At 46.8% G+C, this 576,716-nt stretch overlaps 2 protein-coding genes and 1 long non-coding RNA gene across 6 annotated transcripts; 1 reads left to right on the top strand and 2 right to left on the bottom strand.

Annotated features, from left to right (window-relative positions):
- Nucleotides 1-67,265: 67,265 nt before the first annotated feature.
- On the bottom strand, nucleotides 67,266-176,608 carry LOC146833537 (E3 ubiquitin-protein ligase TRIM39-like). Its single transcript, XM_085601402.1, has 6 exons — nucleotides 176,186-176,608; nucleotides 162,090-162,185; nucleotides 137,194-137,424; nucleotides 115,258-115,280; nucleotides 83,462-83,502; nucleotides 67,266-68,101 (listed from the first exon to the last, which is right to left on the bottom strand). Exons 1-6 carry the CDS (start codon nucleotides 176,606-176,608, stop codon nucleotides 67,590-67,592), a joined length of 1,326 nt encoding a protein of 441 aa, XP_085457528.1. The 3' UTR covers nucleotides 67,266-67,589.
- Nucleotides 176,609-234,988: 58,380 nt separating this feature from the next.
- On the top strand, nucleotides 234,989-570,336 carry TOM1 (target of myb1 membrane trafficking protein). Of its 4 annotated transcripts, XM_085601393.1 has the most exons (17): nucleotides 235,149-235,167; nucleotides 284,532-284,616; nucleotides 349,879-350,011; nucleotides 391,731-391,809; nucleotides 402,429-402,578; nucleotides 404,074-404,208; nucleotides 419,922-420,071; nucleotides 454,011-454,127; nucleotides 454,280-454,413; nucleotides 455,421-455,469; nucleotides 468,300-468,399; nucleotides 471,088-471,208; nucleotides 479,326-479,401; nucleotides 487,919-487,981; nucleotides 495,712-495,771; nucleotides 567,803-567,842; nucleotides 568,281-570,336. In XM_085601393.1, the coding sequence occupies exons 3-17, from the start codon at nucleotides 349,974-349,976 to the stop codon at nucleotides 568,424-568,426; spliced, it is 1,458 nt and encodes a 485-aa protein (XP_085457519.1). In that variant the 5' UTR covers nucleotides 235,149-235,167; nucleotides 284,532-284,616; nucleotides 349,879-349,973; the 3' UTR covers nucleotides 568,427-570,336. The 4 variants fall into 4 exon arrangements, with proteins under 4 accessions (XP_085457518.1, XP_085457517.1, XP_085457520.1 ...); XM_085601391.1 differs by lacking the exon at nucleotides 349,879-350,011 and having other exon boundaries at nucleotides 235,010-235,167; XM_085601394.1 differs by lacking the exon at nucleotides 487,919-487,981 and having other exon boundaries at nucleotides 235,023-235,167.
- On the bottom strand, nucleotides 289,853-474,170 carry LOC146833536 (uncharacterized). Its single transcript, XR_014960596.1, has 3 exons — nucleotides 473,700-474,170; nucleotides 466,535-466,612; nucleotides 289,853-290,984 (listed from the first exon to the last, which is right to left on the bottom strand). It is a non-coding gene; the product is annotated as an uncharacterized LOC146833536 (long non-coding RNA).
- Nucleotides 570,337-576,716: the final 6,380 nt, after the last annotated feature.

Genomic DNA, 576,716 nt, shown 5'->3' with positions numbered 1-576,716 from the left:
CTTTATGTAGCTTCCATTGAAGTGCTGGAGCCCTCACACAAGTGAACGCCCTGAACAGACCCCACAGAAATGTCTTAATTATTATTGTTGACATAACAAGGCTCAGGGAAAAGCAGGACTGGTGTCAAAGAACAGGAACAGGACTGGACTAGAAGTAAACACACAAAACCATGATCACTGGTGTTAGACCTGTCCGCCCTTTGGGTGGTCCCTCCTCATCATTATTTATTTTGTCCCACTTTTGCCTCAAACCCTGTTTGAATTTTTTCCTTTTTGGGAACCACCAGACTTTTTAGTGTTGCTGCAGATTCAGGGAGCCATTTTAATCTACCCCTGAAACTTCTGTCTGAGGGCCTGGAGCACAAAATGGTGGCCACCTGTGACATCACCAGCATCCACTGGAACCTACCAGCACTTTCCAGAACATTCCAGAACCCTGTGACAGTTGGAGGCGGTTTAGAATGTTGGGAAGCTAAGTTGGAGTTGGCAGTTGGAGCTGGCAGTTGGCACCTGACTGGTGAAGAGAGAGCAGCACAACAGTGAAGGAGGAAGGAGTGAAGCAACAGGGGTGGAAACTTGTGCCTGGAGTGGGGTCCATAAACCCACCCTTGATACTAGTCCCTGGTGACTGAGCCCAGCCTGGAGCCCTGTGTGGGAAAAAGCAGGAAAATCCATACTAAGGACCTGGACAGCAGGAACAGGCCTTAGAAGCAAGGAAAAGAAAGATCCTGACCTGGATACTGGTTTCCCTGGAGTCTGGCGTCGAGTAGCCTGAGACCTGGAGCCCGAGGTGGAGAAGCGGCGCTGACTGCCGAAGCAGACGTCGTACCCGGAGCCGCCTGAGGTCGATAGAGGGCGCCGACGGAGGTCGTGAGGAGTACCAGAGGTCGAGGAGGAAGTTAGCCGAGGTCGAGTGAGCGGCGTCGACGGGGGAGTGAAGTCCGCCCTCCGGAGTCGCCGGAGACCGAGGTGAAGGGTGCCGGAGGTCGGGAGTGGAGGTCGCACTCCGGAGTCGCCGGAACCTGAGGAGAGGTGTGTCGGAGGTCGGGAGTGGAGGTCGCACTCCGGAGTCGCCGGAACCCGAGAAGGGGAGCACCGGAGGTCGGGAGTGGAGATCGCACTCCGGAGCCGACGGAAGTCGACATCGAGCCAAGGCCGCCCGACGTCATCGAACCGGAGCCGCCCGAGGTCGACATCGAGCCAAGACAGCCGCCGACATCGAGCCGAGGCCGACGTCGTCGAATCGGAGATCGAGATCGAACCGAGGCACCCGACATCGATCCGGAACCGCCTACCGGCGTCGTCAAAGAACTGACATTGTGCCGAGGCCGCCGACATCGATCCGGAACCGCCTGACGACGTCGACTCGACTCCAGCGGCATCGAAGCTCCACAGAAAAAGGGCAGTAAGTGGAGTAGAGGGCGCCTAAGGCCCTGTGGAAACCTAAGAGACTACTCTAGGGGTTAGAGAGGTGCTGAAGCCAGCTGGACTGTGCCAGGGGTGAGCTGAGACTCATTTAGAGGGGTTGTGTAGGGTGAGTGAGCCAGGACTCTGGTATTTTTCCCCCCTTGATCTACCTCAGTTTTAGCCTCAGCCTTATCCAGGTTAGGTGAGACACCCTCAAACCTTCCACAGCCCCACAAGCTGTACCTGGGCCAAATCAGCCCATAGAAATCTAAATGTGATCTGATTTTATGAGTGTCACTGTCAGATTTTAATTATTTATTGGGGGCACTGTATTTATTGTATTTAACCTATTTATTGCTTCACTATATTTATTGGTGTGTAATATTTATTTGGTTACAGTATTTATTGCCTCAAAATATTTAATTGTCTGTATGGATTGCACTTGTATTTATGCCCTGTTATTTATGATCACCCCTATTTATTTCATCAATCAGCCAGTATTTATTTGACCTGCTCTATTTAACCGAAGTTTGTATATTGTGATTGTGTAATTATTTTTCTGATCAGCAACTAAGAGAAAAAGATAAAGAAAGATTATTTTTCATAATTTTTACGGTGTAGAGTCGTTTTTGGAACGGATGCACGCATGGTTATTGTATGGGTATACCGTAGGCTTAGCACGGTGCCGGATTCCTGACCACTCGAGCCAAGCTACCACAGTCCGTGTGTTGGGAGTCCACCATCGCCCCTTCAGTGTGGGAGTGGGAATTTCCAACATAAATTGGTGTTCAGTGGTGGGATCAGAGCTGTGCCTACGTGTACTCAACAATAACTGTGGGTAGTCCATAGGCCTACACCGGGAGTTTTCTCAAAGCGGCCTTCCTAATTGTGGGTTTTTGTTTTTTCCAAATTTACTCTGGTGGTGGGTGGAGGTGTTATATAAGGTACCCCCCTGCATTGTTATTACAGCCAAGAACTGTCCTCTGACCTGAGTGGGCAAGATGGAGTTTGTGCTAGAAGACCTAGAAACATACACTGTGGCCCAACTCAGGGAGTTTTGTCAGCGAGAGGGGGTGTATTGTCCCCCAGGAGCGAAGAAGGGTGCGCTCCAAACCAGCTTAAGGGCTTGGGGGGAGGCACGAAGGGAAAGCAAGGCTGAGGAGGAGGACAGGGACAGAGAGCCAGACAGTGAGGGAGCTGGTTTGTACCAACCTGAGGTGGGGAACCTGTCAGCAGGGCCCAGGACACTTTCTAGGGAGGGCAGCCGTGCCTCTAGCGGTGGCTTGTCTGAGGTGGAGCTAACAGACCGGAGGGAGAAAAGGCAGCTCACATGGGACTTAGCAAGGCTGGAGAAGGAGAAAGAGGAACAGAGGATGGCTCATGAGACGGAGAAACAGAGGATGGCTCATGAGATAAGACTGAAGGAGATAGAGCTTCAGATCCTAAGAATTGGGGCACCAACTGTTCCTAACGGTGGCAGCAAAGACCAAGAGATCACCAGGGAACCCAAACCTTACCTGCCAAAGGACATAGTCGCTAGCTATGGGGCGGGGGACGATATCGCCAAGTGGCTAGCAGCCTATGAGGTCTCATTAAGGGCCCATGGGGTTCCAGAGAAGTACTGGGGAGGGGGATTGTATAAGTACATGCCTCCAGCTGGTAGGGATGCTTTGTTGGCCCTCGAGGAGGATGAGCAGACCCACTACCCCACCATGAAACTGGCGCTCATCAGAAAGTTTGGACTAACACCGGAAAAATATAGACAGAAGTTCAGGGGTAGTCACAAACTGGGCACTCAGAATTGGGTGGACTTCCTGGACTATGCGAAGAAGGCACTGGAAGGTTGGATTCAGGGCAGTGAAGTAAGGAACTACGAGGGGTTGTTTGACTTGGTTCTGAAGGAACACCTGCTCGAGAAATGTTTCCCTGAACTGCGGCAACACCTGGTGGATAGCAAGCTGACCAGTCCCCGGAAGCTTGCTGAGGAGGCGGACATTTGGGCTAGTACCCGGGTGTCCACAAGGGGGACTGGAGGGGATACTCAAAAGGCCGGACAGGGCGCCCCCCAGAAGAAAGAGGGAGGGGAAAAGAAAAAGGAGTTCTCCAAAGGCCCCCAAAATAATTTCCAAGGGAAGGGGACAGGATTCCCCCCTAGGGCCAACCCACCCAGAAACCCTAATCCTGGCCAGAGTCAGCAGCCAAGGGTTGTCCATTGCTACGAGTGCGGTGGCGTTGGACACTATAAAGGAGACCCGAAGTGCCAGAAACGACCACCCCCTCCCACTGGAGGAAAGGCCCCCGGAGTAGCTAGTGTAGTGCTCGGGGAGGAGATGCCCTTAACTAAGGGAAGGGAGTGGGCGGGTGTCACTTTAGTGTCCCTGGGAGAACGGGAGATGGTGCCTAAGATCCAGGTGCCCGCAAATACTGCAAAGTATGGGCAGTGGGTCACCATCAATGGCCAAAGAGGGGAGGCTCTGAGAGACACAGGAGCCAGTATGACTATGGTGCGTAGCCAACTGGTGTCTCCAGAGCAGGTGATTCCCGATGTACTCCACCCAGCCGCGATGGCTGACGGCAGAACCGGCCACTATCCCGTGGCTGAGGTTCCCTTTGAATGGGGGGGGGTTGCAGGTTCACTTCGAGTTGCCGTAAGCCCTGCCGTGCCAGTCGATTGTCTACTGGGAAATGACATGGAGCACAATGCTTGGAAGGAGGTGGAATACCGGACTCATACCGAGATGCTGGGTACACCTGATTGGGCCTGTGTGAGCACAAGGTCCACGACTACCCGGAGAGGGAGTTCGTTTCGGCTGGAGCCTGGAACAACGGCCCAGCCGGCTGCCAATCAAGGGAAGAACCGAGGACAGGAGGAGCCTGCCTCGGCGTCCCCACCCCGTAGGACGGATAGGCCACCGGAGGTGGTGGGCCAGGAGTCTGCGGAGGGGGATGTTACCAAACTGGAGGACCTACCCATCCCGGCCGAGTGGCACGTGGAGGGAGGCCCGTCCAGGGAGGAATTCTGCCAGGGCCAGAGGGAGTGCCCTACCCTTGAGGGGCTGAGGCGACAGGCCGAAGCCCAGGCAGCAGGAAACGTTGAAGGGAACTACAGTGTTTACTGGGAGGATGGCCTCCTCTACAGTGAACCCAAGGCACCCCTACATGGATCGTCACGAGCCTTGGTAGTCCCTCAACGTTACCGAGCCTTCCTACTGGAGTTGGCTCACGAGATTCCATTGGCAGGACACCTGGGGCAAGACAAGACTTTCGCCCGTCTTGTCCCACACTTTTATTGGCCTCAGATGAAAGTGTCGTCCGATACCTACTGCCGGACATGTGTGTCTTGTCAAGCCAGTGGGAAAACAGGGGTGAAGCTGAAAGCTCCCCTGGAACCACTTCCTGTCGTTAGCACCCCCTTTGAAAGGGTGGGCATCGACATTGTGGGTCCGTTAGATCCGCCGACATCAGCTGGTCACAGGTTTATCCTGGTTCTGGTGGATCATGCCACACGGTACCCAGAGGCAATACCTCTGAGGACCATAACAGCACCTGTTGTGGCTAGGGCCTTGATGGGAATCTTTACCCGAGTGGGTTTTCCCAAGGAAGTTGTGTCCGACAGGGGGACCAACTTCATGTCAGCGTATATGCGGGCCATGTGGAAGGAGTGTGGGGTGACCTACCGGTTCACAACTCCTTACCACCCCCAGACCAATGGTCTGGTGGAGAGGTTTAACAAAACCTTGAAAGGCATGATCAGAAGTCTAGCTGAAAGCCTGCGGAGGAAATGGGACGTCCTCCTACCCTGTCTACTCTTTTCTTACAGGGAAGTGCCACAGAAGGGAGTGGGCTTTAGCCCCTTCGAGCTTCTGTATGGGCACCCTGTACGCGGACCTCTCAACCTGGTGAGAGACGGATGGGAAAGAACTCCCAGAAAGCTTCCCCAGGATGTGGTGAGCTACATGCTGGCCTTCCGGAGCCAAATGGCTAAGTTGTGGAAGCAAGCTTCTGACAACTTGGAAGCCAGCCAAGCAGTGATGAAGGCGTGGTATGACCACAACGCTCACCCGGTGGAGTTGGAGCCTGGCCAGAAGGTGTGGGTGATCGAACCAGGAGAGCTTAGCGCCCTCCAGGATCGCTGGTCAGGACCCTTCGAGGTGTTGGAGAAGAAGGGTAAGGCTACCTACTTGGTGGACCTTAAGACCCCTCGTCAGCCCCTGCGGGTGCTGCACGCCAACCGCCTCAAACCCCACCACGAGAGGCCCGAAGTCATCTTGATGATGGTGACTGACGGAGGGGAGGACGTGGAAAGCGAACCTCTCCCCGATTTGTTCGCGTCTCAAGAAAAGGATGGGTCGGTGGAGGGAGTGATTCTCTCCCCATCTCTAACTCCTGAACAGCAGGAGGACTGTCGCCAGGCCCTGGGACAGTACTCCTCGTTGTTTTCCCTTGTCCCGGGTAGGACTCACCTGTGCGTCCATGACGTGGACACAGGAGACAGCCCACCTGTGAAGTCCAAGATCTACCGGATGTCAGACAAGGTGAAGGCCAGCATTCATAGTGAAGTCACTAAGATGCTGGAGCTAGGAGTGGTAGAACCTTCTAGCAGCCCCTGGTCCAGTCCGGTGGTGCTAGTACCAAAAGCTGCACCACCGGGCGCCCAACCGGAACTGAGGTTCTGTGTGGACTACCGGGGACTGAATTCAGTGACAAAGACTGATGCTCATCCGATCCCTAGGGCGGATGAATTAATTGACCGGCTGGGAGCTGCCCAATACCTAAGTACCTTTGACCTTACTTCAGGGTACTGGCAGATCTCTTTGACTGATGGAGCAAGGGAAAGGTCAGCCTTCTCCACGCCCAATGGCCACTACCAGTTCTGTGTGATGCCCTTTGGGCTCAAGAACGCACCTGCCACGTTTCAGCGTCTGGTGAACCAGATCCTCACCGGGATGGAGAGTTTCTCTGCTGCTTATCTGGATGACTGTTGTGGCTCACAGGGTGCGCCAGAGAGCACTGCCAGTCCGAGCGGGAACCACCCGCGGTTGGCGGACATGACGGGAACTACCATTCCCATGAGGCAATGCGTGCTGACGTACGTGACGTCAGCACGCTGAAAGCACCAGCGAAGAAAAGGAAACATCCGGCTGCAGTCAGGTGCCGGTTATTTTGTATCCAGGTCGGAGTGTTAGCAGAGAACGGCGTTTCGGGTAGGGGTGCTCAGCACCAAAACTGTGATACTTTGCTGACTTCCATCGTCCAGCCATTCTATGTTTATTGTTGCTGAAGCAAGGCGAGGTTCGTCTTGTCTTTCAGGGTCCGAGTACAGTGGCCCCGTTGGATGCCGTATTGAGGCGTGCGGGGTCGCCATTCACTGTGTTGGATTAGTCCAGCCCTCCCCGCGAAGGGGAGCTTGCCATTGTTTGTCCCTGTTGTACAGTTCCGTGGCCCCGTTGGAAGCCGAACTGCGGCGTGCGGGGTCGCACTCTCCTCGGTCCGGTGTTAACACCGGTCAGTGCTCGCAATTGACATCCACGTTGTGTTGAGGGAGTAACATTGTAGTCGCCTCAGGCACAGCATCTTATTGTTCAAGTATTTGGTGACACTGCCTGTTGGTAGAATAACAGTGTAACGGTGGTTCGTCTTGAGAACCCGTGGGGGCGACCAGGAGAAGTATCCTGTTCCTTGCCCTGCTGCATTTTATGTGTGTTCGTTTGTACTCCATACAGGGGTGGAAAGGTGACTTCTGGCATACGTCCTTCCCCCCTGTACCGAGAAGAATCCTGAGTTCATGGTAGGTCCTGTAGCGGAGGGGAGTTACGAGGGCACTTGTATACTACGACTTCTGCTGATTGGTATCTTGTCTGTAGGGTTCCAGTTGCCTAGCGAGCAGGTCTTTCCAGTCTCCAGTTCCCCGAGAGCATTCTTTCTTTTACAGGTAAAAAGGGGAGCTAGGGAAGAACGGGGTGATAGCGAGAGAGATAGGGGCTGATGTAACCAGTGCATGTTGTTCTTTCTCTTCCAGATCTCCCTCCCAGCTGTCCCCTTCCTTTCCTTCCCTCGCCTGATCACCCTTCTGTGTCTGTTATATATCTATCAGACCAAGGGGTTGTCGGGAGGTGGACCCCTTACAGCATCGTGCGACTCTGAGGACATTTGGACGGCGACTGAATAACCGGCCCACGAATAACTGTCCTCCCAGTCGCACGGTGGGATGGCCACCTTTGAGGATGTTATAGCTGCGTTGGCCTTGTTGCAGGCTGAGGTAGCTGCCTCTAGAACAGAAACAGCAACACTACAGGCGCAGGTAGACCGCTTGGAACGCAATCCCTTTGATGCAGGCCTACCCCGCGCCACCCCTACGGCTCCCGTTGTTGTGGAGATTCCCACGCCAGTGCAATTAGCTACCCCCGAAAGGTTCAGCGGGGAAGGCGGGAAGTTGCAAGTCTTTCTCACGCAAGTGATGTTACATTTTACATGTAGGGCTAGGGCGTTCAATACAAACCATTCAAAGGTAGCCTTTCTTCTCTCGTATTTATCTGGGGACGCAGCCCAATGGGCAGTCCCATTGGTGAGAAGAGACGATCAGCTCCTATATGATTGGGACGCATTTCTGGAAGAATTCGAGAAAACATTCAACCGTCGAGCCGCCACGCTCTCAGCCGACAGAGATCTGCTAGAATTGCGACAGGGCAATAGGGATGTTATCTCCTATATTAACGATTTTAGGAGACTGATCACTGAAACCGATTGGCCAGAAGAGAAGCAAGCGGCTCTTTTCCATCAAGGGCTAAGCGAAGACTTGAAGGATGTGGTGGCGCAGATCGACCCGCAACTGGTTACCTGTGAGGCACTCATCAGTTTAGTGTTAAGGTTGGATCATCGCCTAAGCATGAGAAAAGGGGACCACAGACGGCGGGAGAGACCGGTGCCTACTGTGGAACCTACTAAGGCAGCCAACCACCCTGGTTCCTCAAAGACCGAGCCTATGGAAATTGGAGCCGTCCGTTCCCCGCTCACCTCCGAAGAACGAGAGTATAGGCGGAAGAAAGGCCTATGCTTGTATTGCGGACGGAAAGGGCATTTCATTCGCGAATGCAGTCTGCGGCCCAAAACTCCACGATCGGATCAGAAAGCTGCGGTTACAAGAACCACCCTCGCGGAGGCGGGAAACGCTCCAGCTTAAAGGAGGATGAAGGGAATCCTTTGAGCGCACTGTACATCCCTTCGTTGGAAGACTTGAAGAACAAGGAAAGAAGCCATTTTTATGTGGACATGCACATCTTGGTGCAAGACAGGTGGTTGCCAGTCCGGGCGTTATTGGATTCTGGAGCCACGGGGTGTTTTATGGACCAAGATCAGGTGGTACGGCTCGGAATAACGTTACAGGAGAAAAGCCTGCCGGAAATGGTGTTTGCGGTTGATGGAAAGATGTTGGAGTCAGGACCGGTGAGATACCATACAGGACCTTTATCGGTAAAACAGGGGACGGAGCACCAGGAGTTGATTTCCTTTAACGTTATTCCTGCACCCCATTACGGAGTGATACTAGGGTTGCCTTGGTTGTGCCTCCACAACCCGCTCATAAATTGGCTCGAAAAAACCCTGCAGTTTACCTCCGACTACTGTCTAGCGAACTGCAACGTTTCGGCAAGAAACCCTGCCATGTCCTTGGCAACTTGTTACCAGGTGGCGACCGCAGTGGAACAAGCAGTGACATTACCCGAGGTCTATAAAGAATACAACGATGTTTTCAACGAGGACAAAGCCGAAGTCCTGCCTCCCCACAGGGCTTACGATTGTCAAATAGACCTGATACCAGGGGCGGTCGTTCCCGCGGGACGGGTGTACGCCCTAACGGAACCTGAACATAAGTACCTCAGGGAGTATTTGGATAAATATTTGGGCCTAGGGTTTATAAGAGTGTCCAAATCTCCAGCAGCGTCGCCTCTCTTCTTCATTCCTAAAGCCAATGGCGAGCTTCGCGCGTGTGTAGACTATAGGGCGTTAAATGCCATTACCGTGAAGAACCGGTACCCACTACCACTAATCCACGTTCTTTTGGAACAGGTAAAAGAAGCAACGATCTACACACGATTATATCTGAAGGGGGCATACCATTTAGTCAGAATGAGGAGAGGGGACGAATGGAAGACTGCGTTTAAAACCAGATTCGGACTCTATGAATACTTGGTTATGCCCTTCGGGCTATGCAATGCCCCCGCGGCCTTTCAATTCTTCCTAAACGATGTGCTCCGTGAATATCTGGACCACTTTGTCATAGTATACATCGATGACATTTTAATCTACTCCCAGGACACCAGGGAACATACGCAACATGTAAAAACCATCCTTCAAACTCTAAGAAAACACCACTTATTTTGCAAAATAAGTAAGTGCGAGTTTGGGGTGACGTCTGTGGAGTTTCTAGGGGTGAACCTCACACCCTGGGGGCAGGAAATGTCAGAAAGGAAGGTATTGGCAGTTAAACAATGGCCTACTCCCCACAACCTCCGAGATGTACAGTGTTTTTTGGGGTTTGCCAACTTCTATCGTCGCTTTATCCACCACTTCTCAGACTTGGCAACCCCTCTCACTCAGCTATTGCGCAAGAAGGCAGTGTTCCAGTGGACCGCTGGGGCCCAAAAGGGTTTCGATGAGCTAAAGGAGGCGTTTTCTACGGCCCCGGTGTTGGCTCATGCACACCCGGAATGTCCATTTATCGTGGAGGCCGATGCCTCAGACACAGCATTGGGAGCGGTGCTATCACAGAGGCATGTCGAAACAGGGCAACTGCATCCAGTGGCATACATGTCGAGAAAATTGAATTCCGCGGAGTGCAATTACAACATCGCTGAAAAAGAGCTACTCGCCATCAAAGATGCCTTCAGTGAATGGAGGCATCATCTCATGGGTGCCAGACACGTGGTTACGGTATATACCGACCACAGGAACTTACAGTTTATGACGGCAGCGAGACACCTAACCCCCCGTCAACTACGGTGGACTCTCTTTTTTGCAGGATATAACTTCATTGTTACTTATAGGCCTGGAAAGGAAAACAAAAAAGCAGATGCTTTATCCCGGCAAGCTTCCCTGGCCGCTCTCCCTAAGTCACCTAAAGGAGCCATCATCAGCCCTGAACACGTGATAGGGGCGACGTGTACAGATCCGTTCTTGTATCCCGGAACATCCAGACAAACCGATGGAAAACCTGGCTGAGAAACAATCCCAGCTGGAGCTTGGTTCAGGACATACCGATACGGGGAAAGCAGATACTTCTGCCCATTCGGGCCTTGCGTCTTCAAGCATTCAAATGGTGTCATGTTCTACCCTGCGCAGGTCACAACGGCCGAGAGAAAACCCTTGATAGGGTCCTAAGGCAATTCTGGTGGCCTTCGGTAAGGGAGGATGTGGGCACTTGGGTGAAGGAGTGCAGAGTATGCAGTCAAATGAAGGCCTCACATTCCAAACCAGCAGGTTTGCTACAACCGCTCCCCACACCTAATCTCCCGTGGGAAAACATTTCAGTAGATTTCATCGTGGGAATGCCTAGCAACAAGGGATGTACCGTTATCACGGTCATAGTGGACTATTTAACAAAGATGGCACACTTCGTAGCCTGTGAGAAAATACCCACGTCAGGACAGTTGGCACATATACTACTAGTGAACGTGGTCCGCCTACACGGCTTGCCCCGGAGGATTGTCTCAGACCGCGGAAGCCAATTCACAGCAAACTTTTGGAAGACCTGGTGTTCATCTTTAGGAATAGAATCCAACATTTCCACTAGTTTTCACCCACAAACAGATGGACAGACCGAAAGGGTCAATCAAACCCTTAAGCAATACTTAAGGTGTTACTCCAGCGCTTCAAAAAACGATTGGGTGGACTTACTATGGTTAGCTGAGGTGGCGTATAACAGCGCGTCACATGCATCCACCAAACTCACACCATATTACTGCACGTATGGTTTTCATCCTTGGTTTTCACCCTTCCTTAATCCAATACAACCAACTAAGGTTCCAGAAGCGCAGAGTAGAATAGAGCGCATTCACACCACCTTACAGAAGGCCAGAAGCAATCTGCGAGAGGCCAAGCACAGATACAAAGCTTCCGCCGACAAACACAGACGGCAGGGACCTGTATATAAAGTGGGAGATTATGTGTGGTTATCCACAAAAAACATCCGGTTCAAACGCTATAGTGTCTTCAACCCCAAGTACATAGGTCCCTATCGGGTGGTAAGATTGGTGACTCCGGTAGTGGTTAAACTTTCTTTGCCCTCCTCCTTGCGCATACATCCGGCTTTTCATGTGTCCCTAGTGAAGCCAGCGCTGGTGAAACCCAATAAGGCCCCTGATCCAGTCATTGTAAATAGCGAAGCAGAGTACGAGGTGAGAGGGGTTTTGGATTCCAAGATACATCGCTCCAGGTTGTGGTACTTACTGGCATGGAAGGGATATGGGGAGGAGGAAAACTCCTGGGAACCTGCTTCCAGTGTCCACGCTCCGGCACTGGTGGCTCAATTCCACAAGAAATATCCGAAGAAGGCTTGTTTATGTCAGTGCTCTTCGGGGGAGGGATGTACTGTTGTGGCTCACAGGGTGCGCCAGAGAGCACTGCCAGTCCGAGCGGGAACCACCCGCGGTTGGCGGACATGACGGGAACTACCATTCCCATGAGGCAATGCGTGCTGACGTACGTGACGTCAGCACGCTGAAAGCACCAGCGAAGAAAAGGAAACATCCGGCTGCAGTCAGGTGCCGGTTATTTTGTATCCAGGTCGGAGTGTTAGCAGAGAACGGCGTTTCGGGTAGGGGTGCTCAGCACCAAAACTGTGATACTTTGCTGACTTCCATCGTCCAGCCATTCTATGTTTATTGTTGCTGAAGCAAGGCGAGGTTCGTCTTGTCTTTCAGGGTCCGAGTACAGTGGCCCCGTTGGATGCCGTATTGAGGCGTGCGGGGTCGCCATTCACTGTGTTGGATTAGTCCAGCCCTCCCCGCGAAGGGGAGCTTGCCATTGTTTGTCCCTGTTGTACAGTTCCGTGGCCCCGTTGGAAGCCGAACTGCGGCGTGCGGGGTCGCACTCTCCTCGGTCCGGTGTTAACACCGGTCAGTGCTCGCAATTGACATCCACGTTGTGTTGAGGGAGTAACATTGTAGTCGCCTCAGGCACAGCATCTTATTGTTCAAGTATTTGGTGACACTGCCTGTTGGTAGAATAACAGTGTAACGGTGGTTCGTCTTGAGAACCCGTGGGGGCGACCAGGAGAAGTATCCTGTTCCTTGCCCTGCTGCATTTTATGTGTGTTCGTTTGTACTCCATACAGGGGTGGAAAGGTGACTTCTGGCATACGTCCTTCCCCCCTGTACCGAGAAGAATCCTGAGTTCATGGTAGGTCCTGTAGCGGAGGGGAGTTACGAGGGCACTTGTATACTACGACTTCTGCTGATTGGTATCTTGTCTGTAGGGTTCCAGTTGCCTAGCGAGCAGGTCTTTCCAGTCTCCAGTTCCCCGAGAGCATTCTTTCTTTTACAGGTAAAAAGGGGAGCTAGGGAAGAACGGGGTGATAGCGAGAGAGATAGGGGCTGATGTAACCAGTGCATGTGTTCTTTCTCTTCCAGATCTCCCTCCCAGCTGTCCCCTTCCTTTCCTTCCCTCGCCTGATCACCCTTCTGTGTCTGTTATATATCTATCAGACCAAGGGGTTGTCGGGAGGTGGACCCCTTACAGCATCGTGCGACTCTGAGGACATTTGGACGGCGACAATGACATAGCCGTCTTCAGTAACAGCTGGGAGGATCACTTGCGTCACCTGCAAGCTGTTCTTCAGGCCCTGAGACAAGCTGGATTAACGATCAAGGCCAGCAAGTGCCAGATCGGGCAGGGGTCGGTAGTGTACCTTGGACACTTGGTGGGTAGGGGAACGGTGCAGCCCCTCCAGGCGAAGATCGAGGCCATCATGGCCTGGGAACCCCCCAAGACTCAGACTGAGGTCCGAGCATTTTTGGGCCTCACGGGATACTACCGTCGCTTCGTGAAGGGGTACGGTACCATCGTGGCCCCCCTCACGGAGCTCACGTCCAGGAAACAACCTCGACGGGTAGTCTGGACGGAGGCTTGTCAGCAAGCCTTCGTGAAGCTGAAGCAAGCAATGTGCGAGGCCCCGGTCTTAAGGGCCCCAGACTTTTCAAAGAAGTTCATTGTCCAGACAGATGCATCAGAACATGGCATTGGGGCAGTGTTATCGCAACTCAACGAAGAGGGTCTGGATCAACCCGTGGTCTTCCTATCCCGGAGACTACTTCCCAGGGAACAGAAGTGGAGTGCAATTGAGCGTGAAGCCTTTGCAGTGGTATGGGCTCTGAAGAAGTTGCGGCCATACCTGTTTGGCTCGCACTTCCTGGTTCAGACCGACCACCGACCCCTTCGTTGGCTGATGCAAATGAAGGGGGAGAATCCCAAGTTGTTGAGGTGGTCTATTTCCCTACAGGGGATGGACTTTCAGGTGGAACATCGGCCTGGAGTGGACCACGCCAATGCAGACGGTCTCTCAAGGTATTTCCGCCTTAGTGATGAGAACTCCCAAGGGGTTGGGTAGCTCTCCCCACTTTCAGCTGGGGGGGACGCGTGTTAGACCTGTCCGCCCTTTGGGTGGTCCCTCCTCATCATTATTTATTTTGTCCCACTTTTGCCTCAAACCCTGTTTGAATTTTTTCCTTTTTGGGAACCACCAGACTTTTTAGTGTTGCTGCAGATTCAGGGAGCCATTTTAATCTACCCCTGAAACTTCTGTCTGAGGGCCTGGAGCACAAAATGGTGGCCACCTGTGACATCACCAGCATCCACTGGAACCTACCAGCACTTTCCAGAACATTCCAGAACCCTGTGACAGTTGGAGGCGGTTTAGAATGTTGGGAAGCTAAGTTGGAGTTGGCAGTTGGAGCTGGCAGTTGGCACCTGACTGGTGAAGAGAGAGCAGCACAACAGTGAAGGAGGAAGGAGTGAAGCAACAGGGGTGGAAACTTGTGCCTGGAGTGGGGTCCATAAACCCACCCTTGATACTAGTCCCTGGTGACTGAGCCCAGCCTGGAGCCCTGTGTGGGAAAAAGCAGGAAAATCCATACTAAGGACCTGGACAGCAGGAACAGGCCTTAGAAGCAAGGAAAAGAAAGATCCTGACCTGGATACTGGTTTCCCTGGAGTCTGGCGTCGAGTAGCCTGAGACCTGGAGCCCGAGGTGGAGAAGCGGCGCTGACTGCCGAAGCAGACGTCGTACCCGGAGCCGCCTGAGGTCGATAGAGGGCGCCGACGGAGGTCGTGAGGAGTACCAGAGGTCGAGGAGGAAGTTAGCCGAGGTCGAGTGAGCGGCGTCGACGGGGGAGTGAAGTCCGCCCTCCGGAGTCGCCGGAGACCGAGGTGAAGGGTGCCGGAGGTCGGGAGTGGAGGTCGCACTCCGGAGTCGCCGGAACCTGAGGAGAGGTGTGTCGGAGGTCGGGAGTGGAGGTCGCACTCCGGAGTCGCCGGAACCCGAGAAGGGGAGCACCGGAGGTCGGGAGTGGAGATCGCACTCCGGAGCCGACGGAAGTCGACATCGAGCCAAGGCCGCCCGACGTCATCGAACCGGAGCCGCCCGAGGTCGACATCGAGCCAAGACAGCCGCCGACATCGAGCCGAGGCCGACGTCGTCGAATCGGAGATCGAGATCGAACCGAGGCACCCGACATCGATCCGGAACCGCCTACCGGCGTCGTCAAAGAACTGACATTGTGCCGAGGCCGCCGACATCGATCCGGAACCGCCTGACGGCGTCGACTCGACTCCAGCGGCATCGAAGCTCCACAGAAAAAGGGCAGTAAGTGGAGTAGAGGGCGCCTAAGGCCCTGTGGAAACCTAAGAGACTACTCTAGGGGTTAGAGAGGTGCTGAAGCCAGCTGGACTGTGCCAGGGGTGAGCTGAGACTCATTTAGAGGGGTTGTGTAGGGTGAGTGAGCCAGGACTCTGGTATTTTTCCCCCCTTGATCTACCTCAGTTTTAGCCTCAGCCTTATCCAGGTTAGGTGAGACACCCTCAAACCTTCCACAGCCCCACAAGCTGTACCTGGGCCAAATCAGCCCATAGAAATCTAAATGTGATCTGATTTTATGAGTGTCACTGTCAGATTTTAATTATTTATTGGGGGCACTGTATTTATTGTATTTAACCTATTTATTGCTTCACTATATTTATTGGTGTGTAATATTTATTTGGTTACAGTATTTATTGCCTCAAAATATTTAATTGTCTGTATGGATTGCACTTGTATTTATGCCCTGTTATTTATGATCACCCCTATTTATTTCATCAATCAGCCAGTATTTATTTGACCTGCTCTATTTAACCGAAGTTTGTATATTGTGATTGTGTAATTATTTTTCTGATCAGCAACTAAGAGAAAAAGATAAAGAAAGATTATTTTTCATAATTTTTACGGTGTAGAGTCGTTTTTGGAACGGATGCACGCATGGTTATTGTATGGGTATACCGTAGGCTTAGCACGGTGCCGGATTCCTGACCACTCGAGCCAAGCTACCACAGTCCGTGTGTTGGGAGTCCACCATCGCCCCTTCAGTGTGGGAGTGGGAATTTCCAACAACTGGGAAATCTGCACACTAACAAGGGCAGGACGGAAATATGCAGATAGAACAAGGAACACAAGGCAAGGAGTCTGCACACCACAAGTAAAGGTCAGGAAGTGTGCAGGTAGACCCAGAAACAGCATCAACCACAGGGGCAGAGAGGCAGATATAAAAAGGAAAAAAAATAAGAATAGTTGCAACAAAAGTGAAATGCATTAGAATAAGTCCCTTCTGGGGTGAAAGACGTTAGAGTAAATCCCTGTCTGGGAACATAGCTTCACATAAGATGATTTCCCTTCATAAATGGCAAAGAGAGGCTCCTTCTGAACAGAGGGATCTGAAACAAAAGGTGATGCAGGAGTTTTTCTATGATGGGAACATTGCTCTCTTCTAGAACAGAAGAAACTCAAAGGGGCCGATTCCGATCCGGGTCAGAAAGCACTCCGACCGAGCCGGATCCGGAGTGTTTTCCGACCGAGCCGGAGTCCTGCAGTCCGACCGAGCGAGTACGATGCGGCCGTATGCTGTCAAACTCGGTTTGGTTGGACTCCCATAGAAGTCAATGGGAGCCGGTCGTACAAAGCGTACATGGGCTCCCATTGACTGAATGGGTACGTCGCGGACAAGTGCGCCCCCTACAGTGGGTGCGTGTCGGTGCCATCCGCACCGTACATGCCTGTGTTGGGGAGACCCATGGGTCTCCCCCTCTGTCCGAGTCGTAGGGCTGCGGATGACAGGGGGTCCGAAGCGGACCCCCAAAGGCAACCACTCGGACGATTTGCTCGGTCGTGAATCGCATCCATTGCACGCCATGGTTAGCTTACGACCGAGACGTACGGAGCGGTTCGGACCCGGAAACGAGTCGGTCGGTAAATTTAATGTAGCTCGCATCGTACTTGCTCGCTCGTACAGCTGTACGAATCGGGCGGAAAACACACGTACGGCACGTAGTTTTTCCGGCCGGATCGCGTTCAGTGCCCTTCCGACCCGGATCGGAATCGGCCCCAAAGTCTCTTGTACACCTGCCACTGGGATGTAAACAATGACGGTTTTAGAATCTATATGATCAGAACTATCACATGCTGGTACTTGCAATTCTTTCACGGCAAGATATACTTCGGTGTCTTATTAGAAACTTCCAGTGAACTTGTCCTTGTTGATTAAAATGATTAAAATATATTTGGTTGTTACATCAGGATCATCTTTGCATTGACCTAGTTTCCAGCAGCAGGACGCCAGGTACAGTATTTACTAGGAGGTCTAGGAGCTTAATTTTAGGTTGTAAGTCATGATAGAATGAATAAATATCGGACTCTGAATATCTGAGGTCATGAAGGGTCATAGTACTTTTCTCTGGAGCTCAAATACTGTCCAAAATGAGCTCACTGTTATCAGAATGCTGAGCTGGCACTGGCATGGTGGTTGAGCGCATGTCAATCTGAAACGCTGTGGGTGGTTCACACATGGGCTTGAGCACAGTTGTTTTCATTTAGATCCAGTTTCGGCAATAAATCAGACTGGAGGATTCTGAAATGTTGTGGTTTCTAGGCTCGAAAGCATCTATGGCTTTGGAACACAATACCAATTTGACATCAGCATAGTTGGAGCTTGCTTTAAAGGAGGCTTCTTAGTTTCCAGAACAGGGAAGGAAGCGTGTTTCACTATGTAAATGGTTGGCATACTCTTTCTCTACCTCAGTTCTTTGTTGTAAGGATTTGTTTCTCCACGTAAGCAATTCAGTTGACATTTTAGTATCGCTGATTTTCAGTAGGAGAATGACTAGTTCATTGAAACATGGAACACATATCCCTTGAAAACTTTCTGGCAGTGTCGAAAGATAGTCATAATATAATCGATGATCTGTCTCCAAGATAGAGAGATCCTATTGAACTGACTTTAGATTTGTGTCAATCTCTGGAGATATATGCAACCTATTTAAGATTGAATGATCTTTGGGCTGCTTATCAGAGAAGACTGAAGTTGTCTTTTTAGATACATGATGGGTCGGTCTAATTTAATTGGAGGTTTAGGATTCCTAAACCTGGTGACTTAAAAACCCAACCATTTTGGATGAGCAACAAGGAAAGACATCACTGTCAGGGTCTCTGAGATCACCAATTTTCCACTAGGGCATAGTAACAGCTGCTCTAATAGCTGGCGTTGAATTACTGATTCCAAAATATGTTGTACAAGCATAGATTATCTTGGTTTTATCTTTGGAGAAAACATTGTCTTGGCACTGGTTCCTGAAGTTAGTCTTGAGAAAAATGCCCTTTTTAGCACCACTGCATGGGTGGCATTCCCGCCTTTCTACTATTAACAACGCTTGCAAAAGGGGGGGCGTGGCTAGCAGCCGATGATGGCGGACGTCTGTTAGACGAGCTCCGGGCCGGGGGCTCCAGTATCCTGCACGCTGCCGCATTTCTCTGGGCTGTGTCAGTGTCCAACTCCCGGGCGCTGTTTCTGGAGGCCTGTGAGCTGATTTGGTGTTCCCGCAGCTGCTACGCGGGTCGCTGCCGCCGGCTGTGGCGCTGTCACCGGCTTCGCGCCAATCCAGGCCTAGCAGAGTGGATGTGAGCTGCAGCCACGGTGCTGTGGAGCGGCGGGGGCCCGTCGACGTGCGGAGGCATGCGGCAGCGGAGCGCACTTGAGCTCCCGGCTGCGGCCTGGTGGAGGACGGCTGGCGATCGGTCCCGGGTGACCCGGGCCACCCTGCGGGGCGACTCTGCTGTGCCCTCCTGCTGATTATCTGCGGATTCCTGGGGGTGCTTCCCCGGGTTCCGGCTGGTGTGCCCGGTGTGCCTGCGCCCGCCCTGGGCCTCATCCTGCCGTGACGCGACGTTCGGCCTGACCGGCCCGCCCGGACCGATGTGCCCACGAGCGCGCTGAGTACCTGGACAAGCGTGCTGGGCGGAGGCGGCACTGGAGGAGTGCTGGCCCTGGAGCCTCTTCGCGCCACGGTTCGGTGGCGGAGGGCCGGAGGCCCTGGGTGAGCCTGTGGTGACTGGGGGTTAGATCTGGAGGACTGCTGTGGCTGAGTGGCCCGCGGGGAGGGCTCCCCGGGCTCCGCTGCTCGCCCGCAGGCGGATGTGACTGCTGGTTTCCCCCTGGTGATACTGGAGGTGCCCGGGGCTAGCCACCTGCCGGGTGGCTACTGGCAGCAGTGGAGGCTACCGTGGCGGCCCTGAAATCCGTGGGTAGACACCCACTTGGCCGACAATGCTGTGCTGAGTGTCGGAGCGGTGCTGCAGTAGGGGGTGACGCGTAGTGATGGCGCCAGCGACAGCAGGCCTCGAATCCACGGCTTTCTTCGCGCCACATACCGGTGGCGGGCCGACGGACCAATATTGGCGAGCTGCTTGCTGGGACATTCGTCTGTGGTTGGCGCCTGCGACCCTGCCTGGGGGAGAGCAGTATTGGTGGTGCCATAGAGAAGCCCTAATATCAGTGAAACTTTGGGGACCCTGGATGGACTAGCATTCTGCTGAGCGGCCCTTCCCCTACCTTTCCCTACGTACTAGAGCACCGTGTCTGCTTGTTGGCCTGCTCGCCTTGCGGTGACTTGTGCCTGATCTGGGGGCGGCTGCGGAGGTGCGCATCAAGGTGCAGTGCTCTTCCCTCTGCCTATCGGGGGGCATAGCTCCTGGGGCGGGACTTCTCGCGAATACGCCCGGCCTTCCCAGATTGTTGCCCCCTTCCCACCTTGGCGACGAAATGGGTAGGGTCAGACCCAAGATACCTGTGCGGCCGCCTGGTGAGAGCACTGTGTCACCTCTCCCGGACTGCGCAGGTGACCGCCCGGACCCGTCAACAACCATGGGGCCGCCTACTCCATCCCCGGATGTGATCCTCAAAGAGATCAGAGACACTCGTTCGGCGTTGGAAGGCCAACTGGGAGTGATCTCTGTAGACCTGAACCTCCTGAAAGACGACCACAAGCAGCTGGCAGACAAGGTGCGGCACACAAACCAGACGGTGGAGCCATTGATATCCCAGGTAGCGACTCATACCGAACAGCTTACCCTCATGCACCAGCAGATCGATGCCCTACAGGCGCGGGCTGATGATGCGGAAGGGCGCGCGCGCCGCAACAATCTCCGGATAGTGGGATACCCGGAGGGCGTGGAAGGCCCGAACCCCACGACTCACATTGAAAACTGGCTAAGAAGGGTGGTGGCCCCTACTGGTCTCTCCCCCCACTTTACTGTGGAAAGAGCGCATCGCGTCCCTGCGAGACAACTTCCGCCGGGAACCAACCCCCGCCCTATTCTAGCACGTATCCTCAATTATAGGGATCGCGATCACCTACTACAAGCTGCCCGAGACAGGGGCCCACTCAGTGTAGACAACGCCACCGTCCTCATCTTCCCAGACTATACACAGGCAGTCCAGCGAAAGCGCTTCTCCTTCATGGAGGTGAAGGCGCGGGTCCGAGCTGCGGGCCTCCCCTTTGCACTCCTTTTCCGGGTCAAATTGAAGGTGATCCATCAACAGAGGACTATCTTTTTCGACACACCGGACAGTGCATGGGACTGGATGGACAGAAACTTCCCGGAGGTTCTCCCGGCTCGGAGGCTGGACTCTTCAGTGCCGCAATCGCAGCGACTCCCACGAAGGTGAAAAAAGACTATGCTGACGCAGAGCACGTCCTCCGGCGCTCCACCGCAGCACCAAATCCGTGAGGGCCAGCGCGAGGCACTGTGCTCGGCCTCCTCCTTTCGCTCCACTCGGCCTCCGATCAACACTAGCCCCTCCTTGGGTACTTCCCTAGACTCTGACACAGATGGAAGCGTGGCACTATTCCCGTCGGATTCCACTCACCTGAGCAAAGACGCCCTAGAGAGCCTCCCGGACTGACATTCAGACTTCTTCTCTTTATTGTAATGAAGTGGCTCAGTTTTTCACCAATAAAATAAACAAGATACATGATGCTATTACAAGATCAAATCTGTCTACCATAGGAGATGCATCCCCTCCCCTGGAAGAAAGAATTGAATTAGGAGTGGCGACCTTAGACTCTTTTCCCCCCATTTCTTTGTTAGAAACTGAATGCTATCTAAGTCAGATTAAGAGTGGGAGCCCCTTGGATATCATACCGGCAAGAATTGTACCAACAGTAGGCAAGATTATTGGCTCACAGATCCAATGTCTTGTTAATCTTTCATTGAAGGAAGGCCAAGTTCCCAAGGAATGGAAGAAAGCAATAGTAAGACCGATCAGGAAAAATTCTTCCATTCCCTGGACCGATATGTCCAATCTCAGGCCCATTTCCTTACTCCCTTTCTTGGGGAAACTGACAGAAAAACACGTCAACAAACATGTATCAAATTACATTGAACAGACTGGTAGGTTAGATTGTTCTCAGTTCGGCTTCAGACCCAAACATAGCACCGAATCTGCCCTGCTTTCAGTGACTGACGATCTTCATATGTACCAGGACAGAGGATATTCTGTTATCCTGGTCCTATTGGATCTATCGGCAGCGTTCGATACTATATCACATAAAATCTTAATCGAACGTCTGGTTATGATGGGTATTGAGAACACCGCATTGGCCTGGTTAAAAAGCTTTTTGTCTAATCGTACCCAAACTGTCAGCATGGGCATATTTCAGTCAACAGAGACTTGTATCACGAAGGGGGTGCCACAGGGCTCTTGTCTTAGCCCTACTCTTTTTAACATCTATGTGGCACCCCTGGCTAACATTCTGAGAAATTTTGGGTTCATCCCCGTCTCATACGCAGACGATACACAGCTCTTATTCCCTTTCAAAAAACTCACACAGGAAGTGAGGATGGCCTTCTCAGAAGGCATGAAGGCTGTGGCAAATTGGATGACATCAAATTATCTCCAATGTAATGTAAACAAGACAGAAGTTGTGCTCTTCGGGGAAGTAAGAACGCTGTGGACTCCTGATTGGTGGCCATGCGAGCTTGGCCAAGTGCCAGAACCCAAACAGGTAGTAAAAAACCTAGGGGTTCGGCTCGATCGAGAACTTACTTTCAAGCAACACGGCAACTGGGTGGTTGGCCAATGTTTCCATGTTATTGGACTCTTACGTAAAGTTTTTCCAATGTTACCAGATTCTGTTAGAAAAACTCTAGTACAGGCGCTAGTTCTGAGTCGCCTGGATTATTGCAATGGACTCTTGCTGTCAGCTAATGAAAGTGTTCTAGCAAGACTCCAGGTGATGCAGAATACTGCTGCGAGGCTTGTGCTGAATGCCCCTTTGAGAACACCGTCTCAGCCTCTCCTGAATAAATTACACTGGCTCCCAGTTCGTAAAAGAATTCATTTTAAAATGTACTGTCTGATCCATAAGAGCCTTCATGGATGTGGACCCCCCTATTGGATGGATAAATTTATTCCTTACAACCCTACCCGCTCACTTAGGTCAAGCAGCCAACTCCTACTGAAAATACCGATTATTAAGAAGGCCAGACAAGGTGGTAAAGCATTTTCGGTTATCGGATCTACTCTATGGAATACTCTTCCTTTTGAACTTAGGCAATGCCCAGAACATCTAAATTTCAGGAAAAAACTTAAAACTTTCCTATTTTAACAAACTTGAAGGACCCACTTTCGGCTACTGTTGATGTCTCTATTTACAGCCTTTTTCTCTTCTTCTTCCTATTTTCTGTCTGTGCGCAGAGATACTCTTAATAGAGTCGATTCTAGCGCGTTATAAACCATAAAAAATAAAATAAATAAAATAAATTGTGGGGCTTGTTCTCCGGAGGGGTGCTCGGGAGTGTACACCCCCTCACCGTTTGGCGGTGGGATCTCCTATGTATTTTGTTCACCTTAGTGGGCCATTGGACCATAGTGTGTAATCCTTTCATGTATGGGTAGTCCCCCGGCCTGCCCTGTCTTGGGCGCTTCCATGATTTGTACACGCTACTGATAACTCAGTGAGACGATAACCTTCTCCCCCACTAGGCGATAGCACTGGTTCACGTTCTGTAGTTATGATTCGTTTACAGTTTGGTCGGACGCAGTTGGGGCGTTGGACCCAGTATTGGGTAGCAAAGCTTTTGTTTATAGGTTTGCCAAACGGTCTGAGAAGTAGGGGGTTGGGGGAGGGGCAGGGGGATGGGGGTGGAGTGAGGGGGTGGGGGGCTGGTGCGGAGGGGTGACTTTCTCCTGACACGATGACAGTCCCAAGGTCATATGTCTTCATATCCTGGAATGTGAGGGGCATGGGCTCCATTCAGAAACGCCACCGGGTAGTGGCCCAGTTGCACCGCCGTAAGGCTCAAATAGTATATTTTCAAGAAACTCACCTGATCCATGCCGAATCCCTGAAATTGCAAAAACGTTGGAGGGGTCAATTCTATGCCACCTCATACTCTGCCTTTTCTAGAGGGGCTGCAATATGGCTCCGGGCGGGAGTCCCCTTTTCCTTATTGGAAAGCCGGATTGATGATATGGGTAGGTATGTTCTGTTGCGGGTCCTATTAGACGGCTCGCCGGTAGTGCTGGGCTCTTTGTACGCCCCTAATGTGGATCACGCACAATTCCTCTCCCGGGTTTCCGTGGCCTTGTCTGACTGGAGTGATTGTCCATGGTTGCTTGGTGGAGATTTGAATGCTGTTTTCGATGTTGAGCTAGATCGATCTCACCCTCCCTTGGCTGGTACTGCTACGCGGACCCGAGCCGCGGCCTTGGGTCAGTGGGCACGGGGTTGGGGTTTGCTAGATCTTTGGAGATCGCAGCACCCGACTAATAGGGAATATTCCTTTTATTCTTATCCCCATCATTGCACACATGCCTGGATTACTTCTTAGGCTCGCCGTCTTTGTCCTATGCGGTCTCCCACTGCACTTACTTGGGCAAAACCCTATCCGTTCACAACCCTATCGAATTATGCCTTCAGTGGGGCCGATCCCCAGCACCGATACCGACTTGGAGGATGCAACCCCTTCAATTGGAGGACCAGGTCTTCCGTGACACCTTGCAAAAGGCGATCAATACATACTTTACTGACAACGAAGGCACTGCCTCGACACGTTCCATAGAATGGGAAGCCTTTAAGGTGTCTATGCGGGGGGTGTCCCTGAGCTCCGTGGTGGGGGCCCGTAGGGAAATGATCCGGGACCTAACAGAACTGGAGGCTACGCTGCAGGAACATGAAGTGGAGGCCCAACTGGACGAGCAGGCTGAGGACTCCTTACAGACAGCCAGAGTAAAGTATGCGGAGGCTCTAATGCGGCTCCGCTTATTGGATTACAGGGCGTACACTCAGCGCACGCACTCGGAGGCGGGTAGGGCGGGCCCATTACTGGCGCGGCTAATTGCCCCCCCAACCTGCCCTACTCCCATCCTGGCTATTAATACCGCACAACACGGACAAGTCCAGACCCAATTGGGAATAAACTTGGCGTTTCGGACCCATTACGAGACGCTCTACGGGGCGCCTCCATCGCCAGACGTGGATGCTGTGGCTGAGTTTCTGGCACAGGCGAACTTGCCGGTGCTCTCTGCAGCAGAAATCCACGACTTAAAAGCGCCGATTACTTCGGCCGAGATCAGAGTAGCTATTAAGTCCTTAGCTCGCGGGAAGACCCCTGGCTCTGATGGACTGCCCATCGAATTTTACTCCACTTTCTCTCCTCTATTGATCCCCAAACTACTTCAACTCTATATGACATCACTCGCTGAGGGGAGGCTGCCCCCTACCACTTGGGAGGCGATTGTCATATCCCTCTTAAAGCCAGATAAAGATCCTTTTGATGTATCATCCTACCGGCCTCTATCGATCCTTAATACGGAATATATAATTCTTAGTAAACTTCTTGCTAACCGCCTTCTCCCGCTCCTTTCGCGGTTGATCCATACGGACCAATGCGGCTTTGTCCCACGGCGGAGTACATCGCTGAATCTTCGGCGCTTTCACGCCGTCTTGCACGCCTCCGGGCCCCGGCCGGCGGGAGCAGGGTGTCTATCCTTGGATATATCGCAGGCCTTCGATACTCTAAGTTGGTCTTATATGCTGGAAGTGTTGGCTAAAATGGGCGTTCCCCCAGAACTATGTGCCTGGATTCAGCTGCTCTACACCGCCCCCACGGCCAGGGCGAAGACAGGCTCGATAATCTCTTCAGCCTACCCCATCCTTCGAGGTACGTGCCAGGGTTGCCCATTATCGCCTATATTGTTTGTTTTGGCGCTTGAGCCGTTGGCCCAAAACCTTAGGCGGGCCATGGTCCCTCATGGCATTCCGATGGAGGGTGCCCTGCATTCAGTCTCGCTTTACGCAGACGACATGCTGCTGTACTTTTGTGATCTCCGGGCCGACATGATGGAAGTGGCAGCTCTCTTTCTTCACTTCGGGGAGATATCCGGATTGCACCTCAATGCTTCCAAATCCGTGGCCTATTCCTTCGGTGGCGCGCTTACGGCTCAGGAGCTCCGTTTTGGGCCCTTGTCCTTCAGGGTGGCACCGGTTACTTTTAGGTACTTGGGAATTAATATCTTTCGATCCGTGCCGGATGTCATAGCAGGCAATCTAGTGCGCACAATCTCTTCTATACGTTCCCAAATTTAGTTTTGGAATACCTTGCCTATTACCGTCGCGGGACGGGTAGCGATATCTAAAATGGTGATGCTGCCTCGCTTGCTTTACCATTTCGTCAACATCCCGGTGCTATACCCCGCTTGGATCTTTTGAGAGTTGGATGCACTGCTGGTCTCGCTGGTCTGGGGTCCGGGGAGGCATAGGGTGGCATTAGCTAAGCTGAGGCTGCCGAGTGATGCTGGTGGTATGGGAGCGCCAGACTTTAGAGCATACTGCTTTGCTGGCCAGCTGCAGTGGTTGGCCTTCTGGCTGGCCGGGAAAAATCTGTTTGAAATCGGCTACACCCCGACCCAACTAGCACATTGTACCTTGCAGTCGTTGTCGTGCCCCGGTGCCCCTAAGCCATGGGACCCTCCGGCCCTACTAAAGGTAGCGCTTCATTATTGGACAAGGGCATGTAAGTATGCTAAAATCCAAAATCCGTATGCTCCCAACATACCGCTGTGTGGTCTCCCTACGAGGCAGGGAATTCTGAGTGCCGGACAAGTACGGCCTTGGACACAACAGGGGGTGGAAACAATAGGAGCCTTTTTTCAGGAAGGCAGTTTGATGCCCCACGGGGACTTTGCGAGGGTAAACGTGGTACCCGACACTCAGTTTCTACTCCATGCGGCGATCTCCCGGTATATCCGGGCACATTGTCAGGAGACACCTGTAGAACCCTCAACATTCCACCTCCTGCGCTCCCTTCACATAATGGGCCATGGGCGGTTCCTGGTTCGTTGGCTTTACCAGGGCCTCCGGGAACATACGCAGATCTCCTTGGCTCTTCTCAGGTTGCGGTGGGAAACAGATTTGTCCCGGGCATTTAGTGATAGAGAGTGGACCTATATACTGGAATACCCTAAGAAAGTGTCCCGCAATTGTAGGGTGAAAGCTATTCAATTGTTTGTCCTCCACAGGGCTTACCTTACACCCCGTACACTAAGTAAGATGTACAACACAGCGGTATCGGCCTGTCCTCGTTGTCCGGCATCGGATGCCGACCTGACGCATATGCTGTGGCTCTGTCCGGCGCTGCGGGGATACTGGGGTAGGATAACGCACGTCTTAAATACAATTACCGAACGACCCTCCTGGGAAACAGCAGAGGCGTGTTTGTTGGGTCTTTTACCTCTCCCCCTTAAAGTGACCTTGCTGCGTCGTTTTGCCAATCTGGCATTAATGCTAGCAAAGCGCCTGATAACACAACGTTGGAAGTCCCGTGCCCCGCCGCGGGTAGAGGCCTGGGGAGAGGAGGTGTTGAGATGGTCGGTGGCAGAGCGAGAGGCGCTGCATCGGGAAGAGAGTCGGGGGCTGCGCAAGCGTCCTATATCCCTAGAATGGGCACACCTGACTGAGCTGTTTAAGAGTGAAATGGAGGAGAGGGAGGGGGCTACAGGGACCACTTCCCAAAGTACCCCTGAACGAGCCGGGGCACATGTCAGCGGATGTGCTGGATGAATGCTAGACCCTGTCCCCTGACATTGAGTGATGTAATGTCCCGATTGATTGAAGCCACTTCCGGCTGGGTGGGGGGGGGGGGGGGGTTACGCCTTCTCCCCTTATTCCACTTGTCCTCATTTATCCAGATCCCCCCTCTTGTTGTACTGCTCGACCTCCCCCCTTCCCCTACCGCGCGCTTATGGTGTGGTTTCCTCCCCCCCCCACCTCTCCCCATAGGTATAGTATCTTGATGGATGGGAATGTAGCACATAACAATGTACATGGCGGGTGTCCTTCCAAGTCGTCATGTGACATTTTCTCAGTGTATCAACGACTATACTACATGATTTGCTGGTCCGCACAGGATGCCTGCTTTGTCTCCTCTGCCCTATATATACTTAAAGTGATTGATGCAGTGTATTTCTCATTGCTCCTCCTCATGCCAAATCTTAATAAAGTTTGTTTAAAAAAAAAAAAACAACGCTTGCAAAAAATAATTTACTTGTCCTTCTTCATTCTCTGAAGTGACTCCTCCACTGCCATACTGAAGAGGCAATCCCCGCGAAGGGAATGTTCACAACTGCTGCATGCAGCTCCTGTTTGAACTCAGACACTCTTAGACAGGCATGCCTCCTGAGCGTGTTTCCGGTGCACAGTTGTTTGCGGCGGGCTCTGATTGTCAGAAACTCCATCTCCGCCCACTGCTGGTGTGCATACCAGTTCAGGAGGACGTTGGAATTGGAGATTCTTCACTCAACCTCGGCCAAATGCTCGATCCTCCTCCCCACTATGTTCGCTCACTGCTTTCCAGCTGCTGCTGGTGAACTGGCTCGTTTGTGGGGAGATGATGGTGGAGTAGGCAGCCAGTGGTCCTTTGATGTAGACGAGGTCCTGTGTAGAGTGCCTTTATCTTTTCTCCACACTTAGAGTGACAGCCTTTCACGTGGGTGGTTCTTTGAAGGCTTCTCTTTCCTGGTCCGGCACACGTGGTTGCATTAGGAGAAACTCGCTCCTTCACTGTGATGGCAGTAAGGCTTCCAGTAAGAAACGCAATTTCCTTTGTTCCTCCACTAGCATGATGCCGTAGGTATCTGCCGCCCATTTCACCCTTGTGTTGTACACAGAGATGTCCTCCGGAGGCGAGGGCCTGAAGGAGTATGTGTCCACACCCTCCTCTGGTAAGTCGGTATGGACACCTTGCCAGTTGTCTGAAGTGGCGGCTTTGAATTCCCCCCCCTAATAGGCGCTGTTAAACTCATCTTCAAATTCGATGACTTTCTCTTGTTCTAACACTAGTTCTCCTGCTTTGACCTCAACCAGTTTTTCCATCAAGGCCCGGAGTTGGATCTAGTTTCCCTTTAAAAAGTCCTAAAACACCTTCTTCCTTTTAATTTAGGCCTCCATTTCAGCTCCGAGGCGCCTTATCTTCTTTCTTAAGTCAAACGGTTTCTTCTCTGCTTCAACGCCAACTGCTGGTGCCTTCTTTTTTCGCCCCCGAAGTGTCCCCCGGTGGGCCGACTTCTCCTTCCCACGCTCTCAATTGCCTTTTGGGGTCGAGGAATGTTCCAAGGCTTTGTCTCCTGCAGTTTCTTCGTGTTAAATTCTGAAGTGATCTTTAGGCTTCTGTTTAACCTCTGCCATCCCCGAAGTCGATTTCTTGAGTCTGACCCTTTCAGCTCCGTCCCTCATCTCCGCTGCAGTACCTCATATTTTCATCATTAAACATATTTCAACAACGGTTCTACAGCGCATTTCCATTCTTGTTGTCGATATTCACCAATCAGAATCTTGCTCCCATTTCTGTGTCGTCATCACTGCAGGACTCCTTTGCTCTGGGGTCTGTTTCTTCCCCTGTGCCATGGCGTAGTGCACCCACCTCTGTTTCTCCCTTACCAAAAAGAAAAAAAGAATCTAAGTCTGAGTCTGATGTCATCGAGAAGGAACATACCACCAAATGATCGCCGACAACTCCTACTCTAAATTAAAAATTAAAAATAGAGAAAATTCTGGTCCCAACCACTAGATGATGGAACTATGCACAGCATGTGACTCCAGAAAGATTCACCCTGCAAACCATACCTACCATATCCACTTGACTATAAACTGGAAGTCAGGATTCTGCCATCAATATTTTCGCAGGACAATCTTTCTGTCCTCAACTCTGTGGTTACTACCACGTCAAGTGGGTCATTAGCAGTCTTTTCCTGTAACATGAAAGGCACTTCATGAACAGTCAAGGCATGATTAGGTTTTGGAGAATCACTAACCGGTCCTTCCTCTCCTTCCCTCAATTCATAGTTTCTGCCGATGTGTAGCTTTGTGCTTCGATTGAACCACAATGGGCAGATGCAAAATGAAACATAAACGTCTACCAGTCAAGAAATTCAACTACAGGAGGAGGAACAAGAAACCTAAAACTGCTGACAGCAGAGCTTCCTCTCAAGCCTATCACTATGCTCTCCTACAGCCAGACGAAGATAAAACAGGATACAGCCCAAATAATGCCATAACCTCCATCATAGTAAGTAATAAATAGGTAAGGAACACGATTTGATGACATGCCCTGTAGACAAGTCTCGATGATAAAGTAGCAAAAGTAACAGAGTGATGGTGGAAGGCAGGCTGAAAAGGTGAAGGCTGGTGCTGCGCCTAACTCAAAGACATCCGACATCCTGTCTAAGGTCCAGAAGTCACAAATCAACAACCTTGTTCAAATCAAAAAACTACTTGCAACCAATCAACAAAGGTTTCACCGGCGCCCAGAAAAAACCTAAGTCAAGACAGACTATCTGCGACAGGTTCTCTGTAAGGAATTCACAAGTTATGCAACATCACCACTTCTGTCTTTAATCAAGCTCACAGAGTGCTACGGGTCCCCCAAAACCAGGGACTTCTCTTTCTCTGAGATCAGCACAATGGAGGAAACATTATGTGGAGAGTATAGATAATCCAGATGAGCAGACTACAGAAAGATGGTGTGTATCAATCCACAACACAATTATTTTATCCTTCAATGAACTAAATGGTCCAATAAAAAGACAGAACCTTTACAAATATTGGGACTGAACTGAGAAAGCAGCGTATCAAATATACCATCATGCTTATTACTACATTGAAGGGACAGGTGAGATGAAGGCGTGGCCAAGGAGGCCAAGATGGTGGACGTGGATTAATCGAGATCTGTGCCGCAATCCCGTTTTCTGGATATATATGGTAATCTGGGGGGCCATCGGCTTCCCCACTGTTCGCTGCGGCTGTAGTCGGCGATGGGGAGGCATCTGGACCTTTTTAGGTCTCGGCTAGCGAAGGCTGCGCTTGCGCAGTCTCGCTCGCGAGATTTAATGACTTGGAGAAGAGGGGCTTGCACCCGCCCCTCTTCTCCCCTGTTCTCCATTGGCTGGCCTCTTGAATGCTGGCCAGCCATTGGAGAAGAGGTCCGTCACTCCGAACAGGCCCCGTCCTTTTCGGATTTGGAGGCGTGTTTTTTCCAACTTTTCTAATTATCTCCTCCAGCCAATGGCAAGAGGAGAGAAAAGGAAAACACGCCCCTGAATTCGAAACCGCCACTGCGTTTCTCCGAGGCATTTCTGCTCTGCCTCGGAGAAAGGCAGTGGTGTGCTTGCCTTTTGCTCTGCCTTGTTTGGGTTGTCACATTATCTCAGTACGGTCTTGAGGGTACGCCAGCACTGCCGCTTTAAGAACGGTCCTGTTTTACCTCTGCAGAAGTTTGGAAACCATGGGTGAAAATCGAGTTGCGTCTGCTGCTTTAAAGTATGCCCTCAAATATCGTCCACGCTGAGCACTGTAAAACCACAGAGCGTACATGGGCACTGAACATAGTACAGGCTTTGGGCATCCTGGATTAATGGCGCCTAGAACCCCAATACACTAACCGTCATCCCCTTCCTGCTACCAGGCCCTCCTGGCAAACAGCGAAGGGAAGGGGGGAGCGGTTATAGAGGAACCTGGGACTTGTAGTCCTCCTCGCACTTGAAGACTTTCTGTGGCATCACGCCGTCGCTACCCATGGGACTACAGCTCCCAGCGTGCGCTCGGGCCAGTGCTACGCAGGCGCTCTGGTGTTCGAAGGAGCGCGTCTGTTATGCTGCTTCGGCGAGGATAAAAAAAAAGAACAGAAACTGGAGGGAGCGCGAGGCAAACGGCGCGGAAGCGGCCGGGGGTGCAAGTAATCTATGTGGGCCCGATTCACAGAACTAACTTAAGACAAAATCCTAAACTTACTACCATTTTCGTATTCACAGAAGGCACTTACTCATTTTGGTATTCACAGAAGACACTTACTCACATCGGTATTCACAGAAGTTAGGAGTCCTAACTTTAGGACTCCTAAATGCCTTCTGTGAATACTGAAAGTCTTAAAATTAGGATTTTTCTCAGTTTCGGAGTCCTAAAGTTAGGACTCCTAACTTTACTACTACTAAACTGAGAAAAATCCTAATTTTAAGGCTTTCGGTATTCACAGAAGGCATTTAGGAGTCCTAAAGTTAGGACTCCTAACTTTACTACTACTAAATTGAGAAAAATCCTAATTTTAAGGCTTTCATTATTCACAGAAGGCATTTAGGAGTCCTAAAGTTAGGAGTCCTAACTTTACTACTACTAAATTGAGAAAAATCCTAATTTTAAGACTTTCGGTATTCACAGACGGCATTTAGGAGTCCTAAAGTTAGGACTCCTAACTTCTGTGAATACCGAAATGAGTAAGTGCCTTCTGTGAATACCAAAATGAGTAAGTGCCTTCTGTGAATACCAAAATGGTAGTAAGTTTAGGATTTTGTCTTAAGTTAGTTCTGTGAATCGGGCCCTGTGTGTCCGCGCAGCCTTTGTGCACCGCAACAATGTAACAAAGCGCCGCCCGGGCGCACTTCGGAGCGGACGACAAGCCTGGCTAATACATGGCTTCTCCGCTCCCCCGAAGCGGGCATCCTTGGGCGTCGCTGCGCCGTCTCCACCGCTCCCGGGGATGCGCAGGCCGTGGCGGTAGGGGCGGGGACGGGGGGAGGCTCTCCGTGCATGGCTCCCAGAACTGCAGGAAGAAGAGCGTTGCTCATGGGAGGGAATTTTTTTTCTTCCCTGCCCGCCATCTTTTGAAGGTGAAAATGAGAGGAGGGAAGGAGGGGTAGTAGGAGGGCTCTAGCTGGGGAAGCTTTGTGAATGTATGAGCTGGGCACGGAAGGGGTGGCCATGGGATGCGGTTGCCAGGCGGCCGAGGGGGTACCCTTGAACGTGTGACGGGAAAGGGGGTGTGGGGCGTGATGGTTCCAGAGTGGAAGGGACATATATCTCCTAGTGGGTGTTACCAAGAGACCAGGTCTTCGCTGTGATGCTCGGCTGTGGGGGGAGCTTCAACTACCTGGCACCCTTTTTAGGTTTCTCGTGCCTTAAACACTGTTAAATGATGATTTATTGCTAATCTCGTCACAGGTGCTGGAAGGTTTGTGGAAGCCACTGTGTGTGTATGTGTGGCTCTGTGAGTGTGGCTCTATTTGTGTGTGGGTTGCTCTGTGTGTGTGGGTGGCTCTGTGTTTGGGTGGCTGTGTGTGTGTGGCTCTGTGTGTGAGTGCAAATGCAATAGGTCTCGCATTGGAGAGTGATTAAGCTATTAACATTGTAAATAACAATGCCGTTTCTTTAAATGTTTTAAAAACAAGAATAATGTCATGAGCAATGCCAACAGCTCTAACTTTAACAATGCCGAGACCATTGCATTGTAAATGCTTGTTATGGACTGATTTGGGCCCCGTGGGGAGATCTTTGGACAGTGGCCGGGTCCAGGAACAAGCTGCTCCCTACCTGCGCACGGGAGCGTGCTGCTGACAGACTGTACCGCCGGACGCGACCTGCTGCTCCTGTGAGCCTTTCCTCACATGTATGCTCGGCTTCCCGAGTCCCGAGGAGGTCTGCCAGGAACGACAGAGGGCACTGCAGGTGGCAGCAGAATTTCTGGACCCCGCTCCGCATTCCAATGCAGAAGTCGGCGAATCTATATCATTGGGGGACGAGGACTCTACCACATCGCTGAACCCCGCGTTACTGGGGTTGCCTGATATTGTAACATGGAATGTTCGCGGTATTCAGACCCCCTGCCGGCAATATGCAGAGTATTTATACCTATGCCGTAGGCAGACGCACATAGCATACTTACGGGAATCTCATATTACAGAGCTGGAGGCGTCCAAATTCCAGAAGAGATGGAGGGGCAATTGTTTTCCAGCAATTACTCCACCTATGCGGGGGGTACTGATATTGATCAAAGCAAGGGTCCCTTTCGTTGCCACACACAAGATCATACACCCCAGTGTTTTGGTGGTGGGGGGGTCGGCTAGATGGTCACCAGGTGCTTCTTGGAGCGATCTACGTGCCCAACACAGAGCGGACTCCGTTCCTTAATGCATTTTCTAAAACACTAGCACATTGGAGTGGAATACCCTGGTAACTACTGGGCGGGGATTTTAACAGTTTTCCTAATGTGGAGTTAGACCACTTCTTCCCACCCCTGCCTCGTACCACAGCCACCTCTTATCCACACAACCTGAACACATTGATGCGGCACTGGGAGCTGTTGGACAAAGGGTGTCAATGTAACACCAGTACGTGGATATACTCATTTTACTCTCATGCACACGGACCCCATGTTCCTATAGACATATTTGTCTGGACCCCTAGCATTATCCAATACGCCACCCATGTGGACTACCTTAGTAGAACACACTCAGATCATAGCCTACTCGAATTGCAACTACACTGGGAACGCCCCCCCCCTCTGATACCCACATGGCAACTGCAGGCATCAACAGTAGAGGACCTCCCTTTCCGAGTTTCTATTAGCACCAGTATAAGGTAATACTCCGATATCAAAACAGACTCCACCACCTCCCTACTAATGGAGTGGGAAGGGGACACTGTCTGCTCAGACTTGAGGGACTGGCCAGGTCCTCAGACGTTGGCCAGGCATGTTTGCAAAAGGCCAGAAGCGACCACATAGCATTACTGGAAAGACTGTGCTGTCTTAATTATACCACTCATGCTAAAAAAACACACGCCGTGGCCATGGGGCTGGGATCATTACTGGCATGGCTGATACAGTAATAATTGGCACAACGTCCTATACTATCTATAAGAACAGGCGAGGAGTTGATACTACATACGCAAAGAGAAAATCACACCACCTTTACGCACCACTGTGCACAGTTGTACACGTCCACGGCTGCAGTGACACAGCAGGAGATAAACGACCTGGCTGACGTTGCCCTACTCCAGGCACCATTCGAGCATAAAGAGGATCTTAATTGGGATAGCACTACCTTTGAGATTGAGGAGGGAATGGGCATACTGACCAAGGGCGAAACACACAACCCTGACAGGCTATTGTCTGAATTTAAAATGCTTATGCTCCATTACTGGCACCCCATTTAAAACAAGCATTTGCAATGCAAATAGGTCTCGCATTTGTGAGTTAGAGCTATTGACGTTGTAAATGGCAATTTCATTTTTACCTACACGTTTTATTTTTGGAGTGAATGTATGTAGTGTGCAAAATCCCTTGGAAAGGTCCTGCACTTCGTAATAAATATATTGAAAAAGACACAGTGTGGATTGTGTCAACAATTGCTTGGCACGTACCTCATGGGTGAAGTGTCACCACACATGCACACCGTGGTGCTTTAATAATGCGAAACTCATTAATAAAAGTAGTGCTTACAGACTAAACAACGCAATCGGAATCGGAGCATGTGAATCTGAATCCCCGCTCTTCTTTTTCATTTTCTGGACTATTTGACTCACTCTCCTGCATCTTGGTTATCGCCAAAACACTGGGAGGCAATGAAGTTTGCCAACGGGGCGGGGCAGGGGGGCTTCGGGGGTACATGAAAATGTATTCATTGCCTAGTTGTCAAAGGTCACCCGGTGCTATTAGTTAAAAGAGTGCAGATTTCATTAAGATATTAAGAGTACTTTACTCGCATCTATGAGGAAATCGACATTAACTAAACAAAATGCCAGAATGCGTGTCAGTTTTCACAGTGTTTTAGACAGTACTGGTTGCTTAGTTTAATTACATTCATTTTAGTATGTTCTCTTTTACACAGCATCCAAAGTAGGTTACCTAACCCCAAAGCGCCGAGTTGTTAAATGACCCATAGAAGGGAGTCTTTTACAGTTGAGCAAATGTGTCCAAATGTAGTTTTGGTAGTGCCATAGAATGATCAGCCAATGAGGTACTCGATGAGCAGTTATTTAACTACACGTTAAAAACATACGGTATTGTGGCTGTTGTTTGTTTGTACCCAACCACCTCTTTGAATGTGTTTATTAGCACAGAGGTTCATCTACCAGACAGTGCTCACAGAGGGGCGACTAAAGCGCAGAACAAAATGTATTAATTTATCCTGAGTGTGAAGGCACCCGGAAGGCTTAGGTGCCCGCCTGGAGAGGATAGGGATCCTAGCGCTTCTACAGACTCCGCCATGCTCCTCTGCACCAGCAGGGCACAGCTCAGAATCTGACGCTTCTGCTAAGAATAGGTGAGGGGGATGAGGTCGGGGCATGCGGGAGTTGCCGGCAGATTTCCAGGTTATTGAAAGTGATGATTCTGACGTGAGGCAATGGAGACTGACTTGGTCTGTTTGTCTGCACCAGTCTATTTTTCTACCATCTACCGGGCTCACTGTCATGTATCCATTCATCTCTCTTTGTTAGAGGTGCGCAAGCCAATATATTAATTAGAAGGTAGAGCCAGCCGGAGCATAGCCAAGCGTATACGAGCCAGTGGGCGAGACGTGAAAATGATCGGCATGTTAATCATACAGTAAACATGATGTAAATGTGCGATAATGTCTCTTCAGAATTAAAAAAAAGTGTATTTCTTAAGCACGTTACCTCAGTACACAAGATTATAGCACTGAATTGAGAGGAAGTTATTAAAAGTGCTTGTTTTAAACATGAGTTAAAACACTGCCGCTCCTCCTGCCCGACAACAATGCCATTTGTGAACTAAGAGGCGTCAGTTGCCATGCATACCCCGAATGTTGCCTAGAGTCTTATTATATTTAGAGTAACATTAAAATCTAGTTCATTAAACAAGAGAAGTTTTTGTACAGCACGCATCTTGAACGCAGATATTTCAAGGTGGCAATAATAAATATGAAAACGGAAGTGCCGGCAGGCAAGAAAACAGGAACGAGAGTGGGGGGAGGTGGGGCAGGGGAGGTATGAAAAGTCATAGACTGAGGGAGGGGGCGATGGGGTGGGGAGACAGGGAAGAAAATAGTGTTAGGAGTAAAGTGGCCAATAGCCATGGAAGGATACAAATGAAGAATGAGGAGGGACTAACAAGCCTCAAACCAATTGGAAGGCAGCATTTAAGACAAAAGCCAATGGGCAGAGAGTGGGAGGAGCTTCCACGAAGCTTCCACACCACAGAATATACTGCATGCTTTGCAAAGCAATGGCAGCGCATGCGCGCTGCAATGCCAGACGAGGCCTAAAAGAAAATAGTGCTAGGAGTAAAGGGGCCAATAGCCGTTGAAGGATACAAATGATGAATGAGGAGGGACTAACAAGCCTCAAACCAATCGGAAGGCAGCATTTAACAAAAAAGCCAATGGGCAGAGAGTGGGTGGAGCTTCCACGAAGCTTCCACACTACAGTATATACTGCATGCCTCGCAAAGCGATGACAGCACATTCGCGCTGCAACGCTAGGCGAGGCCTAAACATTATATGATGCGGCTCTTGTGATGGTTGCACTGCCGCCTACGTTGAGCAATGCCTTACACATTTTGTTGCCCAAACTTGGTAGAGACAAGTTTAGATAGAATCCTACAGGCCTCCCTCTCTGTTAAATACTGACTAGCAAATTTGGGCGAGGATTCTGGCCGACTGGCTGGCTCCTTTGGTTCCACAGCTGGTACACCCTGACCAGAATGGTTTTGTGCCAGCCAGACACACCTCTCTGACTCGATGCCAATTCTTCCGGGTACTGGAGCATGCCCCGCATATGCACCCAGTGTTGGGTTGCTTGGTACAGGATCTACACAAGGCGGTTAATTCCCTCGAATGGCCCTACTTATTCGAGGTCCTCACATTATATAGTCTGGGACCCTGCTTCCTCCGATTGGTCAGATTATTATACACCAGCCCTACAGACAAGGTTAAAATAGGATGCCACATATCAGACCCTATTAAGATACAGAGAGGCACCTGACAGGGCTGCCTGCTGTCCCCTCGCCTCTTTTTTATGGCACTTGAGCCCCTAGCTCACCTTCTGCATGCCCATGGCCAATAATAGGCTATACCTCTTGGAGACAGCTTGCATGGTGTCTGCCTTTATGCAGTTTATATGTTACTCTACCTTAATAACATCCATTCCATACCATACCACCCATCCACCCACCCACCACTGAATGACTGCTAGACAAATTTGCCGCTGTATCGGGCATTAGAGTCCATTTGAATAAGTCTTGTCTTTTCAAGTTTACACACCCAACCCGATGTTTTATGTGAATGGCGTCTGTCTAACCTGGCAAACATCCACATTCCGCTATCTGAGTATACGGATTTATCATGTACCTAATCTGGATGGCAACCTAGTTCGTGTTGTCACTGCCTTAAGGGTGCAGATATCTTTCTGGCAAACAGCCGATATCGGCTGCAGGGAAAGTGGCTCTAATTAAAATGGTTGTACTACAGAGACTACTGTACTACTTTGTTAATCTTCTCTTATATATATCTAAGCCCTTCTTTCGCTCCTTAGCACGCTTGATGGGCGATCTTATAAGGCAAAATATGCCTAGCAGAGTAGCACTTACCAAGCTCCATCTCCTGGTGGGCTGCGGTGGGCTCAGTTTACCTAACTTCGGACAGTATTACCTGGCCTCACAGCTGCAGTGGGTGGCATGCTGGATGCAAATTAGAGGACACAGTGACACTCCTTTCACCCCCTGACCAGAGCGCTACTGCCAAGCGCACTTCTCATTCGGGTTGCTTGTAGATGCTTTCGCAGGACTTTATTTAATTTACGCCTTATGCCCCTGCACTTCCACAACATGGTATGCCACGGGGACACAAGTCAGCCTCCCTCCGGGAACTCAGATCATGGCACGAGGTGGGCCTGTACAGTGCAGGTGACTTATATTGGGATGGGGCCCTGCTTCCCATAGAGGAACTACTAGCTAACTTTGAACTTCCACCAGGGCAATTCCTCTTGTATCCTTCCTTTGTTCATGTGTTGGATCAGTACTGAGGAGACACAGCAGGAGCCCCGCAGCATCTCATCATGCAATACTTGCACCAGTACTGAGGAGACACAGCAGGAGCCCCGCAGCATCTCACCATGCAATACTTGCACCAGTACTGAGGAGACACAGCAGGAGCCCCGCAGCATCTCACCATGCAATACTTGCACCAGTACTGAGGAGACACAGCAGGAGCCCCGGAGCATCTCACCATGCAATACTTGCACCAGTACTGAGGAGACACAGCAGGAGCCCCGGAGCATCTCACCATGCAATACTTGCATCAGTACTGAGGAGACACAGCAGGAGCCCCGCAGCATCTCACCATGCAATACTTGCACCAGTACTGAGGAGACACAGCAGGAGCCCCGCAGCATCTCACCATGCAATACTTGCACCAGTACCGAGGAGACACAGCAGGAGCCCCGGAGCATCTCACCATGCAATACTTGCACCAGTACCGAGGAGACACAGCAGGAGCCCCGCGGCATCTCACCATGCAATACTTGCATCAGTACTGAGGAGACACAGCAGTAGCCCCGCAGCATCTCACCATGCAATACTTGCACCAGTACTGAGGAGACACAGCAGGAGCCCCGCAGCATCTCACCATGCAATACTTGCACCAGTACTGAGGAGACACAGCAGGAGCCCCGGAGCATCTCACCAAGCAATACTTGCACCAGTGCTGAGGAGACACAGCAGGAGCCCCGGAGCATCTCACCATGCAATACTTGCACCAGTACTGAGGAGACACAGCAGGAGCCCCGGAGCATCTCACCATGCAATACTTGCACCAGTACGGAGTAGACACAGCAGGAGCCCTGCAGCATCTCACCATGCAATACTTGCACCAGTACTGAGGAGACACAGCAGGAGCCCCGCAGCATCTCACCATGCAATACTTGCACCAGTACTGAGGAGACACAGCAGGAGCCCCGGAGCATCTCACCATGCAATACTTGCACCAGTACTGAGGAGACACAGCAGGAGCCCCGGAGCATCTCACCATGCAATACTTGCACCAGTACTGAGGAGACACAGCAGGAGCCCCGGAGCATCTCACCATGCAATACTTGCACCAGTACTGAGTAGACACAGCAGGAGCCCCGCAGCATCTCACCATGCAATACTTGCACCAGTACTGAGGAGACACAGCAGGAGCCCCGCAGCATCTCACCATGCAATACTTGCACCAGTACTGAGGAGACACAGCAGGAGCCCCGGAGCATCTCACCATGCCATACTTGCACCAGTACTGAGGAGACACAGCAGGAGCCCCGGAGCATCTCACCATGCAATACTTGCACCAGTACTGAGGAGACACAGCAGGAGCCCCGCGGCATCTCACCATGCAATACTTGCATCAGTACTGAGGAGACACAGCAGGAGCCCCGCAGCATCTCACCATGCAATACTTGCACCAGTACTGAGGAGACACAGCAGGAGCCCCGCAGCATCTCACCATGCAATACTTGCACCAGTACTGAGGAGACACAGCAGGAGCCCCGCAGCATCTCACCATGCAATACTTGCACCAGTACTGAGGAGACACAGCAGGAGCCCCGGAGCATCTCACCATGCAATACTTGCACCAGTACTGAGGAGACACAGCAGGAGCCCCGGAGCATCTCACCAAGCAATACTTGCACCAGTGCTGAGGAGACACAGCAGGAGCCCCGGAGCATCTCACCATGCAATACTTGCACCAGTACTGAGGAGACACAGCAGGAGCCCCGGAGCATCTCACCATGCAATACTTGCACCAGTACTGAGGAGACACAGCAGGAGCCCCGCGGCATCTCACCATGCAATACTTGCATCAGTACTGAGGAGACACAGCAGGAGCCCCGCAGCATCTCACCATGCAATACTTGCACCAGTACTGAGGAGACACAGCAGGAGCCCCGCAGCATCTCACCATGTAATACTTGCACCAGTACTGAGGAGACACAGCAGGAGCCCCGCAGCATCTCACCATGCAATACTTGCACCAGTACTGAGGAGACACAGCAGGAGCCCCGCAGCATCTCACTAAGGAATACTTGCACGTAATGGGAGCGGGAAGCCACCTGACCCAATGGCTGGCTAGTTCTATAGGCGCGCACGCAGCTACTCCCCTCACTGCGCTGGGACATAGACCTAGAGCACAATTGCACAAACACAGAATGGCAGGCGATTTCAGCTTATCCTATTCTAGTGTCCGGCAATGGCAGTTTTAAGTTAATACTTGTTTTTATATTGCATAGAGCCTATTTATCTCCCCGTACAAATTAACCACTACTTCAACCTCTGCAATGTGTCCTGTTCTCGCTGCCTTGCCCCTGTCGCGGAGCTCCTGCATATGCTTTAGTACTGCCGGTTGCTCTCAGAATATTGGATGGGAGTCACTACACACTTGACACGATGCACGGGTACCACTGTAGAAAACACCAGAGAGGTGTGTCTGCTCGGTCTCAGTCATCGCGCTAAGATGAACAGGGCGGTGACATGATTTACGGACCTGCCCCTTATCTTGGCGAAGCGGGCGATCACCCGTAAATGTAAGGTGGCATACGATACCCCCCACCACTACATGGATGTTATCCATGGTGGCCTGGGCGCAGGCATGAAGAGAGCAACGCGGCATAGCGAGGAGGTGAAATTTACGATACCTGGGATGCACTCCTGGATGTTAGCTCCGGAATGGGGTGCAGGGCACAGACCAACCTCCTTAAGGTTTCCTGTGACCCCCCCCGTTCCCCATAGTATATCACATTCACCTACCGGGGGTCAAGACCCTACCAGTGTGTGTGGTCTAATTATAGGACCTTGGCAACGCCCCTCTTGGTTAGAGCTCTCACGTCACTACCTCTGCCACACTGAGCAAGTGCAGGATCACTTCTCTTTTTTATTCGTAACTACAGTTGTAAGCAGTCTTGATATACGGCACTTCTTATTTGCAATGGATTTGTAATGGTTCGCAGGATCTTCTGCAGGAGCGTCAGGAATCAGAAGAGTAAGTCTCCGTCCTCCCCTACGGCCTTCCGTCTCTATCAAACCCTAGAGAACCGGATGGCACGCCAGGGGAAAACAGGGTAACAAAACAAGGGAAGGAGGGTGTGACTTCAGAGGTGTGGCTGGGTTGGTACCAATGACGTAGTTCTTCTCTGTGCGCGCTGCAATAGAAAATTCTACTTACTACTACATATCACCTCATGCATTTCACAACCATAAACATGTCCCTAACCCACCTACCACTGGGGTCTTGTTTTAGCAGAAGAAGGTGTCACCTCCACTGGATCTGTAAGGGACTAAGGACGGGGGCAGGCGTGGAGAAAACCAACTTCTAATTATTATACCCTATAAGATAAACAATTCGGTGAATGGTCCTCCAGTAACATTAAATTTGGTACACAATTCTTATCGGCCTCTTACTCACTAGGATGATATACAAATGCGTCCCTCTATTTCCACATGGAAGGTAATGACAAAAGGCTTTTGAGTATAGGATAACTCCTAGGGAGAAAGACAAAACAATAGCAATTATATTCGCCCACCCAGTGCTGAATTCCTAAGGGCAAGTAAAAAGAGTAGCGCACTGCGCTGTTACCGTGCTTCAGAAGAACTCTGGTCACTATGGCGTGGTCCACGCTAGCGTCCCCTATGGATAAGTCGATCTTCAGTCTCAGGGGAAGACCAGCACCACTGAAGAGAGGTAGATGAAGGGCTGAACCGGTGTGAAGAGGGGTAGGAAGTGTGTGGACTCAGCTGAGGATACGATACAACTTGGGCGTAATGATCAGAAGAGGAGGACGCTACTGAACAGTGTAATAAACAAAGGACATGTACTGGTGAGAGGAGTTCGGGAACCCTTAACCTCAGAGAGGGGATCAGAGGGCAAGGTGAGTGGGATATACACGTGTTAACACCCAACCACCACCCAGGAGTGAGCACCCCCACGACGCAGCAGCTCTGGGGGAAAGAAGATGACTGACACTCACTCTGTACTCCGCCGCAATTGGCGGAAATCAAAAAATGCTTCTACAGCAGAAGCGAGCCTCCAGATGGCAGAGGGGCTCGCGAATCACGGCTGTATGCTTCTAAAGCAGAAGCGAGCCTCCAGATGGTAGAGGGGCTTGCGAATCACGGCTGTAAAGTGTCTTTAGAAAGACACAGAACACACGGGCAGAACCCGGGAAGGCTCGGCGCTCACTAGCGCGACTACGGAAACAGGAAGTTCTATCCGGAAGTCAGGCAGGCTAAGCGAAGACGGAAACCAGGCATCAAGCTAGAACGCTAAGCGCGTTCGAACGCGTCTTAGGTCCTTATATACTGGACCGTCTGTCGATCCGGATCACGGGGCATGACAGGATTGTCATTGCCTATACCCAAACATATTCCCTGATGTATCCACAACTGTTGTCAGTGAGATTCTGATCATTGGGCTTCTGTATAAGCCAGGCCTTTACAGTTCAAGTTATAGCAGACTACCGCGTTATGCAAACATGTTGTCATGGATAAGCAAAATGTCTTGCAACTTGCATGATGTCCATGACAGTTTTTGAAAATGCCTATAGAAAGCATTAAAAAAAAATCCAGCATTTGCAATGCAATAGGTCTCGCATTTACGCGAGTTTGAGCTATTGACATTGCAAATGACAATGCCTTTTATTTTTGTTTTTGTTTTTAAAACATAAATAAAAGGCATTGTCATTTACAATACCAATAGCTTAAACTCGCGTAAATGTGAGACCTGCTGCAAATGCTTGTTTCGACTGCAGCAGACCCTAAAAAAAAAAGTGAAAATGGGAGCGAGTGGCAGGGACATAAAAAGAAATTGGCTTGTGGCCACATTTAACTAAGAGATACAGACCCATCAAACAGCAAGAATTGTGCTTTATTTTGACGTTAAAAGAGCAGAAATCAGCATCACGTTCCCAAATGTGCACAGAGCTCACCAGCCACTTACTCTTCATGTCTAAACACTCCGTGGGGCCCATCCTTGGCGGACCACTCACAAGGCGGGTACAAACACTGCTAACAATGCGTCCCTTACAGCAAGTCCCACCTTGGAATGCGGCTGTTCTTCTGGACAGATGTGTTGAGAGAAGAAACTCAAACTATAATAAGCTTCCCAGATCTTCAGAGGGAGAGAAAATCATGGTTAATGTTACTCTCATCCTTCGATTGTGCAGCTCTCACTAAGACCCAACTCACACAACTTGCCTGGAAAAGGCCAGAAATGTGCATTGTCTAGTAAAATACTGACTTTTGTAAGGAATGTACAAAGATTTGCTGGCGTATTTTCTTTCACAACAGCCACATTGTAAACACACTCTCTGACAACCAATCCCAATAAACAGAGTAGACTCTTACTCATCCATTCTAAAGCGCTTTGAGGTATCGCCATTGGTATGAGGCACTATACAAAGGCTGCTAGAAAACAACACAATATCCTGAGAATCTGCAGCAGATGTAGGGTGAGAGGTACTCAGACGTTACTATTTCCACACACGGAAATGTATAAGATATGCATTTCTGCATGTTGAAATGTGGCTCAAAAATTAATTTGAGAGAGGAGCCAAGATGGCGACCGGGACGGCAGCGTAGATTCCCGGCTCCGTGAACCTCCGCATCCCGCACGGATATCCTGCATGAGATCCTTATTCTGCGCTACGAGATCGTGTTTGTGAACGAAAGTGGCACCCGATCGTGTAACTCCGAGGATTCTGACTGCCGTACCGCCGGAGGAATCAGCGGTTGAACTTTGCGGCCCGTGCGGTCCCGAAGCCGGGACCTCGAGTGGACGCCTTGGCCGAGTGGCAGTTTAACAACAGCGGCCTGTGGTGACTGGGTGGAGTCGGTCCGCCGGAGTAGTGCTCCCCTCGGCCGGCATTTTGCTGTGGTCGCTCCCTCCTGCTGGGCGTTGCGGACCGAGGACATGCCCGGGTGTGCAATTCCCGGATTCTGTGGTGTCTGCCCCTGCCTTTGACGGTGAGCTGCCCGGACGCCGTCCCTGGCTCGCCCTGATCCTTGCGGGCTGCTCCCGGCTTTTCGCGGGAGCTGGTCCGTGGCGGAGACGACTGTTGCCCGTGACCGCGCAACGGCTGAATCTGTGCCTACCCCGGGATCCCTGTCTTCGACGACGTGGACCTTGAGGCGTTGGTCCCGGGGTCCTGGCCCCAATACGAGTCGGGCCTTCCCAGCGGCCATTTTGTCACTATGCAGCCTACCATCCTGTCCGCTGGGACGCAGCGGGACTGGGGGTGTGTGACTTTCGGGAGTGTGGCAGAGCGATCGGAGAGAGCTGCTCTGGGGTACGGCGACCTCCTGGAGGCCCTTGGTGCCCTTCATTACTCCTTGGCTCATGGCGCCGGGGTCCTGGGGAGGAAGCTAGATGGCGTGGTATCAGCGTTGGGACAGTGGCGGCATGCTGGTCCACAGGTACACAGTGGCTTTCCACACTGCACACAGGAGGAAGATGTTGCGGCCCCCCCCGTGATTGGTGTACAGCCGGACACTCCGGACAGTATGCTACCGTGTGGTCGGTTAACTGTGGGCTTGATCTGCTCTGGAGGTATTGGACCTGAGCGGAAGATGGTGGCCTTATCCCGTGCGCGGTCTCCGGCGGCCCAGGGACGATTCCAGCAACGTGTGTCTCATTTGACTGATTCAGCCTGTTTGGACCTTGTGTGCAGTGCAGATCCTGGAGCAGCACTGGAAAAGACGCCCCTCCATGAAGCGGTCCGTGCTGCTGCTCAGAGACTTCCACCCCACCTGTGTGCGTCGCTTCCCGACTGTTTTTGGACACTCCTGTACCTTGGGACGTCGGACACGGTGCTGGGTCGAGGGGCAGGCATGGGCAGCATCGCAAAGAGCGGTCAAGGTTGAGGTTGATCCTTCGGGGGTGGTCACCTAGTAGACAGGCGGACTCATGGTTGCGTGCTCTCATGGTTGTTCGCATAGTTGGTGCATAATGCTCCCCACTCCCCCCCCCTTTTTTGATATGATCGCCTTGGTGCTGCTAATTGTTTGCTGTGGGGAGACTTCACCGTGCGGGAGGGAGAAGCCGGGGGTATGTTTTGAAGGCCCTCCTCCAGTTTATTATATTCTCTCTGCCCCCCCGTCTGGGGGGGCTCTTTCTCATTCCTTTCTTCCCTGTCTCTTCTATATTTCGGGTCTAGTTCCAGGGCGACAGGCACACTGCTGGGGGGTGGGGCCATACTCATTCGCAGAGGTGCAGGGTGGGGGGATGGGGGAGGGGACTCTTTAGTCTTTATCTCTTTTTCCATGGCCTCCTTTTTCTTCCCTGTTTCTTTTTGCTTGTTTTTCTGGGATCAGCGCGGTACACCTCTCTTATTGTGCATCGTTTGCTCTTAATGTGTGCCAAAGTTTCCGGGGGGTTCGCTGGGCTTTAGGTACGGGGACCTGTAGGCGCGACTATATTTGATATTTCTCTTCATCCGTACTTTCCCGTGTCTGCGCCATTGATTCAATGTATTGCTGCTTATTGTTTACGTCTCTTATCCTTGCCCCTTATCGCTGTTGGGAAATTGTTTGGCACCTGATCCTACTGTTTTGTCTTATCATAAAATGAAAAACCCTTGCTCTCCTGGTGTCCTACCGGTGCGGCTCATTGGCCGGACTATATTGGATTGAAGACTTTGCTCTCCGAGGTGCCGCCTGTGTTTACAGTTGCTTTTATTATCCTGATTACTCAGCGGCCGGCCCCGGGTGTTGTAGGCCCATACGTGTAAATGATTGAAACGTCAATAAAGGTTTTTCAGAAAAAAAAAAAAAAAAAAAAATAATTAATTTGAACTTATACAGTTTTTGTTTCTCTGTGTAAATAACATTCCACAAGTTCATAACACTCTCCTAGATAGTCAAGAATATTGGAGTTGTTGCCTCCTCATAATCACCTGGAAAACACATTTACTCCTGTGTTTGACAGGAGTAAGTTTGTGTGGCGTAGTCCTATAAAACGTGTGAGTTTATGAGTTATCACCAGCTTTTGCATGTCGACACACCCAAAAAAAGCCCCCCTATGTACTCCTACAGTTAGCACTGCTCACATGGAAATCCCACCATATCTGCAGAATTTATATGACAGCAAATTCAAGTTCCAAGAGTAAATTCCCACCATTAGTGATTTTATAGATCAAGAATCAAATGTTGCCCTTACAAATTACTTTATTTGCGCTTCTAAAAGAAACTAACGTGCTTAAATAGCATTGTGAATCAGGGCCAGCGTAATTAGAAGCGCGTACTATTGCCAACGACGTTTTGTGAAACATGACCGATGTTACTACTTTAAAAAGTTTGTCAACTTCATGGTCATCTCTTATAGGTGAAACTTCATGCAAAACAGTTTGCACATAAGATATATTCCCTGAAAGTAGTTTTTGCCATTTTCCCCAAAAATAAAGTTTTGTCATGTTTTTCTCGCACACAACCTAGCTTTGCGTAGGACTTCCCAAGTTGCAAAATCGTGAAAAAAAACTTGAGAAGTTCGCTAAAGTCAACTTTGCAAATTTCGCACACTCTTAGGCATAACCCCTACCAAAATTCTTGAGTGGATGGCCAGTCAACAGCGCTCAAGTGCCTTTCAGGAGGTAAGGACACCTAAGGGGGCGCCACGGAGAGAGCTGCAGGTTAAGAACAGGGAACAAGGCTGGAGCCTCGGCGTCGGCTCAACGTCCTGTGATTCTGGGCACATCACAATCTCCCCGTGACGTCAAAAAACATGAATGTGTCCTTGTGCAATGTAACTGGAGCTCATGTAAAGCACCCTTATACCTTCGGGTCGAGTTGCGCTCCATAAAACTGAGAAAAAATGTGGTCTTATGGGACACTCGTGACTGGTTGGTTCCAAGACTAGAAACGCTTAGCACAACGCCTAGAAATGGATAGAACTATACAGCGCTGTGTGTTACCCATCCCTCCATCAGCACGTCAGTTTGCCAGCACCATCACCCCTCTCACCTCACTCCTGCCCTCCTAGCCAATGCTTTGAATGTGCTGCCCCCTGACATCCCGACTAAGTCCTAAACCTGGACTCTGATTGGCTGTCCCGCTCACCACACTGAGACGGAAGTGTTAATTCACGCGCTTACAGCGTGTCCTTTGTTGCAGGATTCTGCACACATGAAAACTTCACACTGTGAAGAATAGGCCTGTGATGTCAGGCGGGCAGCTGGATGGGAAGCCGCTGGCCGGCATCACCTGTTCCTCACCGGCCAGAGATGCCGCTGCCAGGGGATTTGAGAGCTGTAATTTTAGCAGCGGTTCTGAGGCAGGCAGCAAGACTAGCAACAGCAGAGGCACTCTTTTGATGGCCTCGGGAGGATGAAAGATTGAGTCAGTTGTTTTAATCCAGAAAGCTGCATGACGGGTTACAACATGTAACAGGCATTTCACACACACACACACACGTGTGCATCCAACATGGCCCGGATGCATCGACTCGCTCAGCCGTCTTACTCCTGCCACTCAGGCACGTGATCTGAAGCACCACACGTATGCACTTAAAACACAGGGAGAGCTTTGCAGTAGGCGCATTAACTCCTTGAGCTACCTCGCTCGGATTTGACCCTAATCTCTGTAAACCAGACACACAGATATGTCCCTGTCCTGCCGGTGTGTGGAACCTACCTCGCAGATTATGCACAGGTCTCTGCAGCAGGTGCATTAACCCCCTAAGCCCCATTTCAGCAGCGGCCGGAGGACTCCGCTGCACAGACGAGTGCTGCAGACATCCTTCACTGTGAGTGTCACTGATGTCTACTCCTTGCTTCTTCCGTCTGGGGTGGGAGGGGTGAAGGAGTGAGTTTCAGGGACCCTGGAGGGGGTGGGAGAGTTCTCTGCTGTCTGAGGGCATCTGAGGACAAAAGGTAGGGGAGGCAGCAAAAGGTTGTGCAGATGCAGTAACGGCAGAGGGGAGATGGGAAAGAAAGAGAGTTGGGAGGGGGCAGAGGAGAGGGCCGTGGTGTCAGAGACGAGAGAGGCTGCAAGAAGGACAGAAGAGCGTAGAAGAACAACAGAGGGTATAGAACGAGTCAGAGGCGAAAAGAGTGTCAGAGGGCTTGATGAGTGAGAGAGGGGAAGACAGACAGACCAGGAGAGGTTCTGGAACCCACATGGGTGACAAAGACAGCAACAACAGGGAAGAGAGAGCTGGGACCGACAGCTAAGCGAGACAGAGGGACAAAGAGAGGACATGGTGTATGTGCGAGCAGAGATGAGAGAGGCGTCCTAGTAAAGGGGGGATGTTATAAACAGAACGAGATAGAAAGGGTGTGGGCAGAGAAGAATACCTGAAGAGAGAGCGAGAGGAGGGAATGTGACAGACACCGAACAGTGACCGACATGAGTGAGGCAGCTAGATTGACGCAAACAGCTTGCGCGGTCCGAAAGTGAAAGAGGACCGCGCTGCAGCCGATTTCTTGTCTTTATGGAGCCATGTGAAACACATGGCCCCATAAAGATAAGAAACCTTTCGCGACGCACGGAAGGCAGATGAGTCCATCCAAATGGGGCGGCTCAAAAAGCCAAACGAAAACCTCACGAACAGCTCTTTTCCAATGGCTGGCCACCGTTTAGCATAAACGGTGACACCGGCCAATGGAAAAGAGGGGCGGGGCTTAAAGCCCTTTACAGAAAATACCTCAAAATATTAAATCTCGCCAGCGAGACTGCGCAGGTGCGCAGCCCACGCAGTCTGAGACCTAAAAAAAAAAAAAAAAGCACACGCACGAGCATGTATTCCTAGTTTAAAGCCCTTACTAAAGCCTCGCTGTGCAGCGCATGCGCGCTTGCTCAGGCGAGTCCTAAGAATGAGCGCGGAACTCTTCTATTCCAAAAGACACTTTGGTGAATTATTATTTCTAACCCCAGCATTTAATCTCCATTGCCTCCTTTGAATGTGTTGTTTTGGTGCTCACTGGTTTTATTGTATCGCTGTTACTCGCTACTACCTTCCATGCAATTGTAAAGCACGCTAATGGCCTAGCACCACGTTCACGCTATAGAAAACTGCAAACATAAAATAAAATGAAAACTAGACTACTCATTTGTTTTAGACAGAAGTGTAACAGGAAAGACCAAAGCATTACCATTACCTTTGAAAAGCATCGACATGCTTCAGTTGGAGATAAACTGCAAAGAGAACAACAAAGGATAAAACCTAATTTCATAAATGCGTAGTCCTCCACGGGTAAAAGATTAATGCCATTGTGCTAAAAAGAGTAACGGGACTCGCAATCTCTGCACAGAATTGATTTGTTTGCAATTTTTCCACTGTGGGTAACATTTAAAATCGATGCTAAAGAGTGTCACGGGTTCTAAGATAGAAGTAAGAAAGTTCTTATAAAGGAGTCGGTAAGACCTTTACTTGATGCCCTCACACACCCCGAAGGATGTCATGCTTCATCATGGGGCGGTGCTCCTCTTGGACCAGCGCTTCAATGCCCTACGGGTCCCCCGAAGGATCACTTTGTCAGAAATCTCTTTAGTGATCTAGCCCTTAGGTGTGTGCGGGTCTGAGTGCAAAGGTGTATGAAGTGTGAATGTTAAAAGGTGACTAGAGGGAAGCTAAGGTAGATTAAGTTAATGAAAGGGATCTCTCTGTCATCCTTAAAAGACCAAAAGTTTGTGTGCTGCTCGAGGGTAATTATGACCCCCAGTAGCTAGACGAGTGCAGTTTGTTTAAAACAAGGAAAGGCTCGACATGTTTCGCGCTGTGGTGTGGTCTCAGGAAGAAATCCTTTGCGCTTCTTCAGGACCAAAGGGTAGAGAACTAAGTGGTGGGGGGGTTATGCAGTGGCCTATCTGAGTATAGTAGTGCCACTCAATGGACACGTGTAGTGGTCAATACAATAGGCCTGAGTTTATTATGGCGACAAGTCAGTGATAAAGTTCTATAGGCCTGATTGATTCATTGGGAAGCGTTATCAGATGGCACAGGTTTGATCTGTTTATGATGAAAAGGTATGCCAAAAGCAGTAGGCCTGACCTATTCTTGGTGAACAGCATACATTAAATGTAATATGCCTTTAAGAGCGGGTTGTGATTATACGGTGTTAAACCCTGTAGATAAGTTTTTTATTACTTGGAATCTCACAAATTACTGTATAAAGCAGGTTTTTTAATGATGTATACTATTCCAGTGATAATCATCGCTACACCCTCTTAGGAGGGAGTGTATATTGTTTTTACAACTGTAACTGTGTATATGATTCACTGAAAAAACAAAGGTTAAAGTAACAGTCAGTGACAACATTAAAGTTTTGAACTATAAACAAATAGAGAAATTCACCAGTTATAGTTAGCAGAGCTAACTATAACTGGTGCCCCTGCTGTGCACTGCTTATGACCTCACATATTACATCCCTCATGACATGTTCTATGACATCACTGATGACATTCAAATGACATCATTGATGAAATCACGGATGACATCATCTAAGGTTATTTTTTACACATGACTCTGTAAACTAGTATAAAGAACAATTGATGGACAGAATGCCGAACAATGTCAAACATTCACCCCAGTACAGAGATCTGGGCCTAAATCCATAATTCCTTTGCTCTGCATGACCTTCCAGTTTAAAACCAGCCATATGCAAATCAGTTTTGACCATGCTCCCAATGGGGAGTGCACAAAGTATGCCCAGACGTGGGCCCTGGGCTCACTGTGCCACTGGACTCAAGTTCGCCTCGCTGATGAAGGGCGATACCCTAAAACCGGTCCCAGGATGCTTGTTTCTGGTCCAGGGAGGTCCTGGCTTGGCAGTTCGTGCTGTACTGTTCCCGTGAGGAGCAGCGTCAAAACTGATTTGCATATCAGTGGGTCTAAACTGGGGTGACATTGTGAGAAAAAGAATGATAGACTTTCCCCAGATCTCTTGATTGGGGGTGAATGTTTGATTTGTTCCCATTCCGTGCATCATTTGTGTCTTTCTAGCCCTAAGTGCGCCCGGTGTGCCCAGACGTGGGTCCTGGGCTCACTGTGCCTCTGAATTCAATCTAACCTGGCTGGTGAAGATCTAACCTGGCTGATGAAGAGTGATACCCCGAAACTGGTCCCAAGATACTTGTTTCTGGTCCAGTGAGGACCTAGCTTGGCAATTCGGGCTGGACTGTTCCCATGAGGAGCAGGGTCAAGACTGATTTGCATATGGCTGGGTCTTAACTGGGGTGGCATGGTGAGCTAAAGAACAATGGATTTAACCAGATCTCTTGACTAGAGGTGTATGTTTGATTTGTTCCGCATTCCGTCCATCATTTGTTTATCTTTTGCTCTATAAACTAGTATGGCATTAGAGCGTGAACGTAAGTACAAAATAGCTCCGAATATTATGAAGCATTATTAATGCCATCACAGATACAACTCCTTTAGGTCTAGCAAGCATGTGGAATGTGCAACATTGACCCTATACCATATATTTCACAGGAAGCCTTGTTCACATTAACAATCAACCACAAATATGCGTTAAATCCTCATTACACAAGGTGTTCAATATTTATACAACTGTTCAGAATAAGCCAAGTTCCTCAAGATACTCAACATCTGTTCCAACATTAATGTCCTACTACGGACAGCTTTTACCTGTATCAAGGCCCTTACAGTCACCAAACCTACATAGAGATTAAAATGCTACTTACCCAGTATGCATCTGTTCTTGGCATATAGAGCTGTAGAGTCATATGCTATGCATAGATCGCTATATAGTGTTGGGTCCGGATGTTTGCACTTTGTTTTTCTTCAAAGAAGTCTTTTCAGTCACGAGGTAGGTGACTCCTCCTTTCTGTGATAGTGCGAATGGGCATCGGCTCCATTGTTAGATTGTTTTTCCCGCAGAGGGGGATAATGGAGATAGTAGGAGTAGTAAAAGGAGATGTCCATGAATGCATGTATCTAAGTAAGATGTTACTGCAACAGGTACAGGTACCCGGGAAGTATGGTGGGCGCATACGACTCTACAACTCTATATGCCAAGAACAGATGCATACTGGGTAAGTAGCATTTTCTGTTCGAGGCATATGAGCTGTAGATCATATGCTATGCATAGCCTATATAGCAGTTATCTCCCGAAGCGGTGGCTAACCTGTATCTGTTGCAGTGGTCTGAAATAGTACCGGTTGCCTTGCTAATACATCTTCACAATAGTGTTTTGTGAATGTGTGAGGTGTAGACCATGTTGCAGCTTTGCATATATCATCTAGGGATATATTTCCTAAGAATGCCATAGAAGCCCCCAGTTTGTGTGTAGAGTGTGCTCTAGGGGGAACTGTTAGCGTCCGTTTTGCTTTTGCATAACATATTTGAATGCACTTGACTATCCACCTTGCAATTCCTGAATTTGATATGGGATTGCCTTTGTGTGGTGAAGCAAAAGTGATAAAAAGTTGACTTGTGTTACAGAAAGGTTTTGTCCTTTCTATGTAATACAGCAGTGCTCTCTTTACATCTAATGTGTGTAGGGCACGTTCTGCCACTGAATCTGGTTAAGGGAAGAACACGGGTAACTCAACAGATTGAATGATGTGAAAAGCAAAAATGACTTTAGGAAGGAATTTAAGATTAGTCCGAAGAACCACTTTATTTTGGTGCATTTGTAGAAAAGGTTCTTCTATAGTTAATGCCGGACGCTCACCATCTCTTCTGAGTGATGTGATAGCCACAAGGAAAGCAGTTTTCCATGTGAGAAATTGCAGTTCATATTTGTGCAATGGCTCAAAGGGTGGACCCATTAGTCTGGTGAGAGCAATGTTGAGATTCCATACTGGAGCAGGTGGACGTCTCGGGGGAATGGCTCTTTTGAGTCCCCCAATAAAGGCTTTGATAACAGGCACTCTAAAAAGCGATAGATGTTGCCTATTCTGGAGGTATGCAGCTATTGCAGCCAGGTGTAAGCGTATGAAAGTGTACGCTAAATGGGACCGTTGTAGATGTAACAAATAACATATAATGTTTCGTACAGAAGCATCAAGCGGGTTGATGTGGTTGTTATTACAGTATATTACAAACCACTTCCATTTTGCTGCATAGCAGGCTCTTGTAGTAGGACGTCTAGCCTCTTTGATAATATTTATGCAGTCTGGTGGGAGATTAGGATAGCCAAACTCTAAGACTTCAGGAGCCAGATCGCCAGATTGAGTTGACTGAGGTACGGATGTCTTATGTCTCAATGGCTCAGTGTGAGAAGATTGGGTGTAAGATGTAATTTTTGGTGAGTAACTAGTGAGAGTTCCAATAGGGTTGTGAACCACGGTTGCCATGCTCATGTGGGAGTAACTAGGATTAGTGTCAGGGACGCTTGTTTGAATTTCTGAACGACTAATGGAATGAGTGGGAGAGGTGGAAAAGTGTAAGCAAATATCCCTGACCAATTCATCCATAGTGCATTGCCTTTGGACAATGGGTGTGGATACCTGGACGCGAAGTTTTGGCATTTTGTATTTTGGTGTGTGGCGAACAGGTCTATTTGAGGGACTCCTCACCATTGAAAGTATGGAAGGAGGACCTGGGGGTGGAGTTCCCATTTGTGTATTTGCTGTCTCTGCCTGCTGAGGAGATCTGCAATCTGGTTATTGACTCCTGGGAGATGTTCCGCTAGGAGATTACATTTTGTGGTGAATGGCCCACCTCCAGATATCTTGGGACAAGTGGGACAGAGTGTGTGTCCCCCCCCCCCCCCGTTTTTGTATGTAATACATGGCTGTCATGTTATCTGTACGAATTGGGACAGCTTTGCTTTCTAGGTGAGTTTGAAACAACTTGAGTGCTAGGAATATTGCAAGCAGCTCTAGGTCATTGATGTGGAGCAACTTCTGTTGTTGGCTCCACAAGCCTTGCACTGTGTGCTGTTGTAGATGAGCTCCCCAGGCAGTGAGGGACACGTCTGCTGCCAGTACTACCTGTGGAAGCGGGTCTAGGAACGGCCGTCCTTTTGATAATTTTGTGTGTTCCACCACTGCAGAGAGAGCCGAGTACGGCCGCTTACTAACACTAGATCAGTTATTGAACCTTGAGACAGGTTCCACTGACTGGTTAAGCATTCTTGAAGTGGACGCATGTGCAGTCTGGCATGTGGAACGATCATGATGCAGGATGACATCATTCCCAGCAGTTGCATGTAAGTTTGAGCTGGAATCCAATGGTTGGATTGGAAACGGAGAACTAAAGCCTGAATATTTCGAATTCTGGCAGAGCTGGAAAAAGCTAGAGTTGTTTGAGTACTTATTGTGGCTCCTAGGTAGTCCTTTGTATTGGTTGGTTGGAGATGTGACTTTGGCACATTGATTGTGAAACCTAGTTGATGCAGTAGCCAAATTGTCTTGAAAGGGTGCTGCAGACATTGTTGGTACGTGGTGGCTTTGATGAGCCAATCCTCTAAGTATGGGAAGACGTGGATGCTTTGTCTTCTTAGGTGAGCAGCTACTACCACCGGACACTTCGTGAAAACTTTGGGGGCGGTGGTGACACCAAATGGGAGTACCCTGAACTGGTAGTGTTGAACCGCTACCACATACCTGAGGAATTTGCGATGTGCAGGGTGAACTGGTATATGAAAATAGGCGTCTTTTAGATCTAGAGTAGATAGAAAGTTGCCTTTCTGTAGTAGAGGAAGTACCTGTTGAAGTATCACCATGTGGAAATGGTCGGACTAACCGGTTCAGTTCTCTGAGATCTAAAATTGGTCTGGGAGAACCGTCTTTTTTGGAAATGAGAAAATAAAAGGAGTATACGCCCGACCCGTGATGATGGGGTGGCACAGGCTCTATAGCCCCTTTTAGAAGTAGAGACTGAACCTCCTGTTTGAGTAGGTCTAGATGGTCTGGTGATAGTTTGTGAGGCTTTGGTGGAATATTTGGAGGCGTGTTAATAAATTCCAGGCAGTAACCAGAACGGATAATTTGGAGTACCCAATTGTCTGTCGTTATTGATTGCCAGAATGGTAAAAATTCTGACAGTCTTCCCCCGACAGGTGTAAAGTGGTCTGGGGGAAGTGAAGGTAAGTGATTGCTTTGTCTTGGCGGGGGAGTTGCGTGTGTTTGAACCCCGTCCCCTGCCCGTGCCATTATTGTTAATTTTATTTATTAAAGCTTTATTGCATACATATGGTAAAAACCAACAAGAAACATTTAACAAAACATCCCAGTAGTTCTTCATTGGCAACACATCCAGACCAAGCATTTTGTAGGTTTACAGTTTACAGCATACTCCGCACTAATTACACAATTACACAGTATCTGGGATCATCATATCTAGATGAGACTGTAGATATTCTGTCAGCGGCGACCAAAAATCTTTAGGTCAGATATTTTATCGGTAGCTCTTTCTCATATGTTTTTAAGATGTCCCTCCAGTAAACCAGATCAATCAGCCATTGCTTTTTACTAAGAGACTTCTTGCTATCCCAGTGGATGGATATACGTCTTTTTGGCCATCAACAAAGCTATGGCGCATAGCTTTCGTTGAGTGGATCTTAATTTCTCCACTATTCCCAATAAGCATGTTTTCACTGAACATTCCACCTGCATTACCAAAATTTTACTTAAAGTCATCGTTATATCTTCCCAGTATTTACTAATTTTTGTGCATCGCCATGCTAGGTGCATGAAATCTGCATCATCCATTTCGCAGCAGCGCCATCTAGCATCTGTTCTCAATCCACATTTGTATAGCTTGTGTGGAGTGTGATATGTTTGATGTATATATTTGTAATGAATGATGCGCAGGTTACCATTTGGTGCAAGTAAAGACGTTAGTGTGCAGCAATCTTGCCACTCAACCTCTTGCAGTGGTTTCTCTAATTGGGCATCCCATCGGTCTTTAACTCTACTGGAGTCACCTGCTATATCATCCTGCAGTAGTTTATACAGTTTAGATACCAAATGTGCATTGGTTGTAGTGGTAAGTATTATTTGTAATGCTGCCAGTGTCGGTGGTTCCGCAGGGAATGTGGGATATAGTTCCTTGATGGCCCCCTCAGTCTGGAATATGTAAATTTAAATAGGAGCGTTTAGTTGCGAATATAACTGAGGTCAGATTCATCAATAAACCTTCCTTTGCTGTATAGATCCCCGATGGTGGTGATGCCAACTTGTTGCAGCAGTGACATACCGCCACCAGCGTGTGTCACTGTTAACGTGGGGTGATGGTGCAACGGGCCAGTGCATATAGCGGCAATTTCTGTGACAATTTCCCCATGCGCTGCCATGCGGAGTTCATAGCTTTTATCATATTGATTTCATTTCTAGGTACCTGGGAACGTGGATGTGGTAGAGTATATTGTAGTGGGATGGGGTGGGCATCATCATCTTCCACTGCTGTATGTGGTAGATATCATATTGGATAAAACCAATAGTGGGCATATTGTGCTTGCGCACATAGGTAATACAGTAATAAATCTGGCACTGCAAAACCACCTCTAGCGTTGGTAAGGTTAATGTACGTAGGTCTATACGGGCTACTTCCCCAGCCCAAATTAGCCTGGTTATGCTTGTGGTAAGTCTCTGGAAGACCGATGCAGGAGGTGGTATCGGTATGTTGTTAAATAAATAGAATATCTTGGGGAGTAACACCATTTTCACAACGGCCATTCTATCCGCCAGTGACAGTGGTAGGAGAATCCATCGGTCTATTTTTTCTTCAAGTTTAGTGATGGTAGTGCCAGAGTTTGCACGGATCACTACTTCGGGATCTCTGTGATACCAAATACCAAGGTATTTGACTGGATCTGTCTGCCACTCCAGGGGAAATTCAACTGGATGTGGTACGGTTATGTCTGTAAGAAGCATAATGGAGGATTTGCTCCAGTTGATTTGTAAGCCCGATCGCCTACCAAATGTTATTTATTCATGTAATAGAGGGGATAAATGGATGCAAGGTTCTCTTACATATAGCACCATGTCGTCTGCGTACATGGATATGCCTATTTGACGTAGGGGAAACTGAAGTGCTGTGGCTGCATGCTTTTGACGTATCTTGCACGCTAATGGTTCCAGCGCTATTGCAAATAAAAGGGGCACCCCAGTCTGGTGCCACGCTGTATTTGTATTAGGTCCAAAACGTGTAGGCTGACTTTTATTCGGGCTACTGGTTTACTGTAAAGGAGTTTAATCCACTTCATTAAAATAAAAGGTAGGCCCATTTTCTGCATTACTGTGAAGAGGTATTCCCATTCCCCTGAGTCGAATGCCTTGGCAGCGTCCAATAACACTGCTGCCGCCGCCTCCAACTCCGGATTGATTTGGTGAGACAATACAAACAGCGTACAAATGTTTTGGGCTGTGGATTGGTAGGGGATTGAATCCTGATTGAGCCGGTAATATTATATTTTGCATCAGTGGTTGTAATCTTGTAGCTATGATTTTTGCTAAACTTTTGGCGTCCGTATTGATTAATGATAGCGGACGATACCAGTCGCAGTTACTTGAGTCCTTGTCTGGTTTTAATAATGCTATAATTAATGCTTCTCGTAATGTAGGTGGCAGAATCTGTTTTTCATGTGCATCTCCTTACATCTCCACCAGATAGAGGCATAACAAATCTGCAATTGTTTTATAAACTCCCCGGTGAGCCCATCAGGTCCAGGGGTCTTGCCATTGGGTAGTGTTTTTATGGCTTCTTTGACTTCTTCAATAGAGACTGGTTGGGCTAAATACTCTCTCTGGTTGTCGGAGAGCCAAGCAATGGCTATATCCTCCAGATATTAGAGGATTTCCTATTGTTTGGCTGTGTTACGTGTTGCGTAGAGCCCCTGATATTTTGTCATGAAGGCTTGTAGGATGTTTGCCATGGCATACCGCTGCGCACCTTGAGCATCTCTAACGTTGGTAACAACATGGTTATTGCGTGGGTTACAGATTTTCTGTGCCAGGGTGCGTCCCGATCTACCACCCTGCCCGTATGTATGGGTTGCCTGGCGGTGGGATAGATATTTAATCTCACTCTTCGCCAGTTCCTGATATTCCGCCAACAATGCTTTGATATCCCCCAGCATGACTGCATTTTGAGTGCGTTCAAATTTGGCTCCGCGCTGCTTTCTTGCACTTTCACATTTGAACAATTGGGTGCGTATATCTCTTAAGATGCCGGCGTTAGTACTGATACAGACACCACGTATTGTAGCTTTAAAGGCCTCCCACAGCGTACTTGCATCTGCCACCGTGTTTTTGTTAATAGCAAAGTACTCCTCTATTGATGTATGTATCGTGGAGCTATGAAGGGGGTCTAGTAATGCCTTAGCATTGAAACGCCACATGAAAGGAGGTGGTGTGTAATGCGGGAGGTCTAGCACTATCATTATTGGTTTATGGTCTAACAAGGTTTTGGGGAGGTGTTGTATGTCGGCTATCTATGTGCTGGCAGTTTCCGTAGCTAGCCAATATTCAATGCATGCCCAGCTGTTACGGTACATAGAGACATGTGTACCTTCTAGTTTGTGTGGGTTATAGAGCCTCCGGAAAGCCAACATTCTAAATTCGGACATCCCATCTTTCACTGTTTTAACTGCTTGTTTATGCGGTTCTTTGGTTGTGCCGGATCTATCATGTGCTTCATTCAATGATAGGTTTAAATCCCACCCCAGAGTACTTCCATTGGCGGCGACTGTCTAAGCTTACTCCAAATGGTTCTGAAAAATTCAGGGTCATCTAAGTTTGGGCCATATGTGTTGATCAGGCCTACTCGTGTGCCTCGCAGGTGTCCTATAACTATGAGATCCTGTCCCTGATCATCTGATATGGTTTGGTCTATAATAAAGTGTGTACCTTTCTTGATAAGTATGAGAACGCCTCTAGCATAGGATGAGTAAGAGGACGTCAGTACAGCTTCAGCCCATTTGCTCAGTGAACACTGACAGTCATTCGCTAAATGGGTTTCTTGCAATAGCGCAATTGCAATTTGATGCCTATCTAAGTAGGTAAGTACTTGTCTTATCTTTCGGGGTTTATTTAGTCTCCACACATACCATGTTAAAACGCGCAGCACTGACGTGCTTTTGTTATGCGCCATTCTGGGATGTAAAGCTGACTAAGACGGAGTTTTTCATGTACATTCTAATACTTCTATCCAGTGATGCGTGCTGAGGTCTGGTATTATGCAAAAAGAACTATTGATGGACAGAATGCAGAACAATGTCATACATTAACCCCAGTACAGAGATCTGGGCCTAAATCCATCGTTTTTGTGCTCACCATGCCATTCCAGTTTGGACCCAGCCATATGCAAATCAGTCTTGACCATGTGCCCCATGGGAACAGTCCAGCCCGAACTGCCAGGCCAGGTCCTCCCTGGACTGGAAACAAGCATCCTAGGACCTGTTTCGGGGTTTCTCCCCTCTTCAGCCAGGATAGCTTGATTCCAGTGGCATGGAGAGCATGGGACTCACGTCTGAGCATACCCTTCCCACTCGGGGTGACAAATGCAAAAAGAACTATTGATGGACAGAATGCAGAATAATGTCATACATTCACCCCAGTACAGAGATCTGGGCCTAAATCCATCATTTTTTTGCTCACCATGCCATTCCAGTTTGGACCCAGCCTTATGCAAATCAGTCTTGACCCTGTGCTCCATGGGAACAGTCCAGCCCGAACTGCCAGGCCAGGTCCTTCCTGGACTGGAAACAAGCACCCTAGGTCCGGTTTCGGGGTTTCACCCCTCTTCAGCCAGGATAGCTTGATTCCAGTGGCATGGAGAGCACGGGACTCACGTCTGAGCATACCCGTCCCACTCGGGGTGACAAATGCAAAAAGAACTATTGATGGACAGAATATAGAACAATGTCCTACATTCACCCCAGTACAGAGATCTGGGCCTAAATCCATCGCTTCTTTTGCTCACCATGCCATTCCAGTTTGGACCCAGCCATATGCAAATCAGTCTTGACCCTATGCCCCATGGGAACAGTCCAGCCCGAACTGCCAGGCCAGGTCCTCCCTGGACTGGAAACAAGCATCCTAGAACTGGTTTCAGGGTTTCACCCGTCTTCAGCCAGGATAGCTTGATTCCAGTGGCATGGAGAGCACGGGACTCACGTCTGAGCATACCCGTCCCACTCGGGGTGACAAATGCAAAAAGAACTGGCTGATGAGGGTTATGAAACCGAAACCGGTCCCAGGATGCTTGTTTCCGGTCCAGGGAAGACATGGCTTGGTAGTTCGGGCTGGAGTGTTCCCATGAGGCACAGGGTCAGACTGATTTGCATATGGCCATGTCTGAACTGGGGCGGTGGAGTGAGCTAAAGAATGATGATGGATTAAACCCAGATCAGTCAACTGGGGGTGAGTGTTTGATTTGCTCAAACGCTCCGTCCATCATCTCCTTTGGTATCGCGAGGTCTGGTATTATAGCATGTGATGTCTTTAGTTCTAACATGAGTATTTAGATGGTGTGTGCCTGCAACTGGGAAAACAAACAAACCCCCTTTTCCCCCACCCACTTTAGCATCCCTAATATGCCAAAGACATGTCCCTGCAATCATAAAAAGAAACAGCATAACTTTGTCGGGGAACACACACTTGGGGGGCCGCTAAGCACACGCATTAACATCCGCAATGCGGATGCGTCCGAAACATGTTTAGAGCAGAAGGCCACCTTAATAGAACTAACAACAGTATAAAGACTTAGCCATTCATCTCAGTATGGCAAATACACTATAGACATATAGCATATCTATGTGTATGCTTCCTATATGTGTATAGACTTCGTTCAGTGTGAGCAGGGGTGTAGAAGTTTCTAGATTTCCACATACTTTTGGCCTTTCCACAACAGTAATCGCTACAACATTGTTCTGCATGGATATTCTCAATATGCAACCTTCTACACAGTTAGTACCGTTAGATGCAATAGTGTCCCAATATTCCTGTTCATTATCAGGATTGTCCGTGCTTCACCCATTACAAGTAACTTAACAGGAGGAGACCCACAGGGTCAAGTTCGGTAGGTAATATTCGCTATGCTAACATAGCATAGTCCAGCCATTGGGTGCCCATCATTCTTTCGATTATACGCTATCATTTTCCAATTGTGATAGTTCAGGCAGGCAAATTTGCATCGTACAGTTCACAGGCAGGAAACTTTGATAGTATAATGTTTCCACTTGCCACAGTACTCTTATTAGTGTGCAAGTTAATACCATCATTACCATCTGGTGATGCCAGCGACAGATGACAACTTGTCACAGAGGCCAGACATGTAAGCGTGAACAGTATTTCAATTTCCGTGTACGTTGTTATTTAGTCCGTACATTTAGCCATATTGGCATCTCTTCTGGATGCATCCTATACTGTATAGCGCTGGTTAGTGAGCCATGTTATGTCCAAGTTATTCGACTCTTACCTTCCAATATAAGTTCTGCATCTCACTAGCCGCTGTCTCCAACTGATTGCGAAGAAGAGGGATGATGTTCTCTAGTCTTTCGTTTGGTGGAGATATGTTTTAGAAAGTCTTGGACGGCCTTTGGCGTAGATAGGACTGTTGTTCGACTCTCATGTGTGACACGTAGTCTTGCGGGGTAGAGCGTGGCGTACGGTACACCAAGGTCTTTGAGCTTTTTTTTCACTGTTGTGTACTCTCTGCGTGCGACTTGTATTGATTATGTGAAGTCTGTGTAAAAGGAAACATCATAGTTCTGATATATGACCTGCAGCTTTTCGCGCGCAAGGCGCAATATGGTGTCTCTGTCTCTGTAATTGAATACACGAGCTATAATTGGTCGAGGTGGGGCTCCCTGGTGGTGGCGTTGGTGCTAAAGATCGGTGTGCACGTTCGATAATGAACAATGAGGAGAAGTTTTCCGCACCAAAGCAATCTTTCAACAGGTCCTCTATATATGTCTCCATTCTCCCAGTGTTGGCACTTTCTGGTATACCCATCACGCGTATGTTGTTGCGGCGCGACCTCGCCTCTAAATCTTCGTTTTTATTTTTAATAACTTCCAATAATTTCTCAACTGTGGCGCATTTTGTGGCTGTTGTGTTGGATACATCTTCAACTGATGAAATGCGCGCTTCCGCTGTATTGTTCGCCTTGTTGATCCAATTTTGCCATATGGTCCACTGTCAATATAAGGGTGTCGATTTTCCCATCAATCGCTTGTAAACTTTGTTGGATGGCAGCTAGTGTAGCTTCCATGTTGGATTCTCTGGTGTGTTCTGAATCCAGTTCGGTATCTGAGTGAGCTTGCGTAGATTTGGGAGTGCGGCGTGTGTCAAACGATATTTTAGGCTTGTGTTTGTCTGGTTTGCCCATGGTTGCAGGAATGACGGTATATGGCACTATGTAGCCGTTATGCAGGGCAGTGCGTCAATGAGGTATTAGTGATGTGAGAATCTCAGTAAGTACCTTCGTGGGTCTTCAATCATGCTCTGCTATCAGGCGTGTGGATTAAGAATTGGAGCCAATATGGCCGATGAACACAGCCCGCAGACCCAGTAAGGATTTTGATCTTGGCGTGGGTTGATGAACGAGGAGTGAGGCTCCGCGTACTGATGCACACCGCGAATCCCCCAAACAGAGAGGCGCGCCAGTGGTGAGCAAGGCGCTACTGTGTGTTATATAATCCAGCTGGTCTGTCTACACGTGGCGAGTGCCTGCGGCCTATCGTGAAGTGCGCCTCAGGTCCTCGACATCTACAGTGTTGATATTATGCAGTAGAAGAACATAAGTGCTCCATCGGCCAGCCGGGCGAAAATACTGATCTGCGCTATGCCCTGGTCAACAATTGCTGTATGCCACAGTTTCTCACCTTCTGTTGCCGGCTGTGCAATATTAGCTTTTGGCTGTATACATTTACATCAAGTGCTGATGGGTCACAGCTGTGTGGTCTGATGACTTGCATTTCCATAATGGTGCGCAGAATGGCAATACAGTTCTCGTGCATTCTGAGCCGCCATTTGCTTTTTCCCTGAGAGTGCGGGGCCGCGTTGCAATTGGTGAGCCTTTATGTGTTGATGATGTGCTACTATTTTGTACGGTGAGCATAAAGTGGTTCCGCTGCACGCCGCATTGTTCACACGCACTCACCCCTGATGATTGCTTCGATTAGGGCAAATCGTGTACACTGCATCCATCGAGGAGAATGGTGGCCACCATCTTCATTTGCGCTCCGATCTCCGAACGCGTTGGCATCTAAGTCTGATTATGGCCGTAACGGGTCTGCAAGTCAGCTCACCACAGCATATTCGGAATGTGCCAATATTCCGACGTTCAAATCTGTGTATTTGGCTTACATCCCGGGGCCTTCTGCATACATTTAGCGCGGATTGTTGTTCCGGGCCAGCGGAGCTGCACTAGCGCTCAGCCATTTTGCTGCGCGCCCCCTAGCGCCCCCCGCCCTTGCCATTGTTACCCCTGTAACCTCCCACGAAATAACCCATTTATGGAGAGGGTTGGTTACTGCCCTTATAGGTAGAGGTGGCTTCTGATGAGGTATTTTTGGTGCCTCCTCGGTAAAAAGAGCGTGGAAAGGAAGCACAACCCTGTGTGGACTGAAGGGCTCACATAGATTTGGCTACCTCAGTGTCTTTCTTCATTTTCTCAAGTGAAGAGTCTACGCCAGGCCAAATAGATGTTCCTTATCGAATGGGGTATTTAAGATGGAGGTTTGAACCTCAGGTTTAAAACCAGATACAAGGAGCCATGCCTGCCTTCTTAAGAGGACACTAGTGTTTATTGCTCTAGCAGCAGGGTCTGCAGCATCTAGAGAGCATCTTATTTGATTGTTAGCAATAAGTTGCCCTTCATGAACCAGATCTTGTGCTTTTGATTTGTGTTCCGGAGGTAAATATTGGATCAGTTGTTCCATCTCATCCCAGTGCGCACGGTCGTATCGTGCTAACAGTGCCTAAGTATTGGAGACATGCCAGAAATTGGCTGCTTGAGAAGCTACTCTTTTACCTTAAGTGTCAATAAGTTTTGATTCCTTATCAGGTGATGGAACCTCTCCTCTTGTCTTGTCTGTGAGTTGGCTCTTTTCCTTGCATACGACACAACCATAGAGTCTAGCGGCAATTGTCCCTTCATATATACTGGGTCTGATGGTGCTGTTTTGTACTTCTTGTCCACACTAGGGGTAAAAATGCGAGCCCTGACTGGTCATTAAAAATGGCACCTACATGCCTGACCATCCCTTTAAGCATGGGAGTGTATGTGATAACGTTTGTGTGGTACTGAGGGTTTCAAAGAGGAAATCCTCTTCTAATGACTCTTTGTGTAGCTGCACCCCATGATAGTTGGGAGCTCTACCCAGTAACTCAATTTAGCCTACACTATCATCTGGTGGAGAGGGTTTGGTAGGGTACGGGTCAGGATTATTGCCTGTGGGTGAATTGGTGTTATAATTGTCCCATGGGTCTTGTAAAGGCTGATCATCATCTCTATCCCGATCATCATCCCCATCATCCTGGTTGTCAGGTGCATGTGGTGGTGAATGTTTGGATGAACTTGTTTGAAGCTGAGGGGAAGGTGGTGATGAAGGAAGAATAGGTGGTGGAAGAGGAGGAGGAGGGGAAGGGTTAGTTCCAACAGATCTCTTCTTTAAAGGGATGTGATATTCTTCTTCTACATCAGCCCTTCTTTTCAGAGTCACTTTAGTGGAGATATGGCCAGTCTGGGATGGATATACAAAAGCTTTTGTTTCTGATCTGGTTTTTCAATTGGGGCATTGAAACTGGGCTTTGTAGTTGTTTTCTGCACTTCTGTCTGTTTCGGCACCAAAATTTTCGGTGCCAGAGTTAAAACCATTGATGTTTTCGGATCCAATGATTTATTCTGGCCTGAATGGTGGGGGTCGTGGCCGGACTTGTGTTTCGACCCCGAAGGTTTAGGCTACGAATCTGGTTTGGAGGGAGTCTTTTCGGAGCGGAAGGCTTTTTGGTATGCTTCGGTGCCGAGCCAGAAGGTGGGGCGTCAGAAGCTCGGTCTCGATGCCAACCGGGGCCAGAGTTCGACCGGAGCCTTCTTTTTAATTGTAAGTGTCTCTTGGGATGAGGGGGGAGCTTTACTCACGGTATGTTGACCATGTGGGATGTCCTCCTCTTGGTCGGATTCGAAATCTTCGATGCCGACCGGCTCTTAGTCCTCCTCTGTTCCCATGACTTCGCCAGCTTCTTCGTCCGACTGTTGACTGAAGATGTCCGGAATGAAGCTTGTGTGCTGGCTCTGCATGTCGCGACCTCGAGCCCGAAGGTCATGAAGTGTTTTCTTGGAGCGGAAAGCCTGGAACGCGTTGCAGTCTTGTTCTCTGTGTTCGGGCGACAAACACAGGTTACAGAGTCGGTGTGCGGGTATTTCGCGTGACACCGAGGGCAGAATTTAAAGGGAGTTCGTTCCATTGACTGCAGGTCGACCCAATGCGGGTAGGCCCGAAGGCCTTTCACAAACTTTACGTTCAAAAGATTACTTTAAGTAATTCCGATAGGTGATAGAAAGGGAGACGCGATCGAAAACAATACTGTCGAGGGTGAGTATCTTGCATGCCGAGGGAAAACCGAAGGAACGGTGTCTAACCGGAGCGCAACAATATACATCCGAAACAGATGGCGGAATGGAGTCGATGCCTATGCACACTATCACCGTAAGGAGAAGTCACCTACCTCGTGAGTGCAAAGACTTCTTCGAAGAAAAACAAAGTGCAAACATCCGGACCCAACACTACATGGGGATCTATGCATAGCATATAATGTACAGCTCATATGCCTCGAACATGAAGTTACGACGATGAGTAGAATAGTGGGTACTGTAAACAGTGTTTACTCTATAGAGAGAGTTTACTTTGTACCACAATGTTTACAGACTGAGAAATACACCACAAAGTAATAAAAAAGTATCTATTTAGAATACTGTACACTCTATGCAACACTATACTCGGTGCACACAGTCTTCCTAGTTAAGTAGAAATTGTCAGACAGATGGTTCTATCTAATAACTCTAGGCTGCTACAGTGCTTAGTATCTACTACGTAAAATCTTTGCCCTGTTGGAGACATTTTCTGCAGAACCAAAAAACTTGTGTGGTACATACCGGACACAAGTTGTCAACTGTCATCTGCACAGAGTTACTCTTCAATACATAAATTTATAATGCGTTCATTACCTCTACACACCTATGCTGCATTAGCAGCACATGTGTTTTGTAAATACTTACACCCATTAGCTGGACACAGGCTGTACAAAATTAGGTAGATAAGTAATATGGAATTTACCCACCACTATGTAAACTATAAAACAAACAAACACACTCATGGGATGATAATATCAGTGATATTAATTATGCCATTTGAATGTCATCGATGATGTCATAAATGATGTCATAGAACATGTTATGAGTGATGTAATATGTGAAGTCACAGGCAATGTATGTAGGGGCAAGTTATAGTTCGCTCTGCCAACTATAACTGGTCAATTACTATAAAGTTACTTTCATCTTTGTTTTTTTAGTGTTGCAAGTAACCTGCATCTCCCCAGAAAATCCCACTGAGCAGCTCGCTTGATGGTCATTTTACCTTTACTGAGCAGTATCGTTCACGGTCACTGCTTCTAAACCAGACAGCAATCTTCAAGTGGAGTTGTCCAAAATGTATCATTGTTTTGATGTTCTGTAATGGCCTTCACCTTATGAAGCAATATGTTAGCCACCTTAGATCAGTACTAAATGATACACTGTGCACAACACCATTCCGAGATGGCCGTTTGCTTGTATGTTTAACTTGGACGTATTTTCTTTGGCAAGCATAAGCCCATCACATTTAGGTGGCAATATTTATGCTTTTTTCTACTTTTATTCTTCTAAAACAACTTGCATATGCGTATTAAGTGCATGTAAGTGTTTTATTGATTATGGTTGAGTGGGTGACAGCAAGAATGAGTCAGTGGGTTGATGAAAGGATGCATGGTGCTGGGTTGAGTGACAGAGGGCATGTATAATGAGTAACTGGATGTTTAAATCGCCAGTCCCGAGACACACTTTCAGGATAAACCAGGCATTGTTAGTGCTTGTTAAACATATATTTATTGACATTTTTTATTCAGTTACATAACATTCAATGTTTTTCCAACTCCATAAAAACATTATAAACAGTACTCAGTCACTTTGGTCTAGTTCCCACGTTTCACTTCTAAGCCCGTAACACAGCTGTTTGAACCATTTCTATAGCCTATAGTCGTGACTTGAATGAAGGGGGCTGTGGGAGATGTCCTGATAGAAACGGATCAGCAGCTGTGCTTTTTGGATCTGTAAACCATTATTCTGAAGGTGATCAGACTTGTAAATCACAAGGCGGGGGCAATGATTTACATGAAAGGAGCCCCGCTTCTACACCATCCACAGCTCTGCTCCTGGCCAAAGATCGAAGACTGGGAAGAGCCTTTGTGTGAAGGAGGTGTGGGGGAACGCGTAGAGAAGCTCCATGGAGTCAGCATTGTACACAGCCAGCCACCCTCCCTCATAGTCCAGATACACCCCTAGCTTCTTGGGCTTCTGCTTTGGGGACAGAGAGGTCGGAGGCGAGGTGAGGACTGAGTACTGACCATTGCACCCGGTTACAGCCCAGACTCCCGTCTGAAGTGACCATGTGAATTGACTCTTCCTGTCCACAGAGTCGGCTAAAATGCCCATATACCATCTTACCCCCTCCTGCACAAGTTGCACTTCCCAGTAATGCTTTCCTGAGGTGAACCCCTTACTCCCCAACACACAAAATCTGCTGGTAAACCTCTTTGGAGTTTGTGCCAGGGTCTGTATTTTGTCTGCGACTCTCACATGTCTCTGATTCTCAGACAGGATGAGCAGAGGATGTGCTGTGTCTGGATCCAGGGTCACTGTCACTGTAAAGAAGAGAGAAAGAAAAAGGGTACTAATGGTAATTTAATGCACACAAATAAAGGGATATAGTAGCAATTGTTTTACTGTATTTGATATATTGCATTTCTGTCTAGAAGGAGCAGCCTGCTGATTTAATGGAATATTTTTCTAGTAGTAGGAAAATCACAAACACAATCTCCTTGACACGTATCAGTGGGGTGTATGGTTTCCAGTTGAAATAGGAACTAGAGAGCACCCTACAATAGACTTCACATTGTAGTAGATGGCGTGCTGTACAAAATGGTACACTGCACTAGGGGGAAATTGAACTAGGGTAAATGGCACACTGCATTAGAGAGCACACAGCACTAGATAGTAAAGCGTAACGGACAGTGCACTGCACAAAACTGATCACTACACTTGATGGCACAGTGCACTACAGAGCACACTGTACTACACCTCACATTGGATAAGAGAGCACTCTGCACTACAGGGCACACTGTACTAATCTGTACACTGCACTAGGCGGTACCCTGTACCTGACAACACATTTTATTAGACAGTACACTGTTCTTGACTGAACACCGGCTAGACCGAACATTGTACTCAGCTAAACAATATATTAGAAAGCAACCTTGTGGCAAGCTACTATTCTATATACGGTACTAGACAGTACACTACACTAGACAGCACAGAACACTAAAAACATGTATTGAATGATACCCTGCACCTGATAGCAAACGGCACTGATAGCAGATCATACTCTCTACTAAACCGGACTCCGTAGTAGATATTACTCTGTGGTAGAAGGCACGTTGTGCTAAATGATATACTGTACTAGGCGGCACACCACCCTAGACCGCAGACCGTACTAAACAGCTGTCATACCTTTACTAGGCTCCATGCAGTGATACCATTAAAAAATATATGTAAAAGCCAGACAAGTTTTAAGATGCGTGTGCTCAATCTTGGATTTCCAGGATCTAAGAAAACTGCATATCCTAAATGACAGTTCTTTGAGATATTTAAATTCTTTAGAAGACTCCCTAAATTGATAAGTAATAACCATTTAAAATTGGGATATTGGTCCCACAGAGTGTCTTCAGGGACCTTGATTCGCTGTTAATATCCCTGATATAGGCAGGCGTTAAGTTGGACACTTTAAAACTACAGTAAGGAAGAGGAGAGTTTGAACTTCCTGTCCTGCGACTTAGTTGCACCAAGCAGTGCACTGGCTAAATGAGGGGGGAGAACTGGGAGAGAATCCCGCCGATAGGGGGACACAGCAACATTCCACTACAGAATCCACAGAAACGAGAAAGAATCCTTCTACTGCATTCTTCAAACAAGCATTTACAATGCAATAGGTCTCGCAACTGCGAGTTTTAGAGCTATTGGTATTGTAAATGGCAATGCCTTTTGAAAAATGAACAGGTATTGTAATTTATAATAGTAATTTTCCACCAGTACCCTAAATAGCACTATTATTATTACTATCAGCACAGAGTAGTAATAGTAATAATTGTAGTGGTGGTTATGGTACTTGTGGTGGTTGTAGTGGTGGTGGGTTTGGTACTGGTGGTGGTGGTACTGGTGGTGTTAGTGGTGGCGGTACTGGTGGTCTACGTGGATTTTATTTCATTACTTATGCTACTGCTGTAATATTTTTTAACAAAAAAAATACAAAAACTACCAAATATTATCATTTACAATGCCAATAGCTCAAACTTTTACTAATGCTAGCCCTATTGCATTGCAAATGCTTGTTTTATGTTGCAGGCATGAGGTGCATCATCTACTTCCCAAAATACAATCTTAGAATGTAGACACTCGTAACAGTCCTATGGTAGGAGTCAGTTGTTCAACCAGTATAAGGCTAATAGCTCACACAACTTTGCATTTTGATACCTGAAGTTTTAAATTACATTAAATGTAGTAGACCTCAGGCAGGAGACTTGAGTTATCAGTAATTGTGAAAAGAGCAATAACTTTAGGAACTGGTGCTTTATTTCACCTTTTCCGTGGTGTGAAGGTTGCGTAACTGTTTTATTGCATTCTAATGGGCACAATAGGGCTTATTTACAAGTCCCTTGCACTGCCGGTGCTTCTCTTTTGTGTGGGAAAAAGTGACGCAGCGGCGGCGCAAGGGGCTTGTAAATAAGCCCCAATGTCCTGTTTCTCTGGTTCTAAAGCAGCTTAGCTGACCTGGTTCTCTGGCTCTAAAGCAGCTCTGCTGACCTGGTTCTCTGGCTCTAAAGCAGCTCTGCTGACCTGGTTTCTCTGGCTCTACAGCAGCTCTGCTGACCTGGTTCTCTGGCTCTACAGCAGCTCTGCTGACCTGGTTCTCTGGCTCTAAAACAGCTCTGCTGACCTGGTTCTGTCCCTCTAAAGCAGCTCTGCTGACCTGGTTTCTCTGGCTCTACAGCAGCTCTGCTTACCTGGTTCTCTGGCTCTAGAGCAGCTCTGCTGACCTGGTTCTATGGCTCTAAAGCAGCTCTGCTGACCTGGTTCTCTGGCTTTGAAGCAGCTTTGCAGACCTGGTTCTCTGGCTCTAAAGCAGCTCTGCTGACCTGGTTCTATGGTTCTAAAGCAGCTCTGCTGACCTGGTTCTATGGCTCTAAAGCAGCTCTGCTGACCTGGTTCTCTGGCATTGAAGCAGCTCTGCTGACCTGGTTCTCTGGCTCTAGAGCAGCTCTGCTGACCTGGTTCTCTCCCTCTAAAGCAGCTCTGCTGATCTGATTATCTGGCTCTAAAGCAGCTCTGCTGACCTGGTTCTCTGGCTCTAAAGCAGCTCTGCTGACCTGGTTATCTGGCTCTAAAGCAGCTCTGCTGACCTGGTTCTCTCCCTCTAAAGCAGCTCTGCTGCCCTGGTTTCTCTGGCTCTAGAGCAGCTCTGCTGACCTGGTTCTCTGGCTCTAGAGCAGCTCTGCTGACCTGGTTCTTAGGCTCTAGAGCAGCTCTGCTGACCTGGTTCTTAGGCTCTAGAGCAGCTCTGGTGGCCTGGTTCTCTGGCTCTAAAGCAGTTCTGCTGACCTGGTTCTCTGGCTCTACAGAAGCTCTGCTAACCTGGTTCTCTGGATCTAAAGAGGCTCTGCTAACCTGGTTCTCTGGCTCTAAAGCTGCTCTGCCGACCTGGTTCTCTGGCTCTAAAGCGGCTCTACTGGCCTGGTTCTCTGGCTCTAAAGCGGCTCTGCTGACCTGGTTCTCTGGCTCTAAAGCGGCTCTGCTGACCTGGTTCTCTGGCTCTAGAGCAGCTCTGCTGACCTGGTTCTTAGGCTCTAGAGCAGCTCTGCTGACCTGGTTCTCTGGCCCTACAACGACTCTGCTGACCCGGTTCTCTGGCTCTAAAGCAGCTCTGCTGACCTGGTTCTATGGCTCTAAAGCAGCCCTGCTGACCTGGTTCTCCGGTTCTACAACGACTCTGCGGACATGGTTCTCTGGCTCTAAAGCAGCTCTGCTGACCTGGTTCTAAGGCTCTAAAGCAGCTCTGCTGACCTGGTTCTCTGGCTCTAGAGCAGCTCTGCTGACCTGGTTCTCTGGCTCTAGAGCAGCTCTGCGGACCTGATACTTAGGCTCTACAACGGCTCTGCTGACCTGGTTCTCTGGCTCTACAACGGCTCTGCTGACCTGGTTCTCTGGCTCTAAAGAGGCTCTGCTAACCTGGTTCTCTGGCTCTAAAGAGGCTCTGCTAACCTGGTTCTCTGGCTCTAAAGCTGCTCTGCTGACCTGGTTCTCTAGCTCTAAAGCGGCTCTGCTGACCTGGTTCTCTGGCTCTAAAGCGGCTCTGCTGACCTGGTTCTCTGGCTCTAAAGCAGCCCTGCTGACCTAGTTCTCCGGCTCTACAACGACTCTGCGGACATGGTTCTCTGGCTCTAAAGCAGCTCTGCTGACCTGGTTCTAAGGCACTAAAGCAGCTCTGTTGACCTGGTTCTCTGACTCTAGAGCAGCTCTGCTGTTCTGGTTCTCTACCTCTAGAGCAGCTCTGCTGACCTGGCTCTAAAGCGGCTCTGCTGACCTGGTTCTCTGGCTCTAAAGCGGCTCTACTGACCTGGTTCTCTGGCTCTAGAGCAGCTCTGCTGACCTGGTTCTTAGGCTCTAGAGCAGCTCTGCTGACCTGGTTTTCTGGCCCTACAACGACTCTGCTGATCTGGTTCTCTGGCTCTAGAGCAGCTCTGCTGACCTGGTTCTTGAGCTCTAGAGCAGCTCTGCTGACCTGGTTCTTGGGCTCTAGAGCAGCTCTGCTGACCTGGTTCTCTGGCCCTACAACGACTCTGCTGACCTGGTTCTCTGGCTCTAAAGCAGCTCTGCTGACCTGGTTCTATGGCTCTAAAGCAGCCCTGCTGACCTAGTTCTCCGGCTCTACAACGACTCTGCGGACATGGTTCTCTGGCTCTAAAGCAGCTCTGCTGACCTGGTTCTAAGGCACTAAAGCAGCTCTGTTGACCTGGTTCTCTGACTCTAGAGCAGCTCTGCTGTTCTGGTTCTCTACCTCTAGAGCAGCTCTGCTGACCTGGTTCGCACAGCGAGTTAAAAACCTGAGGATAAGTGGCAGGATAGAGAGCAGGCGCGAACATGTTTTGTCTCCCTTCGCGCACCAAACCGACAACAATAGTCTCGCCAAGGCAAAGCAGAGCATGCGCTGCGTTCGCTAGGCGAGACTCAAAAAGAAGTGAAAGCTATTCTTATGGCTAAATTTACTTGAAATATATATATATATATATATATATATATATATATATATATATATATATATATATATATATATATATATATATATATATATATATATATATATATATATATATATATAAACTGTAATATATCTGCTAGTTTGTATTAGTTAATATTTTGTATTAGTATCACCTACATTTTTTCTATGCTTGTTTTGTTCACTTACATTGGCCCTGTAAGGGTCGTGTTCGCGCTATACAAAACCTTCAAATAAATAAATAGTCGAAATTTGTCATGCATACATGATAAACATCTGGGGTGGAACAAACAGGGCAAATGCTTGGCAAACTGGGAATGATTATACAAAGGGCCCAATCATAAGTGGACACTGGCAACGCAGAGGACACAAATTCAAAGTTGGGCTGTGTTGGGTTGGAGAGGTTGTGATGTTCAGCAACAGATTGCTTATTTCTGCTTTTCCTGTTTCTCAAATAATGGAAAAGTACTGCTATACAATGTTAATCTTAAAAAAAGATATCTATTAAACAAGCATTGGCAAAGCCAGTAGGTCTTGCCTATGTGAGAGCTATTGACTTTGCCAATGTGTTTTAGCCATATTGCACACCAGCTTGGCTGCTGTTCAGCATGGCTAAAAGTTAGTTTCAAGGAGTGGAGTGGCTTAGAGTGTTGTAGCGTGTCGTGGCATAGAGTGTTGTGGCGTAGAGTGTAGTGACAGAGTGGAACGGAGTGGCATAGAGCATAGTGGCGTGGAGCGAAGTGGTGTGGAGGGGCGTAGAGTGGAGCATGCATTGTGTGGTAGAACACTGACATTATAGACAGAACATAGTCATTGAAATGGGCATTACATTTGCAAAGATACCGTTTTACTGATAAAACTATACAGGGTCCAAACAATAATGTGTGGAAATCGGATTAACCTGGGGTATTCATTTGGTTTGATCGTATTACAATATTTGTTTCCACAACACTTTAGATTTACAAAAAAAGTGCTTCATTTGTGCTTTCCTAATTCTGAAAAATTAGCAGAATTACTGCCATTTAAATTTTGCTGGGTGCTTGAAAAAAAAAAAGAACATCCTAAAGCCTTTCCTTTCACATCCGCAGTACCTAGCAAGATTGTCATATAAATACTCTCACTTTACAGTCATAAAAAGAAAAGTAAATATTAAGCTCCCTGGAAAAAAGAGCCTAACATTTGACCTCTGACTATTCACAGCAAATGTGACAAGACAAAAACAAAATTTAACCCCTTCAGCGCTGGGCGAATTCCGCCGCGGTGCTGAAGGGTTCGAGCGTGGGCGGGGCCATGACGGAACGGTTCCGTCATGAGCACAGCTCAACCGATGCTCATGACGGAACCGTTCCGTCATGAGCATGGAAGGGGTTAAAGGCCTGTTTATTTATCATTCACTTCTGAACTCCAACATGTTTTTTTCGGGGGGTGATATTGAGGAAGCAAATTGTTTAAGTTATGCTATTAGTTAAGAGCACTGACAAAAATACAAGCCTGTAGACATTGTTCATCATGGCCATGCAAGGTTGATGTACTGGCAGAGATAATCTGATAGAGACTTCTAGCTGCAAATTACTTCCCTTAGAATATTCCCCGGAAAGTTTTGGTGAGCAGTGCCCCAGCGCAGGTGGCTTCGTTTGGTTCCGCTTGGCGTTGTCGGCGTTATACGTGCCAGAAGTGACGTGTGCAGTGCCTATATAGGTGCCACCCCAGCGCACTGATGTCAGTTCTTTTCTTTCCACGCCAGTCAGCGCGAGACTGAGAAGAGTGACACCCAGTCATTTTTGACTGACCTTTTTTCAACATTTTGTCAATGCTTTTTTTAGAACTTTGTCTCCTGGTGTGAAGGATGCCCACCAGAAAGGCACGTTTTAAGCCATGCGGCGCGGTCATTGACAAATGTCAGTAATCGTCCTGCATTTGGTTTGTTTCTGTTGTCCTGAGTGTGACCACAATGGCAAGACACACGAGGACTAATAATAATAATAAAAATACAGAAGCTTGTAGAGCGCGACAGCTGCCCCAAACAGGGGCGTCCCGGCGCTGTAGCAGCCGGCAACCATTAGCAGCTTAAAGGGTAGGGGGCCACCTTGTATAATTAATCTCCCCTGAACAGCCAAGTCTTCAGGGCCTAACGGAACCCAAGTTCCGTATTAGCCTGACGAAGATGGCCTGGCAGGGAGTTCCACAGTGTGGCTGCTCTGACCGTGAAGGTTCTGCCACCCAGGCGTGATTTCCTGAAGCGGGAGGAATGTAGCAGGTTATGGGTGTTTGAGCGTAGCGCACGTATCTGCTTGTGGGGGCGCAATCTATCTTTCAGATAGCTCTGGCATTTTCCATTTAAAGCCCTGTATGCCAAGGTCATGGCCTTAAATGCGATTCTCTTCTCCACTGGAAGCCAGTGGAGCTTCAGAAGGTGCGGAGAGACATGGTATCGAAAAGGCAGACGGCAAACCAGTCTCGCAGCCGTGTTCTGAATCATCTGAAGGCGATGAATAGCATATTTGGGAAGGCCAAGGTACAAGCCATTTGCGTAGTCCAGCCTCGAGGTGACTGTTGCATGAACTACTATTTTACGGCAGTCTTCTGGTAAACAATGCAGAATTTTCCGTAGGTTTTTTAATTTACTAAAGCAGGTTGCTGAGACTTGCTGTATTTGAGCTAAGAAGGAGAGATCCGTCTCCCATCTCACCCCTAAATTTCGGATGCATTTAGCGGGGGAGAGTGGTGGATCCATTTCTGCCGGCCACCACAACTCTGCATCAGGGATACCTCCCTGCCCAAAGAACAAAAAGGACTGCTGCGTCATGCCTTCTAAGGTGTTGAGGGAGTGCTCTCTCAAGCTCCTTGCCGTCCAACATAGACTGTGTCCACGACTTCTCCAGTTCTCAGTCACAAGATGGGTCTCAAGATCATTCGTGGAGCTGTACCTGGCGGTTGTCGTTCCACTCCATATCATAAGGGAAGTCGGGTAAGTCCCTCAAAAAACAAAAGTCGTCGAAGAAGTCTCTGACTTCACCACGCAGGTCTTCAGATGAGTCAATGGGCCATCAGAACACGAGGATAGTTCTGTGGTGAAGCCTGGGCTGTCCCCTCACCTCCTTGAATTTCCTAGAGCCAGAGCAACCTCTACCCAACTTAAGGAATTTTATGAGGCCATGCACCTCATGTTTAGGTGGCCTGACCCTCGCTGGCAGAGCAATTTGTCAGGTCCTACAGGTGCCACACATGGTTGAGAACCACTGGCTTTTCAGGGAATGTCCAGACCTTGCTCATGGACATGCCCTTTGATGGCTACTGTTTGTTCGGAGAGAACACAGACTCAGCACTGGAGCGCTCAAAGGACAGCAGGGCTAAGGCTAGGACTTTGACCCCTTCACAAAACCGGACCCACATATCTGAACAACAGCCTCTCCTTCCACGCACCCCAAAGACACCTCCGATCAGCAGATCTCTCTCTGGCCACCGTCCCACGTATCTACGAGACCAGAACAAGAGGAAAGTCCTTCTCCTACCTTGCAGCCAAAGCCTGGAACGAACTCCACCTCTGCAAAGCACCCACATTGCCCCAGTTCAGGAAGGACCTCAAGACCTGGCTCTTCGGATGACCCCAGCACTCAACTGAGTCACCCCCAGCACCTAGAGACCCTGACGGGCGAGTAGTTGCGCTTTACCAACACTGATTGATTGATGGTTTGGACCCATCCATGGTCCCTCATCAACCCCAGTCCGCCTTCAGCCCCTTTCATGGAATCTTTTTTCATCTTTACACGCCCAGCCACCATGGCCTGCCCAATAAGTTGCACAATCTTTTTGTGGCCGAGGACGCGGTTCCTACAGATCACGTGGGACAGGTAACCAGAATTCGAGCCAGTCCACTGCCCGCCACTCCCCGGCAGCTACAGCCTCCAAATCCCTTTAGTTTGCCCTCCGACCATCATGGGGACCCAGTGGGAGGCAGGATATACCTTCACATGCACCACTGGAGGTCAATAACATCAGACCTTTGGGTTGTCCCTCTCCTTTGTGACAACCCCCCCTCACCCATGCTGCCTACTCAGGACAAGCTGACGGAGGACCACCTCTCCTTCCTCTGTCAGGAAGTATTACCTTTCTTAGCCAAGGGACCTATAGAGAAGGTGGCAGCATCAGAAATAGGTTGTGGTTGCTATTCTCGCTACTTTCTGGTCCCAAGAAGGACAGAGGCCTTCGTCCGATTCTAGACGTGCCCCTTCTCAATCTCTTCCTGAAAAAGGAAAAATTCAAGATGCTGACACTGGCACAAACTCTGTCTGCCTTGGACCCAGGAGACTGAATAGTATAATTGGCCTTGCAAGATACATATTTTCACATCCCCCTCCTGCATGTCATAGGCGTTACCAGCGGTTTACGGTCAACCAAGAGCACCTTCAGTTTTCCGTGCTCCCCAGCGGCCTTACCAACGCACCTCGACTGTTCAAGAAAGTGATCATGGTGGTCCAGCTCATCTATGGAGGTCAGGGGTTCCAGTCCTTCCCCTACCTCACGATTGGCTGTTGAATGCAAGCTTGCCACAGGCAGTCGTCTCCCACCTCCAGGCTACCACAAACCTTTTGCATTCGTTGGGGTTCACTATCGTAGTGCTGAACTCATACCTGACTAACTTCTTAGATGCTCCTTTTCCTCCGAGCTGCTCTGGACACGGTGCAGTTTCTGGCTTATCCCTCTGAGCAGGAAGTCCAGGATATTCAGGCTATGATACCGACGTTTCAGCCTCTATCCTGGATTTCGGTGAGACAGACTCTGAGGCTGCTGGGCCTCATGGCCTCCTGCATCCTGACAGTAACACATGCCCCCTGGCATATGAGGGCTCTGCAGTGGGACCTGAAGTTCCAGTGGGTGCAGCATATGGGGAACATGGTCCAGATTTCAGAGGGCGCTGCAAAAGACCTGCATTGGTGGCTAATGAACTGAAATTGGGTCAGTGGCAGACCCCTCTCTCTTCCCCATTCAGAGCTGACTGTAGTGACAGATGCGTCACTCCTGGCCAGGGGCAACCATCTGGGAGAGGACTCTGGTCTCCAGTAAAATCTGGACTCCACATCAATCTGCTGGAGCTTCGGGCAATCCGATTGCCACTGAAAGCCTATCTTCCTTCAATCAGAGGAAGGCTGGTACAGGTTTTCACAGACACCACTGCCATGCGGTATTGCAACAAATAGGGCGAGGTGGTGTTGTGGACCTTTTGTCAAGAGGCCTTGCGCCTCTGGACTTGGCTGAAACACCATGGCATATCCTAAGTGGTTCAACACCTGGCAGGCTCTCTGAACTTCAGAGTAGACTTAACTTAGCCATTGACAGCTAGCGAATGGTTTCTCCATCTTGAAGTGGCACATGCAGTGGCGTAGCAAGGGGGGGAGGGCAGTCCGTACCGGGTGGCACGAGTTTTGAGGGCGGCAGCCTCCCCCGCTCTTAGCTGCAGTCTCAGGGTGGGCATCTGAACAACCCCCCTCCTCCTTCAATTGGCCGTCACGGGGCGCTAAACAAAACAGAAAATTTGCCTGAAAATCCACCCACCCCCGCTCTTCATTTCGGCCGCCATGAGGCTGCACACTCAGGGACTGCCAGGGGCGGCCAAAGGGCTAGCTACGCCACTGGGCACATGGTCTCTCCCAACAGTGGGGAGAGTCTTGGTTAGATCTGTTCGCCTCTGTTGAGAAGGTGCAATGTCAGCAGTTTTGTGTGCATGAGTTTCCAAGCAGTTTTGTGTGCATGAGTTTCCAAGGCGGCTCTTTTTGGGAGACTCTCCTCGTCTCGAATGGAGCTCCAGCCTCCTTTAAATCTTTCTGCGCATACCACTCCAGCCCCAAGTTCTCAATGAGAAAAGGAACGACTTAGCCGAAGTCATTCTGTCATTCTTGTGGCTTCTGACTGGGCATAGGAAGACTGGTATCCAGAGCTGTTGAGCATGAGCACAAGTAGGCTGCCTCTTTGGGAGGATCTTCTGTTGCAGCAGCAGGGCAGGGTTCTGTACCCGATCCTCAAAACGCTCAATCTTGATGCGTGGAGATTGAACAGCGACAGATTTCTACCTTGCACCCTTAGTCTGCAATGTTACCTTGGCAGCTAGGCTTTCCTTCACCAAGACGGTATGCTCCTGTCATTGGAGCAAGTGCGTGCCATAGTACACAGATAAAAAAGTTGACCCTCTATCTGCACCAAATTCCCAGGTTCTTTTGTTTATTCCTACCAGAGCCTAGCAGGGCTCTGCTTTGGGCACATTAACAGGTTATCTTTCTGCCAGCTTGGCATTTCTGCGGTTGCCAGATCAGCCATCATTTTCAAATCCCATATTGTACATAGGTTTCCAAAAGGTCTTCAAAACAGCACATTTCATTATTCCATAGTGGGACCTCAACCCAGTTCTCACATTTTTTACGTGTGCTCCCTTCAAGCCACTACATAATTGCCCACTCAGGTTTCTTACCATAAAAACGGCATTCCTAGTGGTGATAATATCTGCCTGGGGGGGTCAATGAGTTGCAGTCACTGTGAGCACATCCTTCATACATCAACATCTACCCTGACAAACTAGTCCTTCAGACTAGAGCATCTTTTCTACCAAAGGTGGATATTCCCTTTCACATAGGCCAATACATCACTCTGTCTACCTTTTATGCTCCGCCTCACCCGTCTAAAAAAAAAAAGGAGGGATTCTATTGTCTGGACCCAAAAAGAGCATTGAACCTTGACTGCACAAAATAGTTCAGGTGGATGATCAACTCTCTGAGGGGTATGTCGGAGCAAAGAAAGGAAATGTGGAGCACGATGAATAGTGCATCAAGATCTGCTACTCATTGGCCATAAAGCAACCTCCTTAAGGCTTGCGAGCTCTTTCCACCAGAGCCACGGCTGCGACCACTACATTAGCTCATGGAGTTTCTGTTCTGGATATCTGTCAGGCAGCAATGTTGCCTTCCCTGCACACATTTACGATGCACAGCAGCGTGGACAGTCAGATCAGGCAAGACGGGCATTTTGCCTGTTTGGTCCTACAGGACTTTATAGTCTAATCCGTATTGAGGCCCGTCCTCAAGGGAGACGCTTCTTGGGTATCTATTCTAAGGTAAGGAATCTGCGGCTAGAAGTCTCAGACAAACAAGTTACTTACCTTCGGTAACGCCTTACCTGGTAGAGACTCTAGCCGCAGTTTCCTTTTTGACCCACCCATCCTCCATGCCATGTGAACCAATTTTGGAGTTAGGGCTATTTCCCTTTTAAGGGCCCCATAGCATAACATGCTAGTGGTCGGTGTTCTATGTGGCTCCGCGTCTCTGCTGTGGAACGTAGCAAAAAGAAAATTACATCCCCATGCTGTGTAGTGCTCATATAGGCACTGCACACATTACTTCTGGCCCAGACAACCTATGCCGATCCGAACGACGCCACCTACCGACGCACAGTGGTACTGCTCACCAAAAATATCAGGATACAGTCTGATGCCTGGGTAATATTCTACGGTACGGAATCTGCATCTAGATAGTCTCCACCAGATAAGGTGTTACCGAAGGTAAATAACTTGTTCATTAGAATAAGAAATGCAGAAAGATAGGGGCAGGAAACCTTTTCAAAGAAATACAACACATTTCCTGTTGTGAACTAGCATACAGGAGACAAATGAAAACACATGGGCTCTCAGTTTCAGTAATTAAAATGTGCTCTCCTGAAGTGCCTCACGAAAAAGGAAAAAAGAGTTCCCTGAAAGCAAGAGTAACCAGTCACAGAGGTGGTAGACAGGCTGTGCTCCAAGGGAGGAACAAAGAGAAGCTGGGCAGCGTAAAACAAATAAAGCCAGAAAATAGAAAGCAAGCAAATGTGAGTTACAAAACACCGAGCCAATGGTAAGCAATGAGTGGAATGCATTTTGACTGAAGCTTTTGGCATTCCCGCAAATATGTCTTTGCTACCAGGATTCAACCTAAAAATGGGGTGTGCAAGGTGAATGTTTACTTTAATGTTCCCTCCAAATACATAGGACATTAAAAGAATGGACCTTGATTTTTAAACTACAGGAAATATTTCCTCTGACTACAGATTTGCCTCTACATATATATATAAATTAGATTACAGGAAATGAACAGATATCTGAACATTAAACGTTGTCGAAGGCAAATTTGTTAGTCACAGTTACTCGACATTAAATCTGCAAATAGAAAAATTGTTTTTTCTTATACTTACTACAACTGTATATGTGTTACACATTCATCGCGAAGACATCAGAGGCGAGTAACAAAACGTTTGTGTGCCAGTGGAGAATGTTCCTCATTGCCTATGTTGTGTTCCTTCCAGAGTCATTTAGCCATGCATGAGTTGTATTCTCAGTTGATGGATTGGTGAGAGGAGACGGTCTGAGAGACTGAACAACAATTCCCATGATTCCTGCTGAACAGGAAGTATTAAAGCAGCTTCCAGGTTCAGCACGCTGCAGATTATTCTTGCCGGTTCTCTGAAGTAGAGCAGCTGTGCGTTTGTATCGGAGTCTTCTTGTGGGTCAGAGTGCAGTGCACCAATCAAAGTTTGGATTGTTGAATTGGTGGCCGAGACAAGGTTACTCTCTAATCACTGCTAGGCTTTGTCCATTTAAACAAAGCAGACATTTCTTTCTGTGTTGGGAAGGTGTTCCCCAAAAACATTTTTTGTAGTGAAGTTTTTACCCGTGTTATACCCAAGAGAATTCACGGTTCGGTGAGTATGCTTCACCTTGCCCGGATAACTTGTTCGTATCTGAACTCTTTGGTATTTGGGGGAGAGAAACAGCTGTGAATTGTACCAAAGAAAACACCAAACAACAGTGTGAAAGTATCAGGCTTCACTGCAATATTTTGATAGACCATCAGTGTATCGATTTTGTTACTGAGATAAAAAAAGTCCTAAAGAACTTATAAATTATACAAAAGGAAGTAGGAACATTTATTAGTTCTTTTGTATTCTCTTTTCAATATCCTAACAGGGCATCATTTGAGTCCTAGTTGGTTTATTCCCTGTGAGGCTTGTCTTCTTGTTCTATTTGGTAGGTATTCATGATTATGGGAATGGGGAGGGAAATCTACCAGTACAAGTTTAGGTAGATAAATTGTATTTTTATATTACAGTATTACTCGAAGGAAAGAGGATTGTGGAGTACTTGGACTCTTGTCCTTGGGCACAAGGTTATCCAGCGTTATTTTCTTTTGCAGGTAAAAAATTACATATACTAATATAGAAGAATTTTGATGATCATTAATCATTCAACATATATATATACACAACAAGCTCATATATTATGTTTTACAGATCTCCTTCCCTGCCATTCCCTTCCTTTCCTTCCGTCACTTGATCACCTTAATAATCTGTGCAATTATAGTAATCGGATTTAAGGCTATCAAGAGGTGGGCCATTTTGAGCAGCGAGCCGAACCCAAGGGACTTGAGTGTTTAGACTCAACATTATGAAACCTGCTTATACAATTCTTTCCCTTGTAACCTGTTGCAGTTGCAAAATACTGCATCAGTTCCTTCTCACAACCTGTTGAAGGAGCAGATTACTTGGGAAACGTGTTTAACTGCTTACAAGTTTCATGCAAAATCAGCTAATGTTACTCCACATCACAAGACTTCTTTTTATTTAACCTGCATCACAGCTCAGAGATGTCAGCCACTCACTTAAGATATGTACACTACTACAAAGAAGCATGATCAAGCCAAATCAGAAACCACACCAGCACATTACAGAAACCCAAGTTACAAACCCTGTCATTCTAAGCACTACGATTATTCATAAATGGCACAATTCAATTGGTATCACCCTATCCTAATCACTACATCCATTCATAATTTACCCAACTCATTAGGTATCACTCCACTCTAAACACTATCTGGTGCCACACCACCCTTCACACTGCAGTTTGTTTAGGACTAAACCTCCTCACTTAGTATCACAGCATCTCAAGCATTACATTGTATATTTATCCAGGACTAACCCTACTCACTTGGTACCAAATGATCATAAGTACTTCATTTTATTCAGAACTTACCCCTCATTCAGTACCACCGTGTCCTAAAGACTATATTTATTGAAGCCTGACCTAACTCAGTGGGTATTACACTACACTGTCCTAGACACTGTCTGTTATTCAGGGCTGTCCCAACTCACTGAGTACCAGGTTCAAAATCTGGTACCCCTCCAGGAGAAGCAGAGACCATATCTGATCCATGAAATAGTGGAGGCATGGCCTCAGAGTTGAATAGCGGCTTATAGTGCTCTGCCCAGGAACCTAGTCTGAAATAAAAGTGTTTCCAGAAACAAAGCATTGTGCATTATTTTGAAAATAAGAAAATATTATGAGATTGAAGCAATATCGAAATTGGGATAAGTGGCTATGTAGGAAACATAAAATCTAAAACGATTATTCATTACTACTGAAAAACATACATTTTAAAGACCCAAATCAAACATTTTACTTTGACGTGAGAAGTAATGCGCATTGCCATTTAAAATAAATGTAGATTTTTTTAGTTAATTTTTTGTCTTGGTTTGTTTTTAGAATTTGATGTTTTGTTGCAGTGGCATGAGTGTGCTAAATGAAAAAATATAACCAACGCATACTATTTTATTTTTAAGAATACCAAAACATAAACATAGTCAACACATTTGTATTTACCTTTATAACTCTTCACCGCCTGATGCGTCACAGCATTACACCTGAAACAGAACACAAACTGTCTTTCTATTACCTAAAAAATAACAGTTTACAGGATCAGAAATAACGTAAAATGCATCCTGGTATCAGAAAGTAATTACTTTAATTAAATGAAATCTCCTGCAACACCGTAAACAAGTGTTACTAGTCACAATAAATGCTCTAGAGATATTTGAACATGCCACAATTATATGTAATAAAGTCGACTTTTAGAATGTCAACTACTTTAAAGTCGAGTTAAAATTGTCCAAGCAATGAGTCCTGCCCTTAATTATTACCTATGGACAATTCCGAAAATGTTCAATTTTAAAAGTCGTTTTTTAGGTCTCGCCTAGGCAGCGCTTGCTCGGTCTCTTTGAGACATGCTGTATACAGGAATAGACTTCAAGCTCCGCCCATTCCCCTCCATTCTTTTCAATTGGCTCCAGTTACTGTCCTTTGTAAATAGTGTTTTTTGATTTATCAATAGGCTTAGTAGTCCCTCCTTATCTCCTGTTCTAACCTCCCGCGAGGACACCCCCTGTTACATGTGTCGTTACTCAAATGCTTTAACTACAGCCTGAAGAGTACTATTTTCCTAAATCACTTTCTCCTGCCTGCTGTGCAGACAGGACATGCTGTCCCTCAACAACGCTTTACCAGTTCACTTAATCTCTGTGCCCCTCCCAGAACAACACCTGAAGGGAGTGTGTCCCCCCCTGTTTTTGTATGTAATACATAGCTGCCATGTTGTCGGTACGAACCAGGCCTGCTTTGCGAGCCAGATGGGTTTGAAAGGCTTTGAGAGCTAGAAATATGGCCATGAGCTCTAAATGGTTGATGTGGAGCAACTTTTGTTGGTGACTCCACAGGTCTTGTATTGTGTGTTGCTGTAGATGAGCACCCCAGCCAGTTAGAGACACGTCCGCTGTTAGTACTGTCTGTGGAACCAGGTCTACGAAGGGCCGTCCTTTGGACAGATTTTAGGTGTTCCACCACTGCAGAGAGCGATGAGCACGGCCGCTTACCAACACTAGATCGGTTAATAGACCGTGGGACTGGTTCCACTGACTGGCTAAGCATTCCTGAAGTGGCACATGTGGACCCTGGCATATGGGACGATCATCATGCAAGATGCCATTTTCTCCAGCAGTTGCATGTAAGCCCAAGCTGGAAGAGATTGATTGGGTTGAAACTGGAGAACCAAAGCCTGAATGTTGCGAATTCTGGCTGCGTTGGGAAACGACAGAGCCTTCTGAGTATCTAAAGTGGCTCCTAGGTAGTTCTGAATATTGGCTGCATGAAGATGTGACTTTGGCACATTGACTGTGAACCCTAGTCGATGCAGTAACTTGATGGTTATGGGAGTGTATTTGAGACACTGTTTGTACGTGCTGGCTTTGATGAGCCAGTCGTCTAAGTATGGGAAGACTTAGGGATCACTACAATGGTAGCTAGGTCCGTCTCCAGGCAGAAAGAGCCACACTCCACTGCTTCACGGTACATCGCCATTAGAGGGGAGACCAAGGTGTCTCAGTAAGACGCATACAATTCTTGGAGGAGCCCGTCCGGTCCCGGCGTCTTACCGGCCGCCATGCGTGATATGGCATCTGACACTTCCTCTGGAGTGATCGGGAGGTCCAGTCCGCCTCAGATTCACTAAGGTGTGGAAGGGGGAACCGGTCCTGCCGGAGGAGCTCGGGGAGCGAAAGAATAGGCGCCCGTGCCGAATAGAGGGTAGCATAGTAAGTGGCAAAGCATTGGGCCACCGCTATCGGAGCGCGATGAATCGCGCCGCTCGTATCTACTACCTCCGGTATTACACAGTTGGCCATAGGGTAAGTGGCAAGGCGGTGGAGGAGCTTCCCATTTTTATCTCCCCAACCATACACGGGGGCCACGGAAGATCGCCAAAGCAATTTGGCAGCTTCTAGGGAGGTCTGTCTGATTTCATCCCTTAGGAATGTAAGCCTACTGTCTTGGGCATCAGTTCTGCCTTCAGGGGGCAGTGTCTCGAGCTGGGCGGCCTGTGCTTCCAGAAGCGTGAGCTGGGAGTCACTCGCCGCACAGGTGAGTTTGAGTTTGCCCTTGGCGAAGCCCCGAATGGTAGCCTTTCCGGCCTCCCAGAGGGTACGAGAGGAGAACACTGAACCTTGATTAGTGGTGAAATAAAGGCGAAGCTCGGCACCTATTTAGTCCTTAAACTCCTCGTCCTGGAGAAACCGGGCGTGAGGACGGGTGGAGGGAGCCTATGTGTAGCATCACCGGGGAATGGTCCGACAAGCCCATAGGGAGGATAGAGATCGTTTGAATCACCCGGCAATCTTGGGCCGGCAGGAAAACATAATCTATGCGCACATGCGTGTGGTGAGAGGCCGAGGTATGAGTGTATTGTCGCGCTGTCGGGTACCAAAGTCTCCAGGCATCCCCGAGACCCAGGCTGGCAGCCCATGTCGAGAGGAGGCCGGATTGAGCAGTCCTGGAGGCGGAGGGGGGCGATTTGGTGTCAAGGCCGGGATCCATAACTGCGTTGAAATCACCCCCAACAACGGTCATCCCTAGGGGCAGGGCAGCGACCTCTGAGGTAAGTCTCTGGAGTGTGGAGGCCAACAGGGTGAGAGGGGAATAAACAGCCAGTAGATTAAGAGGGCGATCTCGAGGGTCCCTTCTAGAAGAATAAAACAGCCCTGGGGGCCGTGCGTCACTTTACGTGCCACCAGAGGAAGGGACAATGATTGCCCAAAAAATGGGTCTCTTGAAGCAGGAGTACGTCTGCGGCTTGACATTGGGCATATCGCAGGACAGCTGCGCGCTTGATCTTGTCTAACAGGCCATTAACATTCCAGGATATTATATGGAGCGATGACGCCCCGCTAGAATCGCCGGACAGGGGGAAGCCTTGTAAGGGGCCGAGCAGCCGGAAATCATAGCAGAGGTCATGGAAGTGGGACTACGCATAGAGCTAGTGGATGTGGTGTCTTAGCAGTGAGTGACATGTGTTCATCTAAATGTAAGGGTACGAGACTGGTGCAAAAAACAAAGGAAAAAAAACCAGAACAAAGAGGGGCCGCAACCCCAAACCCCCCGACCCCCCCTGCCCCCCACTCTACACTTCAGGAACTGAAGCATCTGTCGCCCGAACAATAAACAGTGAAGCGAAAGAGCCAAACTAAAACGCTTGGAAACAGGGAAAGTCGTGGAGGACCCCTCCTCGTAGCAGGATGTGCATATCTATAGCCATCGGTGACAAGTTAGTCGTTAGGCAGAGTGCTAGCACTGTTTGAAGCAAGCCAACATTTTAAGAGACGAAAGAAAAGTTAACAGTTCAGCAAAAAGCTCAAACCAGCCCTGGGAGCAGCGTCGGACTGCGGGAGAGATCAGTGTCCGGGAGGTCCTGCAAAGATGGGCGAGGTGAAGCAGTTCGGGGTCGGAGCGGCCTGAGGAGCCGGAGCGTCACCTAGCAGGGAAGGACTCTCCAGGTGGCTTGGGCATGAGGCTCCGTGAAGGGCCCATCGGAGAGTCCGAGCATGCGTGTCTTTGGCCCCTGCGCCTACCAGAGAGCCTGCATCTTAGTTGGAGGACCGGCATGTCCCGCCAGGCACCCCCACTGCCGCTGGATGGGGCTGGGTTCTGGGCATTCAGTCTCAGCAGACATTCCTCTGCTGCCCATGTCCAGGCCTCCTCAGGTGTGTCAAAGAAAAGGGATTGGTCTTGGAAAACTACTCGCAAATGAGCCGGGAAGAGGAGTTTATACTGGCTGTTAACCGAGCGTAGTTTTTGCTTGACCTCTCCGAAGGAACGTCGCTGGATTTGGACCTCTCTGGTGTAGTCAGGAAAGACCATAATCGTCAGGTTCTCATATTTAAGAGGCTGCTTTTTGCGAGATTCGGTCAGGATAGCATTCCGATCCTTGAATTTGAGGATTCGCAGGATGATTGGCCTAGGAGGGGTGCCTGGCTGAGGACGAGGAGCAAGCGAATGATGTGCCCTCTCGACCGTGAACCAGGTGGAGAGAGAGCCCTCGGGCATCCAGGAGCGTAGCCAGCGCTCCATGAAGTCCGCCGCCCGACCCTGCTCCACGCCTTCGGAAAAACCAATCAGGCGAAGGTTGTTGCCACGGGACCGGTTTTCAGCATCTTTGGCCTGCCGATGTAGCTCCTGCGTGTGGGACTGAAGTTGAGTCACCTGGAGCTTGAGCTGATGGACGCCGTCCTCCACTGTAGATATGCAGGACTCTGCTTCTTTAATCCGGGCAGTAGTTTTGAAGAGGTCCTGCCGGATCAGGGTCATGTCTACTCGGACTTCCGCAATCTTACCCTCGACCGAGGATTGAGACGTATGAATCGCTTGGAGAATGGTAGAGAGGTCCGTCGCGGCAGGAGTTTCTTTGTCTGTGGGGCCACTGGTGGTGAACCGATCCATCTTGGTTTGGGTGGCGGGAGTCTTGTGTACCCTGTCTCTGCCCATGGCTACTGCCGAGCAAGGAGAAAATGCAGCGTGGGCTCCCGGCGGTCAGGCAGGCCAGGAGAAGGGATGGTGGCTATGGAGGAGAGAAGGGGGCAAGGCACGTCCAGGCCACACCGCTCCACGACCACCGCCGATGTCTTCAGCAGGAGACCCATGCGGGCCAGCAGTGAGAGCTCCAGGTGCACTGATCCTCAGGGGGCCAAGGTTGGTGTCAGGCCAGGACCCCCGGGCCCGCCAGAGCGGAAGGGCCAAAGTCACGCACCAGGTGGCAAGACGAGGGATCAAGCCAGAGTTTCGTGAGGGACTGGGGCAAAGCAAGGGCCACGGAGACACCGCCACTCGATGTTATGGCCGAGATCTACCTGGTGAGGCCACAGCCGATCGCCACCGCCCAACACCAGGCCGTCCAGGAGGGACACCCCACATAGATAGGGCCACCACTGCCCGAACCAGCAGTCGAAACTCCCCTCACACCCCACCTGAGCACCAGGGGAGGAGGGTGGGCCCCACCGCAGCAGGCCGGCCTCCGCACTCAGGCACCGCAGTTCAAAGGCTGGCAGGGCGTGGGGAACCGTCTCGAGCCAGGGCCCCAGGCCACCCCGCAGCAGAAGAAAGGAGGGGAAGGCCACACCAGTGCAGAGGCCGCCCACCACCGCCCGATCAGCGGCCGAGTTGCAGCCCCTCAGGCCCGCACTCCAATGAGCCGGTCGGCAATCGTGAGCACCACCGCACTGCAGCCTCTCAACAGAGTCACCCCAGGCCCCAAGACTCAGACCTCATGCAGAGCCTCAACCAGGCGAAGGATCATGGTAGGGGGCCAGCAAGCGTCCAATGCAGATCTATCAAAGAGGGGGGGGGGGGCGGCACCGCAACTGAAGCGCCAGTGCCCGAAATGGCAGTTGAGATGCCTCTCCTGCACTTCAGCACCAGGGGGAGTCCACCGCCTCGGTCGGGCCACGTCTCCGCGCCCCGCAGTGCAAGGCCAGGTGACGCGCGGAACACCTCCGGGAGAGGATCACAGGCTCAGTCAGTAGGGGGGAGAACCGCCCCTCCCACTGGCCGATCGACGGCTGACTCACCCTCAGGCAGGCACCCCCGCAGGCAATCACCACCAGCAAGCCCCCCTCACCTCATTGCAGACGTCTCAGGGCCTCAGGACTCCAAGGTCGATTCCAGAGGGGGGCTGCCGCACATGGGACTCGGCGCCAGTCCAGCGGCCGGGAAGGCCGACAGGCGCCGGGTACCCACAGCCGCCACACTGCGGCGGAGCGAGGCCTCTGCGGAATCCCAGGACACCCACAGCCTCCAACGACGTAGCACCGCAGGGCTCTCGGCGGGAGACGTTCACATCAGCTCCCCTTCGCCCGATTGGCGGTCGAGCAGGCCCCGTGAGTCTCCGGCTGAAGGCGGGCCGCACCGGAGCAGGGCAGGCGGCCCCCGAGGACCACCTGGGCACCGGAGTTGAACGGGCAGCCAGCAGCGGGGTGACTGGGTCACGGGGTCCCCCGGGCAGCACCAGAAGATCGCCAGCACCGGCTCCTCTTGGGCAGAGTATTCAGGGCCTGAGGCTGGGCGAGAATCCGACAAATTCAGCAACGGCCACCATTTTGAAAAGGCTGCACGGCCGGCCCGGGAGTTCGGGCCGCCCATCTCGTCCAGGATCGCCAAGCAGTACTTCAAAGGAACGCTCCGGACTCCCAGGTGAGCAGGCAAATGATTAGCAGGTTATCGGGGTCCCGATGGCGAGCGATTGAAGAGCGGATGAAGGAGGGATCCGGAGCACTCCTAAGGTGCGACCTCCATCTTGACGCTCTTGGCCACGCCCCCTTGTGCGATTTTTAAAGAATATTTTTAGGTTTCAAAACTCCACACTTAAAAACTTTTTGGAAGAAAATTGTCAATGTTATCCTATGGAGGAAAAGTAGGTTTTCGGTTCACAGGTAAGTTATCGACTGTGGGAGTTAAGGTTCTGAGGTTAGACTCAGGGGTCCTCCACGGTCAGTGATGCACTCTAGCTATACCCTCACCGGCACTAGAGCGGCAGGGTGCAGAGTGTTGAGGCCCAATGTTATCCTATGGAGGATAGGGGGTCTCCGGTTGGTGGCTGCTAGCAAGCAGGCCACACGGCTGTGGGAGCAAAGCTCCTAGGGTTTAGCACAGGGCAAATAAGGTTGCAGGTTAGGACAAAAGGTGCACCCTTAACGGCACTGGGGCGGCCGGGTGCAGAATGCTAGTTTGGCGTTGGGCGACCTGTTGTTTGCTATGGAGAGACTCTGGTCGAAAGAAACACTGCAGGCTCGGGGACCAAAATCTTCTGGGTGCGACCACCACTTCGAGGGGTAAGTTGGGATGTCTTGGGTTGGTTAGGCACCGCTGGTTTGGGCACACAAGGCCGTGGAGTGTCGAGTGCAGGGGTGCCTTTGGACGTCGGAAAAGTCTTACCCGCTCTTGGTCGCTGTAGAGGGGACCCTCTGGATTGAAGCTGCAGGTGTCAACTGGGGTCTTGAGGCTGGTCTGGGATCTTCGGATCTTGGGTCACAATCGCGGGGGCCTGTCCCTGGTTGGTTGGGTCCCCCATCCTCAAGATGGCGGGGACTCAGAGGTTTGCTTCACCTCGCTTCCCCCACCTGAGGGGTGGAGTTGGCAGAGGTGGGCACGCCTCTCTCCCTCACTTGTTTTTCCCGCCAGTCCTCCCGCCCAAAGTGGGGGGTAGAATCATAGGGAACCAGTTGCTGAAAGCAGCAAATGGTCTGGGGAGGCTCACAAAGGCAGCATGCCTTTGAAGCTTCCCCTTCGTGAACCCTGCCCATCCTGGGGGAGGAGGCTTGGAACCTCATCCCAGGATTTGCATTGTTTCAGGCCCCCGAGAGCAGCAGGCTCTCGACCCAGGAGTCCAGAAACATGTCTCTTGGTGGCAGCCTAAGCAGCCACTCAGTCCGGACACTAGAAGTTGGTCGAGTTTCAGGGGGCATCTCTAAGATGCCCTCTGTCGTGCATTTTACATTAAATATCACACTGGTATCAGTGTGGGTGTAATGTGCTGAGAGGTTTGATACCAAACTTCCCAGTTTTCAGTGGAGCCATTATGGTGCTGTGGAGTTCGTAATGACAAACTCACAGCACCATATACACTTAATGGCAGCACTGCACTTGCAATGCCCAAGAATGGAATTTACAACTTGAAAACAACCATGATAATGGCCGATAGTAATTCCATCATTCTTATTCACCAACAAACATTACTACTGTAGACCTGCTTGAATCTAGAGTAATCTCTTGGTCCAGATTCTGTGTTTCAGTGGGTACCCTCTTAGGGAGGTGTTTGTATGCATTTTATGTAATTAAATGTATGAGAATACTTAAAATACTTTATCAAAACCTTTTTTCCTAGAGATGTTTTGTATGAATGTACACTAGATAAAATAAGAAAAAATAACAGTTAATCTCTAGTTGAACTACAAGCCATTCGTGATGCTAGCTACATCTGTTCAGCATAATTTTTTATATTATTCCTAATCCCAAAAGGAAGCATTTATAATTTCCTCCCAACTACAGCTTGCTTTATATTTTATACCATTCTTCTAAATTAAATTGAAAGGTGTTGGACGAAGAATTATTTTGATGGGTTGAGATTCTGCACTAAGGCACGTCTTGCCATCTGGTATCAGAAAAGAAATAACTATGAGGTACAACACAGTCATTTATTCTGAAGTTAAGGCGTTGTTTGAAGAAGAGGGCAGGCTTCATGGGTTTAACGGCTGAATTGGGGTGACAAAAGTTCATTGATGGCTCCAAAATGTAAAATGCCAAAACAGAAGGGCAGCTGTCACTCACTCACCACACATTACTTTGTATATGACTTTGTTTATGTGGGTTCTGGAGTGGGAGCTAGCGAAGGTGCAGCTGTGTCCACCAAAGATTGGTTCTAAATATCTGACATTCTGCTTCTTTGCTGATGATATCACCATCTACAAACAGAAACCTCAAGGGCTTTAGCGTGCCATGGATGTTTTGGCCTAGTGTTGTTCAGCAACCATTTAGCTATAAATAGGATTAAGACCCAAACCATAACATTGAATGCTACCGCCTTCGAGGAGACCTAGAATACCAATCATAACCAGCTTAGTCACACTAAAAGGGTCATTTAGATTTGGGCGGAAATGGGCATCTGCAATTGGTAGATATCTTGTTTGTTCATCCTTTACTTCCCCCAATGTATTTAGAGGTTGGAGGCTGCTTAGTTTCTGAAGGCACTGCCTTAACTAGCTTCAAAATGATGCGTTAAATCTTACAAGCACATGGCCATTGTTTTTAGTAGGAAGCTGCTGTGGGTAGAAGTGAGGGCTATTCAAGTATCAGGCAAAGCACTCTTGAAATTCAAGTCATATGGCATGAACTAAGTTTCTGTTGTGATTGGTGCATACAATATTGAATATGCTGCTTACCAGTATGCATCTGTTCTTGGCATGAAGGGCTGTTGACATTCATATCTGTGCATAGATCGCCGCCTAGTGTTGGGTCCGGATGTTTGCACGTTGTTGTCCTGGAAGAGTCTTCGAAGTATCACAAGATAGGTGACTCCTCCCCTGGACCACAGTGCGCATGGGCATCCTCTCCATCCTTAGATTGTTTTTCGCCATTGTGGCAGTGATGGAGTAGATACAGTAAGTGATGACCATGCTATACAGTAATTCTGAGAGCTGCAGCCGCGACAGGCGCCGGGGAGGAGGGTGGGCGATATGAATGTCAGCTGCCCTACATGCCAAGAACAGATGCATACTGGTAAGCAGCATATTCAGTTCGAGGCATGTGGGCTGCTGAATTCATATCTGTGCATAGAATACATAGCAGTTCCCCCATTAGCGGCGGCTACCCGTGCCGGCTGCAGCAGTCTGAAAAAGAGTTTTGAGAACAGCCTGTCCTACAGCTGCCTGCTGTTTTGAGTGTACATCTACACAGTAGTGTTTGGTAAATGTATGTATAGTGGACCATGTGGCTGCTCTACATATTTCCGGTAAAGGAATGTTTCCTAGGAAAGCCATGGACGCCCCTAACTTTCGTGTTGAGTGGGCTCGTGGGGGAATCGTTAATGAGCGTTTAGCTTTTTGATAGCAAATTTGAATACATTTAACGATCCATCTGGCTATCCCTGCTTTGGAAATGGCGTTGCCCTTGTGTTGTGGAGAAAAGGCAACGAAAAGTTGTTTTGTTTTCCTAAAGTCCTTAGTTCTGTCTATATAGTACATGAGGGCCCTCTTCACATCTAGTGTATGGAGCATTCTCTCTGCGATATTTTGTTGATTTTGAAAGAAAACAGGCAGTTCAATAGTCTGATTCATGTGGAACTGCAATATGACTTTGGGCATGAATTTGGGGTTGGTGCGTAGTACCACCCTGTCTGCGTGAACCTGTATGAATGGCTCTTGAATGGTTAGTGCCTGGAGTTCACTAACTCTTCTTAATGAAGTGATTGCCACCAAGAAAGCTACTTTCCAGGTGAGGAATTGAATCTCACATGAATGGAGAGGTTCAAAGGGTGGACCCATTAATCTGGTGAGGACCAGATTGAGGTTCCACACCGGTGCGTGTCTTGGGGGAATTACTCGTTTGAGTCCCTTCCAAGAAGGCTTTGATGGCAGGCACTCTGAATAAAGAGAGGTGCTGCCTGTTTTGGAGATAGGCTGCTATCGCGGTTAAATGGATACGTATTGAGTTGTATGCCAGATTGCATCGGTATAGATGTAGGAGGTAACAGACGATGTTCTGAATGGATGCGTCCAGCGGGTCAATGTCATTGTTGTTGCAGTAAATGACAAACCTTTTCCATTTAGCCGCATAGCAAGCTCTGGTAGTGGGTCTCCTGGCCTCCCTGATGATATCCATACAGTCAGGTGGCAGGTTTAGATAGCCAAACTCGAAGACCTCAGGAGCCAGATTGCCAGGTTCAGCTGTTGCGGATCTGGGTGCTGAATCTCGCCATGGTTCTGCGTTAAGAGTGCGGGTTTGATCCGCAGCCGTTGATGCGGCACCACGGAAAGTTCGAGAAAGGTGGTGTACCATGGTTGGCGCGCCCATGTGGGAGCAACTAGGATGAGTGTCAGTGAGTGTTGTCGCAGTTTGCGCGCCACTAGAGGTATTAGTGGTGCTGGGGGAAAAGCGTACGCAAATCTGCCGGACCAGTTCATCCATATCGCATTGCCCTGTGACTGTGGATGTGGGTACCTGGTGGCAAAGCTTTGGCATTTTGCGTTTTCGTTTGTGGCGAATAGGTCTATCTCTGGATGACCCCACTTTTGGAAGTACGGTTGGAGAACTGACGGATGTAGCTCCCACTCGTGCATCTGGTGGCTGTGTCTGCTGAGCAGATCCGCCATCTGGTTGTCCTTGCCTGGGAGGTGTTCCGCCATGAGGAAGATGTTCCTCTGAATGGCCCACTTCCACATGCTCTGAGCCAGATGAGACAACTGTGGAGAGTGTGTTCCTCCCTGCTTTTGTATGTAGTACATGGCAGTCATGTTGTCCGTCCGTGCACAAGTGTACTTTGAATGCCTTCATGGCTAGGAAGATTGCCATCAGTTCCAGAACGTTGATGTGCATCTTCTTTTGTTGCGTTGTCCATAGTCCCTGCACTGTGTAAGTGAGTACATGCGCTCCCCAACCCTGGAGAGAGGCGTCCGCTGTCAGTGTTATTTGTGGAACAGGCTCTTGGAACGGTCGGCCCTTGCAAAGGTTTTGTGGATTCCACCAATGCAGAGAGTTGTATGCCCGACCGCTCACCAACACTAGGTCTTTTAATTGGCTGTGAGCCTGATTCCATTGACGTGCCAAGCACTCCTGAAGCGGGCGCATATGTAGTCTCGCGTGCGGGACTATGAAAATGCAGGAGGCCATCATGCCTATCAACTGCATGAACACTCGCGCAGGAAGGGAGTGTTGAGGTTTGAACTTTGAGATCAGCAGTTGTATGCTGTTGATCCTCACCAAATTTGGCTAAGCTGTGGCTGCCAGAGTGTCTATGGTCGCGCCCAGGTACTGTCGTACGTGTGCGGGTTGGAGATGTGACTTTGGGTAATTTAGTGAGAATCCCAGACTGTGAAGGAGGTGAATGGTGAGGGACATGTGGCTGGCACATTGCTGGGCTGACTTTGCCTGAACAAGCCAGTCGTCCAGGTAAGGGTAGACGTGAATGTGTTGTCTCCGTAGATGCGCAGCCACTGTAGCTAGGCACTTGGTGAAAACCCTGGGTGCTGTTGTCACTCCGAAGGGGAGAACTTTGAATTGATAGTGATGTTCCTGAATAGTGAACCTGAGATATTTCCTGTGTGATGGGTGTATGGGTATGTGGAAATACGCATCTTTGAGGTCTTGTGTGGCTAGGAAGTCTCCCTGGCTGAGCAGCGGGAGAACCTGCTGTAGGGTGAGCATATGGAAATGCTCTGAGAGAATGTAGTGGTTGAGGGGTCTCAGGTCTAGTATAGGTCTGAGTGACCCGTCCTTTTTTGGGATTAAGAAGTACAGAGAGTACACCCCTGTCCCCTGCTGGTTGACGGGCATGACCTCTATTGCACCTTTTTGCAGCATACTTAGCACTTCCTGCTGCAATAATGCTAAGTGCTCTACGGACATAGGACGGTGCTTTGGCGGTATGTTGGGTGGAGTGGAGATTAATTCGAGACAGTAACCGTGCTGGATAATGTCCCTGACCCACCTGTCTGTGGTGATGGTTTTCCACGTGGACAGGAACCGCTGGAGTCTCCCCCCGACAGGTGTTATGTGGTCGGGGGGAAGGGAGAGGGCGTCACTGTTTGTTTTTGGGGGAGGATCTGGTGTTGCCGTAACCACGTCCCCTGCCCTTGGTGCTGGAGCCACGATATCCACCTCTGTTGGTTTTATCGTAGGTACTCTGTGTGCCCCCTTTAGTGTATTGCTGCTGTGACCCCTGGCCTCTAGCTGCTCCTCTATTCCCGGGGCGACGAAAGGAGCCACTACGAAATTGCTGCGTCTGCAGAGCCCCCATTGATTTTGCAGTGTCAGTGTCTTTTTTAATTTTTTCTAGGGTAGTGTCAACTTCCGGGCCGAATAAGTAGTCGGGATTGACTGGCTGATTTAGGATGTTGTTTTGAATCTCTGGCTTGAATCCTGAGATTCTCAACCATGCGTGTCGTCTTAACATGACGCTGGTGTTGATTGCCCTTGCCGCTGTATCGGCAGCATCCAGGGCGCACTTGATGGATGCATTGGTAAGCAGTTGTCCCTCTCTGATGAGGAGCTCCGCTGCCTCTTTGTATTCGTCTGGCAAATGCTGGAGTAGTGATTCTAGCGTGTCGTAGTGTGAACGATCATAACGGGCCAGGAGTGCCTGTGTGTTGGCAATGTGCCAGATGTTTGCTGCTTGCGCTGCAATTCTTTTGCCCGATGTCTCCAGCACTTTGGACTCCTTGTCTGGGGGAGGAACATCACCTGTTGTCTGTGAATGGGCTCGTTTGCGAGCATTAGCAACCACCATGGAGTCCAGAGGTAACTGACCTCTAATGTACATAGGGTCTCCGGGCGAAGGCTTGTATTTTTTTTCAATCCTGGGGTTTAGCACCCGTGCCCTGGTTGTTTCTTTAAAAATGTCCTTTGCAGGTTTGAGAACTCCTTTTAACATGGGCAGAGTTTTGACAGTTCTTTCGGAGGAGGCGAAAGTGTCCACTAAGAAGTCTTCTTCAACAGTGTCGGAATGGAGTTCTACTCCATGATTGGCAGCAGCTCGTTCTATGAGGGTATTGAAGGCAGCAGTGTCCTCTGTGGGAGATGTCTTGGCGCTGTAAAGCTGCGTGTCCTGGGTATCTGGCATGGTACCCTGGTCTGTAGGGTCATCCCATGCCTGATCTGGGTCCTGTAGATGCTCATCAGGATCGACATCCCCAGGGTAGGTGGTATCATCTCCCATGTAGTCCTCTACTGCGTCCGTCTCTGAAGGCGTAGGAGAAAAGGACTGGGGATCCTGATAGGAGGTCTGTAATCGTTCATACAGAACTGGTTCCGACCCTGCTGGCAATTTGTGCTTGAGAGGTATTCTGTAGGAGTCCAATCCCCTCTCTGGTGTGATTTTCCGCTTGCGGAGCATCAGTTTACCAGTGTCGGCGTCGATGAATTGTGTCTGTGAAGGCTCAGAATCTGTGTGTCCAGTAGACGGGGACTGTGTCTGGCGGACACGTGTTCGGATCTCGAACATCTTCGGCGCCGTGGACGGCTGCAAGCCAAAAGTGATGTTGGTTGGCGCGGAGGGTGCTTTCGGAGCCTTGTGCGTGTTGGGGCCCGACGTGGATCGGAGGGCTGCCCGTTCCCTGATGCGTTGCAAAGACGCCGCGACTTGTTGCACTGAGAACGCAGAAGGCTCTTTGGAGCCGGTCGGCACCGTGGAGGTAGGCGTCGACTGCTTTGGAGCCATGGGGTCATCGATCCGAGGACAGGTATCGACGGTCGTTGGAGTCGACGACTTGGCGTGTGTCGCTGTCTTCGACGTGGACGCAGATGGAGCGGCCATTTTGACTTTGGTGGTCGGGGCCGACGGCTTCGGTGCCAGAGGCCGAGGCGCTTTGGGGGGACCGAGGGCCTTTTTCTTCGGGTCGGTACCGATATCTGCTGCAGTGAGTTCGGGGCCAAAATCCCTTTTACTGCGTTCGGGGCCGACGGCCTTTGCTGGCGTCGAAGGAGTGGAGGGCTTCGAGGCCTTCGAGCCGATTACAGCCAGTTTCACTTTTGGTTTCGGTGGAACTGGTGCGACGATTGGTTTCGGTTTTGTTGAAGGGAATCCAGTCGTCTTCGTTAATAATGGCTCGTGCGGTATGTTCGAGGCCGGGTCCGAAGGCGGGGCCGAAGAACTTTGAGATTGATCTCGGGTAAGGCCCGGAGGCGATCCCTCGACCTGAGCCTTAGAATGACGCACTTTGACGGCCTCCGTATCGACGGGCGGGCCTGTCTCCTCGCTAGAGCTATCTTCTTCGGCCCCAAAGGCCTCATCATAGTCTCCTACCTCGTCGATGACTTCTTCCCTTTGAAAAAGCACTTCATCGTCATCTTCCGATCGGGAATCGTGTTCGGAAGCGGGGCTGGAGTTTATTTCTTCCACGCTCTCTGCGTCCTCGTCCTCGGTGCTGAAGATGTTGGCTGGGGCAGGCGCCGATTGCTGCGCTTCTAATCTCGCCGCCCGTCGATTCCGGAGAGTCTTTTCGATCGGAATCGGGCACAGGCCATACATTTTGACTCATCGTGATCCGGTGAGAGACATTTGTTGCATACCGGGTGGACGTCAATGTGTGGGTATTTGGCGTGGCATAAAGGACACCGTTTGAATGGAGTCCTCGATTCCATCTTCGATGTAAGTTCGATGTTCAGACCAACGGATCCGAAAGGCTGGAAGAAGGTTCTAAATTAGTAAAGAAAGTAGTCGATACCGAGCGGGAACAGTACCGACGAAAACTAAAGGCCTTTTGGCCTTAAACTGAATTTTCCTAACTTGAGCTAAGATAAGCACATCCGAACCCAATGGCGGAAAAAAACTATCTAAGGATGGAGAGGATGCCCATGCGCACTGTGGTCCAGGGGAGGAGTCACCTATCTCGTGATCCTTCGAAGACTCTTCCAGGACAACAACGTGCAAACATCCGGACCCAACACTAGGCGGCGATCTATGCACAGATATGAATTCAGCAGCCCACATGCCTCGAACCATGATAACTCTTGGGCTATCCCCTTTGATGGTTTTGAAATCTTCATTTGAGGAACTTCATAGGGGTCTGAAAAAATTAACCCTTCTGAACTGTTTCACCTTGAACTGATTGTCAAAAGTGGTTGTCTTGAGCTGCTCATGATTCCTTTTGATTAACTGAACACTGTTTTTTGAGAAAAGGGTACACATTCTGTTGGTGTGATAATTATGATTGCCTGTGTAAGCTCGATCTTGAGGTATTATTATATAAGGGTCTCTTTGAGGATCATTGCGAGAAGGAAAGCGGTCATAAGTGGTATTTCTAGGGCTACTGATTTTTTTTTTGATTTATACTGTTAATGATAAACCTATACATTAGCAAAAATGCTTTGATTATAAAAAAAAAAGGCCCTATGGGATTTTTAGGTCGAGCCTAGCGCAGCGCGCAAGCGTTGCTCTAGGAGATGACCTTTTGGAATCGGTCCACACTCGTCAAGCACTCGTGCTTGTGGCGGCATCCACCTAGCGGGAGCGAGCTCCCTGCTCGGGGTCGCTTTCACTTTGCCTGCTCGCGATCACTTTAATTCTAATTAGCTTTCACTTTCGTGCTTTTTCGAGCATGGCCGCTCTTGCCTACATTTACCTGTCTCGTGCTCGTGACCAGCTCTTCGTGCACGTTCATGCGCTTCCCGTCATCAGCTCAGCACCCTATTTCATCAACTTTAACCATGGTGGCCACTTCAGGAGGCCCCGGGCCTGCAGGTACATTTTATTTATAATCAGTGCGGCGGCCGCCCCAGCCTCATCTAAGTATTGCAGCCACATGCATTTCTTTTGTCCATTCCTGCATGTTTTTTCGAGTTCGCGCCGAGGTCCGTTTCCACAATGTATTATTGTTTTATTTTCTTGTACAGGCGTATGCTATCCCACAGTGTGAGTAATGCTCTAAGCCGTGTTGTCGACATTGCACATTTACTTCACAACATAGTTGAACTAATATTGTACTAATTATTTTTTATTAAATATTTTGGTGGTAAGACACTGCTGCTTCTGTAATAACCGTTGTATATTTTATTAAATGTATACGTTTCTTGTGAAAGAATGTTGCTGCTAACCGTGAATGTATTTCTTCTATGTCTATCCTTAAGTTACCTAGTACTTCAGGGGCATATCTTTCGGGGTTCTGTCATGGTGACGTCCGATTTTGGGGCCGGCGTGCCAGGTTTGGTAATTTGCCACAGCGGGTGTAAATGGGGCTGTGAGCAGGGCGGAAGGGAGCCATGTCTGTGTGCGCTCAGTGTCAGGCCACCCAGCGCATGACAAGGCAGTGACCGCAGCTACGAAGGCAGACAAGCCAGCCAGCAGATATGTGCTACGGACCAGTGCACTGCCACAGCTGCTGCAGTTCTGACGCCTAATGTGCAATCGAATGTTGAGCTGACTCCCTGGTGTGGCACCACATGCCCTACGGCCAGCTGCAGCAGTGTGAATGAGCCTCTTTAGTGTACAGAGATATGTTTCATTCTTTTCTGTTTTTATGCGTGTTGCTTGTTTTATTTCCTTTAGGTATAAATTGCGTTCAGATACAGGTTCGAGTGAGGTTCGCATATTCCGCCGGGCCACAGAAACAAAACTGTCTCGCAGTTGGTTCTAGGGGTGCATAGAGGCAGTCGCCCCACTCTCGCTTCTCACCCACGTGTTTATGCAGACCTGCCATTTATTAGCGTTAATTGCCTTCAAGTTAAAATGGCCTGATTGCAGAAAGGGAAGCAATTTGGCTGAGCGTTATCTGAGCATCAGCTGGATTGTTCTCTCCTCACCTCTGCAGAAAGGAGAGTGGTTAGGCCGCCGAGCCTTGCACACAAATTGACCCAGCCTACCTGGCATAATTCGGGGACTATAAAAGGGCATTATTCCGACCGCTTTGAATAATTTAATGCGGCAGTTGAAAGCCACTCTCCCTAAAATTATTTAATTTTTTAAAGGATTAAGAGTTGTCCGCAAACCATTCATTTGTAGAGGTTGTAACCCTGGTAAGTCTGCTGCAGCTGCCATTTCTTCCTGATTGCAACACACTCCCAGCAGCTTCAAAAGCCCCTTTTCCCAAATGCCACTGAAGGGTGTGTTCTGCTCCTGGTGAACGCACCTTTGGCAACAAAGCCTTCCACCTTGAACTTCCTTAGTGCCTGTGTTTCCTTGAGGGTCAAACCCCCCCCCCTCCCCCAGTAGGGCATGACAAAAGTGATGGACAATGCGGGCAAAACCTATCTGACACAAGATGGAGCAAGGTATAGCCCAGATACGAGAGGCCCAAAATAAGCTGGAGTGGGGCCATGGAAATGAGCGCTAGCCAAGTCGAGAGGGACCAGGCTGTGTTTACCTCGGCCATTCAAACACAAGCAGACAACGCCACGAAGCTGGCGGAAGGACAAACCCAGCTTTTACAGGTCTTGGTACAAGGAAGAGCACCTGCCCTACCCGGAGCTGTTATTCCTTTACAGAAATACATTCCTGGTGATGACTCTATTTCATTTTTCCTGAATTTTGAACGCACTGCAAGGGCTAGCGCCTGGCCAGGGGATCGTTGACCTTTTTACCTAGCACCCCTCCTCACTGGAGAAGCCCAGGCGGCTTATCAAATAGCAAATCGGGATGGTACCGCCGCCTATGGACATGTCAAACAATTCATACTCGACCGCCTTGGGGTCGATGATGAAGCACACCGCCTTCGCTTTAGGCAAGAGAGAGGTGTGACTGGGGATACCCCAAAGGCTCTCTTCTACAAAATCAAGGATGCCGCACACCGGTGGCTTAAAACCTCTAGACTCTACTCGAGAGGAAATAATGGAGAAAATGTATCTCAAGCAATATCTGGAGGCACTCCCATATGGGACACAAAGGTGGCTACGCCAGCATGCAGGCCTGCCACTGGATCATGCGGTTGAAATGGCCACCTCCTACGTTAGGGCCCAGAGCAGAGGGACTACCAAAGAACCCGAGAAGATCCCAAGGTTCATCGAAGAGGGAAAAACTGAAAAGAAACCCGCTAAAACCTTTTATGAGCCGCAAAAACCACGCCCGGACGTGTTGATGCTGTTCCCTCTGCTGGCCCTCAATGTTTTGAGTGTGGGGACTGGGGCCACATCGCTAAGTTTTGTATGAGGTGTAAGAAAGTGGGTTTCTGTTGCAGTAACCCCCCCCCTTTTTTGCCTAATAGCTGATGCACTTTTCCTTGTTGTGCCCTGGGCTCCTGCCAATCAGGTGCCCAGGGCCTGTGTTCCTTCCCTAAAAACTGCCTAACAGCCAAAACCCAAATTGGCAAACCCTGGCCACATGTCATCCCCTGGTAAATGGTACCCTAGGTAGCCAGGGCCTTGTGACCAGGGAAGGCCTCTAAGGGCTGCAGCACTCATTGTGCCACCCTTAGAGGCCCTGTACCCTAACACACACACACTGCTCTTGCAGGCTGAGTGTCTGGATACAAGACAAAACAGAGAGTCGACATGGCACACATCCCTGTGTGCCATGCCCACAACCTACACTGCCCTGGCATACATCAGCCACCCCTCTAGCTGGGTGCCCTATGCCAGTGGTGTGGGCACAGAGGCAGGAGCCCTCTGCCCCTACAGTACCCAGGTCCATTCCTGGGTCCTGTAAGTGCAGTGCTGCCAGCTAAGAGTATATGGTGCTGGGAGCTTGTCAAACACAAACTCCACAGCACCATAATGGCAGCATTGAAGACTGAGAAGTTTGGTATCAAACTGCTCAGCACATTAAATCCACACTGATGCCAGTGTGTGATTTAATGTACAAAGCACCACAGAGGGCATCTTAGAGAGGCCCCCTGAAACCTAAACCTACAATCCACGTCTGTTCTGAGGCTGCCTAGGCTGCCACACAGCAGACATGTTGCTGGACCCCTGGGTAGGAGAGCCCCTGCTCTCCTGGGTCTGCAACAATGCACATCCTGGGCGAGGTGCTAAATCTCCTCCCCCAGGATGGGCAGGGGGAAGCTTCAAAGACATGCCGCCTCTGTGAGCTTCCCCAGGCCACTGCAACCCCCCACTCTGGCGGGAAGCTTGGCCGGAAACCCCAAATAAGGACAAGGGATGTGCCAGCCTGCCAACCCCACCCCTCAGGTGGGGGAGGCGAGGTGAAGCACGTCTCCGGGCTCTTGCCATCTTGAAGATGGGAAGCCCTGCCCAATCAGGACTAGGCTCCTGCCCCCCTCCCACAGGAGAGAGGCAGGATAGGGGGTGTACCCACCCCAGGACAGGGACCCATTGGCCCCTGCCCTTCACCTACCTGTAACGCCCCTAAATCTAGTATTTAGGGGCACCCTGAACCTTCCTTCCCCAGATTCCAAACTACAAAGAAGAGCTAGACGAAAGAAGACTTGCCCTGCAGCTGCTAAAAAGAGGAAGACACCAACTGCTTTGGCCCCAGCTCTACCGGCCTGTCGACCCTCGAACCTGCTCCTGCTCCAACCCGGCATCTCTTGTGGCCAGCAACCTCACAAACCCCGGAGGACCTGGCTACCTTTTGGCTCTAAGCCCCTGGGACTCCCATGAGTAGAGGCTCTACTCAAAACCTACCTCTAATCCCTGGCAGCAGCCCGGAACCGCGAACCCAGCACACTCTGCACCAGCCAAGCCTGGCCAGTGCCGGAGTGAACAAAGACCCCGAGGACGACCCCACGGCGACTGTGACCCCGAGTCCGGCACCCAAGGACCTCCCTCGACACTCCTGAAGAAGCCTGCAGCCTCAGAACAAGGTGCCCCCCCTACCGCGATCAACAGAGGGTAAGATTTCTCGACACCAAAAGGCACCCCTGCACGCGGCGCCCCGTGGCCCCCTGTGCCCAATCCCGGGGCACCTACCTATCCTCCAACTACCCAACTTACCTCTCGAAGTGGTGGTGGCACCTGAAGAGTCCTCGTCCCCGAGCTTGCAGTCTTTTTCTAAACCGGAGATTTCCCATTGAAATCAATTGAGCGCCCGAAGGATCAAAAGCACTCTGCACCCAGCCGCCCGAGTGGCCCTGGCAGTGAAAACTCTACACCTACCTACTTTCCCACTTGCCCTGAGTAAGTGACCAGGAGCCCAGCTCCCACAGCCGCGTGGCTTGCCAGTCAGCAGCCACCAACCAAGGCCCCCCTATCCCTCATAGGATAACATTGGGCCTAACTCTCTCTGCACCCGGCCGCCCTAGAGCCGCTGAGGGTGAACCAACTGTACCTACCTGACCCTGAGGGACCCCTGAGTCTATGCCCAGAACCTCAACTCAGCCAGTCGAGTACTTACCCTTAAACCGCTAACTCTATTTTCCTCATAGGGTAACATTGACTGGCTTTTTCCTGAAATGTGGACTTTTCAAATCTTAAAATATTCACCAAAAATCAGCCGAGTAACGAAAACGAAATTACTCACCTGCTCTTAGGTGAGCTCCCAGTGCTGGATCTTGGTGCCCAGCACTGACTCTGAAAAATACTTACAACTGTACTTACCCTTAACCCAATTTTCTTCCATAGGAAACCATTGACTGCTTTTCTAAGTGTCGATTTCTGCAATCTTTAAATATTCTTCAAAAATCGTATAATATCTGAAAACGTAATTACTTACCTGTTTTGGATAAAGGTCCCAGTACTGAGTCTAGGCACCCAGTACTGAATTACAAAAGTAACGAGAACATACTGTACCTGCAACTTGAATTTTCTTCCATAGGGAATCATTGACTGTTAGCTTTGAAATATTTTTTAAGTGTCAACTTTTAAAATAGCTAAATATTGTTTAAAAATCATTACAGAAATTAAGTCGACTTTCATCACTTGATTCTGAGTACTGACCCAGGACTGAATCTAGGATCCAGTCCTGGAATTCCAAAAGTAATCCTGAAAGTAATCTGTGACAAATAACATGAAACTTCCATTGAACTCAATGCATTATTGTGTTTAAAATAGTGTTGCCTATTGCAACCACTTGTAACTGTTTACAAAAGTCAATTACATCTTGCAAAAGTATTGATATAAAGCATCTCATTCTGAGAAAGTATATTTTAATTCCAATTGTTGGTTCTAAAATAAAACAAGCATATATTTTTTTTATATATAAACCATTGGCCTAGAGTTTGGTTATTGAGTGTGTGAGACCATTTGCTGACTGAGTGTGCACAATAAATGCTTTACACTGACCTCTGATACTGCCTTACTGCTCGACCAAGCTACCACTTCAGAGAGTAAGGTTATATCTAACTTTAGCCTCTGTCAACCCCTTGGGGACTGTGGACTCTGTACACCCTGTACCTATTTGGGAACAGTATATACAGAGCCACTTTCTCACATTGGTGGATCAGCGGTGGGATACAAACTTGCATTTATTGGACTACTTGGTTACCATCTGATCACACGACAGAACTCTTAAAAATTGCCTTTAGAATTCTGATTGGTCTTTTCCAAAATTACTAAAAGTCTTGCTAGGGCCTTGCTTAAGTCCCATTAGAATTTTAGAAAAATAAAAGTCACTATAGTCAGGGTAGAGGATTAGAACTGTCAGGTTAGAATGACTCAAACAAACCCAGCTATTAGTGAAAATAATAACATGGACCTGGTGGAGGAGCTCGACCTCACACCTTACTTACACTTGTCTTTCAAGGAATTGAGGTCCCTATGCAAACTCAAAAATATACCAATGGGCCTGCATCCAACCAAACTAGGGCTCCAGGAGCTCTTGGCTGAGTATGCTAAGGACCACCCACCTGAACATGGTGATGGCCAGTCAGATGAGGAAGGGGAAGAAGAGGAGGTGGATAATAACCCCCCCCCACACACACTATTCCCCAGGGAGGAGAGGGCACCCATACCCTTCAATCCAAGAATTAGCATCTGGGGACCTAGAGATCACACAGGTGACTCTGGTACCAGAGAGATCACTGGGGGAACCACCAGTGAAGAGGACAGCCTTTTAGCAAGGCTGGCCAAAAGAGTAGAGCTAGAGTCCAGGTTCCTGGCTCTAGAAAAAGAAAGGAGAGAGATGGGTTTAGCACCCATCAATGGTGGCAGCAATAATAAAAACAAGGATAGGGAGGAAACTTCTGAACCTAAAATCCCCAAAGGGATTGTCCCCAAGTTTGAGGAAGGTGATGACATCACCAAATGGTTCACAGCCTTTGAGAGGGCTTGTGAAATAAGAAGAGTAAAGAAACCTCTCTGGGGGGCACTCCTGTGGGAACTGTTCTCTGGTAACTGCAGAGACAGGCTTCTGACCCTCTCTGAGCCAGAGGCAGGATCCTATGACCTCATGAGGAAGGCTCTGATTGAGGGATTTGGATTCACTACTGAGGAGTATAGAATTCGATTCAGGGGGGCTCACAAAACCCAGACCCAGTCCTGGATTGACTTTGTAGACTTCTCAGTAAAGACACTGGATGGTTGGTTAGCTGGACATGGTGTGCAGGATTTTACTGGATTGTAAAATTTATTCATGAAGGAACATATATTAAGTAACTGCACATATGAAAAGTTGCATCAGCATTTGGTAGACCTAGGTCTAATTTCTCCCCAAGAATTGGGAAGAAAGGCAGACCACTGGGTCAAGACTAGGGTAACTAGGACGTCCACTGGGAGTGACCAAAACAAAGGGGTCCCAAAGCCTCCCCAGAAGAAAGAGAGTGAACCCCTTGTGGGTAAAAGTAAGGAGTCCCAGGTAGCCCCCCAAAAACCTGACCAGGAGGGTGGGCCCAAAGACACCTCACAAACTAAACCAGGGTACCAAGGTAAGAGTTGGGATCCCAACAGAATATGGTGCTTCAACTGTCAGAAGTCTGGACACCACACCCAGGACTCTAGCTGTCCTAAAAACAAGATCCCTAGTACAGCTCCAGGGGTGACTAGTGTAGCCCCAAGGGTTGCCAGTGTAGCTTGGGAGGGAGGGTCCTCAGATGAGGAAGTCCTCCTAGCTTTCAACTGGGGAATGGGCCCAAGAAGCAAGCTGGAGATCCCAGAGGGGAGTAGACACTTCCACCACCTACTGGTGAATGGAATCCCAGCCACTGCCCTGAGAGACACCTGTGCCAGTCACACTGTGGTACATGACAGGTTGGTATTCCCACACCAGTATGTCCCAGGGGAAACAAGAAGGGTAAGGACTGTCCCAGGGGGAGTCACTGTTAGGCCTGTGGCTATAGTGCCCCTAGCCACAGCTGGGTCCCTTAGATGGACAAAAGTGATAGTCAGTAAAAACCTCCCCTTTGATTGTCTCTTGGGAAATGACCACTTAGATGTGGAACTTAGCCAAAGAGAGGTGCTGGCCCAATGCCAGGCCTCGCCCAAAGAACCTGTGGGGGCTCAACCTGCAGTCAGTGCAGCTGAGTCCCAAAAGAGTGAGAAGAAACAGGGTAGGAAAGGTGGGCAACTGTTAGCCACAGTTCCAGAGAGCCAGGGAGATTCTATCCCAGTGAGGGAAAACTCCAACAATGGCACTGGTACAGCCCCCCCTAACCAACAACAAGACCTGACTAGTCAGGCAACTGTCCAGCATGAGTTAGTGGCTCCTCAGATGGCAGAACAAACGGTGGAGAAGGGGTGTTCCCTACAAAGAGTAGTAACCCCACATCATCCAACAGACCAACAGCCAGGACCCAAGGAGACCTATAAGATAGCTTCCTCACTTTCCAGTCAGGAGCTAAAGGTGTGGTTCTGGACACTGACAGCTGTCAGCAGCCTCTGCTGGGTGTTAGCCTTCATGGCAGCCCTATCCTTGGCATGGTGGCCTAACCCCCTGCCAAATAGCAAGTCAGGCCCCCGGACCTTATTGGTCATGGTGGGGTTGCTCAAGCTGTGGGTAACTTCTGTGGGTACGCTGGGCCTGGCACCTGAAGAGTCCTCGTCCCCGAGCTTGCAGTCTTTTTCTAAACCGGAGATTTCCCATTGAAATCAATTGAGCGCCCGAAGGATCAAAAGCACTCTGCACCCAGCCGCCCGAGTGGCCCTGGCAGTGAAAACTCTACACCTACCTACTTCCCCACTTGCCCTGAGTAAGTGACCAGGAGCCCAGCTCCCACAGCCGCGTGGCTTGCCAGTCAGCAGCCACCAACCAAGGCCCCCCTATTTCTCATAGGATAACATTGGGCCTAACTCTCTCTGCACACGGCCGCCCTAGAGCCGCTGAGGGTGAACCAACTGTACCTACCTGACCCTGGGGGACCTCTGAGTCTATGCCCAGAACCTCAACTCAGCCAGTCGAGTACTTACCCTTAAACCGCTAACTCTATTTTCCTCATAGGGTAACATTGACTGGCTTTTTCCTGAAATGTGGACTTTTCTAATCTTAAAATATTCACCAAAAATCAGCCAAGTAACGAAAACGAAATTACTCACCTGCTCTTAGGTGAGCTCCCAGTGCTGGATCTTGGTGCCCAGCACTGACTCTGAAAAATACTTACAACTGTACTTACCCTTAACCCAATTTTCTTCCATAGGAAACCCTTGACTGTTTTTCTGTGAAATTTTTTCTAAGTGTCGATTTCTGCAATCTTGAAATATTCTTCAAAAATCGTATAATATCTGAAAACGTAATTACTTACCTGTTTTGGATAAAGGTCCCAGTACTGAGTCTAGGCACCCAGTACTGGATTACAAAAGTAACGAGAACATACTGTACCTGCAACTTGAATTTTCTTCCATAGGGAATCATTGACTGTTAGCTTTGAAATATTTTTTAAGTGTCAACTTTTAAAATAGCTAAATATTGTTTAAAAATCATTACAGTAATTAAGTCGACTTTCATCACTTGATTCTGAGTACTGACCCAGGACTGAATCTAGGATCCAGTCATGGAATTCCAAAAGTAATCCTAAAAGTAATCTGTGACAAATAACATGAAACTTCCATTGAACTCAATGCATTATTGTGTTTAAAATAGTGTTGCCTATTGCAGCCACTTGTAACTGTTTACAAAAGTCAATTACATCTTGCAAAAGTATTGATATAAAGCATCTCATTCTGAGAAAGTATATTTTAATTCCAATTGTTGGTTCTAAAATAAAACAAGCATATATTTTTTTTATATATAAACCATTGGCCTAGAGTTCAGTTATTGAGTGTGTGTTAGACCATATGCTGACTGAGTGTGCACAACAAATGCTTTACACTGTCCTCTGATACTGCCTTACTGCTCGACCAAGCTACCACTTTAGAGAGTAAGGTTATATCTAACTTTAGCCTCTGTCAACCCCTTGGGGACTGTGGACTCTGTACACCCTGTACCTATTTGGGAACAGTATATACAGAGCCACTTTCTCACAGGAGGCGAAAAGAAAAAGTGGATGAAGAACCTATGAATGTAAGCTACCTACCCCAGTTCATTCTCTACTCACAGGAAACCGGTCCAGTTTACTATGCGAGTGTGATTTTGACACAAGCTTGTGCCCCCCTCCTCTTTCTTGCCAGGGAAATACGTTTGCATTAGATGTGTACATGGAAATGTGAAGGACAACCCCCTAGCCTGCATTAGACTCCAGAGCCAACAGGGCCTGGATGTCACTGCTGATGTAGGGGTCTTGCCCCAGCTCCCTGAACCACTAATCATAGGTATAGACAACCCCTGGTTTCCTGATTTGATGTATGAAACACAGACGCATTTCAGGCTTTTCCCCTCCCCAGACCAGTCTCCTGACCTCCGAACCCCGGGCTATAGACACCCATTTTAGGACAGCCCAGCTTAATGACAGTAGTCTCAGCAACGCCTGGCAAAGCGCCAAGGATCCCCTACTGCTCCCAAATAAGGTGTACCCATGTTTTATTGAAAAAAAGGGGCTTCTATATCGGGTGGGCAAGGAAGGTGACGAACCACAACTGCTGGTCCCCACAGCTTTCAGGGACCAGGTTCTGTTTTTTGCTCATGCACACCTTCTTGCAGGGCATTGCGGAGTTGAAAAAACATCACAGTCCATACTCCGTAGTTTCTTCTGGCCAAGTGTCCACGCACAAGTAAAAAGATATTGTCTGGAATGCACAATGTCAGAAGAAGAACCCGTACATCCCACCAAAAGCCCCCTTGAACCCTCTTCCCTATAATTGCCAAACCGTTTGACAGAGTGGGTATGGACCTTATAGGACCCCTCCCCAAGTCCAGCAGGAGTTATCAATACGTACTCGTGATAATTGATTATTCAAACAGTTATCCCAAAGCCTTGCCATTACACTCTGCTAACACTACTACCATAGCTCAGAGGCTTATAGAAGTGTTCTCCAGGATGGGGTTTCCAAGGGACATAATCACAGGGAACCCCCTTCGTTTCGAGACTTATGAAACAGGTCTGCCAACAATTGCATATCAGACACATAAAGACATCTGTGTACCATCCCCAGATCGATGGTCTGGTGGAGAGGTATAATGGCAACCTCAAACTAACCCTTAAAAAGCTCCTTACAGGAGATGGGAAGAACTGGGATCAGCTTCTTCCCCTGGCCCTGTTTGTCCTCAGTAGCCAGGTCCAAAGCAGCCTAGGGGTCTCCCCTTTTGAGTTGCTGTTTGGAAGGAGGCCTCAAACTCTCCTTGAAATTACTAAAGAGAGTTGGGCAAAAGATAGCGCTCAAGAAGCCCATACTTTGCTCGAATATGCCAACCAGGTCAAAGCCCGCCTCCACAAATTAAGAACCCTCGCCCATAGCTCTCTGGAGAAAGCCCAGGAGAAACAAAAACAGGCGTATGATAAGGGCAAAAGGCTAAGAGAACTGAAGATGGGGACTGGGCCTTAATACTACTTCCTTCGTCCACCCACAAATTAAAGAAAGAGTGGCAAGGCCCTTTTCCAGTGATACGTAAAATAGGTAAACCTGCGTACTTATTACAACTCAATACAACCTAAACCCAGATGTATCATATAAACCTTCTTAAAAAGTGCCTAAGGCCCCCACCACAAAAAGCGCACATGGTCTCCATTGTGAATACCGACTCTTCCACCGTAGAGTCCACAATCAACGACGAACTGACCCAAGATCACACTAATGGTATTCGGGCCTTGCTCAACTCTTTTCAGGGTTTGTTTTCTGACCAACCCGGAAGAACCCATCTTGCAATGCACTCTATCCCTACTCAAGAGGGTGTCACCATAAAACAGCGACCATACCGTGTCCCCAAGGCACGACGTCAGGCCCTTCAGAAGGAGGTGAAACAGATGCTGAAATCCGGAATAATAGTCCCCTCTCATAGTAACTGGTGCTCACCGATCGTGCTCGTACCGAAACCGGATGGTAGCATCCGTTTCTGTATAGACTTCAGAGCGGTGAACCGTATCTCCAAACAGGATGGCTATCCCCTTCCCAGGGTGGACGAACTGATAGAAAGTCTTGGTGAGGCTCGATACATTTCTACCATCTACCTCACCAAGGGCTATTGGCAGATCCCCCTGGATCCCAAGGACCAGGAGAAAACAGCTTTTTCCACTCCCGATGGCCTCTTTCACTTCACGGTCCTGCCCGTTGTTTTACATGGGGCACCAGCCAGTTTCCAGAGACTGATGGACACTCTCCTTGCACAGCATTTGGACTACTCATCGGCTTACTTAGATGACATTGTGGTATATAGCAAGACCTGGGAAGAATACCTGGGACACCTAGAGGCCATTTTCTCAGAGATTCTATCTGCGCACTTGCAAATCAATGCAAAGAAGTCACGTTTTGCCTTCCAGAAAGTCAAATACCTTGGCTATTTGCTTGGGAAGGGCTTAATTGAGTCACAAACCGAGAAGGTGAAAGCCATTCAGGAAACGGTATTCCCTGCGACCAAACGAGACTTCAGGGTCTTTTTGGGGTTGGTAGGCTATTACAGGCATTTCATTCCCCAGTCTGCAGACAAAGCGGCTCCTCTAACTGACCTGTTGAAGAAATCTACCACCTCCTCACAGTTACGCTCCCCTACAACCCGTGAGCAGGAGACCTTCCACAATCTCAAAACAGCCCTGACCACGTCACCATTATTACAGACTCCAGATTTCCGTAAACCAATCATCCTTCAAACTGATGCTTCTGGGATGGGTGTAGGCGCTGTTTTGTCGCAACCTGATAGCGAGGGCCTGGAAAGGCCTGTCCTGTACATCAGCCGGAAGCTCTTTCCCAGAGAACGGGCCTATCCCACCATGAAAAAAAAAAGAGTGTCTGGCGGTGAAGTGGGGGATAGAGAAACTGAGATATTACCTTGAGGGCAGGCCCTTTATTTTATACACCGACCATGCCCTGCTAACGTGGCTACAAAGGAATAAAGGATGTAATGACCGGGTGCTCCGGTGGTTTCTGTCCCTGCAACCCTTTCAATTTGAGGTCCGACACCGCAAGGGCGCCGAACAAGGCAATGCAGACTTCCTGTCCCGATTTCCTATTTCCCCCGATCGGGAAAATCCTAGGGGAGCAGGAATTGGAACCCCTTGTTTATGCCGATGTCCTGAAAACGCAGGTACGGGACAAAGCCGGTCCCTTTAACATGCCAGGAAGCCGGCAGGAGGAGGAGTCAGGATGCGTGTCGCCAGCCCGATGGACCCTATCCAGCTACACTGGCGTATTGAAGAGGGAAGAGTCTTGAAAAACCTGGGGAGCTGCGGAAGAGCCGAGGGACGTGGCGGGAAGGGAGAAAACGCCGGAACAGCAGCCTGCTGTGGATCGACTGTCCAGATGTGCACCGGAGGACGCCGCAACACCCCATTCACCAGGAGAAAGCGTTGGCAAAGTACGACACCGCGCCACGACCCGCCACTCTCCAGGAGGAGGGTGGCTGGAACAGGTACGTGAGCGTGTCCTGGGATTCGTTAAAACACCGCGAGGGAACGGGTAGCGAGGTGGGAGGTCACCGCTGCTTTCCTCACTGCTTTGGTTTCCACCCTTGTAGCAGGAACGGTGCTCCCCTCACGTTCTGTCTCTCTCCCCCCCCCCCCCTCCTCAGATTTGGTTCTCCACGGACCGTTCACTGACCCTTGATTTTCTTTTGTTTTGGGGATTTCCTCGTCTTCCGGAGCCAGCCTGGAACCCAGTCCGGAGCTTCAAAGTTGGAACCGCCCTCCTTACTGTTCTGGGACCGGTGAATTCAAGAGAAAACTCTTCAACCGAACCATACCCTTACGTTATATTTAGCTTTATTTGGTGAACGGACCTTCGGCAATAAAGCCTTCCACCTTGAACTTCCTTAGTGCCTGTGTTTCCTTGAGGGTCAAACACCCCCACCCCCCCCCCCCCCCCAGTAGGGCGTGACATTGAGTTTGCACCTTGCACGAGTTTGTGTACACATGTATTTTGTGTTAACATAAAGATCGCGTCAAAGATTAGGTGTGAATGAATTGTGCTGCCTCTGGTCCGCTAACACCCACAACAGCAACAAGGGAATACGTATGGATGGAAGTCGATGGGGTGCAGTTCAGGTAAGATGGAGTACACACAGAGACTGGAATAATGTGGGGAAGGATTCTTTAATGAGAGAGGTCCGCACTATCGATACTCAACACTTACCACACCTTAAATCCTATAGCTCCTGCCCTCACTAACAAAAGCATAGCAACCAACAATCCAATCTCCCGTAAGTTTGCACGTAAAACTACTCATCACAAAAGACCTTCGACTTAAACTCTGATGTCCAGAAAACTGCCCTAACATATTATCCCATTATTATAAATCTGCTCCCCAGATGACTAGAATTTGTGAGTGATTGGCTACTGTAAATCACGCTACCAGCGCAGCAACACCTCAGCACTAGCGCAGCAACACCTCCGCACTAACACAGTGCAGTACCACCTAACTAACAACGCAGCACTACCTCAGCATCAGTGCAGCACCACCAACTCAGCGCCATGACAGCGTCACCACAGCGTCACTCAGCGACACCACAGCATCACTCAGCGCCACCACAGCGCCACCTCGGCATCACCTAAGAATCACCTAAGCATCATCACAGCATCACTCAGCACCACCTAAGCACCAGAACAGCATCACCGGAGCACCACTAAAGCACCACTCAGCACCACCTCAGCATCACTAAATAACACACCAGTATCACTCAGCACCACCTGAGCACCACCTCCGCACAAACACACCACCACCTTAGCACTACGTCAGTTTAACTCTGCATGACCTGAGCATCAGTGCAGCACCAGCACAGCACCACTTCAGCACCAGCAGAGCACCACCTCGGTACCAGCACAGCACCACCTCGCTACCAGTCCAGCCCTACCTCAGCATCAGTGTAGCACCACCACTTCAGCATCAGCGCAGCATCACCACCTCAGCATCATTCAGCGCCACTACACCATCACTCAACAACACCTCAGCACCAGCGCCGAATCTCCTCAGCATCACTCAACACCACCACAGCACCACCTCCCCATAAGCCCAGCATCACCTTCGCATCAGTGCACCAGCGCCTGCGAAGCACCAACTCACCGCCTGCGAAGCACCAACTCACCACCAGCGCAGCACCACTTCAGCATTAGAGCAGCACCATTGCAGCATCACCTTAGCACCAGCACAGCACCACCAAAGCATCACTGAGCACCAGCTCCGACAAGCACACTACCACCTTTGCACCATGTCAGTATAACTTAGCAACACCTGAGAATCAGCACAGCATCACCTCAGCACAAGGGCAGACAAACTAGAAGACATTCTATATGTTCGTTTCTAGGGTAAATCAGTTGTACATAATGTCTACTTGCTTATATATAAGGTGACATAAATGCTTATAACACTTAATTATAACTTTTATTCAACATGCTGCGCAGAAGCCATACTGCTCCACAACATAGCTTAAAGACATTCGTAAAGCCAATAGCTCTGGCATAACACTTATAAGGTCCCAAAGGCGAGACCTATTGGCTATGCCAATGCTTGTTGGGTTTGCAGAGGAATCAGAAGTTGGGAAACACTTTATAAATTTCAGCTGTGATCATGCTAACACTCCGTGGGTGACAGATGCGTCCAATGCAATTCCTGAATTGCAGTAGATATTAAGAGTTTGTTATCTGGTAAAAAGGTTTTGGTCCTTAATTTACAGTGTTGCATGCACAGTTTAAAATCTTAGAGAGATGAGTATTTCTCCACCTGGGGGCTAATTGAATGTGAGCTTATTAAAGGGTGAGGCGGGTTACTGTGGACTGGGTAAGGTTTTGAAAATTACAATGATATTTCTAAGCACTAGAGAGGCATTTGAGTATTGGCAAGTTTGAAGGAGTTTTTCAAATATTCTGAATTTGAGGAAAGAAAAGGTGACTGGGTTTTACATGGATGTAACTGAGTTTTATGTGGGCTTGTGGAGCTTTCCTAGGACTCGATGCAATAAAGAAAGTTTTCTGAGGGCTTAAAGTAATTTTCTGAGGACTTGGGAGTATTATGCATACATGAATGACTAATGTTCTCTTCCACTACATCAAGGGTTTCAAATACTAGAAAAAAAGCCTACATACTGATTTGGGATTTTCAAGCGAAAGGAGTAGTTCTAACAACCTGAGATGGGCTGCTTAAATATGTATGAGGTGCTCTCACTATATTTCATAAGAAAGAGAGGATTTGTGTGACCTCAGCAGTGGCCTTTCCACACCCAACCTGCATTACACAGAACGAACACAATAAACCAGCCTTACCTGCTTAGAATGCTTCTGACATCCTGAAAAACAGAGGGAAACACAAGGGAATCAGTTTCAAGGGAAGATATTAAATTATGACAACAGTCCTGGGTCTAAAAGAAGTTGAGAAATCCAAGCTTTGTTAAATACTTGTAACAATTTTTACTGAGGGAACATTGGCCACTGCTCCCAAGCCTCGTCACACATAGTCTGTGATAGTCTAATAGGGTCGCGCTGCACAGCATAGTCTCTGATATTCTGAAGGGGGTCACATGACACACCACAGTCTGATATTCTGAATTGGGTCACAAGACATAGCACAGTTTGATATTCTAAGTGGCAAAGCACAAGCTGATATCCTGAAGGAGGTTACACGATACCTGCTTGAGATCTATCAGATTTTCTACCAAATTCCTAACGTTTGATATACACACACTGTTATAAAGTGTGGTGTTAGCCAAGACCTTTTGATATCACCTAAATTATATGTATAGGGTACTAATTTAGTAGGGATTATTACAGCCAGCCCTCGTCATCTATTGGTTTGTAGTTGTGTAATTTACATTTTTCTTTTACCCGCTACAAGATCCAGCAGTTCACCCATTGGCTAACTTTACAGTGACTGATGGTATTCTTCCGTTTCACAAGGGGCACATCCACCTAATTTCCCTTCAGTGCCAGAGCTTTTGAGACCATAAAAAGAAAGTTTGTTTCTAACATCTAAATTTCTTTAAATTGACGAGGGGCCAGCAGCTTCGCCAACAATAATGTTTTGCAAGAATAAATTAAAGCAAGCACTGACAAAGCCAAAAGGCTGGCAGCCATCACCAGACATACTGGCTTTGCTAATGCTTGTTTTTTTTATGTATTTCATGCTCTGCCACTGAACCACTTCAAGTTCTCACCTCTCCTTCCTTACCTCATAACATTCTCCACGATCTATTTCTACCAAATGATGTCCCCTTATGCCCCTCTTATATAAACAATATTAAGCCAATCTTTTTCTTGACACCCCGCTTTAGCACTTCTTTTCCCTACCTTAACCTTCTTTTACAAGCTTCTTTGCACTGCCTTCCATAATCTCTCCCCATGTCCTCCTATGTCCCCTCGCCCCCTTTTCTGCAGAATTCAACTAAATTTTTAGGTCTTGGCCTGACGTAAGCAGTGCATACGTTGCTCTCGTCATACGAGGGCTTCTTGGAATCGATACGGTAAGCCGTGTCCCAACTCCGCCTTCAGTTTTCATTTGTGCGCGTCGTTTGGTGTCATGAATTATGCCAAAGGCAGTGCAATGCTTGCACCAAAGGCATGTCAATCGCTGCTTGTTGCCACCCTGCCTCCTTTTAGCCACGCCCCCTGGGATTTGATCTTTTACTGGTGGCGCGACACTCTCTCCTTCATTAGTCATTGTAGGCACTTTTTTTTCCCCATTAAGGAGAAAGTTTTTCCGCAATGGCAACAGCTTGTTTCGCTGGTGTTTGAAGTTGCGGAGGACAGACAAGGAGAGGTGATCCTGGGGCGGGCAGGGAGAGCTAATGACAAACACATGGGCTGCCCGGAGGTGCACGCCTCATCTCATTCAAGGGGGTGGCTTTTGCAGTGAAATGGGGCGCAGTCTGCTCATTTTTAGGCAAAGTTGTGGGCCACATATGGGACATGTGAGGCCACTGCACCTGACTCCCTGTCTGTAGAAACCCCCATCTCATCACAGTTATACAAGGGCTTCTTTGACGTGGTTTCCTCGGCTGTTGATAGAGACGTCTCCGTTTGCTTCTTTTTAAAGTGCACTTTCTTCAGATAGCGAATCGTGTTTTTGCCTCAGCGACTGCATTAACAGCTTTATTTTGCGAACGCGGGCATTTGTTTTTGAGCGAATGCCTTTTGCAACAGCAGGGAGGCGGCGTTTGGTATAGGATTATTTTTTGGGGAGGTCTGCAGACAGGGAACATCTCACATGGTGCGTTATCCGCCCCCATCCCCTTGGCGTAGTGCACATTATAGTTTTGGGGGGAGGTGGGGAGTGGTACTTATCCAAAATCCGGGCTGCTGAAGGCGCCGGAGAACCCTTGTGTTATGTTGTGTGGGCCACCCCATGCTAGTGTTACACGAAGGGGGGTCCCACACTGTAGCCCTGTGTGTGCAGACTTGTTGGTATGCTCCTCGCCGGAAGGACACAAGAGAATAAATGGGGTCGTGACCGGAAGATCTGGGTCAGACCGAAAATCTAACACATCTGTGTGCGTGTTACTTCTATGCCTAGCTGCCCTCATTCACTGTATACTATCCATGCGGTCAGTGAGCCCCCACAAAGCTCCATAACAGAACACCTTTAATGAGCAGGACGCGCGGAAGGAGCAGGTTGGTCCGGGTTTTGGTCTGGGGGTGGGTTGACGCTGTGTTGTCTGTTGGTGATGCTGTGGGGTGAGGGCAGTGGAGGAACACAAAGAACGCCGACGAAGAAGCTGTGTGGGTATCTGCTTAGGGAAGGCGGCCGAGAGGTGGGGGGTAGGCGGGGGTAAGGGGAAAGAGGCGAAGTGCCACGCCAGGCACAGGGTGAGGGGCAGTGTGGAGGCGCTACCCCCTGTGAAATGGCTGATAGAAAAGGCAGATAAACATGCAGTGTATGAACATCCGGGAAATTGGTGGGTTATGCCGGGCAAGGGCTTGGCGGCTAGGAGATGGGTATGAGGGTACACCAGTTCACGTGCAAGCAGCTGGGTGGCAGTGGGTAGCAGTTACGTGGTTCTGGTTAGGTAGCTGTTATAGTCACGGGGAGGAGGGTACATGGATTCGTAAATGGGCTCTTCTGAAGGCGAGTGACCTCTAGGCAGTAGCCGATGAGGGGTGGATAGGGTGCTTGCTGCAACAATACACTGATAATGTGGCATGACTAGGGGGTGCACAGCTTGTGACGAATAGTCAGGTGCAGGGGTGCACACATTACAAATAATGGACATGAATTGCATGAGTTTTCAGGTGATCGGGGAGGGCAGGGGTCGTGCGCATGCATCTAAGGTAAAGATGGGGATAGCGATGGACTAGGGCTGCAGGGGTGCTCATCTTCAGATGGATGGACACGTGCATTGGTGCACACATCACATGCATTTGAAAGGAATTGCATGGGTTTAAAGGTGATGAGGAACAGACAGAGGTCGTGCACGCCTGCATAGGTGAGATATAGGGCTGGGTAGTAGCTTCATGGGTGCACAACGTTTTGTAACTGGGCAGGTGCATGGTTGCACTGATAACAAGCAGTGGGCAGCCTGCTTGCTACCATGTGAGCAGGAGACTGACTGGGTATGCAACTCCTGCACAATGAACCGAGATGCATCTGTCTCACTTTCATTGTAGTGAATGGGTCCACATTGTTGCACATGGCTTGGGAAATTGAAAGTGGGCTGCATGTGTTATTTATTTATTTGAAAGGTTTTCTATAGCGCTAGCTAGACCCAGGGGTATCAGAGCGCTTTACAGGAATGTGATGAGGTACAGTATTAAAAAAATGCAATATGTCTCGCCTTTCATTAAGTTAAAGCCATTTGCTTTGCTATACAATACCATTAGCAAAGCAAATGGCTTTAACTTAACCAGAGGCGAGACCTATTGCATTTTCAATGCTTGTTTTTTTGGGCCACTCGTGTTCTGTAATTCAACAACCCAAGTGGCAATGTAATCGACATATAACTTTTTATCCCCGAGCTAAGTATAAATCCTTTTTAACACCGGATGTTGGATTTGATATGTTTTCCTGTTCTTTGTACTGCATAGACTACTGATCTTGTCCGGTATTATAGGGTTATGTTAACTGTTTTATATGTTCTCCGTGCCGACTCCTTTCGCCATCTGGTTAAGTAGCGATCTATAAAAATGTAAAATAAATAATAACGCAGCACGGTTTGTGATATTTTAAACAGAGTCAAATGACAAAGCGCACTAAGAATTCCTCACAATTTTATGTTTTTGAAAGGTTTCCATCCATAAAAAAAACATTCTACAAAGTTTTTAAGTGTCATCACCCACTGAGAGCACAGTTCGTGTGGGTGCAGACACGAGTGTCAGACTCCAAGTAACATACTTAACGCCATGTACGGTGCAATGCCAGAAAATCATGGGAAAAATAAGGTCACAAACATATCGACTACAAAAATATTGTCAAGGTCATTATATATAGGAAAGTATACACTTGCTATATTTAACTCTTTGTATTTATATCTTGACAACATATGTGTGCGCAGCTGTGCAGTTAAGAATAGTGAATCTATATTTATAAACTTACAAGCAAATGCTTACCATGACAACATTTTGAATGGTAATCAGTATTTTCGCAGCAGCATTTTGGAGCACGATATTTATGTCTGTGATATTCTGAAAAACAACCCTATTCTCCTCTCTATACCGCCCATGTACCCTTCTCTATGCATTTCAGGTACCCCTTTCTTCACTCCCATGTGTTAGCATGCACAGGATACTATAACATGAACTTGCCTGTAGATTATGAACACATAGGTGTCGATTCCGATCCGTTAAAAATAATTTGCGTACGACTCGTATCCGTATTTTTTTACGTACGAGTCGTAGAAGCACCGTACAAACGGCCAAGTACGATTCGTTCGTGAAAAATATCTACGAATAGCGTCGGGAAAAGTCTACGAGAGTGCGTCGGAAAGTTTTCACGTCCGAATATCGTCGGGAAAAGTGTACGAAAGTGAGCCGGACAGTCTCACGTACAAATCGTAAAACACAATTCCGAGCGCGCAAGTACGATCCCGACCGTCCGTCCGAATACACAATCGCACGTAAAAAGGCCCGTACGGAGCCAACGCAGGAGCACACATGTACACGGGTAAACTCATGCCTGTGTACGAGCCGTACAGCCCCCCCACCCCCAAATATGTCAGCACCGTACACCACCCTCTCCGCACTGTACCCCAGCCCCGCATGTACGCACTGTACCCCCAGCCCCCCCACCGCATTTACGCACCGCACACCAACACCGCATGTACGCACTGTGCCCCCAGCCCCCCCATCGCATGTACGCGCCGCACACCAACACCGTACCCCATCACCCTCACCCAGCATCGCGTATGTACGGATCGTACCTACACGAAAAAGACACATACAGAACCAGGACAGTGTAAAACAGCACAAGGAGGGTCAAAGCGACTCGCACAAAAACACAAAACACGTCTACACGACAAAATATAACTCAATGACTGACCTGCCACATCCAAACTGGCCAACAGAGGCCCCAAACACAACCACCTCTTATAACACACCCACCAAAATTCAAACACAGTCACACCCAAAAATTGACCAATAAAAAGGGCCCACACACACAAACCATGAGCCTTTGCAACAGACCTACTGCGGACAGAGCCCACACACAAACCACCCCACATAACTCATACCTTCGCTACACCTCCACTCACACACCTTCACACAACCTCCCCCACAAACATCCCCCTCTTCACATTCACACACACACACATTCACACCTACACACCCACAACCACCCACACCCCACACCATGCCCACAGACAAGAATCCAAAGTTCACTACGGCGGAGCTGGAGCTCCTTGTCAACGAAGTCATCAGAGTCGAGCGACAGCTGTTTGGAACAATGGTCAGACAGACCAGCATATCTGAAAAATCTGCCATGTGACAGAGGATCGTCGACAAGGTGAATGCTGTTGCGCCCGTTTGAAGGACCAGGCATGAATGCCAAGCCAGGTGGTACGATCTGCGCAGGGCGGTCAAGAGGAAGATGAATGAAGAACATGCCCAGACCAACATCACTGGAGGTGGGCCGCCCCGCAGACCCCGTACACTACCATCCCTGGGAGGAGAAGGTGATGGCCATGCTACCGCCAGTGGGACTACACGGAGTGGAAGGAGTCGCAGAGCCTGGTGAGTACACAAACAACTCACGTAACATGGGGGGAATGGCATCCACACCCCAACAACAACAAATGCACGCACCTACCCCCAAGCACTCACCGCACACAACCACACTCAATAACCACGCCCATGCCACGAACGTCACCATTCACCCTTCACAAATCAAGGCAAGGCCATGTCCAAGGCTACAACAACCACAAACACAAGACTGGATGTCCGGGAGGGTGGGCCCCACACAACACATTGTGAAAATGAGACGCAGACAACAATGTCCTCAGCCCATATGGCATAGGGACATACCCATGCACAATGCACAGGGACTGGCAAACTACTAACAAGGTCGCTGACACTGGGCCCTGCTGTATGCAGCACAAGGCCCTCCTGGGACCACTGTACACTCAAACACCAACTCCACAAGCACAGGTATCTAACACAGGAACTCACACACACTGTCATGCCAGCATACACCATGAGGGGACACACACATCACCTGGGAGACCCAATTACAACTCACACTACACACAACAGCACGCCCGGTCACCCCCCCCCCCCCCCCCAACACAAGCACACACCCCCGGGGCAGGCAACGGATACACCCACTCCCACAATGGACATGTGACACAACAAGACCAATCCGGAGCCAAGTAAGCATCAGGGCCAGGCGGGCAACTAGAGCCAATTTCCGGGGGGGGGCAGAAAAAGATTTCGTGGGGGGGGTGTTAAATCTTCCAGCCATAGGCAGAGTGGCTGTAAGAAGGGGTGAAAACACAACAAAAGCTTCATTAACGAGTAAATGGTCTTCCAAAGACCTGTGAAGTACTCGGGTCCGGCTGCAATTAGACGGACGCCAGCCCGCGAGGCTGTCTCAGCCGGGCTGACACACATGACGGGGGGGGGTGGGGGCTGAAGCCCTGTGAGCCCAATGGGTGTTGCGCGCCTGATCAGAGCCAACTATCTACAGGTCACACACTCAGGAGAACATCCCAATCTGTCCCCCGCAACATACCCATCCCCAAGTGGACACTGAGAGGAATGCTAGGGACATCCAACTACCTGGGGGAACTGTGTCAACTTGAATATGTATGAAACATGGATGTGGTATGAAACAGCATTAACATTGTCTCTCTCTCTCACACACAGGGCAACGTCAACGATCTCCCCCCAACACTGGGGGGGAAGAATCACAGTCCCAGGCACCGCGTGAAGAGGATCCCACCGGCAGCGACGACTCTCACCACTCCGTGGATGACCCCGACCAACCTGGCCCCTCTGGTGTACAAGCACCTGCAGCACCTGCGTCAGGTACATCTGTGCCAACCACCACCCCCATTCCCGCCACATCCCAGGACACACCCAGGATCCCTGCTCGCACTGAACAACACAGCCAGTCTGACCAGGAGGGACAAGGTTCTGCGGGCACCCAGGAGGAGGCAGACAACCCTGCCAATGCCATCCCTCTGGGGTCCCGTAGACCCGATGTGCCCACAACGGCAGGCCAGACTCGTGTGGGCAGGGGTGGTGGGAGTGGAGGCAGGCGGAGGCGCGAACCTGACCAGCCAGCTCAGGACCCCGGTATGTCACACATACGCAACATCCTGGACTCATACCGGCGTGACACCAGAGGCATGGACCAGGTCGTGTCCAGACTTTCCGGAATGCAGGGGACCCTCGATGAGATAAAGAACCTGCAGGTCGAGCATCATGCCAGTCATCAACAACACCAAGGACGGATGGAGGCAAGACTGGCTGAGCTCCTGGCGGTGCAAAGGGACGTGAGCCAATCACTCCGTCAGATCGCCCAAAGTCTGCCAAACCCTCCCTGTGCCACCAGGCGTAGACCAGCACCAGACACAGGGAGGGAGGAGGAGGAGGATTCATCTGACGGAGCGTCCCTAGCATTGTCAAGGCCTGCATCTGAGGGTCCCCGGAGGAAAGTGGGTCGTCCACGTAAAAGACCGTGAGAGTCAGCGGACCATCCCCATCTCCCAGGTCACCTGGCCTGGCACCTGGCCCTCTGGCGCAACAGCAGCACCTCACCCAATGACATTCTCTGCCACATGGACTTGCTGGTCACAGTCTGACCAATGATGACCAACACTGTGGTCTGGACTCTGATGGCTTCCAATGCCAAGGATGCCATCTCCCCCAGTGAACTTTGGATTCTATTCCCCCGGTAGAGCCCCTTAGCACATCTACCAAAAGACTCACCCCACCAAAAATAAATTCACATTGTTCGGCACATGAGATGTTGCTGTCATTTTGCATTATTCTACGACATATGTGTGTGGAAATGTCCAACTATGCCTGAGTGTTGAACCAACTCCAGCCATCCATCCCCTGGGGACAGAGTTTGGTACAGGACACACATGGGTCACAAGTATCATTCAATGTAGGCATGGAGCACAACACTCACCTGTGATGGCCTCTGGCTGCTGAGGGGGTGCTTGCTAAACTGTGCGGACAGACCTATTTGGGAGATCATCATCAAGGCGTAGAGGCCATGGCCCATGTGGAGGTACCCGGGGAGGGAGTCCCAGGTATTTGTGGCCAGGTGGGAGAACTATGTCCTGTATGCTGGAGTACGGTGGATGTGAAGAACGGTGGCCAGGGCAAGGTTGGATGCACGGAGATGGACCAACGGGATCTAGGATGACAGACGTACAAGGTTGGTGTGGGGTCGGGTTTGTGGAGTGTCTACTGAGTGTGGGTGGGGTGTGTGGAGGACATCCTGCAGCAGACAGCGATCCATTGCAGCTATCTATGGTGGACGGTGAGGTGGCTGGGGCGCAGGGTGTAGAAGCTGAGGTGTGCAGATGCCCCCTGGAAGTGGACCAGTGTCCTTGGAGTTTGGATGTACTTGCTCCGTAGAGAGCAGGGCAGTATATGAGATGGATGTTGTCATGGACCTGGGGGATGGTCTGTCGTAACTTGGAGTGGATCTATCTGTGGATCATGTGCATGATGCAGAGGGCGTTGCAGCATGAGGTACAGATGCAGTGGACTAGCATGGCATATGTGAGCGAGCCAAACATGATGCACACCATCTTGTGTGTGTGGCCACTGGGTGCTTGTGCAGGGCCTGCAGTAGCAGGCGCCAGATCCCTGCCAAATGGCCCATTTTGCACACAAAGACTAGGATGTCAGAAGGACAACTGCAACAGGCGCGTGTGTAAAGTGAGGAGTGTCCAGTGTCACATGGCACACCCACAGACAATGCATGCACAATCACCAAAGAACCATTACACCGGATCAGGAAACTGAAGGTCGACCTGCGCACTGGAGACACACCCTCAGCAACTGGTGATGGCCCATTGTGTGGTTGACCTCGCCAAAAAACATACACGACCATGTACTACATGCCCAATAGGGAGCCTAATCCATGATCAACTGCATGCATGTCGCCAAAAACTACACATGGACTCCTATGCATTATCTACAGCAAGTATGCCAGAGATGCCGCATGCCAAGTGGCAAGAGACCTGCATTGACAGAGACGAGGCACCTTGGAGTATGACGAACACCTTTATTACTCATCCTCACACTAATGGAATTGCATCCATTGGAACAGAATCACAGGTCATTCGGCTGAACATGTGTGACCTACACTGGACACCCCCTGCAACACACAGATGTGGTAAATCCTACTGAGCTGGCACACAAGTGAAGGGGTTGAGCCTCACACCCCTTGCTGCACACGGAGAGTCTACAATTCCACATTGAGCCTCATATGGGGATGTCCACCATGACCATCCCGTATGTTCCTGAAGGACGTTATACACACATTGATGCCTTCATCAGAATCCACAATCCATGACAGATGACTGTCAGGAAGGGTGACTATCAATTCATGGGAGCCATGCAAGACGTCACGTGGCCCATGGTGAGTCGACATGTATGCATGGTAACACAACATGCACAGGAGCAGTCCCCACATATCACAAACACGCACCACCCACAAAACGCCTTGCTGCACTCCTTACCCAAAATGACTTTTCACCATCTCTGTGCATGTAACTCTGATCCAGCACACGTTGCAATACTCATGAGGAATAGCAGGAGTGCAATGATGACATGAGCAGACGACAGCCGCAGGAACCTGGGGAGGACAGACACACAACAAGTCAGCGAGGAGCTAGTAATCCGCAGACATGTACATGCACTCTACAGGATTGATGTTGTCACCATGGTAATAATGAATTTTGTGTTCCTGCACAAATATGGGGAATGACATTATCACTTGTATGACACATCAGAACACACCTCCAAGTCACTTGGCACACAGTCAGCTCAACACACACATTGCAACACATGCCACACAAGGCTCTAAGCGTGCACACTCAGACACAGGGACTCACCATCATGAGAAGAAGTTGCGGATAAGCTGACTTCGGATGTCCTCATCCTCATCCTCATCGTCACTTGCCCCGTGCCCAAGCCCTTCATCCTCCACGGGTGGAGGATCTTGCTCATCAGGATCCAGGATGAGTGGCACGGCCTTCTCCACTGCCATGTTGTGCAGCATGCAGCACACAGGGAAGGTTTTGCAGACCTTCACCAGGGCATATGGGAGGGCGCCGCCGGTCGTGTGGAGGCACCGGAATCTGCTCTTCAGGAGGCCAAACGTCCTCTCAATCACGCACCTCGTCTGCCAATGGGTGTCGTTGTACCGGTGTTCTGCGGCTGTTCTGGGGTTGAGGAGATGCGTCATCAGCCATGGCATGTTGGGATAGCCAGCGTCCCCTACATGGAAACATCATGGACAGAAGTGGGTCAGGAGAAGCAGTAAGATATGAAGAAACCGCTAAATACAGGACTAACAGAGTATACCCACCAACAAGACATGCACATTCGTTGCGCAGCTGCAGCATCATTTCAGGCACCCTACTACGCCTCATGATGTAGGCATCGTGCGCTGATCCTGGAAATCGGGCAGAGACATGGGATATCATCATGTTAGCAAGACATACCACAAGGGCATTGATGGAGTGGTAATGCTTGCGGTTACGGAAGGCTACCTCCTGTGCGTGTGGTGGCACCAAAGCCACATGTGTCCCATCAATGACCCCAATGACATGGGGCATCCCTCCCAGGGCATAGAACTCACCCTTGACACCTGTCAACTGCTCACGAGTTGGAAAAGTTATGAATTCATCCAGGTGTAACAACATGGCCTCTAACACATCATGCAGGAAACGGCTGAACATGGTCTGGGACATGCCACCTACATCAGCTATGGTCAATTGAAACGTACCCGTGGCAAAGAAATGTAGGGCTGCCATCACCTTCATCTTGGGGGTCAGTGCAGTAGGATACCTGTGTAGCGGTTGGAGGTGTGGCTCGAGCCTTGTGTTCAAGTTGTCAATCAACGGTTGGGAGAAGCGGTAGCGGCGTATACAGTCACGTTCCCTCATGGCAGCCAAGTATGGCATTGGTCGGGGGAGAGGCGGTGCCCTGCAGAAATTTGGAAGGAATAACGAAGATTGAGTACAGCACTACACCACTGTCAATGGACTGAGCACATGTTCAACAGCTACTACACATATGCTACATACAGAGTCTGTACTGTGCAATGCATCCAGGACACGTATGCCAGCCAGGTAACACCCCTAACAACAGTCAGCTACACACGTGGGTGCGCAAGGTCAACATGACATGCCATGGAACTAGCTGTGGGCCAGTGTAAGTGAAGAGGCTGACGCATTACAGGAGTGACAGACATCCACATATGTGCATAAGAAGGATGTATTATCACACAGACCGGTTGCGGGACACTAGAGGCATAGGTCACATGTCCTTGAAATAGGACAGTCCACACACCTTGCCATGAAGGGGTACATGTCAGGAATGATGACACATATATTGAGACTATGCAGATATGTCCTTGTCTCGCAAGTCCATGTGCGATGCATACATACACCCGTTACGTCTGATTCCACATGTGGCCTGGTGTGCGTAATAGTGTGCCATGCCCATCGACACGCACACACATGTTGGATGCAGCAACTGCAGATGCATGTCACGGAACAACTACAGCAAGCTCATGGGATTACATGACACACACATGACATAGTCACATCGTGCAACGCCGGTAGTTACATGTCAGGTGTCATTATCCGTGTCCCTGGCATCGGGGGACAGTTGCGGGTGTAGGTGACTGTGCCATGCCAGTGATGCAGTGCTCGACTGTCCCCAGAGAGTAGTTCCTCTGTATCGATTTAGATCAAGTAATTTGCTGTTGTGTCATGCTCCCCATTGTTTTCCAGTGGCATGGTGGGTAAACCAACTGTGTGGTGCAGGGCCTACATATGTTTGTAGTATTGTAGATGTCACTCATGTTGTTGTTCATGCTATGCGCTGTGTCCTATGTAGTTTCGACTCATGTGTCATATGTATACAGGTGTCTGATCATTTTCTGTCTCTTCACCTTGACCACAGCATCGTCGGGGGAAACCGAGGGAGACACTGGCACGGGCGTGGGGGAGGTATCCAGCACCGGGGCCACCAGTGCTGGGGAGTCTGGCGCAACAAGTGGCACGGAGGCCGAGGGGAGTCAGGCGGAGGACCTGTCCAGTCCCAACACCAACTATGACGCTGACGGGTCTGAGGCTGAGCTCCCAGAGGGGGCGGAGGCTGCTCCCAGAGCTGAAAGCAGCACTCCATCTCTCGCCGCACCCTCCATTCTCATCACCGCCCTCCCAGTTGCTCGGGTCCCTGGTGTCCGTGCTAGGCGACAACAGGTGCGTGAGAGACGGCAAGGAGGTGTATTTAAGAGGTGAAGGGTGCACTTCCACTCCGGATCATTCTGTGGTGTGTAGGCACATTCAATTGCATGGTGCTTGTCACATGCACGCTCATGATGTAGCTTGTATTCTGAAAGGGATTCGTGTGCCGTACATGACCCCGTCTTGTACGCTGCTTGCTAACGGTAATTATGTGCTTTTCAATGATGAAGCTTGCTGTGGGATGCTTCCGGGAATTCCTGACATCGTGACTGTATCACTGTAGGAAGGTGGATATCTGACTATGGTTACCCCCAATTTTTTGCCTAGTGTCTAGCTGGTTTTTCGACATAGTTGGCCTGAGATCCTGCCATTCAGGATCTCAGCCTATCTGCTCTCTCTTTAAAATGGACTCCATGTACCCTAGGTGCATAACCAATTGGAATTGGATCACCCTGTGAGCCCCTGTACCAGTGTACACTAGGTACCCAGGGCATTGGTGTATCTAAGGCCTACCAGGGGCTGAAGCATGTATTATGCCACCCCTGGCCTGGCCTAGCAATTTGACACAACTGGCTGATCACTCAGCTGGGGTAAGTTGGTGAAACCACCTCTTACTTAGGTGTAGTATACCTATACCTAACCTTAAAAGGGACACATGGTAACCTATAAGTCATTCCTATGGCAGGCCTTAACAATCCTGAAGGCAGAGTGCTTGGTTCCATGTGAGATGGTGCTCTGGCATGAGCTGAGCCTGTCTGCAGTGGTCGGAACAACTTCCTTCTACCGTTTCCAGATATCGTCATACCATATACTCTTAAGTGCATTATGAACCTCGCGGTTAAATGCTATCTTTGGTTTGGCTTTATCAAAACATGTCGAGTAAGGTGTCATACGAATTGGAATACTAACCCCTCGCCAATTCTGGCGACGGGGTTAGCATTCCACCCTTCTAGAGGGACACGACATGTACAGTACCTGAAACCCGGGTAAAATCAGACATAGCCTCAGCTCCACAAAATGGACGCTGCCACCACAGACACAAGTCTGCCCTCCTGCTGCTGGGAGTCCTTCCAGCTTGGGAGACGTGGACAAAGGGTTTCCTGCCAGGGGAGGTGCGTACACCACCCCAGACAGGATTTTGTGTATTGGTCAGGTAGGGCTTGAATGAAATCAGACATGCCTGAGGCTCACAAGGAGCCTCGGTGCATATGCCAGTTCAAACCGGTCCTGGGGCACACCAGCCCCAGACCTGGGGCGAGCTGAACAAAGGATTGGAGGTGTAACCACCCCCTTCCTGGTCCCACCCTTAGGGAGGGACCTAGCAGGTAGTCCGGCCCCTAGAATCCGCTTAAAGGTAGGAGCTGTGTCCTAAGACTTCAGACATCCTGGAATCAACTTACTACAAAGAAGAAGACGGGAACTTCGACGCTCTGCTGCACAGAGGACAGAAGGAAATCTCCCCTATGGTCAGGGAGTGACCATCTTGCTAACGCAAGCACCAACCAGCTACTCGACGTCTGCTTTGCCGCCGCCTCCTGCCGGAGCCCGAGCCCAGAGGCCGACAAGACCTGGACCTCCAGACCTCTCACAGCCCGATCCACAGTCCCTGCAAAGAAGGAACCCATGGAGGCACCGAGACACGTGGAGCCAGCCATCTTGAAAGACCCACGACAAGCTGCAAGCGCGACAACAGAGGCTCCCTCCAAGTTGTGCTTTGGGTCCTGAGAAGCCCAACACCCGAGCAGCATCTGCACCAAAGGTGAGCCCTCCAGCATCTCCACGATCTGCGTGGGGCCCCTCTGCACTTTGCATCTCGACGCGCCTGCCCGGTCCCTGGCCCGTTGGCTAGTGGCCATTTTGGCGACGAACCTTGAAAACTACGACACTGGTCTGGTTGCTCCAGACTGGCCCCTGCTTCCCTCCAAAGGAGCAGCCCCTCTGACCTTGCTGGTCAGAGTAATCAGCTTTCTTCATTCTTCACGACTCCTGCCTTTGCCAAGGCTTGTTTGCTTCCTTCGAGTCGCCAACACCGCCGACAGCGAGAGCCTGCGTGGGACAGCTCGTGAACCGACTCCTGGACGTCGTCGACCTTCAGGGACCACGTGGCTGCGGAGACAAGCTACATCTCATCACCTGTTTGCACCCGACATCGCCTGGTACCTATCTGGTGCCACGCCGGTCACTGGCTAGTGACTGTGAACACTGTCCCCTCTGCTTTCAGGTCTTCTACAACTCCGATCCACCCTTGGATCCACCGCATCTCTTCTGGACCGGCCGCCTGCAGCATCTTTGTCATCAGGCTCCATTGAATCGATAGACGAAACCCGACGCACTTCGAGACCTATGCACCCGCTTCCTGTGGGTGAGGTAAAGCTGGCACTCCGGTGCCCAAGTGTAGAGAAACATCTCTAGTGTCTGTGTTTTAAGTCTTAAGTTCGTAGTCCATCCAGAAGAACCTTCTAGCAGTAACTTTTGAACTTTTACGCACCCATTGAAAACCTATGGGAGCCCGCGTGTAACTTTCCTCACTGCACACGCGACCCGTGGACCTCCTGGTCACTAACTGAAGTTAGCTCCTTGTAGGCCCAGCGATTCTAGAGGCCCTAGGCCTTTTCCCTTTCCTGTTCGTGGTACTTATACCACTATTTTAGTATATGGTTTGATCGGCCACTAGGGCCTATCCATATAAAGTGCAACTTCTGTATATTGTAATACTTTCTTGTTTAACGATTTGTGCTCCTGTGCTCATAAAGAGTCTAGGGGATACTTTGAGTAATAAATACATATATATTTTGAATATATATCTGTGTGGTGTCCTTTCATTGGTATAAAAGGGGGTTACATATGGTAAAACAGCTTGCTTAACACGCTTTAACGAGTTTAGCCTCAAAGACTGCTTAGCCTACGCTACCACTAGGGCAGCTAGTCCGAAAAGGTTGACTTACAACCACACCATAAGAGTTGCTTGGCATGGTACAAGGTGGTCACTTTAACTAGTGAACAGCATATACCAGGCCAACTTCTCACAATCACTACGAGTGGTTTTCTGTCATTACGTCCTTTTCCCACCCCCGCATGGCCGGCTGGATGTATCCATCTGGCCTTCCATTCCAACCTTGAAAGCAGAGTTCAACAAGATGAGCAGAATAAGGGCTCCATTGTCTCAAAAACAAGTCGTGTTGACTTCATCCCGAGAAACATTTGTCCTTCACGTAGCTCACACGCGCACAGAGGTGCAAGCGCTTTTTAACACTGATCTCCCACTACATATTTTGGACTCTGATTCAGACTATCTTTCAAGCCTCGTCAACAGGTGGCCTGGCTGTTTTTTTCTACATTGTGGGTTCCGGCCTCGTGACCTCCTTCCAAACTCTGTTTGGTGTGATCCCCGCATTTCATCATTCGATTTTGTCTAGCGTCTTCGGAGGTGTCCCTTTGCTTCTCGCCCTCGTAGCTGGGGTGCCATAATTGATCTGCGTACTACGCTGTGGCTTCACAAATTGCGTTACAAGACAGCATGCACCGGCTGCTCCATCTTTGGAACAAGATGCTTGAATTCTACGGCACTCTGCCGCTGGCGACCTTAAGCAGTGCCTATGGATTGTCCTTCCGGTTTCCCTTCTTTACCTGCGTGCAACCTGTCTTTCATTGCCTAGATTGTCCATTCGAATGGGCTCTGGATTTGTGCCTGTGTAACTCGGTGTCTCCTGACCCAGATTTTGATCGACTGATGAGCCCCCTAGTGGCTCATGAGTTGGACTGTTCTGGCGTCAGGATCATGGCCTGTGCTGCTGCACATGGGAGTCCTAGGCAATTGGGACATCGGAATGGCTGCAAATGAATTCTTATCCAGAAGTTATCTTGATGTCCCCACCTGTTGTCCACAAATTGTGCTGGATGCCCGATTGTTGAGGAACACGTGTGTTCTTTCCCCCTGCTGAACTGGATGGCAGACAATTTTGCGGAACGTTCAGATGATTTCCTCTTGGAAGCTGTTGCAACTTATTGTGCTTATACCTTGATGGATTGACTTTAGCCCTGCTCATTTCATGGTGCATCCGTCGATGTGATATTTTTTCCCCTTTTACATGGTTAATTGCCCTTCAACATCGTTCATAATTGACATTTCTTTTCTGACTTTTTCGCTTCCCTTCTATGGACTTCCAGTTCATGCCCTTGGTTCCGTTCTATCAAACCTGAACTCTGCGTTCTCGAATTTGCGCCCCTAGTGGTTAGTGGTACGAACAAGGGGGGGTGTAGTGACGATTGCTATCTCCCTATGTACAATGCTAAGTTGGCACCACCGCGTTAGTTGTTAGTAAGCCATCTTGCCAATTTTGCTGCTTTTGCATGCGACACTGAAGTTGCGTGTTATTACTTTTGAAATGCCTACTCGAGTTTACTTCACATGAGGACTGTCTGTTGATTGACATCCTTCACAGTGAGCAGCGAGCTTGTACTGTACATTGTGTACACACACAGTCTGGGTGACTAGACGGTACATGTTGTTGTGTGCAGGTTGATCGTCCCACTATTTAGCCATAACATGCACGCAGCTGCAGATACCTGATAGACGAGTGCTTGCCATATTGCAGTGCAGCACGTTTTAGTTTCATTGTGATGGAGGACTTTAGCAGGAGATGGGACTAGATGATCCTGTGATGTGATTCCACTGAGCTGATCTGTACGGTAGGGGGTCCCCCGTTCAAGCTTAGAGACCTTCTATTAGTCGAATGATACTATTAGTTTACTGGCGACAGGAAGGTTGCTGTTTCCACTGTCAGTTTCTTATGATTGCTCCTTTCATTGTCTAAGGATATTGCAACAATGCTGATGCTTCTGACCTTAACCATTTGTCTGCTTATGTTAGCCACAGTCCTGCATCTTAGGACGCGAGGTTCATTGAATGAACTCTTTCAACTTTACCTTGTCTGTGTCTATTCTGTTGTGGACTGATCTGAGAAGAATGACGAACAGGTATGTCTGATTCCCACCATTCCTGAGAATGTTGTAAGTCGCTTGTTCTGGGTTGTCTATACATTGGGACCGCCGAGCTCAACCTCGGCTAACGAATGGGACACTTAGCTAGTCGGATGAGGGGTTCTGGGTTCTGAGGGGAGTTTGTGGTACGCCAAACATGTCTCCTTCGTGCCAGGCACCGCACCCCCTGCCCCTGTCTCCCCTGTTGCCGTCAATGCAGAGTCTGTGGACATTCAGCGCCAGTTGCAGGGTGCTCGGACATCGCTGCTGCGTGTCCTCCATGGCCCCACCAGACTGCTGACACGGATGGTGTCGTACATGGAGGGCATGTCATCAGCGATGTCTGACCACCGGATGTTGCTGAGGTCCATGGACTCGTCACTGACGGCAGCGGTGGGTCTCCTGCAGCGCTCCGTCCCCCCCATACCCCGGCACCATCCGCACTTCCCACTCCCATGCCTGTCCCATGCACACCCAGACGTCCCCATGCACGCACCCCACCGGACACAGGCAGCACACAACCAGGGAAGGCCCAGCGCACACCTCCTGTCACGCACACACAGGGGGGAGAAGGCACAGGCACTGGGTCGGGGGGCAAACAGCAGCCACGCTGTCACAGTAGGAGTCCGCATTCCTCACGACCCACTACCTCCAATACCACTCCCCTTGGCTCTCTTGCCCAACAGTCGGACAGAGTGTCCTTCATGGCCAGTCCGTCCCTCAGCCCCAGTGTGACACCACCCCGCAAGCGTTTGAGGGATTCCCTGGGCAGGGTAGTTGATTCCCCCCCCCCTGTCCACACCCTCCCCCAGTTGCACTGCGACCCATCCCTCCGACCCCCCCCCTCCTTGGGGCTTGTGGTGCCTTCGGGTGCAGGGGAGACACTGGAAGAGCTTGCGGCCGTGTGCAGCGCCATACTGCCCTCCTCCTTTGGCGCTGCCCCACCCCCTGTGGTGGAGTCGTCCGTCCCTGCACCCACGACACCTACCCGTGCCCCTCCTGTCCCTGCGGTGCCTGGTTCTTCCCCCCCACATGATGCCCACCCTTCTGTGGATGATATGGTACAGTGAACTGTGCAGGCGAGCTTGGGGAGACGCGTCCCAACGTGTCCCCCCCGGGACTTGGCATCTGGCGTGGCCTATGGGCTTGTTGAATGGTACCTACTTTTCTTCGAGATGCTGAATGTGGTTGTTATTTTTTGCGTTTGCACACTATTTCTTTTCTGGTATTGCTGCTGGTGCTGCTGCTTGCTGAGTAGGGGTGGTGATGATGTGTTGGGTGTCTGGTAAATGTTGTTGTGTCCTGCTCATGGGGTGGACCCTGGTATCTGCATGCCGTCACAAGGTGTCTGCATATATTCGTAGGTCATATTAGCTCTTACTGCATGGTGACATTGTCCCAAGGTGTGTTCCTTCTTCTGTGGCACCTGTCATCTTCCCTGCAGGGTGTTTCCCAATTGTTGTGCTGAGCTGTGTCAACATTTCCTCGGTGTGTGACACATCCCTTCGACTTTGGCCATGCATGCTCTGCAATGTCTCCACCTGCATCGTTTGTGGCATCCTTGGTGGACACTGTACTTGTGTATGGAGTATATTGACATGACTTCATGTGGACATTTTCCCTTTTCCGCACTTTGCATGTGTGTACTCCCTGCCTCACACACGTGTTACATGTTCTGCAGGGTATTTGGGCACCTGCCTGACAATTGTGGGCATTGTATCTGTGTGTACTCCACCCTTTTACTTCCATGGGAGGCAACGACTTGTTGGCTGCCCCGGCACCTGTACATTCCTATCATTCCTGGAATGTGGGTGACAGTGTGTTTTCCCTTTGGCTCTCTTAGTTTAGTGGTGTTTGACATGAGGATGCAGTCTTGTGGCATGATCTCAGTGTGTGTATTGTGCTGCCTCCGCCAGGGGTGGGTATGCATGTGTAATTTGTCATCACACCCACATGTGGTGTGTCATGCAGTGGGGGAAGGATGTCCATCCTCATGGGAGTGGGACATTGCTGTCAGTGATGTGTTGTCATGGCACTCTCAACATTGTCGCACATTGTGGATGCCTTCATGCACCCATGGAGTTTTGCTCATCGGAGGGTGATGTACACACCCCCATGTCTCTGTCCACTGCTGGGGGTCCTCTGCACCCACCCCCATGCGTCTGTCCACTGCTGGGGGTTCTCTACACCCACCCCTCATTTGTCTGGGCACTGCTGGGAGTGATGGGCACCCACCCCTCATATGTCTGGCCACTGCTGGGAGTGATGGGCACCCACCCCTCATATGTCTGGGCACTGCTGGGAGTGATGGGCACCCACCCCTCATATGTCTGGCCACTGCTGGGAGTGATAGGCACACACCCCTATGTATCTGTCCACTGTCGTGGTACGAGCCGTACCCACGTGCTGATGGCCTGGGTGGGGCCCGTACCCCTACGGCACCCCAACTTTGGGGGTGCGGCCCGTACCCATGCCTTTGGGACGTGGGTACAAGCTGTACCGGCGTAGTTGGTGTGACGTAGGGGTGGGCATGGTATGTGCCGTACACACGCGCTGTTGGCCTGGGTAGAACCCGTACTCCTAGGGCACCCCAACTTTGGGGGTGCGGCCCGTACCCATGCCTTTGGGACGTGGGTACAGGCCGTACCGCCATTGTTGGTGTGACGTAGGGGTGGGCGTGGTATGTGCCGTACCACCATTGTGGTGGTGACGGGTACGCGTCCACGTCCACTTCCGTTGTGGCGGGACATGGGATTGGTGGACACGCCCCCCGAAGTGACCAGTCCATGGTGGTAATTACTGTGCATGATGTTTTAGTAATTTGTGGGGTGTGGGTTATGTTTCCTGACCCTTGCACACACACACACCCCCCCCTTTGCCCCTGGGGGTTGTTCTGCCCTTCTGCGGCGTCTGCGTCGGTTTCTGTATACGAGGTGGTAGGCTATGAGGGCCGGGATGACAAGTAGGTTGAGGTCCATCGCTGTCCGTGGCGTGCCGGGGCTCCTTGTTCGCGTCGTCCTCAATTTCCCGGCAGTTTTTGGCTCCCGTAAAAACTGCTGCGTGCGGAGTGACGTCGGCACGAATCGTACTTGCTGGTCCGTGAAACGCTGCCTGACTCCGTCCGTCGTCGTGTGTGCGCCGTCCAGAAAGAGATTTGTATGTAATTTTTTGCCGGTCGGTGTTTTTTACGACTCGGGCGGTAATGGTATTTCTGTGTGAATCGTACTTGCGAGTTTGTAAGGTGTTTTTCCCGGGTGCAAGTCGGACGGAAAAAACGACCATTCGTACCCGGGTTTTACAGGATCGGAATCGACACCATGATTATCATGCAGGAGCACTGTAGATAGGATTAAAGAGTATGGGGCCCCGATTCACAGAACTAATTTAAGACAAAATCCTAAACTTACTACCATTTTGATAGTCACAGAAGGCACTTACTCATTTTGTTATTCACAGAAGGCACTTACTCATTTCGGTATGCACAGAAGTTAGGAGTCCCAACTTTAGGACTCCTAAATGCCTTCTGTGAATACTGAAAGTCTTAAAATTAGGATTTTTCTCAGTTTAGGAGCAGTAAAGTTAGGGCTCCTAACTTTACTACTTCTAAAATGCGAAAACTCCTAACTTTACGACTTTAGGTGTTCACAGAAGGCATTTAGGAGTCCTAAAGTTAGGAGTCCTAACTTTACTACTCCTAAACTGAGAAAAATCCTAATTTTAAGACTTTCGGTATTCACAGAAGGCATATAGGACTCCTAAAGTTAGGAGTCCTAACTTTAATGCTACTAAACTGAGAAAAATCCTAATTTTAAGACTTTCGATATTCACAGAAGGCATTTAGGAGTCCTAAAGTTAGGACTCCTAACTTCTGTGAATACCGAAATGAGTAAGTGCCATCTGTGAATACCAAAATGAGTAAGTGCCTTCTGTGAATACAAAAATGGTAGTAAGTTTAGGATTTTGTCTTAAGTTAGTTCTGTGAATCGGGCCCTATGTTGTGATGAATTACTGCTCTGCAGGCAAAGCAGTAGGCACAAATAACCTACATTTTGGGCTGAGTTTACGGCATTCATGCGACTCTGTAGGGAGGCTATGCCTCATACTGCGATGTATTATTTGCATGCAAGGTGTAACTGTAATCACAACTTCATTGTGCAATGTTATTGTATTTGGCTCTTAGAATACAGAGAGTTGCTCTAAACTGGGCCTTGTGTTGGTTCTATCAGCATAGAAGAGGCCACTACGAATGCACCCTGTCTGGAGATTGAGTGATCACCTCATACATGTTATGCTGCACATGCCACAGGACTCTGTTACGTCTTTATTGTATAGTATTTACTAAACAGTGTCTCACCTTCAGAAGTTCCCATGCAGGCTCCTTAAACTTCTTCTGTATCTCAGTTATCAGGACATTGAGAGAGGTGATTTGATTGGACAGTTTGGCTATATTTGCATTTTCTACTCTGGTAATTTTCTTCTCTCTCTCTTCAAGTCTCTTGTTCAGTGTCTTTTCGTTTTTGTTGAGGAGCTGGCGCAGTTGTTCAATGTCATATGTAATTTTCTCCTTTTCGTCTTTCAACTTGATCTGTAAACAGCAAATACATACTAATTAGGCTTTGTGAGCATTGTCATCCTTAGGGTGAAGGTCCAGCAAAGGGGGAGATGAAGGTCAGGAGGGTCAGCCAAAGGCCAAACTATACGGAAGAAGTCCTTTTCTTCTGGTCTGTAGGTTCTGTTGGAATGAAGATAGATCCTTGTAGGTTATATGATATGGATTAATTCAGCTTAGTTACAAGTTACAGGTAACGCCCCAACAGGAGCAACATCCTTGCTGCTCAGCACACTCTGTTCAACTGACATTCACACCAACAAGGCACTCGTCAACATTCTGTGACCTCACACACACTGGCTGAGCAGCAGGGAACTATGAAGATAATGCACAGCAACCAGTACAAGACAAAACACAGCTCCCTCCCTTAAAGAAACAATTGAAAATGTAAATAAACAATCTACTAGTCCCATGAATACCCGTTCTCATTAAACATCAATCAAAAGGACAAAAGATGGAAGGAAAGATAAATCAATCCTATGAATACTAAACTCACAAAACATCAGCAGGTAAATCCAATTCACCACTACTACACACACACACACATCCATAACACCTTAGGAAGGATACACAACATTAGGGTGCAACACACATGCCCTTTACTCCTTAGGAATGGCACACCACATCACACTTACAAATGCATGGCAGGACCAGGGACTTATCATATTCTCTACAGCATGCATGGCAAGACCAGGGACCGCTAATACCCTCTCATACCCCAACTGTTCTTATTTGCTAGGTTGGCCCTCTAGTCTTCCTCCCAGAACGCCTACTTAACAGCTCGGCTATTCCATGACCTCCCTTGAGGAATAAATAGCGGAGCTACTCAGCAAACCAGACAACAACTCAGAACAAGAAAGTGGCTTAACAGCACACATGTGCACCAGCCGGCAGCATGATAAGCTTGAAAACTGCTTTCACTGTGGCATTCAGGGCACACGTACAAAATGATGACCATCGTGTGCCTGGCTATCTCATGGGGTGCATGCAGAAAATCATGCGCTTTTCCGTTGTGACTTCTGATGACTGCAGGCGGTCTGGAGAGAAAGACACTGGTTGGGCTTTTAGGGGGTTTTTCTTCTCTTCTTAAGAATTCAAATTCTGCTTTGTTTTGGCAGTAGACTTTTTTTCTTTAACTCCTTTCCAACGTAGATTTTTAGGTCTCGCTGGCTATCGCGTAAGCGATCACTCAGCGAGACTCTAGTAAAGGGGCTCCCAAAAGCGGATTGCATGGCGAGCACGCGCACAATCACGTGCATCGTGCCGCCATGCAATCCGTTTGGCATCCTACTTCAAAGGGTCCGCTCCCCCGCCTGAATGCGCTCCCCCGCCCCCGCCAAGCGCGCGCGCCACGCTCCGCCGGGCTTGTCTTGTTTTTGTAAGCGAACACCATTTTCCTGCTTGATCAAGCAATGTACGAGGTAGGCAACTTAAGGAAATTGATGTCCTGGTGGCTCAGATGGCTGCTGAGAGAAATGCTGCTGTAAAAGCTTTGTGAAAAACATAAGATCTAATCGAAGCAGTATTTTACGTTTCTGACAGCCTTTCATCTATAATATGCAGCTCTTTGAATGCAGAAAAACAGAGCGTGCGTGTCCTTTATTCAAGTTCCAGGCTGACAGAGATGAGATTTACTGCTACGAAAAACGGTGCAACAAAGGAAGAATATAACCACTTTGGCCTGCTCGCTTTTTTTGCAAAAGTTCTCTCCATGTCTTATGACTCTTGCACATTTATTGCTGGTAACAACGCTTTAGTTTGTACCCTTTCCTACTTTTCACCACTTATTTCTTGTATTCCGTTTTCCTTACTATTATGGATTTCTAATAATTTTACAAATTAGTGTACTATCTGATATTTTTGATGAACCAGTTTGGTGGATCATGATTTAAAAAAACAATTAAGGGTATAAATGTATACTATTGTGCTCGCTTTTGCTGTGCTCCATAGTCCCAGTGTACAAATCCAGAGGCTTTTACCTGGGGTACCGCACATGTTTTGATTGGGCATGTTTTGATTGTGTCCATCCACAAAAAAAAAGTGCTCGTCCCCACGCAGCTGTGAAAATGTTGTTTATTTATCCAGCTGACTGAGCTTGAACTTTCAGCGGCAGACACACATGCGAGATTGGAATGCAATTAAAATGTCAGATAACTAGATCATTTATGGCATTTTTCTCTGGCAGCAGCTCAGATAGGAGGCGGTAGCCATTAACGTATATGGATTTCTAGGTCTGGCTTGGCCGTGCATTCGTAAGTCTCACCTATGGGCATTGTCAGTGCTTGTGATAGAAATGGTCTTACCTCGACTTAACTCTACTTCTAGACAAAAAACTTCCTCTTACATTTTTTCCTACCCTGGTAAAACAAACTTTATGCAAACTCTGACTGAGAAGCATGCTATAATAATTTGCAGTAGTGTTGCGGGCATTGTTTAAGCTCCTTTAATCTCATGTTGGTTGCTCCTCTGATTTGGATTCTAATGTCAGAATGATGGAGTCCCATTCATCACCAGACCAGCCACCTTTATTCACAGTCTGACCTCTCTTGTACCCCAGTTCTGCTGAGGGCTACATGCTGAGGCGCTGCCCAGCAGCGCTTGCTTTCCTCATATACTGCGGTGGTCCCACTAAATTGTATATAAGCAGATGCAGAGTTTTTAAAAACTTAACTCCATTTTTCGTTTTGTAGCTTTTTAGCGTGTTTTATTTGATAAAAATATTCTGTATAAATAACCTTATCTGGATATTCTGTGCATTAATTGAAACTGTGCTTATGGATTTCCACACCCACATCCCTCTGGTGCAGCTAGTATTGAAGAGCTGTGTCTCTCCTTCCATGGTTCTAAAAAGTAGCTTTACCTGCATCCTCCTGGATTCCATGCCTTTCCTGTCAGTTCATGGTCTTCCAGTAGGGTGAATCTTCCTCCCCTTGCTCTGAGATCTCATCTTCAGCCTCTGTCGGATGGCTTCACAGTGTGAGCTGCAAGCCCTTCACTGCATGCCATGTTGCATGCTGGTCGGAGACCACTTGGCAGTGAAGGTGAAGAGGTTCAAATTGAAGGACACCTATCTGTAAAAAGTCCAACCTTGAGAAGTCTTCAGGAGCGGGTCTAGGGATGAAAAGGAATGCAAACGAGGGACCTCGTTGAGTCCAGGGTGGCAGGCACCATCTGCACACTTAAGATAGGGCGACCATGTGTTCCAGATTTTCCGGGACAGTCTTTTTTTTTTTTTACCATCCGCCTCAGCAAATTTCGAAAATGTAGCACGTCCACATTTTTAGAGAGGGTCAGCTGAACACAGGGAGGTAAATGTTCATGTGTTCCAGAGACTAATTAATCAGCAGCTCCTAGAAGAACTAAAAAAAAGTTGCATTTACTTACCTCTTGTGCCTTATCTGTGTTTTCTGTGTTGGTGAGTAGTGTCATGTATGCTATTCTGTGCAGAGTATTTGTCCTATCTCTATGTTCGTGGAATGTTCCAGTTTTTAGGTCTCGCCTGATGCAGCGCATGCGCTGGTCTGGCTGAGACATTTAGTGTACGGGTTTTGAAAGTGCTGCCACACGGCCTAGCGCTTGCGTTCACGCGAGCGTTCACGCGCGCAGCCGGCAGCTTTCAGCACCCGAGGCGCCATCTGGAGCTTTCACTTTTTCCGCCCGCATCGCGCGGCCAATGCTTGTTTTCCAAGCTTTGGCCACGCGCGCACACAACTCCCGCTTCTCCCCCTCCCCCACCACATATGGCGTCTCGCGCGCGCGGCCAATGCTTGTTTCCCTTTCACCAAAGATTTATTACACTAAAGACAACCCATCCCACGACCTATCACTGTAGCTATGGAAACAGAAGAACCAATCAGACACTAGTTGGCAGTTGAGTATGATAGTGACCTTTCGTTTCAATCCAATGGCAAGCGGGCCCCAAACCCCCAACTCCCACTCGACTTCCTGTGGCGGCGTTTGGCCTGCAAGAGTGTGGGAGCCAAAATTAGCAAACTTAGCAGCTGCAGCTGCAGCTTTCACAATGGAGAGAGAAAAGAGCAACCCGAGGCAAAAAAGGAAAACGGGCACTATGTAGAAGCAAGGCACACTGTCAAACAGGCCCACTCTCGGGTCTCGTGTGGATAAGGTAGCGGGTGACAAGCCTTGGACTGAGAACACCGACGACGACGTAACCCATTGCTATATCCGAGCTCTCAAGTTTCAAGCGCATGCACCTCTTTCTTTTCCCGGTTTTTACCTTTGAATTCTGGAACTCGTAGTCCTACCTTTAGAATGAGTTTAATAGAACTAGAAATCCATGCATGTAACTTCAAAAAAACTGAACTGGGTGAAATAGTCATGAAAGGGAAATTTGATAGCTTTGCATTCCAATATTTGGATCCAAATGCACCTCGTTTGGGACTTGCAGCATCTTCTGAAATGTTAGTCCTGGCGTTTACAGAGTTCGGGTCAGATATTCACAGACCTCACCTGCCACTGCCCTTTTTACAAGCACTTTGAATAGACAGCTCGCACAAAGCCCCTCATTCTTCACCTGCAGCCACGGCTTTTAGTGGGATAGAAAAACTGGGGGGTCTCTCAAAGGGACGTGGCCAATGTAATTGTGTGGCTTAAAAACACATAAGCTAAAAATCTGTGCTTAGCATAGTGTGCCGCCCGACTTATATTTCGTTGTTTCTGTCATTGCATCTAGACATATGATACAACAACTAACATCATACCTACAAGTCAGGACTATCGGCTTTGTCAATGGTTGTTAGTTGCATAAGATAAATAAGCAGCAACTATGGCTTGTATATAATATTGAAACAAGCAATGGCATAGCCAATAGGTCTCGCCTTTGGGACCTTTTAAGTGTTTAGCCATGCAACAGTTGTTGTTGCACCAAGAATATTGTGCTGGATAACTAAATACTTAGAAGATCCCAAAAGCGAGACCTATTGGCTATGCCAATGCTTGTTTCTCCAGTCACCAGTGCTACTCAGCAAACCAGATAACAACTTAGAACAAGAAAGGGTACGGTAAGGATCCCTCAGTTTTAATTTCCCTTCACAGTGCCACGTGCTGCTCAGATCACGTCCTGGCATAAAAGCGCACGCGCCCTGTTCCGTTGTGAACAAGCGCTCTTCAGGCTTCACATCACACGTTGTCCACCTCCTCTTCAACTCGCCCACGACTTCTGATGACTGCAGGCTGTCTGGTAAGAAAGACACTGCTGGGGCTTTGTCAGGGCGCATCGAAGCCGAGTACACTGACAGCTGATCACGAAGCTGCAGTACGAGGAAAGACTCCGTTTCCCAGCATTCCGAGGTTTCCGACGCAGCAAACACAGCAGCACGTGTCGTCAGGAAGAGCCGGATATAATGGAAGAATGCCTTTGTAAAGACGCTGAATATTTTGTGTAAGTTGGCGTTACAGCAGAATGGAGAACGCGGGCTAGTAAGGTTGCTTCTCGCACTGATTCTGATTCTCTTAAGAAGCTGCTGGTCCTGGGGATTTGTTAGGAGCGTCTTCATTGTTAAATCTCCCGTTGGCGAGACGCGTCTTCCGTGCGGTCTCAAGCAGGAGTATTGCTTGGTGATTAATGCCAATCACCACTGTAATATGTTGTAACCCTGCTGTCAAGGGTTCCAAGCTCGCGAGATCTCCTCCGTTGGCGAGTCTTCCTTGTTTATGAGGAGGAGGTATTTGGAATTGTTTTCTTTCACCCAAGTACTTGGTTGTGTACAAATTCAATACCAAGAAGGTATTGTTCATCCCACCTTAGAGTAAAGTGTGGGTATCTTCATTCTTAGCTTTAAGGTCAAGAAAGTCAGGATGGCCCAGTAGAGCTATTTATTCTTTGTATTGCATTGTGGCCACATTTTGTGTTCTTTCAGGAAAGAGTGGTACTCGGACTCTTAACAATTGCTTTGGCTCTTTCTCTGCCTCACGGACATACCTGGTTACGTTGTACTTTGAGCCACTGGTCATGCCGTCAAAAAGTGGATTATCATCTCTGGAAGATCAGTATATGTTTTATGTGGCAGAAGCACTGACCAGCAGTATTCTTCAAACAAATAATAGTGGCCTTTTCTATTTCCTGTGTTTTCTTACAGGGGAGGTATGTAGGGGGTGTCCAGGAAAGAACAGTACAAACTATCACATTTACATACGCACGTTTATGGGTTGGTGGTATTGATTAGAGGTGGTCTCCTCTTCTGAAGTTATGACAATTATCAAAAGAGGCTTTTAGAAGTTATTGATGTAGATTGTTCTTTCTATAGGATAAGTAACCGTGTGGTATCCTGAATTCACCCTCTCAAATCTCCTAGTGTAGGGCATCTTCTTTTTCTTTACAGGTATTTCATAAACACATTTCTTAATGTATACATTACTACATCAAGATTTTGGAGGGATACAATATTAAACTCTGTTCTTTATCATTCTCCGGTCTCCTTCCCTGCTGCTCCTGCCCTTTCTTTCCCCCGCTTGATCATCCCAACAGTTTGGGTTGATATATATAAATATCCAGACTTGGGGCTATCGAGAGGTGGACCCCTCTGAGCATCGGCACAACCCTGAGGATATCCTAGTGATTCACAATAGGCTTTCAGGGCGTTTTGTCTTCTTTTCTTAAAACGTCAAAACCTTCTTTGTTTCAGCAGTAGACTTTCTCTTTAAATCTTTTTCCGCGTAGATTATTTCTCCAGTCATCGCCAGTGGTGTAATGAAGATATGTAGGTTTATTCAGCTTAGTTACAAGTTACAGGCTACAGGTAATACCCCACTTGCTGCTCAGCCCTCTCTCTCCAACTGACATTCACACCAACCACGAACTCATCAACATTCCGCAGCCTCACACACACTGGCTGAGCAGCAGGAAATTTGAAGAGAATGCAAAACAACCATGACAAGTCACAAAACGTTTTTGATACTTCGTCTTCTATCACCTTCCTTCCTTCTCACACTCCCATTTGCACCCTCTTGGTTTGCAAACAGGTGTTTAGCCAATAAGAATCGGTGCTCTCTGCTAGCTTGGGTATCTACATGAGGTCTGTGAAAGGGAGACTCTAAAGAAGTCGATGTCAGTCTCCGCTTGTCAAAGCAGAGGCTGCTTGTGGTAGGTAGGAAGGACGTCTGATATGTGAAAGAATGCCTGTGCCTCTGAAATGCTGCAGACCTCCCACAATGGATTCGGAGTTCATAATTAGGAGACCTACAGCCCCAGAGACTGTACGTAGAAAGTCCAGTGAGAGAGTCAAAGTTCCGGAGACCAGGCTTAGTGTAGTGATTGGCTGAACCCACCAGTGAATGACAGACTGGTGAGAACGTGGATAAGATAAGAGACCAGAAAGTCTCAAAACTTTTGGTTAGAGAGCAGGAGATACAGGGAATGATATGTGCTGCCAAGAAAGTGAGATAACATTTATCTTGTATACTTAATGCCCACCCCATGCACCCCCCTCCCCAGAGAGGAAGGCACTGTATGACTACATTTTTGTGTTAGCGCTTGGGGTCCTAGGCCTTACAATAGCACAGAAAAGAATGGTTTGAGCTATTAGGTGACATAAGTCTCACGCGTGCCTCAAATACATATTTGGCTTATCAATCAATCAATCAATCCAGATTTATAAAGCCCAGATAATGACCCGTGAGGGTATCCAGGAGCTGAAATCCAAGCTGCTTGGGTGGCCTCAGTTGAATAACCAGGTCTTTAGTCACCTTCTAAACTCCTGAAGAGAGGGTGAAGTCCAGAGATGGTGGGGGAGCTTGTTCCAGGACTTCGCTGCGAGGTAGAAGGTGCATCCTACACTGTTGCTTCGACAAATGCAGGGGGTGTGAGCTAGGGAGAGAGAGGTGGGGTGCAGGAGTCTGGAGGGATGGTGGATGCTCAGGCCATGGTTGATGTATGCTGGTCCTTGGTTGCGCAGGACTTTGTAGGCGCAAGTCAGAATCTTGAATTGGCATCTCTTGTGGACGGGGAGCCAGTAAAGTTTCTTTCGCTGAGGGGTGATGTGGGTCAGTCTGGGGAGGTAAAGGAGGAGTCTGGCCGCTGAGTTCTGAATGGTCTGCTGTCTCTACAGAAGGGGTGTGGTAATTCCTGTGTAGAGTGGGTTGCCATAGTCCAGGCGGCTGGTGATGTGGGCTTGAGTGATGGTGCATCTGGTGGAGACTGGGCGCCATTTGAAGATCTTTCGGAGCATGCGCAGTGTGAGGAAGTAGGCCGAGGACACTGCGTCTGCGTCTAGCTGGTTCTTCATGGTGAGTTTGCTGTCCAAGGTGATGCAGAGGTTGCGGGAGTGGTCGTGGCGATGGTAAAGGGTCCCAGTTCAGGCCACTAGGAGTTGTTCTACAGGGAGGCTTGCAGAAAAAGGATGAATGCGTAATAAATCCAAAAGCAACTCGATGTACGTTTTTCCAGTTGTGAGTTTTATTCACAATAAGAATTTCCTCAATCCATCATTGTTGGAGTATTCAACATAGTAACAAGTACCAGAGCAGCCCATGCAGCCAACACGTGTTTCACCCCCTTTTGGCCCATTCACCTGGGGATTTTTCAAGGCTCGTAAGTACAAGTGAAAATGCAGTTGTATGGATTCCTTATATATATTTTCCATGATAATCAGTTGTGATGGTAGACGTGGTGAATTCCATCTTGTCCCGGGCTAAATCCCATAAAACTCATTGTGAATAAAGCTCACAACTTCAACAACCTACAGAAAGTTGCTTTTGGATTTACTACATTGGGGAATACTCCAAAACTAATGCATTAACAAATACGGTATATGAGAGGGAGGACGTACTTATCCTTTTCTACAAATTTCCACATAGAGGCAAAAGAAGGTCCAAACCTCGAGTAGTGACCCACCCGCAACAAAAAGGGTCCTGCACAAACAGGGAGGGAGAGGTGGACCTTGCACCACTTCAGTTCCATTGGGAGGTGAAGATCAGTATTTCAGTCTTGCCGGTGTTGAGCTTGAGGCAGTTGTTTTGCATCCAGTGGGCAAAACTGCTCATGCACAGGTGGAAGGTGGCCCTCGTGGTGGAAGGGTCTTCGCATAGAGAGAGGATGAGATGGGTGTCGTCTGCTTAGGAGATAATGTTCAGTCCGTGGTTTCTGATGATGTTGGCCAGGGGTCATGTAGGCGTTGAACAGAGTAGGACAGAGGCATGAACCTGGAGGGATGCCGCAGATGATGTTCTTGGGTTCAGAGGTGAAAGGAGGGAGGCAGATTCTCTGTGTTCTTCTGGTGAGGAAGGATGCAAGCCATTTGAGGGCATCCTCTTGGAGTCTGATCTTATGAAGCCTCTTTATCAGGGTGTGGTGGTACATAGTGTTGAAAGCCACTGAGAGGTCGAGGAGGATCAGGGAAGCTGCTTCTCCCCGGTCTAGGAGTGTGCTCATGTTGTCAGTTGCTGCAATCAGGGCAGTTTCTGTGCTGTGGTTCATGCAGGATTTGGATTGGGAAGCATCCGGGAGATCACTGATCGAGGTATTCCGTGAGTTTGGGGTTGATGGCCTTTGAGGACTTTGGCTAGAATGGGGGGGGCAGGGAGATGGGCCAGTAGTTTTTCAGCTCGTTGGGGTCGGCGGATAGTTTTTTGAGGAGGGGTTTGGCTTCAGCGTGTTTCCATTCATCTGGGAAGGTGGCTGAGGAGATGTATGCTTTGAACATGGCTGTGAGCCCGTGGTTGATGGTCTCGTAGCAGAGCTTGGACATGTGGTGGGGACAGGGGTCCTTGGGTGCCCCTGAATGGAAGGAGTGCATAATGGTAGTGGTGCTCTGCGTGGTGAGCTGGTCCCAAGCAGTGATCCGGTGGTCGGAGGTTGCAACTGTGGTAGTGAGGGGGCTGAGGATGTCAGCAGCTGCGGGCAGGGGATAGGGTGTTGATAGTGGAGATCTTGTCATTGAAGAAGTCCACCAGAATGTTGCAGTGTTCTTGGGATGGGGTAAAGATGTTTTTATTAGCTGAGAGGTTGGAAAACTGTTTGATGATGCTGAAGAATTCTTTACTGTGGTTGGAGCTGGTTGTTATGTGGTCGACTAAGGTGTTCCTTCTCGTCTCTTTCAGGAGTCGGAGGTACTGATTGAGCAATGTCTTGAAGGTGGTTCGGTTGGTGGGCTCCTTGCTGGTGCGCCATTTCCTTTCCAGTAGCTTGCATTTGCATTTCATGGTTCTCGGAGCGTACCAGCTGGCATATTTGATGGATCTCTTGAATTTGGTGGGGGGGCGACTGTCGGCGCAGATCCGGGTGGTGAAATTCTTGACCACCTGTTCAAGTTTGGAGGTGGTGTCTGGGCGGGAGGTGTTGAGGGCACTGGTCCATTGGCTTTGGGATACTTTGTTCCAGCTATGATGTGAGGTGCTGGGTGGTCTGTTGGTGACGCTGGGGGCTGCTGTGAAGGTGAAGTGGACAATAGCGTGGTCCGTCCAGGTGAGCTCGGTGGCATGGCTGTACTTGACTTTGTTTCTGGCTCTGAAGATAGGGTCCAGAATGTGCCCTGTGATGTGAGTGGGGTCAGTGACTAGCTGGGCGAGGCCAATGTTGTTTATGCTTTCGAGAAGGTTGGCTGTGTTGGCGTCGTTGTGTTGGAATGAAAATGTTTTCGTTATTTTGTCTGCATATTATTCTATGTAAGTTAGCATTCGCGGCACCATTTTATATTTGGCTGCCATTTTGGACCACAATCGAAACTAATCCTTATTTTCTTCATGAGAAACAGCCTGTGGTAATTTTCTTTTCTCCAAGTTTGGGCCTTGCTTTGCTAATGAATACACTGTTCTTATTAGTGCATACCTTTCCCACAAGATAGAAGCCTTCTCCCACTGGTCTAGTGGCGGGCACGGACAGAGTGACCTTGGGTCAGAGATAGTGTGTGCCCAGCCTCAGAATCTAAACCTATCCTTCTGTACTTCTTTGTTTAACTGCATCTGCCTGGAAAATTCCATTATGGGCGTGCCTTCATTGGTTCTGAATTGTACATAATGTATCTCCATGTTTGCTGATGTCAGTCCCCCTGCAGCAATCTTAAGAGACTGGGCTCCACTTGAGTGTTTCTGAATAAACATATTTGGTTTGTATTCTCTACTTTCTGACCAACTATTCATTTGTATGGAAGGCTGAGAGGTGGTCGCAAGTGACCCGGGTGACCCTAATTGGGTTTCTTCCTTCAGTTGGGGTCATTAAGGTGAAAGTTGAGGTTACCAAGGAAGATGTAGTGTTCGGTGTCGATGGCCTAGGGAGCGATGAATTCAGGGATGGATTCGCAGAAGTGCGACGTGGTCCTGGAGGTCTGTAGGCGAGGGTACTTCTGATGGTGGTTTTGCCATCTATTCTGCATTTGAAGTTGAGGTGTTCCATGATCGGGCGGTGTCGTACGTGGCGGTTGTGCAGTGGGTGGATTCTTTGTGGATGATGGTGATGTCACCTCCGTGTCTGTTGATGCTGTCTCAGTGCGCTATCTTGTTGCCTTTGGACCTGGTGATGTCGGGTACGGATGCAGGGTTGAGCCAGGTCTCGGTGAAGCGTTTCATCCTGGTATATCGCCTTATGAAAATACACAAAATGTGAACATCTTTCCAAAAATGTGAAATAGCGTGCAATAGTGTGCACAGAAATGTTAATTTCCAGAGATTATTCCCTATTCCAGTGTGCAACTCTCTAGTAACCCCTTACATGTGCGAGAATGGTGTACAGTAACTGTAATGTTTGCGCTTGCAGGGTGGCATCTGGTATATCTCTGTAGGCTTCTGCCCTAGCATCAAACTGTGGTTGGTAGTTTATGTTTTGGCTTACCCGTGCTGGTAAAGAGTTGTGCTTGTGTTGTGTCACACCGTTCCTGGGAAAGGCTTCTGCTCCTATGTACCCAGTCCTAGATGAAGGTTGCGCTTCTGTGTTACGTCACAGGTCTTGGTAGACGGGTGTACTTTTGTTTTATGTCCCAAGTACTTGAGTTGTTTGTGCTCCATGTTGTGACACAAAAGGTGGTGCCCCTGAATTGTCACAGGTTTTCTAAACAGATTGTGTGTTGTGTCAACTGTCATGGTACAGCGTTACGTTCCTGCAATATCATGAGTCCTGGCACAGGGTTGTGCTCCGGAGACTACATCAGCCTTGGGAGGGGGTTGTGTCCCAGCATTGTCTCACCAGACCTAGCAGAGGGCTGTACTCCTGTGTTTTGTCATCATTCATAGTAGATGGCTGTGGTCCTGTGCTGTGTCACCCGTTTTTGCAGAAGGTTGTGCTCCTATGTTGTGTGATGGGAAAGAGTGGTGTTCCTGTGTTATGTGCTTAGTAGTGCTGTCGGATGTGCTCTGTTTTGCGTGCCCAGCACCAGCAGAGGGTTGTGAGTCCATCTTGTGTCACTAGTCATGGTGGAGTGTTGTAATGAGTCATGGCAGAGGGTTGTTCTCCTGTTCCAGGGGTATGGAATTTAATAAAATATTTACTTATCCATGGGGCAGGTTGCTTCATAAATCTATAAGCCCTGTAACAAAATCCACTTGTCCCTTTCGTGCCATGTAGAGCAGTGACAAATTATGGCAGGAACCTCATTATATAAGAGCTCTGATATCGCCTCTTTGATTATCCCAGGACTCATACCAGAATGGGTTTGAATACCAGCAATTTCCTTATTTTGCCACCTTTCCGCAGATCTACATACTGGGGCTGAAGGTAGTGGTAAGTAACAGTTCCAGGATTGGAATGCCCTTTTGAGTCTCTGCAAGCCTAGTAACTTAAATAGTTTAAGGCTTTTCACCAGCTCTTCTCTAATCTTTTCCCATACTGTGAAAGGTTGGAAATGTACTCCTCACAAAAGGCATACGTAAAACTTTTTCCAGGGTTGAGAAAAAAGTGGCTGGAAAGAAAGTGAACTTGGAAACGCTCAACAGATTTTCGCATGAGCAAATCTACACATGCATGTTTGTTCATGATAAAAAGCTGTTCACAGATATTTTCTAGGACTGCGATTTCTTGACCAACTTCTGTAAATTCTTGTGAATTCATGAAAGCTGTAAATCTGCACTAATGCAGGGACATGTATCATGGGTGCACTTTTGAGATTTCTTTAATAATTAGGCCCCTAATTAGGTCTGGAGTTAACCAAGATCTTTTGTGTGTATTACATTTCTATATCTCTCTCAGTCCATCTATCGGCTGGCTTCACTATGAGTGACAGCATTCTGCTCTTTCACAAGGAGCATATTGGCACACAAAGTAGTTTTATTCAGTGCCAGGCACTAATGTGGCAATGTGTGCTTTTGAGACCAACATTTATTTCCCTTTTGCAATGCTTGTTATAATGGTGAGGGGCCGGGAGCTCCCATGCCAGTAATGTATTACAAAAACCATGTCAGAACAAGACACACATTGACAAAACCAAAAGGCTGACCAACTTCAGACCTACTGACTTTGCCAATGCTTGTTTATTTTTAGGTTTTCCATAATCTTGCTGAAACTGGTTACACCGATTTTCCATTAGGAATATTTTTTTTAAATACTAGCATGCATCAACACATTTTATAAATGATGCTGCAAATAAATGGTACCTAAAATTTTACATTAGTTTAGCAAAATGTTATTTTTCCTAGATGAATTTTTTTGTAAACATTTTATTTTGAAAGCAAAGAATCGTCCATCTTGCTTTCAAGCTTCTGCAAACATTTACATCTTATCAGAGAGCATTCTGGGAGCATTATATATAGCCTTATACTGGTAAACTTTGAAAACGTGTGTACACATGTTTACACTGAAACCGCTGTCGGTAGTCAGTCCAACCGTGCAACATTTCCTTAGAACACTCACCCTAATTATAAAGGCTTTGCATTAGTGAACTATGAATACAAGTTTGAACAGCATTAACATATGAATACAAATATTACCTTAACTGCAGCCAATACCCTTTGTTAATCCATAATGTTGTACTGTAAACTTGCAGCCAAAGGGTTTGTGCTGCAGGGTGTGGGGTATATTTGTCCCAAGGACAAAATACATATGAAACCTTGTGGTCCCTGACCCCAAACATTATGTCCTGGGTTTCGGGCTATAGAAATTCCACACCCTTGCTGTTCTGGGCTCATCAGTTTAGGTTGAGGGTTGAACTTTGGCGTTGTATCACCAGACGTGTTGTGTCACTAGTTTTGGTAAAGGATAGTCCTCCTGTGGTTTGTTACCAGTAATGGTAGATGGCTGTTCTGTTGTGTTATGCCTGCAGGTGTGATAGTGGGTGTGGCCCCATGTTGCATCACCAGCCCTAGTAGTGGGAGGTGCTCCTGTGGACCTCTCTAGTCTTTAGACAAATGGCAAATTCAAGACAGGGAAGGTTTAGCCAAAGACTCTAGAGAAGAGCCATGTCTTCCACTGTTTCCTAAACAAGGAGCAGTGGAATATGTATTTAGTGATCTGAAGTGAATTAAAGTAGACGTTTATAGAAATCTTAAAGAAATACATTTCATTGAGGTGTTGGATTTGGGAAAACCTATGACCGCTGCATGCACTGCTGATCTTATTCTGCCAAGATAAATGTGTTTAGAAGTAGAAAGAATGCCCAGGTTTATGTTTTGAGAGTCTTGCGGGAGAGGACTAGAGCGGAGTCTAATTTAAAGTGTTGTTGTGCAGGGCTTTATGGAAAAGTCTTGAATCTCACTGGAATCAATGGAAAATCCTCAGGATGTGGCTGAAGTGCCTTGCCTTATAAGTTATTCTGGCTGTTGATCTGCAGTGCCTGGGGATTTCTTGAAAGACTGTAGTTCACACTCTCTGATCGGAAGTTGTGTTAATCTAATTTGTCAGAGAGACTTTTGGTTACAGCCCTAAGCTCTGGGTGTTTCTGGTTGGAAAGGCTTTTCAGCTTGAAACATGCTTTCTTACAGAGAAAACTTTGATTCAAGATACTACAGCTAGTACGCAAACAGCTACACTTTAAATAGTCTCTAAGGGAGCTGAAAGCAATGGAGCTCTTAAGTTTCCCAGTTCCATATGTAAGTCGATCGTCAAGTCCGTTTTTTTTTTCAATCTGGTATTTGCAGTCCTGTTCATCCAATTATAAATTAAAGACTATAAGACCCAGAAAACAAATCATAAACATGGCTTGGTGAGCTCCTTGTTCGCAGCCCTAAGAAACTTAAAAGATATGAAGTTAGGAAGTCTGGGCCTGAGTTAGAGTTTAGCAGATAGGTACTCTATCACAAACGTGATGGAGATCCAGTCCACTGTATCACAAGTGCATGATATCCTATGGCACCTGTCTCTAAGACAAAGGGCCTGATTTATAGTTTGGTGGACAGGTTCTCCATCTTATGGGATAAGATATAATGCACTAGCTGTAAGGCAGACGGGATACCGGTCACATTTGTGATGGAGTACCCATCCGCCAAACTCTAAATCAGGGCCTCTGCCTTGGAAATAGTTAGGCAGAGGTGATATTTATCTTAACCCAGTTTTGAGCAGACGAGAGGGGACGAAAAAGGGTACACGATCAATCCAGAAAGGACAATATAAAGGTGTGCGTTGTTTTTATAAAAACAAATACGAATACTGATGATTCATAGGTCTCACAAAAATTGCAAGTAGCTAATGAAAGGAGCTGGTAAGAGAGTTGAGCCTTGGGGTACACCTTAAAGAGTAAGGGTCTTTATGGAGTGAGTGTTTGAGTAGGATTTTGGATCCCATGGGTTAGATACTGTAGAAAAAGCAAGAAGGAAAAGAGGAAAAGGAAAGCAAAGTCACTCCAATCCATAATTCAAAGGACTACCTCCACCACTGCTACCATAGAGATTTCCACAACACAGGAGGGTTGAAAGGAGTTGGCAATGGAATTGTTATCAAAGATCTTCTGAAGTACAGAAGTTGAGAAAACACGAAGTCTTCCATATGTTCAGCTAGCAAAAGATCAACAGGCCCACACAATGATAAACATATGTTCGAGGCATATGAGCTGCAGATCACACACTAGCATAGATCGCCATCTGGTGTTGGGCTCAGATGCTTGCACGTTGTTGTTGTCTTGGAAGAAGTCTTTGTAGTCACGAGATAGGTGACTCCTCCCTTGGACGATAGTGCGCATGGGCATTAACTCCATCGTTAGATTGTTTTTTTTCCGCCATTGGGTTCCGCTTTGGTTGGAAGTCTCAATTCCAAGCTTCTCGAAGTGCAAAATTTACAAAAAAACATCGAATCACCTTCATCTTCGACAACGATTTCATTGACTCGATTCCGGGCGTCGACGTGGGCAGCTGGGCCGATCCACGCCGTAAGGCCTACGGCTCATGGAAAGGACGCCTTTCAAAAAATGCCCCCAATGTGGGGCAAAATTTCCGCACAGTGACCACCACAAGGTCTGCAACCTGTGCCTATCACCTGCCCACGACGAGTCCAGCTGTCCAGCCTGTGCATCCTTTCGATCCAAAAAGACCATCCGAGATCGAAGGGCTAGAAGACAGATCATGGCACAGAGACAAGCCCCAGAACCAGAGGACATCTTTGATGAAGGCACCGATGTCCCAGAAGAAGATTCCGAGGATCTCGAAATCATCTCCCAGGCAGAAGACTCAGACGACCTCATCACTCCTGGGCAACGTGTGATTACTACTGCCCCTGCCCCAACCCCTCCAAAACCAAAGACAGTGGTCAAGACTTCGCCTGTTGGCCCCAGTCGAGACCGAAAACATCCTTCAGAGGCCCCGCCTCCGGGCTCGGCTCCGAAGAAAAAAGACAAGCCTTCCGGTAGTTCGGGACAGAGCAAACCGCATGTCATTGTCCCACCGGCACCTTCGGCACCGAAGCCAAAAGAACACTCGGTGCCGAAATCGGCTCCGCCGCCTTCCACCTCCAAATCGGCCCCGAAAACGCCACGGCCCATAGAAAAGCCGGCTTTGAAGGTTCCCAAGCCTAAAGATCCAGCTTCGGCTCCGAAACTAACATCCTCTGCACCGAAACAAACGGCTAAGGACCTCGAAAACTGTTACCGAGGAACAAGAACTTTTTCACCCAGATCCCATTGATCCAAGGCAGAAAAAGATTTATATCAACCCAAAAACTGGACAGGTCACGGCTGTTCCATGTAAAAAAAGAAAACTGAACACACCATCTGCTCCAGTTCCTGTACACAAGAAGGACTCTGCAACATCGCCTATGCCCCCTTCTTCTCCTACACTGCCTTCTAACCCACCTCCTTTGCCTACACCACCCTTACCTGTAACTTTGCCAACACATACACCACCTCTGTATGATGACCTAGGGGGTGGGGGTGATCCTAATGATACGTTCACAGATCCAGATACCTCACCACTTGATGATTGGGCATTCCCTATCCCAACAGACCTACCAGACGCACAGCCATATCCCTCCAAAACCATCTCTCCCAGATGATCACCTGGGGTTTGGCCAATTATTAAATAGAGCTGCACTTTATCACGGAGTTACAATGCACTCCGACGCACCAGAGAAAGATTTCCTCTTAGATACTTTTGAACAATCTCAAAAGTCGGTGCAAATATTACCTATGATCAAAGGAGTCATTAAGCATGCCCCCGAAGTATTTAAAGACCCCGTCCGTGCCAGGGTTCTTAACCCTAGAATAGAAAAGAAATATAGGCCTGCCCCTGAAGATCCTACTTACATCAAAGGACGGTAGCCTTTGGATTCTCTGGTTGTTTCCAATGCTAGGAAACGCGCCAACTCCCAGACCACCGGAGATGCACCACCCCCGGATAAAGAATCCAAACTGTTAGAAGCTTCTGGCAAAAGAGTAGCAGCACAAGCAGGTAATCACTGGCGTATTGCCAACACCCAAGCACTACTGGCACGATATGACAGAGCACACTATGACCATTCAGAAAACCTCTTACAACATCTGCCTGACCAGTATAAAACCCAGGCAAATGACCTTATCCAAGCTAATTTCCAATGCGTCAATTAAATGTGCACTTGACGCAGCAGACACTGCCTCTAGATCAATTAACACCAGTGTGCTCCTGAGACGCCATGCCTGGCTACGCATTTCAGGCTTTAAACCAGAGGTACAAACTACCATACTCAGTCAGCCATTCAACCAAGAACAGCTATTTGGGCCAGCTGTAGACACTGCCCTTGAAAAAATGAAAAAGGACACCAAGACTGCTAAGTCCATGGGAGCATTACAGTCTCCCTAAACGCGTGGGTCCTTTCGGCGCTCCTTCTACAGAGGAGCCTCCAAAAATATGGGCGCAGACACCGCGTCTACATTTAAAGCCACTACACAAACATGTCCCGGTAGAGGTTATTTCAGAGGCGGATACAGAGGGAACAACAACAAGGGTCGAGGTAATAACAACACTCGCACCTCCCCTGCCACAAAACAGTGACTTTCCTCCGCTCCCCCCAGACCATTCCACTCCAGTCGGGGGCAGACTAACACAGTTCCTACCTGTCTGGAACTCCTTCACAACAGACAAGTGGGTAAGACAAATTATCCAGTATGGTTACTGCCTGGAACTTACAGCTACCACACATACCACCCAAACAGCGTCTGATGTCTGCAGACCATCTTACGCCTCTCAAACAAGAGGTCCTCTCACTGCTTCAAAAGCACGCAATTGAGCAAGTTCCCTTAGAGTATCAAGGAACAGGAGTATACGCACTGTACTTCCTAATCCCCAAAAAGGACGGGACTCTGAGACCAATACTCGACCTCAGACCCCTAAATCTGTATATACACTCAGATCATTTCCATATGATCACTCTTCAACAAGTGCTCCCACTGCTGCAACAAGGCGACTTCCTTGCCACACTAGATCTCAAGGACGCATACTTCCACATTCCCATACATCCTGCTCACAGGAAGTACCTAAGGTTTGTGGTGGACGGACAACACTACCAGTTCACAGTCCTTCCATTCGTGGTAACCCCCGGTGCCCAGAGTATTCACAAAATGTCTTTCAGTAGTAGCAGCACATCTCAGAAGACAATAAATTCATATCTTCCCATATCTAGATGACTGGCTAATAAAAGCCAAGTCATTAGACCAATGTGTTCTACACACTCACCAAACCCTCCAACTATTACACAACTTGGGGTTCACTATCAACTATCCCAAGTCTCATCTCCAACCCTCTCATATACACCAATACCTAGGAGCTACCATAAACACCTCCACAGCCCTAGCATATCCCAATCCAGCCAGGATAGCCAGTGTACAAGCTCTTATCACAAAATTTCAAAACCAACACTCTCTTCCAGCCAAAGTGTTCATGCAGCTCATAGGCATGATGGCATCTTGCATCTTCATTGTGCCGTATGCAAGACTTCAAATGCATTCCTTACATGAATGTCTAGCACGTCAGTGGAACCAGGCTCACGGACAACTCACAGATCTGGTGTTGGTGGACAGCCGCACACATCGCTCTCTACAGTGGTGGAACATAACCAACTTGTCCAAAGGGCGGCCGTTCCTAGAGCCTCTTCCACAGATAGAGCTGACAACAGACGCATCACTCACAGGATGGAGAGCCCATCTCCTCGGATACACCACTCAGGGCAAATGGATCACTCAACAAAAAGTGCTCCATATCAATTACCTAGAACTACTAGCAGTATTCCTAGCACTAAAATCCTTCCAACTACATGTACAGAATAAGGCTGTCCTCATCCGGACGGACAACATGACAGCCATGTATTACATACAAAAACAAGGAGGCAAACATTCTCTGCAGTTGTCCCACCTCGCACAGAACATTTGGAGATGGGCCATTCCTCAAAACATATACCTACTTGCAGAACACCTTCCAGGGGTTCACAATCAGATAGCCGATCTGTTAAGTCGACAGGCACAACAGATCCACGAATGGGAACTACATCCCCAAGTTCTACTACCCTTCTTCCAAAAATGGGGCCAACCAGACATAGATCTGCTCGCCACACACGAAAACACAAAATGCCCAACCTTCGCCGCCAGGTTTCCCCACCCGCAGTCAAAGGGCAATGCGATATGGATGAACTGGTCAGGCAGATTTGCGTACGCTTTTCCGCCTCTCCCCCTCATTCCACTAGTAGTACGCAAGCTCAGGCAGCAGTCTCTCAAACTGATCCTAGTAGCTCCCACATGGGCACGACAGCCGTGGTTCACAACACTACTGGAACTCTCTCTAGTTCCACACCAAAAACTGCATCTCTCACCGTCCTTAATAACCCAGAACTATGGAGCGATCAGACATCCAGGTCAACTGAATCTGGCGATCTGGCTCCTTAAGTCCTACAGGTCGGTTACCTTAACTTGCGACCAAACTGCATGAACATTATAAAAGAAGCCAGAAGACCTACTACTAGAGCTTGCTACGCTGGCAAATGGAAAAGATCTGCCATTTACTGCACAAACAATAATATAGACCCAGTGGATGCATCCATCCAGAACATCATTTGCTACTTACTACACTTGCAAAGATGTAATTTAGCATACTCATCCATACGTCTCCACCTAGCAGCATTAGCAGCCTACTTACAAAATCGACAACACTTGTCACTCTTTAGAATCCCTGAGATCAAAGCCTTAATGGAAGGACTTAAAAGAATTATTCCTCCCAGATTACCAACCTCTCCAGTATGGAATCTGAACATTGTTCTTACTAGGCTCATGGGACCCCCATTTGAACCTCTACATAAATGCAAACTACAGTTCCTCACGCGGAAAGTAGCTTTCCTTATCGCAATCACATCCCTCAGAAGGGCAAGTGAAATCCAGGCTTTAAACATACAAGAACCATTCTTACAATTACATCGTAACAAAGGGGTTCTTAGGACAAATCCAAAATTCCTTCCAAAGGTCATATCTCCTTTTCATCTTAACCAATCAGTAGAGTTACCAGTGTTCTTTCCAAACCCAGACTCTGTAGCGGAAAGAGCTCTCCACACTTTAGACGTTAAAAGAGCCCTTCTTTACTACATTGACAGAACTAAATCTTTCCGCAAAAAAAAACAATTGTTTGTAGCTTTCTCTCCACCACATAAAGGCAACCCCATGTCCAAAGCTGGGATTGCTAGGTGGATAGTTAAATGTATCCAAATATGCTACCAGAAAGCTAAACGCACACTAACAGTGCCCCCTAGAGCCCATTCCACACGCAAACTCGGAGCTTCCATGGCATTCTTAGGGAACATTCCCTTAGAAGATATTTGTAAGGCAGCCACATGGTCTACAACACACACCTTCACTAAACACTATTGTGTTAACGTACAAGCAAAGCAACAAGCTTCTCTGGGCCAAGCGGTCCTTAAAACATTATTTCAAACTGCTGCAACCGATACAGGTGACCACCGCAAGGGGAGATACTGCTATATAGTCTATGCTAGTGTTTGATCTGCAGCTCATATGCCTTGAATGAAATATGCTACTTACCAGTATGCATCTGTTCTTGGCATGTAGAGCTGCAGATCCACACACGCCCACCCACCTCCCCGGGACCTGTATCTGTTCCAGCTTTATTAGGTCTCGGCTAGCGAAGGCTGCGCTTGCGCAGTCTCGCTCGCGAGATTTAATGTTTTTCAGAAGAGGGGCTTGAACCCGCCCCTCTTCTCCCCTCTTCTCCATTGGCTGGCCTCTTAAATGCTGGTCAGCCATTGGAGAAGAGCTTTGTCTCTCCAAACAAGCCCTGTCTTTTTCGGATTCGGGGGTGTGTTTTTTACTTTCTTTCTATCCTCTGGAATGTAAACATTCCAACCAATGGCAAGAGGAGAGAAAGAAAAACACGCCCCCGAATCTGAAAATGCCACTGCGTTTCTCCGAGGCATTTCTGCTTGACCTCGGAGAAAGTCGGCAGTGTTCATGGCTCTCGCCAGGTAAGGCAACAGACAACGAGTTGGGACACTGCAGTCTGAAGAGCTTTAGAAAGGCAAGACCGAATCCCAGGTGCCACATCCTGGCTAGGCTGATGATTTTGGGCACTAATTTGTGGACGTGTTTCTGCTAAGCACAGATGTCGGCGAACATTAATCACTTTTAATCGCCCTCCGCCTGCCGTCTCTCGCGCTCTCTCTCCATTTTGTCCTACTCCCTGCTGCCTTTACTGCTGATGTGACTTTCCGTAGACATCAATCCCCCGCCCTCTCCCCCTCACACCCCACAGAATATTGCTAGAGCGCATTTCAGCGGCATGGGGGATGGGCAAGAACCCTTCTTATGCACGTGGCGTCCGTGTCCAAAATACGTGGTGCATACTGACGGTTAACCTGGTCGCACATCGCGTGCTGAGTTCTTGGAAGGCCTCCTTATGGAATTCGGGGCATGCGGCGACCACAGAACGTAGCGGCCTCCCCCCCTTTAGATCTAACTTTGGAGCGCCTACAACATCGGTACTTGCGGGGTAGCGAGATTTTGAGGTCTGTATGCGTGCGTTTTCTCAGAGGGTACATTTCCGGCCATATTTGCAGTAAGCAAAGCTTCTTCCCAAACAGTAAACGCGAGGCGTGGCTGTGTCTTGGCGGCGGCCATCCTTAAGTCAGGCCAGAACCAGAATTGCACAGAGCTGTGACTTTCTGCCTAACGGTAAAATGGCCGTAACTCGACGTGTTTCTGTTGATCGTTATGATTGAGCCACGGCTGTCGCCTTCATTGCTTTTCACTCTCTGCACACCATGCTCGCCTCTCTCCGGCTTAGTTGTTTGTTTTCCTCACAGCACTGACCTTTCAGTTTAGCGGAGGATTAAATCACATTATTGTTGTTGCGTTTTGTCCCAATGAAACAGTCATTTAGTGCTGTCTGTAGTGTGTCCTCTCCGTTTGTCATCACTGCACAAAAACAGACATCAGCCCTTCCCGAGTTGTACCATTTTTCAACTGCAATGTGTCTTTGTTTTCCCGGGGCTTGCAACTAGTGCACCAATCCTGGAGGTACTGCAAGGTGTGGATTGGAAAACAAATTGTGTACTGCGGCTCTGCGTCCAACTGCTAACGTTTTGTAAGGATATCAGCAATGGACATTGAAATGGGACCATTCAAGGCACCTTTCAGGCAGAAGCACTCACTGATTTCTGAATAGTGAGTGTAAAAGCGTTAAGGTAACATGTTGTTCCTGCTTGCATTTCACATGGTTCACGGGCGACAGAGAAGTAACAGGACTCTGTCTTTTCCTTCTTACTTAGAGAAGAAAAATACAGTGTCCGCTTCTGCTCTGCCGCTTCAGTTGCCCCCCCCCTCTTTCATTCCTCCCTTTCTTTCTGTCTAGCAGTTCTTCTCTTACTGAAGTTCACCTCCAGTCTTGCTAGCAGGCCTATGAAACAGCACAGCCAAGAACAGTGACTCTATCACTTAGGTCACAGGACCCTTGAGAAGGGCCAGCTCTAGGGCAGTGCAACCGGTGAGACCGGGCGCTGACTTTGAGTGGAGACATTGTGTTTGCAAGTAAATTAAGGTTTTAAAAGCGCTTGCTGCCTCCTTCCTGGCCTCCAGCAATTTTCGGCAACAACAAAAATGTCATGATGACTCTGGTGTTTAATGTTCTTCCTAGAGAGAGATCGGAGTTTTGTCTAGTGGAAGTTTTGACTCCTGGAAAGGTAGCACATAGGGTTAATGTGTCTGCAGCAAAGAACATGTACCATGCAGATCACAAATTGCACATAATGTCGATAGGTCAGTGGGCTACTGCATGTGTGTGTGTAGGTGGCTCTATTTGTGTGTGGGTTGCTCTATGTGAGTGGCTCTGTGGGTGGCTCTGTGTGTGTGGGTGGCTTTGTGTGTATGGGTGCAAATGCAATAGGTCTTGCATTTGAGGTGATTAAGCTATTGACATTGTAAATAACTATGCCGTTTTTTTAAATGTTTTAAAAACAAAAACAAACAAAAATAATGTCATGAGCAATGCCAATAGCTCTAACTTTAACAATGCAGAGACCGTTGCATTGTAAATGCTTGTCTTACTTAGATCACACATGGACATCTTTTTCTCTTCTACTAACTCCATCATTTCCCATCATGGCGAAAAACAATCTAACGATGGAGTTGATGCCCATGCACTCTATCGTCAAAGCGAGGAGTCACCTATCTCGTGACTACAAAGACTTCTTCCAAGACAACAACGTGCAAGCATCCGAGCCCAACACCAGATGGCAATCTATGCTAGTGTGTGGATCTGCAGCTCTACATGCCAAGAACAGATGCATACTGGTAAGTAGCATATTCCTTTCTCATACTTATACTAAAAAATTGACAGTTCTATTTGTACTTAGCAATTCATACAGTAGTGATGTTCAGTTATCCCTTTTAATCAAATGCATGATTGCCATCATGCTAGTGGTGGACTGAACTCTGTAAAAGTGTAAAAGTATCCACGCTGTAATCTTCCATCAGAAATGGGGAAGGGATTTTCAAAGTTATTTAGAGCGCTACCACCCACCTCTTCCCTCACTTTGACACCTGCTTCCAGGCAGGACTAGTGGAAAAAGGCATACAGAAGGTTATTAAAGAGGCAAAACTATTTTAAGCGTGATATTTACTTTCTTTTCTAGGGGAACAATAAATGCTCCTCTTTGCCAGGACATCCTGCCCTCCCTGTGATCAATGTATCTCCCCTACCCTCCCAGTTTGAAGACCTCTGCTATAGGGTGACCCATAAAGCTTCTGGGTGTTTAGAACCTTGACAGTACAACACACTCATACACACACACACTCCTCAAAGCTCCGACTCACCATCAGGGTTTTATATTGTTTCTCTTTCCTGCATTTAGACCCCAGAGCATATTTCATATCTTTCTGCAGAGGACACAGCCAGTCCTGGAGCTTTACCTGTAGACAGCAAAGTGCATAAGAGATGAATACAGATCTGCTGGGTAAGTTTTACGAGAAATTATATTCACTACAAACCCAGAAACTCATGTTTCTTCCAGTAATACACTTCACATTTTATCACCTTATGCCACCATATTCAGGTGGTAAATACAGACCACCCATATGTCAAACATATTCATATTTTAAGAACCAGCCTCACATTGGAAGTAGCAGTCAAACACATCCAGACAATAAGTGACAGACAAAACAAACCCTGATTGGAATTACCAACAACACGTATGCAGAGTGCTAGGTACCAGCAACACTTACCCAAATTGTCTCTACCAACCACAAATAGCCAGTCTGGTCAATGCTCATTCAGTGTTTTGTGAACCAATCCACTAGTAAATAGTTAAGTTCCCAAAATATCACTGGATTTGCAAAAAGTCGACGCAGTATTGGCAACCGTTTTTGCAAATCTAAACGCATATCCATATTAACATACTTTAACAGTTAGAGACAGACATTATAAATCACAATTTTTTTTCTATTTTTTAACCAACAGCGATCGTTCTTACAAAAACCTTTTTTAAACAGATAGTAACTTAGTTTCTGGAATTTTTCTATTTTGGGGGGGATTAACTAAAAATAACAAGACAAGGCATTAAAGCTGGGGTACAAAAAAATAGTTTCGATGCTCGATGGGTACCCATCTGGTTGTTATGAGCCGTGGCACTCTGCTCACCCACAGATAATACTTTGGAATACTGAATACAATAAAACCCTATAGTTGAATATAAAGAGTTGAAGTTGCGTTGTAAGCCGACAAGGATTGTGCTGCTACAGAATCACCAGGTTGCAGACTCTACACTACACTAGATGTAGACATCCACTTGTTTTCTTATGGTCTCTGCTTTGCAGCATTCAGCTGCCGCGCATGCCCAGCAATTAAATGCTTGAGCATAACAGAAGTACGAAATGGGTGTTTATTTCCAGTAGTTCTCCTGAATCTGGCACAATTTGTGGGTGACCAGTTTTGCAGATTTCTTATTTTCTCCATGTGTAATGGAAAAGAACTTCCATACAACTGATCCGGGAAAGCTCTCTGGCTGCTCTTCCTGTTCCTGAGGGTCCTCAGGGTACTCTCTAGTCTCCTCCTGATGCCATTCTGGAAGTTATTTTTGGTCTACTCCCCAAAAAAAGAGATAGGTCCTCAAAAAATTATAGAGTGTACAAAGTGTGAGCCTCATCCCTAATACTGGAAATCGGCCTGGAACTATTTTAAATTGCAAGATCAGTCACACAAACCAATCAGATGTGATTGTACTGAGAGTCAGGGGTACCACTGTACCTTTTTTAGGTGCTGAGGCAGATATTTTAATAAAAACTGCAAGAATTCTTAGCTATTTATACCGGTCAGCGAACCCCTAGTCTCAAACTTGAAATGATGACCCCTTTACAGTAAACTAAACTTTTTTTTTTTTTTTTTACTTTGGGGTCCTACAGGACCTGGAAAAGAAAGGAAAGGCCTTGCACAGTGACGCAGCACTCTATAGGCCCACAAATGCTAAAAATGAAAGCAGTCATCTGATTTGCCACTGAAGGTACAATATTAAAAAACTAAGCCAATAAGCTGCACACAAAAAGCCTAAAGCAATGTTCTGAATACCATTAGCAGATTTGTGTTATGCAGATGAAGTCTCTTGTGAAAACTATCCAGGTCCATCATGGCATCAAGAAAAGCTTCACACCAGCAGCCACCTACGACATCATCTGCTGGTCCTTCTACATCTGGGACATCACAGGATGACAAACATCATTGTGCTGCCATCAACATCTGTAACAGCACACCAACTAGGCCTAAATCAGTGGTGTGGCAGATCTTTTCATACTCACCTGGGCAGCAAAATGGATTCCCAAGAAGTTCCATACACCTTGTGCTCCACAGGGGCCAAACTTGGCCAGTGCTCCATGGGTACAGGTGGGATGTGGAAGCACCAGCAGGCTACGCATCTCAACCACATAGCTCATATGGAGCTGCAAAGAACACAGTAGGGAGCAGAAGGAGATGAAACTACACCAGGAAAACAGAGTCAGCAGGAAAAACAACAAAATACAGTATTTGCTATATACTGCATACTCTGGCTCAAGGTTGTATTTTTTGGTGAAACAAATATATCCATTTTTTAGACAACCAAGCAGGACCATCTCAGTAAAGAACACAAAGACATGTAAAAATAATCATAAAAAATGAATGTGTATATGTAGATATATATATATATATATATATATATATATATATAAATATATTACCTACTGGCGGTCGCCAGTAGGTAGTTATAGTTAGGACCACGTTTCCATAGGAAAACCTCAACATTCTATTTTGAATAACTTTGGCGCCGGTCGACGAATCCTCGCGAATTTCTCAAAATAGGTGGGGCGCTACGCTCCGCTCCTACCCTGAAAGTCTCGGGGGGATCCGTCAAGCGGGGGCTGAGATAAAAGGGGGGTCCCAAAACGCGTTTTTCCCATGCATTTTTCCATAGGACCTTTAGAACGAGCTACAGCCCGAACGGCTGAACAGAATTACTCAAAATTTGGCAGAGAGGTAGTCTCTAGGTCAAGGAAGTGCCTTTTGTAGGTTTGGTGTAAATCTGTTCAGTAGATTCTGAGAAAATAGCCTTTAAATCAATATATATATCTGAGCCCGCTTACCGTACGCTTACCGTACGCTTACGGTAAGCGTACGGTGGCGTGCGCGAGCGCGATTCTGATTGGCTCTTAGATCTTAGTAAACATTCGAATCGGCCGAAATCAGGAAGCGGCGGCCGCCATTTTGTGTATTTCACTCTGAACAAAAAGAGTGAAAACAAGGAAAGGGGGCAATGTGGAGAGTTACAGACCCCCTAACATTTGTAAGGGGGTCAAAGAAGGACCGAAAAGTACAAAAAAAACAATTATTGATTTTTAAAAAAATCACGGGGTACGCGTACGGTAAGCTTACGGCAAGCGTACGGTAAAAAAATAAAAATCAAAAAAACACTATCCACACTCACCACACCCCCTGTGCTTTTGGTGGCCGAAGGCCACCAAATGTACAGCGCTTAGTAACAGCAAAAAAAAACGAAATTTTGGCAACATGAAATTATAAAATAGAAATAAAAAAAACACTATCCACATTGACCCCACCCCCTGTGCTTTTGGTGGCCGAAGGCCACCAAATGTACAGGGCTTATTAAAGTGCATAAAAACCGTGCACGGAACGAACTGCGTTAAGTGGGCGCGCACGCCTCGAATGGCGTAAAGTAACTTAGCATTTAAAAAACCGTACAAATTCACTGAAAAAACCATAGGTTTCACACACGTTATAGTTAGGAATTAGCATTTAAAAAACCTTGCAAATTCACTGAAAAAACCATAGGTTTCACACATGTTATAGTTAGCGGAAATTTTACTGATAAAAAACCAGTGAAATTCCCCCGTTATAGTTAGTGCTGGCAACTATAACTCACGCGACCGCAATCTTCTGCTGATGACATATGTGTCTTTATGAAAAAAAAATATTTGTAATATATGTATAGCTAAAAATGTATGGAAGAAGACATGGGCAAATAAGTGTCTAAATATAGTATTAGCATCAGCAGAGGATTGCGGTCGCGTGAGTTATAGTTGCCAGCACTAACTATAACGGGGGAATTTCACTGGTTTTTTATCAGTAAAATTTCCGCTAACTATAACATGTGTGAAACCTATGGTTTTTTCAGTGAATTTATATATACATACACACACATATGCATACACACACACATATGTATTTTAAAGTAATTAAACATTTTTAAAATGAAGTTACCCACCTGAAGAAGGTTTTGTACATGCTATATTTAGACTATCCTAAAAAGTAGGAATTCGCACAAAAAACAAAGATTCAAGTGCTGTTGCAGTTAAGTATGGTAATATGATCTTAACCTACCTTAAAAAGAAATTCACTGAGCGAAACAAAGGTGAAAGTAACTTTATACTTCGCTGACGAAAAAAAACGGACATTTGTCAGTTATAGTAGTGTGGCCAATTAACTAGAATTTGGACCCCCGTAAGGCTTAGGACCTCACATATTACATCATTCATGACATGTTAAATGACATGATTGCTGACATTATTGATGGCATCAATGATGAAATCACGCAATTATTGTGACAGCATGCTATAGGTTTTGTTGGCTGCAGATAATTTAACAAAGCTACACCTGTACGAAATTTTCTATTACCAATCAAGTGATCATGGGCATAACCTTTTGCAGTATGCAGGACACATAGCTTATCCCGGAACTCACCCACAATCGGTGGGTGACATCCTGTTTCAGTGGTATTTCCCCACCTAACCAGCAAAACACCTCCATACACTTAATTGGGGTCACCCACTTTATTAAACTTTAATACCCTATAAAATAGGGTTTGCTCTCTATTCACCTTAAATGGATCACATGCTTAAAGATTTCACATGACCCCCAATTTGGAGTCAAGCAGTTGTCAGGGCCTGAGGACAACCATCCATAGTTTGGTGAAATACTCTACACACATTCCTGAGATGACCAGTTGGGCACACAACCACACTGTGAGTTCACCTTTATCTACGTGGGTCACCATTATATTCTATATAAGTGTTTCCTAAACTGTGGGTTGTGATGCAAGCTGATTTTGTGTGGGTTGTGAAAGTCAGTGCAATAAGCAAATATGCCTTTGTATTGTGTTTAACTTGTCACATTTGCTGTTCAAAGGAGTCAAATGTCAGGCTGCATTATTCTTTTAGCGTGGGATAGGTGTTCACTTTTCTTTCTCTGACTGCAAAGTGAGAGGCGTTTTAAAGTGAATTATGAGACAATGTAGTATGTTGTTTTTTGCAATACACAAAATAATGTAAATACATGCAAATGAACTGTATACATCCAGCAGTTAGTAAAGCAAAAAGTAAGCACTTTTTCTGATGTGTGCTTGAAACAGATTTTAATAGGAAAAAACAAATCAAGAAACATAGCTGGTGATGCAGAAAGTATCAATATTCCCATAAACCCGATTTCCACACATTATTATTTGTGTGCTATATAGGTTTATCAGTAAAACTGTATATCTGTGCACATTTAGTGCCCATTTCAATGGAACATGTGCTGTCAGGAAATGACATTGTTCTATGACACTATACTATAATTACATTAAAAAATGTCCCCTCCATTAAAAATAGGTGGGTCGCAAATGTTTGTGTTTCTAAAAAGTGGGTCGTGGTTCTAAAAAGTTTGGAAACCACTGTTCTATATCACGCAGCAATGTGCAATGTCTCCAAATCCTCATGGAAGTGCTGAAAATAAACATCCACACCTTATAAATAACCACTTTGCACAGAGTTTCTCTGTATCACCGTATAACAACTCCTTAACATGGGAAGGGGCCCACTTGTGGATAATCTACTGTGAACCTAAATTCTCTGTCTACTCTCTTGCCGGCCTTTCTAAGACTAGCAGTGGAACGCCCCGTTCCTGGGGCAGCCATGCGCTTTAGAAATATCCCAACATAACAAGATCTTTGTTTTTCTTGGTGATATTTTGACAATAGGCTTAGGTCTTCAGGCGCAACCTACTCAGAAACATGCCTATACAACCCTCGCAGGGTGTGATCATCCTTTACCTTGTTTAACAGGGAATACCGATTGCACCTGAAACCTTGCTGATAGGTAAACCGCACACCATATATCCTAAACTACAGACCCTCATCAATTTTCATTCTATGCGACCACGTGTACGCACAGAAATTCTATGCTAAATGCCACTTTATTTCCTTTACTACCACCTTTCTTGTTTAAAATCATATAAGAGTTTATGGAGTAAAGTCAATAGCAATATCATGAATGATGCACTAAGCCTTACATATATACACTATAGGTAGTTAGTGCCCCTCATGTTGGCATACAATCAGGCATGGCATGTATGTATAAACTGGAAAGTCTTGTCAAACACAAAAACTCTTTGTTCTAGTCTTAGACGATTCCACCCACACAGGGTGGATCTGAACATGTGCACATATGCAATAGTACCTTGGGGCATATCAATCACTCCAATGTGGAGATATTTGAGGTGGAGACTGGGCTATCATATCCCGGTCACATGCAGAGCAACTGATAGAGGCGTAAGTTGGAAAATAAGCCTGTCCTTCTCTGGATATTCTACTTCAGCGGCCCGCTTCCACCATCCTTTGCTGAGGCTTCTCAGCCCTTCCAGGGAGGCATGGCTTGTTTTGAGTGTAAGGCAACCTCAGAACCTTCCTTGTCCATTTCAACCCTTTGGACCAAGAGTGATCATGTGCAGTTCTTTTCAGTGCTAACCCAAGATCAACCGGGCTCCAGCAAATCCAAAAATCAGCTGTTTAGGATGCAGGCACAGGTTTGAGATCCAGAAAACGGCTATTTGTGATGCAGACATAGGGTTGAGCTCAGGAAAACAGGCTTTCAGGATTGAGACACAGAAGTGAACTTCAGAAAACAACTTTGAGATCCAGCAACCACACATTCAGACTGTGGGCAAAGGATGCTCAAGATCCCAGTTATTCATAATGCAGAAACGGGTTTGGTCCCCTGAAGAACAACGATTCAGGATGCAGGCACAGGTTTCAGCACCAGACAGCAGTAATTTGGGATGCAGGCACAGTTTTGACATGAAGGTAAGCGATATCAGGGAACAGACACAGGCTTAACGCAGGGTTTAGTCAGATGATTTCTTGCCCTGCACCTGGACCCTGCTCCCCAAACGTGTAAGAGGCAGGAAGACTGTGCCAAAAACTCATGGAGGGTTCACTAGAGCAAACCCTGCTAAAACTAAATCCTGCACAAGAGAACAGACGGTGCAACAGAAGCAGACACCAGCTCCCTGTGATGAAGCAGGGTTTTGCAAAAAGAAACCTGCTCGAATTGACACCCCCGTAATACTTTCTAACAGTGTGCAGTGGAAATTAACGTATAAATCACATGAAATACACGGGAAACCTCTTTGCGAATGTGTGCACTAATTTGAACTAATGCATGAAAGAACTAGGCTGCATTTTACATTGCGCTTCGAAAGAAACAAAAATGAATGCATGACCAGGCCGCATTTCGCATCTTGGTTTAAAAATAATAATAAATAATACCGCTTTTGCTTAAAGCTTTGCTAAGAAAAATATTAACATGGGATAGTGCAAAGATGGGTGGTAAACAGTGAAAAGTGTGATTTCCATGTCATTAATAAATGTTTATGTTTTATTCGTCACGGGGAGCTGAATCGGCCTGCATTTTCCTAAAATTGAGATGATAGATGGGGGCTGGAGAAAAGCATGAATAACCAGATAAATAGACAGAAAAGCTGAGCACTGCAGAAGAGTGTGAAAAGCCAAGGTTAATCAGCTACGAAAAACATTGTTTGTCTGCCAAGAGACAAGACTGGCCGTGGGACCCAAGACTTCTTCCGCGGACGTAGCAGAAAAACTCATGTGAAACGATGAAATGGTTACATGTGTTATGAATAAATGAACAAGTCCAGGATCATGTAATGTGAACGATATAAAACAAAGAAAACTGTAGAAATATGAATGTGATCATGGTGGTGTGATCGAACACGCCCTAAACCATCCAATGAGAAGCTGATTTTTATGAATTGTTTCAACTGTTGTGGGTTGGACATGTAGGTTTAGGGTATAACTGGGGTACCTGGAGGGGTGTGGTTTTTAGAGGAAGGAGAGGAGAGCATTCAAGAGACAGAGAGGTGATTTGTCACTGTCCGTCGGATTTTGCAGCGGCCTAGATGTTCCTGTCCCTGTCCTGTATCCTGAAATCTTTGTTCCCTGATACTATTTTCCGAGGACCCTCACTACCTCCATGGCCAGGGGGGTGGTATTTCTCTGAGCCTTTGGGTTAGTATATCTTCATGATTCGTACTTTGCATAATCATTTGCAAATGTTTTTTTGTCTCTGAAACTTATGTCTCTTCATCTATCCACTCCTTCATATGCATATCGTTCATTTGATGAGTATGACACTGTTTGCATTTTGTTGATGTTTTCCTCTCTCTTTGGGAGATTCCTTTGTTTGCTTTGTAACCTGTATGCGATAAGCATTAATTACACATTATTTTGAGATAAACTTTATTAATCGTACTCAGAGTCTGTGATTATTTAGCTGACTAGATAGTACTATTATTACCATCAACTTCTCAACTAGTGGTCCATCGACCAGAGGAAAGAGAGTTGATATACAGGGTCAGTTATTAATTTAGAAATGTTAAATATGAACCTGTAAAAGAAAACAATTGTTTAGGTCATTAAAACTTGACCCCCAGCGCAGCAGGGATTTCATGAGTTGAGTGAATGTGTATGGGCCATTTGTATGTAATGTTATTGAGTATTGATCCCTGATTAAGTGTTGCGCTGGATCACCTGCAACATAGAAGATGCAGCTAGTGCAATAGAGCAGGAGCCAGCGCCTTAGAGGCCGGTGTTAAAGAGCAGACAGCCAGAACGAGAAACCAGGCGCCACACAATACAGCAAGACAAGAAACTTGCAACCACAGCAAGAGAGCAGGCACCAGCCGCATAAAGGACTGTGGCAAAAACAAGTGCAAGAGTACAAATATCAACTCCAAATTTGGTCTGTTAGTGGAAAGTATGAGATAGAGTAGGTATCTCACGCATGTAGCACAGGCACACAAGATATTGTTCTACCCTGAGAGTAGCAGTGCAAGCTTCATTACATACTAGGGAGGTGCACGTGTGTAAGCATTAGGTATAAGCGGTTTTCATATGCACAATCCCATTCCTCTGACGTGAAGCAAATTTCTTAACTCTTACAGACAAGCACAGCTCATAATATTATTTCAAAACTAGACACGGGCCCCTGGACACTCAAAGACACATGCATTATAGTCTTAGCTCATAGACAGTGACTTGAGAACCGAGAACTCTCACAGTCATTATGTGATTCGTGTAAATTTTTCACTAAAGAGTCCGGAATGTATCGCAAGATGCAGAACACTCACAGACATAACTTGTAATAGAACACTGAAATGTTGGGAGCGCCATTGAAAACAATGGAGTGCTCTGGGCTTCTAATAGCTGGTAGAAGCCCGGAGCGCCAACATTTCAAAGTTGTTGTTCACAGATGTTGTGGTCAACAAAGGCCTTATTGAGCCCGAGAGGATTTCAATCCCCTCTGGCTTTTTGAGGCCTTTGTTTTATTTGTTAGAACATTCTGCCCTCTAGTAGCAGAATGTTCTAATAGCTTTATAGCCTTCCGTAGAACGGCTACATCAGCATTGAAGGCCTTCCCCTTGTTAAAGGCCCTCGCCTTCGGCTCGGCCCTATAACGCTGGAAAGGGCCTTTAATGGCTGGTATATCCTGCTACAGCATGTTATATGGCTATATTCTTCAGCCTTATTATATGTTGAACTTTTTTAGTCCAATTTAGACTGTCAGAATACTAACAGATATACCTTGTAATCTCTGGCAGCCTTCTCTACACAAGTCATATGACATTTTAATCCGAGAACACCTACCTACATAATCTGTGCTCTTCTACTTATTCTCTTATGGCTCTCACAATGTGTGCTCTCAGGTCCCTGGGCTGTAACGGATAATCCTTGTGCTCTTCTGCAGTCTCTCCTGTGGGGTTACCCTGTGCGACCTTTGTCACAGGGCTGCCTATAATAGGTATACTTGTGGACAGCATTCATTATAGAGTCCTCTCAATCAGTGACCTAGAAAGAGTGTCAATAGCCCAAAGCAAGCAAGAACAAGCATTGGCATAGCCAATAGGTCTCGCCTTTGGGGCCTTATAAGTGTTTAGCCAGAGCTATTGACTTTGCCATTGTCTTCAAGCTGTGCTGTAGGGAAGTGTGGGTGCTGTGCAGCGTGCTGAAAAGTTATAATAAAAAAGTGTCAGAAGCATTTTTGTTACCTTATATATGACCAAGAAGGCATTATGTACAACTGAACGACCAAGAGTTAGAGCTATTGACATTGTAAATTGCAATGTCTTTTACCCATGTGTTTTGGTTTGGGCTGGACCCAGGTATACTAGCTGAACAAATTCAGAGCTTATAAGCAAATTTGCTGAACAAGATGCTTTAGGAAGCATATAAGCCCATGCACACCTCAAACAATTATAAGACCAGGGAAAACATTTTTGGATAAATGACTGTCCGGATGAAGAAAACGCACAGCTTTAGAAACTTTCACATTTCACAGTAGTTTTATGCTTGCTGATTTCACACACCTTATTGATAGAAAATAGTGCCATTATCTGGTGGAAGGGTTTACTGACCAGAAAAACTTTGGTACCATGGAAACACTCAATATGTTTTAAAACAAAACTCAGACAATGCAACAACCAGGCAGGTCAGTGGGATTGCTGAGGAGAGGGAGAGTTATCCTACTAAACTAGCAGCTTGTATTCGAGTATGAAGGAAAGATCAGTAAGAAGTATTTGATCTTATCAAATAGAAATTGTTAATGCTCTATGTCCGCGATCATTTGAGGTTGTGTGTACATTTATTGTAGCAGTGAGTGCAAGCAGTTATGGTTTGGGTGAAGGCTTGGAGATGGGTGGAGAGAAAAATGGAAACGTTGTTGCAAACAAAGGGACAGGCTGCAGGGCGATACAGAAGATGTAATGCTATTAACAGATGGATATAAAATGTCAGGTGGGGTTAAAAAAAACAATAAAAGACACAAAATTATGGAATTCAACAGTTTGATCATAGGATGCAAGGTCGGAGACCGGTGCAGAGGGTGATAGAAAGCACGAGAATAAGCAGAATCACAATGTAGCTTACATTACAGGAAGACTTGGGGGTGGGGAGGGAGGCAGCAGATTGTGGTTCAGTAATACAGAGAAAAAAGAAGCTTAAAGCCAGATAGAACACAGAGAAAGTTAAGCGCATACTGGGGGAGAGTAAGAAGTAAACGTGTACAGTACTCGGAACTAAAGAGGAGGGATGAATAAAGTTCTGAAGAGAACAAGGAGAATGTTAAGGCAAAGGCAGAAATGTGGGGAGGACTTTGGACCGAAATGTATAAAATGAAGGGGGAACAGGTGATAGTGGAGGTCAGAGAGAAAAAAGAGTAGAGGGAACAAATGGTACGTACATCTGTTGGTGGGAATAAACAACACGGCTGAAAAGTGAGTATGACGAGAAAGCATTTCTAGCGGGTGTGGAGTGAAGCAAAGGCTACCTAAGGAGAGAAGGGGAGACATGTAAAGGTGAGTTAGCAGGTACTAGGATAGGGATGTATATGCAATATGAACTAAGATGGCCCAAAATAAAGGGATACGATAATGTGGAATGAAGGGTAGGGCGAAGAGAAAATCATAGAATGGTAAGGGGCAGAGAAAAGGGTGATGGTAATGTGCGAGATACAACACAGGTTACACGTGCTAGTGAAAGTAACTGGTAAAGGTGAAACCAGAGGAATGGGTTAGGATGCAATGGTGTCGGGCGAAAAGTACTGGTAGAAAGGAAACAGATTGTTTAAGGCAAAGAAAATTTGGTGCAGCAAAACGATGGGCTGCAAAAGAAAGTTTGGTGTGTCTTGGAACACGGGTTGAATAAAGCAAAGAGTTAGTGCAGAAACAAAGGTAGAGGAAATTAGTTTACAGATTAAGAGACTGGAAATGTGCCACATTAAAGTCGCAGCCTGTGGACACAAGATACATTTAATGGCAACATATTCTCATACCTTAATACTTTTGGCCTGCTAAGAGCTCTTCTTACCTTTGCTCTTACTCAGAGAGGGTGCATCCATGTGGGTGGTCGGGGAGGAGCGAGCAGGCGAGACCTAAAAACGAAACCAGAAACGCGGCATCTGTGTAGTGGGCACCGTGCTGCTATGACAACAAGTGGTCTTCAACATGGACACGGACAGGGCGGAGCGAGTGGGCGCGCGGCTGCAAAAGTGAAAGCAGCTGCAGCGTCTACACGCTTTGTGTGCCCGCGAGCGATGAGCTGAGCGCATGAGGAGAGAGGCGGTCTAGACACGGCCAGGGCGGGGCGAGTGGGCGTGCGGCTGCAAAAGTGAAAGCAGCTGCAGCGTCCACACGCTTTAATGACCTGTGAAAGACAGATGGCGGCTGCGCGCTTGAACGTAAGCGCTAGGCCAGCCAAAGCGTGGGGTAGCACTTTAAAAACCCACCTACTAAATGTCTCGCAGAGCAGCGCATGCACTGGCTCAGCGAGACCTAAAAATGGCCTCCTTGCTTGTTAGATAGTATTAAAAAATAGCCATATTTTGGGTAGTGGGCCCCTCGCACCTATGGGCGCACATTACTACTCATACTGTTCTGAAACTAACTGCACTGCTGTTTATGGGTCTGTTCCAAATCATCTTCCTTTCACTTTCTCACATCGCTACTCACTTCCACTCTCTTGCTCATTGGTCCTTATGTTTCACCGCCCCTCTCCCCTTTTACTTTATCTCTCTCGTTCTTATCTCCTTTGTCCTTCGTTTTCCTCTACTTGCTACTTATCTGTCTCTCCTTCCGCCTTTCCTCTCTACCCTAATTCTAACCTACATTTTTCTACATTCTCCTTTGTATCTCACCTCCATAGTTCCTCTTCTTCTTTCTGCCCACTCCATTTCTGCTCTACTTTCTCTTTCTATACTCACGTTTCCTCTCCCTCTCTCAATGTCAGCCTCCCTCTTTAACTTGCCCTGTCGCTTTCCATTATTTCTGTCCTTTTTATCTTGTATTGTTTCCTCTCACAAGGCCTCCTCTCCAAAAGCCTTCTTTTTACAGTCATTGTTCTTATTTTCTTTGGTTTTTCTTTCTCTTACCATCAAGTGCATTTCTCATTCTATCTATGCCCCAGCTCTTCTGTTCTCTCACCGTTTCTTTGCATCTTTTCTGTACCCCATATAGTGTCTTCTATCCCCTCCACCCCTTCTCCCTCTTTGCAGTTTTTCTGTCCTTAACATTTTCCCTATTCTTTCCTCTGCCTACTTTCTTTTCGCTTTCTGCCTTCTCCATATTTGCCCTCAGTTTCTCTCTCCACATTCAAATCTCCCCACTCCCTTTCTGTTTCCCCTCCATATTTCCTCTCTAACTCCCGCTGTCCATGTTCTTTTCTTTCCCGTCTATTTTCCTTGTTTTCTCGCACCCCCTATCTTTCTATTGTCTCTGCCCTTCTTATCTATTGTATTTCTTATCTTTGTATTCTATATTTCCTATATCCTTTGTCATATTTATCTCCCTGCCGTCATGTTCTCTCCTTCATATTTCCCTGCTTTATTTTCTCACCCTCCTTATCACCTTTCTTGTTTTTTCCTTCTCCTTTCAGTCTTCTCACTCACTTATCCATCACTTCACTAGCTGCTGCCTTCTTTCTACTACCCCTGACCTCTTTCCTTTTGCTTCTGCGGTCTATCTCCCATCCTGCTGTATTCCTTTTCTTTACCTCCACTGCCTTCTTTCCCTTTTTCCTCCTCTAACGTCTTCGTCCTATTTTCATGCTTCACTTTTCATTTTAAACGTCTTACTCTGTGTACAACCTCTAAATGCTTGACCGCCACTCACCTGTAGTCTTTTGTCTGAGTATGCTAGTGCCTGCCTAGGAACATGTCTCCCATTCTGTGACAACTTTCTCCGAAGCCCAAGCCTTCTCCCAAACAAGTATAAACAGAGAGCCAGATCCAGGGAGGCAGCATAAAATGATATTTTGAGTGGGCAAAGGCAGCCCGGTAAAAAAAAAAAAACACAACTGACCGTATTGGTGCCATCCGCTTTTCACATCTGTATCACCATCCAAAAGGGTGTTAATTTCCAATTGACCATAATGGGATCGCCATCTTAAGCGTCTGACTTTACCAGCATTTTTAAGGTAAGTGGCTGACGGGTATCTCTGTGAAACAAATGGGTGCCTTATCATCCATGAACACCCAGTGTTGTTCTGGGGCCTCCTTCATTCGTTTGGAGGAAAGATACTGTGAACCCAGATCACCCGCACACATACCTTGTACTCCTCTGCAACCTCATCTATGGGAATTGCCGAGTGAGGTTTGTGATCCTTGGACTCTCGGCAAACCAGGCAGATCGTCCTCTGATCTTCTTCACAGAACAGCCGCAGCCTCTCCCCGTGTTTCTCGCATAGGATGTCCTCACTGGGCTTCGCCGGGGAGCGATGGAGCTGTTTTGCAATTTCCACAATGCTTCCAAGTTGCCTGTTGGGCCAGAGATTTCTCACCAGAGATGCTTCTCTGCACTGCGGACACGGGAAGTTGTCATATTTTCCCTTCCAGCAGCGAGTGATGCAGGAGCGGCAGAAGTTGTGCCCACAATCAATGGTCACCGGATCATTAAAATATTCCAAACAGATCGAACAGCTTGTCTCTTCCTTGAGATTCCCGAACTGAGATGAGACTGCTGCTGCGGCCATGACCCCGGAAGTGAAGAGACTGCATACATGCCAACATTTCAGAAGAGCAAAGTGGGAGATTAAAAAAAAAAAAAAAAAAAGCGGGAGAATGGGACCTTCAATCGGGTTTCTGTCATGTATGGACTTTGGAAGTGTGCTGCTGCAGGATCGGACATTTGAAAGCAAATTCACGTGTCTTTTTTTAATCACCTTTCAGAAGCATGGAGCGCAATGGCAGGCAGAGAAAGAGGGGGATGCAAGAGTTGGTCACTGGCCTGGCAGGTTGCGGTCAGTGCATACAACCCCCCTCCCTCCCCTGTCAGCCCGGGCTGAAACAGCTTCCAGGCACACACACAGCCGCCCCCCTTCCCGCCAGTACTTCACAGGTGTTTAAAAGACCATTCGGATGTTAATGGGGCTTTGTTGGTTTTTCACCCCTTCTAGAGCCCCTGCATCGCCATTCTGACTATTGCTGGAAGAATTAGCACGTTACACATTACCAAGCCCTGTCAGCTGAAACCCCGAGGAATCGGGTTTTTGCTTTCAGGAATCGGGAGGCGGGAGACTAGCCTTCAAATCGGTAGTCTCACGCCTGAATCGGGAGTGTTGGCATGTATGCAGAGAGTACTAACTTAGTTTCGTTTTCTCTCCCTCTGTCTGGTGGGTGTGCCTGTGTCTCCACCTCCCTGTGTGTGCCGTGTGCGGGCTCTTTCGCTTTGTATGGAAGGCTCTGAACACACCTGTGAGAGGGAAGTACGACTAGACTAGAGTGCCTCAGTCATGGACCTCAGTGAAAACGCGCGTGTGAATATCCCGGTAACTTGTAAAGTATAACAGACTGCGTGTGAATGGAGCATGCTGCAGGACCTGCTGGCGGCAGCGCTGGCAGCAAAAGGGCGACAGGGCGAGCAGTCACTGTGCCCTCCAAGCCAATCCTGGCGCTGCATGCAGCGCCACTGCGCCAGGATTGGCCGGTCACCGCGCAGCACGTGACTTAAGGTAAGCGTGCGTCGGATGACTCGGATCGGGTAACGGTTCACTTCACTGACTCGCGTCGCCTGAGCCTCGTGGTCGTGACTCGTGGACGGTGTGCATCGGGCCTGCTGCTCCATCTCTTCACGCCTGGGGGGACACACAGGTAGGATGCGTCTTCTGATGACCTCTAGAGAATTAATTAATTATCAGCAAGCCTGTATGGTCCCTGCAGGTGTAGTGCTGGCTGGAGAGGGGGCGCAAAGTGCAAACTCTGGAGCACTCCCACCCTCCCCGGAGTCAGCGGTTCACGATTACCCTCGCTCCCACCGTATCATTAAAGGCATTAACAGCACAGTCCAGGGATGGCATGGCATCCTGAAAGCACACATCCTAACGCTGCGGTACACACGCCTCCCGCGCAGCAGGCAGGAGATAATGATGGAAACAGCACTCAGTGATTCCACCACACCCAACGCATTGATGAAACCTGGAGCATTTGTCGTGACATGGCCCGGACTTGCATGAGACACGTTCCGCACAAGTAAACTTTGACACTCCTCCGGTCATGCACAAAACATGAAACGCAGCTCCGCCTCACCACAAACAGTGCGACCTGTCACAGCACACTCTAGACGGCCCCTTTCACACTGCCTTCACTGCTGGTCTCATGTTTCATCTCTCTGTTATTTTTTCCTTCGTTTTCAGTTTTTCCATTGAAAATAATAATATCTGTCACCTTCATACATGTTCACGAACATCGCTGATGTGTTACTATTTGCAGAGTTTCCATATGTGTTATATGTGTGAAATGTACCCGTACGTTATCGGGTGAAACTGTGCACTCGTGTTATGCAAGCGCTGTTTGTCTGCAGAGGTAGCCACGTGCACAAGGTAAACACGAGAAAATAATATTCTTCACAAATATATAGACACACACGCTGTGATTGTTCCTATGGCTACAACTGTATAATGGTAATACCCGACTTTATGTATACAAGACCATAACAACATTTCTTCTAACATGTATGATGCATATGGGAATGTATGTTTAATTGTATTGAAAAAATTAATAAAAGATATATATATATTTTTAATGAAGGGTGGGGACAGGCCCCCTGGCCAGAGATCAGACCCCGCGGTTAACACTCGAGGCCATGCACAGTGAGGGTTGGCTGGACATGAAGGGTGTATTCAGGATAAGGCTTTTTCCAGGGATTTTCAATAGGGCAAAACATGAGATTTACTGTTTAAACCGCTAGAAACCGCGATAGCCTCAAGGACAATAGTGCAAAAATGAAATTTTTAGACAAGGTGTACACATCATTAACTCTGTGATATAGATATAATGCCTCTATTCTGAATTGTATCCATCTGGGTCCAGATGCTAGTAAACTGTATTTTATGACTTGATTTTAAAATATCATTATCTATTTTACTGAATTCCCTATACTTGTACTGACCGTGGTCTTTTATATCTTTTTACTGTAATCTTTTGATTAATGCAGTAAACTTATAATACTACTACTACCCTACAGTCCCATCATTGATCTATCCTATTGCCCACAGCACATGTGCACCAATATTTACATTCCGTCATTCTACAGTCCCCCAACTCAACAATCCTACAGCGCTGAATTTTGTTTATCCTTTTGTCTACGACCCATTGTTCTGCAGCCCCAAAGCGCACATAGACCACTGCCCACACCTCATCTATCCTGCTGTCCACTGCTCATCAATCCCACTGTCCACAGCCCATCTATCCTGCTGTCCACACCCCAACTCGAAAATGTGCTCCAGCTACATGAAATACTGCCACTTGTCAGACACACACAGACACACCCCTCTCTCCCGCTCTCCCATTAATTGCATTTATGTTACTTTATAAACATGGACTGAAGGATGGTTTTTGTTAAGTTGAGTACCGCCACTTTCAGATTTCAGTGTGGCAGAAGTAGATGAAAATGGTTTCACATTATTTGAAAGTAGGAATGAAAATCATCCCAGATGATGTATGTCCTCGGAAAGGGGACAAAGTAGAAAATCCTGTTCACTCACTTCACTTTCTAGAGACGGATTTGCTTCACACACTCGAGAGTGTGAGATGAGTGCTGTCACTCCAAAGTGAGAGAAGGGTGATGCTATGTCTCATGTCATGATGGTAGAGGAAATGTAACTTCCTATGCATCTGATCCCTTCAAAAACACCACCATGAAGTAGGCCATAATGTGGCAGAAAGACTGATTAGCTGCAAATGGCTACATCATGTACAACAAACACCTTCAGCCAGCAGGAGCTTTTAGCAGAGCAAATTGCATTGTGGGACTTAACGTTCCGCTTTCTATAATTGTAAGTACGCACTTTTGCCCAAAACGCTAAGACTGGCTGAAGGTGTCTGAGTGGCTATGTACATAAATATTTCCTAAACCTAAGGCCAAAAACTGCAATGAAGTAAAACTGTAATAGTGCATGATTTAAAATATATAGGAACTACATCAAACCAGCGATCTTAATGATTTGTAGACAACTACTGTGTAGGCTATAATGGCTGCCTGATTTGAAGAAAAGAAGAGAAAACTAGAATCATATCGAACAGTATTTTAAACCTGTCTTATCATGTTATGTCTAGCCACACCTAGGAAGTAGGACTACTTGAAAAGCCGAGTCTTTAGCTTCTTACGAAATTCAAAAAGTGAGGAGGGGTCTCTAACATGTATCAACGGGTCGTTCCATACTTTAGGAGAGATGTAGGAGAAGGCTTGACTGCCAGATCTGATTTTCTCTATGGGTAAGCTGTGTGCAAGTAGGAGTCTGGACGAGCAGAGGTGCCTGAAAGGTTTGTAAGAGCAGATTCAATTGTTGAGGTATGCTGGGACAGTGTTTTGTAGTGTCTTGTAAGTGTAGCTTAGGGGCCTGAATTGTGCTCGTTTGTGACTGGTTTTCGGGATCATTTGGTGGTAGCCTCTATGAGCGAATTAGAATGTGCCTTGTTTTGTTTCCCTGTTTTCCCCTTGCGTGCCATTCGTTACTCTAGAGTCTAATAGAGTCGGAAGGCCATAGGGGAAGACTGTGGACTTTTCTTCAAGTTCCTGACGCTCCTGCAGAACAAGCCTGGCAACCATTACACTGCTGTACAACTTCTTCTACTCTTAGAGCTGAGATTTCCTTGAGTCTTATAGTCTGAATTCAGCACCTGAGCATAATAGGACAGAATGTATGAAGCTCTGTGGTAATACTGAATAAGCAGCTACCTATGTTATGCCATCTATTAATGTAATAACTGCACTTTCACAATTGCTTTATTAACCTTCCTGCTTTCTCAAATTTGCTTGAAAATGCACGATTTTTCTTCTTTTTTTTCAAAATTTTCTTAGGGGGGGGTAACCCCCCCAAACCCCCCTTTTGGGGTTCGGGCTCGCTCACTGCGCTCGCTCGCTACGGTGCTGTATGCTAATTCGTTTGCGCCCCACCACTTGAAAATCTCACCCACCGCCCCTGTATATCAGTTTTTGAAAATTCTTCGGCCTGAGTTCTAATTTGTGTGATGCTGTCAAGTTGAGCAGTGGAACTTGTGACGTGAATGGGAGCAGACCACGTGATTTCAAAGACTTTATGAAAACTGTACAAAACAAATGTAAAACATATATAAATACAGAACTCAGTCTTACATAAACACGAGCTCTACAGAGCCACAGAATGGACATATAGACAGCAATCTATATTACTTCTGAAAACGTATCATTCCAAGCAGGGCCGGTGTTCCGTCGCTTTGGGCTCCCCGTCTGCCTCTGCTCCCTCCTCGCGTGTGGCAGGCACCAATATTCTGGGGGGGCACAGGGAGCTGTGTGCATTAAGGTAGTGCCAACATCAGCACAAAGGCATGCTCCAGGTGTGTCCGTGGCCCTTCCTGCTCGTTTCTGTCTGATTTACCAGTGTAAAGTGGTTTTAATCCTTCATTATCATACCTTGGGCACTGTTTTGAACACCCCATTATCACTCTTCCTTGCCCTCCGTTTTCACCCTCTCACCCCTGTAGACACCTATCAAAAATACCATCATCAGCATGAGGCAGCCAAGCTATCGGTGATTTAGGTGACTTGGGGTGGTCCAGGGGCATCTGTGTTCAGGGGCCAGTCACAGCTCAGCCAGGGACTGACCAGTTGTAGTGTCGCGTTCTAGTGTTCCGGCCGTGATGAGGCTGGGAACGCTGGCGGCCATGTTGGCCAGAGGGGCAAATGAGAGCGAGCCGAGAGGGCACGTTGCTACCGGTGCTCTGTGTAAGTAACTCAAATAAACCTGCAAAGTACACCAGCGCCCGTCCCTCATTACCCGCGCAGTCTCCATAAATGGCGACGAGGCTGGGGTGAGGCGGACGCTTCTGAATCAACGCTCGCTACGCCGTCTGCCTGCACCGGCGGACCGAGACAGTGAGAGCACAGAGTGCGGCAGAGGAGTGGCTGCAGCGCCCCGCCCCCGGAGCGAGGAAACCAGGAGGCAGCACGATCATGACGCGGGGGGCCTGGAAGAGGAGTGCTCCAGCCCATAACGGAGCGAGGTGCAAGGAGGAACAGTGAGTGAAGCGGCGCCCCTCCCCCACACAAGCCACATTGAGCATCTGAAGGCTGGGGATTCACCTTTCAGCACAGGCAAAGGAAGTGGCAGCAAGGGGGGGGGGGAGGGAGTCCAACTGGGTGTTCCCCACTCCTCCACCACACAGTGCAGCCAGCAACCAGAGTCCCGGGCTCCTAGGAAATCTAGTGCCCCACATCTATGCACCACATACAGACCTGAGTGGGGTGCTGCGAGACGTACATCAAGAGGACACTGGGAGCACTGGGACCAGCTTCTCCCTCCGGTTATCCTGAACACCCCAGAGTGCAGTGAGGGCCACACGCACCGCGAGAAGCGCCACTAGAGCCAGCACAGGTGGAGCTGCGACCTTAAGAAAACTGACCGTGGCGCATCAAGGACAGGCCAAGAGGGGAGAGGATCTTGCATCTCCGGCGAGCTCGCGCGAGACAAGTGCACCAGGGAGCCCACCGCCCAGGACGGACGAGGAGCCACAGCGAAGGCAAGCGACCATGTGCGCCCAAACCTTCTCCCTCACGAATCCGGTTCCCTTCTTGCCAAAACCGGGAGAACCGGCCATGAGATGGGAAGACTGGAAGGAATACTTCCTGAACTACCTATCTGCGCTGGAGGACCAAGGAGACGAGGTCTTCCAGAGCAAGCGGAAATGAAAATCCTGCTACACCATTTAGGACCAGAAGGCATCAGGGTGTATATGAACTTGGTAACAAAGACAAGGCAGGCAGGTGACGACGACATATTCCAACATGCCATAGAAGACCTGGATAGCCACTATCAACTGGTAGTGTGCACGGCGATCGACCGTTTCAACTTCTTCCAACGGAAGCAGAACGCAGGAGAGTCGGTGGATGAGTACGTGGCGGCGCTGAGGAAGTTGGCGATTACATGTAAGTTTGGGGGACTCCATGATGACCTCATAAGAGACCAAACCGCGTTACATCCTACTTGCAAGAAACTAACCTCATTCATCACGCCGTTTGGGTGCTAACGATTCAGACGCATGCCCTTCGGTTTAGCCTCCGCAGCGGCGGTATTCCAAAAACTGATGCATAAACTCTTTATGGGCACGGAAGGAGTTCAGTATTTCCAAGACGACATCCTGGTCATGGGAAAAACCAGATCGGACCATGATGCAAAACTAAACAAAGTCCTGCACATTCTGGCTCGGAATGGACTCACGGCGGAATGGGACAAGTGCAGGTTCGGAGTGACATCAGTCACGTACCTCGGCCATGAGATAAGCGACAAAGGAGTCACACCCAAACAAGCGAATGTTGCGGCTATAAGGGAAGCCCCTTCCCGAGAAGCAAGGAGGATGTCCGTTCCTTTCTTGGAATTGCGGAATTTTATAGTAAATTTGTACCCCACTTTGCCACAAAAACGCACAACATGCGACAACTACTGAAGGAAAAGACTGCTTTTGCATGGTCTAAAGCGTCCCAAGACGAATTCCAACAAATCAAGGAGGACATCTGCAACACAGTACCGTTACATGGCTTTGACAAACAAGCCCTGTCCATCCTCACCACTGATGCGAGTGATAGAGGGTTAGGTGCAGTCCTGATGCAATGAATGGAAGAAGGGGAAATGTCGACGGTCAGCTTTGCGTCACGCTTCCTAAGCTCAACTGAAGAAAAGTTCAGTGTAATAGAAAAAGAGATGTTGGCGGCGATCTGGGCGATGGAACGCTTCCGCCAGTTCCTATGGGGATCTAAGTTCCTACTTCGGACAGATCACAAGCCCCTGGTGAAGGTGCTCACATCCAGCGGACATGCAAGTGCCACACCTCGCATAGCGAAAATGACGTTGAGGTTGTTGGACTACGTGTACGACGTGGAATACATCCCGGGCTCCAAGAACAAAGTCACAGATTATCTCAGTCGAGCGGCGGCCATGGAGGAGGCGCCGGCACCAACGGGCGAAGATGACTACACCATAGCTTTCACTGAGGACCAGGAGGCGGTCATAAGTGCACAGGAGTGGAGAGAAGCATACGACAACGACGCTAGTCTCACCACCCTCAAACGGTTCATAATTGCGGGATGGCCGGAGAAGAAACATTTGGGAACAGAACACCGCAAATTCTACAAAGTTAGGGAGGAACTGTCCGTTAGCGACAACACTGTATTTATACTGCGAGGGGACAAAGTGGGTCCACATAATCAATTGGTGAAGCGTTTGATCACAATATTACATGAAGTACATCTAGGCATAATAAAGACCAAGCATAGAGCCAAGCAAGCTTACTGGTGGCCGGCTTTAGACAGCCAAGTGGAGAGGCACGTCAGGGACTGTGTTCGGTGCAGCAATGCAGACAAGACGCAAACCACTCTGCGGCCTCCGCTGGGAAAGTTTGCCAACCCGGAAAACCCATGGGAAGAATTGGCCGTGGACATACTAGGCCCCATTTTGGATGAACAGAGTGTACCCAAATATGTAATTGTGTTAGTAGACAGGTACTCAAAATGGCTGGAGGTAGAGGTGTGCGAAAATGTGGACACAGAAACGGCACTGGCATTCCTCACGGCCACGTTCCTGAGAGAAGGAATACCACGAGTTATAACACGTGATAACGGGCCCCAGTTTACGTCTGACAAGTGGAATACATTTCTGGAGAGGAACGGGATACAGATCAAGCACACCCCGGTATATCACCCGGCCGGGAACAGTCTAGCAGAAAGGTTTAATAGGGTCATCATGGGGTCAGTACAGGCAGCAATCAATGCCGGGAAGAACTGGGAAGTTGAACTCAAAAGTACAGTATGGGCGTATCGGATCACCCCCACTAAGACAGGATACAGTCCGTTCAAAATATTAAGAGGTCAAGATCCCTTTACGCGAGACAACGTAGCATCTAAGTGACGAACGGTACAAAGTAAATGGTCTCCAGCGGTGGTGTGGAGCAACCTGGAAAGGGCGCAAAAGATCTACACTGACCACTACAACAAGCGACGCAACGTCCAAGAGACTTCTCTGGAAAAGTGTGAATGGGTCCGAGTGAAGTTGGCTCAGCTGAGAAGGAAGGGCGACAGCAAGTATAGCACACCATTGCAAGTCCAAAAAAATCATCCTGAAACATTGGGGGATTCTCAACACAGGAGAGCTACAGATACCACGACCCAGATTCGCCTACACAAGGACTTGTAACCTGCGGGACATGTTGGTTCACACTAGACCAAAGAAAAATGTTACCCCATCACAGACCACACTTTGGGGCCTACCACCAGTCAGAGGCCATTTTCCCTGCGGGACGTGTACTGTCTGTGACTTCACTACAATTACCAAGGAAGTCACACTACATGCCAATTTCAAATGGAGTATCAAGAAACATACTAACTGCAACACCAAACAATGTATTTATTTGATCACGTGCCCTTGTGAGTTACAATACATTGGTATGACTATGCGGCCAGTCAAAACCCGCATAATAGAGCACAGAAGCAGCATACGTTGCCAACGCACCACGACCAAACTCTACAGACACTTTTTGGAGGCACATCATTCCCCTGAGTCATTATATTGGGTCATACTAGAATCCCACACGCAGATTTCCAAAACCTCTCTATTCAGGATTGAACAAAGATGGGTGCATAGGCTTTCATGCGACAATGTAGGCCTGAATGATGACATCCCTTGGAGTACCATGCCATAATTGGATGTTTACTCCCAGGGCGGTTGAGTTATCTTTACATATTTCAACACTGAGACACCAAGGCCAATGATTCCAACCACCATCGATAGTGAATCAATAGCCCGCACCATCTTGTCCTCCCTTTACGACACTATGAAAATAGCAAGTTCTACTTAGCCATTAGCCCACACGTTGTTTAGCACCATACTCCAAGGATCTGCAGTGAGACTGAGCACAATACACAATTCTGTACCATCTCTGCTCATCCCAAATAAGCGACTGCGGTATTTGTGAATTACACCACGACAACACACCAGTCATCATGACAGTGACTCTCTTTCAATGCTTTTTATGTTGTTCGATGGTATTTCCACTGTAGGTTTTGAAACCACCATGGGGTGACTGTGGATAGCCTATGCACACATACTTTGGCATAATTGTTATTTATTTACATGTGTCTATTTGGTAATACTTAATAGAGTGTGGCATCTGTAGATCACGTCAAACTTGATGCATAATATTGCGCTTCACCTCCTGGGAATGGGTCAGTGTACCTTGCGAGATTCTCCTCTCTCTCCCCCTCACTACAATATTGTAGCGCGACACATCCATTCACGTTACTTAAGCAACCGACTACGTCTCGGTTGGCGTTAACTAAAGACTCCGTGGAGTCGTGACGGTTCCACACCCTGGCGTCCCTGATCATTACCTAGCAACTGCGGATGTCACCACGCTACGTGACGGCGCCGGGTTAGCATGTCACGATTACTTTCAGTTGCAGTATATCTACCCGTGGCAGCAGACGTATCTCACCACCCCGGTCCCTGGCGGTTTGGGTAGGTCTTCAGGATTAACGTTCCTTGACGCTGGTGAGTACACTTACTATATTGTATGCAAGCTACCTTGAACTTTTGACAATTTTCCCCGTTATCAACCACGCTGGGTACCGCGAGCCATGACAGACCTCTGGTCCTGGGCTCCGGTCCCATCGGTTCTGAATTTAGTCAGGACGTGTCTTGATTTAGATGGAAGCAATGTGCTACTGTTATGTAAGACGCTGAATCTGGTACCACGTTCGATCGGCATCATTACAGTTCACGTTGTTTCATTTTAACTACTGTACCCTTTTATTGTAGGACCGAATCGGTGTCCTTTACAACCGCCAGCACCGTTGCTAGCTTGTCTAGTCAACGCACTAGGTGAGTGAATCCCTGCTTGTCCTTGAGAGCATCACCAGCTTACTAGTAGCTATAGATCAATACCACTGCCCCCTCCCCCCCTCACGTTCACTGTTCCTTTGAAATAGTGCACCTATTATTACTCTGTTTTATTCACGTCCTGCACGGTGATTTTTATAACGCCACTCCTGACATATAATGTACTAGACAAAGAGATGATATTGACTTTATTTCTTCATGTTGTCACTTTATCTTCACAGGGCAGCAACCTAGGACGTGGTATGTAGAGTTCACATTACCACTTTTATGTAGACAGCTTTTGATCCTGATGAATTGCCCTGATCCTCCAGACAATTTTGGCAAGAAACATGTTGATCCTTTAGAGTAGAGCTTCACGTCTAGACACCTTATTTCTATGACTTAGCCACTCTACACCAATTTTAATAGGGTAGTCTACCTTCAGAATAAAACATTATTAGGACTGACTAACCTTTTTTAAACTTCCATTTCCTGCTACATTCATTACACTAGGCCCCTCACCCCCAAGCACATATCGGCAGGAACAAAAGATCCCCGATAAAGAGCCCCGGTTTCGGGAGCCCGTCAAGGATTGCAGCTCCGACTTGACGAGGTGCAGTGCTCATATGATGAAGCATGACACCTAGCTTGCTGGTTGTGTGAGAGCTCTAGTTCCGTAAAGGGCACTTCCCTGGCCCTCCCTTGATTACTTCCTGATAATCAATTGGTGACTGATTCTGGTCTCCTTCTTGGTCCTCATCTCTTCCTTTCTGTACCTGAGGAACTCTGTACCCCGTTTTGAAAATAAGTCCAGGAAGTCTACCAGAGGTCAGCCCGATTAAGCGACTGGAAAATATGGTCTTTGACAGAATGGCCAGATGCAATAAAGTGTTGAATTGGACCCGAATTGGAGACAACCGATCTGACAGAGAGGATGAGGAGAAACAAACACAGAAATGGAGGCAACCAACTGCGAGTCAAAGAGCACCAATGCGGAGGAAAGCAACACCAATAGTACTCCTAAGAAGAGAGAGGACAAGGTATAAGAGAGCAAGGGGAGGTCCGCGGAGAGGACGCCACGGATAAGGAAAGCCAGACACAAAATCCCGCCATACCCGGTAGTAGCAGCGACTCCAGGGGGTGCACGCCAGTGAGACACACCCGCGCTGGCAGGACAGTGGTGCTCCCCAAGAGGTATCGAGAGTTCGACATGAAGATGTAATCCCCCACAGACAGAACGATTATTGAATGCTGTACTAGTTGTTCTTTATTGTTGCAGTGTCAATAAAGGGGGGAGATATGTAGTGTCGCGTTCTAGTGCTCCGGCCGTGACGAGGCTGGGAACTCTGGCGGCCATGTTGGCCAGAGGGGCAAATGAGAGCGAGCTGAGAGGGCACGTTGCTCCCGGCGCTCTGTGTAAGTAACTCAAATAAAGCTGCAAAGTACACCAGCGTCCGTCCCTCATTACCCGCGCAGTCTCCATACCAGTGAACTCGAAAGGGCCTCCTGCTGCCTCATTTGTTTCGGTAGCCTTCGCATGGGAGCCAAATTTATCTGAGCCCAGGGCACTATCTGAACAAAGGCTCTGATACCAAGGTAGCGAAGGAAAACTCACCCACATGAGTAGCAGCCATTCCTATCACACAAAGAGGTAAGAAGGGGGCCAGGATGGTTCCCCTTGTAGTGAGAGTGGACCCTGCTCCCTGCATTCCTAAGCTGAAATGCACACAGATATATGTCACGTTTGGATTTTCATGAATAGACTTTCTCACCAAATGTGAGATAAGGTCTGACATGAATGAGGGGTCAACCTGACCTACGCATGCGTAAATCTCACCCAGATTTGAAATTGCAGGGCTTAATTTGTAAAAGAAAAAGAAACGCCAGTGCCCTCGTCAGAAGACCCCTTATCTTGCACCATCAATTGCCCCTGCCAGCTGCAAGGGACAGTACCAACACAACCACTAACCCTCGCAAACCTAAAAGTGTGAGAATTCAGACTATTGTAGGCCAACCAAAGCTATAAGAATGGTTGGGTGGCAAGTATTAGTAATTTGTAAATTTCAAATGACTAATAATTGCCACCCAACCACTCTTAACAGTTGGTAGGTCATTTATGCATTACAAATTGTAATGCATATTGAATTACCAAACAACTGTTGTTCTCATGTGCTCGTCTCAAAATTGGACAAACAGTGCCTCCATGTGGTGGAATGTAATAAGTGCTGCTGTTGACAATTAACTGCTGGTGCATGCAGAGCGTCGGAAATCACCGAAAGACTCAAATTAAGCACCGAATCCTCTGGTATGTGTTCTATGACAGGGAAGCTTGCTGCGTTGTTACATTGGATATATAGTGTTGTTCTGTGTGTGAGTTTTTTTTGGTCAAAATACTGTTTGCAACCATTTCTGAATATTCTTCATCATATGGTATCATACAACTCTCATGCTAGTCAAGCGGGCTACTATAATATGTTAAACAAAAGAGTGATTGGTTGGATAGCAAAACCTAGGGCCAGCCTCAAAATATTCACACATGGCAAACAGGTCAAGCGCAACTTCTATCTCTAAATGGATGATGCATACATAAAGCTGTAACACTGGAAGATGTGGTATCAGTCCTTCATTTCTCTTGTGGGGGCCGAGTACATCCCCCTGTTAAATAGCATTTCTGTAACAGCTCTAACATTAGACCCTATCTTACTGAAAGCATTAAAAACATTCTCCTTGATGATAGCAGACAGATAGGCCTGATCACAAGTGGGGCATGAGGTATTTGCTGAATCTAGGGTCAGATGTACGAAAACCCCATTTAGCAAATTCCTAATTGCAAATCATTGCGATTCGCAATTAGGAAATCCCTAAATGGCATGTATGGTCTTAGGCTGGCCGAATTTTGCGACTAAATGAGTTGCATCGCTAAATAGGAAATTGCAATTTGCGATTACCTAGGCTAATTGGGCGCAAGTTGAGCAAGTGGTCGCATATAGCAACCACATTAAAAAAGAGGATTCTGCTTTCTGGGTAAGGGAGATGACCCCACAAACAGGAAGTGTTGTCCAGAAGAAGCCAAGAGAGCAGGCAGAGTGGGGAGAGGAGAACTGCTGCAAAATCCAAATGACCTGAGGAGCCCCAAAACTTTAATTAATACCACCGGAATGGCCAACCAATATGCAGAGAAGGAGGCAAGGGTGAGAAAGCGCAAATCGAAGCTCTCCAAAAAAGAACTGGAAATACTAACCAAGTAGTGCTGCAACAACCATGAGGAGCTGTTTGGCCGAACATATGTGACTATGCCTGAGACCCAGAAACGCAAATTCTGGAAAAACGTGCAGCAGCAAATAAATGTTGTAGGTGTGGCACAACACTTGGTGGAAGAAATACGAAAGAGATGGTATGACCTCTGGTCTCATACCAAAGAAAGGGTGGCAACACGCTTTAGTGAGTCCCGGGAAACAGGAGGTGGTCCCTCAACTGTACCCCCCACCCACTACACTGTTGGCAATGGTAGAGACTGCCATAGAACCGTAGACAGGAGTTGGTTTTGCAGCCTTGACACTACTGCACTGGCAGCATTGCAAAGTAAAAGTACATCTATATAAATGTCTACTACAGGCATGTAAAAATAGAACTGATACAGGCAGTTCAGTATGGGACCATTACATAGCTACCTCTTATGGTGCATCAGGGGACTTGTAGTAAAAATAATAGACACTGTAGTCAGTGTCAGACATTTAATAAATCATATTGTGCAACTAAAGACAAATGGATTCTCCCATTAAGGCATTAATAGCATGTCCATCCTTCAAATACGTGCACCTGAGGAAGAAATGGAATGCCCAATTGATGAGAGAGAAGAACCGGTACAAATGGTGGAGGATGCCATCCAGCTGCCCACCCCAATCCAGCCGCAAGTTGTCAGGCCTTAATACCGGCATACTACAGTGCATGCTTGTAGCCGCCGTGATATTCCGGATGTACACCAGCCTTCTGGGTCCCAGGCAACAGCAAAACAGCAAGTACTGTTTGGTGGGCTTGAGGTGTTCACGCTCCAGATTCAGCGCCTGCAGCACAAACATATTATAATAGTCAACAGAAAATTGCTTAACATTCAGCATGCAGTATTACTGGGTTTCAATAAAGAGGCCACTAAAATGCACAACCAGAGAAACTGTGCACACAGATGGCAGAAGACGCTAGTAATAGGAGGCGAAGAGAGAGAAGCAGTGCTGTGCATATGGGTGCCTTAACAAGGTCCATTGGAAGGATTGCCCACGCCACCTCAGCCATATCAAAACATAATGTGACACTATAGGTCAAAATGGGTCACTTCAGTCGAGGGGCCTCGGCCAGATTACCACTGCAGTGGAAGCCATACAGGGAGCACAAATTGCAAGTGGGGTGGTTGAAGGGCAACCTGATGGGGGGAATTGTCGAGTGTCAGCAGCATCTCTGCCACAGATGCATGTCTGCTGTGACGCAGTAGTAGCCGTACTCCTGCACCTCAACATAGTGACATGTCCCATTCTGAACGTACCAATCAGGAAGTGCCTACATTTTTTGGTTTCATTTAGGTTGGTCCTGTGACCAACTCTCATGTTGATCTCATGTTGCATACATTTGTGTAAGACGGATTATTTTGAAACAGTTGTGAAAAACGCGACATTAAAGATATCTTCACTTTGATAAATCAGACTATTGTGCAACCATTTTATTTCAATTTGTAAAACAAACCATGACTTACCTTGCAAAGTGGTCCCTGTAGCAATGTGGTACCTGCGCCTCCTCCCCTTTACAACTCTCGTTAGATGCAGAACTAGTTGACCGGGTTGTTGATCCTCAGAATTGAATTCCAACACCGCAATGTGTAGGCCTCTCCTGAAAGCATTGTTGTGTAGTAAGGCACATGTTGCTACTATCTTACAGGCAATTTCTGGTGCATATTGTAGGGCATCCCCACTCTTATGCAGGCAGCGAACTATGTTTCTGTGTTTCAGGAGCCCAAATGTCCACTTAATTACAGTCCTAGTGCGACAATGTGTAGTGTTATATTTCCTCTCATTCTGGGTGGTGGGAGAGAGGTAGGGTGTGAGAGTCCAGGGACGCAGTGCATACGCACCGTCACCTGAAAAAAATACATTAGTGTGAGGCAACATACATTTTGTGTGGAAGGGCAATTACAAATATGTTTTGACATTGATTTTCAGTACGTAATAAATATTCGTCATCAAAATTCCCTCTTTCCGTCATCTGTAAATTCTGCTGTGAAGGAGTCATGAGTGCTTCCTGGATATTGTGTCACTATATCGGTGATTATGTGGGCATTGAATACCACTTGCATGTTAAGGGAATGGGTATTTTTCAGGTTCCTAAATAGATATTCAATATGGGATGGTGGACATGTGGGCACATGTCCCATCTATATACCCTATGACATGGGGAAAATAGACAATCCAGTAAAATTGCAGTTTTGTACTTTGTATTTCCTGAGCATCCCACAGGTATATGTGGCGATGGATGTAGATAAACATGGCATCTAGGAATCTCCTGAATAAACGTGAAAGCTCACTTTCAGACACCTCCCCTTCAACAGCTATCACACCCCGATAACATCGAGTGGCTAATAGGTATATTTGAAAGAGACTGTAGTTATAGATCCTTACCTTAGAATTACCCCCAAGCGTCAGACTGGATCCGGAGAATTTTTTTCTTAGCAGTACCCCTGCGCGTCGTCGGTAGGTGGCGTTGGTCGACTCCGTCGTCGGCGTTGTGATCGCCGGTATGATGTTGCGGTGTCTACTTAGATGCTGCCCCTGCACGCTGATGTCAGTTCTTCCTTTTCCGCGCCTTCCAGCGCAGATCCGGAGAGAGCGTGCCCCTTGTCACTTTTTGACTAACTCTTTTTAGACTTTTGTCAACATCTTGTTTGAGTCTTGCGCCTTTTGTGCCTGGACCACGACCCAAAGTCGTGCTCTGACTGCCAGGCCCTAAACCCGAAGTCTTTGGGGGAGCAGTCCTGAAAGCTTTTGGAGGCCCGGAAGTCCGCTCCGCGCCGTTCGAGGTCCCGGTCAAGGGTAAGGTCGGGGTATTGATCGTGGAGCCATCACCATTCGTCATCAAAGTCTTCACACTCATCGGGAAAGTCAAAGCACCAGAAGAAGGCGAAGAAGCACCGCCTTTCTTCGCCTTCTTCCCGTCCGTCGGCGACGCGACGCAGGACCCGGAGCTTAGCCGCCCTCTGGCTCCGTCCTCGGAGACTGTAGGGATGACTTCGCACTTCCCTCTCTTTCCCCTGCCCAGCTTCGTGCCTTTTACAAAGCCCACCACTCTATCTTTGGGCAGCCCGACTCCGCTGGTGCACCTTCAGGTCTCGCGGACGTGGGTCGGGGCTCTAGGCCTTTGATGCCAGCGGCTCTGGCCTCAGCGCCGAAGGGCCCCCATGGATCCAGGTCTGGAACCGGATTGGTGCCAGTCGACCTCACTGCACCTTCCCCGGGACCGATTCCAGTGGCGACGCCCCTGACGCCGGGTGCGCCCCCAGCTGGCGTCGACCCCAGCCTCACCCCCGAATTGGACACAGTGCTGGACTGACGTCGACTGATGTTGGTACCAGCGCCGGAGGGTACTTTTGTCCCACTGTTCATCCCTGGTGTTCCCTACCGCCCTGAGTGGCAGCCAGTGGAATGTGAGGAGGACTGGGAGGAGTCTGTTGACCCTCTTGCAAACCAACTTGAAGAGTTGGACTGGAGAGAGGAGTTGGGTGATGACAGTGGTCTGGATACTTCCCTAGACCTTGGTCAGCTTCCTCCCCCTAGTGTGGCTACAGAGGAGGAAGCCTCCTACGCTGTGGTGTTACGTAGGGCGGCTGGGGCCCTGGGCCTCGAGCTTCCTACAGTTGCTGTCAGGATTGACCTCCTGACAGTGGTGCAGCAGCCTCTTCAGAGCCCCTGCTGCCATTTAATGAGGCCGTAACTGACATCCTTCTGGGCACTTGGTCCAAGCCCAGCTCAGGAGCTCCTGTGGACAGGATGATAACCCGACACCACTGCCTGGCTCCGGGTGACCCACTTTTCATCTCCCAACACCCTACCCCCGAGAGCTTGGTGGTCCAAGCCTGAACCTGAAAAGGCGCATTTCCTACAGCTCCCCCAGATACGGAATCCAAGAAGCTGAACCATCTTGGGAAGAAGATGTTTTCTTCCACCAGCTTAGGACTGTGGTTGATGAACACTGCATGTCTCTTGGGACGTTACATACACACTGTGTGGGACATAGTTGTGCAAGTGCTGCCACAGTGCCCGGAGGAGGCCTGGGCCGTGCTCACCCGCGCTGTTGCCGAGGTTCGAGACGCAGCAAAATTCCCCACCTAGTGTGGGCTGAATACCGTGAATCGCTGGGTGGAATGATTTCAATATCAGTAGCCCTGAGGCGCTATGCCTGGCTGAGGTCCACTGGCTTCTCTGGGGATGTCCAATCGACTCTTTTGGACATGCCTTTTGATGGCCTGTTTCGCGACAAGGCTGAAAATTGTGCTCAAGCATTTCTCAAGGACTCACAAGGGCTACCGCCAGATCCTTGGGCCTCGCTGACACCTCTCGCCCCATGCAGTCTGCCTTTCACCCCTTTCGTGGCAACAGAAGGGGTACCCTGTCACGTTGCACTCAGCAGGACACACCCTTGAATCCCTCTTCACAACAGGAAATTCCATCACCTTTAGCTACACCACCGAACTCCCATGGACTGGCCACCAGTGGCGTCACTAGGGTTGGTGTCACCCGGTGCGGGTAACTCATGGTGTCACCCCCTCACGACTTACCGCATGGACCTCCTCCGCTCCGAGTCCGCCAGTGGACACAGTTGGCAAATAATGGGACCATACAGAATCCTTAGTAAGGTTTGTAAATGTAGGTCCTATATTTACAAAATGTGCCTGTTAACAACAGTGTGATAATGACTCATTAATCAGGTTGTGCAGTGGGCTACCTGCTAGTCAACAGTTTATTGGAATTTATAATATCATATGTATGGTACTTTTTACTGGTGTGGTGTTCCCACTATCCAGCAACACGATATATCAGTGGTCGAAGTGGGGGAAAAAAAGTAGGGGAACTGTGGGCAGAGAATCAGAGGGCGGGAATAAACCAAGGATTGGATCAGTGGGCAGAGCCAGAGGCGTGGCCAGAAAGCGCAAACATCCCAATTTTTTGTATTTGTTTGGTTTCACTGCCCAGTTTTATCAACCAATGGATACACATGATTATTTAAGGTTATAATGTGTTATTGACAGTAAAATGTATTCACAAAGTGGGATATGCTTCTAATCACAGAATGTCCCCAAATACGATAAAATGTGGAAGCACAAGCCATTTGTCTCCGAGCCATGGAGTTTCTGTCATCAGCACTTCTACCTTTTCCAAATCAGCAGTTCAAACATGAATGGCTAAAAATCCTAGTTTGCAAATGTTTTCTAAATAATAATGGCTCTGCCATATTTGACTCATAATGCAAGATCTGCAGCATGATCTGACCATTTAAACTAATAAATTGTTTGTAGCTGAAACGTATCAAAAGTTAATAAAAAATGTGACTTGTGTTGCTGCGGAGTAGATGACAGTTAATAGCTCACTGTTCTATGTTAGGATTTTAACGTATAAACTGCAAGTAACAAAAGGATCTCTCAGACAAAAGCAGTAGCACACTGGCCTATTTACATTATGTGCACTTTGTGATCTGCATGGTACACGTTCTTTGCAGCAGGTACATTAACCCTCTGAGCTACCTTTCCATGAGTCAAATCTTCCATTAGACAAAATTCCGATCTCTCTAGGAAGAACAATAATCATCAGAGTCATCATGACATTTTTATTGTTACCGAAAATTACTGGAGGCCAGGAAGGAGGCAGCAAGTGCTTTTAAAACCATAATATACTTGCAAAAATGATGCCTCCACCTAAAGTCAGCACCTGGTGCGGTCACACCGGTTGCACCGCCCTAGAGCTGGCCCTTCTCAAGGGCCCTGTGATCTCAGTGACAGGGTCACTGTTGTTCTAGGGTGTACTGCTTCATAGGCCTGCCCGCAAGACTGGAGGTGAACTTCAGTATGAATAGTGGTGGACAAGCCTTGAAGGTTAACCTACGCTTGTCATGCTAGGGTCCACCTGCTGGTGCTACGACACCAGGGCTTCTAATGTCTTGCGAAGCCTTCTAAGGTCTAGCATGAGATAGTGCTCTCTCAGGAGAGTGGTCTGGCGGACTGGTTATTAAGGCTGATCCTGGTTCCCCTGTTCCAAATTCAGCAGCTCTGGCCATAGTGCCACATCCTCTCCCCCACTTAAAACCATACTGCCCCACTGAGAAAAACTCAGACTGCCTTCAACTACAACCCAATTGTTGCCGGCTATGAACACCTGGATGCGGCTCAATTTAAATTACGCACTGGGCAAGAGCAATATGTGGCCTACAAAAAAAAGTGACAGCATCCTGGAAAAAGCAAACAATCATAGGGAATGCAAAATTTTGCAAACCATGTGAAATGTAAGCAGGAACAACATGGTTACCTTAACGCTTTTACACTCACTGTTCAGAAATGAGTGAGTGCTTTTGCCTGAAAAGTTAAGGACATGACAACAGGGCCCTGAATGGACCCATTTCAATGGCCATTGCTTATATCCTTACAAAACTTAAGCAGTATGGTAAAAAAAAGACAACATCCCTAGATACAGAGCAGCAGTACAAATTTTGTTTTTCAATTCTCACATTGCAGTACCTCCAGGATTGGTGCACTAGTTCCAAGCCCAGGGAAAACAAAGCCAAGACAACAAAAATAGCGCTTCACTGGCAAACTCTGTAAAAGTGGCGCTAATGTGTTTGGGTGTGAATAAAATCAACCTGGCCGGTTTGCTACCACTCTGTCTTACTTTATTTAGTTATTTATTTTTCATATTTTTAAACTTTTATTCCAGATGCTGCACTTTGGAATTAAATGTCAGAAAAATACGACATTGATTTCTGACAAAAGTGATTTTCTTTTTTGGATCCATTTCACAGGGAAGCAAATAAAAGAAAGGAGAGGAGACAGTGCGCGCTGCGCACAGGCACCTCCTCCTCCTGAAAGGTTAGGTTGCTAGGCGCACACCGGCCCTGTTGGTGTCACCCCATGTGAGGGTGTCACCCGGTGCGGTCCGCACCCCCCGCACCCCCATAGTGACGCCGCTGCTGGCCACCGATGCATCCACTTCACCTTCAGAACACCCACCATCCACAGAGACCAGCACCTGCTCCCACGAAGAAACTGGACCAGAATCACAGATGACCAGCTCACCTCCTCACTCAGCAACTCCACCCCAACCATCGCGGAAAACAACGACCCCAACATTGCAGCTCGAACCCTGCAAAGATGGATCTCTGACAGCGCCAACACCGTAGCCCACCTCAAGAAAAACACCCACGCCAAGAAACCCAGATGGTTTACCACCGAACCTCGAGAGTCCCGACGCACCTGCCGCCGTCTCCAAAAGGCCTGGAGGAACACCAAATCCACAGAATCACACAACAACTTCCGAGCCGCCACCAACGCCCACCACCAACTCATCAGAATAACGAGGAAAAAAGCGATTGAAGCCAGAATCTCCACACATGCACACAACACCAAAGAACTCATCAACAAGTTCACCCAACCCACCAGCGAGTGTACTGACATCCCTCCCTCACAAGACCTCTGCGACAAACTCAGCTCCTTCTTTCACCACAAAATCAAGAGCATCTACGACAACTTCGACATAGAACAACCAACACACTGAACGACCACCAACCACCCCGACACCCTGAAGCCAGCGATTGACAACTGGACAGCCTTCACCACTGAAGACAATGAAGTCAATCCACTCCGTGGCCCCCACGGACCCCTGCCCCCACCACATCTTCAACAGAGCCGCCAACACCATCACACCCTTGCTCCACCACACCATCAACCGCTCCCTGGCGACCGCCTCGTTCCCTGACAACTGGAAGCACGCCGAGGTCAACCCCCTCCTGAAGAAACCCTCGGCGGACCTCCCTACTCCCGTTCCCAGCGAAAGTCATCGAGAAAGTCATCAACAGCCAACTCGCCACATTCATCGAAGAGCACAACATTCTCGACTCCTCCCAATCTGGCTTCGGAAAAAAACACAGTACGGAAACCACCCTCCTCGCCATAACAGACGACATACGCACCCTACTGGACAAAGGAGAAACCGTAGCCCTCCTCCTCCTCAACCTCTCAGCAGCATTCAACACAATCTCCCACCACACCCTAATATGCAGACTCCACGACGCAGGCATCCAGGACAAGGCCCTCGACTGGATCCGCTCCTTCCTCTCCGGCAGAACGCAGCGGGTCAGACTTCCCCCTTTCCTCTCGAACCCTACACCACCCACCTGCGGAGTCCCTCAGGGGTCCTCCCTGAGCCCCAAGCTCTTCAACGTCTACATGGCTCCTCTCGCCCCCATCGTCAGAACCTACGGACTCAACATTGTGTCATACGCAGACGACACCCAACTCATCCTCTCCCTATCCAACGAACCCAACACCGCCAGCCACAACTTTCGAGAAGGCATGGAAGCCGTCACCAAATGGATGAAAAACAGCTGCCTACAACTAAACACCAACAAGACAGAAGTACTCATCATGGGCCCAAACTCCGATGCCTGGAACGACACCCAGTGGCCCCCCGCCCTCGGAAACCCGCCCACCCCCATGGACCACGCGCGCAACCTAGGAATCATCCTGGACTCCAAGCTCAAAATGGACCGCCAGATCACCTCCGTCTCGTCCTCCTGCTTCCACACCCTCCGCCTCCTACGCAAGACCTTCAAATGGACCCCCCTCGAATACAGAAAGACCGTCACTCACGCCCTGGTCACCAGCCGACTCGACTATGGCAATGCACTCAACGCCGAAATAAACACAATCCTCACCCGCAAGCTACAGAACATCCAGAACGCCGCCGCAAGACTGGTCCTCAACCTGCCAAGACACTGCCACATCTCCCAGCACCTGCGCACACTTCACTGGCTCCCCATCAAGGCTATAGTCACCTTCAAGATACTCACACATGCACACAAGGCCCTCCACGACAGTGGACCAGCATACCTAAACAGCAGACTCAAATTCCACACACCCCAAAGGACCCTAGGATCAGCTCAGCTCTCCTACGCTGTGGTCCCCCGCACCAGAGAATCCAGATTGGGAGGCCGCTCCTTCTCCTTCCTCGCGGCCAAGGCCTGGAATGACCTTCCGCTCCACCTCAGACAGACAACATCGCTTCCCATCTTAACAAGAAACTGGAACCTGCATCCTGACCACCCCTAGTGCCTTGAGACCCCCACGGGTGAGTAGTAGCGCTTAACAAACGCCTGATTGATTCATTGATTGAGCCACAGGCCTGCGCATGCTACCCAACCTCTGTGCAGCGGGGACATGGGACCCAGCGTTGTGGGTCTGGGGGCCAGCAGGAGGGCCAGTCCACCAATGCCCCCCTTGCAGCAGCCTCCATGCCTTCCTAGTTTGACCCTGCAGGGCCACCAGTTGCCAGTGGGTGGCAGGATCCGCCATCACCTCCCCCACTGGCACAACATCACGTCGGACAGATGAGTTTTGCAAATAGTCCGAAGGGGTTACTCCCTCCCTTTCAAGGCTACCCCACCCTCCATGCCACCAACATTCCATCGCATGTCGGAGGATCATTTGTCCCTTCTCCATCAGGAAGTTACGGCTCTCTTGGCCAAGGGAGCTATCGAAAGCATCCCTGTGCCAGAAGTAGGTTGTGGTTGCTACTCCCACTACTTCCTGGCACCCAAGAAGGACAAAGGCCTGCGTCCTATCTTAGACTTCAGGGACGTCAACCGCTTCCACCGGAAGGAGAAGTCCCAGATGTTAACCTTGGCTCAGGTCTTGTCTGCCCTCGACCCTGGAGACTGGATGGTAGCGTTTGACTTGCAGGACGCTTATTTTGACATCCCCGTCCTGCCTGCCCACTGGCGTTACCTACGGTTCACAGTATGCCACGAGCATTTTCATTTTATTGTGCTCCCCTTTGGCCTTGCCATCACCTCTCGGGTGTTCATGAAAGTGATGGCGGTGGTCGCAGCTCATCTGCGCAGATCAGGGGTTCCAGTCTTTCCCTATCTTGATGACTGGCTATTGAAGGCGGGCTTGCACCAGGCTGTCGTCTCCCACCTCCAGACTATGGCAAACCTCTTGCATTCGCTTGGGTTCACAGTCAACATGCCGAGGTCACAGCTGAATCCCTCCCAGAAGCTCATCGGTGCAGTCCTGGACACAGCGCAGTTTCAGGTCTACCTCCCAAGCAGCGAGTCCGGGATATTCGGGCTATGATACTGATGTCTCGGCCTCTATTTCGGATGTGAGAATAACCCTGAGGATGCTGGGCCTCATGGCCTCCTGCATCCATCCTGCTGATGGATCATGCCAGATAGTCAGTCAGTCAGTCAAACAGCTTTATTTCGATAACAAGTATCACAAAAGCAACTTCATTCATACAAGCCAAGAATAAGAGATACGAGTTATCATAAAAACAATGAAAAAGGTAAATATATACATTCCATCCAGGGACAATATACAAAAGATTGATCATTTTGTTAGCAGCAACACAGTAATCCCTGAGCCAAGGTGGAAAGTTCAATTGTACATTTGATGTTTTAAAATACAATTTAGTAAATGGGATTAGTTAAAAAAAAGTAAGAACATACGTCTTTTAAAGCTATCTGGTGGCATTTAAAAAATATATAAAAATACATTCACATTGTAAATTCATACCTCTCTACGCAAGAATTTGGACCTGACAAGCCAAATGCAGCCGAGATACTTTGCCACGCCTCAGACAAAGAGAGCTCTTGGATCTGATTTTAAGATCCGCAAGGCAACACTATGATCCAAGGTGCCCAGTTGTCTGCAGATTGGTTTTAACCATCTCGGTCTGGCCCTGGAGTATGCTGGGCATGCGAACATGGGATGGGCCACGCTCTCTTTTGGTGCCTCGCAGCAAGGGCAATCCGTGATTGTCTGACGAGGTGGACTCCATTTTGCAGTTAGCTCGCGAACTAAGAGGGAGCCAACCCTAAACTGTATATAGAGTGCCCTATCTCTTGGAGTCCGAATAAAATCTAAATATGGCTCTAAAAATATGTGTTGTTTGAACTGATAAAAACCATCTGCCATCCTACCTGCACTAGGGTTACTAACTTCCTGTGTGTCAACCCAAGCCCAATATACTTTTTTAAGTTCGTCCTTACTGGGTGGGTTCTGGCCCTCCCAAGAGTATCTAAGACCTAGGACAAATACTAATTTCTTGACATTGTTAAGCCAGCTGACCCTGTGGTTGCAGTCTAAGCTAATTACTTCTTTAAATGCTTCGGCATATTTGGCGAGTTCAGCAGTTCGCAACAAGCGGGCCCAATAAAACAGCGGTCTTGATCCGGCAATGTCTTTGTAAGAGCGTCTTCCCATGTCGCTCATCAGGGGCTTAAGTGGGACATTTCGGGGAAGGCTCACTAACTCTCTCATAAACTTGTGTTCGGATCTGCAGATCTCTTGCTCGTTGTTAAACCCCACAGTTCCGCACAATAAAGGGCAGAACTAACTGCCTTTACAGTGTAGATCGTGAGCGCTGGGGCAACAGGTCTGCTCTGTGAGGAGCTATGTTTTCTGCCTTTTGCCCCAGCCACACGTTTATGATTTAGGAGCATCTTGTTAATGTGGGGTTTCCAGTGCATTGTTTCGGAGAGTCGGATGCCCAGGTAATCAAAAGTGCTGACTCTTTCCAGGCGCGTTCCACCCACGGTAAAATTGTGCCTAAAGGGCTTTTAGGGGTTGAATGTCATTAATTTAGTTTTTGTAGTGTTGATAATCAACCCCCTTGAGGTGCAAAAGAGCTGGAACCTGTCTAAAAGTTTTTGTAGCCCGACCGGGGTCTTGGAAATCAACAGCGTATCATCTGCAAACAGGAGTGTGGGTACCTTATCTCCTGCCAGGGCCGGGGCATTAGCTGGAATCTCCTGGAGGAAACTAACCACCCCGTTCACATATAGGGAGAACAGAGTAGGCGCCATAACACAGCCCTGGCGTACTCCTCTGTTCACTGAGATCCTATCGGTTTTTTGCTCTTGTGACCCCCACCTCACTTGAGCATAATTGCCTCCATGCAATCGGACAAGCAAGTTCAAAATAAACAAGGGAATACCAATCAGGTATGAAAGCAAGATAAAGACTGCCTCCACCTATCACGACTACCTTCCAATAGATGAGGAGCAGTCTGAACGCCTGGTCAACTCTCCCGGTTCTGGTCCTAAAGCCCTCCCGGTATTGGTAGAGGATATTCTCATTCTCAGCCCAAGAGTGGATTCTGTGCAGCAGCACCCTACCAACTACTTTTTGGATAGCATCAATCAAGCTAATCGGTCAGTAGTTGGCAGGGTCCTCCCTAGCTCCCTTTTTAAAAATAGGCACTACTTCGGCACCCTTCCACGATTCGGGTATAGGGCATCCTTTAGAGATGAAATTAATTAGGAGCATGATATATTTCGCCCAATCGCTGGTGTTCGCAAGAAGTAAATCCCCCGGAAGACCGTCCGGTCCAGGGGCTTTTGACGGTACAATTCTTTTGATTGCCCCTTCTACTTCATTTAGACTAAAGTAGTCACCGGTGTTTAGAGAGGAGCAGGGAATTGGCTGGTCACAAGGCCCTCCCTGGTATATAATGCCTGTCCCCGTGTATAGTTTCCTGAAGTGGTCGAACCAATCTAGGCTTGATATATGGTTGGGGATTGAATCGGGATATTTCCTATTAGCCCCCCTAACAAGATTCCAAAATAAATTAGCATCCTTTGCTAAGCTAGCATCTTTTAGGTTCTGCCAGTGGGATTCTTCCCACTGTAGTTTTGCGCAATGCAGCGCTACTTTATACTCCTTCCTGGCAGATTGAACGCGAGGGCAATTTGTACTTTTAATAGCTAAGGCTAGGGCTTTCCTTTTTTGTCTACAGGTTTTTGAGAACCAAGCCTGCCCGCTTTTTGGATTTGCTTTTTCGGTATTAGGACCAGCCGCTATTTTGAACAAGCATTTGCAATGCAATAGGTCTCGCATTACTAAAAGTTTGAGTTATTGATGTTGCATAATTAGCCAATAGCTCAAACTTTCAGTAATGCAATACCTATTGCATTGCAAATGCTTTACCTTTGGTATAATCGCGGCACCCGTGCTTTACTTTTAATGTTATAAGTAAAGCGCGGGTGCCGCGATTATACCAAAAGTAAAGAAATAGAAAAAAAAATCTATTTCTTTACCTTTGGTATAATCGCAGTACCCGCGCTTTACTTTTAATGTTATAAGTAAAGCGCAGGTGCCGCGATCTTACCAAAAGTAAAGAAATAGATGTTTTTTTCTATTTCTTTACCTTTGGTATAATCGCGGCACCCGCGCTTTACTTATAACATCAAAAGTAAAGCGCGGGTGCCGCGCTTATACCAAAAGTAAAGAAAAACAAGTGGCGCGCATGTCTGGGCACGATTATAGCTCCTACCACGGCCTGTTGGTGTCTATTACTCGCTTCTTCACCAATAGGCCATGGGAGGAGCTATGCGCGAGCCTCGGGCCAATTGCGTGCAGTCTTTTAGAATAAGACGCACGCAAAGGCCAATGGGGGAGATGAAAAGGAAACGCACACGCACAAGCATGTGCGATTCCTAGGTCAGCTTGATATCCCCGTTTTTCACCTACTAAAGGTCTTGCGGCCTGCTCGAGCACTGCTGCGCAGTGCAACGCAGGTCGCGAGACCTAAAAAGGACCCCATCTGCTCTACAGTTCTCGTGTAAATATCCACGGCTTTCTCAGGGGCATCGGAATTAAGGGATACCTCCTGTAAGTCGGCTATGCTTTGTACCAGAGCTCGATTAATTCCAGCCATTTTTGACTCATTAACAGCAACTTTAGGCCATTTGAGGTATCTTCTGTAATTAGAAGGGGCCACTTCCTTGGTTGCCAAATTATTAGTTGCATCAGGGGCAAGTAGTCAAACAGGGGTTATGGTCGCTGTCAATAGTAGGGACAACTTCCATGTCAATCATGTTTCTCCACAATCTTACATCTATTAAGATGTAGTCAATGCGAGACGGACAGCTGATTCTGTTGTATGTACAAGCCCCTTCAGCATCCGACGGTTTTCTACCGTTTCCAGCCCTCAGCCCAGATTCCAGAGCAAGTGCATTCAGCTGGATTGCAACCCGTGTCCATCTTTTAATGGGGGAATACTAAGGGGGGGGGAATACCCCATCTTGTATCGTCCTCCTCCAGCCCCAACATGTCCTCCGTGCTGAGAGGCTCAATCGTACAGTTAAAGTCTCCCGCTATCACAAGATGTGAGTCGGGATCGCAACTAGATAACTCTTGCTCTAGAGATGAAACAATAGCTGAGGATGCACCCCCTTTTGTCCCCCTTACATATACATTAAACAACTCAAGAGTTAAATTCTCCTTTTTTCCCGTTGATGGTAAGCCTCATTATATCTGGATTTGCACAGTTTAGTTCGATGATTCTACAACCCAAAGCAATATTAACCCAGGCAGTCAGACCTCCCGAGGGGCGTCCTCTCCCTGTGGTAGAAAAAAGCAGGTATAACCAGATTTATAAAGGGGGACTAAGCTCCAAGTTTCCTGGAAGAGGCAGATGTCTTGGCCTTCTATTAGTTTGTTCTAGTCGGGCAATAGCAATTTGCTGCTAAGTCCGGCTACGTTCCAGGAAATGATCTTAAGCTGTGATTGAGGGGCCAGACCGGGGGCTACCTCTCGTAAGAATGTTGCTTGTGATTGGGACGATGGAACGTGGGAAGCATTAGAGATAGTCCAATCTGTGCCCATGTTTGAGACTGCAATCTGATCCCTCAGCTCATCAGTATAACAACTAATGTGGTCAGTGTGGATTGGATTTATCGGTAATTGGTCAGGAACGGTTGGGAGTTGTGTGCTTAGGGGGGTTCTTAGGTTAATGTTGTGGGGGGTGTCCATAGACTCTAGATGTAAGACAGGGACTATTCTCAGTCAAGTGAGTCTAGTGTGGTCCCTCCTTCTGCACTCGATTCTGGTGCTTTACCCTGTGCTCTAGTATCAGCAGTTGCTGGAAAACCTCTAAACTGAATGGCTGAGGACTCTGGAGAACAAGTCCGATGTTCTAATACTAACAAGTTTGTGGCCAAATCGGGCTTTGCCAGAGTAAGTTCAATGTGATCCAGAGGTTGGTTGTGGTGCATGCATCTCTGTGCCCTAGCTATGTTGTCCCGTATCAGTGATAGACAGCCCCTGACATGACGAATCCAATGTATAGCCTTGTTTTTTGAAGAGTCTTCATTTTCACGGTCACAATGCAAATTAAGCTTGGTGACATTGACCATGAAGACTATGCGTGTCTGTGCAGGGGGAGGATTTGAAGATTTTTCTGAATAACAGGAATCTTTAGGGCGCTGATAGGGATTTGCTAATATATTTCTTCTGGTAGGTCGCTCAGCCCCCCCGCTGCAGCTCCGCCTGCACCCCCGCTGTCGCCGCTGCCGCAGGAGAATTCGAGGCCCTCCACCACCCGCAGGCTTCCACCTGCGCCTCATCCCTGGTGGCAAGTGGTGGCCTTAGGTTCGTTCCATTTCCCTTGTGCTGTCTCTTTGCCTTTTGCCTCTGTGACCCTAATTTGTGCCTGTAACTGCCCATGCCCCCTGCCCCCCGCTTGCCTCTCTGTGCCATTTCCCTTGTGCTGATCCTTTGCTTTTTGCCTCTGTGACCCTGATTTTGTGCCTGTAACTGTCCGTGCCCCCTGCCCCTCGCTCGTCGCTCCGCTTCTGTGCCCCCTTTTTTATTTCTGTACCATCTCGCCGTCCACGTGTTTACTTTGTGCCTGTGACCCTGTTTTGTGCCCCGTTTATCTTCTGTACCACCTCGCCGTCCACGTGTTTACTTTGTGCCTGTGACCCTGTTTTGTGCCCAGTTTATCTTCTGTACCACCTCGCCGGTCTCCTGTCCCCCGTCCCCGCTGCTGCCTCCCCTGCGGCCCCGCCCCCTCCGCACCCATTCGCCACTCCCGTCCCTCGCCTCCCGCCTCCCAGCTGCTCCTCCCTCCCCACCTCCCCATATATGGCAGCCGCTGCGCGGCCGCGCAGGGGGCGCGCCGCTGGCGCGCCGAAGGTGCGCCTAAGGCAAGCCCGTCTGCGCCTGGACCGCGCCCAGCGCCAGACCCCCTGGGCCCCGCACCAGCCATGAGGACCACCGCCTCCGCTACGACGCAAAGACACTCATCGCTCTCAACCCAGGAAGGACCCACACCTGCTGCAAGGTCGCCCCGAGGCGCACCCACGAAAGCGCCAAGACACCCACCACAACAGAAACCAGATGCATCCTGATCAACACCCGCTCCGCACACAAATACGCCGTCGAACTCTGGGACCTACTCGACACTACATCTCCAGACGTCGCCTTCCTGACCGAAACCTGGATGAACGATACCTCCGCGCCAGACATCGCCATAGCCATCCCAGACGGGTACAAGATCACCCGCAGAGACCGCGTAAACAGAGCCGGAGGAGGTATCGCCATCATCCACAAAAACACCATCAAGATCTCTACAAACACCAACGACACCCTTAGCACCGCCGAACACATGCACTTCCAGATCCACATGGACCCCAAGACCACCCTAAGAGGCACCCTCGTCTACAGACCACCAGGACCCCGGCCTCAATTCTGCGACTCCATCGCCGACCTCATCAGCTCGCACGCGCTGACCTCCACCAACTACATCCTCCTCGGAGACCTGAACTATCACCTGGAGAACAACGACAGCAACTCCTCCACCCTGATCGACAATCTTGCCAACCTCGGACTGAAACAGCTCGTCAAAACGCCGACCCACATCGCCGGCCACACACTTGACGCAAACTTCTCCTCAAGCCCCCACGTCACCTTCAGCCACGCCTCCGAACTCACCTGGACTGACCACCACTGCATCCATTTCTCCTTCCGAAAACCACTCACACACCACCGCACCCTACAGACCCCCCGCTGCCGCTGGGGCAAAATCACTGAAGAACAACTACAGACAAGCCTCGCACTGAACCCTCCGACGAACCCCACCAACCCGGATGATGGTGCGCTCTCCCTCGAACGCTGTATGAATGACTGCGCCAACACCATTGCGCCGCTGAAAAACCCCACCAACAGAGGCACCAGCAGAAGTCAGCTGGTTCCCCCCGGAACTCCTCGACTCCAAACGCACTTGCCGGAAACTGGAAAACACACCGAACAGCAACAAGACGCCAGACAGCCACACTACCTACATAGACGCCATCCGCAACCACCACCACCTCATCAGGACCGCCAAAAGGACCTCCTTCACAGACCGCCTTGACAACAACGCACACAACAGCAAGGAGCTCTTCACCATCGTGAAGGAACTCTCCAACCCCAGCTCCAACGCCAACGACATCCCACCATCACAAGCCCTGTGCGACTCACTCGCCACCTTCTTTCACCGGAAAATCACTGACATCCACGACAGCTTCAGACCCCGGACAACCCCTGCCGACCACACCGCACCGAACCCACTGCACCCCACCACCCACGACACCCTGACAACCTGGGCAAACGTGAGCATCGAGGACACAATCAAGACCATGGGATCAATCCACTCCGGTTCCCCATCCGACCCCCTCCCACACCACATCTTCAACAAAGCCAGCAAGTCCATCGGACCCCACCTGCACAAAATCATCAACCTCTCCTTCGAGACCGCCACCTTCCCTGAGAACTGGAAGCACGCAGAGATCAACGCCCTACTGAAGAAACCCAAAGCAGACCCGAGCAACCTCAAGAACTTCCGGCCCATCTCCTTGCTCCCGTTCCCAGCTAAGGTCATCGAGAAGATAGTAAACACCCAGCTCACGCGACACCTCGAAGACAACAACATCCTAGACCCATCACAATCAGGATTCCGCAGCAACCACAGCACCGAGACCGCCCTCATCGCCGCCACAGACGACATCAAGATCCTGCTAGACAATGGCGAGACGGCGGCCCTCATCCTCCTAGACCTCTCCACCGCCTTCGACACCGTCTGCCACCGCACACTACGCACGCGCCTCCACGACGCAGGGATCCGAAACAAGGCCCTGGACTGGATCACCTCCTTCCTCTCCGGCAGAACTCAGAGAGTCTGCCTCCCCCCGTTACGCTCCGAGGCCTTCAAGATCATCTGCGGCGTCCCACAGGGATCCTCCCTCAGCCCGACGCTGTTCAACGTCTACATGGCACCACTAGCACGCATTGCCCGACAACACAACCTCAACATAATCTCTTACGCCGACGACACTCAGCTGATCCTCTCCCTCACCAAGGACCCCCTCACCGCCAAGTCGAACCTTCGACCACTAACAGCTCCCCCCCACCCCCCCAGCGCCTTGAAACCCGCCCGGGTATGTAGTGCGCTTTACAAGTTACATGATTGATTGATTGATTGATATATTAAGGGGTCTAGTGTGCTTTGAGTTGGTTTGCGGAGGAAGATGTTTTGCCTGACTAATGGAAACGGCGGCTTGAGAGGAGACCGCCTGTTTATAGTTGGATGCCTTAAAGGCCTGGACAGCGGGTGCTTTGGGGGATGGGAGAGAACCTTTGTGAGCGATAGTTTGTTCTTTTTGTGCATTTGTGAGGGCCCGTTGGGGATGGGAATTGGATGGGCAGCTAGCTGCTGGCTGATGTAGCGTGCAACCCGGAGTTATTGATTTGACTACAGCCACTAGCTCCTCGATCATCACCCTCATCGCGCCTATTTCTATCCTAAGCGCACTGACAATCTGCATAGGATCTTTGAGGTGTAAGAGCACCAGTTCCTGTTGACTCAAATGAGCTTTCGGTAGGGCTTGTGGTTGGACATTGGTGCACTAATTCCTCCAGAGAGTCAGGAGCCTCGGCGAGTGCCGCAAAGTGGTTGGAACAAATGATGACAGAGGGCTCTAAATGATTTACAGGATCAATACTCAGTGGATTATTATTGTGCTGGGTGGAAGCAATTTCCCCTTGCCCTAACGCAGATTGGTCAACCTCACTACTAAATAAGGCACGGTTGAGGGGGGATTTCTGAAACATTGAGGGAATTATAATTGGGCACAGTTGCCTACAACTCCTCTCGAGTGGGGATTTGGTGACACCAGTGGCCGCCTGCAACTCAGCTACTAGAATCCCTTCACATTCTGTGATTAGGGTCTCGATTCTATCAATCACTCAATTGTTGGTAATATTCTTGGTGGTTTTCTTTGCCTTTTTCCCCTGACCCGCGCCGCCTGGTTCTCCGTTTGCCCCCCCCCGATCCTTCCATAGCTTTCCTTTTTCCCATGATAGCACTATCAATGAATTAGTTAGGCACAATAAAGAGTCAAAAACAAAACAAATATTATCAGAGGCTGGGGTGCAGCGTAGTCTGTCCCGAGTAGCAAGTGGTTAAGTACGTTTAAGTGTCATTAAAGGCTCGGGTTTCGCTCAAGGAATAGTGCGCTAACACAGATCAGCACAGTACCTTATTTGATGTTTAGCAGTTCCTCCGGGGTCGAATAGGTGGCGAAAGGGGGGTGGCCCTGCCCTGCCTCTTCCTGGCGATGACGGGCGCAGGACAGGACCGCCTTTGGTCCGGGCTTCGCCCGCGCGCGTCCCGCGCCGCGGAGGTAGAGGCTGCTCTTTGTAGAGCGGTTGAAACTCCTCCCCCTCACCTGTGACACCTATGTGAGTGGAGCTGGTCTTCCACGCATTGCACCCTGGGACTTGTGGTCCCGCCAGGGTGGATGGCGGCCTGGATTACTGCTGTGGGGTGAGTTCTTTGAAAGGAGAATGCAGCGCCCCGGGCTTTTGCTCCCGCCAGGGTCAGTAGTGCAGAAGCAGCAAGCACTATGTGGCAACAGGACCCCTTCACTTCCAGCGCGTCCCCAGATAGCAAATGCAGGCTCTCCAGTTGGACCTGAAGTTCCAGTGGGCGCGGCATCAGGGGAATCTTTCGATGCCGTCCAGATCTCAGAGGGGACTGCAAATCATTTGCAGTGGTGGCTCAAGAACCAGGATTCGGCCAATGGCAGATCCCTCTCCCTTCTTCAACCAGACCTCACATTGGTGACAGATTCGTCTCTCCTGGGATGAGGCGGCCACATGGGAGAGGCAGAGATCAGAGGCCTCTGGTCTCCGCGGAGTCCGGTCTCCACATCAACCTTTTGGAGCTTCAGGCGATTCATCTTGCACTGAGGGCATTCCTTCCTTCTGTCAAAGGAAGAGTAGTGCAGTGTTCAGAGACACCACCGCCATGTAGTATTGCAACAAACAGGGCGGGGTGGGGTCGTGGACCCTATGTCAAGAGGGTCTTCGCCTTTGGACATGGCTGGAAAATCAGGGCATATCTCTGGTGGTTCAACACCTGGCAGGTTTCCTGAATGCAAGGGCGGACAAACTCAGCCGCCAGTGCATGATGGATCACGAATGGTGTCTTCACTCGGAGGTGGTGCACGGTCTCTTTCAGCAGTGGGGAGAGCTTTGGTTAGATCTATTTGCCACTGAAGAGAACGCGCAATGTCAGAAGTTCTGCACATTGGAGTTTCCAAGGCAGCACTCGCTCGGCGACGCCTTTCGTCACGAGTGGAATTGCGACCTCCTGTATGCCTTTCTGCCTGTACCACTTCTACCTAGAGTGCTGAAGAAGGTCAAGCGCGACCGGGCCCAATTCATTCTTGTGGCTTAGGACTGGGCACGAAGAGTCTGGTACCCCAAGCTCTTGAGCGTGGCCATTGATCCTACGATCAGACTGCCTCTTCGGGAGGATCTTCTGTCCCAGCATTTGGGGGACAGTCCTCCACCCGAACCTGTCCAGCCTCCACCTCCTTGCATGAAGATTGAGGGCTAGAGTTGACAGCATTCGACCTTCCTCCCGAAGTCTGTCATGTCATCTTGGCAGCCAGGCATCCCTCCACTAAAACGGTATACACCTGTAGATGGAACACATTTGTGGCATGGTGCACAGCAAAGGCTGTGGATCCCCTTTCTGCCCCTTTTTCAGAGGTTCTCCTCTTCATTCTTTCTTTGGCCCAGCAGGGCTCTGCTCTGGGCACTCTTAAGGGCACTCTTTCGTCCATTTCGGCCTTTCTTCGCCTGCCTGATCAGCCTTCTCTTTTCAAGTCCCCAATCGTTAACAGATTTCTGAACGGCATTACTCATCTCTTTCCTCCCTCTCCTTTCGCAATGCCCCAGTGGGACTTGAAATTTGTCCTCACTTATCTTATGTGTGCTCCTTTGAGCCACTGTATAATTGTCCTCTTCGTCTTCTTACTTTGAAGACTGCTTTCTTGCTTGCCATCACCTCTGCTGGCAGGGTGAGTGAGCCTCAGGCCTTATCTTCCAAACCTCAATTTCTTGCTGTCTATCCGGACAAAGTAGTCCTGCGTACTAGGCCCTCTTTTCTGCCCAAAGTGGTTACCTCTTTCCACATAGGTTAGACCATTACAGTGCCCACCTTCTTCCCACCTCTGAACCCTTCCAAAGAGGAGGAGAGACTCCACCGCCTGGATCCAAAACGTGCGCTGGATTTCTACCTTGACTGCACAAAAGACTTCTGGGTGGACGATAAACTCTTCGTGGGTTATATGGGTGCTAAGAGAGGTCGGACAGTGCACAAATGTACCATCTCTCGATGACACGTCCTATGCATCAAGATCTGCTACTCCTTGGCTAAAACGGATCCTCCGGTAGGAATCCGTGCCCACTCTACCAGGGCGATGGCAGCCACTACTGCTTTGTGATGTGGAGTTCCGTTACTTGACATCTGTCAGGCAGCCACGTGGGCATCTCTGCACACATTCACGAAACATTACTGCCTAGACTGCCAAGTCCGGAGAGACAGCTTCTTTGGCCCTTCTGTTCCCCAGGACATCCTGGTGTGAACTTGGTCGCAGACCCACCTCCGGGGTTGCTATTGCTGGGGTATCTATTATCTATTCTAAGGTAAGGAATCTATAACTACAGTCTCTTTCAGATGAACAAGTTACTTACCTTTGGTAACGGTGTATCTGTAAGAGACATATGTAGTTATAGATTCCTTACCGCCCCACACATCCTCCCCGTTCTGCGAACTGACTTATAGGGATAGGGACTCCCTTACAGGGCCCTCTTAATGTGCACCAGTGGTCAGTGTCTTGCATGGCTCTGCGCTTCTGGTGTGGAAAGTCGTGTCAGAACTGACGTCAACAGGTCCTCTGCGGATTCGGGCTCGGGGACAGATTCCGGAAATGGGTGAACTGCGTGTATCACAGTCCACAGGCCTGCATCCAGGTCAATGGGGTGTGGTCTCATCCCTTCCAGGTCGGACGCGGCAGGGGTGTCCCCTTTCCCCCCTCCTCTTCACGCTCCATATGGAGCCATTCACCGAAAGGGTCCGCCAACTCCCTACGATCACTGGGATCTCTATGGGTGACAGGGAACATAAGATCTCCCTGTATGCGGACGACGTGTGCCTTTTCTTGACGCACCCGTTGCCATCACTTCCCCCTCTGCTGGTGGAGGTCAAAGCTTTTAGTGCAGCGTCGGGATTCAAAATTAACTTGAAAAAGACTCAGGCTTTGAGTCTCACTCTACCAGCGGCGGATCGACACCAACTATCGCTGCACTCCCCATTCTCTTGAGCTGCTACCGATATCACCTACCTGGGGCTCCGGGTTTTTTCTACCACCGCGAAGACTGTCCAGGTGAACTATGTGGAGGCACTGACCAAGGTCAGCACTGTTTACTCATTTTTCCACAAAAAACTACATTTAGCTGTATTTTGGTTAATTTTTGTGTCCCCTTCAGGGAAATCCACAAAACCTGGATACCTTTAAAATCCCCATGATGTTGGAAAAGGACGCAAATTTGGCGAAAATACCTTGTGTGGACAAAATCTCAATTTTTTAAGTCTCCGCTAATTTATATATTTTTCAAACCCATCGTCACCCTAGCCATCCCTTGAATCTTTCGATTTCGTAAGTTGGGGTTTATTACTGGTGGATTGTCTTTCCTCAGTTCAATATGAGATGAATCAATTGCTGTACTATTACTAGCCAATTAAGAGAGGGGGACGCCTAAAGACTAATATGGGACCGGTCTATGCGGGGTAAATAACAATTACTAAGGAAGGAAACAATACCGGTCAAAATAATATATATTAGGGCCTGAAGAATGGGTCCCTGATAACAGACAAAACTAAACAGGAAAAGAATGAACAGATTTGAATGACAAAAAGCTCCAAGCGAAAATTGTAGATAAAAATACATTTCTCATATTTATTTATTTTTTGATTGAGTAATTATTTTCGATTTTTACAAAGAACAATAAAGTTAATACATACATAAATATTAAACAAATAATCAAAAAAGAACCTACATACATATATATAAATATATATATAAATCAAGAACCTGGTTCAGTACCCCACACGAAAATCTAATTCATGCACACATTCATTCCGGACAACGTTCAAAACAAACAATTCAAATCAAAAATGGGACACACTATCCGTTGGTGCTCAGATGGATGTTATAACTAGTTTATCATCCAAGACAGTCAAGGAGATACTCAAGAGAAAGAGCGGTCGACAAATCAGGCGCCAACGCGCGTTTCGGTATAGGACCCACAGGGGCCCCACCTTCATCAGGGCGTAGACCAAAGGGTAGAGGGGGCAAGAACGGAACTTCAAACTGGGCCACCAAAGTCAAAGATGGCAACAGCGTATCAATACCAAGGTGGATAAGCATAAACGCTGTAGTGCGTCATGGATAGTTGCCAGACGTGTTCATGGGAAAGAGGTAAGCTCAATCTGATCGGCGTGTGGGCGTTCAGCGTATACAACAATCAGGTGCACCACACATTTGTCAGTAAGAGATGGCGCCGTACATAAAGGAGCGCAGGGGCTTCAAAATTGGCCTCATAAAGCTCAGGAACATAGAGCGCCCGATCACCAATAGCGTAGATACTTCGGGGGCGTATTGTTTCCTTCCTTAGTAATTGTTTCCTTCCTTAGTAATTGTACTATTACTAGCATCATTTCTTCTTGAATTTGGCTTGGTCTGTTGTAAATTTTATGAGGTTACTCTGCTATGATATGACAGCTGTAGCATATCTGTTAATGGAGCTCCTATCTTGTTTGGGAACAATTGCAGTACATCAATGATATCCTCTATTCTCAGTAGGGATTTCAAACTTTCCAAAGGAAAATCCAGACTCTTTCGAGAGCACCCTATTAGTGGTTGGTAGCTAGTAGCGTCAGTTAGGAGTTTGATTCTAGTGGACAGATCTTTTAGTACGGTTGTTTGTTCATTGAGTATAATGGATTGATTTATCACAGAGTCCAAAATTTTTGTCAGCGTATGACTGATAGCACCCATTGCGGCCATAATAGTAAAAATGTGTGGAGTGTTGTTATCTTCCAGCTTCAAAGGTTCATGTGATTCCTTGTTTACCTGAATTAGGTGAGTTTATTAGGTCACTTTGTTCATCAAAATTATCTGTTTCTAGAAGGATATCTGATCTATCCAGCGAGTTGTTCGAAATTGTCAACTGTGTTTGCATGTTTCCAGAGGCTGCTGTGGATTATCTGCTAAAAATGTAGTCTATTTAATAATCAGAGAGTGTGTGTTGGTTCATACATTGATCGATAGAAGTCTCATACTTAATTTGTGCTGTAGTTACTACTTTACTAGATGTGATCAGTTTGGAGCCAGTGCATCTTTCCTGGTCACAGCAAAGAAATGATCGCTTATTGGGCGTATTATCTCTGGGATGTGGCACTGCATTGACTGCAAAACAATCCTCTATTGAACTATGCTTTAAGGTTTTATGCTTTGGGCAGAGATAGGCACGGGGATTACTAGATAGTCCTCTGTGTCCTCCAAATCATAATGATTATCAACTATTTTGCTCTCCCTCTGTGTTTTATGTAATTAATTATTTGAGGGCTTTTTGTATTTCCTTTGGGATGTAAATATCAATATTACGAAATCTGGTCTTCATGATGAGCTCCCTCCAATTAATGACTAAGTGCACCGTATATTACCACAAAGTGATGGATTGTTTTCTTAATAGCAAAGGAAATGCTGTGTCAGATTAAATTCATAAAGGGACTAATACAACCCAATATCCTTATGTTGCCAAGTAGAGTAAGGTATTGTTTTAAACTCTGTGAAAGTTGCGTCACTCGACCTACAGCCTTCATGTGGGTTCTCTTCCTCTACTTCTCTAAGGTGAAGGACCACAGGGCACAAATGCTCCTGGTCTTTGAACCTACCTCGTCCTATGATCTCTTACTATACGTTGCATAACACGTATAAAGAGGGAGTGACGATATCAGATTTGGCCAAGATATTTACCCTTTTATCCTTGTCTATTGTCTTAGTTGATTAAACTGTCCATACTAAGCCCAGCTTCCTTTTTGCTCTGTACCCCATACTGCGTACCTCCAAGGAACTATGAGGGATCCTTCACTCCTTGGCCGATATTAATCCACCTCCCGGTGGATCCTCCAGCACTCAGTGGATCCTTCAGCATGGCAAATCTTCACCCTTGTCCCACCTTATCTTAATCTCCCCTATTGCTCACTAGGCGGTAGGCGGTAGGCAGTAGGTGGAATGTAGACGGTTTGTGCCACTCTGGGCTACGTGAAGGCAAACAGGCAAATAGCAACAGGCAGCTGGGTGATGGTGTAGTTATTATGAATTGAAATAATGGGAGCTGACAGTCTGAGAATGCGACAGGGAGGAAGCTTGCTCACTGTGAAGTGCTTAAGCTGGATGTTAGGAGTCGTGCGCAAGTGTATGTGCAAGTCCCTCAGGATAGCACAAGCTGCATAAGCCTAGCTGCCAGCTTCCATACTTTGCTGGGGGCCTTCTGCCTAATGTACTCAATGCTGTACGCCTCTGTACTCCTGCTCTGTTCTGCAGCCTGTCCCTCTGCTGCTTGCAGCGGCCACCCACTGTCCATCTGCATAAGGATTTCTTCAGCTTTTCCTGGTCCTTGAGCGTGTGACTGTATAGCCTACCATGACAAGTCAGGCCGAGCCAAGCCTCCAGACCCCTGGGCTAAGCTGAACCTCTCCTGTGTCCCCTAAAGAGAACAGCGAGCAGCAAACTCTGCAAGCTCCACCCAGCTAAGCTCTGTGCTTTCTCCACGTAGCTCCATGTAGCATCAACTTGTTATTAATGAAGGTGTTCGTAAGATACGTGACATTTCCATGAAATTGTTGAGATGAATCAAACTTTGACGAGAAGGTTGGGACAAATCTAGATGAATTTGGAATTTATTGAGAATTGAAATAATGATTGAACAAGAAATTAAAGCCATGTGTACTATCAGGATTAAATTCTTTAACAAATAAGATGAATGAATGATTGAATGATCAATTTCTAAAGCGTGCTCGTACCAAACCTAATCTTAAGAGGAGGTACTTTCAGCACTCAAGAGAGAAGAGCCATGTTTTAATAGGCTTTGTGAAACAGGATTAGTTGCCAGTGAATTCAGTGAACTACAGTTTCCCTCTTCTCAGAAGATCTGAGTGGTCTTCTTGGAGCATACCAGTTAAACTTGACCTTGCTGGAGTGTTGCCTGGCCCCGTGTAGAACCTTGTGTGCCAGGCACAAGGCGTTGAATGTAGATAATTTATGGACATGCTGCTAGTGTAAGCTCCTCCTGGACTCAGAGACTGATTGATATTTGGGAATTCCAAGTATAAATCTGGCAGCTACATTTTGAGCTATCTGCAGTCTTGACACCAAAAGTTGATTGAGTCCTAAATACAGAAAGTTACAATAATCCGGGGCTGATTCTGTTAAAGTTTGAGTTACTGTTCAGCATGAGGAAAGGGAAGTGATGTGAAATACATGTGAAACTACACCTAACTTTCGAGCAGTCGACAGGTGTGAGCAAAGCTCCCCTAAGTTGGCCCACAAATTTGAGGTGGTGCAAAATAATAGGACTTATGTCTGTTCTCAATTTAATTTTAGGCAGTTGATCCTCATCCATCTCCCTACCTCATGCATACCTTCCTAAAGATGACATCTAGTCCGCCACTGGGGATTCATTGAGGCACATTTCAGACTCATGAGAGAACACAAAGGACAGTCTATGAACAAAAACTAAATTAAGCTGAAAATAAATAATCTCAATATGTTCCAGCCCTGAAGAAGCGGCTTACCACAGCAAAACACGTGTTGGCTGTAGGGTATTTTAATTTTCTATTAGCCCAGATGATCAATAAGTGAAGAATAGACTTTAAATTGTGCAATTGGAGCAACAGCACATGAAGGTCCTACTTTACAACGCGGAAACTACTGGACATGGACTTCTATAAGACTAACTAATTGCACATAAATCTCATATGGGGTTTTATGAGTATGAATGAATAATAATGTGTTGGATGGGAATAAAAAAAGAACTTGTTTTGTACTTTTACAAATAAAACTACAAGAATTATATAAATGGATTGGTCTTTTTGCTTTCTTGAAAATTGTTATGTAAATACTGCTCCCCACACATGTACTATATTTGATATTTTCCTATTTAATTGTTCCCAGTAGAGTACTCGTTTCTGTTGGAGATGGGGTTCACCCAAGAGGACTGTTTCAACAAGGGTGTCTGCCTTTCTTAGGTCAAGCCCTTGACATGACTGGCAGTTAGTGGGATCTGATTGTTATTCATGGGATGCAGGCCTTTTCAACTTCACCCTAGGTTTCTAAAGCACCACTGACCCTCTTGGTATACTATTCTTCTCCACCAGGAGGTTCCCTATGAATTCCATCCCTTGTATAACATCTCTGTGTCCTTGCTGGATCCCTGAAACACTTTTTACCATATGTTTTTCATTTGAAAATGTGTTAAAATAAAGAAATCATGCCTAGAATAAGCAATGTTTTCCAACGTTTTTTTAAAATGTGACCAATAAACCAAATCAGCTCTTTTGATGGAAAACACCACAGTTTGTTTTTATTTTTTTCAGGGGAGATCAGAGGTAACTGAAGGTTTAAATAACAGGATGAAGCTTCATGAGGGTAACATAGGAAGGGCGGAGGGGCATGCAAGTAACACACATACACAGAAGCAAAACAAGGAGGGCGAAGGGACTCAAAGCAACAAGTGGATGGTGGTGGACACTGAACCAACTTGAGACAAGGGAACAATACAGGGAGGGTAGGGCGACATGGAAACAACATGGGGAAAGTAGGGTGGCCGATGCAACGTGGAGAAGCTCACGGGAGAGCACAACAGGGAGGGGGTGATGGAGAAGCCAGAGGGGCATGCAGCAGTACGAGGGGGGAGAGGCAGGGCCATCAATTGGAGAAGCACTTATTTTCCTTAACATTGCCTATGTTACCAAAAGTGTACATCACAATCAACAGACCTTCCTGTAATAGAAGTATCAGCAACTAACTTCCACCTCATCTGACTACTGCATTTAGTGAAATGTCCTTCCTGATACCGACAGCCACAAACCCCACAGCTAGACTATGTTGGCGATTTCTGGGACACACTGTTAGTACAATGTGACCTTTGGCCAGTGTCAAGGACAATAATGGCACCTATCCCTTCTAAAATCTACTGCCAGAATGGTCATTGTTGCACCTGCTGGGGAACCAAGGCCATGATATTCGAAACAGAGTCTAGTAGAAATAGTAGAATATTGTGACAGCACAAAAGTGGGTTAGTTCAATAAATATGTCCTTATTCACAAAGCGTGTATACCCATAGACCTCCTTGAAAGTCTGGGCTTCATCATTCACGGTTTGAAGTCTGACTTTGACCCAAGGGGCAAATGGAGTTTCTGGGGTTCAAGATAGATTCTATCTCCGAGAAGCTATAGTAACTGGTAAGGAATTATGTATCGTATTTTCTCATAATTAGGTGACCTGAGAGAATTTGTGGTAGAGGCTATTGGGCCATCTGCATTACTGGATTTTACAGATGCTAAAGATTCTCCACTTCAGGAAAGACTTATTATACATGGATTCTGTCATGCGTTCCAATGAAGCCAGGCATGAGATCCATATTGAAACTTGCAATGGCAGAAAAATCTTTGGATCACCACCGGACATGGTTATGAAATCTAACGGCAGCAGGATACGCTGCTGTGCAAGACGTGGTTTCTTATTCAGCAGATGGCAATGCTTGATACAAAAGCTCCAGCTCCATATTCATTGCATAGAATTTCTGGTGGTTTTCTCAGCAGACCACTGCTGGATCAGAGATAGGACGAACTGCTGCATTTTGTTGATAATGGGCAACATTTCAGCAGTTCAGTAAATGCAAACAGATTAGGGAGTACAAAAACCATGATCTTTGTGGAACGTGCCTAGAGCTTCTGAAACTATTATCTTTACCACAAAGTATTGGTGACAGCATAATGCATTCTGGGGAAGCCTAAAGTAGTGGCAAATTGACACTATCTGCTTGGTTCACTTGTAAGGTGGGGCGACTTTGGCCACGGGTGTTGGAGTCCCTTAAAGTCCTCTTTGATTCAGCAGAAGTCCAGCTGCTTCTGGGATACTGATCTCTGGACACAGTGACTCTAGCTGTCGTGACCCTGACCTATTTGTGTTCTCACTCCTCCCGTACCTAGTGTGGGGGGTGCTTGTGAGATCGAGCACATGTCTTAGTACCTCTTTGGCTGTTCATGGGACTCATTGCCCCGTAGGCTTGACAACTTTCTTGGCATGGTTATTATCCCCTGGGCCCTAGGCCACTGAGTCATGAAACAACAAAGTGCAAACCGTGACATCCCCCAGGGCCTTCCGGCTGACTCATCAGGATTATGGTGATATCTTGGCTGACTCATAGGTACATGACCATGGGGATATTTGGCCTCACTCATAGGCACATGACTATGGGGCTATTTGGGCTGACTCATCAGGATTTGGGAACAGTATTTATACCGCACACAAACCAGGCAGTACTTGGCATACCCACTGGTTGAAGGGGACAGATCCTCTTCAGTTAGACTGCTCGCCTGAATGTCTCCACGACCCAACCGAGCTTCATCTGCATTGCAACTCTAATGCTGCGGACATCTTCTCCCCTGCAATTCCAGCGACACAGCAAACTCAACCCATGCAACCCTGCACGGCTTTCCTGTGAATCTCCAACGCTGTGGACATCTTCTCCCTTGCAAATTCAGCGATGCAATGAACACCAACCCTGCACCCAAAAGGAGAAAACATGGATAAGCACCTTCCTTAGGGTTTGTGCACTAACGGAAAGCGTATCAATCAAAGACTTGTTTTTATGATGCTGAAAATCAGAAGGCAGAACAACTCTTGAAAATTGAGACATTGTGGGTATTATTTAACGTGCATACTGAGGCCTTGGTATTAGCGCCCAGTGACATTCTTATGTGCCATTCTTTATTGTGCTGTAGTCTGTGAATCCAAAAGCACATCCTTGTGCACCATGTGCCTAGTATTGAACAAACAAGGTGTACCTTACTGTGTGATGTGAAAACACGATATAGCTTCTGCCTGGAATGCTGCAATTCCAAAGGTAACAGTTGATTATTGGAAGTTATGCAGCAATATATTCATTATCATGTAAGTGACTGTTAGTACAAATGTCAAAGGCGGGAGGGAATAGTTCACGACTACTCATTTGTTGAATAACCTCTCTACTTGTATTTGCAGTAGAGCTCACAAAGCACTACATTACGCATATATAACACTTATGCTCTCAAGACAGACTGAGAAGAGATGTATGTACGACTCCAAGAAGACGGTGACTGAGCTCAAAGACACACAAGTCTCTCTGTTTGTTATTCTGACCCAACCCCCTTCCCTTCTGGGGTAGCAGTTGATTCATGGTTACAATTCACTGATCAGACGCCACCCTTGGAGAGATAGGAGGTCCAGCATTGTCTCTGCGGACAAGAGCCAGGTGAATGGCATGACTCTAGTGATATCCTTTGGTGAGGGCTAGTATCAGTCTTCGGTGACCAATCTACACTCTGATGACTCTTCTGAGTGGTGAAGGTCTTCTTGGCTGCATATCAGCAGTCAGTGGTGGTTCTTTACGAGTGGCTACTGACTGGCTATAAATGGCTACTTCAGCTTTTATGGCTCTGGTGCTGGAACAGAGGGGTCAGCAGACTGACCCTTAGAGGCAAGATATTGGTCTGGGGCTCAGGAGAAACCTTTCCTTGAGCCAGGCACCACAGGCACGGTCCTCTCTTTGCTAGCTCAAAGAGCAGCAGGTGCAGTCAAGCGGTTGGTGCAGCCTCTCTTGGCAGGTCCAGGGGTCAGCACGGCAGTCCTTGTAAGGTCCTTTCTCTAGTCCAGATGTGATCTGAGGTTCAGGGTGCCAAGTGTGCCATTTTTATGTCCAGAAAATGCCCGGGGGTGGGATGATGCAGTCACTAGCCAATGGGCTGCCACTATTCCTCCCGCCTGTGACGACTTCTGGCTATGTGTGGCATGTAGCAATCCCAGACTGCACTGCCCATTCTCAAGATGTCGGAACCCTTCATTGGATGAGCCTGGTAGCCCACCCTAGAGGTGTGGTTACTTGTGGGCCACACACCCATGGGAAAACTGGCTAGGCCACTTGTTTCCCCTCCATGTTCCTGCCACCAGCCCGTCTACCTGAATAAAGGTCAGCCCTACATGAGTGTGATTGCCATTTCCCCACCAAAGGCAGCTTCCCTTTGGAAGTTTGCCTTTTGGGCCAACACCCTGTTTGACACCCCCGTAGCAGGCTTCTATTGTTCCTGAGCCTGGAGTTGTTCACATACTCCCCAGGAGGGCAGAAGACTGTCTGGTTGCCAGCAACTATGAAGGCCACTGGATGAATGGGGCAACGGAGTGGCAACGTTCTAAAAGTTTCATTTCTGTTAAGGTGCCATTAAATTTGACTTTGGCATCAAGTACCCATTTGTGACGTCCCATTAAGAAGTTAGCTGGACTTAGAGGTCAGCCAGTAATTTTGCACCAGCCAATGGGGCTACTAACTTTTCCACAGCAACAACGACCTTTTGGGGGTTTGCTAAGGCTGCTCCACCACACTACATCCAGTGGAGCACTTTGGGATTGAATAGCAATCCCTGTCCACTAGTAAGGGAACCCCTGGACTCTTTACATGGTATATCAGATTATTGATATATCACATAAAGAGCCAGCTTCCTGCCAGCAGTTTTAAGGCTGCATTGGCAGACTGGGAGCCATTTTGTACTTCGTCACATGCAGGGTAACGCAATTGGTGCTGCAGCCCTGGGTGGACAATCTAACTTACATGCCTTGGGTACCTTGGTACCATATGCTAGAGACTTATAAGTAAATCAGCTTATGCCAATTGGGGGATAGTCAATTCAACATACTTTTTGTAATGGATTAGAACACTGGAACTGAGGTTTGGTCAGTAGGCCTCAGTGTACTCTCAGAGTCGAAAAACGAGCAGCATCAATCCAAAACTTTGCAGTTGATCATGCAAAAAAAGGAATTTTCTAACAGACTCGAGCTTATGAAGATTCACAAGGTCTTATGAAGACTCAGATATTCCTGATCCTACATCTCCACCCTCTTCGTTATTTAATTAGCGTCCCCAAGCACGATTTCAGGGCGCTAGAACGCCTCCCAGCAAGATTTCTCAATGCTAGCGGTCGCCGCAGGTCGCAACCATGTGTGTTGAGAGAACTGCTGCTCGAGTAGAAAATCTACTCGATCGACAGAAAAAAGCAGCACCCTCTAGCACACCGTGTGATGCTACTTGCGCTGATTTTACAGGGCGAAACAAGCCCCCGGTGCTAAAAATCAGTGCAAGCAGCATGACGTGCCAAATTCCATCCACTCACGGAACTCTGCTTAATCTAGCAGAGTTTGTATGTGACTCTGCTCGCTCTGCCCTCTCCTACAAATTAGCCCCTTGTGCAATAAAATCAACTGGAAGCAGCTTGATTTCAGATGCAGAGCTTCTAAAGGGAATATGCACAGAGCTCTCAAGTTCCTCAGGTCTATGATAGAGTATCTCATTCACTCCTGGTTTTTACTTTGCTTCCTAGGAATGTGGTGCCACGTTAAAATCAATCCTACATATCCCCGAACGCAAAGAAAAAACTGGACTGGATGAGATACTTAGGACAGGCAACATGCTAGCTGCTGTTTAAGACAGGCAGGTTACTATTATGTGGGACCTGTAGATCAGTAACATGTAAACATCCCACCCATCTATCTGCTTCTGCCCTCTCAGATTCTGGAAGCAGACTCCTTCCATGCCACCTGTCCACCAGCAAGCCACAAAATTAATAAATAGCAACTGATTCTTCTCCATCATTTGCAATTTACATTATTGAGTACCAAGCCCAGAAACTAAATAAAGAAAAGCATAGCTCTACACAGCTGTCACAAATGAACCACTCAATCTGATCTTGCTATGATTCTGCGCCCCCAGGGCCCACCCACACTGCCCTCTTGTCCAGTGAAATCATCTCCTAGTCCCTCTAAACGCTAACAGTCTAAAGCAGTGCTAACTTCTTCCCATAGGGCCTCACTGTTGGACTGACCTGCACTAAGTTAGTGCCAATCAGCATTCAGCCAGCTCACTGTGCATGTGTTACTTGTAGTGTTGTGTCATACATTCTGTTGGTGCATGACACAAAGAAATGCAATGATGTATTGCAGAGTAGGAAAACAAAGCCAAACAGGGTTGCATGGGATTGGCAGCATTATATTAAAATAAAGCTTCTTTCAAGCACAAGTGCCCAGCGTCTTTACGGATTGGCAACAAACACTATCCCAGTCTGACCCATGCAACTTCAACAAGACAGTGGACATTCAATTCTAGAATCCAACATTTGTCAGAGGTCCCAGAGTGCAGCAAGAACTGGAACAAGCTCATCTTTAAGGAATTGTGACTATCTACGGATCACTCAGAGCATTTCTCGCAGGCGTAAGTCTGTACGAATTGGTGTGTTAATTGAGTGCTGCAGACTATACACATGCTTAGTAACCACTATAAAGCCCGCCTGACTCCATTCTCAATGTTTAAATTAGAAGTTGTGTCACATCTCAAAGACTCATTAAGCATGTCCTAATGCTCAACCTCGTACATCAGACGAGCAAAATCTCACATCAGACGTGAGGTCAAGCAACATGACCTCGACGTAGGGGCCATATTGTTTCTATTGTGGTCCGCTTACTTGTACCAATACACAGTTCTCAATAACGCATAAATGGCAGTTTTCGTCCCAAGTACATGCCGCTCAGTTATCCGGTAACGGTGAGTGTTGAACTTGATACTGCACAGCAAATAAAATGTGATAATGAATAATACTGGGGGAAAACAAGAGTTACTTTACTCATAAATACTCTGAACTCATAGTGCTGCCAACAGGGAACTTGCTCTACAATATTTATTGCATTATCCTATATACATTACAAAATAAAGACTATGAAATCATGATGCGTGCAGAGACATTTTCCTTAATACCTCTTCAATCATTGTTGCTACCTCCTGGGTAACCAGTCTTGAAATTGCCTCAATGGAAAGCTTACTTCCTAAACTATATATCAACTATCAAAGATGAAGCAGGAGATGAACTTTCTTCCGCAAGGAAAAAAAGGATATTATTACATACATTCAGACCTGAAGGGTGGAGAATTTATAAACCGACGGAAAAATAGATAAGAGACACCTCACATTCAGACATTTTTGCTAATGCCAATTAATAAATTGGTAACTATTTCTCACCATAAGTTTGCATTTCAGTAGACAGATTTAACTTTTTCCAAAGGGGCCAAAACAATCAGAAGTCCAATGATGACTTGAAGCAAATTTAAGGAAATCAGTTATTCCTTGTAAATTTGTAAATGCATAAGATGATCTAATTAAAGACCAAATTGTCATGTGACCCAACAGCACCAATGTACAAGAGAGTTTGTGACCAATGGAGATACTACTTGGAAGGAAGCCATCGCCATAGTGAAAAAAACTGAACTTTAAAAACAAAGTGCTAAAGCAGCACTTGTCAATACTGAAAAAACAAGAATCAATATACTAAGTTAATCATCCTGCTACTAAGAAACCTACAGAGAATATGAACCACCAAAGAAAACCCAAGTTTGTTAAAATTAATAAGAAAGCTGACAGTACACATGAATATCACGAGGAATTCTACAGATACGGTACAAGGAGTATCTTGCTCATGGCAAACGTTGCCCAGCATTAAAGCAACCATGCTCAAAATGTGGAATTGTAGGGCACTTTGCAAAAGTGTGCTGTACAAAATAAACTAAAGCAACTGTGAAATGTGTCATTAACAATCCTGCCTCTTCGACAGAACTTAAAGAAGAGAGTAACGTGATATGTGTATTAAGTATAGATGTGGGTGATTTGGGCTTAAACAACACTTCAGGAACAAATAAGTATGTTCCATTACATTAGGGGGCATACTTGTAGATATTGTAACTTTTTTGGGATCACCATTTACCAATATTAATCAGTTGGTTTTGGTTGATAGATTTCAAGAGACCCTAGGAAAGGGGTTACTACCTTCTGAAATACATCTTGAGAGCTTCACAGGTGATCCCATACCTGTGATTGGTTATTGGGTGATTGATTTAAATTCAAAGGGAGAGAATGTGAAGGAGAATTATACTTTGCAGTAAAAAGACGGTCTGTTCTTTGAATGTTAGTACAAAGGAATTTGGGAGTAACATTGATCCCCAGTAGTCCAGATAAAGTCTTGCATGATAACATTTCCTATTCAAAGCAAATGTGTAATACATTTCCTAAAATCTTCTCAGTTAAAGTCGCAGGGATTTCAACATAATATATTTCTTTTAAAAATGCAAGCCCGGTGACAAAGTGAGGAATATTCCTTTTAATTTCATGGATGAAGTCAAATAAAAAGTAGATGCATTTGCACAAATGGGTATTGAAGAAAACATTGAATCTAGTAAGTGGATGGCCCCTTTAGCTGTGTCAGCACGACAGGGCAATAGGCAGGTTAGACTGTGCATAGACTTTAGTGACCTTAACCAAAACATATTGATCAACAACATTCCTCTCCCTGGAATTAATGAAATGTTAGCCATAATGAAGGAGATAAAATAGTTTTCATCTCTAGACCTGACTCCAGCATACCATCAAGGTTACACTCTATCCTGATAGCAAACAGTTAACTGCCTTTATAACTCCTTAAGGATGCTTTTAGTTTGCTTGGGTGCCATTTGGTTTGTCAGACGCTGTTTTCCAGCGATTCATCTACCAATTCTTTAAAAATCTCAAAAGGTGTGATTTGTTTTCCAAGATGACATCTTAGTTATGAGGAAGAGAACAGAAGAGCATGACTTAAGGCTAAGAAAAGTTTTGAGTGTTTTATGTTACAAAGGTCTTACAGCTGATCTTAGGAAATATAAGTTTGCCCAGAATTCTGTAACCTAGTTCAGTCATGGAGTTAGTGAAAAAGGTATATCTCAGAAGAAAGAGTTATTGGAGGGTTGTTAGAGATGCACCTCCCCTATCCTCTAAAGATGTTAGATTGTTCAAAGGCCTTTCAGAATATTATACTAAATTTGTTCTAAAACTTTGCATCTAAAACGTTCAAGTTTACACTGTTGTTGAAAAGAAGTTGCAATTTGAATGGAATGATGTTTACCAAAATTATTTTGAATGAATAAAAAATGACATCTGCACTGCCATTTCCCTCCAAGGCTTTGAGCCTGATGATAAAACAATCATCACCAATGATGGCAGTCGAAAATGTCCAGGGGCGGTATTATTGCAAATGTGTGTGGATGGTGTAAAGTTACTATATCCTCCTAGCTTTCTTTCACCTACCGAAGAGACATTCTCTACGATATAAGGAGAAATGTTAGTGTGTGATTTGGGATTGGATCAATTCCGGCAGTATGTTTGGAGATCACAATTTATCATCCGTAGCAATCTCGGACTTCTCACCAAAATGTTTAATACTGCTGGTTTGTAGAACGTTATATCGAGATTGGCAAGAATGTCATTGATTACAACTAAAAAGTACAAAGTCTCTGTATTTCTGAATAGAACTCCCTTTCTGGTCAATGAATATAACTCCATTTGGTGGGAAGATTATAGGTGTTGTAAATGTATGTACCGATGCCGATACCGAATGTATCTTTAAAGAACGGTGAATTGTAGTTTACTGTGGCGACTCAGTCTTAGGAGAGGTATGTGAGTACATGACCAGAGGATGGCCGTTTGGAGAAAAAAACATTGTAGGAGATGCAGATAAATTGGGGGAAATCAAAGGTGAACTTTCACAGAAAGTAGATAGATTTCTAATGAGCAGAAAAATAGTAGTTCCACCCCTAAGCTTAAGGAGGAAGATACTTAAAACTCATCATGAGGGTTATCCTGGGATGATAAAAAAAACGAAGGAAGGATGAAATTGCAATATTGGTGGCATGGCATAGACACTGAAAATGAAAGCTCTGTTAGAGAGTGTGGTGAGTGCTCCGATGCTGACAAGACCTAGGTTACTTTGAAAGAGGTATCAGACATTATGTGATAGTCTTATTTTTCAAGTGACTGGAATTTTGTATTTGAAAGAGAGTGAATTCCAATGCTTTTGTAACATTACTGGACGAGACATTCCAACATGAAGGTATTCCCAAGTAAAAATGTAGTGATAATGGGCCCAATTTGTGTCAGATGTTTTCCTTTTTTTTTTAATCAAAAATCAACAACTTGGAAACGTACTTCACTATACCACCCACCAGGGAATGGTGCTATTGCGTGCTTCAACAGAGTCATTATGGGAAGCATTCAGATTGCAATAAAGTGTTGTAAGAATTGGGTAATTGAGATTCAAAAACTATTATGGGCTTTCCAAACTACTACCAACATAATGGGGTACAGTCCATTTAAAGTTCTAAAAGGGAGAGAACCATTTACTAAAAACAATCTAGAGTAGATAGAGTTGAAGACACAAAAAGACTTGAAGACTGTTAAGAAGAATATTGAAAAGCGAACTGTAAAGAATATAATGATACCAAACATGGAGTGAATGAGGTGAAATTCTCTGCTGGTGATTAGTTGTTTTTTTTAATTAGGATTTTCAAGCATTTACCAAAACAACACATTACAACGCATTCCAGAGCACATGGTCAGTAAGGGTTCCAGCATGTATTCGTAGATGCTGGTGATTAGGTTAAATTGAAAGAGAAGGGCCAACATAAGTTCAACAGACCCTTTAAGACTTTAAGTTAAGTGATGGAAAAACATGCCATTTTAGTAAAATGGCTTAATGCAATAATAAAATTGAGCCCGTTTAACCCAATTTCTACAATGATATGTTATTTATCTTTTCTTTTGAACATATTTAAGTTTTTTTGATTGATTAATTTTTTGTTGTTTTTGTTTATTGTTAAAGGAGGAATATATGTATTGTTGTGTCATACATTCTGATGGTGCATGTCATTACATTTCATGACAGCATGGAATGTAATGACATGTTGCAGAGAAGGAAAATAACGCCAAGCAAGTTGGCAGCCCTGCACAGCTGGGGTTCTAGATTTATAAATAAAGCTTCTTTCAAATAAGTGGGCTAGCATCTTTATACTACTCCTTTCAGCTGAGCTCGGAACGGCATGTGTCTTCTTGTGGACTCGTCTGAGGCCCAGTGGGTCTCTGTGGCAAATGGTGGGGCAATCCTTGGTGCACTGAACCACTCAAAAGATGCTCTCACTGCACTGTGAGTGCTGCTGCAGTGTTTAGAGGCTTCTGCTGGAGATTTTTTAATTCTACGTCTGCGCCTGGCCGCGTGAAACCCCTGGGTGCATGGACAAGTGAGAGGATGGTTCCTTCTTGATCTGGAATGCAGGTGGGGTAGTAACATACCCACAGTCAGACATGTGTACAGCGCACCTGGCAGTCAGATTATAGGCCGGCACCACATGGTGCTACCCTGTCATGCTGGCAGCAGGAAGGAACAACTTTGTGGCCCACTCACAGCACATTCAGGTCGAAAAGGATGTCATTATTGGGACAGATTAGAAATATTCTACATGAGGAGATAAGGGCCGAGTCCTGCATACATTCCAACACAACCAACTCAGGAAGAATACTCCTGATTCCAAAAGCCAACAATAGCCTTATTTTATCAGCTTACCACCTCACATTGCATTCACTTCAATAGACGTCAATGGGGACAATAATGTCCCTCAGTTTTTTTCTTCAAATGCTTCCTCTTTCTACTTCCCAAATGTTGGCACGTATGGTCCTTGTAGAGGGGTGCATGCGTGCTTGCTATAAATAAATCACAGAGGGCTTCATTTATAGCTAGTATCAACACTAACTCCTCCATGCCATGGGCTAGATTTATTAGGTCCCTAACTAACACTGGACGCATGGACATACTAAACAACACGCACCCACAGAGGGACACCAGGAACGGGGAACCCCCCTCCCTCTGGCATCCCAGTGGTGGTGCTTGAACGAATGATGCAACACTACATCCCTCCTGTAACAAGGAGAAACAGAAACTAAACACAAACAGAACACTCATTAAACAGAGTGAAATGAACAGCAGAAAAATGGTCAGATGTGGTGAGGGCACTTGCTAGACCCCAAAAGCTTTACTGCTGGCTCCTCCTCTCTTTCAACAGCCACAAAATGTGTATACTGTCGAGACGGGTCTGGGCTGGATCTCAGGTGATGCCGCTCCACTGGGCTGGTGCTTGAATGGCTTCAATAACTTCAGGGGTCTTGAACGCAATGACGCTACGTTTGCAGGGAGGTTAGGATGTCTTGTAGTGTGCGCAGCTGCCCCAGCAAAGGGGCGTCCCGGCGCTAATAGCAATAAAAGCAGCTGACAGCGAGTAAACCTAGCACGACAAAAGAAAAAAAGACCAATGGGCTGTTACAAGCCACAGAGGCAAACAGGTGTGTCTTCAGTGCTTTACGAAATGCCAGATAATTATCCATACTCCGGATATGTACAGGGAGGGCATTCCAAAGTTTAGCTGCCAGTGTGCCACTTTGCAGTCTCAAAATCTCCGTCTTATGGGCCCCCAGGTAGAGCGAGCTGGCATAATCCAGTCTCGACAGCACAGATGCTTGGACGATCGTCTGTCGGATGGAAGGGTAAAGAAAAAACAATAGAGGTTTGAGCCCACGAAGACTACCAAAGCATGTTGCCGCCACCTTCTTAGTTTGCGTTTGGAAACTAAGAGCCAAATCGATCCAAACACCAAGGTTTTTCACCACCTGTTTGGTGGCGGGTGCACGGCCCAAGGTGGTGTGCCACCACTGCTCGCTCCATAGCACAAGATCTTTCCTACCAGCAAGACCTCAGACTTGCTGGCATTAAGCTGGAGACAGTTGGCAGTCATCCACCCTGCAACGTTTGCAAGACCGCTCCGAAACTTAGCAGCATCATTCAGACAGTCATTGGAGAAGGCGACTACTAATTGTGTATCATCAGCATATGATACAATAGTCAGCCCTCTGCTTTTGGCTACCGCAGCTAGAGGCTGAACATACAGATTGAAAAGCGTTGGACTTGAACGCAGAGCCCTGCGGCACTCCCTGTTTGATGGAATGGACCCTGGAGGTGAAGGGGGGGGAGCGACACCTCGAAGGACCTATCCGAAAGAAAGGAGGTGAACCAGTCCAGGGCGAGCCCCACGATGCCAGCCTCCTTCAACCTCCGTATCAAGATCTGGTGGGAGACCATATCAAGGTGGCATAAAGACCAGTGTGGCAGTGCTAGAGGTGTTGGAAGCAATCCATCTGGTGCTGGGATGTCACCAAGTCGCCTCTTCGCTGCCCCGTCAGGGCTGGCAGGCTGTCCAAAGGCACACCTTCTCTAGCGTCATCATCTGGCAGCGCACCATTGTGTAGTGGGGTGCTTTTTTGAATTGGGAGATGTTCCGGGTGACTGTCTCTGCTTCTTTCTTGGCAGTTACCATAGTGCCTTTGATTGTCCATAGTGGTGCTTCTAATGGTAGGCAGAACTTCTCTCCCGGGTATTGGTCCTTAACCAACACTTTGTCTCATATATGAAAAGTGCTACACCTGGCATCCGCCGATGCTATGCGTACACATTGTTATTCATTTATTTATTTTTAACGGAGATTTATATAGCGCGAACTTGACCCGAAGATATCGGTTATCAGAGCGCTTTACACGAGCACCAGTTGCGTTACATGAGGACACGTTTATTTTTGTTAGGTGCTTGTTGTGTGCTCTTCGAGAATTGGAGCGATTTGGGGGGCGTTGATCTGCCCACAGGTGGTGGTGTGGAATGGTGTCCTTTACTATCTGCCCAAAACACAGTCTGCATGGGCAATGCCAGTGGTGGAGTGAGTCACAGGAATGTATACATTGAGCTCTCCACATTCTTGGCTTCAGCAACAGCAATGCAGATGACTTTCATTAATGTCCTCCAAATCTCTCCACCTCCCCATTGGCTCGGGGCCACCTCTGCATGATGCAACGAAGCTTTGCATTCCATGTGTCTAGATATTCAGCCCACTCATGGCTGTAGAATGGAGGGCTGTTGTCGGTATAGATTTCTCCGAACAGCCCATGAGTGGCCATGACCTTTTTCGACCTTCTGGATGATTTCTGATGTTCATCTCCACTTCAGAATATCATGAGAATTCATCTGCAAGGATGAGTATATGTGAGCCATCGGGTAGACTGCCAAAATCCACACTCACTCGCATCTATAGAGTGGTGGGTACTTCCTCTGTGATGACAGGTGCAGGGGGTTAAGGATGGCTGGCCGCTTGGCAGGTGGGAATGAGCTCTTCCACATGTTGATCTAGGGCAGGGAACCAGACCTTGCTTCTCAGCCTGTTTTTGGACTTTACCACCCCTTGGGGGGCAGTATGAGCTGAGAGAACAGCCCGGTGTCTCAGACAGCTGGGAGGGCTAGCCATGGCTCTTGCATGAGACAGCCCCGGGCTGTCACTGAGAGTTCTTGCCTAACGTGATGTAAGGATCTGGAGTGTTAACTTCGCATCTTCAGTACGATGAGCAGAGTGGCACTGAGAGCACACCAGTGAGGAGAGGAGCTGGCCTAGCGGCTAGGACGGTCGATCTCGAATCTGGGAAACTGGGTTCGAGTCTCGGCAATGACGCTGAACATCCTGTGATTCTGGGCAAATCACTTAATCTCCCAGTGCCTAACAAAAACAAAAAACCTAAATGAATGTGTCCTCATATAATGCAACTAGTGCTATGTAAAGCGTTCTGATACCCGATTCGGGTCAGGTTTGCGCTATATAAAACTCTGTAAAATAAAAAATAAAAAAAAGTTACCAGTTAGTACTGCTTGGATGACAATTTGTAGGTAGTTATCTCGTCCTATGGCCTCTACAATGTCCGATAGTGACATGGGGATTGGTTTTGATCTCTAGACAACAAGGTGGGCATACTCCCCCGTTTCATGTGCTTCCTTTGCTTCAGAGGGGGTAACTAGCTTAGCATGGCATGACAGAAAGTCTGCAGGTTTGCACGTGCCTGGCTGATACTCTACGGTAAAGTCGAACTACTGAAGCTGGAGGATCCATTTCTCAGCGGTGCTTTGGATGTGGACCCCCAGAATAACAGAATCAACGGTTTATAGTCAGTGAGGATGGTTAAAAGGTGGTCGTACAAGTACATGTAGAAAGGACGGCACTCCCAGTGAATTGCAATGGCCTCCTATTCTATTTGGGAGTACCTTTGTTCAGTAGGCGTGAGTGTCCGGCGGGCGCAGGGAACTGGGGCACTCTCCACAATCCTGTTGCTGGGACAGTACAGCTGCCAGCTGCCAGCTTGGTGGTGCTGGCATCCACTGCTAGCGAGACTTGCTCTTGGGGTTCGAAGTAAACTAAATTTGTATCAGTGGAGAGTGCTTCTTTTGTGTTGCGAACTGCCTGTTCTTGCTCCCCCCATACCCACGGGTTGGTGGACTTGGTGAGTTCACAGAGGGGGCCTGTGATGCCCGACAGGTTCTTCATGAACCTTACACAATAAGTTACCATGCTGAGGAAACTGTGGACTCTTGACACGGAAGTGGGTGCTATAGTGTCTTGAACGTCCCTCACTTTCGCCAGGTTGGGACCTTTTCCCCGGTCGGAGAACTGGTAGCCGAAGAAGCTGATGCTCTTCCTCAGAAACTCGCATTTTGCTGTGTGAAGAGTTAAGCTTTTGATCTTTTAGCCTGGCAAATACAGCTCGCAGGTGAGTAAAATGACTGTATAATGTCGGGGCATGCACCAGGTTATCATCTTTCACATTTAATATCCCAGGGAGGTTGGTCAACACTTACTTGATCATGTGCTGGAAGTCTTCGGCTGTACTTGATATACCAAAGTTCAGCCTGGTATACCGCCAGAAGGGGTGTGAGTCTGGGTGCAACGGTTTCCGGTGGTAGCCAGACCAGAGGCCAATTTGGAGGACCATATCGATCCTGAGAGTTCTCCAATGATGTCATCAATGGTAGGTGTCAGGTGGCGCTCTCTTTTGACAGCCAGATTGGGCACTCTCATTGCAATGCGGATCTATACAGCATCAGGCTGTTTGGCCTTTTTCACCACTACAATGGGGGAGAACAAGGAGTTGGGCCAGTCACTCTTTCAATGATGCCTGCTTCCTCGAGGAGCCTCAGTTCCTTCTCCGCTTTGGGGCGGAGATGAAAGGCTACCCACCGGTGGTGGAGTGCTACAGGTGTGATCAATTCATCGATATATGCAGGCAGAAGGTCTTGCCGTCCAGACACCGACACCCAATGCTGTGTAACTTGTGTAAGCCTATCAATATCACTTGTGCGAACACAGAATGTGAAGTGTACCCAATTGAGATCTTGGGTGGTTTGGCAAGTCAGGAGAAATCCAGCACCTTCCCGGGACGCATAGACCTTGGTTTTTGTGAATGTTATATGATGGGTGACCTCAGCATAGAAGCCTACTGCCAACTACAGAGGCGAGTGATTACCAAATGTATTAACCTTATTCTGGATGGTGCGAAGGGCAGTGGGTGCCGGCAGGTTGTGGTACAAATCCACAGCCATTTGGTTAATGGAAGCTCCAGCGTTGATTAGAGCGGTGATCAACACTAACTCCGCCTGTCCCATGGGCTATATTTATTAGGTCCCCGTGGCTGGATGCCAGGACATACCAAACAACACACGCCCACAGGGGAACACCAGGAACCCCCCTCCCTCATGCATTCCTTTGTTGGTGCCTGAACGAATTATGCTGCACCACAGTCCTGAGCCAACTCTGTTACTGTGTAACCAATTAAACAACTTTAGCCAGGCCCAGGCTGAGATTTCCATGGCAACTATTCTCTTCTACTGGACCTGAGCCAGGCCCACACTCCGACTGCAGCTAAGTACCAACCACTGCTTTGAGCTCCAGCACCTTGTGATGTATAGGAGCTAGCATTAATATGCGTGAGATAGCATTTTATTGCAGTGATGCTTACACCAGCACTAAAAGTGCTATACTAACGGCAGTGCCGCAAGTGAAGGTCTGCCTGTTCCACAGAAAATTCATGTATCATGGCGCCCACGTCGGCACGTTCTATTGATCAGTTCAACCGCTAGTTGTTCATCAGTACCTCATTGACAGCCTTTAACAATAATATTGCCAAGTCCAAAAGACACAGGTTGGTAAAGTTAATTCTGGAGCGCTGTGTGCTTCGATTAGAAAAGAAAACAATACATTATCCACAAAAGCGGCTCTACGTACTGAGTTAATAGAAAGAAATCACATCATTTAAAAACTAAAATCAACCATAAAACGTGAATCGCTTTAAAAAAAATCGCCATGTGTCGCGTTACATAATTTATAAATATGTTCCTTTTACCATATATTTACTTAAGTCCACTCTATCCCATTTCAGGACTTACAAATGAGATACTACAATATGGCGGCCATCGCGTCGTATCCTTGGAGGGTCCATTCTTCATCGTCTTCCGCAGTCCTTTTCTTGTGTCGCTGCCCTCGAGGTCACGTTGGGAAAAGGCAGGGCTCGGTCTCAACTGGTCATATGACCCCCTGGCCGGTCTGTAGGCTGTAGCTTACTGCCTGTTCAGTCACCTTAATCATGGACTTTCTTCTTGGGAACCCCTTCGTCTCCCCAGTGGGACAGCGCGTAGGTAAGTACGTAGTGGGTAGTCACGTGATACATGAGGGGGGCTATACTTCACTTCCGCGTCACGTGATTATGCCAACACTAGAAACATTAGAGGTGGGGCAAGGGTCCACATTGTCATATGTTATCACAGCCCTGTCAAGTACCAGGAGTTGGCTTAGCGGATTTAAGTGGGTGTCACTACATCGCCGCACTAAAATGCATTGCCAGACATTGTTAGATCCTCTGCAGCATTGCTCGAGGAGCTTTGATCTCGGCTATGGTATGTGTAAAGCCAGCGCCTATCTGCTTGATTTTTAAGCAGTGACCGAGCGGTGTTAATGAGCTCTGAGAGGTGACAGTGGTTGCAAATAGAAACATGATCTGGGCTCAAATGTTTAACAATGTATATTAACCTGAAGTTTGACCACCGTGTGTCTCGAGAGAAAGCCACCTCTCTTAGCAGCAGCATTCCAACATTAAGCTTTGAAGCTGGTGCTCAGACAAGAAACCTGCAGCGCCATAAGGGCTGGCAAGTTCGAGGAACTTGGTGTTCTGCCTAGACCTCTTGGCAGGCAGTGACACAGCAGCAGCCTGGTCAGTGCAGTCACTGCAGGTGAGATCGACAGCCAGTCCTGAGACCGCAGACCAGACTGAAATTTGTGTTTCTGTAGTATATTTCCATACAATATGGGATTCCTGTCTAGTACATTAAATGTATATTAAGTAGTCTCTACGTGTCTGCATAAGTTCATGTTATGTGCGTGATGGAAGCTCGCTTGAGAGTTGTGAAGTTGATGATTAAGGCAGCGAGGGCTTCTCACAGTGCCTATTGGTGGCTCATGTTAAACAAGACCGCATGCTCTCTCATTTACTGGCCTCCCTACAGAATGTACAGAACAATTGTAAGCCCTTCCTTTAGGGTTATTTATGTTAGTGATGCAGTCCTTGCACATATAAAACATTTTACTTCATTTTGCCTTCCCTATCAGCATATGTCTTTTCCAGATGTGTTCCATTAGTTTTTTTTTATCATGCAACAACATATGCCTCATGTGTAGCACGTACACTGTTTACCCATTCACATCACATCTGTAGTGACGGCACTTCACACTTCCTTCCCCATAGTCTCCTGCCTAGCCTGTAGAATGTTGACATCATGATGATGTATTAGAATGCTGCAGTGCTCTGGGTTGTCAGTTGAGAGTTAGGGCTGAGCTGGTACCATCCTGCTCCTGGTGGGGTTTTATTATTTCCTTTACTTTTACTTTAACTTAATTTATGTACTCTTATCCTGTACCATCTACTTTTAATAAATATACTTGATCAATTACCTGGATTCAATGATCATCCTTCACTACACTTATTTTGGCGACGATCTGGTCTTCAAACCCCGGTGTGGATTCAAATTCTATGGACTTTCATTTCAAGTAACCTTCTTTCAGCAACTAAGAAACCTACAAGCATTTTCTGTAACGCCCTGAACGTCTCAGGATCGTTTAACAGACACGATAATGAGGACGCAACCACTTGTGAAGGGTTAGTTATTTTAATGAAGGCAAAAATAAGACAAAGAATAAACAAAAGTTATAGCCACTGGAATCCTCCAGGCTAAGTACATTACCAGCCCACAGCACGGATGGTCCTAACCGTCCTCTGCATACACGCCGATCCCGGCGTATGCCAACAGAGGGCAGAAATGAAATGGCCGACAATGCCAATCGGTAGGCTGTGAGGGGCACGAAGAGTGTTGGGGAGAATCGAGGAGTCAGGGAAACACCCAGCCGGGGCCTCTACCTGAAGGGAGCAGCCGCTCAACCTCTTCCTCAGACTCCACCGGGACGCGGAGTCACCTCCTGGTGATGCGTCACCGATACCCCAATCTACAGCAAGAAGACTGAACCGAGAGCAGCCGCTCGATCGATCCTGTGGACTTCCGAGTCTGTAACGCGGCAAACACCTCCTGGTGTGCGTTACAGCTGGCAGTCCCTGTATCTCTGGTCGGGCTGGGAGTACGACTCCAACCAGCAAAAGCGCCACTGCGCTTTGACTCAGCCGAGTCAAAAAAGCGAAGCTCAATGGTAGACCGGTAGAGCTTCCGGGTCCTTCACAGGTGACGATGGGACAAGACACGGCCCAGGGAGTAACGACTCGACCTACCTCCGTTCTTGCCTTACTGGAGCACCACTCCGGAACACTGCTCTTCACGAAGCAGGTACGTCGGTGTAAACACAATATCCGACAGCCTTGTACCTCCCGGTTCCTCCCTTTATAGGGCGTGTTTTCCTTGAGTTATGTAACAGCTCTCCTGTTTACATAAGGGCGTGTTTTCCTTGAGTTATGTAACAGCTCTCCTGTTTACATAAGGGCGTGTTTTCCTTGTGTTATGTAACAGCTCTCCTGTTTACATAACCTCTCAACCGCTAAGCATCCTGGGAGATGTAGTCCGTTTTCGCTGGTTACCGTTTTCCTCCCCTCGCATGACAGGAATTCTTGACATTTTCAAATTCTAAGCAACTTCAAGGTAATGGACTTTGTTTTCTTTCTTAAGCATACTGGCCAACCCCACCAGTGACCAATCCACCGGTCGTCCTCCTCTTCTTTATTATGCCAGTCCCTGCTGTAACCTTCTGCCTTCGTGAGGATTTCCCTGCATTTCTACTTATTTTGGCCAAATTGAGAAACCCTGTGAACTACGTTCTGACATTCGTTTTTCATAACTAACTGGCAGTGTTTAAAGTGCTGTAATATCTTAATTCGACAACGTGTTAAAACAGTCTGGCAAGATTTATGGCGTTCTGGGGCAAAGATCTAACCCCAACTGTGTCTGGTAACTGCAAATGATGCCCGCTGTCTCCGCTGTGTCCCGGACCAAATTATCTGCCAAAGGGAATTTGCCGACTTTCAGCATTTTTAGTGCTGCAACTGATTTGAGAGACCCCTGACCCTACGATAAAGACAGTTGGTTCTCCCTGTCCTGATGTATTTTGCCAGCTTTGCGCTGATGTGTGAGTCGCTGGGAGTTGGAAGTCGTTTTTCGTTTGCTGCTGGTTCTCCTACACACAACCCATGTGATCGGGTGTGGATGTGCCTTCTAGGATTTTGTGAGGCTTTGGGACTGTATCTGTGCGTCTCTTGGACAGTTCGGTCGCTGTTTCCATTTGAATTGCCATTTTCTAATTTCAAACGTCGCACGAGCTCACTTCAGCGCACATATTTCACCGCACGCTCTCACCCGCTTTGTTCAGTGAAGCCTCCGTGACGTCCTGCTCGTTCCTACGATGCCTCCTCATGTTCTTCTGTGACGTCCCTTCATTCCCTTCTTGTGCATAGATGCTCGGCAACGTATGGTGTTTGTTCATGCCGTGAGCCACCCGGGTCAGCGTTACAGTGCGTGCCGCCATTTTGAGATTGATTCCAAACAAACAGTGGTCCTCAAATGGTTTAAGGAATAAAGGGAATAAATATAGTACAGAATCGAAACTATATTAAGAATGTCCAGCCGGACACCCAGTTTAATTCTTCAATGAAACACAAACCATAGTCAACAGCAAAACATATGTGGGCCACAGTCCTGCATCTGTTGGGAAAAAAAGACATATACAAAACAAACAGACATTTCAGGCAAGGCAAAGGAGCTTATTTACAAAATCCATTGTTTTAAGCTTATTCCATACAGACAATGCACTTTTTTACGTAATGGGTTAATGCGCACGCTGTTTAGATCGGGGTCGACGACGTTTCGATCCTATTACAGGGATACAAGGATCATCATCAGGACGGTAGAATGTACAAGCCTGGTATTGAAAGAAATTGCCTGTAGGGCAATGAGAGGGGAAGTAAGAGTGAAAGAGGGGAAAAAAAGGGAAAATTAGAGCTAGGATAAGGCAGCTCCGGTAATTTTAGCCACAATTGTGCGCAGTGCACATGCCGCTTGTGAGTGCATGCATATTAGAAAATGTGGCGGTCGTTAAGAAGCCAGCGGGTGAACTAGTGAAGTAACCGGATGGTTCTCTGATTCACGGAAGATTGAGGGGGTGGGAAAGGCAAGCATTAGAATGGCGCCGATAAGAGAGTGCTACGAACGGCTGTAAAACCGGGTCTGATGGGTGGAGAGATTTGAGCCGCATAAAGTGTGGACGAAGTCGTGCAGGCATTGGGTGGTGACTGCCGGTCATTATGTGGATCACAGCACGGGATGTAGGGTAGCCAAATGGCCCGCTTACCGTAGTGAGGAAAAACGGATTCCAGACGTGTTCAATGTCGGAATAATGGAACTCACATCTTGTAGTAGAAATTAAAGTCTGACAGGAGGCTCGAGAGTACGGGTGTAACCGTAACGATTGCTGGGGAAGAAGGAAGGCACGTAAGGCAGTGAGCAAGTGAACGGATAGGGGCGCCGAGACGGAAATGGCGGGCAGGGAGAGGTACCTGATTATGGTCGGAACCGGGCAATTCGGATAAGTTACTCCGATAGGTAATCCGAGAACTGGAAAAAGTAGGTACGAAGGGAGGTACCTGGCATCCAGAAGAACCGGGCAATTCGGATAGGTTGCTCCGATGAATGATCCGTGAAATTGCACTGGAAAGGGGAAAGTGCAAGTTAGTGAATTGATCCGTGGTGGGTGAACCCGTGAGGGGCGAAGGTTAGAGCGCTTACCGAGATCAGTTGGCGTCCTCCGGTAACGATGCACAAGTGACGAGGAAAAACAGGGAAGCGTGCTGGTATACATGCAGCATGGGCGTGTGGGGCACTAGAGCGTAAAACCGCGCCGCCATGATGGGAGAGGAGAGTAAAGATAGAAAAAAGACTCCACAATAAGGAGGTCTTTGAAATCGGAGAAAAGTACATCAGTGAGAAGAACATTTTACATATTGGCAATCATGAGTAAAATCCACAAAATTATATATTATGCGCCAAAGTATGAGAAGGGAGTTAAAACACCACATAATACAAATTACTTCATATCAGTGAGAGAATGGCGTGTGGGGCACTAGAGCGTAAAACCGCGCCGCCATGCTGGGGGAAGAAAAAGGATGGAAAAGGGGATAGACAGGGATTCAGCAAAGAAAAAGTCATCAAAATTACGACGAGTTTGGGAAAAAGTACATCAGTAAGAAAAACACATTTTCATTATTGACAGTCATGAGGAGAATATAATTTTTTATATTATGCGCCGCAGTATGAAAGAGGGAAGAAAATTATGCCATGTAAAGACAGGATATTTCATCACAATGAGAGAATGTTTAAGAAGAGTCAATCTCAATCAGACATAAGAAATTTCAATGAAAACAAGGTGTGGATTTAAAACAACCTCTGAAGAACTGTAAAAGAAATCGTCAATGGGGGGAAAAAGACAGAACCATTCCAGTGAGAATTAGATGAGATTGGTCCAGTCCTCATTGCGGTTCAAACCATCCCTGATGCTGTTGGTACGAATGATCATTCTTAGTTCTTCTTTATTTAGGATTTTTGCAATGTCCCCGCCCCTTGGGGGTTGCTTGATGGTCTTGATAATTGTCCACTTGATGTCATCCTCTGTGTGCCCCATTTCAGAAAAATGTTCGACAAGAGGGGCGTTGAGGGTTTTGCAGCGCACTCTACTTCTGTGCTGACCAATGCGTAGTTTGACTTTTTGTGTAGTTTGGCCAATGTAAACTTTGTTACAGGGACAGGAAATCAAATAAATGACGTTGCTGGTGTTACAATTGGAAAAGGAAGTCCGAGTGATAGAAACATTGTTAAATACAAAACTCTTTCCTTCTATAGTCGTGCTGCATACATTACAATTACCACATTTAGCATGACCAATGAGGGGTGCAAGACCCCAGTGAGCGTCCAAGGTCGCCATGGGACGAGTGGGAGGTAGGGCGGCCCTTACTAAATGATCCTTGAGGTTACGGCTCTTTCGGAAGGCAAACAAGGGTCGCTCTATTGAAAGATTACCCGCATTTAACACTGGCCAGTGTTGCAAAATAGATTTGCGAATTTGATTAGAAGCGGGGGAGAAGGTAGTGACGCAAACTATACGGTCGGTATTGGTTTTAGTTCTAGGAGATAGGAGAACTTCCCTTGGGCAATACCATGCTCGTTTTTGTGCGTTACGTACAAGTCTCTTAGGATACCCTCAGTCTCTGAGTTTCTTATGTCTGATTGAGATTGACTCTTCTTAAACATTCTCTCATTGTGATGAAATATCCTGTCTTTACATGGCATAATTTTCTTCCCTCTTTCATACTGTGGCGCATAATATAAACAAGCATTTACAATGCAATGGTCTCGGCATTGTTAAAGTTAGAGCTATTGGCATTGCTCATGACATTATTTTTGTTTTTGTTTTTCAAACATTTAAAGAAACTGCATTGTTATTTACAATGTCAATAGCTTAATCCCTCTCAAATGCGAGACCTATTGCATTTGCACCCACACACAGAGCCACACACACAAAGCCACCCACACACACACAGAGCCACCCACACAGAGTCACTCACATAGAGCAACCCACACACAAATAGAGCCACCCACAGAGCCACCTACACACACACACACAGTTACCCACACACAGACAGAGCCACCACACATATAGCCACCTACAAAAAAAGCCACCCACAGACACACAGAGCCAGACACACACACAGAGCCTCCCACACACACACACAGAGCCTCCCACACACAGAGCCTCCCACACACAGAGCCTCCCACACACACACACAGAGCCAGCCACACACACACACAGAGCCAGCCACACACACACAGAGCCACCCACACACAGCCACCCACTGTCAAGAATTCCTGTCATGCGAGGGGAGGAAAACGGTAACCAGCAAAAACGGACTACATCTCCCAGGATGCTTAGCGGTTGAGAGGTTATGTAAACAGGAGAGCTGTTACATAACTCAAGGGAAACACGCCCTTATGTAAACAGGAGAGCTGTTACATAACTCAAGGAAAACACGCCCTTATGTAAACAGGAGAGCTGTTACATAACTCAAGGAAAACACGCCCTTATGTAAACAGGAGAGCTGTTACATAACTCAAGGAAAACACGCCCTTATGTAAACAGGAGAGCTGTTACATAACTCAAGGAAAACACGCCCTATAAAGGGAGGAACCGGGAGGTACAACGCTGTCGGATATTGTGTTTACACCGACGTACCTGCTTCTTGAAGAGCAGTGTTCCGGAGTGGTGCTCCAGTAAGGCAAGAACGGAGGTAGGTCGAGTCGTTACTCCCTGGGCCGTGTCTTGCCCCATCGTCACCTGTGAAGGACCCGGAAGCTCTACCGGTCAACCAGTGAGCTTCGCTTTTTGACTCGGCAGAGTCCAAGCGCAGTGGCGCTTTTGCTGGTTGGAGTCGTAACTCCCAGCCCGACCAGAGACACAGGGACTGCCAGCTGTAACGCACACCAGGAGGTGTTTGCCGCGTTACAGACTCGGAAGTCTACAGGATCGATCGAGCGGCTGCTCTCGGTTCAGTCTTCTTGCTTTTGATTGGGGTATCGGTGACGCATCACCAGGAGGTGACTCCGCGTCCCGGTGCAGTCTGAGGAAGAGGTTGAGCGGCTGCTCCCTTCAGGTAGAGACCCCGGCTGGGTGTTTCCCTGACTCCTTGATTCTCCCCAACACTCTTCGTGCCCCTCACAGCCTACCGATTGGCATTGTCGGCCATTTCATTTCTGCCCTCTGTTGGCATACGCCGGGATCGGCGTATATGCAGAGGACGGTTAGGACCATCCGTGCTGTGGGCTGGTAACGTACTTAGCCTGGAGGATTCCAGTGACTATAACTTTTGTTTATTCCTTGTATTATATTTGCCTTCATTAAAATAACTAACCCTTCATAAGTGGTTGCGTCCTCATTGTCGTGTCTGTTAAACGATCCTGAGACGTTCAGGGCGTTACACCCACACACACACACTTCAATGAAAGACAGCTACGATTTCTAATACAGCATTATTTAAATAATTATTATTGGCTCCGTTACGGAGCTCTCAACACAAACTAAATTGTTGCTGATAAAGATCAGGAATTTAGTTGCTGACTCACCTGGGCATCCTCCAAAATAAATTGACGCCGGGACCCCGAGGGTCTCACTTAACCCAGACAGGAGCGTAGGGTGCGGGGGGGGGGGGAAGGAAGAGTCCAGGAGAAGGGAGGGGCTGAGAGTTGATCTTTTAGCACAGCCCACCGGACACAGCCTGATTACCCCATAGTAATCAGAAACGGGGCAGTAAAGTATGCATATACACGCGTTTGCCTGGGAATCATTCGAAGAGTTTTTAGGTTTTTAGGACGATGGGTCAACATAAGTGAAAAACAACAAATACCAACATGAATGGGGATTCGAAGTTTGATAAGATAATAAACTTGTAATCGAAAGGAATCAAATGCCGGAGCTCCAAGTTACGGCATACAAACGTACACACATATTCCGGCATGCACACGCGCCCCTCGATCTAACACTTCCGGTGTGAGCATTTCACAGAGTCCCGGCTCGCGCTGTGGAGTTCAGTCTACCTGCCGTCATGGGGTTCAGGTGCGAAAGGTGATACGTCACAATGAGAAGTGGGTTTGGGTGAGGCGATGGCTTGTGGCCCGGCCCGCTCTGGGAATGTCTGCAGCTGCACGAGCGCTGTAAGAGCCAGGGCCGGAGCGGGGCATGTGAGGGGTGGGCACTGCGGGCCGAGCTCGTCCCTTGGCAGCAGCGTCACCCCCTGCCCAGCGCTTGGCCTTTAGTGCCGCCACATTTCGTGTATCGAGGATGCCAGTGTTCCAGGTTCTAGTAAACTTCCCCAGTCAATTAAATTCAGCATTAAGCGCGGGGGGTGGGGCTGGTTAAATGCGTCCCGGTCAGTGCTTTAAATGGTACTGAGCACCGGCCGCTTTTTATTTTGATTGTGAGAGTACCGGCAGTTGTCAAGAGTTTGGACAAACAAACACCTCACCAGGGTTGGACCGTAACTCGGAAGAGCTGTGCAGTGCGGGAAGGAGGTGTGAAATCCACTCATGCAGGCAAGGGCTGGCCTTTCGCACAGGCGGGGGGGGGATCATGCCCATGGCGCCCGATCTGCGAAGCTTCCCCTCATCTTGTTGGTGCCGGAATACAGGGTGTAGTCGAGTGACGCGGAGATGTTATTTGTGGCACCAGCGTCTATCTATTGAACTCTTCCCCCTAAAGCACGTCCTCAACTTGAAGCCATGTGTGCTGTGCAGTTTTTTTACGAACATTTCTCTCCAAGATTAAGTGGCGTAATGTACAATGAGTTAGATGGCTGCAAGTCCCGTCAATCAATTTAAGGTGAGGGAGCAACGCCGGGACACCACCGCCTTTCTCCGAGGCAGAGAAGAACTGCCTCGGAGAAACGCAGCCTCGGTTTCGGATTCGGGGGCGTGTTTCTTTTTCTCTCCTCTTGCCATTGGCTGGAGGAGAGAAAAACACGCCCTGCGAAAAGCAACGAAAAAACACGCCCCCCGATCCGAAAAGGACGGGGCTTCAACGGAGTGACTGGACCTCTTCTCCAGTGGCTGGCCAGCATTTAAGAGGCCAGCCAATGGAGAACAGGAGAGAAGAGGGGCGGGTGCAAGCCCCTCTTCTCAAAGTCACTCAAATTCATTAAATCTCGGAGCGAGACTGCGCAAGCGCAGCCTTCGCAGCCGAGACCTAAAAAGGGGACCCACCCAATATCCCCATATATGACAGAACTTTCAATGGTTGTCTCCGAAGCAAGCTGATTGAAAGAGCTGCCTTTGTGTCCAAGCAGGATCCTGCCAGAAAGAAGCAAAAGATATGCACAAATCGCCATATAGGAAAGCGTCGAGCTCCCTGTGGACTCTAATGGAGTAGTGACATGCCTGACGCCTTTGATATGGTCCAACAACCCACTCTGTACCAGAGACTCGAACTGAATGAGATTCAAGGTGTGATCAGGGGCTTGAACTCCTCCCTGACCTGTCAACTTAACCAAGTAACAAATGGAGCCTTTTATTTGATGAGATGGCTACATCAATGTTTTCCTTACTTGAGATTCCATCAAAAGGTATGAACTACTTCAATCTAGCACTCCGTCTGCTAGACTACACCAACAGTAGATGCCTTGGAACTTCACTTTAAGTGATCACACATTGGAATAGCCAATAAGTCTGGCATTGGCAGTCAGCATTTTGGCTTATTTAATGCCTGCTTTTGTCAAAGGTTTTGAGAAATGTTACTGTTGGGAGTGCTGCTAAAAGTAAAAGTACTTTTTTTAACTCCGAAAGTACACATTGCTATAGAAGTCCCTGGCATTTAAAAGAACTACTTTTGTGTGCCCATGTTTTACTTGTGAAAGACAAAAATACCATTATTTACATTGAAGTTAGCAAATGGCTTGAGTGGACTGGCCGATTCCCATGCTGTAGTAGGTGGAAGAAAAATGTAAATTGCACATCAACGGAACAAAGTATTAAGAAGCCTGGCTGAAAGCCCCAATACCTATTTGACTTATACATTTTTGAAAAATCACAAGGTCTTTGGATAACACCAGATTATTAAAAGAGCTATAGAGAATCCAGAATGCAGCGAGATAACTTCTTAACCTTAATATCAGGTCACATGTTTCTCCAGCACTTCAATTTCTAAATTGGCTGCTCTGGGGGTACACCTATCAGTTTCAAATTAAAGTGCAAGAATAATTGTCCAATTGCCCACTTAGGATCCGCACTTCCGCCAGCAAACACTGTGAGACAACCAAGGCAGATCACTTTGATTAAAGCTCACTCTGCTACCATCTCCCGTTTCCTTAAATAACTTTTAGGGGGGGGGGGGCGGGGGTAGAAATCCTTCTGGCTCCTAATGTCTAAAATAGAGAAAAAAACTTTTGCAGCAAGAATAGGAGTCATTTATAACCATCCTAAATTCTAGATAGCACTTAAAAATTGGCTCTACCAGTGCTATGTTATTATAATTAACTCAGGAATTAGAATCTTATCCCCATCCGCAGACGTGTCTGCTCTCACATTATTCATCAACCCCTCATGAGCAGGTCAGTGCAGCAACGCTTCCGCGCCATGTTTAGAGTCCATCTCAAAAAAACAGGCCCCTCCCCCAAACCCCCATACAGCTCAATCTATAACTTAACTGGCACTCCAGAAAGGATGCCCGGGATACTGGTGCGCGTTGGCGTGCTTTGTAAGCCCCTAATTGGTAAAAAACGCTTTATAAATGCTGTGCAGCGTGTGACTCTTGAATCCACTGAGTAGAAGGTTGTGCTTCAAATGTGAGACTCGCACTGAGAGAGACGGTGTAGCAGGAGTGATGCTTGCTTTCAGTGAATGAGACAGGGTTCCAGGAGTGAGACTTTCATCCAACGAGAGACGACGCACTCCTGCGAGTGACGCGCGCACCCGCTGACTGACACTGCCCTCCTGCGGCTCTTGAGGGTGAGGCACGCATCTACTGAATGACGATGCCGCGCAGTGTGTGACACTGCGCCAGTGAGACACGCGTGTGAGACGCACAAGCATTGAGTGAGGTTTCAGGCATCGTTTGGGAATGAGCGCTGAAGGCGGACAAATGAGCTCCTTTGTAATTCTTCCGCTAATCCCCGCGCTCCGGGCAAATTTATTGCACTGATTCAGAGGAAGTAACGGAGAAACCTGTGCCTGATTTATCTGCCAAGTTTTTTCTTCCAAAGAAGGCAGACAGAAGCATTCCACCTCAACTCCTGACACCAGGGCCGGAGCAGCCGCGGCTTAAGCTCTTACTACAATGTGTAGCACACACTGAGCAGCTGGCATCGCAGCGTTCGCCCGAGAAACCCCCTGAACTGTCCGCACTGAAAAGATGCTGCAGCCTGTCCGATAGGACCTTTGTCAAGTTTCACCGGCGTACCAGGAGCTAGAGGTCGTGAATTCAGAAGGGAAGATAGCGCCGCGTCGCCACACAGTCCCCGCTGCCACCTGACGCAAAGCGAGGATCCCTCCCTCCCCCTCTCTGCCCCGTTCCCGACTCCACACACCTTCCCTGTGCAGAAACTTTCCCGTCAATCAATTTAAGGTGAGGGAGCAACGCCGGGACACCACCGCCTTTCTCCGAGGCAGAGAAGATATGCCTCAGAGAACCGCAGCCTCGTTTTCGGATTCGGGGGCGTGTTTTGCTGTTGTCTCCTCCCTGAGACTTTTCGCCAAAAACACGCCCCCCGATCCGAAAAGGACGGGGCAGGATTAGAGTGACGGGACCTCTTCTCCAATGGCTGGCCAGCATTTACTAGGCCAGCCAATGGAGAACAGGGAAGAAGAGGGGCGGGTTCAAGCCCCTCTTCTCCCAAGTCATTATGTCTCGCGAGCGAGACTGCGCAAGCGCAGCCATCGCTAGCCGAGACCTAAAAATTCTATTCTCCTCATGACTGTCAATAATGAAAATGTGTTTTTCTTACTGATGTACTTTTTCCCAAACTCGTCGTAATTTTGATGACTTTTTCTTTGCTGAATCCCTGTCTATCCCCTTTTCCATCCTTTTTCTTCCCCCAGCATGGCGGCGCGGTTTTACGCTTTAGTGCCCCACACGCCATTCTCTCACTGATATGAAGTAATTTGTATTATGTGGTGTTTTAACTCCCTTCTCATACTTTGGCGCATAATATATAATTTTGTGGATTTTACTCATGATTGCCAATATGTAAAATGTTCTTCTCACTGATGTACTTTTCTCCGATTTCAAAGACCTCCTTATTGTTGAGTCTTTTTTCCATCTTTACTCTCCTCTCCCATCATGGCGGCGCGGTTTTACGCTCTAGTGCCCCGCACGCCCATGCTGCATGTATACCAGCACGCTTCCCTGTTTTTCCTCGTCACTTGTTCATAGTTACCTGAGGACGCCACTTGATCTCGGTAAGCGCTCTAACCTTCGCCCCTCACGGGTTCACCCACCACGGACCAATTCACTAACTTGCACTTTCCCCTTTCCAGTGCAATTTCACGGATCATTCATCGGAGCAACCTATCCGAATTGCCCGGTTCTTCTGGATGCCAGGTACCTCCCTTCGTACCTACTTTTTCCAGTTCTCGGATTACCTATCGGAGTAACTTATCCGAATTGCCCGGTTCCGACCATAATCAGGTACCTCTCCCTGCCCGGCATTTCCGCCTCGGCGCCCCTATCCGTTCACTTGCTCACTGCCTTACGTGCCTTCCTTCTTCCCCAGCAATCGTTACGGTTACACCCGTACTCTCGAGCCTCCTGTCAGACTTTAATTTCTACTACAAGATGTGAGTTCCATCATTCCGACATCGAACACATCTGGAATCCGTTTTTCCTCACTACGGTAAGCGGGCCATTTGGCTACCCTACATCCCGTGCTGTGATCCACATAATGACCGGCAGTCACCACCCAATGCCTGCACGACTTCGTCCACACTTTATGCGGCTCAAATCTCTCCACCCATCAGACCCGGTTTTACAGCCGTTCGTAGCACTCTCTTATCGGCGCCATTCTAATGCTTGCCTTTCCCACCCCCTCAATCTTCCGTGAATCAGAGAACCATCCGGTTACTTCACTAGTTCACCCGCTGGCTTCTTAACGACCGCCACATTTTCTAATATGCATGCACTCACAAGCGGCATGTGCACTGCGCACAATTGTGGCTAAAATTACCGGAGCTGCCTTATCCTAGCTCTAATTTTCCCTTTTTTTCCCCTCTTTCACTCTTACTTCCCCTCTCATTTCCCTACAGGCAATTTCTTTCAATACCAGGCTTGTACATTCTACCGTCCTGATGATGATCCTTGTATCCCTGTAATAGGATCGAAACGTCGTCGACCCCAATCTAAACAGCGTGCACATTAACCCATTACGTAAAAAAGTGCATTGTCTGTATGGAATAAGCTTAAAACACTGGATTTTGTAAATAAGCTCCTTTGCCTTGCCTGAAATGTCTGTTTGTTTTGTATATGTCTTTTTTTTCCCAACGGATGCAGGACTGTGTCCCACATATGTTTTGCTGTTGACTATTGTTTGTGTTTCATTGAAGAATTAAACTGGGTGTCCGGCTGGACATTCTTAATATAGTTTCGATTCTGTACTATATTTATTCCCTTTATTCCTTAAACCATTTGAGGACCACTGTTTGTTTGGAATCAACGATTACCCAAGGTCCTCAACTACCTTTTGGGTCCCCTTGTTTTGTTTGAATATGTTAAGCGCAATCGCTGGATTGCTAGGGTTAGGATATCTATCCCCTTACCAGTAAGTGGGTTCCTTGTTTCTTACGTCCGTCTATAAACCCCTGTCCTCCAAATTCTCACTGTTATGTCTGATCACGCACCTCTTTATTTTGACGAGTACATCAAGAAAATATGTGAAGGCCCTTCCCTATTTTCCGAGACAGCAGATTCCCCTTCCACTGCCAATGCATCATCAACTGAACAACTAGAAAAATGTAAAAAGAAACAAGTCCGTCTTCAACTCATGGTTCGGATGCTCACTGAATATTTGAAAGCCGAAATTATTCCCACTGGGTTACAAGTGCGTAATATTCCCGGAATATTTACTGATATTCCTAAGTACATTAACAGCTTCAGCTACATAGGTACCACCTGCTCTCGACACTGGTTGGTGCTAGGCATCGACACAGCCGTTGAGTCACTCAAGAAATTAGCTGAAGAAATTTCTGAAATTGAGAAACAAATCAAGGAATCATGCCCAATTGCAGACAGTAAGAAATTACTAGAACAAATACAAAAGACAGTTGACGATTTTCAAAGAATAGAACAAAACAAAAAATCAGTGAAAGTCCGTAAAGATATTAGAACATACAATATTGAGCGCACCTACCCATATCTTCAAAAGGATTTTTACACCAACAGGGCATACTCCAACGCACAAAACAGTAGACCCTGGGGGCGCTTCAACAGACGTAACAATCTTGTGGGTTTTTCCGATACCTCTGCAGATTCTTCAGATAATTCAGACCCAGGTGAGGGTACTAGTGCATCTAACTGTCCTTCTGGCCCTCCTTACTCTGGCTCTAATAGCAATTTTTTAGGCCGAGGTCACAACGAACCGCCAAAACGTGGTCGTGTCAAACAGCCCCAAAGATGGCACAATCCACCGGGGGAGCGCCAAACTCGCCAGAAGTTTTACCAATGGTAAACGAAGTTAACTCGCAATGCATACCCATTTTTAATTTGTCTCAACATGTACTTACTGATCCTGAGGTTTCTATACTCAGTAAAGGTTTATCCTTCGTCCCTACCACTCACCCTAATTTCCTGGAACTCCATACTGAACTGCTCAGATTTTTTAGACGGTTACGTCTACATACCTTTTTTCTTTTGAATCCTTCTACACCGCCCATTGGCAACACTCCCTTCAGACCTCCATCCACCTTCTCCCCTTCCACTAGTATGATACCCAGTGAAATCACCACCTTCGAGAAATTGGTTCTTAAAGATCTATCCATTTTGGAATCTAAAAAACGCTTTATCCCCTACAACATTACCCTTCAAGAGAAAAACGCCATCTCTTCCTTGAAGTTGAACCAATCGCTAATCATCAAATCAGCAGACAAAGGCGGGGGTATTGTGCTACAAGAAAAGGATACATGCACAGCAGAAATTCTCAGACAGTTATCCAATACTGATCACTATTGTAGACTCCTTACAAACCCTACCAAAGAGTTACAGACACTGATTCTACAAATAACTACAGAGGCTAAACTGCAGGGCTTCCTCAGTCAGAAGGAATTTCTCTTCCTTAATGTAAAATCTCCTCGCACCCCAGTCATTTACACTCTCCCAAAAGTTCACAAAAATCAGAGTAACCCTCCTGGACGCCCGATAGTTTCTGGTTGTGGCTCCATCCTTGAGCCTCTTGGTCAATATATTGACCATTTCATTAAGGACTTCGTACCCCTCACCCAGTGTTATATCAGAGACAGCATGTCTATGATTAATCTCATTGAACACCACCCTTTCGACCCAGTTAATGATCTTCTATGCACCATGTATGTAGAATCACTCTACACTAACTTTCCACAAATCCCAGCACTCCTTGTTATTCAACAGGTTCTAGACTCCAGACCACGCCCTCATTGTGTCCCTACACTGTTCATCATCCAGCTGTTAGAACTTTGTCTCACCCGCAACTTCTTCTCCTTTGAGAATGATTTTTACCAACAAGTCAAAGGTACATCGATGGGAGCAGTTTTTGCGCCTAACCTGGCCATCCTCTATATGGACCACTTAGAAATGACTTCCATTCTCTCTCCCACTAATCCATTCCTTTCTGGTATCTGGTATCACCCTATGGCGTCGTTACATAGACGATATTTTCCTAATTTGGCATCACAATGAGACTACACTCTGTCAATTCAACCATTGGTTGAACAATAACTGCTCAGGCCTCAATTTCACTAACACGCATGACAGATCACACATTCCATTTCTTGACCTTACCATATATCATTCCAATGGCGAACTACTCACAAAACTTTACAGAAAAAATACTGAGAGAAACACTTTACTCTACTATGAAAGTCATCACCCCAGAGCCTTAAGAGACTCGCTACCATACTCCCAGTTTTTGCGCATTAGACGCAACTGCTTCTCCAAAGTAGATTATTTCCTTGAAGCTTCCACTCTCACCAAAAAACTCAGAGACCGAGGGTATCCTAAGAGACTTGTACGTAACGCACAAAAACGAGCATGGTATTGCCCAAGGGAAGTTCTCCTATCTCCTAGAACTAAAACTAATACCGACCGTATAGTTTGCGTCACTACCTTCTCCCCCGCTTCTAATCAAATTCGCAAATCTATTTTGCAACACTGGCCAGTGTTAAATGCGGGTAATCTTTCAATAGAGCGACCGTTGTTTGCCTTCCGAAAGAGCCGTAACCTCAAGGATCATTTAGTAAGGGCCGCCCTACCTCCCACTCGTCCCATGGCGACCTTGGACGCTCACTGGGGTCTTGCACCCCTCATTGGTCATGCTAAATGTGGTAATTGTAATGTATGCAGCACGACTATAGAAGGAAAGAGTTTTGTATTTAACAATGTTTCTATCACTCTGACTTCCTTTTCCAATTGTAACACCAGCAACGTCATTTATTTGATTTCCTGTCCCTGTAACAAAGTTTACATTGGCCAAACTACACAAAAAGTCAAACTACGCATTGGTCAGCACAGAAGTAGAGTGCGCTGCAAAACCCTCAACGCCCCTCTTGTCGAACATTTTTCTGAAATGGGGCACACAGAGGATGACATCAAGTGGACAATTATCAAGACAATCCAGCAACCCCCAAGGGGCGGGGACATTGCAAAAATCCTAAATAAAGAAGAACTAAGAATGATCATTCGTACCAACAGCATCCGGGATGGTTTGAACCGCAATGAGGACTGGTCCAATCTCATCTAATTCTCACTGGAATGGTTCTGTCTTTTTCCCTCCATTGACAATTTCTTTTACAGTTCTTCAGAGGTTGTTTTAAATCCACACCTTGTTTTCATTGAAATTTCTTATGTCTGATTGAGATTGACTCTTCTTAAACATTCTCTCATTGTGATGAAATATCCTGTCTTTACATGGCATAATTTTCTTCCCTCTTTCATACTGTGGCGCATAATATAAAAAATTATATTCTCCTCATGACTGTCAATAATGAAAATGTGTTTTTCTTACTGATGTACTTTTTCCCAAACTCGTCGTAATTTTGATGACTTTTTCTTTGCTGAATCCCTGTCTATCCCCTTTTCCATCCTTTTTCTTCCCCCAGCATGGCGGCGCGGTTTTACGCTCTAGTGCCCCACACGCCATTCTCTCACTGATATGAAGTAATTTGTATTATGTGGTGTTTTAACTCCCTTATCATACTTTGGCACATAATATATAATTTTGTGGATTTTACTCATGATTGCCAATATGTAAAATGTTCTTCTCACTGATGTACTTTTCTCCGATTTCAAAGACCTCCTTATTGTTGAGTCTTTTTTCCATCTTTACTCTCCTCTCCCATCATGGCGGCGCGGTTTTACGCTCTAGTGCCCCACACGCCCATGCTGCATGTATACCAGCACACTTCCCTGTTTTTCCTCGTCACTTGTTCATCGTTACCTGAGGACGCCAACTGATCTCGGTAAGCGCTCTAACCTTCGCCCCTCACGGGTTCACCCACCACTGACCAATTCAATAACTTGCACTTTCTCCTTTCCAGTGCAATTTCACGGATCATTCATCGGAGCAATCTATCCGAATTGCCCGGTTCTTCTGGATGCCAGGTACCTCCCTTCGTGCCTACTTTTTCCAGTTCTCGGATTACCTATCGGAGTAACTTATCCGAATTGCCCGGTTCCGACCATAATCAGGTACCTCTCCCTGCCCGCCATTTCCGCCTCGGCGCCCCTATCCGTTCACTTGCTCACTGCCTTACGTGCCTTCCTTCTTCCCCAGCAATCGTTACGGTTACACCCGTACTCTCGAGCCTCCTGTCAGACTTTAATTTCTACTACAAGACGTGAGTTCCATTATTCCGACATCGAACACGTCTGGAATCCGTTTTTCCTCACTACGGTAAGCGGGCCATTTGGCTACCCTACATCCCATGCTGTGATCCACATAATGACCGGCAGTCACCACCCAATGCCTGCACGACTTCGTCCACACTTTATGCTGCTCAAATCTCTCCACCCATCAGCCCCGGTTTTACAGCCGTTCGTAGCACTCTCTTATCGGCGCCATTCTAATGCTTGCCTTTCCCACCCCCTCAATCTTCCGTGAATCAGAGAACCATCCGGTTATTTCACTAGTTCACCCGCTGGCTTCTTAACGACCGCCACATTTTCTAATATGCATGCACTCACAAGCGGCATGTGCACTGCGCACAATTGTGGCTAAAATTACCGGAGCTGCCTTATCCTAGCTCTAATTTTCCCTTTTTTTCCCCTCTTTCACTCTTACTTCCCCTCTCATTTCCCTACAGGCAATTTCTTTCAATACCAGGCTTGTACATTCTACCGTCCTGATGATGAGCCTTGTATCCCTGTAATAGGATCGAAACGTCGTCGACCCCAATCTAAACAGCGTGCACATTAACCCATTACGTAAAAAAGTGCATTGTCTGTATGGAATAAGCTTAAAACACTGGATTTTGTAAATAAGCTCCTTTGCCTTGCCTGAAATGTCTGTTTGTTTTGTATATGTCTTTTTTTCCCAACGGATGCAGTACTGTGTCCCAAATATGTTTTGCTGTTGACTATTGTTTGTGTTTCATTGAAGAATTAAACTGGGTGTCCGGCTGGACATCCTTAATATAGTTTCGATTCTGTACTATATTTATTCCCTTTATTCCTTAAACCATTTGAGGACCACTGTTTGTTTGGAATCAACGATTACCCAAGGTCCTCAACTACCTTTTGGGTCCCCTTGTTTTGTTTGAATATGCCATTTTGAGATTGGCACGTTACCTTCTCTCGTCTTAAGCTTTCAATGAGCCTTACATGCCAACTACGTTTTTTTGTCTCCCAGTCAAACCCAATAAAGTTATTTTACCAGCGTCTTCCAGCACCTCAAGTCTTCCAGTTCCTCACTCTGCCAATATGTAGAGTGTTCCAGTTGCGGTTTGAACATTTTTTGAAGTCTTCTTCATTTTCCGTTTGCCTTGAGTTCTGAAGACTGTGTGATTTCACTCTTCGTGCTGATAGTGGGTTTATCATCTGTCAATTTATAAGCACGATGAACGGGAGTACTTTGTTTTTTACATTTCTACGGAGACGACAACGGTGACCACTTCTTTTATTTTATTTTATTTTATTGTTTTCTTATTCCTTCGCCAAAGTCTGGTTCTGTACAATTTATTTATTATATTGTGCTTCCTTAATGGGTTTTGTACGATATGTTTTGTTCTGCCATTTATTATTTTTAACTCAAATGTAGCATGACTTTTACCTGCTAACTCTTTCAAAAGGAAATGTTGAAATGTTTCTGTTTCTTTAGCATTTTATTTTATATACATATTTAAAAGAGGTTCATGTTCTTCATTTTCTTTAATGATGAATTTTCCTTCGCAGGTTTGACTGCTCATTAATTTTCAGAATTCTGCTCCTTCGTTTAGTTGATGCATGTTGTGTTTCTGCACTTAATTCATTCTAGAATTTTCTGTTTATCCTGATAGTTATGTCTTTTATGACTTACTATACTTAGTTCAAACAGCTGTTCACATTTTCTTCGTATTTTATGATGCATTTAATTTTCTATACTTGTTGGAATGCTTATTTATTTGCAGAATTTTTCGCACCTTCGCTTGAGTTCTTGCACAGTGCGTTTTCTCACAAGTTTTATTTTAGAAAATGTTTCATTTTATGCTGTTTTATGGAAATTTCTTCTTTTAGGTTGTCGACTCCTGCATTTTCTTATTTATTCACTAAAAAACTCATGAGTTTTACAGCGGTTCTGTGCACGGAACTCCTGTTGTTGAATGTTCTTCTTAAGTTATGCCAGGTTCTGTTCTATTTTGCGCAAAGTTTTCATTCTGACATTTTCCTGGCAAGTAAGATTTTCCTTTAATTCATTCATATTTGTTACTCCTGTTGGGTGTAGTTTTCTTTTCCTCACCCTTCTCATTCATGTGTTGGAGATCTCTTATGTTCTCCTGTTGGGAGTAATTTTCTTGCTTTTATATGTTCTGTCTTCTTTTCATATCTCATCGTTCCTTGATTCATGCATACATTCCAGTATGGCCAACTGGTATGCCTCGCTGTATCTTGAACGTTTTTCTGTACGTGTTACCTTTCGTCTTTCAGTGTATTCTTCGTTCTGTTTTCCTCTTTCTCTTTTCTATATTGTTGTTGAAGGAGATGATGTCCTGTCTTCCTTCTTGCATCCTTGATAATCTTTCATCTTTCTTCCTCGCTTAGTTCTTGTCCTTCTCAGTGCACCCTAGCATTGTTTCTTTCATAATCTTTCTTCTTTCTTCCTCGCTTAGTTCTTGTCCTTCTCAGTGCCATCTAGCATTGTTTCTTTCATCTTTTCGAGTTTTTCTTCATGGTGTTACTTCCTTGTTCCACTTTATGCCTTTATTGCTTTCTCCTATTCTCATTCTTGATGTTCTTTTCGTGTTGTTCCTTCTTCGAGTGTTTTTCTTATTCTTCTCTACTTTGTCTTCTTCTTACTGCATTGTGTGAGCCTCATATTTTTGTTGATATTGTAAAAGGGGAAGATGTGTAGTGACGGCACTTCACACTTCCTTCCCCATAGTCTCCTGCCTAGCCTGTAGAATGTTGACATCATGATGATGTATTAGAATGCTGCAGTGCTCTGGGTTGTCAGTTGAGAGTTAGGGCTGAGCTGGTACCATCCTCCTCCTGGTGGGGTTTTATTATTTCCTTTACTTTAACTTAATTTATGTACTCTTATCCTGTACCATCTACTTTTAATAAATATACTTTATCAATTACCTAGATTCAATGATCATCCTTCACTACAACATCTTTTAAGCCGCTAGTAGTAGTGATGCCCGCTAACTTATTGCAGACAATAACCTACGCAAGCATAGCTTTAAATGGCAAAGATGCAAAACTTCTAGACTCTCTACAAACGAAGACGTATAAAAAAGTTTTTAGTCTACCTCGGAATGCATCCGGCTCAGGCACAATTGGAACTTGGTCTCCTCCAACAGGAGAATGGGAGAAAATGTGCTGCAATTAAAACTTGGTACAAACTTTGTCTGAATTGATTGCCTTGTGGCGAGCCCAGGAAGACGATCTACGTTCAAGTTATGGCAAATTCTTGAAAACCGCATTGAAGGAAACCAACACAACAGAACTCTGGGCTCAGAACCTCTCCTTCCAAGCCTTTCGCAGAGTGACAAATAAAGCGGCCAAACTCCACTCATTATTAGAAGACAAAAGCATACTAGCAAAGCGGTCCCATGCCTGGATGGTTCTCCAATCTTACTCATTACGCCCGGTGGAATACCTAAGCACAACATATTCATCTTACCTGAAACAAAAGCTAATGGCTATTAGATTCGGGCACTACCAAGTTTGGCCGATCAACCAACATGGAAGTACAATGGCCCTAGAACATGTAGCTTAAGTGGTGCAGTAAGGCAAGATTTTATTATTCTCGTCTGTGTTTGCCCTTTCTTAAAATCTATCCAGGTTTCGCTACTAAAAAAATCTTTTAGAGACAAGGGCATTCAAACTCGCAGATCTGCCATTATTAAAGGTCTGGGCACAACTGATCTGAAACTGACCTGTAAGATGATGACATTTCTGTCACTTTACGAAAATTACACAGCCCAAGGATATACATACCGCCAGTCTAGCCCAGTCCAATGACCCATTGACTGCATTTGAAACCCTAAGCCGCCTCACTAATGCACTTTATATCAACACTGATGTGATACCAATATTGTTGACCATTTTATGATACAGCAACATGCTCCATTTTAGGGTTTACTTCCATGATATGAAAACTGTGTTTTTAGTTTAAAAAAAAACATATTTAAATGCCTTTTAAACATGTTTTAATGCCTGTAAATTGACTGACCTTCTTGCCTTCTACGACATTGTAATGGTTTTTATTAACTTAAACAATACAGCATTGATTGATTGATAACATGCATTCACGTCTAGCTGTCTGGGTAAGTTCAGGTTGCAGGTGGATGCTCATGTTCAAACATGATTTAGAGCTCTGTCACTGAGTCTTGAGTCAGCAAAACTTTCCCACAGTGCCTGTTTGTTGATGGGTCATAAAGTTGTTTCAAATACATGATCATCCTTTCCTTGCAGAATACACAGTTCAATTGTCACATGTGCCAATTGTAAATGCCATTTTATGTGAAAGTGTGTGAAAGAGTCTCAAAGCTGTTGAGATTCTGACTCAGTGGCGGTTACTAATGAATGAAACTGGGGGCTAGTAGAAAAAAAAAATTCACTTACCTACCACAGCCTCTCTCCTCCATCCTCCTCTGTCGCACAGAAGCACACAGGCTCCCTGAATCCCCGAGCCAATCATGACGCTGCTGTGACCAGTGTGACAGCAACAGACAGCAGTGCCCTGATTGGTCTGAGCACCCTGGTTCGGCTCTCGGACAGGGACTGGGGGCTTCTACTTGTTCTCCACCCTGGCGGTGCATTACAGCCGACTGGAGACATTGCTAAATGTGCATGACTGTTTGACTGGCCCAAGATGTCTGACCAAACCGTCATGCGCACTTAAGAGAGTGCCCACCTCTCCTTCCCCTTCTCCTATGACCGCCCCCCCCCCCCTAAAATTATACCACTCTAAGCCAGTACGGAAAAATAAAATGATAATAACAATGTGTTATTATACAAATAAAATTATATTTGTTCTGCTCAAAAAGCAGTGGGATGACGCTCCTCCGCCTTAGTGAAAGAGCTGCTGCTGAATAGACTACGGGAAAGAAATTGCTGTATAGAGAGTGAGAGTGCATGAGGCACAAGGAACTTCATACAGAAAGACAGAGTAATATGACAGTGGTGAAGAGGAAGGAGATTATGTGATGTATGCATGAGAAACATCTCAGCAAGATGCTGGGAGCGAAGGGCATATGTGGCTAAAAGAGGGAGAGGCTGTAGAGGAAACTGATGTGAAGGGGAGAACAGGAGTGATTGCCATACTTTGAAGACCAGTACCTCTTGCACAGAATCAGTAATGTTTTTTTAAAAGTCCTTATTTTCAGGATTGAAACATTTTCCATTCTAATTATTTGCACCAAAATCATTGTTATTACGCATTGGCCTAATAAAGCTAACAAGCATTGACAGCACCAATGGGCCTGGCTTGTTTTAGGCATGTTTTCTTTAGTGTGTGATTTGTCCTAGGTACAGTAATAGAAAACTCACAGCGAGGGATTCAAACACTGGCCATTGCTTTGATTTACTTGTGTGAAGCATTGCACAGACTCCCTCCAGGAATAGATGCGCTATAAGACGCTCCCAGAGCATGTGTAATATATCTGTGCTAGTTTATCTACATCTGGGGCACTCTGGTGATGACTTTTGATAACATCTTTGCAGCTTAACTGGAGGCAGATAAGCATGATGCACGATGTTAGATTGAATGTATTGGAAGCGAGCATTCAGGGAGACTTTTTGCACCACCTTGACTTATTAAGCCTTAAGTGGGCACACCATGGCAAAATGGCCATCTTTTCCCACATGTCCTGCAAGATCCACCTATTAGCAAGATAATTTTTAGAGTTTGCAACACACAAATCCAATGAGTTTGTATTGATTTTGTTGAATATTCAATACTCCTAACATTAGTTTGCTCTAACCCATGATTTTTGCAAAACCACTGTTGTACCTTGCAGTTTGTGTAACACAATTTAATCTTGTATGTGTTAGTCAACCACATGCAGAAAAGAGCAAAAAAACAAAGCTGTCTGTTATCCAGCAATAGTTTCATTAGGTTGCTGGTGTAACTATTTAAAATCTATGCCGCTCAAGCATGATGCCCAACTAGCTTCAAAATAAGATTCTCAACATTCAGTAGCCTCTTCAAAAATATTTGACTTATCTTAATTAACATATGAATCCCATTCTGGCAAGTCATCAAAAATATTGTGTCCATCAGCACCAGGGGCACACCATAAGAATAAACTTGTACTACGATTTGCAGTTGTGACCATCAGTAGCAAAGATGTAGTTGTTACAACTCCTACAACATGCTTTCCATTTCTGGTGTGGCTCAGCTGTGTCAGGTGTACACACCCAGCCTAGGCGCTCTGGATGGTTTCCAAACGGATCCTCTATTATGTCTCTATGAGCAGCCTGAAAAGGTCTGCTGTATTCATTCTGGGATCCACTTGTGCCACAACTAGCTTTGCAGGTTTGGGAACATGGGTAGCATTTAAATTCTTCCTTTCCATTAAGGGACGACCTTACAAGCCCGACAATCTTTTTGACGTTACTGTGGGTTGTGATGCAAACTCAAATGAATGGGCTGCTGATACCAAATGAGTCTCAGGAATGGGCAATTAAAGTTGGGGTCACATTCTGCTCAAACTACACTTAAAGCCACCAGGTGATTCTTTCCTGTTTTTGTTACACATGCACAGTTCAATTTGCTTCAATCCATCCCTTATTTTCCCGGTCGCTCCTTACTACTTGTTTTTCACAGTCTAGCATCAAGAAAGCAGCATCTAAATTATATTGTGCTTTTTAAGATGATCTAAAAATCAAATTTTTCAGTAGCTGCCCTTGCCTTTTTAGGTTGGTTGATACCAAGGTAGTGCACTATTCTATCTCTGTCATTTCTAAAATTATGTGTTTTATCTTGGGATAGCTTGGAGTGAGATATAAAGACTTAGAAAACGAAATAAACACAAAAGTGAAACATAGTGGATGTTAAAGTACTGCAGGTTGTAGAGAAATCCCTAATCTTACATTCTTCAATCATGGGGCAAGTGGGCTGTTTCCAGTAAAAGGAACTCCAGGGAAGTGTAGTTTAAAAGAGGTTTCTGAATTGGAGGTAGTTTGATCTTTCCCCAAGATGAGGAACCAGATTGTTAGAGTTTACACCCTTGTACTCCCAGTAAACCTGCACCATGTTTCAGGGGACCGAAAGGTCATCAAGGTATCAGGTGCACAGATGTAAATTGGTTGCTCCTGGAAGGAATTTAACGGAGGCCATCTTTTTAAGATATGATGGGCTTTCATTCCAGTAGGTCATTGTGTTTAGTTTTATCTTGGAATCCACTGGGAGTAAGGGTCGTTTGAGCATATGTAAGCCTGAGTTATGCCTTCTTGGACTCCACGGTCATTGAGGGCACGGGGAGCAGTGGCGTGCTTTATTGACTTGCCACTCGTTCTGGCCAAAAGTATATTCACAATGCAGTGGAAGGTGGCTTTCTCCCTGGGACAGCATCGTGGTAGATGGCAGTGCTGGGATGGGCCACGGCGGAATCAACAGCACTGTCCAGAGAGGAGTTGTGGCGCCTTTGTCAACGTACCCTAGGCTACTGACTGGGGTGATGTTTTGCATGCTTTTCGGAGTGACTACGACTTGTAGCCCCCACCACTACGTGCACCAACACATATCCATCCGTGGGGAAGGCTGGGTTGCTCCTGGTGGGGCGGGCACATAGTAATCCACTCACCAACATAAATGTGAATGCAAATCAGGCCTTATACTGTTTGTTAGTTTGCTCTGTATTCTTGAAATCCCATATTGGCAGAGATGGCTTGAGATAGCCTCAATGCCATTGACCCTGTACTGATGACATTTGCTATGCATGTAACACGGTGGACAATGTTTTCATTTCTGTCATATGGAACAACATTTTGCATTGTATTAAAACTCAATAAAAAGGAGGGGGGGGAGTCAAAGTGGTGCAGAAAGTGAGGGCCAACGGTGTAGTGGATTTTAACAAGTTGGTCCTAAAAGTTGAAGAGGGGGTAAGAGAAAGTTTCTGCAATGTAAAGTATTAGTGCTGGCAAACTTTGGTAATCACCAGTCAATGTGCATTTGTCGCTTTAATTAATTACTGAAGGTCAGTACACAGGATGCTGCTAGAAATCCTGTTCTTGAACTAGTGTTTGGTGGAGGTGGAGGAAGAGGAGATGTTTATTGAAGGAACATACAATTATGTTATCTAATTATTCTTCAGCAGATTTTCAGTATATGTGACCTGCAGGTAGCATCATGGATTTGGTTACTAACAAGGGCATGGATGTCTTTTGTTCGAAGTTTGAACTGAATTAGCACTTTTTTTTTCATTGAACTTAAAAAAAAAAAAAAAAAACATTTTTATTCACACATCAGCAACAATATGAAACACTCTTATTAATTCCAAATTTGTGGTCACACACTTATACAAGCAATAATGGAGAGCCTTATACAACATAGACCCCGCAGTTTTAAAGCACTTTATTCCCATTTCACTTTTGCCAATTGGTGCTAAAGTGCTAGAAAATTAAGTTTCAAGCTCCTCTGTAAAAATCTGTGTTAAAAATGGGGGTCTCTAGTTCGCAGGTTTATACCCTTTCCAAGTAGGGACCCTTCCTTTTAGTCAGGATAAGGAGTTACACTTCTGGAATAACTTCTGCTCATCCCCTTGGTAGCTTGGCATTAGCAGTCAGTCTTATCTCAGACGCAATGTGTAAAGCATTTGCACATAACACACATTAATAAAATGAAAACACTACAAAAGGATACCACACAATTTTTAGAAAAATAGCCAATATTTTTCTGTGTAAAACAAGACCAAAATGATTAAAAGAATCCACTATACTGTAATAAAGATATGAATATTTCAAGAATAGACTTAAAATACAGTTCTTTTCAGCCGATAGCTCCGACCCGGGCTATCAGGGCATTGTGAACAAACAAATCCCAACAGTTCAGGTTGACCGCGAGGTCACGGGCAGCTACAGAGTTGCGAAGACCCGCAAACAGTACCTTGGAAATGCAGGGCGTCATGGACCTTGCAATGAGCTCCGAAGATGCTGAGTCATCGTAAGCCGTTGGGTCCTTGAAGTCACATGCGGTGCAGATCGAACTCCGTGAGGTTGAAGTAAGGAGCGCTGGTGTCGGCAGGCGTCGGGCTGTGGTGCAAAACGGAGCAGTGCGGTGTGCGGTGCCCTCAGGTTGCTGTGCAGACAGCTGCTCCGTTACGGAGTCCAGTGGCGCCTGTGAGACCAGGGCCGCGGTGCAAAGTGGGGCGGTGCTCCTTGTGTTGCTTACAGGACACGGCGCAAGCAGTATCGTTGTCGTTGCTGAAGCGTTGTCCACGGTAGACCCAAGGCTGAGATACAAAGCGAAGTGGGGCAATGCAGTGTGTGGGGCCCACAAGTCATGGTGCAGGCAGTAGCATCAGTTGATCATCTGGAGTCGATGGCGCTGGTGTTGGTGGACCAAGGCTGCAGTGTGGGACGGTATTTTGTATTCCTTATGAGTGGTGCCCCCAGGCCACGGTGCAGGCAGTGGCGTCGTCATCGGTGAGACCAGGATGACGATGTGAAGTGAGGTGGTGTGATGTGCGGTACCCACAGGTCACTGGGCAAGCAGACGGCATCGGTGAGACCAGGATTGCATTGCCAACAGGTCACAGAGCCGGCAGTGGCAACGTTGGCGGCGTCGGTTTGCTTTTAAATACTCAATTCATACTATGCCTTCTACCTTACTTATGACCCTGGTGTTTCAAGTACGCGATCCATTTCATCATAAATATATGGCTGCTTGGAGCGTGCCTGCTTTAGCCAGTATTAGCTGATTTTTGATTATCAAATTGCTTTTTCGGGACTCTTGGCCTTTGGCTCTCCCAGCCTCTATTGCGTCTGTAAAGAAGAAAGACTAAAATGTTCTGGTCTCGTACCGGAGTCAATGTGCACGTCCTATGCATGCGCAAGCGCATTTAAACTGCTCTGCCACACCATGCTCGGTGTTGGCACACAACACTCTGCCTAGTTCCTCAGGATCTGTGGCTTTCTCCTTGAACTACACCTTGGTTAAGATCCTTTCTTAACCTTTTAGGTTTCGGTACGATTTACTCGTCCATAAGCAGCCTCGTGGAATTAATTTCCTGCAGTAAAAGTGGCCGTTTCGTCACAAATTTATCTCTGAAGTTGCTTTAACCCTAAGGTAAGTGCGGGAATTGCCTAGCCTTAAATACTTGTTCTCGTTCACTCACACGTTTCCACCCCTTGAGATTGTCATTTGTCTTTTTGCCCTACAGTTGTTAACAGAGGACATTTGCTTATGTAATCAAACCCCTCTGGGTTCACCTACTTGCTAAGGTAGTTTCCCATGTGTTTGTCATTAACCCACATGATAGTTTGTCCAACCTCATGTGGTGGCTTTATATGTCCTGATGGCTACTCTGGGCACACTTGTACGTCTCTTTTAATCACAGATTGAGGCCTTGAAGCCTTTACCACACTGACTATTGATCAAGACGGAAGGTTGTACAGTGAAGTTACACTGCCCCCCTACACACGGTGCAGCTGCACCAATGTGAGGTTAGTACCGACTTGTACTCATTGGCGAAGCGTATGTTTTTACTAAGACGTCCTGATGAAGACCCGCATGCTAGGCCCTAACTAACCTTGTGCAACAGTCCGGTTGAAACGTTGACAATATTAATCATTTTAGCCTGGATTGATTATTGATACCCCTGTGGGTTCCATCGAGTCACCACCCACTTATGAACAAGAGGCAAAGAAAGAATATGTGAATTCATCAAACAGGCTTATTGGCCCTGGCTAACTGGATTTCCTCATTGTCAGAACAATTGAACTATGAGTGATCTGTGAAACATTATTAATTTCCTTTTCTTTCTAAGCACTGAACACATGAGCACTTCTACAAACACCTTTTTCTTTTCACTCTTTTTGGAGTAAACACTATGAAATAAACTCTAGGAGTTTTTGTTTATATATTATAAGTGAAGTTTTGATACAGAAAATGGAATGTGACTGATTGACTTGGCTTGCCTGCATTGTTGCATCTTTCTTTGATTATATGCCAGTAGGACCACATTGTCTTTACATACCATATGCTACCCAGGTACTATGGCCTTCTTGGGTTACCCCAGTAATTTGTAATATTAATCTAGACTATGGCTTGACGCACTTTCCATTTGTTCCTGTTTGTGCCCTTCAAAATTGCAAGCGTTAGGTTGTTCAGCATGCTTACTTAGCCCTGCCTTTTTGTGTTTCAATCCCTCCCAGGAGACTGACCCTGTTACACGTGGTCTTATGCTTTTAAAAAAAAAAATAGGTGTCACTGTGCGCACTATTTTTTTTCAGGTCTTGCCTACGCAGCACGCATGCGCTACATAGGAGGAGCTTTAGCCGTCGCTCTGCTCATTTTCAAGCACACAGCTTGTTCTGTGCATTACATAAAGGGGTTCATGGCCTTTTCAGAGCTCGAATTGGAATGATTGTCACCATGGTGTTTTCTTTATGTACTGATACTCCTGTTTGCATACACTTGCCTAGACGAGGGACTGATATCTGTCTGCATACGTATGCTGCTGTGCAAAGCTTATATTTTTTCTGCAAATAATCGCAAGGAACAGTTTAAGCCCTCAACAAGAACACATTTGTCTCCTTTTAAGGAAAACTGTGTGCATTTGAAAAACTGACTTCAGACAGTCACTAACCTCGGGATGTTCGATAGGTTTCCTGTTGCTCTTTTTTTATTAGTCATAATTGACAAGCTTTTGGTAATTAAAATAGGAGCTCCATTAATCCTAACGTTTATGGAGTGTGTGTTTACGATGCATGACGTGGCCCGGTTGGCATTTCCTGGTTCTTAATGGCCAGCGTCTTCATTTATTTTTGGTGTGTAACTCATCCAAGACTACATCAAAGGCAAATTTCCTCAAATGTTATTATTATTTTTTTTTTATTCAGTTCCTACTTAACCCGTACAGTCTCCTTACTAATGAGGAGGTTAAAGGTCAGCGTACTACGCATCTGCGCCAGGATCTGTCAGCTGTGTCTACTTCACACAGGTTCTGGGCAAGTTTGGATTTGCCTTGATTGTGTTGCAGTTGCCATCTTGCACGTGCTTTGACAAATTTATGCCTTCACTTGTGTTGTATGTTCCACGGGCTTAGATGGGAGCCATTTGTAAAGTACCAATAGCAAGTGACCACTTTTAATATTGTAACACTGATAACTGTGATCACAGGTATGTGCGGTTACCCAATGCCATGACTGTGATGTAACATCTTCAGTCAGCTCTATAACAGATTGGCATTATTGTGGTGCGGAAACTCATTTTTAGCATCATTGGAGTGTGGGTTTTCAGAGACATGTTTCAGTTGTCTCGAGACATCGCTAAGGCCCTTATGTTGAGATTTTGGATCCTGGTTTCCATAACAGCAGCAGTTAACTTCCTGGTGCTGATGAAAGTTGGCATCATTTATACTACAAGTCACCGAACATATACTGACTTTGCTGCTAGGAGCCAAAGCAATTCTGCCATTACTTCATGCAACACTAATGAAGTTGTGTTATTAATTGGGAGCGATGGATGAGGAAGGACAGTTAACTTAATATTCTCCATCTCTGTGATAGTCACGTGCTCAAGGGAGTTGAAGCTAATGAAATGTATTTGGCATTACAAATATTTCCGGAAATTAAATGGCAAGTAATTAGACTTATTTTTGGAAAGTTGCTATTTTCTACTCTTCCTAAACCAGCAAAACAAAGTATTTCGCAATACTCCTTTAAAGAAAAAAATCTCCTAGCAGTTGCAATGGTACTTCACATCCTCATCAAGTTAATTTTGGTAACCTTTAGATTAACAGAAAAATACAATTTAAATTCGACTGAATAATGCACAGAAAAAGTTTTTACTTAATGTTGCTAACATGGCCTACGTTTTCCAACTAATTTAAATTGCAAAACACGCACTCTCGTTCCAACAGTAACATCTTTTATGTACAACCATTACTTCACCAACACCATAGGGGTAGTGACACCAACCGCGCTTTGCCCCTCCCCCACACATGACATCACAGGAGGTGGCATCATTCAGTTTTTGACAGCAGGATCATTCACGTTTTAAGTTAAGCTACCTGTACATCTTTATTAAAAACCAAGCCCACTTACTCATTATGTTAAAGGCATTCTTAGTTTGAAATAGCTGGTTCAGTCTACTAAATCGCGAGAGTTGCAAGGCTGCACACTGAGTTACAAGCAGCTAGGCACAGGAAATAATTTGCAGACACTTCTTATCCCTAATTGATGTAGCTACCATTATGAAAGCCCTGACATCATATGAACTATGATAGACCAAATCCATAGTGATTAACCCTTAAATTTCCACTATGTAGACTAAATTTGTTTCCTCGTTTTTGGAGATGAAGATCAGAGACCTGAGGAGAAGTTCGTGAGAAGAGAAGGCATGAGGCAAGAGAGTCTCATTGAGCTCAGTCCTACGCTAGGGTGGTTGGCCACTTCATGCTCTTCAAAGAGGTCCGCGGCTATCCTGACAGAGCGGTACCAGCAAGTGGAGCATCCATAGCGCTGAAATCCTAGAGAAATCTGACTTATGTTACTACAAGTCCTGAAAAAGGCGCAGGGCCTTGTGCCTCGTTCCCAGTCCTTGAGGAGGCCAAACATTGCTAAATTACATTTTTGTTTTGAGGCAAGAAAAGAATGGAAGAATAACACTTTGTTCATTTTTACAGTTAACCAGTGCGCACGCGCCAGACTCTTTTATTTATTTATTTTATTTTTTTAAACGGAATCTATCAAGGTACTGAAATCACTGACCGATCAAGAAAGTGAAAAATGGTAGCCCTGATTTCTAAACCATATTACTTGTTATAGACAAACGATAGTAACCTACTGGCAAATATATGTTGTTACTTTGCATAAGCGAGTTAAAGTTTATAAATGAGAATCTCATGCATTGAGGGCACCTGAGTAACTTGACTATATGCCGTTTTGGATCCTCCTCATTTCCCTCTGCATCTTCGTACGAAGCTTAATGCATAGTTTTGGGCCGCTTGAGAGTTTTTGAAAGCAGTTAGTTCAGACTAGTCAGAGTCTCTGAATTGTCCTGTTCTACAGGGTGGATCGATATTTCAAAACATCTTAGTCTTTGTACAAACACCTTTCCACTGCGTTTTGAAAAACAACATATACATTTTCCAGGTCACAAATAGAGGTACAGTTAGTCCTCTCATTAAAGGCTGGTGTCTCTGTATCTTCAGTGCATCTGAAATGCTCAGGAATCCTGTAATGATTCAGTGATCTATCCCACGGATCTCTTCATCTAGCTATCTTTATAGTATTGGTTCATGTTCCACTGGCCACTGTGCAGAGAGGGTTATATTGCCTTGGAGTTGTGGATTGTGGCTTCTTGGTGGCTGAAAATGTGTGCCATTACTTATTTCTCAGTCCCCTCCTACTTAGATTAGATGATTTTTAGATCGAGCCTGAGCCAGCGCGCATGCACTGCTCTGCGAGGCTTCTTGTAAGCACTCTAAACTACTCCGTGTGGGTCTGACTCTTCCCCCACACATAGGATTGGCTTTTGCGTGTGTCTTTCAATAATGAAAGCACACAAATGACTAAAGGCGGGTGCATGTCCCACCTCTTTCTTAAATGTTGACTCCCACGGTGTTTTGCTCTCGGGAGCAAGCAGCGGCGCGCAGGGCGGCAGCTGGATTCCTCGTTTTTTTAAATCTCTAGACTGTTCGGTGGCAGCTGCATTCCTCATTTTGTTTATCTTTCGGGTACAGCCAGATGGGCAGTGGGGGTTGGGACCTTTCTGCGCACCTGCTCTTTATCTGCCTGCACCAGTCTGCCTGCACACCCACTGCTGCTCCACTGCTCTAACTACTCGGCTTTGTAACAGACTGTTCAGCGATTAAATACCCATGAGTGTTGTTTGAGTGATTGATTACCATGTGACAGAGAGTATATGCGTGCTCTGAGAGTGTCTTTGTTCTGACTGCTTGGTGACTCAGTGCACAAAACTGCTATTTGCTGCTATATGACCGGCCACTATGCCGCTCACTGCAGCTTCCTCCCTGTTGCTGGCTGCGGATTGACTGCTAGCTCCGTGGGTGACTGCACGCGCCGCTTCACTGGCTTCTCGTACGCGCTTGTGAATGCTGTGTGATTGCCTGCACATGAGTGCACGGACACTGCGTACATACAACAGCTGTGACAGTGTGACACTGCTTGCACACAAATGTGTTGTCACTGTGTATGAGCGGGTTATGATGACCGCACACAACCGAGAAAAATTAGGAAACAACACACAGTGAGCTTTCAAATCTGTATCTTCCTGCAAACGCGTTCTTTGTAACAGCTGCTCACGGCTACTTTGCAACAACCTCCTGACGCTGGTCTATCTGCACCACTCACAAAGACCCTCATTTGACATGACAAACTGTACCTTGTCATAGGCAGTTACGCTCCTCCCTCGCTAGATGTTCTACCACTAATGTATATCCGCAAACGCCAGTTATTTCTCAGGGCATATGTGGAGAGGCAAGACCTACTTCTCAGTCAGTAATCTACACAACAAGCAACCAAACGTTGCCAACCTGAACTCCTATGAAAAAATAAAAGGTATGCACCTTTTATTCCGAAAGCAATATAGGTAGTTCTCACCTATTCCACTCGATCTAGGTACTCTCGGTAAATCACACAACTTGGGTCTAGCATCCGTGTCTTCCTGCACAAGAAAGACCTGTGACTGTCTGCTAAGTGAGTGCACTGGTGGCCACAGTTTGCTGAAAGATTACAAACAAGACTGTCCTACTACGGCACCTCAGGATGTAACTGTTTCACAAATGTGCTTTATGAAGTTTAACAAAACACTTCATATTTTAATTCAGGTTTATGTTGCTCTACCGAATGTGACGGCTGCTCACACAACACTGTTCTGGACTTTGCACAATAAAGAACAGTAAATGTTCTGGCACCCCGGATAAAGTGCTGCAAGGCTAAATACGTATAAGGTCCCAAAGGCGAGACCTATTGGCTATGCCAATGCTTGTTCTTCTTTGCCTCAGCTTGTGTATCAGCACAGCACCCACTTCACGGACGCTGTGCTTCATGTTTCGGTTGGCATTTGTATCACAGGTTTAAGGATTGTTTTACTTTGGAGGCCGTGTGCCTTTTAACGATGTGCCCACTTTCAATTTCACCATCGCACCTTGTTTCATGCTCGTGGAGCCTGCTCGACCTGTGCCGCCTCTCCTTACCCCTTCACCCCTTCGCCCCATGACCCCTCCGAGATCGCTGCTTGTATTTTAAGTGATATGCCCCAAATCACAGGATGATGAGCCGACACCAAGAACTCCAGAGGCGGCAGCTCTGACCGCACTCCCTTCACAGCATGTTTGATGATGTTTCATTGCTGTTTTTTAAATGTTGCCAGATGGAGTCATTTATAAGCTCAAATGCTGGTCCAGTCACATTGTGTACCATCTCTCCCCACCCCCTTACTGCTTTCATTTTCGCCATCGTGTATGGTTCCTGCTCGCCCTGTGCCTTCTCTCTACCCCTTCACCCTGCACCCACAACCCCTCAGAGATCGCTGCTTGTATATTGAGTGATTTGCCTAAAATCACAACACCCCGCTTTAATTTTTACCATTGCGTCTTGTTTCCTGCTCTTGTCAGCCTGCTTGCCCTGTGCAGTCTCTCCCTATCCATTCACCCCGCCCCCAACCCCCCCCCCCCCCGAGATCTCCGCATGTATTTTAAGTGATTTGACCAAAATCACTGGACACTGCTTGCTCATCACTGACTCTGTGCCCTAAATCCTCCCGGGCCACACAGTACGCTGCATTACTGAATCCTTATAAGGTCCCAAAGGCGAGACCTATTGCATTGCAAATGCTTATTCCCTTTGAAGTCTTTGTTCAGAAAGTCTCTCTTGCTCTGCAAACCCTCTTCTGTCCTCCCTGGTCCAGCCACACTACAGGGGGCGGGTGGGAGACAGCTTTCTGTAGGGCTGCCACAGTCTATTCAGGTGCTTGTGACAACTCCTCCCACCACTCTAGCCTAAGATGACTCATCAGCATATGCAGGGCACACCTCAGCTCCCTTTGTGTGAGTGTCTGGAGTGAATGCATGAACAAGCCCCTGGCAATCTAAAACCAGATGTTTATTCCACAGGCAGGCAGAATCACAGGATGGTTATGTAAGAAAATGCCCACTTTCTAAAAGAGCAATTTACAAACACGCAATTTAAAAACCTACTTCACCAAAAGATATATTTTTAAAGTGTGAGTTCAGAGATCCCAAACTCCAACTTTCTATAATCTTCTTATGGGAATTGCACTTGAAAGATGTTTCAAGGCAGACACCATGTTAACTATGAACAATATTTCACAATTAGGACATGTAAAATCAGACCACTACATTTCCTTCCTCTTAAATACACTGCACCCTGCTCATGAGACTTCCCTTGGCCTACCTTAGGTGTGACTTATATGTAATAAAAGGGAGGGGTTAGGCCTGGCATTTGGGTGCACTTGCCCGGTCGACATTCTAGTTAAAAAAAAATGCATGCGCAGTCACTGCAGTGGCATCTCTGAGACACATTTGAAAGGCTATTTGTGTGGGTGGCACAATCAGTTCTGCAGGCCAGTAGCTGCTGCTACCGGACGGGGGGGGGGGGGATGGGGTTGGCTGGGGCGGGGGGCGGTGGTGGTAATGGGGGAAAAAGAAGGACTTACCTGGAATGGCTGGCCACTGCCTCTCCTCCGTCTTCCTTCTTCCTGTTTCGCCAGCAGCAGGAAGCACCCGGAAACACAGGCTCCCCTGAGCCAATCACAACGCTGCGGTGCAGCGTTGTGATCTGAGTGCTGTGGTCCTGCGCTCAGACGGGGACAGGGAGCCTGTGCATGTTCTTCACCAGGCTGTGTAATGCAGCCTGGCGGGGAACATGCAAAGTGCGCATTACTGTTTGACCGGCCCAACAGGGCTGGCCAAATATGTCATGCCCACTTAGGGAGTGCAAAACGCCACTCCTCCCCCCTGCTCTGGCCAGCCCCGCCTCACTATTAACTGCAATAGGAAAAACAAAATGATAATAACTATACATTATTATAAAAAGATTTTTTTTCCTTTTGAGCAGTGGGGCGACACTCCTTATCATTAGCAGAGGAGCTGCCACTGCTGCAGCCCATTAGTAACAATTGATTTACAGGGCCTGGACACACACAGTGCACTTTACTAGGGGCTTGACAGCAAATCAAATATGGTAATCATGGAGAACTAATCATAACACAATTTACAGTAGGAGCACTGGCACTTTAGCACTGAATAGAAGTGAAAAAGAGCGCAGAGACACTAAACCAGCAAAACGACGCCCATCATACCATCAAAAACAGGAGGCCAAAAAGACAGGGGAAACAGGCCAAAAGATGCCAGGTCTAGCAGTCTGCAAAATCACAACTCTTTAAAGATGTGCATGCAGGCTTTTGACCTGCTAAATTGAGTTTGCACATGATGCTTGATTCATGTTCACCAGAACAAATCATGCTGGTTCACGCAGGAGACTGTTTTCAAACAGAGGTGTTTCAACATCTCTTGAACGTTTTCAATGATATATGTATTTTGTCTGTGTTTTGAAAAAGCTAAAGCTGCATGGTCAGTCTTTCAACACATTATGCGGGCATGTTGATTTCCAAGGCAATACAATTGTGTAAGGAAACCTATTGCAAATATCATTTTGGCAGTGCAGTTGAGTAATTTAAGTGGTCTGAGGTAGAGGTATTACACTGTACTTGAACAATTTGGTATGCTTCAGTCGGAGCACGTGGAATATGTTTGGTACCTTGTTATTGGCTGTGGTGTGTGACTCCAGAAGAGTTTAGTTTCTGCTGTTCTAATGTGCCTAGCTCCAAGATAGGGGACCAGTTGCTTTCTTTATTACGGCTGTGTAATTGATATTTCAGCGTCATGTCTTGGTTTCTTCAAGCACTGAACCAATAAAGTCGCTGCTTGAAAAGGATGCTTTATTTGGGTGGAATGAGAGGAGGTTGGATGGTTGTGAGTTAAGAGGAGCATTGACTTCCACATCATCGTAGAACTCTGGGGCCATTCCGACGTCTCAGTCCTAGGGAGCGAAGAGAATATGTTTATAAGGTCATTAACAAAACTTGATCAGAATACCCCTCTCCTGCCTTTAAGATTAGATCCTGTATTAAAACCCATTGTAGAGCTCACCAAAATGAGGCCCATTATGTATTGCTTTCGCATTTGGAGCATTGATGGGTTGAGCCCATTCACAAATACGCTCCACAATATTATCTCTCAGCCAGGGTCAGCAAGGGTTCCCTGGCTGGTTTACATCAATAAATCCCTAGTGGATCTCTGCTTTGGGGAATACTGGTATAATCAGTTTTCCATTCGCCAGAATGCTGTAACTAGAGTGAAGGTTAGATACTGGTAATCATTCATGGAGACGAGGGAATGCTCCCCAGCATTAGGCACTTTATCCCACACGTTTTTGCACCGCAAAACTATTTTTAAGTATGAGGAATCTTTTGACTATTTTAACCCACCATTTGTGAGAGCCCTGTATTTGAAGTTTAGCTATGGTGTTTTACATAGAACTGGTCTTGTGTGTTGTTACGTCCAAACAATACCCCTCATGCTTTATGGCCGAGGAATCTGAGGAACACTTAATATTCTTTTGTGCTGCTTATTCTAGAGCTAAATGTGTCATTCCATTATGTCAGGTTATGGGTATATCGGACAGGATAAACGGGTTAGGATATGTAAAACTGATTCAAGTGTGCTTATTGTCTATTCCATCTCCAAATTTGTTTATGCAGTGTGGCTGACCAGATCCAAAATACTAGGAGGGTTGGACATACTTGATCCATAACAAAGTATTCATTGTTTGAATGTATTCTCTTCTTCTAATTGGCCCCATTGTAAGTGATTTTATCTTTTTTTTTAAGTTTCTTTTTATTGAATACAACAGAAAGAAAAAACAGTACAGATTCACGTTGTAGCAATGTTTGAACTTCTTTTGACTTTCATTTGGCACATTCGAATCATTTACAGCAAAGAGTTTCCATACCCAATTAGTTGCATTTCTTTTTTATAATAAATGGATTGATACAGTTCCCTACTTGTAAGAATCAACTTGAGTCCACTGATGACCCACTCGGAGTGGAGTACAAATGTTCCCCCTGTAATTGTTCCATTTGCCCCACATTTGTTCTCATTTCTTGGGGCACCCCCGATGTATATATGCCGCCCTTTCAGCCACCATAGCCCCATCCATGTCTCCACGCCGTTCTCGGTACGTCGGTGCGGATTGAGCCCCCCAATGCTTAGCTATATTCAGTTTTGCAAACAGCATACCTAATGTCGCCCAGTCTTGAATCGTGTGGTTGAGGTCTGTTGGTTCCTATATATTGAGGATACATCTTTTGGGCTCCGGGGTGACCGTCACTCCTCCAAATTGTGTAATTACGTTCATAATTGTCTCCCAATAGGATACTATTGAGGGCATTCTCACAGCGTGTGATAGAAGGTACCTTCCCTCCCGCATTGTCTCAGACAGAGTCGGCTGTCAGTCTTCCCTATCTTATGTAGGGTTACTCTGGTGTAATACATACGATGGAGTATTTTTAATTGTACTAATCTCAATTTGGAGGACATTGCCACTTCCCGAGGGGACGCTAGTGCCTCCTGCCAATTAGTCTCATCTAAATCTCCCACCTCACCCTGCCATTTTTCGCCGAGTCATTTTGTGGGATCTGGTTGATTGTTAATAATTTTACGGTAGGTTAGGGAGATGGCTTTCTTGTCCATCCGTTCTCTTAGGAGCCTATCCTCTAGTGGAGAGGTTTTGGGGAGTACAGTTTCCGTTGGGATAGCTTTCATGAGTGCATGCCTAATCTGGGTGTAGCAAACGAATTCTGTAGGTGCAATCTCATATTGCTCTTAGAGTTGTGCAAAAGTAACTATTTCCCCCTTTCGCCAAAGGTCCCCCACTGTTGAAATTCTGATTGAATCCCAGTGTTTAAAGCCCTTACTTGTACCGAGTCTAACCAATCGTTAAGTTTACCGGAGCGGAGTCATCTGCGTTATGTGACCGTCCCACCCCAGCTGTTTGAGTACCGTGTGCCAAATTTGCACTGTGGGGCCCGTTAGTGAGGTCTTACGATTTTTATTATATAGATGCCTCATGACTCCTCCCTCTCCCAAACTATTCCTGTCGGTGCAAAATGCCGGTTCCGTTTGTGGGGCGTGGAGCCATTGATTTACCACCATCAGTTGGGAGGCCCAATAGTATGTTTGTATATTCGGAAGGGCGATTCCCCCATCATACCATGCCTTTACCAATTTCTTCATGGCGATTCAGGCCGGCTTGCCATCCCAGAGCAGTGTATTCACCTATGGTTCAATTGCCCTAAAATATGTCACAGGGATGAGGAATGGGGTGTTTTGAATTGCATGTAGTAATCTAGGGAGTGCCATCATCTTGAAAAGTGCAGCCCTCCCGAGCAATGTTAGCGGCAGGGAGCGCCAGTGCTTTGTGTCTTGGCGAAGTCTTTGCAGGGGAGACGCTTCGCAGCACCTGCGAGGACCAAGGATTACCGAGGCAGAGAACCACACGCCCCAGGAGCCCTCAGGGCAGCGCACCGAGCAGAGGTCACGCCCCCTGACACCGGGACTGCTCTAAAGCAACTCGCGCCTCCCGCTTCGCGGGAGACGCTTCGCAGCACCTGCGAGGACCAAGGATTACCGAGGCAGAGAACCACACGCCCCAGGAGCCCTCAGGGCAGCGCACCGAGCAGAGGTCACGCCCCCTGACACCGGGACTGCTCTAAAGCAACTCGCGCCTCCCGCTTCGCGGGAGACGCTTCGCAGCACCTGCGAGGACCAAGGATTACCGAGGCAGAGAACCACACGCCCCAGGAGCCCTCAGGGCAGCGCACCGAGCAGAGGTCACGCCCCCTGACACCGGGACTGCTCTAAAGCAACTCGCGCCTCCCGCCTCGCGGGACGCGCGCGGGAGTGCGCCGGGCTAAGCCCGGGCAAAGGGCGGGCCGTCTGTGGCCGTCCGGGGCAGGAGGAGGCAGGGCGGGGCCATCCCCCTGACACCGGACATTAGAGCTCCTGCCGCTTTACAGGTACTGCTGTTGTACGATATACTTTTTGCCGTGCCCCTTGTCCACTGTTGTGGTGTTGTGCAGTAGAGACGGACTTGTGGCTATTGTCCGGATCCTGTCGCGGGGTCTGCCAATCCCATGATGTCAGGTCCCAAGAAAAATAAGGTAGTCTCGGGGGCGGGCTCAATGAACAATTTTCTAGTGAAGAGGGTAACCAAGATTAACGAGGATAGAAGAGCCTCTTTGGGTAAAATAGACGATACGGATCATGCCCCCTCTCTAGCAATAACCGCTACATTGGAGGACTTCTCAGATGACGATAGAATTACAAACTGTTTTCCACAAGATCATAACGTTACTGAACTTACCTGTAATACAGTAGCGTCTGTTGCCCAGGTGCAGGATAACGATGCAATGGTCTCTATATTTAATGACACGTTACGCCCTGACTCCGAGGAAGACTTAGAAACAGTGGAAGAAACTAGGGGCAAGAGACCAGTTAGATCATGCAGAAGGCCTCAAAGTAAGAGGGGGGGTAAGACCACCCAGAGGAGAAGGGTGGAAACTCATCGGCCAGATATACACAGTTCTCCCAAAACTAACTTAAATGTAGAGCCTAGGAAGGATCCCAAGACTGCTTTGAGCCTAGATCAGTTTGATCTGTTAATCGAGCGCATTGAGGCTGCGGTAGATCTAAAAGTGAAAGCTCGTATTGACTGCCTTACAGCCAAACTGGACACTGCTAATGCGGAAATTAAAAGACTTGGAGATTTACTGGATAGACAACTGGTTAAATCTTTTCAGGCGTATCCCTTACCCTCCCATGACAGTTTAGCTAACCTCGAGGTGAGGGGATGTAGTGTCACAAAAACTCCCAACTCTTCATCTGTGACTCGTCCTGTTGTTAGTTCAGGCCATAATCTTACTGTCCCCGTAGTAATTCATCCCCCATCAACAGTTGTGGATTCCGATCAGGCTAGAGGTTTGCAGAGATCTGGCAATAACATTAATGCTGCACAAAGTAGACGCGCTAACACCATTAATTTGCCCCCGGAATGCGCTCCATATGTCATCGTACTTGCAGATGTCCCACTACTCGACACAGGTAACTTAGAACCGCAAGTGGAAGCGCATGAGTCCCTTAAAAACAAAGTGGTGGCATGGTTAGGCGCTAAATGCGATTTTCCGCCCAAACTTGCTGGAGATATAATCACGACAAGGAGAGTGAACTGGATTGGCCCATCAAGGAAATCTTGTAGAGGGGACTGCGTGGTTGTGAATTTCAAATACCCACAACACGTGGTCACTGTCCTCCTGCGGGCAGCATCTTTGCTGGAGGAGAGCAACAGCATCCGTGTTCGCCCATTGGGGTATTTTTACAATAAGGCCAATTTTCCCTCCGCGTCGAGACCAAGACTTTATCCATTTACTCCGGTGGGGTCAAATTGGGCGCAGCAACCTTCTTTGCAGTGCCGTGAATTTGCCAGCTCAAGGGGTCCCCCCATTTCAACACATAACAGGTTTGATGTGCTCTCAGGCCTCGACCTCTGCGATTGACGGGAAGAGGGAGAGGGTACAGAGGTCGCTGCGGTTGCGGCCCGTACATCTACGGTTCACGTACCCTCTTCTGTGGTGGTCGAGAACAATTTACCTGAGATTGTTGTTAGTGACTTTGGGGGATCAGTTAGGCTGCTATCTTGGAACATTGCTGGTTTGCGGGCTAAGAAGGGAGACCCCAGCTGGGTAAGCTTTGTCAAGAGTTATGATGTCATTGCCTTGCAAGAGACTTGGGATTTGGAATGCGACTACTGGATAGATGGCTTTACATCTTTTTTTGTCCCTGCCTTGCCTTCCCCAGCTGGTCGGAACAAAGGTGGCCTTATGATGTTGGTCTCAGTGAACATAAGAGGCAAACTGATTATGTTAGATTGTGCCTCCAAAAATTTTATTTTTCTGGAGTTAACCGTTGAGGATGGTGATAAATTGTTGTTGGTTAACTGCTACAATGCTCCCAATAGTAATCCAGAATCCTCACATTTTAACTGGTTATTAGATTTTTTAACTCTCTATGGAGACAAGCAATCCACTTTGTTTCGGATTATTTTAATGGGTGATTTTAATGTCCATATGTGTTCAAAATGTGTTATGGTTGATATGGAGGGCCCAGGCAGTGTGTCACCTCCCCACTTAGAACACACACTGAATGGTCGAGCATTTGAAAATGTATTGCTGCTAAACGAGTTATTTGAATCTGAATTTTCGGATACTACCACACGGGTTGCCACTTATACGGGCAGGGCTAGCGACTCGATTATTGATTTTATTTTTATTTCGAGATTTTTCCTTAATTATGTGATTACTTATAATGCTATTGATATGCCCATGAGTGATCACAACCCTGTCGGACTGGTGCTAACAAATAGTGCCTTACTGTCAAAATTGATTGTCCTCCAGCAGACTATTTTGCCTTTTAAAGTAAAGGATCAGGGGAGAAGACTCAAATGGGAGGCGGTTGTACCAGAAAATTTCTTTGCGACTCTATCTAATTCGGTTGCAGATGAGTTACGGGTGTGTGCTACCCCTCTAGCCGGGCACAATGATGTTATATCTTCATTCGAAGGTATTTGTAGGTTTGTGTCTAGCAGTCTTCTAGCCAAAGGGCAGGGGGACAAACAATATCAGGCAAAAGGCTGGTTCGATAAAAACTGTAGTAAAGCCCATAACCGCCTCAAAAAAGCCCTTAGTGCGCGCCCAAGGAATAAGGAGCTTGTGGCTCGACTGAGGAAGGATTACAATACGGTCATTTCTCTACGTAAAAAAGAATTAAAAAGTAAAGCTTGGGAGGACCTAAGGGATAAAGCTACCCTAAAAAATAGTGCTGAATTTTGGACAATTATAAATTCCCCATTTCTCACAGGCGCACAAAACTCAGTACAGGAATTAAATATCTCAGAAGTTGAGTGGCTGTCTCACTTTGAAAAAATATATGACAGTCACAGAGAGCTGGACCCTTTTATAATCCCCGTAACTGATAGTCCAATGGAACCTGTGAGTTTTGAAACTTGTGAGGTACTTAGAGCCATAAAGGAGACAGCTGGGCGTAAGGCACCCGGTCCAGATGGAGTACCAGCAGATATGTATAGGGCAAATCCACTGTTTTGGGCTAATATCTTAACTAGAGTTTTTAACGCTGCCGCAATAGTGGGTTTCCCTGAGTCCTGGTCCCTCGCAACAATCGTCCCTATTTTTAAAAAAGGGCAGAGAGGAGATCCAAAATGTTATCGACCCATATCGCTTTTGGACTCCTCGGTCAAAATTTTAGGCAAGGTTGTCCTGGCGAGGATCTCCGCGTGGGCCAGGGGAAATAACATCTTATCCGAGGCTCAATATGGCTTTAGGTCAGGGAGGAGTACTGTGGACCAATGCCTCAACCTCCACCTTATATTGTCCAAATATACTAAAGCAAAGGGGGGCAGCTTATATATGGGTTTTATGGATCTGTCCACAGCTTTTGATCTTGTTAACAGATCAAAACTGTGGGCAATGTTGTTGGAGATGGGCCTAGACAGCTCCCTGGTGCACTTTCTAGCGGAGCTTCATAAAGATCTGAGGGCCCGCATAAGAATGACCACCGATGGAAAGTGCACCGAGTGCTTTAGATCCACCAGAGGGGTCCGCCAGGGGTGTATCCTGGCTCCAATGTTGTTTACGCTCTATGTAAACTCTTTGGAGGGTTACCTAACGTCTGCCACAAAAGATTTCCCGTGCATGGGGGGTGCACCAATCCCGGTGCTCCTCTATGCCGATGACGCGGTACTCATAGCTAGGACCCCAGTTGCCCTACAAAAGTTATTAGATGCCTTTTGCAATTTTATGAGTAGTCTCGATTTGGTGATTAATAAAAGTAAATCGCATACCATGTCTGTCGGTCGTGGCATGCGTAAAAAAAAATCTTTTTTCTGTGATGGAGAGGTGATCACTAGTGTTAAGGTCTTCACCTATCTGGGTGTGATCTTTGATCAGAGGGGATCTTGGACACCGCAGGTAATATCCAAAATTAATGCGGTAAGAAGTTCGTACGGTGCCATTTTGGGTTTTGCGAAAAGATTGGGGGGGAAACCTATGGAGGCCATTATGGCCATCTATAAAGCCAAGACAATTGCTATTGCTAGATATGGTGCAGCGATCTGGGGTTACGTTAACGTCATAGATATCCAGACAGAGGAAAATAAATTCTTTCGCTCATTGCTGGGGTTACCCCAGTCAACTGCTACCTTCTCAGTACATTTAGAGCTGGGAATGGGTTACATCTTAGACATTTTAAATCTAGCTCCACTTTTGATGTGGATAAAGCTTTGGCTAAACCCAAACCTTAGCCTAAATCACCGGATCATCAAAGATTGCCTCCAACTTGACCACAGTAGGGATATTCAGTGGCTGACATATATCGAAACTATGGCAGCTCTTTTGGGTCGCCCTGAAATTTTTAGTTGCCCTGAAGCCTTGTGTAGAGCTGACTTGGAGTGGGTGAAAATTAATTTTCTGAGAATTCGCACGGCTGAGCGTGAAGCATGCGATTTGTGCAAAACCTCTGTGAGGGCTCACGTTCTGATATCCCCGTCTTGTGAGCTGGCCCCTTATTTAACCATGGTAAATAATCCATTCCATAGATGGCTTTTGTCCAAATTTCGGTTCAACCAAATTTATACAGTGCTGTGGGATGTGAAAAACTGGTGCAAGCTGGAGGAATCGGCCCCTTGCAAATGTGATGGTTTCTCTATTCAGGATAATGCCCACTTTTTGTTTTTTTGTTCCTTCTATCATGAACCGCGTACAAAATACTTAAAACCTATTCTGAAGGACTTGGGTTTTATCCAGTACAAGCCTGCACTGCTTTTTTTACAAATGTTGCTCTCTCCTCTTATTATGTATTGCACTGCTAGTTTTTTAGCCGCATCTGTGCGATGCAAGAGAACAAGGCTTAGTTTGGAAGAACAATAGGAATTTGGACTTAGCAATATTGCCCAGTAAGTGCTTTTTAATCTATCTTATGTACTTATGTACTTATGTACTTATGTACTTATGTACTTGTAAGAATTTTTTTTCCATAAATTCTTCCGACAATAGGGTGATGTAAATTCCTAAATATTTAAAGCAGCCGTCCGTGACTTGTATACTACACCCCATTGGTGTTGCGATGGGGGACCGCAAAGGATGTAGAGGAGAGATTTAGCCCAATTAATAGTATACCCGGAGAATTTGCCATACGCTTCATAGATGTCCAGGAGCCTGTCAATGGATCGTCTAGGGGAGGCTACGTACAAAAAGTATATCATCAGCGTACAGGGATATACGGTCTTCCCACCCCTCTGCAAATCTGAGGCCTTGAATGACAGGGTCGCTCCTTATCCAGGCTGCCAACGGCTCCAGCACCAGGGCAAATAAAAGTGGGGATAGGGGGCAGCCCTGATGTGTTCCACGCCCAAGGGGAAAGTTAGCTGAGGGTTTAGTATAGAGCAGCTGAACCCATGTGCAGAATATAGGGCTGAAGCCCAGGTGCTTCAGGACGGCAAACAAGAAGTGCCACTCAACCACAGCAAAAGCCATACACGTGTCTAACAATAGGATAGCTGCCGCTTCTTGGATCGCAGGGGTACGAGCCAGTACGTTTTGTAGTCGTTGCAGATTAAGTGCTGTGTTTCTACCCACATGAATCCTGATTGATCTGGATGTATTAATTTAATGAGATGGGGTGTGAGTCTGGCCGCTAGAGTTTTTTCTTGTAGTTTGGCCTCCGCGTTGAGTAGTGATATGGGCCGATATGATGTACTTTTCTGGGCGGGCTTTCCAGGTTTGTGAATAGCTATTATCGTCGCCATTCGCTGGTCTTTGGGGAGTTCTCCAGTTTTTAGGCTGTCAACATACATATTTAATAAATGTGGTGTAATGGCCGTAGCTGTTTTTTGGGAAAGTTCAATGGGTATACTATTAGGTCCAAGGGCTTTCCCTGACTGTATAGCATCTATGGCCAGTGCTAACTCATCTGCGGTGAAGTCTGTCTCAAGGTCTTGGGCTTCCTCTGGCGTTAGTGTAGGCATAAGGATATCTCTAAGGAATGCCTATGCTTCCTCTACTGTGGCAGTGGCCTCTGGGATATATACTCTCTCGTAATGCGCCGCGAGCGCGTTTACTATCCTCTGTGGGTCTGTTATGGATGCAGACAAGACCAGCGCATCAGAGTAACTAATGAAACTGGGAACTATCTACTCCTCTTAAATTGTGTATCACATATCCAAAGCTTGGTATATCAGTACAAAATGGAGATCCTGCTACTTAGTAGTGGTGACTCAACCTCACTTGCATTTGTCTGCCTGCCCTCATTGAAGGCTTGGTCACCTCCTTCCCTAAAAGTTCATAGATTGAGAGTCCTGTTAAATTCAAAACTGTTACTGATTTCTCAAATGAGCACCACCACCGAAAAATGCTTCCTATCACCTATGTACCAGACCTCTTCTCTTAACATCTGCACTCTATAATTCTGATTCAAATGATCCCCTTTGTCTAGGATGGTCACTTTCAAAATCAATTACTGTAACATATGAAATGTGGGCCACCAGACATTTTGATTCCTAAGCTTCTAAGGTTGCAAAATCCATCTTCACGCCTCATCCCTAGCCTAAGGTGTACATACCATGCTACCTTTTCTGATGCCTCTTGATTAGTTCCCAACCGACCAATGGGTTGAATTCAAAGCTCTTGGTCTTGTCCATCAGGCTTTGTCACAGACCAGTGTCCTCCTACCTTTCCATCCTTTTGATATCAGCTGGCTGGGTCCTAAGCAGGTTAAAGTGTTGGCCCATCTGATGAGATACAAACGTTTTGCAGGGTGCAGCACTCCAATTACCAAGATGTATCTCCCTTTGAAACTTCCCTGCTACACCTCGAATCAGTCAGAAGATGTATCTATTCTGACAGGACTTTGGATTACATCAAAGCTGTTTTTTCCTCTATTACAAGCTCGTCTATATTACAAGACGTATCTGAGTATTCAGTATTCCTCCCCTACTCCCAGTAATCTACTTCCTTGTTTAATGCTTTGAAGTGGCCTCCTTTGAGTATCAATACTGTGTAAATAAAATAAAAAGAATGTACTGCAAGCATAGATGTAACTTATGTGAAGAAATGACTAAACTTGAAGAGGCCAAATACAGTGTATCATGATTCAAAAAGTGGAATAAGCCAGGTGTTCTTGGTCGGACAGCTTTTGATGAAGACTACTTTGGAGAAGAGCTTCCAGATGAAAGATACTGCGACATCGACTGATAATTAAAAGCACAGCAGCGCCTGGATGCCAAATACTGTAGGAAGAATAAAACATGTAGCACATTGGACATTGAATCTAACTCAAGGTGCGGACAAGGCGCTGACTCAATTTAAAAACATCTCATAACTCTTTCATGAGCAACCCTGGGTGGTTGTATGTCACGGTATCAATGTCCCGGTATCAATGTTCAATATCTTGACCTGAGCATATATCAACTCTGCAATATCAGCTGCTAAGAAATTGCCAAGCGTGCATTGGGAAGCTTAGATTGTTATTCTTTATTCCACATCTACTTACATTGATGATATGTTGGTAGTCTATCCAGTACTAGGACACATAGACAGCACTGTCAATGTACCTCTGTCCTAACTTGTAAAGTTGTCTATTTCACATTTGGGACAACCCCCTCCCACCCCCACATACACACACATATTCACACCACAAACGCACACCCCCACACACACTTTACTCCTTACCTGATTTCCACTAAGCTCGTTCAGCAGAAGCTCATGAAGATGTTTCTGTGGTTATAGCCATACACTCATGAGCGCACGTTCGACCCTCCTCTGTCTCCCTTTTTAGGTCGAGCCTGGGCAGTGCGCTGTTCTGTGAGGCATGTTGTATTCAGGTATGGACACCGAGCTCTGCCCACTCTCTGCCCATATTTTTCATTGGCTTGTGTCATTTACCACTGTAAAATGTGGCTTTTCATTGGTCAATAGGCTAAGTAGTCCGTCCTTAGTACCGCCTTGTCTCATTTTGTAACCTTCCATGAGGACAATCCCTGTTACCCATGTTGTTATCCAGTAGGCTTTAATTGCACTATTTTCTCAGCGCTTTAAAAAATCAAATCTTCATAACACGGGCGCCGAATGCATTTGCAATGCAACAGGTCTTGCATTTGCAAGAGTTTAAGCTATTGGCAATATAAATGACAACGCCTTTTCTTTATCTGTTTTAAAAACAACACATCGATGAAAGGCATTGTCATTTACAATGCCAATTGCTCAAACTCTCGTAAATGCGAGAACTATTACATTGCAATTGCTTGTGTTTTTTGGAGTGATGTGGCATGTATGCTTTGTACTGTGTGTAAGGAAAGGGGATGATGCAGTGATGTGTTGTGTCTATGTATTCAAGGGCTGTTTTGGTATGCTATAGAATGTTGAGTGTGGCTGCTGTGAGAATGAGATAATTCATAGAATGATGTCTGTGTTGTGAGTAAAGCCTGGAAGTTGATAACATTTGGAGGGAATTAACAGGTATTATTAGGCTCTGGTTGTAACTTAAGGGCCTAACAGGAAATAAAGAACTTATCTCCTGCATGAGTGGCTACCGCTCTTGTGACAGCAGAATACTTGATCAATTACAACCTTATGCAAGTATACTGCTGTCAGCCTTCCCTGTCTGTTCTATCCAAACTGTTCGCAATGAAGGATAGTGTTGTGTTGCGCCATAGACCCTTACTGACTTGATCATTCACTGTGTTCTGTTTTTGGTTTGCATAGAGAAGGCCACAGACGGTGCCCTGCAGGCTGAGGATTGGGCTCTCAACATAGACATCTGTGACATCATCAATGAGACGGAAGAGGGGTAAGCATAATGGGGAAACCGGTTTTAGACTTCAGAAGGGCTAGCAGCTTGGGGTTCTGGGGAAGCAGGAGATCAGAGGAAAGTGTGAGACGGAGGGAGTCCAGAAACTGAAGGTAGTACATGAAGGACTCTTCACTTTCTCTTAGGTACTTCAAGGGCCTGGTTTACTTTGATGTAGCTAGCCCCAAATTGCTATCTGGATTTCTGCAGGCAGATAGAGATTCCCCCAGGTAGATCTCACCCACTCCCCACTTATTAATCTTACCTCTTCACGTTTTTCTTTATATCAAATCAGGGGTATTTATTGAGCGCACATATCACCCAAAGGTCTCATGGCGCTGATGGACAACTCTGACTTTCCGGCTACAGAAAAAGTATATGTAGATAACTTTAAGGCACTGTAGATAGCCATTCATTTAGTCAGAGTTTTTATAAAGAAATAAATACTACTAAACAGTCACCTCAGTGTGCTAAAGAAAAATACCGAAAATGTAATCAAAGAGAAAATGTTGAAACTGTAGGATTGAGAGAATCTGAGTTCAAAGAACAAAATTAAGGGCTTCCAGTCAAAATCCTAGTAAGGTCAGATGAGGGACTGCTTTAAGTAATATATAGATAATTTAGGGAAATAAGGAGTCTCATTTCTGGTATCTGGAGAATAAAGTGGGTGCATAGTGGACTCTCCGGCCCCTCTGACAAGTCGATGTACAGCAATCTCACGGTAACATGGTTTTCTCTTGTTCTAAACCCTCTTTGTCCTCAGTCACCGCTACCTTAATATGTAGTCAATTTCAGGATACTGCATGTGGGCATGATAGTGTCAGAGTGCAGTGACCATTATTTAGAGGACAGCAGAGATTTTATTATCATATTCGCTGCCATGGTAATGTGTTAGTACTTCGAATATATACTGTCTTGTAAACTTAGAATAGTTCCTTGCTTTCCATGACGAAGTTCTACCCAAGTCCAACTTCGCTTTCTATCTGCTGGTTCATGGTTAGCAACGTTAGATGGGTGATTGAGCACATACATACAATCAAAAGTGACTTTCAGTTTATCAAAGTTTGTTGTATAGTTGCACACTGGGGCCATGATAAACATTGGCAGTTGTGAAGGGTCATTGCAAATTTTGAACATTTAGGCAAATTGCAAGGACAGAACTGTGTTGTGTGACTGCAGATACACAGCAAGCTCCAATATTTCAAAGATGTGTGACCCTGGGAGGGTTTGGCTTTAGTATCTCATTAGCCTTGCATTTCTGCACTGCATTCTGGTCATATTAGCCTTCTATTTTATAGTTCTTCACTTTATCATTGTTGATATAAGTATGTGCCTCTAGCAAGATGGGGCTTTTAGCTGGCCTTGGTAGGTCTGGTTAGTCAAGACTTTTTATTTTTATTTTACCCAAATTATATGTGTAGTCTACTTATAGGCGCTTTCAGACATTCCTCTTCAATATCAGGGCCGCGGCGTGGACGTGCACTGCAGGCGTGCCAAAGGCATGTCCGGCTGCAACCGTCCACGTCCCGACCGTGTGCAACCATGCTTTTTCTTAGCAGAAGAGTGAAGACATTGACCTCATTGTTTGACTCCAGAGATTGTATACATTTAAAACCAGACAGCAGTGTTAGTACTCTGCAGTACTATTAAATTGCATGGGACTGGTATCCTGCTGTGCATGCCGGGTAGTTCTCCCGTTTGTATGTATGCTTATTGATAGGCGGGGAGAAGCTGACTGTAGCCTTACGGTCCCAGGAATGGCTAACTATAATAACTCTGCCTTAATTAACGTTTGGTTCCTCCAGAAGCATGCGTTACATATTTGCAACCTTTTGGAGGATAATCAGTTGGATGTCCTGTTATGACCGTAACCTGGATGGGGGAAGATTTGGTCCCAAATATTCAGTTGGTTTTTTCCAGACATTTTTGCTTGCAAACATCAAGAGAAGTCAGGCAAAAGATGACAGGGGCTAGTAATCTCCTATAAGTGGAATCTTAAATGGTCAACCTTCTCACTGGTGAATCTTAAAAGAGTAGAAGGGCTTGGCTTCTGTATCTCCTCTTCACAGCAGTCGTCTTTTACCAGATCCTTAATATATTGACCTTCAGGATATGCTGGTGAGTATATTAAATCTCTAGACGAGGTGCTGGCACATAAGATACGGCAGTACACCAATGTTATGCTATCAGGAGATTTTAACTTGCATGTGGATGATTCTGATGTACCCTTAACTGGATTACTGGTTGTGATTCTAGCCTCTTTTAACTTGTGCCTGGGCTCAACACTACTGGCTTAATCAGCAGGGCAAACAATAGATCAGAATTTTTCCAATACTTAATTAGTAGTCGGGGTTCTTTTTGTGGTAAGTAAGATGGTCAGATCACTTTTTGATCCCAATCTCCTGGCTCTTAGGGTTGGACTATGCTCAGGAACATAAAGTAACCCCTGCCACTCTTAAGGCTTGGAATACTTCAGAGCTAACTGATATTTTTTGTGTCATCTTGCCTAGTTTTATTGGAGATGCAGAAAAAGATGCATTAGTAATTAATTAAATGGTTGTAGACTGCAGCTGATCAGCTTGCCTCATTGAATATTTGCACAAAACAAAGACGAGTTCTGTATGCTTTTCTTCCACAGTCCCCGAGGAGAAAAAACATTTTTATCAAACTGCAAAGGATCTGGAGGCGAAATTACTCATCATTGGATAAAATTAATTATAAGGAGGCACTAAAGAAAAAATTATGTGGCCATAAGGGTAGCACAGAGCAGTTATTACACCTAGAAAGTGTCAGAGATTGATAATAAGTCAATTGAAATATTTTAGATTGTCTCAAACTTTCTGAATCCTAAAGCTGCTGCTCCCCCTATTAGTGCTTGTTCAGACCTATGCACTAAACTAAGGTATGTCTTTGAGGGGAAAAAATCATAAAAATTCAGCCTTATCTCCTTTCTCAGGCTACTTCAGCAGTATTATTGGCACCGATGATTGGACAGACTCTGCCACCAGCCTGTGAATTTTCTCAATTTTGGTTAAAGAATTCTGAAGACTTAAAAATAGCTATTCTTGCCACCTTCAATCCTAGTGCAGGTGGTGGACAATATAAATCCTGCTTGTCGAACTTTTTCATACTACTTTGCTGACTGGGCGGGTTCCTTCTATTTGAAAACGGGCAAAAGTGGTCCCACTCCTAAAAAATAAAAAAAAACGATATGATCAGATAATAGGAAATTGCTGTCCAACTTTAGACCGGTCTCTTTGTTGGTGGCAGCTCCAAAACATCTTGGATAAAATTGTCAACTCTCAGCTTTCTGAATATTTGGAGCAATATGGTCTGTTACACCCCTCTTATTCGGCTTTCCAACGGCAGCACAGCACGGAAACTGCTCTTCTGGAAATCTCAGATTCCATTAAATTGACCCTGGATCAGGGCCGTAATGCTCCTTTGATAGTATTGGATCTCTCTGCGGCATTTGATACTGTGTCTCATGCCATCCTCTTACAAGTCCTATTTGCTTTGGGGGTGGGATGTTCGGCCATGAAGTGGATCCTCTTCTTTCTGGATCGTAGAGGACAGGCAGTAAGGATGGCCCCTTATTCATCTAACACGAAGACCCTTTATCAGGGTACCACAGGGCTCATCATTAAGCCCAACATTGATTACTATCTATATGTACCCATTGGATGCTTTAGTAGAATCCTTTGGTATTAGGACCATCTCCTATGCGGATGACTCTCAGCTTCTTCTTTCATATGGTAATAGCACTTTAGCTGCAGAAGAAGCTTTTTCTGCTTCAAATTTTGAAAATCAATAAGAAGCATTTTCAAATTAAATGTATGTTGAAATCCCTACACTGCATTCTTGTTAATAAATGAAGGATTTTGTGGGATAAAATAAGCTTTTTCTGCCTGTACAGGAGCAGTCATGATTTGGATGAGGGCTAATATTTGCAATGCAATAAGGATTAAACAGAAGTTTTATTATTTGGTCGAGCCCCTGCCTACGGTAGGGGAGTCCTGTTGGCCTGGGAAGCCTCCCCCGCTACCTCCTCCAGCTTTAGTGGCCAAGAATTTGGGTATTCAATTAAACTGTCAGCTTTCATTTAAACCTCAGTCATGTTTGGTGGGCAGATCCCGCTTTGTGATTATGAGGGCATTAGAAAACAGATTTGCACCTACTGCCTTTGGATGCGCAGAGAACAGTAGTTCACACCCTGGTTACTTCTAGACTTGATTAGGCTAACATGCTTTTTCTTGGTCTACCCGGTTACCACTTTTAGCACCTGCAAGTGGTGCAGAATGCAGCAGCACGCCTCCTATTCAAACTACCAAGGCGCGCCTCTATCTCCTCCTATTTGGCGAGCATTCATTAGCTGCCGATGAGGAAGAGAATTCTTTTTAAATCACTGGTATCAGCCCATTGGGCTTTCTATAAGACTGGCCCATGGTATCTTTCTGAGATGCTAAGACAATATCGCCCGGTAAGAGCACTCCACTCTTCCGATGTCCCCTTGATGGCAGTCCCTCGATTCAAATGTGTAAGTAGAAGTGGTTCCTCTTTCACTGTCTCTGAGGAGCAGGCTTGAGATTGACTTCCTTGTATGCTCAGGGAGACTAGAATTAACCCCTTTTTCAGAAAGCTTTAAAAGCATTTTTGTTTTATCTACATTGAGTGTGAGAGGTGTAATCTTTATCTTGTCTGTTCAGGTCCGGTACACACTGAGTAGATGCATGCTATGCAAGTCCTATCATTCATTGGTCTGTTATTGTGTCATTCACATTTTTCTTCCAACCCTCTACAGCCACATCTAGAATGGAACAGTGGCTCCGCCCACTACAGTAATTGGCTAGCTTCACTGTGAATGACAGCTTTCTGCCCTTTCACAAATAATACATCTGCAGACGATGTAGATTCTTTTAGTGTCAGGACTACTAAGGCAGTGTCTCTTTTTAGGCCCACTTTTTTTGTTGTTGCTGTTAGCCAGTGTTTTTTTTCTTCTTTTATATTGATGAGGGTCTGCGGCTCCCCCAACAATACAGTTGTTTAACAAAACCTTAACAAAACAAGCATTGACAAAGCCAAAAGACTGGTGACCATTGCCAGACCTATTACGATTGCCAGTGCTTGTTCGCATTGTCTTCTATTTCATTATAATCCTGGTAGTCCCAAACTTTCGTATTCGCTTTATTAATGTTAATAGAATTTCAACTTTAGCAGTCTCACAAGGGCAGTTCCTAAGCTTTTCACTTTTATTTGATCTCAGCAGAGGAATATTGCCATAAAAAATGTGTCATTTTGAATGCAGTTTCAGATTTAATATATATGGTTCCAAGGTAAGTGTGCTGTAATTTACTGTATTCCCCTAGTGCAGAAGGAGAATCATTTGGCGATACTCTGTTGGGTGTGGCCTGTGATAATTTGTAGCGTGCTGCTGGAGTGCTGCCTCATAGCCTTCTTTCTGCTTTCCAGTAGTTTGGAAACAGGTGGTGGAAAGTGTCCAACGCAAACTGTGAGGACACTGCAGGACTTGGCTCTATTTAGGCATCCTATAAAGTATACATCTAGACGGGTCTTCTAAACATATCTTCATACTCAGAATGGATAGACTTTGTTGCCTGATACAAGACGTGGAATACTTGGATAGGCTGAAACATGTCTGGTGGTTTGCATATGTAAGGGAATGTATTTCTCAGACATGCACGTTTCACAACTTTATTTTTCGAAAGTAACTTTTTCTCTTTTTTTTCCCCACACGTTTGCTTGTCTTGTACAATTTTTTCACTCATTCTTTGTTCAGAATTGGGAGCTTTTCATTTGCACTCTTTTTGGGTGAGTTGTTGATGATCTACGGTCACAGCATTTTTTTATCTTTTTCCCACTGGCTAAGCTACCTTTTGATGTGGGAGTTTGCATAGCACAGTCAGCATTAAGTTGTTACAAACAGTTACGTAACTTAAGAATTACACACATGCAATCCTGAATCATGGCTTCTTTAAAGAATAAAAACATATTTTAGCTGCAATCGCAATAGAAAACTCCTGGTGAAAGGTGGGAGGAATTGCCTGATGGTACACTTGGCACTACTTCATTGTTGTAGCATTGCGTAGCTGCACATATTTCTTGTGAGCCTAGGATTGCACATGCCACTGTTGTCTCTACCGGTCGTCAAGCTTCGGTGAGAAGGTGTGAGACACAAGAGAGAGAATTGCATTAGCATGGCAGGATATTCCGCAGTACTTGTAATTCTCCAGAAGGGGCAGCGATAGTTCAGTCGTACTGGAGAGACCAGCGCCTCCATTGTCGCTTTATAAACATCCCAGCCAGTCAGTGAGCCACTATCTGCGGAAGCTGCACACTCCAGAAGTGATCTGGAAAAAAGGACATAGGTTGTGAGGAGATTGAAAAGCACAGATTGTAGTTTCTGTTGCATTGATATTTTCTTACCCAGTCAGCTGTGCTTAGGGACATGCCTAGATTAGGGTGGTCCGCTTTCCATTAAACTCTTTGCAGAACACTTTTCGCGCATAGGCTGCGGAAGATGTTTGTTGGATAAAGGGGAATATGAGTCGGGTAGTGGATTTTTTTAGTTTCATTCCACAAGTCTCTCCTATAAATCCGGATAGTGAACGTATCAAGTGTGACTGCAGATCATAGTATATTTGAGTTACAATCTCCGTAGCAGCTCCTGGAGTAATCCTTGACTGTTTGCTATTGCCTCTTTTGACAGACTGCTTTAGAAAACGAATAGAAGTGTGTTAAGCAAATGGAATGAAGTATTCTCAAGCCCTGAAAGATGAATGATAAATATCAGTACCCACCACTGACACTCCCCAACAACTACCTACTGCCACAGGACCCAAAGAAAAGGTCTCACAATCTACTCATTTCGTTTTCTGAACATTGAGAATATTTTAGTATCAATGTAAAATCAGCTATTGAAAGTAAGTGTGTGGTGTAAAGAAAAAGACTGGACTGGATATTATCTGGAGGCAGTAAGAGCAGTGCTCAGTCTGTTGGTCTATTCCCAAAAATACAATATGCTATTTATAACTTTTGGAACCTGTAACAGTAGTCTGCAGTCTCGGGACTCCACTGTCTTCAAATCTGGCAAGAAATGAGTACTTTTGAAGCCGGCTTAATGTAAGAAATACTCACCCAAACACATACCCCACTCAGGAATCCCAACATAGTTTTCATTCAAACAGTCAGGACTGTTTAACAGCAGGTGGCTGTATTTGCAGCTCTATAGTAGAATTTGCTCCTGAAGCTGCATTATGCAGGACCTCCTCTGAACTAAAGCTTCTTCCTCCCAATCATTGACAAGCACCTACTTTACAGCTCATAACGGGCTGAAAGAGTGGGAGTTGGACACCTGGCCTGGCCAATCCCTGCTGTCCTGCATGGCAGCTACAATCCTCCTCTCTTGTCCTTTGTGGGGATAAGAATGGTGGGAATTAAAGTGTGGCATAGTTGGTGTCCTACAGTGCCCACGTGAGGACAGCAGATCGATGCCGCAATTGCAGGACAAACCTACGAAATGCATGCCGGTTAGCCACCCTTTTATTGATGCATGCAAACGCTGACAGATTCTATGGCAGGACCGGAGGCTTCGGATTATGCTTTTCTCTCTTCGCTTTATTACATATAAATTTGCACAGCAGCCAGAGAGCTTTCGAAATTTCTTTTCAAAAGGATTATAACAATACAATTTAGGAACTACAACCAGGGAGGAACACGAGTATACAGTCCTTCCTCTGTCTCCATTGCATCAGGTACATAATGTCTTGTCTATCCTGTCACTTCCTCTTTCTTCACTGCTCCCGCAGCCAGATAAGTTCCTTTCTTCATTCCCCTTTATTTTTTGTTTGTTTCTGTAGGGGTTACTGCTTTAATATTGCGCGCTATTCATGTGGGAGTTCTATTGTGCTCTGATTACAGATCCCTAAGCCGGCCGCGGGAACGTTTTCCGCTCCTACGCGGCCGGCGCGCCAACCTGCTGTTGCGGCGCCTTCTCGGGCCGCTAGGGGGACACTCGTCTCGCTGCCCTCGCGACGCGGCTCCTCAGTTGAGAAGCCGTGACGGTAACGGACCAGAGCCTTGCCCCAATACTGCCTCACCTCTGACGTCCGTTTAACAGATTGTATTCCCGCATAATATAACTGTACGCCCCGGCGGGGGTCCGTATAGCGGGTTTTACCCGCGGTGAACGCGCAAACTCGCGCTTGTATTTCCTGCACACTTTGGCCCCTTTTTGCATATCCAACTCGCGTGCTACGCGAAAATATACCAATTCCAGCATTATTTTGGCATTTCTTGTCTGCTGTCATTGTGGTGAACGCGCAGGGAGGCAGTTTGCCCTGTCAGGTTCTGAGGGCAGTGGCGCGTTCTGGGTTAGTGCAAGCCCATTGTGATCCTTGGGGTCACCCAAAAAACTCTACGCTATCCCTGGCCTGCCCCTAGCTGGTGGTTTTATCCTACCTAAGCCTCCTGGTTGCGCAGTGCACTGTCAGTGGTTACTTACCTTTTTCCTTTATCATGGCTGCCCAATCAGATTATTATGAGGAGGAAGTCCAGGAGTATATGCCCTGGGATGATGAGTTCTTTGACGCAGTGGACTCTTCCATCTATCGGGTGGTCCATGAGGTTATGGGTACGATGAAACAACGCCTTTCCATCAGAATTGTGCAAGAATGCAGTAGGTTAGCGTTCCGAGCATCCGATGTCAGCCGGCGGGCAGCCTGCGGAGAGTCCTCCGCGTCAAAAAAACAGCGTCCGGAAGGGGTGGACGTGGATGCTTTTGCGCGCCTATAGTCGGCGTTTTTGGCGCAAGCGTCGTTGGGCGCGCAAGCGTTGTTGGGCGCCCCAGCGATTCCTCCGGCGAACGCCCCTTAGGGTACTTTCGATCCTCCTTCCCCCGGTTCAGGTCAGGATGATACTCAGGGGAACACGGATGAGGAGGCAGGGTCTTCCTGTTCGTGACGGCCGTCTTCTACTCCCTCTACTTCCGTGCCGCCGGAGGAGGACGCAGACGTGCTTAATCCCGACGAGATTATGCACCCCCGTTCTGCGGCCTGGGTTCCCGGAGACAAGGTGGTAAGATTAGTTTCAGGTCGTCTCCGTAAACGCCTTGCACAGGAGGCCAGGAGTTGTTTACGGGCGGAGTGTCCGAGGCCTACCCTGCCTGACAAGATAGCTTCTACGCCGGAATTGGACCCGACAATGGCCACATTCCTGGCGAAGTATGTGAAGGACCCTAGGAAGGGTATAGATAGATCCTGGAGGTCCTGTCAGGACAAGCTCCTCGACGCTATCGGACCGATGACCAAGATATTGGATATGGCGGAGGAGTCAAAAGTTTCAGGGTGCCCTATTTCCCCAGAAGTCCTCTCCAGTTGGGCCCAGCGGGCTATTATATTTATGGGCAATGCTAATTGCGCCCTTTCAACCGAGCGTCGTCGCTCGTTGTTGATTAAGCTTGATCCAAAGCTGGGAGACCTGGCCTCCTCCGAAGTTGGTGCGGTGGCCCAGGGTGGCCTGTTCGGGGAGCCCTTCATTAAAGAACTGGGCAAATTTGTTTCTACATTCACATCGCTGGACAAAGCTCAATCCAATATCAAAAGAGTCTTTTATCAGCGGGTTTTCCGCGGTGCCGGACGAGGCAGGGGCCGCTCGTCCGGCCGAGGCTTTCAGCAAAACCACTCGAAGGGACAAGGCTCTGGTCGTGGACAGTATAATTCGACCGTGAATTACACCAACTTATACCCCACGCGAGGACAACGTTTCCGAGGCCGGGGAGGCTTCAAATCCAATTCCGGAGGAGCCAATTCCAGCGGTAAGTGTTATTCCTGCAACGCACGTTCGAATTGGCGGTCGACTAGCGACCTTTCACAGCGCATGGGCAGCCATAACCTCAGATGCATGGGTTCTTCAGACCATTCAAGGTTTCCATATAGAATTTTACGGTGATCCACAACAGGAGGCTCGACCTCGACCGCTAGTTATTACATTCTCAGACGCTCAGTTGATCGACGAGGAGGTCTCCGAGCTGCTACTCAAAGCAGCCGTTCGCCGATCAACTTTGCACCCTCTGGACTGTCTCAGCAATATATTCCTGGTAGACAAAACCGACGGGGGTCGCTGACCAGTTATCAACCTCAAAGAATTCAACGGTTGGTTGATGTACCGTCACTTCAAGATGGAGGGGATCCATCTTCTTCTCGACGTCCTGTTGCCAGCGGATTGGATGGTGAGCTTAGACTTGAAGGATGCTTACTTGGTGATTCCCATCCATCCCCCCCCATCGGCGATTCCTCCAATTTTGTTGGAGAGATTTAGTATACGAGTTCACCGCTCTTCCATTCGGTCTTTCCTCGGCCCCTTGGTGCTTCACCAAGGTGCTCCATCCTGCGGTGGAATTCCTTCGAGCTCGGGGCAGTCGCATGATCGTATACTTGGACGACCTCCTTCTTATGGCACAATGTCCTCGAATACTATCGCGTCAGCTCCATCAAACGGTGTCTCTTTTACAGAGCCTAGGTTTAATCATAAACGAGGCCAAGTCAGTTCTAGCTCCTTCTCAATCATTCACCTTTCTCGGGTTCGTAGTGGATTTGGTCCACGCGACCTTGAGCCTTCCGTCGTGGAAGAGGGCAAAAATCCGCCATGAATTGCGGCAGACAATTTCCAAAACGTACACCTCCTTGAGGCACCTGGCTCGTTTGGTGGGTCTCCTTTCGTCCTCGATTCAGGCGATTTTTCCGTGACCCCTGCATTATCGGGCCCTCCAGCGCCTAAAGGCGTATCATTTGCGGAAGGGCAGGTCATACGACCACTCGGTTCCTCTATCAGCAGAGGCGAGAGAGGAGATCGCTTGGTGGCTATCCCATATGGAGGCATAAAACGGACGCGCGATTTTTGGCTCAGTTCCAGACCTTGTCATAGAATCCGATGGCAGCAAGTCGGGCTGGGGCGCTCGTTGTGGGGATTTCTCCACCGGGGGAGTTTGGTCCTCGGACGAGTATGCTCTTCATATCAACTGCTTAGAACTTCTCGCAGGTTCGTTTGCAGTATGATGTTGGACCAAGGACAGAATTCAATCCTGCGTCCTTTTGAAGATGGACAACATCACTGCCGTGCGGTATGTCAATCACTTGGGGGGCACCCGTTCCCGGGCATTGGCGAATTTGGCAAAGGATTTTTGGGGGTTCTGCCTGGAGCACCACATCTTGGTCACGGCGGAATATCTTCCGGGCCACAGCAATCGGGTGGCTGATTGGCATTCGAGGCATCTTTACGATTCCAGCCTTTGGAAGCTGGACCCTCAAATTTTTCAATGGTTAAACACTCGTTGGGGCCCCTTCTCGGCAGACCTCTTTGCCTCTCGGCTAGATTATCAGATTCCCCGGTTCTTCAGTTGGAGACCGGACCCAATGGCCCTGGCCACGGACGCCTTCCTTCAGGATTGGAGCGTGGAACAGGGCTATGCGTTTCCGCCTTTTTCCATGATAACAAGGACGGCGGCGCAGATCCGCCAGCAGAAGGCGGAGGTCACTCTGGTGACGCCTTGTTGGAAGTCTCCAGTTTGGTTTCCGGTTCTTCTGGAACTTTCTTGGGATTTTCCAATCCTATTCCCCTGGTGTCCTCAGTTGCTTCTGAACCCGGACGGGGTTCCGCATCAACTAGTCACACAGGGGAAGCTCCACCTTATGGTGTGGCGACTTTCCGGCATCGGTGGGCGCTGAGACCCTTTTGTCAAAGGCTTGAGCAGATCGCACCACAAAACGTTACCGATCCGCTTGGTCGAGATGGGTTCGTTGGTGTCTTTGACGGAATCTGGATCCCGTGGTCGCAGATGTCGTTTCCATCTTAAATTTCTTGGCAAGCTCGACAGCAGACGGATTGGCATATCGTTCGATTTAATGCGATCCGGTCAGCAATTTCGGCGGGTCATGCTCCGCTGGATGGATCTCCGGTGGGAGAACATCCTTTAGTCTGCAGGCTTTTACGGGGTATCAGGTTGTTGCTACCGCCGGAGCCTCGTTATTCGGTCCTCTGGGATGTCAATCTTGTGTTGAACCTTTTTCTTTCTTGGCAATCCAATAAATACCTCTAGTTGAAGGAATTGTCTTCTAAGCTCGCTATGCTACTATGCTTGGTCTCCTGTAGGAGAGTTTCAGATGTTCGAGCTTTGGACATCTCGGCACGCGTTTTTTCTCCGGAAGGGGTCGTTTTCACGATCGGCCGGCGTACCAAGTCTCACTCACGATCGGTTACCTACCCGGCTTTTAGGGATAACCCGAAACTGTGTGTGGTAGACTGCTTAAAGGCATATGAGGCCTTGACACTAGAACTCTGCCCTCCGGGCGAGCAGCAACTTTTGATAGCTCTCAAGAAGCCACACAAAGCTGTCTCTTCTCCTACCATAGCTAGGTGGGTACATTGGGTCATGCAGGAAGCTGGCATTGATACGAAGCAGTTCGGCGCTCATTCCGCCAGGGGTGCTATGGCCTCTAAAGCTTTCGCGCTGGGAGCGCGTTTGGAAGATTTGATGCGGGCCGCTGATTGGTCTTCGGACTCTACTTTTAAGAGGTTTTATTTTAAACCAGTGCTGGATGTGGCGCAGCTGGTAGTAAGTAAGCTTTGAACTAGCATAATCCGAAGCCTCCGGTCCTGCCATAGAATCGGATTTTGCCTAGCATCGTGACGGTAAGTTCCAATTCTATTAAGGACACGGAGGCGAGGATTATCCCGCCGCGGCACAAGGGTGCGAACCCTCCTGTATGGTAGTAAGTAAACGTTTTATCCTTATATTATAGTTTTGATGACAGGTTTGCATACCTCATTGCAAGTTGTTTGTTCTTGTAACGTTTGCATTAGTCATAGGAGGTTTCCTCGACTTACATTCTTTTGTTTTTTTCAGGCAAAGATGGTTCAAAACAGGACCAGTAGTGGAATGGCGTGACTTACGCGAAGAAAGAGGAAGTGACAGGATAGACAAGACGTTATGTACCTGATGAAATGGAGACAGAGGAAGGACTGTATACTCGTGTTCCTCCTTGGTTGTCGGGAGTTGTAGTTCCTAAATTGTATTGTTATAATCCTTTTGAAAATAAATTTCGAAATCTTCCTGGCTGCTGTGCAAATTTATATGTAATAAAGCGAAGAGAATAAAGCATAATCCTCGCATCCGTGTCCTTAATAGAATTGGAACTTACCGTCACGATGCTAGGCAAATTCCGATTGTTCGCATTTTTACTCTTCAATGTCTAATGGCGAAGCCTCCACACCAGTGGTTTTGATTGGATGATTTGCAGCTTTCCACGGCTTACTTTCACGGAGCTACTTTTTCTTTTGCTTCTAGTACTCCATGGAAGTGCATGTGTTTTTGCCCTCTCACTGTTGCACTGTTTTAACAGTGTATTTAAAGTAGTTTCTGTTATGCATGGATCCTTTGCACAACAGCGTTGATTTTCACAAGGGATTTCTGTTGTGCTTGATTATTTGCAGAGGTCGAAGTGGGGGGGGGGGGAAGACGAGGAACTGTGGGCGGAAAATCAAACGGCGGGAATAACCAGAGGATTGGGTCAGTGGGCGGAGTCAGAGGTGTGTCCAGAAAGAGCAAAACATCCCAATTTTTTGTATTTGTTTGGCATTTCACTGATCAGTTGCAGCTTATTATGTTATTTAATCAAACCAATTAATTCACATATTTAAGGTTTAATATGAGTTATTGACACTAAAATACATTCACAAAGTGGGATATGTTTCCAATCACTGAATGTCCCAAATATGCTTAGAAGTGGAATCACAAGCCATTTGTCTCCGAGCCATGAAGTTTCTGTTATCAGCACTACTCCTCCCTTTTTCGGCAAGAGCAGTTCAAACATGAATGGCGAAATATCCTAGTTTGCAAATGTTTTCCACATAATTATGGCTCTGCCATGTTTGCCAATACATCATCTGCTGCATAATCTGATGATTTTAACAAAAATGTTTAGCTTAAAAGGATCAAAAGTTACTAAATAATTTGACTTGTGTTGCTGTGAAAGGCCCTTTGCAAACGTCGACTGGTCATCTTTCTCACTTCTGCATTTGTATGTTATACTGGTACTAACAAGGCAAAATCTTTGCAGGGACTGTTAGTATGTGTACAAATGTCAAAATAATAAAGTATCAGAAAATGAACCACATTATGCTGTAGCCTTTTTTTTTTGGTGCATAATTTAGTCAACACTGCAACATAATGTTGTCCTCCATTGCTTCATTATTCCTGTAGCCCCAAAGCAGGCAGCACATGTTAAAAGTGCTTGTGCATGAAGCAGAGACACAGTGAAGCTTGCAAACTTAGTTTGGTGTGTGTGCAAATCCTGCATTGCCAATCCATGGTGAGTTGCACTACTACTGCTTAAACAAGGCCAATGGAGGTACCAATGGGCGAGGCGGATTGGATCAAGGGTCCAGTGACAACGGTGACAGTCACTGTTGCTCTAGTTTGTGCTGCTTCATAGGCCTGCCCGCAAGACTATAGGGGAACTTTAGTATGGATTGTGACAGAGAGAACCTCAAGGGTAATCCACACTTGTTACCGCTGGGTTCCAATTGCTGGAGCTAAGACACCAGGTCTTCTAAGGTCTAGCGGGGGCTTCTAAGGTCTAGCATGGGAATGTGCTTCCTCAAGAGAGTGGTCTGGTGGACTGCTCATGAAGGCTGGACCTTGTTCCCCTGTTCCAAATTTCGCACTTCTGGCCATAGTGCCACATCCTTCCCCCACTGAAAACCATACTGCCCCACTGAGAGAAACTCGCACTGCCTTCAGTTACAACCCAATTGCGCCCGGCTATAAACACCTGGATGCAACTGAATTCAAATTATGCACTAGACAAGAGTAATATTCTGCCTGAAAGTTACAACATCCTGTAAAAAGCAAACAGTCCTAGGGAATGCAAGATTAAGTAAAGCATGTGAAATGTTAGCAGGAACAACATAGTTACCTTAACACTTTTACACTCATTATTTGGAAATCAATGAGTGTTTTTGCCTGAAAAGTTAAGAACATGGCTACAGTGCCTAGAAATCCCCATTTCAATGTCCATGCCTCCTCAACCTGCTTATCAACCTCTGGCCACCAGTAGGATTCCCTGACCCTTGCCTTGGTCAAGCTACGCTCCAGATGACCCTTGTGCACTAGATTAATGATTTTTTCCCTGAGAGAGTGGGGAGGAAGTAACCTATCCCCTCTGAAATGCTCACCATCAACAATGTTAAGCTCCTCACGAACATTCCAAAATGGTTTGGCAATACTGGGATCTTCAGAGAGAGCAGGCCAACCATTAACGACTAACTCCATTAATGGTCCCCTAGAGTCATCACCAGCAGCACAAACCTCCCATTCCTGTCTGTTGAGGGAACATTCCCTAACCCACAACACAGCATGGTCCGGGGAAAATGGTGTATTTTTTCCAAGCGGTATCCTGGAAAGAAAATCTGCAGGGACATTTCTGAGCCCAGGCAAATATTCAATCGTAATTGATTCTGGGAGTAGTGCTTTCGCTATTCCTGCACGCAAACATATGTACCAGGGGCTTATGGTCAGTACGGACCAGAAACGGCAAGCCCCACAGTAAAGAACCTGAAATGGTTGATAAATGCAAAAACAACAGTTGATGGACAGAATGCTGAACAATGTCATACATTCACCCCAGTACAGAGATCTGGGCCTAAATCCATCGTTTTTTTGCTCACCATGCCATTCCAGTTTCAACCCAGCCCTATACAAATCAGTCTTGACCCTGTGCCTCATGGGAACAGTCCAGCCCGAACTGCCAAGCCAGGTCCTCCCTGGACTGGAAACAAGCATCCTAGAACTGGTTTCAGGGTTTCACCCCTCTTCAACCAGGATAGCTTGATTCCAGTGGCATGGAGAGCACGGGACCCACGTCTGGGCATACCCGTCCCACTCGGGGTGACAAATATAAAAGCAACAGTTGGTGGACAGAATGCAGAACAATGTCATACATCCACCCCCGTACAGAGATCTGGGCCTAAATCCATCGTTTTTTTGCTCACCATGCCATTCCAGTTTGAACCCAGCCATATGCAAATCAGTCTTGACCCTGTGCCTCATGGGAACAGTCCAGCCCGAACTGCCAAGCCAGGTCCTCCCTGGACTGTAAACAAGCATCCTAGGACCGGTTTCGGGGTTTCATCCCTCTTCAGCCAGGATAGCTTGATTCCAGTGGCAGTGAATGTTTTGATTTGTTCTGCATGCCGTCCATCAATTGTGTGTCTTTTGCTGAAATGGTTGATGGCCCATGTGCAAGCCAACGCCTCGCATTCAATCACTGAATAGTGCTCTTCAGCTCTCTTCAGTGAGCGCGAGGTGAAATCAATGACCTTCTCATTACCATCAACCATCTGGGACAGAACAGCACCCAGATTATCAGTTTGGCACCTACAGTCCAGAGTCCATACTAATGTGACCAGAAAAGTGCCTAAAATATTAGTGCAAACGAGCTGCCTTTCTGAAAGACTTGACCGCACAATACAGTTATAATACTAAAAGTGTGCCATCTCGGACACAATGTCAGGCACTCTCTATTCAGCCTCTCCCAATTAAACCCAGCCACCTATGACAGTTACCATGTTGCCTGCTTTTGCAAGATCGACTGCTAATCATCAAAAATCTCTTCAAACATTTTCAAAATGCAAAAAGTACGCTCTTGTCACAGTTCTACAGTTTCTAAGCACTGTAAATAAACATTGGCCAAGGTTCTACTGTTTTTAAGCACTGTAAATAAACGTTGCCCAAAGATTCTTCCTTTGCCAATTTTTGCAGGCTGGACGGCTGAGTCACTCTTGCTAGGATGTAAACTTGTGACAGACTGATGGCTGGATTACAATGAACCTTCTCGGATCATTAACTCTTCTGTACTGAATACAGCAACTACCATTGGTAAAGCCAATAGGCCTTGCCTTTTGGCTTTGCCAAATTCATTTAGCAAATGCTGTTCAGCCACAAGAAACTCAACATGACTCGAGAAGCCTATGACCCCGGGAAGGATAAAACGGTATTTTAAGGTACAGGATGCGGCGTGCCCGAGATGTCTGGAACTTGGAGCGGAGCTCGACCACCTCTTATGGGGGTGCCCCCGGCTAGGGACGTATTGGGCTGAGGTGGGGGAGCTTCTGAATGCTGTCACAGACCGGGAGGTGGAGTTTGATATGGCGGCCTGTTTAGTGCTCTGGTTCCCACACACGGCGAAGACGAAAGTGTCCAGTAAGTTCATTGACTTGGGCCTCCTGCTGGCCCAGAGGGAAATTACGTGGCACTGGAAATCGCGGGAGGGCCCGTCATATGGGAGATGGATGGCTGAGTTGCTGAAGTGGGCGAGCTGTGAAAGCGTGATTAGGAGGCGTCAGGCGACCAGGGCAGGGGATGAGAAGGGACTGGACTGGGTGAGGGCATGGGAGCAGATAGTACAGGCTCTGAAAGATTACCGGCTGGAGAGCACTGAGCAGGAGGACCGAGAGGGAAGGGCTCCATGAGGCCTGGAGGCTATAGGCGAATATCCGGTAGCAGTAGCAATAGTAAGCTAGATTTCATGTTAGGGGCCCCCGTCAGCAGTAATGGGTGGGCGGGAGGGGGGGGGGGGGAGTTTTCGGGGAGTGGTATTGACATATTGATGGACAGCTGGGGACTGAGGCGGACGGGAGAAAAGCAGCTGTTGCCATGGGAAATTTACCTGCTCTATGGGGTCAGTTTGGTTATGATATTCAGGGGCCGGTAATGTTGTGCCGCCCAGCCTCCGGGATGTGGGCTGAATGGCTGTGTAAAGTGTTACAATGATGCGAGCCTTTGGGACACATTGTGGGCATGGGAAGCTATTATGGAGTTCTCACACTTAATTCTGCAATAAAAATACGTTTTCAAAAAAAAAAATGACTCGAGAAGCCTATCATGTTCTGGGGCCATTCCATTGATAATGAAATAAAGGAGATTTTAAGGTTTTACATTTACAAAAACAGGTAATTGTTTGAAAGTATTGAACTTGCCAGCTTTTTCAGAAAATAATTTACGAGTCGCTGGGAACAGACAACTTAAAGAGAGTAATCCCAGCAGGAAGTGAAATTAAGTTAGCCACTACAGAATTAACTCCTCATGCTACAAGGGCCTAGGAATCTCATCTAATCATAATATAACATGGAGCTGACAAAAGTACAAACAAAGCTGAGTTAAAAGAAGAGTACTGAAGGCAAGGGGGCTAAAGCCTATGGCTGCAGAGTGCTGTGAAAAAACATTGTGCCTGAACGGGTTATGGCAGAGGCATTTTGCACAGGAAGAGAAGGCAATAGACTACAGACGGAGTTGAAATGACAAAGGAAGAAGCACAGATGACTGCATTAGTGACAAATAATCAGTGGTTGAAGTGGGCGGGATCGGTAGGGCACGGCGTGCCCCCACTTTTTAAATTTAATGGATTTCGTTCCCCTACTTTTTTATTAGGTCTCGCCAAGCGAAAGCAGCGCATGCGCTGCGCTCGCTATAGCGAGTACCTTTTGTAATCGATTCTGGCGAGGGTTTTCGTGCACGCGTCTGCATGGACAAACATGGCTGCTCTTGACATTTGTCCATAGCAGACAGCATGCGCGTGTCCGTAGGGACTGTGGACAGCCCGACGCCATTTTGCATCTTGCCTTTTGGTGGCCTAGCGTGTCCTAGCAACGGAAATGCTATGTACTAAAATTTAACGACTGCCACCAGTCTTAGTGATGCGAACACTTCCGTCACCCCTCGGGCGCAGTGCACTAAAGCTCACCCGAACTCACAAAGCTCTAACACGATCTCCCTATGCAGTCCACCCCTTATCACCTAAACCCTAAAAATCCGCCGCTCCCCGGGGCACGGTCAGCCTCGCTCCGAGCCCTGCGAGTGCCCCCGGGGCACCGCGAGTGCCCTACTGGGCCCACGAGCTTCGAAGTTTGCTTGTTCACCTTCTTCGAAACTTTACGACCCCTGTGCTCCACACACCCCTCTCTCATCGGCTGCTCTTTACAGTCGTCGCCTTCAATGCTGCCTGCGTGTCACACACTCGCCTGTAAAAGGCGAGTCTCTTCCTGGCCATTCGTCAACCTGCCCCCCATCCCCACTCCTGTACCTCAGATCAGCCCCCCACCTCTCCCTGTCACAGGCTCGCATGGTTACAACCCCGCCCCCGCCACCCCCCCACTTTCCAGCAGTTTTCTCGAGAGAGTGGAGGGGAGCTCACCCTAAAACATTCTGGCTCACTGTGAGCTAAACTCCGCTGCTCCTCTCCCCCTCCCTTGTGTGCCTGCCTCCTCCTCCTTACACTAAACTTCCCCTTAAGAGGCGGTGGTAGCATTTGACCCTCCCACCTTGACTCAACCAACCAACCACAGACACAGCAAGGCGGGGTGTGGGATCAGCCCGCAAGCCGCTCCCTGCAACTGCACGCCACTGACAACATACACTCCGCTCTCTACAAGCACACACCACCAACATTTACTCCACTCCCTGCAAGCACACACCACTAACATTCACGCTACTCCCTGCAAGCACACACCACCAACATTCACCCCACTCCCTGCAAGTGCACACCACTGACCACATTCACTCTCCCCCTGCAAGCATAAACCACCAACAGTCAGCGCACTCCCTGCAAGCACACACCACCAACATTCACGCTACTCCCTGCAAGCATACACCACCAACAGGCACTCCACTCCCTGCAAGAACATACAGCTGACAAACATGCAAGGCACACTACTCCCTGTGTGCACTCTAACACGCACAGCACACTGGGATACTCTTTACAAATACATACCTATTCACAGCTGAGGTGTCCTTAGCCACCCACTTTAGCAGCTGGGGGAGGCGGTGCCAGGTTGGGGGGTGGGGGTGCCAGAAGGTAGTTCTGTGTAACATATAACTATATAACTTTTAAATTGGTGTTGAAGGCCGCATTGACTTTGATCAGAAGCTCATAAACTCCAGCTCTTCAAATGGAAGGGAGGGAGAGATGGTGGGGGAGGGGGAGGAATGAGGAGAGTGAGGAATAGAGAGAAGGATGGGGCTGAAGGAGCGCTATAGAGGAGGATGGAAAGGTTGATGGGTGGATGCCGAGATGAATGGCTAGAGAGGAGAATGGATGGGTGGAGGGAGGGAGGGATGCATCGAGAGAAGCAGGTATTGGGAAAAGGATGGATGAAAAGAAGAGAGAATGACTGGAGCCGAAATAATGGGAAGAAAGAAGGAAGGAAGATAGATGAAGGAGGCAAAGATGCACGCATAGATAGAAGAAGGAAGGGTGTATGTATGCAAGGTAAAAAGGAAAGGTGGATGGGTAAAAAAGGAAAGGTGGATGGGTAAAAAAGGAAGGAAATGCAAGATTGGAGTGCAACAACATCAACTGTTGCATTGCTAAACACTTATAAGGTCCGAAAGGCGAGACCTATTGGCTATGCCAATGCTTGTTTAAAAAAGCGTCCCAGGACGGCTGAAATAGCCAAGGCCTATAGATAAGGCTTGGCCCTTTGGGAACAGGCGGGGTGGGCAGAGAAGGAAAAGGACTTTGTCCTTTCCCTCTTGCCCAGAGAAGACAAGGACAGTGTTCACTTCTGCTCTGCTGCTGGCAGCTGGCCCCTCTCTCTTTCTTCCTCTTATTCCCTCTCTGCCTCTGCCCCTCTCCTCAGTTGTAGGACTTCAAGAAATGGCTCTTACCCACTAGTTTCTCTCCTTTCCTTCATTCTTCCCCTGTGAAATGGATGCAAAAAAGAAAGCGCTTTTGCTGGAAATGTCTTTTTCTGACATTTTTCTATTTCAAAGAGCAGCCTCGGGACGGAGAGAAAAAAAGGTTCAAAATACGAAACATAAATACATGACTAAATAAAGCAAAACACGATGGTCGTAAAGTGGCCAGATTGATTTTATTCACACCCAATCATATTAGCGCAACTTTACAGAGTTTGCCAGTGAAGCGCTATTTTCTATTTGTCATCTTTCTTTAAACAGCATTGTTTTCCCCTGGTGGGGAAGTGCACCATTCCTGGAGGTACTGCAATACTTGGTTGATGCATAGAGTGGAAAACGTTTAATGTGATCCTTATCAACTGTTTTCCTTATTTTAGTTTATTAAAATGTGTACAGGGATGTGGTCTTTTTCAACCTTACTGCTTACGCTTTATAAGAATATAAGCAATGTTTTGTAACTTGCCCTTTTAAATAAATGTTCTATTGAAAGAATGCTAACCATGTCCGCATCGGAACGCATTGACCTCAGGAGATGAGTCAGCTGAGTTAGGGCCTTAGAGTCTCATGCAGCATGACCTGATAATAGGCTGATGACAAGTTCATTACGCTGAAGAGACCGGCGCCACCTAACTTAGTCAGGGCTTTGTTGATGTTAGGCAAGGGTTGCCTATCGACCCAGATGCAAGTTGTTGAGGCTTCTCAAGTCCACACACATGCAAATCTTGGTTCCTTTTTAGTTCTCGGCTCGGAGGCTGCGCTTGCGCAGTCTCGATCCGAGATTTAATGACTTGGAGAAGAGGGGCTTGAACCCGCCCCTCTTCTCCCCTGTTCTCCATTGGCTGGCCTCTTGAATGCTGGCCAGCCATTGGAGAAGAGGTCCGTCATTCCGATTAGGCCCCGTCCTTTTCGGATCGGGGGCGTGTTTTTTTCAACAAATCTAATTATCTCCTCCAGCCAATGGCAAGAGGAGATAAAAGCAAAACACGCCCCCCGAATCCGAAAACGCCACTGCGTTTCTCCGAGGCATTTCTGCTCTGCCTCGGAGAAAGGCAGTGGTGTGCTTGCCTTTTGCTCTGCCTTGTTTGGGTTGTCGGGGGTAAACAGGTGTAGTTTTGCTATTCTATTGCAACCACGTGGATTAAGTTATCCTTCGTACCTTTTACCACTTGCTCGAAAAACTGACAATATCTATATGCCGAGAGGCTTAATAGAAAACCAACACTTAAACGCCGCAGACTTGTGTTAGTTCGCTGCGTGTGAAAACCCGACGAAAATCGGCGATTAACTGTACAGCTCAACACGTAAATCCATATAATTGTGTAGCCAGTAAACAAAACTCCAGGATGGTTACAACACTGCGAAGAGGGTAATCCAGCTGTCTGTGTTGGGGACAGCGAGGTTGGTTTGAACTGTATTGCGACGAGCGCCTGGCTGACGGACTCCGGCGCTGCGCTGTGGGGCCGGGCTGCACTCGTGGATGTGGCACGTCAGCTTGGCCTGCCGATTTCGGTGCGGGAAACCTAGTGTTTGAGCCTAGGGGGCGCATCCCATCCGGTGAGTCGGTTTGCGCAGGTTAAACGCGGGGCTCTAGTGCAGCGCTCCGATTTCTGGGGGCATATATTACTGGCCATGTTGGTGCTCTGAGCCTTGTGTGTGGGGCTCGGGTAAACAGTTGCTGGCGTGGGTTCTCCAACACTCCTCCTCCCCTGGGTCACGGCCCCTCCCCTTGTTGCGGAGCTGGCTCAGGGGCCTCGGCCAGTGTGGGCTAGATGTGAGTGCGGGGCGGGGGCAGTGAGCGTCGCGAGGTGCCCCACTCCGCTGCTCTTTCTACGGCGGGGCCGTCAAGCCCCCGGCCAGATGGGTCATGTTGTGGATGGTGGGGGCAACGATCGATTGCCACGGGGTCCTCAAATAACTCTTGGGGTGGGGGGGGAGCATGGTCGGGACGCTCCTCCCTCTGCTTAGATGCACTATGGAGTGCCGGTTCAGGGCCCCTGCCCGCGGGGGCTTGATGATGCGTGTTGCGGGGGAGGGGGCGCAGAGTGAGCAGAGTTCCGCAGTCCGGTATCGACTGCAGGCCACGGGTCCGGGTCTGGGGGTCGCGTCCACATCATGTGATTTTAGGCTAATTACATAATCTCCCCTGCCCAAATGTGTAATGCTAGTCGGTGCTCCGGCCAATACCTCCGGGTCGACGTGGTGCCCACGTGGGGGCACCCAACAGCCCCGGGCTGGGGAAGGCTTAACTGCCGACTGTGGAGCAGGAAACCAGGGTTCGTGCCTGGGGGTCGCGTTCTCATGTGATTTGGGTCAATCGCGTATTCTCCCCGTGCCTGAATGTGTCATGTTTATCGGTGCTCCGGCACAGCGCTTCAATACTTTCGGGTCGCGTTCGCGCTATAGATATGATGGTGCCGACTCCTGTCCCGCATGTCGCACCGGCCGGGTGCAGCGTGGGGAGAGTCAGCGGGGTCGGATTGTGCTGGTGCGCGGGTGGGTTGGCAGACCGGGCTTTGGCCTTGGAGGCCCTGGGTTGCCTATGCTTAGCGCTCCAAATCTGTGTAACGCAACATTCCCCCCCCCCCCGCAGCCTTGCAGGGGCATCACTTTCTGTGCAGCACGATCTGCTTCCTGCGAGTGTGAGTTATGTCTCAGTCAGTCATTGTTTTGTTTTAATGTTATCCCGTAAGGGGATGGTTTCAGTTGGGGAACAGCTGCGCCGTTTTTCAGGCCGCAGAAATGCCAAGGGGACACTATTAGTACCCCATCCAGAAAGTGTATTCAAAGCCGAGAGAAGCATGCATCTCATCTTGGGTAGCCACAGCTTTCTCTTCTGCACTTTTTCTGTTTTTAAAAATATATAATTTCCTTCTCCGTCATGGTTCGGTGCAGGTGCAAGCAATTTCGACAATTTAGGGGAGGTTCCCCCCCATTCCAGTTTTCAGCTTTGGTGTGTATTGGGATGCAACTGCGGGTACAAAACTATTGTATTGAGACTATTTGAACCGTTTTAAGTTAATGCCAGAAACGCATCAGCATAGGAAGTATGGTTTTATGGAGTCTCCGCATACTCATGCGTGTAGTATTACTACGGTGCTATGGCAAGCGCGACATGCCTTGATCAAATCAACAACTATTGCAGTGCCTGTATATGCAATGTACACATGGTTCTCTATCGAGGGGTCTGGTGCGCTGCCCCGGCGGGCGCGGCTCACTCAGCCTGCCTCACCGGGTATTGTTCTGAGTGCAGGTTCTCCGGTGCAGGTCTGCTGTGTCGTGCGTTGGTCAGAGAGAAGGAGAAATGGTTAGGAAGATTGTCCCAGCAGACCGGGCAGCTGAAAAGCAGGATGTGTCTGGTAATGGCGAAGATAAGGCGTCGTTTATGTATTACCTGGGGCAGAGACTTTCGACCACGGACTCAGGGGAGCAGTTTCGAATAACGGGCAGGGCCTCAAGCCCATGTGCGGCGCGAACCACGGTGGCGTCTGAATGCACGACTCCAACTTAATGCAGGAAGCTTTAAATTATATGTTTCGTCGTACAGAGCATAGGAAAATGGACGGGAGACTGGGTAGTGCTTTCATGAAAAGATGGTCTCGGGTCTATCCTGAAATCGCCGAGAAAACACGCAGTTTTCAAGCAGAAAGACGATGTACTGATGCGAAAAAGTAACGTGCCACCATATTACATCACGATTGAGACCTCTAGCATGTCATGTCTCTTCTACACCAAACAATGCTTTTAATTAGGAAAATTATTTGGAAAACGACCACAAAATAACCTACGGCCACACAAAATAAGCGATTCGAAGGAAGAGTATGTACAAAACCAACCGGATGGGATCGGGTCGCCTGATGCAACGAACCAGTGATTTATACGAGCCCACCCTTTTCAACCGCACACATGCGAATTATCTATGCCCCGTTACTTCAAAAGACGCCTAAATTACTACATTAAACAAGGGGGAAAGGCGTGTGTGTGTTTATTTCTATTCATAGTACGTTTCCACTAATTAAATTACTGTGCGGGTACATACACCCTAATAATACGTGTGGCCGCAGTTTTTCAGAGTACGAGGCTAAATCAGAGCGGAGGGAAGAGTTAAGACCGCAGGAGGGTACAAAAACTACTAAGTTCTGGAAGTCTATTATATTTAAACACTATGGCATTTCAGAGGACAGTAGTAATTTTTACATATGATACGTATTGAATAATTATCGCCTTCCTCATGTTTGGAAAGTTGCTGAAATTGATAATTTTTTCCAAAGTGAATGTAGAAAAAGAGAGGGGCTCGCTTTAACAGCGCAAATCCTCCCTCTCTCACATACGGTTAGACAGGGTCTAAACCTCTGCAGATTTCAAACATGGCCACTATATTTATAACACCTTCTTCTGTTTCTATTTAGCTCAGTACGTTTCGGAATCGTTACCTAGTCCTCTTTTTTCATTTCCATTGTCGTGTTACTTTTCTATGCTCCTCCTACTTCCTATCATCTTCCAAAGCGTGCTGCTGCCTAGTGCTTGTTTCAACAGTTTTAGGTGCTACTTACAGCAACACCTGTGTAGCCGCCAGCATGGTGAGTCCGCTTGGGAGGGGGAACCCTTTCAATGCCCCACCACAACTCTGTGGGATTGTTATCGGCCTCCGAGAGATACTGTTGAGTGTCGATCCTGGGCTGTCAGCTATCACTGACTACCACCCCAAAGAGCAGTAATCTTAGAGTTATTTGTGTTCCACCTTACCCATCACCACCTACAGCTGACGCATGCCTCAGCTTTTAGCTGTTTTGTGTGCATTGACACGGTGCTGTCACCTGTGTCTTCTCCTTGCCACCTGATTATAAATGACTCCGAGATAGATGAGGTATTTTAATGTCATTGGCATGTATCAGTGAATCCGAGGTTTCCCCTCCAGGTCTGGGAGCCATCGAGCAGTGATCATAAAACCTATTTTGTCAGACACGCAGATAGTGACACTGGAATAAACGTCTACATCTGCTTCTGCATACAGAGAGAACAATAACGCTAAGACTGTCAACTTCCTTTTCTTACCAAGCAACAACGATCGGAGGGGCTGTCAACAGTGTTTAATTTGTTAAAAATTAATAGGTGTAAGTGCAGGCGCCCAATTTTTCCCACTAGGAGCTTGCAAGTTGCAGCCGATTGACTGTTGGTGTTGCCATTGAGCAAGATTGTTTAGTTGTGATTCCACATCATGCTCCTTTTTAACACCATCCTACATTTTCTCTTTGTTGCTTGAAAAGATGGAATCTAGCTGGATAGTGTATCTGGTTGCTTTCAGTGCGCTGGTTTTGTGCCTGCCATAGTGTAACGTGCTGACTTTGTTCCTGTGCAATTTGTTGACTCCTAGACGTCTGGCTATGCCTGCACTTTGCTTGCTTTGTGTTCAGAGCAGCAAGCTGCAAGAAGTGGGGGAAGTCTTGTTTTCAGTTCTAGGCGTGCCCAACTCAAATGCCACATTTAAAGGGCAATGCCGTTTCTTTAAATGTTTTAAAAACAAAAACAAGAATAATGTCATGAGCAATGCCAACAGCTCTAACTTTAACAATGCCGAGACCATTGCATTGTAAATGCTTGTTTCTTTTGGGACCAAAACGATGGGGGCCAACCACTCTGAAGATTCAATCTCCTCGATGATACCTAAATGGAGTAATCTGTTTAGTTCCTCCTGCAGTGGCTTGACCATGAGATTTGGGACCTTCTTGACCTTGTGTACAACTGGAGTTGCATTGTCTTTTAGTATTCTCTTATGTTTGAAACCATTGAGAAAACCTAGATTCTCACTGAAGACTTTCGGATACTTTTCTATAATATCTGGATGATCACTGTGGGAAGTCAGCAACATCACTTGGTTCGGAGCATTAGGATTGTGAATGATTCTTAGATCACGTTGGTGACGCCAACCTAAAAGATTGTCACCACGCTTAGCAACTTAGACTTTGCCAACAGTCTCTCTGTCTTTAAAAAAAAAATTTGAACGGAAAATCCGACGAGGTCAATACTCTGGCCACCATAACCCACCGGATTGATGTCAGGAGGCAAGAGTTTAACATCTTCGTAGGCAGGCGTTGCATTCCAAAATTTGGCGCTAATTAAGGTGTACGGCGAACCAGAATCATCAAGTACGGGAAATAACACACTCCCAACAATTATGTCACATTTTGGCATGGAGATACTGTCGGTGTCAATATCGTAAACTGGTTTGTCAATGGTATCAGTGATGCAGTAAATAGTCTCTGAAGACAGTTCATCATCCTCGATCATGCTAACTTTTCCATTCCTACACATGCGGGCATAGTGACCTTTTTTTCCACAGTTATTGCAATTGGTGCTTCTGGCAAAACAGTTTGGATAGTTGGGACCATGTTTGATACTTCCACATCTCGGGCATTTTGTCTTACCATCTTTGTTCCAGCTAGAAACTAATTTTGATTTATCGGTTTTGCTGATGCCCTTTTCAATTTTCACAGTGGGCTTAGACACAGCAGCAATTGCAGTTTCTCCATAAGGATTATTGGAATCACCTCTAATAGAGTTAGTGCTGTTATCTGCGGTTGCACTAGAGTTATGAATTTCCTTCACCCAGTAGGAAGTATGTTCTATGCTTTCCACGATGGTCATTGCCTCCTTAAGATTGGGGTTCTTGGCCAGCAGTTTTTCCTGGATTTTTGGGTCATTCGTGCATCGCACCAGTTGGTCATGAATGAGAGAGTCGGTCAACTGTTCAAAGTCACAAGTCTGGGCGAGTGATTTTAATGCAGCCATATAGTTGCCAACTCTTTCCCCCTTGGCTGAGCACGCATTAACAATTTGTGTCGTTACATTGAGACGTGCACACCCTTTCACATTTTGGACAGCATTTGTCTTCTGCCTTCGGCTTATTCTTCAGCAGTGACACACACCAAGCCTGATGCGTGCACCCATCTCGGCGGTGTAACGGCTTGTCAAGATATATTTATGGTTACCAGTACACTAAGTGTACGCAACGTCTTATCCAGGAGGGTACATTTTTCGGTGAAATGTACACCTTACTCATATGACACACGTGACTATGCGTTTCTGGGAGTTCTTCTTTACCTTTGTAGCATGTTACATTTTCGGTGACACACACGCCTTGGGGCACAGGTTACCAGCTAGTTTTGTATAATACTTTTCATTTTACACAGCGGTCTATACATTATTTGGAGTACTACTTCACATTTGCAAAAATGTATATGTATTGCACGCACACCAGTTTGCAGTCATCTACGCTACTTTGTTTGTTCCTTCCTTCTGTGCCAAGTAGGTATTGTGGTAAACTATACTCAGTAGACTCCGATTTAGAATTTCATTATGGCCTCAATGAACCTTTCATCGCCACAACCCTTTAAGGTGAGAGAAGATGAAGTCAATAATTTAAAGTGGGAAGATTTTAAGGATTATTTAATCAATTATATCCACACATTCAAAACTGAAGAGATGACTCTAGATAGAAAGAAATACTGTTGCATTGCCTAGTGCCTGGAGGTTTGAAGGTGTACAACCATATGGAGAAGAAACCCCGCTTGTGGGATGAGGGGGATATGTTTATACAGGCTTTAGCAGACTTGGATGCGTACTTCGCTCCTACTGTTTGTAAAGCTATTGACCGATATCACAGAAACCAGGGTGCTAATGAGAAAATTAAGGAATATGTAGCCATATTAAGGAAGTTGGCACTGTTTTGCAAGTTTGGGGGTGTTAGAAGATGAATTAATATGGGATCAAGTAATTATGCATTGTAACAACCCTAATTTGCAGGATAAACTGTGGGTTCATGGAGACTACAGCTTGCAGGAGGTTACTGCAGTAATTAGTAGGTCGGAGTTTACTTCAAGGTGTGCTAAGGCGGTTGTTTCTTCTTGTAAAAAGACAGGAGTGATGAAATTGTTGAAATTGTCAGAAAAAAATCCACAAAAAGGATGATCAGCAATGGTATAAGAAGGAGGAGAAAAGCATGGTGATGCAGAAACCTAGTAAAAGAATGGAGGATTTGAAAGGCAAATGTTATCAGTGTGGCAGTACAGCCCATATAGGTCAGAATAAGAAGTTTCCGGCACTGGGTCAGAAATGCGCTAAGTGCAGTGTCAAAGGGTACTTTTCGTGTGTATGTCAGAAGTCCAAATCTGTCAAATGTGTTGTAGAGGAGTGGGATCAAGAGGATGACCACTCTAGCTCAGACGTAGATTGTCCGCAAGTTTTGTGCATACAAGATAATGTAATGTGTGTGGAAGGGTTGAACTGGGAAAAACCTATTTGCAAAATGGTGGCTGGGGGAGTTCAAGTGGCAGGTGTGGGAAAGTGCGGCATGCTAAGAGATTAGTACTGTTTAGAGGAAATAACCAGGAACTTAGTACAAGGAGAAGTGTGCCTGAGTCAAGGAATTATGATTGGATAGATGATAAGCTACCTTGTGATATGCCAATTTATGGTAATGATCTTAGCTGTGTTCCCAGGCTATGACAGCAGGGCCAACCAAATGAGAGGGAAGAAAGCTGTGATAATTTTAACAATATCACTAACAATGGGAGTTGTGTTGAAAAAACAACCCAGTCGGGAAGGATAAGTGTGAAGCCTAAACGCTTTAATGACTTTGTTGTTACGGTGGATACAGGTGTATAATTCTATATATTTTTTCCTGTTGTAAGACCGATTGTGGTACTCTGTGCCAGTAACATTGTAGTTGTTTATTTTAAATTTCTTTTTATTTATTTTAGTATGCTTATTAAGTGTAACTAAAAGCACGACTGTGCATAAATATGTTGGTTGTAGGTACCTCAATCAAGCCCATTTGAGGGTGATAGGTATTTATATTTTCTGCATTTATTTTTTTGTACAGCTATTGTTGTTGTTATATTTCTAGGAGTTATGTCTATTATATTTTAGGGGAAGGATGTGTTGTGATGTGCTTCAAAATGACTTGTTATAAGGCTAGCTCGTGACCATACAATGTTGTGAGCTCATGGATTGTGGTGAGCTCATAGGGAGAATGCTGTAAGGGCATTCCTGGGTAGGACAGATAAGGCAGTCGCTGTCCGCATTGTTGGTGCATAGGGGGTCAAGTTCACTTTGTGTGTCTGGTTTATGGACACAATACAGTATTCTGTGTGCAGGCGTGTGAATTTCGGAGCGACCAGAAGAGTGCTTGTACTATATTGCAAACGTGAAACTTGCTCATCTCATCCAAGTTTTGTTCTGCACTCAGAGATGGAGGCTGGCAAGCTGGGAGACATTTCTGTTGCAAGAATGGCACCCTGGGCATTGGGATATCTGTTTCTGATGGTATATTTAGCAAAGCAGTCATTTCTGGGAGAGGAAGGAGCAGGGCTGGAATAGAGAGGGTGTTGTAATGTGCTTGCTTAGGCAACCTCAGCCAGGCTGACACTGCACTCCCTTAACAGCATCCACCTTGATGTCATGAGTAGAATGTGGGGGATCTGGACGTTGAGTCCGTTGATGAACTGTGCCTGGCAGGGCTGCGGTGTGGGGTTTCTTTCTTCATTGAATAAAGGAACATGCTTCATTGGACTGGTGAGTGGTGTCTTTGATTATTACAATTTTGGCAACGATACGGCTGGGCACAGACATACTATGGGGAATTGAGACCCCCTGCCGAGATACCCACGGAATTGAGATTGCGGTCAGGAGGCGAGGAAAAAGTGTGGCTGTTAGATAGGCCCTGTCGGTGTTTCATTTGTTCAAGCACAGCTTTGAGGAGGGGCTCCGGTCAAGCGGACACCCGTAAGGTCTGTCGCGTCACATTGGCCCCATCACCGGCCGTGCGAAGTGCGAGATTGGCATCGTCAGGCCTACCAGTGTGAACGCGAGCAGTGAAGTTGGCACGTGCTGAGCCTTCTCGCAGGGAGCCGTGACAGAACAATCAGGATGGCGCGAGCAGAGCCAGGATTAACGCAGGCTCACCTGCTAGCTTGAGAGAGGAACACGGCGCGAGGACATCGAGAAATATCTTCTGTCCTGGGAACGGCAGCGGGGGACAGTGTACACGCAGCGGCAAGCAGTCTTGATTGGTAAGAGGAGTCCCTGCCGCAGCGATCAGCTGAAGTAACGTAGCAGCTGCGGAGTGAGCAGTCAACTGTGAAACTAGCAAATGATTTGAACCTTTTCCCTGAATTCTCATTGGTCAGGGGCGAGGATTGGTTCACCGGTCCTTCTTGAACAAGTCTGATTGGATGTTCGGGTAAATGGTGACTTGTTGATTGGATGTTAGCCTGCAGGTTGTTTTTCTTCCTTTGGGAACACTGCCACCTGATGCACAAAGAGTTAAGTGCACCTTCAATCTAAAATTTCACATTTAAAGCTGTCCTAAAATGGATAGTTTACTGCTGTTAGATAAAAAGCACTACTATTGGGATCGTTTGGAGAGGAGGGTCAGCATGTGTTTAAGTACTTACCTCCTGTACGGGATGCTCAAGGTGAAGCTATTGGTGATGTCTACAAGGAGGCCGTGCTACGTTTAAAAACAAGATTTGCAAAACAAGTAAATGTAGTAATGCGACGCCACAAATTTTACACACAGCCTCAACGATCTACAGAGTCTGTTGATGATTTTGTAGCAAGATTAAGAGAGTTGTCCGCTAAGTGCAAATTTGGACAGATGACGGAGGAGATGATTAGGGACCAATTGATCGTCCAGTGTACCAGTAAAAAGATTCAGGAGAGACTGTGGGCAGCCAGCAATTCCACTTTGAAAGAGGCAATAGCTATTGCAAAGGTGGTGGAGGAATCCGAGAAATGCATGCGGGAAATGAGGATTTCCAATTCAGACTGTAAAGCGACTGAACTTGCAGCTTTGGTGGAAGATGGTGATCTTGTTAATGCAGTAAGGGTCAAATCCCAACTTGCCAGTGGAAATACCAGTAAGAGTGGGACTTGGAAAAATTCCTCACCCGTGAATCTGCAAGGGAAATGATCTTGAGTATGTTTTAGATGCGGCAGCAATTATCATTTGGCAGACTCATTACTATGCTTCGCAGTGGTAAAGGATTGTCGCAAATGTGGGAAAAAGGGACACTTAACTTGCATGTGCAAGGGTGCAGAGAAGAGGGTTGCTATGGTGGAGGATGAGCAACCCGACTACAGTGTACTTGTGGTACAAGATGGAGAGGTGTTGGGAGACCATGACCAGGAGAGGAGACTATCTTGTCCTTAGGCCGATTTTGAAGTCAGTGGCACTATGGTATCTCTAATGTTGTACGCTGGTTCTCTGTTCAGCATAGTTCCTAAAGAATTATTTGATGTTACTTGGCCTAGTGAAATGTTGGTCACCTTGGATGTCGTTCTCAAATAGTATCAGGTGGCAGACATTGGAATCCTAGGGTTCATGGGTGCGGACATCAAGAATGAAGGATAATGCTGCTCCTATCAAGCATCCAGCTAGACGGATACCTATGACTGCGAGGGTGGAAAGAAGGAAGATTATCCAGCAGCTCTTGGAGGATAGAGTAATAGAAATGGTAGAGGCAACCAAGTGGTTGGCTCCAGTTGTTATTACCAAAAAATCTGATGGGTCTCTCAGGTTTTGTGTGGACCTTCGCAGCATTAACCAAAATTTGGTCATGGATAATTTCCAGTTGCCTAATATTAAGGAACTCATTTTGATGTTGTCTGGGGAAAGCTTTTTTCAAAGATAGATTTGTGGAGTACATATCTTCAGGCCAGACTCCATCCACACTTTAAACATCTTACATCATTTATTACTTCGGAGGGCACCTTCCAATTGCGCAGACTTCCATTTGGGCTTTGTTCAGCTGCGAGTGTGTTCCAGCGTTTGATCTCAGGAATTTTGTCTGGTTTCGGTAAAGTCATTGTATTCCAGGATGACATCCTGGTGTTTGGAAAGGACGAGGTGGAACACAATTGTATGTTGACTGAAGTGTTAACTCTCATTAGAGAAGCAGGCTTAACCCTACGCAGAGAGGTGTGTTTTCCGGGTGGAAGAAGTGGAGTATTTGGGCCTCATGATCACTAGAAATGGAGTAAAGCCCGAGGTGAAACTGGTGAGTGCGATTGTTATTGCGAAAGTTCTGGGTGACAGAGATGCCCTCTGATCTTTCATGGGATTAGTGGAGCACCCCTTAGGGAGTTACTGAGTATGGGTAGGAAGTTTGTTTGGGAGGAACCACAACAAAGGGAATTCCTGGCCATAAAAAATTATATTTCACAGGCCGGTGTTCTTGCACCGTATCAAAGTACTTTAAAGAACATTGTCACAGTGGATGCCAGTAGGAATAGGGGCAGTTTTGTCCCAGGTGCACGGCAAAGAGGAGAAAACAGTAGCATTTACCTCACGGTCATTAACTGGCACGGTACGTAACTACTCCGTTATTGAGCGTGAAGCTTTGGCTGCTGCTTGGGCCACTACTTATTTCAGGGCGTTCTTGTGGGGAGGGGTGTTCACCCTTAGGACAGATCACTAGCCTTTACTGAAAGTGTTAGGGCCGGGGGAAACCAGGAACTGCACTGGGTGCCAGGTTGGCTGTTAGGTTGCAAGATTATGACTGTCGAGTGGAAAATATCCCTGGATGGAAGAATAGGGTGGCACATTGCCTTTCAAGGCTGCCTGATGGGACTGCCGAGTTGACTGAGATGGTCACTGAGGAGGTGGTGGCAAGTGTGGAGGATGTCACGGAAGGTTGGAGGGCTTCCATCTCCAAAGAGGAATGGGTGAAAGCCATGGAAAAAGATTTAAAGATTCAGTGTGTGTTAAAGTTGATGACGGGGACGGTCAGGAGAGAGAGTACACTTGCCATTTTTCAAGGTGGTGGATGAGTTGTCCATACTCAGTGGTTACCTTTTGATGAAGAATGGCTCATGAGGGACACTTGGGGCAGACCTTGACCACCAAAAGGGTCAGAGAAAGATTTTGGTGGCCACTGATGGATAGCGAGGTTAAGGAATGGATCGTGAGTTGCAGTGTGTGCAAGGATTCTGAGAAACGGTTGAGAGTAGGTATTGGGAAATTGAAGGAGGAACAACATGTGTCTGATACTAAGGAAGTGTGGGAGAAAGTATGTTTGGACTTTATTGGGCTGTTCTCCTTTTTACCTGAGCAGGATAGGTTTGCAGCGGTTCTGGTGGATGCTAAGTCAAAGTAGGTGGAGGCTGTATTCATGAGGAATATTACCACCAATTCTACGGTTGATTTTCTTTGTGATGTTTTTAGAAGGAAGGGGATACTTTCGGTAATCTTCACGGATGATGGTACACAGTTGAGGTCAGAGGAGATGAGACATGCTTATTCGTTGTTGTACAATCCCCAGGGTAATGGTCTCGTGGAGAGAGTCAACAGGCACGTCAAAGGTTCAATGCAATTGGCCTGCAGTGCTGGTTTGTCTGTCGAGAAAGCGATCAAGGACAAGCTATGGGCACATCGCACTGCTAACAATTTGGCTCCAGGGAAAAGCCCCTTTGAGATGATGCACGGCAGGTGCCCTGGTACCAAACTGGTACCATCATGGATGCGGGAAAGTGTAACAAGGGGTCAAGGACGTTGGAATTAAACTGTAGAAAAACACTTTATTTCAACTAGAGTTTGAGTCAAGGTCAAGCCTGCTGGTTCTGGTGCAAAGGACTTAACTAAAATTCGTGGCCCTTTTAATGTTCAAGAGGTGGGTGGAAATTGGGTCAAATTGAATAACGGTCAAACCTGGAACCTAGTGGATTTGTACCAGAGGCAGCGAGAGGTGTTGAGGAGTCCCGTTGATGCTGGAGATGTGTCGGGGTCATGTTCTCCTTGGTTGTTTATGAGAGATGGTGAATTCACAAGCGGTTTACAGGGCTCAAAAAATCATTAAAAATGCACTAGACCTGCAGGTCTAGTAACCTACAAAATCTCCTCGACCCAACTGAAATGCACTTGACCTCTAATCTGAAAGCTGAGCAAATGTGACATGTTATCAAGATTTAAAAGCATTTTTATTGCTCATTTACTTTATGAGCAATAAAGATGCCTTTAAATCTTGCTATCTTGTCACATTTCCCTTTTCAGAGGCAGAGGTCAAGTGTCAGTTTGTATTCCTAGCCAGTAAGTGCGAGTAGGACCTAAAAATAGCTCGTCCTGAATTAATCTGACTCTCAAATGCGAGCGGTCGAGTGAATTTGTCGAGCCCTGCTTTAGGAGGAGGTGGGTCACAAGCCGCTGCCCCCAATGTATAGGGAGGTGATGGGGCCCTTCCCGTAGACAATTTGACTGTCTTACCACAAGAACAAGTGGTTCCAAATGATAGTGGGGTCATAAGCATTCCTCAGGTCAGGAGAGAGATGAGTGAGAAAGCCTCTTGACTATTTGGGGGATTATGTTTGCGATTGATTGGTGCCCAACCCTGTGGTGTAGGTTTCCGTGTGATGTTTGTGGGTCCTGTTGTATGCTCAACCTTCCATGTTATTTTTCTCGCATCTTTGTTTGTGTTTTGTTCTCTGTCCACCAGGGTATCTGTTGGGGTTTGGGTTTGTTTGGTGTCATGGTTCTCTTTATTTCCCAAGATAAGGAGCCGTGTTGTAATGTGCTTAGGCAACCTCAGCTAATCTGATGCTGCACTCCCTCCTGTGACATGGCAACATTCCACCTTGATGTCACGAGTAGAATGTGGGGGATTCAGACGTTGAGTCCGTTGCTGAACTGTGCCTGGCAGGGCTGCGGTGTGAGGTTTCTTTCTTCATTGAATAAAGGAGCTTGCTTCATTGGACTGATTGAAATAATGGTGCAAGATAAACGAATCTTGTTTGAAGAGTTTATTTCAGGTAAAACTCCACCCAACACACAGAGCGTCTTCCCAGCTAGATGAACGAACAGCAACTGACAATTACCATTCGAACCTCTATCTAGTCGACACTACATGCGTGAGCCACATTTAAAAGAATACAGAATTCATTTCTAAAGCATTGCGCGCTACTCGCGCGATGTATATCAATCTTACCCACATTACATCACCTTCCCCCTTACAGAAAAATAAAAAGAGAAAAATACAATACATATTAAAACACTAATATGAATCAACTAAATGTATAACAAGTCTTAAAATCTAATGAAATCATCAAATGTTTTTGGTGTTTTAATGACATGACCTTTACAGGAACTACAAAAGTTGGTATTAACGACAGATTGGACAGGAACATTAGAATCAGAGTGAAAAGAAGAAGTAACTTGAGACGTAGTAGATTGAACAGGTTCTACTGTGTCTAACCAGTGCCCTCAATCAAGATCATCCTCCAAATGTCATAGTCTACGATGCATAATTTCAACTTGTTGAGGAGAAACTTTAACAAGTTGCCTCTTGTTCCACCAGCCCTTCTTCCCAACAAAAGCAGCTCCTTTACTGACCTTGTACACTTGTTCAGGTGTTACAAATTTTGACTCGCCCTTTCTAACTTTAATTTTTTTTTTTATTAAAACCCAGTCTCCAACCTGGACGTCCTCGCCATTCAGATTTAATTTCTTATCAAAATTTCTTTTAATTTGAGTCTGCTTGACGTATACTCTATCAGACACCTCCTTAAAATTGATCTTATTTTCACCAGACCTTTCTCTCCACCACGTCGGAAACAAAAGAGTGTTTGCTTCTCTACCTCTCAATAAAGTAAAAGGAGATAGCCCAGTGGTACAGTGGAGCGACGTGTTATAATTCCAAATCTTTTGGTTGATAATGCTGTCTGAATACCTTCTTTCACCACTTTATTCTCTTTCAACTAAGCCATTAGATGTGGGAGAGTATAATGCAACTTTAATATGTTTAATGTTCAATTTTTTTTTAAATGTACAAATTTTCTCTGAAACAAAATGTGTGCTGTTATCTGTAACGCTCACTTTTGGAGCTCCTTCTAAAGAAAATATCGGATTCAACAATGATATGGTTGACTCGGTATCAAGTGATTCGACAAAACCATGATGCATCCATTTAGAAAAATAGTCAACAGCTAGTATCACATACTTCCTATCTTGGTTAAGAATGGAATAAGGCTCTGAAAAATCGAATTTTTTTCCCATGGAGGACTGGGAAACTCGGTACGGTGTAACGGAGATTTCAATGTTCGCCAATGCTTATCGGACAGAAGACACTCAGGACAGCTATTGATTGTACTTTCAACCTGTGAATCTAAGGAAGGTCACCAGTAATGCTGTTTAATCTTCATCACAGTCTTTGTAGATCCTAGATGTCCCAGGTGCGCTTTATTGATGATTGAAGGGCGTAATCCGGCGGGAGGGACACATTTGTCTCCACCAACGAACAATTCTGTTTTCAACAGACAATTCATCTGATACTTGTGCAAAAACACGCAAATCACCACTCAGACATCTAGGTTCAGGCCTGCTGTGAGTGGTATACTCAATCACCTTCTGTAATACCAAGTCGCTCTCATAAGCTGATTTTCAATCATCCTCAGACAATATGGAATCATACTCTTGAACTGTATCCACCACAGCTACACATTCAATATCCTCTGTCAAGGAATCATCCTCATCGTCCTTGTGCATCAGTAATCTAGATAAACAGTTGGCGCGGAATTTTTTTCCAACCTGAATATGTTTAACCTCGAAATTACATTCTTGTAGTTTTGACACTAACCTCATATGCCTTGCGGACATGTTGGAGGAATTCACCTTATTAAAAATATAAACCAAATGTTTATGGTCAGTTACTAGTTCGAACTTGCGTCCCCAAATGTACATTCTAAATTTATGGACAGAACACGCACACGCCAGAGCTTCCCATTCTATCGTGCTGTACTGTTGTTCAAGGGGTTTAAGGGACCTTGAAGCAAATGCTACAGTGTGTTCACGCCCATCGACTTTCTGACTAAGGACTGCTCTGAGTCCGGAAGCAATGGCATCTACGGTTATGAGAGAAACACAGTGTTCTCTAAAAGCATGTAGAGCTTGAGCAGATACAATATTTTTTTTAACATTTCCAAATGCCATGTCCAAATCATCAGACCACTTAAAACTTTGACCCTTCCTAAGTAACATTCATAAGGGTTCCACTGCTTGGGCATAATAAGGTACAAACTTCACATAGTATTCGGCTAAGCCGACAAATGACCATAAAGCATCTTTATCAGAGGGAGCCCTTGCCTCTTCAATTGCTCTAATTACAGAAAATGTTGGTTTAATCCCACGTTTCGATACAGTGTGTCCCAAATATTCCAATTCTTGAACAGCAAATTTACATTTGTCAGATCTTACTGTCATTTCTTTATATTTCAAAATAGAAAGTACACGTTTTAATATGTCATTGTGTTCTTTAAATGATTTGGCATATATTAGAATGTCGTCCAAATACGCTTGGACACCCTTGATATCATGAAATAGTGTGTCCATCAGCTTCTGAAACACACTACCAGCCGATGCAAGGCCAAATGGAAGGCGTAGGAATTTGTATGCCCCGAAAGGGGTTACAAATGTAGTCAACTCTTGAGAATCTGCTGTCAATGCGACTTGGTGGTAAGTTGATCTCAAGTCTATCAATGAGAACCATTTAGCACCTCCCAGGTTCGCCAATAATTTGTAGATTCTAGGCAGTGGTGGCAATCCACAATTACATTTTTATTAAGTGCGCGTAAGTCCGCACAAAGCCGGATCCCGCCAGTCTTTTTCAGCGCGACAACAATGGGTGCCACCCATTGTGACGAATCTGTAGCCTTAATAATGCCTTGATCACACAAACTTTGTAAAGTAAGTTTCAGTTAATCTCTAACACTCATTGGGACAGAACGCACTTTATGTGCTACTGGTTGAGCCCCAGGCGCTAATCTAATGTGGTGTTCAACACCTTTAACTAGACCAACTTGCTCACTAAACACAGGCTTGAACTCTGTGATTGTTTCCTTCAACATGTTTACATCTGTATCTGGTATAGTACATTCAATATTACATACAGGTAATTCTCCCACGTTAATTGGGTTCTCATCGCCTGGTACGAAGTATAGTCACATATGTGCTAAATCTGTCCATCCGATGATATTTTTCCCTTTTTCAGCAACATAAATTTTTGTTTCAGTTTCTTCCCCAAGACACTGTACCACACCAGAAAAATAACCAATCATATTTATGTCTTTCTCTCCAAAGGCTTTTAGATTGACGTCAGACTGTAGTATTTTTACTCAATCATTCGATAAATCATTAAAAGTGGTGTCTCTTAAAACCGTAATAGGTAAACCTGAGTCGGCCATAACATGAAGTGGAACGTTCTCAATTACAGCGAAACACAAAGGACCTTTTATAGAATTTGTATCTCCTTCACAGTCTAGGGTTATAATCACATTACTAAGGGAATTACTACATGAATCTATATCCGTTTCAACACAGTTTACATTTAGAGGTTTTTTTGCATTCCTGCACACTCCCTGAAAATGCCCTATTTTCTTACAAATGACACAGCGTTTGTTAATAGCAGGGCAACCAAGGAAATTCCCAATATGATTTTTAGATCTGCACCTATAACAGGAAAAAGGTTTGTTTCTTTTGTGTAAACTTAACATTTTTACTCTTAACATTCAAAGCACATACTGAATATTCTTGTTCAACATCAGAAGGAGTTATAAGATTAACCCCGGGTTTGGAGTCTTCTTGCATAGCTTTGCTAGATATAGCTGAACGTTCAATACTCAGAGCTAACTCAATAACTTCGGACAAAGATGGATTTTTGCATCCCAAAATTCTTTCCTTGATCTTATGAGATGCGCAATTAAATACAAATTGATCTCTGATATAATTGTCCGTTAAAGGACCAAAACCACATGTGGTCGCTAACACTCTGAGTGCCGATATGTATTCCTCTACTTTCTCATCTTCTTTTTGTTTTCTTTTATAAAAGTTATGCCGCTCCAGCATAATATTTAGTTTGTAGGAAAATTGTTTTTTAAGACGAGCAACCGCCTCCAAATAAACGTTCCATTGGCCGTTTCCAGAATGAGATGCTGGAGGTGGAATAGGTACAATACTGTAGCAAATCCTCTGGGCTGCTTGACCAAGGCATCCAAATAATAGAGCGAATTTACATGCTGGTGAATAGCCCACTCCATCAATAGCCACTAAATGGTTTTCGAATAGTCTGTACCACTCTGACCAAATAATTGGTGGACTCCCTGGTTTGCTTAACCCCTTGAGTGCCCCGCCCTTTCCCCGCCCTGTGCCGGCCCTTTCATTAGCGGGCGGGGTTCATGACGAGATAGTCTCGTCATGGGCACAGCGCAACCGCGGCCCATGACGAGACCATCTCGTCATGGGCACTCAAGAGGTTAAAAATAGGGGAGGTTGTGTTATCTGTTGAATATTAGCCATTGCGAATTAAACACCACACTGAATATAAAGCAGCTAAATGAAACTCAAAAGTGTGCGTGCCACCGAAGATAAACACGCTGGTAATGTAACTACTATAATCTGTAGAAATGTCTTGAGAAACGCTTCAAATATTGTATCTGAAAAATAATAGCGTGCATGTCGCTGAAATATAATTAAAAACGAACATGCAGAAGCGTGCGTGTCGCTGAAGATTTAAATTGGACACACTGCAATTGTACTAGCAAATTGGTAAACTGTAGAAATGTATTTAAAAACTGCTTTGGATATTGTACATAAAAATAATAGCGTGCGTGTCGCTGAAATGTAATTAAAAAAAAAGTAGAATATAACTGTGAAGCGTGCGTGTCGCTGAAGATTAAAATAGGACACGCTGGACGTGAATAAGCAAATCGAGTAGGTGTGTGTATCGCCGGAAAGTAAATAGTAGCCACGCTAAACAGGTGACTAAACTGTCATCGGAATTCGTGAAGCGAAGAAGCAGTAACGTAACTCTGCTTTACATGAGTCGCTTTGTTAAAAACACCCAGACCAAAGATGGCGCCACGTAACTTAATGACGTCGGCGCGTGCAAGAGACGTTCGATGCGCTCGAGATCAGTAGATCGTCGCGAGGGAGTAGAGCGTGAGCATGCGGGAGCTCCTTGAAGATTAAATAAAATACACGTACCTCTGCCAAATCTTACTTTGAAATTGTCAGTGAAGTCCTCCAAGTCTGAAACTCGTCGAGAGTACGTTGAGAGATCACCGATGAACAAAGAAGAAGTAGACGCAGGCACAAACTGGATATAAGGTAAACCAAGGCGTGGGTATGTGGGTGGAGTGGAGTCCGCTCGTCGCCAAATGAAACAATGGTGCAAGATAAACGTATCTTGTTTGAAGAGTTTATTTCAGGTAAAACTCCACCCAACACGGAGCGTCTTCCCAGCAGTGGCGGTCCGTCCATTGGGGGTGTTGGGGCGTTGCCCCCCTGACCGCGCCCCACGCCCGCAGCTTCCTCGGCGTCTCTGAACTTAAGTAAACTCTCAGTTTACTTAAGTTCAGAGACGCTGAGGGAGAACTGTCAGTCAGTATGACGTTGGACCACCCACCCCCTTCAGAGTTTGAAGGGGGTGGGCGGTCTGGCGTCATGTTGACTGACAGGCAGCCAGCAGCACACAAGTGCGCATGAGTGGTGACGGAGGGCGATTTTTGCACCGTACCCAGTCATGCGCACTAGTGTTTCCAAAGGCTGGCGCATGCCCATTAGGAGAGCGAGGGTTGAGCCAAGGTTCAAACCTCGGTCTCCTAATGGGTAGGCGGGCGGAGCGTAAGCCTGCTCTAAGCCAATCCTGGTGCTGCTCCAGCACCAGGATTGGCTGAGAGGGGTCTTGCAATGCCAGCAAGCACTGATGGGCTGTTCGTTCCAGTGAGTGAGTAGGCACCAGAACTTGAAGTAACGTACCCGAGGCGGCGCGGACCTGGACCTGCTCAGGATAGGTAGGATAATAGATTTTATTTAACCCCCCCCCCCCTCACACGACACGAGCCGCGACTTCAAACTTTGAAGGTGTAGACGTATAGCTTGATTTTATGTTGATGCATAATAACGCTGGAGATGATACGTGTGTCTCTCTCTTCACAAAAGCTGCTGAATATTGTTTATTTCCATTCAGAGCTTGCTTTGTGCGCAAAAGTAAAGACTATTGTCGGTTGAGTTACTCGGATCATGCGTCAGTCACATTTCACTGGGACTTAAATCCCTGCAGCCACAGGCGATCCAACTCAGAGTGTTTTCCAACCGCTGGAAAGTGTACTTTGCTGCGTGTTGTATTGTTTTAGTGCCCGCTAACTCGACCACGAGCTTTGTTAATTTATCTACCTGTTTATTCTACTTGAATGTGTTCTCTTCGGCTGCACAGCGTGGTAACGCCTATTGTAAGTAATATTATTGTATAACTAAAATATTACTGAAAGAACGCAGTTATAGACTTTTAAAAAATCTTGCAAACTTTTCGTATGCTGCCATAAAGAATGTAACTAGAGACTCGCTATCAAGTTGCGTTTTTGTATATGAGTTGAATACATGTAGGAGGTCAGAGGCGATTACATTTAATGTGAGGGAGTGAGCAAAAACGGCACCAAGTGGAGTCCAGAGAAGATGAGAAGGAGAGATATGGAAAAAGGAGAATGTGGATGGCAGGCAAAATAGAGGACTAGCGAAAGAGAGATAGGAACTTACAGGGGAAAAGAAATAAAGATCTAATGGAAGAGAGTTCCACAACGAGAGAATGACTTCAAAGAGGGGCTGTGCGAGGATGAGAAGGAAGAGCGAGATGGGTGAGAGAAAGAACTGATGGTAACAAGTCGAGGAGAGAAGGAAAGAGAGAGAAGGAAAGAAAGCGAGAGATACAGAAGGAAAGAAATAGAGAGAGAGAGAGTGGAGTGAGTAGCGAGGAGATAGACACTAGGTAAGAGAGACAACTCTTTCTGTTTTGTCACGTCATTTTAAGTCGTGAGTGCATAGAGCAGGAAATGTTGGCTTGTTTGGTGGCAGTGTTCTGATCTCGCCATACCCTTCTTTCTCCTGCATGCCACGTCACTTCATACATTATATTCCCGGTATGAAGAGATGTTTAGTGTGATTTTGTTTTGCCATGCTTTGTGTTAGTGAACTAGGACAGAAGAGGGCTGGGTCTGTGATTTAGCAGGCCGTGGAGCTCTCTGCCTCCTGACTGAGAGGAGGGGCTAGCTGGGGGCGCCAGCTTTGATGTTCAAGAGGGAAAGCAGCAGCGAATTCATCTGTACTGGGGCTCTTCAAGAAACAATTCGGAATGTGCAGTTTGATAAAGATAACAAAATACCTTCCATGGTAACGGAGAGCCCCAGATTTAAGCATGTGTCCCTAGTAAGGCGCATGGTGATTGCCCTATCCCTTGCCATCCAGAGCAGTTTGTGTGATGTAAATGAGAGGGGGACATGAGAACCCCGAAACAATGTTTTTTAAATTTCTCCTTGATTTTGTCTCCTGGAAGCTCCCAGAAAGGGGAAGGTGTGACCAGGGGTGCTTATGAGGTGGCACCGGGCCCAGTATGTCTGGCTGCGGGTTTTGCGTTTGTCACTTTGTGAGTAAATTGAGTATTTCACGTCTGCTTGCAGCTGCAGCGGTCTCTGTATACTTTTTTGTTTATAGGTCTTTAAGCCTAAACAAATGTTTGTTACTCGTGCTTTATGTGTGTACTTGAAAGAGTTTGAGTGTGTGTTTGTACTTGTGTTGGGGTAAAGTTGATGGATATAAGGATGTTATTACAGATCCTGTCATAATACTTTCGCAAGTGCTTTATCAACCTTCCTGCTTCCTCAAATTTGCTTGAAAATGCTCCATTTATCCACTCTTTTTTCAAAATTTTCTCGGAGGAGTTGTTAGGGCTTGCTCGCTCGCCTCAGTGTAGTACCATGATAACTTTACGCCACACCACTTTCAAATGTCACCAGCCGCCACTGCTACCCAGCTAGATGAACGAACAGCAACTGACAATTACCATTCGAACCTCTATCTAGTGGACACTCAATGCGTGAGCCACATTTAAAAGAATACAGAATGCATTTCTAAAGCATCGCGCGATGCATAACAATCTTACCCATATTACACTGGTGACCGGTGTCTTTGATTATTACAGAGGGATACGAAGGTAAATGAGAGAGAAAATGAGAGAATGAGAGAGAGAGACCGACCGACCGACCTACCTACCTACCTACCTACAAGACAAAAAATGGGCTAAGTGGAGAGAGGATTGACTGTAGAACAAGAATCAAGCTGGCAGCAGAGAGGGAGGCAGCGCCACATGTGAAACTGCTGCCCCAGTGGTAGAAATGGAAGACTGACTCATTTGAAAAAGTTTGTAAACCATCACTTTCTGTTTTGCAAATTATTAAGCACTACACCAGACGTCTGGGAATGTATTGCTGTAGTGTGCGTTTCTATTGCCTAACATCGCTGGAAGCTTTGTGGGCTGAGCTCCTTTGAGCATTTCACTGTACTACGACGTGATCTGTCTGCAGCGCTTCAGCAATACACTCACCGGCAACTCATGGTTATGGCCTCCAGCAGCAAATCCAGTAAACCTGTGCCTCTTTAAAAGCTCCTTCACTCCCCATCCTTGTCAACAACTTTCCTGCTGCAATTGGACAATCCCTCGTTTGACTGTCATACCTACCCAGCCCTGGAAAGGAGAGCGATGGGGCATTTTTAGGTCTAGACAGCTGAGCTTCTGAAAAATGCCTATTGCTTACAATATACACAGAGTGGAATTTGGTCTGCTCCTTTAAGCCACTAGCTTTCTTAGACCAGCCTCTTTCAGCCATTGTCTTGAGGCTTTATCATACACGTCTGTGCTTAGGCCAGTGAAATATTAATCTCTAACCTAATGGCAATCACTGTGTCGATCCTGCCGCCGCCATGCGAGTGTTTGTGTTGACCTGTTTAAGGGACTTGTTTACAAGTAAAGCCGTCGCTGCTGTCTCCTTACCTTGTGTCTTACTTGCGTTTTGCTCTAATATGCTGATTCTTTGTATGTTAGCACATTCATCTCAGCCCAATTGCCTTTACCAGCGCTTGTTTACTTGCTGCTTCTTTGCTCCCTAGATTCTGGTGTGTGTTTGTGAAGTCACAACCACCTGTACCTCCCTCCACCAACTGCTAAACCACGTGTCTGAGCAGCTTATGTACCAGTCAACGTTGTAATCATGCCTGTTATATATTAATAACTCAGGTAATTGGTAATATAGATCTAGTCAAACCTTTGTAAGAGAATGGAGTGCGTTCAATGGAGTCTGGCCTACACCACTTGGTGATTTCCCCTTCTACAGGCAACTGATCAGCGGGAAAACCACTTTTGGTAAAAACACTGGACATTCAGACTGGGTCTACTGTCTTTATCCGATCGCACAGCAGGGAATCGTAAAGTCAGGCAAAGCGCATGTATTTTAAGGCATACTTTTGGAAAGTGGAATTCAACCATGTATGTATGATCGTTTTCTTTCAACCATAAGAGCCTGAAGTAATTTAAAAAAATGTCTGTAGGCTTGGGTATCCCATGTTTTCATAGAAGTAAAGCTATATATTTTAGGTGCAGGTTTTTGAAAGTGTCAAAATGTTTGGGCAGCGCCTGTCAAATGTATGAATGTGAATGGACATGACTGAATCTGCTCTTATTCTATTGCCTTTTTAGGTGCAAGACTGGCACATGAATGATTCTGTCGCTACCCAGCCAGCCTTTCAGAGGTTATCCTAAGCTATGGCTGACAGCACCAATCTTTCATTCATTTATCCAAATTGGTGGGAAAATCTGCCATGTATGTTATCCTTACCCAGTCATGCTTTTAACACATGATCCTGGCATATGAGTAACTGTTCCTCACTCCTACCAGCCAGCCAGAATTTGCGTCTTTGTCTCAGGATTTCAAATGATGCTGGTTAACAAGTCAGAACTGGCTGCATATATCACTCTTGACATGGAGCCCCTAGTGACTGTCCCCCGCTCTTACCAACCTTTACAACTCAGGATAAGGAGAGGTAGTCATCCATGCAATGTCACCAAAATTATGTTTTTTAATAAGATACAGAATTGTGATTGCCTGTGTAAGCGCACAAGTTACCCCCAATTGACCACTTTCGACATAGTGTTTCCATTCTTGCATCTTTGGAATTATTTGATTTCTTCCCAGCACATGGACAGCAAGCTCGTAAAAAAGGCTTGAACAGGGGAACTGACAGCTGGCTCTCATATGGTCCTGGCCTGCAGAATTCCTTTAAGTGCAATGGGACAATGATTGCTATTGTGTGCTGGCCACTTGCCTTGAGTAAGGTAAACCACTTTCATGTCATTTAATTTCAGTCGCAAACATGAAAGAGAGAGTGACAACAGTTTTTCCCTGTGTTATTTATATCCATCCGTGAGTCAATGTCAATAAAACCAGATATTCAATCAGAAACCATATATTGGTATTGGGGAAGTCTGTGACTCCGACACAGTCCTATATACATGTGTGTGAGGAGTAGTGCAAGCGCGCTGGATGCACTATGGATTCCCGCATAAAACCTCCCAGGCCAGAATCTGTTCCTATACACAAGCAGCTTTTTGACTTCTCAATCCTCTGTGCTAGTTCCATTTTCCTGGACAATGTGTAAGCCCTGCAGCATCTCAGCATTGGTCCCATAGTGTTCTTTGCAATAGGGTATGTGCTGTACGGTTTCTGTGTTACTATGCCTCTTCTGTGTCTTGAAGAGAAGCAGGTCTGCTGCTGTACATATTCTGTTGGGAGGGAAACTTGCATTGGCGCATCGGCCTGCTGAAACGTTCTAAGTATTAGAAGTTTGTACTTCTTTTGTCCATGCTGTACGTGGGCAGTTTCTCAGTGAAACTTGATACAACTTTGTAAATAAGTATATATCTAACTTAAATACTGCAAAACTAGCTGCAAAGCATAGGAGCACAATACGCAATAATGCTTTCATAGTGGTTGTGCAGAAGCAGGGGACCGGAAGAGAGGAAATGGAGGCGAGGTGCTGCATTAATGGCATGGGGTGTTGGAGTGATTCTTACATAGATGGTTGGGGCAACGGGGTGGGTGTCGGTGCTGCAGGACAGGAGTGTGAAATCTTCAAAGGTGGCCGACAACCAGGTGGTCATGGTGTGCATAAGTGGAGAATGGATAGAGGCTAGAACCGGGTGGTCATGGTGTGCATAAGTGGAGAATGGATAGAGGCTAGAACCAGGTGGTCATGGTGTGCATAAGCGGAGAATGGATAGAGGCTGGAATATTGTGAAAATCTTTTCACTGAATCTAGAAAGATTAGGATGTTCTATAGGTGTTCTGAAGTCAAGGTGTAGTAGAACCTCGGAGCAAGTGACATTACATTCTACTTTTATGGGTTGCCTATCGTAAATTCATCCCCTCTTGTGGGGGTGGGGTGCCCTATGCTTGTAAATCACAATCTGGTACATAAGGTTTCATTTAGCAATTTAGATGTTTCACTGCCGTGTCCATACACATTTATGCAGAATACTGTTGGCCTTCAGTTTTTTTATTTGGACTGAAAAAGTATTAATTGAAAGATCTCAGCCTGGCCATTATGTGGTCCTAAGTGTGTTTGTACATTGTGCGGACAGTATTTTTCAGCCTTTTATGCTAGACATGGACTTCTAAGGAACATTGATGTAAGGTAAACTCATGAAAACCCAAGTGTAGTTTTGAAGGTAGCATACACATACATAAATAAGAAGTCCTTATTTGTACCTACTTATCATTAAGATTTTTTTGTTTTCATATTAATTGCACTCAATCCCTTATCTTTATGTACAAAAACAACTGATGTACTTTGCATATTCTCTTTCCTAATGATCTCTGATGTTCCATTAGTCCAATATGATTTATGATCAATTTGCTTTTCAGTACTTAGAGCAATCGTTCTAATTAAATTGCAGTATACATCATAAAAAGCATTTGAAAAGTGTCAGATTAGATGACTGACTTTATCACAATAAAATATTTGAATTTTCTTAGTTCACAAGTTAGAGAACATTTTGTATCTGAAATTAAATGCGAAATATGAATGGTTGAGCCCGTAAACGGTCCAGACCATCTTTAATCCTATCTGTCATCCTCCATCTCAATAATTGTGCAACTGGGTACCTGGCTGTGTGTAGCACAGTTGTTAGGCCCTGGAACATAGGTCTCCAGATTCCTCAATTTGTTTTATAGTAAGGGTAGCTGCGGTTTCCTACTAACTTTCTGTCTTGGTGTTACTTTCTACAGCTTTTTCATTAATGGCACACTTTTATCATTTCTATCTAATCATTGCGGTAGGGGTTCTCCACAACAAATGTGATCCAACTGAGGCTAACTTTCTTGCTGCTTGACTGAGGAGATAGTTGTAAGACTAGAATATTGATTTTGATTATTTAAAAATGGGAGCTTATGAAAATGGTATTGAGAGTGATCCCAACAATAAATATCAGCTGTACATAATAGTAGACACCGTGGAAATAAGGCAACGAGTCATTAAGTGTAGGAAGTTAATTGTATTTGAATCTGGGCCACTGAAGCACAATTGAAGGGATACGGGAATATCTTCTGATAAACCTGCTAGTGTTAATGTCCTGTAAATAAAAACAGTATTTGTTTTTTCACACCCTGCTAAGCTGCACACATTTAGGTTCTGTGAATACAATCAGATGTATGGAATTTAATGCTGATGGTCACCATATGTTTGCTAACTGTAGAGTTGAATAACTGCTAACAGAAGCTAGAGAACAGATTTTCTTTGGCCGTAAGATTCACCGTACTTCGATTGGAGCTAATAAAACTTTGGATGTATTGCCCTAACCATTTATTTTGTAATAATTGTACCAATCCTCTATGTTTTGATGGTGTAATTCAGTGGTTCTTAACCTGTGGTCCAAGGACCCCAGGGGGTCCTCAACACCTACTTAGGGTGGTGGGAGGGTCTGCATCTGTTTCATAAAATTAAATAATATTAAAATTAATACATTAAAATTAATATAATAAATTAAAATAAAGAAGCAACATTGAAAATGTTCAAACTTTTTCTATATTTGTGAAATAAACAAAAATATTTCGATATTTGAGCTTTTGCTTGTTGTATGCTTGTTTCTGAATTTCTGTGTAAATATTTTTAGGCTCAAATCCTGGAAATTGCAGAGGCCAGTTGTCCCTAGCTTCCAACATTGACTCAGTGGGGGTCCCTGGAATCTTTAAATGATTCGGTGGGAGTCCACAGAAATCAAAAAGTTAAGAATCACTGGTGTAGTTAGTATCTAAGGTTCATTGTCATAGTGGATGGTATCAAGATTGGATGGAGGTGGTTTGTTTTGGAAAATATCTACTTGTCTAAGAGATAGGGTCTTTCAGAAATCTACTTGTCCTGAAAACAAAATCAACTTGTCCCTTTTTGTACCATTCAGTGAGGCGACAAATTATAGTAGCATTCCCACTGTGTCAGAGTTCTTTTTGCCACCTTTTTACAGATGTACATACAGGACAAGAAGTAAGTGGGGAACAGTAGTTCTAGGGTTGAAATCCCTTGAGAGTCTGTGCGCACACATAAAAGACATATCTAAGGGAATTCTCTAAATCCTCTCCAATTTCTTCCCACACTGGAAAAGTTTGGAAATGTATTCCTGACACGGGCAGGAGTAAAACCTTTTTCCAGACCGAGGGGAAAAAAGGGGGTGTAGGGAAAGTGAATTTGCAATCACTCAGCAGATTTTTGCATGAGCAGAGACTCACAAATGTATATTTGCTTAAGTGAAAATTGAATTCCTGAAATTCTTAAATCTGCACCAATGTAAATCAGGCCTCCTGTTTATTTTCATGTTGCCCATAATGATTTTACAGTGATTCACCATTATTTTTTTCCATCTGTTTATTGTTTTTATTAAAGTACATCTCACAGCTTTACTACATTTCTATGTGATTTTGTTTGGGCATTTGACACAATAATCTTCAGTATAAATTTGAGTAATACGTTTCTGAAATGTAGAAGTAGACAACACTATACGCCTTTCTATTTATACATTAGATTCTCCCATTTACATGTGAGGTCAGGGTACACAGGGACCGAGCAGAGCGCACTAGGGGGCGACAAGTCTTACTGATTATAACAGGAAACCTCGGCAACTAACGGACTACAGCACCCACTCACTATAGATCACACAAAGGTTGATGATGATGTAATAAAATGATTGGAGCATATATAAGCGAAAGTTCAATGTAATGAAATGCATGCAAAACCCTAATAAAAAAAAATGAAATAATACATGTGAGGTCAGGGAATTGTTCTCATCGAATTCGATAATTTATTAAGACTAAACACCATTATAATGTAAGACTAAAGGTGAGACGAGTCAGAACACGTAGCATGAACCCCTGACAGACCCTCCACGCGACAACAGATAATAACTTTGAAGCACTGCTGCACGGTGGAAAGGTACTGGGAGAGATGGCGAGATATGTGACCGATATTGTGATGGTTACACCACCCCATTGCAAATGGAAATTTAGTGAGATGCGATTTTTTTTTTTCCCCCCTCCTCTTTTCCACTTTCCCCCACTATCTCCTCTATCGGTTCTCGTATATCCCCCCCCCCCCTGTTTTTTTCCCCCACTTTGTTCATTGTATTTCATGACGTTGAGCACGTATGTTATCGCAACCACCACGGTGTGCATTTACATGGGAAATGTGAAAACAAATAATATGATTGTGGTGCTACAGAAAAAATGTAAAACTAATAAAGAAATTTAAACAAAAAATAATGTAAGACTAAACAAACGCTCACTCGCTACATTTCCATTTCCCTCCACCCATCTGCCTCCCAGCTACGTCCCTCCAATTTACTTACTTGGTGCGTTGATTCAACCAACACCATTATATATGAAATATATGTTAATTTTGCTGTCTCTCTCTGTATGAATCCTGTTCAGGGTGTTGAAAAACCATTAATATTTAATTCCACCCCCCAGCCAGTAGATACTTCCTCTTACCCTTCCGTTCTTCCTGTTGAAGCAGTATGTGGTCAACTGTAGTACACTTACCGACATCTTGTTTCCACCGCACTATTGATAAAGCTCCACCCGCTTTTCAGTGCATTGCAAGGCATCTTTTGGCTAAATCTATGAACCTCTGCTGACATTCTTTGATTTAGTTCTGGGTAATAATTTCAAAGTGCCCTGGAGCCACACTGTAGGTCTCTGGTAGTTACCCTTTTCAATGTGTTCACAATTTGATTCCAGTAATCTGCCAAGTCCCTGCATGTCCAAATCATACTTGAAAAGTCTGCGTCTTGTGTAATGCATCTGCGGAAGCTGTGTGTGTACATCCCAAACTTATGATTAACTCTTTTAGGAGTTAAGTATGTGGCACGTAAGTAAGTAAACTATATATCTTTAAATCAAACATTCCTAGAGACTTTTTGAGTGTACTCCTTCGTTCTCTCCCACTTTTCATCGGTTAGTGCCCCGTCGCTGAAAGATTCCCATTGGGTTTTTACAGCCAAAAGATAATTTTTTGTCATGTGTTTTAAAGATTTATAAACCCAGGAGATTGATCTACTTCCCGACCCCATTGTGAGAAGAAATGATAATGTTTTGTGGGGCACTGCCCCCCTCTGGATTCCCAGACTTCCCATACTATGCTCCTTAGTTTACCATACAGTAAGAATTGCTAGGATGGTAACCCTAATTCATACACCATTTCTTCCATAGTGAACAATTGCTCCTCTTTGAAACAATCTCCTGTCGCTAACCGGGTCGCTTCTTTCCATACACGATAATAATCCTCTTGCCCTAATATCCAAGTATGTAGCAGGCTGTCAAGCGGAATGGAAGGAGAACATGTGGGTATTGTTTTGGTCTTGTATACACATCTCTACCAGCATCTGATCGCTACCATTGCCAATCTGGGGAAGTGTTAGTGTGTCATTTTACCTTTCAATAATTAAGTGAGGAGGGCGTTGGGAGGATCCTCTATCCTCGTCTCTGCCAGTCTGTAAGATTATGCCCATCCAGCCATCTGGCCAACCATTGTACCCGAGATGATGGATAATATGCTTCATACTCCAGTGTGCAAGTACCCTTTCTGGGAAGGGCGCCTTCAGAGCGGACCGTTTTCCTCTATGCTGCCCATTTCTCCCAATAAAATTATGCAAAAACTGTGATTCTCCATTTTGAATCTCATTTCAAATACCGATATTCATCAAACATGTTTTCACTAAATGATGCCTTTGAGAAATGCTGCTTAAAGTTACACAATAGTTATTTTTATGAAGTGGTAGTTTTTTGTGGACATTTTATTTTGAAAGCTAATAAGCACTAATCTTGTTTTCAAGCAAATGCACTTGCTTGCATGTAGTCGTCGAGAATTCTAAGAGAGTGATAAGTAGCCCCAAAAACATTTGCCAGCTTAAGTATCCATTGGATACTGGGACCACTCTCGGCTGGGCAAGCAGAGCTCACAGCAGTTTTATTAGAGCACTTGCCCTAATAGTAAAATATTTTCATTACTGTATCATATTCAAAAGTTTGAGCATCTTATACATGATGATATAACCATTGTCTGATTGGCAGTGAGTCCTCCTTCACAGACACATACTGTGATACTGTACACTGGCAGCAAAAGGTGTGTTGCTGTAGGGGGTACAGCCTACTTGTCCAATGGAAAAAATGAACAAGAAAAATTGCTATCTTTGACTGCTTACAATATGTCCTGGGCTTCACGCACTAGGATTTCCACGCTTGGATGGAATTAGTTAACAAAATATTTACATTCTTCCGCAGATGATACATTTTCATGCAATGAATCTAAATGGAACTTATTTCTATAGTGAATGGTTAACCTGAAAATCTTTTACGGGTCCGTACCTTCTTGGCCTATGATGGCCACTTGTGCTCCAGGATTTCTTTGTCAAAAGCACCATGTGGCATAACTGAGGAACCATATTATCAAGGCCTTGCCTTTTTGAATATCTGTTATGTTACAATAGCCACAAATATATATCTCTGTCTAAGGTTGTTACATTATCTTGGTCTAATACAAATGAAACCTATTTATATAGAGGTTGGTTGGCTTGAAGACAATCCCTCTTAGGGGGCGAGTTGAGTCTAAATACTTGGGGTTTAGCCTTCGAAAATTTACTTTCAGAAAACCATATCCACCCGCTTCTGGATGGGGATGTGGACAGTAAGCGAATGTTTTGCAATTGCCTATTTTAGTTCACAGCTGTTTACTACATGCAAATAAATTCATGAACATTGCATTTAACTAATAATGATCGCATTCAAACACCCTGTGCATACCCAGATGTTCACTAACAAAGTGGAATTTAATTAGAGATTCAATAAAGGGGAGAACAGACATACTTGGCTCTATATGAACAACTTAAACGAAGATTAATTAGAGGTTCAATAATGGAGAGAACACACTTTTTTGTCTCCCCATGAACAGCTTAAAAGAACAAGCATCATGGACAACATAAACAACAAGTACTGGCCTAGCCAACAAATCTGGCTTTAATATGTTAATGCAAGCACAGAGAGGCATGCAAAAATGCTTTTGGCATACATTTCACACACAAATGCTGTTTAGCACTTTAAATCTGTATCTATTGATTTGCCAAGGCTGGGGGAAAAGAAGCAGAGCATAATTACTTTCAGTATTGAAAGCATATATGAGATAAAGAAGAAGTGATTGTGACGAACAGTGAAGTAGGATTGAGCGTGCTTTTCACATGTAAAATAGTCTCTCATGCATGCCATTGGAAGCATTTCCTAGAGGATGAAAGGAACATCAAATATCCCATACTATGAGCTGAGAGAAAGATACTCCTCTGGTTGGAGCCAAGGTCAACCATATGTATGTTTTAAAGAATCAATAACAATAGATCTGTTATGCAAATGCACTGTCAAGCCAGACGTAAAAAGGAATTAGGATAAACAAGCATTGATAAAGCCAATGAGTCTTGCCTTGTCTGCCTGCTTTTTGTCTTTGTCAGTGCTTGTTTAGTTCTGTCATGGTTTTGCAGAACTTTGTTGGAGAAGCTGCCAATACTGCGTCAATCAAAAAAACTAAAATGGTTATAAACATATGCGTCAATCAAAAAAACTAAAATGGTTATAAACATAAAAAAAGTTATTTTTGTCTCAAAAAGCACACATGGTAGTATTCCCTGGTACTGACGGGAGCTACTTTGTTTGTGTATATTCTTCTTATGAGAAGGCAAGATGCCAGCACTCACAGTGAAGTTAACCAATGGCGGAAGTGGGTTGAGCCTCTGCCACATGCTGTAGTGCGTGGAAGCAAAATGTAAATGACACAAGAACAGACCATTGCATGAAGGGGGCTAGCTGAAAGCTCCTATAAAAAGTGTATTATGTATATAGTTTTAGTAAATTCAAAAGGTCTTGGCTAATGGTGGACCTAAAAAGAGACCATACAAAGCAGACCCAACATTGTTGTGTTTAATTATATAACAATAACAGTAACTTAATTCATGCAATGCCTTTTCTGCTGCAAACTGTGTGGCCTTTTATTGCTCTATATAACAGCTGTACTCTTGCTCGACTTGATGATACTTCGTTTATAGACCTTGTAAATGGAAAGATAAAATCTTCAGAAGATCAGCCAGGATTCAATTTTGTGCCTTCCAATCACACGCACGCCTTTGCAGTGGGTGTGTTTTTCCACTAAGCAGTGTTACAAGCGTGTGATAGAGGAATGCTGTCATTGCACCTGGTATTAGGGCATATGTCTGTTACAATAATTGCCACCCTCAAAATGAACTTGGGAGACAAGGATTCATTGTTATTGCCAGACTCAAGATGAATTCGGTAGACAAGGATGCCTTGTTAAGTGGCTGAAAAGTATCTCCTGTGGGTGACGTCTAGGCCAAGATGTCTCCAATAGGACAGTGATATGCAGAATTGCAGGCAGGTGCAATGCTCAGTGAAATTTCAGCGCCTTCAGGTTTTTTGACCCTTGAAGATTAAACTGATTCTGTTTATCTGAAGTGGGATATTGCTTCCCGGACCAATAACTCAAAATCCAGTATTTCGTTGATGGACTCGTCCGTGCCCATTGCGCGTAAACCGATTTTTCCTCAACAATCTTCCAATCACTCACTGCAGTTTTTAAGGCACACACATGACATTGCCAGGATACTTCTTCCATAAGGTTCACAATTCGGTGTCACTTGAACAGAATGCCAGGTTGACGGTATTTAACTGCTGATTTTGGCCTTAAGTGGGTACTAGATAGTTGTTTTATCACCATGTTCAGAACCAGGTACGCCCTCAAATCCTAAAATGAATAACCCAAGGTTTTTTAAAAGAATGCTTACTTTAAGTATAAGTCCTTTTGTAACTTAACAAGCGAGAACTATTCTTAAAATTTTGAGCAAATATTTTATTATGTTGATAAAAAAACATTGAACTCTTATCCTGGATGTTTTCAAATGATAAACGCAAGGAGATGATGGACGGAGCGCTGAAACTTTTCAGACATCTACCCCCAGTCACAAGCATCCTGGGACCGGAGATGACAGAACGCTGGAAGTTTTCGGGGAAGACCTGTGACTGGGGGTGAGTGTCTGAAAAGTTTCAGTGCTCCGTCCGTCATCTCTTAGTGTTTGCTTTGTTCGCCCTAAGTTGGCATGGTATGCCCAGGCGTGGGTCACTTGCTCACTTTGCCACTGGATTCAAGCTAGCCTAGCTGATGAGGGGTGTTACCCCAAAACCGGTTACAGGATGCTTGTCTCCAGTCCAGGGAAGATCTGGCTTGGCAGCTCGGGATGGACTGTTCCCATGAGGCACAGGGCCAAGACTGATTTGCATATAGCTGGGTCTCAACTGGGGTGGAAAAATGAGCTAAAGAAAAATGATGGCTTCAACACAGATCTGTGACTGGTGGTGAGTGTCTGAAAAATGTCAGCGCTCCGTCCATCCTCTCTTTGTGTTGGCTTTGTTTTCAAATGATCCAATTGCCTTGTCCATTTGTTTATTATTCAATTCCGCAGATGCTTATTGACATATTGCTCAACACAGACAACTTGAAGACCACATTTTTTTGTTTGAATTTGTTAATTGGGTATTACCAATTGAGATACAGTTTGACAAAACGTCTTATTCAAATTGCATGCATACACATATTTGTATAATTTCTGTTAGCAGTTTTGTATTGGCATTTGTATTTAAACATAGTTGCTGCTTATCTTTATTACTTTCCAGTTGATACATGCTCATTGGTTCAGTCTGCATTGTTCATATGCTTTCAGTAATTTAACTGTGAAGCTGTACCCTTGGTTTAGGAGCTATGCCTGTCCACGCAATTACTGAGATTGTGTTATAATTTCCCGGTTGTAGGGCTGAGCTCCCTTCCGACTGGTACCGGTTTCATAACTAACAGCTTGTATACCTAACTACTAACTGTGGTGTATAATTGGGGTGATTATTAGGGGTCAGCGGGGGTATGTGCAATCATCCTTTGTTTGATTGTTCGTGTTAAGTTGCCGGTCTATGGCTGTGCACCGAGGGGGGTTGAGGTCACTTCTCCTGAGCTATCTTCAGGTTGCAGTAGTTGTGCTGACTGTAATATGAACTTCCTGGTATGTGTTCGATCCAACTTGTTGTGTCTGTCTTCAGACCGTATTGAGGGTGCTTGTGCTGTCTGGAGCTTGGATGTCTCGGGTGGCTCTTCCCGTGTGGTCTGTTGTTTGAATTGGTGTAAAAGTTGTGCCCATTCCATGGATATGTGATATTTACGTGTTCCTTTCACTTCCTCGTCCCTTAGTGCTTCCTCCTCCGCTGCACCCTACTTCCTCACTGCTCACACCCTTGCCTCCACTGGGGGTCCCTCCGGAGATCACCAGTACATGGCTATTCCTCTCTTTGCCAGTAGTATAGAGAGGGACATGAATCGAATCTGCACCTTATCTGTTTTTCATCTCCTGAACACACCCAGTGCGCTTGCTTCCCATGTGTTCACGTCTGTAATGTTCGTTGTTGCGCGGACCGCCTCTTGTATGTAGCCCCAGTACAGTTATATTGTGGGGCAACCCCAGAACATATGTCTAAAATCCGCTTCAGGAGCCTGACATCGGGGACACAGGAACTGTGTGTCTGGGTAGAAGCGTCATAGGCGCCCTGGCGTTAGATATGCCCTGTGTAAGATGTTAAATTGTATGTTTTTAAATCGTGCGTTTCTGTACACTTTTTTGGGGTATTCTATGGCTTGCTCCCTTTCCTTGTCATTTAGTGGCTGACCTATTTCCCCCTCCCACGTCTGCCTTAGCGAGTTTAGTGGTTTGAGTATAAGTTCCCGGATGGCTTTGTATAGCTATGTGACTAAGAGTCTGCCCGCTCCCAAATGCAGTATTGTGTGTATTACTGGGTGTGTCAGTGGTTCCCCCTCAGTAAAGTCCCAGAACGGGCGGCTGCTGGCTATAATTTGCCTGTGTAGTAGGAATTGCCCTTGGGGGACGTCATACTCCTCCACTAGCTGATTATAGGGATGTAATGGTCCGTCCACGAAGAGAGATTCCAGCTCGGTTAACGAGTGGTCAGTCCACACTCGTAGGGTCTGGGCTGTGTAGACTTACAGACCACATTTGACGGGTCAACTCAGCTGACCGAATAGCATTCACTCTGACTTTATTGAAGCCCCAAACCATGCGAAAGCCCCAGCCTAACAGCTGTTGCGCATGAAACACACATTTGCTCTCTCAAACGAAGTTGTGAACAAAATGCAAAGGCTGTTTCAAACGAAGCATTGGATGACATACTAATGGGTCGACTGTCTACAACGTAGTATTGGAAAAGTGGATCAGTGGATCACCAATTGGTCTACAAACCACAATTCAATATGGATCTGTGAAATAGAACAAATAAACAAAAGAGACCAACATTTTGGATAATTTGAAAACAGATCCAGAATAAGAATTTATATTTTATTTTAATATTGCTATCATAAATATTTACTCATATTTTAAGTGTACATCTTACTTGATTAAGTAGAAAAAGACCTGTCATTTATATTTAATGTTAATGTTCTTTAAAAAAAATCGCTGTAGCAAGCATTGCTGCACTGCGTGGATATACAAAAGCCAGATACTACTGCGAGTTTTCTGAAATGTTAAGGACCCTTCTGTTAGATTTTGACTTCTAAAGACAGTGGGGTCGAACAGTCCAGTCTTATCCTTGGATGTGGTTGTGGTGATAGAACATCTAGTAGGGGCAGCATAAGTATCGCTCACAATAGACGGACTGTCCAAGCATTTTGTTTCTTATTAGATAATGGATTAAGATTTTTTATGTTACGTAATATGCACTTTTAGCGTTCAGAAGTTCTGTGGCATTAAATTCCTTGGGATTTTCACACTAAATTATTTATGCTAAGGGAGGTTGGAAATTACAAATTTAACTTTGAATTAGCCAAGAGTTCTCCATGTTGTCCAGTGTTGCACTGGTGTGGTCTTGTATTTTACAGCTCATTGTCCTTTTTTTGAGCATTCAGAATCCACAGGGGGCTAGTCATGTTGTGTGGGGACTACCAGTTGGTAGAGGTACGGGCACTGCGGATTTATCACGCAATCTGTCCATTCTGGAAGGCAGGCCGGTTGGGTGCCTGTGGCAGTGTGAGCATACCTGCTCTTGCTCAGCGGGTACTGCCAGAGCACTGAGGTTGCAGCCAAAAGCTGCAGTCGAAGTCACGCCGGCTTAAAGGAAGGTCTTGGGGTGCTGGGTAGATGGTGTCTCATCTACAACTTTTCTTCATTGTTCCGCAGATGTCGGCTCTCAAGTGCATCTACTGATCAAACTGCAGAGAGTCCATAGGTGTTACAGGCCTGCCCACAGGGTGCCACTCACAGGGTCACGCAGCCTCACATATTTGGGGAAAGAAAGGGTTCGGAGCAGTGGTGGGCATTCTTCTGGAATGCCTTTTGCAGGATCATATGCAGGGCTGCAGTGCTTCCAAAAACAGTCTGTTCGGGTGTTCACTGTGACTCAGCCTACACCTTCTTGTGTCTTTTACAATCTTGGCTCAACATAGCAATTTTAAGCACCCCAGAGTTCCACGGTCACTCATTATCTTGGACTCTAGCAAAGCATGGAAGGTCTAAGCTCACAAAGCAGTCTATTGCTTTGTCAGCTGATCCCAACGCCATAGATCTGCTCCACAGTCGGACTGATTTAGTTCTATCCTCTTCAAGGAAAACAGCAGTGTTTCTCTGCACTGATGCTCAGACATTCACTGAATGAAAAGGTGAATGCTGGATAAGCGACAGGGGGGTCACTTTAATCCAGTCTTGGGAGGGACAGTTGGCATTTGCAAATGTCCATTTAAATTGAAATCATGCGCCTAACTTTGAGGGGGAGGCCAATACTTTGAGGGTGCATTCTTTTAAATAGGAACATCTCCATGGCAACCATTCAGAGGTGAAACTGCCACCTTCCTATTTGTGCAGTTCAGGCAGACTGTCTGCTTACGACACCACAAATAGAATACTGGGTGCACCATCAGACTAGTCTTTTCTATGTTACGGGTGCCTTTTGACTAGGACACCCTGCCAAAGCCCATGTCTTGGTGTTGTGTTCTCTCAGATCACATCTTGACCTGCTGGAACTGGTTCAACTTTGCAGCTAGAATACAAAAGGTCCTTCTAGGTATGTGATTTCAAAGGCCGAGAGAGTGCTTGCCTTTACACTGTGTTCCTAAAGGAGGGGGCATCTATGGGAACAGTGTGGGAAACATGCTACAAGAGGGGGTGCAGCAATTCCTGCTATCACTAACATAATGGAGCAACCTACAGCTCCATACATCCAGGAAGTCCCCCTATCCGAGGGTCCTCCTTATATGTACCTATGTGATGTTATGCACTCACAACATATACTCAGTGGCATGGGCTGGTCAAGTTATGACCTACTACACAGATGTACCAGGAAGAGTCAGTAGACAATCGCCACAGAGTGGTTTAGGTAAATAGGCTTTCGCCTTACTGCTAGAATCAGCTGTCACCAAGAGTTAGTGATGGTGTCGCATTCTGGGCAAACGGATATTGGTCTTATATTGGTTTCACTTTCTTTCGTCGATAGGGCTGTCTTGGTTTTCTTGGTGATATGTAATTTGTGGGTGAACTCAATGTCCAGGGTCAGTTCAAATGACTTGGTGGTGGCAAAAAGATTTGGATTTAAATCCATCCAGACTCATGCCTTTCTGCCAGACTTTTAAAACAAACCCCAAGTTTCGTCCCCAACATCATGTATAACATTACCTACCCCTGTAAAATATAGATTTAGTACCAACCTGCAGTATTTGTTGAACTCTGTTGTTGGCCACTTCATTGGACACTAGCATTTTAGTCTAGGAAAGTGAGTGTCATACTTCAGCATGGCTCTCATCTCATACTCATTCTTCTGAGACTTTGGGTGCTTTGTTCTAGATATAAATCCCTACAGTGGATGGAGGAGATCAGTAACTAGTTCAAGCTCTCTCAAATATCTTTTGAGGGTATTTACACCCACAAGCTGATTGCCTTTACAGGAAAGTCATCAGGTAGTTGTATTTATTTATTTGTTCTTAGGTCGTGTGTTATCCAAGACCTCTTGATTTTACTAAAATAATATAATACACTTATAGAGCATTCAGCCAGCCCTATTCATCCGTGGGTCTGTCCGTGTGTCATTCACATTTTTGTTCTGTCCACCACAGTATACTGCATGTGCCAAGGGGGTGAGCCCACTTCATTCGTTGGCTTACTTCTTTATGGGTGACAACAGTCTGCTCTTTCACAATGTGCACATACACACATAAAGTTGTCCTCTTGTACAGGTTTACAAAAAAATTCCCAAACATTGGCAAAGCCAAAAGTTAGCAACCCACAAGAGACCTTTTGGCTTTGCCAGTGCTTGTTCCGAATTGGGGAGGCTGTTATTGCCGTAAAGTATGGGAAGTTGGATTTTAACTGTTTGCTTGTAGAAGACTGCTTGCAAGGGTTTGCAAAACATGTTTGGTGGTATTTGATATTTGGGAGCACAGTCATGTTGATAATCTCCATTCGGTATTGCTATGTAATAATTTGAGCATCATTTTGTCTTAATTTTTCATCCAAGGTTGTTAGAAATTGGGTTTTTGGTGGTGAGGGGAGGAAACCCTACTCAAGCAACAGCCCCAGTCCTTGTCAGGGTGAACTGCAAAAAGGCAGTTAATTAACCTGTGCTTATCCCTACCAAAGCTTGGCACAAAAGCAGTCAGGCTTACATTCTAGGCAATGTGTAAAGTATTTATGCAGCACACAAACAGTAATAAAGAGAAAAAAGAACAAAAGAAAAATCTCACACCAATTTAGAAAAAAAGAGTACATTTTTATAAATTTACACCAAAACATCAAAAATCCAATTAGTAGAACCAGAGATGTTCAATTTTTTATAGGTTCAGGTAAAAATTGTGCTTAAAAGCACAAAGCGCCAACTTTGATTACCTTGCCCAACCAGGACAAAGCCACAAGTTCAGGCCAACGACGATAGAATGCGGGCTGGATACAGGGCCCAGTATAGGCATGCTGATAATTCTACCATGTGTCCAGGATGTAGGGTGCCACGCATTTTCAGTTCCCAGAAGCTATGCTGGGTCCTGTGTAGAACTGCATCACGCTTCTTCGGTTCAAATGAGGAGCTTCGATGCGAGGTCCATGTCGAGTTGCATCACGCTATGCCGGTTTTGATTAGGAGCTTCGAGGGCTGCGTCAGTTCCGATGGAGACCATAGCTGGGCTGGCAGAGCACCTTTTATCCCTACTTCCAAGCATCCAGGACTGGAGAGTCACCACTCCCAGCAGGCAGAGTCCACATCAAGGGTTCAAGGGTGATTGGAGTACGATCAGCGAACTGCTATATATCAGTACCGGTCGTAGCTTGCCCTTTGAATCGGAGGTATATCTGCTGCACCAGTTCCGCAGAACTCCGGCCATGAAGGTGACATCCCAGTTTCTGGATCTGGGAATAGCGGTTGCCAAACGATTGCTCGCCAGAAGATGGAAGGCGCAGGACCCACCCCACGTGCAGGCATGGAGACACTCGCTCTATGAATGGGCTAGGGCAGAGGGGACCGCCATCAGAAAAGAGGAAACGTTGGGATTAAGGAAGGAGCCAATAGCTGCTCAATGGGAAGGTCTACTCCAGGCACTTCAGAGGGTTGAGAAGGAGCACATGAGGGGACAACCTGAGGGGAGAGACGTAGGTCCAGGGTAGATACTGGAGTCTATAACCTGGTGTGACCGCGTTGTTTCATGTATGTGTTATTTCGCATCATCATCAGTGGAGAAAGCGATAAATGCCGTTGTAGGGGGATAACAGCCAATCTGTAATGCTGGGCGAGGTTACTGGGGAAGACAAGATGGGAGGAGGAATGGGGACACCACTACTAGTGCCGGTCTGAGTTGGGATTGTTGGGTGTTAATTGTTTTTATTCTGCTATGTCTGTTTGGCGGTCCATGAGGAAATAACAGAAGGACTTCTACATTGGACTCTCGAAACTATGTAGTCGCTGAATAGTGATGCATCCCATACACGACAAGAACTGAATGTTATTCTTGTATCTAACCTGGTGTGGCGGCCGTGCCATGGATTGTTACGAGGCTCAACATGTGGGCGATGAGAACTTGTATCTATCGCTATTAAGTGCCACCATGCATGGAGTGTAAATAGTTTATGATGCCTTTCATGTATCTGTAACCTTCAAAATTTCAATAAATAAAAAAACAGATTTAAAAAAAAAAAAAAGAAAATCAAGGGTTCAAGGGTGTTGAAGATTTTTTTGTCCATATAGCTCAGAACAGGAGGCCAGCCAACTAGCCCTTGGAGGCACTCTGATGGTCCTGGGTTCAAGGAGCTGGTCCAGTAGCCCTACCTCAGCTAGCAGAGCAACCTTTCTAGCAGGCAGGGCAGCTGAGCAGCTGGCTATTCATTCTTACAGTAAAGCAGCAGAGCAGCTCGGCAGTCCTCCGTGTAGCAGAGCAGCAGGGCAGTCCTTCGGAGTCTTTCACAGGTCCAGAAGTGATCTAAAGAGTGGGTCTGAGGGCTCTATTTCTATACCTAGTGCATCCTTTGTAGTGTGATACACTTCTGAAGGCTTCTCCTCACAGAAGTGTCTGGAACCACGGCTGAGAGGAAGAAACTTCCAGTCTGTCTGCAGGCACAACAGGCTAGTGTGAAATCCTTGTGTGAGAGCAAGGTACAAGTAGGGCTGTGCACAGCTCCTATCTCCTTCCCATTCTGCCTGAGATAGCCCATCCAGGCACACATTGGCCCTCTATTGTGTGGTTATCTGGGAAGGAATACACAAATGGCATCTGCCAACTACCCCCAGTCATGTGACCCAGGAAGAGGCTGCAGGCACCAAATGGCTAGGACAAGAAAGTGCCACATTTCTAAAAGTGGTATTCGGAGAATTGTGACTTAAAATCTGACTCTACCATTAAAGAAGATTTTAAATTACAATTCCCCAGACACCAAACATGGGTTTTCTTCCTGCTCCACATCAAATGTTATCACTTATTAAATGTGATAAGGTAATCCAATGTTCTAGTAGAGGAGAGGTAGGTCTCACAGTAGTAAAAACACTAATTTGTGAGTTTTTCATACCAGGACATGTAAAACTCAAACATACATGTCCAGCCTTTTAATTGCAATTCACCGTGCCCTAAGGTCTATGCAGGGCCTACCTTAGGGGTGACTCATATGTAATAAAAGGTAGTTTAAGGCTTAGCAAGGGGGTTATTTTGCCAAGTCAATGGGCTGCAATTGCAGACCTGGAACATGATTTAAGGGCTGCCTAAGTGGGTGGCACAATAAGTGCTGTCTGGCCCAGTAGTAGCATTTAATTTACAACCACTGGGTATATGGTATACCACTTTACTAGGGACATACAAGTAAATTAAATTTGCCATCGGGCCCACTAGTAGCATTTAATTTACAACCGCTGGGTATATGGTATACCACCTTACTAGGGACATACAAGTAAATTCAATTTGCCAATGAGGTGCAAGCCAAATTAACCATGTTTTAGGGATTGAGCACAAGCACTTTAGCACTGGTAGCAGTGGTAAAGTGCACCGAGTATGAAGGCCATCAAAAACAAATCCAGAAAAAATAGGAGGGGTGATGGGGAGATTTTGGCGGAAGACTGCCCTAAGGCTGACGGGTCTAACAAAGGTCATAGAAGAAATGGCATTAATATCTATGTGTCAAGATTTAAGATTTCCACGCATTTTATGGCACCTTTGTGTAACAGCATTTCAGAAAGTTTAACCAAAGCTTTATCACAGAAATGCGAGGATTTTAGATTTAGAATATATGGTGGTACAAAACTGAATTCATATTGGTAAACAGAAACAGCAAAAAAATATAGTCCACATAGATTGATAGGTTATGTCGATTAGATTGTCTCATTCTAGAACATTGCACTGGTTGGATGATGCAGGGAAAGGTCAACGTGCAAGAATGAGATGTGTAGCCCTGTTTGGTTCCTTCAGATAATTCAAAGAAAACTAACGAAACTCTATTTATTACAGGGAGGCCTGTATTATTTCAGGGAGGCCTTTAATCTGTAGTATAGTGTCAACTCTGTTAACAGCAGAGAAAAACACCATAGTTCCCACTACGGAGGATAACGAACAGCATCTGGAGGGACTGAGGCCAGTGGTTTGCACTCTGCTGGCCAAATTAATATTGCTACAGTTGAGGCTCCCAAACTTCAAATGCTGAACACCCCACATGCCGATTAGATTGGAGACAGTCCGGAGCCTAGAGGCAATATCATTTTGTAGAATATATCTTGTGATTGTGTGATATAGTAGATTTTAGCCTGTATGTGGCCTGGGTTTTGGTTTCTAACTGATTTTCATATTACAACAGCCAGAGTTTCTACCTCTGAGCATGTAATGTTCACCTATATTTCCAGAAATGCGATCAAATACCCCCTTACCCTACACTGTAAGGATGTTACAAGCCACCGAGGAGTTTTGTGACTATATACCGGATCTAGGCAGAAGGCCGGGGGGCTTGCAAAATCCTTTGACCTATGGAAGAAGGTATTTTATTCCTTATAATACATGGTCACAACATTACTCAGCCCACATGAAGCTCATATCCTTAGTGTCTTGTTCCTTTCTATAAGAGTGTAGTTGCCGTTTTAAAGAAAAGTAGAATCTATAGTGTGTAATTAAACGAGCCAAAAAGCAGTGAATATTTTGTTGCCAAAAGATGTTACAGTTTAATATGAGTCAGATTTAAAAAACGCTGAAGCTCCAAAACAGTAGAAACCTACAGAGATTCTAGCTTTCCTGTAATGACCTATTGCAAGGAAAAAATAAACATGGCACCATAAATATCTCTGTTCTGCTGATCACTGTTTGATTTGGAAAAGCAGCGCTGAATAATGAGAAGCCACTTCTAATTCTGCTTGAATTATGCAGTATGACCTGTTTTTCACCTAGGTTACTGTCTTTGGCATCGGGCATTACAATGTTGCAACTCAACTGCATGAAGTTAATAAGTTACACCAGCTCAGCAGCTCTATCATTTTCTTATTACCAGGGACTAGAGATGCCACAACTCAGCTGTAATAAGGAAATTGCAGGCTCAGATGTATTACAGAAGGAATTCAGTTGCTGACAGACAACAGCAGATCCATGCCTAAAGTTTTACCACTCCTAGATGAGATTTCAAGGTAACCATTTTAGATATACGTTAATTTTGAGATAGTGTGTCTGCACTTTCGTGTCAGAGGTTTCCTCACAGAATTATCTGGAATTTTTCCTAGCGACCAATACACCTGCTCTATTAGTGAGGAAGCTTGACGTGAGTTGAGCAAGATGCCTCTTGTCTGACAATATGGTATGCCTTTGTGGTGGTTGGTGGTTCTTTTGGTCACATTCCATTTTAGGCACTTTTGGTGACCTGGGCCATAGCTTCAGTAAGTTATTCAAACCATTTATTTTTTCACTTATATGCCATTACAATATAACGCTGCAATACGTTTTATTTTCATAAACACCCATGTGCAAATTAGGTGCAAAAAGGAATGCTATGGCAACAGACGTACTTCCAAAGTGCTCCTTGCAATAGATTCACAAAAAACCTACAACGGTTATTATACAAACACACCATTTTTCGTCATTCTCAGAAATACAATTTAGCGTCTGTAAAAGAGTTGCGGATTACCGAGTACTGAGAAGGAATCGTTAAAGATGCTTGGTCTAAATACATTTCTTTGAGGCTCTGAGAACAGAAAATTAGACAATTGTATTCATTTCAAGGCAGAAGTCTTATCCACAAAAACAGATGCACCTTATTTCGCTCCCTCCATGAGTCTTGTTGTTCTAAAGTCCTTGTGCAAGAAACTACCCTGTGAGGTCATTGGGGGAGAAACATCACTTTCCATATCAAGCTGGTGTCTTAACACCTTGTGCAACAAGCATTTGCAATGCAATAGGTCTCGCATTTACGAGAGTTTTGAGCTATTGGCATTGTAAATGACAATGCCTTTTATTTACGTGTAGTTTTTAAAACCGATAAATAAAAGGCTTTGTCATTTACAATGCAAACCGCTCCAACTCTCTCAAATGTGAGGCCTATTGCATTTCAAATGTATTTGGCACCTGTGCTATAAAAATAAACAAAAAGGGTTAGGAGACCGTGCTGGTCACAGTATAATTTACATTGTTGTCATTGTATTCCACCACTTCCACTAAGACACAGTTCCATGCATTTGCCACTTTTTCTCTGAAAACATAACTTCTACTATAACCCTATAGTCTCTGGCCTCTAGGTCTAATTGGATTCCCAGAGTAGATTTTAAAAAATAAAATTACAGGTGAGTAACTGGTCCTTTCACCAGCCCCTACCCACCCTAGCTCGGCTCTCAGACTTTGTATCTGAGAAGCATTACACAAGGGGGGGTTTTACAGCAGCACACCCAACATGATAAATTGTTCTAGTGTTTTTAAAGACTGCCAGCAGAGCTGCATCACATATAATGAATACATAAATAATGCTACAGCGGGGAGAGTAGGAAAGGTCAGTGAAATGATGGATGAGCTTGGACCCCGTGGCATCACACCCAGTGGACTGTGGACATGCAGGGACCCCAGCTCATGAGAAGGCTCTGGTGACCTAGCACGGTCCTCGCTGCAAAGGCACATAACACGTGTGTCAGAAGCAGGGGCAGATGCGCAGCAGTCATCTGTTCGAGCTCTCCAAAGTTCTGTGTGTCCTCTTAAGAACAGAAGCATTTGCAATGCAATAGGTGTCGCATTACTGAAAGGTTGAGCTATTGGCTTTGCAAATAATAATGCAACACCAATAACTCAAACTTTTAGTAATGCGAGACCTATTGCATTGCAAATGCTTGTTTATTGAAAACCATTCCTGGTGCAGTAATGGGACTATGCCTTAGGTTTTTAATTCTTCCATTAAGCCTGTTCTAAGGTCACACTTATTATCAGATTACTTGACAGAGGAACAGGCAGAGTATGATTGCACAAGATCAAACAGTTTGTTAAAATTATGAGAATCTAGATTGTAATATACTAATGTTTGCTGCAAAGGCTATAAACTTTTTAGCAGCTTATGGGTGGTACCCACAATCTTGACCCAAAAAAAAGCCGAGGAATATGTTCAAAAAATGATTGCCCAAGAGCACACAATTTAGCCAAGCGGAAATGCTGGGATTAAAACCATGTCTCCTGTTTCCACAGTTTCCCAATAGCCCACTAAACCACAAATGGATGGCAGTGGCTCTTATGGCAGGACAAATGGAATACTCTTTCAAGGAAATGACGCTGTGCCATGGGCCCCTCCCAGACTAAGAGTATAGTTTATATTTCCAGAATATTTAGGGAACATGGAAAAGGTGAGGTTGGACGTTAAGCATTCTAGTTCCCCAGACAACCTTCTTTTTTTTTTTTTTTCCTCATTTGCCTTACCCTCCATGTGGGAGATTCCGACCACCCTACACAACACAAAGGCGTAAGTTGTTGTAATGGTGGCAGACATGTCCCAAAACCAGAGAGACTTTCGCCGACTCCATCTAGGTGTATTACAACCTGCAGGACCATTAACATAACTAGGCAAGACCCGGTCCAGGGAGTGTTCGTGGCATAATCATAGGACCCGGGGAAAAAAAAAAAAAAAACCCGGGATACTATCGCCATTTAATCAGCAGATTCCAAAAAGCCAAGTTATGTTTGCTGCATGATCTGTTGAGGTCAGCTTTAGATGTTTCGTATAGGGACGAGAGCCACCCAGAGTGTGATGGGGCTGTTTTCTCTGTCCAATGTATACAAATTTGCCTTCTGGCCAATAGAATTGCATAGAAGAGGAAGGACCTTGCTTTGCCAATGATGTTATCTTCCAAACCAAAGATGACAAGTGGTAGAGTTATTGACAAGGATGCATTTAAAATGGAGTTTAAGGATTTTTCGCTTCCTCCCAAAATCTGGCAATGTCCGGGCAGTCCAAGAACATGTGAACGTCACATGCTTCAATAAAGTTACATTTATTGCACTTTTTGTCGGGGAGAAATTTTGAGAGTTTCAACGGTGTTATATATGCACGATGTACTGAAAATAGATGATTTCGTCTTAGCCATGATGGTTTCACGATTTTATGAAGAAGACCAAAGGAGTTTAACCACAGATCTTCGCATTGGAGGCCAGCCACCTCCCCCCATAACTCATCTGGAAGGAGAAACTCCCCATCAATTTCCTCCAACAACTGCCAATACCATATGGCTACTTCTTTCCCTCCCCTTGATCGTTCTACTAACCATTGCTCCAGTTTACTATCCTTCCCTAGGTGGGCGTCTATACGACATTCGGATCTCGCCCAGCTTTCCAGTTGAATGTATTTAAATCTAGAAAGCCCAAGGCCAACATGATCGTATAACTCATCCCAAGCTATTAATGATCCATCCTTAAATAGCTGACCCCATCTTATAATACCGGCTTGTTGTATTATGGAAGACAGACTATCTCTCAAACATGGTGGTAGACCAGGCGAGTCCCAAATTGGGGAGAAATTAGAATAATAGGACAACCCCGATCTTTTCCTAATAATGAGCCAGGTTTTAGTCCATGACTGTAAAATTTTGAGTTTAATTTTTTTTTTAAATGTCTGACTCCCAAATTTAAACATGAATCCGTCTAGTGCTAGATTCGCCCCCATTAGCATAGCTTTATACATTGACCCAGTAGGAAGATTAGATGGCATTTTTAGAAGCATCCTAGAGTGTGACAACTGGAATGCCCATGCATAGTACAATAAATCTGGCAGAGCAAGCCCACCCTTCTCTCTTCTTCTCCTCAGCTTTTTCCATGCTATTCTAATGGGTTTATAGTTCCATTTGAAGGAGTTGATTTCTTGCTGCCATTTTTCAATTGTTTTAAGGTCAAATGCCAAGGGGATTGCGTTAAAAATTAACGTAAACTTTGGGAGAATACACATTTTAACCAGATTTACCCTGCCCATTATGGAAAGTGGCAGGTGAGTCCAAGATTTTAAAAGATTTTTACTCACTGTATATTCTATTCAAGTTAGTTTGTCCAATGCTGCCCACTTCTTGGGTAACTCTTATCCCAAGATATCGCATGGAGGTTGAGATATTTACCCCAGGCTGTGTATCTAGTAGGTTCCATACCATTGATTCGCTTTTACTCGAGTTAATGTCATAACCCGAAATATGACCAAACTCTTCTGCCCGTTTAATAACAACTGGAAATGCCTTTAATGGGTCAGATGTAAAAATCAAGATGTCATCTGCATACAGTGCTACCCGCCTTTCCCATTCTCCAAAGCTAAAAGATGGAATATTAGCCTCCTCCCGCAAAAGCTGGGCAAATGGTTCGATATATAAGTTGAAGAGGAGAGGGGAAAGCGGGCAGCCCTGCCTTGTACCTCTGGTTATATTGAAGGCATCTGTCAAAACCCCATTGACCAACAACCTGGCCGAAGGGGCACCATAAAGCTGCTTTATAGTTCTACAAAAACCTTCCCCACAGTTGAATTTTTTAAGTACATCATTCAGATAGAGCCAATTGACTCTATCAAAAGCCTTAGTTGCGTCTAAGGTTAGGGTAGCTAAAGGTAGGGAAAAGGCTGTGGCGATATCTATGGCTCCTATCAGTTGATGTGTTAGGTCTGATAGTTGTCGACCTTTAATGAAACCTTTTTGGCCTAAATGAACTATAGTACCAATAACACTAGCCAGTCTAGCTGAAATAATTGTTGCAAAGATTTTATAATCATTATTTAGTAATGATATTGGTCTGTATGACCCGCACTCAAGGGGAGATTTCCCTGGTTTCGGGATAAGTACAATTGTAGCCTCCCCCCAAGATTTAGGCGGTAAATCTCCTTCTATTAGGATGCCATTAAATAGGGTCGTCAGCACGGGGACGATGACATTTTCCAAGGATCTATAAATCTCCCACGGCAGACCATCTGGCCCAGCCGCTTTCCCTTTTTTAGATTGTCGAATAGCTTTTTTCACCTCAGCCTCTGTTATCTCAGACTCTAAGGCCTTACTTTGTGTTGTTGAGAGGGTTGGAAGCGTGATAGCTTCCAGCCATCTATCTCTTGCCTGCTGGTCATTGGGAAGATCTTCCCTATATATCGCCTCAAAAAATTCAAAGAAGGCTCTACCTATATCTAGGTTAGTGGATCTTGTCATGGCCTCACCCTCTATCCTGATTTCCTTGATAAATGTAAGGGCTTGGTCAGATTTTATTTTCCATGCTAACACTTTCCCTGCGGCTTCTCCAAATTCAAATTGGGAGATCTTGGTCACTTCCCACCTTTTATTTACTCTCTCCTGTAGGATATTTTTCAGTTGTGATTTTAACTCGGCCAGTTTTTCCTGTTCCTCTGATGTTCCTGAGGACGAATCAATCCTTAGCTCTAGAAGTTTCATGTCTTGCTCTAGGCTAGCTACCCTATCTCTATACATCTTCCGCCTATAAGAGGCTCTGTTGGTAATCTGACCTCTTAAGAAGGCCTTAAATGTTTCCCAGACAACAGCCAAGCCTGCAGAGTCCCTGTTTATGTCAATAAAAATTGAGGACTCAGCTACCAGAACTTTTACCTCTTCATCTTCGAGCAAGAGTGTCCGGTCAAAAGACCAGGATGAGTGTTTAATGATGTTTTCAGATCTCAAAGTGAATGTTAATGCGGAGTGGTCTGACAAGTGTGATGGTAAATAATCTATCATTGTCAGAGTGTCCTTTAAGCAATAGCTAAAAAACGCATAGTCGATTCTAGATTTATGTTTGAAGCGACTATTGCGAAAGGACACCCCTAACTTGTTGCCAATTCTTTCTCTCCACAAATCCGCCAAGCCAAGTTGTGTCATAATTGTGATAAGGGTGTGCCTAGATTTAGCGGAACTACAAGTTCTAGATTTTGTCGATTTATCCAGCCTGGGGTTAAGGACGATGTTGAAGTCCCCCATCCAAATCACTGGATCCTGAACTAGTACTAGTTGATTTCTAACCGCATCCAAATGCGAAGGATCATCGGAGTTGGGGCCGTGATAACCGACTAAGGTACAGATCTGACCATCCAGCGAGACTCTTACTAATAGCCATCTCCCTGTATGGTCTTCTTTGCAATCCAGGATTTGCGCTTTTGCGGATTTTTAAAAAATGAATATTACCCCCCTGATGTTAGCATTGTGGTCTGTTGAGCAGAATTTATCAATTCACCTCTGTTTTTTAAGCAGGGAAGTGGCCTCTGTTTTAAGGAGATGTGTTTCCAGGAGAACTATGATCTGCGCCTGAGAATCTCTCAAATATTGTAAAATACAGTCTCGTCTACCTCTAATACACGCAGACCATTGACGTTCCAGGACATATAATGAATGAATGTCATGCTATATATACTTTCCCCAACTCCTTCATTATATCATTCCCCATTTGATGACATCTTAATTTTTGCATGTTAGAAATCTGATTTTGGAAAAAAAGACAAGCTAAAAATTGTAACGAGCATTTACAATGCAACGGTCTCGGCATTGTTAAAGTTAGAGCTATTGGCATTGCTCATGACAATGCCGTTTCTTTAAATGTTTTAAAAACAAAAACATAAACAAAAATAATGTCATGAGCAATGCCAATAGCTCTAATTTTACCAATGCCGAGACCATTGCATTGTAAATGCACATTGGTATTACATACAGCGTGCGAAAGCTGAATATACAATAAAAGGCAATACTGCTCCATCATAGTGTTTACAACAGCAGTAAACAGTTCAGAATTTTGTAATGCGATACTATTTGCGTACAAGACTAAATACATCAAAAATATCTATGTATAACTTCAGACGCTGCTCTTAAGTATCTAAAAGGTTCAAGCGCTTTGCCACACCCGCCCATTAACCTACTATAAACGCATTCATCCAACGTTCCATATAGCGCCAAAGAAGGCTGGTCACCTGGGGTAGTCGTTCGAAAGGCCAGGACTTAAGCGAATCTATTGAAATAGGCATCAAACTTCTGTTTCTTGTAACAGAATCAGAACTGTGCCTGTATTTGGGGCCCGCTTAAAAAATAAAAAAGGTTGGTTTCATTTGGCCGTATTGTGAACCCCCACCGTGCAGCTTTCATAGTTACGCCCCTTCAACCCACTTAAGGTGCCTCGTGCCCCTGTGCACTAATCTCACACCGAGCCTTGAGGCGAGGTGTCACAGCTCTCAACTATCGCCCAGTCACCAATCCTTGGACAGGGGCTCAAAAAAAAAGCGCCCTGAGGCTGTATAATGGAAATAATTAATTTTTACCGTGCATGGACGCTTAACCTCAATAGGAAACTTCGTTTTTTAAATAAACACAAGAGCCCAAGGCCCGGGGGTCGCGTACGAAAACTGTTCCAAGTGGGGCGCCGCATTTATTTTTAACCACGCTTTCACGCACAGCACACCTACTTTTGGGGATATTATTATAACCGCTCATCGGCCACACAGACGGCCACGTTGTGTTTTTTTATCTTTGGAAAGTAAAGAGGTTGAAACAGGATATAGGTGTTTATCGGTAACATGAGATCTTTCCTCCACCCCCCCCCTGAAGTTCCAGGGGGAAGAGTCTCTACGTAGCCCCCCACCACCACAACATTAGTTCACGCATATTTGCCACGCCAGGGTCACAAAAGGGAGGGAGGGCAGGGGCGAGACACATGATTGAAAGCAGAGGCCGGCTTGAGTACCCTCCCTGCCGGCTCTTTCCCGGCTCTGCCGAGGCAGGGAAGAGGCCGAATTCCTGATTTTAATTGAAAGCAGGCCAGGGAGGGAGGGCCCTGCGTGGCTCTGACCCCCCTGTCAACCCCCTCCAGTTCCAGGCAGCAGCAAGAGCTTTTCAGGGAGGATGGAAAATTATACATTGTCTTTCCATGGGAAGGAGAAGAGAGAGCTCTTTCAGAATGCTGAAAGGCGGAGTTTAGGAAATACAGGGCGCACCATGTCATTTCACGTAGTTGAGGTCTACACTAAGGAGGGGGCGACTCCGATAATTGCTCAATACAAACTGCCGTCTCAGGGAAGATCTCCTCCCCCCCCCCCAAAGGAAATAATAAAGGGGGGTCGACCTCACTTATAGATAAACAACCGGCGGTTATGTCCCACCGAATGACTGGGAGCATCGTGCGATCCGCACAAGAAGTCAGGGAGCCGGCTCTGCTGGCAGCGGTGAGGAGCGCCGGGCCAGGGCACGGGCCGGGCGCCTCTGATTAACTGCTTAACTCTCTGCACCTGGGGAAATCATGAGCGGCACGGGGTCGGCCGGAGGCAGCGCGTGCTGCTGTGTGTGGGTACAGATAAACGGAGCGGAGACAACAGAGCTCAGGCAGGGTCGGACTACGACAGAAAATAGGCCCCGGAACAAATGTACGAAAAGGGACAATGCACAAATGGTGGGATCCGGCCACAGGTGGGGCCTGTACCTAGAGTGACCAGATTCTCAAAACAAACAAGGCAGAGCAAAAGGCAAGCACACCACTGCCTTTCTCCGAGGCAGAGCAGAAATGCCTCGGAGAAACGCAGTGGCGTTTTCGGATTCGGGGGCGTGTTTTGCTTTTATCTCCTCTTGCCATTGGCTGGAGGAGATAATTAGACTTTCTGAAAAAAACACGCCCCCCGATCCGAAAAGGACGGGGCCTAATCGGAATGACGGACCTCTTCTCCAATGGCTGGCCAGCATTCAAGAGGCCAGCCAATGGAGAACAGGGGAGAAGAGGGGCGGGTTCAAGCCCCTCTTCTCCAAGTCATTAAATCTCGGATCGAGACTGCGCAAGCGCAGCCTTCGAGCCGAGACCTAAAAAGGGTAGACAAATGAGGATTTTTTACTATATTAACCATTCTTCCCCCCTCCCCTCCCCACCCCCTGGAAAACACTACCCCTACTTATTCTAGCCTGATGTCTGGCCAGATTTACGCCCACCTACAGCCTTACCCTTCGACCCCCCCGCTGCTATATTTTGATGTAAGAAGCTGCTATTGCCGACCAATATAGGCGCAAAATAACCCATTAATAATATCTGAGAAAAAAAACATAGATGTTTGGACATTGCCTTTTCTCTTGTTTTTTTTGTTGGTTTTTTTCCCTTTTCCTTCCTCTTCTACCTCTCCCCTTTTTTTTTTTTCCTTTGTTTCTCCTTTCCAACCTTTCCGTCCTTTCCGTTCTCCTTCCTCCTCCCCCCTTTTTCCTTAACACTAATTAAAAGTAATTGGGGTCAGCAAGAAGTGTGCTGGTGGCAGGATAGAGAAGAGGAAGGGATAATTATTTCTGCAGTAGTTGAGGAGACAGTTGACAAAAGAAACCCAATGATGGAGAAAGACAGAAGTGTAGGTTAAATGGGGAGGGTACTTTTCTAGATTAACTTTTAAATTCTTGATCTCTGCAATGTACTGACAAATCACAATGACGTGGACTGATCCTAGTCTTAGTGACGTACTAATATAGGGTCAGCAAGAGAAAGTACCATATTTCAGACACAGATATTAGCAACATATAGGGGCCCAAAGAGACCTTTATAGTATTAGTCACCCTCAATTATTTTGTACTCTGCGCCTGGGCATGTTCTCGGATGGATTCTAATAGGTCATCAGCATCATGAATAGAGCGGATATTGTGCATCTTGTTGTTGTACATGATCCGTAGAAATGCTGGAAACCTCATCTGCACTGTGGCGCCTAATGACCTAAATTTGTCCATACGTTGCCCCAGCTCCCACTGTCTATCCAGTGTAGTTTTGGAAAGATCTGAACGTATCTCAAAAGAGAAATCCGAGCCCTTGATCGTTCTAACTTTCAGAGCAAGATTTAAAATCTTTTCTTTAAGTGCGTAAGTCAAGAAGTTGATTAACACCTTTCTGGGTTTAGTTCTTTCTGGGTTCATGCGAAACGGATCTCTATGTATTCGCTGAATATCCTTGTGTAATTCTTCAACTGTTTCGTCAAGGTTAAGGGATTCCTTCAAAATCCGAATTATAAAGCCTTTAAGGTCAGCACCTTCCTTGCCTTCTGGAATTTTCAGAAGTCGGATGTTGTTACGCCTTGAATAATTTTCCAAGACCTCAATCCTCTCTCTCGTGTTATCCCCATCTCTTTGAAGGGTGTGTATTTTGGATCTAGCAGTCTCTTAATTTGTAGTTAGGAGACCTACTGAACTTTCCAGTATTACAGTTCTTTCGCATAGGCCATCCACCTTTTGGCCTAATACCTCACAAGTTGCTCTTATTTCATTCTGATTAGTTTTAGAAACTGCAAAATCATGCCTAATCTCCTCCCTCATTGCAGTAATAGAGCTGACTAGGGCCTCAAGTGTGTTACCTACCCCCAGGTCTTCCTGACTCCGGTCTACTGCATCCTGTTTCGTCTCCATTCCTGCTGCAGTTGCATTTTGAATCTCTTCATTTAACATTTTATCTTGTTGACTAGATGTTTTGCTGAAATTAGCAGTCTCTATGACCATAACCGAGTCAGGCGAGATAGGTACTAAGGAGCCCTCGGCATTGCCACTTCCGAGGAGGGATTAGAGGAGGAGACTGAGCTGGAAATAACATTAGATATACCCTGCCTTTCTTGCTTATCTTGCTGTAGGCTTTCTCCCCTGGATGCTGCCATATCCTGCGTAATCTCTAACACCTGAGGCAGAGCTTTGAAATAGGAGCGCAGCGATGGGGCTATACCTCCTGGGGCTTTCAGATTTCTATTTTTGGTCTTTTTTTGCCTAGTGTGGTTTTTACCTTCCTTGACAGTCTCTCCCTTAGTCTCACCTAAACTTGTTTTGAGCTCCTGACTTATCTTTGGAACCAGCCCCAAGGTGCACTCTGGGAGCTGTAGTTTACTGTCTTCCAACCTGAGCTCCTTACCTCGATTCCTAGTCTTGCTCCTTGTAGATCCTAATTGCAGGTTGTTACTTTTCTTACTGCCTGTCTTAGGTCCCCCCCTAATCGGATCAAACACCTTACTTTCAATTGAGTAAGAATCACCCCGGTCTTCTGGCTCCTCCGAGTCAGCTGCCACTCGAGCTGCTTCTGGTGCCGATGTTTCTCCAATGAGGCGAAACCTGTGCAGTACTGTGTCCCTCGGCGTCGGCTTCCCTCTTCCTCTGCCGACCGAAATCGTGGTGTAAACTCCCCGAGCAGCGGCCGCGCCTTAACTCCACGGCTGCCCGTCTCCAAAGTGGGAGAAAAACGGGAGCAGGAGCAGAAGAGGGAGATATCGCCGGCAGACACATTCACCTGTACCTGCCGCGAAAACGGTATATCTTCTGATCCCTCAAAATCGAAACACGCTCATGGAAACTCTCTGCGAATCGAGGTTGTCGATATAGCTTGAATCGCTTGAATCGCTAATGCAGCAGCACGGATCTCAGGAGGCTGATCAGAGCACGCGGACCGCTCTAGCTAGCGGCCGCCATGTTTTCCCTCCCCAGACAACCTTACCCACAGGCTGACATCTTGTTCTGTTGTCTGCCCGACTCAGTGACTTGGCCATCTTGTTAGTGGTGATGGAATGCATCTGTTTCTAAGCTCCCCCAAAATGTTTACACAATAGGAAGAGACCGGGTAGACTGCAAGACCCTTCACTTGGGCCTTGCGGAGGTATGTGGTTAATGTGTGTGAGCATATGAGGGCTCCCAACCTTCCTGCCAGAAAGTTTGAGTGTTTTGAGTTCTGCGCCACGCACACCCTTCGCCCTCTGCCTGCTGTTCCTGTTGTAAATACCCGAGAACCGTCAGTGTTCCTTCCTCTAAATCAGTGACCAGTGACATCGCGGATGGAGGGTTCTAAACCTCTCCAAGGAGTTATATTTGTATCACATGTGTAGTGATATTCTAATATCGCTGTTATCTAACACAAAAGTGAACCATTATGAACTCCAGAAGCATGATTGACTGATTCAATACAGCAAGGTTTTAAATATGTGATGTCAACTTTCACTAAGAGTTTTCCAGCAGATGCATTAACCCACGGAGCTATCTCGCTGAAAGAGAATGCCAGCAGGGCATTGCTGGACTCTGGGCACAGCCCACAAAGACCTGCCTCTCACTCACCTGGCGAACCTTCCTTAGGGGGATGTCCTCAGAGCCGGAAGTGGCTGTCTCCAGGTCCGGAAGTGTCTGGTCAGAGCTGACCCTGAGCCCCAGGCTTGCACCCGCTCATGGGCTGCGTCCACGGTGCCAGGGCGAGCTGCGAATAACACTGGAAGGTCGCAGTCCGAGGCGGAAGTAGGCTGGGAAGGCGTTGGTAAACACTGATTGCGGCTGTGACGTCCACAGGAGCACAGTAGAGGACTTAATTGCAAAGAACCATTAGGGAAACGTGCAAAATAACAGGGGGGGCGGCGGCGGTGGTGAGGTGTGTGTGAGCGCGTGTGTCTGTGCGTCTGCGTCTCAGAAGCGCGTCCACAGACCCCAATCGCTGCGCGTGCCCAGGTCTGTCTCCCTTGGGAGCAAACACGGCAACAATAAGTTTCGTTGGCGGCAGCGCTTCGCGCTGCAACGTCAGCGAGACCTAAAAATGAAGGATCGTAACTTAGAACCAATATGAATTTCTGACCACGCATCTATGTCTTTGTTTTGTAGATTTATAAAACTTTCTGGGACATTTGAGGTGACTGCTCATGCCTTAAAATTGAAAAGATAAATGAAATTTGCAATAAAATGCTTCGAGATGGGTTGGCCTATTGCGTAATTGGAATGCCTTTAGAGACTCAGACAGCAGGAATTATCTGAAGTTACCAGGCTAAGCATATGGTTCATGACTCGTTCTCCAATCCTAGCTGAACAGTTATGTTACAAAATGGGGTTTAAAGCACAGGCAGGTAGTAGTAAACAGTGGGTGCAAATTTAGCAACAACGTTTTCGATCTCTGTTGTTTTCCTTTGTGAACTATGTACTTATGGGTCACTTCACAAAATGCCTATTCGTAGAGGTTCACAAAACGACCTGCATATTGAATATACATTAGACCTGTTGCGATTTGTGACTCCCTGCGGCGATTGGTTACAATCACAGGGATGTTGGCCTGCTATAGCACTCATCCATCCCTGTGTTCACAGTTCCAAACAAACAAGTCTTGCGTATGCGATAACTATTGGCTTTGGGTTTTAGCCATGTTGTACACCAGTATGGTTGCTGTTGAGCATGGCTAAGAGTTAGTGGGGTAGATTGGAGTGGGGTAGATTGGAGTGGGGTAGATTGGAGTGGGGTAGATTGGAGTGGGAAGAGTGGTGCGGGGTAGATTGGAGTGGGGTAGATTGGAGTGGAGCATAGCAGTGGCAGTCAGGCTACATCTCTTGCACCTAAGTGCATATGAATATAGGGCACCTGAAAGCACTTTCGGTGGAATACATATGAGAATGAGGATTTAGGGACAGGTTTTAAGGATAAATGGAGTCGTTGCTGTGCTGCCAAAAACTGAAGCGCTTTAAACAGATACATACTTTGCATGCACATAGATGAAGTGGATTTTTTATAAGACTGAGGAGACTGGCTTTAAAGAGACATGCATAAACTGCAGTGCTGCCCAAAATTGAGGCACTTCAAAAATCCACATACTTTGTGTTTGAAAAGGCACAGATGTGTCCAAAATGTTTATGTTGCTTAGTGGCAGCCTGGCCTGAAGCATGTTACTGAACAGCTTGTCTTGAAAGACTATGAGAGTCCAGTTTCAGACTAGTGTACGCTTTAAAGTGACACATAGTTTGTATGCTCAGAGATGAGGTGCAATACATATGAGACTGAGGACACTGGCTTTAAAGAAAAATGCATTAACTGCAGTGCTGCCCAATATTGAGGCACTTTAAAAATCCACATAGTTCGTGTTTGAAAAGACACGTATGTGTCCAAAATGTTTGTTGCTTAGTGGCAGCCTGGCCTGAAGCATGTGACTGGACTGCTTGTCTTGAAAAACTATGAGAATCTAGTTTCAGACTAGGGTACGTTTTAAACAGACACATACTTTGCACAGAGAAAAGGGTAGCCTACAAACACATGCAATCACACGGACTGCTATAATATTCTGTGCCATTTGTTTGGTGCTATAAAAGGAAGCGCTGAACTGTAAACCAAAGTCACTAACTGCTTTTATAGTCCATGCCATTGGATTGGTGCTGTAAAAGGAAGCCCCAAAGTCTAAAACAAATTACGGCAACAACAAACAAACCCGTAGGACGGAAGTTATAAGCAACCCAGATGTGTAGTATGGAAGTGGAAATGATAGATAGAAAAATTTAAAAAGTACCTTGAATCACAGTGCTAGCAGTGGAAGGACACTAATCAAATGAAATCGATGAGTACTTGCTTAATGCTCCAGAGAAATTAAAGGAAATGACGTGAGGCATATGGTGGCCAATTAGGAGACCGCTAAAAAGAATGATAATCGAGCATTTAAATGCTAAGTAATGGGTGGGCGCCAAGCCTTTTACTGTACACATAACCCCTCTCAGCAACAGAAGCTGCGCTTGCTCACCGTTAGGCAAGACCTTCTAAAATTAGTTTTCTATTTGGGAGGATATCAGGGGGAGGGCAAGAGGATTTGAGGAGGTACTAATTTGTACCCTGGACCACGGTCTGCTCCTCCTCAGATGCAGGTTCCCGAAGGGAATGCTGACCCTCGAGAACAGACTTTGATACCATCCTATTATGGGTGTTGGTATCTGATCATTTGTATGTGACTGCATTTGCTGATATAAAACATTAACAAGTGTCACCGCCATGTCATGCCCCTTCTTAATTGCGATTCAGAACAATTTGAAGAATCCCTTTTACAAGTTGGTAAGGCATTTTAGACTCTTAAAAAAGGCATAGTACCGAATATGCACCCATTTTGTTTGCCACCCCTGTGATTTGGCTTTGTATATCAGGCCCTTAGTTCCTCTGTGTTGCTTGAACTCTGAGGACATAAGCAGGACTCTTCTTCATGTATGTAGTGCCTTCTGGTGGAGATTTGGTGGGTGGGGTTAGATGGAATGAGCCTTTGCTACTCTTAATGGGATAGGCCCATAAAGTGTTGATATTAGAAGCCCTGCAGAGTGGAATTTGGACAAGTCTGATGAGGTCTCCTGCTTTGTTTTGTTGTGTTAACTTTGTGGCTGATTGTGCCTTTTCGCTCCTTTTTCGGTCTCGCCTCGCGTTAGCAGCGCGCATGCGCTGCTCTCGCCATGCAAGAGCTTCTTGGAATCAAAACGGTTTCAGAAGACCCGCCCATCTTTTTCATTTGCTGGCATCATCCTCCATGCTAAACGCTGGAACTTGATTGAAAAGAAGGCTTCTTAGTCCCTCCTGGTTACCGCCTTGTCCACTTTTGGCCCCGCCCACCGGGATTGGATCTTTTACTCCGTGTCACGACACAGTGTCTTCTAATTACTCGGTGAGCACTTTCTTTTTCCATTCCCACAATTGCATGGCGACAGCTTTTTAGGTCTCCCTGAGGACCGCCCTTGTTTCCGTAGGCCATTAGCTTTTTAGGTCTCACTGAGGACCGCACATGTTTCTGTAGGCCATTACACAAGCCGGCACGTTCGCGCACATCAGGCAGCAACACTAAGTGTCAGCAACCGTATTCTCTTCACGTGCCCCTAGCCGCTACTTTCCTTAAACTGTTCCTTGTGCAGATACACTTGCACGCTTCACCCAGCAGCGTCATTGCTAATCAGTAATAATCACGGCCGGACCCGCTCCTACATACGCGTGCCTTTTTTCTGTTAATTGTTTACTGAGCTTACAATGGTGGCACTTGCGCTTTAGATTTAAACATGTAAAGCTACAGCGCAGTGCTGCCATTGCTTCAAAAGTGAAGAAATAGAAAAAAATATATATATATTTTTTCGATTGCTTTACTTTTCAGGCAATTGTGGCACCGTGCTTTAGCTTTACATGTTTAAATATAAAGCGCAAGTGCCACCATTGTAATAAGGTTTCATCATGTCGACGCTGCCCCAAACTTTCATTTACACGAGTGCCGCTTTCCTCTACAGGGTTACGGCAGCCACCATCTTTCCCCGCTTCCAATGAGTTTTCAGTCCTTTTTCTGCCTCCATATGCCCTCCGACCCTCGTCAGGGCTAGGTTGGATGTGATTGGCTCGGGATGTGGTCCTGCTTTCCTCTGCAGAGTTCGAGCTTTCAGTCTTTCGCAAATGATCACATCCACCATTTCAGATTTTTAATCATAAGGCCACTCAAATACTTTACACAGAACACACAGCAAAATACATCCAACACATAAAGGGATTTAAAAAGATTGCAGGAAAATATGGACTCATCCATTTACTATCTGTTGTCACACTGGTCAAAGGATGAGTTGGTTTTTCAATAGTACATTAACAAAAGGCCTGAACATCTTAAACACTGAACACACGCGGTGTACTGTAATGTGTGTTGTCATCTCCAGGGCACGCATCTTTAAACAAACAGTGAGAAACTCCTAAATGGGGAGAGGATGTAGCCTCACAGTTAGTGCTGCCGACCTTTGGAGCTGGGGAACCAGGTTTGAACCGTGGCATCCTGTGATTCTGGGCAAATCACTTAATCTCCCCGTAGAAGCGACACGTGTAAGACACTAACATTAATGACCTCCAAGAGCTGTGTAGATTTGAAAATGTTGGCGTTGCCTGAATCCTGTGCCTGAGAGTCTTTTAAGCTCGCAGTAAATGTTTGTATGTGACTTCCGAATTTCTCGTGTGGCTGACTTTGGCAGTGTAAAATTGTTGTGTGCATTGTGAGAACAACTAGACCTCTGCTGACACTGCACACATGTGCATTGAATTGGGATTCAACTGTAGCACTTGGCAACAGCGCATAGAACAACATTACTATTACATCTGTCATAGCATGGCTGACAGAAGTTACAGCCTGCAGCCAGTGACATTTCACTTCGGTGAGCCGCCACCCTGGTGCCAGTACAGGCACTTTTCTATTTATTGCGCAGGTGGATGAGGTACGAACTTCCACCGAGCACTGAGGTCACCGCTGGTCAGATTTAACGCCTGAGGCGGTATGAGGTACGGGTTGGCTGCACTTGTCACCAGAATTTGTATTCAATGTCGTGTGCTGCTTTATGTAGGCATTCCTTTCTCACATGGCTGTACCCAACCCCCTTTATTTCTGATTTTGCCACATTCATGTCTTATCACGAATACCGGCTTGTTTTGGCTTCCAACACCCTGACCAAACAATCGCCTTATTCTGCTAACTTCCACTTTACCCTATTAACTTCTGCGCGCTGTACACCGGCTGACTGTGCTTGCTAACTGTCGGTGCTGGTAAAATAAAGCCCTCACTGACCCATCAACTCTAGCTCATTCCACTACCCCCGAAAAACTACCGTCAAACCGAATTGCATATACTAGGAGGCTTATTTACAAGACCCTTACGCCGCAGGTGCGTCACTTTTAAATTGGGGAAAAAGCGTTGTACCTTCGGCGCAGTGGGCTTTCAAATAAGGCTCTGGGTGTTTAGGGTTACATTTTATGTTACTCCACTTGTCTGTTTATGCGTGGCATTGTCTTCAGTTATGCCTGTGTGGAATAAATAGACTGCATGCCCCAGTGTATAATAATTGTATAGCTATTCAATCCCTGGCAGCATAGCACCCAGGAAAATATCGGCCATGTAGCGCGTTTCCCACCACTCGTCTGCAACCTATTAACTAGGATTGGTTTGACGCGCCAGACTGACCGCTTACTGGGGTGGATGATATACTAAATTGGGTTGCAGCATCACTAGTTACCGAATTAAGAAATTACATGCGCTACTATTGCAAGTGCAGTGTTTATTGAAAAAAATTGTGTTTTGTGGAACATACGTTCTTGCAAGGAAGATGGATAAAAAGACATTGACACTTTGATCAGGCCCATAGAATTTAGTCCTTAAACCAATTGGAGTGGGCTTTTATGAAATATTGGGGGCTCTACTGTAGTCAGGATGTGCTCTAGTTGAACCAAAGTCCTGTTTTCTCAAACATGTGCAGTTCTGTATTATAAATGGACTACGCTCGTAGCTTTGCTAAAAGTACTGAGTTTAGTGGGACTCCACATCATTAAGAACCCCACATGCCTGGTGGCGGGCAGTCGCTCTACGTTTGGACCGATCTGTGGCTGTCGAGTGGCAGTGACAAAGGGGGCTGTCCATCACTCAGGTGGACTCGCCAGGGTGATCGCTACGCCTAACAGGTATACTGGATCTGCTCTCCCTGCTGAGTAATGGCGGCCCGGCTGGACGGTAACAAGCAAAAGTCTAGAGCTACCCGGAGAGGTGGCTACGTGCAAACGAACAACATGGACCGCTATGCCCAGCAGAAGGGATCTCCCGGTTCGAGTGGGCTTTCGGATGCGGCCAAGGAGGGCCCGTCACCCTCGACGGAATTGACACTGCAAGATGTCATGGGTGCCATCGACTCCATGAAGGCTTCGGTCGGCCAGCAATTCGACTCGCTGGCCCACAAGCTGGACACCGTGTTGATCGATGTCAACCTACTTAGGGCAGACCTGTCGAAAACCAGTGAAAAGGTCAAATCACTCGATCTCACGACATCGGGCCTCAAGACGGATGTCTCTGAACTGCAGACGGAGATCCGCAGTTTGCGGGCCCTCAGCGACCTCTCTGCTAAGAGACTGGAGGATTTTGAAAGCAGGGCCCGGCGGAATAACGTGCTCATCATCGGTGTGCCGGAGAAGTCGGAGGATGGGCCGGTCGATCTCTTTGTGGAAGATCTGATCTTGAACAAACTAGCGCCGAAAGGCCTCAGTAAATTCTTTACGGTGGAGCGGGCACACAGAGTTCCGGGGGGCCGGCCGAGGCCTGGGGCCCCACCGCGACCTATCATCGCCAGGATCTTCAACTTCAGGGACCGTGACGCAATCCTGCAGGCCTCCCGTGTGAATGGCCCGACGAAGTATGAAAATGTGGACATCAGTTTCTATCCTGATTTTACACAATCGGTACAAAAACAGCGAATGGGATTTATGACTGTCAAGCGGCGGCTGAGGGACATGGACTTGAAGTACTCTATGCTTTTCCCGGCCAAGCTACGTATTGAACTGGAGGAACGGACTTATTTTTTCGACCGGCCCGAGGCGGTTGAGGACTGGCTTGACACCTTGCACCGTCGGCGGGGAGGAACGAGCCGAAGATGAGGGTGGTGGATCAGTGGATCAAGTGTGAACGAATGACTGGTGGTTCCTAGACAATTTTGTGTTCACCTCCGACTGGGGTTTGATGTATTGTTTTTTTTTTTTTTTTTTCTCTTTAGGATTGTATCACCCTTCCTTCATCATTGGGAGGCTGCGGGGTATCTGGTGAGATTCTTCCTCCTCGGGGGGTCTTCTTTCTTTCCGTAGAGTAGGTTCATGTTGGGGCGACAGGCACACTGCGAGTTGGGGTGGCTGAATGGTCTTGTGCAGGAGTGCAGGGTGGGGGGGTGTGTAACGGGAGTTGGGGGGGTGGCGGTAGGGGAGTTGTTTTTGTGTGGCGTTTGTTTTGTACCAGGCAACCAGTGTGCTGTTTTTTGCTCTCAACGTGGGTGGGGTGACCGTTGTGGTGGAAATGGGGGGTAGGGGATTGCGCATTTTAACATGGAATGTCAATGGTTTGGGGACCGATTGAAGTGAGGGGTGGTGCTACAATATCTGAAACGTCTCTCTCCTGATGTAGTTCTGTTGCAGGAGACGCATTTGGTGGGACACTCATGCCATGCTATGAATAGAAGGGGCTACCGTTTGGTGGCCCACTCTGGTTTTACTACCGGCTCCAGAGGGGTGGGCATTTTGGTTCGATCCTCTCTCCCGCTGGAAATTGATGAGGTGATGCACGACGACCGGGGGCGTTACGTGGTGTTGGTTGGCCGGTGGGAAGGACAGACTTTGTGTTTGGTTTCAGTTTATGTCCCCCCTGGGTTGTAAACCACCACCTTTGCGGACTTGGGAGGGTTGCTGCTTGGGCTCCCGGAGGGCCTCCTGCTGGTGGGTGGCGACTTCAATTCTGTGGTATCAGGGAGAGAGGATCGGCACCCTCCCAGGGACCTCCCCGGGGCGCACTCTTGGCTGGGTGGCTTTATCGACACTATGGGGCATGTGGACTGTTGGAGATCGATGCACCCGGGGCTCGCCCAATTTACATTTCACTCTGGCGCCCACGGCTCCTTATCTAGATTGGACTATGTGCTGATGCCGGCCGCCCAAGCTCAAATGATCGGGGAGGTCAGACATCTGGCTCGTGGCATCTCTGATCATTCCCCGGTCCTGCTACACTTAGATGTGGTCCTGGGGGCAGGGGGGAGGGTGGCACCGATTAATCCCTGGTATTTGCATGACCCCACAACTCGTGCCCTTTTGGTTAAGTCTCTTGACCGTTATTTTGTAGAAAATCAGGGTTCAGTCTCATCGGCCGTAACATTGTGGGAGGCTTTCAAGGTGGTCATCCGTGGGCAGGCCCTATCCTTGATCTCCCTTGCTAAGAGACGTAAAACTGAGGAGGTGGTACGCCTGGAGTCTGACATAACTGACTTGGAAGAGGATCTCGGGCGGGGGGTCACACGGGATAAACTCCATGCCCTTTGCCTTAAACAATCGGATTATAGGGCGTTGGTTACGGATGCGGCTAAGCTCGCTAGTCGGGAACAACAGGGGCGCTTGTATGATGTTGGTGACAAGGCTGGAAAGTTGATTGCATGGCTGGAGAGGAGAGAGCGAGCGAGTCGTGTGGTCCCGGTGATTGTGCGTGCTGATGGTGTGAGTGTTACGGATCCGGGGGAGATTGTGAGCTGTTTGCGGACCATTTGCGTGACGTCTACTCTCCGATCTCGGAGAGGCCAGAAGACGACTCTCGTCAACTGCTACGAGATATTGCATTGCCGTGCCTCTCTGTCGATGATAAAGAATTGCTGGATGCGGCGTTGACGAACGATGAGATAGCATCGGCGATCCGCTCGGTCCGTTCAGGAAAGGCTCTCGGCCCTAACGGCCTTCCGATCGAGCTTTACAAGCTTCGTCCAGATAGGCTGGCACCTTATCTCCGCGAGATGTTTATTGCATCCCGGGAGGCCGGCTCCCTTCCGCGTGATCAACGTCTAGCGACTATTGTGGTGATCCATAAAGAGGGCAAGCCGCGTGATTGCTGTGCGTCTTATAGGCCTATCTCACTCCTAAACGCTGAACCTAAGATTCTCGCTAAAGTGCTCGCTAATCGTTCGATTAAAGTCATTGGTGACCTGGTACATCTGGACCAGTCTGGTTTTATTCCGCACCGCAACACCGCGCTGAACCTGCGGCGCCTCCACGGAGTCCTCGCGAGAGTTGATTCTATTCAGGAGCCCGCCATTTTGGCGTCCTAAGACGCCACGATGGCGTTCGACACGTTGGAGTGGTCATATCTCTGGGCGGCGCTGGCTAGGTTTGGTTTTGGACCTGGATTCATTGGATGGGTGAAGTTGTTATACGTGGAACCGCTGGCGCAGGTGGTGGTGAATGGTAGAGTTTCTACCCCCTTTTTGCTTGGGAGGGGCACGCGGCAGGGTTGCCCCCTGTCCCCGCTTCTTTTTGCTCTCGCGTTGGAGCCCCTGGCGGCGTGGCTCCGGTGGGAACCCTCCATGACGGGTATTCGGTGGACACCGACGTTTGAGGATCGCGTGTCACTCTACGCAGATGATATTTTGCTCTATCTCACCTCCCTGCGGAAATCGTTGATAGTGTTATTTGATGTATTAAACTCCTTTGGTCGCAATTCAGGGCTTGTCATTAATTGGGTGAAATCCTGTGTTTATGTTCTGGGTGGCGACCCCCCTTTTCTCCCTCGTGGCTGTCCGATTCAGATTTCGCATTCTGGATTTAAGTACCTAGGTATCCACGTGTCCCTGGATCCGGCGGTCCGTTATGCTCTGAATCTGCTGCCCCCGCTCCAGCGGCTGCGGGCCGATGTTGCTCGTTGGCGGAAGCTCCCGCTATCGCCACTTGGCCGGGCAGCCTTATTCAAAATGATGTCTCTTCCACGCTTTTTGTATGCATTGCAGAATACGCTGGACGTGGTGCCCGCCCGATATTTTAGTGAGGTAGAGAGCCTATAGAGGGAACTAGTTTGGGATGGGAGACCGCGAATTGCTCTCGCTAAATTGACCCTTCCGTGGTATGACGGTGGCATAGCTCTTCCTGATATTAGAAGGTATTATTGGGCGTCCCAGTTGGTGGCGGTGAACCATGGGACATATGGCCCGGCGGTGAACCCTGCGTACGAGATGGATAAGCTACTGTTGCCGGGCAGAAATTTCAGTAGGGCGCTTTATTCTACGAAGGGAGGCACTAAATTGACAGGTTCTACGAAAAATGCAGTATGTGCCTGGCACTGCGCAACCGCTGCTACGGGATGGACGGGCCGTCTGTCTCGTGCGACTCCACTGTATACGTCTGATGCGTTGGGTGGTTTATGGCGTACTAAGGGCTTTGAGAAATGGGATTTGATTGGAATTAGTCGTGTGGGGGATCTCTGGACGAAGGGCGCTTTTAAAACGTTTGAAGCTCTTCAGACGGAATATAAGCTGAGCGATAGGGAGTTCTTTCGTTATGCGCAGATGCGCCATGCGCTACTTTCCGCTTTCCCGAATCCTGCAGATATCCCTGAAGCCTCCCCGTTGGAAGATCGTTTACTTGATGGTTACCTGCCGGATAGTACTATTTCCCTGATCTACAAAAAACTGATCAATACTCGAGCGGACCTCCTCACACATTTGCGAGAGGTCTGGGTCGCCGATGGCCTAGAATTGGATGATGAGGACTGGGTCGCGGCCATAGCCTCACCGAGGGAGGTTGCCATACCGGCTCGCCTTCGATTTGTGCAGTTAAAGATATTACATAGGGTCTATGTCACCGGTCCCCGCTTGCTTCACATGGGTTACACAAGTGATGGTTTATGTCGGCGCGGTTGTGGCCTGCTTGGTACTTTTCTTCATATTCTGTGGGAGTGTCCGAAGGTGCTACGTTTCTGGACTGGTGTGCATGCAGTGATGGAGGAGGTTACGGGTGTGGCTCTGCTCCCTGAGGCTCGGCGATGCGTGTTGAATGTGTGGGAACCGACTGACTGCGATGCGGCACAAGAACGCTGGGTGACTTTGGGCAACATGATCGCTAAAAGAGACATTGCACAGCGCTGGGGTTCCGGTAGGCCTCCCACAGTTACGAAGTGGAAAGAGAATATGGATTGGTGCATGTTCCGAGAGAAGACGGTTTACGTGGCCAGAGGCAAACCTAAGAAATGGAGTAAGATGTGGGGTCCCTGGAATTCCTACCGTGGGGATATATGCACCCCCCCCCTTGGTGGTCACACCAGACGTAACGATGTCCCCTTGACTTTGATGTTCCTGGTCTTTTTCCCCTTTCGCTTTGCAGGATTGATGACCGATCCTTTCCCTGCCCCCCCCCCCCCCTGCCCTTCTTAACACGAGTAACTGTGTAATGGGCTGCATTGTCGCTGTTGTCCCCCGCTCATGAGAGAGCAAGTCCCTGCTAATGGAGTTCTTCTGCCTGGTCTAAGTTTTCTTTTGTTGTTTCTATTTATAAAACAGTTAATAAGAAACCTTTCTGTAGTGCTGGGTTCAGTTGTGGGCGGCTGCAGCCGTTACGCGTGCGGTTCGCTCCTGCTCTCATGATTGCTGTATTATTGTTTTTCTCCCTTTTTTTCTACGTTAGCGGCCAGCCCAGGCGGTTGTAGGCCCATGACTGTGAATATTTGATGTGTAAATAAAGGTTTTTAAAAAAAAAAAAAAAAGAACCCCACATGCCACAGGAGTCTAGTAAACATCCATCTTACACAACTGCTTATTTGTCTGGTGCTGCTAAATCCCTACTTAATGATGTTATAACCCAGATATCGGCAAACAGTTGTTTCTTAAAGGGTTACAATAAGTCAGATGTAGGTTGGACTCGCGCATTGGACGAGGATCAAAAAGTAAACGTCGACAATGAACTGTCTTGTTACTAAGGACCAGTAAAAACAAGAGGACGTGGTAAACATGCTTCGAGATAGAGTAAAGAAAGAAGAATATATAGAAAAGAGAGAAAACCAAATAGACTGAATAATACATTCAATAATACATAGATAAAATACAATACCATTAGCAAAGCAAATGGCTTTAACTTAAACAAAGGCGAGACCTATTGCATTTCCAATGCTCGTTTTAAATGTTTTTATTTTCAGTTTTCGAATACATGTACAAACCAACAAAGGCAATACAGTCACACTTCATCTATCATTGTAAATATATAGCTATCAACTGTATACAATGTTACATTGAGATGCTTAACACGCTACTTAAGACACACAGGCATTCCATATATATATATGTAAAATAGTGCAGCATAGACCGCGCAGAGCACCCTCCTATCAATTACCTCTGATTGGGGGATCCAACCTTGTGTAAGGATATGCAAACAGAGTCTTAACGATTATTATCAGCACCTTGAGTTAAAGGTGTGTTAGGCATTCAGACTACTCCAGGAGTCTCCAACAAGTCGATTGGGACCTACTAGTAGCTCGCACTAAATAACTCCCTGTCAGCTGGTTCGAAAGTATACAGCTGCCTGCCAGCTAAAACAGCACATTAAACCAACCTATCCATTTCTGTGGAGGACGATGAAGGCTAGCCTCTTCTGAAAACAATTTCTTTCTTTACTTGTTTCTTTCTTCCTTTATTGCCATCTATTTTCTCTTTTTCTTTTTCCTCTCATTTCTTTTTCACCTTTTGTGATTTCTTTTTCTCACAGCTTCCTCACTTGTTCCTTCTTTCTCTTTTTTCCTCTTTCATTCCCTAATTCTTTCTTTTACACATTTCATAATTTGAGTATTTTATTATTTCTGCTTCTTACTTTTTCTTCCTCTGTATTTCAGTTGTTCTCTCTTGCTCTGTATTTTCTCCATTCTCTCTTTTCTCATTTCTTCTTCGACTTCTCTAATTGTCCTCCATTTTTCTCTTTGCTGTCTTAGTTTCTTTCCTCTTTCATTCTCTCTCTTTATTTCTTTTTTTTCATTTCCTTTTCTGTTTTTCCAACTCGCACCCTTTTCCTGTCTTTTTTTCTCCAGTTTCCCTTTGTCGTTCCACCCCAATTCATTTTCTTCTCTTCTTTTTTTGATTTCTCTCCTTCTATCTCTCCTTCCTCTTTCATTCTCTACTTTCTCTGCTCTTCCATTTTTACCTTTTCTCTTTCTTTTCCTTTCTTTTGTTTTCTTTCTTTCTGTCTTGGTCTTCTGTTCTTTTTCTTTCTTCCCCTCCCTTTATTCCTTTAACTGTTCTTTGTTTTTTGCCTCTTTTTCTATCATTCGTCACCTCCTTTCTTTGTCTTTTGTCTGTATATTTATTCCTTTTCCATTCCTTCGCTCCGTCCTATCATTCTTTCTTTTTCTGATTATTTTTCTGCTTTTTTCTTTCTTTCTTTCCTATTTTTCTTGACTTTGTCTCCTTTTCTCCTGTCTCAATGTTTCTCTCTCCCTCTCCTTTTTTTCTCTCCTTTTCTCTTTCTTTCTCACTTGTTTCTCTCTGCTTTCTCTTTGTCTCTTTCTCTCACTCAAGAGCAAAGGGACAAAGCCGTACCATGGGGACTCAAGAGGTAAACGTTTTGCAACACAACTCTTTGTGATTTTAATTCTTCTTGCTCACTGGGCAGGATTGGGGTACTTTAGCGGGGATAAATACGTTACTTAACCCTTGTGTACTCTTATAGAATCCTATATTAGACAGTAACTCGGGATGGTTTTCAGTGATCAAAAGTAGCTGCATATTTTCAAACCAGCTGACAGGTAATTATAATGTGTGAGCTGCCTAGAGGCAGCCTGCTAGCTACTAGTAGCTTGGGATCGACTTGTTGGAGACGCCTGTTCAGGGTATCAGGCCTAGGGTGCCATGTCTTGGCTGTGCATATTTACTGACCAACAAAGCTGAAAACAAAGGGAATACAGTAGCGAGCGGTGGTTGTTGCTGTGGAACCTGTGGTGGGTTTTCAGAAGTTTCCTTCGGGTGGCATTTAAGTAACCTTCCTTATACAGCCCTTTTATGAATTTGTTAGTGTTCATGCTACCTTTTGGGTGCCAACTCGCTCTGGTTTCCAGTTGTGACACTTCTTATCTGCTATCATTGTTATTACCACACTAATGGCTCTGCTTCTCATCACCGGTGTTGCTCAAGAAGCTGAAGTCTATCCCAACCAAGCTGGTGGGATGTGCTACACAACCTGTTGTCCTCTCCTCAGATCTTGTTACCCTGAGTTCACATTTATTGCACTCACAATTGTCTTCTTTCTGGCCTTGGAAAGGGTTATGAAATTATCAGGGACTGTTTTGGGGAATTGACCAGACAGTGCTGGACTGGAGAGGAGGGGCTTGAGTGGAAGCGGAAAGCGCGATGCAAGCTTGCCCTAGGTTTAGTGTCTCTATGCGAATTAAGATGTACTCCCTCTTGACACCCCTTGCTTTGTATTCTGCTGTTACAGCTGGCATGTTTTCCTTTTAACCTCTCTTCCCAATGACTGCAGATGAGAAAGGCTGGTTATGGCCTTGCTTCTCGACCACTGGTGGTGATAGAGGTACAAGAGGATACAGTGGAGCCTCCAGAAATCACTGCTTGCTAAAAGTCTACAGTTTCAAGGCGACTCATAGAAACTAATAAAGCGGCCCTAGCGCTCCTGAAGGGCCAACAGAGAGGGGGACCTCGTGTTAAGTAAGAATAGAGTCTTCTCCTGCTGAGTTACCAACAGGCTCCGTCCAAAGCGCCAGTCTTTCACCAACGTTACAGCTTCTTCAGTCATATTGAAGTGATCTGTTGCCACAAACTGGATCCCCATACTTAAGAATGCTTAAAGGATCTGACAGACTGTCTTGAATCTGTGTGTGTATTGGAACCATGGAGTCTGATTGTAAAGTCAAGAACGCTAGAGACAAGACTTCTCATTGCAGAAATTCTGCCACAAGTGCGGAGCCTCTGCCGTGACTGCAGAGCCTCCACCATGAATAGGGAGCCTCTGCCGCGACTGCGGAACCTCCACCACGAGTGCGGAGCCTCTGCCGCGGCTGCAGAGCCTCCACCACGAGAGCGGAGCCTCTGCCACGACTGCGTAGGCTCTTTGTGAATCGGGCTCTGGGTCAGAGATCCAAGGAGGACCTGCACTGCAAAATCTCCCACTGGCTAAATGAGAAGCCACACAAATATAATGGTGCACAGAACCTCAAATCTGCAAGTAGCGTAAACACCCCTGAGTTGAACAGAACAAATGACAGCACTGTGGTACGTTGAAGGAATAGTATTCCTGTGAAACCTTTTAAGGAGATGCGTACTGCCAATCTCCCTTGGTCCTTCATATCGACAACAGAGCGAACTGTGTGATAAAGTGACCTGCTTCCCTGCAGCTTTTCCTGTTTGAACAGTGACAGCCACAGTCTTAACATTTTTGCTAAACGAAGGACATTATTCAGTCCACATGAGCAACTGAATTATTGTACCCCGACCATTTCAGTTATTTCTTTCATTTATTTCCTGTTCATTAGTTATTTTCCTTATCTCTTTCCCTATGTATGTGATCTCCACATGTGTATGCAGTGCTTAATTTGAGCCGGCGTTTGCCAGTGTGGGGGACCACCACTTATTTTTTTAAATCAAACATTTACAGAGAAGGGAAAAACAGTCAAAGCAGAAAGACAGAGGAAGAGAAAGCCGTAAAAGTTGGAAAAGTCGTCATGAAGGGAAAAAGCAAAAACCTGCAAGAGTGAGATCAAGGGGCAGGGAGGTTTTGGTAGTGGATTAAAGAGACTTGCGACACACAGAGCAGGACACACCCTCGACCCCATCTTCGCGGCAGGAAACAGCGTCCAATTCAGCCACACAACGCAGCCGCCATGGACCGACCACTACTGCGTACACTTGCCATCAACAAACTCAAGGCCCCCAAACCAGCCCCACGCCCACCACGAAGGAACTAGAGCAAGGTTACGAACAAATTAACTCCACCCTCACCCGAGACAACCACACCTGGGCACCCGACGCAAATGACGCAGCCAGAGAAATCCACACCTGGATCTCCAACTGCGCAGATGAGCTCACCCCTCTACGCAACCCCAACCGACTACGCCGCAGGAAAGCTACCTGGTTCTCCACCGCTCTCAAAGAAGCCAGACGCACCTGCAGACGCCTGGAGAAGAACTGGCGAAACACCAAGACAACCGAAAACCACACCACCTACAAGGATGCCATGACAGACTACCACAACCAGATCAGAACCACCAAGAGGAACTTCATCCACAACAAAATCCTGGCCAACTCCAAGGAACTTTTCAGTGTCATTCAAGAATTCACCAACCCACGCAGCGAAGCCCCAGACATCACCCCATCCCAAGACCTCTGCGACAAACTTGGAACCTATTTCCACCTCAAGATCAAAAACCTCTACGGCAACTTCATCGACCATCCACCAGGCGCCACAGACGGCCCCCGCTCCCCAGAAACACCAGCCAGCTCACCATCTCCAACTGGACACCGATCACAGCCGAAGACACCGCCTTGACCATGAAAAGCATCCAATCGGGGGGGCCCCCTACCGACCCCTGCCCTCCTCACATCTACCACAGAGCCGCGGCCGCCATTGCACCCGAACTCCAACGCACCATCAACACCACTTTCAAAACAGGCACCTTCCCAGATGACTGGAAGCGCGCAGAAGTCAGACCCCTGCTCAAGAAGCCCACAGCTGACCCCACCGACCTCAAGAACTATTGGCCCATCTCGCTCCTCCCCTTCGCAGCCAAAGTTGCAGAGAAAACAGTCAACAGGAAACTGACACGATTCATTGAAGAGAACGTCGTCTTCGACCCGCCCCAATCCGGATTCCGAAGCAACCACAGCACAGAGACCGCCCTACTCTCCGCCACAGACTACATCTGCACCCTCCTGGACCAAGGCCACTCCGCAGCCCTCATCCTACTTGACCTATCAGCGCCCTTCGACACCGCACACTAGTCGCAAGACTACATGACGCAGGCATACAAGAAACAGCCCTGGACTGGATCCGATCATTTCTCACCGGAAGAAGCCAAAGGATCAGACTCCCATCCTTCCTCTCCAACCCCACCAAAATCACCTGCGGAGTCCCACAGGGTCATCACTGAGCCCCACCCTCTTCAACATCTACATGGCCCCCCTCGTAGCCATCATCCGACAACACGGCCTCAACATTGTATCCTACGCCGATGACACTCAGCTCATCCTCTCCCTCACCAAAGACCCCACCACTGCCAAACTCAACTTTCAGAAAGGAATGCAAGACGTCGCAGTCTGGATGACCAACAGCTGCCTGAAGCTCAGCGCCGAGAAGACAGAAGTCCTCGTTCTCGGTACCACCCCTTCTGCATGGGACAGCAACTGGTGGCCGACTGCCCTTGGAAGCCCACCTACCCCCTCAGACCACGCCAAGAACCTTGGCATCGTACTCGACTCATCACTCACCATGAACCGACAGGTCAAGGCCGTCACCTCCAGCTGCTTCAACACCCTCCGCATCCTCCGCAAGACCTTCAAGTGGATCCCCCCTGAGTCAAGGAAGACAGTCACCCACGCACTCATCACCAGCAGATTGGACTTTGGAAACGCACTCTAAGCCGGCATCAACAAGTCCCTACTCCGCAAACTCCAGACAATACAGAACACCACCGCCAGACTCGCCTACACAACAACGGACCCAAATACCTCAACGACAGAATCAACTTCCACGTACCCAAAAGAAACCTCCGATCTTCCAACCTCGCACTGGCCGAAACCACACGCTTCCACAGAGCCAGAGCAGGCGGAAGATCCTTCTCTCACATTGCAGCCAAGACCTGGAACGAACTACCGGCAGACATCCGACGCGCCCCTTTCCGGAACACCTTCAGGAAGACCCTCAAGACCTGGCTCTGCTGCTAAACATATCTGCGCCCCCCCCACCACCACCCTCAGCGCCTTGAGACCCTCACCGGTGAGTAGCGCGCTTACAATTCCCTGATTTATTGCGATGGATTCAAGATTAGAAGCGTTGGTATTAGGCACGTCTACGTGGAATTGCACCGGCCGTGGACTTCTGAGCAGAGTTTGGGCACCGGCCCTCATTCTTGTACAAATTAAGCACTGAGAAAAGATCGTTGTCTGGTCGAAAGCAAAAATAAAATGTCATTGAAAATTTAGTCGAGGTGTTTTACAACTAACCTTCAACAGGGGTGAAAGACTGACAGCACACTTGATCATAAGAGTGCTTGTAAGCTTTGGTCTGTGCTTTTCCATCCGTTTTGTTGCTCCCAGATTGAATGCCTCGCTTCATGTGAGTGTTGTGCCTTGTTAGGCCGTCCCTTTTCACTGATCGTTCAATGTTCTAGTTATACCAGACATTGTGCCACATACATCCTGAGGGATATCTCTGGGTGAGACATATATGAAATGCCCTTGAAAAGTGGAACTGTACAACACAAAACAGCTCCAGCTCTCCCTCTGGCTGGATAATGGGTAGTAATCCAACAAGAGCAGCCTTTTCAGGCAGCCCCAGAATGAAACCATATAATTTTCTAACCACAACTGTACTGGGAATGCATTCCAGAGCTTCGCCATAAGCTCAGCCAGTGAGATTCCACCACAGATGGTTTAAAAAAGCTCGACCCGAAGCACCAGGAAGGTGCTTATATGTTTTTAGGTCAAGTGTAACAACGCTTGTGCTGTCGCTTTGGGGCCTGTTGTAGATTGTTTTTGGAGTTAAACTCGGCCCACCGCTTGTCATTGCTTTTTATTTGTCTGTGCTACTGTCCTTTAGAAATCCTAACTTGCTACTGGGCCGTCTCTCCTCTTTTTCCCTTCTTTGTGTTTCTGCTTTCCTACCATGAAGCACTGACCAAGTACTATCTCCTTATGCTTTCAGTGTTTACGTATTCCTCTGAGGACTACTTTCTTTTTTCTTGGGCCAAGTTCTGTATCTAGACTACGTGCTTTCACTTTAAATATGGCAGCTGCCCGCTTTTGTTTGCCTCTGCATATGAGCAAGGCATGCCACGCTTTATCTTTTGTATATCTTTGTTCGCTTTTGCATATGAGCAAGGCACGCCAAACTTTATCTTTCCATATCAGCACAGCATGCCACGCTTTATCTTTACCTATGCTGGCGGACAGCTTTTGTTTTTTTAACAGCAGTCTGCGCTTCCCTGGAGGGTTCCAGACACGCTGCAACTCCGGCCTCATTATCGCCCCACCCTGTGTGGCTTCGCTCCCCATCCTTAGCGCCAGAGCCAGCCCTCCTCACTATAGCGGAGTTTCACATGCTGAGCTTGGTGAGATGGGGAACGGGGTCCCCGAGGAGTACCCTGCTGCTGCTCCAGCTGCCCAGCAGGAGAGCGAGATAGCATGTTCCAGAACAACGAGGGCTTCAGTATCCTGAAGAGATGCCTCACTCCCTGACTGTGTACGCTGGAGGCATGTCAATGAAGCACAACTTGCTTATCATGTAGTCTGCTCTTAATTCGCTCACCCTTCTAACCAAAGGCATAAGCACTCGAAGATGCAAGCACCATATCACTCATATATGTTTACACCACTGCACGCGGTGCTGCAGCAACATATTAAACAATAACAGCAGAACTCTGGTCAGCACTCTCAACACTGAAACATCTCCCACGCCGGTCACTCCAAGTGAACATATTCACAACCAAGCGGGTCCCAGAGTGCCACTTGTGCCATCTGTCCACAAAGCACAAAACACCTCATCAGTGACAAAGCACTACATAAGTACAAAAACACCTCAAGAACTGTGACAAGTTAGACTAGGACTCATTGTAATGAAATTTATCAGGAAGCAATCAAGTAATTCAACATCAGATTAACAGTGGTGTGGGTTGACAACCATGCTGTGCAGAGTGAAGTGTATTTCACCATCCTAGGTGCTTCTTTACTGCACAGCTCATTTACATTTAACTTGGTGTGCAGGGCGAGTGATTACCAGGTCAAATTTAAAAAACCCCATCGATTTTAAATGTTTTGTTTCAGATATAGCTGCTTAGTTCCTTTAGAATGGCTTTCTATCCTCTTTCCTGTTTGTGTCTGTAATGTGAAGAGCACTCCGAGCTTCCACAAGACCCCACGACTTATATTCCTCTTCTCTTCACTCTGCCGTCTTGTGGCTATTATTGCTCTTCTTCTCACACTGACTCTTGTGGGTTATGATGCTCTGCTCTTCTCACTCTGCTTCCTTCTGCCTTATTCTGATCTTATTCTCGCTCTGCTTCCTGGTTCCTAAAGTTGTTCTTCTCACTCTGCTTCTTGTTCCTAAACCTGTTCTTCTCCCTCTGCTTCCATTCTCTTAAAGCTGCTCTCAACCTTCTCACCTTATCTCCTGTGACTAAATCTGCTTTATTCTCCTCACTCTGTTTCCTTGTTCCTAAATCTGCTCAACTAACCATTCCAATCCAACCCACATAATTCCACTGCAAACCATTTACAAAGCAAATATCTCTAACAAACACAAATGCAAAACCAATTGCATTGCAAATACTTGTTTTAATAGGATTCTGTTGAAGTGTACAAGACATGTGCCATGGAGTACAGTGACTTTCTGTTAGGATGTTCAATTGCATTCTTCACCACCCACTGGAAATCCATGTAGGCAGGGCCATGTAAAGAGAGATCTGCTTTCTCAGCTTGAGCTGAAGCCAGTTAAGAACATGTTCTCAACAACTGATGCATTTCCGTGTAGCACTATAGGTACGACTGAGGCAGCGAGAGCCTGGCAGGGAATTGTAAGCATGGCACATCATTCCTGGCTGGATGAAGCTGATAATTACAGGCCTTAACTACATCAGAGACTCACCAATTCAGTGATCGCTCATGGCCCTGCCAAAAGCCCGGCATTTTTACAGCTTTGAGCACTGAGGTGTGTGCATCCCTGCAGGCGGCCCCCTAACATGGCAGATCAGCGTCTGGGGCTGCACATATTTCTGTAACCACGTCAAGGCCCCATTGAGCTCAACAGAAACTTATCTGCACCCACCTTTGAATGTTAGAGGCCTGATTGTCTTGCCCTTCCTTCAGTTTGCAACAAACAAGCATTGTCAAAGCCAATAATTCTTTCCTATGCAAGAGTTATTGGCTTTGCCAGTATGTTTTAGCTATGTTGTACACCAGCTTGGCAGCTCTTCAGCATGGCTAAAAGTTATTGGCGTGGAGTGTTGTGTTGTAAAGTGGAGCGTCGTGGAGTATAGTGGCATATTATGGAGTGGAAGAGCGAGTTGTGGAGTGGTATAGAGTGGAGTGATGTGGAGAGTCATGTAGTGGCGTAGAGTGGAGTGGCATAGTGTTGTGTAGGGAGTAGAGTGTCATAGTTGTGTGGTGTAGAGTGTTGTAGAGTGGCATAAAGTGTTGTAGACTGGTGTAGAGCAAAGTGGAGTAGCGTAGAAGGTGTTGCTTAGAGTGGGGTAGAGTAGAATAGTGTAAAGGGAAGTAGATCAGTGTAATATAAAGTGGCATAGAGTGGAATAGTGTATTAGAGTGGAGTGTTGTAGCGTAGAGTGGCATAGCTTGTCAGAGTGGAGTGGTGTAGAGTGGCATGGAGTGGAATAGTGTGTCATAGAATAAATCGGAGTAAAGTGGCTTGGAGTGGTGTAGAAGGAGTTGTGTAGAACATTGTAGAGTGAGGTAGTGTTTTAGAGTGGTGTGGAGCAGAGTGTTGCGGAGTGGCAAAGAGTTGAGTAGTGTGTCATAGAGTGGAGAAGAGTTTAATGGAGTAGAGCGTTGAGTGGAGTGTTGTAGAGTGGCCTACAGTGAAGTGGCACAGAGTAGATTGGCGTAGAGTGAAGTAGCATAGAGGAAAGTGATGCAGAGTGGAGTGGTGCAGCGTAGATTGCAGTGGCGTAGAGTGCAATGGCGTAGAGTAGAATGGAGTGGAGCAGGGTGGAGTGGAGTGGCGTAGAGTAGATTGCTTCAGAGTAGAGTGAAGTGGTGCAGGGTAAACTGGAGTGGTGCACAATAGAACGCAGAGGTATAGAGTGGCGTAGCATAGAGTGCAGTGGCATTTAGTGCAGAGTAGATTAGCATGGCATAGATTGCATTGGTGTAGAGATGAGGGGTGCAGAGTAGAGTTCAGTGGCATAGGGTGCAGTGGTGCAGAGTAGTGTAGAGTTCAATAAGCGGAGAGTGCAGACTTGCAGAGTAGAGTTTCTTAGAGTGCAGTGGTGTAGAGTGCATTGGCATAGAGTGTTGCAGAGCAGAGTACTGTAGAGAGTAGTGTCGTACAGTATTGTGGTGTTGAGTAGAGTAAATAGAGTGGTGTAGAGTGCAGTGACGTAGGGTGCAATGGTGTAGAGTGGCAAAGCATGCAGTGACAGAGTTCAGTTGAGGAGAGTGCCGTCTTGCAGAGTAGAGTGTCTTCGAGTGCATTGGCATAGAGTGCATTGGTGTAGACTGCAGTGGCGTAGTGTTGCAGAGCAGAGTGCTGTAGGGAGCAGTGGCATACACTACAGTGGTGCAGAGTAGAATAGAGTGGCGTCTAGTGCTGTGACTTAGAGCGCAATGGTGTAGCTTGCTGTACTGTGCAGTGGCATAGATTGTTGCCTTCAGAGTAGAGTATAGTGGTGTAGAGTTCAGTGGTGCAGAGCAGTGGCGTAGAATGAATTAGTTCTGAGTGAAGTGGTGGTGGTTTAGAGTAGAGTGGTGTAGAGCGCAGTGGCGTAGAGCAGAGTGGTGTAGAGTGGCACAGCATAAAGAGTGGCATAGAGTGCAGTGGTGTAGAATAGATTGTTTCAGAGAAGAGTGAAGTGGTGTTGTGTAGGGTACTGTGGAGTGGCATACAGTAGTGGCGCAGAGTGCACTGGCGTTTAGTGGAGTAGTGCAGTTGAGTGGCCTAGACAGGAGATGTGTAGAGTGCAGTGGCGAAGGGTGCAGCTAGTATTTGTATTTTAATATGTACTCTAGGTTTCTACATAAGACAGCTAGGCCTGCTACACTAAAAACAGCTGTTGTGGGTTAGTCACTGTAAGGACATGCAAACATTACATTTCCATGTGTCTTACTTTTAAATACCATGCACCTTGCCTTCTGGGCTTCAAAGCCTGCATAGAGGTGACTTATTCATATTTAAATTAAAGGGTTTTAGCTGTCAAAATCGGTTATTTGGATAGGTCGATTGAGGGTTTTACCGTGCTACTCTCAGGCTACAATGGTAGGCCAGAAGCCATGTTTATACTGCTACTGTAGGTGCTGCACTGCAATAGGGGTATTTAATGTACATGCCCTGGGTACAGTTTGTACCATATACTAGCCACATATAGCCAAGTTAAATATTCCTATTAGAAATACACTAATTTTACCATGTTTGAAGAGGGAGCACAGGCACTTTTCTACTGGTTAGCGGGGTAAGGTTATTAGAGATCCTAGGCCAGAAAAAATATATGGTCCAGCACAACGTGAAAGATCCAGGGTGACCACCCACAAAAAGGCAGATGTCCTACAGGAAGGAATTGGAGAAGCTTTGTAATTCTGGTGAGATCGTGCTGGCTGAAGTAACTAGGTGGCTGGCACCAAGCAGACCAGTGGAGATATTCATCTCAGTGTGAACCTGAGGAAACAGAATAGGGAAATGGTTGTTGATAAATACCTATTGACCAATATATCTGAGATGATGGCTCTGTTGATCCAGGCAACTATTTTTTTTGCCTTTTATCTGCCTTGTGTATACCACCAAATTCAGTTGTACGAAAAATGAAGATTTGACAACATTTCTAACTTCCATCAGGGCTTTTAAATTTGTAACTTTTCCTTTCGGTCTTGTGTCGGTAACCTCAGTTTTTTAAAGGGTGACAACAGCCATACTCTGAGATACTGCTGGGTAAAATAATTTCAGAATGACGACCTCATCTGTGTAATTTCTTGGCAGTAACGCACTGAGCATGTTATGTTATGTTATGTTATGTTATTTTCATTTATACAGCGCACAGCTACTCGGAAGTTTCCCGGCGCTATAGACCGCTGGGGAACCCATCCTGGCTATCCCTGTGAGATGGTCCCTTTCTGGGTATCTCCATGGTGAAACCAGGCATCCCCGGCGTCTGTGGGGGGCCGTTGTAGAGATGAGGCAAGCTTAATGCCCAGAGTTGCCGAGTGTGTTCCTGGTTAGAGTAGGTACCGAGGCGAGAATTATCGAGTCCGTTTTGACCCTGGTCCACGACCCTGCCGTGTCGGGAGTTGGTCCCTGGCCGATTCTCTGCTTACGGATCTGCCACCTCTAACCAGTGAGCCACACCTCTCCACGCCATGTTAAGAAGGTTCTTGAAAGATTCAGGGAATTCGAGTTGATGCTTAGAGCAGACAAATGTTTTTTGGGAAAAGGGAAATTTGTGTTTAGGGCCGGCCCAACATAACCTCTAGGAGAGTTAGACTGAAAAGGGATTTGGTGGATGCAATAAAAAATCTATGAACGTATGGGGAAATTTTACTGTAGTTATATCGAGAGACAGAAGACTTGTGCAATGAATGATATTTTAAATGTTGAGTTAAAATAGGTTACCTGATGGAGAGAGGAGTTTGAGATGATACAAATGGAAAAAACACCTTATTTACAAGCCTTTGTGCTGGGCAAAAAATATTGTCATTGACGCTAGCTCAAATGGAATATGGGGCATTTTGTTACACGTATTGGATGATGGAGATAAACACCATCATCTTCTCACTAGGTCCCTGAGGGAAGATGGGCTTAGTTTCACAGTAATTGAGGAAATTTTTGTGGGTTGAAGTATTTATTGGAAGAACTAGACATAATCCACCAAAAGAAATATTCACAGGGAAGCATTTAGATGCTGAATCAGAAAGAATGAGGAGGGATGTACACCTTTAGCATTGAACTTATTCCAGGGGTAATAATGTGTCAACTTTTCTAGCCAAACTAGTGTCGGCTAATGAGGAGGTAGGCGGTGATCAAGTGGAAGAAGATGGTTGGGTTGACGAGAACGTTTGTTATGTCTCCTGTGGTACTATGGCAGAAGAAGAATGAAAAACAGAATTAGGATGGGAAGCCACTTTAATGAAAACTTTAAGTATGCTAAAAGTTGGTTGGAGTGACGAGGGTTGTAGGAATTGAGCTAAAGCTGTTTTGGGAAGTTAATAGAGGAGTTGACGGAGGAAGAAGGGATATTGTTTAGGAGAGCAAGACTAGTTCCTCTTACATCTTTGAGAAAAAAGATGATTGAATTAGCTCATGAGGGTCACTAGGGGTTGTGCAAGATCAAAGAAAGGGTCAGTTTGGATTTTGGGTGACCCAGGAAGGATCTGGAGGTCCATAATGGCCACAATAGTGTCAAGGTTCTCGAACAGTGCAGTATCGTGCACTACTGAATAGATCTTGAGAAGATGTGGCGTTACATATAGTGGCTCTTTCCACTTCATACCTCTTTGTTATAGTGCATCTGTTTTTGAGGTGGCCATATGTGATATGGGTTAGCGACACAAGTTTGAGTAGTGTCGTTCCTTTTTGAAAATAGATTTTCTGTAATGGTGGTTCCCAAGGATGCTGCGAACGGACAACAAAGTACAGTTTTATTCAAAGAATTTGTTTATCTTCTAAGGGAAAATTAGATCAAAATTAAGTAGTGTGTTTTAAACCAACCGGAAACCAACTGCATTGTTAAGAGATTTAACAAAACCATCAAGGAGAGTACTCAATTAGTAAGAATGAATAGGTTTTACTTGAAGGAGGAAAGCCAACACTGAATTGTAGCGCATAGATTATTAACTCTTCAAACAACAGGGAAGACGTGTTTTGAGCTAATTAGGGTAAGGAAGCCAGATACTAAACTGGTTCGAGAGTCGATGAAATAGCGTATAGAGTGGGTTGAGGTGTCTGATTCTAGAGGAAAAGCGAGTTGGCTTTGCAACGTTGTTGAAAGGTATGTCATGACAAGAGGAAGGCTTCCAAAACTCTGAATGTGTGTCTGGTACACTGGCTAAAAAAATAAAACCACTTGCTGGCACACAGTTTTGCAAGCCTCTGTATTGTCAAGTTTTTCAATGAGACAGTGAAGACAGAACATGGCAGGATTTTCCACTTGAGCTGAATGTCAGTGTGTCTTGGAGTGCAGGTAAATATGGTAGAAATCAGAGCAGCGCCTGATGGTGAGAATATCCAATTTTGTTCGTGGAAGAGACGATGTCCCAAAGGAAGCAGCTGGATGATTTCTTGGAAGATTTCAGAAAAATGTTTCCAGAAGTTCTGTTCACTTGAGAAACTACATTTCATTTAGCATTGTTTTTGCTTCTGCATTTTCTTATAATCAATCAATCAATCAATGAATTAGGTGACTTGTAAAGCACGACTACTCACGCGTAAGGGTCTCAAGGCGTTGGGGGGGAGGGGTTGAGGGGGGGTGATGGAGGGGCAGCTGATCCTCAGAAGGTGCTGTGGTTCCGTAGAACAGCCAGGTCTTGAGGCAGTGACCGTGATTGCCTGAGGTGGAGAGGCAGGGTGTTCCAGGTCTTTGCTGCTAGGTAGGAGAAGGACCTTCCTCCAGCCGCCCTCACACCTATAAGTTGCCAGATTCCCCCCTGTTCTTTTGTACATTTACTTTCTACTTTGTTCTTTGTTTATTGAAGAAGGGGAGATGTGCAGTATCTTGCTTTTATTGGTGGGAAGGGCGTCTGGAAGAGTGGGAGGTGAATATGTTCTGGAATGTTTGGAGGCGGTGAGCCTGCATTGACTTCATGAGTGTCAGTTGGACTCCTGACTTATCCTGTGGCTAATGTGCTTGAAAGAAATCTGCAATATATCTGGCTCACATCTGTGAATCTATGTCTTTGCAAATTGTGAGCTGCCTAATTAATATTCATTAGGCCGGTCGATGTATGATCCCTGTGCATGGAGAATTTGCAAAGCGTCCTATTAGATTCTAGTAGCACCAGTTAGGACCTATGAGGTTGCATCGCTAACTGCATACGCATGCTTAAACCAGTCAGTGTGCCAATTGGTCAACTTGGTTTACGAATGGATGTTCGTACATCACTCATCACTCCTTTACTTGGAGTCGGTAGGAGTTGTAGATTTTGAGGGAGGGTGTCCTCTAAATTCCCTTTCACAACTCTGAATTTCTCTCAGGTTCTCCTTTCACCTTTCTTTCTCTACTCACCTGCCTCAGTCCCAAGACTAGGGGAAGCAGCGATGTATTCAGTAAAGGGAAGAGTCTGTATGTTGGTCTCTAGGAAACACGTTTTACAATGTGTTTCGTGCCACACCTTCCGCAGGTATTTCCCATGGCTGGCTTTCGTACAGTAACATTAGGTCCCGGCCTGCTGAAGTTTGCACAGACGTCGTTACAAAGGACAAGGGCACATCTATAAAGGGTGACATTTTGGAATGCAAAGCATGCACGGTATAGCTCGCAAAACAAAGGCTAGGGAGGAGTGTATTTACATCATTGTAGGATCAGCAAGTGACGCTCGACTACCCGGCCTCCCAGCCCTATAGACAGTTGTATAATTATATGCTTTCTCTCCTTCTTTTCAGCTCAACTCCCTTCCGTCATTTCCCTTCTACCACCCCTGCCCTTCTGTCCCCTAGTGGCTAGAGCGGTCGACTTCGAAGCAGGGGAACCGGGTTCGAGGCTCGGCAGGGACGCTCAACAGCCCGTGTTTCTGGGCAAATTACTTCATTTCCCCGTGCCTAACAAAATGAAGGTGTCCGTCTGTAACACAACTAGTGCTCGTGTAAAGCTCTCTGATACCTTCGGGTCGATTTCGCGCTATATAATACTCCATTCCCCCCCAAATAATAAAAAAAAAAAACGTTCGTGTCCCGACTCCCGCTCCATCGTTCGAATCTATCTGGTGTCTTCCCTCTTTTTATTGCCATTTCCTCCCCTCTCATTCCAACCTGCTTTTCCATGCATGTTCCCATTTCCTTACTCTATCCTTCACCCTTCTCTTCTCTCTCCTTCCATCAGCCCAGACTCACTCTTTGCTTTCCTTCACCAGTCTGGTCTGGGAAATCTAAGAAATGCGATTTCTTTTACACATAGGTCACCTGTGTTGGGGTCCTATTACCGCAGGAACATTATGGATCTGTTTACCTTCAGCCAGAGATTTTACTTGCTGAAAGCATTGGAATCCTAAAGGTGAAACAGGGATGGGAAACCTGCAGGAATCTGTACGGAAACACCATGTACCTCATGTTATTCCCCAAATCCTCATAATAAGAAGTATCACTCAATGCCACCCCACTCAGGAGCTACCGGTGTCAGTAACTCGTGTGAGCGCGAAATATTAGACCAAAACCCGCCTGACTCGGAATGCCGCCCTGTGTGTGTAAAGTGTAATACGTTTATAGGATACATAATAGATCATAGTGTAATGTGGTCCACTAAAGCCACAGATTAGTTTTGATGGAATTGATAAACCATGAAGATGAAGGCCGCGAGCTTTGTAAATGTCACCAGAACAAAGATGACTTTGTTGAACCATAAAATGCATATAACCACTTCTTACGTCGCATGGTCTAATTTAGTTCACGAGACATGCAAATGATAACTTTCCCACACCACCATATTTTTATTGACACACAGGAAGTTGAATATTATACCTAGTAAAAGCTTTCCAGACATTTATTTTTACTTTATGCTCTATGCTAATAATTGCATAGCAGTACAGAAGTAGTCTTTTTCTGTGCCACGAGCTGGTCCAGGGTTAGGGTGTGTCCCCCATGAGTCAGACAAGCTCTGCACATTCCTGCGCCTCCACCCAGCCCTTCCCGCTCAGCTTGATTCCAGCGACCACTCCTCAAAGGAGGAACTGGAGCAGCCCACTCGCCTCCTGTGGGGGTGGTGGAAGTTCACTCCCATACTGGGGTGGTGGACCAGGCCTCACACAGAGCTATGTCAACATACTTCGTGCAGTTCGTCTGCGGTTTCTGTATTTCAGTCAGAGCTGCACTATGCGCCCCGTTTTTTACCCGGAGCGCCTCCTGGTTGTCGGGTACTGGGGCCCAGTTCTGCTAATGCACCTCACTCTTGACATGCACCCCACTGCTGCTCTTGTCTTGGGACCTACACACACCTCTGGCAATGTTCCTCAATGGTGATCTGCAGCACCCGCTGCCATGCACTGCTTGTACCAGGAACCCTCAAGCCCCCCACGCATTGCTCCTCTTTCAGTTACCACCTGTGTGATTGGTTGTTGCAGAACCAACTGCTCACGGTTGCTTACCAGCGCCATCAAACACTGCAGGATGCTGCAGGGCCGGCAGGACCACAGCGCCCTCTCGCATCCAAGTCTCCTAGTCTCCGGGAAATAAACTGAAACATAAATGTAGGACACTTAGAATTTATTTAACAAAACGGTGGGATTCTTTTTTGTAAAAAGTGACAAAATAAAATATTCTTTTGCATGTTAACTTTAAAAAAATGGCACACAAAGATATAAAAATAGACCTATTTTGAAGTCATAGCGGAATGGCTGGTTAGGATAAGGGAGAGCTGTGTTAGAGTAAGGTATGGAATTAGGGTTAGGTTTAAGGTTTATGTTGGAGTGTGGATTGAGTTTAAGGTAAGCGATTGGGGTAAGGATTGAAGGGTTAGGGTCAAAGGTAAAGGTTCCATTTTGGTTAAGTGGCATAGGTGTTGAAACGTCCCCATTTACCACAACATTTTCAGATTTCACAATGAAATGTAAACCACCTCTTTTTTTTCTTTTTTTTTTAACCAGGAATTGTGTTAAAGGAAAACTTCTTTGTATACAGTCATCTAATCAGCCTAACTGAGGTTTGAGCTGAAACCTGTTTGAACCTTGAGTCTGTGCTCAGGGATGGCCACTGAGGGGTCTTGTAAAATGGACTAGTCCAATACAGTGCTCACCTCCCCTGAGCATCTCTTCTACTCATCTCTCCCTTCTAGGCCCAAGGACGCCATCCGAGCCCTGAAGAAGAGGATCGTGGGGAACAAGAACTTCCACGAGGTGCTTCTGGCTCTGACGGTGAGTAACACTGGCAGGAAATGTATCCCCACAATCTATGGGTCGGGGTGGGGTCTGAAGCAGATAGGAGAACATTACATCTGCCAGTAGTTATATATCGGCCCAGATTTCTGTACTGGGGGTGAATGTTTGACATTGCTTCAGCATTCCGTTCATCAATTGTTCTTTTTGCATTTGTCACCCTAAGTGGGAAGGGTATGCCCAGACATCAGTCCCGTGCTCACCATGCCTCTCGAGTCAAGCTAGCCTGGCTGATATGGGGTTATACCCTGAAACCGGTCCCAGGATGCTTGTTTCCAGTCCACCAATGACCTGGCAGTTCGGACTGGTCTGTTCCTATGGAGAGCAGGGTCAAGACTGATTTGCATATGGCTGGGTCTAAACTGGAATGGCATGGTGTGCAAAAAAATGACTGATTTAGGCCCAGATCTCCGGTACTGAGGTTGTATGTTTGACATTGTTTCAGCATTCCATCCATCAATTGTTGTGTTTGCATCTTTCAGTATTTTTATTGGGGCATAGGTGAATAGTCTCTTCATCTACTATCACTTGCTGCTTAAGATGACACCTCCTTTTCTGCCATAGCTTGCTGCATGAGATTACACCTCTTCTTCTGCCATTGCTTGAGATGACACCTCTTACACTTTAAGAGACATCACTCACTGACTGTACATATAGCAACCAGCATGAGATGAAATCTCCTACATCAGAGGCACAATTCATAGCCTGTTACTTCTAATCGGCTTCAGATGACCCCCTTTAACACCAGAGACATCGCTCACCACAAATAATCTTATAAACGGCATGAGCAACATCCGTTATACCATCGCACCAGTCATGTCACCTTTTAATATTATGTTTATTTTTTTTTCTTTTCATAGTTCTTTTTATACAGTGCTTCCATTGCTTAAAGGTTGCTTCACTAGTCCTACTAAGTTGCAACCTAGTACCCGTTGGGACTGGATATTGTATATTTAAAATTTGTGTTTAATTTCAAAGCCCATATTTTTAAATTTGGAGGTGTACTCAAAGGACAGGAATAAATAAATGTTTGTGATCTATGGTAATGAACACTTCGAAGAGCTGTGAGCGTTAGTCAATATATCCAAATAGTGAGCAATATGTAGCCCTCCACCTGTTCTGCCTTTGATGACTCCGTATACGAGCTAGATTCACAGTGCCTTTGGAAGGTTCAACCCATTGTTTCACCGGGAACCCCAAGTCTAATGCAGTTTTGATATGGACTCTGCTCTTCACCCAGCAAATAATACAAACCGCTTTACTCTGTGCCTTGGCAAATAGGCCACCGTAGGGTTTTGACAGCCGCCCACTGATAGGACGCATGCAGTCCTTTCAGGACGAAGCAACAGGTATGGGATTCTGCAGATGACATGTAGGCGAATGAAGGTGTTGTTAGAGAAGGCCTGGTCAAGGGGTCCATGCAGGACGTTCAATCAAATGGAAGTGTGGAGGAATGGCTGAAGGCATGATGCATAACTTTGGTTATTTAGGCATAACCAGTTCTGATACCTCCATTTTAGGATCTCTGGGTTTGTTTGAAACTCTGATATGAATCTGGGTTTTGTCAGCGTGTTGTGTTGTATTGTAATTGCATTTATATAGCGCTTACTACTCATGACAAGGCGTCAAAGCGCGTTTTTCAGCGAGTAGCACGCTACTCCGGAACCCATAAAGGAATAGTGGTGAATTGCCGCACATGTGGTAGTTTTGCTGTACGCATCCACAGTGTTTGCTAGGAGTACCTGATATGCGTTGGGAAGTGTCAGTGACCAGGCAGAGCTTTGTGGAACTCCACAAGTGATGCTGGTGGGGTTGATAGGTTAAATGCCTGTTTTCCTAGCAAAATATGATTGGAAAGAAGTGAACTTTCTAATGGCTGTGCCTCAAACACCAAAGATGGCTGACCATCTCATTAGGAATATTGTACAGTTGACTGTATCAAAGCAGCCAACTCTTGAAATCTCTGGCCTAAGTTTGGTTCAGTGATGCTATGTCCCTGAACTCAAACGATGAGAGGTGAATCCAGCAAGGAGCTTCCTCCTTTGTGCCTTGCAGCTCTACCCTGTCTGAGATATGATTATGAATATGATCATATTTCTTGGAAATAAAGTACTTTTGACTTTGACTTTAATATGATTATGTGCAGGAGGATTCTTAGCCTGGAAAGCTTGTGATTTACAGTTTGATATGAAATCGGACAGAGTAAGTGCACCGCAACATCTGCTGTCAACATAAATCTGGCCGTGATTGCCGAAGGATTTAAAATTGACAGTTTTACATGAAAACAGACATGCTCCAGCAAAATCTGGCCATAAGTCAGTTTGGCAGAACTCCTGGTGTCTGTCATAGTAATGCAGACTGGTGCCACGGTACATAGCTGGTTCCAAGGATCATTTCAGTTTAAGGAGATCCCAAGATGCAATCATCATGTGACTGAAGTGCAGATTCCAGTCTTGCACCACGAGTATCATCTTTTAAAGCGACTTCAAACTTAGAATCAGCGTACAGTGAAATCTCGTACACTATAAAGGCTTCGCTCACAGCACACAGCAGCAGAGAGCCAGTGCACAAAGGCAGCTTTTACACAGCCAGACTTGTTGACAGCCTGGTTGTCTATAAGCCATGATAGAGGACACCTCGTACACAATCAAAGACGTCACTTGTCTTGTCTTTTTTTAAAGCAATTTTATTCAAATTTACTAGGTAAATAGCATGATATTCCTGTAAACCGGTAACCCACCCCTCTCTTCACCCTTGGAGAAAAGTACATTTATACCCAGTTTTTATGAGAACAGGACAAATGCATCCTAATGTGTTATAAAACTATCTCAATCAAGCAGGACATCATCGATCCTTCTCATGCCAGAAATAGCGAGCTCCCCCTCCCTCCCATAAACAATTCCTAGGTAGCTTTACCATTCAGATCATCGCTTATAATGCTTGCGCGGGCAACCCTGGATCCCTCTGTAAGTAGGTCTAGAGTCAATGATCTAGACCACTGGCCCTTGTCTCTAGGGATGGGCTAGACATGTTTGCCCCAGTCTCTGGCAATTTCTCTTTTCGCTACTCTTAGACCCATGTGGAGGAGAGCTAACTTATAACGATTAGTTGAGGTCCTCTTTAACATGCTGCAATGCAGGGTTGGGGTCCATCAGCCAACCAACCAGCTCCTCCATAGTCTCTAGCACATCGGTCCAGAAATATGGAAGTGGCAGACAGGGCCAGGTGGTGTGGAGAAATTCGCCATCCCCTAAGTCTCATCTAAGGTATACCAGAGATGGGATTCTGCCAAATCGCGAAAGTTTGGAACGAGTAATGTATATTCTTTGCATGACCTTTAATTGGACATTTGCTGCAGTAGCAGTCACTCTGGGAGCCATCTTGGTGTCTCACCAGTCATCGACTGAAATGTCACCTAGATTCTAGATACGTTATCACATTGACAGGTTATCAAAAGTGTCAGATGAGTTATTCACAATGGTCCGGTATACCAGGGAAGTTTGTTTGTGTCCTGCCTCGTCCGTCAATAGGTGGGCTTCCAGCTGACTGTGTTCATGGAGCTTGGTCAGACTCATGATGTAATGGTGGAGGGCATGCCGGATTTAGAGATAACGGAAAAACTGGCCCCTTTGCCTGGTGAATGAGCCCTGCAACTGTGGAAAGGAGACCATATGGGTCCCCTCCATGACACCTTCCAGCATAGAGATGCCAATCATATTCCACCCAGGCAGTCCCCATAGAGTAATTATGTGTCCAAGGGCAGTTCTCATTCAATTTAGAGTCTGTGGTAAGATGCCCATGCCACCCCAAATACCCGAGGGTCGCAAGCCAGGCCACCAAGACACACTGCATCGCAAGACAGAGAGATAGCGGAGGTTGAGTGCCATATAAATAGCAGACATCACCCATGGCCCACCGCCCTGTCATGAAGGTCGGTTTCAATATTGGTGAGTATAGACAGTAGCCAATCAAAGCAAGGAGCGCCATTCTATTATGATTGTGTATCAGCTACGCCAACACTCCCCTCGTACGGTGACGTAAAGTACTTACTCATGGCTATTCTGGGGGGCCTCACCCCCTTAAAGAAAAGCCTGCACAGTTGCTGTTTTGTGAGTAAAAAAGGCCTGTGGGGTCCTATACAGGTAATGTTGCAACTGATACTGGAGTCGTGGCAGCAACACCATTTTAAACATATCAGCTCTGCCCATGCAAGACAAAGGAAGGGGAGACCAAAAGAGCAGATCAGCATGCTAACTAAGAATCTGGTGTGAAACGTTCTATGCCCATGCCCTGTCCTCATCACACGTCACATAAACTCTGAGATACTTAAGCCGTTCCGTGACACTGTCAGTGACGAAGTCCAGTCAATGTGCCCCACATCTGCCCCCAGTGGGTAGACCAATGATTTAGTCCTGTTAATGGTGAGGCCAGAGAATTCAGCAACACTATTCGGAATCTAGAGGGCCCGCAGTTTGGAATCCTGCAGATTCTGGAGGAAGATTAGAAGATCATCTGCATAAACGATATCCTGTCCTAGGCTTCGCATGTTCACACAAACTCCTAAGCCAAGGTGTCTCTGTGAAGCCACGCAACGAGTGGCTCTACAGCTAGTGCAAACAACAAACGCAAGATGGGGCAGCCCTGTAAAGACCCCCTTTCCACTGGAAACTCACTGGAGAGCTATAGACCGGGAAAAACCCTGGCCCTAAAATCACTGTAGAGAAGTTGGATGCAACGTATGAAAACCTTACCAAAATTGGCCTTTCAGAGGATCACAAATAAATAATCCAAAGCAAACATATCGAAGGCCTTCTCATAGTCGACCAGGAGAAATTCCAGGGGGCCCAGAAACCTGTCCGCTAGAACAAGCACTTTATGAAGTCTACACATATTATGGTGTGTGAAGTGCCCTGGCATAATCCCACATTGATCTTTATGAATTAATGAGTCAAACACCATTCACAGTCAGGTTGCTAGCACTTTGCCATTTACTTCACCTCAACGTTGATAAGATAAATAGGGCAGTATGATCCCCATCTGTCCAAGGGGCACCCTGCCTTGGAATCATTACTATGTTGGTGAGCTGTGGGTCACGCGGTAACCGCCCACTCTCTAAGGCCTTATCGATCAAAGCTTTGATCGTAGGAATGGATTGGGAGACCATGAGCCGAAAGAACTGCACAGGGAATCCATTCAGAACCAGGGACCTCCCTCCCTGGAGCAGTGTTAGTGATTCCACCAATTCTTCCTTCGTGACTCATTCCTCCCACCGAGTTTTTTCATATTGGGAGTGTAGGAACTGGCAAGTCCAGGACAAAATCAGTCAACACCCCAGGGTCTGAGGAGTTGCATCTAGCATAAAGTGAGGAGTAGTGTGAAGCAAATTCGGTAACGACGCGCTGGCATACCACCAGCTGCGTATTAGATGAGCGAATTGTAGTGATGTGGCAGGGGGCCTCTCTGCATGTGCATAACTAATGTAACAGTTTGGAGGTTTTATTCCCCAGTGTTAGACCCGGCTATGAAAAGGGAGCAAGTCCGCTCTCACCTCCCCCAATTGTGATTGACGGATTCGTTCTTTGTGTGCTGTTGTTGTACAGGATCGGGAGCCAATTGGCACCGAGCCCCAATCCCAAAAAAGTGCCCTTCAAATCAGCATTTTCCTGTTTTTGTTGTCTGCATCAGTCAGCCAAATGGGTACTATACCTCCCCCACATTTGAGCTTTGAAGGCTACCCAAAGGGTGAGCCTAACTGGTGTTGTGTTCAGAGTAGCCCTCCACTTTGGGAGTAAGGCGTGATCCATACTCTGGGTCACTTAATCACCACGCTGACAGTCTCCACCTGCCCCGTTCTCGCAGTCCCATTCCCTTTACACTCAGTCTGACTGGAGAGTGGTCTGAGAGACTGCAAACCATTATTTGACTATCTAAAACAGTCTGTTTGTGGCTTACTGGACGCTCCCCGCGTGACCGGGACCTCTTCCACCACCAGACGGCCCATCAGGAGCTGTGAGTTTAAGCAACTGAGACGTTCGAGCAATAAGGGTGAAAGTTGCGGAGGAGCATACACGTTAGCAATAATTGGTGGTTATCATGCAGCATTTCTGCAGTGCTGATGTAGCGGCCCTAAATGTCCTGCCATGTTGGGTATGAATAAATACCAGCCTATTTGGTAGCAGAAAAGCGACACTACAGGAACCTCAGATTAATCCGGCATGGTAATCTCTGCTGTAACCAAATCTTAGCAAGATTGGACATTTGGAATCCAAGAGATGTGTCTCTCGAAGGAGAAGAACGTCTGTTACATAGTCCTCGGTCAACTTAAGGACGGCACTCCCCTTTAGCGTATCCAAAATTCCAGTGACTTTCCAGTATATAGCTTGAAAAATAAGAGGACTTAGTGTATCCTCAGTCATTGATTGATTATGGCTAAGCCTGTACTTCCTATCTGCCCAGCATTAGGAGGGATATAGCGGAAAAGGAATGTAGAAGTAAGAACAACAATCAACAACCAGCAATAACGCATCCTGGCCTTCCACCCCATGCTGCCAAAACTCGAAGCATCTGTCAAACGGCAGTGAAAAGCCATAACTCCCAAACCTATCCGTAGAAATAAAACAAACTAAAAATACAGAAACGCAAAGTAAGGGGGCCACTGTTACCACTTTACATCTGGTCTGGAGATTCCACAAATCCATGACATTTTCTATGGAGCAAGGCTCAGCCCATCGGAGACAGCCCCTCCCATCATCTGAGTTTTAACCAGCCGATTCTCACCTGGGGGCCGGCATAAATTACCAGAAGCCAAAGGTGCAGGGGCTCCAGCATTGGACACAGCAGCCATAACAGAACATTCATGTTAGAAGTGAAGACCGTCCCAATTTGGACGCCTGAGCCCTCATACCATAACCAGTGACTCCCTGCTGTACCACATATTGTCCACCGCCAACTCTGACTCCGTCCCAGATCCGCAGTCTGTGTCACCTGGCCAATTATGGACCTAAGGTGATGACAGTGTCATTTCCTCTGCTCCTTAGGTTTCACTTGGGGTGACCCACCCCATCCTCGCCCTGCGTCGGCCCCACACCAATCGGGTGAGCCAGGTCCACAAAGTGACTGTTGCTCGGCTGCCCAGTCCCATGCAGATTTAGTAGTCTCAGAGAAGAAAGTCTTTGATTGACAGATGACTTTAAGTATGGCCGGTTATAGCAGGCGGTAGTCCAGTTTCATTGCCCTCAGCTTCTGCTTGACACCCTAGAAGGATTGACGTTGATGATGGACCATCCTGGTGTAATCTGGAAAAATCATGGTCCATTTAGATTTGTGTGTGAGTTGACCCTTTTTCCTAGCCGCCTAAAGTCTGATGTCACGATCTTTGTGATTAGGAATCCTGGCAGTGAGTGTTCTGGAGGGATCACTAGGAGGTGGGACCTGTTTTCGGCATCCTCAGGGTTGTCAAGCAGCCCTGCTTTGAAGGAGGCAAGACGGCAGACCTCGGTCTATAATTCTTGTTTGGAGTTCTCAAGCTCCCCAATTCTGCCCTCAGCCGCCGTGACTCTGTCCATGGCATTCTGCCGATCCTGCCCCAAGAGCAATATGTCCGATCCCACCTCATTGATTCGAGGCTCCAAAGGGGGGGTCTGGAAGTGTCAGTTGCCGGAAGTATGGCTGTTGTTTCAGGCGATGCAGCAGGTTTTCTCTCCTCACCACCAGGATCCATCGTTCTCCTTGCACAATAGCTTTTTCCAGCACCTCATGGAAACTGCCCCCGCAAACTCATCCATTTTGAGTTGGTGATGCTGAAACACACACTTGTCCTTCACCTTTATGACTTCAGAGAGAGGCCTAGGTGCCTACCCCAAGGAGTGCTCTTGTAAGCCCTACTGGCAAATGAAGAGAAGAAGGACGTCCAGAATGAGGGGAGCGCCAACGGAGATGCGATGCGGCAGCGGAGCAGTCATCTAACAGGGCAGTTTCAGCTGCTCAAGTATCCAGTTTGACCCCACAGGCACACAGCAGGGTGAATATGGAGGAGTACCTAGACCTCAGACGCTCCACAAGTGATGCGTACTACCTTGCACAGGTGTAGGTGTTGGGCCAGTGTGAGGCAGAGGGTCACTCTCCTCCGCAAGCCTCACCAGAGAGGTCAGTCTCCCTTAGGAGGATCAAGTTCAGCAGGCACAAAAATAGGGAATCTCCACTGCAACCTCTTCACTGCCACCGACTACCCAGGCCCACCCGCCCCACCGCAAGCTCGTCAGGCCCCCCAACAGGAAGAACAGACTGGGTGAGCAGACTCGCGGGGCGCCGGGACACCCAGAGTCAAGTGAACAGGGGTGGGGCCAGGGCATGGGGCACCTCACCATCTTCAGCAATCAAGCCACTTCCCCTGGTGACCGTGGGGATCCACTCCCCAAGAGGAGCACAGGCAGATGCTGTCCAGAGGTCATAATCACTCTGCTGCCACCGCTCAGAGGGGCTGCCCCCAAGATCTGCTGCCGCCCCATGTCGGACTCTCCGTCTCGCCCTGGATCAGGGCCAGTCCTATCAACACCAGCTCTGCGATTGACACAGGGCTGCAGAGGGTCTGCCCAAGACTCCATACAGCCAGCTCCACGGGTCACCAGCACCAAGGAGCGTGGAGCTGAGGCATCTAGCAGGGCCTGGCCTCCCTGCAGGCCGCGCCCGGCGTCTCACACTGCCGCAGTATAGTCTGTCCCGGGCAAGGACGGAGCCCCCTGAACCTGCAGCCAGGAGTGCAGGGTGCTCGCCGAGGCTACTCCGCGCAGGAGCCCTCAATGGGGGTTAGGCAAGCTCACACTGGCATGAGCAATGATGTATTTACCTGAGCTCGGGCGAGAGCTCTGGAAACCAAGGCTGCAATGTCTGTAGCTAGGCCACTCCCAGTGTCTGCCTTTCAATCACTGGAGATGAACCTCATGAGAACCAGCTCACCCATATGAGGTAATGCAAAAAGGTATGCAAATAAGTCCTATGATCTAACATTGTGACATTACTAGTGTAAGGTGTCCCTGAGAGGAACTCTACAAGGCGTCGATAGACTCTAGCTATTTTCAGACCTCACAGCTGGAACCGTGTGCCTTGACTCCGCTTTCCCTTCTGACACGTCATGCCGATTTACTTTCTGCCGTAAATGATTTTATTAGAAATACTGTTCCATCGTGGGCATGGGTACACAGTTTCTTTGGCTCATGGTATTAGAGTAATAGGTGGAACAGGGGCGGTGTGTTTGAGTGCATTTTTCTCTTCTCCCTCTACAGCCTCCACCACACAGCCTCTCTATCTCTGGCTGCAGAGACAAGTATGTCATTATGGTGTCTTGTATATTGACAGTGGAGGCTGGTGACCTTTAATAATGATGAGGGGCAGAATTCCAGTGAGCAAGCCGGACTTCTTCTTGGAGGGTTTGAGGAGTTTGCTCACACTCGCTTGCACTCACTCAGTTTAATTCAGTTACTTCCATTCACACTTGCACTCACTTTTACTTACTCTGACTCGTTCATTCTTACTTAGTCCCACTCATTCTGACTCAGTCTCACAGTGACTCACTGAGTAGCATTCATTCTTGCTCGTTCTCACTGATTCAGCCAGCCCCAGTCATTCTCAATCAGTCTCATTCCGTCTCACTCAGCCTGACTCGCCAAGTGTCACTCTCTCTTATTCTCACTTAGTATCACTCATTTCACTCACTCAGTATCACTCATTCTGTCACTTGCTAAAACTCACTCAGCATCAATGTGGCTCACTCAGTCTCACACAGTAGCACTGAGTTACACGTCTCTAATCCTCCTTCACTGTCATTCATTCTCACTTGTTCTCACTCCCTCCTGCACTGACTCACACTCACAAATATAGAAGCACAGACATGCTCACACATGCACCCCCTTCACAGACACACTCATCCATACACATACAACATTTAAAAGCTTGTTTTACTTACACTGCTGCCTGCGCAGGTCACGTTTGGACTTTTCCTGCTTCTTGCTTTTTCCAGCGCTGGAGCATGAAACTGAAACCCTGAACCTGCGCAGTTGCAGATTTGAGGTTTTAGGCTCTGCTTTTCGCCCCACTCTTTCCCAACTCAGTGACTTGTTGATCAGCATACAGCCACTGGTACTGCAGGTCTTAGTCCTACAGTGCCCATAGCTACCATTAGCTGTGATACTTTAACACATCACAGATTGGGGAGGCACTGAGGCATGTCAGGTCCCTGAGGCCAGGGCTGGGATTTAACAAGCCCTGGACAATCTCTCTAATTGCTGGTGCCTTCATGTGCCCACACCAGCTATCAGACAGTGTCAAGCTGTTGCCTGATTTCATTATTTTTTATTATACCAAGAGTGAATAATACATTCTTATACACTCTTGGTAAAATACAAACAGGCCAGAAAACAAGGAAGGTGTATACCTGGAGCCCTTAATTTATTACCACCACTTATATAGCAGAAACCAAACTGTGGATCAGTGGTAAGGGAGGATTGGGGGCTGATTTGAGATTCTGGACCAGAGATAGATAAGAAGGTAAATGAGAGGTGAAACAAGCACAGTTTGTAATGCCTGCTTTTGTCTTCACTCAGGTTCTTGAGACCTGTGTGAAGAATTGTGGTCACAGGTTCCATGTATTGGTGGCAAGTCAGGAATTTGTTGAAGGCGTCCTGGTGCGAACTATCCTTCCTAAGAACAATCCGCCAACGGTGGTGCACGACAAGGTGCTGATCCTAATTCAGGTGAGACTGGAGGTGTGTGGAACACAGCTTTGTCCCAAACCCTATCTTACAGCCCCATTTCTCTGTGCCAAAAAGCACTAGACCTGTAATTCAATCTAACCTACCACCCAGTCCAACCCAATTCACCAACTTAACCAACCTGGCTCTCTTAAAACCTAGCATACCTGAAAACTGCCCCGCAGCTCTGGCTAACAACCAGTCTCGGGTGGTGTTTCTTTGCCCCAAAATGCAATTCAACTATCAATACACCTCAGCCATAAACCCAACAACACCCAGTGCCCAATCTCAACTTTAACTTAAAACACAATATTCTCAAATCTCAATGGACGCTAAAATCTCAACTAAATTCGTCCCCAAAATCTAAATAACCTAAAAAATTTAATCTGCCTAAGAATTTGCCCTACCTCTGTAATCCAACCTAACTGTGCTACCAATCGGTCAATCAATCAGCATTTGTAGAGTGCGGCACAGTCACCAGTGGAGGTATCCGGGCCCTGGGGTGCGAAGTCTCCGTTGAAAAGCCAGGTCTTGAGGGAACGACGGGAAGAGGGGAGAAACGATCAGTAAAAGGCAAAACAGAGGGAGAAAAACAAGCAGAAAAGGCAAAACAAAGAAGAAAACGTCAAGACAAATGGCAGAAATACGTGCAGAAAAGGGTAAAACAGAGGGCAGAAAAACCAGCCGAAAAAGGCAACAGAGGGCAGAAAAACGAGCAGAAACGGCAAAACTGAGCCAGAAACGAGCAGAGGAGGCACAAACACAGGGCAGCAGGTAGATAAGCAGTAGAGTGTAGTGGACTGCAGGCAAGCGGTCAGGAGAACTGTTGCAGGGGGAGCTGCTACAAAACCCAAATCAGCTAAACAAAGTTGAGTCTTTCCAAAACTCGACATGGCCCAACAAATCAACACAGTTTTACTCCACAATAAAGTAAGCTGGCATCCAACCCATTTCCCAGAAATCACCCCATCAACTCACCCTAACTTTTCCACAAAATCCTCCCTCAGTCATGGTCATAATATAAAGGATCCCCACAAGATCCATCTTTACCCAGTGTCTAATATCCACTTCACCCAGAAACCCAACTCTGCTGAAAAGTCCAGTTTTGCTACCCCACCAAAGTATCCTGAAACTTCTCTCCAGAAGCCAATTGAACCTCAAAACCTCTCAACCCTGCCCCAGATTCAAGGCCAAGCCTAGTAGGCAGTCGGAGAACTCAGCTTCTCCACGAGCAACTCTACCGTGACACGCCCATTACATCCCTGATGCTAATCATTTGATGAGTTAAATGGGGTTCTGCATGTAAAAAAGATCGTGAGTCAAAATCTGGAGTTCCTGCTGCTCCTTCACCCCTGCATGGACATCTTGTGTTTTTTAGGTTAGAATAGAACAGTGCAGTACTGGGAAACATATCATTGGGATCCAAGACTCTCTGCAGACAGAGGTATATACATGTGATGGAACCCAGGACACTCACCTTGCTTTCTTCCTTCTGCAGTCGTGGGCAGATGCCTTCCGCAGCTCCCCTGGCCTTACCGGTGTCGTGTCTGTTTACGAGGACCTGCGTCGGAAGGGCTTGGAGTTCCCCATGACCAACCTGGATACGCTGTCTCCGATCCACACACCGCAGAGGGTAAGACCTAGGATTGTGTTAGATGTGTTTGGGGAATTGAATGGAGATTGTCTTTCACAAGGGTCTCATTGCTCAGCCACATTACTGTGGAAGCACAGTCCTTTCTAAGAGTTATCTCATATCAGATACCCGGAGAGGCGACATCCTATGACAGCTGCAGTGATGTCATGGTCTAAGATCAGTTTTGTGGAGTGATGTTGCAGTCAAAAATCTGGTTCCTGGAATGATGTCACATCTAATAACGGATTACATGAGTGATGTCATAATCTGATATTATGTCAATTTTATTATGTAAGGTTCTTGAAGTGAAGCCCCAGTGTGAGCTACGTTAGCTGCGTGTTGCTTGGTCTGAGGTCAGTCCTTAAACTATGTCGCTGTTTCCCAGCTTTCTGGTAGAAGAGTACAGTCGGACGTCCTGTGCTTGGAGTAATGGGTGTGTAGATATTATTCTTAGGAAGTCTTTTCAAATGCCTTATGGGAATCTTTAAAACTGAGTTTTCAGCATGTGTTGCTGTAGATCACATGCAGTAGCCTATCCTGCCATCCCTTGTTGGGTTCAGAATATTACAAGTTGTTTACAATAAGAGATTGTTTTCTGTTTTGCGAATGACTTGTGATCACGTAGCCAAAACCCACAATGCATGTAGTCTCCACCCTAGGTTTGTTTTTCTACTCAAGTTGAGTGCCTCGCCTTTCTAAACTGTGTTGCACTGGAAAAATTGGCTTTTTATGCACCACAGCAAAGAGCAGACGGTGCTGAACAACACCGGTGACTTTTACTATGCGTAGGATATGGAAACACATTGAATGAGCGCATCAATGACCGTCAGATCCTCCATACTCGCCTTCCAGTTCCTATGACACCTTGGGGACTGGAAGAAGGAGGGCATCACCACCAGATGGAGCTTCTGCGTATGTTGCAGTCATTCAAAGAGGCTCCCTTCAGCATGGCGACACCATGGCAGCCGGATGAGAGTAAAATGCTTCCTTCCTGAAACAATGTCCAAGACTAGGTGCGCAGCCCGGTACCAACCATTCAAAAAAGATTTCTAAAACGTACAACTGAAAAATCTAAAAACCATGTAAAAACAATGTGCGTAACACCCAGAGTAGAAAGTACATACTAGGCGTCCACAAGATCCATTGTACTTTCAAGTTCGCATTCCTCCAGACTCTAATGGTGCTTCACGCATCTTGAAAAAGATGAATTACTCAAGGGATCACAAGAAGGGCACAGTCGGAAAAAGAATGCACAGGTCTGGCCACACCAGGGAAAAGGGTGGCATTGGGCACAACTACTCATGGCACATTCTAAGCTCGCAGACACTACGTGTCCGATATGACCGTTTCCAATGGGAGGACGTGGAGGAGTTTCTCTAACACCTTCCTGGAAAGTACTGGAAGGAAAGAGAAGATTGTCATGGAAGCGAAAATGATCTCTGATGCTGGCAACCGCTGCTACTTAGATGCTGCTGATACGGTTTACCATCAAATCATCACGTTTAATATTATGTCACCACACCTGGCTGCGTATTTCCGTGTTCTGACCTGAAGTTCATGTTTAAGATTTCCTGTTTGATGGCGTCCATCTCTTTGACCCACCTGTCGAGGAGGCCCCAGAAAACATCAAAAAGATCCCGACACCCCCAAGTTTATCAGGAACTCTTCAGCAACCACTGCCACTCCACCAATGTCAATTACCTCATTAAGGCACTCATCTCAGTAAACAGGCTTACTAGACAACACAGCCCTTTCACCAACAAAGACAGCGACAGCATGGTACACAGCATCAGTCTCTGCATAGAGGAGGACTTCTTGGAACAATAAGGGTTGTGGCAAGGGCTCCAGTTCCAAAGGGGCTTTTGTTGCAGCCAAACAATGACCCTGCACATTCAGCCAATCACAAAACACCTGTCTGGGGAAGGCTCAGGGTTTGCCCTCAGAAATGGAGAAAAATAACTGAGAGATGTGTGTTTTTCAGTGGTGCTGCAGGGCTACTCCACTAACTTGTGAAAGCACACACTCAACAAAGCTGCTGAAAGAGATTTGCTCACTGTTAAGCAAGGGGGCAATAGAGGTAGCTCCATTTCATCAGCAAGAGAAAGGAGTTTACTCTCAGACCCAAGAAGGATGGCACACTGTTTCTCATCGTTTAGATTTGTGGGTCTTAAATAGCTTCCTAAAAACCAGCCACTTCAAGATGACACCCTTACAGGGTGTGAGCCTGCCTGTACAAGAAAGAAACTTCCTAGCGGCCTTGGACCTCAAGGACACCTACTTTTACATCCCAATGCTATGGTTTCATTGCTAGTGGCCTGGTAGGGAAGAAGCAAACCAAAATCAGTTCAGTTTTATATTTCAGCATACAATCCGCACCAAGTATTTACCACATGGCATGCGACAGTGGTGGCTCGCCGCCAAGAAATTCTTGTTGACCCTTATCCAAAGGATAAGCTGGTAAAGACACTAAAACCATGTCCTAACTTCATCGCCAGTGACATACACTTCCTTTGGCAACCACTGCAGATCGAGAGTTACTTGAAAGCAGCCAGCACAAGCTTTCTCAGCCTTGGAAAGAGCACAGGCATTTCAGAGACTGATCCATTTGTTTGCTCAGCATTAGCTAACTGCAAGGGCGGCGAGTGGAAGAACCTTTCATTCAAGCCCACAATGACAATGTTGGCTTCCGGCATTCTTTCTAAACCCTGCAAGCAGAGCAGAAAAGGCACTGCATTCACTAGATGTCAACTGAGTACTAAATTGACAGAACGGAGACATTATACAAAACAAAGCAGCTATTTGTTTCCTTTGCGCCCACACAGCTTGGGAAACCCATCTCAGAAGGCAGCATAGCCAGATGAACTCGTGGAGGTTTTGCCGGCGTATTCCATATGTAAGAAAGATGCGAGTGTAGCTTTCCTTGGCAGCACCCCACCATTGATTGTGCAACATGGTCAAGTGTTCACAGCTATTCTAAATATTGCTGTATGGACATTCATGCAAAAAAGAAAGCCCAAGGGGGCGAAAGAGTTTCAAAAGCATTATTGATTACAACGACTTCTGCTTTCCGTCTGTCTCTGCCTTAAAGCATGGGGCACTGTTGTTATGTGTTTGTGCACAGCATGTGAACTACAACACTTGATGTAACTGGAAAATGTTACTTACGTGTAACAACCTGTTTGCAGCCAGTCATGTTGTAGATTTATATATTGTCAATCAAAAAAGGAGGGGACTAGTAGCAAGTTAGAGGTCCAGAACCCATGCTCCCATTAAGCAACGTATAGCTACAAGTGGAGGGTAACTGTTCCTATTGTAAAACATTTTTATTGGCATTTATAAACAATAGTACTACACGCAGGCACAGGCGGTATCGCCAGCATCACAGAGACTTACATATCAGAAGCGCCCGGTCACAGCCCTTTCGGTCTCGCAGTCTCATGGGCCCTCAGGCCATTCGCCTCTTCCCTGAGTGGGGCTGCCGGTGTGTGTTCGGGACCAGTCTCTGGGTATGCCCCCCCCAGAGCTCGCAGTGATCGCCTCGCCGCAGGGATGCCATGCAGTGTGATTGAATCCCTGTGACGGATGTCGTAGAGGCTATAGGAGTGCAGCCAGTGAGTAACCGCGAACTAACTGGGGACAGAGAACTAGGGAATGGGGGTGCACTATGTCGCCTATCCGAAATACTTGTATCTATGCGCTCGAGAGCTGGACCATCGTGCGGGGGAAGGCCGGGATGGTTGCGGACGCGGAGGCGGGGAGGGGACAGGGGGGGTGGGGGCATCAATCACAGCCTATGAGGAATCTGGCGGTGGGACCTGTGGTGTCTGCCTCTGCGAGGCACCAGGTGTTTGGACTGCCTGCGCGTGTCCCAGGGTGGGTTCCGGAGTCGCGGGCGCTCCCGAGGGGTCAATCGGCCTTGAACTCGCCACAGCCGCTGTTTCCTGCGCGAAAGCGTGCATTAACATGGCCCAGGGCATGGAGATCGGGTGTTTGCGCATCCCCCGGGCCTCCTCAGTTCTAAGTGTGGTTTCCTCCGCCTTGCCCCACTTCTTAACTGCTCCCACCCATGCCGCCAGAGGGGGCCCCCCTGGCGCCTTCCAATGCATAGCAATGCATCGTTTAGCGAGGAGCAACACCAGGAAAGCAAATTTCCTTTCCACTTTCTGCGGCTTATGTCGCCCATGAATACCCAACGCACACGCCTCCCATGTGTCCAGGTCCTGAAACCCTGTTATCGTTTTGAGGGCATTGTGAATTGTATGCCAGTAGCTGTGGAGCGTCGGACAATCCCAAAACATGTGCTTAAACGAGGCAGCAGGCTCCGGACATCTGGGGCAGCCAAACACGCCGTTAGGGAAATATTTCTGCAACTTTTCGGGGGTGAGATACGCCCTGTGCAATATATGCAACTGTATGTTCTTAAACCGATAGTTGCGGGACACTTTTTTCGTGTATTCCAGAGCCCTGGTCCACTCCCTGTCATGTAGAGGCCGCTGGAAGTCATCCTCCCAGTGTTCTCTAAGGATCACTAACGTAGGACTCCGCAGGGTCCTCACCGCTTTGTAAATCCAAGTGACAAGATGGCGACCCGGCCCCATCTGCAGTATCGCATGGAGAACCGGGTGCGTGGGGGGCTCCGTATCGATCCCCCCCCACTGCCTGCGGCAGTCCGTGAGAAGCTGCCTGTGCCGAAGGAATTGCCCCCCGGGAAGCTCGAAGTCCCCGATCAATGCATCGAAGGTCTGCAAGCTCTCCCCGGAGAACAACATCCCCACCTCCGTCACCGCACGATCCGTCCACACCCGCATCATTCGCTCTGTGTAATACGCCCGACCCCTAGGGAGCCCCACCAGTGGCAGCAGCGGAGAGTACAGGGGAGTACCCCGGCTGAGTCGGTGAACACGTGCCAAGCAGGCGCGCGCCGTCATGACCTGGAGGGGCCGGGATAACGGCGGTGCCGCACCCGGCAGCAGCATGCGATGGACAGCGGGGATTGGAATCCGCCCCGTCTCCGTGAGCAGCTCCTCTTGTGCCCGGCCTGCCGTCCAACGCGACACCCACTGTAATTGGGCGGCAAGGAAATACGCCTCGAATGAGGGAGCCGCCAACCCACCCTGATCAAGGGGCAATTGCAGTTTTGCCAGAGCAATACGCCGGCGGCCGTTGCCCCAAACGAGGGTCCCGAGCAGGGTGTCCAACTCCCGGAACAGGGATCGCGGGGGAACCACCGGAAGATTGGAGAAGAGGTAAAGCAGGCGCGGGACCAGGATCATCTTCGCGGCGGCTATCTTTCCCGGGACAGCCAAGTGGAGACCCTTCCAGAAATGTACCAGGGATTGGATGTTACCCATCAGTGCGCGGTAATTCCCCTCATAGATATCTTGCGGCGTATGATATAGTTTAACGCCGAGGTATCGAACCGCTTGGGGGCTCCACGAGATGTCAGCATCTCCTATTCGTATCGGGCCCTGGGGCACGACTTGCGTTAAGGGATAGACAGTGGACTTTGCCCAATTCACCCTAAGGCCAGACACCTCCGCAAAATCATGCAGGATGCGTGATATAGGGGTCAAGTCGATCGTGATGTCACGGACATATACGAGTACGTCATCAGCGTACAATGATACTACGTGGGTAGAATTGCCTATCGGGATGCCCCATTCCTCGCCCGCCCCGCGCAACTGGGTCGCCAGCGGCTCCATCGCCAATGCGAATAGGAGGGGGGAGAGGGGGCACCCCTGCCTGGTACCACGCTGGATCGGGAAGGAGTCCGAGATGAGGGGGCCTATGCGCACTCTGGAACTGGGCGAGGAGTAACTGAGCCGAGTGTAACCCAGCAGTTTGGGTCCGAAGCCCATGCGTAGCAGGACCTGAAACAGGTAGGCCCAGGAGAGCGCGTCAAACGCTTTCTCGAGATCCAGCACCAGACACGCTGCCCGAGGGAACCGTTCTCGCACCTGGTCCTGCACGTGGAACAACCGCCGGATATTAGAAGAGGTGTGCCTACCCGGCACAAATCCATTCTGATCCGGGTGGACGAGTCGTGGGAGGATCGTGGAGTACCTGTCCGCCAGGGCCTTCCCATAGATTTTGTAATCCGCTGACAGTAGAGTTATGGGTCGGTAGGAGCCTAGCTGATGCGGGTCTCTATCGGGTTTAAGGAGGGATACTATAACGGATTCGCGCATGGAACGAGGTAGGGCTCCCGCGTCCAGAGCTGCCCGGAGCTGCAATTCTAGTTGAGGGACCAGCTGGGATGCAAAAGTCTGGTAAAATTCAAGGGGGAGGCCATCCAGGCCGGGGGCCTTATGACTGGCTAGCGCCTTCATGGCGTGCCGAATCTCGGCCGCCTTGAGAGGACGATCCAGGTCCAGACGCGTTTCGCGGTCTATGCGGGGAAGCTGAACACGGTCCAGGAACTCAGCCCGGGCATCATCCGACACCGGGGGATGGGGCCTAGTGTACAAGCGCATATAATGCTCTTGAAAGGCCTTGAGTATCCGCCCCTGTGAATACACCAGGGTACCCTGGACATCACGAATGGCCGTAATGGTCGGAAGGCGGGAATCCTGCTGTAGGAGCCACGCCAATAGGGCGCCCGCGCGATCTCCTTCTGTGTGGGCCCTAGCAGCGTATGCCGCGAAATTGAACCGACGCATGCTTGCCAAAGCTGCAGCGTACGCAGTCTCGGCACAGGCTAACGCTGCTGGTGTGGCTTTAGCGGGGTCTGTCTCCTTAGTGAGCGCGGCCAGTGCCCCTTCCGCCCGCTGAATGTCCCCCTCCAGAACCCGTCGGACCCCCGCAATATGACGAATGCAATTGCCGCGCGTGACCACCTTAAAAGCATCCCACTCCGACGCTCGCGTACTGGCCGTGCCGGCGTTCTCCCTAAAATAGTGACTGATGTGGTCCGCCAAGGTTTGTCGGAAGACCGGGTCTTCAAGACTGTCTCGTGGAAGGCGCCAAGTGGGGACAGGGGGATGTGGCGGGCGCCATTGCAATGTTATTGTGTGGGCGTCATGGTCTGATATAGTTCTACCCAGGTAGTCAGCGTCCAGAACGGTAGAGAGGATGGTGGGGGAACAAAGGAAACAGTCCAGGCGCACTCTAAGGTTATGCGGTCTGGAGTGGAACGAGTACAGTTTAGCGGTGGGGTTCCGAGTTCGCCAAGCATCCGCCAAAGACCAATGACGCATCCAGGCCGTGAACCGTTTGGCCTGCGTGACAATAGGGGAAGTGGGGAGGGGCGGGTGAGATCTGTCTAAGATTATGTCTTGTACGCAATTGTAATCGCCCCCCAGGATCCACGGCACCTGCGCGTATGCGCTCAAGGGATTGGACAGTGTGTCCCAGAATGTAGATTGATCAACGTTCGGCCCATAGACGCTGCCTAGTAATACCGTCTGGCCGTCTAACCGACCGAGTAATAGTACATAGCGACCCTCCGGATCTATTACTTGCGACAATTCCTGAAAGGGCACTCCCGGGCGCACCCATATGAGGGCACCGCGGGCGAATGCGGAGTAAGTTGTAGCATAAAGGGCCCCCCGCCAGCGTCTGCGCAGCTTTGTCACCTCCCCCGCCGTTAGGTGTGTCTCCTGCAGGATTGCAATTTGTGCCTGGTGGCGCTTGATGTATGCGTAAATGGAGTATCGCTTGCGCGCTGTATGCATGCCCCGCACATTCAGTGTAAGGATTGTGGTTTTACCGGCTTGCGCCATCAGTACCCGTGTCTAGTGTACGTCGCGGGGCAGGTCAGTCGGGTCCCCCAGGGGCCCCCGGCGCTAATCCCTGCGTCCCACCCCCGTGGGTCCAGTGCATCGACGCAGCAGCTCAGCGGCGCGTGGGTAGGGACATAGTGCAGTAGGTGTGCGTAGGAAGGGAAGGGGAAACTAGGGTGAGGCGAACGTAACTTGCCCCAACACTGGGGACATATTGCCAGGCGCGATACGTCCAAACTGACTCTCGAATTGCATGAGAGCATGAACCTATTAATGAAGGGGGGTCGACTGGCGGCTGCTGAAGGCTCTACAAGCGGGCTATGTGCAATATCTATGGCTAGCCGCTTGGGCAATGTGAGCGCTGTAGGGGATGAAAGTGCCCGAGGCAACGGGGGAAACTCCATGAGCGCCGGGCCGGCAAATACACAGGGTGGGGAGTATCACCCTCCGCTGCGGATGTGTGGCCCTCTACACAGAGCTAGTCATATCAGATCGTCAGCTGTTCGCGGGGTGACTAAAGGCAGAGCCCCCGAGTCCACTCCGGACTGTGTCGCCTCACTGTCCTCTTCTTCCTCTGACGTGAAGACATAGGGGGCACGCTCCAAGTCCGTCGCCGGGGAGGCCGGGCAAAGGCCCGCCGCCGCCTTGAGGGCCTGGCGCCGTTCCTGGACGATCTGCTCTAAGTCCGGTGATCCCAAAGTGTGCGGCGGCCCCCCGGGGGTACCCGGGCGTCGTCGTCTCCGTGAGCGCTGCCTCCTCTGTCCCCCCACCTTCGCTCGTTGTTCTTGAGGGCGACCGGGCCGCCGGCCCCCCGTACAGTTCTGGTCCGCCCAGTCGTGCGCCTCCTCTGGCGCCGCGAAGAAGTGGGTGACACCGCCGTGGATGATCTTCAGACGGGCCGGGAAGAGGAGAGAGTATTGTATGTTTTCTGCTCTAAGGCGCCGTTTCACCTCCAGGAAGGACGCCCGTTGGCGTTGGACCGCACGCGAGTAGTCGGGAAAGATCATGACAGTCTTATTCTCGACGCGTAGCGGGCCCACCTGCCGGGCCGCCCGCAGCACCGCGTCTCGGTCCCTGAAGTGGAGGAATTTAGCCAGCATCGGGCGAGGTGGGGCTCCTGGCTGCGGCCGACGAGCCGGCACACGGTGCGCCCGCTCGACAGAGAAGTAGGCCGTGCGGTCTGCGTCAGGGGTGAACGATTTAGTCCAGGTTTCGACGTACTCCACCCCGCATCTGCCCGTTCAATTCCCTCCGGCAGCCCAATGACGCGAATGTTGCAGCGTCGAGACCGCCCCTCCAGGTCATCAACGCGCTCTTCCATGGTGGACATACGACTCATCAAAGCGTGCATCGATTCCTGGTGTGCGTCCACCATAGGTTGGATGTCGGCGACCGCTTTGGCGTTGTCCGTGACTCTATCTGCCAGTTTACGGTGGTCATCCCGGAGGAGATTGACGTCCGTAGTTAGGGTGCCCAACTGCTGCTCCAAGGATAGCCGCGACTGTTCAATCGCCTCCAGGACCCGATCCAGCTTGGTCGACAAGGAGGGCTCCCCATTCGATCCTGCGGCCACCGGGGTCCCTCCGCGCGTGCTGGCCGGGACCCCTGATGCTGCCCCCGGCTTGGTCTTGCCCATGGTGTCCCCCAGGAGGGCTATCGCAGACGCGAAACGGGCACAGTGTCCGGGATAGGTGTGGTCGTGGCAGGCCCTGAGCCCTCTGGCGCTCCGCCGCTGCCCGTTTTCACCTGGCGCCGCTGCCGGGCCGTGTCGCTTGTGGAGTAGGAGGGCAAAGCAGTCACCAGTTCCCGCTTGCCTGCGGCCAGAGCCCTCCGCCGCGTGTCCCCGGGCCAGACTCCGCCGCCGGATCAGCAGTACTCGGTCCGGGAGACTGAGTCGAGTGCAGCGCCTCGTGGATCTCCCGCCGTCTCTCCTGTACTCCGGACAGACCCCTGGGGGGTTCGCCGCAATTAGTGCGGGCTCCAGGCAGCACCCCCGAGTCACAAAAACTGGCGTGGAACACTCTACAGTCTCGCCGCTCCACCTCCCGAGTCACTATGCCAGGATGTCTTCGGTCGCCATCTTAAAGTCAGGCAGACGCCTCTGCAGGCACCACCGGAGGCCTCCCCACGTGGAAGTCGCCCCCCCCCCGGCGTCACTTTCCGACCTGTGCACCACCGCGCGGGCTAACCTGCTTCACAGCCTCCAGTATCGCGCTGCACGTCCAGGTCTCCCTCCGGTCACCTCCCTGCCGCGTTGGCCGACAGTGGCGTCAGTCCCTGCTGGCCAGTACTTGCTGCCACAGCACCCCTCGTCGGGTCTCACCCTCTCTCAGCTTCAGTGGCGCCCCGACTCACCGCCAATGTCCGCCACACGGGGGGGGGGTTTACAGGGGGGGCTCACCGGCGCCCCCGGGGCACCGGAACCCGTGGTTCGTCACAGCAGCTCTCTCGCTCCGGGCAATCCGCTCCCGGGGCAGTCAGCTGGCCCCTGCGGGGAGCGGGATCTCCACCTCCAGCGCTCCGATCCCGGGCTCGCAGTTCATCAGTGGCTGCGGCGGATCCGGGCGGGCGCCATTTTGCGGTCCACTCCTTCTCGTACGATCAGCTCCCGCCTCGGAATCTGGGTGCCCAGGTGCCGCTCCGCTATCGTGCCACCAGCACCAGACTCCCCGCACCTCAGGGCAGCCTCAGAGTGTTGTAGATCGCCCCCAGGCTCCGCGAGAACAGGCGAGGTGAAAGCCCGATCTCGGAGCCTCAGCAAGCCGCGTCCGTCTCGGCGGCCATCTTAGCCACGCCCCCTCCGGTAACTGTTCCTATTGAAAGAGAAATGTATAGACTAAACTGTAGGTGGACAATCAAACAGTTGAGGGGAAATTTTCCTTACTGCAAGATTGAGCCCTCACACACCCATATGGGTGTCATGCTTCCTCATAGGGCTTAGCTCCTCGTGGGGCCGGCGCTGTAATGCCCCACGGGCCCCGCAATAAGGCTGTTTGCAGAGATCTTCTCTTTAAGCTGTATGAGTGAGTGAGGGTCTGTGAACGTAGGGTAGAGTGTTAGGTGAAAGATTTGTGCCTTAAAATTACCCAAGGAGTATCACCCAAAAATGTTTTAATCTGTGATCCCCTTGGCAGGGTTAACAACAAGAATGCGATAAAATGTCGCTGGGGTAAAATTAACCAGTGACAATTCTGACATGTTGGATTTTCAAAAGGTCGACATGTTTCACGCCTATGTGGTTCAGGAGGGGTCTGTGGCCTTTTTTCAGGACCGAGTGGAATAAATGAGTAATCCCTACCATGCACCTGGGCTGGTCCTTTTGAAAGTCGCACATGTCAGAATTGTCACGGCTCATTCACTCACACGGCTTAAAGAGAAGATCTCCACCAAAGAGCTCTGTCGCGGGGTCTGCGGTGCATTGTAGCGCCGGCCCCACGAGGAGCCAAACCCTATGATGAAGCATGACACCCATTTGGGTTTTGAAGGGTTCAAACTTCAAATAAGGAACACTTCCCCCTCAACTGTAGGATTGTCCACTTAAGCTTTATTCTATATATTTCTCTCTCAATCGGAACAGTTACCCTGCACTTGTAGCTGTAGATTTACGTATGCCACCCACCTCTCCTGTCGAGGCGGAAGGAGGAATTGATAGGTAGCTTCAATAAGCGCTTCATACGTTCCCACGCACACACAGCTCGCCCCCGATTTCCATGGGGAAACATTCAATGATCTTAGTGTGAGTCTGAGGGCTGTTGTGTAACAGATTCCGCCCACGTAACCCCACCATTCCGTCTCGAAACTGAAACCCATTGTCGTGAAGTAAACTACTTGTAATATTCCAAACCCAGCACTAGATGACCGAATAGAGCACAGCATGCGAACATGTGAATTGATAACACAACACACTCAAACAGTTGGTTACAGGTAAATAACATTTTCCGTACTTTAAACGTTGTGGACAAACAAATGTGGTATCTAAAAATAATTAGGTGTTTATTTGCAAGGTGAAACAGGAAAGCCTTTTAATTCTATTCAGTGCCTACGTGTTCGTGCACAAGATACAAAAAGGTTTATTTTTGCACGCACTGCAAAGTTTTAAATGTAGAACAAGTGTTGAATAATTTTTTTAAATTACCAAAACTGACCAGTCAGTTACTTTCATCAATTGTGTGGCAGATTGGTGAGAGCATGTGCAAATGTTAAAGGACTTTCCCTTTGTGCGTTTGTGAACATTTCCTGTCGGAGGTATCTATACATCGATCCCTTTTACCGTGTATCGTTGAACTGCAGGCCCCCCGTTCTAGTGCAGGTGTGTGGAGTGAGGTCGTATTCTGATATAAGGGTCCCTGGGTGATGTAACTTGTCTCTCGAGCCGGTGTTGGGATCCCTCTGTTCAGCCACACTCGGATGTCAGTCCCCTTTTTACATTCACAGTTTATCTCTCTGGCTCTGCTCGTCTCCCTCGCTCACTTATTCTTTACTTCCCTCTCCCGTCTCTTCCACTGCTCCTTTTCGTCTCTCTGTTTTGTCGTGCTCTGCCTCTTCTCCTCTTCCTCCATTTATTCCCACCCTCTCCTCCTAAACCTTGCTTCCGTTTCTCTCTGCCTCCACCCTGCTATTCCAACGTGCTCTCTTTTTCGCTCACATCTCTCATGCGCTCTCTAATTTCTGCCTCCTCTTTCATCTACCCCCTCCTCTCAAAGTAGTTTTCCTGTCTCTCTCAATTTTTTTGCTCCTCTCAACTTTCTTTCTCCTGTCTCTTACTGCAGTCCAGGCTGATGTGACTGATCGCCAAAAGAGAGGGGGGCTGTTGTGTCAGACAAGGGAATGCAGTGGCTGCTGCAAAGTGGTCCAGCAGGACTGGTCTGACATAAAGGTGATCCGCCTTAGAGACAGGTCTGTCAGGGAGCTTTAGTGGGACCTGTTCACCAGTGTCATGTGGGGCCACCGAATGATACACGGGTACCTCATTCAAAACAATATCAATCTTCTGTGACACATATCCACCTTTGCAAGCCGCTCCAGGATATGGTGCCACCTAGTGGTGACTATCAGTACCTGCGCAGCAGGAACGTATCACTAGGCGCAGGAGTGTCAGCTCGGGGCCCTGAGCAGGGCCAGGGGCAAACTGTGCAAGGTAGCTACCCTTTGGACCGAACCACCCCGTGAAAAAGGAGAAGAGCTGGCTGGGTCGAAGAGGTCTGAGGAGAGGATGAAAGATAAAAGGGAGGGACAGTGACAAGAGAGAAATGTATTTATTTGGTTGCATAAGTTAATTAAAACCATTGCATTACAATAAAACGTTAAAAAAGAACATCCCAATTCATAGAGGTAAAAGATGGTGCAATAATTAAATGCCAGCGTCTGACTAGGGGCTTCTTATCATGTTTGCAGTTGGGCGTTGCCTTTTGGCTAGTCCCATGGGAGAATGTCACCCTACTAGCTCCTTCAAATCACCAAGACTACTTTGCTTTTCATTCTGTTCGCTGGTGCTCTTTTTCTTGTAAAGTGCTTGTGCTTTAAAACAATAAAAACTTGTTTATCAAAAAAAAAGTGCTTGTGCTTTGCAACTGTGTAGAAGAGTGTTCTTTCGCAGACCTTTCTTTAAAGTACTCCGGTATCAACGCTTGGACAGCTCGAGGGCTAGGTCGGGAAGCCGTGCCAGGGGACATAGCACCCCTGAGAGGGACAGTGTGTGAGGATTGACAAGAGATGGGCCAAGACAGGAGCAAAAACACAGCAGGAGGACATGTGGGGCCAGTCTCCAGAAAACTGCCTTTTATGTCACAAAAACTCTAGTGCTTTGTCTCTGGAACTGGAGACACCGGTTCAGCAGAGCCCAGCTCTGGGGAAGCTTGTGTGAAGCTGGTACTGGGGAACGGCTTCAGCATCCTTTCCTTGAGCACATGTGCAGCCAGTACAAATACACACACGTTGAAGTCTGATGTTTCGTTCCAATAGCTAATCTTGATAGACAGTCTTAAGAATTGAGGTGCGTGAACGTGGCAAAATAAGCACTTTCTTGTTCGTGTAGCCAGTTCCGGGTTACCCAGTAGGCACCAGCCTATGGGCCTCACTCCTTTTAGGGGCCCTGCAACAACGGATCAAAATAATATTGATTTGACCTTGAAAGACAATTGCAATCAATCTTTCTTAAATATTGTTTCCAAAAGATAGAAAAAATGAATCAACTCAAAGAAACAAAAACTTTACATTAAAAACTCTATAGAGAAAATACTGTATTAAAGTAATGTGCCCATTAACAACTTAAAGTACATAAACCAGAGATATCAGATTCACATAACAGTATGTCTCTTAAAAGCTCATCTTCTGGCAGCTGTCAGTTTGTAAAAACATCCAGTGCATAGGGTATTAGGAGATAAGTTGCGTGGGGGCCCCCACAATTTCGACTGCCTAGGGCCGCCACAGGGTTTAATCTGGCACTGCGTGTAGCTCTGCCCAGACTCTGTCCACCCTCAACCGTGCCGAAACATTGCTTCGCTAGTGTGGCCCAGGAGCTGCCCCCATACACCGCTCATCTGGACATCCCCACGGCTGCTAGTGTCCGGAATCTAGCTCCCTTCTGGGGTTTCACTTGAGTGGCTCACTGCACTGCCATTCCTGATCAGGAAGGACCTGGCCTTGTGAGTCTTTCTTTAGTCTGGCAGAGCTCAGATCCCTATTCCCATGTCCTGACAACAGTAAAATGGAGGTAAAGTCATATTTAGGCACACAAGCTGTATAGACCTTGTTTGTACACAATTGCCAGCCGTATCTTTGAGCAATTGTGCACCACAGACTTGTGCGTACTGAAGAAATGCACAGCTACCCGGCTCTGCTGTACCTTTATACAATGCACAAAGGAAAGTCCAGGGTCCACTGTCTTGCCAGTGTGCACATTGGTGGCTCTATCTGGGAAACCTAACTGGGTTGTAGCCCCAAGTATATCCCGCTCAGTTCAGTCTGTGTACCCCGGTACTCTCTGACCCTGGTCCAGTGTTCCTACTCCACACCGTGTAAAGAAGTAGCAATATCACACCAAGAGCCGGGGAACGCTCATACTGCACAAATTGCATAAATTAATGAATCCACTTTAGGGCGGGCCCAGGATTTTCGACAAGGCCATTCAGAAAAAACAAACATTAGCCACGCAGGTAGGGCTGGCATTGGATGGCAGCCCTTTGTTTTTGCCAATGCTTGTTTTGTTTAGTCATTGCTTTTGTAAATCTTTGAGCTGGGAGAACTTTCGGGCTCTCGCCTAACTATATATGTATATATATATATAGACTAAGAAGCTGTGTAATGACATTGACTTGCAACAAGAGACTAAAATGTATTAAAATGCTCTAAAAATGTCTGTACCTGTAAAAGTTCTATGTGCTGTTATGTTTACAACAAGATGTTGAAAGTAACTGTAAATCCCTAGTATTTATTAATTTTGATAGTTGCAATTTGTGATTTAAAGGAACTGAGGCGCATGATGTAAATCAGCCGTTTCGAGATTTTTTGTCTCTTTAAGGTGTTTTCAAATTTAACATTTTCCCTCAAAGCAGTTCAGAGGAATACTATTGGCATTTGATGTATTAAGATGCTTATATTTATTAACAGTTTTAATTTCTCACATATATGTGCCTTGAAATTTACTGCGAGGGAAGTTTCTTTTATGTTTATGATTTCACATGGTATATATTGGTTGAATAAAATAGCGTGTGCCGTATTGACAAAGGCTGTTGCCCAGCCGAACCGCGTCTCTGACTTTTGAGACCTGGGGTCCGGAGAGGCCTGATCCAATAAAGCAGGTTGAAGTCTCTCCTGTCTCCGAGTGCTGGCTCTTCAGGTGATCTTTTAGATTGAGGATCCTTGGTTGATTGAGTGGAAAGCCTTGACTGGAGGGCGAGACCTAAAAATAAGGGACATACTGTACCAAAAACCTAGACTTGCAGAATGGCAGCTTAGCTCTCACTCCTACCCTTTTTCGCTTTTCCTTTTTAGAGTGTACAGTTTGCAAGTGATCCATCCTCAGCTTCTGGAGACCCCCCACAGAGAACGCAGTCAGTTATCCAACCAGCTGCACCACCGATGGGTATTCCCCTGCCAGCTGCACCCACTGGGGACGCGCCCTTCGCTCCCAGCCATGAGCAGGTAAGACTTGGGATGTTTAAACCTGTGTGTTTTTATGTGGGTGAGTGCATTGGGGAACAAGCGCTGGCAAAGCCAATAGGTCTGGCGTAGGCTGCAAGCCTTTTGGTTTGGTCAATGCTTGTTCTGTCATGGTTTTTGAAAAACTGTTGGTGGGGAAGCTGCCGGATCCTCATCAATCGAAAAATAAACTGTGGCTAAAATCAAAAATGTGTTAGTCTCAAAAAGTACACTTGTCATGCATGGTAGTTCATGACCCTGAAGGAAACTACTTTGTGTGCGGATGTGCCCTGTGTGACAGGCCGTAATGCCATTACTCACATTGAATTTAGTCAGTGCCTGAAGTGGACTGACCCACTGCTCCATGCTCTATGCTGTAGTGGGAGGAAGAAAAATGTGAACGACGCAATAACAAGCAAATAACTGAAGAGGCAGGCTGAAAGTTCGTAAAAGTATATTATACATATTATTTTGATAAAATTAATAGACCAGGATAGCGCCAGACCCAAAAACATGCCTTGCCTAAAGCCTCTTCCTTTGGTAGTGCCACAGCGGTCTTGATTTGGTAAAAATTATGTGCATTTCAGATAGCTCAATAATATATTTTTATAATGGACAATGTATGGAGAATGAATCTAGCTGATAAAGACATCTGGGTGCTTTACGTAGAACAAGAAATATGATATTACTTATGCAGGTTACAGAAGCATGGAGAGGTGTAAGGAAATTACAGTTTTCTTTTTTTTTTTTTGCATGATCACTCCCAAAGTTTTGGACTGATGCTTCTGGTTTTTCTACTCTGAGAGTGCACCGAGGCCTGCTAACTAAGCCGCAGTCCCAATGTTCTCACCCCTTACAAAGTGTATGTTGAATTGGCTACCTCCAATTGGCATAAGCTGACTTACTTATAAGTCCCTAGTAGATGGTACAAAGGGTACCCAGTAAGACAGAGTGTCCTCCCCAGGGTTTCAGCACTGGTTGTGCCATCCTGTGTCGGACAAAGTACAAAATGTCTCCCAGCCTTCCACTTCAGCCTGGAAGAGCAGTTTTAAGCAGCTAGTTTGACTTTGCCATTTAAACCTACATATTAAGTAGGACATATACTTTGAATCTGTCCTGACAACAACACTTCCAAATTGTCGTTTTGCTGTAAAAAAAAGTTAGTAGCCCCATTAGCTAATGCAGAATTACCGACTGACCCCTCAGCCAACTTATGAATGGAATTACTAAAAATGGGAACTCCAAGTTTTCAAATTAATCGTGGCATTAAACCCGACTTGATGCCCAAGTCAAATTTAATATAACTTTTAAGGAAAGTTAACTTTTAGAAAGTTGCCGCTCTGTAGCCCAGTTTGTCCAGTTGCCTCATATGGTTGCTGTCCACAGACCTATTTCTGCCCTCCTGGGAAGGAGTGTGAATGACCTCAAGGCTTAGAAACAGTGGTAGCCTACTACAGAGGGAGGTGTTACCTCTCCCTTGCAGGAAGACACTAGGAGTGTTGGCCCGGAAGGCGAGCTTCAAAGGGGAAGTTGCTTTGATGGGCAAATGGCAATCACACTCTTGAAGGGTTGTCCCTTTGTTCAGGTAGACAGGCTGGCGGCGGGAACAGAGAGGGGAGACCAGTGCCCAAACCCTTTTTCCTGTAGGTGTGTAGCTCACAGGCAGCCAGCTATACCTCTAGGGTGGGCTACCAAGCTCCTAACATCCAAGGAAGGTTTCAGACATCTTGGGAATGGGCAGAATAGCATACCTTGGGATTGCTAGATGCCAAGCATAGCTCTAAGTGGTCAGAGGACAGGTGTCACAGGGCGGGAGAGATCCTGGTAGCCTATTGGCTAGTGGACGCAATATCTCCCCAGGGCACTTTCTGGGCATAAATATGACACCCTGAACCCCTGATCACTACAGAATTGGAGAAAGGACCAAAGAAGGACTGCCCTGCTGGCCCCTGGACCTGCCAAGGAGAGGCTGCATCCGCCGTCTCTGGGCTAGCGAAGAGAGGATTATACCTGTGGCTCTTGGCTTGAGGAAAAGTCGCTTCCAAGCCCCAGACCAAAGAAGTTACTCCAACGATCAAGCGGCTGACCCCCCTGGAAATAGCACTGGGGCCATCAAAGCTAAAGTGGCCTAACTCAGTAAGTCAGTAGCCACTTCCGGAGAATCGCCGCTGACTGCACCAAGAGACATATCATTGACGGCAAAAGTTGCACCAGAGTCTGCCAGACCCAGGAGTGTTGTCTGAGTCTAGATTTGTCAACCAAGAGGGACACTAGCCTCCACCAAAGGATACAGCCGGACCTGCTGTGACCCTAGACCGGTAGCCCAGCAGCTGGTCTTCTACTATCTCGAAGTGGACTTCGAGGAACCCGACCTCTGTGGCCAAAGCCACCCCACCTAACCGAGGAGTAACCGCAAGGACACCCCCATCGACTGCACAGCACCCAGAGCATCTTTGAGCCTCCTCCGTCTCCTGCATCCTTGCCATCATGACCACTCCATTAAAGTCTATGGCAGTTGTGGTGTAAAGTTCAAAACAGGACTGGAGAAAGCTAACTGTCCAAATACTCTTTAGCGGCCTCTCTGACCTTCTCCCTGAATTTGTGGTTGTCGTAGTTGGGCCAGAGTAGTCAAACACAATTCTTTCAAACTGTTCAAAAGTTTCCAAACTTTACGGTTACCAACGGTTGTTTGCAGTTCTGACTAAGAGAACTGAGATTCACATGTTCTTTAAAAATCTATATCTCAGGAACCCTCTGGTGGATTTTGCTCTCTAAAAATTCATAAAAATATAATTTCTTTCTATAATTTGGTGTTGGATTTCTTTTGTGTTGTGTGACTCTCTTATTTCCATTGTTTGTTGCTTCTAAATGCTTTACACTATTTCCTTTTGTTAAGCCTTGCTGCTTGAAGACACAGCTACCCAGAGTTGAGCTAAAGGTTTTGCAAAGAAGCCTGACTGGCCGCTAGACAGTTTTTGTGAGTGGATTACATGGTAAGGTCACACAACCATACCATATAATACACCGAAATCCTCACAGTGGGCATGTACCCAATTTCAGGTAGTAATGTGTGGAAAGGTTGATATACGTATTTAAAGAAACCACAGAAACTGTTTCTGGTACCGTGCCAAAGTGCACATTATCCCCAAAATAAATATATCTTCCCAACTATAAATCGGTTCCTTTGCTTAGACTATTTGTCATAGAGCATGTGATGATCTATTCACATTTGGCTGTGGAACAAAGTTAAACACAGAAAATGTGATGGGTGAATGCTTGCAATAAGTCTAACCACTGTTAATCGATTGGATAGCATTCAAGCCCATTGTTCTTTTGCCCACCATGCCACCGCCTTTTGGACTCTGCCTTATGCAAATCAGTTTTGACACTGCTCCAATAGGAACAGTCCAGCCTGAACTGCCAAGCCAGGTCCTTCCTGAACCAGAGTACATTCAGGCTAAGACCTGATTCATCCTAGTTGGGCTCATCAGTTGTGTGTAGCTTGGTTCCAGTGGTACAGTGAGCACGGGGTATATGTTTGGACATACCCTTGCTTCTTAGGGCGGTACATCAAACGCACAAAATGTGATGGGAGAAATGTTTGCTATAAGTCTAACCACTGACAATCGCCCAGGGTAGCATTCCAACCCATCGTTCTTTTGCCCACTGTGCCAACTCATTTTGGAATCAGTCATACGCAAATCAATCTTGGCTCTGCTACAGTAGGAACAGTCCAGCCCTAATTCCCCCTTGAACCGGAACACAAGCAACCCAAGACCAGTTTTTCCCTGATTTTAGCCAATCAATCAATCAGTCATTTGTTAAGCGCACTACATACCCATGAGGGTCTCAAGGCGCTGCGGGTGGGGGGCGCTACTGATCGAACAGCCAGGTCTTCAGCATCCTCCTGAAGGTCAGCAGGTCTTGGGTCTGTCATAGGCTCAGTGGGAGGGTGTTCCATGTCTTGGCAGCGAGGTGGGAGAAGGATCTCCCACCGGTGGTTGTTTTTCGGATGCGCGGGATGGTGGTGAGTGAGAGGTCGGCAGAGCGTAGCTGGAGGTTGGGGGTGTAGAAGGAGAGCCGTCTGTTGAGGTAGGCTGGGCCGGTCTTGTGGAGTGCCTTGTGTGCGAGGATGATGAGCTTGAAGGATATCCTCTTGTTGACGGGGAGCCAGTGCAGGTTTCTCAGGTGGGGGGTGATGTGGCCGTGTCGTGGTACATCGAGGATCAGTCGTGGTACCCACTTGGTACCCACATCTGGGCATTTCTTTGCCACTTAGGGCAGTACATCACACAAAGAGCTGTTGCTAGTGGTTACACAAATTGCAAGCATTCTTCCCATTATCTTTTAACAGTTGTAAATGAAACCCAAGCTTTAGCTGATATACGCAACCGTTAGCCGCTGCAACACCATTCAATAAAAAAAATTAATGTAGCTACGGGGGTCTTTGGTGATATTTGGTGTTTTGCTTCTGTAGTGATTGTAGAATGTAGCTGTGTCACTGGCAAAATTTTACTTTACTGTACGGAGATGTGTGTATCTGCGATATTAACATTTTAAAGCTCAAAATGTGAAAGGTCAAGACAATGGAGGCTGCCAGTAACACAGAGTTGTTGTAAGTTGGCATAATCAAAGATGTTCCAGCTTCAAAGGTAAAAGGCAGTGCTTCCTTCATTCACAGATGTCAAAGCACAGCTTGTTAAAAAGCAGACAACAAAGACACATTAACAAGAACTGAGAGAAAGAGTCCCAGGCACACGTAATGTTCTTTTTGGTAGCAATGTCTAGTATTTGCGAATCAGCGGTATACACCAGTGAACGATAAGAATGTTATTTAATGATGCGACAAACAAAGAAACGACCAATCCGACACGTGTTTCGTCACATGCGGGAAGTATCCCGTGACTCTTTAGGGCTACGTAACTGTAGGTTGACTGTCTGTAAATGACAATGGGATGCACTCGTGCGGGTCCGCCGAATGCGAAGGAACTCGGGTGCCACTGGGGACCAAGGGTGGGAGGTCCTGTGACTGGAGGGTGCCTGGGGGAGGATATGCCGGACACCTTACGTGCACGGTGGAGTCGTGTAGAAGACTACGTCCGTACGAATTCCGGACAAAATCGGCGTATCCATCCCCAGGCACTCTCCAGTCACAGGACCTCCCACCCTGGTCCTAAGTGGCACCCGAGTTCCTCTTCATTTGGCGGACCCACACAAGTGCTTCCTAATGGTTTTCTTTGCTGACATTTAACCAACTCCACAGTGGGTGGTCTACATATCCTTCCCCAGGCACCCTCCAGTCACAGGACCTCCCACCCATGGTCCCCAGTGGCACCAGAGTTACTTCGCATTCGACGGACCCGCATGAATGCATCCCGTTGTCATTTACAGACAGTCAACGTACAGTTGCGTGGCCCTGAAGAGTCACGGGATACTTCCCGCATGTGACGAAACACGTGTCGGCTGGTCGTTTCTTTGTTTGTCGCATCATTAAATAACATACATATCATTTCACTGGTGTCGACCGCTGATTCGCAAATACCAGACATTGCTACCAAAAATAATTTTGTTATCCTCATTACATGTGCCAGGGACTCTTTCTCTCAATTACTAGGGTGGGTTCCACAACCCACACATCCACGGGGGTTACAGGGTAGTTCCTCTGACCTGGCAGCACCGTACTTACTCTTCTCCACTCACACATTACGCATATCAGCCAGAGCGCCAATCTTCCTGTCTTACTAAAAACCCTACATCAATATAACATTAACAAGAACTGATTGAGGTGTCCTAAAATTGAACTCAAACGAAAAGCCAGATATAAGAAGTCACGTACACATGCTGCTGCATATGTTATCAGAAAATAAAACTTGCAGTTTACAAGAGAGGCGAAGGTGTGGCTTGCATGTACCAAAAGTAAAGTAGTTCCCCTGTAACCACAACAAGAATTATCCCTATTTGAGCCTATGGCAAGGTCAATGACTGGTCCAAGATCAAGATCATGCTATGTCCCACCCTCCTACCGGAGTGACCTTGCGCAGGAGGCCCAGTTCACCGGACGGTTGCCTCAACCCGGGCACCCCCTACTCCCTCAACATTATCTCCATAAGGGGCTGTGCAGTTATGCCCAGTGTTCTTGCGTGCTTGCGCGTGTGCAGGAGTTGGTCAAAAAGCCTACCGGAAGCAGAACTTCCCCTCCCCCCGCACCCTTACAGCCTACCTGCTGTAACTGCCCCTGAAGTTCCATGAGAGACCATCTGTCCCCCCCCCTCTCTCAAGGCGTCCCCATTTGACAATGGTGATGCCTGCTAAGGACCGTACACAATGCCCACCAATCATGACCTTACTGCCACAGTCACACACATTTGCAGTTCTGTTCAGGGTAAAATTGAAATGATTTAAAACCATCAGTAACAAAACAAATATGCGTTTATAAGTGCTTCTTGTTGGAAAATGAATACCTTTACAAGTTGTAAGACAAGAAAGATTGCATAAAATACCATGGCGGTAGCTCCTGAACTCATTGAAGAGGAAAAAGCACATGTTAAACAAATTAGGTTACAGCATTGCTTGCAACAAACCTTTCCATGGCAGACGTCGCCTCTCGCAGGTTTCAGTTGCAATGTTTTTAAACCGTCAGAAGCCTGAAAACATTACATAAAACACTGTGGTGGGAGCTGGTAAAGAGCAGCTATTTAAACAGAAGGCAAAATAAACACGCATAAAAAATTAAAGTTATAGTGCTGCTCTCAACTTGTATTTTCTGTGTCGGAGATCTGCCATCACTGGACCCTGCCCCCCCGCACCCACATACAGCAAATGAACACAATAAAAGCCTGGTGAAAAGGCCCTTGACATTACACTTGAAAGAACACACATTTAAACCAAACAAATTTGGTAAGAAAAGTATGCTCCATTGGACGGGCCGTACAGATAAGTGACAGCAAAAATATCTGATTTGCTAAACCAAGTAAGCCGACAGCAATAAGGAACAGACCCAAACCCTGCACTCTGTTATATTGTGCACAATAGGTTTTCAACAACAGACAGATTAAGGTGTCAATAGAGAATCATAATGATGGTGTAAAAAACAGATTATTCTGTAATGCAAGTTTTCAACCTTTGCTTCAAAGTTACTTTCTGATAGATAATTCTAATTGCAGATTCTTCAACTTTTGAATATTTGCCAGGCATCAGACTGGATCTGAAAAAACCTTTCGCAGTACTCCATAGCAGGTGGCATTGTGTGGCTCCGCACAGGGCATCATTCTGCTCTGGAAGGCACATGCAGAGTTGCATATAAGCGCCACCCATGCCTGACGACATTGCTTCCTTTATTTAAGAACCACTAGACCCAGATCCAGAACTACCCCTTGTCTCTTTGAGACTGTTTCACCTTACAAAAAATTCTAAACACCAATGTGCTAGGGAAAATGTCACCCCATAGCAAATGTCTGTGACACATCACCATTGATTTTGCCTGTGGTGCCCAGGGTTAGAACTCTACTCCAAGGCCTACAACGACTGTGTTTTGATGAGTCCCTAGACCATATGTAAACACGAAGCCAAACTCTAAAACGTCAAACACCAGAAAACTCCATGCTGTGACTGGTTGAGGTTGAAGGGTAGGTCCTTGGCCCAGTACTGCTCCCAAAGTCGTTCCTGTGGCCAGTCATTGTCACACATGAAGTTTTTGGGTAAGTCAAAGAAGAAATATAGAAAGTCCAAATGGGACTCTGTGACTTTCCCCCACTCTCAAACTCCAGAGAAGGTGTGAGGGTGTTAACGTTCTCAGTCTTGCTCCCGAAGCCATTCCTCTTCGTAGATGATTCTAACTCTTGTTCTGTGGAAGTCTTATGTTCGAGGCATATGAGCTGCAGATCACACACTGAGCATAGATTGCCATCTGGTGTTGTGCCCGGATGTTTGCACTGGTTTTTGTCTTGGAAAAGTCTTTGGAAGTCACGAGATGGGTGACTCCTCCTTTGGATCATAGTGCACATGGGCATCGGCTCCATCCGTAGATTGTATTTTTCCGCCATCGGGCTCGAATGTGTTTATCGCACTCCAGTTCGGTGCTGTTACCGATCCAACTTTCGACGCGCAATCCTTCACCCTTTCTCCGGTATTGTTTCGATCGTGATCCCTAGTCGTCACGCATCTCTTCAATTTCGAAGTCCTCGATTCTGGTTGTCGACGAAGGCCTTCGGGCCTACCTAGGCCATTAGATCTGGCTCATGGAAAGGACTCCTTTTAAGAAGCGTCCTCAATGTGGGTCAAAATTCCCACACAGAGATCTTCATGAGGTGTGTAACCTCTGCCTTTCACCGGAGCACGAGGCCAGAGACTGTCCAGCTTGCGCCTCTTTCCGCTCCAAGAAAACCATTCGGGATCGTCGAGTTCGAAGAACAATGGCTCACTCGTCGACATCTATTCCCAACGACATCTTCCAGGAGGGCGTCGATGTACCAGAACAGGAGCGGGTCGAAGAAGGCCCCGTCAGCGAAGCCGATGACTCCGACGTCGAAGACATCACTCCTGGGCAGCGATTCGTAAGTAGTGATGTCGACCCCGACTCCCTCCCCCCACCACCGAAAAAGGCTTCGGTAACACCTTCACCTTCGGGCCCAGGTGCACACAATGAGAAGTCAACATCTAAGCCTTCAGGCCACTCGGGATCGAGTCAGCCTGCCATCAGTGCCGAAACCCAAACCCCGGCACCCAAAAAGAAACCTTCCTCCACCTCTGTGCTGACCACTGCCTCCTCATCGACGCACTCGGCACCAAAACCAACAGGTACCGACCCCTTGACTTCGAAAAAAGTAGTCGGAACCGAGTAAAAAGACACAACCGAAAAGTTCACATTCTCAACCTTTGGAACTGAAAAAACCATTGGAACCGAAAAAACAACCGGTTCCGCAGGCTCCTACAGAGCCAAAAAAATCTCATGCTTCAAAGCCAAAAGAGCACAAATCCACCCCAGATTCGGTGCCACGCAAGCCCTCGGAACCGAAAAAGTCGGCGCCAAAACACCAGCCTCCACCAGAAGAGCTTTTAAAACTGGATCCCACCCAAAAAACTCTTCAAAAACAGGTCAACTGACTCTCAGTTCCAAGAAGAGACCAATGGACACGCCTCTACCGGCTCCATCTCCACCTAAGAAGAGAGACATTGCAACATCTCCTCTCAGACTGCCTTCTCCACCTCCACCACCACACCACTCTCCTACACCATCTCCTCCACCAGTGGACGATGATGACACCTCTGATGACACGGGGGAGGGTGCAGACGATGAACCACTAGGGGATCCTAGTCCGCCTTATACCCCAGATCCCTGGGACGATTACAATACACAGATGTCCTTAATGTACCACAAGACAACATCTACCCCTCTAGACCTTCCGCTCCAGAGGATACCATAGGTTTCACCCAGCTCTTTCACAGAGCTGCACAATACCACGTGGTTGATTTACATACAGACCCTGTGGAAGGGGATTCCTTAATGGACACTTTTGATACTTCACAAAAGTCCACCTCTGTTTTCCATATGTTAAAAGGGGTAATGAAACATGCACCTGAGGTATTCAAAGATCCTGTTAGGGCTAGGGTTATTAACCCCAGGATAGAGAAGAAATACAAATCTGCCCCAGCAGACCCCGTATACATTAAGGGCCAAATACCGTTGGATTCCTTAGTGGTCTCCAATGCCAGAAAGAGGGCTAACTCACAAACGTCAGGGGACGCTCCACCTCCCGACAAGGAGTCAAAACTCTTGGACGCCTCTGGTAAACGTACAGCGTCACAAGCAGCTCAGCACATTGCCAACACTCAAGCTTTGTTAGCCAGATACGATAGGGCATACTACGACGAGCTAGAGACCCTATTTCAGCACCTTCCTGACAAATTCAAAACCAAGGCCATCGACCTCATACAAGTGGGTAAGCTCATCACAAACACCTCCATTCGTTGCTCTCTAGATGTGGCAAACACCGCCTCTCGAGCCATCAACACAAGTGTCCTTCTGCGTAGACTTGCATGGCTACGCATTTCAGGTTTTAAACCTGAAGTGCAAACTTCCATCCATAACCAGCCATTTGATCAGGAACATCTATTTGGGCCTGCCGTGGATTCATCTCTAGAAAAGACACCGACATGGCTACATCAATGGGAGCCTTACAATCGCAAGCTCCCAGACGTTCCTTCGCTCCTCTTACAAGGGCACCTCCAGAGGCTACTCCTCTGACAACCCCTCCACGTCCTATAAGACTCCCACCCAGACCGCATTCACCAGAGGTTACCAAAGAGGAGGCTACAGAGGCAATAATAACAAAGGTAGAGGCAAGACCAACTACTCGCTCTGCCTCCACTCCTACCCAATGACTTCCCTCCGCTCCCCCCCGGACCATTCCACTCCAGTCGGGGGAAGATTGCTACATTTCCTACCTGTCTGGAACAACATCACCACAGACAGGTGGGTGAGACAAATCGTTCAATCAGGATATTGTCTAGAACTCACCTCTACCCCCCAAACATACCACCCAGACAGTGGCCAATGTCACCAGAACATTTATCGCTGCTAAAGCAGGAGGTAATCTCCCTCCTACAAAACCATGCAATAGAACCAGTCCCCCTGCTTCAGCAAAACACAGGAGTTTACTCCCTATGCTTGCTCATACCAAAGAAGGACGGCTCTCTAAGACCTATCTTAGACCTCGGACCCCTTAACCTGTACATACAATCAGACCATTTTCACATGGTCACGCTTCAACAGGTCCTTCCTCTTCTCTCACAAGGCAATTTCCTTGTCACTAGATCTCAAGGACACCTACTTTCATATTCCCATTCACACATCCCACAGGAAATATCTCAGGTTTGTAGTGGACAGTCAGCACTACCAATTCCAGGTACTCCCATTCGGTGTCACCACAGCACCCAGAGTATTCACCAAGTGTCTGGCGGTTGTTGCGGCTCACCTAAGATGACAGCACATCCACGTCTTCCCATACTTAGATGACTGGCTCATAAAAGCCAAGTCATACAATCAGTGTGTACATCACACTCCCGCCACAATCCAACTACTCCACGACTTATGGTTTACAGTAAACCACGCAAAGTCTCACCTACAACCGTCCCACATACAACAGTACCTCGGTGCCACAATCAACACCTCAGAAGCACTCGCATATTCCAGCCCAGCCACGATAGCAAGAATACAGAGCCTCATAACAAAATTTCAGCCGCAACACTCACTCACAGCTCGAGTGTTCATGCAGTTGATAAGGTTGATGATCTCTTGCATATTCGTAGTACCTCATGCAAGACTCCAGATGCGTCCCCTGCAAGAATGTTTGGCACGTCAGTGGAACCAGGCTGAAGGTCAGCTGACAGATCTGGTGTTGGTGGACGGTCGCACGCATCGCTCTCTGCAGTGGTGGAACACCAAAAACCTTTCCAAAGAGCGACCGTTCATCGATCCGGTTCCACCGATTGTGCTAACAGCGGACGCATCGCTCTCCGGCTGGGGAGCTATCTATTACATCACACCATGCAGGGCAGGTGAACGCCTCAACAAAAGTTACTCCACATCAATCAACTGGAGTTACTAGCCATATTCCTAGCCCTAAAGGCATTCCAGAAACAAATATCAGGCAAGGCTGTCCTAGTCCGCACCGACAACATGACAGCCATGTACTACATACAGAAACAAGGCGGGACGCACTCCCTACAGCTCTCTCAACTGGCGCAAAGCATATGGAGATGAGCCATTCCTCAGAACATTTTTCTCGTAGCCCAACATGTTCCGGGAGTCCAGAACAACATAGCCGATCTATTAAGTCATCAGACGCAACAGATTCACAAGTGGGAACTTCATCCGCGAGTTCTTCAACCATTTTTCCAGATGTGGGGGCAACCAGAGATAGATCTCTTCGCCACACACAAAAACGCCAAATGCCCAACCTTCGCCGCCAGATATCCACACCCATTGTCCAATGGCAATGCGATATGGATGAATTGGTCGGGCAGATTTGCGTACGCTTTTCCGCCTCTCCCACTCATTCCACTTGTGGTGCGCAAACTGCAGCAACACTCATTGACTCTCATCCTAGTTGCTCCAACATGGGCCAGACAACCGTGGTACACCACATTACTGGAACTATCCGTAGTCCTGCACCAAAAGCTACCCCTCTCCCTGCGCCTCTTAACCCAGAACCGTGGAGAGATCAGACACCCGGACCCAGCACAGCTCAACCTAGCAATCTGGTTCCTGAGGTCTTAGAGCTTGGTTACCTAAACCTTCCCCCTTACTATATGAATGTTATCAGAGAAGCTAGACGCCCCACCACTAGAGCCTGCTATGCAGCCAAGTGGAAACGATTTGTGATATATTGTCACAACAACACCATCAATCCTTTAGATGTGTCTATTCAACACATCATAGGTTATCTACTGCATCTCCAAAGGTGTAACTTAGCGTACACATCTATTAGGTTACATATCGCTGCCATAGCAGCCTACCTACAAAATAGACAACACTTGTCTCTCTTCAGGGTACCTGCCATTAAGGCGTTTATGGAAGGTCTCAAAAGAATAATTCCTCCCAGGGGACCACCCTCACCTGTGTGGAATTTAAACATAGTTCTCACAAGACTAATGGGCCCTCCCTATGAACCTCTGCACAAATGCGAGATACAATTTCTAACATGGAAAGTTGCTTTCCTAGTGGCTATTACTTCCCTTAGAAGAGTGAGTGAGCTAAAGGCACTAACTATTCAAGAACCTCTTTTACAACTCCATCATAACAAAGTGGTTCTCAGAACCAATCCAAAATTCCTCCATAAGGTTATTTCTCCCTTCCACCTCAATCAGTCTGTAGAGTTGCCAGTATTCTTCTCGCAACCACAAACAATCGCAGAACGAGCTCTTCACACTCTAGATGTTAAAAGAGCACTGCTGTATTACATTGAAAGGACAAAACCTTTTCGCAAGACAAAACAACTTTTTGTGTCCTTCTCACCACCACATAAAGGGAACCCCATATCAAAATCTTGGTTAGCAAGGTGGATTGTCAAATGCATACAGATTTGCTATCACAAAGCAAAACGTACATTATCTGTTCCTCCTAAAACCCCCTCTACCCGAAAGATAGGGACTTCAATGGCATTTTGAGGGAACATTCCCTTAGATGACATCTGCAAAGCAGCTACATGGTCTACACCGCACACATTCACAAAGCACTATTGTGTAGATGTGCAAACAAAACAACAAGCTAGTGTGGGCCAGGCTGTACTCAAAACACAATTTCAAACTATTGCAGCTGTTACTGGTGGTCGCCGCTAGGGACGGGTACTGCTATACAATCTATGCTCAGTGTGTGATCTGCAGCTCATATGCCTCGAACGGAAAATGCTACTTACCAGTATGCATCTGTTCTTGGCATGTAGAGCTGCAGATTCACACACGCCCACCCGCCTCCCCGGCTACCTCTATCTGTTCCAGCACTATCTTATTTAGATACAGCATACGTGGGCATCTTTACGTTTCTTACAAAACTCCATCATTTCCCTGTTGGCGATAAAACAATCTAAGGATGGAGCCGATGCCCATGCGCACTATGATCCAAAGGAGGAGTCGCCTATCTCATGACTTCCAAAGACTTTTTCCAAGACAAACACAAGTGCAAACATCCGGGCCCAACACCAGATGGCGATCTATGCTCAGTGTGTGGATCTGCACCGCTACATGCCAAGAACAGATGCATACTGGTAAGTAGCATTTTCCTTCCTTGGTACATTGGTGAGGCCACAGCAAACCCAGCACTTTCATGAAGCCATGGTGCATCTATTTGGTTTGTTACCAGCTCCCTCTGGCACTCCTGTTGTCGCTAAGAAATCGCAAGTGCCTCCATCTGGAGCTCTGCTGGCGGGTCTGCCCTTAGTGCCAGTTGGACTCTTCACAGGCTCTGTTGTGGCTTTAGTGCCAACACTGATCCTGTCGCCAGCCCACACCACATCATGGAGCATCGATGTCGATGGCAGACGATAAAGTGCAACCCATTATTCTCTCTGCTTCAATCTTGACCCAGACCGTGTGATGTTCCAACTAACCAGATACCTTTGGATGTCCCATCAGACTCCGATACACTGCCTGTGCCTCATAAAAGCTGAAGGAATGTGCCCCTTGTTGACATGGTCCCCCCCACCTTTTGCCTGGTATTTGGTGTGATTGTGATTGGAAGTGCACTGGGTCCCTGCTAACCAGGTCTCCAGTGCCAGATCTCTTTCCCCCAACTGTAAAATTGTTTCCCCCAATTGGCAATACCTTTAGCACCCTCTGTAAGTCCCTAGTAAATGGTGCCCTGGTACCTATGCTCTGTTGGTACTAAAGTGGGCCCATAGGGGCTGCAGCACAAATTATGCCACCCTAAGAGACCCCTCACCAAACACATGCAAGACAGCCACTGCAGGCTGCGTGCTTTGATGCAAACAAAAGTGAAAGCAAGGCATGACACACATCCCTGTGTGAATTGTCCCTTAACACTGCATGTAGTATGTGTAAGTTACCCCTACAGCAGGCCTTACAGTCCTAAGGCAGGGTGCCTTTTATCACATGTGAGCACATATCTGCATGAGCAGATATGCCCCTGTGCTGGGCAGTTCCATCACTGCCAGTGCAAGTGATCAGGAAAGCCATTTTAAAACATGTGCTGGACTCTGGTGAAAAAGAATTTCCCAGTTACATGAGAGCTTAACTGAAAATAGGGATGTTTGGTAACACACCTATTGTATTAATAAACCCACAATGATTCCAGTGTTGGATTTATTAATACATGCACCCAGAGGGCACCTTAGAGGTGCCCCATAAAACCTACCAGCCACTGGTGTGTTGACTGACTGGTTTTTGCCAGCCTGCCTCCAGAGATGATTTCTGACCCCCAAGGGTGAGGGCCTTTGCTCTCATGAGGTCAGAAACAAAGCCTGCTCAGGAAGAGGGCGCTCACTTCCCCTCCCACTGGATAACCTTTTGATTAGCATTCCGTGGCAGGGGAGCTTCAAAGAAGCCACTGCCCTTGAAATTGGAATCTGGCTCCTATCACATGAGAGGAAGCTGACCTCTTCTGTCCAGAGCCCTTTGGCACCTGGACAGACGTGGAAATTAGCTAGTAAGGCAGGCGTGCCCTCCCCTAGGCTAGTACCACCCCTAAGGTGGCCTAACCTGAAGGGGGCATGACTTTTAAGAGTTGGCCATCTTGGTGATGACAAACTTAGGAAAGTTGGGAAAGGGTTATGCCCCCATTTTGCAGGAAGTGGTCATATAGAGGGCGTAGTGACCCCAGGGTTGTGGGTAGCCCATTGGCTACTTCCATACACTCACCTAACACCCCAAAATTCACTAGTTAGGTAAGCCCCCTGGCACCAGAAAATCCGATACTGCCAACCTGAAAGTAAAAGACTGATGTAAAGAGTCGCAAAGAGCAAGAACAGAAGACACAACAAATGACTTGGTGCTAACGATGTTGGCCTGCCAGCTGACTTCGGCAGTTGCACCAAAAGATGACTTGTCCTGCAGCTGTTGTGTTTCCAAAGCCTGTGAGACCTGCCAGCAGTCCGGCCAGGAACCAAGAACTCCAGTGAAGCATCAGAGCTGCTTCCCTTCATGTTGCAAGCACCCAAAGAGGACTGAGAGGACTGCAAGATCACTAAAACCTGATGCCTAAGGACACCACTGCATCCGTCGCTTCACGCCCAAGTTGAAGTGGGCCAGTGGTGCCAGAGTGGTCCCCCAGCCCTCGAGACAAAGTCCACGGTGGTTTCATCCCTCATGAACTCCTAGACGTCACCTGCAGCCTCTGTTCACAGGCCCCTGCTACCGCGATAGCTCCTGGTAAGGAAAACCCAACGCCTAAAGACACCTCTGCACCTGTTGCCCCTTGCCCATAGGGAAAAGGACCAAAGGTGTCTCCACGTACCCGAGCATCATGAGGCCTGAGCTCCCCTTTTAGTTCATTCCGACTGGCCTCCCAATCCAAGCCTGCAGCCTCTTTATGCGGAGACTGAACCCTATAGACTAACATTGGGCACCCAATGCTGTTTTGCACCCCTGCACCTGGCTGCCCTAGTAGGGCTAGTGGTGTCTTACTGGTGCTGCCCTGGACATTGCACTACACTCACCTTAAGTCCAGGAGATTGGTCCCGGAAGTCACTGTACTCTACCTGAATGCCGTACTTGTTCTTCCTTCCATAAGAAAACATTGCAGCGTCTGAAAAATGTACTGTCGACTTTTTAAACGTAAAAGTATTTCTCTTACAAAATCTATTTACCAGATTGTATTGTTTCTTGTGCCTAAATATATATACAAATGTGTTCTTTTTATAGATTGGTGTTGATCTCCTTATTGAGTCATGTGCATCATTTATTGACGATTGACTTTATTTGCAGATGACTAACATTTCTCTCTGATAAGCCTAAGGCTGCTCGACCACATTAGAAAAGCATCTTGGGATTGCTAGAGCAAGCCCCTGCCCACTAGTAAGGGAATAACTGGACTCTTTATATGATGTACCAAAAAGAGGTATATCGTGCAAAGAGCCAGCTTTTCCAGACACTCCCACATGCTAAATGCCATATTCAGAATGGATTCAGATAGCAACCTCAATAATTCTTGGCACATGCCCAACCATATACTGATTATAGCTGGTACGAAGTTCTCGAGGATGCATGTGGCCTGGACATCTCACCAGACACTGGATTAGTTTCTCCACCGTCCTAGCTACAGAAGATAGGGCCTCTTTCTCAATGGTAATGTGGAGGGAGGCCGAGGTCCTTGAGCTATAGTTTCCCATAATGGATGTGAAATCCACCATCCTCACTAAGGTGCTCCTGCCAGGGCAAACCCACGTAGAGCCATTACTTACATTTAATGATGCGGCCTGGCTGAAACCCTGTTCTGGACTCCCACTGAAAAGGCAAATTGCACAGCGCCAACATCAGGCCACAAGGGATCCTGATTTTTTGACTTTACATCCCATGCCATGTTATGGCTTGTCATCGAGGCCTCGGTGAGTAAGTCAAACTAAATGCGTTTCTTACCACTCCTCCAGACTGGAAATCAAAGCAGATGGAAACATTTATGTTGAGCATGTTTTTCTCTACTAGTTTGGTCCTACACTTGGTGAATGCCAGCTGCCTCCTGGGGGGTTATACCAGTGCCCTTTGAGATTCTGTTGCCCAAATCTTGCCTGGCGTCTTAGAAGATTTGTACCGCTCTCTCACACAAGCCTATTCTTCCTCCCCTTAGGCTGCTGCAGCCTTAATCCTCTTTAGTGTGTCCTTCATAGCTAACGCCCATCTCGTCAAAGGCAGGATTGGGCACTTTGACTGGGATTGGGTGACAGGAGGTGACTTCGGACAAAAGAGGGTCCTACAGATTTTTCATTGCATCCCGCCACTTCTTCATTCATCTACAGAACAGTTGACGAAGGACTATCTGTCCCTGTTGCAGAAGCAAGTGCAGGCCATTCTGGCCAAAGGGGCCATAGAGAGGGTGCCAGCGCCTGAAGTAGGCTGTGGTGGTTATTCCTGCTATTTCTGGTGTGGAAGGAGGACAGGGGCCTTCATCATATTTCAGATCTTTGCCCTCTCAATGCCTTCCTGCAGAAGGGAAAATTCAAAATGCTCACACTGGCCCAAGTTTTGTCTGTCCTCGGTCCTGTAGGGTGCTTATTTTCGCATCCCTGTCCTCCAGGCCCATAGGTGCGATCAGTGGTTCACATCTGTTTGAGAGCATTTCCAGTTTGCTGTGTTCCCTTTTGGCCTTTCTAGTGCTCCTCGGGTGTCCGCGAAAGTGATGGTGGTGGTTGCAGCACATCCTTGATGATCAAGGGTCCCAGTCTTCCACTACCTCGACAACTGGCTGTTGAAGGCGGGCTTGCCCCGGGAAGTAGTCACCCACCTCCAGTTGAAGGCGAACCTCCTGACATTGTTGGGGTTCACTATCAACATGCCAAGGTTACACCGGTCTCCTTTACATATACTCCCCTCCATCTGGGATATTCTGGACCCGGTGCAGTTTTGATTACTCTCCCCTCCGCCCCTCACCCCAGCCCCGGGTAGGAGAGTCCAGGATGTTTGTGCTGTGATCCCAATGTTTCAGCCTCTGTCCTGGAGCTCTGTGAGAAAGATTCTGCTGAGACTAATGCAGCCTGTTGGGGAAACACGCTAGGTGGTGTATGTGGGCTCTGCAGTTGGATCCAAAGCCCCAGTGGGCACAGCATCAGGGAAGGACCTCTCTGATTATGTCCAGATTTCAGAGGATACTGCGAATGATCTGTAGTGGTGGTTGCTAGACTGCGGTTGGATCAGCAGCAGACACCGCTCCTTACCCATACAGATTATATAGTGGTGACTAATGCATCACTCCTGGGTTGGGGATGCCACCTGGGAGAAGGGGAGATCAGAGGCGATTGGTCATTGGCATAGAGCTTTGTCTGAATACTTCTTCTGGGGCTGCAGGCTTCTGCATCTTACTGCCCATCAAAGGGAGGATGGTGCAGTTCTTATGGGCAACACTCTGCCATGTGGTATTGCAACAAACTAGTAGGGTTCTGGTTGTGGAGCCCCTGTCAGGATGCATTACACATCTGGAAGGGGCTGGAACAACAGGAGATAATTCTGGTGGTACTCCACCTGACTGGATCTCTAAATGCCAGGGTGGACATACTGAGCCATCGACACTTAGTGGATCACAAATTGCAGTTGCACCCATAGGTGGTACATGGTCTCTTATGTAAATAGAGAGAACCTTGGCTTGAAATATTTGCCACAGCTGAGAATGCGCAATGTCTGCACTTTTGAAGATTGAAGTTTCCAAGGCATCTCTCTCTCAGAGAGGAGTTCTGCCTAGAGTGGAACTAGGACTCCTGAATGCCTTCCTGCTGATACCCCTCCTGCCTCAAGTTCTGAAGAAGATCAGGAACAACAGGGTCCAAGCCATCTTAGTGGCTTTGGATTGAACAAGGGTAGTTTGGTATCCGGAACTCCAGGCCATGAGCATCTGTCCTCCAATAAGGTTGCCACTTCAGGAGGATCTTCTGTCACAGCTGCGAGGCAGGGTCATGCATCCAGGCCTGCGCATCCTCCATCTACATGCTTGGAGTTTGAGTGGCGGCAGTTGACTGCTTTTGACCTTCGTCCCTAGTTCGTAAATATCCTCTTGGGAGCCGGGCGTCCCTTGACAAAATCGGTATACTCCTCTTGTTGGGATGTGTTTGTGAGTTAGTGTGTAGACTGACAGATTGATCTACTTCACACCTTGCTGTCTGCAGTGTTGTTGCCATATCCCTAGCCCAGCAAGGCCTTAATTTGGCACAGTTAAAGAGTACTTGTCAATTTTATTGCCTGTGCCAGATCAGTCTACTTTTTTTCAGTCACCTGTTGTGATGCATTTCTTGAAAGGATTACAACATATGTTTCCAACTTCTCTGCAATGTTCCATTTGTGAATTTAGTTTTTTCCTCATGTCTACTCCTTTTGACCCATTGGATAGCTGTCCCCTATGGCCCCTGAACCTCAAGACAGTCTTCCTCATTGCCATAACATCAGCATGACAGGTGAACGAGCTACACGCCCTCTCTGTCAACCTGTCATACACCATGTTTTACCCAAACTGGTCTGGAGAACGAGGGCCTTCTTCCTCCCGAAAGTGGTGACCCCATTTTACATTGGACTAACCGTTACTCTGCCAGCATTCTTCGCTCCACCTCACCCCTTTGAGGCGAAGGAGAGACTACATTGTTTGGATCTTAAAAGAGCTCTTGGCTTTTTCATCGATCGTACCAGGTTAAAACTTGTGGACAATCAGACCAATTTTGAATTTCACTGGAGCAAAGAAAGGCAGAGTAGTGCAGAAGAGTATGATCTCTCGGGGGCTCGTGCTCTGCAATAAAATCTGGTGAGCATTGGCTAAGAAGCAGCCCCTGACTGGTTTGCAGGCTCATTTCATCAGAGCCAAAAATGCTACCACTGTGGTGGCATGTGGAGTGCCTGTTCTGGATATTTTCAGGGTTGCTGTGTGGGTGTTGCTTCATATGTTCACAGAGCACTACTGTCTGGACACCCAGGTCCGCCAAGATGGGCATTTTACCCGCTTTGTCATGCAGGACTTTTTGATCCGAGTCAGTTCAAAATACCTTAGAGTTACTGCTTTGGTATCCATTCCAAAGTTGAGGAATCTGCGGTTAGCAGTATCTATCAGAAGAACAAGTTACTTACCTTTGGTAACGCTCTTCACGCTCTTTCTGGTAGATTCTCAAACAGCAGATTCATCACTGGCCCTCCCGTCGTCCCTGCTCTGTGAACCGCACTCTTTTCCTCTAAAAAGGTCCTAATTCTAGACATCTGCACCACACTGATCCAAACCAATCTGTTATTGGGTTCTGCATCTGGGGACTTGACATTCTAGAAAGCTACTGAGGTCAGTGGATGGAGCTTATATGCGACTCCCCATGTCCCTTCCGGAGTATATTGACAGAATGCGAAGTCATATGATGCCATCTGCTGGTGCGCCGGTGTACTGCTGAAGATTTTCCAGATCCAGCCTGACATTTGGGGAATGTTCAAAAGGTGAGGAATCTGCAGTTAGATAGACTTGTAATCCCTCTCCTAGGCCACCTTTGTGCCTCACTTACCTATGCCCTTTCAGTTTCTGCTTCCAGAGCTGTGTTGCTGCCGTTTGCATGTAGGCCGGCAAAACACCGATGGCGGACCTCTTCCTGCCATCATGTTATGGGTCGGCCTGCTTGAAGTGGGAGGCATATACGACTTTTGTATTCAGACAACCATTTTTGGAAGCATGTTTTCAGTATTCTACTTTTTTAATACACCTTTTTTTTATTCTGTTTTTTTCATTGCGAATTGAATAGAACACCGGGCACTTGAGATTTTCATAGTTCTATTAATAGTAGACCTGGGCGAAAATTCTGTTCCGCTCACGGAAATTGCGATAATTTGACATTTTCGCGTTCCGCGAAAATGTTAAAATTTCCGCAATCTGCATCTTACCGGAAATTTTTTTCTTGCTCGCAAAATACATTCTCGCGTGCGCGCGATCGCCTTACCTGAATCCCCGCGTTCGCCGACAAGTTTTCCCGATCCGGTCGCGTTCTCCACGAGATGTTGGATTGTTGGTAGCCATTTGCGCTGTCTCGCGAAAGTTCGCACCCGCATTAACGTCATTCGTCGCACGATCACGTCATTCGTCGCACGATCACGTCTTTCTTCTCGTGATCATGCACCGTGAGACAAGTGAAAACAAGATGGCCGTGCCCGTGAGCAACCGCATGGGTAAGTTGGCGAGCCGCGATCACGCAGAAAATACCACGAACGGGCGGGAAAAAAACTTCTGCGTCTTCGCGATATTTCCGTGTGTTTGCGGAGATTTTTAACATTTTCACGATAGTTTGCGAAAGAGAATTTCGCAAATTCCGCCCACCCCTAATTAATAGTACAATGCATTCACTTTCGAAGTCCAGGAGACTCCATCAGGTGATGTTAATACTAAGGCAAGAAGGTTACAAAGCTGCCTTGGTAGTTGTTTCCTTACACACAGAAAAAAATACAGGTTTAAACATTGAGCTAGCAGATCAAAATAAATCTCAGAAGTTGTCCTGGAAGTAGAAACTTTTTCCATTGTAAATTTATGAAAATACTCTTGCTGGTTATAGAGGCAAGGAGAAAAAGCGATATTTAACTGATGAAATGCATCATCAGAAAACAGTGTGTGTCCTCAGAGACAGCTTTAACAGAGAAGTTACTGTTATATTTTCCAAACTCATTAAATGAAATAAGTTTCTGATCACATGGCATTCATTGGAAAAGCTCCAATCATTAGGATGTTTTGTCAAACAAGACAGGCATCTTGTGAATATCTGAAATGCAGGCTTAAAAGAAATGAGAATGAGAGATCCCACAAGTGAAGAGTATGTTTTAGACTTGAATTAGCAATGAAGAGTCTATAGAAATGTTCATGTGTTGTACCCACTGTAGCATCTCTGTACCAAATAAGGACATTGCCAGAAGTGTCCTGAAGAGCGTGTGGTTTGGTTCAGATTTCGAATGTGGGGTGCTCCACAGTTTTGGTGCTTCTGTGACCAATTATCTGCCTTTGATTTGTATCATTTTGAACAAAAGGTGTTTGATAAGATGGGTGAATTATCAGTGGAGGGCTCTGGTGGGACTGTAGTGTGGTACCAGTTAGTGCAGGTATGGATGACTCATGCCCCGGTATGGTTATGAATTGTGCATGCAACCCTAAATTTAATGCTGACATTTACTGTGAATACTGAGGTAAAGGGCCAGTAAGGGGCTTATTTACACCATTCCGCACACAATTATTTATATATGATTTGTATGTCCCCAAAAATTACATATAAACTAAATTAGTGGAGCAACTCAGAAAACAAAGCATAAAATAGAACAAATCAAGAAAAAAGTAAGAACACGTATACATATGCAAGGGTTCAGTTAATACATTTTATAATGAAAATTGAATACAATATATTAGCATGGGGTAGAAGGCTGGCAAAAGCCATGTACAAAACGTGCAATTAAGCATATGTAGTGATATTAGATAAATGTATGACCAGCCCATTCTTGACACAGAATCAATCCATTAAATGATACACATGAGTTATGGGTGTTGATTCTATGATGGTGATTCGAAGCAAAGAAGTGGATCCACGGCAAACGTTTCGGTCTCGTGTATACAGTACACAAGCCCATCTTCAGGACTGCTTATGGATAGGGTGATTATAACGCCGCCTACAAAATTTCAGACTCCAATAGGAGAGCAAGGCTGGAGGGCGTGTTTACCGTTTCCAGGATTGTATGTTAATTCCATTGATATAATTAATCTTTAAGCTAGTTCTAACAGGCTCAGGTGAATGAATCAGGAAAGAGCAGAGCAGCAGGACAGCTCAATCAAACTGCAGCAGCCGACCATGCCTAAAGGCGACAAACAAGTTTGCAGCTGTGCACTCCCCTGCCTTTTAGTGTTGGTTTCTGAATATTATAATTTGTTTTTCTTTGTCGACTGTTTCAGCTTTGAGTGTGTATTGAATGACTTGTTATCATGTCTCTTGAAACCCAAAATGCACCAGGACACAGATTTCCCCTTAGACAATTTTTTCCACTATTGGGTTCAGCCCTGTTTGAAAATGTCCTTGTATAGACTGCGTACTGTGAGGAAACATGCTGTACCCAAAAACTAATGTAGAGCAACATAGCGAAGAGGCACAACAGTAGAAGTCAACATTGTACTTCGTACTTCTGACACCAAAAAGGAAGGTTGTATGAGACTGACTTCGTTGGTGATAATCAAAGAAAAAAAACTGTTTCAATTTCTTCCAAACTGGAACACAAGGTTTCCTTTGTGTTGCCACAGTAGTGTCTGTAATTTTTATTTGGCAAATAACCACAACGATCAAAGCTTTCACGGTGTAAGACATTTTGATGTAAAAAGACCATTTGCAAAGGGAAGAAAAGGCTGTGGTTGTACTTCACTTGAATGGAACAAAGAAACTAAGTGTGCATATCAGCAATGAGAATGTGGATATTGAACCATGCAGCATCTTAGACTTAGAGGAAGAGTAACAAAGATGATCCTCTTTTTATGACGAGGGTTCTGAACCCAAAGAACTCCTCTCCACAACCCCAAAGGACACCAGCACTGCCCAGGAGAGACACTTGCACTTTGGATCACAGAACACGTAACACAATGGAAGCAGCCTCCTAGGAGTGAAACAAAAATGAAGAGTGACATTTGAGAGGATTGGGCTTAAAAGGAGGTTTGGCTCTAATATGAGGGTTGCCTGAAGTAGAGACCACACCCCTTAAAAAAACAAGACTGAAAGGTTGGCTGACTACATGAGAACCGTAAACCTTTAAATGAGACTTTGAATTCCAAAGATTTTCAGCTTCAAGACTGGAATTTCAGCTCTGCTGGGTGCACCATCTCAAACTGGTGATTGGTACTGAAAAATAGAAAGGATGATGATAGAGGGGTTGGAGTCGGCCAGTGCAAAATTCCTTTCGACTATAAAATAGTCTATATTGCAGCCCAATAATCAAAAAGGCATACACTTCCTACCTAATTATAGAAGAAGATAAAATTAACCTTTGAAGAAGCCATAGCTATGAGCTTAGGGGTTTTCCGATCACTCAAGATAGCTAGAAAACTGTAGTCGAGTCATGTAGTTCTTTCACTACTGCTGCAGTTACTTCATTCTTATAGATTCTGACCAGGAATGCTTAGACCGGGATAAGACAGAAGACAAGGAGCGGGATAGCACCTAGAACAAATACCAGATGGATCTTGCAGAAGACTATGTGTTAAATACCTACAATATGAAAGCTTCACCACCATACGAAACATCATCTGATCTCAGGATAATACAGAGTGCGGCCTTGGGTCCTGGGTTAACCATGCTTATGGACCAAGAGGATGATTAGTTCTTCATTGAGATTTCATCATGCCCAGAGTACACCCATCAATATCTCCCAGTGCCAAAAACATTTTGAAAAGTTGAATGATCCAGCGAAGACTAGAACCACACAACCTAATATTTGTATCCATGGTTGTACACACAGCTCGCAAGCATGCTTTCTTGCAGGGGATGGGTGTCTTCCAGACAAGGACCGCAAGAAAAGTGATGCGCTTGGAGAGAAATCGTCAGTAGGAGTAAAAATGAATGGGTGGATTGTGAATTCAAGTGCCATGTTAAGTAGCTATGATCATCATCAGTTGAAGGATTAGATGTTGCAACCCATTACAAAACCACATCGTGAAATGACCCAGGAAGGTAGGTGGAGCTTTCTAACAGAATCCTGCGGAATTCATGTGGCTGATACTTCTCGTAGGCACAATAATACAAGCCGTTTACTCATTAGTAATTGTCAAACCCATCAAACAAATCAACAAGATAGATAACAGTTCAAACCTCCTTAGCAATCCACTAGGGGTCATTTTTTAGATGAACTCCATTAGGAGTCAGAGGTCCTCAAGGAGACAGGGCCTCAGCTTCAAAACAGTTTTTCAAAATGTGTTTCTGTTTAGATTCAGCCTAGTTTTGGACTGCCAGTCAGGGAAAGCCTGAGATTGTTAATGCGAAAGTGAAATGAAGTGAGGTCAGGTATATGGGTATTATTGACAGTAGAAGAAGAGCACAGCATTGAATTGCTGCAAAAATACTTACATCGTCCACCAAAGAAGGACAGAACAAAGAGAACCTGCTCATAGGCCTTGAAAATGCTGCTGCTCTGCTAGAAAAGAAGGGGTTGGAGGAGGTACCACTTGCAGAAAGAATCACGTGGCATACTTGATACTCTCTAAACCCTCCAAAAGGGATTCACTCTTAGAACATTCCAAGATTAACACTTCCTCAATAGATATGTCAGGATGATACATTTCAAGAGTGTGCTACCTGTGGCTCTGTCTTCCAGGATGATGGGTTCAGAATTATGTAGTTCACCGTATTCTCTGGTGGAGGTCCACAGAGCACATCTCGCTAGCACGGATGGCATTCCAGTGACTCGCGGATTAGCAAAGGTCCAATTTAGGATGCTGTGCCTCATGCACTAGGTCTTCATATGTAAACACCCCTTACCTCTCCAAGATGATAACCAAAGCCTTATTGGCCAACCACATGTTTAGGTCGGACAGGCAAAATGCACTCCCTGGTCATACAGCACGAGCTTAACGTTTTGAGGGCAGAACACTATTTGTTTAGGGGTCTTCACTCTAGGAATTTGATTCTACTTCCATTTTGTACTGAGTTAGACTTTCTGAGTGTATCAGAGCTCTGAATGTGCGCCATACCTACAGGGTGGTTGTCCATACCATTACTGATTGCCCAAGAATTCAACAATTTGGCACAGAGCAAGGACATTTGATGTCCAGGAGATGCTTCCTGCCAATCTCTGCAACCGTCCGCGACCCACCCACACTAAGCACTTTAAAGCGGACTCCGGGCAGAGTCAACACTAATCAAAAATACTTCAAATCTGATTTGTATTCAGGGCTGTTATCTTTAAAGCCTTATTAACAGGCACTAGAGCTTTTACTACAAACATTTTGGCAGAGCTTCTCTGTCTTTTACATTCTGTTATGTTTGGGAGCATTTTTTGACCCGCTTTGTGATCTTCTCTCAGTTGTGTGTGTGTGTGTGTGTGTCAAGAGAACAGTGCTCCATATGGTGAGAATCGTGCTTGTGATCAGCTTCTTGTGGCTTTAATTTCCACCGTAGTTTTTTTTTATTTATCTATCCCGAAAGCCTGATTTCCCCACAGAGGAAAAGAGCAGCTGTGAAGTAATTAAAAGCACGTGATGAATGTTTGACAAAGTTCAGTATTCCTTCCATCATCTTTTTGTGTTGAATTTTCGCCCACATTGGGAAGGGTATGACCAGACGTGGGTCCTATGCTCGCTACGCCACCGGCTGCAAGCTAGCTTGGCTGATGAGGAGTGTTACCCCGAAACCGGTCCCAGGATGCTTGTTTCTGGTCCAGAGAAGACCTGGCTTGGCAGTTCGAGCTGGACTGATCCGATGGAGAGAGGGGTCAAGACTGATTTGCATATGGCTGGGTCCAAACTGGACTAGCGTGGCGAGCAAAATAATGATGAATTAAACTAAGATCTGTGACTGGGGTTGAATGTTTGACAATGTTCAGCATTCCGTCCATCATCTTTTTGTGTTGCATTAATACTGCATTGTAGCTCAGATTGGGGATTTTTGGGGTTGTTTTTGGAGGCAGTCTATCAGCCCTCTATGTATTTTGCTTTATATTCATTGCCATTACTGTGATGTTTTGATGTACTATGTAGTGCCCAGGCAAATGGAGTAGGCTTGATTAATTGAAATTTAAACAAGATGAATTTATAAGAAAGAAAAGTGAATTTTTGCATTCATTTCCTAAAGTATTGGTACGAATTTATTTACCGAGAGAAATTTGAGCAGGACTCTGCATCCTGAAAACATGGTTGATGCTACATAAAACACTACTGAATGGAAAAAATGTAGAAATATTGAGCAGAAGATGCGTCCACTATGATTAAATGTTAGTGAAAAGATGAGCATATCAACACATTAAAAAGTGCTGTGAAACAATAGAAATACATGAAGAAAATGAAGAAAATGAACGCAGCAGAACGCAATAAGATTAAGAAAGATTTAATCACGTAGTATCTTTCAGCAGGTGTTTACTGAGCAGTTGAGTTCTTATTGTGCTGGGAAAGGTGAGCAGTTAAAGTGACGGCTTGGTGGATTTACAGAAAGTTGTAGATAATGTGTACAAATTCTACCTATTTAATTTTTCTAAGAACATAAAAAGGACACCCTAAATATTATATGTTCCTATTTCTTTACTTATAAAAGCAGTTTACACTATTTAGCTTCTTCACACACTTATGTCTGCTACTGTTATGGAAACATGGCCTATGCCTCTTACTTTGGTTGCACCAACACATCACATAACCATTATTAATTTTACAGATGCAGCACATCATACCATTATTATTCCTCTCAAATAGAATGGACAGTTGTTCAGTCTGTAAATATATAACTTGACAGAGTGACATTTGTGAATCAGATTGCACCACTGTGATAAATAGATATTTAACCAATCATTGTTTATAGAAAATCAGATACTTAGGGGTTCACATAGGCAAGCCCTTGTCTTGAGTCTGCAGTAAATGCTTGTAATTGTAACTCCTGGCTGTCGCCTAGACACGCCGCAGCGGTCCCCACCCAGGCGTTCACATTGCTGCGCTCGGCATCTTTTAGGGCCATTTGCATCGCCTCACTCAGCGGATTCTCGTTTTGAGGCTGCCCAGAGCCCTGGGCCCCTCTTCTTTACTGGGCTCACCTTTGCGGTCAATCTCACCACAATACGGGGCCTTTTGCATTTACAACTGCCCGTCGTTTCGCTGCAATAATAGAGCGTACCATTCCGGGTTCACCTTACTGCTGCCCGTCTTGGACCTCATTTCACCACTGGCATTTCACTCAGGCATGTAATTTAATGTCCTGATGATGATCCCACCATTTCTTTCATGGGATCGAAACATCGTCAACCTTTTATATACCGTAAATGCAATTTAATTTGTCAATGTTTATGTGTAAAGATGTTCTAACAAACATAAATACAGAAGGGTCATAGGGAAAATAATTAAAGACTGAGCAATCTCCAATCCCCATTCCAAGACTTGACAACTAACATGAGATACTCAGTCTATTTACACTAAACAGATACCTACTGAGACTGGTGAAAGAGGATAGTGAAACTGAAGTGGAAACTTCAGAGATCAGATAGTTTGTTCATAAATCGGTAAGGTTATAGAGTCCATCAGCCCACCCTTAATGGCGGAGCCTCGTCATCTGGACCTATAGGAGAAAAAGGATTCAGGCCATAGTTTTGAGCCAACAGGCCCTGCTGGGAACCTGACCATAATTCTCCAAAAGAAACTCTTAACCAGATGTATGTTACAACTATGTGAACTCCAAAATATGTATATATATGTGGGTGCAGTGCTCTAGTGCAAGTGCGGGTTAAAAATGACTACAAGGGCAAAAAACCTATGTTTATTGTAAATGTGTCCAAGTGTCATGTCTAAAATCACCTAATAGTCTTAAAATATATAGACTAATTCCTAACTAAATACAATTGTGGTCGACATGTTTCAGCCGGATGGGTCACTCGACCCGGCTTTCTTCAGGACCTCAAAAAATATAAGGAATAAATGGAAATAGCTACTGCAAAATAAACGCAAATCGTGCAAGTGTAGATATAAGACAATTTCTACCTTCCAAATACTAGGTCCGGTTATCTGGTAGGGTGGCTGTCGCCACAGACTGGTCGGACCAGTATATTTATTATTATTCATTATAATAATTGTCTTATATCTACACTTGCACGATTTGCGTTTATTTTGCAGTAGCTATTTCCATTTATTCCTTATCGAGTGACCCATCCTGCTGAAACATGTCGACCACAATTGTATTTAGTTAGGAATTAGTCTATATATTTTAAGACTATTAGATGATTTTAGACATGACACTTGGACACATTTACAATAAACATAGGTTTTTTGCCCTTGTAGTCATTTTTAACCCGCACTTGCACTAGAGCACTGCACCCACATATATATACATATTTTGGAGTTCACATAGTTGTAACATACATCTGGTTAAGAGTTTCTTTTGGAGAATTATGGTCAGGTTCCCAGCAGGGCCTGTTGGCTCAAAACTATGGCCTGAATCCTTTTTCTCCTATAGGTCCAGATGACGAGGCTCCGCCATTAAGGGTGGGCTGATGGACTCTATAACCTTACCGATTTATGAACAAACTATCTGATCTCTGAAGTTTCCACTTCAGTTTCACTATCCCCTTTCACCAGTCTCAGTAGGTATCTGTTTAGTGTAAATAGACTGAGTATCTCATGTTAGTTGTCAAATATGTGTAAAGGTGTCCATTCACATTTATGCTTGTTTCATTTAATGCATTATACGCAAGCATTTAGTACTGCCTTAGCCTTTTGTTTTGTTTGGTTTTTTGTATACCTCGCTGGATACAGGATTGTGTCCCCACTTTATTTGTTGCTAAAAATCTGAAATATTGAATTGATCCTGTCTGGCTGAACAGTAGAAATATAACACCGATTCTTAGTCTTCATATATTCTTCATTCTCCTATTGTCCTTGTCTGGGGCCACTGTGTTTATAATGTATTGTTACCCAAGGTCCCTGACCATAGTAATTGGGTTCCCTTGTTTCTGATAACATTTAATTGTGCACTGTGCAGGCGTTCAAAGCCGCGTGGGGAGCGCAGCCAATAGTTTCTCTTCTTTGTCTTATATGGCGGGATAGGCTATCCTCTGTTCTTTCAAGTCTCTCCCTCCTCAGGTTTTAGTTTTGACCCTCTTTGAAGCTACTAATGGTTATCTACATTAGACCAGGCACTGTCATCGGACTGGGTTGCAGTGTGAGTCGCAAGCCTGTCGTAAATTACTGGTTCTTTGGAGTGTGTTAATGGTGTCAGCACCAATGTTGGATCCTTTGGCTGTGGTGTTTTTGTTCAGGTTGTTGTCGTCAGTTGATACTTTGCTTTGGCCTAGAAGTAGTGCTGCTAAAGCCAGTTGTCGCATCAGTTTGCAGTCTCTGCAGAGATGGGTTTCCTCCTTGTCACAGCAGATTTCCCTATGCATTCAATGTGTGTGTTTTATGCTGCTTGGAGTACATCTAGGGCTTTGCTTGTGATGCAAAGGACTTCTCATAAAATCCTTTCTTCCAGAAATACTCGGTGTAAGTTCATTACACAGGGTGTGGGAAATATGGTCACATTTGTGTTTTCTCTGCAATAATTGGATATTTTTTTAATAAAGAATCTCTTTGAGAGGACCCAACGTAACATTAAGTTGGGCTTCTAGGAAGATATGACCTCTTCTGAGATAAAAAGCCCTTTATCATGTGCTGGTGAAACTTTTCTCAAGGGTTCCTGATAGGGCCTTGCCTTCTTGCTTTTGTCGGGTCCAAACTTTTTTTTATGGAGCCGGTAGCTTGTGTTGCTGAATTCTGGCGTTTTCGAATATTAAGGCTGCCTGGTCTTGACTCCACCTTATGCCTCTTTCGTCCGCCAGGGGTCACTGTAATGCCTCTTACATCCAGCTGTCTCCCACCTTTGCTTTCATCCTCTAGTGCCTTCTCCTGTAGTTCTTAGAGTTCACTTAATGTTCTTGTACTGGATTCATTAAAACAGTTCACATTATCAGTCACCTCAATCTCCAATCTGTTTTACATAGTTCTTGTCCCTGCATTTTTTATTTGATTGTGACAGTTTATACAGCACAACACCTATCTGCCTCATCTGCATAGTGATTGATAATGTGAACTCTCTCTTAAGCTCACTGTTACTAGTTCTTTTTCATCCCTGCTTTCTCCCTTTATCTCTCCCGGTTTCCTTTTCTCCATCTTTATCTCTTGCTCTGCCTCAAAGTCTAATGAGTAAAAATACTTTCTGGTTGCCAAATAATGAATGACCGTGTCCACTCCTGGCAAACAGTCGCACAGATTGAGCACTGGGGTATTCTTTGGGGCACATTTGATGCCACTTTCATAATTTTGGGGTGGCTTGCTGGCTTGCTTCTTGAGGTGGCGACCGATGATTACGTTTAGAGATTTAGTAGATGTGCTGAGTGTAAATTTACTCCCAAGTAGGGTTCACTGCTTGGGCAACGTCTGGCTGGCTGACCTGGTACCATCTGACTGTAGTAGCAGGTATTGAGTCTTGGCAGAGTTCGATAATGCTGCCAGTAGGAGAGGATGTGGCCTAAAGGCTCGAGCAGTCGACCTCGAAGCTGGGGAACTGGGTTCGAGTCTCGACAGGGACGCTCAAAATCCTGTGATTCTGGGCAAATCACTTGATCTCCCCGTGCCTAACAAAATGAATGTGTCCTTGCGTAATATTAACTGGTGCTCATGTAAAGCGTGCTGATAGCTTCTTGTCCAGTTTGTGCTATGGAAAAAATATATATATATACATTCAGCCATTGTTGTCACCAGATTGATTCAGCTCACCCTGCAGATTGCAGGCTACCAGAGGAGCCTCTAGCATGCGGCAACCTTCCCCCTGTCTCTGATCAAAGGAAACCTGCCCATTAGTCACCTCGAAATAGCCCCCAGCAGCAGTCCTGTCAATCCAGAGAGAGTGTAAGCACATTTTCTTTCCTCCTGATACCACAACTGCCTCTATCAATATGAGTGTCCTACCTACTGTCTTTATGTGAAGACCACTGAAAAGAACCAAAGCAAGTTCTGCTTTAAAACATAAATGTGTTCTGCTCCTTACGCTCATCTCCTTAAACACAGTTGACCTCATCCTGTTCCATCCTTTCTTACCAATAAATGCTACGTACACACAACACAATTCGGGTATGCTCCCACATATTTTACAGAATTAAAACCATACTTGACAATACTCAATTACTAATAACGTGCAGCTACTTCCGCAGCCCACATTTGACCCCCGTCCTGAAGAAGAACTTCACACCCTGTCTATAAGGGCCGAAATGCGCTTACGGCGGTAAGAAGGAGAGCCACAATTTTTCAAACGTTCATTGTTACCAGCAGTGAACATTCCAAGACATTTTGGGAAGTACCAGGCATGACTGATCTAGAACACACTCCTTCATGTACTACTTAAAAGATCCTTATGGTGTTAACGCCACCAAATTCACCCCATTGAATTACCTTGTTTGCACACTTATACTATTGGAGTCCTATATGAATTATATACTACATTGATGTTTCGTATTCCGTTTTTAAAATGTTCTCTCTCTCTGGTAGACATGTATTCGCTATGATTTGGTGAATGCACTTCCACGAGTTTTGCACACCCAAGGCGCTGCTAAATATTTCACCATTCTGTTCCATGCATATTCTTTTGTAAAGTGCATTTTGGTTGCGTCCTTGCTATATGTGTTGCATGGCAAATTAGGTGTACATAATCTTAAAATATTACACTTATTCGTTACCAGGCTGAATTTTCGGGTTTTATAAAGTACCTTTTTCTTTCTATCTATGGGGACTTTAATAAACTGTAGCCATTGAGTTTCCATCATTGGTGAAGAAGGTTTTCATTCCATTGATGGTCACCCAGAGATGACATGCTGGGATATAACTGAGTGTCAACTGCATTCTGATGAATACTGTTTCTGTTGACCGCTGAGATGATGGACCCAGTGGTTCTTCATAAACATTTAGGGCCTTATTACGATGTCGGGCAGACATCGTATCGGTATGGGAACCGCCCAGCCGTTGATCGTCGGTTCCTCATACCTAATAACAATGCGACCACACATGAAATGACCAGCCGGTTTCAGTTTCGACCGCATACATTGTAATGCAGCGGTCGAAATTTAAACCACGATGAGGCTCGGAAAGCCTTCGATCTGTGTTCGGAGGCTTTCCGACCCTCATTGTAATCGTACCCTGAACGTTCTAGTGGAAAGCCAAGCCTTGTGCTACATCGCACGTCCCCAAAAAGCTTTTGGTCTTTAGAACTCAACTTGCACATATTGTACTCTTCATCCATTTCTACGTAGCCAACTAATTACCAAGGAGTCCTGAATTTCCTTGCATTTGTTTGGTTTCGAGACTTACTGTGATGTCAATCATTAATTGAAAATTAGGAAAGCTTGAAAACATTTCCAGAAGCTCTGCAATTTTAAAAAGTATTGCAGTTCTAAGTGGCAACGTTTTTCTAGGGCATATTTTTATTCAATGCCAGCTGCACGGAGGGAATTGTGCTCACATTCCCCTGAATTGATTTGAGGTGGAAAAGGCATAACCAGCATGTCACCCACTTCTGGGTGCACGTGTCGCTGTTCAGGATGAGCGCCCACACAATCAGGTTTGACGAATGTCACCTGGACAACACTCAAAAATGGCGAAACATTTATCCATTTAAAGTGCCCGTATGAATGAAAGTTAAACAAACAAAAAAGTCATTTGTATGTGGTTAGCTCCTGTTGGAGGTTATGGAATATTTCTGTGGTTTACAAGGGCATCTTCTGCTTGTCCTTTTCAATACAGTCTTCCATTTTGCCATTCAACCCAAGAATAGGTTTACAGCTTAGTGTAAACTTAGACTATCTAGACCTCTTGGCCTGGCTCGTGGATTGAGAATGGGGTTGGCCGTGTGGCTGGCCACCTGATAGAATAGATCGTGAAAGTAGAATCTGCTGAACACAGTCTGGGTAGCTTGCCTCTTCAGAAAGCACTGAGGGTTGGATGGATTTTGGGGAAGGTGTGTTTGATTGAGTGAAGTGTCTGTAACTCCTGGGTGCTTCTGGTTCCTCTAGTGGGTGGATGCTCACCCTCTGATGTTTGTTCCATAGATTGGTAAAATCCAAAGCGAGCTGGAGGTGGTGAAAGGAAATATCAAAGTGATGTCTGAGATGCTTACAGAACTGGCACCAGGGAAAGCCACAAACTCTGATGTCGAGCTGCTGCGGGTAAGAAAAGGCCACTTTACTTTTCCATAGACCATCTTGTACAGAATGGGCCACTTCCACTTAAGCTTCCCTTCAGATAGATAAATACTGGAAGTCACAGTACTGAGTCAGAGCGCGTCTTTCAGTGTTTCCTGTCCCTTGCTTCTTCCCAGGAGTTGAACAGAACATGCCATGCAATGCAGCAGAGGGTCCTAGAACTCATTCCCCGGTTACTGAACGAGCAGCTGACGGAGGAATTGCTCCTCGTGAACGACAACTTAAACAATGTGTTTCTGAGGCATGAGAGGTATGAGGCGGAAGCAGGAACTGCTGTGGATGTAGAGGACTGGAGAGGAAAACAGAGCATAAAATGAAGACTGCAGCAGAGGGAAAGGGAGGAGAGAGAGTGAACTGCTGAAGATAGAAAGGCAGGAGGGAGAGACAGAGGGCAAAATAAGAAAGTACATGATCTCCTGGTGATACATGACCTTCCAGGATACCACAACAGAAACTGTTGGGAGGGGGAAAGCGTGAGAGAAGGAACTGAGAGAGGAAAAGAGAGAAAGAAGGAACTGCTAAGAGCGGGAAAAGAACCTGAATGTAGAACAAAAGAAGGAGAAGCAAGTGTCAGAAAGGAAGAAGTCCAGGCACTACTGAGGATTGAGAGGGGCTAAAAGGGTAAAGAGAGGGAGAATAGTGTCTGCTGAAGACTAGGAGGGGAACAGAGATACAGCCATGGAGGAAGAGACCAGAGAATCTGGAAGGAGGAGGAACACAGACTGAGGGGGGCAGTGGTGAAAGGCAGGGAAAGCAGGAATTACCGAGAGAATTGGCAGGGAAGGGAAAGAGGTAATCAGAGCCTGCTAAGAAACAGAAAGTGTTAAAATAGGAGGAACTGTTTCTAGCAATAGAAGAAAGGTGGGAAATGCTGAGAAGAGAGCAGGCAAAGAGAAAACGGGAAACAAGGCCGACTGAGAGGCAGAACGGATTTAAAAAACTGTTTATGGCAGAGGGAGAAAACACAAACTACAAGTAAAGGGGACAGGAATGCATAATCTGTTGAGAACAGCAGGTAGAAAATGTTAAGTAGCAGGAACTGTGTATGGGAAGGGTCAGGATGAGGAAAAGAGGTAAAGAAACGGATCAGAGAAAATGTAACAGAAAGGGAAGGAGAGCATTAACAGTTGGAGCAAAGAAGAGAGAAAAAGTAGGTGCATGAACTATTGGGAAGAGGGGGCAGACTGCAAAATCCAGGAGAGGAGTTAATGGAGCAGAGCATGCCTTTGACCTAAACTTTTGAATTTTCCCCTTCAGATTTGAGAGACTCCACTCTGGACAGGCACCCCCAGCCCTTCCCACACAGGTGAGCTCTTCTAATATGGCATTTTTGTGACGGTGCTAAAAGGCATTTCCCGCTCCTTCAGAGGATCTTCACTGAAAGGAGTCCAGCGTTGGGTCCCTCTAATCTCTGGCCTGAGACAGGTACATGCCCTTGTCTGCATTGAGCCTTTGGGAAGCTTGTCCCTTGGGATTCAGCTAAGTGTCGTATCCCTCCAGAGTCTCAAGTGTTATTAAACGCGCAGTTTTTCTCCTAAATGCACAAAGGTATACATAAATATACCCGCTTGAACTGGGCCTCTGCCGGTGCTGTACCCTGACTCATTGCTGACTGGAACAAAAAAAGATAGGAACTTGATAGCCCCTTCAGCACCTGATGGCGAAAAACAAAAAAAGAGGGGTGGAATGATGGAATTTATGTCAGCCATTAGGAATTACAGAGGGACACATCCTTTTCCTTATTGTTTTGCTTGCTGTACCACTACAGACAGACACTAACCATATACAGATCACACGGCCCCTCCTCCAATAGGAACAGTTTAGCCTTAACTTCTAGCTGGACTTTGCTCAGAGAGTGCCCTGAACGAAACCAAATGTGGCACCCCCTCCCACCCCAAGCAGCCTTTAGAAAAAGTGTTTAAACACATGTCTCTGTTGGACCTAAATCGTAGTGTGATTGCTGCAGGGTGCTCCAGTACGCCCTCCTGAGGTCAGCGCCCTGGGCGTGGGCCCAGCTCGCACATGCTTTAAGGCCGGCCCTGCCTGAACTACTGGTCACACCCCTTCCGCATGGGAGCACAAGCAACTAACAACATATTTCAGCCTTGTTGGACATTAGTGAAGTGCAGCTTAAATCATGTGGCCAAACAAGTTAATGTGAACCATGTCAAAAAGCATACCTTACACGATTGGGGTGTCTCTATGAGCAAAAACACAAACAACGATCGATGGAATGCTTCAATTAATCTGAACAAACACAACAAGATGATGGACGTAGTGCTGAAACTTTTCAACCATTCACCTCCGTCAAGAGATCTGGGTTTAATCCATCGTTCTTTAGCTCACTATGCCAACCCAGTTTGGACCCAGCCATATGCAAATCAGTCTTGACCCTGCTCCTCATGGGAACAGTCCAGCCCGAACAATTAATCTGAGGCACTGGTGAATACCCCTGGTAGTATTTTCTGCTTACTGTTTCTCTGTAGCCAGGGATCTAACCACATGCAAATCATACCGGGCCCCAACCAATTAGGGACAGTACAGCAAAAACTGTGAGTCCACATTCCCTCTACCTGTGGCCACGAATAAGCCGAATTACTGATGCATAATCTGGCAGGCAAAAGAACTCATGTGGCCATGAATGCTGGCTGAACAACTGATAGGGTGTGCCTGGAAGGCTCAGTCTTTGGCTTCAGATCCCCATTGTTTTCGACACAGTGTTGCACAGTCTCTCGCTCAGCTGTGTGTTGTGTTTACACACGGTCAGGTCGATGGAGCCCAGAATGGTCGGCTGCCGTAGTCTCTGAGTTTGAATAGTGGCGTGACACTGGCCCTCGCGGTGTGGGAGGCCCTCAATCTCCAGGGGGCCCTTCAGCACAGTACTCTGGCCAGTGAGCTCCTGACTGAGTCCCGAAGGGGGGACCCTCCACGTACCGTGCAAGGGGGCCCCCTCAAGTTTCGTTCCGCCAGTGAGTTTGAAAGTGCCTACTTGAATCGCTACAGCTGTGAGGTTTATCGTCCCTTGGTACAAGTAGCCTAGGAAGTTAGACGTCTTTAAAAACAGGATAGTAGCATTATTGTGGCAAGTCAAACATACTGACCCCAAATCAGCCATGGAATAGATTCAGTGGAAATACGTTTGCAGCCTGTGTTGCTGGTAGAGCCAGTGCCGTGCATTCTCCTGTCATTTAGTGTTGGGTTTGAAATCTTACATTTTTTAAGTCTTTGTTTTGGTTTTCAGACATGTGTGGTACGACTTGTAACTACAGCCCCAAAGCCCACAATGCTCAACTGGGACCCATTATCCATAGTACATTTTTTTTTTGTTGCCATCATCAGAACTGTTTCCCAACCTTGCATTATTGACAGCAATTAATCTACAATGAAACGGGAAAAGTAAAAAAAAAAATATATGGTTACTACTGAATAAGATTTTGAGGCTGAATGCTAACCTTCATTCCAACATTGTAAATTGATCAGGAACGACTTGTGTGGTGGGGGATGTGTGGGGACGCTGCATCATTTTAAGCAGAAAAATGATAGAGCCGGGATACAGCTAGTAATAGTGGAAGCAAATCTCAAATGGTCAAGCTTTTTAGGCACTTTTGACAGACGTCAGGGGGAGGAAACAGAGGAATATTCCAGTGTATTCCATAGCCACATAGAAATAAAGCGCAAGAAATAAAGGGAAGATGATCTCAAATGCAGGCATTATGTGTGATTGGTATTGTTTAGACACATTCTGTAGACCAATCAACATCGCATTGCTTCTGCAAAGTCACACATTTCTGGTTTTAGGTCCAAGGTTCACCCGAATCAGCTAAATGTGACCTTTGATTGGGAACAACTTTTTGGGAAAAAAAGTAAATGAACTATTAGAAAAAATCAAAAATTACACCAAGACAAAATCAATGGGGGCTTTGGAGCACCACCAACCATAGTTTAAAAAGTCACTGTCTAGAAAGTAGGAGTTACAACAGTCAGCCTTATCAATCACTGCAAAATTATAAACATCAAGTGCAGACTTATCGGTTTCGTCATGCTTCATACTACGCAAGAGTCAGTTTTCATGGAAACAAAAAGCCTACGGCACTCCGCCTCAAAAAAGTTACTTCATTACCACTCTCCCGATCACAAAATACTTTTTGAGGGAAACTGAGATTTTCCCCCCACAGAAATGGGATATCACTAAGCTTCAGTAAGTGGTATTCATTATTTAAACAGGTGACTGTGTTTAATTCTGACTTAACCTTAAAATCACCTACCAAAATAATGCACAATAACAAAGGACCATTTACCAATCCAGTTGGAGGAAGATGAGATCCTTGTTATTCGGTGAGGCGACAGAGGAGGCACCACTATCAGAGATAAGAGGGATGTATTTCACCAAACCTCTTCAACCAAAGAAAGGATGGAACACTCTTGAGTGTATACCTGAGACTCATGAATAAATATATCTGGACATTCCATTTCAAGATCACCATCTACAGGAAGTCATTGTGATACTACAGGAGGGATATAAATACACTGGATCTACAAGATACATATTTGCACACACTGATGGGCCCAGTACATTGCCAGTTCCTGAGATATGTAGTAACTGTCAAGCATTGCCAATTCTTAGTGATACCGTCAACATAAATTTGTCAGATGTGTGGCAGTTGTGACAGCACATCTGCATTGCTATACAATTCATGTCTAAATATATCTAGATGACTGGTGTATAACGGGGACTACCGTTCACACCATGTTGCACGATCCTGGATTCACCAACCATGTGAAGATCATGCCCAATTTAAAATGTTTCCGGGTTCTGCTGTCAAATCAGCGGTGGCAAAGGCCTAAACCACTCGGAATTTTGACTATTCAGAAGTTTTTCCTTCTTTACTGGACGTCACAACAGCTAACGGTGAGAAAGGTGATAAAGTCTCCGGTATTAGGACATCAAGCACTTCACCAGTTCCAAATGCCTGTATACCGATGCCTTTACTTCCGGAGTTCTTGAGGAGTCAGAAGTCTAACATGATTAGGTGAAGGGTGGATCTATTAAGAGAGAATTCAGTGTTGCAACAAATGCAGTTTGTTACAGGGCAGATCTTTTAAAGACCCAGAGGCACACGTAAGCATTGCAGCGATACATCCTTAACATGGTTGGGAGCATTCATGTCCGGTGTCACTATTCGGGGAAAGTGGACAGTTATACAGGCAGAGGAATCCATCAACTTAGTTGAGTTGGTAGCAGTCAGTCTGGTCTTCAGACACTTCCGGAAAGTGTTGGTTCACTTGCAAAACATGACAACCAAGTACTACACGTCACAAAGAGCACAACACATGTGGCACTGGCAAACAGCACATCAGACTTCTTTCAACGGAGGATCTTCCTAGGGTGGACAGCAGTTTGGTGAACCTTTTAAACTTGAATCGTCAGGAAACATATAATTGGGAGATCAAGACAGACATACGCCTGATATTTTTCTAAATGTGGGAGACACTAAGGATAGATTTGTTTACAGTAGACAAGAACAAAAAGTGCAGACGTTTGTTGCCATGGTAGCGAAGTCCATTGTTGCAAAGGAATGCTTTGTGGATAGATTGCTGAAGGACATTTGCTTACGCATTCCCCCCTCTACCACTTTACATTTTGCTATACACAAGATGCTGCAAGTGCCTGTGGCCATGATGCTCAGTGCCCTATTTGGGTGCTCAATTCCACCGGAGATGTTCGAAATGCAGATCCAATCCAAGCAGATGCATTAAGTCAGCAAGGAGAAAAACTATTGCTTCCAAATCCACAGATGCTCCAAGTGAAGCGATTTGGCACCTTCGCTCTTAGAATTTGGGTATTTGAAGCTCCCTAAGAAGTGTATGGATGTTCTTATAGACGCGATGTGAACAAATACTGGAGCATGTTATGTGTCTAAATTGCAGTATTTCCCTTCCCTCAGATGACAGCGTAAAGTATTGTTAAATATCTTCTACAGTTAGAGTCGGGCTGCTTACACGTTGAGACTGGTTCTACAGTTGCGATTGTCTTTCCTGAAACATTCAAAGTGGCACGATTCCACCCGATGGCTGTGAAAAGAGACTGGCTATTGAGTGCGTAATACTCTATACAGTCTGTTACCGGAATGGGACAGTGATCTAGGACCATTGCATATGGAACAAATACGTTTCTGCAGACTCTGCGGTTAAGTTTAAAGCATTTGAGAAAGTGCCGTTCGACTTGAGCTCACATCATATGGACTACAGTTCATGGATTGTGTGGACTATTTCTTTGCCCTGAAGAAGCCCGCAAGGGTGAAACCCGATGGCTGTTGTATGTTCAATAAAGAATAAATGGATCTAAAAAAACAAAAAGTGAAAGACTCTGCATTTCTGTCATCATTTTCGTGCATTATTTGTGGGATTTGAACCCTATGAACTTGTGTTCTCGTAACAATGCCTCTCCCAGTCTCTGTATTTCTGCGAGCGCAATGTAAGTGGTTTACTTCTCTCCCCCCCCCCCCCCCCTTCGTAGTCTGTTACTCCTCCAAGGCTCTTACCTGCAGCGGACGTATCTGGGCAGCGGGGACCGCCCCAGGTGGCAAAAGCTCTACCTACGCCACTGGTAATTGGCACAAAACTATAAATCTGTAAAATTGCTACAGATTATATTGTGGTCCATCTGATCCAGATGTTTGCCTGTCTGGGTACTCAAGCCTCACCTCACAGATGAGGTCCACCAAGACCGAAATGCATATGAGGTTGGTTAGCTATGGATTTGCTTGTGTTCTTGTTCAGAGGGGACATCGTCGTGCAGTTCAGACTGGACTTTCCCCTGTGAGTCTGTGCCAAGACTGTTTGCCTCATTGTGTACATTTATTTATTTTGCGTTTTATATATATGTGCCCCTGATATGCATAGGGGGTGTTTGTACACATTTCATGTAACAATGTAAGACCAACCTGAATCTCGAGAAACATTTTTGTAGAACAAAGGTTCAGACAGGTTCAAGAATTTCCTTCCACTCCGATTGTGCTGCCCTTGTTAAATTAAATCCTAGACCTGGAAAAGTGGTGTGCTGCAGACAGTGGATTGTGCAACTCTAAGTAAATGTAAATGTGTTTGTACTTATATAGCGCACAGCTACCCCATTTCGGGGTTTCCCGGCGCTGTACTCATACCGCTAGGGGACCCTTCCTGGCTTTTCCCTGTGAAATGTCCACTCCTGGGCATCCCCAGGGTGAAGCCAGGCATCCCAGCGCTGTTGGGGCCGTTGTGGAGATTAAGCAAGCTATTGCCCAGAGTTGCAGCGTGGGACCCATGATTAGAATAGGCACCGAGGCGAGAAATCAGGTCCAATGAATTATGAGCCCAAGACCCGCCGTGGCGGGAATTGAACCCTGGTCCCGGGCCAGACCTCTGCATCAGGGTCTGCCGCTCTAACCATTGAGCCACACTTCTCCACCATGGACTGACCTGTTGTTCCACTATCCTCTTTTTAGTCCCCCTTCCGAGTTTGACTCTTATCTGCATGATGAAGGCTTTGCAAGAGATATACTTAGGTTTTTAGGATAGGATGCTGGCTTGGTTAATTAAAACTTCACCCATTTCTTTTCTAAGGTAGCAAACTGAAAGCATGACCACCCTCAAAATGTACCCACTCCTGTTACATTACCTTTCAACTACCCCTCGGAAGAAAACAAATCTGAAGACAATGGAAGCTGCTTTAAGGACATCAGACTGATTCTAGCAAAAGAAAACTCAAACACACTAAAGATCTTGCATACATATTTTTTTTTTGTTGTTCAACGGTTAAATTAGTGAAAGCTCTAGGGATATGGCTTGTAGTACAACTCTCTTTGATGCCAGAAATTGTATCCAATGTGATTGGGTCTTAATGAGTTTACAATGGGATATCGAGTATAAGAATATCGAGATACACCAATATCCTGTACAGAAAATCAAGGGACAAAATATCGAAAGGAAAGTGCATATAGAGGAAGTATAGATTTACTATTCTTAACTCCACATTTATGTCACTTGAAGATCTATATATCCTCAAGGCACATATATTATTATTATTATTATTATTATTTTATTTTGTAGAGCGCGTAGTCACCCGGAGGTATCCCTGCGCTAAAAGATCCTATCTCCTAAGTTCAGTGGGAAAAGGGAGAGAAAGAGGGAGAGGGAAGAGGAGGGGGAGGGGGGCACAGAGGATCAGGGTTAAGGACAAGCATGATTCACTGAGGGAAGAGGTGAGTTTTGAGACGTTTCCTGAAGCGGAGATATTGTGGTTCGAGTCGCAGGACGCGGGGGAGTGAGTTCCAGAGTCGTGCAGTATGGACTGAGAAAAGTCTTCCTCCTGACCGGGCTTTCTTGAATCTGGGGGTAGCGATGAAGTTTTCCGTGTCCGAGCGGAGGGGTCTTGAGGATTTGTAGGATGTGATGAGTTTCTTAAGAACAGGGGGGCCTTGATTTTGTAGTAGTTTGTGAGCTAGACACAGGGCCTTGAATTTGACCCGCTCTCTTATGGGAAGCCAGTGGAGGAGTTTTAGGGCCGGTTTGGCCGACGCTCTGGCAGGGGTCTTTGTGAGAATCCGGGCCGCGGTGTTCTGAATTCTCTGAAGTTTGTTCAGCGTCGCTTCTGGGGCGCCCAGGTAGATCACATTGCTATAATCAAGCCTCGAGAGTACTAGGCCTTGAATTAGCAACTTTTGGGAGTTGGTGGGCAGGAGGGGCAGGACTTTCCTTAACGATTTCAAGAGCCCGAAACAAGTCCCGGCTACTTTCTTTGCCTGCACAGTAAACGAGAGGTCGGTGTCGAGCCACACACCCAGACTTTTTACTTCTTCTTTGGGTTCAGGGGGAGGGCCCAGACAGGCTGGCCAGATGTTCGGGGAGAGTATGGGTCCTTTCGGGCCGAGGAGCAGAACCTCAGTTTTCGATCCATTTAATTTTAGGGCTGAGGTGTTCATCCAGCGATGGACCTGCGCAAGGCAGTTAAATAAGTCTGCTGGTTGTTGTCTGGGGTGAGATAGTGAAACAACTAATTGTGTGTCGTCGGCGTAACTGACGACGCTCACTCCGAATGGGATGATGACCTCCTCCAATGTGGACATATAGATATTAAATAATGTGGGGCTCAGGGAGGAGCCCTGAGGCACGCCACATTGGAGGGGAATTTCGGAGGAGCGGGCGTTATTCTCCCAGATCTGATAGGTCCGTTGAGCCAGAAAGGATGAAAGCCAGGCTAGAGCAGAGCCCTCTACACCAGCTCCCTTGAGTCTTTTGATGAGAAGTTGGTGGTTGACGGTATCGAAGGCCGCACTTAGGTCGAGGAGGATCACTGCCACGGATCCTCCTCCGTCCAATAGCGCTCTGGCCTCCTCTACCGCTGCCAGGAGGGCGATGTCCGTGCCCTGCCCTGGACGAAAGCCCGTCTGGGAGCTTTTTAGTATGTTATTGACCTCCAGGAACTGGGAGAGTTTTTTATTAACCAGTTTTTCAGCAATCTTGCTGATTCCCGGAAGTAGGGAAATGGGCCTATAGTTAGCCAGGTTTTCGGGATCGAGGGAGGGTTTCTTTAACAGAGCTTTCACGACTGCCGCCTTCCAGCTCGGGGGTACAACTCCCTGTTGGAGTGAGGTGTTGATCAGATGGGTCACGGGGGGAATAATCGTGGGGGCTACCTCCTTAAGGATTCGAAGCGGGGCGGAATCCCTGGGAGAGCCGCTTTTTATGGATTTTAACGTGTTTCCCACTTCTTCGGTCGTAACTTGACCCCAAGAGGAGAGACAACTGGGTGTTGGGGGGTGCGGGAGATCGTTTTCCTCGCACGAAATCGCGGGGGGAATTGAATCGAGAATTTTTTGGATTTTGTCATGAAAAAAATCCGCCAATTGTTGGCATTTTATCTGGTCCGCTTTGGGGTCTGTGGAGTGTCTCGGTCCAGGTACTGGGGTTTTCAGAAGATCTTTTAGGATGGCGTAGGATTCCTTGCTGGAGCATACTGCTTTCTCTATTCTTTCCTGGAAGAAAGCGCTTTTAGTTTTTCGGATGGCAGTTTTGTAATTTAAGAGAGAGGTAGAATAAACATCTTTGTTTATTTCCGATTTGTCTTTCCTCCAGGAGCGTTCCGTTCTCTTGCACTCTTGGCGCAGGGCTTTAAGCTCTGGAGTATACCAAAGGGCCGAGGCTACTCTTTTAGAATGTTTGAAGGAGGAAGTTTTGGGGATGAGTGCATCTAGAGAGGAGGTGATCCATTCATTAAACTGCTTATAGGCTGTGGCAGGATCGGTGGAGAGCTCAGGGGTGGACTCTGCAAGGGCGGCGGCCCATTCCTCAGGTGCGAGTTTGTGCCACCGTCTGTCAGTGACCTGAATTTTAGTGGTTTGGGGGTTGGTGGTGGGTACATATATGTGGAGTTATGTATAGAAAATCTATAGTTACTTACCTTTCAATATTTTGCCCTTTGATATTGTGCCCACGATATATACTGCAGTCGTGATTCCTACCTGGATATCCTAGGGGCACTCCAGCCTTCTGCATCGCTTGAGGACCATCTGGAGTTATATCCGCTAGGATAGGCGGGCAAGTGATAAAGAGCTCCCTCGTAGAGTGGACATGACTCCTCCAAAGGCGTGCTTCATCACTGCCATAGCAAGGTCATCGACAAACATTGGGTACTTTAAAGTACAAGAATGATGCTTGCCAAAGAAATGAAAGCACTTAACCACATCCCAAGGTAGCCAGAAGTTGAGTCATGCTGAAGATAAGTTGCCTTGCGTCCAAGGTTTCATATTGAAAGAACCTAGATTCTTGTAGTGATGATATTACGTTTTATATCCACATTATATGACGTAACTCAGATGACCAGGCATCCTGGTAACTTCCTTACCCGCAACTCAAACATTCAAGAGTTGCAAAAAAAAAAGCTCCTCGATAGAGGGCCCTTCAAGTTGTAATACAATGTCTAAACTGCAAATGTTTCAAACAAACCCTCGACTTCCACAAATTTCTAGTTCTTTTTTCGTACTTCTCTCACGGGATAAGACCAGTGCGGGGCGACAGGTAGACTGTGAATATGCACTGTACATTCATACATTCATTCATGTAAAGGTTGCCTTTCTGGAAGACCGACATAGGCGACGGTAAGCAGCACTAGTGGGCTCAGTGTTGCAGGCTTTCCCATCGGACTTGGGCAACTGACGCTCTCTCATTTTCAGCTTCTGAATGTGACTGCCACCTACTGACAGCACCAGGAACTACTTCAGTACCAGTGTAATTCAGAACTTTTCCATTCCAGTGCCACCTTTCTACATCCTACAAGGCACATCCCTGGTCCTACATAGATGCACTAAGGCCGTGATTCTGAGTGTTAGGGGTGTGTGTGATGTTAATCGCAGCCGATAGTCGGACACTGTGAGGTTTGAAATTTATCAAGAGTGAAGAAAGCATCAATTCTTAGTTTTTGGGGAATAACATGCAGATTTTGGTGTTAGCACCCCAAAAGCCCCATGTTACAGTAACTACGGTATTGCTTTGCCCTGGTAGGAGCTGGCAGATTTGACCTGCTAAAATGTAATGACGAGGGGAGGGAGGGTATTTAATTCAACCGGTAACTACGATGTGCACTTAAACACAGAAGTCCTACCCCATTGGTAAACCCCAACCAACTCAAGATCAAGGATAACTTCACTTCGGAGCCTGCCTGCCTTTTTTCCCGCGCAAATATTTACTATAACTGCCTGTTCCCTAGGGGTGCAAAAGGACTAATGAAGCTACTGTTCTCGCAAAATTACTTTTATGTTCTGATTATTGGCAAAATCAGCTAGCTCATATTTACTGACAAACCCCCACCGAATGGATTATTACTAGCAGAATTACAAATAGGGTGCATTTACCGTCCGAACCCAGCATTATTAATAGCGAAATACAGCGCAATGCTGCTTGATGTGGACATGATAGGGATCCGTGTTCCACAAAGGAAAGTTTGACTTGAATTTAAACCACTAACAACTACTAGTTGGGTATATATGTTTGAAAGACATACAAATAAAGGCATACAAATAAACCTACCGATGTTTAAATAATACGAAACATAGGAGTAGAGACCTGTTTCTGACATTGGAATCCAGGAATCAGAGAGGGTTGAAATGTTATGTTATTTTATGTGAAGTTACCCTCAGCCTTATTTCTGTCCTGATGTTCCTCATGTTAGTCCATTAAATGATACCTAAAGCTGCTCAGATTCACCAGCGCCATATTTCTTGCGTGGAATCTGGTCTTTTCATTAAATTCATGATCGTTGGCGCGGTTTCGAAGTATTCGCTCAGTATGTAAATGAGGGCCATTGCTATTAAGTATATTTATTAAATGTGGCTGACCTGAGTATCTGTCATGGATCAGACGTTGGTGGAGCACATCTGCTTTAATTCAACACCTTCCTTCTGTCAAGCTTCTGCCTGTGGATAAACACAGCCAGCGGATTAAAATCATCTCTGAGTTTTACGTTATGTTTTGCTAACTTTATTACACCCTCATGCACACCCCACTTTGAAAACACCATAACGTAATTGGTTTTCAGCTGACTTCATTGGATCCAGACCCATCCACCCGGAAGATCACAGAATTGGTTTATTGATGCCAACTAGAAATGATACAGGCTCAGATGCAGCTGCAGCTGCAGCTATCGGTTCATTTTTGCTTAATTTCTTTCGAAGACGATGGAGCTTGAGTTCTGCATGCTGAGTGATATCTGGGGCGGAAAGGGCAGGGGGTAGTGTTGTGGCTTGGATCATGATGGGCACCTGACAGACCTGATCTCGGGACTGGATGCTGTTTTCGCACTCTCGATCCTGGGGCATCCAACTTAGGCCTGTCTTTGACAGATTTTAGGGTCACCAGGGACTACATAAATGATTTCCGGTTGTATTCATTGTATAAAAAGTTATGCAGCTATTTTTAAAGCTTGATATGAATCTGACCCTTAAAGACTTGAGAAACCTGTGTTTCACAAAATGGGGCGTGTGGTCTCTGCCAGTGAATATGCTTCTTCTTGTTACTTAATCTGGGGCTTGTGTAAAATATCACTGTTCAGCCATTTGTACTGGGGCTGATAAGACATGGAATTGGTGGGTGTGTCAGTACTGCACTTGAGTTGATGGGATGTGCAGTGGCTGGTTGAGTGTACACTGTGTGGGGCTGATGGGACGCGCAGTTGCTAGTTGAGTGCACACTGTGCAGGGGTTGATGGGATGTACGGTTTCTGGTTGTGTCCGCCCTTTGCGGTACTGATGGGACGCGCAGTTGCTAATTGAGTCTGCAGTGTTTGATGGGATGTACGGTTTCTGGTTGTGTCCACCCTGTGTGGTACTGATGGGACGCGCAGTTGCTAATTGAGTCTGCAGTGTTTGATGGGATGTACGGTTACTGGTTGTGTCCGCCCTTTGCGGTACTGATGGGACGCGCAGTTGCTAATTGAGTCTGCAGTGTTTGATGGGATGTACGGTTACTGGTTGTGTCCGCCCTTTGCGGTACTGATGGGAGGCGCAGTTGCTAATTGAGTCTGCAGTGTTTGATGGGATGTACGGTTACTGGTTGTGTCCGCCCTTTGCGGTACTGATGGGAGGCGCAGTTGCTAATTGAGTCTGCACTGTGCAGTGGTTGATGGGATGTACGGTTACTTGTTGTGTCCACCCTGTGTGGTACTGATGGGAGGCGCAGTTGCTAATTGAGTCTGCACTGTGCAGTGTTTGATGGGATGTAAGGGTTACTGGTTGTGTCCGTCCTGTGTGGTACTGATGGGAGGCGCAGTTGCTAATTCAGTCTGCACTGTGCAGTGGTTGATGGGATGTACGGTTACTGGTTGTGTCCGCCCTTTGCAGTACTGATGGGATGTGCAGTTGCTGGTTACATTTTTGTAGTGTGCAGTGCTGATGGTATGCACAGTCACTAGTTGAGACGCATTGTGCGAGACTGATGGGGCACACAATTTGCTTGTTAGGTTCGTACTGTGAGTGGCCGAAGGGATACAGTTGGAGGTTGAATCCGCGCTGTGTGGGGCTGATGGGATGCGCAGTTGCTGCTTCAGTCTGGACGGTGGCATGTTCACTCCTTACCTTTGGCTCTTTTGCCTTTTCTATACCACAGTCTCACGATGGACACGTGCCTTCGGTTGATCTGAGCTCGACTGACCCTCCTGTTTGTCTGTCAGAAGCCACAAGTCTGTCCACACAGCTGGCCGACATCGGTGAGTTATAACTCTGTCATGGGGTTCTCATTATATGGTAATTATTAGAATAATCCACTGCTTTCGGTTGGACCCCCAGTCTCTTTTAAATCACTAACTAAAAAGAACATTTATTCGTCTTATTTTGTAGAAACAAAAATGATCAAAATATTTGCAACTACATAATAATACATAGAATATATGATTTCCTATTTATCATTTAATATTGTTTTTCGTAGGTACTGAACACTGACAGTAAATAATCTTACTATCAACCAGTTTATTGGTACGAGGTTTATTGAGCCATGATCTACGAAAGGCGGAGCTGGCCAGATTTGAAACTGTAGATCGCACCATCAAAAACCCGAGAGAGAGAATCCAGACATTTTGAGGAATTGACCCCTGTTTCAAACTTCCTGATATCAAATCACTCCCTCCCATTTTCTCCATGATAATCAAAGGCACAGAGGCCTTACCATAACATGTTAACTACTATCCGCTACTGGATTGGTGCCTTACTGTCTACAGGCTTAGTGCAATACCTACTCCCCAGCAGGTTTGCTGCTTACATCCCACCAATAGGCTTGCTGCATTTCCTCCACTTCGGAGGCTTACTGCCCTACCCTCACTGACTCATAACCTAAACAGCCCCATCGCAAGCTAAGTGACCCAGCACCAAAGTTTCAGTGACTTGTACCTCACGGGCACAGTAACTAGCCTGGGTCCCTGCTTGCTATCCGTACATCTTGCATTGTCCGTCCGGTGTCATTTTGTGTACTAGGTTTGGACTTAATAAAATAAAGGTGTTCTTCAAAGGGACTCTTCCACCCCTTTACTTACTACCCTGTCTTTCTCTACTCAGACTGAATTCTGCAAGCTCAGTATTTTGTCTTTGAGAAACACCTTTATGGGTTGAAGAGGTTCCTTTTTCTTGTGGGCTGAAGACGTGCCTCCTCTGAGATCTCCTTTGAGCCCCCATCTCTTGACATTTACAGGTATCTCCTGCAAGCTTGCCTGGTCTGAGCTCTGGGAGGTACCGCCTGTGAGCTCCCTGCTCTTGGTCACTGAGGTGCCTCTTGAGAATCCCGCTCTCTTGCCTCTGAGATGTGCCTCCTTCCTGCAAGCTCTCCTCCTGTGCACACCCAGAGTTGCCTTCTGTGAGCTCACCTCTACTGGACTCTCATAGGTCTTTCCTCCAAGTGCACGTCCACTGGGCACCTATAGATGTCTCGAGCTAGCTCATGACCTCTGCAACCTACAAACTTGCCGCTTCTGGGATCCACCAGGTCCCTACTCTGACAGCCTTCCCCAGAGCTCCACCAATTGCCTCCTGAAAGTTCACAACCTTTGTCTCTCAATGGGTGCCTCCTCATTGCCGTCCTCTGTCTTCCATCAGATGCAACTTGCGTACTCACCCCCTCTGGGCTTTAATAGGAGCCCCTGAAAGCTGGCCTCTTTTGGACTTCACTAGGTGCCTGGTGTGAGCTCACCTCTGGGATCCATCAGGTGCTATCTGCAAGCTTACCTCCTTTAGGATCCACCAGGTGTTAGTTCCAAAAGGTATTTGCTGCATGCTCAGTGTGTCTCATCTCTGAGAATGAACTTGCAAACTCACTTTCGCTGGGTGCTACAAGATGCCTTCTGAGAGCTCTCCTCCTCCCAATTCTGAGTGTCTTCTGTGTGCTCATCTTCTTTATGCTACTCCAAGTGCCTCCTGTGAACTCAAAGCCTCAAGAATCTAGGAGGTGTCTCCAGAATGTAACGAAAACAAAGCAGTCTCCTGCGAAATACGTGGAGGGGTCCCTTCGATACATCTAGACAGACTTTCAGGGTGAAGGTTGCAGGGGGCTGGGGACCCCAACCCAGTACTATAAGGCCGTGCCCCACGTCTGCACTCCAGTGAGGCAGTGCCTTTTATTATGCCCCTTGGTACACTCATCTCCACCAGGTGCCTCCGCACGTGAGATCCTCTGAGTATCTTTTTTCTCAGAATGAACCTGCCAGCTCCTCCTTTCTTGGCTCCCGGATTTGCTCCTGTGAGCTCACATCCTCTAAAACCAACCAGGTGTCTCTAGCAAGTTCACTTATGGTCTCCTGTTGACTGGCTTTCCCCAAGCCTCTTTTTCTTAGACTGAAACTTCAAGCTTCTCCTCTCTTGGCTCCCTGGGGTGTTTCCCACAAGCCCCTATCATCTGGTCTCTACCAGGTGCCTGCTATGTGCTCACCTCCCCTAGCCTCCACCAGGTGTCTCATATGAACAATTTCTGTTGTCTCTAAGAGATACCTATTGTAAGCTCACCTCCTCTCTACCTTATCTGAGCTATACCATGTGACTCATGTGAGCTCCCCTTTTAGCTCCCAGAGGTGCCTTCTGCAAGCTTCTTTCTGTGGTCTTCACCATGTGCCTTGCTGGCCTCTTCTGGGCCTCACCAGGTGCCTCCTGTGAGCTCACCTACCGTGGGATCACCTCCCGTGGGATCCACCAAGTACCCTCTGCAAGCTTATCTCCACTGGCCATCACTATATCCCTGTGCTGTTACCTTTTCAGGCACCACCAAGAGGCCCTTGTGGACTCACTGCCACTTGACCCTTCCACCTACCGCCTACGAGAGCAACTCCGCTGGACGCCACCAGGTGCCCCCTTCGTGCTCAGAGATTTACATCTTTGAAGATGAGTTTGAGCTGATGACCTCTCCTTCTCTCCCACAGATCTGAACTTTCCCTCAGTGAGCGGGACGCTGCAGACGCTAGAGTCGACCCCCAGAGTTGCTGATGACTTTGACATGTTCGCCATGACTAGGGGGAGCTCCCTGGCCGAGCAGCGCAAGAGGTGGGTATATGTACAGCAGCTCTTTCTATGGACCTCTGAGCAATCCTGATCTGCAGAACATTGTATTGTAGATGCATTTATAGAGCTCTTCATACACCACTACCAGGAAACAAAGCCCTATAACCGCCGGGTAGCACCCTACACCATGGGACAGTGCTTAGTTGGAAAGGTTGTTATTTGATGGGAATTGTTTTGGTCTTGTGTGTGAGGGACCCAAGTGGTGCTGCCTCGAGTTGCAGCACTTAGCAGTCTGATGGAGGAAGAGTGAAAGAGAGTCCGCTCAGATTCCCTTATCTGGCTGCTGTGGCTTACTCTGAAGGTAAATACTGAGAAAGAGCCTTTTATCTGACCTATATTGCTTTTTAGTATGGCCTCCCAGGGCTCATTTGCAAAACCGATCCCCAATATCAGTGTCATACACCAAGATTAATTCAAAAAAATATGTTATTATTTATATTCTTCATATAAAGATATTTGGTACTTTTTTAAATATATTTTATAGTTTTGCTACTATTTATTGCTTATAACAACTCATTATTTACAAATACATATGACAATTAGACAAATAAACAAACAATTACCAAAATGCCTACAATACCTCCAACATTTTAGTGTATGATAATTCTCCAGCATTTTAAACATTTTATATCCACACAAGAACAGTGGATTAGATTTACATAGTTGCAGATTCTAACAATTTCTTCATCTGTGACTGTATTAGAGGCAAGGAAACCAGCAATTCAACTATAAAACCAAAATACATATGATTAATACACAAATAACCCCACACTCAACCATCAACACTTCATTCTCACTTGTCATACCATCTCACCCACACTAGCATTCATACACAGAAGAAGTTTAGTCATGTCGGAGATCCTGAAAAGATCATCAGAGACAAACTATTTCATTCTTTGTGGTGCGAATATCTCCCATCAGCTTCCTCTGGTGTATATGTCTCTGAGAGGACTCCCCATATGGATACTAATGGTCAACGCACGTTTCGGTGGACCATCATTTAAACCACCTTCATCAGGACCAAAATTGAGTCAACTAAATCTCAAATAAAGTGTACGGGGGTTATCTTGCTCCTGTCAGAAAATATATTTCTTTGATTTGGGCCGTGTTTCCTTACAAATGGCAGGACAAGGCCACAAGACCAGTAAGGACCCTTTGTTAATGCCACCGCCACGCTACGAGCTGGTTCTTTACTATTTACGATACAGGTTAAAACATGGACTACAGCCGTTGTCTGAAGCTATAAATGTAGTAGCATAATTTCTTCTTTCTTAGTACCCTGCATAGATTAGTTGAACATCGTGTATCCGAGCATATGGTGGCCCGATGTGTACTCTGAAGGTCCCATTTTGAATATGTGGAGATCATCAAAAAAAATCAATCCACTTCCCGCGCTGCCCTGCCCAATTAGGAAATCCACTTATTAAATCTATTGAGTCTAGAGAGGAGAAAGAGGACAGGAATCTACCTGAATGGTCGGCATTACTGCCAGCCCTTAAGTAAGGTATTTGTAAAGAATGTTTAATACTTTAGATGGTCCTGCTTAAAACTGGTGAGAGCTTGGAGGGGGCCTGCAGAGGTGGGCTGTATTTAAGTACTCCAAGATGCCAGCAGTATGTAGTAGATGTCTGTGGCCATTGGTGCATGCCCTCCTCAATATTAAGTGGGAGGTCTGGGTAAATTCATGGTGGTTGCCTGGCATGGTTGATAGCATTATGAAAGCACCAGAGAGTATTATATGGCGGGCCTAGGAGTGTAGAAGGACCATTCTGTGGATAGCAGTGTTAAACCACCAGCGTGTATTACATGGAGTCTATCCATAGAAGGGTGTGCACCGTGAATATCGAAACAAGAATATCGGTGGGACACAATATTGAGGACAACTTTATCAACCAAAAAAATCAACACGTAAGTAAGTCTAGATTTTCTAACCCTAACTCCACATATATGTACTCTTGTGGCACATATATCTTCAAGGCACGTAATTCTGGAGTTGGGAATAGTAAATGTATACTTCTGTATATGCACTTAACTTTTGATATGTTGTCCCTCAGTATTCCTGCCTTGATATTCTTGTACCATGATATTCTGGGGGTCGATATTCAGTAGTGCAAGCCCATAGGAGCAGAATATCAGAGGAAGAGCTAAAATGGTGGAATTGTGAGGCCACTCGGTGTATTACATGGTGTCTCCCTAGGAGAGATGAAGAAGCAACAATTCATGTCACTGTTACACCACGTAGGAGTATTCTATGGAGTCCACCCCAGTGTGAGGGAGGCCCAATCCCTGGTGGTGTGGTTGACCTCGATCCTGCCCCGCCACAACATCTGCTCTCCCAGTACTGTGGCCAAAAGGAGAGGTCTGCCGCTCACGTCAATCCCGCCCAACTGCGCCCTCTGCTGTTGCAGTACTGAAACTCGCACATGGCTTTGCACATGCATCCGACTCCTCACATTCAGCACACACTCCATACCTGCCTGAGGCCAAAAACACGACTCTTCTAAATTCTAATGCACCTCAGTCCTGGCTTGCACCACCCCACAGTTTCAATACTGAGGCAAGAAGACGCGCCTCCATCTTGACCAGCGTGTTCCATTGTAGTTGCAGTACTCAGGCCCTCGCGCAGCTCTGCTGATGCACCTCATCTCAAATCTGCAGCCATCTTGCATTTCTGGCACGAGGGGTCCAAACAAGGCTCTGCAGACGCGCCTCGAGCCCAACCTACAGCGAGCCTGCTTCTCCACGCGGCTCTGCTGGTGCACCTCAGCCTTGGCCTGCAGCAGTTAATCACGTCGCCTTGCAACACTGTCCGGCTGTGCAGTGCCCTGCGGGTTTTAGCTATTAATCTCCAGACGGTCCGGAATGTCAGCGGCGTCCAGGAATAGCGGCCACGTTAGCTGGGTCATCTGTCTGACTCTTCACTCCTCCTGTTTCCTCATTATGTACTCCCTCTCTCTGTATCTCTCCTTTTCCTCTCTCCTTCGCACACACCCTACTTTTTCCTCCTCCTCCTCTCCCCCTTCCCCCTCGCTGCCCTCTCTCCATCTCTACCTTCCTTCTATTTCCCTGTCCTTCCTCTTTTCCTCTTTCTTCCTTCTATTCCTCTCTGCCCCTCCTTCTTTCCACCTCTCCTCATTTTCCTCGTACTTTCTCTCATATTCAGTTTCTTCTCCTTCGCCCTGCTCTCAGCTTTTCCTGGCCTCTTTACTGGCTGCCCTTTTCTCTCCACCCCCTGCTCCCCCCTATAGTTTTCTCTGACCTTCTCCAAGCTCTTTTCTCCACCTCCGTTTGCCTCTCTCCGCAGGTCCTTTCCTTCTCCCTGTATCGTCCCCTCTCTTTTTGCCTTCTACCTTGCTTCACCCTCTTCCGCCGCTACAGTCTTTCCTATTTACCCGAGTGATAGCTTAGTGTACTTTTTAAGCCTCAGCTGGTGGTTGGGGTCTAGCTTGGTCTGTCCTCGGCACAGGACGCGTTTGCGCTGTGCCAATCTTTTCTACCTGAGTGCAGGATGAATGGTGAGCTGCCGAGTTGTGCCACCATGAGTGCCAAGCGAGCCACCTGCCCGAGGGAATGCACGGAAAGGGCGTCATTGTATGAGTCAGGGGCGTAGCTTCAATTGGTGCAGCAGGTGCAGTGCGCCGGTGCCCAGGGTCCTTAGGGGCGTATACGGCCACCATTGCTGCTGTATTTTACAATTCAAACTGCAGCTAGGGCCCTGTTCCTGTCCTTCAATTAGGGCCAATGACACACTGGCTACGCTACTGGTTTGAGTGCCTGGTGAGCAGTGTGCGACTGTGTCCCTGTGGGGGTGAGTAGTGTGCCCCTTTGGGGTGAGCTGTGTCTCAGTGTGAGTGCATGGTGAGCAGTGTGCCCCTGTGGGGGTGAGCAGTGTGCTCCTTTGGGGTGAGCAGTGTGCCCCTGTGGGGGTGAGCAGTGTGCTCCTTTGGGGTGAGCTGTGTCCCAGTGTGAGTGCATGGTGAGTAGTGTGCCCCTGTAGGGTGAGCTGTGTCCCAGTGTGAGTGCATGGTGAGCAGTGTGCCCCTGTGGGGGTGAGCAGTGTGCTCCTTTGGGGTGAGCAGTGTGCCCCTGTGGGGGTGAGCAGTGTGCTCCTTTGGGGTGAGCAGTGTGCCCCTGTGGGGGTGAGCAGTGTGCTCCTTTGGGGCGAGCTGTGTCCCAGTGTGAGTGCATGGTGAGTAGTGTGCCCCTGTAGGGTGAGCTGTGTGCCAATGTGAGTGCAAGGTGAGCAGTGTGCCCTTGTGGAGAGAGCTGTGTGCCAGTGTGAGTGCAGGGTGAGCCCTTGCGGAGTCAGCTGTTTGCCAGTGTGAGTGCAGGGTGAGCAGTGTGCCCCCTGTGAGTGGGACTAGAGGGGTGTTAATGAGTGTATGGTGGGAGGGGTGCCCGTGTGAGTGTAAGGTGCAACACATTAAAGCCAGACCTATTGACAATTTACTGATTTCTACTCCCAAAGACAACAACTATCTCTATTTCTACGTAAACGTAAGGTTTATTTTGACTGAATCTCGAAACGGTCAGCCATGACTAAGCCAAGCCAGTAACCGTGTAGATTGGAAACTAGGCAGTCGAAAATATGGGCAAGGTTTCCATAAATAGTTCTTACTTAAATAGCTGCAGATATACGTACCATATTGTATTACACATATTTTGTTTTTAGTGTATGCACTATATGTGGCCTCTTATGACACTAAAACCCCTCGGGCATCAAAGTGTGAATTTACATTTCTGGACCTGTGGAAATATTTTAATTGCAGCGTAATTTATATTCACGAAACAAAATAATTGTTGATAACTCCATCAAATTAGCAAAACAATAATTCGAATGCTAAAGATCTACTGGTCCAGAAAAGGAAACTTCATAAAACGGCGGCCCTTGATATTAAGGACAGGTGACGGTATTCCAACAGCCAGGTGGTCCTCACTGGACTCTGAGGAGTAAATGGCCCCCGCGGCCGTTTTTGAACCCGGCTACTCTGTGGCTGCCCTTGTATGCATCGGTGATTTCCGGTCACGTGGCCGGTGTATGGATGATGAATCTGCAAGCTCAGCATTGGTGGTCGCGGAGGCCTGGTATGTGTCAGGTTTGCAGCCTGGGGTGGGATCCTGTGCTTCGGACTCGGGGTCAGAGCCGTGCCCTCTAGTAACTCCAGTGTCATGGCACCGGCCCCATGGGGATTCCTATGGGGTGCCTTAAAGCGAAGCCTGACAGACTGTTGACCACATCGTTTTGAGGGCCACCCCTGCACATGGCAGGAGTGTGCAGGGGTGGGAGGTGGATGTTTTGGGCGGTCACAAGAAGTAAGAAGATCCAGGGCTGAATTTGATCCAAGGAACTGGAGGGCTGAGCCCGGGCGCGGCTCAGCAGGAGCTTTTCCCTTTATGTGGCACCTTCTATTTTTTGCATGAGTCCTTGGATTTCGTCTGTCCGTCTCCAGGTGCATGGATCCCAGGACAAGCCCTCTCCTGTCCCTTCATGGGAGTAGCAGAGTTCTTGGATCGGCCATTTACCATTTGGGGTGCTGTGACTAAGTGTCACAGAGGGCTCGGAAAACAGACTCTTGAGAGTGCTTCTCTGGGTGTGGCAGACTCTGGGACCAGTGCCTTCTTCATTGGGCAGAGCGTGGTGTGGCAGAGGTCTCAGACCTGCGCCTTGTATCTTGGGCATCGTCTCCTGCTTGTGGCTGAGGTCTCAGACCTGCGCCTTGTCCCTTGGACATCGTCTCATGCTTGTGGTGGAGGTCTCTGACCTGCGCCTTGTCCCTTGGACATCGTCTCCCTCTCGTGGCTGAGGTCTCGGACCTGCACCTTGTCCCTTGGACATCATCTCCTGCTTGTGGCTGAGGTCTCGGACCCACATCTTGTGTCTCGTGCCGCCCCATGGACTCTCCCTCATCAGATGTGGCAGGGGCAACTGCCCCTCTCCATGTTCTTTGTGTTGGATCTGGCCCTTCGGTCTGCAGAGCTTTGGGTTGAGGCCTGTGTTCCGTGCATCCCTGGGCAGAGAGTCCCCTAAGGCCCATGAGTGCCTCGGGCGAGTGGTACTGCTGGCGGCACCTGAAACCCTTCGTGCCCTTCTTCCTCATCTGTGCACTAGTGGCAGCCCTCTACTTCATCCTCAGTGCCATCGTGCACAGTGGGCCCTTCACAGATGAGCACTTCTTTGACAAGTTTGACCGCGACCGCCCCAAGCCGCTGGCCTTCAACAGCACAAACGGAGGGGGAGCACCAGGACCGACGTGAGCACCTGGGGTGCGCCCCTCCGGACCAAGGACCTTATGGCTGCCCTTCATAGGGCGGCCCAGGCATTTGGAAGCTCTATGGATGGATTGCAGTGGATATGGAATAAGTGCTTGAAGGGGTTCCCAAGCCCCATCAGAAGCCTCCTGGACATTTGAGCCCCCCAATACTCCTGAGACCCCAGTGGTGCCACTGCATCTTAGTCTAGCTCTTCCACTGTTTGCCCTGCTGCAGAACCTGAACTTACTCAATGTGCAGGTCCAGATTGAGGTGTGTCGACAGAGCCGCGCCGGAGTCGGAGTACCATGATGCTGGAGATTCCTGCAGGTCAGGATGGTGCATGTGAACCCTTTCCCCTCCAATGCTTCCTCATGCACTGACTTCGACACACTTATTTCCCCCTCCCATTGCTTAGAACAATTCCTTCCTCACACCATTGACTCAACGCTTTTCCTTCCTCACAGATTCAACATGTTTTATCCTCGCATCATCAATTTGACATGTTCTCTTCTTCACACCATTACTTCAACGGGTTTTCTAGCCTATGCTGTCACATCCCTTGCTTATGCCTTCGCTCCAGCAGATTTACTTCCCCCACGCCACTGCTTTGACATGTTTTTCTTTCCTTTTACCGTTACTTTTGACAGGTTTCGTCCCTCGCACCGTTATATCGGCCCAGCTAATCTCTAAATTCAATTACAGTCACTTTCACAGTAAAAAGCACGTGATTGGAATGTTGTGAGGAAGTAAATGTGGCACTTACATTTTAGGTTAATTTGCATGTTAGAAAGGGGGGAACCATGACAAAAGTCCTGTTCTGTGGAGCAGGGATGGGTGTGGGGACAGGTGCCTAGCGGCCGAGCAGGAGGAGCCAGGTATAATTGCTGGGGCAAAGGGTACATTTCATTAATTGTATTTGTATCCATTCTCGTTTTGAAAAGCGTGTATACCATCCTGTACACATAAGCGTCTATACCATCCTGTACACATAAGCGTGTATACCATCCTGTACACATAAGCGTCTATACCATCCTGTACACATAAGCGTGTATACCATCCTGTACACAGAAGCGTGTATACCATCCTGTACACAGAAGCGTGTATACCATCCTGTACACATAAGCGTGTATACCATCCTGTACACATAAGCGTGTATACCATCCTGTACACATAAGCGTGTATACCATCCTGTACACATAAACCTTTTAGAGAAGGGTGGGGGACTTCCCCAGGACTCTTCAGAACAGTAGTTTACAATGGTGCATTTGTAAGGACATTCGGCTAGCAATATTTCTCAAGTCTTTATAGGGTTAAGTACTTCCCTGGCTGAACTGGGTGATTTTTCATAAGATTTTTGTTTTATGTTTTTTAAATGTATCTTCAAATTAAGCTTTAGCATACACATTTAAGGGGCAGCAGCAGTCAACGCTTAGTCATTTTGCAGACTACATTACAAAGGGCACAGAGAGAAGCCACTTCCTGCTGTCTGCTAAAGGTTTCCACAAGTTGTATCAGCAGCAGGCTGTGCCTGGCTATGCGATGTGAGCTTGCAGCCAGGCACATCTATTTTTCATTGTTGGACTGAATTTCTCCTGGCCCCTTGCTAGTGTAGGGGCTGCCTCTCGCCTCTGCCCCTTTAGGGTGCATTGGCAGAGCTGTGCTTTGCTCTTGGGGCAGTATCAACGGGTCAGGGATGAGGATTGAGGTACATCAGCAGGTGTACAGGTCATAGTAATGGAATATCTTAGGCTGCTGCTGGTTATGAGTGAGATGAATTGGCGGAGCTTAAAGTCTTGCCCCCCCCATTAATTGTCATGCCCATAGCTGACTGTCTTCCTTGCTTGCAGTGTGAAATACGAGGAGCCTCAGGCCGCGGATGGGTTGGCGGGGGCCCTGGACACCCGGCAGCAGAACACCGGAGCGGTGAGTAACCTGGCATGAGGCCACTGGGCACGAGAGATTGAATGCAGTTGATTCACTCCTGGGGGTGGGCGGTGTGTGTGTGTGGGGGGGGGGGGAAGAGTCCTGCACACGGTCCCTACTGACATATCTTACCCCTGCACACTCACTGCAGGGGAGTGAATCTCCCTAAAATGAATTCCAGGAGACATATTGCTGAGTGTGAGATAGCCCGCTATAAGTCCCAAAACGATCCCTCCATTTTGGGAATTTGTAACTGGCCATGGTCTACAGAGTCCTGTGTGTAAGGTGAGTGATAGAGCGTCAGCAGTTTAGAATATTTTTATTTAAAATGTTTATACATTCCAAACTTAGCCGTGAGGTAGTGGTGCCGTTTAGTATAAAGTATGCATGCACATACACTATATGTACAAAAATACAATATTAAGCATATATACTCTTGAATGACCCAGTGTTAAGCATATATACTCTTGAATGACTCGGTGTTTAGTAAGCATATCATCAATCACTCGGGATTTGTAGAGCGTGGCTTTATCACCCGTGAGGGTATACAGGCGCTAGGATCCTGCTGCGATCAGTCAAAGAGGCAGGTCTGGAGTCTCTTTCTGAATTCGAAGAGAGAAGGTGCTATTCGGAGGTGGAGGGGAAGGTGGTTTCAGGATTTGGTGGTGAGATAGGGGAAGGAGTGTCCTCTGCTATGTTTTAGATGGATGTGGGGGTGTGAGCGAGGGTGAGGTAAGCGGAGCGCAGGTGTCTGGAGGGATGGTGGTAGTTCAGTCAGTGGTTGATGCAGCCTGGTCATTGGCCATGGAAGGCCTTGTAGGCGTGTACCAGTAACAGGAAGTGGCATCTTTTCTGGATGGGGACCCAGTGGAGCTTCCTGAGGTGAAGGTCGATGTGGGCCCATTTGAGGTGCTTGAGGATGAGTCTGGCAGCTGAGTTCTGTATCGTCTGGAGTCTCTTTAGGAATTTAGTGGTAATTCCTGCGTGAAGCGATTTACCGTAATCGGGTCGGCTGGTGAATAAGGCCTGTATGACTGTTTTCCTGATGTTGACGGGGAGCCATTTGAAGATTTTTCGGAGCATAAGAAAGGAGGCGACTGTGTTGGTCTTGCGTTTCCTTGTGAGTTTGCTGTCTAGGATCATGGCAAGGTTGCTTGCATGGTCTGTCGGTGTGGGTCAAAGTTCATAAGACCACCTGGTGTCGTTCCACGGGGAGGAGTTGTTTCCTAAGATCAGCACTTCAGTCTTGACCGTGTTGAACTTCAGGCAACTGGTCTTCATTCATTCGGCCATGCTCGTCAAGCAGTTGTGGACGTTGGTCCTGGTGGTGGAGGGGTCTTCTGGGAGAGAGAGGATGAATTTGGTGTCATCCGCGTAGGAAACGATGTTGATGCCATGGGTTCTGACGATGTTGGCCGGGGCGTCATGTAGCTGTTGACAAGAGTGGGGTTGAGGGATGAACCTTGCGGGATGCCGCAGACGATGCTCTTGGGTTCCCACGTGAAGAGTGGTAGGCTGCTTCTCTGGGTTCGTACTGTGAGGAAAGATGCATCCATTTCAGGGCGTCTCCCTGGATCCTGATTTGGTGGAGTATCTTGATAAGGGTCTTGTGGAATACAATGTTGAACGCTGCTGAGAGGTCGAGTAGGATCAGGGCTGCTGCGTCTCCCTGGTCGAGGAGGGTTCTTATATAATCATCAGGTCTGTCTTAGTCTTAGGGGACAGAGTGATTTGTTTCTCTCCTAGAACCTATATTCCCACACATGATCTTGGCGGACCCAATGTCCCCCAGCTGTGTTACTCTGCGGTTTCTCTCTTTAACTTCAAAACAAAAGTCTGTAGAAGTTTTCTGACCTGGAAAGTCCTTCCTAATGGTTCGGGAGTATAGCTCCCTGAGAGTAAGATGTTGTGTCTTCAGGAGCTACCTCCTTGCCCTCTGTGGATAATAGTGCTTTGAGGATGCTTTAGAGGCAAAAAATGTTGTATTCTGTTTGTGGTGGTTGATAACAAAAAATACAGATTTGGTTCTTGAACAGCAAGCATGTTCAGCTTGGTGAGCACTACTTGCACCACAGATTTCCTGCCCACTGCTTTCGGGGTAAAGGTTTTCATTAACAACATTTACTTTTGATTGTATAGATTGTTCTGCCTACTTTAATCTGCATATAGATGTACCCACTCAGAGATGTTGATTTATTGGTGTCCAGAGTTTGTCTTAAATATTTTTGGGGCCCTGGGCAAGACATATTTTGGGGGCCCTTAGTTGTAACAATGTTGAAATTTATTACACCCAGTTTTATGCTGATTGTAGCCCGCACAATGAGAAATAAGCTTTCAGAAACAGGTATACACAAAACCAGTTGAAATATGGCTTTCTGGGGACTCCAAAAACCCGTAAAAGTATGCTGGGCAAAGAAAGGCAGAGGAAGGCAGAGAGAAAGTGAGAGGTTCAGATATCAGACTGAGGTGCGCCAGAGAGCGATAACGTTTATTTTCCCAGGGGGGCCCTTGGAAGGTGGGGGTCCTGGGCAGTTGCCCACTGTGCCCATGCCTTAAAACATCTGTCGGTGTCAATCTTCCCAACCAGCCGAAGGGCCTTTACCACAACTGCCAGCTCCCTGTACATATGATGGGATTTCTGTTGCAAGATTTACTGCTGTGCTAGCACATAGAAGCATGCTTCCAGAGCAGAGGGCCACATGTGGCATCTAGATGTAAGGCATGCAAGGATCTAAGGACAGACATGGAGGCCAAAAGAGGAACCAACGTTGTCGCCTCAGGAGCCACTGAAGATGGTCATTGTAGAGCAAATGGTTATGTGGAGGAGGTGCTCACGGAAAAACGGAACACAGAAAACAGGGCGCACCAGTTGCGAGCAGAGTAGCAGCTTCCTCTTAAGCGCAAATCAAAAGAACAGTGGCTCCTTTGGTTGCTGTAACCAGATACATACTCTTTTTTTATTTTGAGTGTCCTTTATACTTCCTATCAGTATCAGTCGAATATCAATAATTTTATGACATGAAATCATTTAGTATAACACAATTAGCCTAGGCTTGCGTAAAAGTAATTTGTGAAGGAACTACTGTTCTTTCCATTGGTATGTAGCCAGGTTCCCCTGGTTAACAGACCAGCCCCATTCAGACTAATGATCTTTTTAGCTAACATACAAGCATAAAAATCATCCAGATTGGCTCACACCGCCACATGCACCCTTTCAAGCCCTGACGCTTGTTTGGTGTTTTCATCTTTGGGATTCAATGCAAGACGTGTACATGGACCCTGCTCGGATACTTACTGCTGCATATACACACCAAAGTCCATTGGCATGCTGACTGTACATGCTTACATCTGCATAAAAGCTTCTGCTTGAACACATGCATGTGTTACTGCATACCCAGGTTGTAAGCACTGCACTTACCTGCTCACTGTTGGTAATACACATTGGTGCACCAGCGGCGGTTTCTCCATATGAGCGGAGGAGCGCCGCCCCCAGCACTGCTGCGCTGAAAACTGGAAAAATGATATTAAAAGGATTTAATTACCATTTTATTTTTCCAACTTTCTGCCGAACGGAGAGGCAGAGCAGGGCCAGTGCTTCATTGCTGCTGATTGACAGCAATGACGAGTGGCCCGTTCAGTTCCATTTTCCCATGTCGGTTTGGCCGATTACCTTGCTATGACCAAACCAACATGCGCATTCAAATTTTCTTATCCAGATGTCTTCAATAGCTGGGTTGGAAAGCAGGCATAGGCCTCCGGTGCTCTTTGAAGCGATGAGGCAGCCTGCTCCAGCCAATCCAGACGCTTCACTCATGCTGCTTAACAGCATGGTAGCAGTGTCTGAATTGAATAAGGAGCTGTAGGACCTCGCGCTCGGAGGAGTCTAGAGCTGGGGACTGGATGTGCTGCAGGCTAAGGTAAGTTTCTTTTCTTTTTAATATTTAAATGTTTATTTGTTTGTATTCTGTTTGTCGCCTCACCATTTTGGCTGGTCACCAACCGCCACTGTGCTACACACCGAGATGCTCACTGTTACATATATGCAGGTACACATTGATAAAAGTATGCTCTCCTACCTACACAAACATATGAATGTTGCTGCTTTCACATACACACTTAAACATATATCATTTCATGAATACTCTATGCCAAACACTAGAAGTTCACAGTTGTGCTCATGTAGTCACACTCGCTCCAGTACAAATACTTTACAACGCAACCACTCTCTGAAGCATACATACACACATATATATGTGTATATAAATACACTCTGCCTCATAGTATGAAATCTGCTTCAACTCTTTTGACTTTTAGAAAAACCCTAACGTTGTGGCTATATGGTAATTAAGTGGGGCTTCACTCCTTTGTCATAGGCTAGCGCCAAGACGCCTCCAGGCATAAGGCGGCTCTACAAAACCTTTATATATCTCCATCCATCACCTAGCGGCGGTCGCCACTAGGTAGTTATAATTAATTCTGCTTTTCCATGGAAAGAGCGTTATTTGATTTGCTAAAAACGTTGCCCCCGTGAGACAAAGCTTTCCCCCAAAAAAGTTCATCCACTTCAGCTCCTTCCTAGATAGTTATGGGGTGATCTGTCAAGCGGGGCTGACAAAAGAGGGGAGGGGGCGAAATCCCTATGCATTTTCCATAGACTTTTTAGTCAATGCTACAGCAAAAACTGCTGAATGGAATTACACCGAATTTGGCAGGAAGCTAGACCTTTGTCCGCAGATTGTGCTTTTTGTGACTTGGTGAACTCCGTTCAGTAGTTTTTGAGAAATATAGGGTAAAAAACAAATTGTATATTTAGCCAGTTGGTTCTACAAGAGTCTCGAGACTCTTGCGGAAGCGCCAATTTAAAAATGGAGCATTCTTATTGGCCCAGGGAGCTTTATTTCCCTTGGGCCATTTTGCTCCCGCCGGAGTCAGACTTGTGCGTGTGATCTGATTGGCTGCCAGCAACATGAGAAAAATGTCGCTGTCAGCCATTACAGGACTTTGGTGCTTAGTCCCCAGGGGTCAAAAAGAAAAAGTAATCGGCAAAAAAAGGCAGCAATCTCGCATGTCGAAAAAAAAAAAAAAATGACAGCTGGACCACATTTATTTACTATGATCCTTGTGGAGCCCACCCCTGGGGCTGTAGTTATGAAGGGGAGGGTGGGGCTGAGTGCCCCCATTCCCCGAACCTCCAGAGGCCTAGTGGAGCTAACCCCAGGGGCCATAAACAATGTTTTGGGGAAGTGGGACCTACGGACCCCATAATCGAGCTTTCAGAAGCCCTGGGGAGCCCACCCCAGGGGCAAACATATTATGTAATGGGAGGGAGACGTGCGCCCTCCCTCCCCGAGCCATTTGAGGCCCCGTGAAGCCCATCCCTGAGGCTGAAATTACTAAAGAAGGGGAGGGGTACTGCGTGGTCCCCATCCCTGAGCCATTACAGGCCCCAGAGAATTGTTGAATGTGAGGAGAGGGCTCGCAGCCCCCCCCCACCCCTCACAAGCCTCTAGAGGCCCCGGGGAGCCCACGCCGGGGGGGTTGCGTAGCCATCCTCTCCAAGCCATTAATGGCCCCTGGGACCTCATCTCCTAGAGCCGGATCAGATGCTATACACACCGGGGTGCTCACTCACGGGACATAGTGGATTCCCTACCCGCACTAGTGCTTACAGGGAAACCTGTGTTACCTCTTGCTTGGCAGGAGAATTGTCAAAACTCCCGCCAAGCTTTGAAATTGCTCCCGTCCGCTGGGAGCAGACTTTTGATCTGTTTTTCTGCTACTATTGATGTGGGCAGGTGAACAGATCAAAATATTGCCCCCGCCTGCAGTGAGCAGCATTAGGTGCTGATACCTGCGGGCGGGAGCAATGCTGGTTCCCGCTGTATGCAGGTAGACGGCTGGCGCCTTGGGACCCCCCGAAGCCCCCAATGTGACTGTGGTGTGTGCCCCGGGAGGGGTAACCTCTTTCCACTGCAGAATGTTGCTGGGCCTCGGGCGATGGGGCCATGTGCCCCCCTCTCCTTGTAAATGTTGCTAGGGTTGGGGTCCCCATGGCTGAAATCAGCCTGGGGATGGGGGAACTGTAGGAAACTGGGTTTTTGTTGCAGTAGTCCCCCCACTTTTTGTCTGGTATTTGATGCAACGTTGACTGGCGTGCACTAGGTTCCTGCTAACCAGGTCCCCCATGCCAGTGTTCTTTCCCCAAAACAAGACAGCTGGTCAGTTGATCCTCAATTGGCCAGGCCTTTAGCACCTCGCTAAATCACTAGTAAGTGGTTCCTCTGGTACCTAGCGCATGGGTACCAAAAAGGGTCCCTAAGAGCTGCAGCATATCTTGTACCACTCCAAGGGACCCAGCACCAAACTTATACAGACGGCCACTGCAAGCTGCATGACTAGGTGCTTGAAAAAGTGAAAACATGACATGGCACACACCCTGTGTGCCATTTCCTCTAACACTGCATGTAATATTTGTAAGTCACCCCTACAGCAGGCCTTACTGCCCTAAGGTAAGGTGTATTTCATTACATGTGGGGACATATCTGCATGAGCATATAAGCCCCTGTAATGTTTAGTTTCATTGCTAGATATTACGAGTGAACAGGGAAGCCATTTAAAAGTATGCATTGGGCACTGGTCAAAACGAGTTTCCCAGCTACATAATGCCTTCACTGAAACCTAGCGTGTTTCGTAACATCTCGCACTAGTAAACCTACTCTGATTCCAATGATGGATTTATTAATACATGCACCCAGAGGGTACCTTAGAGGTACCCCTTAACCTTACTAGTCCTTTAGTGTATTGGCTGACTGGTGCGTACCAGACTGCCTCCACAAACAAGTTTCTTACAGACGAAGGAAACAATGCCTTCTATGGCAGGAGGTTACACCTCCTCCAAGCAGAATGGCTAAGTAAATCAGCATATAGAGGCTTTAAAGGCCTTTGATATGTGACCCAAGTCTTCCCCCAGACAGGGGAAACGCCACCACCTGCCAGTGAATTTCTAATTTTCTTTAAAAAAAAAAAAAATGAAAACAGATCTTTTTATCACAGCTAATTATTTAATCTTTGTTTTTTCTGTGGATTTCTAGGAGTTTTTTAACGTAAAGTATTACTTAATTACCTATTAACTGCATTTGTCAATGACAACATTAACGTTTTGAGCACAAAAAAAACCCACTGGAAATTCACCAGTTATAGTTAGCAGCACTAAATATAACTTGCGCCCCAGCCATGCCCTGTTTATGACCTCCCGAATTACATCACTCATGACATGTTCTATGACATCATTTATGACATTACTGATGACATCTCAACTGACATCATTGATGACGTCACTGATGACATCATCCAAGCTTCTTTTTCCTGCATATACCTCTATAAATTACTATGGCATTAGAGGCCTAACAGTAAGTCCGAAATCGCTCAGGAGAATATAAACCATCATTACTGCCATCACAGATACAACTCCCTTAGGTGTAGAACGCATTCTCTATGTGCAATATTGACCATATGCCATACAATTTACAGCTAGCATAGTTCTCATTAATAATCAACCTCAGATATATAGGAAACCCTCTATTGAGTACGGTGTTCAATCTGTATACAACTGTTCACAGAAAGCCTAGTTCCTATACATAGTGCATGTCAGTTCCAAAATCACTGGCCTACTACGGACAGCTTTTATCTGTATCAAAGGCCCTGGAGAACCCATACCCGGGACAAAAGATTTTCAAAATGGGCAGGAATGGCATGTGGCTCCCCCATCCCTGAGCCTCTAAAAACCCCGGGTAGCCCATCCTCCGGGGCCGGCTCACATGCTATATCCCGGGGAGCCCACCCCCAGGACATAGCGGTTTCCTTGCCCGCACTGGCACGGACAGTGACACCGGTATTTACGCCTGTTTGGCGGTAGCATTTTTGAATCTGCATGAAATACATGATCTAGGGTCATTGTTGCACACAACACAAGCTTGCTTCACCTATGCGAGTTGTATGTATGATAGCAGTAATGATGCTTCTTATTAGTTTGAGCTATTTTGCACTTTCATAGCTCTAATGCTGTACCCGTTTATAGAGCAATGTGTACAAAAGAAGCTTGGCTGCTGTCTTCATTAATGTCATCTGTGATGTCATCAATTACATCATTTGAGCTGTCATAAATGATGGCATAGAACATGTCATAAGTGATTTAATATATAAGGTCATAAGCAGTGAATGGCAGGAGCACAAATTATAGTTAGCTCTGCTAACTATAACAGGTGAATTTCTGTGTTTTTTTTAGTTCAAAACCACCACCACCACCACCACCACCACCACCACCACCACCACCTCCTCCTCCTCCTCCTCCTCCTCCTCCTCCTCCTCCTCCTCCTCCTCCTCCTCCTCCTCCTCTTTAGTACATGGAGCCCTAATCCTCTTCTTTTCACTCTCCCACTCTGGCTGATTCCTGCACACCTCCATTTCTGTACACACATGCTGCTCCAGTGCACTCAATGTGGGTTGTATCGTTAGCAGATGGAGCCGGAGCTCTCCCGCAAATTGGAGAACCTTGGTCACTGGATGACATCACAGGGAATGGTGAGCTCCTCCTTAAGGGCTTTATGATGGTTGGTGTGGGGCGCAGGAGGAGAAGTACTTTGGGACGTCACATGTAATCACAGTGGAAGTTCTAGGGCAGAAGAGTGTGAGTCATTTACGATCTCAGTGTAATTTACTTAGCATTCAAATCCCCTAGCATCACACTGATTTCCCCCAGACACAAATCCGCACACACTAATCTGCTGATTACCACTAATTGCCACCTGCTAATCTCCACACACATCTTTCACAAGTGTAGATAATCTCTGGTTAATATCAAAAGATGATCACCCCCACACCCTTAGCCCAGTGTCTGAAGCTGATGTCCTCATTGGTTTATCCCTTCAAAGGATCTTCCTTGATGTTGACCAGCTGACCTTTGTATGCTGAACCCACTCTTTCAGACTCCAGTTAGTGCCCCTCATACTGGGGTCGAGATTGTCGATCTAAGCCCTGTGAAGTCGGTGGGAAGGGGAAATTTGAAGGTGGAGCTGGATATTGAGGAGAGGAGTCCATCGTGAGGATCATGTGACGTTCCCAAACACTGTTCATTTTCATATGTTGCTTGGTGCGGGTCCTGCTTGTCTGGTCTAGCTTTAGATATATTCTTCATCTGTATCATTCTCTCCCATACAAGGCATGCAGAAATCATGAAAATAGGAATCCTGCTTTCTAAGAACGGCCAAAACCAGAACTTGTAGGCATCAACCCGTAGTAAGAACCTGTATCCTTGAGCGATTTCTTCTCACCTCGAAGTGACACTGCACTCATGCCAATCACCTCAGCACTGGCATCTGCAGGGCCAGTGTCCCTGTGCCAATTATCACCTCAGCACTGGCATCTGCAGGGCCAGTGTCCCTGTGCCAATTATCACCTCAGCACTAGGATCTGCAGGGCCAGTATTCCTGTGACAATGCTTAAGAGTGGATCCTGTTCTATCGGATAAGAAGCTCTGTGTCTCTGTGGCAATCCTCTGAGCCTCCCAGCCCTAACTTCTTCAGGCAACTTTGCTATAAACGACCATTTCTGAGCCAATTCACTTTGTTCCTACAGTTCTATAAATACCAAATTTGTCTGAGCCCGAGTTTGTTCGGCCCTTAAGGTGATATGCTCTGCTTCCTTCTCACAAATCTGTTAGGACTGGAGTTATGATTTGAAAATGAAACCATTCCTATAATAGAAAGGAAGTGAATTTGGCTGGGTAATGTTTTTGCATTTTGTTAATACACTGTGATTTAACATGAAACTGTGCCCATTCCTGACACATCCAGCCTTGGAGGCGAGAAGCGCGGCATCTGTGCGCGGCCATAGAGGTGACTTGCTTGGTTTCCTATGACCTATCCTATCCTGCTAGCAGAAGTCTTAGATGCTGCTTCACTTGAGATGTTGCTGGCTTGGTGGAAAAGGAAACGTTTTATTGGGAGATGTTTTGAAGGAGGATTGTGTTTGAGAGTCAGTTGTTGGTGTTTATGTTAAATGTATCCCAGGTGTCATTTGATGTCACAGTTGCAAAACTTTCTTAATGCCTCAGTGTGACATTTCTTTGTGTGTGGTGTGCCTATGTGCGACATTTGTTTGCCTGACATGAGACAACTGGACAGGTGGAGATCTCTGAGATTGTCTCAAGTCCACTGCCAGCCTACGTTTTTATTTGTGGCATAGCCCCCTCCTTGCTTTGGTTAATACAAAAAAATGTGTTTCAAGCAAAAGCACATCCAGCCCTCCCCCCCCCCCCCCAACAAATGTTGTATAGAAATCTAAAAGGAAAAATCTCAGGGGTCTCTCTTACTTGGTCCATTGAACTGGACAAATCTGAGACTATCTGGGAAGACTCCTTTTGCACAGGACATAACATTTTGATGAAGACCGTCATTTGGGAACAGAATTTGGGACATGACTGTACCAAGATGGATCAAGGGTGGTTGCAAAAAAGACATCGAGGAACACAAAATTCTAATTTATACAGACTATGGTACTACATAGGGCTTACCTTACTCCACACAGACTAGACAGAATGTTTCCCCAAACACATCACTGTCCGAGATGTTTGTTAGAAGGTGCAGACCTAGATCATATGTTATGGGCCTGTCCAAGACTACGAGTATACTGGGACACCATTAGGCATAGAATAGGAGAAGAGGTAAACCGTGAAGTGCAGAACACGGTGGAGGAGTGCATTTTAGGGTTGCATAAACAAACGTCCAAATATAAAGTGCAATACCGTTTTGTAGATCTAGCTCTTATATTAGCTATACGAAACATTACAATGAGATGGAAGTCACGGAAATCCCCGGATGTATTGACATGGCACACGGAACTACTGCGCTGGGGCACTGCAGAGAGCGCAGCACTACGTAGGGAAGAACTCAAAGGCTTACGAAAAATACCAATAGCACTGGAGTGGGATGCGCTGCTAGATGCCATAAAGTCCATAGCCGAAGTTTTAAGTCCCACTATGAGCTATACCACCTAAAGCGCAGAAGGAAAACCATGCCCTGCCAACGAAGCATGCACAGGATGTATTAAGATATGTACAAGTGACTATGTAACAAGCCTAGACCGAATATTATGCATATAACGCGGGAACGAGAAGTACGCGTGAGACCGGGGTGGGAGGGGAGAGGGGAGTTGGGGACAGTTAGAAATAATACTGTGGAAAAATATGACTGTCGCAAATGATCAATCTCTTGTAGTTCATTCACAGACTGGTAAATAGCTGTATAAAAGTATTATATGTACTTGGGATGTAGTAGAGAAATGCAGTAGACATATGTAACCTTAATTGGATATAAAAGACGGTACAAGATGTAAATGTTGTTGCGATGCAAATTAAAAAATAAACTCAATAAAGTATGTTTAAAAAAAAGGGTGGTTGCAAAAAAATGACCAATTGCTGGTAAGTTCCAGGAGGCGAAGGCCCAATTTGGCGGGTATATGGTTAAATATTTTGATTTGGCCAGGGTGGCACAAGAAACATGGGGCAGTGTTTATACATGCCAGAGGAAGCTTGCACCTTCAGAGAGTTAACAGCGATGGCGAGTGGGGTAATAATCACATTATTACACAGGACCCTATGAAGTAACAATCCATCATCTAAACCAGCGGTAAAAGGAAAATGCTGGCGACAACTTAATGACACTGAATAGACAAGAGCTTGCACCCCTATTGAGGACGAATATGGTGATGCTTATGTTAAGTGTCTGCAATGTAATTTTCTCCACTGAACTAACTAGATACCAGCAACTCTACATAAAATGTACCCTGGTAGGTCCACAAACGGCCTGAAATATGGGGTATAAGCAGCTACATTTATCCAACTGACTCTGTGATGTGTGAAGATTAAGAAATTGTGGGAGGAGAGAGTGAACAGGTTAACTTTAGCTACAGGGAAATTGCTAATAATGGAGCTCCAGGAATACCCTTTGGTGCTGCTCCCAGTGCCAAAGAAAAACAAGATGAAGGGCAAACTTAAATGTTGCTTTTGCCAGAGGCTAATAGCCATTCACTGGCTGTAGCCAACAAAACACAGGTGATTGGCTTAGAGACATCCGAAAGTGATCACTTGCTGAAGAGACCCGCATGTTGGAAATAAGATGGGATGACACACAAAATGAACACTTGACAGACTGGATGGTGTATTTACAACAACAATATTTCCTCAGGACACTAGGCCACCTTAAAAGAAAATGGTAAACGCCCCAGCGGAAGACTCATTTGTGAACCTTGGTCTAAGAAACTACAATAAACATGCTGTTAAACTTCACGCTGACTCTAGTATGTACACATCTGATGTTGCAAATATGTTTTGCATTCTTCTGATATTCCCTTGTTGTACTCATCAGGAAAACAGATGAAGACCTATAAAGATACACAAAAACTGTACTGAAAAAGAATAGGTGTAGCCTGGTGTTGAGGTGGCTGGTCAGATTCCGAATTTTCAATGTTTCTGCAACATATTAATGTGTATTTGTCCTGTGAATCATGTAAGTTGAAAGCCCTATAAAATATATTTAATACAAAGTGCAAAACTACAAGTACCAGAATGTAAATTAAAAACAAGACTTAATGATCTTTTTACACACACTTGAGATTTCCACTTATAGTCTGACTGTTTTCTACGTACGTCTAGACCTCGTGAATGGTAGTTATAATTGCACTTTAAAAGAATCCATGTAATCCCATTACTTTAAATTGATCCTTCAAAATTTTTGTTAAATCAATCTTTTAAAATTAAGCCTTTTTGACTCTTAAAGATGAAGTTTAAAATGTACTTTGCTACTTTCATAGCTATAGTATTTTAATGTTTTGGGAAAAATGCACTGTGGCCTTGTGTGGAAAAGAAATGTTTCCATTTCTTTATCAAAGTGCTTTTCAAAAGTATGGTACAAGATGTCTGAACATGTTGTTGAGGCACTCATACATTCGAAACACAATTACTGTATCCTGCATAAAGCTAAGTGAACATATACAGAAACATTTACAAACAGTAACAGTTTTAGTTTTATTTGCCGCTCATGTGAATAGTGGCTGGCGAGATGACACTATTGTGTGTAGTTTGATCCTCCAGGCTGTGCCTTTGGCAATCATTAGTAAAATAAAGAAGTTCTGTCTCTGGATAGAGAAAAGCAAAATGTCACAGATGAAGGCTGTACGGAAACCGGCTTTTTGCAGCTCCCCTTTCTGCCCCATTTTGACTCCTAGCTGCTGTTTTACGACTCTGAGAGTGCACTGAGGACTGCTAATCAGACCTTAGTGCCAGTGTTCTAACTCATTACAATCTGCATGTCGAATTGGCTACTCCCAATTGGCAAGGACTGATTTACGTTTAAGTCCCTAGTATATGGTAATTAATGTCCCCAGGACATGCCCATCTAGGGCTACAGCACTGATTGTGCCACCCTGTTTGTAACAAGATGCAAAATGGCTCAAAGACTGCCAATACAGACTGGAAGGGCAGTTCGACTTTGCCATTCAAACGAATGGCAAAGCCCCCACTTCCCTTAGCAATATATGTAAGTGTTCCCTAGGGAAGCCCTATAGAGCCGTAAGGCAGGGGTTGCATATTATGAAGTAGGACATGTATTTTTGTCTTAACAGCAACACTTCTAAATTGTTGCTTTGCTGTGGAACGGCTAGTAGCCCCATTGGCTAACACAGGATTATTTGCTGACCCCTCAGCCTGGCTAACTTCTGAATCAGACTACCTAGCTAGCTGGGTACTGTAAGGTAGCAAAATAATCGTGGCTTTAATCCCGATGTGATGCCCAGGTCGAATTTAATGTTACTATTAAAGAAATGCAACTTTTAGAAAGTTGCCACTCTATGACCTAGTTTGTCCAGTGGCCTCACACAGCCACTGGCCAACAGTCAGCATTCTGCCCACCCGGGGAGTAGTGTGAACTACTCCCAGGCATAGGAAGAATAGAAATCTCCTGCAGGGTGAGGTGTTACCTCCCCTTCGCAGGCAGCCACTCAAGATGTTAGTCCAAAAGGCGAGCCTCAAAGGCAAAGGTGCCTTTGTTGGGCAAATTTCCTTCACGCTCCTGAGGGGCTGCCCTTTGTTCAGGTAGACGGGCTGGAGACAGGGACAAAGGGGGAGGTCACTGCCCAAACTGAGTTTTAGCCACACCTCTAGGGCAGGCTACCAAGCTCCTGACATCCGAGAAAGGGTCCTGACATTTTGAGACGGAACAGAATAGTACACTCTGGGATTGATGAATGCCACACATAGCTAGAAAGTCGTCTTCTAGAGCACCTTCTGGGAATAGATGGGGCACCTCTGGTCCTCAGATCATGTCCGAACTGGAATGAGGACAGAAGAAGCACTGCCCCGCTCCTCTCTGGACTGCACAAAGAGAGGCTGCACAGTCTGCTAGCGAAGAAAGGTCGGCTCCTGTGACTCCTGGCTCTGGGAAGAGTTGTGCCCCAGACCGAAGAAGTGACTCTAAGGGTCAGTCGGCTGACCTCCTGGAACCAGCACCAGGGTCATTAAAGTTGGAGTAGCACATTTTGGCAAGTAAGTAGCCACTTCAGAAAAATCACCTCTGACTGTTGCTGGGTGACCAAAAAGACTGATCCTCGATGGCAAAAAGTTGCACCTGAGTCAGCCGGACGCAGGGGTGCTGTCTGGGTCCAGATTGGTCGCCCAAGAAGGACCTTAGCATCCACCAAAGGATCTAGCTGGGACCACTGTGGACCGAGACAGGTAGCCCAGATTATGCTGGCTTTCTACGATCTCAAAGAGGACTTCGAGGGACCTCGACCTCTATGGCCAAAGTCACTCCACCTGATCCGTGACTGAGGAATAACCGCAAAGGCACCCCCCCTACATCAACCGCACTGCCCCCAGAGCATCCTTTAACATCCTCATCGCCTTCATCCGCAGCATCGAGACCACTCCATTGAAGTCTATGTTGGTTGTGCTGTAAAGTTTGGAACTGGGCTTGGAAATGCTCTGAAGGCCAGGTAGCTGTCCAAATCTACCCCATTGGCCCCTAGACCTTGTCCCGGACGATTTGGGTCACCTAAGCCGGGACAGACAACCGAACTAACTTTTACAAAGTTTTCAAAAGTTAAAAAATGTCACAGTTGCCAATGCTTGTTTGTGGTTGGATTAACAATTAAGATTTATTTAAAAATCTATATCCCTAGAACCCTCTGGTGGATTTTACTCATCTTGGGCTCTAAAAATTCCCAAAAATTGAATCTCTTTCATAAATTTGTGTCGGATTTCTTTCGTAATGTGTGGCTTTCTTATTTTGTTGTTTGTTGCTGTTAAATGCTATACACTAGTTCCTTTGTTCAAGCCTTGTTGCTCCAAGCCATAGAAAAAGTCCAATTGGCCGCACTCTGCTCGTCCTACCAGCGTGTTACCCCAAGGAACTGTGGTCCATGTAGTAGCGACGGCGAATACGCCTGTGCCAAGGTTTGAAGTGAAAGTAAGTGTCGCGTTAGCCATCCCTGGACACGTGTCCCGAGGTACGCGGCACCCCTTTACACTGACCTGCTCCCTGCTGACGAGAGGCAACTACCTCGAAACACGTGTCCAGGGATGGCTAATGCGACACATACTTCTTTTCTAACACTGTGGCATAGGCGTACTCGCCGTCGCCACTACATCTACCAGAGTTCCTTGGGGCTACTTGCTGGTGTGACGAGCAGTGTGCGGCCAATTCGATTTGCTCCAAGCCATAGCTACGCAGGGTTGAGCTTAAGGTTGTGCAAACGAGTTTGACTAGACCCAAGACAGTTTTTGCAAGTGTATTCCACAGTAAGGCCGCACAGCCACGCCAAGTAATACACCTAAATCCCGACAAAGGCTTAAAAGCATTTCTTAGCTGCAGAAAATACAGCTGTCTGGGAAATTTACTGCTTTCCATACATTTCAGGTGGGATACAAATCTCAACAAGAGAAAGCCAGCTTTAAAACATGAAAAGTATGCTTGCCTAAGTAGCTATTCTGCAGGAATGGATCCAGTTTGGCTTGGTGTCCCATCAGATGTGCGACACTTGGCCGGCCCAGCTGGTCTGGTTTTAGTGTCTTTGTATGTACATTCATACATATGTTTATGTACACTTGTGTGGGTGTATATGCCTATTCAATGAGTGTGGCTCTATGTAATGTGATGGGCTGTAATGTTTCTAAATGATTTGCCACTGTCTTTATAGAAGGAAGGGCAGTTTGTTGTCAGTAGCCTTCACTTACAATTTTCTTTGGCCTCTATCCCCAGATCCCTGTCACTCAGGCCTGCATGATGGATGACATCGAGAAGTGGCTGTCCGTTGATGTGGTAAGAGGGTGGCCCTGCCTACATAGTGCATTGGGAAGGAAACAAAGGGATTTCTGACATTAAGGCAGGGGACTGTGTTCCCTTCTTGAATAAAAGAGTTCGAGCTACCAGCCACAGGGGGAAGGGGTTGAGTGAGGGCCTATTGTATAGACAGTGTTAGCTGGCAGGCCTTGGTTGGTCAGCTATCATGACCATGCCTGTAAAGGACACAGACTCCCCCACCCTCTACAATGTCCCACCTTTGCCTGGTTGCAGTACCTATATGATCTTCATAGCCTGTCTTCCGCTCTAATCATGGTGATTAACAGAAATCCGAAGGCTACCATCCTTTCTTAGACTTAAACCAACAGTAGATGCCATAATTAAAATACGCTGGTGCACCCATGCTATTACAAAAACTGATTTCATATTTTTCGAACAAGAATTTAACAAAATGTTTCGAGATCACCAAAAATAGGCTTGCAGCAATTAAAATCCCTAAAATTCCAATCTTCTGTATTACTGAGCTGTAACTCTTCAACATCACACTTATTTGTTCTTTATACCTTCGTGGTGCAGGGGGAGGTTGTCTTCGAGTTGCCAAAATAGATAGCTTGGTCGATGAATTTATTTAAAAAAACATTTCCCCTTTGTCACTGTAGTGGGGAGTCTGCAGCTGTTTGGAGCATTTGTCCATTGTAGAATCAAATGCTTCACTTTTTCCTGCTATCTTGAGTTGAGTCTAGTACATACCAACTTGTGTTTCTCTAAGTCTTTTGTTTCGACTTCTAGCAGGATTTATACCACTTCACTCTGAATCTCACAATACAAAGGAACACAGACTCAACCTTAAAAAACAACCCACAAACCAGTGGTTACAGATAAGTAATATTTTAGGATGGTTGTCACATATTTAGGTGTTGCAAGACCGCAGCGGTTATCATAGTCAGTCATGCCGACCCCACACACTGGTACCTAAAGATAAAACTGTTTATTTTGAAGAAAACTCCAGATATGGCTGCTAGATGGTGGAATATTTCACAGCAGATTTTACAACTATTTCACTTCATAATTGAGAAAATCTCCCATTTTTCCATATAGTTACAACAGACTGTCTGTCTTTGCCCATGAGTCTGCAGGCTGTTGAGTTTGCTCTGTAATTAACAAAAATCTACAGTGGGAAAGACTTTTATACCTAATTGGCTTGAACGAGCAGGGAGAGCAAAGTCTTTTAGGGAGACATCCCATTTAATGAGAAGCTGGAAAAAGAGATGGCTCCCACTCTTGTGTAGCGAAGTAGTTCGCTTTCTTTTCCTGACGTGGAATATGTTCCTTCAGTGCGGAAGAGGGTAACGATCTTGTGGACTTTCTTTCTCCTAAACAGAATAATGTAGCAATATATACTAACTGTAAAAGATAATGAGTCTTACTCTAGAACTCAGCAAAAATGGTTTTTGTAGTGGCAAGAATGTACTGATAGCCACCATTATCGTCCTCTTCCTAATTTTTTGGTTCCTTGTACCAAACAGTCCATTGTACTTCATTCTGCACTTTAGCTTGGAAGTCTTCTAATTCAAACTCTCCTTCACCAGCCCTAATTTTCTTAAATTGTGTATTTATAACTTCAACTTTTTGTTTAAAAAAGCAACTTTCATGTAAAGTACACAGTACGCATATAGCTTTACCATGTGAAATGGCATAAGGAACTATGAGAGCAATTCACCTACATGTATTGTCAAATGTCACAACAAGCAACGGAAGGCACATAAAGAGAGAGCCTGGCAGAAACTCATTTCTGATTACATTTTATTGGCCTTCATCACCCTCTTGACAGTGCTTAATTTGAGCCAGTGGTTGGCGGTCAGGGCCACCGGCACTTATTTTTGGGGCCTGGCACTCATTTTTGGGGCCCTGCACTTATATTTGTGCATAAGTCATTTACGAGAGCAAGCGAGTGTAAAACACAAATAACAGAAAGACCGAAGAAGAGAAAGAAGCATAAACCGTCACCATGGGAGAAAACATCGACCGGCAAGAGTAAGCTAAAGGGACAGGGAGTGTCTGGTAGTGGAGTAAAGAGGCATGAGCTGGATTGAAGACCTTGGAACCTTGGTATTCAGTGCTGATATTCAGTTGCACTCGGCCGCAGCTTCTGAGCAAAGTCCTAGGCACCAACACTCTTTCTTTCACAAATGAAGCACTGCCTCTTGACCATATTCAGCACCCCTACTCAGCTCTACTTATGTACTTCTTAATTGGCCTTTGCATTGCGTGAGTCGCAGAAGCACTTCTCCTCATTATACTATGCCAAATCCATAGCCCATGCCAAGCAAGTCGGTTATCGCTCATCCACCTACGTATTTGTCTTTTCGCTTATGTCAGTGCATGTCTTATCACTCTCTATAGGGAGCTGTGACCAATATATAACCTTAGTATGAAGCTAAACTGTATTTCCATACTGTTACTAATATCCTTCACCACACCGTCCCAAAACTGCTTCTGGGCAAGACAATCTCTTAAAAAATCTGCCAGCTTCGCTATTCCAGTTAGGCTATTGTGTTTCAAACTCCGGCCTCAAACTTTCTCTGCCCCCTGGTAAGGGAGAGCATGGCTCACCCTGATTTTGAGAGCTATGCTGCCTTCATAAACACCTTTTCCACCCGGCCTTCTCTGTCACCTTGATATTAAAACTGTGTGTGGAGTCGAATAGTGTCCAGTAGACAAAGACCAAGGAATCTCGGAGGACCTGGTAGTAGTCTCCTATTTCTTGGCTTCTTCTGTGATATGCTGCTTATCCTGATAGAATCCGATTAAGCGGCTTCTCTTTGGTAAGCTAGTTCCAGAGGCAGCAAGAATTGTGAATGTCTTGATACTTGTTTGGGGTGCTTGCTTTAGCTTGCTCTCTTCTAAAATGGTTGTGGTCAACAAAAAAGAAGCCATTTTAACTCAGCTCGAAGGCAGAGTGACCAAGATGAGAACCTCTTTACAGTGTTTGGAAGTTTTAGGTGCCTGTATATCTCATGATTTTCGCTAGGCTTGGACATTTTGTTCTATTACCCTGGGGATTTTAAATGCGCCAGCATGAAGCATATTCAGTTTTGTGTGTTTTTGGAAGATCTGAGTGTCTGAAGAAACTTGAAAATGATCATATAAACCAGTATATGCGAGCCACTTGTGCCCCATCAGAATAATGCAATGCATTTGGTGGTGAATTCCATATTTACTAGAAGAAGAGAGTTATAGACATTCATTACACTGGGGCTGGTGACTAGAGTGCATCCATTGTTTGCTGCAGATGTGTTGTTTTGTGTGCTGTGTTGGCCACCTCAGAGACACTTACCTATCTCTCCCAACACAACTGTCCATACTTGACAGTACAGGTTAAAGAAAAGTTAAAATGTCTTTGAGCCTTCTCTAAGTGCTAAATTTCACCATCTTTGCTTCAGGCTGTTGTGTGAATATGCTTATGACTTGAGTAAAATCACTATTAGTCATTTTTATTAAAATAAAAAAAACAACCTAGCGGAGCAGCAACATCTATAAAAGTACTTGCTAACAAATCGATTGCAGTACTACAAGTGAAAGTGTCATATTTAATAACAGTCGATTTAAATCTCACCGACCTAGTGTTAAACATAAGGCCCAATCTATTATCATATGGCAACAGTCAAACTTGACTTTTGACTGACAAAAACATTTCTAATTGTTTGGACAAATTGGAGTTGGCAATGCTTGGAAGAGACTGACCAGGATTTATTCCGAGACGTATTTTCAATATCTGTTCTGAAGCGACGATGGGTAAATTTTCCAAGTAATTTTACAGTTAAGGAGACTGACAACTTTATCGCCAAATAAACACAATGTATTTTTGGGTGATTAACTTTTCTGAATTCTTTAAGACTAGTGTGGAACAGGAACTCATGCTCCAATAGTAAACCAGTACTTCTGAGCAAGCTTTTTATGGAAGTGACTCAGTTTTTAGGTCGTAGCCTACCAGACAGTACAGCTATCTGGTTTGCTAAAGACATCTTGATGGCATTCAGAAAGTTGACCTAGGAATGCATTGCACTCATTACTTATCATTGGCTTTGTGGTTTGTAACTCACATGTTCGAGGCATGTGAGCTGTAGATCACATGCTGTGCATAGCTCGCCATCTAGTGTTTGGTCTGTATGTTTGCACTTGTTTTTCTTCAAAGAAGTCTTTCCAGTCATGAGGTATGTGACTCCTCCTTTCGATGATAGTGTGCATGGGCATTGACTCCATTGTTAGATTTTTTTTTCCCGCCATCGGATTCAGACGTCTATCGCTGCGCTCCGGTTCGACACCGTTCCTTCGGTTTCCCTCGGTGCGCAAGATACCCTCGACGGTATTGTTTTCTATTGCGTTTTCCCTTCTATCGCATATTGTATTTACTTACAAAACCAAACTTTCGATTGGAAAGTTCATGCAAGGCCGTCGGGCTGACCTGCAGTCGATGGAACAAACTCCCTTTAAATTCTGCCCTCTGTATCGCGCAAGATACCCGCGCACTGACTCACACGAAGTCTTTAATCTGTGTTTGTCCCCCGAACACAGAGCACAAGACTGCGACGTGTGCCAGGCTTTTCGCCCCAAGAAGACACTTTGCGACCGTCGGACTTGACGTCGTGACATGCAGAGCCAGCACACAAGCTCCATTCCGGACATCTTCGGACATCAATTGGACGAAGAGGCCGGCGAGGCCATGAGAACCGAGGAGGAGCAGGAGCCGATTGCCATCCCAGAGCTCGACTCTCACCAAGAGGACGACACCCCACATGGACAACGTACCGTTTTACAGCTCCCCCCTCGTCCCAAGACCCCACTCCACACAAGAAGGCGGCTCCGGTCCAACCCGTGCCCTCAGGCTCCGGTCGGCACCAAGACCATGCTTCCGACGCCCGCCTTCTGGCTTGACACCGAAGCCTATCAAAAAGCCTTCCGGCTCCAAAAAGACTCCCTCCAAATCAAGTTCAGAGCCAAGAACTTTGGGGTTGAAACACAAGTCCAGCACCGACCCCCACCTTTTGGCACTGAAACACACTTCGGATCCGAAAACATCAACATCCAAGACTTCGGCGCCAAAACAGTCAGATGTGCCGAAATCACCAAAAAGACAGTTTTGACGCTCCGATCGATAAACCGGATCCGAAACAAAAGTGCTGTGTATTCATCCTCAAACTGGACATATCACCACTAAAGTGACTTTAAAAAGAAGGACTGATACAGAGGAAGAATACCACATTCCTTCAAAGAAGAGGACGTTTGGAACTAACTCTTCCCCTCTTCCTCTTTCTCCCCCCCTTCACCTCAGTTTCAGCCTATTTCACCTGAACATTCACCACCACATACACCTGACAACCAGGATGATGGGGATGACAATGGGGAAGGGGATGATAATCAACCAATGCAAGACCCATGGGATGATTACAATACCAATTCGCCCATGGGCAATGATCCTGATTTATATCCTAACAAGTCCTCTCCACCAGATGACAGTGTAGGCTACATTGAGTTACTGGGTAGAGCTGCCAACTACCATGGGTTGCAGCTACATAAGGAGTCCTTAGAAGAGAATTTCCCCTTTGAAACCTTCAGTACCACTCAGAGGTCATCACATACACTACCTATGCTCAAAGGGATGATCAGGCATGTAGATGACATCTTTAACGACACGGTCAGAGCTCGTATTCTTACCCCTAAAGTAGACAAAAAATACAAACCAGCACCGTCGGTCACAGTATATATAAAAGGTCAGTTCCCACAAGACTTCCTGGTTGTGTCCAATGCAAGGAAATGGGCCAACTCCCAGACAACAGGAGATGCTCTACCCCCGGATAAAGAATCCAAACTTATTGATGCTTCCGGAAGAAGGACAGCCTCTCAGGCGGCCAATTTCTGGCGTATCTCCAGCACTCAGGCATTGCTAGCATGATATGACCGTGCACACTGGGACGAGATGGAGCAATTAATACAATATTTGCCCCAGGAACACAGATCTAAGGCACAAGACCTGGTGCGTGAAGGGCAACTTATTTCCAATAACGCTATAAGATGTTCCCTAGATGCTGCAGACACTTCTGCTAGAGCGGTAAACACCAGTGTCTTTTTGAGTAGACATGCTTGGCTTCGCATATCAGGGTTGAAGTCAGAGGTGCAAACCTCCATTTTAAACACCCCGTTTGATAAAGAGCATCTATTTGGCCCATTGGTAGATTCTTCACTAGAGAAAATGAAGAAGGACACAGAAGTGGACAAATCCAGGGAAGCCCTTCAGTCAGCACAAAGCTGTGGTTCCTTTTGGCGCTCCGTTTACCGCTGAGGCTCTAAAAATAACTCCTCGGAGACCACCTCCACCTATAAGGGCAATAACCAACCCTCTCCATCTAGGGTTTACTTCAGAGGGGGTTACAGAGGTAACAAAGGCAGGGGATCAAACACACTCACCTCCCCCTCCAATACAAAGCAGGTACTTGCCTCCACTTCCCCCGATCACTTAACACCTGTCGGCGGAAGACTGTCATATTTTCCAACAATCTGGCAGTCAATAACAACATACAATTGGGTACTGCAAATTATCCATTCTGGTTACTGCATGGAGTTCATCAACACTCCTCCAAACATTCCATCCAAGTTCCACAAACTTACACCAGATCACCTACACCTACTCAAACAAGAGGTTCAGTCTCTACTTCTAAAAGGAGCTATAGAACCTGTAACACTGCAACATCACAGGTCGGGCGTATACTCTTTTTACTTCCTAATACCCAAAAAAGATGATTCTCCCAGACCAATATTAGATCTCAGAGAACTAAATCGTTACATTCAATCAGATCATTTCCACATGGTGATACTGCAGCAAGTATTATCTCTGCTGCAAAGAATCGACATTCTGTCTACTTTAGATCTTAAAGATGCCTATTTTCATATTCCAATCCACCCCGCTCATCGATAATTCCTCCGGTTCGTGATAGCGGGTCAACACTTCCAGTTCAAGGTACTCCCATTCAGAGTCACCACTGCCCCCAGAGTCTTCACAGAGTGTCTGGTGGTAGTAGCTGCTCACCTGAGAAGACAAAGCACCTATCTCTTCCCATACTGGGACGACTGGCTCATCAAAGCTAGCACGTACCAGCAATGCCTTCAGCACACTTTAAGACTAATCCAGTTACTACATCAACCAGGGTTCACGATCAATGCGACAAAATCACATCTTCAACCAGCCAATACTCAGGACTATCTATCTAGGAGCTACGATAAATACTCAAAAAACCTCAGCTTGAGTTTGTATGCAATTGCTGGGAATGATGGCATCTTGCATCATGATTGTCCCCCATGCTAGACTGCACATGCATCCACTTTAAGAATGCTTAGCCAGTCAGTGGAACCAGTCACACGGTCTATTGACCGATCTAGTGTTGGTAAGCGGCCGTACTCATCGCTCTCTGCAATGGTGGAACACACAAAATTTGTCAAAAGGATGGCCTTTCATAGACCCGGTTTCACAGATAGTACTGACAACGGAAGCGTCCCTCACTAGCTGGGGAGCTCATCTACAACAACACACAGTGCCAGGCCTGTGGAGTCGACAGCAAAAGATGCTTCACATCAATCATCTAGAGCTGCTAGCAATCTTTCTAGCTCTCAAGGCATTTCAGACTCACCTGGAAGGCAAAGCTGTCTTGGTTCGTACAGACAACATGACAGCTATGTATTGCATACAAAAACAGGAGGGGACACACTCTCTCCAACTGTCACACTTAGCCCAAGACATATGTAGGTGGGCCATTCACCACAAACTTTATCTCCTAGCGGAACACCTCCCAGGAGTGAACAACCAGATTGCAGATCTCCTCAGCAGACAAAGACAGCAAATACACGAATGGGAACTCCACCGTCAGGTTCTCCTCCCATACTTTCAAAGTAGGGGAGTCCCTCACATAGATCTGTTCGCCACACACCAAAACGCAAAATGCCAAAGCTTTGCATCCAGGTACCCACTCCCGCAATCTAAAGGCAATGAACTATGGATGAACTGGTCAGGGATATTTGCCTACACTTTTCCGCATCTCCCACTCATTCCATTAGTGCTTCAGAAGCTCAGGCAAACATCTCTCACATTAATCCTAGTAGCTCCCACATGGGCACGTCAACCATGGTTCACAACCCTGTTGGAGCTATCGCTAGTCCCGCATCAAAAGCCACATTTAACCTCTAGTCTCCTCACACAGAACCATGCAGAAAATCAGACACCCGGATCCCAAGCAACTGAATCTCGCGATCTGGCTCATGAAATCTTAGAGTTTGGTTACTTAAACCTTCCACCAGAATGTATTAATATCTTTATGGAGACTAGAAAACCTATTATAAGGGCCTGCTACGCAGCTAAGTGGAAGAGATTTGTTATCTACTGTGGTAACAATCATGTCAACCCCCTTGATGCTGCCATACTGAACATCGTATGCTATCTGTTACATTTGCAACAGTCAGCGTTGGCTTATACCTCTATCAGACTACACCTAGCAGCAATTGCTGCATATCTACAATATTGACAGCATTTGTTGTTATTTAAGTACCTATGATCAAAGCTTTCATGGAAGGACTAAAAAGAGTCATACCATCAATACTTCCACAAGCTCCAGTGTGGAATCCTTATATAGTCCTTACAAGGATGATGGGCTCACCTTTTGAGCCCATGCACAAATGCGTACTACAGTTCCTCTCTTGGAAAACAGCTTTCCTCATTGCAATCACATCATTAAGGAGAGTGGGTGAATTACAGGCATTAGCCATACAAGAACCATTTTTCCAACTACACAAAGACAAAGTGGTTCTTCGTAGTAATCCTAAATCTTTACCTAAGGTCGTATCTGCATTTCACATAAATCAGTCAATAGAATTACCTGTACTCTTTCCTCAACCTGATTCAGTTGCCGAAAGAGCTCTTCACACCTTGGATGTTAGAAGAGCACTCTTGTACTACACTGAAAGGACAAAATCTTTTCGTAAAGCAAAACAACTCTTTGTTGCTTTTGCGCCACCACACAAGGGCAATCCTATCTCTAAATCCGGTATTGCAAGGTGGATTGTTAAATACATTCAAACATACTTTGTGAAAGCAAAGAGAACTCTAACTGTACCCCCTACGGCACATTCCACTTGTAAGCTAGGGGCCAATATGGCATTTTTAGGAAACATTCCTATTGTTGACATTTACAAAGTTGCAACATGATCTACACCGCACACATTCACTAAACATTATTGTGTAGATGTGTCCGCAAGACAACAAGCCAATGTGAGTCAAGCAGTACTTAAAACACTATTTTAGACAACTCCAACAGCTACAGGTTAGCTACCACTTTGTGAGAATACAGCTATATAATCTATGCACAGCATGTGATTTATAGCTCACATGCCTCGAACGGATAATGTTACTTACCCAATAAGCATCTGTTCTTGGCATGTAGAGCTGTAGAGTCACATGCGCCCACCCACCTTCCCGGATACCTGTAGCTGCTGCAGTTCTCTATTTCATTTACATACATACGCATGCACATCTCTATTCTTTACTACTACTCCATTATCACCCTCTGCGACAAATAATCTAACAATGGAGTCGATGCCCATGTGCACGATCATCGAAAGGAGGAGTCACCTACCTCGTGACTGGAAAGACTTCTTCAAAGGAAAACAAGTGCAAACATCCAGACCCAACACTAAATGGCGAACTATGCACAGCATGTGGCTCTACGGCTCTACATGCCAAGAACAGATGCTTACTGGGTAAGTAACATTATCCTTTCTGGCTTCATTTGCTTTAGGCTGGCCAGCTCAAGTTCGTCCATCCCGTTGCCCAAACCTTGTTTATTTTATTGGTCCACAAACTCGCTTACTGTAAACAGGCCTTTAAATCTTCTTCTTATGTTGTCAAATTTGCTGTGCATTCAAAGACAGAGGTCAGAGGTCGGGTTGTGTCTTCCAGGGAGCTTGGTGTTTATTTATTTTTTCTGTCTTCAGAGTAAAAGGATTCATGTCACAATCATGCCAGCTCCTGGGGTCTGCTTGAGGAAGGCTGTATGATGTTATTTTTTTTCTAGTCCACAACAAAACTTAAACATCTGTAAATTAACTGTGCTGACGATCAAATCAGTAAATTAGGACATTTCCACACAATACTTTTGTGCACTGCATACGTTTATCAGTAAAACTGTATGTGAGTGCAAATGTAATGGTCATTTCAATTGAATATGTGTTGGCTGTAAATGGCAGTACGCTACCATACCATTGCAGGCCTCTAAAAATCATAACAATTTTACTAGATCTGCAGGTCTAGCAACTTCAATTATCTACTCGACCTAACTGTAATGTATTTGACCCATAAACTGGTCTCATTATGTTATCCTACAGGAATATTTTATTTTGCAGAGCCACCTTTTTCTTCATTATGACATAGGAGAGTCCCTTCCAATATTCCAGCATTCCTGCTATACAAACAAAACATATTTAGTTTGATTTAATAGACTAAGTGTTTGCTCCATGCATAATAAGAATCTAGCCCACATATGGGAACGTGACCCCTGCCTTGCCTCTGAGTCAACCAATATCATTGTCATCAGGGCAGGAGTGTTTCTGAATTCATCCTTAAAAACTCCCTTTTAATAAATCTGTTACTAAAGCATTAGGTGGTAGTGCACTGTCATTTACAGACGTCACATTTTCCACTAAAATGGCCCAAAATATTCCCACTAACATGCAGTTTTACTTATAAAACTATATAATGGATTAAACCTAATCTGTGGATATTAGGTTTCAGCAAACATATTTATCATTTGCACATCACCAAGTAAACTGTTCTGATTTGTTTTCATCCTATTAAAATATTTTTTCTCATCACACAGAATACCAAAAGAAGTGCTTTCATAACTACTGAAATCTATTTCGAAATGTTTGTACAGTTCACTTTTTATCTATTTAAATGTGTGTTAGAATAAAACATGACATCTTATAGCCTTTCATTTCACACTGTTAAGCACGTTTGTCAGAAAGTTCACTTTACAAAATCCTCAAACTTTGCAGTCAGAGAAAGAAAAGTAATTGTAGATGTAAACTGACTTTTGACCTCGGTCTCTGAACTTAGAATAAATGTGACTGTTATAATTACATCCCTGGGGAAGATGTGTTATAATTACATCCCTTTACCTTACATAATTTCTTCCTCCATCTTATACTATTTTCCTCCCTTGGAACATTACTCCCTTCTCCCGGTCTTCCCCTCCTCCCCTCGTTGTTGGTATATTCCTGCTGTTGGCCGAGAGGCTACCTTAGAATGTTGAAGTGGACCTTCTGAAGAGAGCAGCTGTAGAGACGAACTGTGGAGGTAGAATAAAGAGGTTCTTACCTGCATCGGCGTATTGTCATCTTTGTAACAGTGACAAAGTAAAAACAAATGTTCGAGGCATTTGTTGCTGTAGATAGATATATCTGAAAGAGACTATTAGTTATGGATTTCTCACCTTATAATTACCCCTAGGCGTCAGACTGGATCCGTAGAATTTTTTTTCAGCAGTACCCCTGCGCGTCGGTAGGTGGCGTTGGTCGACTCCGCGTTCGTCGCTGGCGCCGTGATTGCCGGAATGACGTCGCGGTATCTACTTTGATTCTGCCCCGTGCGCTGATGTCAGTTCTTTCTTTTTTTGGGCCAGCCAGCGCAGATCCAGAGAGAGCGGTACCTCTAGTCACTTTTTGACTACCATTTTTTACTTTTGTCGACATCTTTTTGAGTCGTTCGACTCCTGATGCACAGGGATGTCACATTGGTGAACCGGCTTCAAGCCTTGTGGCTCCTGCCACAAGCGAATGTCGGTGACGGACCCACATCTAGTGTGCCTTTGGTGTCTGGAGTGCGACCACGACCCGAAGTCGTGCTCTGATTGCCGGGCCATGGCCCTGAAGTCTTTCCGGGTGCGGTCCCGAAAGCTTCTGGAGGCCAGGCAGTCGGCTTAGCGCCTCTCGAGGTCCTGGTCAAAAGGGAGGTCGCGGGACCGGTCGCGGAGCCATCACCACCACTCCTCATTAAAGTCTTTGTCTTTGGGTAAGTCGAGGCACAAAAAGAAGGCGAAGAAGCACTGTTGCTCTTCGCGTTTTCCCTGTCCGTCGGCCGACGCGACACTGGATGTGGATGGTAGTCGTCCGGCTCCGCCCGCGGAGCCTATTTGGTCAACTTCGAGCCTCCCTCCCTTCCCGGAATCCGGAGCGACCCCTGTCCAACTTTATAGTTTTTACAAAGCCCTCCTCTCCATCTTTGGGCAGCCCGACTCCGCTGGGCCCCGCGGACTCGGCTGGGGGTTCTAGGCCTTCGAGGCCAGTGGATTTGGCCCCGGCGCCGCAGGGCCCCAGGGATCCAGGCCTCGATCCGGATCGGCACCAGTCGACCTTACGACACCTCCTCTGGCACTGAATCCATTGGCAACACCTCCGACACCTGTTGTGTCCCCAACCGACGTTGACCCCGGCCTCACCCTCGACATGGACATGGAGCTGGACTGGCGTCGACCGACGTCGGTACCGGTGCCGACCGGTACTTTTGTACCTCTGTTCTCCCCTGGTGTTTCCTATCTCCTTGAGTGGCTACCAGAGGAGGGTGAGGAGGACTGGGAGGGGTTTGTGGACCCACTGGCAGACCAGTTAAAAGAACCAGACTGGAGAGAGGAGTTTGGTGAGGCCAGTGGTCTGGACACTTCTCCAGACCTTGGCATGCTTTCTCCCCCTACCGTGGGTACGAAGGAGGGTGCCTCTTACGCTGTGGTGTAGGGTAGGGCGGCTGAGGCCTTGAACCTTGTGCTTCCTACAGTGGCGGTCAGGACTAACCTCCTGACTGAGGTGCTTCAACCGGCAGCGGCCTCTTCGAAGCCCCTGCTGCCGTTCAATGAGGCCATCACGGACATCCTTCTGAGCACTTGGTCTAAGCCCAGCACAGAGGCTCCTGTGGATAGAATGATTGCCCGACGCCACAGCCCAACACCTTACCTAGAGAGCTTGGTGGTCCAAGCCTCGACTTCCAAGGGCGCATTCCCTACTGCTCCACCTGATAGGGAATCCAAGAAGCTGGACCATCTTGCGAAGAAGATGTTTTCTTCCGCCAGCTTAGGACTGCAGTCGGTGAGCACCGCATGTCTCCTGGGCGTTACTCCCATTGTGTGTGGGACACGGTCGCTCATGTGCTGCCACAGTGCCCAGAGGAGGCCCAGGCTGTGCACTCCCATGCAGTTGCCGAGGGTAGAGACGCAGCGAAGTTTGCCATACGATGTGGACTGGACACTGCTGACTCTCTAGGCAGAACAATTTCAACGTCGGTAGCCCTGAGACGCTACGCCTGGCTGAGGTCCATTGGCTTTTGGACATGCCCTTTGATGGCCGTCACTTGTTGCTTGTTGGTGACAAATCAGACAACGCGCTTGAGCACTTTAAGGATTCAGGGCTGCGGCCAGATCCTTGGGCCTCACTACCACCTCTCATCCCGCGCAGTCTGCTTTTCTCCCCTTTCGTGGCTACGGAAGGGGTGCCCCGCCACGTTCCGCCCAGAGCCACAGGCCTGCGCAAGGTGTCCAGCCTCTAAGCGGCCGGGGACATGGGACCCAGCGTCGTAGGACCAGGGGCCAGCGGGTGGGCCAGTCCACCAGCGCCCCCTCTGCAGCAGCCTCCAAGCCCTCCTAGTCCGACCTATCAGGGCCACCAGTTGCCCGTGGCCGGAAAGATTCGCCATCACCTCCCCTATTGGCTCAACATCACGTCGGACAGGTGGGTTTTGCAGATAGTCCGAAGGGGATACTCCCTCCCTCCCTCCATGCCACCTATACTCCATTGCATGTCAGAGGATCACTTGACCCTTCTCCATCAGGATGGTGTGGCTCTCTTGTCCAACGGAGCCATCGAGAGAGTCCCGGTGCCATAAGTAGGTCGTGGTTGTTACTCCCACTACTTCCTGATACCCAAGAAGGACAAAGGCCTGCTTCTTATCTTGGATCTCAGGGACGTCAACTGCTACCTCCAGAAGGAGAAGTTCAAAATGTTGACTTTGGCTCAGGTCCTGTCTGCTCTTGACCCTGGGGGCTGGATGGTAGCGTTGAACTTACAGGATGCCTATTTTCACATCCCCGTCCTGCCTGTCCACCGGCGTTACCTACGGTTCATGGTATGCCACGAGCATTTTCAGTTCACCGTGCTCTCCTTTGGCCTTACAAGCACCCCTCTGGTGTTCATGAAAGTGATGGCGGTGGTCGCAGCTCATCTGCCCAGATCAGGGGTTCCAGTCTTCCCCTATCTCGGTGACTGGCTGTTGAAGGTGAGCTCGGCCCAGGCTGTCCTCTCCCACCTCCAGGCTACGGCGGACCTCCTGCATTCACTGGGGTACACCATCAACGTGCCGAAGTCACACCTGATTCGGGCTATGATTCTGATCTTTCAGCCTCTATCGTGGATTTCGATCAGAATGACCCTGAGTCTACTGGGCCTCGTGGCCTCCTGCATCCTGCTGGTGGACTATGCCAGGTGGCATATGCGGGCTCTGCAGTGGGACCTAAAGTTCCAGTGGGATAGCATCGGGGGGATCTTTCCGAGTGCATCCAGATCTCAGAGGGCACTGCACACCAATTGCAGTGGTGGCTAACGAACCAGGATTGAGTCAACAGCAGATCCCTCTCCCTTCCCCAACCAGAGTTCAAGGTGGTGACGGATGCATCACTTCCGAGGTGGGGCGGCCATATGGGGAAGGCGGAGATCAGAGGCCTCTGGTCTCTGACGGAGTCCGGGCTCCACATTAACCTTCTGGAGTCCCGGACGATTCATCTTAAACTGAAGACGTTCCTTCCATCTGTCAAAGGAAGAGTAATGCAGGTGTTCATGGACAACACCACCGCCATGTGTTACTGCAGCAAACAGGTCGGCGTGGGGTCGTGGACCCTATGTAAAGAGGCTCTTTGCCTTTGGTCGTGGCTGAAACATCTAGGCAAGTCCCTAGTGGTTCAACACCTGGCAGGTTCTCCGAACACCAGGATGGACATACTCAGCCGCCGGTGCATGACTGATCACAAATGGCGTCTTCACTCGGGGGTAGTGCAAGGTCACTTTCAGTAGTGGGGAGAGCCTTGGTTAAATCTATTCATCACCAAAGAGAACGTGCAATGTCAGCAGTTCTGCGTGTTGGAATTTGCAAGGTGGCACTTGCTAGGTGATGCTTTTCGTCTCGAGTAAAGTTGCGGTCTTCTGTAAGCCTTTCTGCCGATACCACTTCTGCCCAGAGTGCTGAAGATCAAGCAACCGGGCCCAAGTAATTTTTGTGACTCCGGATTGGGCGCGAAGAGTCTGGTATCCCTAGCTCTTGAGCATGACCATCGATCCTCCGATCAGACTGCCCCTTCAGGAGGATCTTCTGTCGCAGCAGCAGGGGACAGTCCTCCATCCGAACCTGTCCAGTCTCGACCTCCTTGCGTGGAGATTGAGCGGCGACAGTTGACAGCTTTCGACCTTTCCCCCCGAAGTCTGTAAATGTTATCCTGGCAGCCAGGCGTCCCTCCACCAAAATGGTATACGCCTGTAGATGGAACACATTTGTGGCATGGTACACAGCAAAGACTGGATCCCCTTTCTGCCCCTGTTTCAGAGGTTCTACTCTTCATTCCTTCCTTGGCCCAGCAGGGCTTTGCTCTGGGCACTCTCAAGGGCTATCTTTCGGCCATATCGACCTTCTCTTTTCAAGCCCCCTATTGTAAATCGTTTCCTTAAGGGCGTTACTCACCTGTTTACTCCTATTCCTTTCGTAATACCCCTGTGGGACTTGAATCTTTTTCTGACTTACCATATGTGCCCTCATTTTGAGCCGCTACATAACTGTCCCCTCAGATTTTTGACACTCAAAACTGCCTTTTTGGTTGCCATCACCTCTGCTCGCAGGGTGAGTAAGCGAGCTTCAAGCTCTTTCTTCGAAACCTCCTTTCCTGGCTCTTCATCCAGACAAGGTTGTCCTTCGCACTAGGCCTTCCTTTCTTCCCAAAGTGGTTACCTCTTTCCACATAGGGCAGACCATCACTTTGCCCACCTTCTTCCCGCATCCTTCTAAATAGGAGGAGAGGCTCCACCGTCTGGATCCAAAACGTGTGCCTTCCGTTTATCTGGATCGCACAAAACAATTCTGGGTGGATGATCAGCTCTTTGTTGGCTATGTGGGCGATAAGGAAAGTTGGGGCTGCAAAAATGAACCATCTCCCGATGGGTCGTTCTTTGCATCAAAATTTGTTATTCCTTGGCGAAAAAGGAACCTCCTGTGGGGTTGCGCACCCATTCCACTCAGGCGACGGCAGCCACTACGGCTTTGAGATGTGGAGTCCCCCTTCATGACATCTGCCAGGCAGCCACGTGGGCTTCATTGCACACATTCACTAAACATTACTGCCTGGACAGCCAAGACCGGAGAGATGGCTTCTTTGGCCGTTCAGTTTGTAAGAAACTGGCTCTATATATACTACACCAAAATGAGGTATAGTGTGTATAGAGTCCAAGTGACCCCAGAGGTAGGCAGAGGTTAAAGTTAGATAGAACCTTACTCTCTATTTGCGGTAGAGTGGGAGAGCAGTAAGGCAATATCAGAGGACAGTGTTACGCATTTGATGTGCTCAGTCAGCACATGAATTCACACACTCAAGATCTGAACTCTAGGCCAATATTTTTTGTATAAAAAATATACTGTTGTTTTTCTTAGAGCCAAGCAAGCCTGGCACAGGTTAGCATAAAATACTTTACAGTAATAAGTTGCTGATTGTAGAACCGTTTGAAAATGCAATAGAATTTGTACTTTGTTTGATTTACATGGTATGCAGTAGGTTGCAACACTTAGCAAATACAGTACATTGGAATGAATAGGCCTTTTCAGTAAATTGCAGGTAAGTTACTTTTCTCGTTACTTTTCGAACTCAGTGCTGGATACCTAGATTAAGCACTGAGACATTTTCTGAAAACAGGTACGTAAATACGTTTTGGTTATTCGCATGATTTTTAAAGAATATCTTTAAATTTCAAAACGCCACACTTTTTGGAAGAAATTTGTCAATGTTATCCAATGGAGTAAAAACAGGTTATCGGTTCACAGGTAATTAATCGACTGTGGGAGTTAAGGTTCTGGGGTTAGACTTAGGGGTCCCCCAGGGTCAGTGATGCACTGTTATTGCACCCTCAGCGGCACTAGGGCGACCGGGTGCAGAGTGTTGAGGCCCAATGTTATCCTATGGATGATAGGGGGTCTCCGGTTGGTGGCTGCTGGCAAGCAGGCCGCTGGGTTGTGGGAGCAAAGCTCCTAGGGTTTAGGTCAGGGCAAATAGGGAACCAAATTAGCTCCAAAGGTGCACCCCTAGCGGCACTAGGGCGACCGGGTGCAGGGTGCTGTTTTGAGGCCGGGTGCCCTGTTGTTTTCAATGGAGAACCTCCGGTTAGAAGAAACACTGCAGGCTCGGGGACGAGGATCTTCTAGGTGCGACCACCACTTCGAGGGGTAAGTTGGGATGTCTTGGGTTGGTTAGGCACCGTTGGTTTGGGCACACAAGGCCGTGGGGTGTCGGGTGCAGGGGGCCTTGGGATGTCGGAAAGTCTTACTCGCTCTGGTCGCGGTAGAGGGGATCCTCTGGATTGGGACTGCAGGCTTCGACTGGAGGCTGGAGGCAGGACAGGAGTCACTGGATCTCGGGTGAGGATTGCCGGGGTGACCTCCACGTGGTGTTTTTCCACTTGAGCTCGGGCCAGGTTCGGCGGGTGCAGAGTGGGCTGGATTCGCGGTATCCGGCCAGAGCCAGAAGCTGCGGTTTGAACAAGTCAGGTGTTCACGGGAGAAGCAGTCTTGGAAGTGAAGGCAGGCAGGCCCTCCGGGGTTTTTGAGGTTGCTGGCTGCAGGACACACCGGTATTTCGCAGGAGCAGGTTCGAGGGGAGACAGGCCTGTAGGGCTGGGGCCAAGTCAGTGGGCGTCGTCCTCTTGTTAGCTCTTCATGGCTCTTCGTCCTTCTTCTTCTTTTCTTCTTCTTGTCAGGCTGGATCAGAGGAAGTAAGGTTCAGGGTGCCCCCTAAATACTAAATTTAGGGGCGTTACAGGTAGGTAAAGGGCAGGGACCAATAGGTCTCTTCCCAGGGGTGGGTACACCCCCTATTCTGCCACTCTCCAGTGGGAGGGGGGCAGGAGCCTGTCCCTGGTTGGCTGGGTCCCCCCATCCTCAAGATGGCCTGGACTCAAGGTTGTGCTTCACCTTGCCTCCCCCACCTGACGGGTGGAGTTGGCAGAGGTGGGCATACCTCTTTCCCTCACTTGTTTTTCCCGCCGGTTCTCCCGCCCAAAGTTAGTTTTAGGGAAAGAACACAGGCCCTGGGAACCTGATTGGCATGGACCCAGGGCACACCAAGAAAAAGTGCATCAGTAGTCTGTTAAAAAGTGGGGGGGTTACTGCAAAAGAAACTCACTTTCCTACACGGTTCTCCAGGAATTTCTGGTGTGAACTTAGTTCGCAGACCCACCTCCGGTGTTGGTATTGCTGGGGTATCTATTGTAAGGTGAGGAATTCATAACTAATAGTCTCTTTCAGATGAACAAGTTACTTACCTCCGGTAATGATATATCTGTAAGAGACATATATTAGTTATGGATTCCTCACCGCCCCACCCATCCTCCCTGTTCTGCAAACTGACTTCTACGGTAAGGGACTTCCTTTCAGGGCCCTAGTTTTGTGCACCAGTGGTCAGTGTCTTGCGTGGCTCTGCGCTTCTGGCGTGGAATGTCATGTAAAGAACTGACGTCAGCGAGCAGGGGCGGTGTCTAAATAGATATCGTGATGTCATTCCGGCGATCACAACGCCAACAACGAACGCGGAGTCGACCAACGCCACCTACTGACGCGCAGGGGTACTGCTGAAGAAAAATTCTCCGGATCCAGTCTGACGCCTGGGGGTAATTCTAAGGTGAGGAATCCAGAACTAATATATGTCTCTTACAGATATATTATTACTGGAAGTAAGTAACTTGTTTGCTTAGCATACTTCTGCCATCTAGTGTTGCGTCCGAATGTGTGGAAGTTGTTTTTCTTTGAAGAAGTGTTCCGAGTCACAAGCTAAAGCGACTCCTTCTCTCTGTGATAATGCGTATGGGCATTGTCTCCATTGTTAGATTGTTTTCTTTCCGCTGCCTGGTTTTAACGTGTTTGTTGGCACTCTAGTTTGAGACCACTTTGGGCTCCCTTCCGTTCGTTACACCTTTCTCCATTTGCCGGTATTATTTGCGATTGAGTTTCCATTTTTGGATATCAAAATAAATACTGAAAATTCTGCGTGCTTCAATTGCGGCCTTCAAGCCTGGCCCGTTCTGGCCTTTGCTTTCTACCATTGGCTTCCATCCACAATGTGCTGCTAATGGAATGGACTCCCTTTAGTTTTTGTCCCTCCTGCCACACGAAATATCCAAGGACCGAACTCCATCAGGTCTGCAACCTATGTCTGTCCGTAGATCACAGAGAAGAAGACTGTGAAGCTTGGTAATCTTTCTGATCGAAAAAGACATTAAGGGACTGTCGAGCACGTCGCAGAGCAATGTACAGCAAGAAGATAGACTACACCCGACATTTTCGAGCAAAAGATGTCGAAGAACATGAAGAAGAAATCATGGAAGCCTCTTCGGCTGAGGAAGAGGCCTTCTCTAGCCAAGAATCTTCATCCAACTCAGAGACGGAAAGAAGTCTCCAAATCGAAGACATTTCTCCAGGTCAAAGTACCGTGAGTAAACATGCCACTGTAAAATATACTAAGACACTCAGGATCGAGTGAATATAAGGCTTCTGGGCCTTCACTGCCAAAAGGTCCTGAAAGGCACCAAACATCCAATACGTATGGTCCGCCCTCTGGCTGTGCTCCGATAACTAAGCCGAAATGCCCACACTCTGCTTCGGTCCAACCAGCTTTATGTTCCGAGCCATTCAACTCATTCCTCGGCACTCACAGCACCCCACGGCCTGCCAAACCGGTTCTGAGCACAAAGGCAAGACCTCTTTGGCATCAGAAGACAAGCCTCATTTTGAACTGAATGAAAAATCGACTTCGACCCCATAAGAAAGCTGTACTTCCGCACTGGAGGGAAAATCTGGTTCGGTTCCAAAACCTGTACTCTCCACATCAGACTTGCCTACAGAACCTATCCTCCAGGTTATGTAGGAGCAGCTGGATCCATAAGCAAAGACAATAAATATACAGCCTCAAACTGATCGAATAATAGCAAAAGCTGCACTGCCTCAGTCTCAAGCATCTCAGCGCCAGCTTTTCTTTTGAAGAGGCCATTGATATGCCACCACCTCTTAAAAAGAAGAAAAAGGAAATAGCCGCCAGTTTTATGCGTTCTCCTTTACCTGCTGCACCACCACCACAACCACTTCCTCCACCTCTTTCTACACCTCAGTCATACATTGGTACATGGGACATTACACCACAGGTGTCTCCTCAATCTCCTCATGAAGATGATGGAGGAGATGATTCACATCCTCAACCAACAAATACTTGGGACAACTATGATGTTGATTCTCCAGCGGATACTGACCATTATCCAGCCAGACCATCACCTCCTGATGATACTTCTTACCAGGACCTTATTGCAATTGTGGCAGCTTATCACCAGGTCCCATTGCATAAAGACACTATTAAGGATGATTTCCTATTTGAATCCCTCTCCAATATCCATAGGATGACTCAGTACCTCCCTAAGCTAAAGGGCATGCTCTAACATGCTGAGGATATATTTAAAGGCCCTGTTCGAGCATGCATCATTACATCCAGGGTAGATAAAAAAAATATAAAGCTGCCCCATCTGACCCTATATATATCAAAGGGCAGCTTCCTCCATACTCTTTAGTTGTCTTGAATGCAAACAACGGAGAAAATTCCCAGACCTTAGCTGATGCCTCTCCGCCGGGCAAAGTCAAAACTTATTGATGCTTCAGGCAAAAGGGTCGCTGTGCAATTTTCCAGTCATTGGCGCATCACTAACACCCATGATCGATTAGCAAGGTATGATACAGCACATGGGGATGAGATGGAGGATCTCCTCCAACATCTCCCTGAGAAATATAAAACGAGGGGACAAGAAATTGTTAATGAGGGCAATCTAATTTCTAATAATTCCATCAGATGTGCCCTAGATTCAACGGACACAGTTGCCAGAGGCATAAACACCTAGTTATGAAAAACAATTGGTCCTTCAAACATTACAATTCAATTAACAATAAATATAGACCAGAATCAGTGCTATATTGTATTAAAGATGTCCAGCCGGAAACTTAATTTAATGAATCAAGGTGATTAGTAGTGATCAAACACAAGGAGATCAAGTAGGACACAGTCCTGTATCCCACAAGAACAAACAGAAGCCATTCACAAATAAACACACATTTTTCAGGCAAAACAGGGAAAAGCTTTTCGCCAATACAATAATCTGGGCAAGCTTTTTGAGTCAACAGCACTAGTTTTAACAAATCAGTTTAACGTGCAAGCTGTTAAAGTCGATGTCATTTCGATCCATAACTAGATACTTAGATCATCATCAGGACAAGGAAATTTGCAGGCCTGAAGTAATACGCTGCCTGTGGAGAAAATGGAACGGGGAGGGAGGCAGGAGACATAGAATTAAGGCATTTAGGGAAAAGGTGGGAGAACAATGACCTCCTGGTGATTAACACACTGTGATATAGGTGACAAGAGTAATCAAGCGCTGGTGGAATTTGAAGGTCAATGATCTAGTTTGTAGCCAGAGTGTGAAGGCAACAATCAAGGTGCCTACAAGCAGAAATGCATGGGCGGGTATAATGCATTGTTTCAAGGTCGTGGGCGCGGTAAATTCAGTGGTGAAACAAGACCTTGCGTGAATTGCAAGGAATTAATCATGCTGTTAACTGTGCTGGCCCTTGAAGCGGGTGTTTTTGGAAGCGCTTGCTGATTTTAAACAGAAGCGGTAAGTCGTAGTGAGGCGAGAGTGGTGGTTCCATTTTTTTTTAAAAACGCTCGCGGCGTTGGTGTTGGGCGGTACGTCACAACATTTACCTTTTAGCAAAGCACCTTCCTGGAAAGGACAACCAGATTGCCGACCTCCTCTGCAGGGTGTGGCAACAAACCTATGAATAGGAACTCCACCCTCAAGTCCTTCTCCCATACTTTCAAGGTAGGGGTTTCCACTCATAGACCTCTTCGAAACTGCAGAAAACGCAAAATGCCCAGACTTCACCTCCAGGGTACCGGAACCTCAGTCCCAGGGCAATACTCTATGAATGTACTGGTCAGGCATATTTGTCGACACTTTTTTACCCCTCCCTCTTCTTCCATTTGTGGTTCGGAAGCCCACACAAATGTCTCTCACCCTCGTCCTAGTGGCACCCACTTGGGCTCGCCAGCCATGGATCACCACACTACTTGAACTATCAGTAGTTCCCCACATGAAACTTCCTCTCAACCCAGATCTTCTCACTCAGAACCATGGAAATACTTCACCCAAACCCAAAGGAACTCAACCTTGCGATTTAGCTCCTGAAGTCATAGAATTTGGTTATTTAAATCTCTCATCAGAATGTATGACCATTCTTAAGGAAGCTTGTAGGCCCATAACAAAAATCTTAATGTATTTGACACAACTGTACAAAACATTGTTTGTTACATTCATCATTTACAGACCTCTGGCTTTACTTATACATCCATACATCTACATTTAGCTGCAATGGCTGCCTACATGCAAAATAGGCAACACCTATCTTTGTTCAAAGTGCCAGTTATTAAGGAGTTCAGGGAAGGCCTTAAAAGAGTAATTTCATCTAGAGTTCCACCCGCACCTACATGCAATCTCAGTATTGTACTCACTAGACATATGGGTCCACCATTTGAACCAGTGCACAAATGCTCCCTACAATTCTGATCTTGGTAGGTTGCATTTCTAGCGGACATTACCTCACTTAGGCGCCTCAGTGAGCTCCAGGCTTTAACCTTGGGGAAACCTTTCTTCCAACTACATATAGAGATAGGATGGTTCTTAGAACAAACCCAAAAATTCTTCAAAAAGTGGATTAATCTTTTCACCTTAAACAATCAGTTGAACTACCTACTTTCTTTCCACAACCAGATTCAGTTGCAGAAAGGGCCCTTCGTGAACTGGATGTCAGAAGAGCTCTTATGTATTATATTGACAGAACTGAACAGTTCTGTAAAACGAAACAACTTTTTATTCCTTTTTGGCCCCCTCACATGGGAAAGCCTATATCAAAGTTAAGCATTTCTAGATGGATAATTAAATGCCTTCAAACATGTTATTCCAAAGCTGAATGAACTTTGCCCACACCTCCTAGGGCACACTCTACTCGTAAGATAGGAGCAGTCATTGCTTTTCTGGGCAATATTCCAATAACTGATATTTGGGAAAGCAGCAACATAGTCTACATCGCTCACTTTCACTAAACATTATTGTGTGATATTTTAGCACATCAACAAGCCAATGTAGGTCAGGCAGCGCTACGTACTCACTTTCAAACAGCTGCAACACCCACAGGTTAGCCACCACTATTTAGGAGGGACTGCTTTACAGTCTGTGCTAAGCATGTGTATCTATAGCCACACCAGCCTGCGGGAAAACAATCTAACAATGCAGCTAATGCCCATGCGCATTATCACAGGCAGGAGGAGTCACTTTACCTCGTGAAACAACTTGCGCACATCCAAGCCCAACACTAGATGGCGGAAGTATGCTAAGCATTTGAATCTACAGCATTACATGCCACGAATAGGGGCCGTATTATCGAAGTGCCCCGGAAGCGCAACCGGCATTTAGGCCCGCTTTGCGCGCACCCAAGGTACTTTGGTATTACAGAAGGGGGCGCAGACGCTTTTGCATCCCCTTGCGTAATACCGATCGCGCAGGTGCACACAAAGCACCAGCGCTATCATCAGAGGGCATTCCCTCATTTGCAAGGGGGCATAGGGGTCTAAACTGGGGTGGCATGGTGAGCAAAATAATGATGGATTTAACCCAGATCTCTTGACTGGGGGTGAATGTTTTGATTTGTTCTGCATTCCGTCCATCAATTGTGTGTCTTTTATATTACAGACTCGGGCGCAGAGGCAAAGAAGCTGTCAGGAGGAGCACTGACGGTGCGCAACCTAATAGATAGCGCACTGTCAGTGCGCCACCTGATGGCAGCCCTCTGAAGGGGAGACAGGATTCCCATGGACCCCCTCAGACATCCCATTGCAGGCAGATGCAGTCCCTCACTGCACCCTCCTGCAAGGGGATCTTTAATGCCCTTCAAAAGTGCAGGCGGGTTGCAGCCTGCACGGTGAAACACGGAGCGGCTTCAAAGCAGCTGCTCTGTTCTTCACATAAATGCACTGCCCCAGGGCAGAATGAGTACACGTCTGCCCTGGGGCAGCACATTCATTCTAATACAAAACATTTTCCGTGATTGCATAGGGTCTCGGATGTCTACAGGGTAACATAATCCTTAAAGGCATCTTTAATGCTCCTTCACTTTGTGAGTGAAAAGAATGCTTGTTTGTCAGCTTCCAGAAAGAGTGAGTAGGCCCTAGACATAGCTCGCCGTGCTAAAATCTGACTCACCGTAGTGAGTGGATGAGTAGATTTGTTGAGGCCTGATCATGCATGCTCCTCGTTACCCCACTCCACTCTGCGTCACTCCACTCCACACTACGTCATTCCACTCTTCTCTGCACCACTCCACTCCACTTCTCTCTACTCCACACCAATGCACTGTACCCCACACTACTATACTCTGCTCCACTGCACTCTCGCCACTGCACTCTACACCACTCAGTGCCATGTCACTCTATGCCACTGCATTCTACTCTGTACTACTATACTGTACACCAGTGCTCTCTATGCCAATCCCCTCTACGCCAGTTTAATCTACTCTACCCCACTGCATTTTACTCTGAAACAGTCTACTCTGCGCCACTACACTCAGTGCTACTACATTCTGCACCACTGTATGCCACTGCACTCTATGCCAATGCACTCTACATCACTTTACTCAAAACTAATGCACTCTATGCCAATCTACTCAACACCATTTTACTCTGTCACTGCACTCTATGCTGCTCTATTCTACTCTGCATCACTGCACTCTGTGCCACTCCCCTGCACTCTGCCACTGCACTCTTCGCCACTTTACTCAAAACCAATACACTCTATGCAACTGCACTCTGTCACTACACTTTACCCCACTCTACTCCACTCTGCGTAACTCCACTCCACACCACTGCAAGCAACGCTTCATCACTCTGCGCCACTACTCTATGCCACTACACTCTACCCTGCACCACTCCACTCTGCATTGAAACAATTTACTCTGCGCTACTGCACTCTGCCACTGCACTTTAGACCACTCTGCGTCATTCCACTCTACACTACTGCACTCTGCTGCGCCACTCCCACTGCACCATACGCTATGCCACTCTGCTCTAAACCACTGCACTCTACGCCAATTTACTCTACACCACTTTACTCAAAACCAGTGCACCATACTCTACTGTTCCTTTACCAGCTACATTACACCACAGCACTTTACGCCACTATATTGTACAACATTCTTTTGTATGCCACTGCATGCTACATCACTCTACACCATTGCACTCTATGCCACTCCACTGTGCACCACTGTACCCTGCGTCTCTGCTCTCTGTACCACTATGACTGCACTCTATGCTGCTGCACCACTCTGCTGTATGCCAATGCAATCTACACCACTTTACTCTGTATTAGTCCACTCTGTGACTCTGCACTCTACCCTGCACCACTCCAATCTGCACCACTCTAGTCTATGCCACTACACTCTGCGTCACTCTGCTCTGCAACACTTCTCTCTCCACCACTGAATTCTCCGCCACTCTATTCTACATCGCTCTACTCTACTCCAAGCCAATCCACTTGAAGCCAATCTAATCTGCATCACTGCACTCTACGACACTACTCTAAACCACTGCACTCTACGCCACTTCACTCTACTTTGAAACCATATACTCTATGCCACTCTATTCCACTCCACTCTATTCCACTCCTCGCCACTCTATGCCACGCCACTCTATGCCACTGCACTCCACACTACATTAATCAAAACCAATACACTCTATTCCACCCTGTGCCACTTCACTGTTTATTTCTCCACACTCTACGCCACTCCACAGTACGCCACTCCACAGTACGCCACTCTATTCTACACCATTACTCTATGCCACTGCACTCTACACCAATGCTCTCTACATATACCACTTTATTCAAAACCAATACACTCTATGCCACTCTACTCTGCACCACTGCATCCTACGCACTCTACATCATTGTACCCTGTCACTTTAATCTGCACCACTCTATTCCAATGCACTTTTTACCACTGCACGTTATACCAATGCACTCTGTGCCACCCTACTCTACACCAACGCACAACACTCTACTCTGCAGCACTGCACTCTTTGCCACTGAACTCAATGCCACTCCACGGAACTTTGCTCTACTCTTCGCCACTGCACTCTACTCTGCACCACTCCATGCGAATGCACTCTACACAACTCTAATCTACTGTGCTTCACTTCACTCTATAACACTGCGCTCTACACCTCTCTATTCTACTCTATGCCTGTGCACTGTAGCCCACTCTACTATTCACCACTGCACTCTTCGCCAATGCACTCTACACCACTTCAGTCTTGGCCTCTCCACTCTTTACCACTCCATTGCACTCTGTTCCTCTACTCTATACCTCTCCATGGTACCCTGGACCACTTACCTCTACCTTAATTCACTCTTCTCTGAAACAAACCACTGCACTCTATTCCACTCTACTCTGCGCCATTCCACTCTATGCCACTGTAATCACCGCTGCACCACTCTACTCTCTGCCACTGTGCTGTACCCTGCACCACTATACTCTACCCTGCACCACTCCACTCTGAAACAATCTACTCTATGCCACTGCACTCTACGCCACTCTACTCCACTCTATGCCACTGCACTCTAAGCCTCACCACTCTGCACCTCTGCAGTCTATGCTATGCCGCTGTACTGAAAACCACAGCACTCTACTCCAATGCACTCTACACCACTTTACTCAAAACCAATGCACCCTACGCCCCTGAACCTACACCAACTACTTTATACCACTGCACTTTACTTCACTATTCAACATTCTACTCTATGCCACTGCACTCTACGCCACTGCGCTGTCACTCTACACCATTGCACTCTACATCACTGCACTTAATGCCACTCTATTATACTTCACACCATTGTACTCTGCAGCACTGCTCTCTGCACCACTCTACTCTGCGGCCTTGCACTCTGACACTACTCTGCTTGACTGCACTCTGTGCCACTGCACTGTATGCCACTGCTCTCTCCTCTGCACCGCTCAACTCTACTGCACTCTATACCACTGCACTCTACACTGCATTGCACCACTCCACTCTATACCACTATACTATCTGCCGTTGCACTCTACGACTCTGCAATCTACTCTGCACTGCTCTACTCTATGCCACTGCTCTCTACGCCACTGCCCTCTACACCACTTTACTCAAAACCAATACACTACTCTGCACCACTGTACTTTACAGCACTTCATTCTAGGCCACTCTATTACACTTCATTCTACGACACTTCACGATACCCAACTCTATGATGCTCTACTCCATTAAACTCTGCTCCACTGACACTCTACTCCACTCTATGCCACTCCAATCTACAGCACTCTAGTCCACTCTCTGCCCTTCTATGACACTACTCCACTGTACGATGCTCTATGCAACTCCTTCTATGCCACTCCATGCCACTTTACTCCACTCTGTTATATGACACACTACTCTACTGGACTCCCCGACAAACTACGCAGCTCTATTCCACTCAACTCTACAACAATCTACTCTACTACACTCTATGCAACACCCTCTACGTCACTCCACTCTGCTCTACACCACTCCATGACACTCTACTCAACTCTACACCCTTCCACTCTACGACACTCTACTCCCTCCACAATACTCCACATCACTGTACTCAATGACACTCCACTTCTCTTCACACCACTCCATAGCACTCCATTCCACACCACTTTGTGACACTCCACGCCACGTTCCTTTACCCCTCTAACTTTTAGCCATGCTGAACAGTAGCTACTCTGCTCTACAACATTGCTAAAACATATTGGCAAAGCCAATAGCTCCTGCATAGGTGGGACCAATGCTCCAGCACAGGCTTTGCCAATGCTTGTTAATATCTCTTGCCATGGTCCTTGCCAGCACCTATTTCAAGTGGGCAGACTGGTTCTGATTGGGAGAAAGTACATTACAGCAGACCCGTGGGCATCACCGTGGTAACTGCTATGGTGCAACGCAAAGGATTGTGCACAGCTCAGCAACAGAGTCTGCCTTTGCTAGGATAGCGCCGGGAAGGGGGGTGGGGAGGGAGGGTAAGAAATGTGGTGCCCTAGCTGCTTAATAAAATGAGGCATCCGGGAGCCTCTCTTGTGTTCAGAGGTCAGTCCCTGGGTGAGTTAGAATTATGACTGACCTCTGAGCACATACATCTATGCACCTTCCCCAACTCACCAGAATCCCTCCCAGATTAGCTCCTCGTGCTAGTGGCTGGTTGGGTGGGGGGGGGGGGGGATTTGTGCGGCAGCAGGGGTGAGAGGGCGATGAAAGGGCAAGAAAGCAGGCCGATTGGGGTGTTAAAAATTGTTCCTGCAACACTGAAGCCAGGTGACAGGGACTTTGCTGCATGATCTTCGCATTGCAGACCGCTTCTTACGCCCTTTTGAAAATTGGCGCCCTGGGCCCTGCTCGCCCATGCCAAAAGCCAACCCTCGTCCGCAACGTCGGATCTGCAGAAACACTATGTACGGGAACCGTGCCATGTGATGCAGTATTTTACTGGGTGATTCAAGTGTGTCTTCAATAGGAATATATAATGTATCAGTCTGTAGCCCCAGGCTCGGGAATCGTTCCTCATAAACTCAAAAGGGCCATAACTGCCTTAGTAGAGCATCAGGCCCTCCTTTTTCACACTGATGTGCTCCGCAACTAAACCAAAGCTCTCCAGCATTGGCTCTTTCATAGATTTACATTTATTGAGTTATTTCATGCTGTCATGCCGGGAAATCGAAAGATACCAATGCTATATCACAGATATTTCACTAGTTTCCGTCTCTGGTTTTAGCCATTTCATACGTTCACATGCTTTAAATTATTCTCCATCATCAGGATGACCGTGATTTGAAGCAAGTAAATCTATGAAATATATCAGTGTTGGAAAACGGTAGTTACAGGTAAGCTACCTTTTCGCCTCCAGCATTAGATCTTTCATAGAGTCAAATGCTTTGAAATATTGTTTGTATGGCAAGCAAAGAATAATTCACAGAACGGGAATTTATGAAATATACCAATGCAGAGGAACTGTTGTTATAGGTAAGTGATATTTTACTTATTTATGCATTTATTTGAAAGTTATTCTCTTCCATGAATATTCCACCACATGAGGTATCAGGGACTCCTATAAGAAGGTGAGCTACACTCCCTGATCACTTTGGTGGGGTGCCGTGACCAGACAAATGCATAGATGACTGAGCATTTTGAGGCCCAGCTGCAGAGATGTGGGTGTAAACTGCAGGTCACCGATACAAATCCTGATGGAGCCAACTCTGCCTGTAATGAGGTCTCTAATAATGACACTTACATCACTGAAACAATTCAGCTTGCAAAGTCTCAATACGCTCTATCAAGGGCAAGTATCTAAACAGCGAGGAGGCGAACCTTTTATCGAGATCTTTGTTCGGCCAAGGAGAGCATTATGGGGTTCAGGTACCAGGTTGAACAATGCCATTAATATGATGTTGCAAGGGCAACAACAGGGCTTAGTTGCTGCTCAGCACATCGGTTTGGCACTGTTGTCATATTCCAGATTCACATGCTGTGCGTCAATCTGCAGTTTAGTAAAACTCATGTTCAGAAAAATGAATCTTTTTTTGGGGGCAGGCTTCGACCATTGGCAGAGACATTTGACTCATTATCATGTTGCCTGTGAGCTCATAAAGACCCACTACATGATTACCATGTTCAGATTCCGTTTTCCATGATTTGGTTTGGAAAAGTAGCTTGTTTCTTACACTCGGCATACTAGCTGTTTTTTTAATAAATTGTACACTACATTGAAACAGCTGCAGTTTTTTTTTTTGCTACCACTGACTTTAACAAACCATCTCTGATACAGAGACTGAGCACATCATAGACATTAACACACGGCACGTGCTTCACGAGAGTCATATGAGAGGCTCAAGACCTAGATTTGCACGTTCTCTTCGGGTTTCAGAAGGTGCTCCTTCCAAAAGGCATCTGTAATTTTCGTAAAATAATGTAAATATGTGTATGAATTCCAGCATTATACCATCAAAGTTGTTTGGTAATCTCTCATATATTGATTGGTTTTTTAAATGCTAGGCATGTCCACTGTTCACTCTCGGGGTTGGACTGGTCCTATTAAAAAGCCTAGGCTGCGAACAAGAGCCTGCTTTTAGAGGTGGATGGATGGAGAGATCATCAAAAATTCTGCCTGTCATACAGCATTCAGCCCTGAGGGAACACAGACAGGTTTCTTGTAGGCATGGATATAATTCCTCACCCCTCCAAATCTTCCTGGAGATTGTCAGACTTACTCGGTACACTAGGGAGCTAGTATGAACGCATTTTCCAGTGCTGCTTTTAGCTCCCCGTCCACCACCGATGGCACTGTACTAAAACCAGTGCAAAATACAATTAATTTTCATCGTATTTAAGCGATGTTGATATAGTGATATAGTGAAAGAATGTTGTGGTTGTTTCGGAGTCCACACATCCTTCCTATCAATTGCTGTATATGAATTTGATGTAATTCATTGCATGAGGTGGCAGGGATATAATGAATCGCATTATCATGAAGAGCGATGCACTGTGTATTGCCATCTTTCCCCCTGCACAATTGCCCCATAGATTGAATTTTACCAGTAGCGGCTACATAAAAAAATTATGGTGGGGCGCGATGGCAAACAACTCACCATAAGGAGCGTAAGCACGACCGGTGTGGCACTTCTCTGCCGGGAATCTAATCATGGTTGTCCATGAGCAGGAAAGGGGAGGACTTCCCTTCCTGCTCAGTGGACCACCATCCAATCAATCCTGGAGCTACTCTCATCAGCATGAGAGTAGCTCCAGGCTTGGTTGGAGCAGGCTAACCCAGCGCTCATTTTGAGGCTGGGGTCTTGTGCCAGCATTCTCCTGGTTGTTTCACAGCCTTTGCATTGCTGGCTCTAAACTGCGCATGTCGGGCTGGCCGTTGCAAGACAGCTGGTCATTCCGACATGCGCACTGTGGACTAGTTCTGTCATCCTGCATTTGCAGGATTCAGCCCTGCCCCCACCCTCGCACTGTACACAATGCGAACCGGTGCAGTGGGGAATAAATAAAATGGCATCAACATTCCATTTTATTTATTTGTGTTTGCCTGCTGTGCTGGCAGCAGGCGGGGCGATGCTCCTCTGCTCTTGAGGAGGAGCCGCCCCTGATTTTTACTCACTGAGATGGTAATTCTACCCTTGTGAGTCAGACATTTCCAACCCAGCCTCTGGCTCACTCACCATTGCTACTCGGATTTCAGGTTTATTATAAGAAGCAAGTAGTACTGAGCACTTGGAGCTGTCCCATGTGCACAAGCACTTTCTATAAATTGATCTGGGCCACATGACAAGCCGAAGCGAGGTAGCACTTTTTGCAGTCAGTCGCTGTCTCTATGCAAGTAAGTGTCTTGGTGTCCACTGCACTGCACTTAAAGCTAAGAGCTGACCAGGCCATCTTTGGAAGTCTTATGAACTAGGCCGGGAAATCACAGGTACATTTAACAATGCTTCTCTATTTGCACTCACAGCCAAGCAAAGGCTCAACAATGAATCTTAGAATTGCCCTTAGTTACCCTCAAAACGAGACCTAAGTATTAGGAAAGAAAGTGGTTAAAACTCTTAACCTATGACACAACATTCCTTTCGTACAATGCAATCGGAAGAAACTACCAGTAATCTTCTTGAAGAAAAAATGACACTCGCGTATATGTGTCTACGTGTTTGATCAATGGCTTCTGTGGTGGGGCTTGTGGTATTTGGAGTGTTACAGAACCAGCCACTTAAGTGTAAAGTGGTCGAACAGTGGTGCCCACTGTTTGGAATTTGTTAATTTTTAGCGATCATTAGCTGACTTAAACCTAGGTTTTGTTAGGGACTTGAGATGCTTTAGTAGGTATCACGGAATCAGTATTCAGAAACGCTCTGTTATGAGGAAATCCTCAGGAACGTAGTAATTCTTAAGAAATTTATTGAGTTCAGAGCATAAAAGCCAACACAGCATACACAGCCCGCACAGCTGCACTCGGCATGAAAGTATCTTCAACTGATCACTGATGACACCTGGGGATTCCATGTTTCATCAATGATGTAACTCAAGAGAATGTGAAAACATGCAAATGAGATTAGGAGGAAGACATAACACATCTTCTCCCTTTAACATAAAAAAATTAAAAAATTTAAAAAAATTAATTAAAGTGAAATAACAACACATCTTCCCTCTAAACAATGAATAATTCAAGAAGACAATTTAACTTATTCTTACACAAAAATATAACAACTAATGAATAAAAGAAAACTAATCAATGACAAAATCCTTGAGATAATCCGGTGGTTTTACAATCCTACCGAAACTATTAACAAGGACATCTTTACCTTCAGATGGGGGTTCAGGGTCAGAAAAGCCTCTTGTACAATCAATTCTAAAGAACCAGAATCAAGAACAACATCATCAGAAATACAGTCATTCTGTGAATTATCAATAGAATTTTCATTTCAACTTGTGAAGAATTACATGAACACTCTGATTGGGTTGTAACATTGTAGGCATCAATTTTTCCTAAATTCATGTCATCATGTATAGACTTTGACAAACATTCAATTCCCACATCTTCCCCATCAAGCCAATGGAACCTCATTATTTGACTATCAGTTTGCTTTTCATTCCATTTGTTGAGTTTATCATTGCACTTCGCAATTCTACCAATATGCCAAATCTTACCATCAGATAGTTTGACTGAATTCTTAAAAATTACAACTACAGTGAAGGGTTTTGAGAATTTACTTTGCCCTTTTCTCACTTTAAAAAGTATTTTAACTCGTACTAGATCACCTACTTCAAAAATGATCTGTTTCGTATTGTATTTGATGTCAAAATAGTTGTTATATTTCTCCTGATGAGATCTTATGTTTTCTTTTACATATTCAGGTGACCATTCTAATAACCGGGAATGTTTTAGCCAACATTGATTATCTTTAGTGAATGGAACACGTCCTTTCATAATGGTAAAAGGACTATAACCTGTAACAGTAGGAGTAATACGATACATCCAAACCATTTTCTTTATTCCTACTACCCAGTCTTGGTTCTTAAGATTAGCTAATTGAATTGAATCCTTGATTACACGATTGAACCTTTCCACTTCACCATTTCCACTAGGGTGATAAATTGAAGTGACTCTGTGAGTTATACCATTGCGTTTCAAAAAATCTTCTATGAGATGACTTTTAAATTGGACCCCATTATCTGTTATAATGACCTTGGGAAGTCCTTCCCTCTGGAACAAGTCATCTAAAAATTCAAGAACTGTGGATGAATCAGCTCTTTCTACTACTTTAATTTCTGGCCATTTTGAAAAATAGTCTACTGCGACTAAGATATACATACTGGAATTATTTTTGGTGATGGGTCCAGTGATATCCATACCTAGAGTTTCCCAAGGCATCTCCATACACACTACAGGATACAAAGTAGGAGTGTACGTTCTCAAAGATTTGTCAGAATCATTGCATGAAGAACATTCTCTTACTACTCTCTCTACTTCAGCATCTACTCCTAGCCACCAATATAATTCTCTGATACATTTTTTTGTTTTTACAATACCAAGGTGACCTTCAAGACATAATTGGATGACCTTCATCCTTAAATCTTTTGGAGGAATTATTCTTTCACCTCTTAATATGTTGAAATCTTTATGGGATACTTCAACCCGTACTTCCCAAAATTGTTTGAGTTCTTCACAAAGCAATTTTTTAACTGGCCATCCATTGACAATACAATTTTTAACTTTATTCGCCAATCTTGTTATGAGGGAATCCTCAGGAACGTAGTAATTCATAAGGAATTTATTGAGTTCAGAGCATAAAAGCCAACACAGCCGGCACAGCTGCACTTGGCATGAAAGTATCTTCATCTGATCACTGATGACACCTGGGGATTCCATGTGTCATCAATGATGTAACTCAATAGAATGTGAAAACATGCAAATGAGATTAGGAGGAAGACATAACACGCTCATTTGTTTTTTTTCAGTCTGTGAAGGATGCCTTTCAGTGATTTGAAGAGGTTGTTAGAAGTATTTAGTAGTTGTCAGAGGTATCAAGTGGTTGTCAGAGATACCGTTGCTGGAGTGAACATTTCTCTTTACATTGTTGCATACATTTAGGATTAAGGTGGGTTAGGTGGCTGCTTTAGTTGTGGTGATCATCTTCTAACCAGTTGCTAAGACAGCTTGTGCTGAGAAATGTTGGTACATGGTGTATTAGCTTAATGATCTGAGTACAGGATGGCATGCGCGTTGTGCCTTTGTCTGGCTCGACTATTACAGTGGGGTACATTTGTTTTAAACTGTATGTGCTCTGATAGGTTCATCATGTATGGGTGAAGTACAGCAATCATTGTGATCCAGGTAGGTACACATATGGATAAATCCATATGTGTGCGCAGGTGGACACATACTAATGGGTCTTACACGACTCATCGGATTAGTCCAGGAATGGCAGATGAGCAATACCAAGAGGTGATTGGCAGGGACAGTCACATCCTGAGGATGAGTGGCCTGGTGCTGATCAAGGGTCTGATAGTCTTACCAGTTATCCTTCACAACCATGTTCACAAAGAAGATGGTCCGTTCAAGTATCGAAGGAAGTGTTCCCAAATAGGGTTTATTGAAGTTCAAATAATTCAGGCTAGTCTTAAAGAGAATGAAGTGTACTAATAGTTGTACATCATAGTACACTTTACACTTGAGGCGGTGGTCATACAAAGGCTAGAATGAATTCATTTTTAGGTCTCGCTGAGCCCAGCGCATGCGCTGGCTCGAAGAGACATTTTGTATGTGGGAATTTCAAAGTGCTGCTAGCTGGCCTAACGCTTGCGTTCACGCGATCGTGCACGCGCGCAGCCGGCCGCCAGCAGCACTTTGAAAACTCGTGCGTCATCGCGATCACTTTCGCTTTCAGAGCGATCGCGATCACGATGACGCACGCGCACACACAACGCCCGCTTCTCCCCCTCCCCCACCACATATTGCGTCTCCAGCCGCTCGCGCGCGGCCAACGTTTGTCTATTAATTTCCCTTTCTTTTTTGCTCCAAGCTTCTTACAGCGTGGTCCATTGTACCCCATAAATCACGCCTTACTTTACGCAAGAATGCATTTAATGACACACAGTTCGACAGCACTAAAGCAGAGGTAGCGGTACTGGCCCTCGGGGGTGACAGCTTCCTTACCAGCCCCACCTTGTGCAAATCTTCCAGGTGCTTTCCTGGCTTCTCCTACTCATACCAGTACTCTCTGTAGTACTTTGCATTTTATGACAGAGCGTAAATCAGTCGCGCCTGCACTTGACCAAGGTTGAAACCCACAGCGCTGCATGGTAATTAGATTTTTAAAAGATGTTTTTTCCCTCTGGTTTATTTATATAGCAGTAATTACCTCTCGAGCGCAGCCCAAGCGACGGCTTGTCTTTCACCGGCGCTCCCTTACCCTTTCGTCTGAGTGGACAAGGCACGGACTGGCGCGTGCCTGCGCGCCTCCAAAAGGTGCGCGCGCCCCGACAATCCATATGCTCGCCCAGTGAGGGTAATGTATGCAGACCGCACACGGGGTACAGGAAAGAGACTTGCGCATAAAATATGACATATTTACACACGACGCGTATGCAAATGCACGGCGCAGCATTCTGTGCTGTGCGTTTTATGGATACATTATTTATAGGAATTTCTGTGGATAGATTGCTTCAATATATGCAATTATTCTCAAGAACGGCCTTGGAAGTTTTCTTCAGAAATGCGAGGGATTGTGTAACCGAAACTGCTTTATTATCTCTGTGCGATGCTCCTGCATTGTTCTGCCGGTCTATAAATATAGTTTATTCTGGCACCTGGAGCGGTAAAGTTGTCAAATACCTGGAGTTAAGTCCCAACCGCCTATTGTAAGGATATTGCAAGTGACCGAGGCGTCTGCACCATATAGAATATATATTCACTTGAACAATCCTTCATAGGAGGAGGAGTAGGGGGGTATTTTATTCCTTCTAATAGGTTATTTATTCTCAATGCTTCAATAATGCAAACAGCTGTTGTTGTTCTCAGGAATCTACTTTCAGCCCCCAGACACGTTTTGTGTGACGCACTGGACTGTTGTAGGTTCTTATATGATGCTTTTGGTGTAAATACTCTACTGTAATACTTGATTACAGGCTATCTATCATGTCATAAGAAGTTGTAATAAAGAAAGCATGAGAAAATGTCTGCACTTCAAGTATTTTCCCCTTGTTCAGCAACCTTCTGACTGTGTTACATACTCCTCTGTACTGAATAGTGTGTGGGGATAGTTCAACAAAGATGCCAAGACAGACGGAGAGAGGGAGGGCAGGAGGGACGGACTGATGGTGGGTGGGTGAGATGGATGGATGAATGGACCTATCTAAAATGCAGTGGTAATCCCTGCTCTATTAAACATTTAAAATGTTCTTAATGGAGGATCAATAAAATGTGACTTATTGTTCACAAATCTAGTGGCCCGGACAATTTTGAACAATATTGCACTCCGTGCCCGTATTACTTTACCTTAAAATCAGAGGTGTGCTAAAGTTCCTTCTCTGTTACTCAGCCATCCAGCTTGAATTTACTGCTCTTCTGATACTCTGATATTCTTGGAAATCAATCTATTTGTAATGGAGGTTTTTATTAATCTGACAAAGATAAAAACGTTAAGGCAAAATTAGCAAGCAGCAGTAAACCTCAGCCACCAGCTTCCCCAGATACATGAACTTCTCTAACTTTCAAATCCTGGCTTTTATTCTGTAAAATCTGGCTTTTTTCTGTAAAATCTGGCTTTTTTCGGTGAGGCAGTGAGGCTTGTGTCTTGAGGCGTGTACCCAAGGGTTTCCCCCATCTACCGCGTGGACATTCTTCGGAGTAGCTGTGCACTGTATAAATCACTCATTCATTCATTTATTCGATCGCGCCTCGGCACCTGACAATAGAGTCTCAGAAGGATTTTTCTGAACTTTTCATATGTTTGCTTTGGAAGCCATATGCATTTTGACGGTCGATATTCCCCTTTTCCCAAACAAAGCATAATAAATGCCCATCTATCTCTACTGGAACAGCCTTTTCGCTAATGGTCAGTGGCGGCTCCTCCGTTAAGATGGAGGAACGTCACCCTGCTCGCAGCGCAGCAAGGAAACACAGAGTAATAAAATGGTCATTCCCATTATTAGGTCTCGCCTGACCCAGCGCATGCGCTGGTCTGGCCAGACTTATTGAGAGGGCTCCAAAAAGTGCTACCAGGCCAGCCTGGAGCTACAGTGCGCGAGCGCGCGTGCCGCGCTTTACCGCGATTACTTTCGCGGCCGCCCGGCCTCTTTGATGTTTGATCACGATCACTTTCACGTTCGCTTTGCATAGCCAATAGGTGTCGCTTTTGGGACCTTGTAAGTATTTAGTTATGCAACTGTTGCATGGCTAAACACTTATAAGGTCCCCAAGGCGAGACCTATTGGCTATGCCAATGCTTGTTATGGTGTTCTTGGCAGGTCGACATTGGTGTAACACAGAGTGACCCAAAGTAATAGGCATTACACGACCAGCCTTAGCATCTATAATGTAGGCTGGTGCAGGAGTAACTGATGTGCTAAGGGAGGGTTCTATTTCACTTCATGCCAATGACACTATTTACATTGAACAAGGGCAGTCAGAAAATTCAGGTGAGGTTAAATCGATTAGGTGATGTAATTAAAATTCATGTTGTTTGCAATGTTTTACAAAAGATGTACCTTAGATACGTAACAATTCAGTTGAGATGCAGGTAGGGTTAATGTTATCAAAACAGCAGTACAACAATTACATTTTATGTCATTGGTGTCATTTATGCAATTAGAGATAGAACATATGTTTTTTCAGTTTCGGAGAGCCCAAGCAAGTTAAGTAGGATAGTCCGCACTCAGACATGCAACATAGGCATTCCAAACAACATTTCAGATTTAGGCGTCGTCTAAACACAATAAAGATGTACACCACAACAATTAGAAAAGGAGCGTCCACAATTTTGTTTTGTTTCCGGCCCAGATTCTGGCAATTAATATTAACAAATATAACCATGATGAACAAGAAATTAGATTCAATTGTCAGGAGTCTCAAGAATGCGTCCAGTATTCATTTAAAAAAAATAAAAAATTATAAAAAATTTGTGTTGCAGCTCAGCAAGAATCCAATTTCCATACATTGAAATACCTTCATGCTCACATTTCTAAAGTTTACAGTCACAACATAAACTCGTTCCCTTTATATAAAAATTAAACAAATAAGAAGGAAGGCAGGTAGAATGGAAACATAAAGGAAAAAAAGGAAAAACACCCGACGATATTAGTATCCTACTCTACATTCTTTAAATTTTCCTTCCACCTCTGGATGGGTTCCCAAATTCGCCTCCCAAGTAATCTGCCCTTTTTGCCTTTTCTTGCATAAATCCGCTTCTCTAAATTAAACACAGCGAGAAGCCTAGCTATCCACTGGTGTAGTGTTGGGGGCGCTCTATCTAACCATGCCTTTGCTATACACATTCGTAAGACAGACATAGCCATAAATAAGAACTGAGCGTGAGGCCCCTGTTCAAGCTCTCCATTAATCCCGAATATAATCCATACCGGCGAGAGGGTGATCTTTATCCCCAAAGACCTATCAAGAAATGTTTCATTGGCTCTATGGAGTGTGTACATCTGCGGGCAGGTAGCGAAAATATGAATTATATCTGCCTCCAAGGAATCGCAACGCGAGCATATAATGCCTGTGGTTCTTCCCCACTGAGTTATCCTTGCAGGTGTATAATATAGGGAATATATCTTCTTATAGTGCTGGGCCTGTAGCCCAGCTGAACATAGGGTAGTCTGTCCCAAATCCAATGAATCCTGAAAGCAATCCTGCTCTATCCCCAGTTTCTCTGCCCATTTAGTGCCATATTTCTCCAGATCGTCAGCCTTTGTTACAGAGAGCTCTGAATAAAATCTGCGAATAGTACAATCTGCCCCGCTTTCAATAACATTAAGAATCTTATTTTTACTGAACCCTGCCGACCCTCCCTGTTTTTTGGAAAAGAAACTCCGGACCTGTAAGTATTTGAAAAAGCTCCTTCTGTCAATCCCATATACCGCCTGCTACTCTGCGAACTGGAGTACCCCGCCCGGCCCCATCACATCTCCTAGTCTCAAGATTCCGTGCCTTCCCCAATCGGCCATGACTGAGTCCGCAAATATTTCTCCTGGGAGGGACACATTCTTAAACATACAAGTGTATACATTAAACCTTCCAAGACCCAATGTTTTCGAAAAGGCTGCCCATATCTTATAAGCTGCCTGCAGCGTCTTGAACCTCGTTCTTTTGTAGTACCTAGAGTCTGCACAATTAAGAAAGCAGTTCCCTGCTTCTTCACCCAAAAGCGTCGCATATACATCGGTGGAGCTAGATTTTACTTTTTGGTCCCCTGCCGCTCCACCTAGCAGGCCCTGCATGTACAGAAGTGCCGCCGCCCAATAATACATTTTAAAATCCGGGCCCGCCCAACCTCCTCTAGCCCTAGGAAGAGTCATGTACCGCAGTGCCCTCCTCGTTTTACCTTGTGCCCATATGAATCTATTCATTATTTGTTCCAGTGTCAAAAACCATTTGACCTATAAGAAAAAAGTGGAATTGCCCTGAATAAATAAAGAAATGTAGGCAAAATAATACTTTTTATCACATTTGTGCGCCCAACTAGTAACAACTGAAGATTATGTATCCTGTCGAGATCTCGTTTAACTTTAGTAATCAAAGGCTCAATGTTCCTGTCCACTGTCTTTTTGAGGTCTGCCGAGATGCTAATCCCTAAATATACTGCCGAGCTGACCACCCGCTCATCATTACAAACTGGCCTGCTATTTTTAATTATCTGGGTTTTAGCCCTATTGAGCGCGTATCCTGAAACCTGCCCAAACGCCTGAGCTTCTGCCTCCACCTCTTCAATAGCCCTGACAGGCATTGAAGTGACAATTGCCACATCGTCTGTATATGCAAATGTTTTAAATTCTCGCGCTTGAGCTTTTAGCGTCAGAATCCTATCGTTTAATTCCATCCTGCGTAACAGTGGGTCGATGTATAAAGCGAAAAGGAGTGGCGAGCATGGGCACCCTTGACGAGTCCCCCGCTTAGTCTGGAAAGGTGCAGTGTGCCCTTTATTAATTCTAAGTCGGGCTGTAGGACTTCTATAAAGAGCCTGTATTGCTTTTATATATCCCTCGCCTATGCCGCTCCACCTCATGACCGTCCAGAGGTAGTCCCAGGAGACCCTATCGAATGCCTTCTCTGCGTCTAGTAACAGAACAGCCATAGGGTCCCCTGAGACCTCCACTGCATCGAAGAGGGTAATAACTTGCCGTATGTGCTGTGTTGTGCCCTTCCCTGGTATAAAGCTGTGCTGGGTAGGGCTAACCAGTCCCTCTATCACCCTGCATAGTCTTAGAGCCAGAACTTTAGAGAAAATCTTTGCATCCGCATTCATAAGAGTTATGGGTCTATAAGACCCTGGCTCTAAAGACGGTTTGCCCTTTTTCAAGATTACTACTATGTCTGCCCCAGCCCTGGAATCTGGTATAGAACCTCCCCCTTGTGCCTGCAACATCGTGTCCCCCATATCGCTGCTTAGAGCCCCTTGGAAGACCTTATAAAATTTGACAGGTATCTGATCAGGACCTGCCGCTTTACCTGATGTGAGATTATTTAATGCCATGAGTATCTCGTCAAGGGTTATAGGGAGTTCGAGTGCCGCCTTCTCCTCCTCAGGAAAACCAGGGGCTAATATGTCCTTGAGATACACCTGGATGGCTATTGAATCCCTTGGCTGGTCCTCGTTGTATAGTCCTGCATAGAATAACCTAAAGATCTCCAGAATCTCCCCAGAGTCTGTTACTATATCTCCTCTGCCGTCTGAAATATCCCTTATTTCCCCTACTGCAGCTTTCTGCGTCGTGCAAATTGCTAAGGTGTGCCCCACCCTCTCACTTAGCTTGTGGCATTGTTCTTTCTTGATTAAAAGTTAACTGCTGCCTTACTAGCAATACTCTTGATTGCCACTGCCTTACCAGCTAAAATTTTAAGAAGGATTTGCTCCAAGGGCATCCTCTGCTGAATTGCTGTCTTCAACTCCTCCTATGCTTCCGCCAGAGTCTTAATAAGTTTTTTCAATCTTACATCTTCCTGTTTTATTTGTGTATGCTGTAGCTCAGGGTCTCCCCTCGTATGCCTGCCTTAAATGCATCCCATGCAACACCGGAAGAAGTGCTTCCTCTGTTGATCTCCCAAAAAGCTATAATCCAATTATTCATGTGTTTAATATAATTCTCATCCTTTAGCAGTGCCCTTTCGAACGCCCAGGTACTTTCCCGCTTAGCTACCCTTTCGAGCTTAAGGGTGATGACTAGTGGATTGTGATCAGAGATAATCCGGGGGAGGTTCTCGATCTGGGTTCTTGCGATTAAAGAATTAGAATCTAAAAAATAATCCAGTCTCACGCAGATCTTATGTGGTGCTGAATAATATGTACTGCTGGTGCCTACAGGATTCAGGCGCACACAGACGCCAGTTAGCGAATTATGCTGAAATCAACTATTGCGCGACATGCCTTTTTTTTACGACCAAGATAAACGCGTCCCCCCTCAATCCCTAAACCAACCAGCCCGTTAATGTTGAAGTCTCCACAGCAAATTATTGTCTCCGGCCTTAGGGCTAATTCTGAGTCCAAGAACTCAAAAATGTCTGGGTCGTCTTCCATTGACCCATAAACTGACACTATAGTGAACGTTTCCCCATTTACTATGCATTCGAGGAGGACCCATCTGCCCCACTGGTCTTCAATCTTTCTTTTAACTACAATACCACTTCCTTTGGCTAATACAGCCACACCCCTGGTCTTGGAGCCTTGTTTAGTATGCGCGAGCAGAGAAAAACCCAACTGTTCCAACAAATAACCCTTCATCCCTTCTATGTGTGTCTCCTGTAGGCAGACAATATCTAATCGCATTGACCTCAACAAATCAGCCTCCCGCTGTCTTTTAATGTGGTCATTGAGCCCACAGACATTGATTGACGCGATCCGCACACTCATTAGAATACATCATATGGCAGTCCCGCCTTCTCAGCCAGTAAATTAAAGAGACTTGGATAACGTGCTGAACTGTGCTGTATGTGCTCCCCCTTGTGCCCCCTCCTCCCCCAACCCCTGCCCCCCCCCCACCCACAGGACCCCCCCCTTGAAACCTCCCCCCACCCCCCTTACAGGCAAATAGGTCAAGCATGACCAATGTGTGAACGCTTAGTTTGCAGCCATCGCAGCCTCCTCCCTCTCCAATGCCAGTTCAAACCAGTGTGACCCTCTATTGTGTAAGTGCCAAATCACATTTTATCCCCAAAATACCTAACAAAAAAGAAGGAAAAGAGCCAGGATTATGATTAAAAGTTCCTATATGGTCAGGGACAGGCAGTTATAGCCCCTTCTTATGATGTCTACTCCTTAGCTCTAGCATCTCATCCCCCCTTCTGCCCTTTCAGTTCCTCCATGGGCTGTTGCACTTTCACCTCAGAGAAGAACATTTTGACCTGCCCCTTTGTAACCACCTTGAGCCTTGCGGGGTATAACAAATACGCCTCAGATCCGAGACCCTGGAAGCGAGCTATCAATTGCCTTAGCACCCACCTTCTTTCTAAGTGGCGTGGCAGAAGTCAGGTCGGGCAAACAATGTGATATCCTTAAATGTACGCTTAGACTCAGGCTTCGCCTTATCCATAATTTCTTGTCTAAGAAGATAGTTACCCACATAGACCAAGATTGCCCTGGGCCGCCCCATGCCCTTTCCTCAAGGTCACGGGAAACCGGTGCGCACTCTGCACCTCATTCTCCCAATTCCAGGAGGTAGTCTCGGGGAATGCGCCCTTGAATAGGTTAACAACAAACATCCTGGCATCCTGCCCTTCCACCCCTTCGGCCACACCCAGTAGTCTTATGTTGTTCCACCGCTGGCGATTCTCGAAATCTTCCAGCTTCCACTGGACATCCTCAACCATCTTTTCTTGTGCCTGTTTGAAAGTTTGCCATCTGCTAACATCATCCTCGAGCCTTCCTGCCCTTTCTTCCACATGTGCCACTCTGTCTGCCATATCTTCATACATTTTGTTCATTTTCCTCAGCGAGCTTTGGATCTTTTTCGTTGCCTGTTTAGCCTTACGGCTCTCCATCCTAGCTTCTCCCTGCATCTGTTTTAATGTGCTAAACAGTAAATCCAGTGAGGCAGACTGAGGTTGAGGGGGGGTACTTGAAGCGGTCTCGCCTGGTTGCTTGAGCAGATTACCGCCGTCCTGATACATTTGTGACGTGGCTGAATAATCCCAGACCAGTTTCCTGGCAATATCGGAGGGGCTCTCCAGCGCCTTAGCTCTTACTTTAGACCTCCTTTTCTTCTCAGTGCTCTTCTGAGCGGATGTGCTACTTACAGAGTCTGTGTCCTCAAGCGAGCTCCCTCCAATCGACAACAAAGATTCAGAGTCTTCATTTAATGAAAAAAAGCAGTCTCCCTCAGGTGAGCCCGCGCCCCCTCTATCCTGAATTATCCCTTGTTGTTGTGAGATATTTGCAATGTCACAGCATACCAAAATGGGATCGCATTCCCAAGTACTCACTGTTCCCTTTAATGCGATCAATTCCCCTCACGCAGAAGCTCGAACACTCCCCTCCGTATTGTTTCCAGTTATGGACGCTGCAGGATCTCCAGTGTTGTCGAGGTGCTCTTTCTGTCTTCCGCCCGTCTGTTCTGTATCGGTGTGCTCTGTGTTCAGGTTCCCGCTCCTCGATGCTTCCCCGGGCGGGGCCTGCACCACTGTATCACGGCGTTGCTTGGTTACCGGGCTTCCAGCATCCTCTAGGCCGGCTTCGTTGTCTCCCTTCTCCGCATTCTCCGTGCTCTCCAGCGACTTGGCAGCAAAAGCCTCGTTAAGGTAGGCTGGCGTAGGGAAGTGTCCCTGGGCTTGAGTACTTCTTTCGGGACCTTCTGTGTTAAGGCTTTCCGGGCATGGTCGGCGGTGTCTTTGTTTGCCGCGATCACGGCACAGCCACCATTCCCTTGCTGTTCACTTGGCTTCTTTGTGAGCATCGTGGGGGCCCTTCGCACCATCCCCGTGGAGCGCTGTGCTGCGCTCCGGGCTGGGGTGTCCTTGCTCATCTCCTTGGTGTTTTCCTTCGGGTTTCCCAAATCCTTCTGTTCCTTCGCCTGTTTTGGTCCCCGTGGAGGCATCCTGTGCCCCACTCTCGATCGTAATAGCAACGCGGCTATTCTTGTGAGGCCGTGTTTAGTTCATGCGACAAGTGAAGCTGGCGAGTGTAGTAACCACTGCGTTGCACCTCGATCCTCACAACCGCGGGGTAGTCCTGGCCGGTAGAGATCCACAGCATCCTCCTCAACTCACCATCCTACACCGGAGAGGGAGGAGGGAGATCTGAGCTACAGCTTGTCAGCGGCCATCTTGCCTACTTTAGTTTTCCGACTATTAATGATGAAATGCGTCCAGTATTCAACTTTAATTGATTTTTCAATACAATAAATTTTCCAGTCAGCCAAGCCAACGCGTTTCGTCCTCTATGGACTTCATCAGGGTTGTGGTTTCCAAATTGTGTGACTTTTAAGTAACAAGAAGTATGGCCTCCTGTTTCACTGTCTTCATGGTAAATAAATCCCTTTTCGGGTGGCGTAGTACCCCCTAAATCATCTTTTCCCTTCGTGCATCAGGACTCGAGTGTCACGTAAAAATGTATGCATTTTTCCGTAACACTCGAGCCTTGACGCACGAGGAGGAAGTGACTGGAAAAATTTCATGTATTGGAAAATCAATAAAAGTTGGATACTGGACGCATTCTTGAGACTCCCGAAAATTGATTCTCACTTCTTGTTTATCATTGTTATATTTGTTGATAATGGATTGCCTGAATTTGGGACGGAAACAAAACAATTTAGTGGACGCTCTTTTTCTAATTTTTGTGGTGTAAATTGAATAGTTGTGGCTTCTAAGCAGTGAGGCCATGAAAAGTTGAGTTTGGGATCACTAATGATATTTAGGACAATACACTTGTGCAACAGAAGGGCCTACACAGCTTTGGCGTATCTTTTGTGACAATAAAGATGTAGTAGACGATATAGTGCCAATACACATTTTATGCCAGTGCCACTGTTACATCAGCAATGTGCGCAAAAAATACATGTTCGAGGCATGTGAGCTGTAGATCACATACTTTGCATACTCCTGCTATCTATTGTTTGCAAGTTGTTTTTCTTCGAAGTAGTCTTTCCAGTCAGGAGGTAAGGTGACTCCTTTCTGTGATAGCACGCATGGGCATCGACTCCATAGTTGGATTGTTTTTTTCCGCCATCTGGTTTGGACGTGTATTGCTGCTCTCCGTTTTGGAATCTGTCCTCGGGTTCCCCCGGGGCGCAATCCACTCTTGCCGCGATGGTATTGTTTTCAAACGCGTTTGCTTTTCTCCGCAGTTTGACTCCATCATCAAGAAATCTCCATTTCAATTGGAATTTCGCAGGCGGCCTTCCGGACTATCCACGTCGGTCCGGCTCCTTGTCGATGGAACAGGCTCCTTTCAAATTCTACCCCCTGTACCACGCGAAGTATCCACTTACGGACTTACATCGGGTGTGTAACTTGTGCTTGTCCCCAGAGCACAAACAACAGGACTGCGACGTGTGCAGATCCTTCAATCGAAGTAAAGTCTCCGTGATAGTCTGCTTGACATCGAGAGATGCAGTGGCAGCAGTTAGACAACACACCGGATCTCTTCGGCGAAGACTTCGAACAAGAGGAGGTCTCAGTGGCTGAAGAAGAACAGGCTTCAGCTGCATCAGAGTCGCAGATTGTCCTCGAGGATGACGATGTACTGCAGGGACAAGGGGAGGTGAGTACAGAAGACCCTCCCGTCCCTAAAAGATCTAAGGCTTCGGCACCACCTCTGCCTTCAGGCCAAGGTCGGCAACGAGAAGAGGCTTCTAACGCTCCACCTTCTGGCTTGGCACCGAAACGCTCTGACAAGCCTTGCGGCTCGAAATTTTTTAATGTTTATTTGTAACAAAAAATATTTCTAAGCTCTTTACAACACAAGTTCAAACAAAACAAATAAAATGTCCGTTTTCTCTTTCTAATCTAATAATACATTCATCCCTAGTAAGTGGTAAGAGACACATATTTTAAGTATGTATAGTTTGAAACACAAGTATCTTGATGGCTCTAGTTCCACAGACAACTGAAGACGTCTCTAGTCCAAAGGAATTTCAGTGAGGACTTCACCACCTATTAAGACATCAAGCACTTCTGCCATTTAACGGGAGGCTCTATTAGGGAGAATTGATTTAGTCAGGAAGCTTTTGCAGAGAATATCAGAGGTTCGAGGCATGTGGGCTGCTGAATTCATATCTGTGCATAGATCGCCGCCTAGTGTTGGGTCCGGATGATTGCACATTGTTGTCCTGGAGGAGTCTTCGAAGTATCACGAGATAGGTGGCTCCTCCCCTGGACTACAGGGCGCATGGGCATCCCCTCCATCCTTAGATTGTTTTTTTCCGCCATTGGGTTCGGATGTCCTAATCTTAGCTCTTTAAGTATTTAGGCCTTTACATTCGTCGGTATTGTTTTCGTTCGGCGCCAAGTATATTTGTCGAGGGCGTTCTCGAGTAGATCTTCAACGATGGAACCGAAGACATCGAATAGCCCCTTTAAGCGTTGCCCTCTTTGCAACGCTAAGTATGCTCGCTTCGACGTGCACCCGGTGTGCAACAAGTGCCTCTCTCCAAACCACGACGAAGCCACCTGTATGGCGTGTTCCAGGTTTCGATCGAAGAGGACCCTTCGCATTCGTCGAGCAGCTCGGCTCGAGGCGCAGAAAGCGACGCCGAACCCGGACAACATCTTCGGGACAGAAGATGAGGAGGTCGTGGACCTTGAAGTTCGGGGGGGAACTATCGGATGCCGAAGACGAGCGTATAGTAGATGAATGGGAAGATGGTGTCGTGGAAGAGGTAGGAGACGACGAGGAGGCCCTTGGGGCCGAGGAAGATGGCTCAGAAGATGAGCTAGGCCCACATGTCGGTACAGGGCCCAGAGAGGCACTCGATAAGGCTCAGGTCGAGGGATCGCCACAAGGCCTTACCCAAGATCATTACTCTCGTTCTACAGCCCCGCATAAAGGCCCGGCTTCGAACTACCCTAAAGAGCCATCGGTATCGAAAGCGCCATCATTCGATCAAACGAAATCGAAACTGAAGGCACAGACACCTCACTCGAAACCGAAAGTGAAAGAGAGTCTCATTGGCAACAAGGCCTCGAAGCCCTCGGAGCCGAACGCACCAAAGAAGGCCGTCGACGCACAGAGATTTCCTGGGGATGTCGAGCCGAAGGCGGCGCCAGCACCCAAAGTCAAGGTTGCCGACCCGAAAAAATCGGCGCCGAGGATCGTCGACACGACAATACAGAGCATCTCGCGACGGCCGACCCATCCCAGTCCTGGCGTCGAGAACACGGCGTCTGGTTCGGGGTTAGATGCCACGTCCAAAAGGGTATCGAAGGAACGTGTCGAATCAACAACACCGTCTCCCTTTCTAAAGAAGAAGGTGTCGGAGTCGTTACTCCGCATCCACGACACGGCTTCCATGCTCGGCGCAAAAGCACCCCCGCAGCCGAAGACGGTCAGCACAGTTCACATCGCGTCGACGCACATAAAATTCGGACTACCACCTGCGGTACGACCGAAGATGTTCGACGCAAAGAAGGGTCCCGAGCCGCAAAAAGGGGTCGACCCGAAGAAACCTGTCGAAGCACCAACAGGAATGCCAATGGGACAGAGAGCTGTCGAAGTACCTCAGGAAGATGAGGAGCCGAGGCAGTTTATCGATGCGGAGACTGGTAGACTTTCAATATATAAAAGAAAGATACTGCCAGAGAAATCAATGGAGCCATACAAAATTCCATTGAAGAAGAAGAGGACCACATCACCAGTTCTGGTAGAACATGTTCAATATTATGACCAGGAGCCTCAGTCATTCTCACCCACACAATTTGATGTGGATGCAGGGGATGCTGGTGATGTTGTGGACACTTATCCTGTGGACACTGACCCTGAAGATCAAAACCAACCTTGGATGGACGATATTGGTACGGGGGACCCACATACTGCTCCAGACACACAGGCATATGTGGTAAAATACTCTCCTACTGAAGATACTGCTGCTTTCAATGCTTTGATTGAGAGAGCAGCTAAAAATCATGATGTACAGCTCCACACTGATCCTATTGAGGATGATTTTCTGATGGATACCTTCTCTACCTCAGAAAGATCTGTTCAGACTCTGCCCATGCTGAAGGGGGTCCTAAAACCGGCTACTGACATTTTTAAGGAGACCACAAGGGCGAGAGTACTAAACCCTAGGATTGACAAAAAATATAGGCCAGCTCCTGTAGACCCTACCTACATAAGAGGCCAGTTGCCTTTGGACTCGCTGGTGGTGTCCAATGCTCAGAAGAGAGCCAATTCACAGACAACGGGTGATGCTCCTCCCCCTGACAAGGAGTCTAAGGTCTTGGAAACTTCAGGAAAAAGAGTTGCTGCACAGGCAGCCAACATCTGGAGAATTGCCAACACTCAGGCACTTCTGGCTCGATACGACAGGGCGCATTATGATACCCTAGAGACACTGCTACAGCACCTCCCAGATCAGTTTAAGGAAGGAGCAGAGTCGCTTATTACAGAAGGGAAGCTCATAAGCAACGCTTCCATTAAGTGCGCTCTAGACGTGGAGAGGTGTGGCTCACTGGTTAGAGGCGGCAGATCCGTAAGCAGAGAATCGGCCAGGGACCAGGGTTCAATTCCCGACGCGGCAGGGTCGTGGACCAGGGTCAAAACAGACTCGATAATTCTCGCCTCGGTACCTACTCTAACCAGGAACACACTCGGCAACTCTGGGCATTAGCTTGCCTCATCTCCACAACGGCCCCCCACATTCGCCGGGGATGCCTGGTTTCACCTTGGAGATACCCTGTAGGGACCATCTCACAGGGATAGCCAGGACGGGTTCCCCAGCGGTCTACAGCGCCAGGACGCCTCAGGGCAGCAGTGCGCTTTACAAGACACATACATTTACATTTACATTTAGACGTAGCGGACACTGCAGCTAGGGCTATTAACACCAGCGTCATGTTAAGAAGGCATGCTTGGTTGAGAATCTCGGGATTCAAACCAGAGATACAGACAACTATACTCAATCAACCTGTCAACCCTGACTCCCTTTTTGGCCCCGAAGTTGACACCACCCTAGAAAAGATCAAAAAAGATACAGAGACTGCAAAGTCTATGGGGGCTCTGCAATCACAGCAGTTTCGGAGTGGGTCCTTTCGTCGCTCTAGCAACAGAGGACCATCTAAAAGCCAGAACTCCCAACAGTCGCAGTACACTAAAGGAGGTTCACAGACAACCTATAATAAGAATAATAGAGGTGGATACCGTGGAAACAACGTCAAAGGCAGAGGCCGAGGAAACAACAGCTCCAGGTCCTCCGCCACCAACAAACAGTGACGCCTTGTCACTGCCCCCCGACCACGGAACACCTGTCGGGGGGAGACTCCAAGAGTTCCTGCCGGTCTGGAAGTCCATCACTACAGACAGGTGGGTGAGAGACATTGTCCAGTACGATTATTGTCTGGAGCTCACATCCACTCCACCAAACATACCACCAAGACACCGTCCTATGTCCGCAGAGCACTTGCACTTATTACACCAGGAAGTTCTCAGTATGCTCCAAAAAGGAGCCATGGAACTCGTGCCAGCAGAAGAACAGGGATCAGGAGTGTACTCACTGTATTTTCTGATCCCCAAAAAGGACGGGTCTCTCAGACCTATACTGGATTTAAGACCTCTAAACCGTTACATTCTGTCAGAGCATTTTCACATGCTCACCTTGCAACAGGTGCTGCCGTTGCTCAAGCAGGGAGACTTTCTCGCAACACTAGATCTCAAAGATGCGTATTTCCATATACCCATGCACCCATCACACAGAAAATATCTCAGGTTCACTGTTCTCAATCAACATTACCAGTTCAAAGTCCTCCCTTTCGGAGTAACAACGGCACCCAGAGTGTTCACCAAGTGCCTGGCAACAGTGGCGGCGCACTTAAGGAGACAGCACATACATGTCTATCCTTATCTGGACGACTGGCTTATCCAGGGAAAGTCGGCCCAGCAGTGTGCCAACCACATGACCCACACCATTCACCTTCTTCACAGCCTTGGATTCTTCCTGAATTATCCAAAGTCCCACCTTCAACCCACCCACGTACAGCAGTACCTAGGCGCGACCATAGACACTCTGGCAGCCAAGGCACAGCCCAATTCAGTGAGGATCAACAGCATGCAGTTGCTAATAAAAAAGTTCAAACCTCAACACTCACTACCGGCACGAGTGTTTATGCAGTTGATAGGCATGATGGCCTCCTGCATCTTCATAGTCCCGCACGCGAGGTTACATATGCGCCCACTTCAGGAGTGCTTGACACGTCAGTGGAATCAGGCTCACGGACAGTTGAAGGACCTAGTGTTGGTGAGCGGTCGGGCATACAACTCTCTGCATTGGTGGAATCCACAAAACCTTTGCAAGGGCCGACCGTTCCAAGAGCCTGTCCCACAAATCATACTGACGGCGGACGCGTCTCTCCAGGGATGGGGTGCTCATGTACTCGATTACACAGTGCAAGGACTATGGACGACACAGCAAAGGAGGATGCACATCAACCTTCTGGAACTCATGGCAATCTTCCTTGCAATGAAAGCATTCAAAGTACACTTGTGCAACAAAGTCGTGTTGATCCGGACGGACAACATGACTGCCATGTACTACATACAGAAGCAGGGAGGAACACACTCTCCACAGTTGTCTCATCTGGCTCAGAGCATGTGGAAGTGGGCCATCCAGAGGAACATGTTCCTCATGGCGGAACACCTCCCGGGCAAGGACAACCAGATGGTAGATCTGCTCAGCAGACACAGCCACCAAATACACGAGTGGGAGATACATCCATCAGTACTCCAACCGTACTTCCAATGGTGGGGTCATCCAGAGATAGACCTATTCGCCACAAGGGAAAACGCAAAATGCCAAAACTTTGCTGCCAGGTTCCCACATCCACAGTCGCAGGGCAATGCAATATGGATGAACTGGTCAGGCAGATTTGCGTACGCTTTTCCCCCAGCACCATTAATACCGCTGGTGGCACGCAAACTGAGGCAACACTCAATGACGCTCATCCTCGTTGCTCCAACGTGGGCACGCCAACCATGGTACACCACGTTTCTGGAACTCTCTGTGGTACCGCATCAACGACTACGGCTCACACCCACGCTTTTAACGCAGAGCCATGGCGAGATTCAGCACCCAGATCCGCAACAGCTGAACCTGGCGATCTGGCTCCTGAGATCTTAGAATTTGGCTACCTAAACTTGCCTCCAGAATGTATGAATATCATCAAGGAGGCACGGAGACCCACTACCAGAGCCTGCTACGTGGCTAAGTGGAAAAGATTTGTCATTTATTGTAAAAATAATGACATCAATCCGCTGGATGCATCAACGCAAAACATTATCTGTTATCTATTACACTTATACCGATGCAATCTAGCATACAATTCCATCCGTATACATTTAACCGCACTGGCAGCTTACCTTCAGAACAGGCAGCACCTCTCACTGTTCAAAGTGCCTGCCATCAGAGCTTTCTTGGAGGGACTCAAACGTGTGATTCATCCAAGACACCCTCCTTCACCAGTCTGGAACCTAAATGTGGTCCTCACCAGACTGATGGGACCACCTTTTGAACCTCTACACTCTTGTGAGATTCAATTTCTAACATGGAAAGTAGCTTTCCTGGTTGCCATTACTTCACTAAGAAGAGTTAGTGAACTTCAGGCACTAACCATTCAAGAGCCATTTATACAGGTTCATGCCAACAGGGTCGTACTATGCACCAACCCTACTTTCATGCCCAAGGTAATTTCGCAGTTCCATATGAACCAATCCATAGAACTACCAGTTTTTTATCCTAATCCTGAGAATGTAGCAGAGAGAATGCTCCACACACTTGATATCAAAAGAGCTCTCCTGTACTATATTGACAGAACACAAAATTTCAGGAAAACAAAACAACTGTTTGTTGCCTTTTCTCCACAGCACAAAGGCAACCCCATTTCCAAAGCATGAATAACTAGGTGGATCGTTAAGTGTATACAGATTTGCTATGAAAAAGCTAAGCGCACACTAACAATTCCTCCAAGAGCCCACTCCACATGAAAGTTAGGGGCCTCCATGGCTTTCCTGGGAAATATTTCTTTAGAGGAGATATGTAGAGCAGCCACATGGTCCACTATACATACATTTACCAAGCACTACTGTGTAGATGTGCACTCAAGACAGCAGGCAGCTGTAGGACAGGCTGTTCTCAAAACTCTTTTTCAGACTGCTGCAGCTGGCACGGGAAGCCGCTGCTAAATGGAGCGACTGCTATATAATCTATGCACAGTTATGAATTCAGCAGCCCACATGCCTCGAACCGAATATGCTACTTACCAGTATGCATCTGTTCTTGGCATGTAGGGCTGCTGACATTCATATCGCCCACCCTCCTCCCGGGGCCTGTAGCAGCTGTAGCATTCAGTAATTACTAGTTAGCATGGTCATCATTCACTGTATTACACTCCATCTATGCCACAATGGCGAAAAGCAATCTAAGGATGGAGGGGATGCCCATGCGCACTGTAGTCCAGGGGAGGAGCCACCTATCTCGTGATACTTCGAAGACTCTTCCAGGACAACAATGTGCAATCATCCGGACCCAACACTAGGCGGCGATCTATGCACAGATATGAATGTCAGCAGCCCTACATGCCAAGAACAGATGCATACTGGTAAGTAGCATATTCGATACCAGGTAAGACATAATCACAGGTTTTAGTAGCCCTACGATTACAACCTTGGTCTGATCACAGAGTTCATCTTCTATGAACGAATAAATATGCCACAATCATATAAGGGCCATAGAGACCTGGCTTTTCGAATAAACTTCTGGGGCCTGCAAGCGCCTGATACCTTATCGGGTGATTAGCCGCGGTTTATAAATCCTAATTGATTGATATGCTGTCCTGTCACAATCAAAACATTCGTTAAGACTCACAGTGCCAAAATCAAGACAAATGAAAGACTGTATCCATGGAAATTAACTTCTACAATAAAAATAAAAACAAACTCATTGGTATTTTAACGAAAAAGACTCTTAAGACACATAAGTGGTTTCAGATTTGATAGAAGAGCGTGCCAGGATGAAAAAACACGTCAGTTTACCCAATGCACAATGCAACAAGGTAGAAGTACCCTGTGTACAACAGAGAGCACCAAAGGGAGAACAGTTACATGGATTTTGATACAGATCTCCTATCAATGACAGCAATTTGATTGGCCCAGAACAGAAGTAGGATTTTTTGCAGCTTTTGGAATCTGAGCCTCTAAGGTTCTGGGATTCCTTATAACCAGAGTCAAAGAGGCCTTTTTATTTTGTTTTTATTTTGTTTTTAAGCAGCTGTTTTAAGCGTGAGGCGTAATGGATATATGCCACCAATGATAGAGTAGTCTAAACTATTGTTCAATGATGGAATACATTGGAAAGGGTCGGTGCTACCCTGTGAAGGATGAATAAGGCGCATTATGTATATGGATGGGAGTGTAACTGGATGTTGCATTTGTTTTGTTTTGCTGGGGTGTATAGTAGACCAGTGCTCTGCTTTAGGTGAGTTTGATTAGAGACCTCTTTCCCAATCAAGTGGCTTTGATGGCATTCCATGGGTATGCAGATGTGCTATATGTAGATGTCTTGGAACCATGTTGTTCTTAAGACAGTCACATGAGTTATGTCTAATGTGCTCTAAAAGAGATTGCGCTTGTTTAGTGTCAGCCGTTTAAGGCATATATGAGCTGTGTTTGGTGCATTTGTTATGTTGTGTTCCAAGAGTTAACCTGTAGGCCTGTTGCCATATTGATACAGTGAATCCATTGCCAAGTTCTCTGCCAAGCATGCTACCATACAGATACAGTGAGCCCAGGCCACCAACAGTGCTGACACTGCTGCAATACTATGTGGGTGACCATTTCTGGTTCCACATCTTAGAACTGCGTTAAGAGCTCAGACTCACAACGAGGCTACTTTCACCTCTACTCTGGGCAAGGCTGACGGCACCTCTTCATGTAAGGTGGTCAATAGGAGAAGTTGGTTCAACGATCCTTTTGTGAAGGCTCCTCTGATTTGAATGGAGTTATGGATCTGCTGAAAACCAGGCAGAAGTAAAGATGGTTGGCATGAAGGAAACCAAACCTGCTGAGCCAGCAAATGTGAAATAAGAAGTAAGGAGAGGAGACTCGGGAAATATAGTCACAGGAAATTGAATGAGCCCTGTCCATCCGAGTTTCATGTTAGCTGACGAGCTGAAGATGAGCGCGCTTCTTTTTTTTTTTTTTTTTCATTTTAGAAGAAAGATTCCGGTTGTTTCAACACTGCAATACTCAAGCTCAAGTTAGGATAATTACTGAGGTCTGGTACAGAGGTTGATTCTGAAACCACAGGGTCAGCGTTTCCTCATTAATGTTCCTTTTTTTTATTTTATTTTTTTTAATTTTATTCATTAGTTTTCTGAATATTACAGCTTCCGCCGTCATTAATATACATCAGAACAGATCACAATCGATAGATTCGGCAAAGAAGCACAGAAATAATAGACATTGAGACAAATAACTGTGAGTTACCAGTGGCCTAATCCAGAACAACAATGTCTGAGTTCATCGCAGTGGAATGTCCATTATCTTCAACATTTTTTTCCGGTGTCTCGTTAGATATGCAATAAAAACTCCAACTGTAGAAAATTCCCCCTCCCGCCTCCCATCTCCTCCCCCCAACCCAACGTCCCCCCTTCATGCCCTCCCCCCCCTCTGTCGGGTCAACGTAACTCGAGGTCCATGCATCGACATACTCATGCGGGGCCGCCTTCTGTCTCCCTCCCCTGTCCTGGGGTCCCCCCTCTCCGAAGGACGTCTCAGCTGCACTGGATATGGTGACTTGGGAGGCCTGGCCCGCTATCTCCTGCATCATCGCTCCCCATGCCAGTAGCACCTCAGGCAATTTGGCATCCTTCCTGGTACTCCATATATGTCCCTCCTCAGCCAGGGCCCACTCTCGTAAATCTGACCTCCACTTTGCCAATGGCGGTCCAAGCTGTGTTAACCAGTGGATTGCAATACGCCTCTTGGCTATAACTAGCCCCAGGATCAAGAACCGCCTGCTTATCTTGCGTTTCGGGTCCCGCGGAATCAAGCCTAGGAGACATGCGCGGGGATCCAATGCAATAGTCCATCCGGTTATCCGGGTCAGATCACCAAGGACCGCCCCCCAATATGTCTGGATTGATGGACACGTCCAAACCATATGCACAAAATCTGCTGGATCATAGCGACATCTGGGGCTATGGGGGTCTCTGGAGCCATCAATGGCGTGCAACCTTCTAGGAGAGAGGTACGTCATATGTATTATGTTGTACTGGATTTGCTTAAAACGATTGCTCACTGACACCTTCCGCACACTCTCATGTATCCTTTCCCAGTCTCGTGTCGTAACCTCCTGGGGACACACCTGCTGCCATTTTTCTTCTGTTTTTAGGGGTCCGTTCTTTTTATCGTCCCGTAACGCCCTATAGAGGTGAGTGACACATTTTCGCCCTCCCGCCATGGCGATCATAGTGACCAGAGTCCGGGTGTGCCTCGGGGCCTCCGGAAACGTAGGCCATAATTGTCGTTCCGTTGCCGCTATTTTTGCATATTGCAGAAACTGCCCTGCCCCCAACTCAAAGGCAGTCACTGCCTCCTGATAAGTGATAAATTTACCGTCCGGGTAAAGGTCTGACAACATCAGGCAGCCCCCCGTCTGCCATGCCTCTGTCGACATCACCTGGTCAATCTGAGCAAAGGGCGGGCGCTGCCATAGGTCCGCCTCCGGGGCAAAAGGTCTGTCCTGAATGATTTTACGAACCACTCGGTTCCAAATTGCAGCCCCAAGCCAGAGGCGGACCGGGCACCGCCGGCCCCACCCCGGCCCGCCACAACAATGCCCCGAGCTGTCGGTCCCCGTACGTACCCGCCAGCAGGGACCTCTCCCAAGAAGGGTCCGCATCCAACCAGGCTATGGCATGTTGCAATTGTGATGCAAAGTAGTAAAGTTCCAAGTCAGGGATCTCCAAACCCCCTGTACCCCAACTACGTTTCAGGACTTCTAAACTAACCCTGCATCGCTTCCCATTCCATAATAATTGGACCAACAGTGAATCGAGTTCCCGGAATACTCGGTGTGGAATTTCAAAGAAGGAGCCTTGCATGGTATAGAGACATCGGGGCAGGACTACCATCTTTATGAGTGCAATTTTACCCATCAGTGAGAGGTTAAGAGAGTTCCAAAAGGTAATACTACCCTGCAGCCCACGGATTATCCTCCCCATATTGCGCTGATAAAACCCCGTCTCGGACCTCTCGACCCATATCCCTAGGTATCGGACCGTGTCCTCCGCCCATGGAAGTTCCAGCACCGGTCGTTGGTCCTCCCCCCAATTGATCTCTGTGTCAATCGTGTAAAGCTGTGACTTTGTTCTATTAATGTAGAGCCCGAAGGCTTCAGCGAATTGGGCAAACGCTGATAGCAATGTCGGCAGTGATTGGGTCGGCCGACTCAGGTATATTAACGCGTCATCGGCGTACAGTGACACCACATGCTCCGAATTCCCCACCCGCACGCCCTGTCCTACAAGTATCCTGCGCAGATGACACGCCAAGGGCTCCATTACCAGGGCAAATAGCAATGGGGAAAGCGGGCAACCCTGCCGCGTACCCCTTGCTATAGGAAATGCGTCCGACCCGTACGGACCCGCGCCATCGTCCGAGCATATAGTAACTTAATCCAGTTTACAACCCCTTCCCCCAAGCCCATTTTTAACAGAACCTGCCAGAGGTAATCCCACCTGATCGAATCGAACGCCTGTTCGATATCAAGGAACACCAATGTGTTCTGTTGGGCCCGTCCTTCCACAGATTGCATAATGTGCGCCAGGCGGCGGATATTCCGCAATGCATTTATGCCCGGTATAAAGCCGGACTGGTCATCATGGACCAGCCGCCGAAGATAAGAGAGGATCCGAGACGCCAACACCTGACTAATAATTTTAAGATCAACATTCAACATAGAGATGGGCCTATAGGAGCCGGGGAGGAGGGGGTCCTTCCCAGGTTTAGGGATCATCACAATCAATGCTTCCCGCAGGGAGTCTGGGAGTGTACCACGTTTCTCGGCCTCCACTGTGATCTCTAGTAGTTTGGGGACCAGCAGTCCGCCGAACTCCTTATAGAGCTCGGCGGGCATGCTGTCCATTCCCGGGGACTTTGCAGTTTTTAGGTGGGCGATAGCTGCTCGTAGTTCTTCCCCACTAAAGGGGCCCCCCAGGGCTTCCTGACTGTCCGCATCTACACTGGGCAGTTCCACCGTAACCAGATAGGCCTCCACCGCCTCAAGGGCCGAGGGAGACTGAGTCTCAGAGTATATTTTACGTAAGTGGGCCACGAATACGTTATTTATTTCATGTTGGGCATACACCATCTGTCCCAGGTCGTTTTTAAGTGCCAGGATCGGGTGAGGCTGAGTCTCCGCCCGTATCAGGCGCGCCAGCAGCCGTCCTGCCTTATCCCCTTCCATGTACCATCGACTTTCCTCGCATTTCTAGCATATTTGCCTAGCGAGTCCCATAAGTCTCCTATCCGCCGCCGCACGTCGTCCCCTTCAGCCGACCTCTTACTATTCGTGAGGAGTTCCTTTTCCAACGCCTCGTTCGTCCTGCCGCCTCAGATCACGCTCTAATACTTTTTTGACCCCCACCTCCGTGGACCGACAGATCCCCCCGAACCACCACTTTCATTGCATCCCATTCAGTCGCCCTGGTGCTAGCGGAGCCCCAATTGAGCTCCATATACTCAGTCAGCCCCGTCGATATGGCGTCTTTAAAAATCGGGTCGCCTAAAGCTTCAATATTGAGCCTCCATAGTGGTACCCTAGATCTCGGTCGGGCCAACGAGTACGCAATCAGGAGCGGGGAATGATCCGACAGATAGCGGGCTAAGTATTGTGTCTCTGTCACCCGATATATCGCCGTCTTTTGAATGAAAAAGTAGTCCAATCTGCTAAAGGTATTGGCAGCAGGTGTGTGGCACGAGTACACTCTACGACTAGGGTTATGGTGGCGCCACACGTCCAGTAGGCCATAATTAAGAAGCATTTGGCTCATCACTTCTCTGACACGAGGCTTGGCATCCAGTTTTGGGGGGAATCTGTCGAGCTCCCCATCCAGGGCACAATTAAAGTCCCCTGCCACCACCAATTCTGTGTCATGGTCCAGATCCAACAGTCCCAGTACTCTGCTTAAAAACCCCCCATCGTCACAATTCGGGGTATAAACATTCACCAGGCAGAAACTGCACCCATCTAGGGTCCCCTTCACCACTACATACCTCCCATCAGGATCCTGTTTAACATGCAGAGCCCGAAAAGGGACTCCTGGTGCCACCCATATAAGCGCTCCCCGGGCAACCCCCGAGTAGGATGTAGCAAAAAACTGACCCCTCCACCTTCGTTGGACGAATTTAAGACAGTCTCCCCATAGGTGGGTTTCCTGGAGTAGAGCTATACTGACCCCATATTGCCTTAGGTATGATGCCACCCGGATCCGTTTCACCCTGTTATTGAGCCCCCGAACGTTCCAAGTAATCAGTTTGTAATTCTGTTTATCCTCTGCCATGAGTGAACAGTTGTCGGTATCTCAGTCCCTCGCCTGTGGTGCGTAGATCCCCCATTAGTATCGTAGCTTGCCCCCGCCTGAGGAGTAAATCGTCGATCCCCTATATGCCAACATAGACCAGACCCGGCAGCAACCCCAACAAACCTCCAACTGAAAACCCCAAATCCCCCCACCCACAGGCGGTAGCCCGTCATTCTCGCAACCAGTCCTGGTTTGAGGACTCTGAACCCCGCCCAAAGCTCCACCCTCCCCCAGAATACCCCTTTCAACGTAAAAGAACAATTACAACCACACTTACCCAAGTCCTTTTAAACCTCCCTCCCTCCTTTAACTCTGTGAATCAGCCGACTGCCTGGCACCGTGCAGTCCTGCCCAACCAAGGCCTAGCCAGGCCGCCTCAGCACTCCACAGCCGGCGAACCTAACCAGCGTGTAGGCGAAATAGTGTATCCTCCCCCAACAATTATCAATCCCCCCCCCCCCCCCCCCCTCAAGTTCAGAGGGCTCAATGCCCGGGCACCAGTGTCTCACAGTAAAGTCAAGCGCCCAGCGGGCCAAACCCGGTACTCACAGTGTCTATGATGGTCCAGCACTCAGTCACAGCATCAGGGCCCTCCATCACCCGTTTCCAGAGCCTACCACATCCGGGCCGGTGGCACCTTCCAGATCCGACTGTGTTTCCTGCACCAGACAGAGTGGGGAGAACTGGTTCTGCGTCTCTCCGTAAGAAGCGTGCCATCTGGTCCCACCACGATACGTCCCTCGTCTGCCCGCTCTCGGTCCCGCCGCTGTCGTCCTTCTTCACAATGATGCTGGTTCCTCTGTCGATTGCTCCGGCGTCTCTGCTCTTGCCACCCTTGGTTTTGGTCCGGGCCGGCCAGTCCCAGCGAATCCATCCAATCTGCTGCCTCCGACGGGGTACCAAAGAAGTGGACTTTGTCTGCGTACTGCACCCTTAGCCTAGCTGGGAACATCAGGCTATATTTAATATTATGGCTTCGCATCCGTCTTTTAACACTCAGGAAGTCGTTCCGCAGGTCTTGCACTTTTTTAGTATAGTCGGGGTAAATGTGAATGTCTTGGCCTTCAAACCGAGGTGGGCCTTTGGCACGAATATGCTGCAAAATCATGTCCCGATCCCTAAAGTTGAACAGCCGGGCAATCAAGGCTCTTGGCGGGGAGCCTGGTTTTGGTGGTGGCCCCAGCGATCTCTATGTGCCCTTTCCACCGCAAACATCTTGGATAGCCTCAGCTGGGGGAACGCTCTGCCAATCCAGTCTTCCAAAAAGAGGTCAGCTGCCGGCCCCTCCGCCTTTTCAGGAAATCCCATAAAGCGGAGATTGTTCCGCCGAGAGCGTCCTTCAGCGTCTTCCGCCCTGTCCTCCAGTCGGGCCGTATGACCCTGGAGAGCCGTGATTGTCTCCCGCAGCTGTCTGACCTCTGACTGCAGAGTACTCAGGACTCCCTCCGTAGTGGTGACCCTGTCTGCCACCTTCCTGAGATCCAGGCGTAGGTGATTAATGTCAATGACCATCCCATCCATTTTTGTTTCCAATGCCACCCTGGAGTCTCGAATCGCTGCCAATATATCTTCTTTATCTCGGGCGGCCGAGTCTTGGTGGGCCCCTTGCTCCATATCCGCACGAAGGCGATCCGTCGTTGTCGGCCCGGGACCGTGTATTGCTCAATTTTATTCGTCTGGGCGCCTCTCAGGGGACGGTCCTTCCCCATCGTCCGCGAGGCCGTCGCAAGGGATGACGCAGTGGCCCCTCCGTCTAAACGAACCAGGGAAGGTGTTTCTCTCCGACAATCCACCTCCCCACTGGGGATTCAGTGTCGTCCACGCCAAGCAGGCCACCCGCCCGCCGCTCGGAGCTGTTACCAGGCCTTCCGCTTCTGTTCCCCAGCCACAGCAGGCTGGTCTAGTGGAGCACCCCGGGTCCGAACCCCGTACACGCCACTCGTAAGGGGGACCCCTCACCTCACCTCCTGGGGTACAACCCCCGGCCTCCGGCACTGTGCACCACTGCTCAGCCCTCACGACGTCGTCAAACCTGGCTTCCAATTCCCCCGCTGGAGTGAAGGTAGGCCTCACCTCGCCTTTTCTCTTCTATCCGGGCCTTTCTCCGGCCTCACGGTTCAGTACTGCCAGGCTTCCGGGGGGCAAGTCGTTCACTGGGCACGCGACCCCCACAGACGGGCTCGAGACGCAGCCCCCAGACATCCAAGGCTCACAGCCGGGCCCCCAGGCAGTCCCCATGCGGCCTCCAGGCCAACCACCAGGCAGGCCGCAGAGCCGCGGCCTCGCGTAGATGTCTCCGCCGGCCCGCGAGGCCCTGCCTCCTCCTTCTCGCATTGTTTTTTCTCCTTTACCGGGGGCTGCACTGTAGGCACCGCCGCGCAGCCAGACCTGCCGAGGCCCAGGGGGCGCCTCCGCTCTCTCCCGGCTCCCGTCACTCAACGCCGCCCAGAGCTGCCAAATTAAGGCTCTGCAGGATATCGGGTGGGCCAGTCACGGCGTACCCTCAGCACCGGGCTCCCGTACCCGTCTGGGTCTCAAGGCTTCAAGGGACCCGGGGATCCGCCACAGTTACCCACCTCCGGGTTCACCTCCACTAGGCACCCACTCACTGCGGCGAGGATCATGGTTCCGTCCGGGACCCCGATGCGGGTCTCCACCCCGGAGCCTGTGAGAGATGGCTTACGGAGAGGTCCGTGATCCCCCGACCTGGGCCTGCGCCGCCATCTTACAATCAGGTAAGCCGGCGCGTCTCCAGGATTTTAGAGGCGATTTCCCCCACTGTGAACTGCCTCCTCACCCCCGATCAGGGACCCTCGGGGCAGGGGGGAGCACCGATATCAACTTCATCAGAAAATATGGTAATTTCGCCGGGATTACTGTAGGAGTTTTCCATACGGGGCAGGAGCTCCGCAGAGAAGCGACTAGCTGGCCATGCCGTCCGGCCACGCCCCCGACCGAACTAGATAGATGTATTGGAGCTGAAATTGCAGTCTTTATAGCTCGTAGTTGCCCTGCTAAACATAGGAAAATTTGGACTCGATGGCCGTCATATCGAGCTTCCCCCCCTGCCATCCGCAGACGCCTGATCAATGCCCCCTATTCCCAATGCACCTTGACCAGCACATCCTGCACCGTTTGAGAATGGATCCCTATGTTAATATATCATGTACCCATGCCGTGAGATCGAGTGATGTCTGCAGTTTGTTTCAGTTGTACCACCTGCATGTTCGGCAGGCATTTGAACTTGGTACAAATGCTGGTATTTTCGTGCTATCAATCCTTTTCCTCCTACAGGTCATTGTAGGGCTGTCGCCCGTCTTTCAAATGAATAACCAAATAAAATTTGTTGTTAAAAAAAAAAAAACTTATCAAAAGGGCGGCCCTTCATAGACCCAATTCCACAGACTGTACTGACAGCAGATGCATCGTTAAAGTGTTAGGGTGCTCTTCTCCAACATCACACAGTACAAGGGCTGTGGTCAGACAAAAACAAACGTCTCCATATCCACTACCAGGAACTTCTAGCGGTGTTTCTAGCACTCAAACCTTTCCACACTTCCCTTCTAGGCAAAACTATCTTAGTCTCCTCAGTCAGTGATGTATTATCTGCAGCGATCTGCATGAAAGCGATATATTATCTGCAGAAACAGGGATGGGCACACTATCTCCAGCTGTCGCGCCTGATACAAAGCATTTGGAATTGGGCAATTCATCGCAAAATGTATCTCCTAGCAGAACACCTTCCACGGGTATACAATCAGATTGCCGGCCTGCTCAGCAGACACAGACAGCAAGTTCACAAGTCGGAATTTCATCCCCAAGTTCTTCTTCCCTACTTTCAACAATGGGGATTTCTACAGATAGCTCTGTTTGCTACAGTACACAACGGAAAACGGCCAAACTTCGCAACCAGGTTCCCACATCATGTATCCAAAGGCAATGCTCTATGGATGAATTGGTCAGGGATATTTGCCTACCCTTTTCCGCCTCTGCCACTAATTCCATTACTGGTTCAGAAGCTCAAACAAACATCCCTCGCATTGATCTTAGTAGCCCCCACATGGGCTCGTCAACCTTGGTACACCACCCTGTTAGAACTGTCGGTGGTGCCACATCAAAAGCTACATCTCACACCCTGTCTCCTCACTCAGAGCCATGGAGAAATCAGACAGCCAAATCCCAAAGAAATCAACCTAGCGATTTGGTTCCTGAGGTCTTAGAGTTTGGTTTATTTACAACTACCACCAGACAGTATGAATATTCTCATAGAGGCTAGAAAGCATACTACTAGAGAATGTTATGCAGCAAAATGAAAACGGTTTGTTATCTATTGTAACAACAACATCATCAATCCACTTGATGCTTCTGTACAGAACATCATTTGTTATCTGTTGCGTTTACAGCAATCGGGATTGGCTTACACATCCATTCGTTTACATCTAGCAGCAGGAGCCGCATACTTACAAAATAGACAACACTTATCTCTATTCAGAGTACCAGTGATCAAAGCTTTCATGGAAGGATTAAAAAGGGTGATACCACCAAGAGTTCCCCCTGCACCAGACTGGAACTTAAACATAGTCCTCACAAGGCTAATGGGTCCACCTTTTGAACCAATGCACAAATGTCAGTTACAATTCCTCTCATGGAGAGTTGGTGAACTTCAGGCATTAACTGTACAATAGCCTTTCTTCCAACTTCACAAAGATAGGGTGGTTCTTCAAACCAATCCTACATTTCTCTCTAAAGTAGTTTCTGCCTTTCATATCAATCAATCAGTTGAGTTACCTGTGTTCTTTCCTCAACCTGATTCTGTAGCAGAGCTAGCTCTTCACACACTTGATGTTAGACGAGCTATACTCTATTATGTAGGAAAAACCAAAGAATTTCGGGAAAAAAAGCATCTATTTGTCGCTTTTCCACCACACACAGGCAATCCCAAATCTAAGTCAGGTATTGCGAGATGGATTGTAAAATGTATCCAAACATGTTATACCAAAACAAAAAGAACTTTCATAATACCCTCTAGAGCACGTTCCACTCGCAAAATGGGGGCTACTATGGCCTTCTCAGGGAATATTCCCCTAGCCGACATCTGTAAGGCAGCAACTTGGTCTACATCGCCCACATTCACCAAGCACTATTGTGTAGATGTGTTAGTGAGACAAGCTAATGTAGGCCAAGCAGTACTTATAACACTTTTTCAGACAACTGCAACAGCTACAGGTTAGCCACCGCTTTGGGAGAATACTGCTTTATAGTCTATGCAAAGCATGTGATCTACAGCTCACATTCCTCGAACGGCAAATGTTACTTACCCAGTAAGCATCTGTTCTTGGCATGTAGAGCTGTAGATTCACATGTGCCCACCCGCCAACTCGGTCTCCTGTGGTTGTTGCAGTTCTCAATTTACATTCATATGCATAGACATCTCTATTTCACACTCACTAACTCCATTCTCACCCTCTGCGGGAAAACAATGTAACAATGGAGTTGATGCCCATGCGCACTATCACCGAAAGGAGGAGTCACCTTACCTCGTGACTGGAAAGACTTCTTCGAAGAAAAACAACTTGCAAACATCCGGACCCAACACTAGATGGCAGGAGTATGCACAGCATGTGAATCTACAGCTGTACATGCCAAGAACAGCTGCTTACTGGGTAAGTAAAAAAAAGATTTCATGAGCTTTATACAGAATATGGAATCTGGTAGCAACAATACAACAATGACATTTTATGTTGGTTGTGCAGTGTACACAGAACCACGTCATTATAACTTCCCTCAGTTCTAGGTGATTTTTGGTAGCTAATATATTCTCCAGAATAGAATTCTAAGACATAACCACTTGTATTGAGAAGGTTATCCCACTGGTTCCACTAGTAGGCATGCACATATGTCTATTGTTGGATTGGAATGTAATTTGCTCTTCTGTTAATCTCTCTAAGATTTATAATCTCTCTAAGATTTACTTGCATGAAAGCTTGCCTTTATGGATTATGACTGGAACTGGGCATAGTTTATGGTAGCTGAAGGCTTGAAGTGTTACTGTGTAACACTAATGTATTCATGGTACATGCCCTGTAAAGTCTTTACGGATCATAATATCTTGTTTCTACTCGTGTGCAAGGGTTAGCTATAGTTATAGTTGCATCATCTTTGGAAGAGCCATGTCTTCACAGCCTTCCAGAATTGCAGGTGGCTTTAGACAATTCTTATCTTCGCCATTCAAGAGTTTGCGAATTTAGCCACTTGCACAGCGACCTATGTCCAACCTATGTTTCGTATTGCTGAGACTGTCCATTGTGGTGCCAGCCTAGAGTGGAGAGTTCCCTTCTGTGACTATAATTTTAGGCTTATTTTTATGAGAGTTCAGCTTTTGCTATTAAAGGTCCTATGAGTCCCGCATGGGGTCTTGAAAGTTGAACAACTGCAATGGGTAACCAAGGAAATACTTGTAGGGCTTGTGAGATGTGGTCACGTAGGTAAACATGTAGTAACAATCTTGCTACTGCATTCTGGTTTATTTGTAGTTGTTGCAGAAATTAGAATAGAGCACTCTGGTAAAGTTCAAGACCTGATGAGACAAGGGAGGTGGTACCTGGAGCTTCTGATGTAATTTTAGATGTAGGGAAAGCTCTTGTGGAGTATGCATGGCGTGGAAGGCTCTTCTCATGACTTGGCTTATTTAGGGGACCGGGGATACGCTTAGATGATGATCACTTCCAGGTTTCTCACTTCTCTTGATGCTGTTGGTGGTGCTCCAAATTCCTGACACCAGACTGGTGAGGTATGGACGTTGTTCCAGTCTCCTCATGTTAGGGTCTTTGTGTTTGATGAGTTCATTTTACGGCAGTCAGCAACCATTTAGTTACCTGCACAGAGACACAGATTTAGTCTTGAGGTGCCAAATCTCTTGGGCTTTCTAGTTTAAGGATGATTTCAGGGCATTGGGTGTAGTTGTAATATGCCAAAAAGGAGGTTTATTTTTAGTTTCTTTAGTGATCTGCGGTACATTGAAGAGGAGTGGGGCAGCGATTGATCTTTGAGGGATGCCTGGCCTGTTGCAGAAAGATGGTTATGTTAATAGGGAAAGTGGGATGATGCTCAATCTCTGAGAAGTAGGAGGTGATCTAGTCCGGGGTAATTTCTTCCATGCTGAATTCATGTATTTTGTGGTGACAATGGCGTTGAATGCGGCTGATAGGCCAAGTAGAAAGATTGCTTGTTCTTCTTGATGAGCAGTCACATATATGGTATCTTGAGTTATTCCGTAAAGTTCTGAGAAGAAAGGGTGTTGCTGATTATGGTCTTTGAATGAGTTGCAGCAGTCATAGATAATAGGACGTTCTAGAAGGTTTGGGAAGAGTAGGGGTGTAAAATTAATTTACTATGCTGCTAACTGTGACCTGGTCTTTGAAGTCTGTGACTGAGAGTTGCTTGGTATAAGCAAGTGCTGTATGTCGGTATTTACAATTTTTCTCTTCCTGGCTATAAACCATTTTCCACATATTTTGTGCTCTGAAATGTATGGTCCTGGGCCCTGCTCGTGAAATATGAATTTTAGAACTAGTGCCCTTCAAGGAGGCCTTTGTGTCTCTTTTTTGAGTTGGAATGTCCTAAAGTAAATGAACATCCTGCAGAAGGTTCTACACTTGGAACCACCAAAGCAAGGACAGGATTACTGCTTAAGTAAGAATTAATCTGTCCTCCTTATAGATTGAATATAGGTGCCATGGTTTCCTAGGCACTGCTTAAGAGGTCTCATAATTTACCAAAAGTGAAAGACCGAACTCTCTGCTAGCAAATTAATAAATAAAAACAGTGCGTAGGCGGCTCTTGAATTCACTAACTATGGTACATACCAGGGCAAATGACACACAAAACTATTTCATTAAGATGTTTTACTTACATTACTGAACCTGCACACTTACTCTCTTCGCCCTAGGTGAATGACTTGTCAAATCAATATCAAGTTCAGTGAGAGTTAAGTTAACATTTTCCATAAAAGAATGCATAAACGTTTGAAGAGAAGTCTACAAAATAGTACATTACTAATTTTATTGACTGCTCCTCACTGTAACCTTTTCCCTTTCTTCAATTTAAAAACTCAGATCTAGGTTTAGCCAACATAATTAGTAAGATCTTACTCTTATGGCTACGATTGTTGAACCTATCCCTACCCTTAATCGTTTCTACAAGACTCTTGATTCTACCTCCACAAATTCAGACCAAGCCCTTTAATATCCACCCATTCTAAACCGTACTTCAAGGAGAATTATGGTATATTGACCTTATGAAGTTGTTTCAAATGTCTAATCACTCTTTGCCTAGTCGAATTAACGTAGTTCAATAAAGTATCGCCCTGAAATGTTGAATATACAAGACATACTGTCAGAAAAGATCCCTAGCAGTAATATTCTTCTACATTTTCTAGTTTTTCATTATTTATAAACCAAACATTCTCAAGTTTTGACTTGCACTTTCTAATACACATGGCCTTAATTTTCTTAGTATTTATTACTAAAAACCTTTCTTTGGAATAAAGTTACAGAGCAGTGGAACTTCCTTGAAGCCCTACTGATGTATTATCAATCATCTGCTGACAAGGGTGGGCAACTTGTGTTTCTTAAATTCAAGGGTAAATTAAGAAGTGTTAAAAACAAGCTATCTAACATCTGCTGTGTAGATTAAAAACAGAAAGGAAGCTTGACTGCATATCTGCCACTTTTTGTTGGAAATGGAGTAGGACGTCTCCGTGTTGGGTGCCCATCAATGAGGATGTACTTTACAGTAACTCCTAATTAGTTATCACCTTCAGTCTTAGACACAGACATGAATTTTGTTTGTACTAGAGTTTAAGTCCCATCACTGCTGTGAATGTTCTTGATTTTGCATTTTGTCCCCCAAATTGTGGATCCTACTTGGATTTATCTAGACTTTCTTGCATTCTTTGCACCACTTCACAACACTGAAGCTCCAAAACTAGAGGTCCACCTGGCATTTCATGCAATTGCTTCGTGTTTCTGGGTAGAATTGTACATGGCTTCTAGCTCGAGGCTGATTGACTTCCAGGAGTTCTAGATAGATCTTATCAGATGTCCCTCGACCCCAGGCTAGGCACAATCTTCTCACTTTGTGTGGATAGAGATGGTGGTTTCCTGCTAATATACCACATTCACTCAGAATGGTGATTTTTGTTTACATAACAAAGATAATGATCAAAAGGAGTTTGATGTCTCCAATGTGGGGATAGGACCTGAAAAGCCAGGGTTTTCTGAAATGCCACGGAGGCCGGGAGGCAAACCATGTTTAGTGGGGTCGTCAGGAATATCATGTTAGACATAGGCACATAAAGGAAAGCAAGGAAGGTAGACTTCAAGTTATTTTGCCTGAAGAGGATGGATACAGCTATTGGGGAATTTCCATCAATCAGAATAGGTATAACTGCCCGGTTTGGGATGAGGCTGTGGGTGATGTTGTTTAGGGATGGGTTTCCCTGCACAGAATAACCTTTTTCTCCTGGAATTCTCATGGGTTAAACAACATAATGATGTTGCAGGTGTTTGGAGAAATAATTGAGCAGTATACAATTTTGATTTCCAGGAGACATGGCTATGCAGAGAGCCTCCACAGATAGATGGCTTTATGGGGGGGTCACCATGAAGGCAGTAGGTAATACTTCAGGAAGTCCCTCGGGGGGATTGCTAACACTGGAGTCCACCAAAATCGCCTCAAGTGTATGGGAAGTTAAGACACGTGCAATTGCATACTCGCTGGTGGTATAAAATTGGCAAATGCAAAAATGGGAAAGAAATGCATCATCATTCTGAATGACTACATGCATACAAAGGAAATATTGAAGTGTTAAAAGAGGAGGTGGTTAATACAGGTCTACAGTACCCCCAAGACCTGATCATTTTGATGGGAGATTTTAACCATGAATTGGTCTCCGAGATTGTGGAGGAAAAGTTAGGATTATTTAGCTGCTTTTAATATACGTGTTTGCTTGTCGTCAAACGAGGCCTCCGGGAAGGAGGTAGCCTTGGTAGACTTGTTTACGTTAAAAGCCTTCTGAACCCAAATGGTCAAGTGTCCGGGGACCTTGCTGCAATTAAAACGTTTCATTATGGTAATCAGAATTGCCTAATTGATTACGCGTTTGTACAGTTATGGTATTTTGACCTAATTAGAAAGATTGAGGTTCTACAGTTGGAGGGGAGTGATCACTACCCATTAAGTACAGCCCTTAACCTGGATACTGTCCTTAGGCAGACGAGGGATCTCCCTTTAAAGGTTGGATGTTCTGAGCGTTTGAGAGCAAGGGTCTCAGAGAGGCATCTTAGTCTATTAAAGGCCCTTCAACATAAATATGAAGGATTAATATCTGGGACGGTACCCTTGGATTTTCTAACCTGGTATGAAGATATAATAAAAAAAGGTAGACGCTTGTCTAAAAATTGAAGTGACAGCTTTCAACACTACACAATAAAACTTAAATCCATGAAGCAGGCCAGGAATAGTTAGTTTGATGAAGAATGTAGTATCTTAAAAAGTAATATTCGGAGGCTCGAAAGACTCAATAGACACTCAAGAAATAAAATCGGGGGTTTACGTCTTCTCAGTTTAAAGAAAGAATTTAAAAATCTGGTCACTAGGAAGAAGCTGGAATCAAATGCAAAATGTTTGGAAGCCATGATGGAGACAATATAAACTAAAAATATAAGGACATTTTAAAGGTTGGTACAGAGTGGGATGGGAAATTCCCAGGGACAAATGTCAGGCTCCGTGGGTGAGAACGCATGGATAGAATTACTAGAGGGGGCCTACAACAATGATGCCGGAACCATTCAGTGCCTTGTAAGATTCCTTATTAAGGCATAGAAAAAGGAGAGGTTCACAGAGCTAGCACTCATAAAAAACAATTGAAATGTTAAAACTTACTCTGGCTGCTGGTCCCGATAACCAGCCGTCAGTAATAATAAAAACAAACACTGCATGGTGGACCAGTTTGTTTTATACACTCTTCCAGGAAATACTTTTGACAGGAATGTTTCTGGATAGTTGGAAGGGAGCAGTGATCAAACCTATTTATAAAAAAGAGGAGAGTATGCCTTCCCAGGAAACTACAAGCAAATACACCTGTTGGATGTAAGTGGAAAGGTCTTCTCAAAAAACTTCTTGGGTATGTTAAAGGAGTGGGCTGAAGTAAACTATATTATCCCACAGGAACAGGGGTCAAGGATAACCACTTGACGATTAACCACTATTTTAGTTTATGGACCACCACTAAGGCATCTAGAGAACAGTGTAGAGTCCTGTTTTGTTGTTTTGTAGACTTCAGCACTGCATTTGATTCTGTTAATCAACCTTTACTATGGGGAGCATTAATGACATATGGGATCCCTCAAAGATTTGCTTTTAATCTTGCAGACACTCCACTGGGATAATTGAGCCAAAGTTGAACTAGACAGGGAAGGATCCCTTACCAAAAGAATTAATATAAAAAATGTCCTGAGACAAGAGTGTGTATTGTCACCTACATTGTTCTCTTTGTTTTTGGCTGATCTTCCTAAAGTCCTCAGTCAATCAAATACGTTCAGCCCAAAAAAGAATGGCATGCATATTGCTGTCATATCTATGCAGACTATTTAGTAATCTTTGATTTGACAGGAGTTGGGCTTCAGAGATAATTGGATATATTTGCAGCTTTTGCAAAAAAAATAAACATGGAAAAGAGAAACTAAGGAAAAACTTGCGCTGGGTAATAAAGTCAAAATGAGCGTGTCATAAAATAGAAATATTTAGGGGTGTAGTGCACTCATGATTTAGGATGGAAGGATCACTTTGCCTTGACGCAAGCCAAGGCACTGTCATCGGTAGGGGGTTTGAAGAAATTTGATAATTGTTATGGGGGCCCTCCCTGTGGCCTTGATAAGGCCACTGTTTCAATATGGTGCTGAAATGATCGGCATAGAGGGCAAAAAGAGTTGGGACCTCAAAGAAGGAAGGTGTCAAAAAAGACGACTTTTTCTCCCATCTTCCTCAATGGTGCAGGCAGTTAGAGTGTAACGGGCCTGATAGGGTGGACACATTAAGCACATGCAGAGATGAATATTTTTTGGATACGAATAGATAGTGTAGAAGTCTCTAAAATGTCTCGGTTTTGAAAAAGGGAGATATTGCAAAATGAGCTAACATGGGCCCGTGGCGTTAGAGAGAGAATCTGAACTTATTGTAGAGAATTAAAAATAGAATTAGCAAATGGTACTAACCCAATAGGAGGGAGCTAGGAGGAGTTGATAAGTAAAACAAAACAGGTCTCCAGGGAGGAGGATCTTACATATCTGAGGAAGAAACAATCTGTCTTTCACTATATAAATTCATGGATGGAAGGTGAGACCTTTCCCTAGCTCTACAGATTCCCTAATACCAAGATTCCTTTGAATTCTCCTGAGATTTAGAACTGGGTTAAATCTTGTTCTAGTAATAAGCAATGCCGCCTGTCAGTAGTAAGCCCCTTTCTTTTCTCTTCCTTATCTGACAGGATGAAGAGGCTGAGGATGCTGAAGGGGTCACCAGTGAAGGTAACCATTGACTTAATTTCGTTTGTTTATGAACCCCTTAAGCACCCCTCTCCCCCCCCAAAAAAAATGATCCTCCAAGTTATGCTTTATTTAGTGAAAAGTTGGAATTAAGTATATTTGACACTATTCAAAATATTACATTATCTTAATTGGCAATCTGCGAAGGTTGTAAGTCACCCTCTATCTTAGAAGTGGAGATCATGGCTTTTCACCTAGGCGATGGACTTGTTTCACTAGAGGCCGAAGGCATTTCAGAGAAAAGATTATTTTTCTTCTCATTTCCCCCTGTATTGTTAGGCTTTTTCCTTTGTCTTGGACTCATCTAATTTGAAATATTGACTTTAGACTGCCCTCCTCATACTTAGCCAGTCGTTCCTTCAGATGCTGAATGCATAGTAGTTTCTCTCATGTGATTGATCTTACCTCTTTCCCTTCCAGAATTTGACAAGTTCTTGGAATCTCGAGCGAAAGCAGCTGACCAGCTTCCAGTTCTCCCCTCTCCACCCAGTGAGCCTCCTAGACCAGTCCTCAACACGAACCTAAGCAAGCGTGAGAAAGAAGAAGACTCCCTGTTTGGATTATGAGCAAACTTGGACTTTATTTGCTGATGACTTGGGAGGAAGGATCTGCTGAAGTGGGAGGGAGCGGTGAATAACTACAGGTGCATCACCAGCACTGCCTTTGTATCCCACTAACGGATGCCCACCCGCGTCTGGAGCTGCTATTGCAACTCTTACTTTATCCCATGCCCTCCTCACCATTGTACATGCTGGCAAGTGGCACACTTAAGAATTATACGGTACCATTTAATGTCCGCTTCCTACTATGCGCATTGCTTGCTCTCAGGGCCTTAGTGCATCAGAAGTTTGAACACTCACTGCAATGTCAGTATCTTTAATAGACTCCCACTTCTGACACCAGATAGGTGTTTGAAGTTTTGCAGTGTCTTTAAGCAAGGCCCACTCAGTGCTGCTCCTACAATGGGTATTCAAAACTGTAGTAGATTTTGTTATGTCTGTTGCTAAAGCTCAGTGCTCCTGGTACTATTGTGCCTTTCTCTTGTAGAATCCCTTTCCATGCGAGCAAGGTGAGCACTCTTCTGCAATTGAGCTACTTCACTTCTGCAAACAGCTTTCTTTGCCATATCAGTGCCTTAGCTGTCCGCGTTGGAGTTCCAGTGCTGTCACTTCACTAGATGTGCACTTTATTTTTCATGTGTGTAGCAGATTTCTCCTTGGACTGCGGTAATCAACAGTTGAGCAGACACAAGAACTGTAGTAGTTAGTGGCAGTGTCTCACTTTTGTTGTCAAACTGAGTGCCTTAAAACCGCAGTGCCTTCACGAATCCTACTGCACCACCTAAGGCCCTGTGCTCAAAATTGTTGATCCGCTAGCAAGCATCCCCTCCCTGTTGGTGTGATAACTGCCCCAGTACTGCATGGTGCAGTAACAGTAGGCACTAAGCTAGATACCTGCAAATACACCACACTCTGGGTCCCCTTACCACACCAAATCCAGTGCTCCTCCTGTGGCTGCCTCTTTTAGCATCAAGGCCCTCCTCCCCATCACCATATTGGGCACCCACTGCAGTTTCCCTTTAAATTGCTAGCTGTCATTGGAATGGCCCTCTGTATATTGCACCTCTGTGCAAAGGGTATATTCTCTGCGTTCAGCCACTGCAATCGTTACTAGCTAGAATATGTCTCTACTAAGCGGTGTGCTGCTTTGTGGTGCGGTGCTTTTGAATCATTAGCTTCCTGCTACATTATTCCTGTTGTCACTTGGGCCACTGTGATCAGGGTTCGGTGGTGACAATGAGTATCAGGACCCATTTCTGCCACCCATATGCTCATTTTCAGCAGTTTAGTTGCTTGTAGTGCCTGTATCGCCCTCCTGCTGCCAAATGCTGCTCGTTCCCCTGTTCTGCCGTCAGCATGTCAGTGGGTCCCCTAACTCAAGTGCTCCTGTTCAATACTTTGCCCTTATTCAGAAAGGCCACTGCTGCCACCAACTTGGGGGATCCATTTACCCAATGCTTGCCTGCGGTATCCTCAGTTTTTGATCAACACTCTCATGGTTTCATCAAAGTCTTTAAGGTAGTAAGTTTTTTTATTTTATTTGAATAGTCTGCATGATGGTATCTTTCAACAGTTCTTGTGGGGGAGAAGTAATGAGTGGTGACCCCAATTGAACAAGGTATTGTAGGACGCCAGTGGCAGGACCCTTTCTTATCGATACATGGGACCTTGGTGTCCATTTTGGGCCGCCTCAGTTTATCATGTCCAAGTGTGTTTTTCTGGTCATCTCCTGCCCACATTTTTATTACTGGCCTCCTCCTCCTATTTCTAAGTGTGTAGACCGCTGGATTGTCTGTGTGCAGCTGTGTGTGCTCTTGTTGCGCTTTGTGGCTCTTTGATGAATCTTTTTGTTTCTAACTCTTTCCAATGATGATTGCTCCTGAGACACTGAATCAAATAAAATAGATATTTATACATCTCCTGGTATGTCGCGTCATAAGTGTATATGCAACGACAATGCCCTGCCTCCTGTCTAGCTAAGACAAAAATGGATGACTTGCTGGTAAATCTGTTTGTGCATGCTAAATAAAGCAACACCCGGGCTGTCTACATCATGTACACACACATCAATATTAAATGGATTATGTTTCACCTGCAGAATCGTTCTCTCTGAAATATCCGTGCTGGCAGCATTTCTATGCTGTCATGGAGGGAGGAAATTACACTTCATATTCCTAATTGTTGCTCCGGTGTCGTGGCATTGCGCCCTCTGATGAAGACATTGTTTGGTATCAGTGGTGCTACCACTGGCGTCCCCATCTGTTTTATATATTCTTACCATATGCTGTGATGCTTGTAGCCAGCTCTGATGTTCACTGTTCTATCCAAACGCTGCCTATTTCTGTGATTTCTTTGGACTTTATGATCAAAAGGACCTCTGCGTTCAAATACTGTGATATGCGAGTGCAATTCTTGTCGGAAGCAGACTTGTGCAGCCACTGTATATGGTGTTTCGTGGCCCAACATGATAGTTGTAGCTGTGACTCCTGTCTCAGCATTTAATCCAAGGCCCAGGACTCTAGGGAAGAAAATTATGTGCCCTGGTACAGTGACTCCGCTTAGTCCTGGATCAACGAAGATCCCTTCGTGGTAATACCGGATTTGTGTTAATCCTCTTAATCGAGATGGAATTTCATGAAATGCCTTCAGCGGGTCCAAAGTGCAGTACATTTGAGCTCAGGTCTGCAAACACCATCATTTAAGTACTCCAAAAACAGACAAGAAACAGCGCGCCTTGCTCCAGGTCCCCATTTATTCCCAAACCATGTTGGATTCTTTTGAAAAACATATTGATACAGCCTCTGCAGGGACTGTATTTGGTACCAAGGAGATATTTAACAGCACCTGTTTTGCCACCGCCTTAAGCTGAACAGACTTTGAAATTATGATTTTGTTTGATGAATCCATTATAGATTCACATGCTGTGCTTGTTACTGCAGTGTAGTACTTAGTTGGAAAAGAACAACTTGTTTTTCTTAGGATTTTTCATTGTTGGCCCCGACAATGGGAGACTCAATATTGGGACCCCAGTATAACGTCAGTCACTACTCCTGGATTCCCCCCTGCATCAACGGCACTTTAAGCTATCTAGTGGACATCAACTACACGATTCTGGGCTTTATTTTAAGGAGCGACAACAGATAGATGGTTATTTTGTGCTTCTTATGGTAGAAAAGTTTTTCACAGTCTGAATTAATTCAGTTTAGGTTTTGCCCGTGATAAAGTGGAGAAAATCTCAAGAACACAAGAATCCTCCTACTCACCTTGCACAAAGTTCAGGTTAAAAACTGTTGAGCTACGAAGGCTTAACCAGGTGCTTTACACCATATCTTCTGACAGGGGCTCAGAGTCCGAGACTGAGCACTTGCCCCTGTCAGAAGATATGGTGTAAAGCACCTGGTTAAGCCTTCGTAGCTCAACAGTTTTTAACCTGAACTTTCCGCAAGGTGAGTAGGAGGATACTTGTGTTCTTGAAAAGTAGTGATCTCGGACAAAGATGTGCTAAAAAACTAACAAGTAGTGTGTGGCTTCTAAAACTCAGAAGGGCACTTTGGCACTTCTGTGAAGATCAGCACCCCTAAACAAGAAAGCCACTCAAACCTTTGTGTCAGCACACCATCGGAATAGCCACAACTGAGAGAAACGAAGGAGAAGCAAATCCTTGGTCTCAAAGGTAACTGATGGTTAGAAAAGGAGGGTCTTCTGGGTCTAAGGAGGGGCCAATGCTGAAGAGCCAAAGTCCAATCAACATAGACCATGAAACCCATACCAAGGATACCGATACACATTGCCTCCAAAATGAAAGGACACACAGCCTTTGTCAGTGAAAATACAATTTTAAAAAACTAAACATTGAAGGCACTAAAATTGGTCCATAGAAGGAACTTTTGTGACTGACACACGTGAACCGTAACTCAAAAAAGACTCTGTTCTCATACTAATGAGAATCCCAGTAAAATTATAACCTTTGAAGAATTATTGGCCAGGAGACTTGGGAACTGACACCCTGGTTCCACACTGAAAAAGTACACACCTAGATAAAAGGAGATCTACTTTGATGACGCTTTATAGTTGGGGTAATATGTGTTAGCACCAAGAATCGGAAGAACTTGTAGTGAAGGCATTTGAAAACACCCAGACTTGTAAGGCCAGTCTTGGATTTTATTGCCCGAAAGAACCCAAGAATGGAGGTTGTTGAAGAAGGGCATGTTTGAAGAGGTTTAACTTTAAGGGGAAGTGGATCAGAGTATGGAAAGATGTTGAGCATTTAGGGTATTTACAGAGCTGAATCCTCAGAAGAGGTACAGGAAGTGAATGGATCCATCGAATGGCTAGACCAACTTGAATTCATTATGCAAGGGGCAGCAGAGGGGTTTCCTATGGTGACGAAGAAGCAAGACTTGTTTGTTTAAATTTTCCACCTCTGTCATGTCTGTAATTCTCTCCCAAGTATGAAGTAGTTGGTGAAATAATCCAAGAATGTAAGCATCTAATAATCCAAGATTTTAAGCGTCTAATTCTTCTAACACTATGATTGGTTAAAAATGCTTGACACAAGAAGCACAGAAACAAAATGAGGTTCAAGTACCACCTCTTCCAAGTATGGCAGTGCTGCTGAGGCACGGGTGCTTGTACTACTGCTGTTCAATGGAAGTATATAGACTCTTGTTAAGCAAGGTAGAGGCAGACATTGCTGGAGAGGTCAACAGAAGGGGATGATGGGCAATGGTGTTGTCTTTCTCTAGAATGGTTCTGGTGGGTGAGTGGGGTGGGCCAAGAGTTCACGCAAGGCCTCTTTAGGGACAGAATCCGCCCAAGGGAGGTTTGGGTGGGAGCCAGGGTGCTTGTCCCACAGCCCCTCTTTACAGCCACACACATTATGGAGAGGGGGATGATGCTATCAGGTCATGAGCAGTTGCATTTCCACCGACAGACGCGCCGCAGGCACAATAAGTACCTGCATTTCATGATCCATCAGAAGCAAACTTATTCCCACAGACCAATACCCCGCAGACACAAGGCGTACCTGTGCTTTATGGAAGGTCAGGAACATTACCAGGTCACAATTGTAGAGTTATAGGACTCCACATCAAACCAGCTCTTGCTTCATGAAAGGACTGTCGGTAGCGGCTGCTCATCTTTGACAAAAAGGCCTACATATGATGTCCCCAGATGACAGGCTAATAAACAAGAAATGTTCTAATTTCCAAAGCCTGGTTGCATATAATATCAAAAGTGATGGATGGAAATGTTTCAATTACATTGAATCTCAGGTTACTATTCTGGGTACATTCAGTTTCATCATTTTTAGCCCACCTGCACGATTTTACAGGGGTTGAATATAAGTGAATCACTCTGTTCATGGAGGACGTGGCTTATCAACTTCGGCTGAACTGCCCTTTTTGAGGCAGGGCTAAGCTTTATTTCTCCTATGCTAGGTTTCTGTCTGCAACAACCCAGTGAACAAAAATGATGGAATGTGGCCAGCATAGTTGCCCGTGGTTAAGGTTGTTTTAGAACAATTTTTTGTTGTCCCTTAAAGACTGGCAAAAACATTTGTGGGTGAAAGAACATTGGCAATAAAGAAAACATGCCCAGTTTGCATCATGGTGCAGTTTCCACACTAACCGTCAAATCTTCTCGGGTGGTCTCTCAAAACCACTTCCTGTGAAGTATCCGTCTCTTTCTCACCCCTTTCCCCGTGCAGCCAACTTTCCTGCCAAACTCTAAAGACCGCAGTCAGTCTTTTATCACTTCTCATCAGAGACATACAGATCTTTTCAAGCACCAGCCACCCGCCCTCCCACCAATTCTGCCTCCACATACCTCGGAGAGGGGTTTAATGGCTGTAGCTAATGTATCAATATCCGCCTCTTGGCCTACAACAGCAACAGGAATACAACAATTCCTTTTTGGTCTAGTTTTCAGGTCAAGTATGCAATGTTTGAAGGACTGGGTAATCATGTCCTGCTCTTTAAGGAGTCTCCAGCCTATTTCCAATATTCCTCCACAACTCGGTACAACCTAGTCATATGGAGAAAAAAATTGCGCCATCATATTGTCACCTCAGGCATTCTTGCGATTTGGTGGGATGTATTTTTTCTGCATTTTTGGCATAAGATAAACCTGATACTGATTTTGAGTGAGGTGGAAGCTCGAGTTGCTTCCTACTTTTTAATGGTGAGTCAATATTTTATTCCAGTCCATGTCCGTGACAATAGATGTTTTCCACTTCCCTCAGATAAAAAGAGAGGACAGGTGAGGGGCTTCGGCGGACAAAAAAATGCCCTAAAAATATTAGAAATAAATCTATGCTGTATGAGGTCTGGGATAACTGCTGGTGTGGCCGATACAGATGGTTGCTCCGGAGTCCTTCCCAGTTAAGTTTGGCGGCCTCATACTTCTCTACTAAAAGTAAGGAACTGTCAAGTGTTTTCGTTTAATTCAAGCGATTCTGTAGTAGGGGATCTCTGTGTATAGTCATAATCTAGTGAATAGTCCCGCCCATGTGCGTGGACCCCGGAGCAATAAAAAATAATCTCTAAAAGGTGACAAATCATGCAGACCTGCATACACCTTTAAGAGAGAATTTAATTTAAAGACAGATAATGCAGCCTATACCCACAGGCTACACTGTCCAGTACTTCAACTAAAATTCCACCAACATCCACAAACAGCACTGCCTGTCTAGTTTTTCTCCACATAGGAAAAAACCCTGCCACTACCAGCAAAAGCCTCTGGAATGATAGAGAGGAAGGAGTGGACAGACAAGCCCCATAGGCTGCCATTATGTGGCTTAGAACAGGATACTGTGCCTTTAAGAAAACTTTCCAGATTTCCAGAACTTTCCCCAGTATCCCAGAATGCCCAGCAGGTCCCATTTACTTTCAGTTCTTTTTTCCGGCTCCTGCTAGCAGGAACCTGGAGCATTGAGCTCTCCCTTTTTCAAGGGTTTATTGGAGATTTTGTCAATTTTTGTCACTTTTTCAAGTGCTTAGTAGCTGGTACTGTCAACATGCCTGGCTTGTTCGACAAGTGCCCGGAATATGGTAGAAAGAAGGCTAAAACTGATCCACACGAGGTGTGTATAGGTTGCCTTCCCCAGTCCCACGTGCCTGAAGACTGTACCATCTGCCACTCGTTCTCTGCCAGGACCCTGAGGGACAGAATGAAAATCAGGCTTCAAGTTCTGGAGGAGAGAAGACTGAAGGCACCAGGTGGGTCTGGAGGGGCTGATTTGGCCCATACTGAGGCCTCTGGGGAGCTCCCCAGGGGCAGGAAGACCAGTAAGCGCTCCCACTCCCCGTCGACGTCGAGGGCGTCGACGGCGATGTCGAGGAGGATGACCACCGTCTGTTCGCCGTCCCCCCAGGGCTCTGGGGAGAAGCGGCGTCGACGATCGGCGTCGAGGGACCTGAATAGGCGGCCGTCGACTACATCGGCATCGTCGGCGACGACACCGTCCTCGGCGCCGTCCAGCAGTCGGCGTCGAGATCAGACCCGGCGTCGGCGCTCGCCGTCGAGGGGAGATCGCCGTTCGCCGTCGATGAAGAGGAGACGGTCGACGTCGCCGCCGAAGAGGAGATCGGCGTCGAGACGCTCGAGGTCGAGGAGATCGCCGTCGAGAAGGTCGCCGTCGAGGCACGGGTCGCCGTCGAGGCACGGGTCGCCGTCGAGGCACAGGTCGCCGTCGAGGCACAGGTCACCGTCGAGGCACAGGTAGCCGTCGAGGCACAGGTAGCCGTCGAGGCACAGGTCGCCGTCGAGGCACAGGTCGCCGTCGAGGCGAAGGTCGCCGTCGAGGCACAGGTCGCCGTCGAGGCACAGGTCGCCGTCGAGGCGAAGGTCGCCGTCGAGGCGAAGGTCGCCGTCGAGGAAGAGAGAGTCACCGGACTCGGTGTATTCTGTGGTGTATACGCCTCCTCGGATGCCTCCCTCACCTCCTCCCCTCCCACCGCCTGCGGCGACTCCACCACCACCAACGCCGCCGCCTCCACCGCCACCACCTCCACCGCCACCGCCTCCACAGCCGTGGACACTGCCTCCGCCGCCCCCACCTCGGTCGCTACCACGCACTCCAGTGGGACCGCCGCCGGTTCCCCCGCGGTCGGTTTCCCTTCCGAGGTACCCGACTCCGCCGCAGGGAACCCCGAAGCGACGACGCCCGCGGTCGCCGGGACCGGCTAGATCGGCGGACAGGCCGAAGCCGAAGAGGTCGCGCTCCCGCTCTCACAGGAGGAGAAGGTCACGGAGCCGTGGACGGTCATCGTCGGACTCAGGACGACGCCGTAGGAGG

This window comes from Triturus cristatus, chromosome 4_2 (assembly GCF_964204655.1).
Source record: "Triturus cristatus chromosome 4_2, aTriCri1.1, whole genome shotgun sequence".
In the NCBI taxonomy this organism is placed as follows: Eukaryota; Metazoa; Chordata; class Amphibia; order Caudata; family Salamandridae; genus Triturus; species Triturus cristatus.
This window is presented reverse-complemented; position numbering and strand designations above follow the sequence as displayed.

Coding starts and splice junctions, on each gene's coding strand:
- LOC146833537 (XM_085601402.1), bottom strand. CDS start 176,608: ATGGCCGCAGCAGCAGTCTCATCTCAGTTCGGGAATCTCAAGGAAGAG. Junction 137,425..162,089: donor AACAATATAAAACCCTGATG/GTGAGTCGGAGC, acceptor TGCTGTTTACAG/ATCAAGTTGAAAGACGAAAA. Junction 115,281..137,193: donor CTGCATGGGAACTTCTGAAG/GTGAGACACTGT, acceptor TCTGTTTTTCAG/GATGTCAGAAGCATTCTAAG.
- TOM1 (XM_085601391.1), top strand. CDS start 235,116: ATGGACTTTCTTCTTGGGAACCCCTTCGTCTCCCCAGTGGGACAGCGC. Junction 391,810..402,428: donor AGGTGCTTCTGGCTCTGACG/GTGAGTAACACT, acceptor GTCTTCACTCAG/GTTCTTGAGACCTGTGTGAA. Junction 468,400..471,087: donor CACACAGCTGGCCGACATCG/GTGAGTTATAAC, acceptor TCTCTCCCACAG/ATCTGAACTTTCCCTCAGTG.